Raw genomic sequence first — 454163 nt, 5'->3', positions numbered from 1 at the left:
GCAGGCTCCAGGCTCTGAGCTATTAGCAGAGAGCCGGATGCACGGCTCAAACTAACAAACAGCAAGATCATGACCTGAACTGAAGTCAGACGCTCAACCGACTGAGCCACCCTGGAGCCTCTTCTCTTCCTTAACATATGATTTTAAGTGTAAAAATGTTTGTTCTTTATTTTACAAGTTTTTACTTTCCTTGTCATTTAATTGTAATTATTTCATAATTCACATTGTAATTTCTTTTTTTGGACGATGAATTTCTTAGAAAAGGTGTTTTTTTGCTTGATTTAGATTCTAATAATATAGAAATTGCAGATTTTTTTCTTCCAATTTCTATATTCATTTCTTTGAGATTATAAAATAAGGAATGCATGATTATGATTTTGCAGATACTTACTTTGGGTTCTACTGTGAGTTTGCCCAGTTTTGGTAAATGTTCTATGTATGCTGGAAATGAGTATTTTCTATGGATGCAAGTTCGTTATATATTCATCATATTAGCTTATTGATTATGCTGTTCAATTTCTAATGTTCCCAATAATTGCTTTGTCTGCTTGATCATTCATCGTCAGAAAGAAATGTGTCAAAATCCACCATTAAGATTAGGAATCTATCCATTTATTTCCTACTTCTGTCCATTACATATTTTTTTTCAATTAATGTAATTCTATGTTTATAATCATTGTGCTTCTTTTGTAAAAGGAATATTTATTTTATTAGATTTTCTAATTTAGTTAGTTCTATAATTTTAGTTCTATAATTAAACTTTATTGATTTCTGTATATATATTAAATTTGTACTTAGCAATCTACTAAATTTTTACTTGTCATAGTTTTCCAAGTGATTCTTTTAGGTTTTCTAAGTAAACAGTCACTTTTCTGTGATAGCAACGATCCTTTCTACATTCTACTTTTGTACCTTTTGCTTTTGTTCTCTTGTCTAATTGCATTGGGTAATAGCTCTATAACAATGTTAAATAACAAAGATGACTGCAGATATCCTTATCTTGTTCCTGCTGCTAGTGCTAAAGCATGGTGCCAGCTTTTGGCTAACACATTACATCACAAGTATGAAAGTGTCATCTATTCCAATTTTAAAATATTATGGAAATGTGTGTCACTGGTTTATCATAGTGTGAAGATGTTTATTCACATATTATTACATCGTACAAGTATGCATTGATTCTTATTTTAGATACTAAATGTTACCTAATATTTTTCAGACTTTATGGAGATAATCACATTACTTTTCTCTTTGGATATATTAATTTTAAAGATTATTAGAATATCATTTTAACACTACATAGTCTTAAGAACTGGGGCTCTAAGGGGTGGGTAGATGTGCATTATTTGCTTTCTAAAAGTTCCTTGTTTTTACCATAGCAACTAGTCTGCTTGGGTTACAGAACTTTACTTGGATTAGTTTTGTAATTTTTATAAATAATCCATATGCATGTGAAAAAGTAGTGTTTTCAAGGTACAGATTTTTACATACACCTTATCATTATGTTTTTTAGCTTGTATGTGGACAGTAACATGTTAAATAAAGTGTCTCATTACTACTGAGTTTCTATTTCACTGTGTATTTCTAGCAGGTTTTTTAACTGTTGTATTTTCCTTCCTAAAATGTTTTTTGAAATTATTTTCCCAGAGACGATTTCATTCATAACATGGAATTAATGTGACTACTGCAACTGTAGTATTCATGGAAATAAGACAAATTTCCTTTCAAAACTTCTGAATTCTTGACAAATGCAAAATCAAGATGCAGATTATAGAGAAATCATTATTTTACAATTGTCCAATAATTGATTTTTTAAAGGGCCTATAACTAATGTCTTGGATTCCAAAAGGAAAGAATAATTCTAAAGTCCAAGAACTAAAGAAGTTATTATTTTCCTACCCATACATCTTAGAAATATAGATAATTCTTTTAATAAGTTGTTTATTCTTCATATTCACCCTAGTTCTCTTCAGTGACCATTCCTGAAACAGGATTAGATTTAGTCAACAATAGTGTTTGACTGTGTAAAAGGACCTTAGTTGATTAGCACTTAACTAGAATATATGGCCAAATAATTATGTGTCAATCTGAACCAATAGAATTAGACGGGAAGGCAAAGAAATATTTGGTAATAATATTTGGTAATAATCTGTATTCAATAAATCTAATTTCCTAGATGAATACACACACACACACACACACACACACACACACACACACACACACATAAATAGCTTGGCCCAGAAATTATGTCAGTTGGCATCATCACTAGGCTTCTTATAATCACATCATTCATGTTCTGTGTTCTTATTTCTTTACAGTGAGGCTTATGTTTGATGTTAAATCCTACCTGACTTTTGAGAATGAGAAGTAACCACCTTTTGTCAGCTCCCTGCTGCCTCCTACAATTGCCATGTTATAAGGGACATCCTCATCCTAGACAGATAGCAGTTACCCTTCTTTTCTTCAATGCCATTGTCTTCCCATAAATCAGCAAGCAGAAGGAACATATGTGACAAAAATTACGTCTTCCCTAAAGCCCAACTGTACCAAACTGCTGTTGCATTTAATTGTCACTGTATGAAAAAACTGAAACCCAGAATCTCTTGTCTGTCTCCCTCAGCTATGCCATCGAGCTGCCTGTCAACCTATTTTCAGTCAGGAACTTACAGTGTATCTTGTGAAGATTTCTTTACATAAATATTTTCTAATTTTGTGCCGTATTTTTCTCCTTATTTCTTTTTTTAAATGCTGTTTCTCAAACTGAAAAGCCCGTTCTAGCTTGGCACATTAAAAACAATTCAACAGATGTTGCACCCATCACTGTGTGTTTTCTGTTTCTACACAAGAATAGAAAGTTGGCTGAGAAAGTGAGTCTCTGTTGATCTTTACTTGCTCCCAGTACTATCAATGCCTTGCTCAGAGTGCACCTTCCCTCCTATCAACCTCACTGTAAGCCACCTGTCGTGAAGATATAAATTACTTCATTCCATGTCACTTTCAGACCCATCTCCTATCTGGTCAAACAGTACAATGGTTGTTCTGTTTTTTTTTTTTCAGTGTGGCTGTCTACAAATATTGTCACTGGCTTTTTTTAAACATTTTTTTGTATTCTGTATTTTGTAGTGTTTTCCTCTAGTATCTTTCCTGGGCATCTGACTTTTCTGAAAGAGAAAACACAGTATCTGAAGAGAAATAATTTCTGATTAAGATTTCCCTACACTAAACTTTTGCAAAAATTTGATAATAGTCTTTATAAGTCACTATGCTTAGGGGCACCTGGGTAGCTCAGTCGGTTAAGCATCCGACTTCAGCTCAGGTCATGATCTCGCGGTTTGTGAGTTTGAGCCCTGCGTCAGGTTCTGTGCTGACAGCTCGGAGCCTGAGAGCCTGCTTCAGATTCTGTGTCTCCTTCTCTCTCTGCTCCTCCCCAACTTGTGCTCTCTCTATGTCTCTCAAAATAAGTAAATAAATAAATAAATAAATGTAAAAAAAATTTCAAGTCGCTATGCTTAGAATTTATATGATTATAATAAAAGCTTGTTTCACTTTAAGAGTCAGTAACAAAGAGTAACTAAACATCTCCATAAACATAAATTCAACTTTGCAGATGTTTCATCAGTTCAAGTCACTAAACATCCACATGATTACATGAATTATTTTACATCACTCAACACATAATTATTCATTTTCCACTCCTTGCCTTACATTTCTATTAGGCAGTTGAGGAACACAGAACTTCAAGATTCCTGTTCTTCAAGTATCTGGCTTCTAGTCAGTGAGATGTAAATGAATATACTGTAAACAACTGGAGAATAGCCTTTATCTTTGAACATACTCTAAATACGAAATATTTTTATTATAAAGAAGCAAACACTGTAATTTAGTTGCCCAAAGGGTCTATCATCTACCAGTTTCAAGGCTGATGTGTCCTTCAATATAAAAATGTGAAACGTGGGACACCTGGGTGGCTCTGTCAGGTAAGCGTCCGACTCTTGATTTTGGTTCTGGTCATGATCGCACTGTTCGTGGGTTTGAGCCCAGTGCTGAAAAGGTAGAGCCTGCTTGGGATTATTTCTCTCCCTCTTTCTCTGCCCTGCTTGTGCTTAGTCTCTCTGTCTCTCTCTCTCTCTCTCTCTCTCTCTCTCTCTCAAAATAGATAAATTTTAAAAAGAAAAAAAAAGTGAAATGTAGTGTAAATGCCATTCTTTTGCTACTTTAGTACAATATTTCCACATAATCAATGTTCTATAAAAATTGAATGAAAACTGGTTGAATGAATATTGTTATGATTTAGATATCATTATTCTACTAATCCTCCATAAGAATGTATACAACTGCTACTTACAAAAACTGCTTTAAATATTCATTTTTCTTTTGAGCTATTCAATTAAGAACAGCAAAATAGCTCCCTAATTTAAATATTTCATATAATCAGATGCATCATAATCAAAAGGTAGCCTTCTCTTCTAGCCAATTCAGTGACTTCAATTTAATAAAACTAGTCTTACACTAGTCCTGAAAGTTCAACAATTATTCCCAGATAAAAATATAAGGAAATAGATGCCTTGATTTTCTTATGTGTAAACATGGAAACTACAACCCAGGAGAATTCGTCTATCCTGACCAAAGCTAAGAATGTTGGAAGGAAAAAGAAACCACATTCTTTAAACTTTCCAACCATTAAATATAATTTGTTTGTGTCATTGATAGAGGTCCCCTCATTTGTCTGCCTTGAATCATTTAAGAGCTTATGATGCTGGTGATGGCTACAAGAATGTAAAACAGAGCACTTTCCAGCAAAATATAAACAAACCTTGAATATGGGACAGGATTCTGGGTGTGCTCTGGCTACAGGCAAAGCTGGAAGAGGCTTTGTGAGGAGTTTTAGAACTTTTTAGAAACAACTTTTAGAAATGAACCTTAAACACACAAGGAAGTCTTGATTCTAATGAAACAAATTATAGTATCTTATCATCATAGTGGCTGGTTGGAACTACTGGGCAGAAAGACTCACATGTATTTGTCACTCAAAAAAATGATTTATAATTGAATCCTAATAAAATGTAAAACAAAACCTGACATATTTCCAGGCCATGACTGGATGGCCACCTGCAGGGATGATGACCCCTACCTGGTCAAGCAATGGACTTCTTGGATGATTTCCCAGAGCCTGTGGTACTTTGGTTGCTCTCCCTTTCATTAGACATGTATTTGCATAGTTTGAAAGCATGTGAATTTGAACAATATCACTTAGTTTTTCAGATGAATGGTCTGAGGAGCTTTCATACTTAGAAATTGTGTTCCCTGTTACAAATTGTACTCCAAATTCGGAAAATGTCCTTCGAATGTCTTCAGCTAAGATGCCTCCACAAACATCTGTCTGCATTATTGAAAAGCCCACCTACTGTGTCCCAGGACCACAAGTGGACCAGTGTCTCCGGAACAAAGGGATCAAAATGGTGAGTTGATACTGGAGAGTAACCAATTCAGAGATGCAACAGGAAACCAGGCTTGTGAGCTATTGAAAGGACCATTGTTTTTATTCTCAGAGTACAGTAAAGCCAGTGTAAGGTTTTGAGAAAAGGAATGACTTGCTATGACTTTTTAAAGGGTCTCTCCAGGTGTTGCACGCAGAAGCAGCTCATTAAAATATCTGTTAATGGACATCAGTACAAATTAAATCCAAAGTTCTCCACCACGCTGTCATTCTCCTTTATCTCTTCACATCACTCATCACATTTGAATATTGTCCAGGATTGGAAGGACACATATAACAAACTCAACCAGCATAGGTAATTGATGGCCATGCATTAAAGGGACTATTCACAGAGTTGTGGGCAAGAGTAAGTGAAACAAACAGTTGGTGGTGAAATCACCCAGAGTTAGAAATAGCAGGGAATTGTTACCACCCTTAGCTCAGAAGGGGAAAGGTGAATGGCGGTTACCTGAACCCAGAAGTGATTTCTGTAGCTGTATGAGAGGATACCTACAAAAGCCACATCTCTAAGCAGAAATGCAGACAATCTGCAGCAAACTGCAGCAAAACTCTTGTTTTGAGAACACGTGTCTGTTCCAATGCGATTAATATATTAGGGAACAATTTGAGCATAACTGAATTTGATGTTTGCTTATGCACAATTTCATCCATGAGAAATACCAGGTAAACACAGAAGACCGCATAGCTGAACTGTGCTGAGTAGGAAAACCCAAAACGTACACATGCACACACCTCAAATATCTACCAGCTACTTCAGTTCGCTGTGTGTTATGAGCCTCGTCCATCCACATCTGGTAGTACAGCTTTCCTTCCAATTTCAGATAATCGTCCTTCCACCACTTGATGATAACTCACGTTCTGCAACTTTTCTAATGCCCCATTCTGCAAGCAAACGTCAGGGCTTTTTCAAGGTAAAAGTAATTTCAAGGTAAAAATAAATGCCATATTTATTGGAAGATGTGTATTTTTTTAGCCATTTATGTGCAAAATTGTACTATAGTTTTTTATTAGGTTCCTATCTCTCTCTCTCTCAATCTTTCTCTCTCTCTCTCTCTCTCTCTCTCTCTCTGTGTGTGTGTGTGTGTGTGTGTGTGTGTATGTGTGTGACTGACCGAGATTTTGAATGTCCTGTCCCTGATCCCATTTACCCCAAAGCCTTGTGGTTTTAATCACATGATTTTGTACATTGTGGTGATTTTTTTAAGACATCAAATGTTCTGTTTTAGCAAAATAACTGTAAATACCCAGATTTCACTCACTTCTCTCTTTCCAGTTTCAGTCAATTTCTCTTACTGTCCAAAACCAACAGGAAACCCCAGCAAAAAGAAACCTCACTGATGTGCTCCATAAAGGTCAGCCTCTTCAGCCACAGCTCCAGGTGAAGAAGGGTGGAAGATGGATCTGAAAAGGCAAACTGTAAGTGTGGAGCACAGAGACCTTCTTTAGTTTTAAAATCCTCTCTTTTGATTTCTAGTGCCTTGCTGCTCAAAAGGTGGTCCAGGGGTCAGTGACTTCAACATCTTCTGGGGCGTGTTAGAAATGCAGAGTATCGAGCTTCTCCACAGACCTACTGAATCAAAGTCTGCATTTTAACAAAATCCCTCAGGTGATTTGTATGTACATTAAAGCTTCAGAAACATGGTTCTCAAATCTTATATTGGCTCTTCTATCACATACGTTATTGGCCACTGCCACTTTCAAGGCTGTAATGAACCACAGCTGGCCCATAACCTGAAGAAATTTCAGTGGTGGACCGAACTTGAGCTTCAATGAGAGTATTTCCATCCTTATAGCTAGCTCCAAGAATACTGGAGAAAGTGAAATAACACCTGTTCTCCACCCCTCCCCCCAAAAAAACAGATCAAGATCACTACAGTCCAGCTTAACTAATTCATGCTGACTCGAAAATACCAGATATTATCTATCAGCTTGCAAGAAAAATAACATGACACCCCTAGGCTGATCAAAATTATGAATCTACAGTTGCTAATAGATATGGATTTTTAAAACGATTTAAAATAGCAAAGCCTAAGAAATTTAGTTGGCTACGAATGCTTCATTGATTAAATTCAGTAAATAACTTTATCTTTACACTTTATTTTCAACACCTGCCAACTGAAAGCAATGTAATCTTCACCTTCCCTCTCCTCTGTCAGTTCCTCCAGAAGTTTCTCCTGGTCACCTACCCTCAAGTGCTTAGAATTAAGTTTGATTTATTTCTTTTTCTTGATCTTACTCTTGGAAGCCAAATAATCCCTGAAACTTAATACTGCTTGTTTCTCAGTACCTCTTATATATTTATCATCCTTGTCATTTCTGTTTCTAATTTTCTGGTTTACATCCTATCACCATTTACTTTGGAACACATGAATGACTTCAGTGGTCTTCCTAAATTTATTATTTTCTTACAGTAGTTAGTTCTATGCAAATCTCCAGATCATCATTGCTTCCAGGATAAAATTCATGCCTGCCCTAAAATTTATAATTTCTGATAATTTAGTCTCAACCTAGCATTCCAACTTTGTGCTGGAACCTGCATGGTGTTCTTCACATCTCCATCACCAAACATAGGTGAGACCACAAGTCTCTGTGAGTGCATCCCTCCATGTCAGAGCATTTTGGAGAGCTCCTCAACATTGGTCTATTGTGTGCCCATTGAAACTTGTTCCTTTCACCCTCCTTTCCATAAGGCATTCACTATAATTCATGGTTTTCTGAACTGACCACCTTGATTTTCATTTGTTTTTATCCTTGGTGTTATTTTTTCAGGAACCTATTGATTCTAGGCTTCAAAGTCATAGATCATACCTGCACCTCCTTCAGATCTCAACCCTGAGAAACCCTAGTTCAAGTCAGTGTACCTGGACACTTTTTTTTTTTTTGGCTGAGAAAAAGAGATCGAGAAGCCCTATTTCTAGTCCTTTCTACTTCTCTATTCCTCTACCAAATTAGTTTCTTGAACAGATCTTGCCCCATTTTACCCTCCATGAATGGCACACACTCTCCTTTCTTCTGTGAATCCACACATTATATCCACGTTCCAAGAACCTGCTGAATTCCACTTTCTCCATCAGGGACTGAATTCCACATCCCTTCAGCTGCACCAGTTATCCCTTCTTCCTTTACTTTCAGGTACTTTTTTATTTTTTATATCAGTCTTTATTTTCAGTTAGGACTCCTATGGTTTTATGACATTGGGTGAAATTTTCCTGAATTGCTTAACTTCTGTTTATGCCTTACCTCCCTAAGAAGGACAGGGACAAAGCATAATTTTCTTTTTATGCCTTACACCTTTTGCTTGTGTTCACTTATATTTGTTGATTGAAGCCATAGAATTTTCTCTTGTTTGTTTAATGGAAGAAGAGGGTTTTTTGGGGGTTTTTTTGTTTTTTTTTTTTTTTTACTTAATGGAAAAGATGGAGCTGGGACACTGTGAAGGTGCATTCAAATACTAGAGATACAACCCACATGCTGACAGATTAACAATGCTTTTAAAAGTTGCATTAAAGATCCAATTTAAATCTACCTTTCATTAAATTTTAATCCCATAGCAATTTCCTCTTCCGGTGTCCATTCTCAGTTACATTGTCTTCATAATGCTATTTAACTTTAACCATTAGGAAACAGGGTAAAACAAACCCATAAATTGACACGGCAAAGTTATCAATGCTGCTTTTCAGTGCAAAGCTTTCTATCTTAAATATATTCCATGTGTCTACTGCTTATCTGCTTTACCTAGTTGTTCATAACTTTATTCCACTGAAGCTGTATGTATTTTTTTTTATTTTTTTTTAACTTTTATTTATTTTTGAGACAGAGAGAGACAGAGCATGAACGGGGGAGGGTCAGAGAGAGAGAGACACAGAATCCAAAACAGGCTCCAGGCTCTGAGCCATCAGCACAGAGCCCGACGTGGGGCTCGAACTCACAGACCGCGAGATCATGACCTGAGCCGAAGTTGGCCGCTTAACCGACTGAGCCACTCAGGCGCCCCTGAAGCTATCATTTAAATGTACATGCAGATATATGTGTGATTTACATACATGTGTATTTAATTTTATATGGTTGGGTAAAATAGATAACTAGGTACTTTTCGTAAGTCACAGTAAATTTTAATATAAGAACTATTTTAAAAGAGTTTCTAATATTTGGAATATTTAGCTTTAAACTTAAACTTGTAATGGGCCTATAACATTGATAAAGTTTGTAGCAAACAAAATATGATTTTTTTAATTTAATTAGGAAAATCTTATGTAGTGCTTATTATGGGGCAGACACTATTCTAACTATACAGGTATTAATTCATGTAGTCCTTATTACAATGCCATGAACGAGGTATTACTGTCATATCCACTTTACAGATGGGAAATCAGGCATAGCTAGTTTGTGGCAAAGAAAGTATTCACACCCAGGATTTTGGCTCCTCTGGGCTCTTAACCATTATGCACTGCTGCTTCTCTTGTGAAAAAACAAAGTAATGTTATGGTATATTTTGTGTGCGCATATAAGTTTGAAATGTTCCTATGTCTATATCCAAAGCTATTTTTCCAAATACAGAGAAAGATCTATTAGACTATGTAAACTTGACACTCTTTAGAGCCACATAAACTTGCCTTCATCAACCTAGTGAATCGTGTTTCTCCTGTTACAATTCTCATCATTCCTTTCAAGGAACTTTTGTTTAGATTTTAAAAGTTGTTTTATCAGTAGTGTCTACTCCTGTGTGAATCTGGGCATGTTTTAATTTTTTTAATGTTTACTTATTTTTTTTTGAGAGAGAGAGAGAGAGAGAGAGAGAGAGAGCACAAGTGGGGGAGGGGCAGAGAGACCCACAATCCAAAGCAGGCTCCAGGCTCTGAACTGTCAGCAGAGAGTCCAACATGGGGCTCAAACTCAGGGACCATGAGATCATGACCTGGGCCTACGTCAGATGCTTAACCATACTGAGCCACCCAGGAACCCCTGGGCATGTTTTAATAATGGTTCATTCTTTAAATTTAACTTTTATGTGTATTAAGGTGATATACATGCATAATTATAAAAGTCAAATATTTCTATAACATTTTAAAGCCCTTCTACCCCAACCCTTTTCATTCTTTACTTCCATCTCCCAGAAGCAACTATTTTCAATTCATTTTAACTATTTCTTCAGGTGTTTACCTCATTTTTAAGAAACCTGATTAAACTGTAATTTCTTTTTGCTCATTTGTTTTAGGTACTATCTACTGACTACTGTGATAGATGAGAACTCTCTGTGGTGCAGGTTTGGGGAATGGCATGCTTCACTCTAAGGTAATAACTCAGACATCTAATGTAAACTCAGACATCTAATGGGGTTATCACTATAATTAGCATCTATAGTATTATCACTTTTCTATATTTTTTTTTTATCCAAGGAAAATCTCCCAATCTCTTATGGGTGGACAAACTAGGAAATAGAATGAGCATATACACATGAATGGCCACTGGGGGGATGGCAGTTGGAAAGTTGCATTTTCTTTTACTAAATAGAATTTTATTGAATTCTTTCATTTTCAGTACAGTACCAAAATACTCATCTGGCCTAATGTCAAAAATCCCAGACTCTCTCTCTTCCAACCCATCTGGAACATAAATCTCTAGTGTACTGCCAATGTTGAAAGAAGTATGGTCACCTAGTTATGTTGAGAAGCTAAGTGTCTTTGGGAAAGGAAGAAAGTTCCATCACATTTGGAATGAAATCTAAATGTCTCCTTATCGAGGTGGTTTTCTAACCACCCAACCTATAGTAGTCCAACTGAATCTATCATAGAGCTAATCCCTTCCTCCCTTCCTGCTTTCCTTTCTTCCTTCTCTCCTTTACTATTAGGATAGAAATTTGCTAATGTCTCATAAAGCACTCCAGTATCTAGAATAATATTTGATACATAGTTGTCACTCAATAAAAAATTTTGAATGCGTGTCAGTAGAAAGAAAACTCACAAATTGAACTTCAACTTCCTTTACCAATGCTTTGCAGGTAACCTTCATCCTTAGCTCAGGGAGCCAGCACATTTAATGGGTGATAGTAGGGTCTTTAAAACCAAGGTTTCTAGCTATAACCCAGATTCATGACTTAAGGCCATATGAATCTCTTATCTGTAACGTAGGATGATGGCAATAATACTGGCCTCACATTGCAGTAGGAGGATTAAATAGCTGCTATTCAGAATGCATTTCTCAAATGTCAGCATTCTGCCTTATCCCCCTTAGCTAGGAAAAACTTCATTTCGACTTCCTGTTCCTGTGTATGTTGAAGAGGGCGTGTTCTCAGTCTTCTGTCTCTCTGTTTGCTGGAGGGTCCTGGCTTCACCTGCTCAGTTCCGGATCTTCTCCAGCCATCTAAGGGAAGTTTCTTTTGTTGCCATGTTAGTTTTTTTTTTTTTTTTATTTCAGCATTGCAGAATTGGCAAAAAAGTTCAAAACGTGTAAAAGCTACAACTATGCTGGTAGATTGTAGAGAGAAATAAAGTGAAAGTAAAAGAGCAACCATGCTCTGCAGCGGGCTGTGATGCTGAAGGAAGAAGATGACAAGCTGGCTCAAGAGGAATTAGGTTGGGAGCGGAAGTGTGTATTTAGGAGCAGAGAAGGAAAGACATGGAAGGGATAAGAAAGGCATGAAGAACAAAATAGTCTTCTAAGTTAACACTGAAAATTGCCAATGCTTATTGGGTGCTTACCATGAACAAGTTCAACACACATTATTCCTCTTAATAGGAATAGTAGGAGGTAAGTAACTTAGAGGTATAGGGTTTTAGAGAATAGGAGACAATCTGGAATTTTCATAAGCTTTTCTGTGAAACACAACTCCTTCTTTATATTCTCCTAGAGAAATGAAAAAGCAATGAAATTCTTGTTTAGACTATACATCTCTAAAAGAGAGATTACTCTTAGATTGACTCATATAGGTCACAGCTTCAAAGGATGACACATGCAGTCAATTTATACCGATTTCTCATTCCTTGGTATTAACTATGGATACAACAGACCTTCCCTTTGCTATCCAAGTTTGGAAATTCCTTTACTCAATAAGAGCGAAGGGCCTAATTTTAAAAAGCTCTAAAGACAAAAACATCCAGAGGATTATCTCAAGCAAATTCAAAGAATTAAGCCATGTTCATTCTCTGTGGTAGGTATAAAGATTAAAGTAAACAAAAAGAAAAGTTGATGTTTTTCTTCCTAGTAAGTTGGGAACGTAATCATTAAACATAAATGAAAGACCTCATATTTTAAAGAAAAGCCACACAATTAAAATTAAAATTTTATTTCAAATTATAAATTTTTAAGATCTATAAAATTGGTGTTCAATTAATTTCTCTTTTATTGTGTTTTCCTTGATCCTGAGGAAGGCAAAACTTCACTGATAATAATTATATTTCTTTTAGGAATACTGTGCCTAGATAATGGCATTGGTAAGTGGGTTTGCAATTCCATAAACAAATAAATTTGTATTCACTTCAGAGAGTCAGAGCATATATTCCAATGTACTCTGTATACTCTTCTAGTGTGGAATTCCTTTGTGCTTTGGCTACCCACAGGTAGTCTTGTTTACAAGCTTCGTTTTCTTTCTTGACTTTAATTGAAGGAATAAAAAGCCTTAAGAATTTTAAGGGCACAGCTCTACTTCAGGCTCATATGTTATCTTATTAGGTTTGGCTTTTAAGTGTGTTTAATTTTCATTTTCATTGCAAAGACAAACTTCTATCTCCTTGGATCTTTAACATCATGGTCTGCATTATTTTAATTCATATAAGCATAAAATAACCTTTTTTACTGCACCATTTTCAGATTATTGAGTATTTTTTTTACCAGTTGTCTTTTCAAAATAGTAACAAAAACAAAAACGTAGATCTGCATAACATTCATGGTTTCAAATCAATTTCATATCCCTTGTCTCATTTTTTTCTTCCAAAGCTTTAAGAGGTATGGAGACTGGTATTATTTTCCACACTTTATAGATAATGAAACTGAGGTGCAGAGAGTTTAATGCACCTGCCCTAGGACATATAGCTAATAAATGATAAAATATAACTACCACCCAGGTCTTCTCTTTTCTGACCCACAAAATAATAAATCGCATGTGTTTTTTCAAGCCTTAATTTCTCTTCTAACCAGGCTTTTACTATTGGATTGGAGCAAATGTTTATCTGTTATTATTATAACACACTATATTCTAATGGTAAGCCAAACTTGGGAGACAGATTTGCCTCAATTTTCTTGTTTGTAAGAGGGAGATGGTGACAGACTCTAACTCACTGTGTGTTGGCAGAATGACATGACTTAACACAACGAAAGGGGTTAAGCAACCTCCACATGGACTAACAAGGGTTAAAAGCACAGTACTAGCTGTGCAAAGCTGGGCCAGTTTCCTCGCCTTTCTGAATCTATAAAGTGCGAATAACAGCCTAGCTTACAGATCCTTGAGAGAATTAACTGATATAATATATGCAAAGTGCCAGTACAGCTCAACTATCAGATGAGTGGTAGATGCCACTGCTGTTGTTTTCCTAAGTATTAGTCCTTGTCAATGTCACCCCTTGTTTGTTCCACTCTGCTTGTTATTAGTGCTGTGATTCAGGATTTCACTCCATCATTCACTCCATTGATCAACATTATTAGTTACTTTTGGGATAGTTTTTAGTTAAAAGGGCATTTCACTTTTATTCACCTACCTTTATCCCCCATCTTGCCCACTGGAGGTAGTGGGATATTTTTCAGAGGCCTTAATAAAAATAAGCCTAGTCGTCTGCTCCATCCACTGGGTTCCCACAGAACCTAGTTTGTACCTCCATAATAGCACTTGCTTTTTTACAATAAATTTCTGTTTTTACTTCTATCACCTTGAAATCAGATGCCAACAAGCTGAGTGGAACTATGGATCCAGCCAGCTGTGTCCCAGGGAACAGGGTTCTGCCCAGAATTTCAGGACTTTGTGCCCATGCTGGCAGCTAGAAAACCAAGAAGCAGTTACTAGAAGCAACACTTTATGTGGGTACACAGTCGACATTCCAAAACAGGGTGACCTAATCCAAACAGAATAAAGTCAAATGGTGGAAATCAAGATTTTAGCCTGAGTATGTGAGGAACAACTGAATCAAGAATTGACGCAACACAGTCTGATGAATGAGAAAATTTAAAGTTTATGAAAGGAGGGTAAAACTGGAGAAATTCTCTGAGCTAGAATTCAGGTGGTATCTGATTCTGATCAGACTTTTTATGTGCCTGCTGGGGGCAGTTACAAGAACTGATGCAAAGAGGGAGTATCTCTGTCCCACTTAATTCTGGTTTTTCCAGTGCTGGACATGAAATGAAAATCCTCCTTCACAGCCATGTCAAGGCCACCCACAGCTCCTTAACCCATCACAGGAGGGTGGTCATGTTAAGTCTTTTCCTCCTGGGTTATGAACAAGATTCTTCCCGGTTGGTGGAGCCTATGATTCTCCTGTGTATCAGTGAGAACAGCACACGGTTTCTTCAAGCAGTCCCCACACACTGCATAAGAAAATCCTCTTAACTGGGATAAAATTCCCATGGTGGCCAGATTTTCCGTTTGTGCATTTTATTGCTGTTACTGTTTTCTTTTCCATTTTTTATTCTGAGTTACAAACTTCCATTCACAAACTTTTCATTGATTTCCTCTGTTCTATGTCCATCTGACTTACTTCTTGCAACCTGTCTGCAACAATTCACCCTCTTAATAAAAGAACATTTGCCAGAGATTTCCTTTCACCTTTTCCTCCGGCATGGACATGAACTTGCGTTTGCAGCCCACAGAGCCAACAATCATCCAAAGCAAAAATACATGCATCGCACAGAAGCTATAGATCACTGGAACAGATGCCATCATGCTCAAATGTAATGGGTCTCAGGAGTAATTCTTTAGCTCCCCTGATGTATTTCTCCCTATAAATTGTGTGCGAATTGCCTCTTTGAGGCGCCTGTTCCCAGAGAGAAGAGCTACTTCTTACTTACTTAAGACTCATCCTCTCCTACTTGGTAACTTGCAAACCTGCTGTAGATTAGCTGTAAGCAAGATTTTAACCCCGTCTCTAGTACCCTCACCCACAGAGAATATCCAACAGAACCTTGCAACAGATTTCACTCTCTCTCACAGGCTTTTGGTCTGCATAGTAACGCATGCTTCCTTGCTTTCTTACCTCGGTAGCATTTTCTGCTTCTTCGGTGATGTATGGAACTTGAGACTGGAAAAGACTGTCAGCATGAGACAAATAGGTTATGGTTTTCTTGAGTAATTACAAAGAAGAAATGAGTATGATGCAAGTGTCTTCTATGTATTGGAATGTGAGGTTGAGAGAATGGTACTGAAAGTAACTCCAAGGTTTTAACTCAGAAAGACCAAGAGGATATAGCCCCCATAATATTAAAATGTTAGACTATTCTGAATTTTTCTAGTCATCTCAAAGCTCTGGAGCCCCTAATACTAGCTGAGAGGTATAGTGTTTTGTGCAGGAAGTCCAGGAGTCTCACTCAGTGGACATAAAAAATGAGCAGTTTAACCCAGTGTAGTTTTTTGAGGATTTGGAACATTTTTTTTGTTTTTTGTTTAGCTAATATTATGTCATACTACAGAAAAACCACAACTGACTTATCAATTAGTATGTTGGCTTATTGAATATAATATATATATATATATATATATATATATATATATATTTGTGTGTGTGTGCATGTGTGTGTGTTATATAATCTACAATCTCTGGTTCTGGTTCTACAATCTCTCTCTCTCTCTCTGTATGTATGTATACATACATATATATATATATACACATACATGTATATATATATGTGTGTGTGTGTGTGTGTGTGTGTGTGTATGTACCTGGATGGATATATATTCCTATCTCTAATACTAAAAATTATTTATGTAGTTCGATGTTTGATGACTTTAATTATTTTAAAAACTTGAACATTTCTCCTATAGTCCGACATTTTTAAGTGACAGGCATTAGCATTCCTTCCTTTAGTTCTTTAGATCCTTCTTTTATTCTTTTTTCTTCCTCTTTTCTTCTTTTTCCCATCCAAACCACCCCTCTTCTCCTACTACCAACAACCCCAGTTCAACAAGACAATGATGTCTTCTCAGCCACAGGCATCCAATTTGAGAATCGCAGCATTTCTGAGCTTCACCATCTCCAAATCAGAGACGCTCATTTTCCTTTCAGGAACTTACATTAGAAAGAAAGAAAAGATTCACTTCTAACTAAAGCTACGATTAACTGAGTGCCAGGGGGGAAAATGCTTCATAAACATTACCAATAATCTATTTCCATAAACTAAAAGGAACAACCATTTTCATATCTAAATAGTCTTATAATCCAAAACTGATGCCAGCTGATGCTATTAAGTTGTTAGCATCTTATTGGGTGCTTGTTCTGTGTCAAGCATTGTGTTAAGCAAAATACATTATTTTGTTTAATCCTCGGTTTGATGCTATGAGATCAGTGTTAGCAGTAGCACTGTCATTTCTAAAATGAGAAAATTGAGATTTAGGATGGATAAACAACTTACCATCAATCAAAAATCTAGTAAAAATGTAGGATTAAAACCCAAGTCAAACTCATTTTAAAACACATGGTTTTAACCCTGGCATTCTAATGCTTACAGGATTTTTTAAAGACTCCAAAATATATCTGAGATAAAGATGAAAATAAAATTCTTGATCAAATAAAAGAATAAACTATTTTTTTTGCCAAATTCTAATTTACAAATGGAGCATATACCTACTTCCTTTCCTTTCAAACAGAAGGAATATTTCAAACAAGAAATATTATAATGATTTGTTTGGTCATATTTTAAAGGAAACTTCTGACATTTTACCATTTCAACTGTTAAATAAATCTGTAAGCGTGTCTGCAAAATATAGACATTTAATTGCATGCTATTGTCATACCTAAGAAAATTAATAACTTTCAACATAGAATAGTTGGTCCATTGCCTTATTATTATTATTATTATTATTATTTTTGGTAGTAGGGGCAGTTCTACCCCTCCCTCTAGTCCTAACAGGAACAGAGGACAAATGGGCTCATTTGCCATATTTAAATATTTAAAATTTTATACTAAATATTTAACCACTAATATTTTTTTGAGAGAGAGAGAGAAAGCACAAGTTGGGGAGGGGAAGAGAGAAAAGGAGAAAGAGAGAATCCGTAGCAGGCTCCACACCATCAGGGCAGATGCCGGACCATGAAAGGCAAGATCATGATGTGAGCCAAAACCAAGAGTCAGACCTTTAACTAACTGAGCTACCCAGATGCCCCAATCACTGATTGTTTGATTTACATCAAACTAATAAATTACTAGATATATTACATTTACCCTTCTACCCTGACAAATACACCTTTATATAATAACAAAACCTGAAAAATATGTGCACAATTATAGTTTTTATATGGATGAAACTTTAAAAAAATATCAAAAGATGACTAAATTTAATTATTGCTGCATATGCCTGGGCATTCCTTGGTTAGCTAATAATGTTTAGATATGTAATAAAAAAAACAGTTATACATAATCCATAAGTAAGATATTTATTACATAAATTTTATTTGTCTCTATTTCACTTTAGCAGAAACACTGGCTTTTATCATTCTGATCATATTTTTTAACATAATTTTTTCTCCTGATGGGAATAATTTAAATAAACAAAAGTAATGTTATTTTCAAAAGTATACAAAATTTATATATACTTCATCAAATGCTGTCAAATTTTTAAATCAAAATTATTTTCATGTCTTCTAAAAAGGTTTTTCTTATAAAATAATCTGTTGAGTATTACAATTATAAAAATATAGTAAAATTAATGAATATTTAAAAAACAATGAATATTAAAATGTAAATCCATTGCTTAAGTCTGATGTTTAATTTTTTGAAAATTTAATTAAGTCATTACTTTTTCATAAAACCACAACTATTCTCAATCCTTGCATTCACTGTCTTCTTTTTGCCAACGTAAAAATCTGGTGTCACGATTCACCTCAATTACCTCTACATCTATGTATATGAAAGTTTCAGAGTAAATACCAATGATTTCTTATTGTAAAATTTCCTCAGTCATGTGCAACTGTTACAAATTTCACACTGTTTCATTAGCACTTCCAAAACCATGAATTAAAATAGGAAAATAAGTAAAATAAGGAAATCTCATCACTACTGAGAAACAATACTTCATTATACTTCAAAATCTATTGCAGTCAAGCTGTCTAGAAGAAAACATTTGACAAGTTAATTAATGTGTCTTTTCTGCCGATAAAGCACTTCTGCCTCTCAAATCCTTCCTGTACTATTAAGCAGTGTCATTTTCTGATGTTCAAAGGCGTAATCCTTAAATCTTTACCACATTTGGAGGCTGTCTCTTATGATATCTAGGACATGAGGCTAAAGACATGGAGAAGCTTTCCCCTGGAGCCTGAATACAATTGGCCACAAGAACTTTAATCCATGTTGTACAGTGGTGAGTGCCAGATCTCAGGTAACAGAGGTTGTTTTTGGTTTGTTTTTCTGTCCTGTTTTGTATTTTTATGTATGTTTGTGCTATGCAGAAATATGTAAACTTACCAGCCCAGGGAAGGGGACCATTTTGGGCAGGTCAACTGTTTAAGGGTCATAGGTCATTTTCAACATCAGAGGAGCATCTGTTGAAGAAGCAGCCAATTCCAAAAGCTTGAAAAAGTGCCTCCATATTGTCTCAAGCTTAATTAAATCAGGACTTCTATATATGATTTATTTTTGTCCAATTTATTTGGCAATGGTATGTAATATTTCAAACCTCATCTGTTCTTAGCTAACCCAGAAGAATAAGTCAGATCTGTAGAGTGTCCATTGGGTCCCATCTAACACTGCACAATGAGACAAAAATACACTTAAAGTATAAAAAAGAGAAAAGAAAGCTGTTCATCACTGTTTCTATGCAATTTTGTTTTCCATTATACCAAGAAAACTTAAAAATACAAAACCAATAAAAGAGATTTTAGGAATAGGAATTGCTCTGAAGATTTTGCAAACAAGTGCTAGAAAAATGAATTTAAAAAAGACACCCATTCTCCATTCCAAGAATGGAAGATTTACGTTCACCAAAGGAAAACAGATGTGTGTCAAATTGCTACTTAATCCTTGTCCAGACAGAATTCAATCAGGGCAAGGTGCCTGATCAAATTACTGTGATGATCTATTGAAGTTATAAATATGACAATTCCCACAACAGAAAGAAAAATGGGCTATCAATATATATAAGAATATATATGTACATTGAATGGAAGAAACAAGTTGCAGAATTTCAGAATCTAGATGATATTAATATAACATGAAACACTTCATGTTGATACAGAAATTCTGTTAAAATGTGTATGTGTGTATTAGTATATATGTATATATTATGTGTAGATATATATAATACATGCACATTATGCACACACACACACACACACACACACACCATAAATATATTTGGGTATGTTTAGATAGGTCCACCAGAAGTTTTTATATAAACAATATGAATTGTATTAAATAAACAGTGGAAGTCATTAAACAGTTAAGGACACTGATTTATAGGGAAAGACTAAAATAAGTAAATATATGAAGTTCAGAAATAAAAAGATTACTGGCATAATTACATTATGCACTATCTGGAAAAAAAATTGTGGCCATGACTATGAAAGATGTCTTAATTTAGAAAGTAAAATAAGAGCAGCATATGAAATTACAGGTCTTCCTTAATTATCAAAAAATATTTCTTGGAAGATTGAGAACTAGGAAATAGAATGCAGGGGAAGATCTTTTGTGAAATGAGTCAGTGACAATTAAGGACCTATATACACCATCACCAGTTCAGAGCACCAAAATATTTCTGCTAAATGTTTCCAAATTTGAATATCAAGAAACCAGAAGGAAAGTATGAGTCATTGAGATGCCCTGATCCAGGATTTCCTCATGTTTTAACTACTACAAAATCCAGTTTGCTAAACTCAAAGAATAAAAACATCTAATTTTCTATAAGCAATGTTTTTAGTAGGAACAGAGACTTATAATTGTTTGACTGTCTGTATTATGTGTCATTTTCACCTACACCAGAGATTCCTATGCATACCAAGGGCATTTCAAATTAAAAATAATTATATAATAAATGGAGTTTCTTTTCCAATCAGATAAGAAAGCTATGAGACTGTTACTCTCACCCAATCAATAATAACAAAAGCCAGATAAACTACAAAAATCATAGCTCTTAAAACTCATTGAAGACTTGGATACACACTGAAACTCAAACAAACTAATATACAGAAAGTGTTGAGTCCTGCATAGAAGAGAAGAGACCATGGCTGCTGAGAAAGAAAATACACCATGAAAGTGAGATACAGTGGGGGTGGGGGTGAATAAGTTGAAATTGGATACAGATTTAAAGAATTGTTAGCAATAACATGTAGGCTGACATGGCAGATTAGAATTTGGAGGAACCCCACCCACAGGCCAAGTCTGCACCTACCTACCAATTCTTGCTCATAAATATTCACCAAGTGTAAGGAGTAATACCCTAAAAGCAAGGGATAGTGGTGGCAAAGAATGAGAGCTAAGAGATTGCTCCATTGGGCTGTTCAGGGCCTCTTTCAAGTGCACATTTCCCTCAGAGGAGGGTAACTAGGGATGACAGCAGAGACAAATTCATCATCTGAAAAAGGTTGGAGAGATCAGAGAGCTGAGAGGAACACACACACACACACACACACACACACACACACAATGCAATTACAGTTTAATTTTAAATTACCAAAGCTGAAAAAAAATCTCTTTAAGGCATTCTACATCTTCATGGAGTATAGGGCCACAGCGCTCCAAAGGCCAGGAGAGAGGTAACAGCGGTAAAAGATCTCTAAAGAGATCACCCACAGATTCAGAAACCATTGGGCAAGACTGGAAAAGATAAATCTCCAGACATCTAATAACCTGGAAACCAGGCTGTAAACTACGAAGATATTCCATAGTTTCAAAAGCTGGTGGCTCCCACTTTGAAGCATAGGTAGATCTCTGGAGCCTTGGCAGTACTTTAGCCCCAAGTTCAGCAGAAAGGAAAGCCCTGATTTAATCCTCAAACCTTTTGAAGACAATGAGAAACAAAATAAAACTAACATTGAAAGAAAGAACAACCCAGGTCAACTAGAGCATATTGACTCAGTCCCTTCTCTGGTAGCCTGATTAAAAAATGTGCCCTTTCTAGAAACAAATATAACTTACATCAGTTTCTTCTACCCTTATACAAAATGTCTGGCACACAATGAAAGATTACAAGACAAACAAAAGGCAAAATATATGAACAATGGATAAGAGAGGAAATAGTCAATAGAAGTAGATCAGAGATAGCTCAAACATTGGAATTATTAAACAGAATTTAAAATAACCATGATTTTTAAAAAGTTAAAGAATATAGTAAAAATTGTGGATAACAGGTATGAATAATTGGCAAGTGTGAGCAAAGATATGAATTACAAAATTATAATTATAAAAAAGATCTAAACAGAAATGTTACATGTGAAAAGTTTGATATGAGGTACACTTACAGGCTTCCAGTTATGTAATGAATAAGTCACAGGGATTAAGTGTGCACATAGGAAATATAATCAATGGTATTACAGTAGTGTTGTATGGTGACTGATGGTAGCTACGTTTGTGGTGAGCATAGCATAATCTGTAGAGTTGTTGAATCACTGTTTTGTACACTTGAAATTAATGTAACATTGTGTGTCAACTTTATGTCAATTTAAAAAAGATGGATTTAACAGAGGGGTGGACAAAGCAGAGAGCAGTATCAGTGAACTAAAGGCAGATCAAAAAAAAAAGTTTCTTAACAGACACAAAGAGGGAAAAAAAAGTACAAATAGGAATTAAAAAGAACAGAGTATCTGACATATGAGGAATAATATCAAACAGTAGAACATACATATAATTGGACTTCCCCAAAAAAAAGATGAAAGGAAGAGACAAACTACCAGAAGAGATAATGACTGTTGTTAATATGAGTATGTAAAATGATACCATTACTATGGGGAACTTTTTTGGACTTATTATAATTTGTATACACCATGATCCAGATATTTTACTCCTAAATATTAGCTAGGAGAAATAAAAATATCTGACCACGAAAATGTTTCTCTAAGAATTATTATAACCACTTTGCTTACAATAAGCAAAAATTGGAAACAAATCAACAGAATAAACAAATACTGTTATATTTATAGAATGGGATACTACTTAGTAATAATAATAATAAATATTGATACATGTAAAAAGATGGATGAAACCTAAAATCATTATATTGAGCAAAAGAATCCAGACACGAAAGAGTACCCATTGACTATCTGCATTTATAGAGAAAGCCAAAGGCAAAACTAACCACAGGTAATGATCAGAAAGTGACTTGTTAAAGAAAGGAGAATGGGAAATAGACTTGATGGAGAAAAGACATGTGGAAAATTTCTATGAGTGATGAAAATGTTCCATACCTTGTTTTAAAAGGTGGTTACAGGAGGTTGGAGGGAAGATGGCGGCGTAGGAGGGCACTGGGCTCACCGCGCATCCAGCTGATCACTTAGATTCCACCTACACCTGCCTAAATAACCCAGAAAAACGCCAGAGGATTAGCAGAACGGAGTCGCCGGAGCCAAGCACAGACGAGAGGCCCACAGAAGAGGGTAGGAAGGGCGGCGAGGCGGTGCGCGCTCCACGGACTGGCGGGGGGGAAGCCGGGGCAGAGGGGCGGCTCGCCGGCCAAGCAGAGCCCCCGAGTCTGGCTTGCAAAAGCGGAGGGGCCTGACGGACTGTGTTCCGACAGCAAGCACGACTTAGCGTCTGGGAGGTCATAAGTTAACAGCTCTGCTCCGAAAGCGGGAAGGCTGGAGGACAAAGGGAGGGAGGGCTGCTGAGACCCTGGACGACAGAGCTCAGATTGGTGGGGAACAAAGGCACTCGCCAGCGCCATCTCCCCTGCCCATCCCCCAACCAAATCCCAAAGAGAACCAGTTCCTGCCAGGGAACTTACTCGCCCCGCGCAAACACCCAACTCTGCGCTTCTGCGGAGCCAAACCTCCGGCAGCGGATCTGACTCCCTCCTGCTGCCACAGGGCCCCTCCTGAAGTGGATCACCTAAGGAGAAGCGAGCTAAGCCTGCCCCTCCTGCCCCGGTGCACCTTGCCTATCCACCCCAGCTAATACGCCAGATCCCCAGCATCACAAGCCTGGCAGTGTGCAAGTAGCCCAGACAGGCCACGCCACCCCACAGTGAATCCCGCCCCTAGGAGAGGGGAAGAGAAGGCACACACCAGTCTGACTGTGGCCCCAGCGGTGGGCTGGGGGCAGACATCAGGTCTGACTGCGGCCCCGCCCACCAACTCCAGTTATACACCACAGCACAGGGGAAGTGCCCTGCAGGTCCTCACCATGCCAGGGACTATCCAAAATGACCAAGCGGAAGAATTCCCCTCAGAAGAATCTCCAGGAAATAACAACAGCTAATGAGCTGATCAAAAAGTATTTAAATAATATAACAGAAAGTGAATTTAGAATAATAGTCATAAAATTAATCGCTGGGCTTGAAAACAGTATAGAGGACAGCAGAGAATCTCTTGCTACAGAGATCAAGGGACTAAGGAACAGTCACGAGGAGCTGAAAAACGCTTTAAACGAAATGCATAACAAAATGGAAACCACCACGGCTCGGATTGAAGAGGCAGAAGAGAGAATAGGTGAACTAGAAGATACAGTAATGGAAAAAGAGGAAGCTGAGAAAAAGAGAGATAAAAAAAATCCAGGAGTATGAGGGGAAAATTAGAGAACTAAGTGATACACTAAAAAGAAATAATATACGCATAATTGGTATTCCAGAGGAGGAAGAGAGAGGGAAAGGTGCTGAAGGGGTACTTGAAGAAATCATAGCTGAGAACTTCCCTGAACTGGGGAAGGAAAAAGGCATTGAAATCCAAGAGGCACAGAGAACTCCCTTCAGACGTAACTTGAATCGATCTTCTGCACGACATATCATAGTGAAACTGGCAAAATACAAGGATAAAGAGAAAGTTCTGAAAGCAGCGAGGGGTAAACGTGCCCTCACATATAAAGGGAGACCTATAAGACTCGTGACTGATCTCTCTTTTGAAACTTGGCAGGCCAGAAAGAATTGGCACGAGATTTTCAGTGTGCTAGACAGAAAAAATATGCAGCCGAGAATCCTTTATCCAGCAAGTCTGTCATTTAGAATAGAAGGAGAGATAAAGGTCTTCCCAAACAAACAAAAACTGAAGGAATTTGTCACCACTAAACCAGCCCTACAAGAGATCCTAAGGGGGACCCTGTGAGACAAAGTATCAGAGACATCACTACAAGCATAAAACATACAGACATCACAATGACTCTAAACCCATATCTTTCTATAATAACACTGAATGTAAATGGATTAAATGCGCCAACCAAAAGACATAGGGTATCAGAATGGATAAAAAAACCAGAGCCATCTATTTGCTGTCTACAAGAGACTCATTTTAGACCTGAGGACACCTTTAGATTGAGAGTGAGGGGATGGAGAACTATTTATCATGCGACTGGAAGCCAAAAGAAAGCTGGAGTAGCCATACTTATATCAGACAAACTAGACTTTAAATTAAAGGCTGTAACAAGAGATGAAGAAGGACATTATATAATAGTTACAGGGTCTATCCATCAGGAAGAGCTAACAATTATAAATGTCTATGCGCCGAATACCGGAGCCCCCAAATATATAAAACAATTACTCATAAACATAAGCAACTTTATTGAGAAGAATGTGGTAATTGCAGGGGACTTTAACACCCCACTTACAGAAATGGATAGATCATCTAGACACACGGTCAATAAAGAAACAAGGGCCTTGAATGAGACATTGGATCAGATGGACTTGACAGATATATTTAGAACTCTGCATCCCAAAGCAACAGAATATACTTTCTTCTCGAGTGCACATGGAACATTCTCCAAGATAGATCATATACTGGGTCACAAAACAGCCCTTCATAAGTTTACAAGAATTGAAATTATACCATGCATACTTTCAGACCACAATGCTATGAAGCTTGAAATCAACCACAGGAAAAAGTCTGGAAAACCTCCAAAAGCATGGAAGTTAAAGAACACCCTATTAACGAATGAGTGGGTCAACCAGGCAATTAGAGAAGAAATTAAAAAATATATGGAAACAAACGAAAATGAAAGTACAACAATCCAAACGCTTTGGGACGCAGCAAAGGCAGTCCTGAGAGGAAAATACATTGCAATCCAGGCCTATCTCAAGAAACAAGAAAAATCCCAAATACAAAATCTAACAGCACACCTAGAGGAAATAGAAGCAGAACAGCAAAGGCAGCCTAAACCCAGCAGAAGAAGAGAAATAATAAAGATCAGAGCAGAAATAAACAATATAGAATCTAAAAAAACTGTAGAGCAGATCAATGAAACCAAGAGTTGGTTTTTTGAAAAAATAAACAAAATTGACAAACCTCTAGCCAGGCTTCTCAAAAAGAAAAGGGAGATGACCCAAATAGATAAAATCATGATTGAAAATGGAATTATTACAACCAATCCCTCAGAGATACAAACAATTATCAGGGAATACTATGAAAAATTATATGCCAACAAATTGGACAACCTGGAAGAAATGGACAAATTCCTGAACACCCACACTCTTCCAAAACTCAATCAGGAGGAAATAGAAAGCTTGAACAGACCCATAACCAGCGAAGAAATTGAATCGGTTACCAAAAATCTCCCAACAAATAAGAGTCCAGGACCAGATGGCTTCCCAGGGGAGTTCTACCAGATGTTTAAAGCAGAGATAATACCTATCCTTCTCAAGCTATTCCAAGAAATATAAAGGGAAGGAAAACTTCCAGACTCATTCTATGAAGCCAGTATTACTTTGATTCCTAAACCAGAGACCCAGTAAAAAAAGAGAACTACAGGCCAATATCCCTGATGAATATGGATGCAAAAATTCTCAATAAGATACTAGCAAATCGAATTCAACGGCATATAAAAAGAATTATTCACCATGATCAAGTGGGATTCATTCCTGGGATGCAGGGCTGGTTCAACATTCACAAATCAATCAACCTGATACATCACATTAACAAAAAAAAAGAGAAGAACCATATGATCCTGTCAATCGATGCAGAAAAGGCCTTTGACAAAATCCAGCACCCTTTCTTAATAAAAACCCTTGAGAAAGTCGGGATAGAAGGAACATACTTAAAGATCATAAAAGCCATTTATGAAAAGCCCACAGCTAACATCATCCTCAACGGGGAAAACCTGAGAGCTTTTTCCCTGAGATCAGGAACACGACAGGGATGCCCACTCTCACCACTGTTGTTTAACATAGTGCTGGAAGTTCTAGCATCAGCAATCAGACAACAAAAGGAAATCAAAGGCATCAAAATTGGCAAAGATGAAGTCAAGCTTTCGCTTTTTGCAGATGACATGATATTATACATGGAAAATCCGATAGACTCCACCAAAAGTCTGCTAGAACTGATACATGAATTCAGCAAAGTTGCAGGATACAAAATCAATGTACAGAAATCAGTTGCATTCTTATACACTAACAATGAAGCAACAGAAAGACAAATAAAGAAACTGATCCCATTCACAATTGCACCAAGAAGCATAAAATACCTAGGAATAAATCTAACCAAAGATGTAAAGGATCTGTATGCTGAAAACTATAGAAAGCTTATGAAGGTAATTGAAGAAGATTTAAAGAAATGGAAAGACATTCCCTGCTCATGGGTTGGAAGAATAAATATTGTCAAAATGTCAATACTACCCAAAGCTATCTACACATTCAATGCAATCCCAATCAAAATTGCACCAGCATTCTTCTCGAAACTAGAACAAGCAATCCTAAAATTCATATGGAACCACAAAAGGCCCCGAATAGCCAAAGGAATTTTGAAGAAGAAGACCAAAGCAGGAGGCATCACAATCCCAGACTTTAGCCTCTACTACAAAGCTGTAATCATCAAGACAGCATGGTATTGGCACCAAAACAGACACATAGACCAATGGAATAGAATAGAAACCCCAGAACTAGACCCACAAACGTATGGCCAACTCATCTTTGACAAAGCAGGAAAGAACATCCAATGGAAAAAAGACAGTCTCTTTAACAAATGTTGCTGGGAGAACTGGACAGCAACATGCAGAAGGTTGAAACTAGACCACTTTCTCACACCATCCACAAAAATAAACTCAAAATGGATAAAGGACCTGAATGTGAGACAGGAAACCATCAAAACCTTAGAGGAGAAAGCAGGAAAAGACCTCTCTGACCTCAGCCATAGCAATCTCTTACTCGACACATCCCCAAAGGCAAGGGAATTAAAAGCAAAAGTGAATTACTGGGACCTTATGAAGATAAAAAGCTTCTGCACAGCAAAGGAAACAACCAACAAAACTAAAAGGCAACCAACGGAATGGGAAAAGATATTCGCAAATGACATATCGGACAAAGGGCTAGTATCCAAAATCTATAAAGAGCTCACCAAACTCCACACCCGAAAAACAAATAACCCAGTGAAGAAATGGGCAGAAAACATGAATAGACACTTCTCTAAAGAAGACATCCGGATGGCCAACAGGCACATGAAAAGATGTTCAGCGTCGCTCCTTATCAGGGAAATACAAATCAAAACCACACTCAGGTATCACCTCACGCCAGTCAGAGTGGCCAAAATGAACAAATCAGGAGACTATAGATGCTGGAGAGGATGTGGAGAAACGGGAACCCTCTTGCACTGTTGGTGGGAATGCAAATTGGTGCAGCCGCTCTGGAAAGCAATGTGGAGGTTCCTCAGAAAATTAAAAATAGACCTACCCTATGACCCAGCAATAGCACTGCTAGGAATTTATCCAAGGGATACAGGAGTTCTGATGCATAGGGCCACTTGTACCCCAATGTTCATAGCAGCACTCTCAACAATAGCCAAATTATGGAAAGAGCCTAAATGTCCATCAGCTGATGAATGGATAAAGAAATGGTGGTTTATATACACAATGGAGTACTACGTGGCAATGGGAAAAAATGAAATATGGCCTTTTGTAGCAACGTGGATGGAACTGGAGAGTGTGATGCTAAGTGAAATAAGCCATACAGAGAAAGACAGATACCATATGGTTTCACTCTTATGTGGATCCTGAGAAACTTGACAGGAACCCATGGGGGAGGAGAAGGAAAAAAAAAAAAAAGAGGTTAAAGTGGGAGAGAGCCAAAGCATAAGAGACTGTTAAAAACTGAGAACAAACTGAGGGTTGATGGGGGGTGGGAGGGAGGAGAGGGTGGGTGATGGGTATTGAGAAGGGCACCTTTTGGGATGAGCACTGGGTGTTGTATGGAAACCAATTTGACAATAAATTTCATATATAAAAAAAATAAATAAAATATTAAAAAAAATCAAATCAAATCAAATCAAATTAAAAAAAAAATAAAAGGTGGTTATAATGATGAACCCAACTGTCAAAGTAATTAAGTTGAACAATTAAGACATGTGCATTTGATTGTATAATAATTATACCACAATAGAAAAAAGATAAATAAATAAAAAGAAATTTTTTCAGGAACATTATTGTAATCAGTAGGAAACTGGAATTCTTGCAGAAGAAAGAGAAAGTAATTCGACCAGTGAATAAAAGGCTTTCAATTAGAATAGTCTAAAATTGTGTTTGATTGCTATTTGCTTAATCCCCAACTGCCTTCATATTCATATCTCCAGGACTACAGTAAAATTTAAAATGTGCTCAGCAGACAGCAAAAATTTTTTAATGTTCTATCATTCCTAGTGGCTGACACATATTATTTATTCAATAAAAGCTTATTAAGGGCACTTACACTAAAATAAGAAAGGATAAGCCCTACACTAAAACACCTGGGGTTAAAAATAATTCCAGCCCTCAGAAGGTTCTAAAACCATATTTTGCAACCAATAAATTTTAACTTCCATATTTCCCATTATGTCCATTTCCTTTTTCATTGTATATTTTTAATGACTCTGCAAAACATACAAACAAAATTCTTATTTGAGTATCAGTTTCTGTTAATTTCTCTGTCTCATAATTCAAGAAACAAAATGAAAGAGCACGCAAAATAGCAATCCAATACGTTTTTTATTGGCCTTATCAACAGGTATTCAGACACTTGCACAGTAGTGATTGAAGAATACTCCCTCGAAGCTGGAAAATTATCCTTTCTCACCTATAGTTAATCTTTAGAAGAGTCATTTGTGGAGCAGTAAGAAAAGAAGGAAAAGCCATTATACACAGCTGGAAAAATAGAAAGAACTCTGTTGTCTTCACGTTCAATAAGTACTTCTTGACTAATTTGAAAACTATCTATATAGTATTACCCACAGAAAATTTGCTCCAACTTACTCTTATTTTCCATGTAGAACAGAAACTCAGATATCTCAAGTATTAAAACAGGAATTGCAAATCTCTTCCCTTCCTATGCTTAAGGAAGAGATCAATATTAATCACCATATTCTATCCTGCTGATCCAGATATGGCTTTAGAATCCTTCTCACCACAGCACCTGAAACAGTCACTACCATCATGGTGAGATGAAACTGTTTGCCATCCTTACTCTGAATCTCCATTCAGTGTGACCTTGCTAGATCCGGATTCTATAGCTATAAACTGAAGAGCATAATATTTATGATTTAAATCAAAGAGTCAGGAGTGTTGTACTAAAACCATCATAGCCTCTTCTAGCTTCAAATGACACAGAGACCATGTGAGTTAAAATGACTTACTATTTGCTAGGCGTTTTGAGTGCATTTGGTGAAATAGGCTGAACATGAACAGTGATGCATTATTATTTTCAAAGCATATTTATTTGTCCACCTTTAGCAAACCGGGGGAAAAATGCCAGTTTTCTAAAAGGATACATAATTCTGAGATTCTCAAATATCTGGAATCAAATTAAAACAAATCTACTTGTTTATGATATCAAAGAATTCTATTTTTCAATAACTACTTCTTAAGCACTATTTCTTCCTTGGAGATAGACCTTAATTATGTTCACCCTAAATTTACAATGTGAATATGTACTGCTAATATAGAAAATTCAACTTTTTGAACAAATTTTGTTATATGTGTGGCTGATTAATCTCTAGTCTAATCACTTGCCATTTTACTTTATATTTTATTTTTATTTTATTTTATTTTATTTTATTTTATTTTATTTTATTTTATTTTATTGAGAGAGAGAAAGAGAGCAAGGGAGAGGGGCAGAGGGAGAGAAGAGAATCCCAAGCAGGCTTTACTCTCAGAGCTTGACACAGGGTTGATCCCATGACTGTGAGATCATGAACTGAGCTAAAATCAAGAGTAGGAAGTTCAACAGACTGAGCCACCCAGGCACCCCTCCTTGCCATTTTAAATTCTATTATCTCTAATTCTATTACCTCTAAGGTGACAAATTTACTAGATTATAATAGCCTTTCAGTCTTCTCAGCTAGAAACAATTCCTTGTTGCAGATCAGTTTACTGATGCCAATAATTGTTAAATAAAAATACAGTGGTAATCTGGGTAAAGTGGAAAAACTAAATGCGAATGATATAGAGAAAGCAATAGTCAGAGGAAGGAAGAGGATAATCTGCCATTTTTATACTTTAAAAAATTGTTGCAATGACATCCAGGCAAGAGACTGAGAGAATTTTCCTTCTTTAGCTTCTCTAACAAATATTAACAGAATCCCTTTTGTTAGCTGAAAGTAAACAAGCAGTGATATTTTAGCTATAGAATTTAAAATTTAAGACGCAGATGTACTAAGATTAGAGAAATTAATATTTCTAGACTTCTCTTGCCCCACTCTCTACAAAGCGAATCGTAACACAATTCAACTCAAACGGAAACCTTTTGTATTTTTGATAGCCCAGTATTTTCTGCAAAATTGTTCAGCTTATTAAAAATATACAAAAAAGCTGCCAAGTTTATTTAAAATGCAAGAGACATTAAACTCGGTGGATTTGGGCAGACTACATCATATATTTAGAAACTATCAATGGTGGACTTGTTCCCTTTTAGAAAGGATTTGCCAACTGACTGTAGAAGTCCTCAACTTCTCCCTTTCATTTGGGTATTCCTGACTCATCAACATCAACATTCTCCACTGGACACACAGTCTATATTCTCTAGCCTTCTTGTAGTTAGGTGTGTCAAGGCGTCCATTTGTGACCTGTTTGCTCGGAGATAATTCCCCTTCCCTGATCAGTTCTGCATTGCAGGGTGTTGACCCTTGCAGCCAGCCTTTCTATCTCAGGCTTGCATGAGTGGCTTCTAGCTGGATTTCACAAGTGAGAAATACTGGAGGAATATTAGGGGGTGGGAGGAAGGCAAAGACCAGGAAGGCATTTATACCAGTGGTTACATCCCCTGCAGAGCTCTAGACTCTGTAGACAGCCCCACCAGAGAGCCCCACCATGGTTTTTGCTTCCAATATGTAACATGATCTAGAATCTGGTAACCGACCTGCTCCGACTAGACAAAGTAACAGCTTCCTGCTCCTGGGGTGTCTATTGTCCCTTATTTAAAAGAGTTCTCAGCTCTTTTATTAGTTGTGTAATTTCCTGTACTAAATTTCTTGAAACCAATTCCTCATTCAGATCCTTAAAGTAGTTTCTATCTGGTAGGACTCTGACTAATAACACAATTATTTCTGAGTTCTGATCAAGGTAATATGAGCTGAAGAGATGAATGTCATTGCGAGTAGAACTTCCCATAGGATCCTCACTCCTTTTCCTCTTCTCCTGCTGAATAGAAAGGGCTGCGAAGACTTGCAAGGGAAGAGTCCTTACCCACCAGCACACAGTCTATTTTGACATTAGCAAGAAATTAAGCATTTGTTAAGTTTCTGGTCTTTCGGGGTTTATCGATTACAGTAGCTAGCATTGACCTTAATGAATGCAGGTGCCTTCCTGCTTTGTATACACTGTATAATTTTGGGTTTCTATACTTGCATGTGGGGTAATTATTATTGTACAATTTTTTTCCTGATATCCAAAATTAGATTTCAGTAACATTTACCAGGTAATGAGATTTTTAAATTAATCCTCAATAACTATCTCAAAGAGAAATCATTTAAAAGGTGGAGTTAGAGTTTAGAATATTTCATCTGTTTTTTAAGGTTAATCCTTCAGACTATTGTGACCCTATCTTATGCTAACATAGCAGTTCTATTTTCTCTTAAAATACATTGACTTCAACAAAACAAAAATTAATTTTTCTTATATATCAGTAAGCACAGATGATCCAATGCTAGTAGGATGAATCAGTGGTGTTAGAACGTTTCTCAAGCAATCCCTGGTTTTTGGTCCTTGGGTTCACCGTCAAAGGTGGCTTCCACCATATTTACCCTCCAACCTCAGCAAAGAGGGAAAGCAAAAGAAGATAAGGGGACAAAGGTGGAGGAAAAGTTCTTTTTATTCTACATACACAAGACAGAAATTGCATATATCACTTCCGTTTGCATCACACGAGCAGAACATAGTCACACTGTCAGAGCTCAAGGGAAATGGAAAATGTGTCCAACCCAAATTCCTGTTACTCTAGAAAGGGATAATATATCCAGGGACCAAAGGAATGGAACATCTGTTGCTTCTGTCATAGAGGCTTGCAAAGCACATTCGATCAGGATTTTAGAAGGTTTTGCACAAAAAAGAATGTGATTCACTCTAAAATAAGGAGGCTAAAAGATTTTACTGAGAAGTAAAGTCATATTATAATACACACATTTTAAAATTATATTTCCTTGACTTTAAAGAGCTATCAGTTCAATAATTATTAGTGCACTACTATCATAACCCCTAAGAAGAAAAGTTCTTATTGAACCATAGCACAGTGCTTTTTATTATTTAGAATTTTTACTTTATACTCATTGCACTAACTCCTCTAGATTTATTTATATATACATTTCAGCAATTATTCACTGCTCTGTTTCCTGTATTTTTATGCATTTAACTGTTTGTATTATTACTGAATTATAGGGTATTCTTCCTGATGATATTTTAAATACCAATTAAATTCAAAGCATGTAGTACCAACAGTGTGAATCATTTAGTTAAAATGATGATATTATAAGTAGTTGTGGTCAAGGTTTCACATGAGCACCACCACTGCCTGGCCAGCAATAGCTATAAGATGCATCCCAAACTTAGAGGTGTTCGGATGTTAAGAGCAAAAAGTTCATCTTCAAATAAAGAAAGTACAGTAATTATATTGTAGTAAGTGTACCCTCTCATCCTTCTCCTCAGCTCCACTCATTCCTGTTAGCTATGTGTCTTTCTGAGCAGCACAGGCTTATGAAGTAAGAGCACACCATTTTCTTTTAAAAGATTCAAATTCACTTTTGTGGTAAACATTTACATAGTTCTGAATTTATACACGTTGACCATTGTTTCTATTTTTATATGCTGCCTATAAGCATAAAAAGGAGGACTGATATGTAGTAACAGAACAGAAGGTAAACAGTGATGGCCACGATATAAAGGTGTGGCAATAGGTAATTAAGAATTGGAAGGGCTAAGAAAGGATGGAAGAATATTTAAGGGCACAAAATTCCTCAGTTTACCTTGTGAATATGCAAACGACGCTGTCCAACATTAACAGATAATAAAGGATTAGTATATTAAGTGACTCTTGAAATTAAACCAAGAGACTTAAAAGGAAAAGCATGACTAGGAGAAATATAAGGATGGAACAAAGGGACAAGAGAAAGTATAGACCAAGTGAACCGAATTCTTCTTCTTTAATAGTGGGGAATCCATAGACACAGTATAAAGCTGTTCTTTCTCGGAATTAGGGCAGGAAAGGCAGAAAAATCTATTTACTTTTCATTATACAACTTCTGTCGTTTTGAGAAAACATTTTTAATTTTTAATTTCAATGATTATAATTTTAAAGTTTTTTTCACTCTTTTAGGAATAACTGATTGTTTTTAATGATCCCTAATTGTTTGCTTATTTACATTCCATTTTCATTTCTTTATAAATTCTGTAAACATTTTACTTGTACACTTTATCAATAATTCCAGTCATTAAAGTCCTTGGAAATCTGTATCTCAACATTAATCCATCTGTCCTTGCTTGTTTCCCTTTTGTTTGTTATTGGTTTTCTTTTAACTGTGATTAATTTTTAATATAATTTGGGGAGATTACCCTAAAGGCCTGAATAGTGTATACTTCTCCAGGACACTACTGACCCGGAACCATGTTAGCCCCACTGAAGGATCCTTTCTGATCTCCTATCTCGCAGTGAAACCCAATTTCAGTCTCCTATTCCCAGAAATAAGTCAATATTTATCCTAGGATAAGGTTTCCACTCTCAGGTTTTAGTTTATTTCATCCTTGGAAGTATCTCTTATTTTCTGTGATTCTAGTGATTCAAGTAACACATTAAAAAGTGTATTTTAGCTTGAGTTGTTGTATTATAGTGGGAGGGTCCTTCATATTATTCACTTACCTGTACTGGAATATCTAGAAGAATATGAAATTCTATAAGATTTACTATTGCCCTAAAACAACAAACATTTATTAGCTCATAGTTTCTAAGCCATGCATAGTTTCTAAGCATGGCTTAGCTGGGTACCTCTGGCTCAAGGCCTCTCACAAAGCTACACTCAAGGTGTTGGTTGGAGCTTCAGTTATTTAAAGGGCTGGACTGAAGGAGGATACGCTTCCAAACTCACTCGCTAAGGTCTCCATTGGCTGTTGGCCAGGGTTATCAGCTCCTTGCCACATGGACTTTTCTGCAATGTGACAGCTGGTTTGTTTGGAGGGAACAAACAGAAAGAGATCAAGTGAGGACAAGATGAAGCCACAATCTCTTTGTAACCTAATCTTGAAAGTGGCATCCCGTTACTTTGGACTACTCATTAGAAGAATCATTAAGTTTAGCTCACACTCAAGGGGAGGGAAGTACTCAAGGATTAAGAGGCAGAAGTCACTGGGGGCCATTTTATAAGCTGTCTATCACAATGACAAAAATACATAAATTTTAAGAGAGTAAATTTGGTATTTATATAAATCACGTGTCATTCTTATAGGTGTCTCTTTCCTTGAGTCCTTATTGCTATGTTACTCAACTGAATTGCCCACCATGAATCTCTTTTATTTTATTCTGTATGCCTTTAACATGATCTTTCCTCTACAAACAATATTTTCATCATGTAATTCCTCTTCAATAAATCTTTCTTTGGCTCTTTATTTGCAACCTCTCCTCTGCTTCTTTGATCTATCATACTACTAATCAACCTTACTTCTTCTTCTCCCTAAGAAGTAGTTTTTTTTTCCTTTAACTGGTCTTTTCCTTGCCACTTCCCTGCATTTATTCAGGTTATTTTGCGTGTCTTCATGGCTATCCCTTTATCCAGCTTCCTGACAAATATTCTCATAACCTTTCAAAATCCAGTTTGTCTCATCTCTTCCTTCTAGGCATTCTCTGCCTCCCAGCTCATAGAGTTATGTTTTATTACCTATATCACTCATTTGACAGTTAATCACATACTATTTTGTGACAACTCTTATGTGAATATTATCTTCAACTCCCACTGATATTTAATGTAAATGTAATATTTCTTCAGTTAGATTATTAGTACATCAAAAGCAGGAATTGATTTTCCAGGATACTTACATCATTCAAAATGTGCCTAGCATATAGATGTCACCCAAAAAACCCTCTGAGGGGCACCTGGGTGGCTCAGTCGGTTAAGCATCCAACTCTTGGTTTTGGCTCAGGTTCTGGGATTAATCCCTGAGTCAGAATCTGCTTTGGATACTCTCCCTCATTCTGTCCCTTCCCTGCTCATGCCTGCATACTCTCTCTCTCGAAATAAATAACTAAACTTAAAAATAAATAAAATAAAATAAAATAAAATAAAATAAAATAAAATAAAATAAATAAAATAAAATAAAAAAAATAAAATAAAATAAAATAAAATAAAATAAAATAAAAAAATAAACCATGTGAAACATTGACTTATGCAAAAATAAGCCAAAACTTATACCTTTAAATCTACTTTTCACCTACAACCATCTGAGATCCAACATGCTGTATATATTGATGACTCTTTTGCATTCCAACAAATGAAATTTTTTATTGGATACTCAAATGTATGAAAAATGTGTGTCAAAGCCAAAACACCAATTATAATCAATAATGAGTAAAAATCAATGATGATGATGTTTCAGAGTTCACATGGAATTTTAAAAAACCTTTAGGAAAATCAAATTCAGTGGTCAACCTTTGTGACCTTTGTTTTCACAACCGTGAGTGCCTAATTATCCAAGTGCAGACATTCTTAAAGATACGAGGGGAAAAGCTAGGGGCAGTGATAAAGGACATGGAACATGAGTAGGAAAATAGCCATAGAGAGCTTAAATTATTTTTTAAAAACCCTTAAAAATGAAAACCAAAATTTAATCCCATTCCCACTCATGAAGCAAAAATCAGGTTAAAACGTTGGTAGTCAAGTTCCCAATGTGCATAGCAAGCCGTTGTTATAGCCTCAGGGATGTTCGCGGTGGATGGTTCTGCAGGCTGCCCTGTTATAGGATGACCTAACGCAAGGCCATAGAAAAGAAATAATAGGTTAGCCATACTTCAACGTTAAAGATGCCTTTTGAAGAGATCCTCACATGAAGTCTACAAACCTTTCAATCTTATTTCTGTTACAAATTACGCTTGAACAAATCACAGCAGGACGCCCAGGATCTCAAGTACTTTAAGAAAACAGAGCGACAACACAACGAAAGAAACTAAAGTTTTCTCATTCCAAACACAAGCTACTTTTGAAAAAAGGAAATTTTTACTAGGTTACAACGTGTTAAGTGAGGTGTCCAAGGGCAGAGAATGACTCATGGCAAGGCTAAGAATAAAACATGAGTTTTACACCCTAGAAAACTTTTATTTAAAATAAAAATTTAAAACCTATGTGTAATTGAAAAATGTTCTCACAAATTTCTAAATGTTTCACCAAAAAGTTCCTCTTCTCTGCCTCTCTCTTTCTCTTTAGATTTAAGGTAAGCACTTGCAAAAATATTGTGCTAATAGGATGGCATTAATCTCAGGGTATAGAAACTTTAAATACAGAGAGCTGAAAGGGGAAAATTAAAGTGAGGAGGGAGAATTAAATGAAGTTAACTTTTATATTTTTTGTAATAGCTGGACTACTCTAATAGGCATTTACGTTAGAGGACATTCTCATACAGTGCAAAGAGCATGCATTCTAAGATCAGAAAATCTGAGTTCAGGGGCACCTGGGTGGCTCAGTTGGTTAAGTGCCTGACTTCGGCTCAAGTCATGATCTCACAGGTTGTGAGTTTGAGCCTCACATCTGGTTCTGTGCTGACAGTTCAGAGCCTGACATGTTCTTCGGATTCTGTATCTCCCTCCCTCTCTACCCCTCCCCCACTCACAGTCTGTCTCTCACTTTCTCAAAAATAAATAAACATTAAAAAAATTTTAAAAAGAAAAGAAAAGAAAATCTGAGTTCAAATGCCTGTTCTGCCCTATGAAACCTGGGTAAATCACTTAGTCCAAGCCTCAAGGTCTTTATCTGTAATTTGGGTTACAATTCCACCCAAAAGAGATATTTTGTAGAAAGAATCCTTTGTAAACTCTAAAGCTTATATAAATATTAAGCCACATTTGGTCCCTAAGATTTTGTCATTTTTTCCTCTAATGCACGAAAGGATAGCAGCTAGCTCTAGGCAAAACTGCAAAACAGACTAAATCATATTTCACCACTCTTCTCTTTTCCATGTTTCACCCTCTTCATTATTTCTTACCCATGTCTGCTGCTACTGTGGAAATACAAATGCCCTCCTTCTATCACCTTCTCTCTTTTCCACATCCACCAAGCTGAGAAAAAGTTATCTATCCATATCTGTATGCACATACCCTTGCATAGGCATGTAAGGATGAGGGCTTTTGGAGGAAGAAAATAAGATCTGCTTCTCCACCTGCTAGCAGTTTATCAGACACCAAAAGACAGTGTCTCCTTCCCATATCCCAGAAAATTTGCTACTGTGATGCAGATCGTGGACCATGTGAACAGAAGACGTTGCAGTAGAATAGGAATTTGAGGGGCGAGTAAATATTTGTGCAGCACTACACACAAAATAAGACACCAACCATTGGCCTAAGCCCTACATCTACTTTCTATTTCATTTTTCTAAACCACTTAAAGGTAATTTCTGGGTACATGGCTTTATTTGTAGGGAAATAATTGACCTTAATAGTGTTCAACACTAGAACCAGTAGGTATTTATAAAACAAAGTTGCCCAATATGAATGGTATCTGTTTTTAAACATGGAGCTCCAAGTAGTGTTGGATAACAGTTCGGTTTTTATTATTTTTATTTTTATGTTTTTTAATGTTTATTCATTTGAAAGAGAGAGACAGAGAGCACAAGCAGAGGAGAGGCAGAGAGAAAAGGAGAGAGAATCTCAAGCAGGCTCCACACTGTCAGTGGAGAGCCCAAGCGGGACTCAATCTCACAAACTATGAGATCATGACCTGAGCTGAAATCAAGAGGCGGTCACTTAACCAACTAAGCCACTGAGGCTCTAAATAACAATTTGAAATTAAAATATAGTTTAATCAGATTTACATTCATAAGTTGAATGATTGCCAAAGTATGTTTTCCTTTGATTGTTCTGGAGACATTCCAAATATATGAAAAAGAAGTTTTTCTGCAATATGCAAAAAATTAAGTGAAACATTGAAAAGTAGCCCACTATAATCTGTGTGACTTGATGCTACGAGATTTAAGCAATTGTAGAGTCACTAGTGTTTTTCTGATTGCCATTTAAAATGCATGTTAGAGCAGCCTGGTTGGCTCAGTCGGTCGAGCATTGACTTCAGCTCAAGTTGTGATCTCACAGTTTTATGAGTTTGAGCCCTATATCAGGCTCACTGTTGTCAGCATGGAGCCCGCCTTTGGATCCTCTGTCCCCTTCTCTCTCTGCTCGTCCCGCATTCATGCTCCATCTCTCAAAAATGAATAAACATTTAATAAATAAATACATAAATAGAATGCATTTTAGTAAGAATAATTACACATTCCAACTAAGATTTCCATACTATTCTTATACCAAAAAATGTAATAGTAGTAGTTACATAGATTCTAGAGGATCCAGTGATTTCTCCCTATTTGATATGTATTATTTCCAAAACCACTTGCTTCTAATATGGAATATGCATAATCTTGATATTAGCGAAACTGTTGCAGAAGTGGACTGTTATTAATATTATATATTTTAATTATTATAAATGTGTTTATTTTTATGTGCCATGTGCAATCATACATTTGTCCAACTCCATAGATTTTAGTAAATAGTTATGCTCATAATTGAAGTTTATATATGATAAAGGACTTTACAAATTACATGTAAACAATTATTATTTGTTTTCTAGCTTTCAATAGTTATCTTGTAAAATCCATTTCCTATTGTCTGTAATACATGCTCCTTCCTTGGGAAAGTGCTACATCTATATTCTCCTCAAATATATTTATGCACTATAAATTCCCACTGACATTATGGTAATTTTCATTTTCATTTTCATGTAATAATCCACAATTTTTCTATAGTCATGTTGTATTTCCACCCTAGCTATTAATTTATTTCTAATGTTACAAATTTCATTAAGAAAGTCTTGGCAAGCACCTATCTTTGCAAACCAAAGTTCTTATGTGGGCGTTTTATTTGAAGATGTTATTTTGCTCTCCATGTCTCTCCATCCTCAACCTTCAATTCTCCATGTCCTTCAATAATCAATTCTTCCTCTGCAGATGTCAGTTTCCTCATCTCCATGGTCCTCAATTCTTCCTCTCTGGTCAGGAGACTTTTGCCATTCATCACACTGCCTGGAACTTCCTAGCCTTAAATCAATTTCATTGCCTCCTTTCTTAGCCTTCACATCACCACTTCTGAGCGCTAATGGAGGAAATCACACAACTGCTCAGATTGACTCCATATTGTTTATGGCTTCCACATCCACTGGGTACTCACACCTGTCTGGTAAACCTTCTGGGTTTCCCTAGGCACCCTCTCTCCCAGTCTCAGATTGGCAATTTCAAATGTTCTCCCTCTCCTCACACCTCTGATCCCATCTCCTGCTCTGTCACTCTCAACACGATGAATCTCCTATTCAGAGAGAGAGAGAGCATTGGGAGCCTCCTTGGTGCTGAGCTCTCCCTTCCCCCATGCCTGGCTGGCCTCTGCTGTGTCCTCGACCCCAGATGTCTGCCCTCCTCAGAGAACTTGCTCTCACACTCAGGCCCTCCCCTTCCTACGTCTTCAAAACCCTTCTTCTGCTAACACCTTCCTCCCCCAAGCACCACTCTCCCAAGTCTCACCCACCTTAAAATAAACTCTCCTGACCTTTCCTATGCTAGTTACTTCCATTTACTCTCCTCCCACACATTTCTCAATTTTCTGCATCTTACCCCACCCACAAACTATTAAAACTTCCCTTGCTGATGATCTCTTTTTACCGATCCAATAAATGCTTCCTAATCCTACGCTTACTTGATATTTTGGCTCCGTGTAACACGTTTTATTGGTCTTTTTTTCCCCCAAATTCTTCCTTTTTTGCATCTTCCATGACACTACACTCTCCTGACTTTCCTTGCCCAGTCTCTTTTTTGGGGCTTCAGTCTCTTTTTCAGTCTCCAGTCCCTTTTGGGGGGCTCATCCCTTTAAGGAGGGTATTGAGGTTCCACCCTCAGCCTCCTTCTCTTCTTATGTTAAAATATTACCCCTGGGTGATTTAATCTACTGCCATGGATTCATTTACCATCCATATGCTGAAAACTTCCAGAATTACACCCCAGTTTTCTCTGCTGAGACTCAGACCCATGTAAACAACTGCTCATTAGGTATTTCCACTGGGACATGCAGTGGAGTCCTACAACTCCCATGGTCAGAGCATAACTCATTAGGTACTCACATGTAGCCTGTTGCAAATCCTCTCCTGGCACTCTGGAAATTTCTCTGGCTTTAGTACATGGCTTCCCAAACTTTTCTGTTTTATTGAGCCAGAGATGTACGCACATATGTACAAATTAAGAGTGATACATATAGAATTTTTTCTGACGTCATTTCACATTAAACACAAAATCCACACAGTTTTTCTTTCTCTATATACCTGAATCTATCAGTTTCTTTCCATGTCCACTGCTGCTTGCCTAATTCACACCACCATCATGCCAGGGTCAATGCTGGTGAGAGAGAAGCTGTAAGCAGAAGGGGGTGTTGAAGTGGGGAGGGCCTGAGTGTGAGAGCAAGTTCTCTGAGGAGGGCAGACATCTGGGGTCCAGAACACAGCGGAGACCAGCCAGCATGTGTGGAGGGAGAGCTCAGCACCAAGGAGACTCTTGAGTCTCTCTCTTTCTGAATAGGAGAGGTCTTGTGTTGAGAGTGACAGATCAGGAGATGGGATCAGAGGTGTGAGGAGAGGGAGAACGTTTGAAATTGCCAATCTGAGAATGGGAGAGAGGGCACCTAGGAAACCCTCTGCTAGATACTGTTACAGCTTCTAGCTCATCTCTCTTCCTTCTGTGTGGTCCTTCCAACATACTACACCCTGTAGCCAGTGATTTTATTAAAGAGATCTCCCTTTTAAATACTTCTGAACGCAACCCACAGTCCCTAGGAATTTCTAAGCTGCTGAGCATGACATCAAGACAATTGCAGTCTGGACCCTGCTCAACCCTGAATCTCACCCCTTGTCACTGCAAGCTCCTTCACTCACTCTGCCAGTCAAACTGAATCCCTTGAAATGCTCCAAAAGTGTCATGCTCTCTTTCCTCTTGAACCTTAGCACATGCAATACCTGTGTCTAGAGTGCCTGTATCTACCTACTCAGCCTGCCCTCCTCCTCTGTATAATCCCTCCTCCTATTTCTTCAGTCTTAATCTGGAGGTTATCACCCACCGAACACCTTTCAGATGCGCTTTCTGCAAGAAGTTACTTTTGCCCACAGTGGTGCCTCCGTATCTCGTGCTTTAGCCCTTTATTAGCATGTATGCTGCATCATGATTCTCTGTTCACTTATTTTGGCAAGCATTACGGCAAGGCCAGAGGAAGTGCTAAGTTAATAATTTTGAGTGAATGAAAAATGAAGTCCACCCACAGCAAGGCGTTTGTTGTACAAGTGTTTATACCTTATACACGATTAATTTCCAAAGAAATACGGAAGAGGAGGCAAAAATCTGTGTCCTCCTTAGATGAATACGTATATCCACTTTAAAACAGAAAATCAAACCATGTGAGAATCTCTCAGCATGAGAGGCAGAGTACATATGGAACCTGGATGTGGTTAAACTGTTGTGCTCAGGCAGGTCAGGAGCTGGGGCATCTATTGCTTGCCATCAGTAATAAGGCCTGTCAACTGGTGGGTAGACAATAGAATGTCAGCAGTCACAATACTGTTGTGGCTCCCGTTATCTAGTTAATAAGCTCTACCTACTAAATATGCATTAGACTAATGGAAGAGAGCGATGCAATAATCTTCTGCACAAATGCATAACCGTCGTTTTTTGCAAGCGGCTGAAGATTAAGAAAATACTGGTGCAGCACCCTGATTAAATGTTACACTTATTTAACACTTACTAAAACTTTTCCACTCTTTATTATTAGTTTTCTTTCTCCGTTTTAAATACAAACTACAAAGTCATTCAATTCCATTCCTGAACCAGACGTAATGCTAATATTTTCTGCTTTAGGTAAAAAGTCTAATCGTTTTTCTTTCATCTTTCCCTTCTTATGGTAACTGATCTTTCCTATCTACAACTCCATGTAGAGTTCTTAGGTCTATTTGGGGATTAGCCTGGTGACTTCTTATGTCAGTACTAAAATGTCACACAGGTTTTTTTTTTGGGTTTTTTTTTTTTTGGTTTTTTTTTAAGTCACAGAAGTGGTATTACAACCTGGGCAAAAAAAGAAAAAGCAACACCTTCCCCACCCCATGCTGCACAGGTACCAAGTGATTACCCACCTCTGTCTTTACAAACTGATGTTCTGTTCTTTGCTAAAATGCCCTACTTGTCCAGCCCAACTTGTCGAGGCAGATTATGCTGTTATCTGCCATTAGATAGAGTTGCCAGACAAAATACAGAAAAACAGGTTAAATTCGAATTTCAGATAAACAACAAATAATTTTAGTGTAAGCATGTTCTATGTCTTATTTGTAATGGATGGGTACTAAAAATTATTCGTTGATTATCTAAAATTCAAATGTAACTGAGCATCTTCTAATTTTGATACATCTAGTAACCTTAGCTGTGAGGGCTGCAGTCAGAAAGAGGCCATCTAAAAAATCACCTATTTCCTCACTAGCCACATCCCACAACCTTCCAACCCCACCTCATCTTTTTGTTACTGTGAAAGTTAGCAACGCAGGGATGCAGCAGGAAAGGACCTAGCAATCCAGGTCCAAGTTTAAGCCCCAACCTCCTCATTTTCCATTGAGGAAACAAAGGCTCAGAGTTCAGGACATACAGTAACGCGATAGTAGAGTTGCAAGGAGTTCTGGTTTTGTTGTTGGTGTTGTTGTTGTTCTTGTTGTTGTTGTTTACAAGCCTTCTACTCTAAAGGTCTTAGACAGTGTTTGTTTTTGTTTTTGTTTTTTAAGAAAAGAGGCATTTTCAGGATACCACTAATAAAATACAGCTGAGCTTGGTTGGAATGGACATGCTTATTGATCCTCTTTCAGAAAGTCTAAAAGTCATATAAATATCCATTTAACTAAAATGCATGCAATATAATGCTAAGCAAAACAGTGGCTAAGCCAGAAATAAGGATATGGGTATGGTGGTACGGCAAGAAGACAGAGGTGCAGAAACTGGAGGTGTCTACATGTCCATGGAAGCAGAGAAGTCCCTGGACACCCTGAGAGTTTCTCCTCAGGACTGTATAGGAGCCTTTATATCCCCATGATGGGCTATATGTGGCACAGCTAATACTTATCAATGTAAAGGTACATTGGAAAACGATCAACATAAAATGATACATGTACATCTGAACACATTCAACTTACTTATGCACCAAGACATAAGTAAGTTCCCTCTGTGGGGGTCCAAGTCTGGGTCTGCTCTTCCCATGAACTCTCACTGTACTCCCCCACAGATATAACTTCCTCTGTATGACATCTATTATGTTTTCCTAAGGTGCAATATAATTTTAATATTGCAAAATCTCAGGCATATGATTCTCAATATCACACTCCTTTGCCCCCAGCTTCCTGAAGGATAGAGTCATCAAAGAAATCAATGGAAATAATACTCTGAGTAGAGAAAGGCTTCATCATGTATGAAACTCAGAACCTGTCTGCTGTCTGTCCTGAAAGAGACCTAAAAATAATAGAAAGCTTTCCTTAAGCAGGAAGAGGGAATTTAGCAAGCAGCCATGTGCTTTGGAACAAGAAGGAATAACAGGTACATTGTGCTGGTGGCTGGAGTGATGTGATGTAGAACAGCATGAGAGAAAGGCAGTGGGCATATTAGAGGGACCCAGTGACAATATAGGCGATGCAGAAAACCTGGCTTGGAACTAACTAGCCAAGCTAGGGAAAAAAATAAAAATAAAAAAGGATTTTGTCTCCTAATAAGTGTAATTCATAAAAAATTAAAGAAGATAGATGGATCATGGGCAAAAAGCCTAGAGATATCTAGGACCGAAACTCAGAATGTGTCTGTAAAGAAAAACAGACATGGTGTGCTGGAGCCAGCTCTTTACTGGCTTCTGGGAGCCAATTGTACACCTCTCTTCCCAGTGCCATGTGCAGTGACCTTGTGGTAGTGGTTTAAAAGAGGCCACTGTAAGGAATATTTATATATGGAAATTGGCACACTGCCAATCAGTGTTTGTGTGTGTGTTTTTGTTTTCCTGAGAGCTGGTTTATAAGCACAGCACTGCCCACTACCTAAAACCCAGCAGAGGAAACATGAGAGGGATGGTATAAGACCAACAGGCTCGGGATGCCTTCAAAGAAGATGGCCTGGGGCCAGAGGATATATTCACTAGGGCAGAGGGAGCAGAACCAGAAGTAGAATTGGAAAGAAGAGTGTGGCATAATTTCCCCAGACCTAGAAGCTCTACCTATCCAAATCTAATTCAGAACAGAAATCTAAGAAGTTTATCACAAATTATGTTGAGGCAGAGAAAAGAGCATGGGAACTTTCAGTAATATGTAGAAACCAATGCTCTGTAAACATGAACATTTTTATTTTTGTTTGCTTCCAGATTTTTCTTTTAAAAAATTCAAATCCTGTGTTTGCTATTCTAAGGACTATTGTTTCTAAACTTTAGCCTTGAGAGCCCCAAATGAAGTATCTGCAGCTGGCGCCGAGAGCAAGAGATGCCGAAACAGGCAAGAAGGATGTAAAGTTAAACTTCACCCATTTCCAAACAGAAACTAATAGCTATTTGACCAAGCAGGGCTATACCTGGAATTTGCAAAATTGGCTCCAGAGGTTCCACGGGGCTCCCACACCCTGTGAAGGCCCCAAATGTAATAATGAGACTTCAGCATGCATCCTCAGGGGTAGCCCCTGAATTTGCTCAACAATATCAAGCCTGCTCATTAATTTGCTTTTCCCGTAACTTCAAGACAAGGACAAAACTTAAACAATCTGTGTTTGCAAGGGAAAGCACATAATTGCTTTTGCACTTTAGCAGAAGGTAATTGCTAAGCCTATTCCAAAGAACAGGAAACACATTTCTTGTATTTTCCTCACCAAAATTTTTGCCAATCATAATAAAGAATTTTGAAGACAATTCAGATGATGAAATTACACTATATGCAAAAGAGAGCATTAATCTCTTTGGCTTTTGTAAGAAATTATGATATTTACTATTACAAATAGAATAGGTATTTTATAAAGGATATGTAAAAGAATGACCAGGGATAATATCAGAAACAAATATATAACATCCATTCATGATAAAAACCCTCAACTAAGTATGTTCAGAAGGAAGATAAAGTCCATATATAAAAAACGCACAACTATTATCATCCTCAATGAGGGAAACTGATATCTTTTCATCTCCAGTCAGGAACAAGACAGGGATGTCCGCTCTCATCACTGTTATTTAACATAGGACTGGAAGTCTTAGCCTTAGCAATCAGACAACAACAACAAAATAAAAGGCATCTAAATCAGCAAGGAAGAAGTAAAATATTCACTATTTTCAGATGACATGATACTATATATAGAAAATCTTAAAGCAAATTCAAGAGTCGCAGGATACAAAATCAATGTACAGATATCTGTTGCATTTCTATACACCAATAATGAAGAAGAGGAAAGAGAAATTAAGGAACCAGTCCCATTTATAATTGCACTAAAAACAATAAACTTCTCTGACATCAGCCATAGCAACTTCTTTCTAGAAACATCTCCTAAGGCAAAGGAAACAAAAGGAAAAATAAATTATTGCTACTACATCAAGATGAAAAGCTGCACCATGAAAGAAATAATCAACAAAACTAAAAGGCAACCTACTGAATGGGAGAAGACACATCTGATAAAGGGTTAGTATCCAAAATATATAAAGAACTTATAAAACTCAACACCCAAAAAACAATCCAATTTAAGAAAATGGGCAGAAGACATGAACAGACATTTTTCCAAAGATGACATACAAATGACCAACAGACACATGAAAGGGTCCTCGTCATCACTTACCATCATGGAAATGCAAATCAAAATTACCATAAGATAATACCTCACATCTGTCAGAATAGCTAAAATCAACAACACAAGAAACAACAGGTGTTGGTGAGGATGTGGATAAAGGGGAACACTCTTGAACTGTTGATGGGAATGCAAACTGGTGCAACCACTCAAAAACAGAATGGAGTTTCCTCAAAAAGTTAAAAAGAGAACTGCCCTACAATCATCAATCATCACACACTTGGGCTGTTTCCATAATTTGGCTATTGTAGATAATGCTGCTATAAACATTGGAGTGCATGTACCCTTTTGAATTAGTATTTTTGTATTCTTTGGATAAATACCTAGCAGTGCAATATATGTATGTGTGTGTGTGTGTGTGTGTGTGTGTGTGTGTATATATATACACACACACACACTCAGCCACAGAAATGAATGAAATTTTGCTATTTGCAACGACATGGATGGAGCTAGAGAGTATTATGCTAAGCAAAATAAGTCAAAGAAAGACAAATACCATGTGATTTCACTAATGTGTGGAATTTAAAAAATAAAACAAATGAACAAAGGGAAAACAGAGAGAGAGAGAGAGAGAGAGAGAGAGAGAGAGAGAGAGAGAGAGCAAACCAAGAAACAGACTCTTAACTACAGAGAACAAACTGATGGTTACCAGAGAGGAGATGGGTAGGGAAATAGGTTAGATAGGTGATGGGGATTAAGGAGTGCACTTGTCGTGATGAGCACTGGGTGATGTATAAAATCACTATACTGTACACCTGAAATTAGTATTATACTGTATGTTATTAACTAACTGGGATTTAAATAAAAACTTAAAAAAAAGAAATAAATATGTGTTATAGTTTTGTGTGTGTTGATTTTTCTACTTTGAGCTCATGTGAAAGTTTTTTTGATGTTCTTTTTCTAAAATACATACTTAAATCATACACACACACACACATACACACACACACACAGAGTTTTAGAGGAGAAAAAAATCTTAGTAATCAATTACTTCAAAGCCTAAATGCTACAGATAAGGAACTGCAGCCAGTTTGCTAATGGAAGAGCTTAAGTCCTGTCTTTTAGTTCTGAATCAGTATTCTTTCTAGGACTATGATACAATGCTTCACTGAAAAAAAATAACCTAATACTTATTGACTGAGGTGTATGAAATATTAAAGTATGTGATATTCAGGTGGAGTGAGGGGAAGCAGGTTAACTGAAAGAAAACACTAAAATGCCCAAGTTATCCTGACTCCTCTATCTTCAGCAACTCAGAGAGCCTTAGGTGATAGTTTCACTTAGGGCCATCTGCAATCTCTAGTAATCATTCCTCCTAACTTCATGCTGAGTGACTGAACAAGTAACCACAATTCGTAACTGCAAGACAAGATGGTCTCTAAAATGGCTTCTACTATAAAACGTTCATTGCTAACTGCATGGTCTCTTTCTTATCCCTATGAGTACTTTCCTATTCACTGGCTCACCAGGTAACTGGTCTTAGAGAATCTGTATTGCATTTGCCTGGTATTTGTAAGAAAATGTCCTACTTTCTTTTGGCACATGAAAGGTCTTTATACACACCAACAGAAAGTGTTTTAACCATATTTCTATGGGGACACTGTTGCCTTAAATTTTTTTGTCCTTAATATTATTTGATGTTTTCTGGAACAACGATCCTTGGCTTATCAAATTTTTGTATCAATTGTTTTGACAACTAAAAGCCAAGTTCAGGAAGAGGTTTCTAATCCAAAATCACTTATTCTATTTTTAGTTTACACTGACCTGTGCTTGGAAATTACTTGTGATTATAAAAAATAAATATTGAGAAAGTGCTGTATACGATTATGTAGGTGTGGCACTGCACAAGTCCAGAAGACGTCATTCATATTATTCATAATGGATGTGGATGATGCCTTCTCTGGAGTTGTGCCATGTACAACTTTCATGGCCATGCATGGTGGCATCATTTGGGGGATTATTTTCCTTATTTAAGGAGTATAAGAGTCCGTCTCATGTAGTTTGCATTCTGCAGCAATTACTTACTCTTTTGCCGAAAGGTTTTACAAACTCTTTCCACGTCTGAAATACATAGGCTTCCATACCTAACAAAATCTGAACTATTTGACCTGTGATGACAGAGGGAAAACTTTTAGCTCAAGATTATTAAAAGTAGAGATCTAAATGGGAAGATACAGGTTCAAATTCCCATTCAGCAAACTGCATAAGTCATTTGTGGAAAAGTAATTTTCTTCAGTTGTATATGAGGGTAGAAGGACCTGACTTACCTCACTCAGTCACTGCAGTGCTGTAAAGAAATTGAAACCAAGCAGCGCTATCCTGCCACCTATGGGAGGGGTGTGGGATTCAACAGATATTTTAAAACTTTGAAGGAATTCATATCACAGCTTTGAGATTTAGCCCAATCATTGACTTAAGGGACTCAAGCAGAGTAGCTGCCTACTCATGGAGAAATCAATGTCAAAACTTGGAAAGACTGGGGGGAAAAAAAACCGTATAAATAAGACATAATAAGAGAAATATATATACATAATAGACATGTATAATCAACTTCACTGGTAACCAGGCAATGCAAATATGAAAATCAAAGGGAAATATTCCTCACCTACCAAATTAACAAAGATGACAAAAACTGCTGTTGGGGAAGTTGAAATGAGACACCATCACAGAGTACTACTAGCAGGATTATAAATTGGCATCATTTTTTAGTAAATCAACATCACAGCAGGACACTGGGCTATTAAAAAGTTAATGCTCTTTGACTTAGAAATTCCACTTATAAGAGTAATCCTAAAGAAATAACCCCAAAAAGCACACCAAAAGATGTGCATGAGGATATGTATTTGCTTGGGAAAATTTGGCAAAAAACAAAAACAATAACAAAAACACTGATACTCCCAATAAAATAAAATCATGGTATATCCACCCACTAGAGTATGTAGAAAATAAATAATATTTTAGTGGAATGTTAAATGGCATGTAAAATGAATGCTATCCAATGTTATGTGAGGAAGACAAAGTAGACTTCCAATTTAAAAGTCATTATATTGAGTGTACTTTGTAAAAGATAGCTATAGTCATTGGCAATATAGAGCAGTAAAATCATGACTGGACTATTTTTGTAAGTTTCAAAAAGAGGCAAAACTAAATCATTGTGTTAAAAAGCCAGGGCAATGATTACCTTTGGGGAAAAAAAACACAGGTAGTGATTAGAAGGGGCTTCTGATGTGGTAGAAATGTTTTACTTCTTTTATTTGGATCGTGCTTACCCTGCTGAGTTCACTTAATGACAATTCATTGAACATACTTGCAGTTTAATTCATTTTTCTGTACGTGTACCATATTTCAATAAAAAGTGATACCTATATGATTTGTTAAGCTATAAGGAAAAGCAAGGGGATGTCATACAATTAGTAACAGTTTTTAGCAGAATGATGCAGTCCTTAGAAGTACATAGGTTTTTTTCAAATGTGTTAATAATATTCTTCCTAAATGTAGAGAAGATAGATACATGGCTGTTCTCCTTAATACATACAATCAGGGTTTGAACTCCTACATATGTATATTTTAGAGTAAAAATACTGTTCTCTAAAAAAGATGTCTGGGCCACCTGGGTGGCTGTCAGTTAAGCAACCAACTTTGGCTCAGGTCATAATCTCACAGCTCACGAGTTTGAGTCCCGCTCTGGGCTCTGTGCTGACAGCTCAGAGCCTGGAGCCTGCTTCAAATTGTGTTTCCCTCTCTCTCTCTGCCCCCCCCCCCCTCTCTCTCTCTCTCTCTCTCTCTCTCTCAAATATAAATAAACATTAAAAAAAATTTTAATGTACAAAACTTTATAAAGTTTATGTATGTATATGATACCTGCATATTTATGTGTTAGAGGCCGAGAAGAGGCACGATCTATTTGTTTCTATCTATTCTTAGCAAAAAGACCACAAAGATACACAATAAGTGTTCTTAGTGTTTCTCTTTAGAATACAGGTAATTTTTACATTATGTACACATTTTGGGATTTTACAAATTATTCTTAAGTATCCAGAAGCAAAAATACAAACTTTTTTTTTTTTTCAAGGTAAAAAAAATCGCGCCTTGTACAGAAATGTCACGGAGAAGCCTGCCAGGTCTCGCGGGTGGAGCACCTTGGGGAGGGGCGGGGCGGAGTCGCGCGGAACGTGACGTTTCAAACCTGCGCGCCCCCCCGCGAGCGCACAGACCGGCGTGGTCTCAGATAGGGACGTTTGGACTCGGGCCTGTGCAGATGCAGCAGCTGGGAGTCCAGAGCTTCGCCCCGCCCCCGCTGTGTTGACCCACAGCTCAATAGGTAGGAAGAAGTTCAAGTGCGCTCAATTAAAACTTTTCACTTTTACTGGCTGGGTAGGAAGGAAGGGTGGTGACCTTCAGGGGAAAGCACAAGTAAATTGTGGAAACCCAGGGCTTCTGGTCTTCCTTCGCACCGAAGAACAAGGAACGTTGCTTGTAGATAACCCTAATAAATAGCCGAGGAATCATTTTTATGCAGGCAGTTGAAAGGTAGGGAGTTCCAGGGGCGCCTGGGTGGCTCAGTCGGTTAAGCGTCCGACTTCAGCTCGGGTCACGATCTCGCGGTCCGTGAGTTCGAGCCCCATGTCGGGCTCTGGGCTGATGGCTCAGAGCCTGGAGCCTGCTTCTGATTCTGTGTCTCCCTCTCTCTCTGCCCCTCCCCCGTTCATGCTCTGTCTCTCTCTGTCTCAAAAATAAATAAACGTTAAAAAAAATTAAAAAAAAAAAAAAAGAAAGGTAGAAAGTTCCAAAGTGTTTCCCTATCCAGTTCACTGACCTGCCGTATCTCATTCCCGCTTGGATGAGAAAGGGAAAGCTAGGATCATATTTGGTTTCTGAGTAATAGATTTTTTTGTTGTTTTGTTTTATCCTACCTTGTATTTCTCAATGAAGTGTATATTTTGAGGACATCTACCTGTAATCACGTGAAAGATGATGACTATTTCACAGTACAGAGTGGTTTTTTTTTGTTTGTTTGTTTTTTAATCATTTGCGGTAAGAGATGTTTGTTGTCTCCTTAACTCATGATGTGACCGTGGACTGAAGATATTGAATGCTACTGAGTAGTAGGCTAGGAGATAATCTGAGCTCTTTTTCTCAGACACAGACCATTGTCTTCCATCCATGTATTCTAACATGCCTGGCATAAAATGTGTTGTTCCATGTATGAGTGAGTGAATCATTGAATCTGTGAATGAACGTCTTTCACAAGGAGCCTACCGTGCAAAGGTGGTTCAGCATGAGCAATGAAAAATAGCTGTCAACCTTGCTTAAACTTTCACATTCCTTGGGGTGCCTGGGTGGCTTTGTTGGTTGAGCGTCTGAATCTTGATTTTGGCCAGGGTCATGATTCCAGGGTAGTGGGATCAAGCCCCATGCGGAGCCTGGCATCACACCTCCCCTCCCTGACCTGGGTGTGGAGCCCACTTGAGATTCTTTCTCTCCTTCTGCCCCTTCTCCCCTGCTGTGCTCTCTCTAAAATAAAAAATAAATAAAGTAAAATTTCACATTCCTTGTTTATGAAGTATTTATAGGTATCAGGAAGGATCTCTGTTTTTAAAACACCAGCTAAGTGTTTGCCATTTTCAGTAAGCCACTAGTTTGAAGTAAATGCATGAAAATTTATTTCTATTGATAATTTAACATTTTATGATTAAATTTAGTGTGCTAATAATGTTATTATGCACACCAAAGGGCTTTGGATCTTTCGCATTTCACCAGTTAGACCTTGGATGCCATTCAGGTGCTCTTTTAAATATTATTGCAGGCTGGATGTACTGCTTTCCTCCAAATGGAAAAATTAATTTGATTAGGACCCAATAATAATATTTTACAGGGTTATGTTTTCGTTTTTGTTTTTTCATGTGTGGCAAGAGCTCAAATATCTTTATAAAGTGAAAGGTAAGAGAGAAGAGAAAAAGATTGTACTGGAAGGAAGAAATGGGCCAGAATCCTTCAAACTGCCTAACTCTATACACATTCTGTAGTTTTCTTCATTGGCCTGATTTGAATAAAGAATGGAATATTGATTCTGATGGGGGATAAAGGGACTCAGCTGAAGGCAAGATTATGTTGTGTAGTGTTTCACAGAAGTTTAAAAGAGTTTTAAACCTCTTTTTCAAGTGCATAGAACCAACCTAAGTTGGTGAGTTGCCATGGTGTGCAACACAAGTACATAATCAAGACAGAACAGATTTTTTTTGTTCCCAAAGTGGACTTTTCATTTAAGTACCTGTTCAACCCTGCTCAGTCTGTTACTCATCAGTGTTATTATAACCAAATGGCTAAAACTTCCAGTCTGGTCATTTTTAAAGATATTTCCAAAGAGAAATAATTTTAAAAGACACTCAGGAAAAACACCTTTTTTTTTTTTTTTTTTTTTTTTTTTTGCCACTGTTCAGAATGAACTGCTTGTAAAAGAAACTGCCCTAAATGCATAAAGTTATTCATCTTCTGAACAGTGAAACTGACACATTGGACATTGATTACAACTTAAAAGAAAACAACAAATGAACATGAATCCTAATCAGGAGATATAGAACCTTCAACTGATCTCTAGTCATAAACCCACAGTTTATTCCTTACTGCAGGAGAATATTTTCAAATTAAGACACAATGACTAAAACCACATCTCTCTACTAAAACCACATCTCTCTACTAAAACAACATTCTCTCTAGAATTTGACTGCAATTTCTGTCTTTTATGTGACACATCAGTTGAAAATAGATAAATAGGTGCCCCAATAAAGGTAGGCTATGGTAACAAAAGCCATACAAACACCATATGCTCAAGGGTTTTTAAACCCTTTTATATCCGGGAGCCCAGAATATTGTCTCTTTACTCGGGTAAAATATACTGAGTCATCTTCCTGGAAAGTAACATTCAAGTTATTACATTTTGCACCTATGAAGAGCCTTTTTGAATTTTTTCAGGGATGTTAATAAAATAAAATACTACAGCAGTCTAGCTTAAAGATCACTGAAGGAGAGACTATAACTTATCACAGCTCTGGCTAAATTTAAAAATATACATGATAAATGAGCATGATCCAGGTGTCCAATATAAAGAACATTTTCCTAATTATCCAATTTTTTAAAATATCTGAGCAATAACAGCAATAATAAAAATGGCAATAACAATATTATAATAGTTAACATTTATTGAGCACCTACTATTATCAGGTAACCTTCTTCTATTAATCTTCTCAACAACCACATGAGGCAGATATTATCATTAACACCATTTTGTAAATGAGGAAACTGAGGACCCAATGGCCATGATTGTTATCAACATCATCCTAAATTATATGATGGGAAAAACTGCTGTAAAATAAACATGATAGCAAAGATTCAGCTTTACCTCTACTACTTTTTAGAAAGGCTTGGGCATAAATTTATTTACCACTGCATGATGTGATATACACTTAGTATGAAATATCTTAGAGTCGTGTATTTGAACCACCAGTATTTCACAATTTTAGGCAATTTTGAAAGGTAATTGAACTGATTTGACACAGGATATGTATTAGAATGTGTCCCTTTAACCTTGATGAGTAGAAGCTGAAATCACATTGCAACCTAGAATTGCATGACAAGTAGAAAATTGATTTAAATAGAATAGTTCTAAGTAAATAGTTTTAAATAGTTTTTAAGTAGATCATTTTAAATAAAATGTTTCAGGAAGACTAATATAATTACTAACAGAAATAAAAATCACTAATAGAAATCAGAGCTTTTGATTTCAATTTCTTTTCACAGGTGAATTAGTTCTTCTATCTGGCTATTTACTTAAGTTAAATAAAAGTTAAATCTTAATAAATAATAAAACATTGATTATTAAATAATCTCATTGACACATTGCTGTTTATTAAGGTAAATAAGATTTGTTTATTTAAGATTTACTTAAATAAGTTGTGCATGTGCCTTTCAAGAGAAACATTGATATATGGAACCAAAATTTAGAAACTAAGATTAAATTTCTTCAACAGAGGAAGGGCACTTGTATTCCCTTCAACAGAGGAAGGGAATTGTACCAACTCTGTTTGAGTTGGTGTTTTTTAAATGTGTTTGAAAATATGGACTTGAAAATGCTGGTCTTACTTTACTTTAGGCACCTTTAGTTGTTACTTATTAGGATGATAGCTCCACATGTTAGTTGAAAAGTTACTGGCACTCAACCTGGGCCTGTATTTCTTCGCTACAATAACTTTCCTTAGGAAATTCCACATTGTGGGTGTTCATCTGATTTCACATGCATGAATGCTTCAATGCTTTCCCACTAGTTAGCACTTAAATTCCTATTAGCCAGCATAACTCAAGCAGAAGAATTCAATGATGTCTTTAAAGATCACCTAAGTTATAGCTTGAGAAGACATTGTATTGTCACCCCCTTCCAAAAAAAAGTGCATTTAAATTGTTAAAAATCAGCTCAATTTTGCTAACATGAAGGTGTAAGGAATAAAAACCATGACATAATAACTACTTCACATCCCTGTAGAGCAGACATTTGGAAACCTAAATTTTAATTGTAGGGGAAAAAAAGGGGATTGCAATAGCCCATGGCCTCCACAGTCAGCTCTCAGTATATTCCTAGGCTGAACATACCTAGACTTTACTCTTGGAAGGTAAGGGTGTGTGTGTGTGTGTGTGTGTGTGTGTGTGTGTGTGTGTGTGTTTTGAGAGTCCACAGAATACTGCTCAGAGAAGGAGAATGCTAGAGGAAGGAACACATAGAAAGCATCTAAATCTCCTTAGGTACTAGGGGCAAGGCTTAATTAAAGATTCTCAAAAGTTCAGATCTCAGTTAATGTCCCCATATTTTATATTAACTAATGTAATTAACAGTGAAGGGAACATTATGTTAAACATGAGGGTCATTACCAGCCTAAGGGACAAGATTTTATATACATTAAAAATGATACTATTTATGAAATTAAACATTTCAACCTATATACAGAATCCCTTCAGATGTTGCCCATACATTCATTGACAAATTCCATAAATGTAGAAAAGTAGAGATAATCTGAAGTTCATAGAAGCTTTATCTTTTCATGCAGTTGCCATTTTCCCCCTTTTCTCCCAGAAATTCTATCTTCCATGGACCTTGTTACTTTGTTGTTACAGAATCTGTTCAACTACTACCCATGCTAACCTGGTCATCTGTCTTTGTTCTCATCTTCCAATGGCAGATGATTACCTCCGTTTTCCACTCATTTTTCCATCTCCCTAATTCTCAATTTTTTTTTATTCTCTCAGATCTTTATTATCTATAATATGCTGTCAGGAATAGTGGGATAGAATTGGGGGTGGGGAGGAGAGAGCTATAATTTGAAAAAATCTCCCTTCTGTCCTCAGTATTGAGACATCCTTCACACCTTTTCCTTAGGATTGAGTATTGACTGAAGTAAGGTTGGTCCTGAGGTCATTGATCTGGTCGTAAGGTCATCATACTTACCAATTAATATATCAAACAGTTGTAAGGAGATTGGTCATAAGTGAGGAAGCACAGAGGGATTTTTTTTCTTTCATCGTAACTAAACTTTAAAAAATTATGATGATGACAGCAAACAACTTCTGCATATCCCATGCAGTTTGTGAAACTTCAAGCTGTCCTGGTCTGTCATTTTCTTAATGCAAACCTTTTATTGATGTATAAAATATTTAGTAAAGTATACAAATTGTAAATGTACAGTGTGATATAGATCAATAGATTGATGAATGGATGGATAGATAGATAATAAATGGTGATATCAGTAAGCCCAGGAACACCCTCCTGGCCCATTTCACTTACTACCCACCCTCTCAATAGTAACCATTTTTCTGACTTCTAACACCACAAATTAATTTTGACCCTTTTAAAAATAAATTATACAGCGTATATTCTTTTGTATCCCTCAACATTTTACTTGTGAGATTCTTTCATGTGATTGCTTGTATTTGTAGTTCATTTATTCTAGTGCCATATAATATTTTTTCATTATATAAATATTCTACGATTTATATCTCTTTTCTAGTGTTGATCGACGTTAGAATATTTTTAATGTTTTATTGCTATGGATAGTGCTACTGAGAACATTCTTGTCCATGTGTATTTTTTATCATAAGTATGCATTTGTGCCAGGCTTATGGGAGAAAAAAAATTTACCCAGACATAGGGTATAGGAGAAACTCGGTGCTGCCAGTTTTCCAAAGTGGTTATACAAATTTGCATTCATATAAACTGTATGTAATAGTTCCAGTTACACAATATAATTTCCAACACTTGGTATTGTCTATCTTTTTTATTTTAATCATTCTGGTGGATTTGTGGTTGCATCTAATCTGGGATTTCAATTTACATTCCTTGGATATTTAATGAAGTTGGCAACTTTTTGATAAGTTTATTAGTCATTTGGAAATCCTTGTTTGTGACACATCTACTAAAATTTTTGGTCCATTTCTCTACTGGATTTTCAGCCTTTTTCATGCTACATTTCATAAGTAATGTTATTACTTATAACCTACTCGAATTCATTAATTTTTGTGTCCTGCCTAAGATATTTTTGCTTACTCCAAAGTCATGAAAATATTTTATGTTTTTTTTCTAAGAACTTGGCTTTTATGTTTAGTTTTTCAATGTATTTGGAATTAATTTTTGTGTATTATGTAATGTAGGAGTCAAATTTATTTTTTCCATTGGACTTAGCCAAGTACCATTAATTTAAAAGACCATAATTTTCCTCCTTTCATGGCAGGGTCACTCACCTCATAAATTAACTGGTCATTTATGTGTGGGTCTATTTCTGAGCTTTTTATTCTTTTCAAATGGCCTAATTATTTACGTTTGCATCAAAACCATCATGCTTTAATTATTGTAGCTTTGTAATAATTCTCAATTATTTGCTTAAATTCTACAGCTTTGTTTTTCAGGTTTATCTTGGCTATTCTTATTTCCATATAAAATGTGAAGTTTGTTGTGGCTTGACTTACAATTAAGCTATGTTCAATTTTGGTAAAGGTTTCAGGTACATTTGTAAAAGAATGCACATTCTGATGTTCTTTGATGCAGGATTCTACATGTATCAATTAGGTCCAGTTCATTACTTGTGTTACTCAGAACTTCTGTGTCCTTAAAAGTTTTTTTTTTCCTTTCCTTTTCTTTTTTCTTTTTCTTTTTTTTAGGATGAGGGGTTCTGAAAATCAATCAGCTATTGGGAAAGTTCTGTTAAATTTTTTACTATGATTGGAGATGTGTTAATTTGTCCTCTTATTTTCTGTGAATTTTTTGCTTTATGTATTTTAAAGCCATGTTATTGACTGAATACAGATTTAGAATTATACTATACTAGTTATTATACTATACTAATTATACCAGTATAATTATTGTTTAAAATGTCCTTCTATATCAGTTAAGCTACAGTCAGAAAACAGAAACTACATTAAAAAGATTTACTACAAAGAATTGTTAACTGAATTAAAAAGTGACTAGCTACTAAAAAGAGCAGAAAGAGAACTCCAAGGATTATAGAGTTAGGGCCTGAAGCAAGCAGACTACTCCTCTTAGAGCTGAAAGTAAACAAAAAAGGAATGTGGAATCTTAGAGGAGGTTCTGCAAGGCTAAGATTCAAACCTCTGAGAGAGGATGTACCTGCCCTTGGAACTCACTGCCCACAAATAGTAACTGAAATGAGACTCCCTTACCTGGCAACTGGAAGAAAAGTGAGGATGTGATGAGGAAACTTGCCAAAAAAGACCCCTTTTGTGAGGGCCACAACAGCAGAGATAAATGCTGCCTGGACTCTTACAAAATGCTGGCTTAGATCCACAAGCTACTGGTTGAAACAGAACACTAGAAGGAAAAGTCCTTTCTTTTCCTTGCAACTTTGCAGTGTTTCTCTAGTACCCTCTATTGGTGGCCAGCTGGAAAAAGAGAAATGTGGTATGCAGAATTCAGTTCTAGTAAAAATGGGTGAAGGATACTTTTGGAGTTGAAAGACAGTAAATAAATAACTACCACACCTTGTTTATGTCTAGTAATGCTCCTTACTATAAAGTCTACTTAGTCTGATAAGAGTTAGACTCATCACATTATCCTGGTTGATATTTGCATGCTGTGTCCTTGTGCATAGTTCTATTCTTAACCTTCCTATGTTCTTGTATTTAGGGTATATCTATCATAAGCAGAATATAGCTGGGGTTCATATTTTTTCCAGTGTGATAACCTTAGACTCTTAATTAGAATGTTTAATATTTTTAAATCTGATGTAATTGCTGGTACATGTTGGTTTCTATCTACCATATTGTTACCTGGTTTTTATTTGACCCTTTTTCTTTCATTTCTTGCCTTTATTTTTGGATGAATCAAAAATGTTTAGTTTTTTCTTAATTAATTTGTTAGTTATACATTCTTTTACTATTCTTCGACATTGGCCCCCCAAATTAGAATATGAACCCTTTACTTATTATAATCTAATGGAAATGATTTTTTACCAAATTCCTACTAATTTTAGAACACTAGAATTCTTTAATTCCATTTACTTTTTCTCATCTTTTGTATCATCATTGCCATTCTTTTAATTCTACATATATTTTAAACTTGGTTGAAACATTTCTGTTATTGTTTTATACAGCCAGTTGACAATCAATATTCATTTTTATGTGTATATGGCCATATATTTAATTCTGCAGTTATTCCTCATTCCTTACTGCAATTCTTCCTTGCTTCCTCTTCATTCTCACTCTGATCCTTCTGGGGTTCCGACTACACTTCTGTTAGATTTTTTCACTGTATTCCACATTTCTCTGAAGTTCCTTTATATTTTTCATCACTCCACTTTTCTGCTTAAATTCAGATATTTTCTACTGTTCCCTGAATTTACTAATCCCCTCTCTTCTGCATCTAAAAATCAGTTTGTGTAATCTATCTAATGACTTAATCTCAGAAAGTGTATTTCTCAGTTCTAGAATTTTTATTTGATCATTTTTTACAGATTTGAATACTCTAATAAAATTCCTTATTTTTCACCCCCTATTGTTTTGATATTCAAAAAATTAGAGTTATTTTAAATTCTTTAACTGACTCAATATCATGTTTATCTATGGGTGCATTTCTGTTGTCAACTTTTGGCTTCTTGGTTATGTTATCTTGGGGAGTCTGGAGAGCATACTTAATAATTTTTATTAAAGACTGTATATTATGTATAGAATATTATAGAGGATTCAGATGTATCTTCCTCTGTAATGAACTCATCCCTCTCTTCACTAGACAGATAACATGGAATTTCATCATAATTTAATCATAAACAGTTCCAGGTTGAGGCCGGGTTGCAACCCTGGAAAGAGTCTACCTCTGTCTCTGGTTCAAGGCCCTTCCTCCTGCAGGTCCCTGTCACAAGACTGCCAGAGTTTGCATTGGCTTGCAGTCTTTCCATGTAGGTCTTTAGCATTCTGCCTCATTAAGCCCTAGAAAATGGCATTTTTTGAGGTGGTAAACAACTCTGTGTGGTTTTTTTTTTTATCACCCAAGGGTGCTTCTTCCTCAGCTGTGATGCTGAGATTCTTAGTTCCCTCCCTATGCCCAAGTAGCAAATGCCCCTAGGATGAAAATGGCTGTATACTCTCTCCATTTCTCATTGCCTCCCCAGCGCCCTAGTACACTCAACAGATGATTTGGTATTTTATCCTGCTTTTCTGTTTTTTCTCAACAACTGTTCTGATCTGCTGCAAACTACTTTTCTTCACCCCTAGCAGCTGACATGTAACCACATAGTTTGAATGATATATTTTGGCAGATTCAGATTGAAAAAATTACTAATTTATAAAGTATGGCTTTGTGTTAAGTTTGATACACATCAAAACTTCTTTCTAAGCAGTTCTTTGACTTCATGGTTCTCGTTTTCTAAGATTAATTAGGAAAATACTAGTGGATAATTAATATACAATCAGTTTTCAAATATTTCTCAATTCCATAAACCTGTAAATCTTCATTAAGTGTAATTGAAACCTGATTGAACAAGTAAAAAATGCATTTATAAACTATTTTGATATCTCCTCTGTCTTAATTCTAAAATTAATTTCTCCCTCAGACAAATGCATTTCTGCAAAAATAAGTATCATCACTTATACTAGAAAAAGATTAAGAAGAAATCTTCAAATAATAACACTAAAAAAATATAGAAGGAAGAAATTAAATTATTATTTTTCTTTACACACACACATATATATGTATATATATGTATATATATATATACACATATATATATATATACGTATATATATGTATATATACATATATATATATATATATATATATATATACATATATATAATTTTTTATGAGAGGGTTAAGGGACAGTGTAGTGTGTATGGTAGAGGAGGCCCAGAGAGACCTCTTCATTCTCTTTAACCCCTTTTTATATTCCAGAGGAAATTAGAGGGAAACTGGCTATACTTCAAAATGAGGCTATGTGTTTCAAACCTGGGAATGGGTGAGAGGGGATCTATGCTTTGAGCGACCTGAGCCAGAGGCAGAGGGGTATTGGAGAGGGTGAAGGGAAGATGCGTGGTACTTAACAACTTGTATCTTTCACTGGGAAGGAAGGCAGCAGCCAACAGTAGTTCACAGGCTTATAAACTGGGTCTGCTGCCTTCAAGAAGGAGGCAAGGAAGTCAAATTAAATATAAAAAAGTTATTTGTGCAACAATAACTTAAACAAATATATACAAGATCCAAAGATTTCTATTTGAAAGTACCTCATAATTACATCATCTTTAGTAAAATATCAAACTGAAAATCTTGAAAGAAATCAGATAAACCCTACTTTTGACTGGAACATTTATGTGAAATGTCTTGGCATGCATAGGTAGGTAGATAAATAGATATCTCTCTCTTCCTCTTCCTCTTTCTCTTCCCTATCAGGTTCTATGGTAAGTGAGATACAACATTATGCCATTGATTCTCAGGCAAATCACGTGAACAGTCTTATCCAACATTTTCTGAAGGGTTAGTTTCTTCAGTAAGAAAACAGAGTTAGGATTTGAACCCATATCTCTCTACGTCCAAAAAATGTGACCTGTCCTCTATGCTACTTTGATTCTTAAGCTTGGAACACCCTCCCAGGAAAGACATATAGCAGCTCTTATCTCTGGCTTTCAAGCTTCTATGAAGCACAAGCCATTGTTCATCTTTGTAATCCCCAAGGAATTAGCCCTGTATTTTCACTTAGTAGGAATCCAACAAGTGTCTGTTTACTAAATGGATGAATGATACCAATAATCCATCCTTATAAACTTCATTTGGGGAAGGTAAGGCCTTAAATGTTTCTTTAGCATTAACAGCTAATGCAGTCTCTGTCTTCCTGGCAGTCAGCTTCATCAGCGCCAACTCAGGGACCAATTGTACCTCAGCAAAATAAAACATATGAATGCGCTGGCCCAGGGCCAGCATGCTCACCAGACCACTGTGTCAGAATCCCCTGAAATAAGCTGACCATGAGCATGTTTAGGACACCTGTAAATAGCATTACCCACAAATACTTTTCTGGAAAAATTTGGTCTAGCATTTAACACTGCAAAAAAGTAGTTATCATAATAATATCTGAACCTTGTTGAACACTTTAAAATTTTATTTTATGGTTTGGCATGGTTTTTACCTATTTTTCTATTTATTTATTTTACTAATATATTTAATTTCAAGTGGTAGGAGGGTAGAGTAGGAGACTCAGAATATAGTGCATATATAGTAACCATATTAAAGCTTTGGATCTCTTGTATTTCTACTATAGCCCTCCTCTGCTTATTAAATATGCAGATACCTATACATCACCCCAGACCTAGTGAGTCAAAATCTGTGGGGCCTGGAAACTAAGAGGCCTCAGGGGATTCTGATGCATACTAACATAGGATCTCCCACTGAATCATAAACTCTTTGAGAGTAGAGGTGATCTCTGGTTCAACATTGCATCCTGGTGCTGACACAGATCATGATAGAGAGTAGTTGCTTAGTCAATCATGAATGAATAATTGAATGAATTAATGAATTCTTAACAGGTGGATATTTTTAAATCACCACCATGTCTATCTACTCTTATCTTGATGCAATGAGTTTTTGCTTCCAACTAATGAAGATACTATGTTTTTAACAAATAAGTTTTGATTACATTTAATGTGGATGTGATGGAAACCTAGAACCAGACTCTGTTACCACCAAGTGGGGATGTGCCCTCTCTGCCCTTATCTCCAAAATGAAGGAATTAGGGTAGGTATGCCCTATGATTCCCTTCTGTTGCTAAAGATTTAGTTTTCTTATTTTTAAATGTCTTGAAATAAAGTAGTGCCTATTACTTAAATGTTTTTGTACACTTTTACTTAATCTGTATTTCTCAAAAACACAGATTTTACTTTTTTTAAAAAAATTACAAAATGAAGATATATGAAGTCAAGAAACAATAGAGTATTTCACAAAAATGCATGTTTTTATCAAATACTTTAGTGATGGTCAACCCTCCATCTAAGCAGTCTAGTAATACTATAAATTGAGAAGAGAAAATCACCATTTTGCAATCATCATAGTTAAGACTGGTCAGGCAAGAATCATCAGTGGATGCTAAACAGAGAGCGAAGTTTGATGAGGAGCAGAATAATTGCATGGTCTCAAAGTATCTCCCCAGAGACCTCTTTTAAGTTGCAACTGTTCCAGAAATCTAACATCTTGACCAAGTGATTAAAATTGACATTACCAAAGAAACACAAGTGGACATTCGGTGCCTCCAAAGTGATACCTAGAAAAAGACACAATATCATTATATAGCATTCTGACTGGGTATGCCTAACCTAAATCTAATCATGTAGAAATATCAGACAAACCCAAATTGAGGTAGATTCTAAAATAGCTGACTCAGATTCTTCAAAAATGCCAATGCCATAGAAGACAAAGAAAGGCTGAGAAAGTGTTCCAGAGCAAAAGAAACTGAAGAGACATGACAGCTACATGCAATACATTATCTTAGGCTGAATCTTATACTGGGGGGAAAACACTAAAAGGACATTATCAAGACAACTGACAAAATTGGAATCAGGACTATAGTTTACACAATAGTATTGTATCAGTGTTAAAGTCAATACATTTGATAAATATATTGTGTTACATAAGATAATTACTGATTTTAAGAAATGTGCACTGAATTAATAAGGGCTAATGAGGCATGATGTATACAACTTACAAATGATTCCAGAAGAATAACTAATAAATGTATATGTCTGTGTGTCTGATATTATTCTTATAATTCTTGATATATTCTCTTCTTCTTGATATTATTCTTATAACTTTTCCATAAATTTAAATTATTGCCAACAGAAAGTTGGTTTTTTTATTATTATTTTTCTTTTTTAATATACAGTTCCCACTTCTGGACAGATTTAACTTTAAAATATATTTGAGAACAATTAAGAAATTAAAAAAGGATAGATCAAAAAATAATAGGGGTGCCTGGCTGGCTCGGTCAGTTGAACGTCCGACTCTTGGTTTTAGCTCAGGTTATGATATCATGGTTCGTGGGCTCAAGTCCTGCGTCTGGCTCTGTGCTGACAGCGTACAGCCTGCTTGGAATTCTCTCTCTCTCCCTCTCTCTGCACCTCCCCTGCTTACTCACTTTCTCTCTCTCTCAAAATAAATAAATAAACATTAAAAAATATGAAATCTTCATGGTTACTGTTCATTAATTTTGTGACTCTACAAACAAACACTGAGCTATCCAATATATGTTTTTTTTCATTTGTAAATGGCAATTGTGATAACAATTCACTTTGTGTATTATGGTGGGAGGCAGTGGAGTGAGGTAGAAAGTACTGTGAGAACAGCAAGATGTGGTTTATAAGTACTAATTTGCTGTATGATCATGAGCAGGTCATTTCACCTGCCCAAGAATCCATTTCTGCATCAACAAAATAAGATTAGATATGAGTATGTTGAAAGTCTCTCCTCCTATAATTCTGAGTTATAGTTTAAGAAACAAAATGTGAAAATCTAAGAATTAAGAACTGTATCAACAGAATTAAAGAGGTGACCAAAGTTAAAGGGAGAAAATTTCTTTATACATCTGTACAGTCTTGATCTCTTAAATAAATGGAAACTTGGAGCACTTCAATAAAAGAACAGAGCAATGTTTGCCAAGAAACAAAACAAAATTTGAACTTTCTCTAAGGATATCCATGAATTTGACAGGCTGATTATATTTAGGTTTCAAAGAGAAATGTAGCCAGGGGTGCCTGGCAGGCTCAGTCTAAAGAGCATATGACTCTTGATCTGGGGTTGTGAGTTTTTGAGTCCCACATTAGGGGTAGAGATTACTAAAAAATAAGTAAACTTGAAAAAAATGTAGCCAAATATCTGTGAGGTACACTGAAACATTACTTCCCCTACCTCCAACAGCAAATGAATTATTGTTTTTTACCATCAAATTAGATTAAAAACCTTAGAGAAGTACAGTCATGCCCCTGTGGACTACACTTGTAAAGATAGTAAGTTGTGCCATTATCACTTTCCCAAAAAGGTCTTAATTTTCTAGTGCTTTTGGTTCTATATGAGCCATACTTTATGAAACAAAAAATTGGGGAAACAAATTATTTGTTCCCTAATAATGATTAAAGTAGAAGAGGCCATGGTAGGTGTGTCATAAATATTGTTGACTTAGGGTAGCAAACAGTAAAAATAGAGAAAGAAAACGGGAAGGAAGGAAGGAAGGAAAGAAAAAGAAAAGAAAAGAAAGAAGAAGGAAGGAAGGAAGGAAGGAAGGAAGGAAGGAAAGGAGGAAGGAAGGAAAAAGGAAGGAGGAAGGAAAGGGAAAGAAAGGAAAGGGAAGGGAAGGGAGGGAAAGGAGGAAGGAAGAGAAGAAAAGAAACAGGATGCCACAGTGCCTGGAAAAGCTTTCAGTGGTGAAGCCAGCTGGCTTCTATTTAGGTGACTTTCAACTAAACTGTCAAAGGCTTTGTAATGTGGTGCAACAAGGGGGGACAAAGATAATTTTGAATTCTTTGTTAAATGTGCAGTAAGATACAATCTTCCATTTGTCCAATCAACAAATATTTATTGTGTACCTACTCTATGTCAAGCACATTCTGAAAATATAGCAGTGAACTAGGCATTCATGATGCATTCTCTCACAGAGCTTATATTCTGGTGGAGGAAGATAGATACTAATGAAATATAAGTAAACATCACTGTCATATGTGATATGGAGAGATTTAATTCATCAGAGAAGGTTTCTTTGGGAACATTTAAGCTATGATCTAAATAACATGAAACACAGTAAAGAAAACACTTCAGCCCAACTAGTACAAAGGTTCCAAGATAAGAATGTACTTGTTAAATTAGAATAGAATGAAAGCTAAATGACTGGAACATAATAGAAAAGGGAGGAAAGATGTGATAAACTTTCAGAGGGAGAAGAGGCATAGGGATTTGTATTCTATTCCAGGGGTTATGGGCAGCCCTTGAAATGTTTTAAGCAGGAAAGTGGTGGGATCCGATTTTCATTTAAAAGGATGATTTGTATTGCTGTGTGTGAGGAAGCAATTGTCATAATCTAGGCAGGAGATCTTGGGGCCTAGAGGAAAGCATTGTTATGGATATGCAAAGAGGTGAAACTTTGAAAGAAAGAGTCCATGCATAGGACCTGCTGATGGGTTGGAGGATGGTGGGTAAGTGAAAAAAAGGAATGGAATCAAAGATAACTTGTAAAGTTCTGTCCTGGTCAACTGGATAGATATGGGGAGCATACACTGGAATGGGGAGGACTGGAAGAGGGGCAGTTTGAGGGAATGGAAATTAAGAGATTTGTTTTGGGCTTAATTTTAAGATTCATATTAGACAATTCAAGCAGAGATGTCACATAGACAGTAGGGTATACAATTTTGAAATTCTGAGAGTATACAAGGGCTAGAGTTGTAACAATAGGAGTTAAGAGCATTTGATGAAATTTGAAGCTATAGGACTAGACCAGTCACCTTAGGAGAAAATGTGGTTGGAGAAAACAAATGGCTCCACCTCTCAAATGGAACATAAGAGGAAGAGCCAACCCAGAAGCCTGAGAATATGCAGCCAGTGAACTAACAAGAAAAAAGGAAGAGCATGGTGTCATAAAAGATGAGAAGAAGTGTTCTGGGACACCTGGGTGGCTCAATCAGTTACGTGTCCGACTTCTGCTCAAGTCTTGATCTCATGGTTCATGAGTTTGAACCCTGTATAGGCCTTTCTGTTGTCAGCACCAAGCCCGCTTTGGATCCTCTGTCCCTCTTTCTCTCTGCCCTCCCTGCCACTTGTGCTCTCTCTCTCTCTCTCTCTCTCTCTATCTCTATCTCTATCTCTATCTCTTTGTCTCTCTCTCACAAAAATAAATAAACAGTAAAAAAAAGTTTTTCAAAAAGTATGCTGCTAAAGAATGTCACTTGTGAAGAGTGTGGCTTTGTGCTATGGCAGACAAGAGCCTAGGACCAGAAACAGAAAAATCTTGAGGACCCTTTCTTAAAATTCTCTTTTCTTTTAATTTTTTTTATTTGAAAATAGTTGACATGCAATGTTACATTAGTTTCAGGTGTATAACATAGTGATTCAACTTCTCTATATATTATGCTCACCACATAATAGCTACCATCTGTCACCATATGAGGCTGTTATAATATTGCTGACCACATTCCCTGTTATTTCTTTGTACAAGAGCAGTCTTAATGGAATGGTAGGGACTGATGTCTGAAGAGAGTGGCTTGGGAAGAGAATATGTGATGAAAAAACAGATGCAGAGAATATAAAAAATTATCTTCAGCCATTTTGCAGTGGATGGAAGCAGCAACAGGGGATAGCAGCAGGAAGATGTGGAGGCAGGGGAGTTTGCACGCTTGTTTTTCTTCAAAGTGTTGCTGTGGGGTGCCTGGGTGGCTCACTTGGTTTAGCGGCCAGCTCTTGATTTCCGCTCAGATCATGATCCAGGGTCGTGGGATCAAACCCCACATTAGGCTCCGTGTTGGGTATGGAGCCTGCTTAAGATTCTCTCTCCTTCCCTCTTCCCCACTCACACACACACACTCTCTCTATATATAAAATAAAATTTAAAAAAGATATTGCTAAATTAGTGTGCACATCAACAGGATTAAGCAAGAGAGGAAGAAATGATATGGAAAGAGTACAGTCATTGATACAGAGAAACCATGTTTCTCTGGTTACATTGTAAGAGTACAGTCATTGATAATATAGAGACATGGGATCCAGACAAAAGGGTTTAGCCTTTGAAAAAGCCAAGGGATGCTCCAGGAGGCTGCTTGTGTAATGACCTCACCTCTTCTCTTAATTTATGTGCCATTACATAAATTATTTCATTTGATTCTCACATAATTCTCATGTATCCAATCATTCCCATTTCCAGAGGAGGAAAATAATGCTTAGAGAAGTTGGATAATTTCTCCCAGAATGTTCAGTTAATAAATAATAAATCCAGAATTCAAACCTATCTTGCAACTCCAACCTGAATTCTCTTTCCACTACAGAATACCTTGATGAAGCCACCTTTCTAGAGCTCTCTCCGAAGCGACATGACAAATGTTCACAATGTACCAGATACAGGAAGTACAGTTGCTTTGATGCCATTATTCCCATTTGGTGACTTAGTGATCAGCAAATGTTTGGTCATTTCAAGTTTGAAGTTCCTGGAATCCACTCATGTGGCAGTTTAATGTGCACATCATTGTTTTCTGAATTGAATGACTGCTGGAAAATAACAGGCCACACTTACACTTGCAACTAACTAGTTAATGAAGTAGATCTAAAATCTAATGTCTTTCTCAACAAATTTGGTTCGTATACTTGCTAACCAGAAATTGCCAGTTCATTTTCTTACCATTTTAAATGGAGTTCTATGCAATAAAAAAGCATTAAAGTTAGTATCTGATTATTAAGTTAAAAAAAAAAGTTAAGGTAGGCAAAGTATAAATCCCAATCAAATTGTGGTGCAGTGCACAGGAATTGATTATCCTATCATCCAAAAGGTATGGAATTTGACAGCAGATGTCCTGGGTTCGAATCTTAGATATAGTAAACTCTCTTGATGATCTCTTTCAAGTTGATCTTTTGGTTTCCTCATTAGTAAAATGAAGGTAGTAATACTTAGGCAAAAGATTTATGAAAAACAAATAGGATAATCCAATGAGATAAATTTTAATGTGTTTTTTAAATTTATTTTGAGACACATAGAGCGGGAGTGTGGGAGGGGCAGGGAGAGAGGGAGACATAGAATCTGAAGCAGCTTCCAGGCTCCAAGCTGTCAGCACAGAGCCCGAAGTGGGGCCCAAACCCAGGACCCATGAGATCATGACCTGAGCTGAAGTCGGATGCTTAACCAAATGAGCCACCCAGGCGCCCCTCCAGTGAGATAATTTTATAAACTGGGAGTACTTGTTGGTTGCTATTATTATTTATATGATACTACATGGTGTGCTTTCTCTTATATTTCTTAACAAGCATTGTGAGCCAAATTCATTCTCCCTTCTGATAATGATGACTATCCTTATGAGTACTTGGATAAAAGAAAAGAAAATTGCCTGCATAGGGACACCTCTCATTCTGCCTATTCTAAAAAGCAAATCTCTTGAAACTGCATCAGTCACATTTTCCCACAGAAGCGCGTCCATTATTGCTACCATAGTACTCACCTCAGCCACGCACCCATTTGAATAACAAATGTGCATTGAGGGCCTATTATATTTCAGGCTCTGAAGGAACTAGACATCAGGATAGTAAAAGGATTGTGACACATTTCCACTTCTCCAGTAGTTTACAGTGTAATAAGATAGTGTCTCCTCTGTATAAAGTTGTTTATCTATACATCCCTCCTCCCCATGTTCCACCTCTACCTCCAGCTATGAGCTTCAGAATGCTGAGACCCTGTCTGGGTCATCTTTAGCTTCCTTTATTTTACTGATTACAATTTGTTGCTCTTAGTAGGTGTTCAATGCATAATTACTGAAGAAATATTTTTAGTGTGTTTTTAAAAATATCAAGGTGTACTAGTGGACTAACAAGCAAGATGTTTTTTCTCATAATGTTTCTCTGGTTACATTTAACTGCAAGTTAAAATTAGATCCTTTTCTTTTTTTTAAGAAAGAAAACCATAGCAACTGTGATGTTGAATGTTTCAGAGTGCACATTTTTAAGGGTTTTCTTTTTCTGAATTGCCTCTGTTCAAGCTGCCTATTTCAATCAAAATTCTAATAAATAATTTGTGGTACTAATAGCCATATAAACCACTGATGGTATTGATGAAGCAGTGGAAACTCCCACATAGAAAAGAATGCTTGATAAAATGCTTGAAGAAAAAAATAAACGTGTTGAAAATCCACTGGATATATTATTGAAATGGTTGAACATTAACCTCTCTTTGTTTCTTGTACCTATATTTGTTATAAAACCTTGGAGTTGTTCTAATGTTTCATGTAAGTATTGCTGGAGATCTTTTTTTAAGGTATGTCTCTATGAGAAAATCGATTTTACAGTGCTGTCTTCTAAATTAAAGAATGGGCATTTTTACAGAATGTTATCAGTGAAGACTTCTTTGACATACATAATGATTGTCTAATAGTTTTCTCTAAAAGTATTTTTATTGAAGTAATGATTAAAGTGTAACTCAGTGCCTCAGGAACACTGACTAATGTCATGTTAATCAACTTGACTACTAAAAAAAAAATGAAGAGGTTGATAGTTTAAATCTAGTTGGTACATGATTCACTTGAACTATCAAAGAAGAAAATGTACTTTATCCAGGACTGAATTTAAAATAAAAAAAATTTAAAAATCTAGCAAAACATCTCAGAAACAACTTTTGCAGAGTTACAGGCCATATCCTTCTAAAAATCCAATTTTGTTTCTCTTAAAATGTGTAAATTAGCCCTTGATTCACAGCATCCATATTGATCAACATCTATTGAATGCCTACTCTATGCAAAGTGCTGAACTAATGTGAAGATAAATAAAGCATATATCTGCTTTTAGGGAGCTCATTGGAAGAAATAAGTCATTCATGCATAACTGCAATGTAGGAAATAAGTGGTATAAATGTTGTAGGTATTCTGAGGAGGGAGAGATGGATAAGTTCTAGCTAGGTTTGGGCAGGTAGAATGAGGTGGGAACAGGAAGATGGAGAATTCTTAGCAGACAGACTAAAAATGGGTATCTTTTGGAAGTAACAAGTTCAGCTTGACTTGAGAGCAGTTTATAGAAGGAGTGCTAAATAAGTCTGGAAACACACATTGGGCTAGGTGGTGAAAGGCCTTGAATTCCAGATTACTTAAATGGAGTTTTATAATATTTTTAAAAAGCTATAAGTGAGCAGTTGCATAACCCTTCTGGAGACATGCAATAATTTTTGTAAAGAACAGGCTCTAAATCTGAAGCTGAAGTCACCTGATTTGTAACCGACATTGAAAAGTATTGATTGGGCTTGGCCATACTTTTTCAGCCTAGCCTGCACATTTAGGCCATTTTCAGACATTCACATATTTATTCTGGGGTTTTGAGGGGGCCTGGATTATTGTTTCTTGTACAAATTTATAATAGTTGACCTTCCAGATGTTTAAAAACAAAACATCTGCCCTCATATTTATTCCTTCTGAGTGTTCTGTGGATCATGTACACTTTTTCTTCCTTTATTATTGTTTCTTGTACAAAACTGCACTGAAGACAAAAATTATGATTTCTATAAGTAGTTTAAGGACTGATGCAGAAATACTCAGATGCCTGTTTCTTAAGAGCAATCAAACCTTCCATCTTGCAATGAAAAAGGGCTTGGGAGGGAATATTGGAGTGGGCAATCTGAAGGAAAAATAGAGGAAGGGAGGGAGGGAGGAAGGTGGGGGAGAGAGAGGGAGAACAATTACCTTCTAGAAGAAATGGTCATAAAGATAAGGTTATACGGGTGTAACGTATACGGGTGTCAAGAAATGTGCAATAAATGCAGAAGAGATAGGTAATGCTGCTGTAGATGCTAAAAATGTTACTAACTACAACCAAATATAGATATTATGATACATTTTAATCATTGGTTCTTGAAAATAGAGAGCTTAGAAAAGATACCTGAAAGATACCATGAAAATTTTGGAGTAGGTCACCTACCAGCAATTCCTGGGTATATTTTGCAGTCTATTGTAAGAATGAATATAAATTCTTAAAATTCAATATTTTGAGCTTTAAACAAGTTTCAACAGCTACATCTCTTTTGCTTCACAAATAGCATTAGACCAAGAAGGGAACATAAGTATAATTTCTATAGTATTCATAAGAATCCACCTGTGTTCAGAACTTAGCCACATTGTAGTTTATAAATTTTACTCAAAATTTCATACAACATTTAAAAAACTATATAATGCGGGGCACCTGCCTGGCTCAGTCAGTTAAGCACCAACTTCAGCTCAGGTCATGATCTCGCAGTTTGTGAGACATGTCAGCTGTGCTGACAGCTCAGAGCCTGGAGCCTGCTTCAGAACTGTGTCTCCCTCTCCCTCTGACCCTCCCCCACTCACACTCTGTTTCTTTGTCTCTCAAAAATGAATAAACAAACAAGCAAGCAAACTATATAATGTATATGGGGGGGGGTGTTGGAATTGTGCTACTTCCATTTCTGCTGCACCTTGCTACTGAATGAAACTTTTTAGCATAGATGTATATTTCTAGTGTTCATCTCACAAAGATCCTAATTCAAGGACTGAAGCTAACTTTTGCTCAACCCAAATCATACGTGACACAAGAGCAAACATAAGATAGAGTGATGGCCAACACAGTTTTCCCCTCACCACTCTGACTAGCCACATCAGTGGTCCAAAAAATGTATTGGATGCCATCCATGATTCTAAGAGAAGAAAAGAAAACACAGCATTGCACAAAGTAATGCTGTGTTAATGGGGCCTGTGATTCCCAGTCATGGGGATCTTCTTAAATATTGAGCATAATACAGACTGGCAAAATTTTATTTTATTTTTTAGGTGTTTTTCCCCATAGACACACAACTCTAATATGTCAGTATAAATCTTTGGGGAAGTATTCTAATATTAAACTTTTACAAATCGACATCCAAGATTGCTATTACTAGAATTATTGGAACTTGATCTATCCTTTGAGATAGTCTGGGCCATTACAGTAGGGTTTTTGATATGTCCATGTTTCATGTAAGCCCTTTCTGATGACATAAATGTATAATGGTAGGGGGAGAAAGGTTAACAGCTATATATACTGTTTTGCTTTGTCCTTTACTTTCCTTAAGATTTACTGGATCAGGGGCACCTGGGTGGCTCAGTTGGTTAAGCACATCTGACTTTGGCTCAGGTCAGACTCAGGTTATGATCTCATGATTTGTGTGTTCTAGCCCTGCATCAGGCTCTGCGCTGACAGCTCTGAGCCTCTTCGGATTCTCTCTCTTTCTCACTCTCTCTGCTCCTCCCCTACTGGCACTCTCTGTCTCAATAAAATCATTTAAAAAAAGAATTGCCAGGTCAAATTTCAGGGTGTTTTGAAAGTTTTCTATAGGTAAACTGCTGTCTTTCAAACAAAAGAAAATAATCAACAACTGTAATAAAATTATTAAGTTTTGAGAAGCAACTCAAGACTTTATCTTCAGCCAGGTACTGTCCTTGTGGTAGATGAGAAGAAGCAAGAATGTTAGCTTTTATGTCATTGCTATCTTATTGTCATCCTCAGCCCTTCTTTCTTGTGTTTTTCTCTTCTCTTTGTGTTCTGATGGAAGTCTGCCATTAGCTATCCTCAAGAACAGCATGCTAAGAGAGGAAGAGAGTGAAGAAGGTTAAGAGTAGTGAGTGGAAGTCTTAGGGAGGAAACAGCAATCCTGGTTGTACTATACCAAGATTAAAAAAAACAATGACCAGGGCACCTGGGTGGCTCAGTTGTTCGAGTATCCAACTTTGGATCAGGTGATGATCTCATGGTCCGTGAGTTCCAGCTCCACATCGGGTTCTTTGCTGTCAGCACAGAGCCCACCTCAGATCCTCTGTCCACCCCCCCGCCCCCCGTACCTCCCCCACTCGTGCTCTTTCTCTCAAAATAAATAAACATTTAAAAAAACACTAATGATCAACAGCATGACATAGATAAGCAGCGTAACCTCTCTATCCTTTAGTTTCTTTGGAAAATGTTGGTTCTTATTTCTATATACCCTACAGAGTTGTTTCTAGGACAGAAGCTGATAGGTAAAAGAGTCTCAAGAAATAGGATCCAATTATACTACATAATTATTAAGTCTGAGGACATTTTATGTTTTTAAACTAATCTAGCATCAGAGATAGTATGCCTTTGAATCTAAAGACCATTAGTTATTATATTTTTTGAACATTAATGATTTAGGAAAATGTCTCATCTTAGAAGTACAGCATTGATAATATTGCTACAAAAGTATTAATACAGTAGACTCAAGATGAATATATGGCTCCACATTAATGTGAGGTTGAAGGTCATGTTCTGCTATCAAATCAGTTCTGAATAATAGTTATCTTTAAAGCTGTTTAAACCTGATATTTTCATTACTAATAGAAGAAATAAATTGAGGAAACATTGTGCTTACAACATTTTCTGAAGCTTTTCAGAGGAAGCAGCTGTGGTTTCTTTAGACTTCCAAGTCTATTATGCAGGTTAGCAGTATATTTTATAATGAATTCTAGACCACCTGCCTTTCTGAGGAAATTAATATTGAGATGGATTTTTTTAGTCTTTTTTTTGTCCTCAGTGCCTATGTATAAGGTTTTCCCATTCAGTGAGTTTAGGCACCCCATAAAAATGTTCATTCAGTGTTGTTCAGCTATAGATGATTATTTTTAAAGACATTGTCTAAATGTGTTTTCAACAAGTTCTTGGTGAGTTTTGAGATTGAAACATATTCTTCTCTAGTAAAACTCTCAGCAGATAATGTACATACAGTTTTACTTTAAGGTAGTAAATACCCATAATGAATAAAAAAGTATTTCAAATGAATTTGACTATAGTTTTAAACCATTGGAACTTCAAAACATTGTTTTAATTATTTTCCTTCTTCTCACCCTTCCAGGAGTTGCAGAGGGGAATCAATGGATTCAGGAAGCAGTAGGAATTTGGAGAATACAGTGAATAGGGACTGTCCTGACCAGCTTGTCCCAAAGATAAACACAAACAAGAAAATGTCTACCTTAGCAAGCCAGCCACGCATCCTGGAAACATCACAAGAAGTTAAGAAAAGTTGTGGAGATAAACAGGTAGAAATCACAGTCGAAAGAATAAAAATGACAAAGAGCATCAAAGAAAAACATAGCAATGATTTAGAGAAAGTGGCTTTTAAAAGAAAGGCAGAAAATGAAGAAAAGCCAGCTGGAAAGAAAGAGGCAAAGATAACAGAACTTGACAGCACATTGATCACCATGCCTCTGCCTCACATCCCCTTAAAAAATATCATGGATGTGGAGGCAAAGTTGGTCTACGTCGATGAAGAGGATGTGAGCTATGAGTTTGTAGAGTCCTTCGTGTCTACTGGGATTCGACCATCATGCCAAGCTGCTGAAATTGTAGACCCTCTGCATGTACCTAATTTCAGCTTTCTGCCTCAGATTGACAAATGGCTTCAGTTAGCCTTAAAGGATGCCAGCTCTTGCTACAGACAAAAGAAATACGCCGTGGCAGCAGGACAGTTCAGAACAGCATTGGAGGTATGGGATTAAAGAATATATAGATTGATTACAGGAAGTTGTGAAATGGAAAGTGTGATTACATTGAGCAGCTCTGATCACTGTAATGAACACTGTAATGAACAGTGATCATGGAGTGAAAATATTGAATGATATCAGGATTATATGATTCCAAGTTTACATAAAGCAAATAAGATATGCCTGCAAATTATATGCCTGTGTGCACTTGACATATAGAAAGCACCCCAAAAGCAAACCTCATGATTTTTCTCTGTTAACAAACCCTGCAGTGAATGCAGAAAAAATGCAGTTGGTTTTGTAATTTAGAAGTATACCTATAAAAGCCATAAAGTTTTAATACAGTGGTGGTGGGTAGAATATAGATTTTCTCTCTAGAAATAGGCAGTTAATGACTTTATGAATTTTCCCTTTTGATATGTAGTCTTCATGATTAAATGTAACCATCTTTACTGTTTAGCATGGGCTGATAATTTATGCCTGATACCTATTAAAAATAAAATAGCACCATTTTACTTTATTACCAAATTTCACTTTCCTTCCCTTTCTAGTGAGCTTTATAAATAATTATTTTTCTCTCTGCAAGCAGGTAAATTGGTCAGTATTGTTTATGGCATAACGAAATAGCTCATGGACTCAAATAAAATTGGGAGTCACCACTAAAACACAAAATAGGTGGTGGGAAAAATTGTTCCATCTTATGACTCACTGAACCTATAAAAGGACCAAAGTTTGTCACTAAAAGTCTTATTGGCCTGACAATATTGGCATATTTCATTAATTACAAAAAAAAATGTTAATGCATTCTATATGTGCTTGGTGGCCACTGGAGATATAAAAAATGAGCTAGCACATGTTTTTTACCCTCTAACAATCTGGTGAGGGAGACAAACCAGTAAACCAGTTAAAAAGAGATAGGATAAAGGGGCAATGGATCTACCATAAGACAGGAGGCATGAGCAAAAGTTAGTATGACATGTTTGTGATAGAGATTTAAAGAGTCAAGTATTATTTACACTGTTATTTGCAGGTTAAAAGGACTACATTTACAATGAATTATTAATGGATAATACCAGACAATGGTTCCCCTAAATATTTAAAAAGAAACTTTAAGCACAGAAAAGGAGGCCCAAAGAGATATGAAATGATGAGGTAGTGTAAAAATAGATGCATCTGTAAATATTTCTGTCTTCACAAAGGGTCATCTACACAAAGAAAGGAAGAATAATGCATTACGTAAACTTGTGCACTATGGAAAAAGTGCCCCCAAATTAAGTTATCCACAAATCACTGAGAGTCCTATGCTGTACTTTTGAGCTGAACACCAGAGCTTCTGGCTGAGGAAAGGATTCTGAAGAAAGGCTCAAGAAGAACCCTGAGATCTTCCACTTAGGGCCATTTTTAGCAAAAATTGTTTTTTGAGGGTGGGGGAAGCAGAGTTAAAGGTAAAATTTTGAAGATGAAGAAAAATAATCATGTTGGAAATGAAAAAAAGCATAAAATAAGAAAGGATATAAACTTCAAATTAAGTCTAGATAGAAGCAAAAAGGTATTTGCACTAACTGGAAGAAAATATCTGATTTTTCCATAACCCAATCAATGTTCAAAATTATAAAATTTGAATCAGGTTTTAATGACCCCAAGATATAATTGTTCTAGAAAATGCTTTTGTTCTGACTCTCTCTTATGCACAATCTCTCTCTGTCTCTCTCTCTCTCTGTCTCTTTCCCGGTCTGCCTCCCTCTCTCCCCCCACCTCTCTCCACCCCCCCTCCCCACAAAGGTTTTTAGGAAAGTGTTGGATGCTGACACTAATTACTGGTAATTAACAAAGGTAATTATTTTGAGACCAAAACTTAGCTTAGACATCTGGCCTAGCTTTTGTCTAATTATCTTGGGAGTTAACTTTGAAATTTTACCTAGAATGTCTCTTAATAAACCAAAACTTCTGGGAATAGAAAAGATTTTTAACCTCGTTAATCCTTTTTTTCTCCTAAATTTAACTTCTTCAAAACTGACTGTTCTTAGGTATTATTTAATGCATCTCTTCCTTTTCATTATGTCCTAACATGGCTTCGAGTAGGGCAAGATGGATGACAGAGACCAAGACTTAAAGATAAGGATCACACCTGAAAGATATATGTACCAACAAATATTTGAGTGTACATAAGCTAGGATTAGGTTTGTCTCTAAGTGATAGAAAACCCGAAACAACAGTGTCTAAAGCAAGAGGGTTTATTTTTATTTTTTCACATAAATGTGCATAGCCAAATGCTGGTATGGTATGATCATTAGAGTACCACATTCTGTTTTGTTCCTCCAGATGTGCTTTGACCTCACGGTCTAAAATGGCGGCTCCTGTTGGTGATATCATATGCATCTAGCCAGCCAGAAGGGAGATAAAGGAGGAGAGAGATACACCGTGTCCCTATACACCAGGTCCCCATGAGTACAATTCACAGAAGTTGCACACACCATTTCCATTTTTTCCCACATTGATTCAAATTTAGTCATGTGGCCACACAAACCTACAAGGGAGGCTGAAAAATCTGGTCTTTATTCTGTATGGCACTAACATTCAGGGCTTCTGTTATGGAGGAAGAAGAGAATGGGAAGGCAACTTTCCCGTCTAGTGTTAAATCTTGGGAGGCATTTTGAGGCATACAGAATGCTTGCCAAGTGGGTGATACAAAGTCAACTGTAGGAGTATACAGAAGGCTGGTTGTGGTTAAAGACAGAACCACAGAAAAGAAACAAAAATAAAAAACGGGGAAAGGTTCTGGAGATTTGTGAATATTTATTGACATGATAATTCTCAAGGCCTCTAATAACCCCATTAGGAATATTCTATTTATGTTAGTTTCCTTATACTCTTGCAAAGTATTAGCTCCTTTTGTTTTCATAACATGGTCACCCACTAGATAGATAAATTTCTGGTAATGTTTTAGAATGATTAAGATAAAATGGTAAACAATGATTCAGAAGACAACAATTCAGCTTCCAAAAAGCAGTCAACTTTAATCTTTTAGGATTACAGAACACAGGAAGCATTTATTTAAATGTGATTGATGAAATAATTTATTTTTATGCTTTATTTTTACTATATAAAGTTGAAACAGTTATGTAGGTGAGATTAGTGCTTAGCTCTGTGACCAACTCATTCATATTTGTTAAGTTTTATTAAGATCAGTCATTATTTGCTCTTGTGTTTGTATTCACATCAGAAGACATACTAATAGGGCAAAAGGTAGAAGCTGAAGATAAAAACACATTCATATTAAATCACATTTGTATGCCTAGATCCTATTCCCTGTAATTTTTAAAGGACAACTGTTAGTTTTTTGGGTTTTTTTCTAAGTAATCAAAGACTTGATGATAAAGAGCACAGGAAATCATTTTGATAAAACACAAATCTTTGCTTTGTAGGCAGATTACTTAGAGGGTAAAGGAGGAAGACTTTCACAATCTTTTATGAGGGCAGACCAATAGTCCAAGAAAACTTTGTCCTTCTGGCAGATGAAAGAGTATTCAGTTCTAGTTTTTCTTAAGGATAAGTACATTAATCATATCAAAGCTTATTTGAAAAAAACCTTACAATAACTTTATTTAATTTTATCCAGCTTGATCACACATAAAATTATTTTCCCAAGTTTCCTTCTTTGTACTTCTTCTACAACTTTTTTAGATTTAGATTTTTCCCATTTTTTTTCTCTTTTCTACCTCTCTTTAGGATAAAATTCCCCTTTTTCCTCAACAAAATCCATCTCCATTCTTTGTACCTCCTTTTACTTTACACATCTTACTTTACTTGCATACAGGATATTTCCCATATTATTTCTAGTAGTTTTAATTATATATTAGAATTTTTCATTCTTTTTATAACTTTAATTTTTAGTAAAAACCAAGTAAACAATTGTGAGAAATAAGCCCACCAACCCAATCAAAAGAGGGATGCAGAGACTTGGAGCATGTGAAGCAAGGCTTTAATCAACATTCTTGCAAGAGTGGGTGTCTGATGGACAGGCACACACCGGGCAGTTTCAGCAGGCAATTTATCTCCTAGCATGCAAGTCCCTACCCTGATTCCTCATTGGCTGAGTACTGCAGAGGTTCCGGCCTTACCTGGAAGTTGCCTATGCCCATGTAAGGCAAAAAGTGCATTTCTTGAGGTGTCACAGAGACTTCTGTTCTTTGGTGCATGCTCATTGCAAAGCTCCCGGAATGGAGAGGGGAAGAAGAACCAGGAAGTGAAGTGTCTAAGGGTTTGGGACTCCATTGTTGGGGGGGGCGGGGTTGTTGTTCATAAATATTTCCAATAGGTTGTAAACGTATAAACTGTTAATCTAGTTAACCTGTTAACTAGACAGCACAGCTTTTATTTGGTATTTCTGAAAATGAATCATCTCACTTCTCACATAATTGTGAACTATTACATTGACATTCTTCAGATTGGCAAATTTACATTTTATGATTCTTAGAGACATATGCTTCCTAAGAGTACAGTTTTTTCAGTGTGACATAAAATATGTTTACTGAGAGATCCAAATATCTTCAGTTCCTTTGTAAAAAAGGAAACCAAGAGAGGATAAACCTATGTTCAGTAATTAATGTTTCTGTTTTATCTTCTTTGGAAATGATCTGGATATTTAATGAATTTAACTTACCTCATCATTGAACTTAGCAAAACTTTCAGGTTTCAGATTACTACAAAGATTTGGGGAAACTATTTGAAAAGTTTACCTAAAAACTTTTTATCCTACTTACGTGTATTCTAATTTACTCGTTCTTAACAATTATGTTTAGATTACCCACAAAAACTTTCTGAGACATTAGACAAAGTAAGTCATCCTGAGTTATTCTTTTGACCAACAAATTTCTTTTTTTTTTTTTTTCAACGTTTATTTATTTTTGGGACAGAGAGAGACAGAGCATGAACGGGGGAGGGGCAAAGAGAGAGGGAGACACAGAATCGGAAACAGGCTCCAGGCTCTGAGCCATCAGCCCAGAGCCTGACGCGGGGCTCGAACTCACGGACCGCGAGATCGTGACCTGGCTGAAGTCGGCGCTCAACCGACTGCGCCACCCAGGCGCCCCTTGACCAACAAATTTCAATAGAGGTAACAAGAACTTATTTGATGAGTAAACCCAGGTGGAATAAAAGTTTTATATTTAATGCTGATAACTCTAAAGGCACGCCTTAAACTAGTTTTTATTTACTAAAGATTAATCCTAGATCATGTGAAATTAAAAACCATTTGGATTAATTTTTGTATTTCTGAGAGTTTTAGAACACACAGTCTTTATAAGCACTTGCCTTCAAACCAACTAAATAGAGCTTTTACAAATTGATTTTGGCAATACCATCCAGGAGTAGAAAAATATCACATATCTATACACATATGTAGACACATACAAACATACAGACACAAACAGAGATGTTGCAGTTTCATTTAAAAATTTTAGCCATAAAACAGGCACAATAATGTAAAATTCATTAGTTATAAAAGAACATTTGGAATAAATTAAGTTTATCTGCTCAGAAGACTAAAACTTCTACTGGTATTTGTGGAGAAGACACTTAGGATTCGTATTTGCCCTTGACGAGTAAACTCACGGAAGCTGTGGAGAAGCTTTTTTCTTTTGAAAAAAAGAAAGAAACTCTTCCCTTCCCCCTTATATTTTTTCCTTCATTAAAAGTTACCTCCCTCAAGTTTTTACTTTAAGGAGATGGCCTAGATAAGAGTTTATATCTCAAAGGCACAAAGAAAAATGTAAGTTCCTCCAAGAAGGACTTTGGTTTCCTAAGGCCAATATTTACAAGTCTATTGAGATAAATAGGGAAGATTTTAGGATTGGTTAAAAAGGGATAGATGAACCCTGAGCTGCCTCTAGAGCTGCATTTTTATTTTTGCAAAGATATGTAAGATAAGGACAGTTGTTCTCAATTCCTCAAAGAATTGGCTCACAGCCTAAATGACACCAAGAGTTGATCCACCAATGTAAGTATATTATCTTTTTTAGTAAATTCTTTTTCAAAGCCCTCTTTTTTTCTATCTCACTGGGTATATAGCTTGAGGGAGGAGGCCTTAAAAAAATTTCTTATCAGGCTCTGCAACTGGGCCAATTTTTTTTACCACAAAGCTACTTTGTAGCTGTTAGCCAAGACAAATAGTAAATATTTCTAACAGGACTGAACAACCCCTTGGCCTTAAGAGGTGTCCTCAGAGAAGGTGCAAAAGATATTTTTATTTCCTCTCTCTACCCAGTACTACAGATAGAAAGCTGGGAAAGCTGAATCTAGTAAGAATTCTCACCCTTTGCTGGCTTCTGCCTGCCAGTTTTTCCAGGATCCCATCTGCAGATTCTGACTGAGGTTTAAAATGGAGAGTGTAGCTCTGATATTTACTAGGATTTGGCAAGGCTTTCATTAAATTTATTTTTAGTTTCCTTTAGCTGTTTAAAGGAATAACGTAGCAGTTTACCAGAAGATCAGTGAGTCCCATTAATTTGGGGAGGAGCCCAACTTTGAAGGTAGATAAGGGAGCTTTTGAGTTGCTATTAAAGAATTTGGATAGGGCCTTTGAGGACAACCTCTTTTCCAGCGTCTGGGTAATTACAACCAAGATATCAATTTCTGGGTCTGTGTTTTGATGATAGATCCTTAGGAGGGTATAATGGGGGAGGCCTAAGTGTTATTTTAGATATCTTTTGTATCTTTAATTTTTCATTAGCCTTTTGCAACAAAACTTTCAATGACTTACTTTGGAGCCTTGAAGCCTATACATAACAGTTAAGATAGGTATCCTATTCTGTTCATTTGATTTGGGAGGCCTGACTTTTAAGAGTACTTCTTAAACAATCTTCTCGAAATAAGATCATAATGGCCATTGTAATTCTAGGTTGTTTTTAGTAAGACTGCAATTTTTCTAGATATTTATAGCTGATGGGACCATAGTTCTTAGACATAAGAACTGGCATAACAGAAGATGGTGCATTTAACTTTTTGGAATATAAGGATACAATTTTTATCATTCATTCATTCATTCATTCATTTATTTTACTTAGCCTTTGGGTCTGTCAGAGCCAAATTAATACCTGAAAAGGATGTGCCACAAGGTTAAGAACCGTGTGATGTTTTATAGCGTACCTCATTGCACACAAATGTTCTTGAGCTTGACAGATGACCCTAGTGTCAATCTAACCCATTCTGGATAGCCAACATGGGAGTCTTTGAGTTACATAATGAGTGCTCTAACAGCCTTAAGTGCTTACTCTTGCCCACCAATTTGTGGCTTTTTTGTTTTCTGAGATTCCCATTAGCAGTTAGCCTTTACCTCATGTGCACGTTAACATACTGGCAATAACTAACAGACTGGGGACTGGGGAAATGATCGAACCTGCAGACTTCAACAAATGGGGACTATGGACTAGGGGTTCCACATGAATGGGGAACTGCAAACTGCCACTAACAGTTCCCACGTGGATCTTGAGATAGGATCAAGGGCTGAGGGTTTAGATGTTACTGCAGAGTGACCAAGAGAAGACTCTGCATGCACTAACAGCAATTCCCACCATGGAACCTGAGACTAGGGAGAGGATTGGGCCAACAGACCCAAAGAACAGGGGCTGTGGACTGATTCCAAATAAATGGAGTACTGCAGCTGCCACCAGCAGTTCCTAACGTGAAATCTGAAGAAGGATTCCAAACAAATGGGAAACTACAGACTAAACCATCAGCAGTTTCCAACATGGAATCTGGAGACAGAAACAAGGGCTGGGGTTTTTCACTCAAAGCAGACTGAAAAGCCAATTAGATCTGGAGAGCTCAGAACCAAGAAGAACTTACCCATTGGCCCTCAGAAATAGTGAGAAAGACATTGGACTCAAAAAATGCTTGCAGGGTATCAATCCAGTGTTTCTCATTGTCCCAGAAGCTGTTGGAAGTCTTCTTTAATCTTGCTGCTGCCACCAAATCCGTTAAAACAAAAATTCAAGTGAGTAAATTTAAAGATCTAATTGTCTTTATTCAACCGTTCATGAATCTGGCACCATGCTGTCTAGCAATAGAAAGGAACTCTGAAGGGTTGTATAAAATGGAAGATTAAAAAAAAATTAATATTTTATTTTATTTTAAGAGAGAGAGAGCAAACAGGAGAGAGGGAGAGAGAGAGAGAGACGGAGATACAGAATCTGAAGCAGGCTCCAGGCTCTGAGCTGTTAGCACAGAGCCCCATGCAGGGCTAGAACTCACAAACTGCAAGATCATGACTTGAGTTTCAGTCAGACACTTAACCAACTGAGCCACACAGGTGCCCCTAAAATGGAAGATTTTAAAAGGCATAAAAGGGACAGGAAACAGAAATTATTAATAAAGAATGCATTGTTTCAGGCAAGGTTGCCTTTAGGCAATAGAAAGGTTCATCGAGTGGATTGTCCAAATAGTGCTGACCAGCTAATTCCATGTTGACTGGTTAAAGGTTATATTCCTGGAAAACTGAACCTGCAATTTATTAGGTTAGGTATTAAGTCCATTTGCTGACATGGAGCTTAGCACAACTGATTCCATTTGGAGCCTGTTACCTCTTTTTTTTTTTAACAGATGTTAAACTGTTAAAACTTGCTCAAGGGACAATAGCCAGAAGTGGTAGAATGGGAAGCTGAACCAGGGTGCTCTGGTTCCCCAGTTAACCACTGTACCTTTGCTACTGTAAGTGTGAGTTTGTTGGAAATACAGAATTTTGGATTGCATCAGACCCACAGAATCAGGATCCCAAGTGATCTTTGCACACACTGGAGTTTGAGGAACATTGCACTCTGGTATGTCAACATTAACAGATTTGCCCTTCAATTAAAACTTTATAGTTTGGTTCTTAACTTAAAATGCTCTATGCTCTCACTAATTTCGTAAGAAAGAATTTCCTTTTAAGCAGTTTTTTCTATAATAGTGAGCTAGAAAATTTGGATTCCAGGTTGAGTTGGATTTCAGGGACCTGTAAAATTTTTTCAAAAACCGAAAAAGTTAGTGGTGGAAAAGAGAACATTACAAAAATTGCAATCTATTATCATCATTATTTTATAAAAATATGGAACAGTTTAACGCCAAAGAGATAGAAAATAGAAAGGGCACACTCTCAGAATGAAGGATATTTTAAAAATAAGTTAAATGTTAATTTTATGAAAAGTTGACCAAATTGTATTTTTTATTTCCCCTTGGGTCAATAAAGCATTGGTCTGAGAACCAGCTTTTGGGAATCAGTGTTCTAGAACACATTCCCTTTATGGTAAATGGTAGGTATCCTGGATGATTGAACCTGCACCAGGGCCTTCTTATGCGATTACTTCCAGTGTAATGGAATTTGGTATGAGGCAGGTCCATTTTGGAGCCCATCCAAGGGGGTTTATTTAATGAAGTAGCAAAGATATCTCATTATAGGGCAGCCTCACCTATAATTGCTCTGCTGAGAATAATTCTGCTGCAAATCTCTAGGGCATGAAAATGTGGACATCCCAGAAAGCTTAATTTAAATCGATTCCAACACACATAGTTCTTAGTGCAATATAATCAAGAAATGGAGAGTTCACCAAATTCTGAGTGCTTGTGCTATCTTTTTAAAGATATGTGGATTTGCATATGGATCCAGTTTGCATTTCTTAACTCCTACTGGGATCCAGACCCTTTTATTTAGATAAGCATCACAATAACCCTTAAAGACATATTATCAACTTCATTTTACATATAAAGAAACTGACACTCTAAAAAGTTAGGAGAAAAAAAAAAAAACTTAAAATGCCACAGCTAGTTTCTGGCAAGGCTGGGATTGAATTTAGGTGCCCTGATTTCATGTCTGGAATTCTTTACACTATTGCTTTTCACTTTAGAGTATATAAAAATTGTATAGGAATATTATAAAAAATGCAGATTCTTACACATTCCCACATATGGTGGGACACAAGATGCCTTATTTCAAATAAGCTCCCAAACTGCTGGTCTAGGGACCCCTCTAAGTAGCAAGGATTTATGTCCCACAACATTCACAAGTGTCCCTCTAGCAAGTTAGTGGCATGCACTTCTGTATATCTAGCTGGCATAGCCATTGGTGGCCATGTGGGTCCAGAGCTGTGATGGACAGAACACTGAATTTGGAGTCAGATTATCTGTGATGCTGTTTCTGGTTTGTAATTACTGTGTGACTTTGAGTAACATCCTTAACTCCTTAGAACACTGTTTAGTAGGAATGATAACAACTAATGCCCAGCTACAAAGTGCTGTCATGTAGGATTGCTTGTTGAAAATGTGATGAACTCGAAATTCATGTACAAGTTGTCTTTGTACTTCTCAAGTACCTCATTTCCCTGAACAGTATGTGTATGTAACTTAAAACTTTAGTACCCCAAAGGATTTTTTCTATTTTAGTTTTTATCATCATTGTTTTAATGCATATACTCTTTTCCCTTTAACATTAAAAATTTACAGTCTTCTTTTAAAAATATTTGAAATTCAATCAAAGCTAGGTGCCAAATAGTGTATGTTTTCTACTCTGTTCCACATTTTAGAACTAGTGATCTAAATCAAACATGATTTTGAACTATTTAACTGCATTCTGCAAAAATATAAGCTTTCACTTAAATGCACAAATTGTTATGCTGGAAATTTTTCATTTTTCTTAGGAATAAATTGACTTGAAATTTTATATTCAGGATTAAACATTTCAGGTTTTTTAACTTGATTGTTGCCATCTTTGTTCTATTCAGGAACACCATAACTAATAAGATATTTTTTATATGCTAACAATTTACATAGCAGGAAAACACAAAATAAATGCTCTTAACCTCAAAAATAAAAGAATAAAATTAGATATATACCTATAGTGAAACACTAGTTAAATAAGACATATCTCTAGAAAAGCAGGATTTGCCATTATAAGAAAATAATATCACTAACATTTAATAGCTGTTTCAGTCTATCATAGTCCTAGGTGCAGGGGATACAAATGCAAGTTAAAGTTCCTGCCCTCAAGAAGACAGAATAGGGACTTCCTGCCTACCTTACAAGACTTCATTTGCATTTTCAGATTATGTATTTTTTTATTTTTAATTTAGTGTGTTATTGTTTATATCTTAAGATTTTTTTTTTTTGAAATGTGTCTTTGAAGTGGACATTTAGAAGTACTTCCTACATATTTCAGTGTAATTAACTTCAGTGGTCATCAGTCCCACCCTAGGGGAATCAGAAAGATTAAAAGATTTAAGCTACAAAGGGAGGTTGATGATTGGTTAAAGGAGCACAATGTATTTCAGACTGAGTATTATTAAAATATATGAAAGTGGGGAAAATGTCTAAGGTCATTCCTCAATTCAGTGAACCCCTGCTACTATCAAGCCTTTTGATGTGGATGGCCCTGCATACCTGAGTCATGTGACTCCTGCTGAGCCCGCCTTTCCTTTACCACATAACAGCAGCCATGGACACAGCAAGGAGAGGAGCAACCATTCTCACCTGCACACCGCACTCATAACTTGTGGGGAGAATCAAAAGGAGAGGAAGAGTGAGAAAAGGGACCAGTGAGGTTCACAGGGCAGGCATTTGCTATCTCAGAGAGAACTGAGTTTTTCCATAGTGGTAGAACATGGGGGGAGGGATGAGAAGGAGCATGTTCAATAAAGAAGACTATACTATCATTTATATCACTTTACAAATGAAAGAAGAATCACATTCCATATAAAAATATTATGAACCTTGTAGATTCTTGACATAAGTACAACTTTATTAGGGAAGCTATTAAACACACACACACACACACACACACACACACATATATAGATAGATAGATAGATAGATAGATAGATGCTTAACCCCACCCAGAGAGTCTAATAGAATTGTGGGGTTCAGATAATGACCATGCCTGGGACATTGGTATTTTTAAGTTCACAAGTGATTTTATTGAGCAAATAATAGCTGAGAACTACTGAGAACTTTCTTCCCCTTTAAAATCACCTACAATAAGAGTTAACCCGTGTGTGTGTGTGTGTGTGTGTGTGTGTGTGTGTGTGTGTGTTTTAAGGAAATTAAGAGAGGTACTATCTAAACATTTGAAAGCTGTTAAAAAGCATCAAGAAACTTTTAAATATCATTGTCATGAAAATTTATTCCTTAGAAATCTACACTTAAATAACCTTCTCCTATTTACTTAAAAAGCAAATTCACTTAATGAACATTTTCCTGTTAATACTAAGAAATACAATGATACTAAATTCCAGTCAGTGGTTAGTTAGTTTGCGTCTCTGAAATACTAAATTTATCCCCTCAGTGATGACCTCATGAAAAGCAATTTATTAATCCATGAGAAGCTGAGGGAGATCTTTCCAGGAACAGGATCATTTCCATAGTTTACAAGTGTTTGTTATGGATTTGAATCAAATGATAGTAAATGTCAATGTAGTTTTTAAATATAGTTAACATTGTTTACATTGTGTGACTCAAAACCCAACCAACTCAATCACAGAAATTTTATACAACACTAAATTGTGTTTCAATTGGATGATTCCATGTTGAGGTTTATACACACACACAAAGATGATTCTTATCCAAATATTAGATAATGTTGCCCAACATTTTTCCCACTACCCAACTTTCCAAATTTATTGTAAGGCTTCCAAATATTTCCAAAGCCAAATAAAGTTAAAAACGGCAATCCTCTATCTTTTTTCTCCATGCCTTTCCAGCCATCATACACAATACAGTGTGATGTTCACACGGATCCTGCAGGTGCCCAGTAGATGAGATCCACTTGAATTTGTTCACAGAAATGTATTGTAGAGTAAGTTTGTAGCTACTCTTTTGATTCAGATTATGTAAAAGAAGGGCAGGGGAAAATTTTTATTTCAACATCTACTTATTTGCTTAACTCCTCTGTTGCCTTATTTGACATTCAAGAAAATAGGGAAGACTTTGTTTCCACCTGGGAGATGATCCTGTTCCTAACAGAGAATAGGATATATAGTTAGGCAGGAGGTAATAAAAAAAGGAAAATAGTTTTTTTGTACTGTCTCAGTGTGGTTTCCTTATTTTGTACCTAGAACATTGGATTCATACATACCTGAATGCCACTGCCAAAGTATATTTTATTTCCAGAAATAAACAATTTCTGGAGTACTTGTTTTGGTCAATGATGATGATGATGATGATACCAATCTATGAATAAGAAATTATTGATTTTGTGGGGTAATTTATACCAAGAAATCAAACACAAATTATTAGGTGATCACTTTCTCAGTACCTCTTGTTGTAGACTTTCAGTTGTCACAAACCAAGTAGTGCTTTTAGAGGAAAGCAGCTAGGCAGATGAGGATATGAAGGAACCAGAAAGAGAAAACTCCAGGGTAGGTAGATTTTTTTAATTGAGTTGGAAGCAGTTGAGGGTTCTGAAACTTGAAACCAAAAATTGCATAGATAACAGAGACAAATTAGACAAGGGCTATATAGGATTAAGGCAGAGGATTCAGGGCCTCTTCAGGGAAGAGGGACCATGACTTTATAATGACAACAAACAGCAAAGTTGTATGATTTTCTACAGTGTGTCTCTGTGAGAATCCAGAAGTTTTGACGCAGACATGAGGTTTCAATGAGATGGCTTTGAGGGCAGAACCCTTGTGATTAATGATGGGAGAATGGTTGTAGTGGTGGGCTGGGGGTCTGGGCTGAGTAGGAAAGGACAGAAGAGAGCTATCAGATTGAGAGAGTGCACAGTGGTGCAGGGACTGATGGTTCAGGGAAAGGCATGTGAGCACATGAGAGTAAAAGAGCTGAAAGCCTAGGAGGTTTGGTCGAGGAGTAGTACTGGAGTATAAGATTTGAGAAGTTAAGTTCCATGGGATTGTGCTGCTAAATTAGAAGAATTAAGGAGTTGAGGAGTTAAAAATAAATAAATAAGTGAAAAGACCAGCATATTAGATGTCGTCTACAGCTGGATGTCACTCAGGATGATGTAGGGATAGAGAACAAAGAGGAATCATAATCCAGGGGTCACCTCTTAGTAAATGTGGGGAAATAATCAGGAGTCTGTAGATGACAGAGTTGAAGAGGGTAGAATAGCTAAATGACAAGGTGTTCTGAGCTACTGAGCTAAGGGGATAGGAAGGACAAAAAAACTTCTATATGACAGAGCCTGCGGGGGGCCTGAGCTCCTTGGAGGGCCTGGCTTAAATTAAAGAATGTGGAAGAATATTCAACCTCTTGATTAAGGGTATGGGATGATTTATTTCCAGTGGGAGGGGCCAGGTATATAAGAGTAGGCAGCAGTAGGAGGACAGATTTCAGAGGGGAAACCACAGAGCACAGAGTCTCATTCAAAGAGGGTTGAAACATGCTTAAGGAAACACGTTATCCCCCCCTCAATTCTACTGGTCAATAGTCTAGCCTAGGTGAAGGTCAGTACATAATCTACTTGTTCTCAGTCTTCTTGGAAAACTCAGCAAGGCTTAGTCTGAAAGAGAAGAAAAACAGTGTAAGAAAAATTTTCTTCTTTTTGTTACTTGTACCTCTCCTGTGTCCTTTTTTCCTATGTATGCACAGCACTAATCAAAAAGTAGTAAAGGTTACTAGAATTATGTAAACTACAATGATAAATCGCTCTTATAATAAACCTCTAAAGTTAGTCAGCAGGGTTATTTGTATATTTTGGCATGCTCATTTATATTTATTGGATTTTTTGCTTGTTTTTGATATTTGAAATATTACTGAATAATTGTTTATGACTACTCAGAAGGCAACATATTAATACATGTAGTGGTGAGCACATCTGTTTAATGAAAGAGTCACCCTAATTTACCTTGAGTGTTTAAAAAAATAATTTAAAATATTGACAAATAAGAATTCTCAGTGACTTTATTAACATGTCGTGTGTAGTGTGTGTGTGTGTGTGTGTGTGTGTGTGTGTGTGTGTGCGTGCTCTGTGCTTTTAGTAGCCTCTATTTGGGATGTGTCCCAGAACACTGGCTTGGAGATAGGGTGATCGTTATTTGTTGGCATGTTAAGTTTTAAGAACAAGAAGCAAATGTTTTTAAATACCAAGCAGAATGATGAAAAATAAAAATTAATGCAACAATCAATATTCACACTTGCGATGCCTTCATGAGGTGTGAATGCTGAAAGCTGGTAACTTCAACACCAGTTGGTTCTTTTGTTTTTATTTTAATCATTTTATAACTTTGAAACTTCACTCAACAAGAGACTGAAAAAAGATACCCAACGTAGTTTAAAGTAGCTCAGCCCTGATACTAATCTCAAATTAGGAATGAACAGAACTCCCTATCATTTGTATGGGTTATGGGAGCAGCAATCAAGTATCCACTTAAGCAAAAGTAGTAAGTAAAATATTATGCTCTCTAACACCAGGGACATATGTCATCTTCGAGCATAGAAAGCCATCGCTGGCACTAAGGGCTCTGCTCAGCATTTCTGGCTCCAACAGAGAGTTGTCCTTACAGATACTTTAGAATTGAGTTATGGTATACTTCTCTGCACTTTAGTGGCAGGAACACTAAGGATGCATTCTAAAGCAGGCCCCGACTGCTAAGTGATGGATTTAGGCAGAGTGCTCAGAGGGGGCATCCAGAGAACATGATCTTACATGTGGGAATGTCCATTTAAGGCATCACACAGTTGCTGCTACTGCCTCTTGTTAATTTAGGCTGTCAGAGGAAGAATATGAAAAAATGAAAATGAATGCCAAAAGGTTTAGCTGATGGTAGAGAGAGGTGTAGGTGGTTGTGACAGGTTCTTGACCTCCACTTAAGTACATCCTGATGACAGTGACATGCACAGTAGAATCCTCAGGTCAGTCATCAGCTCACCCACACAGAGCATGACTGTCACAAGTGGGAGGTGTGCTGGGCCACTGAGTGCATTTGTTTTATATATTTTATATTTCTCACTGGTTTTTTTTTGGACAGGTAATACATTTATGCAGATAAAAATTAAAGAGGTAGAAAATAGTATGCAGCAAAATGTCTCCTCTCCACTCTTATCATCCAGCCACCCAATTTCCATCTCTATGGGCAACAATTGTTTATCATTTAAGTTAATGAATATAAGAAATGTGGTAATACATAATATTCTTTCTGAATTTGATATCTTTATGTAAAAGTAAAAATAGAGAACTGTTCTATATCAGTGTATGCATATTTCCTCCTCTTTGTCATGGCATAATATTCCATTATATTGAAGACATGTATTCCCTATTGATGAACATATGGGTTGTTTCCAGTATGTTCCTCTTGGAAATAGTGCTACAATTAAGAGTGTTTTGCTCTTAGAAATAGTGCTGTAGTTAACAACTTTATATACATGTCATTTTGCATTAATGCAGGCATGTCTGCAGGATATATTCCTTGAATTAGAATCCAAGAGTTTGCACATTTGAAACTTTAATAAACATTGCCAAATAAGACATCTATTGGCTGTGTATAAGACCTATTTTCCTTTATTCTAACTAAACTAGTGTGTTATCAAATTTTTAAATCTTTTCCAAAATAATAGATTTAAAAAATCAGTGTAAGGCAAATTTGCACTTCTTATGTGATGTATGAGTTGAGAATATTTTCCTGTTTAAGAGCGATTTGCATTTGCTTTTCTGTGTATTTCCACTTCTGGGTTTATATACTTGGGATTTTGGTGTTTTTCTCAAGGGTGCAATGGTTTTGGGGTGCCTGAGTGGCTCAGTCAGCTGACTCTTGATTTCAGCTGAGGTCATGATCCCAGGGTCTCGGGATCAAGCTCTGCATGTGCTCTGTGCTGAGCATGGAGCCTGCTTGGGATTCTCTCTCTCTCTCTCTCTCTCTCTCTCTCTCTCTGTCTCCATGCCCCTCTCCCCAGCTTGCACTCTCTCACCCACTCTCTCAAAAAAAGAAAAAAAAAGTGCAATGGTTTTAAATTCAAAAGAAATTTGAAAAGTTCCTTTTGGGCAAATAAGTTTTCCCTTATATAATTCTGGTAATTCTTTGCAGAGTAGGAGAAAATGATTTTCTTTTAATTTGTGTTGGGTTATAAACTTGCATTAGGACCCAATTACCATCCTTTAGTAGTGCCAACACTGACCTGAGTGGCCATTTCTTACAGTATGAGGCAAATGTCTCTAAAACGAAGTGCATGCTCATATTTTCAAGAAATGGGATAGTAGTTAAGCAATAACATTTAGAAAAAAATATTCCTAGTCTATAAAAATCAGAAAGCTCTTTATTAGTAGTAAGGTTCTTGTATAAAAGCATTATTTCTCTTGTATTTGGAGATTATAAAATCTTTGGCAATTTAGGAATTGTTTATTATTTGAGATTGTAACATTTTAGATTTTGATATTGTTTCTAATGAACCAAGTCTAGTGGTGTTATTTCTTGTAGAAAATCCTTAGAGGAAAAATAAATACAGAATAAGTAATAGCTAGCTAAAGGTAGAACTCACCTGGAATATTTATCTAATAATGTGTTTTACAGGTAACATATGGTAGCATAGTTATATTAATTCTGGGTGACGTTTCTCTTGTTAAATTTTGTTGAAAGTGTTACATTTTAATTAGTGTCTGGTATAAACCATTTATTTCAAATAGGAAAATAATCTGATTCCTCCTATCACATATTTACTCTAGAATAAAAAATATAAAGACTGTCAATAATGGCTGAGCCAACCATGATACCCAACTTGGAATTCTCTCTGGTGACAGTGACTTAATAGAATGACTGTTTTCCTCCATTACATCAGAAGACTGATGCTGTACTTTGAGTACCAATTGCCTCCTGTAATAATGTTTTTTTAAAATATAAAATTTATAGATTATAGATACATTTTTAAAATTCTTTTTTTCATTCTTCATCTCTAAGATGTAAAGAAAAGAAATATTTCTTCACTTCCATACCCAACAACAACAAAAAGGAATATTGTTTTTCTTTTATTGTTGTGAAATTGCTTCCATTTAAATACTTAGAGGTATGGTCTTAACTCTGATTAGCTTTTTGTTTGCGTGTCAGCATTTCTTTTTTTTTTTTTAATTTTTTTAACGTTTATTTATTTTTGAGAGAGAGAGACAGAGTGTGAGCAGTGGAGGGACAGAGAGAGAGGGAGACACAGAATCTGAAGCTGGCTCCAGGCTCCAAGCTGTCAGCACAGAGCCCAGGGACGCGGGGCTTGAACTCACAAACTGCAAGATCATGACCTGAGCTAACATCAGACACCCAACCAACCGAGCCACCCAGGCACCCCTGTGTGTCAGCATTTCTTAAGCAGTTAGTGTGTGCCAGCAGTTTATTTACTACACCTCCTTCAGTTCTCACAACCACCCAAAGAAGTAGGACAATCATTAGCCCCATTTTTCAAGTAAAGAAACTAAGGCTGTGGGAAGTCAAGTAACTTCCTTAAGATTAACCTTCTAGTAAATAGCAGAGTTATAGCCTGAACTTCGGTCTCTCTGATTCCAAACATATAGTAAACTGTAACCACTATGCAATACCGCCTGCTTCACAATGGAGTCCTTTTTCAAATTAAAATCTTATATAGAGGCATGATTGACATTGAAAATATTTTATAATCAACATAACCAAATCACTGCACAATCATAAAAAGGGCACATGCTAATTTGAACAGATACCTACAACCCGTGGCTTACCGTGAGCTCAGTTAATTTAGAAAGATAAAATGGGACTGTTCTGAGGCTACTGTGGGGAGACCTGTGACTCACTCCTGTAGCCCGTCCATCACACACTTTTGGAAGACGCACATTCCATCCTTATTTCTCCTTCAAACCCCCATCTCACAGAGGAGAGAAAAAACTCATAAAGCCCCATACTGTTTGTATAAACCTGTGCTCTAATAGAAGGCTCACATTCCTCTTATTTGTACTCTGTGAATAACTGGAGATTAAGATACAGATTCATTCAAATTCCTTTAAAATGTCTTTTAATTAGACTCAATTCTAATATTTCTAGTATCATTTCATAGGGAAGTCTGTCCTTATACATTTTAGCATGCACTTGTTGGGAAATATATGTCTGTCCTTTATGGTCATTTACTGAATGTTCAAATCTGTATAATTACAGTTCCCCTTTATCTCAAAATTACTTCCTTTTTAAAACATTACATAGGGATTATATGTCCAAGAGGGAATTTGGCTTTAAACATTTATGATTCATTTATTTAAATAGTTGCCAGGTAAACTGCACAGTGGGAAGATGACCTTGGACGTTACTCTTACTGTGAGAAAATAAGACAAAGCCTAGAGGAAAGAATGTAGAAGAAGCCTTGCAATTGTGAAAACTCCTACATTGGGACTTGAATGCCTCAGTGATTGAGCCAGTTAGTACTTTAATTTTCTTTTTTTCAGAAGTACTTGTGTTGGCTTACTATACAAAGAAGCACAGTTAAAATAAGAGCAAAGGAACAGAAGTCAAAAAGAGAATCAGACAGGGACCTGGCCAAGAGAATTGGATAGGAAAGAAGAAATAGAGTAAATCACGAAAGCCTGTTCTGTGCCCCCTGGTCTCCAAACACACAAGTGGTAGTCTGTGCATTATAGAAGCCAAGGTGAAAGAGAAGTGGCATTCATTCGGCTACCTCACATTTACTGATTTCAAATAATGCTGATCATGAGAAGAGGTAGTCTTTTTAATTCTGAGCTTTAAAAGAAATTTGTTTTGTAAGAATCTATATGAAGAGTATCAATATCTTTGAGGTCATTGATTTGGAAATATAAATATAATTTTAGGAGCATGCCATATGCAAAAGCAATAGCTGTTTTTGTCTCAAATGTATAACTTTTTCATATTTTTATCTTGAGGTATTTGCATGGGGAATATGATTTTAATACTTATAATCTCATCATATACATGTTAATCTCTTAGAAATTTTTATTTCCTGATCCAATGTCATTCAACAAACTTTTATTGTGTGCCTGTTCTATGTCAGGCACTGTGTTAAGCTCTGGGGATATAACCCAAAACAGTCATGTCCTTTCCCTTCATAAGGATTCTAGTTCATAAATGAAAAAGCAATGAAACAAAATTCAGTGTGCATTCCATTGAAGGAAGAATGAAATACTAGGACAATACATGGCATCTGACAGTACCTGGAGTTGTGGTGCCCAGATTTTTAAATTTCATGTATCAGTACAGTTTTTTTAATAGGGGTCAACATAGGTTGCCCACATTTTATTACCCAAGAAAACGTATTTTAAAAAGAAAAGAAAAAAACAACTAGTGCTTTCTAACAACAGTATTTTATTTCAAGAACATTTTAAATTAAAAATATAGGAAGAATATGGTCTTACAATAAAGGACAAACTTTCACCAAAAAAGACAACAAAGACATTTGTCAATTTTAATTTAGGATACATATAATGTTTTAGCTGCAGAAAAATTATAACAAAACCTGATTTTAATTGTGTTTATAGAAAGTGCTCCAAAAACATAGCGCCATGATAGAATATAACAGGAAGGGGCTACTTCACAAAGAGAGAACAGAGAACTCTTCTTAGAAAAGACAGAACATCGGGGTGCCTGGGTGGCGCAGTCGGTTAAGTGTCCGACTTCAGCCAGGTCACGATCTCACGGTCCGTGAGTTCGAGCCCCACGTCGGGCTCTGGGCTGATGGCTGAGAGCCTGGAGCCTGTTTCCGATTCTGTGTCTCCCTCTCTCTCTGCCCCTCCCCCGTTCATGCTCTGTCTCTCTCTGTCCCAAAAATAAATAAAAAACGTTGAAAAAAAAAAAAAAAAAGACAGAACATCTAAACTGAGGCCTAAAGGATGAGCATAAGCCAACAGGCAAGGAGGGAAAAAAACCCAAAACTTTCCATGTCAGAATGTTTAACACTTGCTCCTCTGTATTAGCATTTCTGTGGTTGCTGTAAAAAATTACTTTAATTTTGGAAACTTAAACAACATTGTTTTTTATCTTAGACTCACTGTACTGAAATCAAGGTGTCCACTGGCCTGCATTCCTTTTGGAGGCTCTAGGGGAGAGTCTGTTTCCTTGTACTTTTCAGTTTATAGAGGCTGTCTTCATTCCTAAATTCATGGCCCCTTCATCTGTCTTCTTTTTTTTTTTTTAATTTTTTTTTTGGTAACATTTATTTATTTTCGAGACAGAGAGAGACAGAGCATGAACGGGGGAGGGTCAGAGCGAGAGGGAGACAGAATCCGAAGCAGGCTCCAGGCTTTGAGCTGTCAGCACAGAGCCAGATGCAGGGCTCGAACTCACGGATCGCGAGATCACGACCTGAGCCAAAGTGAACACTCAACCGACTGAGCCACCCAGGCACCCCATCTTCATCCGTCTTCGAATCCACATGTACCATCTTCACATCTCTCCTGCTCTGACATTGACTTGTCTGCCTCCCTCTTGTACATTCAAAAAACTCTTGTGATTACTTTGAGCCCACCCAAATAATCCAGGATAATCTCCTTAATTTTAAAAGCAGTTTAATTATTGAGGACCTGAATTCCATCTGCAACCTTGGTTTCTCCTTGCTGTGTTACAGAACATGTTTGAAGTTTCCAGGGTGTAGATGTAAATATCTTGGGAAGCCTTTACTCTGCCTACCATACTCTCTGAGTAAAGGAGAATGTCTTAATCACTTCCTTCTTAACTATGATTTATCAAGAACTGTGAAAGGTATTAGATATTATTTAACTTGCAAGGTAACTGGACAATCTGCCAGAGTTCATGGGTGGTAGGAAAAGACATGAGACTCCTAGGTCACAAATGAAGGACTTCTTTCCACGGCACCATGAGCATGCTCATATTTGCATCAGCTCCCCTTATCTCCAGGTCCCATGGGGGTGATACAAATGAAGCCCAGTGGATGCCTATACACACCATGGATTGCAGTAGAGGAACTTCAAGCTTTGGGAGACTGAATAATTTATAATGAACAATAAGGATGCCATCCCTTTTTTCCCGGAAGGAAACATGACCTCTCTCTCCCAAGGCTATTTGATATGCAAACATCCTTAAAAATATAATCTAGAGCAAAGACTGATTACTACTTTGTTTGCAAGATGTATAAACGACAACAACAACAACAACAACTAGAGACCCTTGGAAAATTGTTCTCCAGTGTCTTTATGCTGCATCTACATTTAATAACCTGGTCTACAGTTTCTCAAACATAGGGACTAGTTCTTTGAAAATCATTTTAAAATCAGTTAGTTTTAAATTAAAAGATTTGGTATTTTTCTTTTCACATACTATTTTTTCAACTTCTTCATTTGTTCAGCTCAATTTCCATTTACTTATACATTGTACTTAAACATCTTTGTAACACCTACTCTGTTCCTTCTTACAGACTTACCATCAAATAATTCTTTATGAAAACATGTTGACTTTTTGGCTAATTTAATAAACAAATGACTAATGGATAATACAAAAAGTTTGACCTCAATTCATAATGAAGTAACAAAAATTAGCAAATTTACTAATTAGGGTCCTGATACAAATAGGTAATTATTAAGAAAACCAGGTGCCAGGAGCCCCTGGTTGGCTCAGTGGCTTAAGTGTCAGACTCTTGATTTTGGATCAGGTCATGATCTCAAGGTTTCCTGAGTTCAAGCCCCATGTCAGGCTCTGTGTATTGACCAGACGGAGCCTGCTTGGGATTCTCTCTCTCTCCCTGTCTTCCTAGCTCATGCTCTCTCTATATCTCTCAAAATAAATAAACAAAAAAGAACAAGAAAGAAAGAAAACCAGGTACTAATATGACTATAATGTGAAATATCATTCTAGGAAAATAGTGTCAGAGAGCTTCACTAAGAAATAGAGAAGATGAACAAATTCATTTCTACATATTTAATCCACACCTATTCTGAGGGCAAGAATTCTCAAACCTGATAATTACTATGTTTCTAGTTTTAAGGGCAAAGAAGGCTACAAGTATATAAAACTATATTAAACTACCTGATGATAAAAATGAAGTAGGTCGAAAGAAAAAAGAAATAGATCCTATTCTCTATTTGCAGAAGCGTTGGTAGTAGATATATGTCAATAAGACATATTCTTTGAGCAACTTTGAGCTTACATAAAGTGAGCTATCAGTGTCTTCCCACCCATCTAATAATCCTGAGACCAACATTATGATGTCAGACCAAGGAAAAGGTGGCAGTTTATTCATAAAAGAGAGTCGCTCAGAAGCCAACTAGATTGTATTTGTACTCTACATATGTAGTAATTACAGCTTTGCCACTCAGAAATTTTTACCTCATTAACTTTCCTGAAAAACTGAGGCAAAGCACCCTCCCTACTTCTACCATATCCTTGTGCCATAATAGATCACTGCTCCTCTGTTAAATTTGTCAATTTGAATATGCTGACAAAAGAAGCACTTACAAATTGCCAAGGAGCATGATGAATGGCAGCAGCTTTCCTTGACAGGTAAAATGCTGCAGCCATCGGTGGAAGGCATTTAGAAATTGCAGTATAAAAACCTGCACTTTATTTATTTATTTTTATTCCGTTTTAAAATTTTTTAAATTTAATTTATTTTTGAAATTTACATCCAAGTTAGTTAGCATATAGTGCAACAATGATTTCAGGAGTAGATTCCTTAATGCCCCTTACCCATTTAGCCCATCCCCCTTCCCACAATCCCTCCAGTAGCTCTCTGTTCTCCATATTTAAGAGTCTCCTATGTTTTGTCCCCCTCCCTGTTTTTGTATTATTTTTGCTTCCCTTCCCTTATGTTCCTCTGTTTTGTATCTTAAAGTCCTCATATGAGTGAAGTCATATGTCTTTCTCTAATTTTGCTTAGCATAATACCCTCCAGTTCTATCCATGTAGTTGCAAATGGCAAGATTTCATTCTTTTTGATTGCTGGGTAATACTCCATTGTATATATATATACCACATCTTCTTTATCCATTCACCCATCGATGGACATTTAGGCTCTTTCCATACTTAGGCTATTGTTGATAGTGCTGCTGTAAACATTGGGGTGCATGTGTCCCTTCAAAACAGCATACCTTGTGTAAATACCCAGTAGTACAATTGCAGGGTCGTAGGGTAGTTCTATTTTTAATAAAAAACCTGCACTTTAAATCTGGCTTCTCTCCACCTAATCTCTGGGAACCCTAGGCCTCAGTTTCCTCATGTGCAAAAAAAAAAAGATGAAAATGTGTAGTCCTGTCTCAAGATGACATGATGAAGTGTTTGTTGGAGACTCTTAACTCATAAGTAGCTTTTTTAAAATCTGAATTTCATTCTCTTTGTCTTATTTTTGTTTTGGAATGTGTTTGAGGGAATTCTTCAGTACTTGTTAACAGCAGGTGTTTTAGGAAATAATATAGTTGAAAAAAAAGGATTGTGATTATGATCTGCAATTTATCTCTGGTCAGAAATCTCCAAGCAGACCTCACAAAGCCAGCCACACCTTAGGTCCTGCTGTGCTTCAAGAAGGGCTGCACTGCTGCATCCGGGAGCCACACTTCGACATTTTATTGGCACCTTCCCATTCCTCCTGCCTGGTGTCCCAGTCCCTTCCCTCTTGCTCATCATTTTCACACTTGTACCTTTCTCACTCCCCATTTCAGCAACACTCACCATAATATACCCGACTATGACAGCTTCTCACCTTTGCCTTTCACATCCTGACACAAACTGCCACCACCATTTCTTCAGGTCCCCTCAAATCACAGACACTCCCCTCTTCAGAGCCTCTGCTGGCTCACTTCCTGCAGAAACCAATGGCCCCTGACTCTTCACTGATGGCTCTCACTGATATAGGCAATCATGCCCTCCATCTCAGTGGTCAACTCCATGGCCTCTTCTGCTTTCCCAGTTCTTTCCTGAAGCTTCCTATTAGGTACTAGTCTTCTCAACCATCCATAGATAAGAATATTTCAATAACTAAGCTGAGAAAAACTTGCAGTGGCCATCTGATATGACCTCCTGCCTCTAAAGGAGAGAATGCACCATACAAGATGTGTATTTTCACACCCTCTTTCAGTGTTTCCTCTAACTTCTCGTCACAACCTGAAGTAAACCATTTCTCTGAAGGCAAGTTCTTCCCTATGTCCAAACCTATTCTCCACTGAGATAGTTTCAGTCTTATTTTGTCTCTTCAATCTCCTCAGGAGAACTTGTCTCTCATTTGGGCGTGAGATAAAGGGAACCGCAAAGTTGAAAAGTCATCTAGTCCAATTACACATCTACTTTTTAAAAATATCATTGCCAGTGGGACATACAACCTGAAAAGGAATTTGCTTCATCGTGGGTGGTCTGTCCATCTTTGAGCAGCTCTGATTAGGAAAAATGTTTAACCTGAATTCACTCTAATCTGCCTTCCTGAATGTTCCATTCTCTGATGATACTCTCTCCCAACAGGACATCACAATATCTTTTGTGGTCACTCCCCTGTCTAGTACCATTTGTCGCTCACTGCTTCTCCAGCACCTAGCACTGGATCCTAAAACATAATAGGTCCTAAGAAGCTTTTGTTGAATGGATGAGTGAATGAATGATGAATGTTTGTGGTCTACAGGACCTGTATCTACTATCCTGTATATCTTCTACAGGATAGTACTTTGCATCTAATGCATTTATGAAGTACAGTTTGGGTCTTCTCCAGGCTAGAAGTCCTTATAAGGAAAAGTTTCAAGTTCAATACAGTTTCCTTCCTCTGATCTTTCTCCAGTGTGTCTAAATTCATCTAGGTAAATATGAAAAAATATATTAAATTTTCATTTTATGTATACAATTGTATATAATCACATATGTATGTAGAAAATTCAGTTAATCTACTTTTCTAAATAAAGCTACATCAAAGTATAGAGCATGGGTAAACAGAAACTAATTAAAAGCAGGCCAATTAACTTATAAAATATATACTACGGCCCTCAAAATCTACTCACAGCTAAGTGGTTTAATTTCATATTATTAAATTTTTTTTTTATTTTTGGACAGAGGCGTTGTTATAACTTTATTAAACTATTTTTAAAGGAAAAATTTGAGCCACAGTTCTACCACTCTGCTGTAACTGTTACCATGTTTCTGTTTTTTCCCCATCTTGCTTACTTTAAGTTATTGTAAATATATGATATACATTTTGCATTGCACTTTTTTCACTTAAATTATATTGTACTTTTTTCACACTATCATTAATCTTTATTATTATAATTTCATTTGCTTAATAGTACTCCATCGATTTGATATACCCATAACCATTTTCCAATTAGTAGTGATTTAAAGTGTTTCCAGTTTTCTTTCTTATAGAAAATGCTATTAGGAATATTATATACATATAGATTTTCATTCTAAATATCTTGCCATATTTAAAAATATTCCCTTCTCTCCATTATCATTTGAAAGGATTTTTCAGTTTCTATGTGTATGTTTTATTTATACGTATGCTATTTATTTCCAGTTTTATATCAATATAGTAAAAGACTCAAGCCTACAAAATTTTGACTTCTAATTAAAAATAAGCCCTAAAACATTACAATTTTTATGTGTTTTAAGTATACTTTAAAAAACATAGTCCCATTAGAAAATTACTACCATTTTTTTTTATTCCAAAAGTATTTATAAACACTGCATTGTTGCCATGCCCGATGCTAGGAATTGGTGATCCAAGAACCAATATGGGATTTAAAGTCTAACAAGGAGTAAAGAACTGAAAATAAACTGTGATAGGTGTTATGATTGCATGGTCCAAGGCATTACTATCGTTAGACCCAAGCAAAAAGGACCTGTCCTTAGCCCCAGGTTTCAGAGAAGCCCATTCTGACCCTCCGGTAAAGAGACCATGAGCATCTGTGGAGCTTCCTGGACATTCCCATTTGGAACCCACAACCCTCACTAGACACACCTCTGGTTAGCCTGAACACCAGAATTCCCTGTTCCAACAGTTCAAAACGACTTCTAAGACCAGAGCAGACTTCTCTCATCCCATTCTGCTGAAGATAGTATTTGTGCTTATATGTCCACCAATGCTTAGGGGATGTTGTGAACAAAGTTTGAAATGTGTGGTCGTGCAGAAGCCACTTGCACCTCTGGATGGAGGCAAGAGTGGGAAGGCAAGGAGAAGTAGCCACAACCACTGAGAAGGGGCTGGGGCCACTTCTCCCAAAGGCATGTTCTAGCAGCACAGAACTCTGAAGATTATGAAAATTCTAATTTGAACCTAGTTTTCCAGGTGGTTTAGAGGATGGATATATTTGTCAAGGTAGGAGGATGGAATGTATTTTATTTAATGGTTTGTTTAGCTTGATTTGTAGCTTTAGAATATTTAGCCATATGGGATGTGTGGGCCTTCATTGTATTCTTGCCTCAGGCCTTACTGATGTTGGGGTAGGCCTGGTACAAGGTGCAATGGGGACACCTAACAGGGAGATCTAAACTTACATGAGGATGTTGTTGAAGGCTTGTCAGGGCAAATCACGGTTCAGCGGAGTAGGCTGAGCCATAGAATATTCTACTTATGCAATCCAGTACATTTATAGGCTAAAGGTGAAAGTCATATGCTTATCTTCATAAATGACAAAAATGCATTTGATGAAATTCAAGAAACAGTTGTGTTCAACACTTAATATTCTATGATTACAACATACCTAGCTAGCATAAATGCTATCTATATGAACTAAATACTGACATCATACTTAAATGGTAAATACTAGCAGTGTTCCCTTTAAATTTAACCGCAGACAAGAATACAGCTATCACTCAATTATTTAACGTAGATCTTAAATTTATAGCCAGCTCATTTTGGCAGATGTTCATTTCTTTTGCTTTTTCTGGTGTTTTAATGAACAGTTTTAAGTAAGAAAAACCATTACCATTTATTCCACCACTTTTAAAAATTCCTTTACCTTGTTCTAGTTTGTTGTCATTGTTGTTGCTGGTCTGTACCGAATCATGAAGGCATGAGTTCCATAAAATTACTACCTGCTTGTTAAAATACACTTTTATTTATCTCCTATATTCTTCTTTCAAGATTCAGTGGGAGCCCCCATTTTCCTCTTTATGATTTTGTATTTGTTTGGTCAACCATTGCCTGGAGCTAATGTTTAGACCAGGAAGTGACTCATTATTCTCCCAAATGGTTCCTGTGTCTCAGTTATTAATCTGCACCAGCTGGAGGCAAGTAGCATTCCCTACACCCTCCAGTCTTAACACATAATCAGGAACTTGGCATAGGAAGAGAGTAGTGGTGGAAGTTCTGGCCTGGCTGTCTATGAGGAGCAAACAGCTAATCGAATACAAACAAGTCACATGGCATTTTTAATTCGAGTAAGAATACAAGTCTATTTTAAAGTTGTTTGCCTGGACACTGCCAGGCATCTGTTAGCTACTGTGTTTTCAGATTCATTCTCTTGCTCCCTGTTGCTCTGTGTTTTCCTCTCTCTCATATTTCTAAACTAGAAATTCGCAGATCAGGTTTTAATATTTTGATAGTCACTATTTGATAAAGGATTGTTATTAAACAATGAGTAATGGAAAGACAAGATGACATCTTATCACAGAAGTTTTGGTGTTGCTTTCTGGCTTCTTCTCAACTCAAGTTTTACAATAGAGCACTTGAGTATCTGGATGCCTTCTCACAGTACATGTTCAGAGAGTATCTCATTCCAAGCTTGTATGAGATATAATTCATTTCTCCCCAACCATGTAAGGCCCTGATAATTTTTTGGACACCAGGCATATTTATGCAGAACTCTCCTACATTAACTAGAAGTCAGGGCTTTCAGACATGTGCTTTTGATCCTCCCTACGGTACCATTTTACAAGTTCATAAATCAGGGAATTCATTCAGAATTTGCCTAGTGGTGTCCTCGTCACATAAATTCAAAGCTTTGAGAAGATCAGAAATTGCCTAAAATTGATTGTTCCTTTATTCATCAAGTATAATTTTGACAACAGAAGCCATTTGTAAGATACTGTTTTCATAAAAGAACAAAATTCTCCACAGTGGCTTCCTAGTATGTCTCTACTGGGCCTCATTTCACATCACCCTTGCTTTATCTTCCTTTCTCTCCATCTCCATTACATCCACAACTGTAGGTTTCAAAAAGAACAATCAGATGAGTGAAGGGCACTGAGATGGCATCACCTAGCATCTTAGAGTTTCAACATGAAAAGCTCATTCTTGGTTTCTCCTCCTTGAAGGAAAGCACTCCATTCATTTCTGCAATTTGTTTGCCTGCCTCTTTACTCTCTCCAGTTTTTGCCTAATGTCTAACTACTTGTCCTCTGAGGAATTTCTCCACCTTTTTTGACTCTTCTTTTCTGAAGGGTACTCGTAGGTTCTGGTAAAAAGAATCCTGGCCTGGCCCCAGGGAATCTCTTGCCTTAGGGTAGCGCCAAAAGGCGAGGCTTGTGTTCGTCCTCTCCCAAACTTATGTTCTAGAAAATGAAATTGAATATAGTGCCACACTTTGAGTGGGTAATCAAAAGGAAGAAAATTAAAGCCTCAGATAATCTCTTGACTCAAAAGTGACAAAGATTCTTGACACTTTAAGGTATGCTATGGCATGGTATATTGTGGTGTGGTATAGTATAAGTAATAAGTGGGAAATAATTATACTAAGCAATTATTCATTATATAAAATTCAGTTTTAACTAGGTGTCATGTATTTTTTTTTGCTAAACCTGACAACCCTATAATAGTTCTAATCCCAAACAGGCTTGTTTCCTTTTGCATACACCCTCACTACTAATCTCACATTTTCAGAAATTAAGAACCAGAAAAATAACATTTCAGTAATAATTTTGCTTAGGAAATTGACCACAGTTTGCTACTTATCCACTGGGTAGAAAAAATGTCTCCTTTATTGAGTAGTAGTATGTTAATGAAGAAAACAAGAGTGATTTTAGTTTACATTTTTGTGTTCTTGATTGGAAGTTACAACGTCAGTATGTACTAACTAGTTTATTGGTGTATACCAATTATTTGAGTTGACCCTGCGTGCTAAGTGATGAAAGAAGATTTCTATTTAAAAGTAAATAGGGGCACCTGGGTGGCTCAGTCGGTTAAATGCCAGACTTCAACTCAGGTCATGATCTCACGGTTGTGGGTTTGAGCCCCACACCGGGCTGTCTGCTGACAGCCCAGAGCCTGGAGTCTGCTTCAGATTCTGTGTGTCTCTCCCTCTCGCTCTCTCTACCCCTCCCCCACTTGCACTCTGTCTCTCTCAAAAATAAATAAACATTTATAAAAATTTAAGTAAATAAAAAACTTGTCAGACTAAAATCTTACAAAGAGGAGATAGAGTGAATTCATACGGAAAAGATATAATAATATCAATACTTTCTCCTCCCTAATGCTCAAAAAAATGAGAAATGCAACTTTTGCAACCCTCTATAAAGGAAAATATGTTATTTTATCAATGATCACAGGGTTTCATTTTTGAGAAGGGGATTGGAGATTGTTATATTTTTAATTTTTTGACTTACTTTAAATGACGAGCTCATCATGGACATGGTTTTCCTTATTTATGTTCACCATAATATCATCAATAATGCACTCCTGGAACCTAGAAGTCATTCCAAGTGATAATGAGGACTGCGTATAAGATATTTGTGACTTGTCAAGCTCACAAGAAATACAGAGAATCGCACTTGAACTTCTGCCCTGTCTAAATCAACTCACTGTCACTCGTTGACAGTATCATATTTCAGACAGTAACTTTATAAATTTGGGCACCTAGAGAAATTCCTTAACAAACTAAAACATTTTCAGAGTGACATTAATAATAGACATTTTTAGGCATCACATGCAGGCAAGAGTTGCAAAACGGGTTTGTGCCACAAACTTCTCCAAGTTCTTGTAACTAGTATAATCATAATAGATGGGAAATCATGCCATGAAGATTTCCTCCTCATCTGCAGACCTGTTTCCATCTATTCATCATCAGCAAAGACTAGTGCGGAATAAAAGGTTGGGCATTGGAGAGAGTATACAGCTGTTCATTGGGTGTTTTTGGACAGTGACATGGCATCAGAGCTCACAAGGAGCCTGAAGGAAGATCTGCAATACTAATTAAGGGAAAAGCAATTCTCATTCATCTGGCTTGTTCTGATATCACTTCTTGGCAGTAAAAAGTGACTAAGATAATGTGCAAATCTGACAACTGGGAAGTCTCTGAGTTAAAATGGATACTTGATATCATCGTTCCTTTCTGGTCATTGGGCATTGGTGCTATTTTCAATATTATTTTTAGTGTTGAAATGATTTTACATGATCAGAACCACTCAGGTATAGTCTACAATTAATATGATGTGGCAGCAGTGAAAATCAGAATCAGTACATGTTTCTAGTTGGTGGAGTCTTTAACTGTGTTTAACCAACTGGTATGTTTTTATTCAAGGAATTCCCCATCCTAAAAAATGCTTTTAACTCTTTCTTCTCAACACATCTATCCTTTTAACTTCATCGTCTTGAAGGAGGCCATCAAAAGGATGTTACCTCCAGCTGACCCAGAAGCTGGACCCAAGCAATCAGAGGCTCCTCACACCCACCCCTGTCCTTGGAATGTACATTCTGCTCACTGTTCTCATAACTGGAGCTGTTTCAAGGATGCAACCTTGAGGGTGTAATGTGTTGTTGAAACCATCTGGAATAAATATGTGACTGAACCCCATTAAGGTCTCTATATAAACTTTTAAGATTCTGGCAGGCAGGTACACAGATCCTGAGGCTGCCAAAGACAAGCTTTGTATGTAAGTTCCCTTACTTGTTAAAGCTGCCACCTCCCAATCTGGAGTGGTTTGCCTCTTTCTTCAGTCTTCCCTTGCCTTCCATGTGGGGGGGGGGGGGGGCAATTTGTAAACCAATGACTGTAACTGAAAAGGAGCAAATTCCTATAGAAAGATGTATACAATCCTGTCTCAGAACCAGTACTATAGTACAGCAGTAGTAGTTGTCGTCAGTACTTAAATATCAAAGTATTTCAGAATGCAGTGGTTAAGTGAACTGCCTCTGGGCTCTGAGTTATGTGAGTTTGAATCTAAGTTTAGTTGTTGACCACAGCTTTGTGACAATGAGGGAGTTATTTAAACTTAGGTACTGCCTGAGTTCTGTATCTATAAAGTGAAAGTAATATTAGTACCTATTTCATACGGTAATATAAGTAAAGCACAATTCATAGCATATGTAAATATTCAAGAAATACTTGCTATTGTGAAAGAAATGTTAACAAATTTAAGTCACATTATAACATAACTCATTTTGGAAATGTTAACAATGATCACATTTCTTCCTGAGTGTTTCCCCTCCCATGTGACTAACCAAAATATTGAGGTAGAAATAATTTTTTCATGGGGCACCTGGATGGCTCAGTCAGTTGAGTGGCCGACTTCGACTCAGGTCATGACCTCAGCATTTGTGAATTTGAGCCCCACATCAGCTCACTGCTGTCATTGCAGACCCCACTTCAGACCTTCTGTCCCCCTTTCTCTACCCCTCCCCTGCTTGTGCTTTCTCAAAAATAACCATTAAAAAAAAGAAATGACTTTTTCGTCCTTCATACATGTTCTCCTAGGGGCTGCCACTGTTAGCATAGGCATAGAGGCAAACAAGAGATGGGAATGGATGTCTTCTTGTTAAACCTGTTTTTTCTAAGTGAAGTCAGTACAGAAACTCACTTCCTATTTGTCTGGGTGAATCTTTCCCTTTCAGAAATGGAAAACATTTTCACAGAGCCTTTAGGAGACTCTGATATAAAGGTATTAGTTGATGAGAAAGAAAGTAATCTTTCCCTTCTTGTGCACTTGGACTGAGAGCCATCAAAATAAGTTATCACCTGTTCTCACATCCCTTGAAATCCTGATTAGTTCTGTAGGAAAAGTATTGCTTTCTGTTATGTTTCACCACCAACTCTGGGAAACAGCATGGCTGCTTTTACATTGAAACTTCAATGGTTGCACTTTAAATAAAGTTTTATCCTTGTATGGAGGAATGACTTCCATGTACTATAAAAACTTAGTTTTCTCTGCATAGATCCATAAATATTATTTCAAAGTCTCTTTCAGGAATTCAGATTTCCTTATTTCTTTTATACCTCTTTTCTCCTAAAATATTTAAATTTGAAAACAATACTTTTTTTTCTAAATTCCCACCCCTTCTAACCACTTCCAATGACTAAAGTCATAAGAGAGAGACAGATGAAGTCTAATTTATAATATGAACTATATATACTTGGAATCAGAAAAAAAATGATGTGAATAAAACATCTCGGAAAAAGTGTACAAAGATGGGGGAAAGCACTGAATTTGAAACAGAAGAATTATTTTTAGTTTCTTGTTCAACTATTTATGAACTGAGTGACCCTGGACAGGTCACTAGATCCCTCTGAATCTCAGTTTTATTACCCACAAAATGGGAGTCAGTACCTGCCTGATCTGCCTTTTAGAGCTTCAATGAAGAAAACTAAGATAATGTATAGAAGTATTGTAGAAATTCCAGATTCCCGTTCAAATATTTTTAGCAGTACAGGATTAACTGTTGAGCTGCTCTTCAAAAAATCTTTTTAAATATTGTGAAGAGTTTGTGGCCTTTTATAATCAGGGACCATGTATTGCCCTGCTATGTGGGCGGGCTTGAGATTTACTACTCCCAGAAGATCTTATACCACGTTTTTTTGTTTTGTTTTGTTTTTTGAACATTAGGATATATTGATAAGAGAGAGATTATGCAAAAACATACTGACATTTTACCTAAAAGATTAGTGAATAATTTTCTTTATTTTAAGAGAAAAATCTTAAAAAGTCACAATATTGACTAATATATTCCCCTCATCTACATAATATAATATATTCTTCAAACTTTTTATTATCCCTGAGTGGCTATAAAATCTCAGCTGTTTAAAATCATTTTTTTCAGATTTATAACATTCCATAAAAACTTACAGTGTAAAAAATATTTTCTACTGAGTTAAAACCGTCCCAGCCTCATGGGTGTTTTTTTTAAGTGTTACTCTTCATAGCATAATATCCAGGTGTTAATTTAAACATGCATTCTGAGATGAAAATATCCACTGGTATTGCTGACTTTTTAAAAATTTTATACTAATCAGAATTTAACACCTAACATAACAGTATGGATTAAATGACCTCAGAACTCCATTCTTCCTTGGCCTAGAAATAGAAATTTCTTGGCATCCACAAACACTAATTGCTAGCATACTTTAAATGTGTACATAAATATTTCTGAAATGTTTAAAAAGGAAATTCTAAAGAACAGTAAGACATACCTGGATTTGACTAACTTAAAAGTAACATAGGTAACCTGGGTAAATTGAAATAGAGTATACCAGACTTTATCAATAATACAATTATATTGCCTTGCGCTCACATATGCTAAACCTGCTCCCTGTCCTCAAATTCTTTTTTTCTTAATTTTATCGTTTTTTTTAAATTTTAATTCCAATATAGTTAACATACACTGTTATGTTAATTTTAGGTGTACAATATTGTGATTCAACAATTGTATACATTACTCAGTGCTCTTTATAAGTGTACTCCTCAAATTCTTTTTAAAACATTTTATATTGGAGTTCCTGGGTGCTTCAGTCAGTTAAGCATCTAACTCTTGGTTTTGGCTCAGGTCATGATCTCACAATTTGTAGGATCGAGCCCCACACTGGGCCCCACAATGACAGCATGGACTCTGCTTAGGATTCTCTCTCTCCTCTCTCTCTGCTCCTCCCCTGCTTTCTCTCTCTCTCTCTCTCTCAAAATAAGTAAATAAGCATTAAAAATAGAAAAATTTATCTTAAAAGTGGGGTATTAACCAGATGCCAGCCCCATCTGAAATAAGAAGTAAGAAACATGGAAGTTGCCTTAGGACAAACAGCATTTCCCAAAATGAATTCCACAAAAGTAGAGCCTTAAGATGTTCTTTTTAAATAAAATAAGTTTGTTGCAGGAAGGGGATTCTGTGGTTAAATAAATGTGTAAAATATTGTATGCCAAATCTTCCTTAGATATTTGCAATATGCATTAGTATGTTGGATAGTTTTAGTAGTCTGGTAGTCAAGCATATCACAAGCTTATTTGATCTGAGAATTATTTTAACTCTTTAGCATTCTGTAGAACATAAAATTTAGAGTTGTCAATTTCTGCCTTGAAGGAACGTGTGGTATTAAAAGAAAAGGAAGAGGGGCGCCTGGGTGGCTCAGTCGGTTGAGCATCTGACTTCGGCTCAGGTCATGATCTCATGGCTTGTGAATTTGAGCCCCGCGTTGGGCTCTGGGCTGACAGCTCCGACTCTGGAGCCTGGATCCTGTCAGATTCTGTGTCTCCCTCTCTCTGCCCCTCCCCTGTTCACACTCCGCCTCTGTGTCTCTCAAAAATAAACATTAAAAATTTTTTTAAATAAATAAATAAAAATAAAAGAAAAGGAAGAACAATAGTAGTAGAGCCCTAGATTTTTATCATGTGTCATAACCCACATTGCACACTTTCACAAGCAAATGTATGGTTGAGGAATTTGAAAAAGAAATTTTTAGAGACATCTATTTCTCTGCTTATAGTAAATTAAGTTATTGGTCCCAGTTGTTCACTCCCAAACCCATCCACTTCATAGCATTATACATCCTCACCCTAGCCATGGTATCAGCACTTCATGTTGGGCTTGGCCATGTGACCTGCTTTGGCCAATAGAATGTTAATGGACCTAAAATGAGCGAGGCTTTAAATGTGTTTGCCTAGTTCTCTTACCCCCTTCTATTGCTGTCTTTTCTATGATAGAACATGTTTCCAATGGTTGCTGTTACAACTCCTAGTTAGCCTGGAATTAACTATCATCTTAGAACAGAGACTACCTGAATACATCCTGGTTTGGCCAACCTTAGTCAACCTGCAGATGTGTTGACAAGAAATAATTGCATACTGTTGCATACCAGGGAATTTTGGGGTGGTTTGTTTTGCAGTGTTTTCATGGCAATTGCTGACTCATATACAGCTCCATCAGAGTTTGCTCCAAAATAATTAATACTGCTATAAATGTCCATGATAACTGAAAGAGAACAAGAGAGTGAAATCAAGTGATGTGTCTTAGGGCATTGAATTTGTGGATTATTGGGTTTTTTATTCCCTTAATTCTTAAATTCTTGAAAACTATGTCCTCAAAAGCATACAATTTTTTGATATATCACTTGTCTTATATAGTTATCCCAACATTTCCAAGGAAAACATACCCTCTCAGACTGCCCAGCTTTCCCCACTTAAACAAAATGAGGTTATGAAAAACATTTAATTAACATGAATATAAATTGGAAAATAAATAAATCTGCAGTGTATATATTAAGATCAAGGGTCCCACAAAATCACAGTTATTATCAAATGTTCTCAAAATATTAATTTTTATTTTACTATTATTCAGCAAAGGATATGAAAGAGTAGACCAGAAACTCCCATGCCTAGGAAATTGGTAGTTCTGGCTTAACAATTGGCCCATCCCTCTCCCTGCTACCTGCCTAGGCCTTTATCACTGGACCCCAGACAAGGACCCCTGTGATCTTAACAAGAACTGTGTTCCTTTTCTCCCTATAGCACCTTCACCATCTGTTCCTTTTCTTATTTGCATGCACTATCTAGTCCTTCTTCTCTACATTTTTGCCTGTTCTAGCCTCCTTGAATTAGTCAACCTGCTTCTTGAATTAGTCGACTCTGTCTATAAAATGGGTGATGGTAGGAATTAAGTGATTCATGTATATAAAGTGTCTTACCAGGTTGCTCAATAAATGTTGACCTGTCTCTCTTTTTTCCTGCCTGTTTTCCCTATCCTACTCTTTACTTAATGGTAGTCCAGTGAGATATAGACATAAATATAGATATGTATCACTGAATATATGAATATGAATGAAGTAGTCATAAATAAAACAGCAGTGTTAATTAAGTTAAGCCGTTGGGATTCACACTGGTCCTTCTAGGATTTGATTGTGACTAACATTAATGGCCAGTTGAGGAGCATACTATCTAAAGAATACAGGGTCTAGGTGAGACAGTAGATCTGAATTTGAATCATAGCTCCAGAACTTACCGTCTGATAAGTTAGCATGCTCTCTTAAACCTAATTTTCTTATCAGAAAATTGGAAATCATAAGATACCATATATAAAGGATAATATTTAATGGGACACTCTGTATAAAGAGCTTAGGACAATACTGAACACATAGCCAGCACTAATAAATGCTAGCTATAATTATTGTGCAAGAGATGAGTTTGTGTATAATACCATATTCACTTTATAATATAAATAACTTAAAACAAGTGTGTTACTAACATTATCTTTATTTTAAAATCACTGCATTTATGAGCTAAAATGCAGGGGCAAGAGTGAAGGAAGATTTATTGTATTAATCCATTTCACTCCTACCATGCTTCTGCTCTGCTTTACACATCAGATAGCTGGAGTTTAGGGGTATTCCTGGAAAAAAATCTGAAGGTTAATGTGTATCATCTACATGTTCCAGAGCATAAGCATATTGCTGGCTGGTCAGATCAAGGTGAAACACAGTGGAATAAGCCTACTCTGGCCACACCTCTATTTGAAAGACTACCTGGGGGTGGGGGGTACTGAAGCATAGCTATTTTAACAAATAGGAGTAGGAGTGATTAATTACTTTTTACTGTCATTCAACAGCTTGTCACCTAGGGAGTAACCTCATTTCTCCAATTCCCATAAATTTAATAGAGGTCACATAGTGGCCTACTTGGCTGAAAAGCATTGCTCCTGAAACCCTGATGGTACTTTTAAGTCTGCTGATGTGTGAACATAATTCTCCGCATCTCTTAGCCCCACACACTCTGTCTCTCCCAGGGAGACACTTTAGTAGATCTATGTGGCACCATGTGGAAAGTTACAAGTGATGAGCTCTCTGATTCATTCCTCTTTCATGTAATAAGATGATAGAAAATTTAAAACCAATGGGTGTTGTTCTATAGTGTAGAGCTTCTTTCCACTCTGTTAAAGGAGTGTAAAAAGATATTTATTGATATGTAAAACTATTAGTAATGAGACCCTTGTAGTGAAAATCTAGTTTGGTATCTAAAAGGAATTTTAAAGATCTCATTTAAAGATTTGCAGGCTAAGATGGTGGTTAGTTGTTGTGCCTAAATTTTTGCCTTCCAGATGCATTAACCCAGATGAAGAGATTTCTAAAACACAAAATAATTGCAAAAATGTGCTAGACACCAGGTGGAATTTCAAAAAAACAAAAGGAAGAACAGATGATAAAAAGTGGATTGTTGTCTGTATCTATTGCATTCCCAACTCAGAGACACAGGGGCTTTTGTAACTAGAATGCTAGCAGTCCCCAGCTTTGGTCAAGGTCTCATTTGGGGGATTCTCAGTGCTATTTCATCCCGTAATTCCACTATTAATACCTCTCTTTTAATGTATATGCATAAGTGTTAATCACTTTAGCATTTGAGAAATGGAAATTGACAAGCAGTAATTTATTTCACCTTGAGATATGAAGTTGATGAGAAGAGGTGAAAAAGCAGTGAACTCTGGAGGTTAAATTTGGTTTTATTTCATTTTCCCTTCCAATTCTCCTGGGAAGGACAATTCTACTAGAAGTTCTAACAGCACCACAGTGAACTACAAAGGCAGCCAAGAAGAAGCCACCAACCAATCTCAAACATTTTACTTGGACCAGTCTCTTATACAAAGATAGGCCTTTGGAAATATTGTACATGGTATGAAAGAAAGGGAAGCATTAAACTCAGGTGGAATCCAGAAAACATATTTTCCAAAAAAAAAAAAAATTCATTGGAAGTTGCAATGAGAAAGTCTACACGATGTCTAACAGAGGTGCTAGGTACTAAAATTAAAAAAAAAATGTAGTGGACAGAATAATTTAGGACAATGAGCCAGATGTAGAGAAAAGAAAACATCCCATTAAAAAAAATCAGTACTGATGAATGGATAAAGAAGATGTGGTATATAAGTACAATGGAATATTACTCATCAATCAAAAAGAATAAAATGTAGCCATTTGCACATCGTGAATGGAACTGGAGTGTATTATGCTAAGTGAAATAAGTCAGTCAGAAAAGACAAATACCATATGATTTCACTCATTTAAGGAATATAAGAAACAAAACAGAGGAACATAGGGGAAGGGAAGGAAAATAAAATAAGGTAAAAACAGAGGGGCCATAAGAGACTCTTAAACATAGAGAACAAACTGAGGGTTGATGGAGGGAGGTAGATGGGGAGATGAGCTACATGAGTGATGAACATCGAAGAGGGCACTTGTCATGATGAGCACTGGTTGTTGTATATAAGTGATGAATCACTAAATTCTATTCTTGAAACTAATACTTCACTATATGTAACTGATTTGAATCTAAAAATAAATACATAAATTAATTAATTAAAATAAAAGAATTTTAAAAAACCAGTTCTAGCCTTTGCTACTAACTGGGCAAATCATTAGAGCTCTTTCAGCATAGGCTTTAACACCTGTCAAATGAGGCAAATTATTTTATCTACTTCATGGAGATACTAAGGAGTTAAATGTAACTATATACTTAACAAATGTTTTAGAAATTATCAAAATTCATTAGTAATGGAGTCTTTAATATCTTTCATATTTTTAGAAATTGTCCACATTTCTGACTTGATTTTGTAACTTATTCTTTACTTATTGCTTCTAGTTTAAAATTCATTTTGCAATTTAATTTTTTATTTTTTATAATTTTATTTCTTCCAGTCCCCTAGTCTCACTTTTTCAAAACTAATCAGAGAATACCACGTCTTAAAATTATCTTTCATATTTTGATTCAAGAGAATACCTTCAGGATTCACTGTTGGGCTTTTCACTTTCTCTATTTTTGGCTCCACTCTTTCTAGATTGACTTTATTCTCAGACACACAGTTGTTCTCTGTAGCAAAAAAAGATCTCTCAACACTGCACTTATGCAGTTGTAACATCTGTATCTTGAAAGGGCTACCACATGGGATAGAAGCAGTTCTCTGAAGTAGTTTAAATCTGTAGAATGGGAAAAGAAATGCAGAACATTTCAAAACACCAGGCTTCTATGACTGAGCTCATAGAAATTAACAAGAAAAATAGTGAGAACATTGAAGACCATACAAGTGTAAAGGATCTGAGTAGAGAATCCATCAATAATGAAATATAAATGACTAACAAAAATGTAAAAAAGTTTTAGTCTTATAAGTAACTAAGCGAAGTAAGTAGTAAAGTTTTAAAGGATACTGGGGTGCCTGGGTGGCTCAGTTGGTTAAGGTCAGACTCTTGATTTCGTCTTGGGTCATGATCTCACAGTCCGTGGGAGTAAGCCTTGCATTGGGTGTCATGCTGCTGACAGTGCGGAGCCTGCTTAGGTTTCTCTCTCTCCCTCTCTTTCTGCGCCTCCTGTGTTTGCACTCTGTCTCTCTCTCAAAATAAATAAATAAACTTTACAAAGAAAAAAAAAGAATACTAATAAGCCCACAGTGTCTTAAATAGCTGTTGGCAAAGAGATGGAAATAAAAGCTATGATTTTTTTTTTTCCAGAGTGAATCACAGAAGCATACAACAAACTTACATGTAGGAAAAACTAAAATAAATGAACTATGTATTTAGCTAAACAAAGTGAAAGTTAGTGAAAGAACTGCAGGAAAAACAAAGAAAAACAAAATCAAAGGAAAGCAAGAGAGAAAAAATAGCCAACATAAAAACCAAAATCAATGAATTAGAAAGCAGAATAGGAGAATTAATAAATTAATCTAAGAGTTTGTTGGTTTTAGGGAAAACAAAATAGTCAAACTTCTGGCAATTCTAGCTAAGAATAAACAAAACAAAGCTACATGGTACAGATAATGAAAGAAATGACACCACTAATAACACAGACATTTAAAATGTTCTAAGAATATAATGTTCTTCACTGTAATGACAGATTTTAAAATCTGAGTGAAACTAATAATTCTCTACGAAAATATAAATTAATATAATTGATGCAAAACATTGAAAATCTGAACAGAATAATAATCAAATAAGAAAAAAGAGATGAAAGGAACTGGGTTCAAATTTTTTTCAACTATTTATTTCAGAACATTCCACAACATTGGAAAAGATAGGAATCTTTCTAGTTTGTTTTACAAAGCTAGCATAAACCTGATACAAAAACGTGATAAGCATAACTCAGATTACATATTTGGAAAGGAATCAAATTATATATTTACTAAATAAAAATAGGTCAAGAAGAATTAGAACAGCCCAATTTAAAAATGAATAAAATTTAGGGGTGTCTGTGTGGCTCAGTCAGTTAAGTGTCTGACTTTGTCTCAGGTCATGATCTCATGGTTTGTGAGTTCGAGCCCCACATCCAGCTCACTGCTATCAGTGCAAGGCCCACTTCAGATCCTCTGACTCCCTCTCTCTCTGTCCTCCTCCACTCACTCTCTCTTTCAAAAATAAGTAAACATTTAAAAACTTTTCCAAAAGAGCACTTTTATAATCGAAATGTGGTTTTTTTGGATCGTGATGTATACTCCTGACTCAGCAGTTCCAGTATGTAAGAAAACATAATGACATATAGAATACAACAATTTGGAAATAATCAAATGTGTGGGCAAAGATGTATATACAAGGCTGTTCAATGTACATTATTTATGGCTCTGAGAACTTTCAATGCCATTAGAGAAATTTCTCACTGGAGAAAATATTGTATGGGGATCTAGTAAAATTGTGCCACCATCCAAAAAAATACAGTATACATCTGTATTTATTAATGTCTATTATATATTCAAAGAAAGAAACAAAAAATCAGGTTACATAATAATATGGATAATGAGAAATATAATTTTTGTAAATTGAAGGGTAAGGACAGATAGATCCATACAAATATCTAACAGTAACCATTTTTTATTCTTTTAATCATTTTTTAAATAATAGAACTTGAATGGTTTTTTTTCTCTTTATGACTTCTTAATTACCTAAATTTCTAATAGTTTAGTAGAGAGTTCTTTTCACTATCTGTGGTGAAGAACCAGTTCTGTTTCATTTTGTTTTTCTCCCAATCAGTTGTGGATTGATACTTTACTAAATACAGTAAAAATGAATTACTAGGAAAATGTGAAGTGAAAATAAGACAAAAATACAAAACCTACTTTTTTTATTATGAGATTCAACAGATATAATATTTCTCTGTTGAACTGGTATAAAAGTTTCTGAATATTTATTCTCTGTTTCTTTCCTGTTTCATCATAAATCAGTAGCTCATGGAATGACATTGTGTAGCACTAGTATGGTGATTAAAAGCACAGAGTCTAGGGCCAGACATCTAGGTAAAACTCCCAGTTACTAATTCTGTAGCCTGAGCAGATTACTTAAACTCTCTTAACTTCAGTTTCCTCATCTGTGAAATGAGCTTTATGGACCGAATGTTTATATCCACCCCTCCCCCACAATTCATATGTTGCAGCCTAATACCCAAGGTGATGGTATTAGGAGGTGAGCCTTTGGGGGTGATTTGGTTATGAGGGTACAGCCCTCACTAATGGGATTAGTGTCCTTATAGAAGAGACCCCAGTGAGTTCTCTGGATATCTGCCATTCTGCCATGTGAGGTTACAATGAAAAGTCAGCCAGTCTACGATCAGAAAGAGAGCCTCAGCAGAACTGGACCATACTAGCACCCTGATCTTGGACTTCTCAGTCTTTTTTTTTTTTTTTTAAGTTTATTTATTTTTGAGACAGAGAGAGACAGAGCATGAACGGGGGAGGCGCAGAGAGAGAGGGAGACACAGAATAGGAAGCAGGCTCCAGGCTCTGAGCCATCAGCCCAGAGCCCAACGCGGGGCTCGAACTCACGGACCGCGAGATGGTGCCCTGAGCCGAAGTCGGACGCTTAACCGACTAAGCCACCCAGGTGCCCCTTGGACTTCTCAGTCTTAAGAACTGTGAGAGCTGACTGTTGGATACTTAAGCCACCCAGTCTATGCTATTTTATCATAGCATCCTAAACTAAGATAATGGGCATGAAAATAGTGCTTCGTATTGTGATTATTAAATGGGGTAATAGAGGGAGAACACTTAGAACATTGCTTGTAATTATTTAAGTACTATTTAAATACTTTCATTTGTTATCACTAGTATTGCTTTTGTAAAAAGAAGTAGAATTTAATAATGAGGAAAATAAAGCCAATGACATAGCAGTCAATATTGAGATGCTCCTAGAATGAAGAGGTAAAAAAAAAAAAATCAGAAAACCTAAAGAGTAGAGACATAAGACACAAGAATTACTTTCTTAAGAAAGAAAACACAGCAGTTAGGATGAGACCAATAATCAAAGATGTAACTGAAGAAAAGTTTCATAAGTTAAACAAAACTGAGTATGGAAACACAAAGAACGTACCTCTTTCTAGGTAAAGTAGATGAGAACAGAATACATCTGAACTTATGATAGCAATATTTTGAATTATAAGAAGATAGAAAAAATACAACATGCTTGAGGAAAAGGAAGAAATTTCAATACAGGAAGTTTTTAAAAATTATATCTGGTTTCATTTTTTAAAAGTGCTATGTTTTTTCTTCTCTGCCTGCTAAATACAAGAATATAAATGGAGAACTATGTATTTACAGAGAAACATTCATTTCATGTGTCAAGAAATGTATATTCAGCCATGTTAATTTGCATGTGTAATGTTAACAAAAATACATTCTCAGCTGTGCACTAGCTCAGAAAAGTTACCATTCACATAACCCCTCTTGAAAAAATTACTTGGAAAAAACTACTTGGAAGTGGGTGCTAGCAAACTGAAAGATGATTAAGAAAAAAAATAAATAATGAGCTCATTATACAAAAGAACTTGCCAACTTCCCCCTGTGATTCCTGTCATTAAACACAGCCCTCATCTCATGGCAAATGTCCTCAGAGAAGAGTCCACAATGATGAAAATGTGGAAGGACTGATGCATCCTTTCACAATGGCTTCTGAATAAAACTTCAGAGCAAACCTCATTATGCGTTATTATTCCTCATTATAGGAATCAGTCTATAATTTGATGCAGAGAAAAAAGCCCTATAGAAAAGTCCCTCAGATATGATTTATCTTTCAAAACCCCAGTTAAACATAATTATAAGTGTGCTAAAAAGAAGGCAGGGGAGGGAAAAATTAGAGAGACATAAATACTAACATGATAATTCATTAAACTACTTTGAGATAATTGTACATTTGTATGCAGTTGTAAGAAATAATTCAGAGATCCCATGTATTCTTTATACAGTTTTTCTCAATGGTAAGATCTTGCAAAATATAGTACAATATCACCACCAGAGTATTAGAATTGATACAATCTACCATTATTAAGATTTCTCTAGTTTTACTTGTACTCATGTGTGTGTATTGTGTGTATTTAGTTCTATGCAGTTTTAAGATTTGTAAGATGCATGTATTCGCCCACCAAAGTCAAGATATAATGCTGTTTGTTCTATTGGCCTTTTATAACCACAACACCCATCCCATCACTAACCACTAATCCCTCACAATCATTAATCTGTTCTCTTTTCCTATAATTCTGCCATATAATAATGTAGTATGTAACCCTTTGGGGTTGGCTTTTTTTCATTCAGCATAATTTTCTAGTAATTAATTTAAGTTGTTGTATCACTCTTTTTTCTTCTTATTGCAAAATAATATCCATTCATCCATTGTATGTATGTACCACAGTTAAATCATTGACCCATTGAAGAACATCTAGGGTACTTGCAGTTTGGGGTAAACATTCATGTATGGATTTTTGTGAACATTAATTTCTCTAGGATAAGTGCCCAGGAGTGCAGTTGTTGAGCTGTATAGTAGTTGCATGTTTATTTAGAAACTGCCATATTGGGGACACCTGGGTGGCTCAGTTGGTTAAGCATCAGGCTCTTGGTTTCAGCTCAGGTCATGATCTCAGTTTGTGTGATTGGCTCTGCACTGACAGCACAAAGCCGGCTTGGGATTTCTTTCTCTCTCTCTCTCTCTCTGCCCCTCCCCTGCCTGTGCACACATGTGCACATTCTCTCGCTCTCTCTCAAACTAATTAAATAAACATGAAAAAAAAATTTTAAAGAAAAAAATAAACTGCCGTATTGTTTTTTCAGGTAGCTGTACCATTTTACATTTCTGTCATCAGAGTGTGAATGATCTTGTTTCTCAGCTTTCTCAGCTTTTGGTATCATTACTATTTTTTATTTTATCCATTCTGTACTTATAATTGGTAGTTTTAATTTGCAGCTCTCTAATTATTAATGATGGTGAACAGTAAACTGTCAAATATCTTGTATGTGTTTATTTGTCATCTGTATGTCCTTCTTGGTGAAATGTCTATTCATGTTTTTTGCCCACTTTCAAAGTGGATTTTTTTTTTCTATTGATGAGTTTTGATTCCATTACGGTCCAAAAATAAATATTCTGAATGATTTTAGTGTTTTCAATTATGTTGAGGTTTGTTTTATGCCCCACAATATAGTCTGTATAGGTGACTTTTACATGGGTGCTTAAGAAAAATATGTATTCTGCTGTGATTAGGTGGTGTTGTTCAGATCTTCTGTGTCCTTGGTGATTTTCTTTAGAGTATTTTTAGTATTTGCTTATAGGGGGATATTGAAATACCCAACTATAATTTTTACATGAGTATATTTTAAATATGTTTTGGTTTTTTCATTGACAACATATAAAAAGAAGCAAAGCATATGAAAAAAGGGTACAAAAATTATATACAATATATAATTTATCATGATAAAAAACATGAAAATTATGGAAACAAAAATGCCAAAACAAATTTTTTCAATGTTTTTTTTAATTATTGAAGTATAATTGACATATAATATTATATTAGTTTTAGGTGATTTGATGATTTCAGGTGGTACAATGATTTGATATTTTTATATATTGTAAAATGACCACCACAGTAAGTCTAGTTAATATCCATCACCAGACATAGTTACAAATTTTTTTCTTGTGATGAGAACTTTTAAGATTTAACTTCTTCACAACTTTCATATATGCAATAATATTACTAACTATTGTCCCCATGCTGTACATTACACCTCCATAAAGTTATTTATTTTGTAACTAGAAGTTTGTACCTTTTGATTCCTCTTAGCCACTTGCCCACATCCTGCCTCCCACATCTGGCAACCACCAATCTGTTCTCTGTATACATATTACCTTGGTTTTGGTTGTTTTTGTTCATTTTTTGTGATTTTGAGGTTCCACATTCAAGTGAGACAATACAGTTTTTGTCTTTGTCGGCCTTTCTTATTTCACTTAGTATAATACCCTGAAGATTTATCTATGTTGTTACAAATGGCAAGACTTTACTCTTTTCATGGCTTTCATTTTAAAGCTTTCAGCTTTTCATCATTGAGTATGTTAGCTGCGTGCTTGAGTATGTTGAAGTACATTTCCTCCATACTCATTTTGTTGAGTTTTTATCATATACGGATATTGAATTTTGTCAGATACCTTTTCTGCATCTATTAAAATGGTAATACGATTTTTAATTCTTCATTTTATTAATGTGATATATCACAATGATTGTATATGTTTGAACCATCATCCTTGCATCCCTGGAATAAATCCCACGTAATCGAAGGTATATGATCCTTTTCATGTATTATTGAATTTGGTTTGCTAATGTTTTGTTGAAGATATTTACACCTGTGATTATCAGGGATATTAGAAATATGCCAAACATTAAAAGAAAATGTAGGGGGGAGCATCTGGGTGGCTCAATCAATTGAGTGTCTGACTTTGGCTCAGGTCGTGATCTTACGGTTTGAGGGTTTGAGCCCTGCGTTGGGTTTTGTGCTGACGGCACAGGGTCTGCTTCGGATTCTTGGGTCTCCCTCTCTTTCTGACCCTCTCCTGCTCATTTTCTCTCTCTCTCTCTCAAAAATGAGTAAACATTAAAAAAGAAAGAAATATATCAAAAATTAATGGCAATTACACATTGTGATAGAGTTATGGATAAATTATTGTCTATCTTTAGATGTTTTTGTGACTCCAAAAACAATATAAAAACCTTGAAAATTATTTATTGGATGGATGACATATACTCTTATTTGTGGATATTTGTTAACTAAAATAATGCATATTTTTCAAATTTATTATTCTTCCCTAGATCTTCAGGAATCACTCAAAATTATGTTTCAGAAATATAGTGGGCAAGCACTCATCATATAATATCCTAAAAGGGGGAGAATCCTATTAACAATATTAGTCTTGATAATGCTGATCTTAAATTAAAAAAAAATACATGGTTGCATTTTTAAGAATAAGACCCACAATATAATATTTAATATTGGTTATTTCTGCTGTTATGGGGATTTGTGTTATTTTTATAGGTTGTGTGTGTGTGTGTGTGTGTGTTAACATTTATTTGATTTTGAGAGACAGAGAGAGACAGCAGGAGCAGGGGAGGGGTGGAGAGAAAGGGAGACACAGAAGCCAAAGCAGGCTCCAGACTCTGAGCTGTCAGCACAGAGCATGATGCGGAGCTTGAACCCACGAACTATGAGATCATGACCTGAGCCAAAGTCAGACGCTTAACCGACTGAACCACCTAAGCACCCCAATTTTTATCTGTATTTTTAAACAAACCTTGAAATTTCTTTATGACAAAATTTCTGAAAATAATTTTGATATTTATTTCTTAAGAGAACCTTGAGATATTTTAGAAAAAATGTTTTATAACTCCAAAGTATTATCTTGTTTTCAGAAAATTATCATATATATTTTATAAATATGTATATTCTTTTTTTTTTTAATTTTTTTTTCAACGTTTTTTATTTATTTTTGGGACAGAGAGAGACAGAGCATGAACGGGGGAGGGGCAGAGAGAGAGGGAGACACAGAATCGGAAACAGGCTCCAGGCTCTGAGCCATCAGCCCAGAGCCCGACGCGGGGCTCGAACTCACAGACCGCGAGATCGTGACCTGGCTGAAGTCGGACGCTTAACCGACTGCGCCACACAGGCGCCCCTGTATATTCTTATTAAAATTTGAACCCGTGATTCAAATTTACTACTGAAATTTTAACATTTAGCTCCTCATCAGAACAATAACTATACCCATAGGATTTTTCATTGTATTTTCCCTTAAATAATATTCTTTTAATTTGTCCATGCTTCATTGAAAAATATTTTAGTCTTCCTTTGTAAACAAAAAATTAATACCCAATAATAATATTTCCCAGTTCAAAGTCTCCTCACTGATGTATTATCCAATAGTCTAAAAGTTTTTATTCTGTTGTGTTCATGACTTATTTTACCAAAGACTTACGTATATAATTTCAGGCAAATATTAGTTGAACAAAGTCACCTTTCCTACATTCAACTCATACCACACTAAAGTCCTTTATCTTCTAGAGAAATAAAGTCTGTACAAATGTCTGCATATAAATTTAAAAATTCAGTAAAATATCTGGAATTTTTAAATACTGATGCCAAACTTTTGTCTACATTTACCTATAATCCTACCTTTAATTTCAGCATATTTGATAACAATTTGCCTAATTGCAAGGCTTATTTCAAATAAGTCTAAAGGTTGATCATTTTCATTCTTATTCTGACCTTCAATTTTATAGAAGTAGAGAATATCACTGTTGTTAGAAGACTAATCTTCTAACAACATTTATTCTTCACTTTCAGTGTTTGTAGAAAAAGCCCTTAATAGTCTGAAGGTCTATTTTTTGCCATGTAAGATCTGAATGTCCTCATTGAGGTCACCCTGTAACTACTCCCTGAACAGCCCACACCTTCATCCCACAAAAAGTTTGCCCGAGGGGGCATCTGGGTGGCTGTCAGATTTCAGCTCAGCTGGGTGACTCTTGATTTCAGCTCAGTTCATGATCTCACAGTCCCAAGATAGCAGTCTGCAGCAGGCTCCTTGCTGGGTGTGAAGCCTGCTTGAGATTCTCTCTCTCTCTCTCTCTCTCTCTCTCTCTCTCTCCCTCTGCCCCTCCCACCCCACACTCTCCACTCTATCAAAAAAAAAAAAAGTTTGCCTGAGAAAGGAGGCTTATCTGCTCCATCACATCAGAGAGGAACACAGACAGGAAGGGTCAAAGAATGCACTCAATGGGTGACTTGTTTGCTTATTGTTTTATTTGTGTAAGATTTTATATGAGGAATTCAGGAGGTTTGGGTATTTGAGACTTGAAAAAAGTGCTGATTTCATTTAGAAAATAAAGTTAATGAAGAAAGTCTAGAATTTTAATGCTTTGATATACTAACAAAACTACACAATTTTTACTCACTTCATTTTCTACTGATTTGGGCTTTATGAAGAGCTATTCCATTCAAAAATCTTTTTTTCCCCTAGATGATTGTCCGTGTAGGTATTTCTAGGTCCTAAAGGATCAGATTGGCAGAAGGGAGATGCTATCCCAAGCTGCTATGTTCAAACTACAGTGCTTAAAGTATATTTCAAGATGTGTTTATAACCACCTTGACATTTGTGAGGGTCAGACTCAGGAATAGTTACTAAATCAGTGTTAAATGTTTTGTCTCTTTTATTACCAATTAATCGGGTGATCTTTATAAAACATCGAAACTAAGGTCATCCACAAATCGTCTTTCCTTTTTTTCTTCTAAAATAATTGAGAAAAAGGTTTTATAGTATGTACTTTGAGAATCCTTTTAAGAACATGAGTTAAATTTGTCTATTTTTCTAAAAGATAATTTTTTTCTTAATTTTTAATGTTTATTTATTTTTGAGAGAGAGAGAGAGAGCGTGAATGGGGAAGGGGCAGAAAGAGAGAGGAAAACACAGAATCCGAAGCAGGCTCCAGGCTCTGAGCTGTCAGCACAGAACCTGACGCGGGGCTCGAACTCACAAACTGTGAGATCATGACCTGAGTCGAAGTCGGATGCTTAAACAACTGAGCCACCCAGGTGCCCCTCTAAAAGATAATTTGAAGGAAAGATGCTTATATTTGATCATGTATACATAGTTTTTACAGGAAAAGGGATAATAGCTTATATGTCTAAAGAGCTCTTATAATAAATAAGAGATTAACATGTCAATGGAAATAGGCAAGGGATTTAAAAAAATAGGAATTTACACAGAGCTAAAACCAGCCAAAATTCACTTTATCTTTTTTTAATTTTTATTTATTTGAGAGACAGAAAGGGGGGGGGGAGGGGAGCAGAGGGTAAGAGAGAGACACACAGAGGATCTTAAGCAGGCTATATGCTCAGTGTGGAGCCCAATGTGGGACTCCATCCCATGACTCTAGGATCATGACCTGAGCCGAAATCAAGAGCCCTACTCTCAACTGACTGAGCCACTGAGGGACCCCAAAACTCACTTTAAAAAGACCTATCTAATGCAAATTAAAATATAAAGGTGGTAATATTTGTCTGGCAATTAGTATTAGATTTAATAAATATTTATTGACCAAATAAATGAAGTAACGGTTTTCACCAGATAGGAAAAAACTTTTAAATAATATGAATTTTCACAATTGACAGGATATCCAGACAAAAGATAATCGTATCAGGTAACTATCAATTCAAACTAGTGATATTAAACATCTAGACTCTAGATTTTATTTAAGCTTATAGCTTTTGGATAAAATTAAGAGAAATACATTTTAGAACAGAATATAGCCATTCTCAAACAAATTTCACTTTATTTTTTTTTAACGTTTTTTATTTATTTTTGGGACAGAGAGAGACAGAGCATGAACGGGGGAGGGGCAGAGAGAGAGGGAGACCCAGAATCAGAAGCAGGCTCCAGGCTCTGAGCCATCAGCCCAGAGCCTGATGCGGGGCTCGAACTCACGGACTGCGAGATCGTGACCTGAGCTGAAGTCGGACGCTTAACCGACTGAGCCACCCAGGCGCCCCACAAATTTCACTTTAAAAAATAGTTGACCATAATGTTAATGTAAATGATAAGCCAGTGTTGACTTAATCTATAAAAGAAAAATTAGTTTAAACTATATCATTTAAACAAACAGTTTTTAGAATATAAGAAATTCTATATTAAGGTATTTATAAACAGATATTAATTCCAAATATTACTATCCCTCATGAGACAATTTTACCCAGTATATGGTCAGATGGAAATAGAAAAGAGCAAAAAAGCAGATATTCTGAATAAGGTCACTAAACAGAAAGTGGGGTTTCTTCTTCCCCATCAGCCTTAATTCCAAAGAACAGTAGAAAACTCTGAGGGGAAAACAAGTGCCAATCTATCGTTGTCATATTATTTACACTTCTTAATGTTTGGGGTTCTCCTAAAAAATTAATTATTTTCTTCATCTGCAGTTTATCTATGGTGCCCAGAAACCACTGACTTCCTGGAATTTTTATTAAGAATTCCACATTCTTGCCATGTTTTTCAGATACTGTGGTCTCTGCCAATAAATTCTAATAAATTTTCACTTCTTTTCTTTCAATAACATCTTAGAGAATATGATTCAGACTCAAATTAATCACCGATCATGTTAATGGTTCCTAGGAGTTTATTTCCGATACCCCTTATTATATTAAATCAGACTTGATAGTGTGCTAGATCATTGCTCTGCTGGGTTTTCATAAAAGTACTGGTATTTAATATGATTTATACCTGGTTTTCTGTTAATATCTTTGCTTATTATATGCTTTATTTTTAAAATAGACATTCTCAGCAAATGGCATCCTCTTAAAATATATCATTCTTTTAAAATGTTTTACAGGAAGCATTTTGCAGTAAAATGTGTTACTTATTTTATATTATAGTCACATAATAGTGAATAGGAATAGTTTATTTAATTTATAATCAAAAAATTAATATTTAACTGATATTTTGGAAAAAGTATGCATACATATATGTGTTTTGCTTATATAAAAGATCAATTATATACCAAGATTATCAGGAAATTTAAAGTCTTTTTTTTTTTATTTTAAGCTTTGTAGCAAAGGGGCAGCTCTGGGAAAACCATTTGAAGCATCTGCTGAAGATATAGCAAGTGTAGCAAGTTTCATTGAGACAAAGCTTGTTACATGCTATCTACGCATGAGGAAACCCGACCTTGCCCTAAATCATGCACACAGGTAAAATGAAGTATTAATGGCTACAAGTAAACGCTGTTCATGCAAGCAGAGGGCACTATGTGAGCTTGTATTATCAACTTCCATTTCATTTAAATTTAAAGACAAAACAAAAAACATTTCTTTAGTACTTGATTTATGTTAAACTAGATAATGATAAAGAGGACAAAGGGCATCTTAAACCCTAATGGAAGAAATAAACACACAACTACACATAATGCAGGGCAAAATAAAAAGGCAGGTATCTGGAGTAGCAAATTACTACAGGAAGAGAGGAAGGAGTGAATAAGGTAAGTGAGGGATCAGAAGGATGAGAAGGATTTCCAAAAATGCACAAGATATGGAAAATGGTGGAAGGAAATTCAGACTAAACCATAAGCAAAGAGTTGACAGTACATGGTTTATTTGATGATAGGATGTCTGATTCAAAGGATGCTTTGCAAGGGTAAGTGTGACAGCTGCCAAAAGGCATGAAACACTTTTTATCATTGTCCTTAAAGATTTCTTTTTATAGTTCTATCCTTCTTCAGAACTCTGGATCATTATGTTATCTTGTGGCTTCCCAGAATCCCCCAGGCCTCTTTTTCTTCTGTAAACATGTACCTCTCATATGTCCTGTTTCCTAAATGCCTTACTCTTACCATGGGTAATAGTTTAATATACAGCAAAGCTAAAGTGATTATGTTATGCTTTTCAAATAGCTGTTTGCTTAGAATTATGATGCCTCCTCCCTTCCTTGCCTAACTTTGAGCAATTTACCTAGAACTTCTTGTCTTATTCATTCTCTGGTCTCACACATTCTGCACTTCTTTTGGATACAATAACAAATCACTATCAACATGAGAAGATAATGCCTGTCTTGTTAATAATCACTAGGAAACCTAACTATCAGTTATATTAAGACCCATCTTGTAAGTGGGAGATCTGCCAGCAAGGGAAACATTATTTATGGCTCCACATCCATGAGGATTTAAAAGATCTCCCCAAGATTCCTCACAGTCATAAGGAAATCTCAAATCTGTAGGCTTACCCTTGCCATCAAAGACCTGCAGACAACAAAATCACTTTGAAATCCACAAGATAACCTGCTTGAAAGAAATCTCCCTGCTTAAGTCAACTACAGAACCTCAAGGCAGAGTCTCTTTGGCACCAAAAGAAAATTCAACCCAATACTTTCTGGAAGCATTTTATGTATCCATAGTTTCCAAACCCAATATTGGGACATGCAGTCTGTCAAATAATTTTATTCCATTTCCATTTGAAAGGATCAATATTGGAAATGTAACATATATTTCAGTATGTCAAAATATTGGAATTCCTGGGCTACTTGGGTGACTTATAATTACAAGAGGAAAAATATTTGAAATTGGAACTGACCCGGAAAATCTATAGGCATATGTAAACAATAATAAATGAAGATGCACAGAAAGTAACTATTTATCACCTTCTCCATGGTTTTCACCACACATAAAGAGGGCCACCAGCATGGCCAACATTTTAAGAAAAATATCTCCTGGATATCAGAATGGGTTTGATGGAATTTTAAATCATTTTTTAAAGTTTATTTATTTTTGAGGGAGAGTGACAGAGACAGAGACAGATACAGAGTGTGAGCAGGGGAGGGGCAGAGACATAGGGAGACACAGAATCTGAAGCAGGCTCCAGCCTTGAGCTGTCAGCACGGAGCACAATGCAGGACTTGAACCCATGAACTGCAAGATCATGACCTGAGCCAAAGTCAGAGAAGCTTAACTGACTGAGCCACCCAGGTGCCCCTAAATCATTTTTAATAATAAGAGTTTCAAATGGCATGATCACATAAAAAATCAACTCAGTGTTATAAAAATAAGTGTGAACATAAATGTAAAATTGCACTGTAATCCAAATATAAGAAACAATAAAATGCTACAGGTCCTAACAATGCAAAGATAAATTTCAATAATTTCACTGTTGAGATTTAGCAATTTTTGTTTTAAAACTAAGAGAACTCTTTGAAGATTTAAAAATTGCTGAGGATATTTAATGGTGAATAGTAAAATGATCTTACCAATTACACTCAGATTAACTTTTATCTTTTTTTTTCTATAGTATAAGAACTTTTGCTTCTGTTTCTAAGTTGAACATTAAATAAGAAATGCAAATCAATAAAGGTTAAACAGTCAATTCATACAATTAATAATGCACTGAGTGAAATAAATCATTTTACTGGGCTTGTCATACTGCAGAACTGCAGAAGCCAGTGCATATGATTCTAATATTAAAGTGTTTTTAAAGATCTCAGATTTTAAAACACAGACTGATATATAATCAATAAATATATTTCTCAAAATAATTAATCAGAATTCTCAATCTAGAAATAGCTTACAATCATTAATTATACAATGAATGCAGAACTTTGCTTTTGTATTATTACCATATTGTGATGGTTGATACTAATCATGAATCAAAATTAAAATATTCCTTTTTTGCATTTATTTGCATTTGCTAAAGCATTCTTTCTTTAATTTTATGTAAATGTGAGGTCTGCTGCATATCTTTAGGAGATTTGTTAGCACAAAAATTAGCTTAAAAACCATCATGTAGTTTTGTTTCTGATAAAACTAAATGCATATTGTTTTGTCATGTGGAAGACTACAGGAACCATAACTTTATGGTTTTAAGTTCAACAAAGATACATTTTGAAATTAATCAGATGTGTACTGATATTTAAAATATGAAACTAAGTGATATAAAGGCTCTAGAAACAATTATTAATAATTTTTTTCCTAATAACACGTCCAAAGTGGCAGATATGTATACCATGGTATTTTTACTTCAACCAAAAGTGATGCCTAGATTCACGAAACACATCAATTTCTGTGCTTACCTCATCAGATTAGTGCCATTGTTTATCAGGAAGTGTTTTGAATATTCCTAAGATTGATTTCTACTCTCAACAAGAGTAGAAATTGTGCTATAACTCTTTTTCTATCATATAATTACATTTTGATGTATATAATTGTAAACATTTTAATGATGCATGCCACTTTTTTGCGTGTTTCTCACCTGTAGATTCTTATTTGTTTGTTTTCGTTGCAGAATTTTGATGCCACAAGGTAGCAAGCAAGATGAAATCTAAAATACCAAATATGTACAAAAGATCAGATTTTCAATTTTTTTTAATAATGGTGGCATCTACATTCATTCATTCATTCATTCAACAAATATTTATTGAATGCCTACTAATACCCTGTGCTATGCAAGTGGGGAAGCAGTTGTAACAGGAAACGTATGGTATTTATACACATTAGAAGAAATGTCAAAGTGTGAAAAACAAATGAATATTAATAAATACATGAGAAAAAATAATGTGATAAATGCTATGAAGGAAATAAACATAATTTAATGTTACAGAGGCAGTATGGTATATTGAATCGGAGAAGAGTCTGGAATATGACTGCCTAGGTTCAAATTCTGACTCCCCCACTCATTAGTTAGCCTGAGTTTAATCCTCTATGAAGTTAGGTTATAATAATAGTACCTACTTCACAAATATTATTTCACAAAGTTTTGTGAAAATAAAGTTTTGTGAAAATTAAATATAAATCCATGAATTTTTTTTATTCCATCCATGACAGAGTTACTGGTAATGGACCTATTTTTCCACTGTAAACAACCATAAAACTGGACAAAATATATTAGGCAACTGTTTTCAGGTAATGGACAATGGTCACAGCAGGACTATGATCCTTGAGAGAAGGGAAATACACATGGTGAGCCCCACAATTTTCTCAGTTTTTTGTGAGGGTTATTTTCCTGCCCTAATTTGGAGAGATGGATAACAAGTTAAATTGTTGTCTCACTGAGCTGAGGAGGCAGAGATGAGAATACTAGACTGAAAAAGGGAAAAGCTATAATTTATAGGGTAAGTGGCCTAAGAAGAGGGAGCTGTGTGAGGAGATGGGGTAGAAGTCTGCATGAGGATTTATTATAGGTTCTTAGCCAATGTGAGGAGTGAGGCTCCATGTAGCAGAGATTCCCTGCTGCAAGACTAAGTGCTAAATGGAAATATGAGAGGACCTGCAGTGATGGGATATGGTGGAGTGTCCACATGAAAAGACATCAATGAGTACCTCAGTCATTCAGTTGAGACCCCAGAAAGGCCATGTTTAAGAGTAAGGATCGTGGCCTCTAGAAAGGACCACACATTAGGATTAAGCTTAAAACCAAAATAGACCTGCCCTAACAAAGACTAAAGCTAAGCATGACAAGAAAAAACGTATACACCATTTAATTACTTGATAAGGGAAAAAAGAAATCAACAAATTTGCAGGGATGATGCAGAATCTGATTCCTTACACAGTTTCATCCAGAATGTCCAGCATAAAATTAAAAATTAATACACATGCAAAGAAGTGGTTAAATAAGACTCATACTTAAGAAAAGAAAAAGTCATAGAAACAGACCCTGAGCTGCCCCAAATGTTGGAATTGGTAGAGAAAGACTTTAAAGAGCTGTGAAATATAGGCCCAAGGCCCTTGAGATGCAATGGTAATAATAACTGGAGAGATGAGAATCTCCACAGAAAAATAAAAACTAAGAAAATAACTAAATGGAGATTTTAACACAGATTAATAAAATATCTGAAATTTTGAAATGTACCGATTGAACTTTGGAGACTGCTAAAGATTGAAGACAAATTATAGAAATTACCCAATATGAAGAATGGAGAGAAAAGAGATTTTAAAAAATTAACCAATACTTCAGTGACCTGTCCTCAGGTACAGTAGCAGGAAATCTAGAATACATGTAACTGAAGTCTCAAAGGGAAAGGAAAGAGGGAATCAGACATTAAAGTAGTTACTGAAAATTTTCCAAATTTTGTGAAAAAGTAGGAATATTCAGTTAGCCCCAACCAGGATAAAAACAAAAAGAACCACATCTAAGAACATCATAATCAAATTCTTGAAAATCCAACATGGAGAGAAAATATTAAAGGCAGCCAAAAGAAAACAATACATTACATACTACAGAACAGTGATACAAGTAATAGATGACTTTTAATTAGAAATAATAGAGGCTAGAATACAATGGACTAACTTTAAAACTGATGAAAGAAAAACCACAAATAATAAGATTACATATTTTGATGTGAAATATTTGACTACAATACCACAAAGACCTGTGGGAGGGAGTACAAATGTCATTTTACTACTAAGACTTTTACATAACATAGTACAATATTAACTCTAAGTAGTCTGTGTTCAATTAAGGTTTCATGTTATAATCCCTACAGTAGCCATTAAAAGATAGAAAAAGTATAGCTAGCAAGTCAATAATGGACTTAAAATTATATACTAAAGATTCAATTAACTAAATATAAGTCAGAAAGGTGAAAGAGAGGAACAAATAATGGATGGAATACTGGAAGATAATAGCAAGATGGTAGAGTTGAACCAAACTACATTAATAATTACATTAAATGTACATTAACTAAACTTTCCAATTAAAAGGTAGAGATTGCCAGTCTGGATTAAATCACAATATTTATATACTGTCTACAAAAAATATGTAGGTTGGAAATAAAAGGGAGAAAAATGATCTACTTATACAGTAAACATAAAAACTTGTTTTTATGTCAGGTTTGTCTATATTAATATCAGACAAGGTAGAAATTAAGAAAAGGAGCATTACTAGAGATAAAAATAAGACTCTGTAAAATTTTAAAAATGTGAAATCTGACAGAGCTTGTTCCCTAACCACAATGGAATATGGTTAATGTAATTATTATATCAGAAATCATTAATAGTAAGATATCTAGAAAATCTCTCCAAATACTTAGAAATTAAACAATGTATATTTAAATCACCTTTGGGGCAAAATATAAGGAAACAAAACAACCAAAGGCATGGATTTGAATCTCTGCTTCATCAATTACTAGCTTTGACTTCTGCAAGAAACTTAACTTCCCTTTAAGTCAGTTTTCTCATTGTTAAATCTAAGTAAAATGATTTAAGTCTTCCCTGAATCTCAAAATATATCATATTTGTACTTTTTTCGATCCCACCACCACCATTTCCAATGGTATTTATTATTTTCAGTGGTATTTATTATTACCAATAAACTATATATGCATAGAGGAGATTATTATTTTTCAGATACCTTTTTGAACCCATCACATACTCCATAAAGTAGACAATTTGAAAACTTCTATGAAAATACAATTTTTAAGGTGTTATATACACAATTTTGAGGATAATTAAAGTGTTCAGAAGTGATATGAGCTTAAAACATTAAAATATTTGGAAAGAGAAGAAGATAGCAGTGGAGTGGGAAGACCTAGGCTTGTCTCCTCCCATGAACACAACTAGATAACTATCAAATCATCCAAATACCCCAGAAATTGACCTGAAAACTGACAGAACAAACTCAACAAACTCTGCAACCAAAGGGAGAGAAGAGACCACACTGAAAAAGGTAGGAAGTGTGGAGATGTAGTTTAAGGGAGAAATGAATCATGGGTGCTATGGAGAGGAGGGAACCATGGTTGCAGAGAAGGGCAAGAGAGAGAAAAGCACAGAGGGGAACACACTAGGAGAACATTTCCCCAAAGCCCCCCCCCCCCCATTGGCTTGGAAAATCAGATGGACTGAATTTTGTGAGTTCTTGCAACCAGTGGGGCTTAAAGCCTGGATTTTTAAAGGTCAGTGGGCTTGGCTGGGGTAGAGCCTGGGGGGTATTGCCCTGCTCCTGGAGAGAAGGCAGGCAAATAACCCAGGAGCAGACAGCAGGGATACAGCAATCTTTAGAATGCCTGAGGCATATGGGAGGTTGGAGGTGGGGAGATTATTCACTCTTCTTAGAGCAAGTCCCTGAGAAGCAGGAGTTCACAGAGTCACTTCTCCAGAACAAAGGAGTTAGCTGACACCACTTTCCTTCCCAGCCCCTAGCATAAACACAGAGCCACCTACAAGAAGCAGTACAACACTGACACTGGCTGCCTAACTTGCTTATACCAAGCCACACCCACCCCTGTGCTCTGGCAGGACTGCTATTCTCAGTTAAACTTCCTCAGTCCCAGTGCAGCAGTCCCCTCACCAAGAAAACCAACACAAATCCCTACTCACACCACATCAACCAGAGAGTTCTGCAGGACCTCAATTCTAGTGGAGTTGGTGTCAAGTCTTACTTCAGAAACAAACTAGAACACACCTAGTTTAAATTTGCCATATTCAGGCCAGGGACTGAACACTGCCTAAAAACAGCAAGAACAGCCTCTGCAGATGATCAGCCAAAACACAACAGCAGAACACATGCAGCACACACTGAAGACACTCCTTGAAGCAACAGTCCCTGGTCACTACATAACCTTTTATTCATTAAGCTATTACTTTCAGGACCAGGAGACATAACTGGATTTTCTAACACAGAGAAGAAAGCAGAAACGTAGACAAAATTCCAGGATGGAGGAATTTATCCCAAATGAAAGAACAAGATGAGGGCATGGCCAGAGATCTAAGTGAAAAAGATACAAGTAACATGCCTAATTGAGAATTTAAAGCAGCAATCATAAGGATACTCACTGGGCTTGAGAAAAGAAGACATCAGTGACACCCTTACCACGGAGATAAGTTTAAAAAGAATCAGAGATGAAAAATGCAATAAATGAGATTGGAAACAGGCTTGATGCAATGAACAGCAGACTGAAAGAAGCAGAGGAATGAATCAGTGACCTAGAAGACAAAATAATAGAAAATAATGAAGGTGAACAAAAGAGAGAATTATGCATCACAAAAATAGATTTAGGGAACTCAGTAACTCCATCAAATATAATAACATTTGTATCATAGGATTCCCAGAAGAAGAGAGAGAAAAGGGGGGGGGGGATTTATTTGAAGAAATAATATCAGAAAACTTCCCTAATTTAGGAAAGGAAACAGACATCCAGATCCAGGAGGCACAAAGAACTCCCACCAAAATCAACAAAAGGAGGCCAACACAAAGACATATTGCAACTAAACTTGCAAAATATAGTGACATAGGAAAAATCTTAAGAGTAGCAAAATGAAAGAAGCCCTCAACTTACCAGGGAAAACCCATAAGGCTAGCTAGAGATTCCTGAACAGAAAGTTGGCAAGTTGGAAGGGAGTAGCATGATATATTCAAAGTGCTGAATGGGAAAAATCTATAGCCAAGAATACTCTATCCAGCAAAGTTATCATTCAGAACTTAGAAGGAGAGATCAAGAGTTTCCCAGACTAAAAAAAATTGGATCAGATGGATGTAACAAATATACTCAGAACATTCCGTCACAAAATAGCAGAATATACATTCTTTTCAAGTGCACATGGGATATTCTCCAGAATAGATCACATATATGGTCACAAATCAGGCCTCAACAATTACAAAAAAATTGAAATCATACCATGCACCTTCTCTGACCACTAGAAAAAAAATTGGAAAGACCACAAATACATGGAGGTTAAAAAACATGCTACTAAACAGTGAATGGGTCAACCAGGAAATCAAAGAAGAAATTTTAAAAATAAATGAAACAAATGAAATGAAAATGCAGCAGTCTAAAATCTTTGGGATGCAGCAAAAATGGTCCAAAGAGGGAAGTATATAGCAATACAGACCTACAACAAGAAGCAAAACAATCTCAAGTAAACAACCTAATCTTACACCTAAAAGAACTAGGAAAAAAGAAAAAAACACAACAACAACAATAACAAAAGAAGCCTAAAGCCAGAAGAAGGAAGGAAATTATAAGTATTAGAGCAGAAATAAATTATATAAAATCTAAAAAGAAACAAACTATAGAAGAGATCAACTGGAGCTGGTTCTTTGAAAAAAATCAGTATCACCACAAATTACAATTATAAGAGAATATTATGAAAACCTATATGCCAGCAAATTGGAAAACCCAGAAGAAATGGATAAATTCCTAGAAACATAAACTACCAAAACTGAAACAGGAAGAAATAGAAAACCAGAACAGACTGATAACCAGCAAAGAAATTGAATCAGTAATCAAAAAACTCCCAAGAAACAAAAGTACAGGGCCAGATGGCTTCATAGGCAAATTCTACTAAACATTTAAAGAAAAGTTAGGGGCACCTGGGTGGCTCAGTCAGTTAAGCATCTGACTTCAGCTCAGGTCATGATCTCATGGTTCATGAGTTCGAGCCCCATGCTGGGCTCCATGCTGACAGTGCAGAGCCTGGAGTCTGCTGCAGATTCTGTGTCTCCTTCTCTCTGTTCCTCCCCTGCTTGCACTCTGTCTCTCTCTCTCTCTTTCTCTCTCTCTCAAAAATAAATAAACGTTAAAAAAATTCTAAGAAAAAAAAATTTTTTAAATAAAGAAAAGTTAATACTTTTCCTTCTCAAACTATTACAAAAAGTAGAAAAGGAAAGAAGACTTCCAAATTCATTGTATGAGATCAGCATTACTCAGATACCAAAACCAGATAAAGACTCCACTAGAAAAGACAACTACAGACCAATATCCCTGATGAACATAGCTACAAAAGTTCTCAATAAAATACCAGAAAATAAATTCAATAGTACATTAAAAAATCATTTACCACAATCAAGTAGGATTTATTCCTGGGTTGCAAGGGTGGTTCAGTATTCACAAGTCAAACAGTGTGATACACCAAATTAATAAAAGAAAGAATAAGAACCATATAATCATTTCAATAGATGCAAGAAAGGCATTTGACAAAGTACAACATTCATGATAAAAACCCTCAGCAGAATAGGTTTAGAGGGGAACATACCTCAACATACTAAAGGCCATATATGAAAAACCCACAGCTAATATCATCTTCAACGGGGGAAAGCTGAAAGCTTTTTTCCTGTATGGTCAGGAACAAGACAGGGATGTCCATTCTCACCACAGTTGTTCAACATAGTACTGGAAGACCTAGACACAGCAATCAGAAAACAAAAATAAATAAAAGGCATCCAAGTAAGCAAGGAAGAAGTAAAATTTCATTAGTTGCAGATGACATGATACTCTATATAGAAAACCCAAAAGACTCGACCAGAAATCTGCTAGAATTAATAAATGAATTCAGTAAATCCAAAGGATACAAAATCAACATATAGAAATCTGATGCATTTCTATATACCAATAATGAAACAGCAGAAAGATAAATTTAAAAAAATCCTATTTACAGTTACACCAAAAACAATAAGACACCTAGGAATAAACCTAACCAAAGAGGTGAAAGACCTGTACTCTGAAAACCATAAAACACTGATGAAAGAAATCGAAGATGGCACAAGGAAATAGAAAGACATTTCATGCTCATGAATTGGAAGAACAAAATATTGCTAAAATGTCTATACTACTCAAAGCAATCTACTCATTTAATGCAATCCTTATCAAACTGCCAACATCATTCTTGACAGAACAAGAACAAGCAATCCTAAAATTTGTATGGAACCACAAAATACCCCTAACAGCCAAAGAAACCTTGAAAAAGAAAAACAAAGCTGAAAGCATCACAATTCCAGACTTCCACTTATATTACAAAGCTGTAGTGATCAAAAGAGTATGGTACTTGCATAAAAAGAGACACATAGAACAATGGAACAGAACAGATAACCCAGAAATGAACCCATAACTATATGGTCAATTAATCTTCAACAAAGCAGGAAAGAATATCCAATGGGGAAAAGACTGTCTCTTCAACAAATGGTATTGAAAAAACTGTACAACAACATCCAAAAGAATGAAAGTGAACCACTTTCTTACACAATACACAAAAATGTATTCAAAATGGATGAACAACCTAAATGTGAGACAGGAAAACATAAAAATCCTACAGAAGAACATGGGCAGTAACCTCTTGGAAATCAGCTGTAGCAAGTTCTTTCTAGGCATGTCTCCTGAGGCAAGGGAAACAAAAGCAAAAATAAACTATTGGGATTTCATCAAGATAAAAATCTTCTGCACAGTGAAAGAGACAATCAACATAACTAAAAGGCAACCTATGGAATGGGAGATGGTATTTGCAAATGACATATCTTATATCCAAAATCTATAAAGAACTTCCCAAACTCAACACCCAAAAAACAAATAATCCAGTTAAAAAACAGGCAGAAGACATGAATAGACATTTTTCCAAAGAAGACAATCACTGTTTTAAGTGATCTTAAAACAGACATGATTCATGCCTACCTAAGTCCCTGGTAACAGACCCACCAACTGCAGATCCTACTGTGGATGTAGCAACAGCCACATGACCTGGCTCTAACTCATGTCAACTCCAGTTCCAGAGGTAGTCCCATCAGCCTGGGTAACCAATGGGAGCCAATATTGGAGCACACATATATTTAAAACAAATATTAACAGAACTAAAGGAGGAAATAAACAGAAATACAGTAATAGCAAGGGACTTCAATACTCCTTTCCCAATAATGGATAAGTCATCCAAACAGAAAATCAAAAAGGAAAAGCAGACTTGAATAACACTATAGACCAAATGGACCTAACAAATGTATACAGAGGCCCTGTGGCTGTTCCCCACTGATGTGGAGTGGTAGTAGCTAAATTTAAAAATATAAACACACACACACACACACACACACACACACACACACACACACAGAATATTCCATCCAACACTACCAGAATGCATATCCTTTCCAAGCCCACATGGAACATTCTCCAGGATAGATCATAAATAGAGCCACAAAGTAAGTCTTCACAAATTTAAAAATATTGTAAACATGTCAAATATCTTTTATGACCACAACAGTATGAAACTAGAAATAATTTAAAAAAAAAAAGAATATTGGCGAATTTACAAATGCATGCAAATCAAATGACATACTCCTGAAAATCCAATGAGTCAAAGAAATCAAAATGGAAATCAAAAAGTATCCTGAGTCAAAAAAAAAAAAAATGAAAACACAATATACCAAAACTTATGGGATCCAGCAAAACCAGTTCTAAAAGGGAAGATTATAGAGATAAATGCTTACATTAAGAAAAAAGGAAGGTATTAGGAGTGACTGGATGGTTCAGTCAGTTAAGCACCCTACTCTTGATAAGCAGCTCAGGTCATGATCTCACCATTTTGAAATTGAGCCGCATGTAGGGCTGTGGAACCTGTTTGGGTTTCTCTCTCTCCCTCTCTCTCTGCCCTTCCCTGCTTGCACACACTTTGTCTCTCCGTCTCTCAAAATGAAAAAGGAAATATTTTTAAAAAGAAAGAAAGATGTTAAATAAACAACTTAACTTCATACTTCAAGGAACTTGAAAAAGAAGAACAAACTAAACCTAAAGTTAGTAGAAAACAAGAAAGAATAAAAATTAGAGCAAAAATAAATGAAATGTAGAACAAAAAAAATCAACAAAACGAGTTGATGTTTTGAAAAGATAAAAAATATTGGCAAATCTTTAGTTAGACTAATCAAGAAAAGAGAAGATTCAAATAAAATTATAAATGAAAGAGAAGGCATTACAGCTTATGCCTCAGACATACAAAAGATTATAAGAGAATACCATAACCAACAAATTTGATAACCTAGAAGACATGGACAAATTCATAGAAACGTACAACCTGCAAAGACAGAATTATGAAGAAATAGAAAATCTGAACAGACTAATAAGTATGGATATCAAAGCAATAATCAAAAGTCTTCCCTCAAAGGACCAGAGGGCTTCACTGGTGAATTATACCAAACATTTAAAGAAGAATTAACTCCACTCCTCTCAAACTCTTCCAAAAACTAGAAGAGAATAAAATACTTTCAAACTTATTACCCTGATACAAAAGCCAAACCAGAACACTTTAAGATATGAAAATTACATTCCAATATCTTTGGTTAACATAGACACAAAAATCCTCAGAACAATACTAGTAAACTGAATTCAACAGCACATTAAAGGGATCATGCACTGGGGCGCCTGGGTGGCTCAGTTGGTTAAGCTTTTGACTTCAGCTCAGGTCATGATCTCATAGTCCATGAGTTCGAGCCCCACATCGGGCTCTGGGTTGACAGCTCAGAGCCTGGAGCCTGTTTCTTTTTTTTTTTTTTTTAATTTTTTTTTTCAACGTTTATTTATTTTGGGGACAGAGAGAGAGAGCATGAACGGGGGAGGGGCAGAGAGAGAGGGAGACACAGAATCGGAAACAGGCTCCAGGCTCTGAGCCATCAGCCCAGAGCCCGACGCGGGGCTCGAACTCACAGACCGCAAGATTGTGACCTGGCTGAAGTTGGACGCTTAACCGACTGCGCCACCCAGGCGCCCCTGGAGCCTGTTTCATATTCTGTGTCTCCCTCTCTGCCCCTCCCCTGCTCACGTTCTGTCTCTCTTCTCTCAAAAATAAACATTAAAAAAAAAAAGAAGGATCATGCACGATAATCAAGTGGGATGCATTCCTGAGATGCAAGGATGGTTAAACATTTGTAAACAAAAAACATAATACATCACTTTAACAAAGTAAAAGATAAAAATCATATGATTATCTGAATAGATGGAGAAAAAGCATTTGACAAAATTCAAAAGCCTGGTGATAATAAAAAAGTATATCTCTCAACAAATTAGGTAAAGAAGAAATACAACCTCAACATAATCAAGACCATATATGACAAGGCCACAGCTAACATCGTACTCAATGGTGAAAAACTCAAAGTTTTTCCTCTAAGATCAGGAACAAGACAAGTATGCTCATTGTCATCACTTATATTTAACATAGTGCTGGAAATCCTAGCCAGAGAAATTAGGCAAGAAAGATAGATAAAAGGCATTCAAATGGGAAAGAAAGAAGTTAAATTGTCTCTATTTGCAGATGGTGTGATTTTATAGACAGAAACCCTAAAGACTCCATCAAGAAACTGTTAAAACTAATAAAGAAATAGGGTAAAGTTGTAGGAAACAAAGTCAACATACAAAAATCATTTGCATTTTTATGCACTAACAATGAACTATCTGAAAAAAGACATCAAGAAAACAATCCTATTTATAATAGCATCAAATATAATAAAATAATACTAAGGAATAAATCTAACCAAGGAGATGAATGACCTATACACTAAAAACTGTAAAATATTGATGAAAGAAGACTCAAATAAATGAAAAGGTAACCTGTATTCATGGATTAGAAGAATTAATATTGTTAGAATATCCATACTTACCAAAGCAATTTATAGATTGAGTACAATCACTATGAAAATTCCAATGGTGTTTTTCACCAATCCTAAAATTTCAGCAATCCTAAAATTCATATGGAACCACAGAAAACCCTAAATAGCCAGAGCAATCTTGAGAAAGAACAAGGCTGGAGGCATTGCACTTCCTAATTTCAAACTATATTACAAAGCTAACAAAGAAATCAGACCCGAATGGTATTGGCATATAAACAGACACATAGATCAATAGAACAGAACAGAGAAACAGTCCAGAAATGAACCCACATATATATGAAAAATGGATCTATGACAAGGATGCCAAGCATATACAATGGAAAAAGGATAGTCTCTTCAATAAATGTTGCTGAAAGAAACTGGATATCCACATGCACACTAATGGAATTAGATCCTTATACCATGAACTCAAAATGGATCAAAGACTTAAAAATAAGCTCTGAAAGCATAAAAGTCCTAGAAGAAAATGTAGGGGGGGAAATCTCCTTGACATTGGTCTTGGCAGTGATTTTTCTGGATAGGACACCAATAGTACAAGCAACAAAAACAAAAATAAACAAGTGGAACTATGTCAAATTAAAAAGCTCCGCCCAGCAAAGGAAACAATGAACAAAAAGAAAAAGCAACCTATGGAATGGGAGAAAATATTTTCAAACCTTATATACGGTAAGGAGTTAACATGCAAAATATACAAGGGACTCTTACAACTCAAATGCCAAAAAAAAAAAAAAATAAATAAAATAAAAAACAGATTAAAATATTGGCAAAAGACCCAGATAGACGTTTTTCAAAGAAGACATACAAATGGCCAAGAGATATATGAATGGGCATCAACATTACTAATCATCAGGGAAATGTATATCAAAACAATGAAATACCACTTCATATCTATTAGAATAGCTATTATGGAAAAAACAAGAGAGATGCCTGGGTGGCTCAGTCAGTTAAGCTCTGGCTGTTATCTCACAGCTTGTGATTTTGAGTCCCACATCAGGTTCTCTGCTGCTAGCACAGAGCCCACTTAGGATCCTCTGTCCCCCTTTCTCTCTGCCTCTCCCCCGTTCATATTCTGTCTCTTTGTCTCTCTGTCTTTCTCTCTCTCTCTCACTCTCTCTCAAAAATAAACACTTAAAAAAAAAGACAAGAGAGGGGCGCCTGGGTGGCTCATTTGGTTGAGCGTCCAACTTTGGCTCAGGTCATGATCTTGCTGTTTGTGGGTTTGAGCCCCGTGTCGGGCTCTGTGCTGACAGCTCAGAGCCTGGAGCCTGCTTCAGATTCTGTCTCCTTCTCTCTCTGCCCCTCCCCACTTGTGCTCTCTCTGTCTCTCAAAAATAAATAAATGTAAAAATAAATTTAAAAAAAAGACAAGAGAGAACAAGTGTTGCCAAAGATATAGACAAAAGGGAACCCTTGCACACTGTTGATGGGAATGTAAATTGTTATAGCCATTTTAGAAAAAAATAGAGAGTCTTCAAAAATTAAAAATAGAACTACTGTATGATCCAGCAATCCTACTATTAGATAGATATCCAAAGAAATAAGGTCAGTATCTTGAAAGGATATCTGCATTTATGTGTTCATTGCAACATTTTTCACAATAGTTAAAATAAGGAAACAAACTGAATGTCTGTGAATGGATGAATGGATAAAGAAAATCTGATATGTATACAAACACACACACACACACACACACACACACACACACACACACACTGGAATGTAATCCAACCATAAAAAGTAGGAAATCCTGTTATTTGTGACAACATGAATGAACCTGGAGAATGTTATGCTAAGTGAAATAAGCCAGACACAGAAAGACAAATACTGTGTGATCTCACATGTGAACAGTCTAACTCATACAATCAGAGAGTAGAATGGTGATTGCTGGTGCCTGGGGGGGTTGGGAAAATGAGAAGATACTGGTCAAAGGTTACAAACTTTCAGTTATAAGATGAATAAGTTCTGGGAATCCAACATAGAGCATGATGACTGTATTGTATATTTGAATTTTGCTATTAAAATAAATCATAAGCGTTTTCACCACACCAAAAGAAAAAAAAAAGGAACCATGTGAGGCAATAATGTGTTAATTAACTTCATTGTGGTAATTTCACAATGTGTACATGTATCAAGCCATCATACTTTAAATACATACAATTTTTGTCAAATATACCTTAAAACTAGGGAAATTTAAATTAAAAATTGGTAAGCAAAAGTAAATAAAGTTTGGCCATTAAATTCAATAGTTCAATAGTATTAAGACAAAATAATTCTCACAGTTTGGATGAACTTAAACAAAATCACAATATTAATAAAAAAAAAATGGGAGCATTGCTGGTGCCAGTTTCTTCTTGATATGAACAAATGTGTAGGCTACTAAGTAGCAGTGTTGATACCACTTGGAGGATAATAATAGGAACACAAAAGAAAAATGTTTGATCTTAACCTGAATGTATACAACCCTGGGTACCTTACAGTGTCTTGCTTTGAGAAAACATATGGGTAACTATTTTAAAGACACTGCCATTCATTTCATTAAAGACATTACAGTGTCCGTACTCATTTTTCTCAACTTAGAAAGGTTTGAGCTAGGAAATGTTTCTTCCTAGCTCCATCCTTTGATAATCCCTTGATTACTGGCTATTCCTTCCAACTGAATGAAATTAACACAGTCTATATGTTTGTGTGACCATGTATACATGTATGTTTACATGAGCTGAAGAGCATGAAGATAACAAATGGGAATCACGGCATAAGGATATCTGGTTGGACTTTTTGCAAGTCAGGCATTTTGACTCTTCAAAAGCTTAGGCATGTTAAAAAACACTGTATGGATCATTATTAGTACTTTATGTATCTTTCTATTTTCTCCCCACAAAAATATATTTACCTATAAAAAAGATACTTCCACTGAAGATATATGAAGCATAACTCTGAAAGAATATAAAACATTCTAATTTCTGTGGAAGGGCAAAGTATTCACTGTGCCATACTGCAGGGAACAGCCACAATACCTTTCGGCAGTGCAAAACAGACCACATAAGAAACAGTTCTCAAGCAGGAATGAGAACAAGTATTTCTCAAACACCTTCCTTGTAGCAGGTGTGATTAGGTGCTTCATATGCTGTCTTAGTTAATCCTTCCAGTAACTTCCTGAGTTTTCCTTACTACCATTTTACAGATGAAGGAACCACACCTAGCAAACATTACAGTAATTTTTCTTTCTCCTAAAAACTCTGGTATCATCTCATTTCAGCTTAAAAATAATGAAAATCATACTATCTTTAAAATCTGGAGGGGTTCTCACCCCAGATTGAGGTAGCAGTGGGATATAGGGAGCATTGTCCCTAAAATCATAAAATTATAGGCTTACCTTCCACTTCTCTGATTGGTTTGAAAATCCTTGCTTTTCACATGTGTGATTTGTGGGTAATGATATGTAGCAAGTCTACTGCACAACATTGATGCAACACAGGTTTTAAGTCACGAGACTCTAACATACATCATCACCACTTTTTTTCTTCTTTTTACCTGAAGCCCCGCCTCTTTGTGATTATCACATGAATTAATAAAACTGTCTTGAAAGATAAACACATAGCCTTATTTGTGTTTAAAAAAATTAAGTGAGAAAAAAAGACAATGAAGTTTAAAGCAAATAAATTCCAAAAAATAATTAAATATGGTCATATATTTTATCCAGGTATATAAATGTCCAAGTGTCTTAAGAATCATTATTTGCTTATCTTAATAAGAACACAAGAAACACACCCTGATGGCTCAGACATCTTATTTGAAGTTTCTTTTCTAAAGGAGAAGAAGGAGAAGAAACAAGGGAAGCAGGAGAAGAAGAGGAAGAAAGGGAGAGGAAGGGAAAGAGAGAGGAGGAAAAGGAAAAGAAGAGGAGGAAGGAGAGAAGGAAAGGAAGAAGGAGAGGACGAGAAGAAAGAGAAGGACAAGTACATGAAGAAGGAAGGGGAGGGAGATAAAGAGGCAGAGGATAGGAGGAGAAAAAAGAAGAGGAAGACGAAGAGGGGAGAAGATGAGGCAGGGAGGTGAGGAGGTTAGGAGGAGAGGAGGGAAAAGGAGACAGCAGTGACTATTTCTGATATGAGAGGAAAATTTAAGACATACTAAAGGCAGAACAAAACAGATTGACCCTCTCTTGAGTTTTCATTAATAAGCAGGGTCTGAAGCTGGATCAGATTTCCTTCTTTCTTTCTATGTTTTTATATATTTTTGAGAGACAGAGACAGAGCACAAGTTGGAGAGGGGCAGAGAGAGAATGAGACAAAGAATCCAAAGCAGGCTCCAGGCTCTGAGCTGTCAGCAGAGAGCCCGATGCGGGGCTCAAACTCACAAACTGTGAGATCATGACCTGAGCTGAAGTCAGATGCTTAACCGACTGAGCCACCCAGGCACCCCTGGATCAGATTTCTTGAGTTGCCTGTCCAAGTTGCAAAAGATATAATAAAAGGATTATATTCTATTTATATTAAATAAATTCACAACTTTTTATGCTTATTTTTAAAAATTATGACAGCTTGCAATAGATTAGTTACAATAACCCTGGCTTCAGCATTCCCGTGTTACCTCCATTATACTTTACCATTGCTCCAATGGCTCTTCACCCAGATAGGTCATCATCTACCCTTGTATTCAAGTTGACTGCATTTTGGTTTATAATCATCTTGCTTGGTGTTTTATGTCTCATCCTAGTTGCATTCTTTCTCTTGTAATAATTTAGACTAGCCTTAACTCTGGAGTCAGTATCCATTTGGCTTTTATCTTTCCTTTCTTTTTACTCATAGATATAGAAATGGTCCATAAATGAAGAAGCAGTATATTAATGTAACGGAGCAGTATTCTTATGCAACAATGCATCTGCTGTCAGGACCCCTCTTTGGAATGTGAATCTACCATTTATTGCTGGTTTGTTCCCTTGCTTTTGATTTCCATGTGGTTCTTGGAAAACAGACCAGGGGTGCTAATGCACAATTCCCATGCTGAATACTGCCTTCAGGGAAATGTTGTTCATTTTGGTCCTTGAAACTGGCAAATAGGCTGCACAGGCACACCTCATGGTTGAGTTTATTCCTATGTTATTTTAAGATGATTCTTTTATATTGGTTTCCCATTTTCTAATACACCAGCTCTAAAATCCATTCTGAAGGAATGAACCAGTCATTTAGTCTTTCTGCAACTTCTTCCTCTGTAAATTCTCACTGGGGCATTAAAAGCAGTAATGTCCTTAAAATTTTGAAATGTTATAAAACATGTAATTGTTGTGGACTGGGGTAAGTATGAATAATAAAAACAGCAGAGATATGTTTGTTTCTACTTCCTGCAAGGTCAAGTGATTTTTTTAATTTGAATTCAAGTTAGTTAACATATAGTGTAGTGTTGGTTTCAGGAGTAGAATTTAGTGATTCATCACTTACATATAACACCCAGTGCTCATCACAAAAAGTTCCCTCCCTAACGTCCATACCCCCTACCCACTTCAACAGCCCTGTTTGTTCTCTGCATATAAGAGTCTTGTGCTTTATCTCCCTCTCTGTTTTTATCTTATTTTATTTTTCCTTCCCTTCTCTTATGTTCATATATTTTGTTTCTTAAATTCCACGTAGAGGGGAAATCACATATTTGTCTTTCTCTGACTCATTTCTCTTAGCATAATATGCTCTAGTTCCATCCCTGTTGCTGTAAATGGCAAGATTAAGATTTCATTCTTTTTGATCACCAAGTAATATTCCATTGTGTTTATATACCACATCTTCTTCCTCCATTCATCATTCAATGGACATTTGGTCTTTTTCCATAATGGGGCTATTATTGATAGCACTGCTATAAACATTGGGGTGCATGTGCCCCTTTGAATCAGTATTTTTGTATCCTTTGGATAAATACCTAGTAGTGCAGTTGCTGGGTCATGGGGTAGTTCTATTTTTAATTTTTTGAGGAACCTTCATACTGTTTCCCAGAGTGGTTGCACCACCAATAGTTGCATTCCCACCAATAGTGCAAAAGTAGTCTCCTTTATCCACATCTTCGCCAACATCTGTTGTTTCCTGAATTGTTAATTTTAGCCATTCTGACAGGGATGGTGGTATCTTATTGTGGTTTTGATTTGTATTTCCTTGATGATGAGTGATGTTGAGCATCTTTTCGTGTTTCTGTTAGCTATCTGGATGTCCTCTTTGGAAAAATGTCTATTCACATCTTCTGCTCATTTTCAAACTGGATTATTTGGTTTTTAGGTATTGAGTTTTATAAGATTGTTATGTATTTGGACACTAATCCTTTATCGGAAATATCATTTGCAAATACCTGATCCCATTCCATAGGTTGCCTTTTAGTTTTTGTTGATTGTTTCCTTTGCTGTGCAGAAACTTTTTATCTTGATGAGGTCCCAGTAGTTCATGTTTGCTTTTGTTTTGCCTGCCTCTGGAGACGTGTCTAGTAAGAAGTTGCTGCGGCTGAGGTCAAAAAGGTTGCTGTCTGTTTTCTCCTGTAGGATTTTGATGGTTTCCTGTCTCACATTTAGGACTTTTATCCGTTTTGAATTTATTTTTGTGTGTGGTTTAAGAAAGTGGTCCCATTTCATTCTTCTGCATGTTGCTGTCCAGTTTTTCCAACACCATTTGCTGAAAAGACTGTCTTTTTTGCACTGGACATTCTTTTCTGTTTTGTCAAAAATTAGTTAGCCATACATACATTAGTGGTTCCATTTCTGGGAAGTAAAAACCCTCAAGAAAGTAGGGATAGAAGGAACATACCTGAACATCATAAAGGCCATATATGAAAGACCCACAGCTAATATCATCCTCCATGTGGAAAAACTGAGAGCTTTCCCCCTAAGTCAGGAACATGATAGGGATGTCTACTCTCACCACTGTTGTTCAACATAGTACTGGAAGTTCTAGCCTCAGCAATCAGACAACATGAAGAAATAAAAGCCATACAAATTGGCAAGGGAGAAGTCAAACTTTCACTCTTCACAGATGACACGATACTCTATACAGAAAACTTGAGAGACTCCACCAAAAAACTGCTAGAATTGATACATAAAGTCAGCAAAATCATAGGATATAAATTCACTGTACAGAAATCTGTTGCACATCTATACACCAATAATGAAGCAGCAGAAAGAGAAATCAAGGAATCAATCCCATTTACAATTTCACCAAAAACCCTAAGTTACCTAGGAATAAATCTGACCAAAGAAGTAAAAGATCTGTATGTTAAAAACTATAAACTGCTTATGAAAGAAATTGAAGAAGAGACCAAGAAATGGAAAAACATTCCATGCTTATGGATTGGAAGAACAAATATTGTTAATATGTCGATACTACCCAAAGAAATCTACATATTCAATGCAATCCCTATTAAAATAACACCAGCATTCTTCACAGAGCTAGAACAAACAATTCTAAAAATTTTATGGAAGCAGAAAAGACTCTGAATAGCCAAGATAATGTTAAAAAAGAAAATCAGAACTGGAAGTATCACAGTTCCCCACTTCAAGCTGTATTAGAAAGCTGTAGTCATCAAGACAGTATGGCTGGCACAAAAACAGAAAACAGGCACATAAATCAATGGAACAGGTCAATGATTTTTTAAATAATTCTAGATTTTCAAAGATTCATTCTGTAATTATAAATAGAGTAGATCTATAAGTTTTCTTGTAATGTGGTGAATGAAGCTTTAGCAATCAAAGGCCTGAATTTGAATTCGTGTAACATCAATGACTAGCCTTGACTTTTACAAATTGCTTAATTTCTCTTTGTATTAGCTTCTCTGCATTTTTCAGCATCTCTGAACAAGGGGTAATGACTATATCTTCCTCAGCACTTGTGAAAGGGGTTAAATGATATTATAGGTGTGTGTTTTGCAAATGGAAAATTTTTGTGCAAATCTTAGCCTTAAGGTCACCATTGTGTTTTATTTCAAACATATCAGGTGATTAGCCTGAAATGTTACAAGTATAGGATTCACACATTTCTTTTCATGAGCACATTTGCTCTGTTTAGCACAGTGAGCGGTTTAGTCTATGTAATGCTCATGAACAAAGTGAAAACCATTCTGATGGTCCCCATTGGGACATATTTATTTTTAGTCTGCTGGTTTGTTGCCTTTACACCCAAAAAATCTCCAGACAAGTAGAAATTGAAGCAATCAAGACCAAAACTAAAATTGAGGAAGCCTAAGAAAATACAAGGAACTGCTGAATATTGGATGTCCAAAAAATGTTAAAAATAATTAATTTTTTCAGAAAAATGGGGGACTACCCGTGTTTCCAAATTTAACTAACACTGTTTTAAGAAATTAAAGCTTATTCCCATGAATCTGCCTCACCCAAGCTAACCTGTAAAATTGACATTTGTATCTTATTCTTGAACCAACTTTCGTTTGTGTTTCCCAATCCTTTCAGTCCTAAGGATCTTGTCTGAGATATTTGGTATGGAGAAGTCACTGTGTAGTCTATTACATACAGGGCCACAAGTAGCAAGAGACAAACTTGGGGAAGACCAGTTTTTATTGGAGCAAGTAAAAAACATGGCCTAGATGCCAACCCCTATTCATTTTATAGCTTTTGCTAGCCTGTGTTGGATATTTTAAATTTTCTCTTTGCTCCTTTACCAGATAGAAATCTCTTGTTGAGTGTGCCTGACTTGCTCTGACTGTATTAGTTTACCTTAGAAGATCTGACTACCTTACAAATATAGGTACCAGTCTACTATTCATTTTAATTTTCACAATTCATGAATGCGTATTTCATGAATATGGATATTTTATATCATTGACAACATAGTATTAGCCTCAACTAGCATTTTGCAAATCCTGGGGTCATACTATTACTGCTGTATTTGCCTAAACCCTCTGTCATTTCCTCTTCTGTTGCTATGGTAAATATTCCTTATGTTTATCCTCTCTCAGCCCTGTGACCTTTCCTCATTTTTCATAGAAGTCTGAAGAGCAGCCATATGCTAAGTTATAACACCTTTACTTTGAGAAGAAATGTCTCCTTGATGGCACTGCCTATAACTTTGCTCACAGGTTATTGCTCTTACATACTATTCTTAAGACTCTTCTTCACTGGAAGAAATGCAGACCATGTGCCTTTCTTAGGTTACCTGAGGCAAAGTAATTTTCTAATTGGATATAAATGTTCTTATGGTATTATCAATAATTAGGCTTTTTTTTAAAGCAAATATGACTTTTACGCAAAAGACAGTAATATTTACAGTAGTATTTGCTATTTTTGTGGTGTTTCACAAGAGATTAGCAGGTGAAAGAAATCTAATATATAACCTCACTACTAATTAATTTCAATCTTTTTGGTTTTTTTACACTTTAAGTTCCTATAAGATTTTCTTGTGGAAAGTGTTCAACAGATACAATTTCTGAGAAAGTAGTTTTTGTTTTATGTGGAAAGAAAATAATATGAGAATAACATTAAGAAGTCACATGTATGTACCCCCCGCCAAAAGAGGAAGAGATATTTTGATTTTAGAAGAGAGAGCAAAAGGATGGTGTTATATAGTACAAATTATTAAGCAAGTATGTCCCACGTGCCTTATCATCTTCCTTCTTACAGGTACAGCCATCATATAAATTTTGACTATTTATTTGCACGTTAGTCCTCAAACTAGCCTTATAAACCATTCTATTTTTAAACATTATCAAGTATCCCAAAGAGTTTTGATTTATATGGGTAATATCTATAAATATTTACCATATTAGAGATTAAAATGTAGAAATTTAAAAATATTTATTCATTTGAAAATAATAAACCCATTACATGTTAACGTAAATACATATTTTATTAGAAATAACTATATTTTCAGGGCATCTTGGTGGCTCAGGCGATCTCTTGATTTTAGCTCAGGTCATGATCTCGTGGTAAATGGGATCAAGCCCTGCCTCAGTCTCTGCACTGTCAGTGCTCTCTCCCTCTCTCTCTCTCTCTCTGCCCCTCCCCTGCTCGCACTCTTTGTCTCTCTCTAAAACTGAATAAATATTTAAAAATAAATAAATAAAAATAAAAATAGCTCTATTTTCCAAAAATGCATAGAGGAATAGCCTTGTTTCACATGTTGTAAATCTCTGTAATGTATAGCATCTTAAAAGGAAACTGAGTTCTCATACTTGATTCTGCATTCACTCTGTTGCTATATGTTTGCACTATATGAAGAAAATCCAATCTGACCCAGATGTATAATTAAAAAAAGAAAGAGAACGTTAATAGACTTTTCAGATAATCCTGAATATCCTTCTTGATACTATACCAAGACTTGACAAGTGAGAGTTTCTTTAAGATTAATTACAGTGTGGGTTCTGAAACCATTATCAATCAACTTGTACTCTGTTACTTTAAAAGCCATTGGTCTTTCTTATACTTTGAATGGATTGTTCTGAGTCAGTAACATCATACATTGATTATTTGTAAAATAATGCATTATTTGCAGATTTCTATTATGCAATATACTATTATGCAATAGTAAAATTTTTAAATTACACATGTTAATATTACCAATCTCGTCAGAAGGTCTTTAAGCATTGGGTGGCTGTCAAGCTCACAGTGACAGATACAAGTTTTCCAAAATTCTAATTTTTGCTTGAAAGCTCTAACTTCTATCACTAGTAATAAATACTGTCAGTTGTGTTCCTTTAAGTGACAGGCACACTTAATTCATTTTCAAAAAATGTCTGCCATATTCAAAGTCTGATAATCAGTTTGTTCCTTGTTGTTCCACATAAAACATGGTGTTCCATGGTAACAGCAGCTAAGTCAGCTCACAAATGCATACAATGGCACAAGTAGTTTTCCTCAAGACAGCATATTTTCTTATGCAAGAGAGAAGTGCTTAATGCATACGTCCCATCTCATGATGCCAAATATTAAAAAGATGTGTACTCAGGGGTTGAGAGTTATCATTTTTGGGGGGGAACGAGGGCATGCAATGGTGAAGAATATACTCAATGACTACTAGAACAGTTTGGTATCTCTGATTTGATTCCTGCAGTTTTACCCACTATGGCTTTTGCAACATTAGTACAAATGTCAACATAGTGATAAAGTAAAATAACATCTAAGTATTACTATGAAAATCATTATAATAGTATTGCGAAGGTCCTGAAAGTGTCTCAGGACCCTTGGGTATCTGCAGGCCACACTTTGAGAATCACTGTATTAGCTCAGAGCATCCTTCGTATCTTCCCAGCTCTTGTATCTCTTATCTTTCTTCACAATAGTTTCAGTGATTGTCTTCTTAAAACATGTTTCCATCATGTGTTTGCTTAGTAATCCCTGAAGCATTGTTAATTTCTACCATAAAATTAAAAATCCTTTAACTAATGAACAGGCTCCTGCCTTTCCCTATGGTCAATTTATTACTTTAGTCAAGCAAATTTACATGGCCGTTTTTAATACGGTTTATGATTCTCTATCACCAAGTCATTTGGGGGAGCCACTCTTCCAATTTGGATGTTCTACCTTTCTTCCCTAAAGAAGAATATTTCAGGGGCGCCTGGGTGGCGCAGTCGGTTAAGCGTCCGACTTCAGCCAGGTCACGATCTCGCGGTCTGTGAGTTCGAGCCCCGCGTCAGGCTCTGGGCTGATGGCTCGGAGCCTGGAGCCTGTTTCTGATTCTGTGTCTCCCTCTCTCTCTGCCCCTCCCCCGTTCATGCTCTGTCTCTCTCTGTCCCAAAAATAAATAAACGTTGAAAAAAAAAAAAAAAAAAAAGAATATTTCAGCTCAAAACTCCCTTTCTCCTGACTTCTTTCCAAGTTTTACATTTTCCTGTCATTGCAGACCCTTTGCCTAAGCCTTTTGCCTTTCCATCTTTTTTGTATGCATCCCCCAATTAACTGTTTCAAGTTTCAGTTCATTTATTGTGGGTTATATATGTATCTATGCGATTTTTCACAATTAGGTTAATACTTTCATCTGGGGGCTAGTCGCTTAGTATCTAACATAACTTTTAAACAAAAGAAGCATGATACATGCTGTTGTCATTATATTCACAGAAAAAGGCAGCACTTTTAAAGATATCTGGAAAATGTATTCTTTCCAAAGTAATGTGCTATGATACTTTATTTGGTACAAGTCACAACAGGTTGCCACTCAATACTTTGAGCCAAAGAGAATAGGATGTCAAAACAAGAAATTTGTCAATAAAGAAAGAACTAATCAGCATATTAGAAAATCCTGTTGTATTTCAAAGAAAAAATATTAACATTGTTATTTTATAGTATTAACAATGAATGGACTTCCTAATTGGAGTCACTTTCAGTAATGGTAATTTGGTCTCTAAACATTGAATCCAACATTGAGAGCCTTTCCCATAATCAAAGTCCATATTCAATTCAAATTTTGGCTTTCATCTAGGGGTTTAGTCGGGATAGACAGTATACATAGATACAGTGTCCATTGTGGTGCAATACCGCTAATTCTCTTAATTCAACAAAAGGAAATCACGGACAACTATCAGAAGTCCAATTGCTTCATAAAGTCTAAGTGTTACATTCATATTTCTCCTTTGGTGTGGAAGCTACAGTGGACTTTATAGTAGGTAAAATATTGTTATCTGGGTGTCATTGATTGGTCACAAAACCAAAAAATCATGATGTTAATATAAACAATATTAAAACTTGACAAAATACAAATGGCTTTGACTTTGCTATCAAAAAAATTCCTCTAATTCTCAGATTCTAAAAGAAATAGCATCCCATTTCATTAGGCAGTGAAACTATATAGTAGAAACCACTATTTATTTCAGTTCATTTTAAAGATTCTTACATAATTTCCAGTTAAAGGCAGCATAAAAAAATAATAGAATGCAGGCAGACATTTATTTCCATACAATAGGGCTACTCAAAATCTTAGTTTAAGTATGTATTTACCCTTCTGGCTCTTTTCTTTAGAACCTGTGCAGTGTCTGGAACGTGGTTTACACTCAATAATTGTTGCTGAATGAATCATAAGTAATTTCTGGTAGGTTAGAACAGAGGGGAATTTATTAATTGTACTTTTCAAAGTAATCATTCTAAATTGCATCCCACCCAACCAACGCAAAGAATAGAAAAATATATGTGATATTTGTCATACTGTTCTTGAACCACCACCACCCTTCTCCACCTTCCTCCCCCTCAGTATTACACAGACAGGTGAATAGAGCCTTACATCTACATCTTTGTCTTTGAATCTTGATAGCTTTTCTACAGGAGAGTTGATAGCCGGTATTTGGTTCACAGACCTTAAAGAAAAGATAATAGGGCCAACGCTGTATTATTTTTTAAGAGAAAATGTCAAGAACAAAAAATGAAAATGTCAAAAGATAGGTTGATATACTGTATTACTCAAAGATGGTTTTGTTGGGAGAGCTGACCAAGTGATTTACTAACAGCTTTTACTGGACAGTCTTTGGATTACAATGTAGATGAAAAATAAATGGGAATCCATTTCATGTTTACTCTATCCAGGCATTTGACAGATGGAGAAAAAAAATAGGAAGATGCAATTAGGGTCTACAAAAATGTGGAGGTTTTTTTTTGAGGTTTTAAAACTATGAACAATAATTTTGTACTGAAAATTTTTTACAAAGGGCCTACTTATCTATCTGTCTTTATATCCTTTAATTATATAGATGGCCTTTCATTACTGATCACATCTGCATACAGATAGAGGTTATGAAATTGTGTAAATCTGATGTTCAACTGAGATATAGGTGCAAAAGTCAGTAGAGGGGGCCCTTGGTATATTCAGTTCATAACAGATGTAGATCTCATTGGTGAGCCTTAGATAAGATTAGGTGCTGTGGTGGCTCCTGAGGAAAAGTTTGTTCTGTCACTTAGTAACATTGCCTTATTCCATAAACATCCATTGGGTGTCCATCATGTGTCAGGGATTTTCTAGGTATGGATATATAAAGATAATATTGGTGAGCATTATTTCCCATTATGGAGAGGTCTCCAATGGATACAGAGTAATTAACTGAGTAAAAACATAAAGGAAATACAGAGAAAAATAAATGTTCTCCATTGCTTAAATACATATTACTACACACTTCTAAAGATTTACTAGGATGTCATACTTAATTTTGATGATTATATGATACATGTTAACCAATGATATTCATGTTGATGAAGAATATGGAAGTCTAAAAGCCTTAGGAGGCCTCCTTTTAAAGGTTCATATTTCTTGGTATTAATGACCCATTAAATTTATTACTTGCATCCCTTAATTTTCATTCTATTTTTCTAAACAAGAAAATCTCACAATGAAGTTCTAAAGTAAAATGCACTTAAACATAAATCCTAATCATTCTTTAATGTATGTTTATTATTAACTCTGTGAAGAAGACAGACAATAAATCTTTCCCTTCTGACTATATATTTTTCAATACTGTGAAAAATAGCAAATTTTAAAGTATTTATCCCTTTGACTTTTGGTTATGTTGAGAAATAAAGTATTGCTCACTTGAATAATTTAATATTTTCCACATATAATTAATGGTAGTTTGAATGGCAAAACATCGTGGATGATGTTTGAGTTAGTCCCCTGTTTGCTTTCTCTAAATTTGTTTTATGCTGTGCATGCACACACTGGGATGTCAAGAAATATTTAAGAATGACTTCTCGTTGTTTTCCGAAAGAGGTTTTATTTTCATGCTTTTGTAAAAACATACTTTGCTACTGTTTGGGCAGAGCTATATGCTTTGTTTGACAATAATCTACTATAATTTTTTCATTTCAAAAACCAGCACCTGGGTGGCTCAGTTGGTTGAGTGTCCGACTTCGACTCAGGTCATGATCTCACAGTTTGTGGGTTCCGGCCCCGCATTGGGCTCTATGCTGACAGCACAGAGCCTGGAGCCTGCTTCAAGGCTTCAGGTTCTCTCTCTCTCTCTCTTCCTCCTCCTCCTCCTCCTCCTCCTCCCCCCATCTCAAAAATAAACATTAACTTTTTTTTTAATCCAATGCCTTTAATTCTTATTTTATGCCTTAATCTTTATAAAATAGTTCATTTCTTCTATGTAAGTTAAATTGAGTCATTTCATTTCCCTATTTTGCTTGTTTGTCAGTGTGAAATATTTAAAATGAGTACATGGACTTCTCAATTCTTCTCAACAAATTAAGGACTGTTATACCTTATTTTAGCTTTTAATTCTAATCAATCTTTTGTAGTGAACCAAGTGACCAAATAAGACATAATCACTAAGATTTCACTGAATCCTTATATAGTGACAGCACTATTGCATATGTTCTGCTTACATTTCCATTTTTCCCATCCACTCTGGAATTTAGGTTACTAGTTTGGGATTTGGTATTAAAACAACAGCCGTGTATTGAAAGAAGTTCTAAAAAGCAGTCATATAGGTCCTTTACTGATTTGTCTATAAATCTGTTCCTGAGGACACAGATTGTTACATTGTAGGGCATCTTTGAATGAAGTGATCTTTCTGATTAAACTAGAAGAAATGTTTGATTTGAGTAATTGGCTTGTTTAAAAGAAACTAGATGTTCCTCTTTCCATTATCTACCAGCAAACCTAGAAGAAAACATGTAGTCTATCACAACCAAACACATAGGATCTGATGACATATTTTGTGTACTAACCTCATCCAGACTTCATCCTAACATCCCTACTTCTAATATTGTTTTCCCCATTCAGTTATTCAGTTTTGTTTTTATTTTTAATTGTGATAAAACGCATGTAACATAAAATTTACCATCTTACCCATTCTTTAAGTGTACAGTTCAGTAGTGTTAAGTATACTCATGTTACTCTACGGTCTATCTCCACAACTGTTTTCATCTGGCAAAACTAAAATTCCATTCTCTTAAACAACTGCCTTTCCCTCTCACCTCAGACCCTGACAACCACCACTCTTCTTTCTCTTTCCATGAATTTATCTACTTTAGGTACCTCAAATAAGTATTTTCCTTTTTGTGATTGACTTATTTAACTTAGCATAATATCCTAAAGGTTCATCCATGTGGTAGCATGTGTAAGAATTCCTTTTCCTTTTAATGCTGAATAATATTTCATTTTATAAATATATATATGCATATATATGCATATGCATATGTATATATATGCATATATATGCATATGCATATGTATATATATATGCATATACACACACACACACACACACACACACACACTACATTGTATATATCCACTCATCTGTCACACATGGGTTGCCTCCACCTTTTGGCTATTGTAAATAATATTGCTATGAATGTGAGGGTACATCTTCAAAGCCCTGCTTTCAATTCTTTTGGGTATTTACACAGAAGTGGAATTGCTGTAATTTCTTGAGGAACTACTATACTGTTTTCCATGGCAGCTGTACCATTTTATATCCCACAAACCATAAAGGTTCTGATTTTTCCACATCCTTGCCAGCACTTACTATTTTTTGGTTTTCTGAGGTAGTCACTCTAATGAGTGTGAGGTGGTATCTCACTGCGGTTTTGATTTGTCTTTCCTTAATGGTTAGTGATGTTGAACATCTTTTCATATGCTTTTTGGCCATGTATATACCTTATTTGGGGAAATGTCTACTCAAGTATTTTGCCCGCTTTTAAATTGGGTTGTTTGTTTTTTCATTGTTGAATTGTAGAAGCTCCTTATATATTCTGGAAATTAACCTCTTAAAGATATATAATTTGCAAATATTTTCTCCCATCCCGTATGTTGCCTTTTCACTTTGTTGATAGTGTCCTTTGATGCACAGTTTTTAATTTTCATATAGTCCAATTTATCTATTTTTCCTTTTGTTTCGTGTGAGTTATTTTTACTTTGATTTAACCCCATAAGTATTCTATAAGCTGCCTTACCCTCTTCCTAGAAGAGAATATAAATAATAATGTAGTCACTCACTCTTCAGTATTAGCTATCCTGTCATTTTCCTATGACAATTTAACTATTTGTACCTTGTTATGAACCTTTTTAATTCGTTAATGGCATGAATATAAACAAATAGTGCCTGCATATTTCAACAGAAGTAATGTATGTATGAAAACAATTTTTCATGGGCCTCCTGTATTTTTAACTGAGTGGCCCTTGCTCCTGACCATCTTTTTCAAAGATGGTTGTGTGGTAAATGGCCTTGGAAGGAAAGGTAAGTCTGCTCACAGCCTTAGATAGTGGAGATAGTGTCTTCCTCTAGAATAAGGACAGGCATGTTTATAGCCCATTATAAAAAGATTTACATTTCTTAAACTCAGGATTCCTCTTTTGTAATGCAATCTACTGAATGTGAAGATGTCACCTGGCTCTCTTTTCATTGCCATCTGGGAATTGTGGCTCAAGGAATCAGTACAACAAAAGACATAAACACCAGCTACTGCTATTGGTGTAAGAAACTGTCTTTTGTCTCTGGCCTTGGAAGTTCATGTCTTCTCTGAGCATCCATGAAACTGTCAGACTAACTTGTTAGCTCGCAAGTAGAGAAAAACTCAAACCCTTCATGGTGCTTGGCAACATATTATAAGGATTTTTGTGAATATACTTGGAAGTGATTTAGCCTAATCTCCTACTCAGTCAAGACTTTCTTCTACACATCTTGACAGATGGCATTCTAAATATCACTTAAATGATTCCAGTAAAAGGAAAACTCTTCTCAAAACCTATTGCATCATTGGTCCCTCCTTATGTGAACTGAACTATTTATAACTTCATAATACTGGGTTTTGCCTAGCCTCATCTGGTATTGCATAGAAGAATTATTCTGTTTTCTACATGACAGTTCTTTGTATTTGAAAGTACTTGCGTATTCTCCACGAATCTTATTTAGCTCTCTAGACTTATCATTTTCGTTCCATATCATCACACACTATGTTCTCCAGACCCACTAGACACTCTAGACACCACTACAGTATGGTGATAATTCTCACAGATGCTCAGAACTATAGATGAATTCAATAGACTATATGGTTAAGGCACAATTTAGAGAAAATATCATTTATTATTTGGACAGAATGCATTTGATTGATTTAACATAAGTTTTATGTACAGTTTTTGTAGTTCTGTCGTAGTGCCACACTTAGCTTATGATTAAAATATTCAGACTTTTTCCGCGTGGTCACTCTCAAATCACGATTGTCTTTGGCAACTTATTTTTTAAATCTATAACATAAGGTTTTTATTTTTCACCAGTCCGGATCACTTTGAATTTTGCTTCTGTCATCAGTGACATTGGTTCCTTGTTAGATAAAATTTATGCCATCTGAAAATTTTATAGACATCCTTTCAATCACTTAATCTTAGTCACTAATGGAAATATTGTCCACAAAAAAAGGCTAAGGGACAAGCCATTAAATTCTTTCTTTCATAATAACACAGACCATACTTCAATATTATTGATCAGTTGTCTGGCCAGTTATAATCTACTGAATGATGCCATTATCTAGCATAAATGTCACCATTTTATCCACAAGAATATCATGGTTTGGTGAAATTAAAATAATCCACATTTTTGGAATTCTCTAGATCTACCAACTATTTCTAAAAAAAATATTTCAGTACCTTACTATTAAAGTAAGAGGAGTGTCATTCAGGAGGATGAATCAATGCTAATTTACCTTACTACTGACCAAGTAAGGTAAAGAGAGCTGGATTTAGGCATCTTTGCCTAAACAAGAAATTGATTTTCTGATCCCTAATCGCATATAAAGCCAAAGCCATAAGCCCCTGAAGGAGTAATAGCTAACCTTCTCATTCACATATCCTAGCAAAAATCCATGTCTTCTGGTGGAGAAATAGAAGCAAAACACATCTGTCTCTGGGGAAATATATAGGAAACTCTCACACCTCCACTGTGACTTTTTGGTGCAGTTGGAAATATGCTATATTTTTATAGTGGTGATGGTTATAAACTTGCCAAAATGCATCAAACTATACACTTTAAAAAGGTGAATACTAGGGGCGCCTGGGTGGCGCAGTCGGTTAAGCGTCCGACTTCAGCCAGGTCATGATCTCGCGGTCCGTGAGTTCGAGCCCCGCGCCGGGCTCTGGGCTGATGGCTCAGAGCCTGGAGCCTGTTTCCGATTCTGTGTCTCCCTCTCTCTCTGCCCCTCCCCTGTTCATGCTCTGTCTCTCTCTGTCCCAAAAATAAATAAACGTTGAAAAAAAAAATTTAAAAAAAAGAAAAAGGTGAATACTACAGTGTGTAAATTAAGCTTCATAACACTGATTTAAATAAAAGTATATTAAAGTAAGTTAATTTTCTAAAAATTAGAGAATAAAGATGAGAACAAAGAACATGAACTCAATATTGCTTTTAAAAACAAACTTAGGGGCGCCTGGGTGGCGCAGTCGGTTAAGCGTCCGACTTCAGCCAGGTCACGATCTCGCGGTCCGTGAGTTCCAGTCCTGCGTCAGGCTCTGGGCTGATGGCTCAGAGCCTGGAGCCTGTTTCCGATTCTGTGTCTCCCTCTCTCTCTGCCCCTCCCCCGTTCATGCTCTCTCTCTGTCCCAAAAATAAATAAACGTTGAAAAAAAAAATTTTTTAAAAAGAAAAAGGTGAATACTACAGTGTGTAAATTAAGCTTCATAACACTGATTTAAATAAAAGTATATTAAAGTAAGTTAATTTTCTAAAAATTAGAGAATAAAGATGAGAACAAAGAACATGAACTCAATATTGCTTTTAAAAACAAACTTAGGGGCGCCTGGGTGGCGCAGTCGGTTAAGCGTCCGACTTCAGCCAGGTCACGATCTCGCGGTCCGTGAGTTCCAGTCCCGCGTCAGGCTCTGGGCTGATGGCTCAGAGCCTGGAGCCTGTTTCCGATTCTGTGTCTCCCTCTCTCTCTGCCCCTCCCCCGTTCATGCTCTGTCTCTCTCTGTCCCAAAAATAAATAAACGTTGAAAAAAAAAAATAAATAAAAAATAAATAAAAAATAAAAACAAACTTAATTTTGAAATGGTAATCATTACCATTAAAATATAGGTCTAAAAAGATGTCCCAAGGAAAATGAATTAAACAGAGGTACCTATTTAGTAGTTTTATCTAGATCATTAAAAACCTTGTAAGTTCTCTTATAGCAGTTTCTAACAATATGTAACAAATGAAGAATGTATTATTTCTTCCACATGCCACTAAAATGTTTGCTAACTTCATCATGTATTACTCTTAATGTATATGAAAAGCAGAAATGTACAACATATTCCCTGTTTGCATTGTAATAAAATGAGAAATTAGCAATAAGAGCTATAAGAAAAACTACCCTTTGGAAATTGAACACTATCCTAAATAATTTTTCAATCAAAGAAGAATATGAATCTATAATTAGAGACTAAGGAAAAAAAATTATGAGAATAAAATACTCTATCATTCTTAAGTATATAGTCAAGGCTAAAATCAGTTTAAAAAATCATAGCTGTAGATTCTTCCTTTATTTAGAAAGAAAACGTAAATAGATTGAATATTAAGTGAAATTAAGAAGAGAAATAATAAAAAAAAATCTAGAAAGGACAAAAATGAATTAATAAGTATAAAAGTAGAAATGAATGAACTGAAAGACAGGAAGAACAGACTGAATGGCTAAATCTAAGGTTCTGGCAACTCAATACTAGCATAATATTTTATAAAAATCACAGAATAATAATAATAATAATATCACTTTATTTTTATGTTTGTTCACTTTTCTCCTGGATATAGTTCTGTTCTATTATTCACTTTCTTAATTCTTTAATATTCTGTTTATTAATTTCAATGTCCTTTTGAATCAGTAATTAATAGAAATCATCCCTGCAAAAAGTCAAAAGACAAAGTCCACAAGATCATGTTGATAAAATCAAAGGATATTTGAAAAATTTCTTGAGGGAGGAGCCAAGATGGTGGAACAACATGGAAGTTTTTTGCGTCTCATGTCTATGAAATACAGCCAGATCAACACAAAACCATCCAACACACCTAGACAACTGATTTGAGGATTAACACAACAATCTGCACAACCTGAACCACAGAACTCAGCAGGTATGCGGCGCGGATAAGTGAACTGGGGGAGAGAGAAGCCATGGAGAGCAGGGAGCTGTTTGTGCTTGTGGAGAGAGGATGGAGACAGGGGAGAATATGGGAAAAGCACCACCACCCCCAAAAGCAGCTGGAGAGAAAGTGGAAAAGTGGAAACAGCTGCAGGGACTGAACTAAAAGGGGAGAAAGGAGAAAGGAGAGGGTTTAAAATCCATTAAGACTATAAACGGGGAGCACAGAGTCTGAAACTCTGCAGCTCGCAGCTCAATAATAGGTGGTACTCTGGTGGGAAGGGCAAATCCCCAGGGACAGAGTGGAGTCCAGGAAGTCCTCAGGCCACACAGGGAGAGGTGGTTCCCTTCTGGGAGGACATATGGTAGAGGCTGTGTGACAGCCCCCCTCCCCCCCCCCCCCCCCCCCACCCCGGCCACCAGGCAAAGGTGCTAGCAGACCCTGGAGAACAGCCACAGTTGCTGGTGCTGGAACAAGGTTGTTAGGGTGAAGCCTGGTGCCAGATGCGTGTTGAGATTTTCCATAATCCCTGAAACACTGCTGCCACAGTGAACTTTTTCATGCACACGTGAACTTTTTCTGGGGCAGGCTGGCAAATAGGCCTTCCTAAAGAAGGAAGAAAGGTCTCTGATACAGAACCTAAACTTACACCTTAAAGAGCTGGAAAAAGAACAGCAAATAAATCCCAAAACCAGCAAAAGACAGGGAATAATAAAGATTAGAGCAGAAATCAATGCTAGTGAAACCAAACAAACAAACAAACAAACAAAAAAACAGTAGAACACATCAATGAAATCAGAAGCTGGTTCTTTGAAAGAATGACAAAATTGATAAACCACTAGCCAGTTTGATCAAAAAGAAAAACGAAAAGACCCAAATAAATAAAGTCAAGAATGAAAGAGAAGAGATTATACTCCAATAAAATGGGAAATCTGGAAGAAATGGACAAAATCCTAGAAACATATACACTAACAAAACTGAAACAGAAGAAATAGAAAATTTGAACAGACCTGTAACCAGTAAGGAAATTGAATTAGTAATCAAAAATCTCCCAAAAACAAGAGTCCAGGACCAGATGGCTTTCTAGGGGCATTCTACCAAACATTTAAGGAAGGGTTAACACCTATTCTCTTGAAGCTGTTCCAAAAAATAGAAATGGAAGGAAAACTTCCAAACTCTTTCTATGAAGCCAGCATTACCTTGATTCCAAAACCATACAAAGACCCCACTAAAAAGGAGAACTATAAACTAATTTCCCTGATGAACATGGACGCAAAAATCCTCAATAAGATATTAGCTGATCGGATCCAACAATACATTAAAAAAAATTATTCACCACGACCAAGTGGAAATTATACCTGAGATGCAGGACAGGTTCAATATCCAGAAAACATCAATGTGATTCATCACATCAATAAAAGAAAGGACAAGAACCACATGACCCTCTCAATAGATGCAGAGAAAGCATTTGACAAAATACACCATCCTTTCTTGATAAAAACCATCAGGAATGTAGGGATAGAAGGATCATACCTCGAGATCATAAAAGCCATACATGAAAGATCCAACGCTAATATCATCCTCAATGGGGAAAAACTGAGAGCTTTCCCCATGAGGTCAGGAACAAGACAGGGATGTCCACTCTCGCCACTGTTATTCAACATAGTATTGGAAGTCTTAGCCTCAGCAATCAGACAACACAAAGGAATAAAAGGCATCCAAACTGGCCAGGATGAGGTCAAACTTTCATTCTTCACAGATGACATGATACTCTATATGGAAAACCCCAAAAATCCCACCAAAAAACTACTAGAACTGATCCATGAATTGAGCAAAGTGGCAGGATATAAAATCAATGCACAAAAATCAGTTGCATTCCTATACACCAATAATGAAGCAACAGAAAGAGAAATCAAGGAATCGATCCCATTTACAATTGCACCAAAACCCATAAAATACCTAGGAATAAATCTAACCAAAGAGGTGAAAAATCCATACACTGAAAACTATAGAAAGCTTATGAAAGAAATTGGAGAAGACACAAAAAAACTGGAAAAATATTCCATGCTCCTGGATAGGAAGAACGAATATTGTTAAAATATCAATACTATCCAAGGCAATCTACATATTCAAGCAATACCTATTAAAATAACACAGCATTCTTCACAGAGCTAGAACAAACAATCCCAAAATTTGTATGGAACCAGAAAAGATCCTGAATAGCCAAAGCAATCTTGAAAAAGAAAACCAAAGCTGGAGGCATCACAATCCCGGACTTTAAGCTGTACTACAAAACTGTAATCATCAAGACAGTATGGTACTGGCACAAAAACAGACACTCAGATCAATGGAACAGAATAGAGAACCCAGAAATGGACCCACAAACGTATGGCCAACTAATATTTGACAAAGCAGGAAAGAATATTCAGTGGAATAAAGACAGTCTTTTCAGCAAGTGGCGCTGGGAAAACTGGACAGCGACATGCAGGAAAATGAACCTGGACCACTTTCTTACACCTTACACAAAAATAAACTCAAAATGGATGAAAGACCTAAATGTAAGACAGGAAACCATCAAAATCCTCGAGGAGAGCGCAGGCAAAAACATCTTTGACCTCAGCCGCAGCAACTTCTTAACACGTCTCCGGAGGCAAGGGAAACAAAAGCAAACATCAACTATTGGGACCTCATCAAAACAAAAACCTTCTGCACATCAAAGGAGACAATCAGCAAAACCAAAAGGCAACTGACAGAATGGGAGAAGATATTTGCAAATGACATATAAGATAAAGGCTTAGTATCCAAAATGTATAAAGAACTTACCAAACTCAACACCCAAAAAACAAATAATCCAGTGAAGAAATGGGCAAAAGACATGAATGGACACTTCTCCAAAGAAGACATCCAGATGGCCACTGACACATGAAAAACATCCCTCATCATCAGGGAAATACAAATTAAAACCACAATGAGATACCACCTCACACCTGTCAGAATGGCTAACATGAACAACTCAGGCAACAACAGATGTTGGCGAGGATGAGGAGAAAGAGGATCTCTTTTGCACTACTGGTGGGAATGCAAACTGGTGCAGCCAGTCTGGAACCAGTATGGAGGTTCCTCAAAAAATTAAAAATAGATCTACTCTATGACCCAGCAATTGCCCTACTAGGTATTTATCCAAGGGATACAGGTGTGCTGTTTCGAAGGGACACCTGCACCCCCATGTTTATAGCAGCACTATCAATGATAGCCAAAGTATGGAAAGAGCCCAAATGTCCAATGGTCGATGAATAGATAAAGATGTGGTATATATATACATATATATATATGTATATGTATATATGTATATGTATATATATATGTATGTATATGTATATATATGTATATGTGTATATATGTATATGTATATAGATATATGTATATGTATATATGTATATGTATATATGTATATGTATATATGTATATATATGTATATATATACATATATATATGTATATATATATACCAAATCTTCTTTATCTATTCTAGATATCTTCTGTATCTATATCTATCTATCTATCTATCTATACACACACACACACACACACACACACACACACACACACAATGGAGTATTACTCAGCAATCAAAAAGAATGAAATCTTGCCATTTGCAACTACATGGATGGAACTAGAGGGTATTAAGCCAAGCAAAATTAGTCAGAGAAAGACAAAAATCATATGACTTCACTCATATGAGGACTTTAAGATGTAAAACAGATGAACATAAGGGAAGGGAAGCAAAAATAATATAAAAACAGGGAGGGGGACAAAACAGAGAACAAACTGAGGGTTACTGGAAGGGTTGTGGGAGGGAGGATGGGCTAAATGGGTAAGGGGCATTAAGAAATCTACTTCTGAAATCATTGTTGCACTATATGCTAACTAATTTGGATGTAAATTAAAAAAATAAATTAAAAGTAAAAAAAACAAAAAACTATTCCCAAGAAATTACAACTTAAATCAAGATCCAACTTGGAGTTATATCTCACAAGCCTACATTTGACAATATTGAACTTCACCAGAGCTTTGTGCTCATAAAAAATAGCGTTAGTAAAGAAATCCCCACCCATTTGTTTTCCTGAGAAATGGCTAATCCACAGAGGATGCCCGGCTCCTCCACATTTCAAGATTAGACCTAGTCTAAAAAGTGGAGACTGTTTCTCAGTGACTCAGATAAGCCCCATCTTCATCCTTTCCTATCATTCTCATAAGACCCTGGATGACTCAGGCCCTCTTTATTTTCTTTGAGGTGATTCTCATTAGTAAACATTCTAACAATTACAATAGCCTGATTAAGAAAATCTCCTTAACTGCCAGGTGCATTTTATCTTTGAGAGTTTGGTACTGTGACTCAGATGAGATTGATCCTCTCCTTTGGATCCCTGCTTACTCCATCCTTGTAAATGGGTCTTCTTGGAGACCTTTGCATTCTGTTCCTGATGGGTGGTCTGGGCTCTCCTAGGGTCTCTGATATCATACTAAGGATTTGATTTTGATTTAGAGCACTCACTTGATTTCTGGTGCCACTCCTTTGATTTCATGGTCTGACCACTTGGTGATTTCTGTAAATGGATTGATGGTTCATAGAGATCTTATTTCTTTTGAGTGAAAGACAATAAAAAATCTATTTTGTGAAGAAAAAAATAAAAATAAATAAAAATTTTAAAAAAGGACATTAGGCAGTTCTTCTCTTCCAGAAATTAAGGTGTATTTTAAAGTGACAGTATTAATTTTTTTAAGTTTATTTATTTATTTATTTAGAGAGAGAGAGAGAGAGAGAGAGCAAGCACAAGCAAGGGAGGGGCAGAGAGAAGGAGAGACAGAATCCCAAGCAGACTCTGCACCATTGGCAGTGGGGCAGAGACTGATGTAGGGCTCAAACTCACAAACTATGAGATCATGAACTAAGCCAAGATGAAGAGGCCAGTGTTTAACTGCCTGGGCCACCCAGGCACCACTAAAGTGACGATAATTGAAACAATTTGTGCTGCATAGAACAAATTGTAAGATACAAAGAACACATAGAACAAGTGTAAGATACAAAGTGCAGCCATGGATCCAACTTAGTGCATGTAAACTTAGTATGTAATAGAGGTGGCATATCAATCACTGAGAGAAAGATAAATTATTTGACAAGTGAATTGAGACACTTCAAATAATCACCAGAAGAGACTTACATTCTGGATTTACAACAATATTATGACCTTAGGACTTAATAAAACAAGTGCAGATGCATGCATGCACACAAATCAAATTATGTGAACTTTAATATAAAAGATTAATTCCAAAGCACTCACAAATGCAAATCATAAAAAGCATAAGATATACCACAGCCAACAAATTGATAAAGAAAATATGCCTTTATCTATTATAATATTTATTATTTTACATGATCTCATTCTGTTAGAATAGTGCTAGTCAATTGAATGAGCAATCATGGCCTGTTACTAACACTCCCTCCATTCTTCTGACCAAAATTCAATGAGTTCTATAATTTAATATTTAACATGATCTTGTTTTTTTGTTTGTTTGTTTGTTTACCAAAAGCCCTATCAACATAGCTAAATCAGAGTCATTTCTTCGGTAATAAAATCAGACCATCAGCACAGAGTTCTTGCCTCTCTGATTAGAATTGCAGGGATGTTGGGCTTTTTGTTGGTTTATTTGTTTTTTCACTTTAATGCCAGTCAGATTGTCCATTTTGGTCCTAGACTGCCTCCTCAATAATTTCGAGAGCCAAAAATAATAAATTGCCAAAAATAATATCTCATCTCAAATTTCTAAACATTCTTTTATGATTATAACTCCACCACTCAGGGTAGACTGGGTCCAGATCTTCTTTGGGACTATCAGGTAAAGCTGTGATTCACATGGTACAGTGTGAGGTGATAAAAGAAACCATTCCAGTCTACCAATAGTGATTTCTAAGCTCATGTTCTCTACTTGTATTTTTTCAACATCAGAAAGAGGACTTGTAATTACAAACAATTTTTTTAATCTATCATTTTTTTTTTAATTTTTTTTTCAACATTTATTTATTTTTGGGACAGAGAGAGACAGAGCATGAACGGGGGAGGGGCAGAGAGAGAGGGAGACACAGAATCGGAAACAGGCTCCAGGCTCTGAGCCATCAGCCCAGAGCCCTACGCGGGGCTCGAACTCACGGACCGCGAGATCATGACCTGGCTGAAGTCGGACGCTTAACCGACTGCGCCACCCAGGCGCCCCTAATCTATCATTTTTCTAAAGTCACACTGAAACAATTCCTAGGTTGTTTACCTCATCAAACCTCACTATCCATGAAAATCTTCTTCTCCACCTACATCCCAAACTATTTTTGATGACTCTTCCTCTCCTTCCTCCTTCTTTTACTAAACCTTTCCCTCATTACTTCTCTTGCCCCCCACACTCCATCCTTCTCTCAGGTCTGCATTTTTGTCAAAAGAATTTGTCTGACAAAGCAAGATTCTTAGAGAATAGTTCAGCAATGCCAGAACACTACATCATGGGCAATGAGATGTCAAAAGCTAGAAACATCCATTCAGTAAGGATTTTGTCCCATCACATTTGTAGGAACTTAGTAAAAATGCACAAGTGAATGAATGATTACAAAGAGAGAGGGAAGAATTAGCTATAATGTGGAAGAAAAAATTCTATTTAGTCAGAAGACCTAGGCCCTTGACAGAACTCTGATCTTATTCCCTCTGATCTACTTTTACAAAATTACTTTTACAAGGATAAAATGCATAAACATACCTTGTAACTGTACTCTTTTTCTGAATTAGCATAAGTTATTAGTATTCAGTACTGATATGGAATGAATTCATGTAATAGTTTTTAAATTTCCAACACTTCAATCAGAAATCACCAAAGGAAATGATCTGTGTTCTTGGGGTTTAATGCATTCATTTGTACAAATTGTTAATCATAGGGTAAAGTAAAACTTCGCTAACTTAGGCCCCTCTAATTCAGAAATCATCATACGAAAAGCCATCTGTGTAATATGAAGTACTGTGGCTAGGGACAGGAAACACAATAAACCTGAAACTTTCTTCCACTAATTTATTGTGTATGATTTAGAAAGGTCCCATAACCTCCCTGGTTTCTGTTAACTTGTGTTTAAAGTGAGCTAAATTATTCAATCAAGCCATCTTATCATCATATAATTCTATGATTCTACATGGGCCAAATAGATGTTTCTTTTCTACTTTATTCTGTCTAGAAGCAATGGATCTGGGAAAGGAATTATTTTTGTTGGCATGTTTTTTTAATCTGGACATGACTAGGCTTCAGGGATCACATGAATTCGCTAAATTTGGGCACTTATGTTGTGTGCATTTTTCTGGGTAGAGGTACACAGCTTACATGTGATTCTCAAAAAGCTCTGTGAACTTCTCAAAAAAGATTAAAAACCACTTACTTCAATAATGAATTAATGCCAAGTGATTCACATTTAACTTGTAAAAAACAGGCTCACAAGAAGTTTGCTTAATAATACTGTGTTGGTTCTATTACACTCTGTATCCCACATCAGTAACACAACACACTCTGTTACTATAAGCTACATTTCAAACTTCCATTAATAGCTCTGTCCCCACTTGGTGATGGGCCATGGACTACATCTGTCTAGTTCATCTCATTATATAAAATACCTTGAACGGTGCTTAGCTCTCAGTGAATCAAAGAAGTGAAATGTCTGCCAGTTTATCTCTAGGGGAGAAGATAGCTGGGGAATGGTCATCTTTTCTTCTGGGCATGGATTGAGATTCCAGAACTCAGATGATGGAAAAATAAGCAAGTAAAGATAGATAATCTTATCCTCAAGCCAAGCCTTGTAATTTCAATAAAGAAGAAATGGAAACCCAAAATGAGTAAGGGCTAACCAAAAGTGGCAAGGTCAAGACTCAAGTCCTTAACCAATGGTACATGATTCCTTTTATGCCACTACATTGTCCAGCTGAAGGAAGACACAGAACCTAATTATTTTTTTAGTACAAATAAACATGTCACCCAAATTCCAGTTCCTTTCTTTTAACTGAAATTCAATAACTAACTCCTCCATTATAAATACACATTACCATAAATAACCTCTGATTTTTATCTGATTTATTAACATTAAAAAATAAAATAACATGTCTTATTGTAATATAAGTTGTATTCAAATTTTTTGTCACTGTCATATCTACAGAAGATACTAGGTGCTATAAATAAAATTGCTTTTATCATGCAAACTTAATTAGTTTTCAACTTGTTTATTTGTCTTAACTGACAGTTACAGGAGGAAAAGGATTTCATTCATTAGTATCTTTTAAAATATATAGTACATAAAATTGAATACATGTTATTTCGTTCCTATACACTTCTGGTAATTGACCTTTAAAACTTAATAACATTTACATTTCTTTTTATCTTTTTACAGGAGTATTGTTTTAAACCCAGCTTATTTCCGAAATCATCTTCGCCAGGCAACAGTGTTTAGATGTCTGGAGAGATATTCAGAAGCTGCTCGGTATGTTTGCTATAACTTTTGTGAAGATTTATTTCAAGTTAAATTAATTTTATTCTCAGCTTCTGGTAATAGCATAATAGAACTTTCCATTTCTCTCATGGAGCATGATTTTACCAGAATTATTGTCTTATAAACGTCAAACCAACAATTATTGACTATCTTTTTCTTTAATTAAAGCCATTCAATGTTCATAACTCTTTGTAAAATTCAAACTTTCCAGCCATGAGGTCACTGATGATGATGGGAAAACTTCCAGGGAAGACTAGAAATGAACTTGACCTCTGCTCTCAAGTAGGTTCCTGGTCCTTGTCATAATGACACAATTCTGTAACTCTCTCTTTCTTGAGTTCTGGAAATGAAATCCAACCACATGAAAAAGACCTCAGGAGTGCTCTTTCTAGAGGACATGGCATCAGTTATAACGCCAAGGGTTGTTAGAGCTGTCCCAACATTTTGCCTCCTAGACCCCAATATGTTTTATAAAGATCTAACAAAACAGATTTTAATATTCTCATCCCCAGAACGTAGACTTATGGCAAAAAAAAATTGCAAGAATTATGCAACAGCTTCGGTGTCACACTCGAAATTCCTTCTCACCTATGACAACCAAGGCATTTTCCCTTCTCAGATCAAGCTCATCATATTAGACTCCTCTTCCCTTTGATGAATTTTCGTCATCTCCTAAGGTATAGCTACCTGTTATTTCTTACTTGTCGACTATAGTATTCCAAGAATTTAGCAAGAAAATCTGAGTGGTTTCTACATTTAACTCCAAGCACAACTCCTAGGGAGATATCTGCAGTAATAGGATGAGAAACCTAGGTTGCTGGTAGTTATTGTCTTTAGAACCTTTAAAAATAACACTTTCTTGGAAAGTGAAGTTTAAGGAATTTAAATGGATAATAAAATGGTTCCAAAAAATTAATACCATAAAGTTGACATGAATTCCATATTGTATAAGAAGGTCCTAGGAGTTACCAAAACTGAATTAAGTGATGGATATGGAAGGCAGAATTAATCCCAACTATACTGACTTTGCAGCCAAACAACTAATATGCCACAACATCTATTTACCTGTGTGTTAATGTGTGTTTTAAAAAATGAAAATAGATCTTTATCTATCAATCTCTTTTTTTACATTCTATTTTTCCTTATACTTTTCTCTATTGTATTCCATCGAATGCGCTCACTTATGACTTCTTCCTAAATTTATTTTCTCCACTGACTTGCCTCTGTGACTTTCTTTCCACCCACATACTTTTCCTAACTATGTGAATGAGAGGGAATTTTAGGAGGTGATGGTAAGCTTCCTTCTGTCCCATACTTTAAAAAAAAAAAAAAGTCCCTAGCTACAAATGAAACTAATAGTTTCAGCATAAACAGATACCACTATCTGTAAAATGATTTTTTGTTTGTTTGGTTTTTTTTCTGAGACACCTGTGTGGCTCAGTCAGTTAAGTGTCTGGCTCTTGATTTTGACTCAGGTCATGATCTCAGGGTTCATGAGTTTAGCCCCGCATAGGGTTCTTCACTGATGGCAGGGAACTTGCTTGAGATTGTCTCTCTATCTCTATCTCTGCCACTCCCTGTTCATGTGCTTGCTCTCTCTCTTTCTCTCTCTCTCTCCCTCTCAAAATAAGTAAAATAAACATTATAAAAATTTAATAGATTTTGCTAAGAGGTGGTTTATTAATGTGTGTTCTGAATCTAATCAAAAGATCAATAGAAGGGGCGCCTGGGTGGCTCAGTCAGTTGAGCGTCCCACTTCGGCTCAGGTCATGACCTCGCAGTTTGTGAGTTCAAGCCCCGCGTCGGGCTCTATGCTGACAGCTCAGAGCCTGGAGCCTGCTTCGGATTCTGTGTCTCCCTCTCTCTGCCCCTTCCCCGCTCATGCTCTGTCTCTCTCTATCTCTCAAAAATGAATAAACGTTTTAAAAAAATCTTTTTTAAACAAAACAAACAAACAAAAAAGATCAATAGAAGAAGGCTAGATGCAACTTCAGAACTAGATCTCAACTAGTAAAAAACGGCTAATGGTGTTCTCCGAGCCAGCTGGTACAGACTCTAGAAAGTCAATTGTTAAATATTCTGGAATTTGGGGAGAGCCAGTTATAAAAGTAGAGGAGAAATTAGCAATGCTGGGAGAATTTACACTGTGGAAATTGGCAAATGCTACAAATCCTGGATTTTTTGGCTTGGGTGAGAGCCAGATTACCAGCATATCATAGACTATAGCTTAATTGTACCAAGCGTGATTGAGTTAAAGTTATGACAAAAAATCCTTATGGGTCCTAAAATAAACAAACAATGAGAACTTGAAAATTAGGAATTTGTCGGTATTTGCCATGTAAAATTGGAACTGAATATCCATTGTCCTTGATATGTATATCCCTGCAGTGGAATAAGCATATCTGTTTAATATCATGGGATTACTGACCTGACAATATTCCTTGAGGAAATTCCGGATAATTGTTGGAACTATGCTGGCATAGACTTTCCTACAGAGAAGCAGATACAATTAATTTCAGATACATGTGTCTGTCATCTTGGTTTTCTTTGGAATTATAGTTCTCAATATACAGTATTACTCATTATGTTTTTCCCAAGGGAAAGAATGCTACACACCATGAACATAAATATCATATAGTCCCTTAGCAATTAGATTTTTACTATAAAACAATAAGTACAAATCAATATATAGAAAATTCACGTTTATCAATTAAATTCTTGGAGATAGTTTAGTTCAGTCCTCTTACAAGAATATTATATTAAAATTCACTGGAAAAGCCAACACATCAAAGTTATTTCCTCTAAAATGCCAAGTAGTCATGTTTCTGAAATTGAAAGACACTTACCAAATAAAAAAAAAAAGGCCATTACTATGTGACTTTGGAAATCTTAAAACCATAATTCACAGTGCAGTGGATTATCTCTTTCTGATTCAAGTTAGAATATGTATAACCAGTCCCTAGAAATTGGGCCAGCTAAGGTTTTCTGAGCCTAACCAGCTCCCTGAGAAAGGAATACCTAGTGAATAGGCCAGAAAAGATCTCCAGGGCAGCCTCATAAAAGCCCAGATTCTCAACCAGAGAGACTAGAAAAAATGCTATAACCTGTTGAATGGAAGGTATTAGTCAACTTTACAACAATGAACAAGAATATATAGATGATAGAAAATGAATAAAAATAGGGATATTTTATTTTGGTTTAGGTTCTACAGGGATGCTGGTCATCCTTGAGCAGACAACTGGCACTGATTAACTGATGAAAGCACATTTTCAAACCATAAATCTAAATTGAGATTGCTGTAACTCCTCAAGAAACAGCCAACCTGTGAGGCTTTACCTGAAGTAACAAGTACTCTAGCTCTTTAATACCTCTGTTTCAATGCAATGAAAGTACATGTGTTGAAGTAGAATGTCCTTGCTCAAATCTGTCTTTTCTCCCCCAACACACACACACACACACACACACACACACATCATTTGGCACTACCTTCATAAGAAAGATGGTAAGACAAGAAAAATATGCTGATATGTGAAACAAAAGTAAAGACTATTTTGTGAAGAGAACTAATGACTTTTAAAAAAATTTTTTTTATGTTTATTTACTTTTGAGAGAGACAGAGACAGAATGCGAGTAGGTTAGGGGCAGAGAGAGGAGACACAGAATCCAAAGCAGGCTCCAGGCTCTGAGCTGTCAGCACAGAGCCTGATGTGGAGCTCGAACTCACAAGCTGTGAGATCGTGACCTGAGCTCAAGTCAGATGCTAAACCAACTGAGCCTCCCAGGCACCCTGGCAACTAATGACTTTTGATAATATGAATGGCATGTCTTTTATTTCTATTTGCTCAATGACTTTCACAGAGTTTGGCATATACCAAGCATTGGTTCAGGGTTTACAAATTAAATTAGCCAGTTTTGAGTTTATGATTAAGAACCATTTAGCTGCAGCAGTAAAGAGATGTTACATGAAATTCTTAGTACAACCCTGGTGTAAAGATAAATATGAGAGTGTGCACATAATAGTTAAGTTATGGTAACAGTATCATGCCTTCTATAGTTAAGATCTATAAGGCAAAAAAAAAAAAAAAAGATACTACACAGAATATTTAGTTGAGACCATGCTGTGTAGGAGGAAGCAAACAGAAGGTAATACCAAAGGGGAAAGTACAACCAAAGCTTCTATCCATCATTAAGGAGGAGTTAGTTGTGTATTTATACATATATGAACTAGATGAGGGATACTAGAGCAGTAATAATACATTTAAATGCTCACAAATGGCAGGCTTATGGTGTGTGAAGGAAGCCAATAATAAGATAAAAGGGTTGTTGTATTACAGACAACTAGAGACCACAATCTACAATGGCCATATAACTTATCTTTTAAACTTGTTAGTGAAAATGGGCACTATTAAGAAATACCAGGAAAACAGGCATAAAATAGGACTGCTATGAGCACACTGGCCATCTGGTCACCTACCACAGCCCTTCTGGAGGGAGTGGCCATATTCAAGTCCAGCTAATGTTGCTATAATCAAATGTAGGTTCAGTGTTGCAAATTTTTGAGTCTTCAAGAAATAATATTTTTCAGAAATTGGCAAGAAGAAATTTCTTAAATTTTAAATGCCAATTATTTCAAGTTTTTCAAATACTGTGTCATCTTTAAAAAACTGAAGTAGTTCCATAAAAATGTAACTCACTGATTTGTTGCAACAAATCTTGTCTGTTCTACCTTTTATTTATAATATTATTATTTAATAATACATTATATATAATACTATGAGAAATTGATTAGATAATAAAATATGTTCCTTTGCCCTTCTTAAAGTAATACACAAGCAATATGTTCCTGTTAATCCAAATCAAAACACAGTACTTTAAGATAAATTAATTCATGGCTACCATGATAAGCCAGATAGTAGAGTTAGTAGAAGTGGGAGTAGGTGAGTTTCTGGAGACCTAGCAAATGATTTGGGAGTTTGGTTTTATTGTTATTTTGTTATGAAAGCTAATCTTACTGGAAATTGGAAATGATGCATATATAAATCACAAACTTCCAAAGAAAAGAGTGATCCAAAAGTAAATTTAAGTGTTTGTTCAGAAATCTAGTAACATGAAACAGTGGTATTGCTGTTGATAAGCAATCACTCTGGAGTAGTACTACAATAGCAAGCAGGAAGATACTGTGTCAGCTGTTTTAGTGTCATAGAACTCTGTGATTTTAAATGAGATTATTATGTATCTTGAAAGGGAGGAGAATATACTGACAGGTAGTTTCAAGACAAGTGATTCTGAAGAGATGATAGTAGTGTTGGGAGTTTATTTCATCTTAGTTCTTATTCAATTGGAAGTGTAAAATCCATTCAAACATCATGCACGATGCTAAAAATACATCACAGATTTTTTTGGTTAAAATAAGTTCTCATTTATGCCTTCAAATAGTATAAATGAAGTGTGTAGGCTAATTTTTATCCTTAAGCTGGCCATATGCCTGAAGAGCTTTCTCTTTCTTTATTGGAGACAGTTTGCCTTTGCCAGAACAGCTTTAGTGTAGGCTAGCATTAGTCAGTCCTATGTGACATATACTTGTATGTTCGAAGATGGACGTGATCATTCTACCATTAAGTGATTTTCCCTTATCCTAGGTATGAGAAAACTGTGTGACCCCTAAGCATGGTAAAATGCTGCTTCTTCATGTATGATTTCCAAAACAGACACTAATAAAGACAAATTTAGTCATTTCACATAGCTTAGGTTAAATATCTGATTATAATTCACGCAATTTGTAGTGTTTGTGATTTTAAGGAAAAAAGAAGGTTGAAATATACTAAAACTTCAAGTTTATAGCCACCTTTTAAGTCTTAGGGATTTAAAATTACAGACTCATAAATGTCTAAACTTACAACAAATGTACTAATCCTAAGGTTCAATGATATGCAGTGGCTTAAAAATAATTGTCCTTCTGAAAACTATAGAAAGCTTATGAAAGAAATTGGAGAAGACACAAAAAAACTGGAAAAATATTCTATGCTCCTGGATAGGAAGAACAAATATTGTTAAAATATCAATACTATCCAAGGCAATCTACATATTCAAGCAATACCTATTAAAATAACACAGCATTCTTCACAGAGCTAGAACAAACAATCCTAAAATTTGTATGGAACCAGAAAAGATCCTGAATAGCCAAAGCAATCTTGAAAAAGAAAACCAAAGCTGGAGGCATCACAATCCCGGACTTTAAGCTGTACTACAAAGCTGTAATCATCAAGACAGTATGGTACTGGCACAAAAACAGACACTCAGATCAATGGAACAGAATAGAGAACCCAGAAATGGACCCACAAACGTATGGCCAACTAATATTTGACAAAGCAGGAAAGAATATTCAGTGGAATAAAGACAGTCTTTTCAGCAAGTGGCGCTGGGAAAACTGGACAGCGACATGCAGGAAAATGAACCTGGACCACTTTCTTACACCTTACACAAAAATAAACTCAAAATGGATGAAAGACCTAAATGTAAGACAGGAAACCATCAAAATCCTCGAGGAGAGCGCAGGCAAAAACATCTTTGACCTCAGCCGCAGCAACTTCTTACTCAACACGTCTCCGGAGGCAAGGGAAACAAAAGCAAACATCAACTATTGGGACCTCATCAAAACAAAAACCTTCTGCACATCAAAGGAGACAATCAGCAAAACCAAAAGGCAACTGACAGAATGGGAGAAGATATTTGCAAATGATATATAAGATAAAGGCTTAGTATCCAAAATGTATAAAGAACTTACCAAACTCAACACCCAAAAAACAAATAATCCAGTGAAGAAATGGGCAAAAGACATGAATAGACACTTCTCCAAAGAAGACATCCAGATGGCCACTGACACATGAAAAACATCCCTCATCATCAGGGAAATACAAATTAAAACCACAATGAGATACCACCTCACACCTGTCAGAATGGTTAACATGAACAACTCAGGCAACAACAGATGTTGGCGAGGATGCGGAGAAAGAGGATGTCTTTTGCACTGTTGGTGGGAATGCAGACTCGTGCAGCCAGTCTGGAAAACAGTATGGAAGTTCCTTACGGAATTAAAAATAGAACTGCCCTATGACTCAGTAATTGCACTACTAGGTATTTATCCAAGGGATACAGGTGTGCTGTTTCGAAGGGACATATGCACCCCAATGTTTATAGCGCACTATCAACGATAGCCAAAGTATGGAAAGAGCCCAAATGTCCATCAATGGATGAATGCATAAATAAGATGTGGTATTATGCATACACACACACACACACACACACACACACACACACACACACATACAATGGATTATTACTCGGCAATCAAAAAGAACAAAATCTTGCCATTTGCAACTACATGGATGGAACTATAGGGTATTATGCTAAGCGAAATTAGACAGTCAGAGAAAGACAAGTATCATATGACTTCACTCATATGAGGACTTTAAGATACAAAACAAATGAACGTATGGGAAGGGAAGCAAAAATAATATAAAAACAGGGAGGGGGACAAAACATAAGAGACTCTTAAATATAGAGAACAGAGGGTTACTGGAGGGGTTGTGGGAGGGGGGGATGGTCTAAATGGGTAAGGGACATTAAGGAATCTGCTCCTGAAATCATTGTTGCACTACATGCCAACTAACTTGGATGTAAATTAAAAAAATATATAAATTAAAAAAAAAGTAATTGTTGCCTTAAGAAAAGTTGAACCTTTTGGATATGACCCAAATTATAAGTAAATTATTGCAAGAATAAATTATTTTACATACATATGGGAAAAGAAATTTAACATGGGCTATTGAAAAGGACATCCAAAAATTCATTAGAATAAAACGAACACTGGGGCGCCTGGGTGGCTCAGTTGGTTACGCATCTGACTTCGGCTCAGGTCATGATCTCACAGCTTGTGAGTTCGAACCCTGTGTTGGGCTCTGTGCTGACAGCTCAGAGCCTGGGACCTGCTTCGGATTCTGTGTCTCCCTCTCTCTTTGCCTTTCTCCTGTTCATGCTCTGTCTCTCTCTGTCTCAAAAAATAAAGATAAACATTAAAAAAATTTTTTTTGTAAAAAAAAAAACATTGACTCTGTGAATTCTCCCATCTTGCTGATGTATGTCATGATAATTACTTTTGTTCCTCTTCTGTTTTGAATGATATGCTATGCATTTGCATTACCTATAGACATTTCTAAAATAATTTAGAAAGCTACCATTCTTAGACTGTGTGCACTCTCTGCAAATAATGGCCTGGAAAACTTGTGGAAGAATATAGAGAAAGATTTTTTTCTGTCCTATAAATTCAACCTTGCATCTTAAAAAAAAAAAAAAGTGGTAGTGTAATGAAGACTACATAAGAGAGAGTGCAGAAAGGCCCTAGGATGTCATGTTTTAAGTGTGAAGAAATAAAGGTGTCCTCTTCTTTTCCTTTCCCTTCAAGCGGATGTTCACATGATTCCACATTTTCTACAAGAGTGGAATGTAGAAAAACAAACATAAAAAAGTTTAATGCAAAGGAGCTGAAGTTTAACTCCTGAGTATTCTGTGCTATTTTATAATGTCTAAGTGTTGCCAGGTGAATTAGAGTTTAGTCTGCAGATGCTAAGATTATGATAAATGGATCAAAACCCTCATGTAATCTGTAAATTGGAGATAATAATAGCATTTAAGTCACAGAGGTTATGAGAATGAACGAGACAATTTATGTAGTACGTGTTACACAATACTTGGCACATCATAAATTCTCAATAAAAAAATATGCTATTATCATTGCTTTTGTTGTTAACAATTGGAGCTCTTTGAAGATAGATGAAGCTACCTAAAGAGACAATGAGTTTCTCAACATTGAATCCAGAACATGTTGAGCAATCATTTAGCTGAGATAATGCACTACAAGAGACAAGTTTGCACACAATAGTATTAGATCTTGTCTCACTCTGAATCAACACATCTGTGTTTTTGGAAATCCCAGTGTTAACATAGGAGTTGAAAGGCATGATTTTGGTTGGTTTAAGGAGTTGAAAGGGGCAAGATGAACTTTTTAAAAAGTTTTGCATGTGAATATGTCATGAATTTTAGCATCCTCTTTCATTCTGAGAGATATTCCCATTATTCTTGAAGTGAGTTAGAGTGGAGAGCTCCCCCAGAGTGGGCAGGTGGAAGTTCAAATTACATAAAGAGAACTGTTCAGGTCACCTGGTTTTGACTCCAGTTCTCCCTTTTTTTCCTTTCCTCATTTCTGTCAAAAATAGCAATACCCTGACAAAAGAGTAAGGTGGAAATCCTAACAGCACATAGCCAGAAACTCTCAAATTCTGCACTGCTCCACCCCCCTTTTTTTTTTTTAATACTGGCATTGGTTCATCACACTATTATGCACATAAATTGATCTTGATGCCACTAATTGTGAAAATTGTTTATAAGTCAAAAATTCTGTTTCTGTATCTATCTTCTGAATGGGGAATTGTCTACATTAGAGAATTAGAGTCAAGCCTGTGTTCCACTTCCAGGACTGCAATGACTAGCTGTGTGTGACATTGGGCAAGTTAAATTAAGTAACCTCTTTCAGTTTCAATTTCCTCAACCATAAAATGGAGATAATAATACTACTTTACAAAATAAGCACAAGGACTGCATGAAATAATGAGTATAAAACACTAAACTCAGTGCCTGGCATATAGTAAGCCCTCAATTAATTATTGCTGCTGCTGCCCATTATCTTTGTTTTGTTGCTGTTGCTGCTGTTGCTCTAAGCTTTGAAGAATGATGTTTAAAACCCTAAAACATTCACTAAATTAATTCCTTCAAGTGTAACTTTGGTATAAATATTATATTCCTGAACTACCACCCCAGTTTATCTCAATTTTGGCAGCAATCATCTATGATCCCTTGCTCTTTGCCAAATTTTATGTCAGATGCTTGTAGTACATTATCTTTGCTCCTCACAACTCTGCGAAGAAATTATATTCTACATTTTTTAGGTGAGAAAACTTAAGCCAGAGTTTGAATGACTTGCCAAAGATCATATCATTGATAAGTAGTAAATCTGGAATTCGACCTTAATTTTATCACCAAGACCCTGACTCCTACACAAAGGATGCACTTGTTATTGTCAGACTTCATATTTACCACTTCGGTGAGTTTGAAATAGTATTGCCTCATTGTGGTATATTTCATATTTTCATTTTTTTATCACTAGTGAGCTTGTGCATATTTAATATATTTATTGGATAATCATGTTTCCTCTTCTGTGAAATGCCCATTTGTGTATCTATTGTTCATTTCTTATTGAATTGTCTTTTTATCCTTGAATCAGGGGGTTCTTTATATATTCTGGGTACTAATAAATTTTAGTAATGTATGTTCCAAGAAATTCCTTCCAATTGATGGTTTATATAATCATACTTTTTGGTATCTTTTGATAAAAAATAAATCTCTATTTTTAATGTAGCTAAGTGTAGTCATATCCTTTATGATCTGCACTGCTTGAGTTTTTAAAAAATTCTCTCCTATCCCAAGCTCATCAAGATAGACTTCTATATTGTCTTCAAGAGTTTTAAAGTTTTTCTTATGCCTTTAATGTTTTGACCCAATGATAATTGTTTTTTTTATATATGATGTGAAGTAGGAGTCTATTATTATGTTTTTCCCTCAATGGATAGTTATGTTGGTATCATCTTATTAAATCCCTTTGCTACTGAACTTCAATGTTAGCTCTGTTTATATCAGTTTTCTATATATGAATATATCCATTTCTGGTCTCCATTCTTTTCATCCATCTATTTGTCTGTTGCATTGCCAAAACCACATTATCCTACATAGAATAGTTTATAATATGTCTTCATATCTAGCAAAGGAAACGTTCCCAACTGATTCTTTTTCAGAAATATCTTGTCTATTTTAAGCCATTTGCTCTTCCACATAAACTATAGAAAGTCTGAATTTGAATTCCAAACCAGGATAATGTAGGTTCTAGTTAGGAACTCCCAAGGAAGACTTTCTTACTTTCTTTTTTGCCCTCTGCTAGGATCCAAGGCCAAGACTGACATGCTATTCCACTATTTTCCTCTATAAGAGTTTCTCCTAATTCTTTCACTGAAAGTGTTATTTTTAAGAAAAAGTTTAATCAGGTTGCCTATTCAATCTTTGCCCTGCTAAAACTTCAAGACTTGTCTACTTTTCCCCATACACATGTCCTGTTAAAAGAAAGTTACTAGGCCAATAAATATTAACTTATATCCTCAGGAAAAAAAAAACAGCTTTTTGTTTGCTTATTAAACCTTCTTTATTTATATAACACTATCTACATATTTTTTAAATGCCTATTTGACACAAAAGCCAAGCAGATGGCACCCCCAATGGCCAAAGCTAAAACAATTGGAAAAACAAAGCAAATTTTGCTAGTATCAAATTATAACCCATTATATTAAATGAATGTTGAAATCTGAGCTTATGCAAATAAAAGACATAATTGAATAAGTATATGGGGGATAAAGAAAAACTCTTTATTACAGAAGAATTCCAATTAATATATGTAGAATAAATTGGAAAAAATGAATGTTAGCAAACACCACAGTAATAATCATTGCAAGCAAGATCCGCTAATGGACTTTCAGTTTACAATCCAGCATGTAAGGAACTTAGAAGTCAACTACTCCATCTTAACAAGTAAATAGCTGAACTAACCAAAAAATCAATAGTTCTTCTTAGATCTGTAAGAGTAGTGAGGTCACAGGGCAAGCCAGCTGTCCCAAAGTTGGAGAGACAGACAAATACAAAAATCACAACTTACATAAGGAGAAACTTCTAAGTGGAAACATCTGTGGGAACTAAGGTAGGAAAATCTGAATTATAATTGACAAATAGCTGAGGGCTCAACTCTGAGAACTAAAAAATTCCACAGGAATCTGGTCACTGGGAGGCCCCTACACTTTGGGGAGTTTTCCCTCCAGGAACTCTACCAGGTTCTCACAGTGAATATGAGAGAACAATTCCTTCATACTTCCAGCAAGAGTAGAGGAAAAGAAACCATTTTGAAATATGCCAAGGCATTCGATTCTTCTTGCCCTGCCTTCAAGAGAAACTATTTTACCAGAGCCTAACATATCTAGATGAAGGTAAATACACAACTCCATCTTATTCTAGCCTTCTACATTGGGGGAGGGAATTACCCACTACCAGTCTCCTCTAGCTATTCCATCATACCTAAGGCAAGGGAAGAGAAGAAACTGAAAATCACTGATGAAGCTTATAGTTCCTGGCACAGGCTCACCTGACATAAATCATAGACTGAGACCTAACTATGGACTTTAGAATACTTCCCCCTCCTCACACTTACCACTACATTCCTGAAGGTCTATTTACTGCACTTCCTTTTACCTACCACATTATGTCCACCTTTCAGTAAAAAACAACGCATACTAAAACAACCCAAAACAGAAGAATATACATTCTTTTCAAGTACACATGGACCATTCCCCATGATAGTTCACATGTTAGTCCACAAAAGAAGTCTCAATAAATTTAAGAAGATTGACGTCACATCAAGCATCTTTTCCAACCACAGCAGTATGAAACTAGAAATCAATTACAAAAAAAAAAAAAAAAAACACTGAAGAAAACACAGACACATAGAGGTTAAACAAAGTGCTACTAAACAACCAATGAGTCAATGAAGAAATAAAAGAAGAAATACCAAAAATATCATTAGACAAATGAAAATGGAAACAATATTCCAAAATATTTGGGACATGGAAAAAGCAATTCTAAGAAGGTCATTCATGGTGATACAGGACTACCTATAGAGAAACAAACAAGAAAATCTCAAATAAACAATCTACATTTACATTTAAAGGAACTAGAAAAAGAATAACAAAACAAAGCCCAAAGTTAGAAGGAAGGAAATAAAGATCAGAGTAGAAATAAATGAAGAGTCTTTAAAAAAAAAGCAACTGATAAAGATCAATAAAACGAAGAGTTGGTTCTTTGAAAAGGTAAACAGAATTGACAGACTTGATTAGACAACCTAGAAGAAATGGATAAATTTCTAGAAACATACAATTTTCTAAGACTGAATTATGAAGAAATGGAAATTTTGAATCAACCAATTACTAGTAATGAAATAGAATCAGTAATCAAAAAAATTCCAGCAAACAAAAGTACAGGTCCAGAGGACTTCACATGTGAATTCTACCAAGAATTTGAAGAGGAGTTAATGCCTTTTTCAAATTATTTTTAAAAATTGGAGAGGAAGGAATACTTTCAAATTCATTTTATGAGGCCAGAATTACCTTGATACCAAAATAAGACAAAGGGACAAAATAATAATAATAATAATAATAATAATAAATAACAGGCCAATATCCCTGATGAGCATAGATCAAAAATCTTCAACAAAATATTAGCAAACCAAATTCAACAATATATTAAAAGGGTTATAAACCTGACCAAGTGAAATTCATTCCAAGGATGCAAGCATGGCTTAACATTTGCAAATCAGATGGTCTGTGAGTTAGAGCCTCACATCATCGGGCTATGTGCTGACAGCTCAGAGCCTGGAGCCTGCTACAAATTCTGTGTCTCCCTCTCTCTCTGTCCCTCCCCCAGCTCACACTCTGTCTCTCTCTCTCTCTCTCTCTGTCTCAAAAATAAATAAACATTTTTTTTAAACATTTGCATATCAATCAACATGATATACCACATTAACAAAACAAAAGATAAAATCATATAACCATATCAATAGGTGTAGAAAAAGTGTTTGACAAAATTAAATATCCATTTATGATAAAAACTCAACAAACTGGGTTTTAAGAGAACATACCACAACATTATAAAGGCGGAGTGTGACAAGCCTACTCAATGGTGAAATGCTAAAAGCTATTCCTCTAAGATCAGAAGCAAGACAAGGATGCCCCCTCTCACTACATTTATTCCACATGGTATTAGAAGTCCTAGTCCCAGCAATCACATGAGAAAAAAATAATAAAAGACATCCAAGTCAGAAAGGAAGAAGTAAAACTGTCATTATTTGCACATGACCTGATACTATATATAGAAAACCCTAAAGACTCAAAAACAAAATCTGTTAGAACTACTAAATGACTTCAGTAAAATTGCAAGATAGAAATTAATATACAGAAATCTGTTGCATGTCTATATGCTAATAATAAACTATCAGAAATGGAATTTAAGAAAACAATCCTATTTATAGTTGCATCAAAAAGAATAAAATACCTAGAAGTAAATTTAACTAAGAAAGTGGAAGACTTATACTCTGAAAACTATAAAACATTGATGAAAGAAATTGAAGACAACACAAATAAATGGAAAAATATACCATGCTCATGGATTGGAAGAATTAATATTGTTAAAAATGCCCATATTACCCAAAGCAACCTACCGATTCAGTGCAATCCTTATCAAAATGCCTATGGCATTTTTCACAGAACTGGAATAAATAATCTTAAGATATTTATGGAACCACAAAAGACCTCAAGTAGCCAAACCAATCTTGAGAAAGAATAACAAAACAAAAAGTCATGCTCCCAGATTTCAAGATATGCTATACAGATAAGTCATTAAAACACTATGATTCTGGGAAAAAAACAGACAAATGAATCAATAGAACAGAATAGAAAGCCCTGAAATAAACCCATGATTATAGATTCAATTAATCAGTCACAAAGGAAGGAAGAACGAACAATTGGAAAAACACAATCTCTTTGAAAAATGGTGTTGGGAAACTAGACCACATTCTTACACCATATACAAAAACAAACCCAAAATGGATTCAAGACTTTAATATCTAAATCCATAAAACTCCTAGAAGAAAATATAGACAGTAAGTCTTTGACATTGGTTATAGCAATTTTTTTTGGATATGTCTTCTCAGGCAAGGGCAACAAAAGCAAAAATAAGCAATAGGACTACATCAAACTAAAAGGTTTTTGCATACTAAAGGAAACCATCAACGAAACAAAAAGCCAGTTTACTAAATGGGAGAAGATACTTGCAAATGATGGAGCCAATAAGGGGTTACTTTCAGAATATATTTTAAAAATTCATTAACTCAATAACAGCAGCAACAACAACAGGAACCCAAATTTAAAAATGGGCAGAGCAGGGACCTGGTTGGCTCACGCAGTTGAATGTCCAACCCTTGATTTCAGCTCAGGTCATGATTTTGGGGTCATGGGATCAAGCTCTGCGTTAGGCTCTGCACTCATTGTGGAGCCTGCTCAGGATTTTCCCTCTCTCTCTCTCTCTCTCCCTCTCTCTCTCTGCCCCTCCCCCACTCGTGCATGCTTGCTCTCAAAATAAACATTAAAAATTTTTTTAAATAAATTTAAAAAATCAAAATGGGCAGAGGATCTGAATAGACACCTTTCCAAAGAAGACATACAGATGGCCAACAGGCACATAAATAGATGTTCAACATCATTAATCATCAGGGAACTGCAAATCAAAACCATAATGAGATACCACCTCATACCTGTCAGAATGGCTATTATCAAAGAGACAAGAAATAATACGTGTTCTTAAGGATGTGGATAAAAGAGAACCCTCTTTTGGTGGTGCACTGTTGGTGGTAAAGTAAATTGGTGCAACCACTATGGAAAATGGTATAGAGTTCCTCAAAACATTAAAAATAGCAATACCATACAATCTAGCCATTCCACTTCTGGTATTTATCTGAAGACAACAAAACACTAATTTGAATTGATACATGTACCCACCCCTATGTTCATGGCATTATTTACAATAGCCAATATAGGGAAGCAACCTAAGTGTCCATCAACAGATGATGGATAAAGAAAATATGGATGGATTACATATAATGAAATATTACTCAGCCATTTAAAAGAGTGAAATCAAGCCATTTGAGATAACACAGATGGACCAAGAGGGTATTCTGCTAAGTAAAGTAAGTCCAAAGAGAAAGACAAATACCATATAATTTCACTTATATGTGGAATCTAAAAAACAAAACAAATGAACAAACCATAGATATAGAGAAAAAACTGGTGTGGGCAGAGAGGCAGAGAATGGAGGAATGAGGAAAATAAGTAGAGCAAATTTAGAGGTACAACTTCCAGTTATAAAATAAATAAGTCATGGGAATGTGATATACAGCATAGGGAACACAGTCAATAATATTGTAATAACTTTGTATGGTGATAGATGGTAACTAGACCTATCATGGTGATTCTTTTATAATGTATAAAAGTATCAAATCACTATGTTGTACACCTAAAACTAATATAAAATTGTATGTCCATTATAATTCAATAAGAAAAAAATTATCTCCTTCAAATATTTATCAGTTGAAAAGGGAAGCCTAGTCACTTTATGGTGGAAATAAATGAGCAAATACCACTGTAATCAAGTGATTAAGGTTAATATCACCAGTAATAAAACACCTACATTATGTACCCCCCGTTAGTATGCAATGAGGACACCACATCACTTCTATAGTATTCTTGCTAAAATGCATAATTTCAATCTAATCATGAAAAAACATGGGGCGCCTGGGTGGCGCAGTCAGTTAAGCGTCCGACTTCAGCCAGGTCACAATCTCACGGTCCAGGAGTTCGAAACCCGCATCAGGCTCTGGGCTGATGGCTCGGAGCCTGGAGCCTGTTTCCGGTTCTGTGTCTCCCTCTCTCTCTGCCCCTCCCCCGTTCATGCTCTGTCTCTCTCTGTCCCAAAAATAAATAAAAAACGTTGAAAAAAAAATTAAAAAAAAAAAAAGGAAAAACATCATAAAAACTTAATTTGGGAAACATTCTACATAATAACCAATTAGTTCTCATTAAAAACATCAAGGCCATGAAAGACAAACAAAGAATGAGGAAATGTCAAAGATTGGAAGACACTAATGATACACAACTAAATGTATTGTGGGATCCTTGATTGAGTCCTGGAACAGAAAAGTGGCATTAAGGAAAAAACTGGTAAAACTTAGAAAAATCTATAGTTTAGTTAGTAGCAGTGTACCAATAATCATTTGCTAGTTTATTCACTATTCTTTGGCTTTGTCAGTTGTAGAGATTAGAGGCTAGGGGGAATCTAGGTAGAATGATACATTATTTTTGCAATTTGCTGTAAATTTCAAATTATCTCAAAACAAAAACTTTTGAGAAACTTGTTTTTTTATGTTTGTTTTCAGTCCATCTTGTTTGAAAGTATCAACTTTACTAGGTAGTGTTTCTCTGATCATCTCATCCACCATATTCTTAAATTTGAGACTTAACATTTTAAAGACATTTTTATCATATTTCACTCCCAGCCTATTTTGGGATATCCTTTGCCTGCTATAATTTAAGAACATGTTCTTTTTCTACATATTATATCTCCTACAGATTCCATCTTAATTTTAGCTTCTGGAGCTTACTTTGATATTCTTTTATACTCTTCTTTAATTACCTGAGTCATAAAATCTGGTACTGACACTATTAGAATTGGGGCTAGACCATCAGGATCCGCAGTTCAGTTCTATCATTTACAATCTCATTGGCTTTAGCAAGACCTTTGGCCTCTGTGGAATGAGAATTATGATAGGACCCAGTCGCATCTCTCTAAAAGTTGTTATGAGAATCAACTGTCTTCTTTCCCCTGGATTCCCTGACATCATACTCTCTGGATTTTTTCCTACCTCTTAACTTTTTCTTCCCAATCTCTTATTCATCAACCCACTACTTAAAAACTACTGTTTCCAAAGGGTCAATCCACTCTTAAATCCCCTCTGCTGGTTTTAACTAATCAATCTACTAATGATTCCAAAATTTATGCCTACATTCTCAGATCTTGTTGCCAACCTCCACATTTATATATTCAAGCACCTTCTGGATATTCCCACTTTACTGTATTATAAACATCTCAACCAAAACATATGTTCTAAACTGAACTCTGTTGCTCTCAAAAACTTAACTCTCCAGTATCTTAATTATCTAACATAATGGATTGATTAATTAAATAGTGGAATTGCCCACAGAATACAATGCAACCATTTTAATTACTGTTACAGATGCAAATTTACTAATGTGGAAGCTATCCTTACCATATTGGTTATTTTAAAAAGCAGGTTAAAAAGCAATATGTGAAGAAAAAAAAAAGCAATATGTGTAGTATGCTCTATTTACAGAGCAAATTTGAACACATCTCTCTCCAGACTAATTACTTTAAATGACTCTCCATAATCTACAAAATAAATCCTGGCAAAAAAAATTAAAAGGTCTCTTGTAATTAAGACCCTGTTTGTCTCTCTGTCACTCTGGCCTCCTTTACACACACACACACACACACACACACACACACACACACACTTCAATACTGAAATATTACCCAAGCACAGCATGCTATTTCACGCTTATACACATTTGCATATCTTCTGCTCAGAATAGCTTTTCCCCCTGATTATCTCTGAAGCCCGTTGGGGGCCCACCTCCTCTGGGAAGGTTTCCCTAACTCTGTTTTCTCCCAAATAAGATTAATTACTTTTTTTCCATATTATTTCTATGCCTTGTCTTTATACCTACTAGTGCATATTCCATGTCACAATTATGTCCTTAAATGTAAGTTTATCTTAAAATACCAAGGGTTTCTTGAAGATGGGGAACTGATTAATTCACCTTTTCACCTTCACTTTCTATCTTCAGGACTCAATCACATTAGTCACAGTATAAATATTTGTGGAAGTGAAATTAGAATGCATATGAAAGCACATAATATACCACAGATGGAGTGCTCTGAAATGAAAGATAGTATTTTTCTATTTAAATTCACTGAACAGATTCTTTAAAAGGGGACTCCTCACCTAAATTAATGTAATCTTGGTGTCAAAATCTTGAATCTGATGATGAAGTAGGTAAAATCCCCTTAAGTCAGGTATCTATTAAAAGAAATACAGAATTAAAGGGGAGCTCCTTTTTCCAGAACTTCATAAAAGTCAACAAAAGGATTTATTGGGAATAATTGGATCCAGGCTCTGTAATGAGAACTTCATGATTTTTGCTCTACATATTACATGACTTGAATTTTTCCAAGCCTTATCAACCTGTGAACACAAATCATCTTATAATAATGGAAACAACTCCATATACCTGTAAAATACAAGATTTTACCTCTCCCCCATGTGACTTGGGATTTCTGGGATCTGACTCAGATACACTCCAGAAAAGGGTAGAGTGGAATAGCATGATATGAAGAGGTTGATTTTTAACGTTAGCATGCAAGGCACGTACATGGTTTTGTATATACAACCTATGTACAAATATGCTCACAAAATACATTTAATGTTTATTGTAATGTTCAGCATATAATTCCATAGGGATATTACATTCAGAAACTCTCACTCAAGAATTTCTCTGCTTGGAATATTTTGGCAAATTAATGAAGATTCTCTTGTGGTGGCCCTTCCTGTTGGCTGTCATTGTTCTCTCTTCCATAGATGACTTTACCAGTTCATCTAACTCATCCTTGGCCCGGAGTTAATTATCAAAGTTCTTCCTATAAGGCGCGGACGACCCACTTTCCTGGCAGATGTTTGGTTTCTTTGCTATTGATCAGGGAAATCCTTAACATCTTTCTCACATTTAAAAAATACGTTTAAAACTAGCAATGAGTATTGCTGATTTGACTGACTCCATTCATTGCCTATGGGCTTAAGTTTATTGAATAAAATGGCAAGCTGGCATGGGGTATTACTTAAAATTTCATCTTTGCTATTGTTTTTACATCAATATTCTTGAATCCTACTCGATTAAAGGCATGTCTGATATGACCTTGCTGTTACTGGGGGGTTTTTGTTTGTTTTCTTTTTAATTTTTTTTAATGTTTTTGTTTATTTCTGAAGGGGGGGGTGCAGAGAGAGAGAGGGAGACAAAGAATCCGAAGCAGGCTCCAGGCTCCAAGCTGTCAGCTCTTGGCTCTGTGTGTCAGCACAGAGCCCAACAAAGGGCTCAAACCCATGAGCCACCCAGGTGCCCCATTGTTACTGGGTTTTACATCAGTCTTCAGTCTTGGGGTTCCTCACCAAGGAACTGGAAACAAGCCCCAACCCCAAAGGCAAAGGGAATCCCCTCTCTGATAGTGTAGTCTGCAGACTCTTAGGGATCTCATAAGATTCTTTTCCTAGGTTTGTTGTGTTATAAATGTTAATTGCTCAAAAGACTATCTTTGAGTCATGAGTCTATACCAACTGATTTCTGTGAAAGATTTTGCTTTCCTCAAATAAATTCTGTAAAATCATGGCTATGGCTGTAGATTTTTAAAACCCTGACTCTTCCTGAGACATAAATGACTGCATTGTCTCTTGAGGGATGCAAGCCCCAGCACTTTCCTGATTCAGGAAAATCTGGAATGGATCCCATTAGGGCAAAGCCTTGGGACTTCCTGTGCCTCACCTTTGATTAGACCCAGGGCAGTAGTAGCAGCTCAGAAGTGCATTAACAGAGTTACTATTAACTCTTTTATACCCAGAATCAGGCGGAGTATATGAGTATAATAAGAACAGGGTTTTCCCTACACTCACCATGAATGTTTATCCTTATAATGTATCTAGCCCCCTGGATCTCACTCTACCACCAACACTAGACACAACCTGGAGCCCCCACACCATCCTTCAAAGGAGACACTCATTGTCTTAAGATTTTCAAAAACTTGAGAGTTTTGTTAAGAAGCTCTTGCTGCACAATCTACTCTTCTGTGACCTGGTATGGTTTGTTTCATCATGCTCACAGAACTGTTTCTTTCCTTACAAACAACTCTCTTGAAAAAAATATTTGCCAGCTGTTATTGCTTTCCAAAATTATTTATTTATATTTTAATTTATAAATATGCTACCATTACTTAACGCCTCTGGGCACATTTGCAAAATTAAAAACACAATTAAAAAAAATAAGACAAACACCATGCAAACTGTGGTTCATGGGCAGAGGGGGTGGAGAGCATTGTCTCTGTCTACATTAAACTCCCTTCAAGCAAACATCTAAATAAACAGATGGATATTGCACTGTGTCCCAAAAGAAATGTAAAAGTTTCCTAAAATCAATACCATGAACCAGTTCAAGAATACAAAAGCTTCTCCTAAGAGTGAAAGTGTTATTACCTTGCAAACTCAACAATTGCAGTGCTAGAATCTAGCATCTGGCCTCTAACATCTTCCATGTATTCTGTCCCCAAAGCTCAATAATGTAAATATTACTTGTAACTGGTACATAGTAAGTGCTCAATAAATAAATAAATAGTTGTTTGCTTTAATATACATGCCATTTTAATTTTCAAACTTATCACTTTCCTGACACTGTTCACATAGAGAATCCTTCATTTTTTCCCCACAACCCAGCTTGTATTCTCTTTTCATATAAAGAATAATGTATAGAAATTTTACTTTGTGTTAGTATGATTGTGTGTGTTGGAGAATCTGTGAAGGAGTGAAAATGCATCTTGATTGTCTATTAGCCAAGCTTTCTGATTCCAATCTGTAAATTTAAAACTACAAAGTAAACATTTGGAAATGAGTTTTAGCATAAAAATCAGGGTTCCTATGGATTACATCTCCTGATAAATCCTATAAGAAAGTCACCTAGTAAACTAAGGATAAATATATATCTCTAAGAAAATACACATCTTATTGGAGAAAAAAAAGTACTTGTATATGCATTTTTCCATGCAATCTTAAGTCAGAGAAAAAGTTAAAAATAATTTAATAGGAATGTATTGCAGCCTACTATATAATCAGCTCTCGCCAGAAAGAAGGAATAGAGGAAGGAAAAAATGAGATTCCTGCTCTTCAAGAGTTTATAATCCCACTAGAGACAAGATAAACAATTTTCTTTCCAGGGTATTAAGCATGTATATTTAACCCAGGAGGATGACTGTGCAATGTGCATGCATGCTCTAAAACATCTTCGGTGAGAAAACAATAGGAGACCACATCATTTATCTTCTAAACCATGAAAATATTGATAATGAAAGGGGGCCTATTAATTACCCTAGGACAACAAGAATAGACTAGGACTGTCTCCAGAAAACCTAGGTGTATGGTCATCATAAGCTTGGAGCCAAGAGTGTGGGCATCTCAGTGCTGACTACTCTCCCCTGAGGTTTTCTCCTAAGCAGATCTATCAAGGCAGCCTAAAGTTGCTACTCAGTATTTCTTTTTTGGATGTCCTGCTTTTGTTATATATCTGTGATTGCTAGTCATGCATGTTTTGGCCAAGATGTTTGCTCTGGGTGATATCATCAGACTATAAAATTTGACTGTACATCCTGGTCCAGACAGAAAAGAGGATCAGGATCACCTGAACCTACTTCTTCATCAGGAATCATAGACAAAGCAAATTCACTTAGAAGTGAATTAAACGAGACCATCACACTTTATTCACAATGGCCAAGAGCACTACACTTTATTTCAGCTACTCAAACAAATTCCGTACCGTTGCGTATCCTTCCTGCCTAATTGCTACCCATCATCAGCCACAGTGTCCTTCATGAACCAAATGGTCAATAGCTTTTGGTTGAATGAATGAGTGAATGAATGAAGTAGTAGCTATAGCTACTATATATATATTCTATAGAATATATAGCTAATGGATAACAATCATTACTACCCTCCCCTACCTGCAGAGAAAAATCTCCAAAGGAAGAAGCAAATGTCCTACTCTGTGTACCATAGTTTGCTTCCCCAATGTACTTTTTTTTCCTGGAGGAATAGATCTCAAAATATTTAATGTAACTCAGGTTTCATATGCAGAATCCCATTTAACTTCAGCAGCACATCTGTGCCTTCCTTCTTTTAATGAAATCATCAGCAAATATTTATTGATGACCTACTATGTGCCAATCACTGTTTTAGATACTTGGGGATACAGCAATGAGCACACCTTCAAAAATCTCTGGCCTTATGGATCTTTCAGTTATCCATTCATCTGATAATCATGTAGCAAGTGTCTATACTGTGCAAGGCTCCAGTGGATTCATAATGATGAATGAGACGTGATTCCTGCCCTCCACAAAATTATACTATATCAGAAACGCTTTTAAAGAATACCAATAGCTAATCTACAAGGGAAAGTTAAAGGGCTCTAAGGGAAGACTTACAAGCAAAATGTATGACAGGGTGGAATGCAAGAATGTTTAAGTATAATAAGGGTTCAAGAAGGCTGCATCAAGAGAGTAGCATTCATTCTGTAGGCTCACAAAACTACACTACCTATGTTAGTTACAAGCTTCTATAAGTCTTTTAAGTTCAAGAAAAAAAATTTAATAACCTAGAAAATCAATACACTTTTGAAGCAGTCTAAACAAGCCTGTTTGGGTACAAGCTTCTCAGTGAAGCAATGTGTATTTCATTTTCCTAAATATCAGTGCTAATGTCTGGGCAGAATAATAATTTGCAAGCTAACACTTACTGAGTGCTTCCCAAGTACTCTATGTTCTCCACTTCTCTATGTGCATTACATATAGCAGAATATTTAATCCTTCTGACAATCCTGTGAGGTTGGCAACTATTATTTTTGCATGGTAATATGAGGAAACTGAGGCACAGAACGGTTAGGCAATTTGACTGAAATCACAGATAGCAAATAACATCATTAGGGTTTAAATAAAGGCAGTCTAGCTCTCATGTCTACATTCTCAATTCCTGTGCTATATTGCCTATTAATCTGATGAAAATAACTTATTACAAGTTATTAAGAAATGATAATGCCAGCGCGCCTGAGCAGCTCAGTCAGTTGAGCATTCGACTTCGGCTCAGGTCATGATCTCATGGTTCCTGGGTTCAAGCCCCACATCGGGCTCTGTGCTGAGAGCCCAGAGCCTGGAACCTGCTTCATATTCTGTGTCTCCCTCTCTCTCTGCCCCTCCCCTACTTGTGCTCTGTTTGTCTCTGTCTCTCAAAAGTAAATAAATAAATGTTAAAAAAAATTAATAAAAAGAAATGATAATGCCTTCGCCTTCAGAGAAAACACAAATGTGCAATGCCATTTAATATTTCGACCTAAAGAAGAGACTAATGTGTCATTTTATGGCACTTCAAGTCATTGAGAGAAACATTTTTGGGGCAGAGGATTTTTTGATGCCTTAAAAATTGCCTATTTATCTCTAGATGTAATATTGCCTTGAAAAAAATGAGAAGCAGAATGGATATGCTTAAATTAAGGAAAATATTGAGAGAGGGAGAAGCTGAATCCTGTAATAGTGCATTAAGGCCAGGTGAAGGTGGGTTTTTCTGTGGAGGCTCTTTGCTGGCCAGAATATTAATAGAGTACATCAGAAAATAAGAAAAGAGATGCCACAGCAGAGGCACAGACTATTTAAAGAGGTCTAGAAAAGTGTGAAAAGCAAATCTGAACACATCATAATTTTGCCAAATGTCCACCCTGAATATATATCACTTATAAAATCAACAAATGCTTATATGTTATTTTTATGACCCTCTGCTGTCTTGGAAGCATGAGCCAGTCTTCCACCAGTGAGCTGTTCACATGTGGACAACAGACTCTTCATTGTATCTTCCCGAGATTTTCACAAAAATTTTGTTGTTAATAGTGGTGGTGGTGGTGGTGTTTGTGGAGGTTTTTCTATCTAGATTACACTGAGAATGCTACATATAAAATCGCTTTAAAGATCCACTTAAGTGTCAAGTATCCCATGTAACAATTTTGACCATATTAATATGAGGACATTCCCTAGGTATAATGTGCCTTTCCCCCAGCTTACATCCAACTTATTCTGACCTGCTTTCACACCGTTCCTATCCTTTCAGTATAGGAACCAAACTTGCCTGAGTTGGGAACATCTGACTCAACTTCTGACCCTCGCCATCTACCACATTCACCCTCAGGTTGGCAACAATCATGTTAAAAATAATGGTTTCAACCTGAAATTTGTAGATTGTTTCATAGATTTCAGATTGTTTTACACATATAATTATGGACACACACACACACACACACACACACACCCCTCCAGAATATAGGTATTATTAAAATCATCTCCATTCTAGAGATGGACCATAGATTGCTAGGATTAAGGGACTTGTCCAAGGTCAAGCAAGTTATAAAAGAGTAAGTAAGATGCATGGCTCCATAGCCTGGGTTCAGCCTTCATGTAGGATCATGCAAACAATATTTATTTCTCTTTCTCCTTTTTTTTTCTCTGTGCTTGGTGCTTACTTTATTATACCTCAGGGAACTTTTCTAAGATATATATACTCTTCCAACATTGGAATCCATTTCCCATTAAAAACAAAGTATACATACACTGTGGTAAGGTTTTTAAAGCAGCCTATAGACACCCACTTAAACCACAGTTTACTAAAATGACATACATTTAACAATTATACAATATTTTATTAATAAAATAACAGCAAATGAAAGAGAAAAGTGACTTAATACGTATGAATTTTTAACTGAATAGAAACTTCCAACAGTTTTCTTCTGGCTTGCCTTTTTTGTTCCATTTGAGAGGAAAAAAAATTATCCTGCTCAAGACGGATAAGGAAAATGGTCTCAGCTAAGAAATATTATAAAGTAAAACTCAACCTAAAAAAAACAACAACAAACTTTAAAATCTGTCCCATCAACTTTTGAAGTGCCTGTGGTTCCCTTTCAGAATACCAATAAACATCTCCAAGTGGCTCTCAGACCCTCTCTATATCATTCATGGGAAGTGGGTGAGGGTCTTTTGGTTTTCAAAGTAACTGGCAAGTACTATTGGCATATAGAATGGGGTGCCCAGAGGTGCTGCCCCCTGCAGTGCACAGGACGGTCCCACACAACACAAACTGTAACTGCTTAAAATTGCCAAGAGTGACCACTACTGAGAAACACTGAAAATGAAACCTGCTTCTATTCAGTTAAAAATTCAGATGTGTTATGTTACTTTACTCTTTTATTTGGTCTTATTTTATTAGTAAAACATTGCATAACTGTTAAATGTATATTATTTCAGTAAACTGTGGTTTAAATGCGTGTCTGTAGGCTACCTTGAAAACCTCACCAGAGTGTATGTATCCTTTGGTTCAGACGGAAAACTGATTACAAAAAAAGTTCCAAAAAAAACACCTTACTGTATTAAAATCTGCCTGTGTCCACTAATCACATTTCGTCCTCACTTTCTCTGTCTTTACCTGGGGGTCACTAGATCTTGAGAAATAGGCAGCTGAGTTTATGATTGCAGTCCACTTACGCAATATGCAAAATACTCAGGATGGTTCATCATAATCTCTATATATTCTGAGATGCTTCCCTACCCAAGCAGAGACCAAGAGATAGAATGGCAAGCAGTAAGACTGTACTTTTCTTATTTCTAGGGAGTAACAAGATTTAGTTCTGGCCTCTTTCGCTGAAAGCTGTTCCTTTGCTGTGAATGGGTTTATTTTCTGCTCTGTACAGTCTTCTTTCCAACTGCTTTACATTTTATATTGGCTTCAGAAACTGCTGGTTTGAACTACTGAAAGCAAAATTAGATTCAGGGTTGCCTGGTTTTGTATAGCCAGACTCTCCTCTAGCTTTTGTCCCTTTTCAGGATGACCTAAGATGACATGCCCTGTTTTTTCCTAATTTTGTCCCTACCCCTTTGATCCCGCAAGAAGTTGGATGAAACTTTATAATCCTGTTCAAGATTAGAGAAACACGTTTTCTGAATTTTCACAAATACCAAAAGGTGAGGGCGCCCTCTGCTGATGAATAAATGTTCCAAAGATGGGGGTTCAATTCTTGGTCATGGGAGAGTGATCCGTGATAAGGTGAGACAGGAGACAGATCACGGGCAGGAACATTCCCTAGAAGAATGCTCCAGGGGGAAATCTTCAAGAATGAGCACCAAAAAAACAACTTAGCTTTATCAGGCTTCATCAGTGCTTTTCAGGGAGTCAAGGCAGCACGTTACATAAGTTGATGTCGGTTTATACCAGTCAATCTCTACCCAAGAGTTATAATGTTGGTTTCAGGCTAAGCCCATTATTTTCTTATCATTATCTATTATTTTCTTGAGAATCAGATACTAGTCCATTCATCTGGAAAAGAAACAAGTTCATCTTTAGGTTTTTCTTTATCACAAGATTAACAGGATATTCCTTTATGGAAACTGCCTCTAGTGTCTGACACCAGTCACCACAGGGCCTGGCATATTACCATATTTAAGGATTCAAATTCCTTCTCACATGCCTTTGTCATTTAACTTTGTCCTAAAGAATGGTGCCAATATCTCAATTTCCCATTTGTCTGTAGTCACTGCCTCGTTAAGGCTCATGCATTGTCTCTCAGAACTCCTACGATGAGCTCCCACTTCCAGTCTTGTCACCTTCAAATGCATCCTCTAAAGAGTTGCCAAGATTCTCTCTCTAAACCACAGAACATTCCATGTCACTCTGTACTTAAAATCTACATGATGAAACCCATGCTCCTTTGTGCCTTCCCCATGCTTTCTTTGCCTGATCTGAACTCAGTAAGATGATCCTGTTGGAGGTTCCTACTCTTCCTCCTAACTTATGAGCCTGTGATCAAGTTGTACCTTATGCCTAGGATGACTTTCTTAGGGCATTCTCCCTTTGCTTGGCTAACTCCTGCTCAGCATTTAGGCTGATCCAGGCTTTCATCTCTTCCAGTTCCCCCTCCCCAAACACACCAGTCCTCACAACTGCATTAATTTATATATCAATTATTCCAGTTTACTCACTGTGATATAATTAACTCTATATGTTTGCATCTCCATTAGATCCTAATGATAGAAAATGGCATATTCATCTTAGAATCTCCATCTTTGTAGAATGAAAGAATTCATGAAGTATCCAAATATGAATCTAATAAAAATGTGTACTCAGTCCCCTTTCTGTATCCATATTGCCCTATCAGGACCCTGGTGCCCCAGACCATCTTCTTTGTCCTGGAAAGCAAATGGGTCCAGATGTCAAGGGACACTGCTTATAAAACCACGTAAAAGTAGACATCTCAGCAATGCCACCAATATAGCCACAGGCTGTCATTGTCCCTATTAAACACAAGTCTGAAAGATCCTGGCTGGATAAGTTGTCCTCCCCATCATAGAATCCAGACCACCAGTGGCTGAGATCTTAAAACTAGAAGTTTTCATGTTATTCTCCCTGCCAAAAATCCTTCAATTATTCCCCAATGTCTATAAGACAAAGTTCAAATTCGCTTGCCTGGACTCCAAGGCCTACCATAACCTGTCCAGAACATAATTTTCGTGTCTTTCTTCCCTTTATTCTTTTACACAAAACCATCTGACTCTCCCTAGAACCTGTATTATACTTTCTGCTTTCAATGCTCTTGCATGTAATAATGTCTCTGGAAAACAAACAAACAAAAATCACGAAACCTCCCTTTTCTTCATCATCACTTAAAAATAATGCTAGCCATTCTTCAGGTCTCAGGACTGAATCAGTCCATTGCAGCCAAGAGTCATCATTTCCCCCTTTACTGCTCTGTACTTCTTAGTTAACATTATGTACTTAACATTTGCATAGTTCTTAATGGCTATAAAACCGCCTTATATTTTGGTTACTCTTTTCAAATATGGCTGTTATATCAATAGTTATTTTGGCAGTTCATGAAGGTCAACATCATGTATTTATACATTTCCATGTTACCATGACGCCCAACCTTGCCTATTGTAATAAACATAATAAATATTTCCTAATAATATTGATAGGCATATTTGGTTTCTCCACACAGAACAAAAATAATCACAATCAAAATCAAACCTTCATATGTAATCTAAAATGAATTCTACTCATCTAGACCACTTCAACCAGACATATATTTTCTACGGAAGTAATGACACATCTCTTGACATGGCCAGGAAAGGAAAAGTTAACTGTGTCAGATTAATAAGCCAGAACTAACAAGAAGACATGACTGCTAGTGAGATAAGCATGGGATGGGAGTAAAGGAGGAGGACCAGGCCTCAGGCAGAGGCCACCCCCCCCTTAATCAATCACGGGAATATGGTTTTTGGAGAGTTTATCAGTGGTCAGCAGGTTGGCAAGAAATGAGCATCAGGGAAGCCCAACACAAGATAATAGAGTCTGGTAGAAGATGCACAGAAAAATAATGGCAACATGGAAGCAGTACAGAACCCTGGTTAAGAGGCCAAAATTTTATGACAAATATATCTGGTTGAATCCTGACCTGCTATCAATGTTTTTAGAAATCAGCCTCCTCGATTTAAGGAACCTCAGTTTCCTCATTTCATAGCTTGGTTTCAAGAATTAAATGAGATGTCTGGGTGGTTCTCTCTCTCTCTCTCTCTCTCTCAAAAATAAACATTTTTAATAAAAAGAATCAAATGCAACATAAAAACACTTACTATATATGTGGTAAGCACTTTATAAATATTGGTTGCTGTTACAAATAGTAACAACAGTAATACTATTATTATTGCTTTTTCTTGTTATCAATTGAGAATCTAAAGACAGGCAATATTTGAAATTTCAGACTAGAAGCAGGCAGTGAACTTCAAGAAAAGCTAGTATTCATTCCTGGTCAATCTTGTAGGAGCAAGCATATCTAGAACCCCAGTTTAATCAAAATCTGGACTTACAGTCAAGACAGGAACACATTAACTAGATTTGGTCTGCAAAAGGTAGAGACTTGGTCTCAGGGACAACTCTCAGCTATTAGAATTGAGCAGTTAGGCACAGAGGCAGACTTGTCACAAAGCCTACAAATAACTTCTTCAGTGCTCATCAACCACTGAAATACTTGACCTCAGAACACTGTAGGGGCTGAGCCTCCTGATGAGTATCAAATGACTAGGGGTAGTGGAGTGAAGGGAAAAGATACCCAGAGCACAGTGTGAACAAAAGCAGATATAAATTATTGAGCCCTCTCCAGAGAAACAGAACCAATAGGATGTATAAACATATGGAATTGGTTCATGCAGTTGTGGAGGCGGAGAAGTCCTAAGATCTGTAGTTTGGCAAACTGGAGGCTCAGGAGAGCCACAGGTTTAGTTCCAGTCTGAGGCCAAAGGCGTGAGACCCTAGAGAGCTGATGGTATAAGTTCCAATCCAAGTTTGAGTCCAAAGGCTGGAGAAGACTGATGTCCCAACTCAATAACATTCAGAAAGGGAATTCTCCTTTACTCAGCCTTTTCATTCTATCAGGCCTTCAAGGGATTAGATGAGCCATACCCATATCAGGAAGGACAATCTGCTTTACTCAGTGTACAGATTCAAATGTTAACCTCACCCAGAAACACTCTCACAGACATCATGTTTAATCAAACATCTTGGTGCCCTGTGGCCCAGTCAAGTTGACACATAAAATCAACCACTCCAGATGTTTGATTAAACACGATGTGTGTGAGAGTGTTGCTACTAAAACTTACAGTGTTGATGGGGATGCTCCATGTCAGTCAGCGTAGTAGCCACTAGCCACATGTGGCTATTGAGCACCTGAAATATGCCTTATGTATGTGAGAAACTGGGTTTTGAGTTTTAATTTTAATTAAAATTAATTATTAATTATTTTAAATATAAATATCCACATATGGCTAGTGGCTACCATATTGAACAGTAATAGGTCTAGGAAAAGAAGGTAATAGTTAAACTAACCAGGAATTACAAAATGTGAGACTTATTCAGGAAAAGGGTAAATTTTTAGTTGAGGGATCATAAGGCAGAACTTTTTTACACAGAGTGGCCAGAGAAGGCCTCACTGAGGAGATTGCCAATATTTAAGCTAAAGTCGAAAGGGCCAAATCCTGAGAAGAGGACGCCAGGTAAAAAATGAAAGGAATAGATTCCAGGTAGGAGGGCCTTAATACGCAAATGCCCCAAGGCAGGAAAAATCCTATTTACTTTGAGCAACTGAATAAGCCACAGGTGACTGGAGGATGATGGAAGGTGTTTTGAAGAGAAAAACAAGGCCAACCTATTACAAGAAGAGTAGACCACAGAAGGGGCTCGGATTCTATTTGAGGTATTTTATATTTACGTTGTTTTTAGAGATCACTGTGTGGAAAATATGTGAGCCTACAAAAAGAAGCTTTGCACGCACGTATGTGTGTGTGTTTGCTTGAGTGGGTTTGATAGTTTGATTCTCTTCCTGATCAGAATATAATCTTTTCCATATTAGTGTGTATTTATATTCAAAAGGACTATAAACTTTGATCAATATTAATTTATCTAAGTTAACAACATATATATATATATATATATATATATATATATGCATACATATGTTCTTTAGCTTTTTTAAGTACAGGAGAAAGGAAACAGCCTCCTAGGTATGTTGACAATAGGGAAGGATTCTGTAGTTAGAACTATCCAATAGATGCACTTCTATGAAGTATCTATACCAGTTACATAAGTGAAATAGCTGCATACAAACACCGTAAGATTATCCTTAGACTCTTGAGAGAGGTCAATTTCCGAGTATAGAAGGAAGAAAAGGCGGAACCTAAACCAACTGAAAAAACAATCATGAAACTGACTAATGTCAAGCAAAGGGGGCCCATGGAGAAAGATTAAAGCAACTGGGGTTAATTAATTAACCTAGGGAAGAGAGATTAATAAATTTTTGTAAGAATATGTAGAACTGCTATTCACAGGATAAGGTCTAGTTAGGTTGCACTAACCCAGGAGAAAGAACTGAAACCAGGAGACTAAAACAGCAGAAGATGCTATTTATGGCTATGAAACTCTGGACTCAGTGAGGAAAGCAGAGCAGTGTCCTTCTGTGGAGGTCTTTAAAACAGAATAGATTCTCATCAGTCTCATTTGAAAGGTTTAAGTGTGATCCTGCCTAAAGGCAAGGTGATGAACGAATGACTTTTCAAGGTCCCAGCCAGTCAGCCCTATGAGAACACACAGCTGATTGTGTGCTGTGATTTTCTTTTGTTTACCCATATCTTATTGTTTTACACCACCAAGTGGCCACACTGAGTAGAAATGTTACAAATTCTGCATATGATCAGAGGCCTTGAGAAATGTCAAAGTATATGCTTTGAATATACTTAGAATTACACAGTCTGTTTGTAAATATTCAATCTGTAAAGTCAGCTGGCATGAAAATGCTTATACACTGTGATCCTTGTATGCTATTAGTTTGGAAAACAAAGCTGGTACCTATCTTAATAATAGCATGTCACATTCTTATATTGTGTATTTACTGTTCTGTAGGAATGGGATTTGATTCACAATAAGCTGAGTTATCACACAAAAATCTTTTATTTTAGAAGCATATATATTTAAAAGCCAGATTTTGACCCTTTTACATTTAACAGATGTATTAAGTAAATTAAATGTGACTTCATAAACAATTTTCTAAAATAAGCTCAAATGTAGTATCAAAAGAATAGTAGAATAGGCTTGCAGGGAAACCATAGCTGTTGACACATGACTGAAGCCATCATGTTAAAAATAATTTTAGATACAACATAATAGGCTAATGTGCTTCCTGGTACCTTTCCTTTTTAATTTATGTAAAAAATAAATCAGCATCCATTAGCATTTATTAAACTCTCATATGAGCTAAATGTTGGATTCTACATTGGACAAATTAAATTGACAAAGCCCACCTTGTCACTGCATTCCCTGCCACCTTCAGAACAAAAGCATTCTGTCAAATAGGAGCGGAGAAGTAATCCAGGGCCAGACTGCTTGTGTTAGAATCCTAGTAAGCTATGTAACTCTATAGTCCTCAGTTTTGATTTTTTTTTTTTTGTAACACGAATTTAATTATTTTGACTTAAAAAAATTAGATAGTGTGTGGTCATTAACTCAATAAACGTTTATTGTGTGACTACCACACTGACACTGTTCTAGGCACTGGGGATAGAGCAGTAAATAAAACAGACAGAAATCCCTGCCTTCAGGAAGGTTGCATTCCAGTAAAGACCCAGATAGTAAATATTTTAGGCTTTGGTATGGATAGTAGTGGAATGTGGTCAGGGTAGTCCTCACTGAGAAAAAGACCTGAAGTTGAGCCAGGAGATCAGGGGGCATTTAGAGAAAGAATATCCCAGGACAGACTGTCAAATGCAGAATCCCAGAGGCAGTTGTGTACCTGCAGCAGCAGGGTAGACAGTTTGTCTGGAGCAGAGTAAAAAGGAAATAAGATCAGAGACAAGATGGCAGGGGGCTCAATTGCCATTTTCAAAACTGATTTTTACTCTGAGTGAGACAAGAAGCCTTTGCAGTTTTAAGCACAGTAGTGACCTGCTCCGGAGCACTAATTTTAATTTTTTGGCCTGAGAAATTGGATAGATGGAGGGGACCAGTAGAGACTGTAAGAAGGGAAGTAAGGAGGGTCAGAGTCTCGGGTATAGAAAGATTATATTTGAAATACCTATTGGGTATCCAAGTAGAGATGTGAGGAAGATAATTTCTGCAAGAGTCTCGAGATCCAAAAAGAGGTTTTAAATTCAGGATATAAATGTAAGTGTTGTCAACCCATCGACTGTATTTAAAATCATGAAACTGGTGAAATCACCAAGAAATTACATTTGGAAGGAAAGAGAAGAGGTCCAAGCATTGTGCCCTTGGGTACTCCAAAAGTAGGGACCCAGGGAGATGAGAAGATAGCGGAAAAGGAGATGGAAAAGGGCAACCAATAAGATAGGAGGGAAACCCGAAAGAGCAGAGTTGCGGAAGCCAACTGGGAAAGTATATACTGGAAGAGGGAACAAGCAGTCGCATCACTTGCACCCAAGGGTCCATGCAAAATGAAGACTGAGAACTGAACCACTGTTGTAGCAGCATGGAGACCTTTAATAGCATTGAAGAGAGCAGTTTCAGGGAAGTAGTAGGAATGAGAGCCTTGTTGGAGCAAGGTCAGAGGAGAGCAGGAAGAGAGATATTCGAGATACAGGGTACACACAGCTTTTTCAAGGAGTTTTTGTGGGTTTGTTGTTTGTTTTTTTATACAGAAGGAAAGCATTAAGATGATAATTGGAAGGGAAGTGGATCAAGAGAGGCTTTTGGGGTGTTTTACTTTAAGATGGCAGAAACAACAGCATTTCTGTATGCTGGTAGAAAAGCTCCAGGGGAAAAAAGAAAAAGAAAATGAAAAAGAGAAAAGAAAAGAAACAAGGAAGAAAGAATGAATTACTGGACAGTCCCATGGGTGGAATGAGATCTGATGCAGAAGTGTGCATGAGTGGGTGGGTGGGTGGTCGGGTTCACACTCTGCCATGTAAAATGCTTAACCTGGTGCTTAGCACTAAAAAAAGTCCAAAAGGGACAGATATGAAACCACTCACTGTCAATTAAAAGGGTTTTGCTAACATGATCCTACAGTTCCAGTGCAGCCACAATATTTGGTAGATTAATGAAAATAAGTTGAGTAGAATAATGAAAACAAAACAAAGACATTTAGAAGCAACGTTGAATCACATTGACTAGCCTCCAGGATATTGGTCTAAAGGTAAACAGAGATACCTGAGTGAAAGTAGGAAGAATCACAGATACCGTTTACATTCGATTCATGAGGTGAGTCTGACAGGACCAGGATCCCACAAGGTACTTGACTCCTTGTAGATGCTCTGAGTTGATTAATTAATTATCTTTGCCCTTTATAAATTCAGCATGATGAAAAACCCCTGTCTCTTGCCTCACAAGTCCTGCATGGTATAATGTTATTTCCATGCTCTTTTCATGTTCCTCCACTGAATTTTATACTGACTTATAAAGGCTAAGCTGTAGGGCAGAGCTGTGATAGAAGACCAAACAAAGGAAGGTGGGTGGTAAAAGCATAACTGCCACTTCCACTGGGAAGAAAATGGGGTCAAAGCAACTACGATGTAAATTGTGTTCCCAATATTAAAATAAATCTAACACTTATGAAAAATGTATCAGCCAACATGTGACTTTATGAAACCATACTTTGTTATTTAATACAAGTATCTTTTTTACTATTATAAGAATTGTGCTTTGCTGAGGTCAGATAATAAATTTCAATAAATCTCAATTCCTCGCTTGTTTCAATATAAATTTGGAGATGTGTTCCTTTGGAAAAAGACTTGAGCCCCCAGGTATAATAAAATCATATTTAAGAATGTAGCAGTGTGGGGCACCTGGGTGGCTCCATCGCTGAGTGGCCGACTTCAGCTCAGGTCATGATCTCGTGGCTTGTGAGTTCAAGCCCCGCACCAGGCTCTGTCCAGACAGCTCAGAGCCTGGCTCCTGCTTCGGATTCTGTGTCTCCCTCTCTCTCTGCCCACCCCCAACTCGTGCTCTGTCTGTCTGTCTCTCTCTCTCTCTAGGATAATTAAACATTGAAAAAATTAAAGAATGTAGCAATTTGGCAGCATGTAATTACAGAAAAAGCAACTTTTGGAAGACATTAATAAAAGTACTAAAACTCCTTTTTTTTTTTTTTTTCCAACATTTATTTATTTTTGGGACAGAGAGAGACAGAGCATGAACGGGGGAGGGGCAGAGAAAGAGGGAGACACAGAATCGGAAACAGGCTCCAGGCTCTGAGCCATCAGCCCAGAGCCTGACGCGGGGCTCGAACTCACGGGCCGCGAGATCGTGACCTGGCTGAAGTCGGACACTTAACCGACTGCGCCACCCAGGCGCCCCTAAAACTCCTTATTTTTACAATGGTCAACTCAAAACCAAACCATCAAAAGCATTAAAAATTCAGGAGAGCTCTAGAAATCCACTGTCGTGACCTTTTTCTCTTCACAATTGTTCTCATCTAAGAATAACAATCACTAATATGATAGAAACTATCAGTTTAGCTTTTATTTAACTCAAGCCTCTGTGCCTATGATCCAGGATTATCTTTTACACTTTTTGCATGTTTCAAATTTGTAAAGTTTCTTTCTTGAACTCTGCACAACAGTTTTAGTACAATGTATACATTGTCCCTAAAGAGAAAACAGTAGACTGAAATGTTTTAGGGGGCCTGTGGCCAGGACATATAGAAGCTGGTGCCTGTTAACCGACAGGCATATCGATGCTGGCCACCTGTTGCTCAACCTCATCATTTATCTTAGAGTTAGGCAAACTATACCAAGTCCAGCCTCCCATATATTTTTGGAAATAATGTCTTATGGAACACAACCCCATTCATTTGTTTACTATTGCTTATCGCTCCTTCCACAAGGCAAAGTTGAGTAGTTGTAAGACCACATGGCCTGCAGAGCCTAAAATATTTACTATCTGACCCTTTATAGAAAAACGTTTTCCCCAAACGAAAATGAAAATACAACAATCCAAACGCTTTGGGATGCAGCAAAGGCAGTCCTGAGAGGAAAATACATTGCAATCCAGGCCTATCTCAAGAAACAAGAAAAATCCCAAATACAAAATCTAACAGCACACCTAAAGGAACTAGAAGCAGAACAGCAAAGGCAGCCTAAGCCCAGCAGAAGAAGAGAAATAATAAAGATCAGAGCAGAAATAAACAATATAGAAACTAAAAAAACTGTAGAGCAGATCAACGAAACCAAGAGTTGGTTTTTTGAAAAAATAAACAAAATTGACAAACCTCTAGCCAGGCTTCTCAAAAAGAAAAGGGAGATGACCCAAATAGATAAAATCATGAATGAAAATGGAATGATTACAACCAATCCCTCAGAGATACAAACAATTATCAGGGAATACTATGAAAACTTATATGCCAACAAATTGGACAACCTGGAAGAAATGGACAAATTCCTGAACACCCACACTCTTCCAAAACTCAATCAGGAGGAAATAGAAAGCTTGAACAGACCCATAACCAGCGAAGAAATTGAATCGGTTATCAAAAATCTCCCAACAAATAAGAGTCCAGGACCAGATGGCTTCCCAGGGGAGTTCTACCAGACGTTTAAAGCAGAGATAATACCTATCCTTCTCAAGCTATTCCAAGAAATAGAAAGGGAAGGAAAACTTCCAGACTCATTCTATGAAGCCAGTATTACTTTGATTCCTAAACCAGACAGAGACCCAGTAAAAAAAGAGAACTACAGGCCAATATCCCTGATGAATATGGATGCAAAAATTCTCAATAAGATACTAGCAAATCGAATTCAACAGCATATAAAAAGAATTATTCACCATGATCAAGTGGGATTCATTCCTGGGATGCAGGGCTGGTTCAACATTCGCAAATCAATCAACGTGATACATCACATTAACAAAAAAAGAGAGAAGAACCATATGATCCTGTCAATCGATGCAGAAAAGGCCTTCGACAAAATCCAGCACCCTTTCTTAATAAAAACCCTTGAGAAAGTCGGGATAGAAGGAACATACTTAAAGATCATAAAAGCCATTTATGAAAAGCCCACAGCTAACATCATCCTCAACGGGGAAAAACTGAAAGCTTTTTCCCTGAGATCAGGAACACGACAAGGATGCCCACTCTCACCGCTGCTGTTTAACATAGTGCTGGAAGTTCTAGCATCAGCAATCAGACAACAAAAGGAAATCAAAGGCATCAAAATTGGCAAAGATGAAGTCAAGCTTTCGCTTTTTGCAGATGACATGATATTATACATGGAAAATCCGATAGACTCCACCAAAAGTCTGCTAGAACTGATACAGGAATTCAGCAAAGTTGCAGGATACAAAATCAATGTACAGAAATCAGTTTCATTCTTATACACTAACAATGAAGCAACAGAAAGACAAATAAAGAAACTGATCCCATTCACAATTGCACCAAGAAGCATAAAATACCTAGGAATAAATCTAACCAAAGATGTAAAGGATCTGTATGCTGAAAACTATAGAAAGCTTATGAAGGTAATTGAAGAAGATTTAAAGAAATGGAAAGACATTCCCTGCTCATGGATTGGAAAAATAAATATTGTCAAAATGTCAATACTACCCAAAGCTATCTACACATTCAATGCAATCCCAATCAAAATTGCACCAGCATTCTTCTCGAAACTAGAACAAGCAATCCTAAAATTCATATGGAACCACAAAAGGCCCCGAATAGCCAAAGGAATTTTGAAGAAGACCAAAGCAGGAGGCATCACAATCCCAGACTTTAGCCTCTACTACAAAGCTGTCATCATCAAGACAGCATGGTATTGGCACAAAAACAGACACATAGACCAATGGAATAGAATAGAAACCCCAGAACTAGACCCACAAACGTATGGCCAGGCCAACTCATCTTTGACAAAGCAGGAAAGAACATCCAATGGAAAAAAGACAGCCTCTTTAACAAATGGTGCTGGGAGAACTGGACAGCAACATGCAGAAGGTTGAAACTAGACCACTTTCTCACACCATTCACAAAAATAAACTCAAAATGGATAAAGGACCTAAATGTGAGACAGGAAACCATCAAAACCTTAGAGGAGAAAGCAGGAAAAGACCTCTCTGACCTCAGCCGTAGCAATCTCCTACTTGACACATCCCCAAAGGCAAGGGAATTAAAAGCAAAAGTGAATTACTGGGACCTTATGAAGATAAAAAGCTTCTGCACAGCAAAGGAAACAACCAACAAAACTAAAAGGCAACCAACGGAAGGGGAAAAGATATTCGCAAATGACATATCGGACAAAGGGCTAGTATCCAAAATCTATAAAGAGCTCACCAAACTCCACACCCGAAAAACAAATAACCCAGTGAAGAAATGGGCAGAAAACATGAATAGACACTTCTCTAAAGAAGACATCCGGATGGCCAACAGGCACATGAAAAGATGTTCAGCGTCGCTCCTTATCAGGGAAATACAAATCAAAACCACACTCAGGTATCACCTCACGCCAGTCAGAGTGGCCAAAATGAACAAATCAGGAGACTATAGATGCTGGAGAGGATGTGGAGAAACAGGAACCCTCTTGCACTGTTGGTGGGAATGCAAATTGGTGCAGCCGCTCTGGAAAGCAGTGTGGAGGTTCCTCAGAAAATTAAAAATAGACCTACCCTATGACCCAGCAATAGCACTGCTAGGAATTTATCCAAGGGATACAGGAGCACTGATGCATAGGGCCACTTGTACCCCAATGTTCATAGCAGCACTCTCAACAATAGCCAAATTATGGAAAGAGCCTAAATGTCCATCAACTGATGAATGGATAAAGAAATTGTGGTTTATATACACAATGGAATATTACATGGCAATGAGAAAAAATGAAATATGGCCTTTTGTAGCAACGTGGATGGAACTGGAGAGTGTGATGCTAAGTGAAATAAGCCATACAGAGAAAGACAGATACCATATGGTTTCACTCTTATGTGGATCCTGAGAAACTTAACAGGAACCCATGGGGGAGGGGAAGGAAAAAAAAAAAAAAGAGGTTAGAATGGGAGAGAGCCAAAGCATAAGAGACTGTTAAAAACTGAGAACAAACTGAGGGTTGATGGGGGGGGGGAGGGAGGAGAGGGTGGGTGATGGGTATTGAGGAGGGCACCTTTTGGGATGAGCACTGGGTGTTGTATGGAAACCAATTTGTCAATAAATTTCAGAAAAAAAAAAAAAGAAAAAAAAAAGAAAAAAAAAAAAAAGAAAAACGTTTTCCCATCCCTGGTTTAACTAATGGTTGGTATCCTCATTAATCAATGTTTGTTGAGAAATAAATACATATCCATATGGTAATGGGAGGAGGAATCAGACAGATTTTATGAATATGTGTGTGCTGTCTTTGAGAGGGAGATTTTTTACATTTTTCATTGATTTCACAAATTCAGAATTTATTAAATGGGTTTCTGTTAGGTGACAGGTACCTACCCGTCAAATAGACTTCCTTTTTAGGTAGTCATGAGAGGAAAATTTTTCCAAGTGTTTCTATCAAAATGCATATTTTGAAATTCACTTTTGTCCCCTCTTGTCTGTAATTTTTATAACTTTTTCTACTTCTTATATATTCACACAACATCAAAACCTCCTACCTCACTTTATCTTATCATTAAACTAGGGCTTTGAAAAATGTAAGAGGGTTCTTAAAAGATTAGTTATTCCTAAACTATTGACATTTATTTTTAAATGTCGGTGGACAGCTCCTTTCCAATACCATTTGTGTAAAAAGAAATATATTGAGCTGAATAACCCTCCAAATGGCGATATTTTTTTTCCATTGTTAATTTTGAAAGTCCTAATTTTTGTCTGTCCTGAGCAAGAATCTAAACATTTTAATTCTTTCAACAGAGTACCATAGTAAGTTTATAGCTGCTGTGCCTTAGACAACCTATACTTAGGGAAAGGAAATTTCCAATTCAATTTACAATGATGTCAAGAAACAACACATATCTGCAGGCATAGATAAGAAAAACATTCAGGGGTACACAGCGATAGGTCTACTTAAATAAATAAAACTTTTGGTACTAGTGATTAGGTACACAGGATTATTATATGTTTAATTGGCTAACGTTACAATTTGGAATTACTTCTAGTCACATTTAATTGGATTTGGAATCTCTGGAGAAAAGAAATAGAGAGGCCCAGCAGAAACAGTCATAAAAGTAAACTGTTTTTCCAAAGGGTGCTAAGCAATGAATTAATATCAATTGCACAATAGTTTTTAATATCTTCTCAGCTTAATAAGACTAATTCAATGGTTGTACACACTAGATACTAAAACCAATTCAATTAAACACAAAAGTTGGGGGAGGGGAGTGTTTGTTGAATTGGAAATTTTTATTTTTACTTTTAAGGAGGCCAATTTAATCAGAGGTAAATAATCTTTAATTCAGGTAAAGTCTAAGATATGCTTACATGGCAGTACAATACTTAGCTACATATGCTATGTTAGGTTTGAAGGCATTTTAGAGTCCATAACATATGTGTTGCTCTATAAAGGTTTTGAAGCTTAATAAGGGGCAACCAAAACAATGCATTCCTTCATAGTCTTTAAATATTCTTATACTGTGCAAACAGAAAAAAATATCTAGAATACAAATGCTGTTTGCTTCTTATTCTTTTAGCTTAGATTACAAAAAAGAAACCAAAAACCAAAAAAACAAAAAACAAAAAACAAAACCCAGAAAGCAAAAACAACCCTATTTTCTACATCCTAAAATTTGCTTGGGCTTTGCTCAATATTAGTCTAGTCAAATTTTATATATTACAAAATCTTCTTCTTCAGTATTTATATATACTACCTGTTATGGTTTTGTTCTGTCCTATAAATTTTTTTGTTTTTTGTTTTTTGTTTTTAATTTGTCCTTGTTCTTAGGAGTGCCATGATTGCTGACTACATGTTCTGGCTCTGTGGAGGAAGTGAACAGTGTATAAGCAAGCTCATCAAACTGTATTGGCAGGTAAAAATTTATATCCCAGTTAGGGAGGAGGAACCCATCTCATTTTTAGAACCAAAATGAAGAATTGGTGCTTAAATGACTGCTGAAGAAAGTAGCTTTGGCCATATCAATCAGAAGGACACCACTCAGTAGTAATGTATTTATAATGAAGTAGACTTTCTGTGACTTATTTTAAGGGCAAAATTCAAGGTTGTTAACCCTTGGCCCATACTTCAGTTTTACAACCCAATATAAATTTTAGACATCCCAGGAACTATTTTCCCAAGTATGCTGCTATAATGACATGATCCTTTAAAATATGAACATTGTATTCTCATAGATTCTTCTTGATCTATGACCTGTAAAAGCAGATGCTAGAAGTAATATCAATTACATAATAAAGGAAAATGCAAAGATCAGTTGTATTTGTTGAGTAATATTTAGTGTTGGAACACTTAACTAGTAACAAACTGCAGATCTTCTTTCTCATTTATTATTCAAAATGGCAGCAAGAATTCATATCCAAGGTCAATGAGATCCCAAGAAGAGAGTCATAATTTCTTAAATTATAAAGAGAATTTAGAATTTACTAGTTCAATCTCCTTTACAACATACAAATCTATTCATTTCCTGTCCTCTCTGAGCAAATTGTTGATGACTTTCTGCTGAAATAGATCCAAAATGAAGAGCTCATTTAAGCCCAAGAAACAACATCCAATTTGCTAATTATTAAACTGTTTTCCTCATATGAAGTAGATTTCTACTCCCTTAAAACTTCAATCCAGTGGTTCCCAGTAGGGCAACATGGACAAAATGGAAACACATTTCCAAATGAAATTTTTTCAACTATTTGAAAATGAACTACAAAAGCCAGCTCCCTCCTCCATATCTTCTCTCCAGACTGTATGGGGCATTTTATTCCTCATACTTCAAGATATTGAATTGAATTGAATTGAATTGAATTGAATTGAATATGAACCTTTTGAACTAACTAGAATAAGATATGCTCAAACACAAATATGAAAGGGAGAAATAATCATCAATAATCTTTTATACTTCCTGATTTTTCCCATATTTTCACTACTGTGTCTTGGCCCATTTTCTGTTTTCATATCATGTATTTATTAGAAAATAAAGTATTAGATTTATCATGTAAAAGGCTCACTAGTTTATATGGTTCCATCTAAATATTTGGAGTTTTAGCCTACTATAAAAAATAAAGGTTTACATTAGTCCTACTATACTTGAGACCTGTGACTATTTGAAAAAAATTGACCTTCTAGTAAACAAAATTTTAATCTCAAAAATATTTTTAATTTGCTCAGAGGTTAAAAATCTTCCTAATGGAATCTGTAACATGCAAAACAGCAGCACTTATAGTCATGTAATTAAATAGTTGTAAAGAATTGCTAGATGTAAAAGATAAGCAAATAATATGGGCTTTGATATAATAAAGGAAGAAGACTTTTTATTAAAGGATTTCAGAAGCTTCTGGAGAGAAGTGGGAAAGGAGTTGAATCTTAAGGGTTAGATAACATTCAGCAAGCTTAGCATATAGTAGGTCCCAAATAAATGTTTGATTTAATTTGTTCATTCACTAAACAAGCAAATATCAACTACTTCCTGTGTTTTCTACATTGAACTAGGAAAAAATAGGTCTAGTGTTGGTACAACCTAAGACTGGTTAAGACTAACTGTAAATAATTTTTTTCTGTTCCCTTTAGCTTTCAAAGAACACTAATACCCCCATTTTATTTACATCAAACTAAGAAAATAATCTCCACTTACCAATACATGCATATTTGCTACACAAAAAGGAAGAAAACAAATACTATTATTTAATTATCCTGTATTAATAAAAGATAAGAAAAACATATTTTTCTTTGTATTCTCTTTTTCTCTTTTATTTTTATTATTATTTTTTTAATCCCCATCACCTGTTTAACCCATCACCCCCACCTACCTCCCTTTTAGCAACCATCAGTTTGTTCTCTATAGTTAAGAGTCTGTTCTTGTGTTTGCCTCTCTTTTTCTCTCCTTTTTTTCCCCTTTGCTTGTTTGTTTTGTTTCTTGAATTCCACACATGAGTGAAATCATATAGTATTTGTCTTTCTCTGACTGACTTATTTCATTTAGCATTATACTCTCCAGATCCATCCATGTCGTTGCAAATGGCAAGATTTCATTGTTTTTTTTTTATGGCTGAATAATATTCCATTGTTTATACATACCACTTCTTCTTCTTTATCCATTCATCAGTTGTTGGACACTTGGGCTGTTTCCATAATTTGGCTATTACAGATAATGCTGCAGTAAACATCTTGGTGCATGTATCTCTTTGAATTAGTACTTTTGTATTCCTTGTGTTAATACCTAGCAGTGTAATTGCTGGATCGTGGGGTAGTTCTAGTTTTAACTTTTTGAGGAACCTCCAGACTGTTCTCCAGAGTGGCTGCACCAGTTTGCATTCCCACCAATAGTGCAAGAAGTTTCCCCTTTCTCCACATCCTCACCAATACCTGTTGTTTTTTGGTGTTATTGATTTCAGACATTCTGACAGGTGTGAGGCAATAATCTCATGATAGTTTTGATTTGCATTTCCCTGATGAAGAGTGATGTTGAGCATCTTTTCATGTGTCTTTTAGCCATCTGTATGTCTTCTTTATAAAAATGTCTATTCATGTTTTCTGCCCATTTTTAATTGGACTATTCATCTTTGAGGTATTGAGTTGCTCTTTTTCTCTTTTAATTTGAAGCAACTTGGCATACTGGAAAAGAGCCTTTGTTTGGAAATCAGGTCTGACTCCATCTAAGTTCTAACACCAAATAGCTATCTAACCTAAGGCAAGTTAGTTTTTAGAAGAACTTCAACTAGAAAATAAGAGAGACCAGCAGAAAGTGTTTGGGAAGGTGTATTCTCAAAGGTCATTTTAGCACTAAAATCTAATATTTTAAGCACATCCAAAAATGATGTCACATATATTAAGATAGAAAGAAATGACATAATTAGAAATTTCATCCTGCAGATAAAGTCCATAAATTAAACCCTACTGACTAGCCTCAATAGTAGCACACCACACCATTCTCACCAATTACATACTTCCTTATGTGAGCCTGCCTCTCCCTGATCTTAAATTAAATGTATACATCTTCCCCTCCCAAACCTTCTGTCCTAAATCAAAAGGGGCTTTTGGACATTGCCAGTGAATGCCCAATCCATGCCATCTTTAAACACAGGGAGACAGGGATGCACCACCACCCAATCCACCGTGACAGTTATACTGCTAAATTTAAGAATGCCCTCCAAACATCACAGACAAGAAACTGTATCTTCATAGACATCCATAGACATCAATGAAGGCTTAGAGGCTATTTTCACTACTTTTGTAGAGGATGAAGTTACTGTATATCTTCCTTTCAACCACATAAAATGCCTACCATTCTGATCAGTTATTCTTCTCAGAGGTCTTAAACAGGAAATGGAAAATTTCAGTATGTAAAAATGTGAGAACCAGTCTATACCTACTCTCACAGATGGTTGGCTCATAAGGCCTTGGATATAAAAGAACAGACCTTCGCTTTGGTGAGCTCAAGAATGCTTTTGAATTGTATTAGGAATGGTTTTCATATCATCAACCCAGCAAGAAAAAAAGGCATACAACTCTACACTACATGAAAGCTCACATCAGAATATATCACTCTGAATAAAAGTGTTTGCACATGTTATTCTATAATAGCATCACTTCTTCAGAGCTAGAGAGGGTTGGAAATAACTTGTCACAACTGTACTTACATGCATGCCTCTGCAACTCGATACCCAGTCTCCTATTATCAGCCACTCTCATTTTCTGAAACACCTTGAGACCTCATCACAATTCTGAACTAATTAACAAAACGGAAATCCCCTAATCAGGCTGAGAATTAGCTCTTTTGAAGCAGTGACCACTATGTATTTATACACTACTCCTAAAGTAACAATTTTATTTCAAGATTTTTTACAGTAAACTGGAGTCCACCTCCTAAGCCACTTGCCCCTTAGATCCAGGGCTAGATTTAATAGCATTCGGAAACGAAACTCCCTCTTCTTCCATTCCTATTTCCCTTTCCTGGTTTCTCACCTTCACTTTCTGCCATGCTGTCAGCCACATGGATTTTCTGGTGTGTGGCTTTATCTCTTGCAGTGTGAGTAACAGAACCAATTCTGGTTTGCACTGCTTAGCAAAATGGAGTGAGAAAAGATAACAGCTAATTCTGTTGCAGAAGTCCCACAAAACAAGCACAGAGGAGCCCCCACTAAACAGGGGCAAACTGCTTGATCAACCCATTCTTCACCTTAATAGTTTCTTTTCAAATTTCTTTCTTTCTTTTTTGAATGACAAACCTCTCTGAGAAAATAAGATCTCAGAGAGATCTTAAATAAGATCTAAAATAAGATCTCATTATATTGGAAATTGATCTACACATAGAATACTGAGAATTATAGTTTTTTCACTCTTATGAAAAGGTTATGCAATTTTTCTGGGATAAGAAATTAAAATATATTCAACATCTCATCAATGTCAATATTTCACTTTAATGGCAATAACAGGTACAACCCTGATTCACGAAATCTCTAATAGCGAATGGAATCAGAGCTCCTGTAGCTCACAAGATCTCATATGGATAGGCAGGCATCAAGAATAACCAAAATTCATATTACATCATTCCCTTTGTGTTCAAGTCAATGAGATTATCTTTGCTAAGTCTATATCATCAAAGTTATCTATGTCAGCAGTTTGTTTCAATTTAAAGCCATCTGAACAAAAATGACCTTCAAAGGAGAAAAAGCCATTTGCCAAGTGTCTGTTGATTTTTGTCCCTAGAAACTCTCAAGGCTGTGTCAATCTCACCTCCAGTATTAGAAAATTCATATTGTGTTTTTGACTCCAGCCACCTCATTTACAGTAGCAGCTTGACAAAAAAAAAACAAAACAAAACAAAACAAAACAAAAAAAAACTCATAGTTTTTCAGCAGCATCTCTAATAGTAAATTCAGCATTTAACCAAAAGATTTGCTTCATATATGTGACTAAGATATCAGCCATTATAAAGCTAGTCCTGGAATGAACTTCTCACTATCAATCTGTTCTAAGGAGTTTTCCTTTCTCTTAAAAAATTTTCAAGAATTAATCAAACCAAATCACTTCTAAATTTTGTCTCTGAATTGCCAACAAACTCCTCTATTAAGAAAGAGCCTCATGGTGTGTTCTTGTGTCTTGACAAAGATCTACTGCAAAGGCACTGTTGTGAGCTCTTGGCTCTGAGGAAGTTGAAGACTTTCACAGCAATTGAAAGACCTCTTTTGGGATTGTGGGAAGGGCTGTTGACACCAATACAGGCCCCTGTAGAAAGCCTGACATGTGGAGCATCTTTCCTCAGTGAAGCAGCTAAGGCTGAGGCAGTGCCAACTTCACAGATCCTTCATCTGTGCAGAGAATGCCAAGACTTCCCATCCAATTCAACTTGTACTTGGCATGGAACGTTCACCATCTTAAAGATATCAATGGCCTAAATGATTTCCAAAGAGCTCACCAACACGAAATTTTTCTTTGGTGAAGTTAGTCTACTCTCAAGGGACAAAACTCAGGAGGTGGCTATGTTGAGAGAGAAAAGATTTTCCCCAGCCATATGCTTGAGGAAGATGGTGCACAGTCTGTGGGCCCTTCCATGGCTTTCACAGACCACAGGTTAAGTCCCTTCTGTACTCCTCTTTGCAACAGCTCTTTTTCTTTTTGGTATTGGGCCTAGCAGGAGACATTTACTGCTTCCAAAACTCAAAGCAAAAAATAGCACCCAGAATGTTCGTGTCATATAGTTCCTCCTGAAACTGCACTACAGTCATTTAAGCTCGAAACCTTTCCAATCCAGTGTGTGCAGACTACTCTTAGATTAGTGGGTGCTTTTCTGGGTGCCTGGATGGTTCAGTTGGTTAAGCATTGGACTCCTGATTTCAGCTCAGGTCATAATCTCATGGTTCATGGGATCAAGCCCCATGCTGGGCTCTGTGCTGACAGCAGGGGCCGGCTTGGGATTCTCTCTTTCCCTTTCTCTCTGCCAGCTCATGTTTGCATGTTCTCTCTCTTTTTCTCAAAATAAATAAATAAACATTAAAAACATTAGTGGGTACTTTCTTCTTTACTTTCAAACTGTATTTGTCATTCATACTCACTCAGCAAATATTTATTGAGCACTTATTAGTGACTGTGTCTTAAGCACTGTGCTACGTGCACTGTACTAAAAGCACTGTGCTATTAACAAATACAGCAGTGAACAAAATGCTCACTGCTTGTCCTGTACTCAAGAAGCATGTGTTCTAGCACAAAAATGTAACAAGAAAAACATCTGGTACTTAAATTAGACACCACTTCTTCCTAATCTGTTTTTCTTCCGTAGTGCATTGCAAATAGCAATTCAATACATATTTGTTAAAGTCAGTCAACCAAGTTAAATATTATTTGACATGAAACTCAAACCAATAATGTCAAGAATATTTTGGAATAGTTTCTTTATTTGTTATTAAAAAAATCAGTGCTTATTGATTTCAACAACTATTTGTGTGTGTGTGTGTGTGTGTGTGTGTGTGTATTTTAAGTTCACAAATGTGGACAACTTTTGTGCTTTGAGTTTGAGATTTATCAGAGTATCTGGAGAAGGTTGCAGATTTCCAACAGTCTGTTACTTCATTGATTTCTGTGCTCATGGTTTTCTCCATGAAAACCCTAAGGTTTTATCTATTAGCTTCTTCTTTCAAACATAGCAATCAAGACAGCAGCAAACTAATGAATTTCTCTGCACTAACCAGACAATGATACACAATAACTGATGTAACTTAATCCCTTATACCAATAATGAAGACTAACTTTTTTACTCCAATTCATTGTGTTTCTTCTTGATATTGCAAAATTACCCCAATATTAGTCATTTACATGATACAGACTTATGGTATCTCAATTTCAGAGTAAAAATAAAATCTTCAACATAAAATTACAGGCAAATTAAGGTCAACCAGAATTTTTTTTATTATCTTTTTTTTTAATGTTTACTTATTTTTGAGAGAGACAGAGACAGAATGCAAGTGGGTTAGGGGCAGAGAGAGAGGGAGACACAGAAGCAGAAGTAGGCTCCAGGCTCCAGGCTCCGAGCTGTCAGCACACAGCCCGACGCGGGGCTTGAACTCACAAGCTGTGAGATCATGACCTGAGCCGAAGTCGGACGCTCAACTGATTGAGCCACCCACGTGCCCCTTTTTTTATTATCTTTAACAAAACACCTACATATTCAGTAGAATAAAAATGTGTTTTAAAGATTTGCTTCCATGTGAAAAATGTTTCCACAGAAAGGAACAAAATAAAAATGCCATATGAGCATTTCTCCTAATGGCCTTTGTTTATAGTCTATTTATTTATTTGGCCCCATCAAGCATACAGTTTATAAAATATTTGGACAGGAGTGTCTGAAAGCAATACAAGCCTTGTGATATTTATATTATATATAATTTAATAAGCACCAAACTCACTTACCTAAAAATATTTTTCCTGTCAACTGCCATGTGTCATGCTTAAATTCTCACCATTTGCCATTGAGTCTCTAGTCAACCCCAGGTAATATGCAGAAGAAATTTTATCTGTAAGTGTTTAACTCATTAATGGATGACTCTTGAACACAATTGTGAGGATTATTTTGAAACTTCTTAGTCCCTTTGGAAATATGAAAGCAGAATCCTGAGGAACAAGATGGAAGGAAAGGTAAGCTCTGACGAGGAAAGATGACAGGATGTTCTGAAATACAAGGAATATAGGTTGAGCAGAAGGACCCTATAAAGGCAATGGATATATGTGCTTAACCCTGTGAATGAAAGAAAGTAAAACAGACACTATAGGGAAGTAGAAAGAAGTCAGGCCTACGATTCACAAGCTGTAACTTCTAGTTCCAATGCTAGGATTTAATTTTGGGTAAGTCACTTCATTTCCATATTAGTCAGCTACTGCTACAATACTGCTGTGTAACAAATCACTCTTAAATTCAGTGGTTTCTCATAATAATAAGCAGGTTGGGGGGCGCCTGGGTGGCGCAGTCGGTTAAGCGTCCGACTTCAGCCAGGTCACGATCTCGCTGTCCGTGAGTTCGAGCCCCGCGTCGGGCTCTGGGCTGATGGCTCAGAGCCTGGAGCCTGTTTCCGATTCTGTGTCTCCCTCTCTCTCTGCCCCTCCCCCGTTCATGCTCTGTCTCTCTCTGTCCCAAAAATAAATAAACGTTGAAAAAAAAAATTAAAAAAAAAAAATAATAATAATAAGCAGGTTGGCTTATCAGTCATGATTTGACTGATCTAGGCTAGTCTTGGCTGTACTTAGCTACCCTTAGCTCCAAGCTGTGGAGAGGCCCAAGTATGGTCCACATGCAATGGCTATCTGATGTCTGTTTATCTTACGGCAAATTGCAGAATTCTAAGAGAGAAAGCAGAACTATATAAGCACATATCAAGCCTCTGCTTATACCATGCTTGTTAACATCCTGTTAGCCAGAGCAAGCCATATATGGTTATTCTGTTCACTGCCAAACCATGATAAAAGTAATATTGTTACAGAGATGGGGGAAATTGAGACCAGCAACTCAATCTGGTTTATCATAACTGCTCTGGACTTTAGTTTCTGCTGCTGTATGATGACGAAGTTGGCTTAGGCCTGTGATTCTCAAACACTGGTCTAGTGAACTGCATCAGAATCACAGTGTTGGGTGAGGTTCTAAAAACTGTGTTTGTCTACTTCCCCCCAACTAAGTGATTCTGATGCACAACCCTCAGCTAGACGGTCTGTAAGGCCATTTACAAATTTTTAAGTTTACAAACAACTTTGCCTACCATAGCATTTATCTACAGCTTTGCTAGGTGCAGAGGCAGAGTGTCAGGGTACCTGCACAGGTGATACTGCCTACCTGACAATGCAACTGATATAATCCATTAGCCCATATTCTCCCCTCAGTCTTCCCACTATGTAGATGCCTCTAGTAAGTGAGGCAGCCTGTTCTTCCTGTTTTTAAATGTTAACTGCTCTCCCCTTCTCACCAGAATATAAGTCAGGTTTCCCTGCCCTCCTCCCAACCCCAAAGCAAACTCTTTGCTGCTTCAGGTTCTTTCCTACATTCAGTTTTACATCTAGACAACAATGAGCATTGCAGTCATTTTTAGTCACTTGCCTACAAAGAGATTTGTCCATTAAGCTAGGCAGTATTAAAATCCTCATTTTGTGAATTCTCCTATTTCTTGGTTAGAAGACAGGCTAACGAGGAAGTGTCCAAACTGAGATGAGAGGTAAAAGAGAGCTTCCCCTCCTGGGTCTTGGAAAAAGATAAATGTAGAAATGAATTTCTCATCTAATTATTCATTCCTGTTTATATATTCTTTAATGATATGTTTCCATGGTTACCAGCGTTGTTAAATGCTGCCTGTGTTTCACTTTGCTTTGATGCTATTTGAGGTAGTATGCCAGTAGGAGAGGTTCACTTTAAAATGAAAGATGTAATTGAGGCATGTATTTGATGTAAGGTTGAGTGTTTCTGTGAAGAAGATAGTGACCATGACATTATTTGCTGTTTGTATACTTTAGTGTAGTTCTTCCCTTGATGTTCTGTGAGTGTCCCAGGCATTAGGAAGGAAGAAAGGAAGGAAAAGAGGGAGGGAGGAAGGAAGAGAGGAAAGGATGGAGGAAAAAATGTGAATCATATTCACATACTGAATCCATGTGTACATTTAGTACCATTATATATATTTAGTGACACATATTTGCCCAGATTGTCAAGTAGGTGAGGTTGCTTTTTATGTGCCCCATTCCTCTCTTCTCCCCATGCTGTCCCCACTCCTCGCTCCACCTATACATGCCAAGAGTCAAAGCCGCCTTTCAAAAATGTGTCATATAATCAATTACCTCACCTCAGTGTGAATTTTAGTCAGAGTGCCACCTTTTCAGAGGTTGTCTGCTTTTGAAACCCTAATTGCCACTGAGAAATAAACAGCTTTGTCCCCGGCTAAAACAATGAGGCATCCAGATCATATAAGAATTTGGGAGCAGTGCCTCAGAATGGGCCCTGCAGGAGGACCGCATATCTCACTTGTGTATCAGCCCTCTATCCACAAGTTGATAATTCAAGCTCATTAGAAAATAGTGGCATCATATCAAGCAAGAAAATTCAATTTTCAGCCACTCCTAAGAAATATTTACTTAGTATTTGTCTTCAGAAATATGTATATATTATATTAATATATAAGATATTAAATATATATTTAATAAATTTATTAATTTATAAATAACATATAAATTAATAAATATATTAAATATATTTATATGGTATCAGTTTGGTTTTGTAAAAATATCAGTAGGTTATTAAGGAAACTCACACCATTTAAATAAAGTCAGCATTTCCTTTTCTTTTTTTCCCTTCTAAAAAGCTTTTTAGGTTTCTGACAGTTCTTAACAGAACAAAAAGTAACCTCTAAGTTTCTTTTCATTTTCTTTCATTTGAGAATGATATGGGTTTCATAGATTTAAGGCAGTTTGGGCCTTCTTTTACTTGAACAAATTTAAGGGTAGCTATTTGATTCCCAGGAGTCAGTGCTATTCTACTAGATTGCCATGAGGTTATTTTGTTTCCATAAAGATTTTGCCTCCCAGTTTAAATTTGCAAACATGTTGATTCCTTCTTTGCTTTGTTTGCATCTAAAAATCAAAAATTGTTATGATCCAAACCAAATTTAGAGGTTTTTATAGTTATCTTTTATATTTCCCATAGATTTTTATGGGTTATTGATTTACAAGCTTGCAGAGAAATTGAGGTCACTTTTTTTTAGCAGTTGGAGATGCAGAATAAATATTCCATGAAATCATGAAATTTTTTAAGCTGTGTGCACCCAAGTATAAGATAATCTGTAAAGCTCAAAGCTTTTAATGTTTTTATTTATATTCAGCCATCTTTTTATGGCATTGCATGCCAATTAAATATGAATTCTCCTCTTTTCTTGAATTCATACGATTGATTTCTCGTCACTAATTTTTGAAGACTGTGTACTCTGCCTATCCTGTAGTTCCTGGTTGAATCATTTCCTTTTTCATCCCTTTCTCATCTTTTCTAATCTTCCTTCTTCCAGGTAATGAGGCCTCAGCATTTTAAATGTCAATCTTCAACATGTGGCATGATTTGCTTTTTTGAGGATCATAAAATAACTGTTAAACTGACCTATTTTTTTATCCAAGAGAGCATAGATGATATTTTATACAGTGCAGTCTAAACCAGGAGTCAACAGTCTATGAGGGACAATAGCCCCCAGAAAACCTTGGAAGGGCTATTTCAAGCCCAAACCTAAAGAGACAGAAAACACCAAAATTACCATGACAAATCTTCATTTTATTTATTCTTCATCACGTGGGGGTTGGCCTGCTTTAACATTCATGTATAAGGCCAAGATCGGAAATAAAACTGGAGATTGGACACATAACTTGGAAATATACTGGCAGGTCTCTTAAAGATAGCATTTCATTTCATTTCATCTAATATGACTTCAAGTTGTAGTTTGCTATTGTCATAGAGTATGTGTATGGGTGCATAATAAATATTTATAGATATATAGATATATATTTGTGTGTGTATGTATAGTAAATATACAGTGTGTAATATACAGTATTACACACACACACACACACACACACACACACACACATACACACAACAAGTCTGTCACATTTCTCACAGATACAATTATGCCCCTTCTGAGACCTCTTGTTGATGGGAAGTTACATATAGGAGTATACGTGCTCCATAATAGCATCTTCCTGCAATCTCTTACCTCCTAAAAATTAAAGTCCTCCAGGAGGAGTCACAGCCTGGAAAATATTTATTGCAGATAAATAAGAGAAATAATAACAAAGAAGAAGAGGTATCTGGTTGCTGGGACAAAGCTGAAACTTGCGAGAGAAAAGAAATTATGGGGATATGGAAGTAAACCAAAGACAAATTTTGAGTGGTAGACTATAGCACTATAAATACATTTTTCTACACAAACAGTACCTTTCACTAGATCCTAGATAGACCATCATCTCTCCTTGGTCTGTGTACCACCAGGGCCATGGAGCTACTAGCTTCCAAGATGAATAGCTTCCTCATTGGAACGCTCTATCAGAACGTTTTTCCCCCTGCTAAGGATTCCTCTTATGCCCTGTGAAGCTTTATGGAAGCTATAAACTTCATTTGTGAGTCTGCACACCATAAATGGCTCAGAGCAAGAGGCTCAGACTGAGCTAGAACTGCTGAGTCCCAGCTCAGTCCCAAGGTAGCCATGTGAAGTACTGCAGATTGTATAATATAAAGACTGGGTTTTCCTAATCTTTAAAATGGGATAATAATATCTGTTTTCCAGTGTTGCCTTAGCAAGTAAAGAGAATAATTTATCTATAGCACTTAGCCATTGCCCAAGAGCATTCATTTAATTGGTAAAGGAGTTTTACAGATTTGTCAATGAATTAAATGAAGTCTACCTACGCAGAGTACATACAATAGCAGGTTGCTCTCTGATGACAGAAAGTTAGTCCCTGAAACTTAACGTCTTCTCTCCAAATTAAGCATACTTGGATTCTTTCAATTCCTCCAGTATACAGCATTTCAAGGGCATCCTACACTTTTCCACTCAAAGTCATCTTGTGTACTAGCGGACAAAACAAAAGAAGTACAAGTCTGGGAACCAGGTCACCAGGTTCTCGTCCCAACTCTGCCATCAGTCAGCTCTGTGCACCAGCAAGTCATACCCCAATCTAAAACCACCAGTCAAGAAATGCAATCAGAAAACAATATACAGTTAAGAATAGGAATATCTATCTTCATATAATTAAACTAAGTATAGAGAAGAAATGCACAATGACAAAAAAAGGGTCCCAAACTGTGTTGACATTTACCACCAAACACAGAGGCTAAAGCCCATTAGTAATACCCGTTTGTGCTTATGAAATAATTACAGGTAATGTAGCTATTTATTCCTGTGATACCTTTTGGTGATTCATTTTAAATCATCAGGAATAAAAGCTCTGTGGCATCCTAAAGAGTCTGGAGGCTGCTGAAACCCACACTTATAACTCTTGAGTTTCTATCAGCTGATTTTTCTTTAGTGTGCAAGCAGAAAATGATTCAGGGTCTTTATAATGAATGTACTTTAAATTCTATTTATAAATTATATGTACTTTACCATTAAATAAGCTAGACGAACTCAAGCACATTATTATTTAAGTTCCCCTATCAAGAAGGCTTTCATTTAATTTTTGTAAATATTTCTCTTTGAGACAGGCATTCTAGTTGATCGCATTCCTTAAATCTAATGAGGGGCTGATGGGCAAAACAGTCTTATTGTGGCCAGGAGATATGAAGGATGACTATTCTGTTTTCTGTTAGGGTTATTGTTTTGAAGAGGATCTTGACCTGGTTTAGGTTTGATGTGGTCTGTTTGTTTCTCTGTTAGAGTTAGAGTCAAGTTCTTGATGTCTTTGAAGACAGGAATAAGATAGTCATGGGAAAAGAAAGTAAAACTTGATCTTGTAATTCTACAAATTTGCTGTCTAACTAGAAGGATGAAAAATCACTTAGCATAAGAGAAAGCATTGGTTTAGGAGACTTGCTTTCTTGTCCTGCTTTCTTCTCTAATTTTGTTACCTGAGTTAAGTCACCAGAACTCAGCAAGATTCAGTTACCTTGGTTATGAAGTTGAGTGATTTTAAAATAATATCTTAGTTTCTTTTCATCTCTTTAGTTCTATGCTAAAGGGACATGGAAATAAAATTTTGCTATCAAATATGATTAAAAGTTAATACAGAGTGAATTTTAGTCATTCAATGCTGAAGTTATTCAGCTAACGGAAGCATCATATATAATCAAAACCTTAACTCTAACCCTAACCAGACTGGATGGTGGACAACAGTGTACACATACACACACACACACACACACACACACACACACACACACACTAAATGGATATATATATATGTATATACATATATATATATAAGTATATACATATATATATACTTACATATGTTCTAAAATTCTATAGAACTCACACTGCAAAACTAAAGTAAATTAAATGTTTAGAATTTAAAATGATATTTATTATGGCTATTTTTAATTTTTTTTTCTCAAATATTATGGCTATTTTTAAATAGGATGTATTGCAAAGTAAAAAATTCACAACAGCTATATAAAAATTTGTTCAGGGGCACCTGGGTGGCTCAGTCGGTTAAGCATCCGACTTTGGCTTAGGTCAAGATCTCTCAGTTCGTGAGTTTTTTCCCTGCGTTGGGCTCTGTATTGACAGCTCAGAGCCTGGAACCTGTTCAGATTCTGTGTCTCCCTCTCTCTCTGCCCTACCCCTGCTCACACTCTGTCTCTCTCTGTCTCTCTCAAAAATAAATAACATTAAAAAAATTCATTATATGCTCACCTCAGTACAATAACCTGTTCATACAATCTTGGTCAGATACTGCAAATAAAAATTTAAATTTATTGATTTAAATTGCATGAAGACATGACTTTCACATCACTGGATTGATAAATGTAATGGCAAAGCTGCCAAATATTCCCTTATATAGAATATACAGAACTTTCAGTGAAGGTTGTTCAATAAAAGAACTCTCATAAATGCAAGGTAATATTTCAGCCTTAAAATGTTGATCATCAAGGCAGGGGCAAACAATCAATTATTACGTATTTTATTCTGACATACCATTATATTAATAAAATCATCATTAAAATGTCAATCTTGGCTATTACATAAGTGATACAGTGAATAGGTTTATAGGGAAATCTCAAGGAAAGATGTTTTGCTCTTTAGGAAAATTTGTTCTTTAAGTTAATCTTAAATTTCAAGAAAATTGGACTCTTTCAAATTGAACCCATATATATTCAAAAGGATTAAATTTGAAAATTATTGCTCACAAAATTTTATTTTTCCATTTTCTAGAAAATTCCAGTCATCATTCAAAATTACATCATTATTAATGTAATAGCAAAGAATCATATTAGCCACTAAAATCTAAAGATTCCTGTTTCAATCATTTATAGCTTGAAAGTAGAGCACTGCTTCCTTTGAGTCTAATGTGAACTCTGAGAATAATACAATCATAATATTCATTCACTAGTAATACTAAGACTTTATGAGAATTAAAAGAAATAGGATATAAAAAAGCATCTATCACACTGCTAAATGAAAAGTTATTTTATCTCTTTAAACACCATGTTTTTTGTTTACTTTTAAAACAATACGTAAAGCTTAGAAGGAAAAAATGGATTATGAAAGAGATTCAAATTTTTGTTTATTATTGTTTGTGAATTAGGGTAGACTAACTGCTAAAACAAACAACTCCAATATTTCAGTAACCTAAAACAATAAAAGTCAATTTCTCACTCACTGTTGCAGTTCCTGGGTGTTTCTGATTGTTTCTCCCAAAATCAGCAATAATGAGAACCCATAGTTCTTCCACTGTATACCTCCATCTTCCTCCATGTCCTGGCAGTCTTCCCTCTTCAGGAAGCTGATAGAGAAAGAAAATGGAGGATCACACTAGGCAGAGTTTTATGGGCAATGCCAAGAAAAAGTATCCTTCCCACTTACATTCCATTTATCCACACATGGCTATGCTTAACTGCAAGGGGGCCTGAAAAATGCCTAACCACGTGCCCAGGACACTTATACATGTATATGTCCTAAAATTCTGTAGCACTCACATATACCACAAAATGAAAGTAAATGATTTAGAATTTAAACCAGTGTTTAATATGACTGGTTTTTTTTTTTAATTTTTTTTCAACATTTATTTATTTTTGGGACAGAGAGAGACAGAGCATGAACAGGGGAGGGGCAGAGAGAGAGGGAGACACAGAATCGGAAACAGGCTCCAGACTCTGAGCCATCAGCCCAGAGCCCGACATGGGGCTCGAACTCACGGACCGCGAGATCGTGACCTGGCTGAAGTCGGACGCTTAACCGACTGCGCCACCCAGGCGCCCCGAATATGACTGTTTTAAAACAAGAGAGTCCCAGGAGGTAAAACCATAATTTTTGAAGAGAAAGTGAAATATAATATTTGAGACCCTAATTCTAAATTCTATAAAATTAAAAAGCTGTTCATCCTGAGAAAAGTCACTTAAGCCTCTTCAAGTCACTTAATTCATCTCCAATTCAGTGAATTGGGCTGGAAAATTCCCAAGGTTCCTTCCAGATCTAATCTTGTAAGTAAAGCAATTTACTGCAATTATGGCCAACTCTGATATTGGAAGCATTAAAGGAATAATTTGATAATAATCTATAATAATGTGATCACATTTTCTAATTAGAACTGACAAGATTTCTACTACTGAATCACTATCACTGGACACATAGTTGAAAGGTTGCAATTTGTTGAAATCCTCCAGCAAAAATATGGGAAAAATTTCATAATCTCATCATCCTGAAAATGTTTATAGTTTCTGCCAGATTTATCCTAGACACCCTGAGTGCTCTTAAAAATTTACCAGGAAGAAGCAACTCTCTTGGATTTAGAAGAGGAAGTGAATAGTGTTTCTTTTTTTTTGCTAGTCTTCTTTTCCCTCTACTTTGATGGCTTTTCCTTTACTGTTGACAGAATATCTCTCTTTCCCTGTCTCCCCCATCGTCTCCCTTGTTGTAAAATTATCCTGGGAAAATTGATTTCTGAGGTAGCAAATGGATTTTTTTGCTTAGCTAAAGAACAAGGAGAAATTATTATAAGTTACTGTTTGTAGAGGAAATGAGCTGCCCACATACATTCTTGGTTTATATAACTATAAGCTTTAAAACTTGACAAATGTGAGGATAACAATAGAGAGTTATTAGAAGCCCCAAATGTAAACACCTAATTTCAAAGCCTTTTTGTGTGTGTAGCAACAGAGAAAGCATAATTAACAGCAATGCACACTTAACAACAGAACATGTGTACTGACTGTTTTCCCCATTCTTTGTACACGTGCAACATTTATTGACACCAGAGAAACTCACACATTGGGAAAGAATAACTCAACTGCAGAAAATTTTTGTCAAATTAAAAAGTATCATTTAAAATATATCTTTTATGGCACAAAAACAGACACATAGACCAATGGAATAGAATAGAAACCCCAGAACTAGACCCACAAACGTATGGCCAACTCATCTTTGACAAAGCAGGAAAGAACATCCAATGGAAAAAAGACAGCCTCTTTAACAAATGGTGCTGGGAGAACTGGCAACATGCAGAAGGTTGAAACTAGACCACTTTCTCACACCATTCACAAAAATAAACTCAAAATGGATAAAGGACCTAAATGTGAGACAGGAAACCATCAAAACCTTAGAGGAGAAAGCAGGAAAAGACCTCTCTGACCTCAACCGTAGCAATCTCTTACTCGACACATCCCCAAAGGCAAGGGAATTAAAAGCAAAAGTGAATTACTGGGACCTTATGAAGATAAAAAGCTTCTGCACAGCAAAGGAAACAACCAACAAAACTAAAAGGCAACCAACGGAAGGGGAAAAGATATTCGCAAATGACATATCGGACAAAGGGCTAGTATCCAAAATCTATAAAGAGCTCACCAAACTCCACACCCGAAAAACAAATAACCCAGTGAAGAAATGGGCAGAAAACATGAATAGACACTTCTCTAAAGAAGACATCCGGATGGCCAACAGGCACATGAAAAGATGTTCAGCGTCGCTCCTTATCAGGGAAATACAAATCAAAACCACACTCAGGTATCACCTCACGCCAGTCAGAGTGGCCAAAATGAACAAATCAGGAGACTATAGATGCTGGAGAGGATGTGGAGAAACGGGAACCCTCTTGCACTGTTGGTGGGAATGCAAATTGGTGCAGCCGCTCTGGAAAGCAGTGTGGAGGTTCCTCAGAAAATTAAAAATAGACCTACCCTATGACCCAGCAATAGCACTGCTAGGAATTTATCCAAGGGATACAGGAGTACTGATGCATAGGGCCACTTGTACCCCAATGTTCATAGCAGCACTCTCAACAATAACCAAATTATGGAAAGAGCCTAAATGTCCATCAACTGATGAATGGATAAAGAAATTGTGGTTTATATACACAATGGAATATTACGTGGCAATGAGAAAAAATGAAATATGGCCTTTTGTAGCAACGTGGATGGAACTGGAGAGTGTGATGCTAAGTGAAATAAGCCATACAGAGAAAGACAGATACCATATGGTTTCACTCTTATGTGGATCCTGAGAAACTTAACAGGAACCCATGGGGGAGGGGAAGGAAAAAAAAAAAAGAGGTTAGAATGGGAGACAGCCAAAGCATAAGAGACTGTTAAAAACTGAGAACAAACTGAGGGTTGATGGGGGGTGGGAGGGAAGAGAGGGTGGGTGATGGGTATTGAGGAGGGCACCTTTTGGGATGAGCACTGGGTGTTGTATGGAAACCAATTTGTCAATAAATTTCATAAAAAAAAAATTAAAAAAAAATAAAATATATCTTTTAGTATAGGTTACTTTTTAAGGTTTTTATTTAAATTCCAGTTAATATTGCAGTGTAATAGTTTCAAGCATAAAATATAGTGATCAACGATTCCATGCATCACCAGGTGCTCACCACAACAAGTGCACTCCTTAATCCCCATCACCTGTTTAACCCACCCCCCCTGTCCACCTCCCTTCTGGTAACCGTCAATTTGTTCTCTATAGTTAAGTCTGATTCTTGGTTTGCCTGTTTCTTTCTCTTTTTTTTTCCCCTTTGCTCCTTTGTTTCTTAAAATCCATATATGAGTGAAATGTCTTTCTCTGACTTATTTCACTTAGCATTATACTCTCTAGGTCCACCTACGTTGCTGCAAATGGCAAGATTTCATTCTTTTTTATGGTTGAATAATATTCCATATATATACATGAATAATATTGGAGTAATATTAATACATATATATGCATATATATATCCATATATATATATATGCTACCTCTTTTCTATCCATTCATCAATAGATGAACATTGGGTTGTTTCCATAATTTGGCTGTTATAGATAATGCTACTATAAACATAAGGGTGCACTTATCCCTTTGATTCAGTATTTTTGTATTCTTTGTGTAAATACCTAGTAGTGCGATTACTGGATCACAGGGTAGTTCTACTGTTTTCTACAGTGGCTGTACAAGTTTGCATTCCCACCAACAGTGCAAGAGGGTTCCCCTTTCCCCACATCCTCACCACTACCTGTTGCTTCTTGTTGATTTTAGCCATTCTGACAAGTGTGAGGTGATATCTCATGGTAGTTTTGATTTGCATTTCCCTGATGATGAGTGATGTTGAGCATCTTTTCATGTGTCTCTTGGCCATTTGTATGTCTTCTTGGGAAAATTATCAGATGTGTCATTTGCAAATAACTTCTCTCATTCCATACATTGCCTTTTAGTTATGTTGATTGTTTCCCTCACTGTGCTGAGGCTTTATATTTTGATGTAGTCCCAATAGTTTATTTTTGCTTTTGTTTCCCTTGCCTCAAAAAAGTTGCTACAGCCAATGTCAGAGAGATTCCTGCCTGTGCTCTCTTGAAGGATTTTTATGATTTCAGGTGTCACATTTAGATCTTGAATCTCTGTTGAGCTTATTTTTTGTGTATGGTGAAAGAGAATGGTTCAGTTTCACTCTTTTGCATGTTACTGTTCAGTTTTCCCAGCACCATTTGTTGAAGAGATAGTCTTTCCCATTGGATATTCTTTCCTGCTTTGTTGAAGATTAATTGACCCTATAATTGTGAGTTTATTTCTGGGTTTTCTATTCCATTGGTGTATGTGTTTATTTTTGTGTTTATTTTTGTACCATACTGTTTCAACTACTACAACTTTGTGATATAAATTGAAATCTGGAATTGAGATGCCTCCAGCTTTGCTTTGCTTTGCTTTTCAAGACTGCTTTGACTATTCAGGGTGTTTTGTGGTTCCATACAAATTTTAGTATTGTTTGATCTAGTTCTGTGAAGAATGCTGTTGATATTTTGATAGGGATTGCTTTGGGTAGTATAGACATTTCAACAATATTTGTTTTCCCAATCCATGAGCATGGAATGTTTTCCTTTTTCTGTGTGTCATCTCTAATTTCTCTCATCAGTGTTTATAATTTTCAGAGTACAGGTCTTTTACCTCTTTGGTTAGGTTTATTCCTCCATATCTTCTTATTTTTGGTGCAATTGTAATGGGCTTGATTTCTTAAATTCTCTTTCTGCTGTTTCATTATTGGTGTATAGAAATGCAACAGATTTCTTGGTGCATCTTACTTTTTACAGGCTGCAATTCCTCACCTTGTCTCTTCCTCTATTTATTTTCAAAATCAAGGAAAATCTTTGATGATTAGAAATAGTTTACAATCTATATTTTAGTACCTATGATTATTACAAAATATTCCAGTGTTTAAAAATCCTTAAGCATAATCTTTCATTTGCTGATATTAGACTCTTCATGAAAGGCAAGCCCAACCCTAAATTACTAAATCATTATCATCACAAAATGAAAACCTGATATTTTGGTGTCTAACTCAAACAGTCAAAAATTCCCTCTATTTTAGTAATGCTAAATTTTTTTCTAGATTATTTCACTGAGTCATTCAATAATGCACCAGAAATATTATATATAAATGTTGTATATAAACACATATACACACATATAATAGTGTGTGTGTGTGTATGTGTGTATATATATATATATATATATATATATATATTAGACTCTATGTAATATACCAATACAATAATATAATACTCTATATAATATATACTGTATTCCTTTACAAGAACAATGTGAGACAGATTCAAAGCCCCAAGATTCTCTGTCTCTGGAAGAACAAAAAATATTAATACATAAAGACACAAAAAGGATGTGTCAGGATCTGGTGAAAGGGTAATTTGTGTTCTCATTTCTACTCTATCTTATAGTATTTTTTCTTGGGGTTATAATAATGTGTTTTGAGAAAATATCTCTATGGAAACTTCAATTATTATTCTCACATACACACTTTGCTCACTCACCCACCTCCTTACGCATCTTCAAGATGGAGGGCAGAAACCACAAAAAGACCCCATATCTACTGACTGTGATTAGTGAGAGAGGGAGGCTGTGCCCAGCACATACCCTCCTGAGTGGAGAGCCCTGTGAAACCCTAAATGCAATTCGCTGAGCAGCAAGCCAAGAGTACAGTGCCTTAAATGAACAGATCAAGCTGCCACACAAAACCCACACTTCTGCCACTTGCAAAAAAGCTGGTATAGGCTCTTGGGCACGAGTCTTACTGTCCCTGCTGTGAGATGGCTTAGCAAAGTTACCTTGCCAGCAGTCACTTAAGCTGCCAGTAGTTGGAAAAGAAATGGGATGAAGAGAGTGTTTTCTTCTATCTTGGCCTTACTGAGATACTGTTAATGTCTCTCTGGAAGCAAACTAGAGAATTAAATACCTTTGTTAATTTTTTTGAGCCAGAATTTAAAGCAAAATACCCTTCACCAAGATATTTAGAGAAAAGCTATTTGGGAGTTAGGAACTATTATGGGATCAATTGTGTCCCCCCAAAATTCATATTCTGGAGTCCTAACCCAGTGCTGCAGATTGTCATTGTATTGGAAATAGGTATTTAAAGTGTTAATTAAGTTCAAATGAGGTCTTTAGGTGGGTCTTAATCCAATGTGACTGATGTCCTTATAAGAAAATGAGATTAGGATACAGACATACACAGAGGAAAACAAAACAAAACAAAACAAAACAAAACAAAACAAAACCCATATAGAGACACAAGAAGCTACATAGCCATCTACAAGTCAAGGAGAGAGGCCTGAGAAGAAAGCAATCTTGCGGACACCTTGATCTCAGACTTCTAGCCTCTGGAACCATGAATTTCCATCATTTAAGGCACCCAGTCTGTGATACTTCATTATGGCAACTCTGGCAAGCTAATATGGGAATAGTTTACAAAAGGTAAAAAAGTCAGATCATGACCTTAAACTCAGGTCTAAAACAGCTCCCCTCTTCAGCATATCCTCCCACACTCATCTAGGTATGATTACTTACATTTTTGGTCTGGACAGGCCATCCCCTGATTGGTTCCAGCTGTGAACTGAACCTGGTACCTAAACACCATATTTGAGTTCTCAATCCACATCTCTGAATTCCAGACCTGCTGGCTGCATTACCGTTGTTAGCCTTCCAAAGTTGGGATCCAGGACTCAGCACCCAGATCCTGCTGTACAATCATAATCCATTGCTACCTCCGCTGAGGGCTAGCTCTGGGTTTGGAATCACAGTTGTATTCTTTGTTCCCCTGACAGTTCCTCAAACCTGGGAAGGGCAATATGGTGGGCAATGTAAGCTCTTTCATTCAGCCATTCTGAAATTCGCCCCACAACAAATTTAAAATGTAAATTTTAAAGTTTACATCATTTTCTGAGCCCCTCAGAGAAAGGAGGACCCTTTACATCCAGAAAATTTTTACAAAGCTGCTCTGTTGCACACAGTCTAGATGATCATAGAGGCTACTGGAAGTCACTTGAGAAATGGAATAGGCGGTGAACAATTAGGTTTCTCAGTTTAAAATCAATTCCTTATTGCTCTTAATACCAATCAGAAACTTGTTTACAAAGTGCTATGACGGTAATAATATAAATTGCTGTTTGTTAAATCTTTTTTTCTTTGTTGGATGGTTCAAATCTATTCTTTTTCCTTAAGATTGTTGGCACTCTTAGTTGTCACTGAAAAAAACTTATTCCTATAAATAAATATGGGTTTTTGTAATATGCTTTTATGCTATTTTCAGAAAAATGAGATAACTATAGACATTTCCACTTTTTATTCAATGTTCAACCCTCATTAGAAGGAAAAGTTGTAGGAAAGGAATAAATTCCTTTTAAAACTTCACATAACTTTCCTTTTGGTCTGTTTCAAATAGTAATGGACCTAGTTAAAACAGGAAGCTCAGGGTGATGGCTGGCTTTATCAAGAATGGTACATGAGCAAAGAAAATTTAAAGAACTTCTTAAATAGCCAAATCCATGTCAAGTGGCTCTTGTGATCTGGAGGGAAGGGAAGCTTTGGTGGGAAAAAGTTGAGAAAGGTTTCTCTTACTCCAAAAGGCTTTCCTAGGCATTGGAAGAAGGGGGAGAAAATGTACTTTGTTGTGTTATTTATAGAAAATACTTATATCTAGATATTTCAATTAGTTTTTTAAAGTACAAATTGCTCATCAATGTCTGTTCAAGAGTAGAATAATTATATTAGACTTAAGAATTTTATTTTTAAAATCAAGTAAAAAAATGACACCTTGGAAAATAGAATTTTTATTTTTATCTTAAAGCAAGTTCAGTGTAGAGGTGCCTGTTTACAAACTTTCTTCATTTAATTGGTTTTCTTAATATGAAATAGTATTTCCAGAACTAATTAAAATTTTATTCTAATGAATATTCAAGACCAAAATATGTTATCTTTGCAGTACAGTATATAGATTTTTAAATCATCCATAAAGGTAATTATATTTTTTTACATTCTTAAAAAGTCATATATTGTTATTGATGCCAAATGGGTTGTTTGCTTTCTCTCAGGCCATGATTGAAGAAGCCATCACCAGAGCAGAATCTTTCTCAGTTATGTATACACCATTTGCAACAAAAATCAGAGCTGATAAAATAGAAAAAGTAAGAGAGGTTTTCACAAAAACTCATCCTGCATATGTGGAATACATCTACACAGGTAATATTCAAGTTGTCAGCTGCTAGTTTATTTCCATTAATAAAATGGGTCATTTCTGCTTTGTTCGTTTATTGTTCCAGTTTTAGGAGTACATTGCTATTGGTGGTGGGTTTGGGGTTTTTTTTCATTTTATTGTATTATTTTTTTTTCATCATGATAAGTGTACTTTTTAATCCCCATCACCACCCCATTCTCCCACTCACCTCCCCTCCAGTAGCCAGCAGTTTGTTCTCTATAGTTAAGAGTCTGTTCTCGGTTTGCCTCTCTCTTTTTTTCCCCTTTGCTCATTTGTCTTGTTTCTTCTATTTCACATATGAGTGAAATCATATGGTATTTATCTTTCTCTGACTGACTTATTTCCCTTAGCATAATACTGTTTAGCTCCATCCATGTTGTTGCAAATGACAATGTGAGTGTTGCAATGTAAGTGTCATTGCAAGTGACAAGTAAGATTTCACTCTTTTATGGCTAAGTAATATTCCATTGTATTCTGTATCCATTCATCAATCAGCGAACCCTTGGGCTGTTTCCATAATTTGCTATTGTAGAAAATGCTGCTATAAACATCAGGGTGCATGTATCCCTTTGTATTTTGGGGATAAATACCCAGTAGTGCTATTGTTGGGTTGTAGAGTAGTTATATTTTTAATTTTTTGAAGAAACCCCATACTGTTTTCCAGAGTGGCTGCAGCAGTTTGCATTCCCACCAACAGTGCAAGAGGCTCTCCTTTCTCCACATCCTTGCCAATGCTTGTTGTTTCTTCTATTTTTTTATTTTAACCATTCTGAGAGGTTTGAGGTGATACTTTGTTGTAGTTCTGATTTGCATTTCCCCCTGGTGATAAGTGATGTTGAGCATCTTTTCATGTGTCTCTTGGGCATTTTTTGTCTTCTTTGGAGAAATATCTGTCCATGTCTTCTGTTCATTTTTTATCGGAATATTTGTTTTCTGGGTATTGAGTTGTATCAGTTCTTTATATATTTTGGACACTAACCTTTTACCATATATGTCGTTTGCAAACATCTTCTCCCATTCAGTAGGTTGCCATTCAGTTTTGTAATTGTTTCCTTTACTGTACAGAAAATTTTATTTTTACATAGTTCCAGTAGTTTATTTTTACTTTTATTTCCCTTGCTTCAGGAGACCTATCTAGAAAAAAGCTGCTATAGCTGATGTCAGAGAGATTCCAGCCTATGCTCTCTTGAAGGATTTTTGTGGTTTCAGGTCTCACATTTAGGTCTTTAATCCCTTTTGAGTTTAATTTTGTGTATGGTAAAATAAAGTGATCCAGTGTCATTCCTTTTGCATATGGCTGTCCAGTTTTCCCAACACCATTTGTTGAAGAGACTGTCTTTTTCTCATTGTATACTGATTTCTCCTTTGTCAAAAATTAATCGACCATATAATTTTGGGTTTATTTCTGGATTTTCTATTCCATTCCATTGATCTATGTGTCTATTTCTATGCCAGTATCCTGCTGTATTAATTACTACCGCTTTGTAATACAACTTGAAATCTGGAATTGTGATACTTCCAGTTTTGTGTTTCTTTTTCAAGATTGCTTCAGCTGTTTGGCATCTTTTATGGTTCCATAAAACTTTTAGGATTGTTTAGGAGGACATTGTTTTAATCTGATGAGTTGAAATGGGAAGTTATTTTAAGGTTTTAAGTAGAACTAATCCTGTGGGTCTAGCACAATATTCCTTGTACCATGATGATTCTATGCGTGAAAAGGAGAAACCCTAAGATTTTTTTAAATGAAAAAATAACGTGATAAAATGCCACCTTTCCCCATACTCTTTATTAGTAAACTAGATGACTATAGTATTTTCCTAAAGATGGATTTTTTTTCCAGTGCTATTTCTACTCTCCTTCCATCTCTGTCACACTTCAAACCTCCTTCTTTCCTTATGTTCTTGGATCACTGATATCCCAATGAGATCTGGATGGTCAAGTGTACGTAGAGGACACAACATTAGTGTTATCCTTTTTTCCTCATTTTGTCTTTGGAAGCCACTTGCTTTTATTAATTCATTCAAAATACTTTTTAGTATCTATTATGTGCTAGCTATTATTCTGAATTAAGACAAAGATTTTCTTGTACAAAATTAAGAGTCACTCAACAACTACCATGTTGAGCAAAATCTCTAAATGCACATACCTAGTATCTCATCTTCCTATTAAGGGCCTTTCAGTTCCTTTTTTCATGGCTTTGGGGCCAAGTCACTGATTTATATGATTAGTAATGCACTCTGTTAGTGATCACTTTTAAAGTGCCAGGCATTCTACGTTTATTATCTCTTGTTATTCCCAAATCTTATGGAGTAAGATGATTCTTACTTAGAAATAAGAGAACAACAACCAGAGAAAACAAATAGCTTTTCCAAAGATGCACAGCAAATCACTGGTGGCAGGCCTTTGATTTGAACCCATGTCCTTGCCATTGAGCTATACCATTGCCATCTGATAGGAGCAGAGGTGTGATAGAAGCATTACATTTAGGTTCTATATAGTCCTTGTTTTCTCCACAGTGCCTCAAACTCTGTGGAGGAAAGATATTAAGTAAATCTAACTAGTGATGATTGAATAATGAATCTCTAAAGAACAATGAGAATTTGAGGGCAAGGAAAAGGAAAATACAGTGCATGCTATAATGACCATTGATGCTGATTTACTTAGTGTGAGCATTTTGTAAGGAAGTAAATAAAAATGTTTCAGAACTCACATTTTCTGCTAATTGTTATAAATCATTTATTATTTTGTTATGGATATGTTAAGAGTTTTGGGAGGAGTGGCTTTAATAGCACACAAGAGTCATGTCAATCTAGTGTCATGGAAAATGAATCGGATTCAGCTATTTCCATTTCTATTCTTGGATCCATTGGTAATGAAGAGAAATTCATTGAAGATCACCTGTATGACAACTGCTCTACTGGTAGAATGAATTTAGTTATATTTAACCTACTTCACAGAGAAGTCATGAAGATTAATAAACACTTAGGAAGCACTGTTGTCACTGAGAGCTTAAAAACAATAATACCATTAATAATCCAGATTCATGTCTCATATAACTCCATCAACCTGTTATCAAGATGAATTGTGATCTATTGGCAAGAGATTCATACTAAAGGATCTTATACTTTGGAAAAGATGGTAATTATAAGTTACTAATGATTATTTCTATTATTTTATAACTACTAATTGCTGGAGTATGACAGTGCTATATAAGAAACTAGAGAGGAAAGACAGCTTCTGGAGGTAGAGAAGGCAGTCTAGAATTTTAAATTTCATTGGAATTGGGTAGGTTCTTTGCTCTGTGGAACCTGTACCTTGGGCGAACAAGGAAGGGTATTGCACTGATGACATTACTTGTCTCTGTTACAAATCAGTAAAGGATCTTCCCCCAAAGTCATTGCTGGAATGACAGTGAAACCATCGTTATTAACTGTATATGCACAGCCTTAGTGGTCTGGCTTCTAAGGTGAGTGAGGACACAAAGCATAGGAATAGGAAAGGTCAAATGTTATCTTTAGCATCTTACAGGTGGTACTAAGTGATTAGGGCAGGCATCCGTAGCCAAAGGTAGTAGCTAGAAAGAGAGTCACACTAAGAGAGTAGCTATTTTGTTTTATTGGCACTTCTCCAAAACCAGGATTTTCCTTTTATCTGCCTTGTAGATGGAATTTAAGAAACTTTTATTCTGCCAAAAATGTATTCAGTTATTTATTTCAACAAATAGCCATACAGCAGTATGACTGGACAATCACAAAGCAGATGTGTGCAGACATGAGGCTTTTTTTTCCCCCTACACATATTCATTGTTTGTCTGTCCAGACCCAATAATATATTCTATCCCACTGCAAAGGAGTCAGTCTCATTCAATCATTTCTAAAATTTAGTCTTTCTTCAGTAACTATTAAATCAAATTCACCAGCTTCCTTCCCCTTCCCATGGGATTTTCTTCTCCCCCTGGTCTGGTTTCAACTTTCACATAGCTCAGACATATCCAATATCCAAAGAGGTCAGTAGGCATGTGAGGAAAGTTTCTTTTTTCAAAGTTTGGTGCAGGTTGGTACAGTTGCTGATTACATGGCTAATTCAACTTCAGATAATCTCTGTTGGTTTGAGCAGGACCAGATGGGTTCATTTATGTAACACATTAGGTTATCAAAGGATATGTATATGAGTTCCCCATGCTGCCTTTTGGTGTAGATGCTTCTTTATATGTACACCAACCACCCTCACCACATATCTTGGCCCAACCTACAGCCATTCTCTGAGATTCCCTTTCCCTGCCAGAATGCTGGCTTGTAAACCAAGTCACCTTCTGGGTCTTACTCAAGAAATCCCCTTTACTCCACTAAAGACTGAAAGTAATTTTAACCCTCTCTCCAACTTGCTATGCTATTTTTCTATTTCTCTTCTCCCTTTATGCTCCAGAATGCCAAGATCCTCAGGATCAACAATAGAGATGGGTGGTTTGTCATCTATTCATTTAGTCATCAGACATTTATTGGACACATATATTCCAGACACTATTCTAGGGAGTGCTAGAATATACCTGTTTCTAAGAAGGGATCTGATTTTAGTAATTTGTAATTCAGAGCGAATATTGGACTGTATTTTTCCACTCTTTTATAGAATGTTTTCAACTAAAACCTAAGCTCTAATGGTAGAATGGAAGGCTGACTCTAATTAAAATCATGATGGAGGATAAAACAGACAAGGGAGCAGTTTGGAAAGTGCACTGAAAGTGGCAAGACTAGCTAGTTGTTTACCAAACTATTTTCTCCCCATATATGCAACTAGAATACATTTCCAACCTCCCTTACAATTAGGTGAGGCTTGTGACTGAATAATGACCAATAGAATGTGGGCAGAAAAGATGTGGGCCACTTCCAGGCCTGGCCTGTAAAACCCTACATGCAGAACTCTCTTTCCCTGGCTACTGACTGAGTGGATAGGACCATGGAACTGAAGAAGCCACAGACAAAAGAAGCTTGGATTCCCTGAATTACCTTGTGGAAGGTCATCCACTGAATACCCACATGAGCAAAAACCAAAATTCTATTGCTTTAGATCACTGAGATTTGGAGGCTTTTGTGTTGGGTGGTTTTTTTTTTTTAATTTTTTTTTAACGTTTATTTATTTTTGAGACAGAGAGAGACAGAGCATAAATGGGGGAGGGTCAGAGAGAGGGAGACACAGAATCTGAAACAGGCTCCAGGCTCTCGAACTCACGGACCGCGAGATCATGACCTGAGCCGAAGTCAGCCGCTTAACCGACTGAGCCACCCAGGCGCCCCTGTGTTGGGTGTTTTTGTTGTTGTTACATTAGGAAGCTTTACTCTAATACACTGCCTTACATCATAACAGGTAGCAGCTTCTTAGTCCATCTGTAATGCACACAATAAATTCATGTGAACTCAGTGACTGAATAAACACTCCTTCATTTGCAATCAACTCTACACTCAGAAACGCTCAGAGATTGTACACATTCTTTCCTATCTCACACTCACTCATCCTTCCCTGGACAACTACAGGTGAATGCTGTCATACACACATGTTTGTACCCACCCACAGAAAGATCACATTTCAGGAGACTCACTGGGCCCTATGGAAGATAGAACACAATTATATAGTTTTCATTGCAGCAAGAGAAATTTAGGTTACAAGTAAGAATTTCTAAATTACAGAGGTCAACTAAATAAACAATCAACAGATGAAGGTCATAAAATCTATACCTTGAAGATCTTGGATGAGGAGTTTACCTATCAAAGTTTTGCTGGATAAATAGTTATTGTCATTAAAACTTGGAGACTAACACATTTAACTCTCCCAGCAGGGGCTGGCAGACAAACCCCCAGTTCAGAAACTCTGCCCAACTCCAGGTCACCTTCATCAAACCTGATAGTATTGAGTTCATTACTCCTTGGTCACGTGACAGTGCAATGAGCCCAGCAATATCTGGCAGAGGTGGCGGTAATGAGCGGGAAGGGTTTTCACAATAAAGATTCCCCAGGCAGTGCATTTTTCTCTAGCTAGCCCCCAGTTCATAGTAACCCATGTCAGGGATTCTCACATGAGAAACAGATGGAAAGAGAAAAGCTATAAAAATAAATCCATTTTGAAATGCAAACAGGTATAAATATTTTGAATCTTTTTATTGTATAGACTGACTAAATTAGTGATTTATTGTGAGAAAAAAACCCTTCACCCTCAGTGGCAGGTACTAAACTATATTGCCCTTTATAACTTCTACAAGACTGATGAAGGAAGGTTAAAATTAAAATCTGCCTTTTGGGACAACCAGGTTTACATATCCTCGGGAACTTACCGTACATCTTTTGCTATTTGGGGAATATGGTAAGACCCGCGAAAATCTTAAATCCTTATTGTAATAGAGCTGTATTGTATTATGTTTTACGGAGAAAAAATTACTGAATTTTTAACAGTGTAGCTATCCATTTTTCTTATTTAAGGAAAAATCCAGTTTGATTCATGCAGAGTAGTCAGGGTATATAAAACAAATAATAATTCATCAGCCCCAGAATTATTATGTTTTCATTTATAAAGATTTTGCTTGAGATTTTTACTCATATATTCCAGTGAAATAATGCAATTTTGTATAGTTCTTATTCTTGCATGGTTGTATTTTAATAATAATAAAGTAATACAATAAGCATATCCTGTCTCCTCTTGATGAAAATATCAAGATTTATTTGCTAAATAAATAAATATTCAGTAATGGATCTGTGCTTAGTAATGTTTAATAGAAAAGTTTTCTGGATCAGATATCAATTACTTTAACACTGAGGTGGATAGAGTCATATTTTGTCTTTCCATTGCAATTTAACTCCCAAGAGTAAATATGTATGTTCAGACGAATAATATATTGTTTTAAAATAGACCTTTAAGAATTGCTTTTTACTAAAATTTATAACCCTGTTCTTGTTCAGTCATCATTTACCAGTAAGGATAATACATTCTTATGCTTTCTAAAATAGGAAATAAAAAATTCCTCATTTTATTCTTTCTTCTTTAAAATATTATAATTTTATCATGATCATGAGTTTTCAAAATAAGACTATTTTCCTCTCTGTAATTCACTTTCTCAAATGGAAAAGGTTATAGAATTAAAGAGCTTATATCCCCAGTATTATTATGAAAGTGTTACGACCGGGTTGGTTATAAAGATGATAAATCATCTTGTATTTGTACCACAGAATTCTTGTTAGAAACAGAGAATCATTCCCAAAGTATGTAACTCCCCCATATACAGAGCTAAAGTCTCTGTTCTTAAAATATGAAAATGTTGGTCTTTCCAATGGGAAATGTGGTTTTCTGGCACTACTCTGTCTTCTCAACAAACAGGTCACTTGTCCTTTGCAGTAGCAGGTTACGGCACTGTTTGCTTCTGGTCTCCATCATCTACTGTTACCTTTCACGATTGCATTTTTCCTGGACTTCTCTGGAACTATATAATATATCCTCCATAGTATATTTTCTTATAGGATCTGACTGAAGACAGAATGGCATTTAAAGAAATGCCGTTTAATAATCCAAAAATAAGTGCAAGTAATGTAAATTTTTACTGCAGCTTCTCAAGAAAAACCAATGAGTTAGGGCAAGATGGAACTCTTGGAATGGGATACATGGCAGGAAGCAGGTATTACAGGTACTGTATCCATAATGCTCTGCAAAACGCATACACACATACACATACGTGCGCGTGTGTACACACACACACACACACACACACACACACACACACTTATATGGCAGCTTCTCTCCAAGTCTCTTTCCTACTCTAAGCTCTCCAAATACTCTCCTCAAATTTATTCCCTAATAAACAGATAAGTAGTTCCTTTCCAGTGTTAATCTCTAGGAATATTGTGAATGAGATAGCTGATCCTGTTTAATTCTAACAAATATATAAAAATTTATAAAACACACTTTGTGTATTAATCTCATGGCTTTATCATCCATCTCTTACTTTTCCTTTTGATGTGTTTTCCTCAAGCATTCTTTTACACTTTTTCTTATGTCGTATGTATTTATGTAAGGCAAGTCATTACACTTCTACCTTGGGATATAAACAAACAAATACATAGATTACCAATCCAGACAATAAGGGAAATTGAGGTTTTCAGATTATGTAAGACTTTATTATGCATTCTTAGTTAACTACCCAAAAGTCACTTTCTATAAGATGTAGAATCTAACCAAAAATGAAAAAGTAATAATTATGATATAGATCAAGACAGATTATGCTAATATACATTTAAGTTCAATTATTGGTAATAATGTCATAATAATATTATCATAATAATGGCATCACCAAGATGCATTCAATTTTGCTATCTTTGTAGTAGCTGTAAAAATTAATTCCTAATCCTCAAACTGTTGTGTCTTAAATAAGGAAAATATTCTTCCCAGATAGCTAACTTGAAGAATTTATGACTGTCTTGCATCTCAGCTATAATATTTTAAGGAATCCATAGTATTTAGAAATGTACAAACTACTAGTTAAATCCCTATATCAGAAATCTTTGGTTTCAAGTGGTAGGAATCACAGCTCAAACTGACTTCATTATATTTAAATTTTAAAGGAGGAGAGGGAGGCAGGGAACAATTGATTTGTATTATTGAAAGACCCACAGGTGGCACTGCCTTTAAATACAGCTTAATCCAACAGCTCATTCACTGCTCTGTTTTCTGCAGTCAGCTTTATTCTCAAATTCTGCCTGCTATCCCACTTCCTGTACCATACTTTCAAATGCTAAGATCTTGAGTAATAGCAAAATGCTCACATGTCATTAGAGATCTCAAATCACACTGTTCTGAAGAACAGTGAGTGCCTCTTCCACACAATTCCTGAGACTTGCTCTTCTCATCAGCCCAAATTGCACTTATGCTTATAATTGAACCAAAACTGAGCTCAGAGTAATGCCGTGGATTGACTGGTCTGCATCAGTTAGGTCACACTTTTAGAGCAAGTAGAGATTGAGGGAATTCTCCAAGGGGGAAAAAAAAGGAGGAGGGAATGCATAGTAGGTAACCAACCAATCAATGGCCATTCCAATTCTCATATAGAGCAAAAATACAGCTGTTTATGGGAATTATAACAACATTGTATTATTTCACTGATCATGAGTCTAGTAAATATTGATAGGATAGCAGTATCCTTAATATTTATATCGTTTCAAATCTACTTTGGTGGGGATGGAATTAAGGCACTTCCCCAGAATACAATGCAGCAGATTGAACATAAAACTTTGGAATCAACATGAATTTCAAGTGAAATAGAAATGAACTATACATAAAAATCCTGTGGAATTATTTATTTCACTAAGTGTATATATGGGTTATGAGAAGAAACTTAAAAATACAAAGATTGGTTTTGGAGAAGTAGACCAGAAGTCTGAAGTGAGAATTAAGAATCTTAGGAATGGAAACCAATTTTTTCCACTTACATCTAGAACTCTGAAATTATAATGAAGGTCAACGGGAAAATGTAATTTATTATACAAAGATTCATTATATATATATAGCTTTCTCACACATGGAATGCAAAAATCACAATATGCTATGTTTTTAAAAGTAGAAACTGTTTTATTATTTATGGGGGGCAATAATGATAACTTAGCTGTAAAGTTGCTGCCTTTTGCTATTTTCTTGCTGATGTGAATTTGTGGATAACTTCCAAGATAGAAGTATTGGCATTAAAAGGAGTACAAGATAAAACTCAGAAAATGGTTGGGAAAGAACTAATGACAAAGTGTTGGCATTACGAAGGCACTGTAGAAGTTAAACTCTGAAACTGATCAGTAAAAAGAAGTCATATAAAACTGACATGGTCCCATCTCATACTGAGCAATTGGGACCTTTAGAAATGAGATTTCACTCTAACCCAAAATGTCAGAACATTTTGTTATGGACAAAGGGCAGAGAAATGACATAGACACCAGAAAATAGAGAAGGAAATGAAACTTAGAGAAAGGTGGTGATAGAACACTAACAGATTTCCGTATTTCTCAAAGAGTTTTTAAACTTCTTAAGCTTTTTCTTTAAAAAAAAGTGTTTTTTTTGCTTTGAAAAGTTCATTCACAATCCGTTGGCTATGATTCTGATGAGGTGTCCAACAGAAAATACTGATGATGATGGCGGCATCTATGTTTTGTACTTTACTTCCAGAGAGTTTAAATTTTATTTTATGCATATTTAGCTTCATAACAGATAAAGCTATCCCTCATATATATATATGAGTCTGCTGATCTACAATCAGTATTTCATGTTTGCACAGATGCTTTTCTGGTGGTTCTGACAGTTTCACTAAGTCAGACTCTCTCTATTAATCCAGTCCTCTTCTGTAGCTATGACTTCATATTTCCCTGAGAACAAGCTGCAGCCAGGGTACAACCTGAATATGAAACTAATTTTTCCATCCAGGAAAAGCTGGTTTGTTCATTTGAGCATCTATTTCATTGGATTATTTGATGCTGGTTATCTTACTTCACTCATCCTTCGTACGTTGAACAGAAATCACTTAAGGTTTAGGTAAAATAAAGAACAAAGGCTGTGACAAAGAAATAAGTCATATCTCAGAAGCTCTGAACATTTTATTTGTTCTTTTTGAAGTTATTTTTTTTGAAAAAGATTTTTTCTGAAGTTTTCTTTTTTACATTAAAAACTCAGGATTTGGAAAAGTTTGTTTTTAGATTCAAATATTGATGGACACCCACTAGATGCTTGGGGCATGAACATAACTTGAAGATGTCATTCTCAAGAGGATTAAAACCTGTTAAAGAGATAAGACATACCCCCCCCCCATGAAACCTTAAGAGACTCTAGAGTGAATAGTATAGATTTCTTTAAGAGTTTGAAGGGGGATACTGAAATATTCAGGAGACTCTTCATGGACAGGGTGGGACTTAAATTAGGTACATCTGGAAGGATACTCATTTACAATATGAGAGAGAATATGTAAGTGTTTCTTGGTGGAAAGAACTTTTCTGAACAAAGAGAAGTTCAGAAGCAGGAAAAGCACAGGCTGGTACAAGTTAGTGAAATCAGCAGAGCTGATGATTAAGGTTTATACTGGAAAAAATGTAGGAATTAGGTACAGATTGTGAAACAGATGCACACAGTTGAGAGGCTTGAATACCAGGAAAGAAGTCACTGAAGTTCCTGAGGAAGGATGTGACAACCACAAAGGCGATGTTCCAGAAATATTCATTGGGTGCTGGTGTGGAGATATGCTGGCATGAAATGATACCAGTGACGTTGGTTGGGAAACGTTTTCTGTAATCCAGATGTTATGATCATAAATCTGACCAGGGTGGTAGAAATGGTTATGCTAAGAAAGGAGTTAATATGAGATGTATTATAATGGCCAAATTCAATTAGTTTTGAAACTCACTAAATGTCAGGGAATAAGAGGAAAGAAAAGTCAACGATAGCTTCCAGATTTTAAACCCAAATAATTGGGTGAATAATAGTTATCCTTATAACACGTTGATGAAAAGCAGGGAAGAAGGAAGTCGTGGTGATTATAAAAATCACTTTTGAAGAATGTATTCGCTGCATTGTTGGTGGTAATTTCTATAAGGATGAGCAAATAGCAATGTCCCAGGAGGCATTTGGAAACGCTTGTTTGAATTGGGTAGATTTTCAGGTAAGACTATACTTTCCATCCCTAATGTTTTGTTTAGCAGTAATCGCTAAAGCCACCAGAATAGAGACCAGCCCCCCTGCCGCCAAGACTGTACGTATGAAGAACTTATCAGTGATCCAAGGACAGCTTGGAAGACCACTGAATGAGAAGGCAGGAAGAGCAAGGGAGAAAGAGCAATCAGGAGGTGTGTGTGTGTGTGTGTGTGTGTGTGTGTGTGTGTGTAGGAGAGAGGAGGAAACAGAGACAGACAGACAGACAGAGACAGGTAGAAAGAGAAGAGACTGTCACTGAACTCCAGGAAAGTGACTTGGAGAAGAAGGAGGAGGGAAACAGTACAGAAGGTCAAACTGCATGAATAAGTTGAAGACCTGAAAACATGAATAACACTGAAGACCAGCCTTCTGTGGTACAATAAAATGTTCTTGATAAAGGGCAAACTTTATCCTCTTTTGCTGAGGTTAGACATCTTTCAAAAAGAATTGAAATTACAGAAATGGATAGATCATCTAGACACACGGTCAATAAAGAAACAAGGGCCCTGAATGAGACATTGGATCAGATGGACTTGACAGATATATTTAGAACTCTTCATCCCAAAGCAACAGAATATACTTTCTTCTCGAGTGCACATGGAACATTCTCCAAGATAGATCATATACTAGGTCACAAAACAGCCCTTCATAAGTTTACAAGAATTGAAATTATACCATGCTTACTTTCAGACCACAATGCTATGAAGCTTGAAATCAACCACAGAAAAAAGTCTGGAAAACCTCCAAAAGCATGGAGGTTAAAGAACACCCTACTAACGAATGAGTGGGTCAACCAGGCAATTAGAGAAGAAATTAAAAAATATATGGAAACAAACGAAAATGAAAATACAACAATCCAAACGCTTTGGGACGCAGCAAAGGCAGTCCTGAGAGGAAAATACATTGCAATCCAGGCCTATCTCAAGAAACAAGAAAAATCCCAAATACAAAATCTAACAGCACACCTAAAGGAAATAGAAGCAGAACAGCAAAGGCAGCCTAAACCCAGCAGAAGAAGAGAAATAATAAAGATCAGATCAGAAATAAACAATATAGAATCTAAAAAAACTGTAGAGCAGATCAACGAAACCAAGAGTTGGTTTTTTGAAAAAATAAACAAAATTGACAAACCTCTAGCCAGGCTTCTCAAAAAGAAAAGGGAGATGACCCAAATAGATAAAATCATGATTGAAAATGGAATGATTACAACCAATCCCTCAGAGATACAAACAATTATCAGGGAATACTATGAAAACTTATATGCCAACAAATTGGACAACCTGGAAGAAATGGACAAATTCCTGAACACCCACACTCTTCCAAAACTCAATCAGGAGGAAATAGAAAGCTTGAACAGACCCATAACCAGCGAAGAAATTGAATCGGTTATCAAAAATCTCCCAACAAATAAGAGTCCAGGACCAGATGGCTTCCCAGGGGAGTTCTACCAGACGTTTAAAGCAGAGATAATACCTATCCTTCTCAAGCTATTCCAAGAAATAGAAAGGGAAGGAAAACTGCCAGACTCATTCTATGAAGCCAGTATTACTTTGATTCCTAAACCAGACAGAGACCCAGTAAAAAAAGAGAACTACAGGCCAATATCCCTGATGAATATGGATGCAAAAATTCTCAATAAGATACTAGCAAATCGAATTCAACGGCATATAAAAAGAATTATTCACCACGATCAAGTGGGATTCATTCCTGGGATGCAGGGCTGGTTCAACATTCGCAAATCTATCAACGTGATACATCACATTAACAAAAAAAAAGAGAAGAACCATATGATCCTGTCAATCGATGCAGAAAAGGCCTTCGACAAAATCCAGCACCCTTTCTTAATAAAAACCCTTGAGAAAGTCGGGATAGAAGGAACATACTTAAAGATCATAAAAGCCATTTATGAAAAGCCCACAGCTAACATCATCCTCAATGGGGGAAAACTGAGAGCTTTTTCCCTGAGATCAGGAACACGACAAGGATGCCCACTCTCACCGCTGCTGTTTAACATAGTGCTGGAAGTTCTAGCATCAGCAATCAGACAACAAAAGGAAATCAAAGGCATCAAAATTGGCAAAGATGAAGTCAAGCTTTCGCTTTTTGCAGATGACATGATATTATACATGGAAAATCCGATAGACTCCACCAAAAGTCTGCTAGAACTGATACAGGAATTCAGCAAAGTTGCAGGATACAAAATCAATGTACAGAAATCAGTTTCATTCTTATACACTAACAATGAAGCAACAGAAAGACAAATAAAGAAACTGATCCCATTCACAATTGCACCAAGAAGCATAAAATACCTAGGAATAAATCTAACCAAAGATGTAAAGGATCTGTATGCTGAAAACTATAGAAAGCTTATGAAGGTAATTGAAGAAGATTTAAAGAAATGGAAAGACATTCCCTGCTCATGGATTGGAAAAATAAATATTGTCAAAATGTCAATACTACCCAAAGCTATCTACACATTCAATGCAATCCCAATCAAAATTGCACCAGCATTCTTCTCGAAACTAGAACAAGCAATCCTAAAATTCATATGGAACCACAAAAGGCCCCGAATAGCCAAAGGAATTTTGAAGAAGAAGACCAAAGCAGGAGGCATCACAATCCCAGACTTTAGCCTCTACTACAAAGCTGTCATCATCAAGACAGCATGGTATTGGCACCAAAACAGACACATAGACCAATGGAATAGAATAGAAACCCCAGAACTAGACCCACAAACGTATGGCCAACTCATCTTTGACAAAGCAGGAAAAAACATCCAATGGAAAAAAGACAGCCTCTTTAACAAATGGTGCTGGGAGAACTGGACAGCAACATGCAGAAGGTTGAAACTAGACCACTTTCTCACACCATTCACAAAAATAAACTCAAAATGGATAAAGGACCTAAATGTGAGACAGGAAACCATCAAAACCTTAGAGGAGAAAGCAGGAAAAGACCTCTCTGACCTCAGCCGTAGCAATCTCTTACTCGACACATCCCCAAAGGCAAGGGAATTAAAAGCAAAAGTGAATTACTGGGACCTTATGAAGATAAAAAGCTTCTGCACAGCAAAGGAAACAACCAACAAAACTAAAAGGCAACCAACGGAAGGGGAAAAGATATTCGCAAATGACATATCGGACAAAGGGCTAGTATCCAAAATCTATAAAGAGCTCACCAAACTCCACACCCGAAAAACAAATAACCCAGTGAAGAAATGGGCAGAAAACATGAATAGACACTTCTCTAAAGAAGACATCCGGATGGCCAACAGGCACATGAAAAGATGTTCAGCGTCGCTCCTTATCAGGGAAATACAAATCAAAACCACACTCAGGTATCACCTCACGCCAGTCAGAGTGGCCAAAATGAACAAATCAGGAGACTATAGATGCTGGAGAGGATGTGGAGAAACGGGAACCCTCTTGCACTGTTGGTGGGAATGCAAATTGGTGCAGCCGCTCTGGAAAGCAGTGTGGAGGTTCCTCAGAAAATTAAAAATAGACCTACCCTATGACCCAGCAATAGCACTGCTAGGAATTTATCCAAGGGATACAGGAGCACTGATGCATAGGGCCACTTGTACCCCAATGTTCATAGCAGCACTCTCAACAATAGCCAAATTATGGAAAGAGCCTAAATGTCCATCAACTGATGAATGGATAAAGAAATTGTGGTTTATATACACAATGGAATATTACGTGGCAATGAGAAAAAATGAAATATGGCCTTTTGTAGCAACGTGGATGGAACTGGAGAGTGTGATGCTAAGTGAAATAAGCCATACAGAGAAAGACAGATACCATATGGTTTCACTCTTATGTGGATCCTGAGAAACTTAACAGGAACCCATGGGGGAGGGGAAGGAAAAAAAAAAAAGAGGTTAGAATGGGAGAGAGCCAAAGCATAAGAGACTGTTAAAAACTGAGAACAAACTGAGGGTTGATGGGGGGGTGGGAGGGAGGAGAGGGTGGGTGATGGGTATTGAGGAGGGCACCTTTTGGGATGAGCACTGGGTGTTGTATGGAAACCAATCTGTCAATAAATTTCATAAAAAAAAAAAAAAAGAATTGAAAGATTTTGTTTTTGCAAGAAACTTAATCTGCATAAACTATGTTTGATATTCTTTTTTAAAGCATTCACTTTCCTAATGGTAAAAATTTGGAACTGCATCATACCTGAAAAACTGATTTTTTTAATAATAAATTTGGTCATAGTCATCTAAATTTCACCTCTAATTGTGATAAATTGTAAAAGAATGCATTAACGGATTTATTTCTCATGTTTTCTTCTGGAATGACAGAAGCAAAGCGAACATTTTTAATCAGTTCAACTTTCCTACCAAAGAACAATACAATCTGGTTAACTTTCATATCCATCAGGGGCACAGGGCTTTTCGGACGTAGGTAGAGGTTTATGAGCATAAAATTGAGAACAATTAGCACTCAAATTAATGTTACATGAGATTCAACATCTGGTAAGTATGTCGTCATTTTGGGTCATAGACCACCTGCTAGGCTAAATGTTCATACAACTGCAATTTACTCTGCATACAAATGGAATAAGAATGATACTTTAAAAAAATTTTTTTTTCTAAATTTAACAGTTTGAATGTAGGGGCCTTCTCATGTCTTAAAACTTCAACTAGAAGTTCATAATAGACGGAATACATGAGATAAAACGGGATTGAAAGGAACAGAAGATGCTTTATTTTTGTAAGCATATTTTATGATAAATTAGCTATATTGCTAACATTAGTTTCACTAGTCAATCTAATCACTGCCACTATCAGTGCCATTCTCCTCTTTATCCACCAAATTTTTAAGAGCGAGTAGAGGTCAACCTTTCAAACTCCTCATTTATTTATGTAATTGAGCCCTCAAACATCTGCCTGCTTCTGGCAATAGAGCTGCACCAGAAAATGACAAATCTCAAGATGCCTCTTGCAAGCCTACTGCCAACACCAGCCCATGCCCAGCATACTCTAATCACTTCTGAACTTTGGCACTCTGGAGCCTCCTATCATTTCTGTCAATGTAGGCCTTAAAGCTTTAAAGGTGTCCTGCCAGGAACCCCCTCTGAGCTGGAAGCAGGTGCTGACAGGAAGTTTCAGCCCTGGGATCCAGAAGCTTCTATGTCTAGATATACTCTGGGTTTGTGTGGAGGTCAGAGCAGACATAAAGCCTATCCACACCTATTCAGGGGGCCTCTTGCCCTCCAAAGGTACCCAAGATGCCAAGGACGTCTCCATGGAACAGCCCCCAACATCATCCCCAGCATGGCCTGAAAGCCTCAGGCCTTGTAAGTCAGGGAGCAAAACCAAGTTAAAGAGCAAACTGTAGCCAAAGATCACATACCTTCTGGCCTTGATCTCCAGAGTACGCTAATTCCTGAAAATGCTGACAGTTTATAAATTTAGGCATCTTATAGAATGCTAAATGATGACCACAATCGAAATAAATGTGAGGGACACCGAGGTGGCTCAGCCGGTTAAGCATCCAACTTCAGCTCAGGTCATGATCTCATGGTTAGTGAGTTCAAGCCCCGCATCAGACTCTGTGCTGACAGCTGGGAGCCTGAAGCCTGCTTCAGATTCTGTGTCTCCCTCTCTGTTCCTCTCCCACTTTTGCTCTGTCTCTCTCTGTCTCCCAAAAGTAAATAAGTGTTAAAAAAAATTTTTTTTAAATATGATGATCATATATCAGAAGGGTGAGTTAGTGTCCTTTTTGTTTTTACTTAGTTGCCTTTCTACATGATCAGGTTCTTGGCCACTTCAGCCAAACTGGTGAACTCTTCCCTTACTATACACAACTAGACAGTATTAGGCTGGAAGCAGAAGGTGTGCCTGTGGTTATCTACAGAAGATTTCAAAAGCACAGAAACTTCCTGCACCTTTGAAGTTTAAATGCAAAAATCACAATTTTTACCTTGCTTAGAGAAATGAGACAGTGTTTAAAAAAGAAGCAGTTTGTGATTCAAACACCAACTAAAGAGCCGTGTTAAATCTGCATGTTAAAGCACCTAAAAGTTACTCTAATAGTTCTGAGAACTCTGTGCTTGCTGTGTACTTTTCTAGATAGAGTAGGAAATCTCCTATCTAGAATCATGTCTATTAAAACCATCTATTTATTGGCATTGCTGTGCTTCTGTAACACGCTTCCCATTGATTCTTAGAATAATGATTATTGTCATGGCTCCATTGTCATGGGGATAGTTTTAAGAGTTAAGTTTTGATGTCCAGCTGCCTGACTTTCAATTCTGGTGGCTCCATTTGCTCCCTGTGTGATCCTAGGCAAGTTTGCAAACTCTTCTTGAAGCTTTGGTTTTGCCATCTGCAAGGTAAGCATCATAATAGGCCCACCTACATAGTTGTTGAGTGAAAAGGGTAATCCTGGAAAAGTGTATAGCACAGAAGTGCCAGATAAATGTTGGCTGTCAATAACATCAAGGGATTACCTGATCTTGAGTCACCAAAGAAAGACTAAAGCATGTCTAATATATTTTATTCTGTGTTTGTGTTTAAAAGATATTTTGTGGTATTTTGCTTTTTTCAGTAAGCATACATGTTAACTCTCTGTTTGACACCCATGCTTTATTTGATTAACCAAAATGTGTCAAAGAGCTTTGAAAAATTGTTGGTCTGTGGAAGGGTTTAAGGTGACTATTGCATGTAGGGTGTAGAACGGGTTACGGTCATGTGGGTGGGTAGTTGGTGTTCCAGGCTCCAAACAGAACAGCTCTACTTTTATCAACTTTAAATATTGGGGTCCTCAAGGGATACAGGAGTTCTGATTCATAGGGGCACATATACCCCAATGTTTATACAAATGTTTCAACAAAGCCAAATTATGGAAAGAGCCTAAATGTCCATCAACCGATGAATGGATAAAGATGTGGTTAATATACACAATGGAATACTACTTGGCAATGAGAAAGAATGAAATCCTGCCATTTGCAGCAACGTGGATGGAACTGGAGAGTATTATGCAAAGTGAAGTCAGTCAGAGAAAGACAGATATCATATGTTTTCACTCATGTGTGAAACTTGAGAAACTTAACAGAAGACCATGGGGGAAGGGAAGAGGAAAAAAAAATAGTTACAGAGAGGGAGGGAGGCAAACCATAAGGGAATCTTAAATACAGAGAACAAACTGAGGGTTGATGGGGGGGGAGAGTAGAGAAGAAGAGGGGTGATGGGCATTGAGGAGGGCACTTGTTGGGATGAGCGCTGGGTGTTGTAGGTAAGTGATGAATCATGGGAATCTACTCCCCAAACCAAGAGCACACTTTACACACTGTATGTTAGCCAACTTGACAATAAATTCTATTTAAAACATATATGTATACTGGGCTTCTCAGTAAATTTTAGTTTGAACAAAGGGTTCTGCAGCTAAAAATAGGAATGGAGTATGCCAGAGAGGGTGGATAAAAACATTCATGGTTTCTGTATCTATTATTTTTTAAAGGCATATTACAGATAAATAATGAAGGCTGTATTTGAATCATTACCATTTCAGTTCTGATTCTACATTAAAAACTGACCTTTAACCAAATCATAACTGAAGGATATTTGGAATTGCATCATTTTCCCTTTCTGGCAGTGTTAAGTCAGGAGAGCTCATTAAACCCTCTGTTCATCATCCTTCATTTGTGAAGTCTATTACAATTAACCAAAGCGTTGTCACTCAGAATGGAAATGATTTAAGTGAATCTGGCCACCAAGACCCCATAGCTGACATTTGTCCGTATCTCAAAAGTAATCCAGAGCCAAGCAAACCTAAAGCAGAGTGCAGGGGTTAGGTCCACGGTCTCTGCAGTCAGACTGCCATGGATGAATCCCGCTTTGTCCACTTACAGGCTGTGTTCTTGTGTAAGTCACATCCTATCTGTGTCCCTCAACTTTCTGTTCACAAAATGGGGACAATAGCACCAATTTTGTAAAGCTATCATGAGGATTTAAAAAGACAATGTGCACAAAGTACTTAGAACAAGGGAAGGTAGAAAATAAGTACTCAGTAAATATTAGTTCTCATGGTCATTAAGTATATGAGTTTGTTTTGCAACCATTTTCATGACACTTGAATTATTTCCAAGTCTAATTACAAAAATCAGTATATTTGTCATTTCAAATTTTCTTCAATTACAGGAGGGATGGTAACTAAATTAATTAGTCTTATATTTTAATTCTCACTTGGCAATTTTTCTCTTTCCTTTCATATAATGTTATTTCTTTAAATCTTAAACTATGAACAGAAAAATCAAATTCTCTTGAAAAGAGTACACAGAAAAATATTAAGCCTGCAAGCTTGTCCTGAACTTTCTATTATTTTGAATGGAAGGAGATCCATGTAATCTAACCATATTTTACTACTATGCTCTGTGTATGTTTATATTTTTTAGAAAGCATAAATAATGAAATACATACCATAATAAAATTTTGATATATCATGCATTTGACATTTTGATGCATATACTTCTACTGTGCCTTTAATATTTGTATTTATAATGCCTTCCAAGTACAATTCCTGAAATTTAGGGGGAAAATACCCTTTGATATCAAAGCCTTTAGTTCATTTCCTATTGTATTTCAGATCTTCAAGGAGTCCACATGTTGCCTCAGACAGTTGACTGGTCATCTTTTCCTCCTCAACAATACCTCTTGACTCTTGGGTTCAAAAACAAAGAAGATGGAAAATTTTTGGAAAAACTATCAAGTAGGAAGCTGCCTACATTTACAGGTAAATCACATGGACTTATTATTATCCTTCAATGCTGTTCTAAGGCAGGAACTGTGCATTCTTCAGCAAATCTTATTCATCACAAGGCCTAGCATATAGTAGTGCTAGACCCCAAAAAATGTTTGTTGGGTAATTATTAACTCCTTCCAGTCTTCTTTGTGGATTAGTTAACAATACCTGGGATTCAGACTCACCCAAGACCAATGCAATTCTAGAGTGCCTGCCTCCCTCACTCCAACCATCTCACCCCTATAGCACTAAACATAAAGTGCCTAAACATAAAGCACTTAAAGAATACACGTTTTTGTTCTTATCAGTTAGCAAATGTAGAAGGAAATTATCCGACAAAAGTATTATGCAAAATAAAAAATATAGCCAATGACAACTTTAAATCACTTGGATTATCTGCTTTTGTACTGATATTTGTTCCATTCTTATGTAATTAACCGAGAGCTTAGATCTCCTGAAGAGTATTACAGTTAAATGGTATTCAGTAATTCTAGTTGAAACTTTCAAAAATGAAGAAAATATTCACATGGAGTCGAAGTCTCAGAAATGTGGGCAGAATTCATGACCAGGTTAAATTTATTCCTTCAGCTCTACCCACATAATTAAGGATTTGTGTTTTATCTGGCACTCTATCCTCCGAGGTTTATCTCAACTTCAAGCCACATTCAAAGTCAATGGGATCTGCACACTTGAATAATACCTGGGAGGAACAAGACAAGAATCAGACACATTTATGACAACATTTTTTCACAAGTCAGGAAAAACACTCTGCAGAGAGAGATGAATTGTTATAGGCTGTCTCTTAGATCTCTCAATCAGGAAACACAACAAAATGAATAAATGATAGTCTCGAAAGGGCAATGTCTCCTCTGCCTTTCTCCTCATAGATCTTTCATTGTTAGCATGTGGTCTAGGGATGGTACTAGTTTCTACACTAAAGATTTCATATCTATTAACGTTGAGATATCTGTATATAGCTTGCTAAAGAAAGCATTTTTGAAATGAAAGTCTGGAAAAATAGTATAAAAGTTTACTGTTACAATTTTTAGAACATAAAACTCCCTTCGGTCTGCTGACCAAAGAAGACACAGTGAGGCACATGGAGACAATGGGGAAGCGGATCTTGCCAATACTGGATTTTATTAGAAGCACCCAATTGAATGTAGGTATATGAGTGTCTTATATTTGTCCAAAGCACAAATTTTAGACAATTCCAAAAGTATGGAAAGTTTATGGTGCAAATATTGCAAATATTGGAAGATTTCAGAAGCATTCATGATAAATCTCATCTGCAAAACTAAGCAAAGTTTAGCTGATGATTTGGGTTGTTTTAATATATTTTAAAACAAAAACCACACTGAGATACCACCTCACGCCAGTCAGAGTGGCTAAAATGAACAAATCAGGAGACTATAGATGCTGGAGAGGATGTAGAGAAAAAGGAACTCCCTTGCACTTTGGTGGGAATGCAAACTGGTGCATCCGCTCTGGAAAACAGTGTGGAGGTTCCTCAAAAAATTAAAAATAGACCTACCCTATACCCAGCAGTAGCATCGCTAGGAATTTACCCAAGGGATACAGGAGTGCTGATGCATAGGGGCACTTGTACCCCAATGTTTACAGCAGCACTTTCAACAATAGCCAAATTATGGAAAGAGCCTAAATGTCCATCAACTGATGAATAAAGAAATTGTGGTTTATATACACAATGGAATACTACATGGCAATGAGAAAGAATGAAATATGGCCTTTTGTAGCAACATGGATGGAACTGGAGAGTGTTATGCTAAGTGAAATAAGTCATACGGAGAAAGACAGATACCATATGTTTTCACTCTTATGTGGATCCTGAGAAACTTAACAGAAGACCATGGGGGAGGGGAAGAAAACAAAGAACAGTTAGAGAGGGAGGGAGCCAAACCATAAGAGACTCTTAAAAACTGAGAATAAACTGAGGGTTGATGGGGGGTGGGAGGGAGGGGAGGGTGGGTGATGGGTACTGAGGAGGGCACCTTTTGGGATGAGCACTGGGTGTTGTATGGAAACCAATTTGACAATAAATTTCATATTTTAAAAAAAACATATGTATATGTATGTATATATATATACATACACACACATATATACATATATATACATATGTATATATGTTTTAAAATATATATATACACACACACATATATACACACATATATATATACATATCTATATATATACATAACAAATTCTGGAAATTGCATAGTGTAGCATTGCAATATGTTTTAAAATATATATATATACACACACACACATATATACACATATATATACATATATGTATATACATGTACATATATATGTATATACATATATATGTATATATGTGTGTGTATGTGTGTGTGTATATATACACATATATACACATATACATATATATGTATATGTATATATATATGTGTGTGTGTGTGTGTGTGTATATATTTTTTTTTAAAACATATTGCAATGCTACACTATGCAATTTCCAGAATTTGTTAGGCTAGTGTCTCTTTAAAGAGATTTTTCTTTGTGCCTTCCTGATATCTAATTCAAGTTTGCAGTACATTTGTCACTTCAAATCAGCAACACATTTTTAGTGAACACAGTGTTTCCCTACTTCATATATTGGGCTATTATACGTAACTATTTTGTTACGTACACAAGAATTCGGAATTTTCAAGCTAGTGCCTCTGCACCACACTTCTAAATTGGATACTACCCTAACAGTTGGCAATTGATCTTTGTATACCCCTAAGGTAAGTTTTCTGATCCAGGGAAAATTTGCCCTTTCTACTTTCAGTGTTAAAAAGCCCAAAATAAGACCTGAATTATGCTGTACTGTTTTACAAAATGTAAGCCATTATGCTGAAAGTTCATAAAGGGAACTTCCCATTAACAGGCTATAAAGACTACAGATTTTCCCCTTTTAAAATATTTTTCAAAAGGCCTAGAAGCTGGAAATTTTGAAGAATTTTCTTTTTGTGGCTCTTGTATTACATCATTGATTTGATGTTCTTACCTTACAAGGGGAACCAAGGGGGTCATCACAAACAGCTACTTAACATCTGTTCAGCAGTTTATCTGCTCAATAACATTATTCAGCATTTTTAAAAAGCTATAAAACCCCTAATCTATTTGCACGATTTGTAATTCTATGCATTACAAATACAAAAGCACATTTTTACTGATTTTCCTACCACATAGCTCCGCCCCTCCCCCCCCCCCCCCCCCCATAACTGTGTTCCACTCAATTATCTCTCCTATATTTCTACTAAGAAGAGATCCAGGAGTGCCTGGGTGGTTCAGTCGGTTAAGCGTCTGACTTTGGCTCAAGTCATGATATCACGGCTCATGAGTTTGAGCCCCACATTGGGGTCTGTGCTGACAGCTCAGAGCCTGGAGCCTGCTTCAGATTCTGTGTCTCCCTCTCTCTCTGCCCCTCCCCCACCCACACTCTGTTTCTCTCTCTCGAAAATAAACAAACATTAAAAAATTAAAAGAAGAAGAAGAAGAAGAAATCCATTTCCATTTTCTCACAGTTCTAGAGGCTAGAAATCCAAGATCAGGGTGCCACATGCTCAAGTTCTGATGAAGTCCCTCTTCCTGGCTTGCAATTGGCCACCTTCTATCTGTGTGCTCACATGGCAGACAGTAAGCTCTCTGGTGTCTCTTCATATAAGAGCATCAATCCTATCACGAGGTTTCCGCCCTAATGACTTTGTCTAATCCCAAAGGCCCCATCACTATACCATCACACCCAGGATTAGGACTTCAGTATATGAATTTGGATGGGTGGATACAAACTTTCAGTTTATAGCAATCTCATTGGCTCTACCACAAATTTTAGGTCCTGTTCTCCAATTTACCCTCTATCATAACCTCCTCCAGCCATACACACACCATCACCAACCTCGGTTAGAGACCCACGTACATCATCCTTGTCATCACCAGACCCTTGCAAGCAGTGGAATCTTTGCTAACAAAAACCATCACCATACAGCATTATTTCACCTCTTCAGTTCATGGTTAGCCTAGCAGAGCCATGGTTAGCTTAGCAGAGCTGAAAGTTGGGAAGTGATCTCTTGGTGCCCTGGCTCTTTGGGGCATCAGTGGCCATACCTTATTACCTGTCAGGGCACTGGCCACATCACCTCTTGCCAGTTCATATCTCACAGTGTGTTGTGTATGCACTTTGGGCCTATCTAGACATCACACACTTTTTAAATATTCTTCACTCATTTTCTTCTCACGTTTCAAAGGGCATTCTATCCACTTATAAATTTGTATGTGCATGTATCTTCATGTGTCCATAAAGGATATTTGAAAACCACAACTAAAATTCTTAGGATCGAAATAATCCCTCAGTCTTCTTTAAAATAAGTCAGCACCACTTTGCTACATGCAAGGCATTTTATCAACATTTCTAGGTTAACTCTATGGGAAATGGAATCTTCCAAAATAGTTTTTAGAAGATTATCTCAAATATGGATGCAATGGAATTGAAGCAAGTGAGCCAGAAGGTACCCAGGAACCACAAGTATATCCAAATATTGGCCTCTAGGCTTTTTCTTGTATGTCCAACTACAGCTTCATAAAGCAGGACTGAATAAAATTGGCTGCAAAGGTAACCTAGCTTAATGAAGCAAGTAATGAGTTGGTAAGTAGAAATTATTGCTACATTGTGCCATTAACTGTGACCCAAGAAACACTCAACAGTGTTTTTAAGATTCCCTGAAGTATGTGTTTTTTTTCTTGTCACATATCAAACGCTGTCCACTTGAATGTTTAGGTATTGCATTGTTCATATTAGTTGTTACCCTCACTTGTGACACCTACAGATGAAGACTTTGGTCCAAGGCTATGCTTTGTGTAACCCTAGGGCAAGTCACTTAACCTCTGAGCTTTTTTTCTCATTTATTAAATAAGCTGATACCTGCCAGGCCCACCTCACAGAGTTGTTGGAGACCAAAAGTACATAACCCATGTTGAAACACTTTGTAAAGCAGTACAAATTTCAGGATTTTAAATTATTTGTATTGGTTTTAGTTTGTTTTGACAAAAGACAGTTTGATAGACCTTTGTTTTTCTTTATGCAAGCTGTATACTTGGAAATTATATGTTCCTCTAAAATGATTGTGTGAGTGTCCTACAGATTTCTAACTTTTTTCCTTAGATCACTAATGTGCTCAGATCTATTCACAAAGGCAGGATTAGAAGTGTCATCTCCAGCCATGGAGTGAATCTACTCACCACAGTAGGGCTTCCCAGGGAACATGAATTTTCATCTCTTGCCACGAGATGGTAGAAGGAGACAAGGACATTCCTGGTTTTCTGTGTGTCAGGCAATGATTCTCCTTACACTCTGACCCCAGTTTCCTTATCTTTATAGATTCCTTTACTAGGCATACAACAATAACACATGGCCAAACAAGAATGATTCTGGTACCGTAAGAGTTATAATCTAAAATATTCTACCACCTTCCTACCCGGTGGCTCTTAATCCCATTTAACATCAACCCCACTCAACCAGTAGCTCTGCTCTAATGGTATTTTTCCTTCTCTGGATCCTTGTCCTAATTATTTCACATGCTACCATATGCCATTGTGCTTTTCCATTCATTAACTTTATTGGCTGCTGTCAGTTTCAACCTTATGTACTGTGCTTCCTGGGCTAAATGTTAAAGAGTTAAAATAATAAAATCTCTCGCCATGCATGAAGCCTTCTTCACAGCCTGACTTGCCAAAAAATGACCTAACCATGTTTTAATACCTCATTAATTTTACTTTTAATTTCCTCCAAGTGAAGCATAAAAAACGTTTACATATACACATTTGAAATGAACAATGATATGTGTTTTCTACCCCTTTTTTGCAAGTAATGATTCTATACGTATGTCAAATGGAAATATATTTACTTGGGTTCTGCTTTCTAATGGTATTATATAGTACCACTTACTTGCCAAACATTTAACCATACCTGCTGTTAAATCTAGGCAATTCTCAGACTGAAGCTTTCATTTGCACTTGATATTTACCTAACCTTCATTGTACCTGTATGAGGTTTTAGCTTCAGTCTTGGCCACTTTATTACACTCTTTCCAGCAGCTAAGGACACTTTTGATCACTCCTGAAGTCTCATTGGGAGGGCTACTTTCCCTTTAGATTTAGCTTTTGGTAACATTAGATGTTTAACCTAATTCCTTCATGTTTCATTATTTCCTTTATTTTCTTAAAGAAACAGCATTAAAACATTCCTCCTGGCGTTAGATATCAATTTGTATCTCTTTTTCACTATGTCTCTCAAAAACCCGCATCTTGTATAGGTAAAATATTAACTTATAGTCCCCTGATAACTAAATTGCATTGGCTTAAGGTAGTGGGGGAGGATAGGTAACGATTAGCAGTCAACTATGCTCTCTCCCTAGAATCTGATTTGTATGGAGTGCTTCCTGTTTTGTTATGCATCCAACAATCAAGCTAACAAAGCACCATTGCCTTCCACTATTTTTATTTTCCTGATGTTTTGGAAAATTACACTGATAGATTATGTTCCCGAGCAGACTGCTGTTGTTTCTGCTCTTTGGAGTTGAGTCACTACACCACTTTCCTACAATGAGCCCCATTGTTTATTTTAAAGAAGAACAAAGAAAGCAATTTTTCTTCAGAAAGAAACAGTTTCTCCTGCAACTTGCTTTCCTCTATTTGACAGTGTCCCATTGTTTAGCTACATGTTTAAACTAAATGGGTAAGCTAGCTATTTTGTCAAGTCAGAGAAGGGATCCCAAATCCACAATTGCAATCATCACTCCTATAGGCTCACAGGTTTTCAGATAAATGATTAATCAGGAAAAACAAATTAGCAGAGATAGAAGGGCATTAGTCAAATGGCACAGATAAGTGTTAGGGAGGCATATACAGCATATACAATGTAATGCTCCTCAACCTTCCTATACTACCAAGATGCTAGAAGAGTGCCAACTTCTAGAGGTCAGTGTCCATCAAAACACGAATGTGACATTTCAGAAAGAACTGCTTTCCACATGCAAGTTGAAATTCAGATGCTCTTTAGTAATGCTAGTTTCTAATAATTTTTCTTTTTAGAAGAGATTCTATTTTAAGAAGAAAAAATCATGTCTGCCTTCTCTAATGTCTGGAGAGAAATATCTGTTCTATAAACATATACAAACTAAAATAGTCTTTGTTCAAATATTAGGCTTTAAAATGGTGGTTTGTTCAACTTCAACTTGAGATATTTGAATATGGGGAGGGAACCTAGCTAAAAATCATATTTCTAGGGCAACATATCAAGAGATAGTGATTCACCTTGCAAGGCCCAGTACTCTGCACAGTTAAAAAAACCTCATGATTCCTGTACAGGTGGTCAAGGAGGAACCCTGTTATAAAGGAACACCAGTCATCCAGACTTCCTCTTCTGAGCACCAGGACGTGGAATGCAGTTGCCAAACTATATATTCCTGTGACTTCCCACTTCTTATCACCCTCCAAACACAGCAGAAACTCAAGCTTTTCTATTAACCCTTAGATACCCCTCTGTCCCCTTTTTCCTAAATATAAATGAGAATTTTGTGATGTTTTATTTTTCCCATCAAGCATTACAATTTGTATTAGAAGTTTTAGAGAAGGTCATGTCTCCTGTTCTATGGCTGACTGGCACACCTTATTAAAAGTGTGCCCCATTTTTAAGAAAGCCCAAAATACCAATAGATTCATGGGGGAGGGGTTGGCCCTTACAAATGTGTACGTAGCCTATTTCAGGATGGATTGTGTCAGTTGTTGGGATGGTCCAAGGAACCAGAATCAAGTGCTCTAATACCACAAGGAGGGGAACCAGAGTCCAAGGCCATCCAGTGAGAACTAAAGGTAAAAGCAGATTTAATTTTAGCCATTAGGGTAGACAGAATTCAATATGCATAACATTTTTCAGGATTCAACTTGCATAAAAAGTATTCTTTTATATACACAAGACAGTAGGCAACTCTTAGCTCCTATGATGCCTTGGTGACATAGATGAAGTCACCCTCTCTAAATGAACACAACTTTGTGGGATCCCCACTGGGAGAGTGGAACACATTCAATTTCAGTCCCCTCTTTTCCCCTCAGCCCAGGTTCCTTCTACAGGGCCACCTGCACATCCTTCTCAACAGTCTTGCAAAGCGTTTCCTTTTTGTACATTCATCTGTTTGAAGGAAGGGTGCAGACAATTCTCTAAAATAATGGAAAGAAACACTTATTTGTGTTAGGTAGCCATCGCTTCCAAGGATGTAAATATAATAATCCCTGACTTCCATCTCTAGGGAGAGGTCTATTTCCATGATTTTGGTCTAAAACATTTCCTTTTACTGGGAGACTAGGGGAGTTTCCACGGGTGCTCGGGTGTGATGGAGAAGCTGCAGTATGCCAGCCTCCTGAGCCGGCTGCAGAGAGTGAAGGAGCAATCCCAGGTGATCAATCAAGCAATGGCGGAGCTGGCAACCATTCCCTATCTACAGGACATCAGTCAAGAGGAGACAGAATTGGTAAGTGTTTTTCTTTGTTTAAGGCTTTCACAGGCCCCCAGCCAACAGAAGAATGATATGTCCTGAAAAACAAAATTGTGAGAATCAATGTAGTCTGAGGGCAACCTGCCCAACCCTCCTGAGGCATTTTAATAAAGAAATTGGAAAATGTAGAAAGATGTGTTTCTGTCTTTTATTTGCTCATGTCGACTAGCCTCCATTTTTATAGTAAGAACTTTGTGATGTGTAAAAACATGGAAAAGGGCTGATTACTCATATTGTGGGTCATGCTTTTTGCTTTAAATAAAATATAATTTTGATAAATTATTTCTTAAACTCCCAGATGGGTTAGTATATAATTTTCTTGTAAGAGAAAGTAGAGAGGACAAGAGTAATTACTATATAAAAAACAACCCTACGAAATAGTCTTTATAGTTTTCTTATTCACTTCTAGCATCACATATATGTTGGTAGTGCCAACACACACACACACACTGGTACATTTAGATAAAACAGTTGTTTCATTGCAAGGGAAAATGTAGTTAGACAAATGACTTTTTTTTTTAACTGAATTGACCAATTAACTCAGAAAACACAGAGCCAGTCAAAAATCAGTTGATGGACTACCTCACAGAAACAATCTTCAAACAGATGTGTCTATTATAACCATAATTAATATGAGAAATGATGGCTCCTCATTTGTAAAACTATTACTAACCAATGTGAGGGCCATTCGAGGAAAGGTAAAATTCACTGTATATGGAAATCCTAATGTGTTGTAAGGGAGGGCTCTTTACTTTGAGGCTTTAATTGAAGGTAGCTAAAACTAATTATAGACCTGAATTGAATTCACATAGCAAGGATGAGAACAGCCCAAACCGATCACCTGTAATTTTCAGATAACTAAAGCAACCCTCCCTCTTTGAGCTTTTAAAGTTGTAACAAATTAATCCATCAAGAAGTGAACTGCCAACATTTATAATGTTCATCTGACCCTATAAAAAGGTATTATAAATACTGATATTCAAAGTATATAAAATGGTCTGACTAGCTGAATGATAAAACTATGCGTACCAAAGTATTAAACTGTGGGGGGAGGGAGTCTAGTAATCAAGGAATTACTAAATCAAAACCGGCAATAATACTTTGTAAACCTTTATGGTTGTGCGCAGTGGAGCACCTTCTAAAAGGCTAAGTGTTTATCCTTCCATTCATAACGCATTCAGGAGTGCAGTAAGTATGGAGTTTTCAAAGTGCATATTATAGCCAATTTTAGATGATTAATGCTCCTCTGAGATAAGAGGAAGCAAAGAAAATGTTAATTTAAGAAGCTGGCACAGTGTTGATCCTGTCTTCCTAAAAAGCACACTCAAGATTTAAATGAAAAATACAAGGGAGTTTTCTGCACTTAGGTCTTCTTAACCACCTATCTGGAGCTTTTTTTTTTTTTTCCTCTGGAAATACTTACATTTCCAAATATATACACAGAGCATCAAACTAGCATTATTGACATCCCTTACTCACATGTTGTGCAATATCCCATTATCTGAAACCTTGGAAAATAGGATTTCAGGGGTATTTTCATAATTTATATGCCTACTAGAAAAAAATGTAATGTATATGGACATACATGTACAGGCCAAATATTTAAAAATCATGTATCTTACAAGATTTCATCACCTTAAGTAATAGATTTTACTTTCCAACTTCCAAGCATAGGTTAACCTAGAAAATAAATCCTGGTAATATCTTTTATGATGCTATATAAACAGTGACTGCTCAGTAGAAGAGTTTTGAGTGACTCAACTCTGCCCTCCTGCTTAAGCTCTGCAATATCTCAAGTACAGAGAGATTATCTAAGGGTTCATACTCTTTGATGGCACAGTGAACTGAACTGACATTTGTTCTTTTTTAGAGAACTTTCTTCTCTAGCTTTGAATATCGCATGGCTCGATGCAGCTTCATTACCTTACAACCGCATACGTAGCATGTAGATCAGATTCTTTTCAATTGGGACAAGGCAGTTTGGGGCAAAGGGTGGAATTTTTTAAACTTGCCTTTCAAAAAGGCAACTTGGTTATTTTGAAATTTTAGGAAATAAAAGGATAGTAAAAGAACTTAAATGAGCTAGATCCTTTAAAATGCAATAAAACAGCACAATTTTAGTATTGTCCTCGGGTGAGCTTTTGCATGAGGCCTAGAATTATGATACATTAGCCTCAGGAGAAAATACTAAAATGCGCTCATGTACTACATGCCATTTCCTGAGAGAATTAACTACCGCCTTCATTCTTTACAACCCAAATCTGTTTTTACAAAACAGCAACACTTACTACATTAAAACCTATATGTTTTCTACAAATCCTCAAGAAGAATCTTTCCATTGTTACAATATTTTATATCTGCAATAATACTTGGTAATGACTGAAGCAAAGATGAGGTGGCGGTGTTCATTGTCGGAAAGATGAGTAATAAAATCATCAGCGTACAAATGATTTTTTAATTAGGTTTTAATCTGTGTATTTAGAGAAGTTATTTCTGTGTGAATTCCATGCTGATAATTTTTATCTTGGTGCCACAGCTGCAGTCACTAATGGCAGATGCTATGGACACCCTTGAAGGAAGAAGAAACGATAAAGAACGTGTGTGGAATACAATCCAAAAGGTAAAACTTTGAGCTGAAGGAAAAAAGATATATTATTCTCAGAGAAAATGTCCATCTTGGGTCAAATCTGTTTAGAAGATACAAAGAAAAGAAAGCTCTTCAGGTTGTTTTATTGTCTGTTTGGGTTTTTTTAAATAAATGCAGCTATCTCCCTGGAAGTGTAACCAGAATCAAAATGGATTTATTTAATCTGTTTCCTCAGGTCTGCTCCTCCAGCAGATTGTGGTCATATGCTTTCATGGGTCTTCTTGTGCTCATTTTCATATTCTATTTTCATTATCTGCCTTCTCCATTATTGCTTATTATAGATTTTTTTAAGGCCCATTCATCAATGTTTTAGTCCACCTCCCAACACTTTCCCCTATATTTTGTCACTTGAGGAAGAATGGCTACATTTCAGAGAACTACAGAAAAACTAGCACATTGATGCTTTGAGTGGAGGGGTAACATACTGGTTATTAGAAGTAGAGGAACAGTCAGGGTGCCGGGGTGGTTCAGCTGGTGAAGCAGCCAACTCTTGATTTTGGCTAAGGTCGTGATCTCATGGTTCGTCCTCTCTCTCTCTCCCCCCCCAAAATAAAGAAATAATAAAACACTTAAAAAAGAAGTAGAGGAATAGTCTACAACCATACCACCCTGAATGCACCCAATCTCTTCTAACCTCGGAAGCTAAGCAGGGTCAGGCCTGGTTAGTACTTGGATGGGAGAAGTAGAGGAGCATCCCTTCATTGGTTACCTGAGTTAAATAAAACAAGGACAAAGATGCACCTAGCATAAGGTACTCGGAAGACTTGTGTGACACTACAGAGCTCTCTGACAATGTAGGAGGGAGTAATGTTGGGTCTCCAGTCCAATTAAAGGTAATAAATTCTAGTCAGTCTACTCTCCATTCAGTCTCCTCCAATTACTGTGAGAACCCATAAAGGGAGACCTGGTGTCAGGAGATGTGAGAATAAACCAAAGAAGCCTCCGGTTTAAGAGGTAATAGTCAGCCATGAAGGAATCTAGTGCATGTGAGGAAATGGGTGTCTTCTGTAATCATTTCAGAGGTCCTATGGTAAAATACCTAGAACAGAAATTAACTGAATGCAGCAAATATTTGTCAACGATCTACTGTGTTAGAAAGAACACTTACGGATATTGTGCTGGACAATACAAACACAGCCCCTGCCTATATGAGCCTGACCATCTTGGAAAGAAGACAAGTATACAGCTACAAATTTACTGAATATTGTAGTTAAAAAGGGGATGTTCAATAATCTATAGAAACAAATAGGGAAATATGATCTGGTCTGGGAGGTCAGAAAAGCCATCTCTGAGAAAGTGATATTTATACAACATTTCAAGGATATGTAGTAGTTATCTAGGAGAAAAGGGAGATTTCTGCAGAGAAGGAAGAGTTTATGCCAAGAGCACAAAGAAAGCAGGGCACATTTAACAACTGAGAAAAAATGTTAAAGGAGCAAGGAACATATTTCAAAATGAAGTGCAGAAACGGAAGTCAAATCACAGAAAGACTTATAAATTATGTTAAGGATTTGGAATGTTTCAGAAAGCGTTTATCTGGAAAATGTTTCTGAGACATCTCTAGAGCTACAGTGGGAGAACAGATTGAGGAGCTATAGAAATGTGGGGCAGTCAGTTATAAGGCAATGGCCTGATCTATGGTGGTGGGTGTGGAGACGAAAAGAAGCAGACAGATAGAAGGAATGTGCAGGAAGCCAAATCTATAGGCCTTGTTCACTGAGTGGATAAGGGAGTTTAGAGAACAGGAAAAGTAAGAATGATGCCCAGACATTGGGCTTCAGTCACTGGGCAGGGAATGGTGAGAGGTTCGATGGTACCATTTACTAAGGAAGAAAGCCCTTCTAAAGTGTAGCTTTGGGCTGAGACTGTAAACTCTTTCAGAATCCAGTCAGGAGACTTGAAAGGGAATTTAATATAAAGAATGGCTAACTAGGTATGTATGTCATTGTTAACTAGGGAACTGAAAAAGCAAAGGAGAACCATAAATTTAGCACAGAAGAAGCAATTAAAATGAGCAGTTACCACCCATTAGGGCTGGGAAATCAAAGAGAAGAGACTGGAATTACTAAAACTTCGAAATTTGGAGCAAGGACCCTGCTGGACCAAAACTTAGACCTCCCACTAGAAGGCATTGCTCAACTGGTGCTGTTATCTCCACTCTTGGAGCGGAATCCTGAAGGGTTGAGATCCAGACTTAGGAGGGGGCGCTAACTCACTGGTGCTGATGGGAGGGAGGGTGGCAGGAGCAGGGAGGGAGTGGTAATGGAGGTAACTGTGCAACTTTCGGAAACACTAGATTCACCTGCTACTACAGAAAAGAACACAACTTTCTGGAGCAAAGAAGCCTCGTTTCAGAGACGCTCACAGGAACCCCAAAGGGCAGGAAGTCAGCAGCAAGTCCCTCTTTTCTCCTTTGGCATTGCAATGCCCCTATATCACCTCCTAGTGATGGAGACTAACAACTGGCAAAACAGAAATGAGGTTTGCAGAGTTCCAGCCCCCAGCATCACAGAGTTAATCATAGAAGGGTGGGTTTGGAGTTAAGAGATTATGGGCTAATAACTGGCACAAAAATGCATTGAGCTTAGGGTGCTGGCAAGATATCCAAGGGAAAGTACAGGAGTCTGGAGTTCTGGATAAAAGACCAAATAGAGATTTTTTTAGTTGTTGGCAAATTGATATCAACTGAAATCATAAGAGAGGGTGAGATGGCTGAGAAAGAGCATAGAATAAGAAGAGAGCCTTGCAGAGCACATTCCAAACTTAAGAAGAGAACCATACAAAGGAGACTCAGAAGAAATGGCAAGAGGAATTGCAGCTGGAGGTAAACCAAATGCAATGCTGATGAGAGTCAAGCAAAAGAATCAAATCTCTGTTCGCTATAGAAATCATTTTTTGGCATGAGGTTAGAAAACTAGAGTGCACAGGTCAGAACCAACTAGTCACCTATTTTTGTAAATAAAATTTATCACACACAGCCATGTCATTCATTTACATATGGTCTATGTCACCTTGGCCAAGTTGAGTAGTTGCTAGAGAGGCTGTATAGCTCACAAAGCCTAAAATATTTACTAGCTGACCCTACACAGAAAACGTATGCTGTACCCTGGTTTATAGCATTATCCATCCCAAAAGTATATACCTTTGTACACTACATCTTTGCACATACAAATCCAAGTGATAATAAAGTGGCAGTCCACAATGAAATTCCAAGGACTAGCTAAAAAGGTGGAAGAGAAATTGACATTTGTCTATACCTACCTACATCTTACAGATAACCACCAATTCCACCTCACAATAAGGTAGTTTTTGATGCTTACATTCAAAGAAATGTTTAGCCTATGACTTCCACTTTGCTGCTATTGCAGTTATTTATTACTGTGTCATCAATCACCCAAATATAGTGGTTTAGAATAATCAATATTATCTCTCACAATTCTATGAGCTGACGAGACTCAGCTAGGGGCGGATCTTGCTCACTGTCTCTCATGTAGTTCAATCAACTGGCTTCTGTGCCTGGGGCTAGAGTCATCTGAAGGCTAAGATGTACTAGACTACAACATGGCTCCCTCATATGGTTGACACAGCTGACTGGACTGCCTACCCATGTGGCCTGTCCATGTGAATGAGGCTTTAAACAGCATTACAGCTGGGTTCCAAGAGGAAATATTTCAAGAGAAAGGAAGTGGAAACCACCAGTCTTCTTTAAGGCCACTTCCAGAACTTCCACCATATTCTACTAGTTAAAGTAGTTACAGGCCAGCCCAGATTCACAGGGTTGGAGGAATAGATTCCATTTCTCCGAGGACGAGTGCATTCATGAGGAGAATGAAATGATAGCATCTATCTTGGAGACAAGCTTCAGCAGCAGAGCTATGGGCCTGTGTCCTGTGCTGGAAAACACCTGCAAGCAAGAATCAGGAGGATAGTAATGTCAAGGCCTCTGAGGTTGGAACACTGAAGAGCTGCTCTACTCAACCACTAGGTGTCTAGAAGGACTCACTGGTGAGCAGCTCATCTTTCCAAATTAAAAGCCCTGGTAATGATCCTAACTTTTTCTAAATGGAAGCTCCTGAGAGGTCTTTACGAAGATGTGAATGGGAAGGAACAGGGTGCCAAATTTTTCCCAAGGGCTTTTAATTTGGTTAATGTGACTCTACAGAGGATGATCATATCACTTTCAGACAATTCCGGTAGCAAGTAAGTAATTTCCTTTTACTGCTACAGAGTTAATTTGCGTGTGCAGAAAAAAATAATTAAAAAAACCTAATTGTACAAGCTACACTGTGTTCTGAGCCCACTAGAAGTTGATATCAGCATCACCACCTCTGAGATCTGTTATCTGTAATAGAAACAGCTGTTGTACCTAATGAAAACACTTGAAATTTTCATCTGAAGCAGCAGAATTATAGCAGCACCTCCTAGTTCCACGTACTTAAAGGGTCTGTCAGAATCCCCATTACCTAACACAATTTCCAGGGCTTCACTTTGTTATAGGTCTATAAAAAGCCCATCAAGAGGAAATCTGATTCATGAGTGCTGACCTCCTGTCTACATTTTTTCTCTTTGAGATTTCTTGAAGAACTCAGAAGAAGAAAGAAAGAGACAATTGTGTTTTTTCCTAATTTACCAGGATGAAAATATATTCTTTATAGAGTTTTAGGAAAGTGGCTTTTGTTTTGGTTTGGCTTTACAGCATATTTCCTTTCCAGTAATCAACTCAAAAAAGATATATGTATGTTGGTTTAGCTGTGCAAAAAAAGCAGACTACGTCTAAAAAATGTAAATTTTCTTACGCTGGAAAGTTCCGTGCCACAGCAGGACCCTTTAACAAGGTTCAGTCCATAACAACAACAACAACAACAACAACAACAACAACAACAAAAGACAAAACAAAAAAGCCTGAGAAAACATAATCTTTTGAATATCCCAGAGGTCTTGTTATCACACTGCTCATTCATGCATTCGTCCAACATTTACCGGGCATCTCCTGAGGGTCAGACATTGTTCTAGACATCAGAGATACAGCCATGAAAAAACAGGACCATCACAATGTCTGCATTCTGAAGTAGACACTAAACTACCTAAAGAAATATGCAATATATTATAAGTAATGAATGCCATGGCTGCGGGAAGCAGGAAAGGAAAATGGAAAGTGCCAATGATTGCAACTGCACTAGAATAGTCAGGCCAGGATTCATTGAAGTGACGTTTGAACAAAAATCTGAAAGAAATGCAAGCCATGCAATATGTTGGAAAAGCATTCTAAGTAAAGGAAACAGCAAATGTAAAACCCTGAGATTAGAGAGGACCTAGCATGTACAAGGAAATACAAGGAGGGCTGGGGGACTGCAATAGAATGAACAAGAGTGACAAAAGATGAAGTGAGGAAACAGATGACATGATGCTTTGTCAGAGAAAAAGCCAAAATCACTCTAGGCTGCTGAGATGAGAGTAGATTGGAGTGGGGGGTGGGAGGGCAAGGGTAGAATCAAGGAGACTAGTTTACTGCGACGTCACAAGAGGTGACTTGTACCCAACGGCAGAGGACTTGAACCTTGAAGCCAGGTGGTCACAGCGGATGTGAGGCCAAATGGGGAATTGTGGTGACTTCCATCTAATGTGGAATTTGACCATGAACCAGCACAATTTGTTTGTTTTCAATTCTCAAAATAAATTTCTTTCATTCTGGGCCTAAGAAGTCACAAGGAATTTCTAGTTTAGTCTACCTTTATAATCCACCTATACAAGATCCACATCCTCTGTTCCTTAGTTTTTCATCTATAACCAGAAAGAATACAGAACCTAACTGCAAATCCTTGACCATTCAGCCCCCACTCATGGGACTTTGGGCAAGTCACAACCTTCTGAGAAACATAACGTGTTCAAATCCTTACCACCCTCAGAGTCTATGATTTCATGTTACTAAGCATTGAATCCTAAAGCCCATTAAAGCTTTATGAACTAGGCCTGAAGATAAATAGAAAAAGAAGTCTTTAGAAAAAGGAGGCTTTAAAAAAAATGTGCCAACTGTTAAGTTGGAACGTTCCTATTTCTTTTCACCACAGAATCAGTTAAGAGAAACAGTTAAGCAGCACTCTGTCTTTAACTCGGAAGAAAAGTTATTTGCTTTTCCTTTACAAAGCCTAAACTTCACATTGAGAAGATCAGGATTTAATCTGGTACAACATATAAAGTACTGTCTTATTCTGATATACCTCTGGATCGCTGATTTGACCCTAAATGAGGAAAAATGAAATTTTGTTATTTTAAAGGTAACGAGAGAAAGACTCTGCCATATAATCATGGTCCTGTGAATTTTCATGAAAAGAAATAATACTTTACGTTCCATCAAATATTATAATATAGTACATCACAATCTTCAATGAATTCACCTAATGGAGTATATAGGTGGATGTTTAAAGACATCCATATGAACTTGTCCAAAATTATTTAGCTTTTTATGTTCCGTTTTACCTCAAAATCTTAACTTATAAATTGTACTCATCATCACACGGACGTGACGTTCATTGATATACTAATTTGGTCCTTTAAGATGAAAATGGGATAGAATTGTATGTCACTTAGCAACTCTGTGCTGTTCAAGGCTGTTGATGTAGGCAGAGCAAGCAGGGGAGAATACAAATCTGGGAGATGGGCCAGGGGCAGTTGGTTGAGGAGGAAGAGAGAAGAGCAAATTGGAACATTTTATTTACTTTCCACATCAGCATTCAAACCTGAATCCTTCCAGAAACTCTTCTGAGAGAGATTGCACATGCGGCACTATCATTCATCGGCCAGTCATTTGGGCTGACTAATATGTGGTTAGGGCCTTCGGTTGTGTCTCTCTGAAAGTACTGCTGTCTTTTCAAAGATTCAGCAGCCGTACTACTCATTTGCAAAGCAGTTTTTCCAGCAATCAGGCTTTTGCTGTGTGTCTTGTTCTTTAAGGAGTCTCTGCAGATTTATTGCAATTTGATTGTGAATCTTCTCTGCTTCTGGTTATGGGCTTCCTCATTAGCATATCCCCAAATTCCTTTACAGTGTGTACTCTAAGCACTGCTAAGCAGTTCTGTCCATGGCATAATGCAGATCGTGTGGAGAAACCTAAGTGCTCTTGTTGCTGACCACACTGGGGAGAAGGACAGGGACAGACTATGAGGACAAGGAGAGAGAGGCAAGGGCTGAGAGGCAGAAGAGGCCAGGTGCCTGGGATAAATGGTCAAAGTTCCTGGGATAAGTGAGCCTATGCCAGCAGGTGTCCAGATAGCAGTTGTAGTGGAGGAACCTCCACCAAAGCCCGAGCAGACCTCCGATTGTGGTCAGAGGCTGAGCCCTGGGGCCATCGGACCTGCGGGGAGCATCTCCTCCTCAAATGTTGCACTCAGCAAAGCCAAGTCTAACCTGGAAAGTGGAGGAGACCAAAAGCCTTGGTGCTGGCCATCTTCCCAAGCTCCAGTGTGATCCTCCAAATCTAAATGACAAACTTTAGTTACCATTTAAACCAAACAACATCTTTCTCCTCTGACTTAATGGAAAAAAAGTGTGTGGTTAATTTGTTAAGCATTTTCAGCCAACTGTATTTGCTGGTCACTTATTTCCCACCTGTGTGTGGTCTTCCCTACAAAACTGGGAATACCTGTTTTATGTACTTTGTTGGTTGAAAATATTCTAAAACTTTAATGATCTGACAAGAAATTTCTGCAGCAGAAGCATTTCTGGGCAGGAGTCAAATCCTAGCATGGCCTCATCCAGAGAGCATGTACCCAGGAGCTTTGCCAGTTCTCACCAGGAGTTTATCAAGGGGCAAACAAAGCTAACTGCCATTGTGCTCACATGCATAATAAAATACTGTGTCAGTCAACAGATGATCAAACTACGTTAGTCTCTTTGAAGTTTGCCTTTGAATAACTATCACAATTTAAACAAGCTATAGAGAAATTTATTTCATATAAATAACTAAGTTAATTAATACTGTGATGATGGCAAATATTATCAGTGATTACCATTGATCTTTTAATATTGTGCCAAGCACTTCATCAAGTTATCATATTTAATCATTGCAACAACCCTGTGAGGGAGGTGTCATTACTTCTCCTTTGAAAGGTGAGGAAAGGAGCTTTGTAGAATTAACAAGGTAACAAACCTAAGTTTGTAGTGACAGGGTTTAGTTTTGAGTCAGATTTGTTTGGGTGGATCAAAGGCTCCATTCCTAATCATTAGGTAGAGCACTTAATGTTAAACGAAATGCAGCTACTAAAAGTCAATGGCACAAAGAATATTTTCTGACCCAGGTGCAGATTCTGTAAGACAACCAGTGAGACAACCCTCCAGTCTCCCTTTCAGCAGCAAGTTGAACAGGAGCATCAGAGGCTATGGTAGGCATCCTCCACCCTTCTCTGGATCACAGCTGACGGGCCCAGCTGAGGATGTACCCAGACATCTCTGCAGCCGCTGCCTGACCAAATCCAAACCCTGGAACCCACTGTCCCCTGGATCATCTGCTCTGTCTTTTCTCATCATCCCTCCTTCTATAAACATCATGTTTAGGTTGGCTCTGATAGCTCACTGCTTTCCCTCTTCCTGCAATATCAGAACTTCAAGGGAACAGCTTGGAAGTCGGGTCATTCCTATAGTGTACTTACTGTCAATCTGAGGGTCACCCTCTGGTAAGTTATCTGAATTATTCTGAAATGCAACCTGTCAATGATACCGCAATTTCAGAAGCACATATTGCCATAACTCCTCCAGGCTTTATCCTCACAGCCCAGAAGCCTTGAGACTGGAACTGGATAGCACATTTCTCACTCCTTCACTTCCTGGGATTCCCTCCCTGCCTGTCCCACTAGTGAGCTGATAGAGGAAGGTAACTAAAACAGAAATTGGAAATGCTTATATTTAGTTTTTTAATGTCTATAAAAACTTTTCAAAATGCATCTTTCAGAAGTTCAGTGAAATATCTGGGGCAAGGGAGGGGAGCGTATATCTCAATTCTATTTTGAACCGAAGAGCGAGTTTGCAGTTCATTCTAAAAGTTACTCTCCTTAAATTACCAAAGGTGTCTTCTTTGCTTGGCAGCCCAGCATTTTATTGCATGTATTTTATACATTAAGTTTTGCAATACTTTATAATTCTGGAGAATAACACAATAACAGCTTATACCACTTGGTAGTTAAATGAACCATAGGACATCTTCCATTCTGTATTGAAAGTGGGATTAATACAGAGTTCAGAGCAATTGACTTGTAGCTCATTCAATCATTCACAGTGTACTCATTATACCTTTCATCTTTTGGAGAAGGGCAGAAATGAAAGTGCCTTTACATGCAGCCCTAAAGGAAGGTATGGGCCATTTCTCATTCTGATTATGACTTTCTTAAAACAGTGTATGTGGAGGAGGGGGAAAGGCTATAATCTAAAACACATACAAATGCCATAAGCATAAACACACCCTTATCTCTTAGCATCATCAAAACTGTGTGTAAACCTTATGTGTACTCTGCTGAAAATGGTTTTCTGCTTGAAAGAAGATTCTGGAGACGAGAATGAATGGCTGACCAAAGGATAACTATAGACCTGTATTAGAGATCCTAACCTAAAAATAAGACAAAATTAAGCCCTCTCATTGAATTCGAAGAAACCCAAAAGATTTTTAACTTCCCAAGACCTCTTATGCAGAAAAGACCCCTTCAGCTCCACAGTGATTCGCTTAATCACATTAACATAGATATTTAGAAGCAGCTGGAAAAACTGATTCAAGAAATGGTAGTATGTCTGCTATGTACTATCCTGAAGTACAGGGGTCAAAAATTATTTTTTTTAAAACCATGATAGAGGAATTCCACTTCAGGAAATGGAGTAGATATGCTTTTCCCTACTTCTCCCATTAAGTACAACTAAAAGCCCTGGACATTACATGTAAAACAAACACAAGACTCTGGAAGGTGGAATGAAAAGGACTGACAACTGAGGGACATGGAGACTTGAGGAATGACATTATGGTAAGTTCACTGTTTTTTGTTTTTTTTTTCCTCATACATACTACACTTGTTGCTGAAGAAGCTACTAATCCAGAAACACTAACATGTGTAGACAAAACAAGCCCCAACAAAAGCCTACCCTCTCTAGCCAGAGGACAAGGAAAGAGGAAGCCTTGTAAAATGGAAAACTCTTAGACGATAATCACTCTACTCCAGCCAAACATCACAGAAAAAAAAAAAAAAAAAAAGTGCTCCAACACCCACCCATGTCGGTAAAGCACAAGTAAAGAGTCAGACTTCTACTCTCACTAGGCTATAACAAGATATCCCCGCCTTCCCACCCTAACAGGGTGGTGTCAGAGAACACCAGATATGGAGCCTGGACTTCCATCTCTACTGGGTGATAAGGCACCACTTCCTCCCTTCCCTCTGCTGGTGTGGTGTCAGAGGAGGCCTAGTAGACAATCAAGAATTTTGCCACATGCCAACAATTATGAACCTGCCTCCTCCATGTGATGTCAGTGGAGGCTGCATGGCAAGCCCTGATGTGAGATTGCTACCTCTCCCAGCTAGGGAGGTATCAGTGAAACCCTAGTGAGGAGCTTGAATGCTCATCCTCACCCAGAAGTAATGAGGAACCCTTTCCTCAGGAGTCAATGAAGGCTGAATGGGGAACCTGAACTTCCATACCCACCTAGCAGTGACAAGGCAGTACACCTCCCATCCTCTGCCATACCAGTGTCAGAAAAATCCAACTAAATGAGAAGGTGTGAATGAGATCCAGAACCTCGTATCATAATGCCCAAAATGTCCAGATTTCAACTGAAAATCACTGATCATACCATGAACCAGGGAGATCTCAAATTGAATGAAGACCATCAATAGATTCTAACACAGAGATGATAGAGATATTAGAATTATCTGATGAAGATTTTAAAGCAGCCATCATTTGAAAAAAAAAATGTTTTAATGAGCAATTACAAACACCTTAAAGTGAATGAAAAAATTGAGTGTCCACAAAGAACTAGAAAGATTTAACAAATAACAGAAGATATAAAAAGAACCAAATAAAATTTTAGAACTGCAAATACTGAAAGAAAAACTGATATTAAAAAACAAAGAACTCAGTGGATGTAAAATATGATACCAAATATCTGAAACATGGAGTGGAGAGAAATAAAGAATGACTTTAAAATTAAGTGACAATAAGCTTAATATAGACTGCTATATGCAGATGTTATGTACAAATTGATTGGTGACCAAAAATCAATAAACAGTAAATATATATGCAAAAAAATAAAATAAAGAGTAAGGAATCCAATCATATCACTAAAGAAAACCAGCAAACAAGGAAAGAGCAAAAGAGAAGAAAGGATCAGAGAAAAACTACAAAATAACCACAAAACAAGTAACAAAATGGCAATAAATACGTATCTATCAATAATTGGTTTGAATGTAAATGAAATAATCACTCCAATCAGAAGACATAGCGTGACAGAGTGAATTAAAAAAAAAAAAAAAGACCCATCTTTATACTGCCTACAGGAGGCTCATTTCAGACCTAAAGACACCTGCAGATTGAAAGTGAGGGGATGGAGAAAGATTTATCATACAAATGAATATCAAAAGAAAGGCAAGTAGCAACACTTATATTGGACAAAATAGACTTTAAAACAAAGACTGTAAAAGAGACAAAGGATAGTGTATAAAGGGGACAGGGGAGCCTGGATGGCTCAGTCAGTTAAGTGGCCAACTTCAGCTCAGGTCGTGATCTCTCAGTTCATGGTTCAAGCCCCGCATTGGCCTCTGTGCTGACAGCCCAGAGCCTGGAGCCTGCTTCGGATTCTGTGTCTCCCTCTCTCTCTCTCTGCCCCTCCCTTGCTCATGTGCTGTCTCTCTCTCTCTCAAAATAAATAAGTAAGTAAGTAAATAAATAAATAAATAAATAAATAACATTAAAAAATTATAACAAAGGGGACAATCAAAAAAAGATATATTAATTGTAAATATTTATGCACCCAACATGAAGCACCCACATACATCAAACAGTTAAGAACAAACATAAAGAAACTAATCAATAGTAATACAATAATAGTAGGGGACTTTAACACCCCACTTACATCAGTGGACAGATCATCCAAATGGAGAATGAATAAGAAAACAGTGGCTTTGAATGACACACTAGACCAGATGGATTTAACAAGTATATTCAGAACATTCCATCCTAAAACAGCAGGATACACATTCTTTTCAAGTGCACATGGAATATTCTCCAGAATAGATCACATTTTAGGCCACAAAACAAGCCTCAACAAATTCAAAAATATCAAAGTTACACTACACATCTGTTCTGACCATAATGCTATGAAACTAGAAGTCAACCATAATAAAAAATATGGAAATATGACAAATACATGCAGGGTAAATAACATGCTACTAAAAAATGAGTGGGTCAACCAAGAAATCAAAGAAGTATCAAAAAGTACATGAAAACAAACGAAAATGAAAGTACAACAGCCCAAAACCTTTGGGATGTAGCAAAAGTGGTTCTAAAAGAAAAGTTTATAGCAATACAGGCCTATTTCAAGAAGCAAGAAAAATCTCAAATAAACAACCTAACCTTACACCTAAAAGACATAGGAAAAAAAAACCACAAACAAAACCAAAACCAGAGGAAGGAAGGAAGGAAGGAAGGAAATAATAAATATTAGAGCAGAAATAAATCATATAGAAACTAAAAAACAACAGAACACACCAATGAAACCAGGAACTGATTCCTTGAAAAAATCAACAAAATTGATAAACCTGTAGTCAGAGTCACCAAGAAAAAAATAAAAGGGCTCAAATAAAGGGCTCAAAATCATAATGAAAAAAGGGAAATAACAACCAACACCACAGAAATACAAACAATCGTAAGAGAATATTATGAAAACTATATGCCAACAAATTAGACAACCTAGAAGAAATGGATAAATTCCTAGAAACATAACCTACCAAAACTGCAGCAGGAAGAAATAGAAAACTTGAACAGACCAATTAGCAACAAGTAAATTAGGGGCACCTGGGTGGCTCAGTCAGTTGAGCGACCGACCAACTTCAGCGCAGGTCATGATCTCATGGTTTGTGAGTTCGAGCCCCGCGTCGAGCTCTGTGCTCACAGCTCAGAGCCTGGAGCCTGCTTCGGATTCTGTGTCTCCCTGTCTGTCTGCCCCTCCCCCACTCATGCTCTGTCTTTCTCTGTCAGAAATAAATAAACATTAAAAAAAATTAAAAAAAAAAAAAAGTAAATTGAATCAGTAGTCCAAATACTCCCAACAAACAGAAGTCCAGGACAAGACAGCTTCAAGGGGAGTTCTACCAAAACCTTAAGGAAGAGTTAATACCTACTCTTCTCAAACTATTCCAAAAAAATAGAAGAAAAACTTCCAAATTCATTCTATGAAGCCAGTATTACCCTGATACCAAAAACATATAAAGACACTACAAAAAAAGAGAATTACAGGCCATCTCTGATGAACATAGATGCAAAACTCCTCAATAAAAATATAAGCAAACTGAATCCAACAATACATTAAAAACAAAAAAATTATTCACCAAAATCAAGTGGGATTTATTCCCAGGATGCAAGTTTGGTTTAATATTCACAAATCAATCAATTTGATAGATAACATCAATAAGAGAAAGGATAAAAAAATGATCATTTCAACAGATGCAGAAGAAGCATTTGACAGAGTACAACATCCATTTATGATAAAAGCTCTCAACAAAGTAGGTTTAGAAGGAACACACCTCAACATAATAATGTCCATATATGAAAGATCCACAGCTACCATTATCCTCAGTGGGGAAAAACTGAGAGCCTTTCCCCTAAGATCAGGAACAAGACATGAATGTCCACTCTCACCACTTTTATTCAACATAGTCCTGGAACTCATAGCCACACCAATTAAAAAACAAAAAGAAACAAAAGGCATCCAAATTGGTAAAGAAGAAGTGAAAGTGTCACTATTTACAGATGTCATGATATTTACAGAAAATCCTAAAGACTACAACAAAAAACTACTAGAAATGACAAATGAATTCAGTAAAGTCACAGGATACAAAATTAATGTGCAGAAATCTGTTACGTTTCTATACACTAACAATGAAACAGCAGAAAGAGAAACTAAGGAAAGAATTCAATTGAAAATTGCACCAAAAAGAATAAGATACCTAGGAGACACCTAACCAAAGAGGTGAAAGACCTATATTCTGAGAACTATAAAGCAATGATGAAAGAAATTAAAGATGAGACAAAGAAACAGAAACACATTTCATCCTCGTGGATTGGAAAGAACAAATATTGTTAAAATGTCTATACTACCCAAAGCAATCTACACATTTAATGTAATCCCTATCAAAATGCTAACAGCATTTTTCACATGACTAGAACAAACAATCCTAAAATTTATATGTAGCCACAAAAGATCCCAAATAGCCAAAGCAATTTTGAAAAAGAAAACCAAAGCTGGAGGTATCACAATTCCAGACTTCAAGTTATATTACAAAGCTGTAGTAATCAAAACAGTATGGTACTGGCCCCAAAATAGACTTAATGATCAACAGAACAGAATAGAAAACCCAAGATAATCACATACTTACATGGCCAATTAATCCATGAGGAAAATCCAGTGAGAAGAAGTAGGAAAGCAGGAAAGAATATCCAATGAGAAAAAGTCTCTTCAAGAACTGGATACATGCAAAAGAATGAAAATAAATCACTTTCTTACACCATACACCAAGATAAGCTCAAAATGGATTAAAGAGCTAAATGTGATACCTGAAACCATAAAAATCCTAAAAGAGAGCACAGACAGTAATCTCTCTGCCATTTGCCATCACATCTTTCTAGAATATGTCTCCTGAAGAAAGGGAAATAAAAGGAAAACTATTGGGACTACACACATAAAAAACTTCTGCACAGCGAAGGAAACAATCAATAAAACTAAGAGGCAACCTACTGAATGGGGGAAGTTATTTGCCAATGACTTATTCGATAAAGGGTTAGTATCCAAAATATGTAAGCTACTGATACAACTCAACACCCAAAAAACAAATAGTACAATTAAAAATGGGCAGAAGACACAAGGAGACATTTCTTCAAAGAAGGCATACAGATAGCCAACAGACATATGAAAAGATGCTCAACATCACTGATCATCAGGGAAATGCAAATCAAAACTACAAGATAATCACTTCACACCTGTCAGAGCAGCTAGAATCAAAAACACAAGGAACAACAAGTGTTGGTGAGGATGTCGACAAAGGGGAACCCTCTTGCACTATTTGTGGGAATGTAAACTGGTACAGCCTCTATGGAAAACAGTATGGAGGTCCAAAAAAATTAAAAATAGAACTACTCTACAATCCAGGAATAGCACCACTGGGCATTTACCCAAAAAATGCAAAACACTCATTCAAAAGGATACATGCACCCTGGTGTTTATTGCAGCATTATTTGTAATAGCCAAACTATGGAAGCAGCCCAAGTGTCCATCAACTGATGAATGCATAAAGAAGAAGAGGTATATCTATATACAATGGAATATGATTCAGCCATAAAAAAGAATGAAATCTTACCATTTGCAATGACATGGATGAAGCTAGAAAATATAAGGCTAAGTAAGATAAGTCAGTCATAAAAAGCCAATATCATATGATTTCACACATATATGGAATTTAAGAAACAAAACAAACAAGCAAGGAGAGAGAGAGAGAGAGAGAGAGAATGAGAGAGAGAGAGAGACAGAGAGAGACAGAGAGAGAGAGACAGAGAGACAGAGAGAAACCAAGAAACAGACTCTTAACTATAGAGAAAAAACTGATGGTTACCTAAGGGGAGGTGGATGGGGAGATGGGTGAAATAAGTGATGGGAATTAAGGAGTGCACTTATCATGTTGTGCACTGGGTGATATATAGAATTGTTGAATCACTATATTGTACACCTGAAATTAATACAACACTGCACATTAGCCATACTGGAATTAAAAAAAAACCTTAAAACTCAGTGGAGAGGCTCAATAATAGAATAAAGGAGACAGAGGAAAGAATCAGTAAAATGAGGATAGGAAAATAGAAATTACCCAATCTAGGGGCACCTCGGTGGCTCAGTTGGTTAAGCAGCTGACATCAGCTCAGGTCATGATCTCATGGTTCATGAGTTAGAACCCCATGTAGGGCTCTGTGCAGACAGCTCAGACTCTGGAGTCTGCTTTGGATTCTGTTTCTGTCTGTCTGTCTGTCTGTCTCTCTCTCTCTCTCTCTTGCTCTCTCTCTCCCCCTCTCTCCCCCCCCTCTCAAAAATAAACATAAAAAAAAAAAAAAGAAATTACCCAATCTAAACAATACCAATGGGCTCTAATAAAGGTATGTGCCCTGGGTCCTGTCTCTCTCTCTCTCTCTCTGCCTGGATTCTGCCTCAACTTCCCCATATGGCATTTCGAAGCATGCTGTGTACTTCTTCCAGGACTTATGAATAATATACTCTCTATTTCAGTTTCTCTTGTGGTCTTTTGTTAAACTGTGAGCAGTTCATCATCCAGTACCCTTGCTCTACTTAGCAAATGTTGACAAAGTCATAACAGTCTTCCAGTCTTTCTCTGCCTTTTGGGGTTTTAATTGGGCATTTTATATGATTCTATTTTCTCTCCCTTCTTAGCATATCAGTTATGCTTCTTTTTTTCCTTTTTTACTGGTTGTCTTAGAGTTTTCAATGTACATTTACAACTAATCCAAACCCACTTTCTTTTTTTTTAATTTTGCTTAATGTTTATTTATATTTGAGAGAGAGAGAGAGAGAGAGAGAGAGAGAGAGAGAGAGAGAGAATATGTGAGCTGGGGAGGGGCAGGAGCAGAGAGAGACAGAGACAGAATCTGAAGCAGGCCCCAGGTTCTGAGCTGTCAGCGTAGAGCCCCATGCAGGGCTCAAACTCACCAGCCATGAGATCATGACCTAAGCCAAAGTTGGATGTTTAAAAACCTGAGCCACCCAGGTGCCCTGGCAAGTCCACTTTCAAATGGATACCACTATACCAGTACACAAGTAGTGTGAGTACCTTATAATAACAATCTTATTTTTTTCATCTCTGTATCATTGCTGTCCATCACTTTATTTATATATACAAGCAAATATAAGCATATATATATACATACACACATACTACATAAGCATACCTAACCAAATACATTGTTGCTGTTATTATTGACCATTCACAAAGATAGACCACATTCTAGGCCATAAAACCACCTGAGAATTTAGATCAATAGAAATCATACAGAATTAGATTAGATTAGAAATCAATAACAGAAAGATAACTTAAAATCTCAAAATCACAGAAGTTAAACAACATACAGATGCATATTACATGGGTCAAATAAGAAATCTCAAGGGAAATTTTAAAATATTTTAAACTAAATGAAAATAAAAGCATAACTTACCAAATTTGTTGGATACAGTAAAAGTAGTGCTTAGAGAGAGATTTGTAGCATTTAAATGTATACGTTAGAAAAGAAGATCTAAAATCAAGCATCTTAGTTTCCCCTGAAGAAACTAAAACAAACAAACAAAGGCAAATTAAATCCAAAGTAAGCAGAAAAAAATAAATATTAAGAATTAGAGCAGAAATCAGTGAAAACAAAAACAGGAAATCAATAGGGAAAAACAACCAAAGATCAATAAAATCAATAAGCCTCTAGCCAAGCTAACGAAGAAAATTAAAAAAAAAAAAATCAGAAGACACAAATTACTAATCATCAGAAATTAAAGAGGGGCTATCACTATAGATCCCATCAAAATTAAAAGGATAAAAAAGAATACTGTGAACAAATGCTATGCCCACAAATTTGATAACCTAGATGAAATGGTCCAATTCCTTGAAAGACACAATCTGTCAAAACTCACTCAAGAAGAAATAGATAATCAGAACAGGCCTATTAAGGGTATTAAATCAATAATCAATAACATTTTTGTTGTTTTTTTGTTTTTATTTTAGAGAGAGAGAGAGGATGAGTGGGGGAGAGGGGCAGAAGGAGAAAGAGAGAGAGAGAGAGAGAGAGAGAGAGAGAGAGAATGTTAAGCAGGCTCCATGTTCATCAGCAGAGAGCCTGATTTAGAACTCAATGCCACAACCCTGGGATCATGACCTGAGCCAAAATCAAGAGGTGGACACTCAACAACTGAGCCACCCAGGAGCCCAATAATTAATAACCTTCTAAACATATGAACAGCAAATATTTATTTTTTTTTATATATGAAATTTATTGACAAATTGGTTTCCATACAACACCCAGTGCTCATCCCAAAAGGTGCCCTCCTCAATACCCATCACCCACCCTCCCCCCCTCCCACCCCCCATCAACCCTCAGTTTGTTCTCAGTTTTTAACAGTCTCTTATGAACAGCAAATATTTAAATGGGGGAATATATGTAGAGCAAATTATAAATGGGGGGAGGCAAAGACATGTTAAAGAAAATAAAGTGTCTACACTCCAGTTGAACATAAAATGAAGAAAAGAGTAAGCTGAAAATTTTCAGACTACTAGTGTCTACATTTTTTTATTGAAGTGTATTTATATATAAATATTATTTATATATATTATATATTGAAATATATATATTAATACCTAGAGCAACTACTAAAAATGCTATACAAAATGATACACTAAAAACACTAGATTACTTAAAATGGAATTCTAAAAAATGTCCCAGTGCCCCTAGGAAGGTTAAAAAAAAGAGAGAGAGAACAAAAAGAAAACAAAAAATAAAATGACACAGCCCTTACATACCAATAATTATATTAAATCTAAATGGTCTAAATAATGCCAAGGGAAAGAATTTGGCAAAAAGAATTTAGAATCGTGATTCAACAATATTCTGTCTACATACTCTTCAAATATAATGACAGGCTAAAGGTCAAAGGATGGAAACAGATATCACACAGACTTTAGTATGAGGAAAGCAGTAGTGGCTATATTAATACCGGACAAAGTAGACTTCAGAGCAAAGTAACTTACTGGAGGCAGAGAGAGATATTATATAATTATAAGGATCAGTCCACCAAGAAGACATAGCAATGTATATGCACCAAACAACAGGGCTGCAAAAGATATGAAACAAAAATTGATACGACTGAAAGGAAAAATGGACAAATCAACAATTATAGTTGGAGATTTTAACTCCTCTGTCTCAACAATTGATTGAGCAACTAATCAAAAAATTCAGCAGGCTGGGGCGCCTGGGTGGCGCAGTCGGTTAAGCGTCCGACTTCAGCCAGGTCACGATCTCGCGGTCTGTGAGTTCGAGCCCCGCGTCGGGCTCTGGGCTGATGGCTCGGAGCCTGGAGCCTGTTTCCAATTCTGTGTCTCCCTCTCTCTCTGCCCCTCCCCTGTTCATGCTCTGTCTCTCTCTGTCCCAAAAATAAATAAACGTTGAAAAAAAAATTAAAAAAAAAAATTCAGCAGGAATGTATAGAACTCAATGACACCATCAACCAAGAGTACATAGCACACATTTATAGAACATCTATCCAACAAGAGCAGAATACATGTTCTTTTCAAGTGCCCATGGAATATATACCAAGACAAACTATATCCTGGGCTATAAACAAACTTAACAATTTTTTTAAAACTGAAATCATAAGCAACATTTCCTTCCACTGCAATGGACAAATATTAGAAATATAACAGGAAAATCTCTAAATACTAGGATAATCCATGGATCAAAAAGAGGTCTCAAGAAAAATTAAAAACTACATTGAAAGATAAATGTATAACATTAAATGCATATAGTATAAAAGAAAAAATCTCAAATCAATTATTGAAGCCCCACCTCAACATAAAAAAGAAAAACAAAATAAACCTAAATCAAGCACAAAAAGGAAATAATAAAAAGAAAACTAAAACTCCACGAAAATGAAAGAAAAAAAATAGAGAAAATCAATGAAAGCACTGGTTCTTTGAACAGATCAATAAAACCTGCAGACCTCTAGTAAGACTAAAGAAATAAAAAAGAGATGACACAAATCACCAATATCAGGAATGAAATCAGGTATCACTATACACCCTGCAGACATCAAAAGGGAATACTATAACTCTAGAAATATAAATTTCAAATATAAACATCAAAAGGGAATACTATAGCTCTAGAAATATAAATTTGACACTTAGATGAAATGTACTAATTCCTCAAGAAACACAAATCAGCACAACTCACCCAATATGGAATAATTTCAATCACTCTGTAACTATTAAGGAAATTATTAATTCATAATTTAAAACTCCAAAAAGAAATCTCCAATCCCAGCTGGTTTGATGTAAATTCTGTATGATCTCTTTCAAAGAATGCAAGGGGAAGAAACCCTCCCCAATTCACACGATAAAACTAGTATTATCCTGATAACAAATAAGACAAAAATGGGAAAAAAATGCAAATCAGTATCTTTTATGAATATAGATGCAAAAAATCCTTAAAACATTAGCAAATAGAATTCAGCAACATGCAAGAATTATAGTCCATAACCAAGTGGAGTTTATTCCAGAGATGCAAGTCTGAATGTTTGAAATTCAATTTAATCTTCCATACTAACAGTATACAAAAGAAAAAAATTACACGATCACATCAATTGATAAAAAGCAGTCAACAAAATTTAACACCTATTCATGATATAAAAAAAAAACACTCAGAAGAGTAGAAATAGAGGCAAAACTCCTCACACTGTTAAAGAGTGTCTACAAAAATCCTACAGCTAACATTATACTTAATAGTCAAAGACTAAAGGCATTCCCCCTTAAGATCAGAAACAAGGCAAGGAAGTCACCTCTCACCAGTCTTATTCAACATTGTGCTGGAAATTCTGTCCACCACTGAAAGACAAGAAAAGGAAATAAAAGGTGTAGAGTTCATAAAAGAAGAAATAGAACTTCCCTTTTTGCAGATGGCATGATTGTCTACATAGAAAATCCCAACGAATCTACAAAATGAGGAGGAGGAGGAAGAGGAAGAGGAGAAGGAGGAGGAGGAGGAGGAGGATCAGTGAGTTCAGCAAGGTTGCAAGACGTAAGATAAATGTGCAAAACTCAATTATATAACTATATACTAGTTGTGATCAAGGTCACTGAAACTTATAATACCATTTATAATTGCTCAAAAAAAAAGTGAAATGCTTTGGTATGAATCTAACAAAACATGTATAGCACATGTATGCCCAAAACTACAAAGCATTAAGGAAAGAAATCAAAGATCTAAATAAATGGTGAGACATACTGTGTCCATAAATTATAAGATTCAGCATAGTATAGACATCACTTACTCAAAATTGATATAGAGGCTTAAGGCAACTCCTATTAAAATTCCAGCAAGATTTTCCATAGATGAAGACAAGACTATACTAACATTTATATGGAAAGACAAAGAAAACAGAATAGCTAAAACACTTTAGAAAAAGAGTGAAGTGGGAGGAATCAGTCTACTTAAGTTCAAGACTTTGTTAGCTATTAGTAATCAAGACTGTGGTATTGATGAAGAAATAGACACGTAGCTCAATGAAACAAAACAGAAAATTCAGAAATAAATCCACCTAAATATAAAGAAGCAAAAGAAATTTAATGAAGGAAAGATAGCCTCTTGACCAAATGAGACTGGAGCATTTGTACATACATAGGCAAAAAAAAAAAAAAAAAAAAAATTCTGACTTAAGTATCACACTTTATTCAAAAGTTGACTAAAACTGTAAAATATAAAACTATAAAACTTTTAGAAAAAAATAGAAGAAAATCTCTGGGATCTTAGTATTTGCAAAGAGCTTTTAGATTTGATACGAAAAGCATGATCCATAAAAGTCTAATTGGCAAATTAGACTACAAAATTAAAAACTTTTGCTTTATGAAAGATTCTTTTGCAAAGGATGAAAAGACCAGTTACAGGGCAAGAGAAAAATATTTGTGGACTACATGTTCAACAAAGGACCAGTATTTAGATTATATAAAGAACTCTCAGGGCACCTGGGTGGCTCAGTTGAGTGCCTGACTCTTGATTTCAGCTCAGGCCATGATCCCAGAGTCATGGGATCAAGTCCTGCATCAGGTGCCACATTGAATGTGGAGCCTGCTTAAGATTCTCTCTCCTTCCCTCTGACCCTTTCCCCCTCTCACACTCTCTCTCTCTAAAAAACAAAACAACAACAACAAAACAAACACACACACACACACACACACACACACACACACACACACATACACACACATCTCAAAATTCAGCAGTAAACAATCCAAGCAGTTAAACCAATTTGACAATGGACAAAAGATATGAACAGACATTTCACTAGAAAGAATGGCAAGTAAACACACTTTAAAAGACATTGAACATCATTAGCCACTAGGGAAATGCAAAGTAAAACCACAATGAGATAAACCACTGCACATCTATCAAAGTAGCTAAAATAAAAAATAGTGACAACACTAAATACTGGTGAGGACCACTGACACATTGCATACATTCACATGTTGCTAGTAGGAATATAAGATGGCACAGCCATTGTGGAAAACAATATGACAGTTTCATTAGAGAACTAAAAATTGGTGCAGCCACTCTGGAAAACAGTGTGGAGGTTCCTCAAAAAATTAAAAATAGACCTACCCTATGACCCAGCAATAGCACTGCTAGGAATTTACCCAAGGGATACAGGAGTACTGATGCATAGGGGCACTTGTACCCCAATGTTTATAGCAGCACTCTCAACAATAGCCAAATTGTGGAAAGAGCCTAAATGTCCATCAACTGATGAATGGATAAAGAAATTGTGGTTTATATACACAATGGAGTACTATGTGGCAATGAGAAAGAATGAAATATGGCCCTTTGTAGCAACATGGATGGAACTGGAGAGTGTGATGCTAAGTGAAATAAGCCATACAGAGAAAGACAGATACCATATGGTTTCACTCTTATGTGGATCCTGAGAAACTTAACAGAAACCCATGGGGGGAGGGGAAGGAAAAAAAAAAAAAGAGATTAGAGTGGAAGAGAGCCAAAGCATAAGAGACTCTTAAAAACTGAGAACAAACTGAGGGTTGATGGGGGGTGGGAGGGAGGAGAGGGTGGGGGATGGATATTGAGGAGGGCACCTTTTGGGATGAGCACTGGGTGTTGTATGGAAACCAATGTGACAATAAACTTCACATATTGAAAAAAAAAAGAAAAGAAAACTAAATATGCATCTACCATATGACCAAACAATTGTACTCCTGGCCATTTGTTCCCGAGAAATCTAGATACCTTTCAAAAAGTGAATCATTAAACTGTGGTACATGGAATAATGCAACAATGAAAAGGGACAAACTATGGATCCAACAACCTGAATAAATCTCCAGAGACGTGTAGAATTATGTTCTATATGTTTGTACTGTATGTATATAACCTTAAAATAACAAATTGTAGAAATGGACAACAGATTAGTGGTTGCCAAGGCATAAGAGATGTGGAAACTGGAGAAAATAGGTGTAGCTATGAAAGGGCAACATGTGAGATCTCTGTGGTAATGGAGCTGTTCTGTATCTTGACTGTATCAATGTCAATATTCTGGCTGTGGTATTCTACAGTTTTGCAGGATATGACCATTGAGGCGAGTTAAATAGAGTACACAGATTCTTCTTGTATTGCTTCCCACTGACGCACGTGAATCCACACTTGTCTCAAAAAGTTTAAAAATATGTATTTAAACCCTCAGATAAATTATCCATTAAATGTTGAAAAATAATTTTTAAAAAATTTAACGTTTATTTGTTTTTGAGAGAAAGACAGAGCACGAGTTGGGGAGGGGCAGAGAGAGAGAAGGAGACACAGAATCTGAAGCAGGCTCCAGGCTCTGAGCAGAGCCCAATGCCAGGCTCTGACCCATGAACTGTGAGATCACGACAGGAGCCGAAGTCGGACCTTAACTGAGGCACCCAGGTGCCCCCAAAAATTTTTTTTTAAAAACCATGATACGTGGTTTCCTGGACAAAGGGATAGCAAGGTTTTGTAATTGTTCTTTATACTAAGCATAACAAAAAGTATTATCGTTAAGAGAATTTTCAATCAAGAGTGGTAATACAGTTTAGCAGGAAGTATTTTTGTACTTTTTGTAACCTCTCAGGGGTAGATGCCTCATATCTTCACGTTGTACTTTTATGACTAAAATACTAAATAATATAACAACTTAACTAAGTGAAAAAGGAAGAATATGGGGATTGTTTGTCCGCTTGAATGCAGGCCAAAAGCTAAAGGAAACGGATATATTATGAATAACAGAAAAAACTCCGTTTCAGAAACTAAGTTTATTTTAGAAATTAATTTCAAGCCTGTTTGAAAACAATTGTCATTCTAATAAGAATTAAAATTCAAACTATTTTGGATGATAAATATTTAAAAGCATTTGGTCTGGAAACTAAATGGAACAGAGCAAAGAAATTAATGTTATCAAATCCACTGTGGTGGAGTGAAATGTCGGTTTTGCTGAGAGGATTTTGGTCCATACTGCTAATCTCCAGAAACACATTCTCATTCTGTAACTACCATCATAGTCATATAAACATGATATTTATTCCTGAAGAATGTGATTCTTATTTCATCTACATTTTTCCTTCTTAATAATTATCTTTAAAAGCTTTACTAAAAAATCCTTTGAGCACCCAATTCCTAAGGCATGAACATATGCAAACAAACCCCTATAAACATACCTAATCCCCTCTCCGTGATCCAGACTACATGAAATCCCATAGAAAGTCCCAATTCAAGTCTTCTCAGTGTAATTTACCCACGCTTTCATGTTTGAGGTTAACTTCTTCCCTCTGCCATTATTGGAAAGAAGCCACCTTTGTTCCCAAGGTACACCCTAAACATGGGTAGGCTTAGTAGGGAGCTTCAACCAGCAGGAAAAGTGAATTTTAGAAAGCATCTGTCATGTTTGAGGGGAAAATTAGAACTTAAGTGAGTTTCCTTTCACTTTAATGGCTTAGTTGTTGTATTCGTTTGCTAGGGCTACTGTAACAAAGTACCACAAACCAAGTGGTTTAAACAACAGAAATTGATGATCTCGCAGTTCTAGAGGCTGGAAATTCTAAGATCAAAGTGTCATGGGGTTGGTTCCTTCTGAGAGCTGTGAGGAAGAATCAGTTCCATGCTTCTCTAGCTTCTGGTGGTTTGCTGGTAATTTTTAGTGTACCTTGCCTTATAGAATTATCACCCCAGTCTCTTTGCCTTTGTCTTCACCTGGCACTCTCCCTGTGCACCCATCCAAATTTCCCTTTTTTATAAGAACACCAATCATTTTGGATTAGGGCGCACCCTAATGACTTTATTTTAACTTGACTACCTCTGTAAATAAGGTCACATTCTGAAGTACTGAGGATTAAGACCAACATATGAATTTGGGGACACCTGGGTGACTCAGTCGGTTAAGCGTGGGACTCTTGATTTCAGCTCAAGTCATGATCTCACAGTTCATTTCATGCGTTCGAGCTCTGCATTGGGCTCCATGCTGGCAGTGCAGAACCTGCTTGGGATTCTCTCTCTCTCTCTCTCCCTCTCTCTCTGTCCCTCCCTCACTTGTGCTAACTCTCAAAGTAAATAAATAAACTTAAAAAAAAAAGACCAAAATATGAATTTTGAAAGAATACAAATCAACTCAGTCCAGTAGTGTTTGATTTTAAATGACTTTAGAAGGAAAAAGGCCACCCAAATCTTCAAAGTGACCCTCCCTCCCCTCTACCATATCTGAATGATTCCCCTTTCAAAGCCTTATTAGGCCACTGCCATATAGTCCCCTACTGTTACCATCTCTCACCAACTTGGTTCATGTTGAGCTTCTTGTCATTTCTTTCCTTAGTTTGCCCCATTTCTATCTATTGCCCTAAAATTCAGTTTCTTCCTCAGCAGTGCCTTTGGCCTCATGGCCAGAACTCACACAATAAATGGAAGGCAGTAATGTGGCTTACATGCCTTCAATTACCACATGAAAGTAAGTTGGATCTATGTGCAAATGAAGGCACAGTCAGCATCACACAATGGTGGAGGGTTAATAGCCATCCTCTTTCACATGAAAGCTTTTAAATGAACAGTGTCACCTGACCCAAGAGCATCCTCATACTTTCCACCTACGTATAAACTGCAAACCAATTTATTTTCCCATTTTTAATTTAAATTTTAGTTAGTTAACATACAGTGAAATATTGGTTTCAGGACTAGAGTTTAGTAATCATCACGTATTTACCACACCCAGTGCTCATCACAAGTGCCCTCCTTAGTACCCATCACCCATCTAGTCCATCTCCCACCCACCTCCCTCCAACAACCACAGTTTGTTCTCTATCATTAAGAGTCTCTTGTGGTTTGATACAAACCAATTTAAACTAAAAGATTATTGGAGTAAATATGCAAGTACCTTTCAGCATGCCTATATTTAAAGTGATTATGAATGGTTATATGTGGGAAACCGTATTATTTTTATCTGTAAAAATGTTGCATTTTATCCTGAAATCCAGCAGAAAGTTGTAAGTTTTGATATGCTGAAAAAATATAAAATCATTAACTGAAAAGAAATATTTTAGTGCCAGTGCATAATCTTGTGCAGTTATGAGATGAAAAGGAAATGAGTGTGCTGTGAACTACCTTCTGCTATTAAGCTAATCCATAATAGGGGCCCTTTGTATACAACATACAATTTTGATACATCTAGAGAAGAAAATACTGGCCTTTTAGATATGATAATTTTATAAATGGGACATAGGGGAGGCTCGAGAATCCCAGTATCTATGGGTGTTTATATTAACCACTTCAGTACTTTTCAGTATATATAAAACCACAACAATAGAGGTTGTTGGTTCCCTCTCATTTCCGTAGGGCTTCTCCATGTGGTACAGGCAAGTTGCACTGTGTTCTCCTTCCATGGAGCACATTTCTGTAGAATGAATCCAGGCCAAACTAAACATCATAGAATCAGTCCTTTAATGTTGGAATGGATTTCAAAAATTTATTGAATTCAACCCCTAGTTCACACATGACTCACAAATACTTCATGCTCTCCAAAAGAGTCATCTAATGTGTGATTTCCAGTCTCTGTGATGGGGGTTGCCATACCTCACCCTCAAGTCCCTTTCATTTTTAGACAGTTGTGAAAAAAACAGTAATATCTACTATTTACATGCTATAATTTTTCACCCATTTGAAGACTCGTTTAGTTATTCATTGATTCAGCAAATATTTACTGAGAATCTACTATGTCACCAGTCACTATACAATGTACTGCTATTATAATCTTCATGGGTAGCTTAGCCATTTATGAAGAGCTTTTCACAAACATCAAACCATTTAATCTTCACAAAAACCCTGTCAAGTGGACTATTATTATCATTATAAATTCGTTATTTTTAAATTTTTTAGTGTTTATTTTTGAGAGAGACAGAGTGCAAGCAGAGGAGGGGCAGAGAGAGAGGGAGAGACAGAATCCAAAGCAGGCTCCAGGCTCTGAACTGTCAGCACAGAGCTTGAAGTGAACAGTCACACAACTCATGAACTGTGAGATAATGACCTGAGCCAGTCAGACACTTAACCAACTGAGCCACCCAGGCACCCCATAAATTTATTATTTATACTAGAGGTGAGAAAATGTAAGTTCTCGCAGTTCTAGAGGCTGGAAATTGTCAGATCAAAGTGTCATGGGGTTGGTTCCTTCTGAGAGCCGTGAGGAAGAATCAGTTCCATGCTTCTCTAGCTTCTGGTGGTTTGCTGGTAATTTTTAGTGTACCTTGCCTTATAGAATTATCACCCCAGTCTCTCTTAACTTAGTCTCTGACTTAACTTAGTCACATGACCAGTGGAAGACTCGAGAATCAAACTTACCGTCTAATTCCAGATAGCACTCTTTCCACTGTATGAGCTAACACAAACAAATCTGTTACTCTTTGCACATAACAACCTTGATATACTTGGACACCACAGACTCCTGTTATGATTCCCTTCTTCATATTAGAGACCTCTAGATCCTTCAACTTTTCTTCATACAGTTTGGAGTAAGCCCCTTGACATACCCACAACCACACATGATAGCCCAGATATGATATGACCTGAGAAGAGAAGGGATAAAAGCATTTGTCTCCTTTGAAACAGACACATTTTACTTGAAAGGGAATTTTTTCATATTTTTATTGAGATATAATTAACATATAGCATTATATTAGTTTCAGATGTACAACATAATGATATTCATATATATTGTGAAATGATCACCACAGTAAGTATAGTTAACATCCATTACCAAGCATAGTTACAAGTTTTGTTCTTGTTATGAGAAGTTCTAAGATCCAATCTCTTATCAACTTTCAAATATACAGTACAATACTGTTAGCTATAGTCACCATGCTGTACATTACATCCCCATGACTTATTTTTTTATAACCAGAAGTTTGTACCTTTTGACAACCTTCATCTATTTTGCTGACCTCCCACCCCCAAACTTCTTTATTATTTTTTTAAGTTTATTTATTTGAGAGAGACAGAGACCACATGAGAGAGACAGAGACAGCAGGGGAGGGGCAGAGATACAGGGAAAAAGAGAGAATCCCAAGCAAGCTCTGCACTGTCAAAGCAGAGCCCAACATGGGGCTCGAACTCATGAAACAGCGAGATCATGACCTGAGCCCAAACCGAGAGTCCGACGCTTAACCGACTGAGCCACCCAGGTGCCCCCCATCGACCCCCAACTTCTGACAACCACCAGTCTGTTCTCTGTATCTATGAGCTCAGTTGTCTTTCTCTGACTTATTTCATTTAACATAATGACTTCAAGTTCCATTCATCTTTTTGCAAATGACAAGATTTCTTTTTTATGGATGAATAATATTCTTCTGTGTGTGTGAATGTGTGTGTGTTTGTGTGTGTGTGTGTGTGCGTGTGTGTAAGACATTTTCTTTTTTCATTCATCCCATCAGTGAACACTTAGGTTGCTTCCATGAGACAGACACATTGTTGTCTATAATCAGATTAGTATTTAGGGAGGCCACCAGAAAATACTGTTTATTTACAATGAGCTAATATGAGCTATCAGAAACTTATCTTTCCTTTCCCTTTTCTGCCCCTTCCTAATTCTGACTTTTATATCACTGAATTTTGAGACCTAATCACAAGACTTTAATGTATGGCAACTACAATTAGCACAGTTACTGACGCAGCATCCCTCACAGAGTAGAGGCCAAAAACATAGTGTTTATTAAAGTTGTTTATATTTTTATTTTATTTCACTTTTGTATTTTTTTCATTTAGTTACATTTTTTCTATGTACCAAGCATACACTTCCAGATTCAAGTATTAATACTACTGTTAAATAATAGTAATTCAGACCTATGCAAATAATTCACATAAATTATTTAATTTAACCCTACTAAGATCCTATGAAACAACTGATAGAAAAGGAAACTTAGGTTTTAAGAATTTAGATAAAATTGCACAAATTCACACATGAAAATGCTGGAGCTGGAATTCCAAACAAGATATATCTGACTTCAATCTAATACCATATCTCTGCAATAATCACCTTTTTACTCTGAATAACTGAAAGTATCATTCTTGTTTTCTTAGCACTTTATAACTACTAGAATGCTTTTCACATGGTGGACTGAGGAATAGAGGTTGTTGGTTTTTCTTTTAATTTGGAGTTGTGTTTCATTCTGGCTTTTAGCCTAGTACTAGATTATTATTATAGATCTATTTTTTTGTTAATTTCTGATTATGTGAACTGTTTTTCCTATTTCTTATATTTGTCACTAGTCAAACTCATTTCTTTTCCCTAAAACTGTTCATCTAATTATATTTCATATCTCATTAAAATATCATTATCTCAAGTTAGAAACTGTGCAGTCATTCCTAATTTTGCCTGCCTCTTGTCCCAACACAGAATTTTTCATCAAGTCTATAGAGTTTACTTCCTAAATGTTCCTTAAGTTCTTTCTTCAGGCCCTCATAGTATTCTCCATATCCTATTACACTGGTCCCTTAATTAATTCACCTTCCTTTAGTTTCCCTGGCTGCATTCACTCCCTGCAGTGTTACCAGATTTACTTTCTAACCACATGGCTAAATATTTTTCAACTTTTTACAAGCTGACTCCAATCAGTATTTCCTGCTATCTGTATCTCTACTCCCAGTTCCCGGGTGCCCACATCTATGCTGTAAGAAACTTATCATTGTCAAATAGCCCATGTACTTTCACAACCTTGTTCTTATGGATGCCCTTTCCTCAGTTTGAAACATACTTCTTGTCCTGGCAAAGAGCCAGCTCCTATATCCACCAATGCACATCCATATCCCTTCAAATAGAATTCATTGCTCTAAAAAAAAAAAAAAAAAAAAAAAAAAGAATTCACTGTTCTGACATTTTTGCTAATAGAACTTTTTGTACATAATTCTTACATAAACAGTTATGCTCTATTGCAATCATTTCTTCATTAATCCTCTCCTCCATGAATATGAGTTCCTCATAAGCAACTATCTTGATATTTTTGCTTATCACCCTGTTATAGTGCCAAGTGTATAGTAAATGTTCAATAAATATTTGCATGAAAGAACAAATGTGCTCCCTTTGAAATCTGAGCTGACTAAAAATTTTCTTGTAATTTAAATTGGTCTGTTTGGCTACCTCCACATTTCTCTCTCATTGGTATTATTTGCTTTTATACTGTTAGAATTTTAATTTTAAGATCTCCTATACTTCTCAAGCTGTCTTCTCGCTTAGAGTTGCACTGGCATCTTCATTCTGAACTTCTTGAATCTACACTAAATCATGGCTGACAGATTTTTGCGTATAAGATTTAAAGGTCCTCAGAAACTAGTTGATAATAATTTCCTTTGATGTGAATTATGACTGATAGCCATGTGCTAGGTGAGAATCTGCCCTCTCACTGACACCTTGAGTCCCTGTGATCATCGGACATCCCAAAATTCTTTGCATGCTCATTTGGTCTGATGTCCATATCCCTGTAAAGCCAAGTCAGCATTGGCATATAGATATATAAGAAAATGTTATCCGCCCATTTTGCAAATGGGAAAATTAGACCCAGAATGACCAAGTAGACTATCTGGTATAGTTAAGCAAGGAGATTCTGTACCTAAAAGGAAGTCTAATAAGGCCTTTGCTCCAAAAACTGGCTCATTTCCTTCCTTACATGCTTACATATTTCTTTGTGTTTTATTTCCCTAAGGGCTTTATATAAATTTCTATCATTTGCAATCTGTTCTTCTTAGTTATATGAATCTATTTTCTCTTCAACCAGCATTTTTCTTTCCTTGACGTAAAAAAGAAAATAAAGAACCAGCTTCACTAAAAACATGTTGCAGCTCTCCTACACTTCAGAAAGTATAGAAGCTAAAATTGACTTACTTTACTGCATAGTGTGTCATTCATCTAATGGTATAATCTAAGAGAATAACCTGTGATTTGAAAAATGTGAGGACTCACATAAGACTGAACTAACCTAGATCTGATGTGAGTACAAGTCATGGAATTTTTTGGCTTGGAGTGTCCTTGGAAATTATCCAGGCCAACCTTTTCTTCACCAAAGGTTAGTTAAACTGAAGCTCAGAAAGACCAAGTGACTTTTCGAGAGTCACATATTAGGGTTATAAAGCCACAAGGATTACAAGCCATGAGCAGAATTCAACACTAACTCTCTTTATTCAGTGCCCTTTCTACCTCATTCTGTTTCAAGTATGGAGACCACACCTTGTAATCATCTTGCCTGGAGACTCTCAAGGTAATTTGTAAGAGATAATAAAGCCTTCTGATATGCTCCATACCAGGCAACACTTTGAATATGGAAAAACAAATCAGTTTCTGAATGTCTTCTCTATTATCAGAAAAGAAGATTATTGAGGGTCCACCATATTCTAAATGATAGGAATAGTGGACAATGTGGGCTTAGTCTGCCTTATAATCCTTAAAACCCAGATAGGAAGACAGATACTAAATAAATCATTATAATCAAGTAAGATATATATGCATGTGTGTGTGTGTGTGTGTGTGTGTGTGTGTGTGTGTACACATATAATTTGCAAAGAGATTAATGCGCTGCAATGGGAATATGTTACTGAGAAACCCAACCTGGTCTGGATTATCCAGGAAAATGTTCCTGACACACTGATGTTGAACCTGAAATCCAGAGGAAACTTAAGGATTTTCCAATGGGAGTAATCCATCACATGGTATAACATTAGGAAGTTTAAGGGAACAGAGTACACTGCACTGCTGTGTTCAAATAACTGAAAGATGTACTACACAACTGGGGCAAATGGAGTGATAGAAGACATAATTAGAGATGCAAGTGAAACCAGATCACTCAGAAGTGTGTAGGCCACATTAAGGGCTTGGGAATCCATTTAGGTTTTTCCAGCAAGGGAAAAACATAACCAGATTTACATTTTTAAAAGATCATTTTGGTATCATTAGGAGAATGAGTTGAAAGGATAACATGTAGACAGACCAGGTAGGAGGTAAACACATAGGCATGTTAGACATGCACATGGTATATACTCTAGACCTCCAGTTTAATTTAACAGTACTCTGTTTCAATCAGACATTTTATGTTTCTTCTTTGTCCTTTCTAATGAAAGGCAACCCAGTTAGTCAACCCTGCTTTTAATAAATACACTTTAAAAAGCAAAAAAGACAATAGCCACCTAATGGATATTTTAAAACAATTATGTTTCTGTATCAATGAAGAAAGTTTGTGCGTTAGGATTGTAATTTTAAATTGCATTTGGGTTAACTGCAAACATTCTAATTGTAGAGAGCTTTGATTTAAATGACACATTTTCAGTGCAAAAACATGAGTGAGTCATCAACTCAACTATCGAAGTAATGGTAAAGTGCCATCCATTACATTTGTTTTGATTGTGCTCTGTGTTAATTTTGTATTTATGATTTTGGTGTAAGTTGCATAATATAAATGTATGAAATACATAGAATAATTCACTGACTTCATGACAGTCCAAAAATATTCTGTCAAATGATTTAGACGATTGATGCAACGATCAGATGTCATAAACAACAACGTGCTTTTGGAGAAATTTGCCTGAAGTAATTTTAAGTTTTCAAAAAGAATTGTTTTCATAAAAGTAAATTATATTATTTTTCTAAGGAAACCAATGGACAATTTACATCACCTAGTGTAACATAAGTCCTAAGCATAACATATAAATGAATGCTACCATTTATTATTCTTTTTGACAATTTGAATTATCTTTTTGATATCACCCTAAATGATAAATCAAGTGACTTAAAAGTAAAACTCAAAATTGGAAAACTAGAGTTTAAGTCCTTTTATCTTAAGGAGATGATATGCGCATGTATCTTGAGTAGTAAGTGTTCTAGCTTTGAGCTAACTTTATGACAATGGGCTCTTCAGTGAGTGATTTTAGGCTAATACGCTATGCAGGTGCTGGGAGTCAAGGTTAAGTATGAATTATTACATCTACAGACTTTCATGAGAGCCCAATGCAGCATATATGTAAACTGTTTTATTCTATAGGTCTTTAGCAGAATAAAATAGTGACAAATAGTGTAACATATTCAACCGTCACTGAATAATTACAAGTTTTCTTTGGAGAAAGACTTATAGTTTAGAATTATTGTTTTGTATATCATTACTTTATCTTATTCCCTGGGGTGTGGCATTTTTTAAGAAAATGTATTTTCTCAAAATTTTGTTTTGATTTAAAAGAAATAGTTCTTGCTAAGACAATGTGTAATATTCATTTTTCTCCCAAGTTGGCCAGAGGCACATAAATGCTAGAATCTCTGGCTTTGAGGGGTGTGGATTTGTTTTTCCATTCTTCCTTTTGCTAATGGTAGAGTTTTTCACCATTTATTTCTTTTTGAAATCCCTGATTTTTCTGACCATTAAAGATAATGGGTGATGATATTCCCCATTTCTATACCCAGTACATAGGACTGAGTGGTACAGCAAACTCCTGCATGTCTGCTTCATGTTCCTAAAACAGGGGAATCTGAAATGGAAACAGAAGGAGGCTTTTACGTTCAATCATGTCCATCTCCGCCGATTCTGTTCCAACATGGATGTGTATGTGCCATTTAATTTTAAATACCTCACCATTTTCCTAACTGCACAAAACCTGGGAAAAAACAACAAATCTCATTCTCTGTGCTTATTTCTTCTAGGTTGGACGAATTGAAGACTTCCTATACCAATTAGAGGATAGCTTCTTAAAAACTAAAAAACTGAGAACCGCTAGAAGGCAAAAAACAAAACTGAAGCGGCTTCAAACTGTGCAGCAAAGCTAGTCACTGGGGAGCAGGTGCTACTAACCATCAAGATGTCCCAGAGAAAGGGGCAATGGCCTCCAACCAACCTCACTGTGACAATCCAGTAACAAAGGCCTATCACCAAAGAAGTGAGGTTGGACTCCCCTTGGCTCTTCTTTACAAAGGTGTTCTATACTTCATTAATCTTGACTGGCAGCAGTAAATGTTCTCAACAAGTTTGACTTGACTCTTGTTCAAATTCGACTTATGTAAACAGCTTATAAAATAACCATTGCTGCCTCTTTCACCTGCTTTGTTCTTTCAAAATCTACTAAGGTTTACTAGTTCTACCCAAGTATGTTTGTAGTATTCGTTCATAGTCATGTGTATGATCAAGAATTATTCACATACCTTATATAGATACGGACAAACAATATGCATGCAAATTTACAAATTATAAAACTGATAATATACTTTCTCAATCCTTATGGAGATAAGTCAGATGTGGTATGGCTGATATTATCAGTTGAATTATCTCATTAAAATCTCTGTTCTCTCCTCTGGATTCTTTACATTCTCTCCCCTTAAATGTGTGACTCATGACTCAAATGTGTGACAAACACATATATGTGACAAGGTACTGAGTCAATAGCCATCACTTAAGACCTCTGCTGACACCAAAAAGGGGGTTTAAAGACAGGATAGTAAGAAAGAACTCAGATACAGAGTAAAATAAAAAGGAAAACTTTTTTTTTAAATAATGGGAAAAACTGACTAGGATCGTAGAGTACATTGATAATAAACAACATGAAAAGGGAAAAAGAATAACAACATACCTAGAGCTGAATTTTTCATTATACAATGAGATTGTAAAAGCATCAATTAATAACTTAATCTCAAGTGCATGTTAGATTTGTGCAGTCGTAGTTATGCAAGGTATAAATATTTTTAAATTTTGAAGGAAAATGGGACTTTGGTTTTCCTGTGGACTATCTTACCTTCTTTTCTACCCCACCCCAAAGAAGTCCATCACTGCTACCACCTTCCCTCAAGATTGTAGGCAGTTAAAGACAGTTTAAGAAACTCCTTTTTGTTTTTAAACTCACACTGGCATGGCATCTCAGTTCTATTCTCATAAATAAATGCTGGAAAATAATTACTTTCTCTGGGAAGTTGAGTCTAGCCAAATGTGGGAGTCTAAGGTAAATAGCTTAGCCTCCCATCCTACCACCTCTACTGTTCTGTTATCACTTCTCTCCATCGTGAGAATTTCCCGTTATTTAAAGAAAGAAAGAAAGAAAGAAAGAAAGAAAGAAAGAAAGAAAGAAAGATCCTCACAATATCTCTGGGAAACGAAGCTTCTTAGCTTTGAATTTTAACTTTAGTGTTAAAATTTTATTTTCCAAAAGGATTTCTACATCCTGAAACAGTTTGTTTGTTTGCTTGTTTTTCATTGAGATAGAGTCTTAGTACTGCCTGTTTGTTTACTCAACTGTCTTCTGAAAAGCGTATTGGCATTCAATAGCTAATCAATTGCTTTTTCTGTTTTCTGAAAATTAGAGTTCTCTCATTCCACAGTGCCTGAAGATTATATTTGAATATAATATAATTTCAATTACAAGATTATGGCTTCACTGTTTGACCATTTTCCCCAATCCAATACTAAATGTCCATTGGCTATTTTGGCTGGTGCTTGGTTAAGGGAAAGAAGAGACATCTACTCAGTCTTAGGAAGGATGATATATAATAGAAATCCAAAACTTCCAAAAGAAACTTCTTTTCAGAAAAAAAATTATTAATCTATATTAACAGCTTTTCAGTAAGGTATCAAGGTATCAATTCTTTAGAATTCTTAATAGGTTCAACAACATTGCCCATAGGAATGAATTTTGTTCATGGTTTCCACATTAGTGTCAAGAGCCTTGAATAGCAACAATGCAGCATAATTTACCTCACCTGGCTTCCCATCCCTTCTTTGTTTTTAAGTTTTCTGCAGAAGAAGGATTTATAAAGCAATATGGTATTAGTAAAAAAAAAAAATTATTAGAGAAAGCACATTTTACAAAGTACTTTCAAAATGCTTATTTTATTTCAACTTCACAAGAATTTCATGTATGCATCTTCTCTATCTTACACTTGAGGAAACCAAGACCCAAAGAGATTAATGGTTTTTTTTTTATTTTTTTTTACAGTTATTTATTTTTGAGAAACAGAGTGAGACAAAGTGTGAGCGGGGGAGGGGCAGAGAGAGAAAGGGACACAGAATCTGAAGCAGGCTCCGGGCTCTGAGCAAGTGGTCAGCACAGAGCCTGATGCGGGGCTCGAACCCACGAACTGTGAGATCATGACCTGAGCTGAAGTTGCATGCTCAACTGACTGAACCACCCAGGTGCCCCGCCTTTTTTGACTCCAAAGACTTGTTCTGTCCTCTACTTGCTATTTGAAATGTGGTCCGTGCTCAGCAGTATCAGCATCACCTGGGAGTTCATGAGAAATGCAGAATTTTTTAAAGTGTATTTATTTATTTGGAGAAAGAGCATCAGCGGGGGTATGGCAGAGAGAGAAGAGAGAGAATCCCAAGCAGGCTCCTCACTGTCAGTGCACAGCCCAACACGGAGCTACATCTAAAAAACTGTGAGATGAGCTAATGACCTGAGCTATAATCAAGAGTCAGACTCTTTTAACTGACTGAGCCACCCAGGTACCCCAGAGAAATGCACAATTTTAAGTTCCTCTCCAGGTCAACTGAATCAGAATCTGTGTTTTTAAGAAGATCCCTGGGTGATTTATGCACATTAAAGTCCAAGAATTACTCCTTTACCATGTTGGAAAATATTTTCTTGTCAGCTCAAAGTTAACGTGACACAGGGACTGATGATGTAGCCACTCTTAAGTTTTGGTTCAAATTAATATCTCCTAATATCATTTTTGCAGAGGTTCATGAACCAAAAGTCCCAGAAATTAAAAGTTCAGTGATAATAGGATATATGCTATTTCCCTGTCATTTTCTTGAAGAGATCTTGGATTTCATTCTGTAACATTCCAAAGACATTAAGTGAAACAATAAAAACAAAAAAGACATATTAGCCAAACAGGAGAAGAGATATACACTTGATGATCAGACCAACTTAAATATTATTCATTATATAGCTAGTCCACACCCTACATGCTTCAATAATCTCAGCTTCCTTTGTCTTCCACTACTTCCCATGCCCCTGCATCATATGCTGAAGCATCTTGATGGGGAACAGAGCTCTGCTGATCTCTGATGCTAGGGGCAACTTGTCTTCCAAAATATCTGAACAGATTCCTCCCAACTTGTCTACATTAGGGTGACAAATTCTGCCATAAAATGTATTTTGGGGTTTGTCACTGGGTAGTCTTCAGTAAGAAATAGTTCAAGTATAGAAGTTCCCCACTCAGAGGAAGAATTCCAAAGGAGACCACCCATGATCACGTGAAAATTATGTATGTTCCGATCCACATCTGCCTTGATGCCAGACCCTTGATCATTCTCACTCATTCCTGGATCATTCTTCAGGGAATTGTCGTATTGTTCAAGGGTTATGTGAAGGTGTTCAGAATATCACCCTAAAATATGCTACATTGGCATATTGATTATTTTGAATAAAGATACTTAAGAAACAGCCAGTGCAAGAAGGACATTCTGACTTTCCTCTGTCCCCCTGAAAGCAGGAAATAAATCTCCCATGTGAAAGTTACTCTCCTTGTATCAGGAGGATAGAAGACATCTTTATCACCAAAGATAGGGAATCTAGGACCAAGAAGTCTGTATACATAAGCCTAGTTAATTTTTTACCATTTGCTACCCCAAGCATAAACCCCTCTGCCTTGCCAATCCTACACAAACATTGTTTGTCTAAATGATATAAAAGCTGCCCACTCTGGTCACTTCTTTGTGTCCCATATCTTTGAGGGGCTCCTCAAAGATATTCATACATACATACATAATTAAATTTGTTTTTCTCCCGCTAATCTTTCCTGTTACACAGGGGTGTCTCAGCCAAGAACACAGAAAGGTAAATGAAAATTAATTTTTCCTCCCCTTCAGATGTTAGTTTTCCTCATCTTTTCAGTTTAAAACTTTTCAAACCTATGGAAAAGTAGCAACAATTGAAAACATAACTCATATACTTTTCACATGGATTTCCCCAATTATTAATATTTTGTCTCATTTGCTTTCTCTCCATCTCTTGTAACTCTCTCTCTCTCTCTATTTCACTCTCTCTCATCAAGTAAAATACATTAAAACACATTCCTTGGAAAAATCAAATTGTTTCCGTTAATAAAATCACCTTTCTGTGAATATACTATGCTAATCTCCCACTTTCAGGTCTCAATTTTTTCTCTGCATCAAATGGAGCCAAGTGACCACCGTTACTTAGACACTGCGGGGGAAGAGCTATGGACTGTACATGCCACATTGTCCCTCTCCTCCTCCTCTCTTCTAGCTTTTCTATGGCATTGCTTTGATGGTCACAGCAGCATTCAGCAGGAGCAGGGTCCTTGAACAAGGCAAAGCAACGTAGCAAAGGTTATTTGCTCGTAATTCAAACTTCTGTATATCTTCGAGGGTAGCAAGTCCTTATTCTCTGAGAACAGATCACGCAATTTTTGAAAACAACCAAAAATTACTCAGACCCCAAATGGGTATCTAAATCATGGGCATCTCTGAAGTAACGGCACGTACCAAGTCAACTGCATTTAAATAAGTATAGCTTCCCAAGGTGACTCCTCTGAAGAGAACCACCTGTATCTTGGTATCTACATGCTAGTATGTTTGTTTAAAAATAACTGGCACCGAGCACTACTATATGCTTCCGATGGAACAGAACATTGGATAAATTAAAAGCCTGTCTAGAAAGCAATTTGTCAACATGTACCATGAGCTCTAAAGATATTTATAACCTTTGTCCCAATAATTCCACTTTTAGGAAACTATACTGAAGGAATAATAAAATGCATGTTTAAAGAGAAATTTTTTTTTAAAAAAAGATAAAAATTTAAAGGGATTCATCACAGGGATATTTTAAGTAGAAAAATAAAATGAACTCAATGAAAAATTTCCAATACAGGTAATAGACTAAGTGATTTATGATGGTCTAGCCAATGCCTAACCTAATAACATAAAAATTTTATAATGTTAAAAGAAAAAAGTAAGATATAAAACTATATACAGCATAATTATAACTAGGTTATAAAATATATGCATATAAAAGACTGGAAGGAAATACAATAAGATATTAAGAATGGTTATCTTTAGTGGAAGTAGTTATGGGTGACTTTATTATCTTTTCCTTAACATTATACAATAAGTATATGTTTCTTGAAAATAAGAAAAAATCCTGGCACAAAAACAGACACATAGACCAATGGAATAGAATAGAAACCCCAGAACTAGACCCACAAACGTATGGCCAACTCATCTTTGACAAAGCAGGAAAGAACATCCATTGGAAAAAAGACAGCCTCTTTAACAAATGGTGCTGGGAGAACTGGACAGCAACATGCAGAAGGTTGAAACTAGACCACTTTCTCACACCATTCACAAAAATAAACTCAAAATGGATAAAGGACCTAAATGTGAGACAGGAAACCATCAAAACCTTAGAGGAGAAAGCAGGAAAAGACCTCTCTGACCTCAGCCGTAGCAATCTCTTACTCAACACATCCCCAAAGGCAAGGGAATTAAAAGCAAAAGTGAATTACTGGGACTTTATGAAGATAAAAAGCTTCTGCACAGCAAAGGAAACAACCAACAAAACTAAAAGGCAACCAACGGAATGGGAAAAGATATTCGCAAATGACATATCGGACAAAGGGCTAGTATCCAAAATCTATAAAGAGCTCACCAAACTCCACACCCGAAAAACAAATAACCCAGTGAAGAAATGGGCAGAAAACATGAATAGACACTTCTCTAAAGAAGACATCCGGATGGCCAACAGGCACATGAAAAGATGTTCAGCGTCGCTCCTTATCAGGGAAATACAAATCAAAACCACACTCAGGTATCACCTCACGCCAGTCAGAGTGGCCAAAATGAACAAATCAGGAGACTATAGATGCTGGAGAGGATGTGGAGAAACGGGAACCCTCTTGCACTGTTGGTGGGAATGCAAAGTGGTGCAGCCGCTCTGGAAAGCAGTGTGGAGGTTCCTCAGAAAATTAAAAATAGACCTACCCTATGACCCAGCAATAGCACTGCTAGGAATTTATCCAAGGGATACAGGAGTACTGATGCATAGGGCCACTTGTACCCCAATGTTCATAGCAGCACTCTCAACAATAGCCAAATTATGGAAAGAGCCTAAATGTCCATCAACTGATGAATGGATAAAGAAATTGTGGTTTATATACACAATGGAATATTACGTGGCAATGAGAAAAAATGAAATATGGCCTTTTGTAGCAACGTGGATGGAACTGGAGAGTGTGATGCTAAGTGAAATAAGCCATACAGAGAAAGACAGATACCATATGGTTTCACTCTTATGTGGATCCTGAGAAACTTAACGGGAACCCATGGGGGAGGGGAAGGAAAAAAAAAAAAAAAAGAGGTTAGAATGGGAGAGAGCCAAAGCATAAGAGACTGTTAAAAACTGAGAACAAACTGAGGGTTGATGGGGAGTGGGAGGGAGGAGAGGGTGGGTGATGGGTATTGAGGAGGGCACCTTTTGGGATGAGCACTGGGTGTTGTATGGAAACCAATTTTTCAATAAATTTCATTAAAAAAAAAATAAATAAATAAAATAAAAAAAAAAGAAAGTTTAAAAAAAAAAAGAAAATAAGAAAAAATCCTTCAACAACTCATTATTTAATATTTCTCTACAGAGAAAGACCAATTCCTATCAGCTTTTCTTTGCCTCTTTGCAAGGAAAAAATTATATATTCTGATACTTACATCATAGATACTTGTTGTTGCATAGACAGAGGCTTGTAGAAGCATTTTATTTGCAGAATTCTTTGTGACATAAAATTTTTTATGACTACCTCTACCACACAGCCCTGAAGCACACAGTCCAGAAGATCACTCAAGTAACTATTACACAGCACCAATTATGATGTTTTATCTGCCTTTGTAAATAACAACATGATATCATATGTGGGCTGTCCCTATTTCCTTTGTTTGTGTTCCTCATAACTGTCTTCTCTTATTGTTCTGTCTCATTCTTTCCCTGCACTTACATCTCCTAAAGTATGAGATGATCAGAGACCAAAGTCCCTTAAATCAAAATGTACTGAAAGTTGAAGAGACCACCGGCAGAGCAAAGCTTTTAATTTACAGTGGCTGGATACACTGAGATGGTGTGTTGGAGTCCAAGTTCAATCAGATATTTCACAAGTTGCCTGATCTACTCAGCAGTGCCCTGGGCTCCAGGACATGGATACAAAGGACTACTGTGCAGCCTTGACAAGCAACATATTGTCAAGATGGGATGGAATGGAATGGAATGGAATGATACCTGGGGGCAGACTCCTATTTTTGACAAGTCATCAAAAGAAGGGAAAATCAGAAAACAGACCCAAAAAGCATCCCAAAATTTACAAATGTAAACATATTCTGCCTGTGCCTTGAGGAAAAGAAACCAGAAACGCTCAGACCACATGAGATAATTAGTGCTCAAAATCACTCTTCACATGTATTCTTTAATGGGAACTTGAACATTAACTATTGCTTACGTTCTTTTGCTGTGATCTTCTATCGATCCGAGGCAATGTGCAGAACAAACATTCATTAATAATCAAGACTTTAACTTTCTTTTTAAGTAAGTGTTTAGGGAAGTAGAAAGGCAAATATTTAGTAAGAAGTGGGAAGGGATCCCTGATACGAATAACAAATCCACCTTGTCTCTAAGCCTTGTATAGTAAGTTTATAGATATGAATACCTGTGTTATAAAACCAGACAGGGAAATTTGTTGTTAGTGTGGCTATTAAAAGTATGGCCCTAAGAACAGTATCTCTCATAGGGCCACTCTAATCAAGCTAGCTGATGGTGATGATAATCATAATATGGAAAACAAAATGGGCTTAGATTTTGAAGACCTGTGTTCAAGTTCTAGATCTTTTATAAAGGGAGATAATAATTCTTTCCTTTCATAATGAGATTTCAGTACAGGGCACATGAAATAATGAAATATGAAAGGATTTTTAAACTCTGAAACAATATGACCTTGTGTCTCTTGATAACTCACTATAAGCTAGGCATTGTCCTATTTAGCCCTCACTACAAAGCTGAGGCTGGAAATATTATTTTCTCCTTCCACAGACAAGTAATTTGAGGCCCAGAAGGTGAAGTAACTTCCTTATAGATAGAAAGTTGCAAAACTGGAGTTCAAACCTAGACTTGGGACTTGATATATAGCTTTTTTGTGTTTTATTATTATATTACTTTGTTTAAGACTTGCTGGGTTCCAGGTAACATTAACATTATACATACCTGGGATTGCCCAAAAATGACCCCAGGAGCTTGCTCTGTGTCCAATACAGTAGCCACTAGTTATGTAGGACTATCATAGTTATGTAGGACTAGTTATGTAGCCCCTAAAATGTACCTAGTAGAGCCAAAAACTAATTTTAATATAAACTTTAATTTTTAAAAGGTTTTAAATTTAAGTTAAAAATTGGTACTTAATTCGGTATTAGAAAACTTCAAAGTATATATGCAGAAAAATTTGGGTGTGAAAATCTCCTTTTAACTGTATATTTTATGAAATCTAAATACAGATCAAGTATTTCCAAAGGAAATTTAGTGTCCAAATGGAGAGATTCTATAAGTCTAAAAGACACACTTGACTTCAAAGACTTATTATTTTAAAAAAATGTAAAATATCTCAACAACAACTTTTATATTGATTGCATGTAATGACATTTTGGATATAGCGATTTAAAGAAAATGTATTATTAAAATGCATTTCACATTTTTTCCCTATTTTTTTTTTTACTGTAGCTAGTAAAACACCCAAACTTGCATATATGGTTTACATTGTATTTCTATTGACAAACACTGACCTGGACAATGAGTCAGCTGGAACTAAGAGCTCTCCCCTCTTCCCAGCAAGAGGGCTGAACAGGAATTTGGCCTGCCTACCCTGGCTATAAAGTTAACCATGGACCCCAGATCCCCTTTGTTTTGTCAGTTCTTCACAAATTTATTGTTTCTTTGTCTAAAAGATATAAAAGCTGTCTGTTTTGGTAACTTCTTTTTGTAGGGTTTTTGTAGGTATAAGATTAAATTTGTTTTGCTCCTGTTAATCTTATGTTAATTTAATGATTAGACTAGCCAAAGAACCTGGAAGGGAAGAAGAGGAATGTTTTCCTCCCCTACACGTGCCCTATACAATGAAAGAGTGAGAAAGAAGCAGGTCTTGCTCCTAGACTGTTCACCCTCAGTGTGCCCAACACAGTGCTCTGCACACAGTTCGTCTTTCTGTGGATGTCATGAACACCACATCTTGCTCAACCTTGCTTAAAATTTCCCTAATGAAGCCTTCCTAACCCATAGAATTTTCCATGGCTCATGACAAATGGTGACCAGAAAGGGACCCATCTTGCACAACAGGGGATGCTGGGAATACTTGGAGAAAAAGATATAGGAAAAGACTGAACTTCCTCCTCACAGGAAGGTAGATACTCAAAGAACACTGAGATTTGTGATCTTACTGCAAATATGACACATGTGTAATTAACACAGAAGAAGTCAAGGACATACTGGTTACATTTGTAACCAGTGTTGGTCCCCTGAGTCACATTATCCCATAAAAACGTAAGTGGCATTAAAGCAAAATTTCTGTACTAATACATAATGCTGCATTTAACCCAGAATAAAGCTGAAACACAATACGATTTATGTACTCCAGGGACAGGGGAATCCCTATCCACTAGCAAGTATGACAGAGGGCTACCTATTGATGAGAAAATCCACCTTTGTTTAAATGCTAATTAAACATCTACTGAGAGTATCCAACTCTATGCCAGAACATAGAATAGACATTAGGACAGTAATGTGAAATAATATAAAAAGCATTGGCTTTCTCATTATGTGATCCAGGTCTCAGTCTCCTAATCTGTGAAACAATGATAATAGTCTTCAAATGGGTATTGAAAGCCTTAAGGCCATCATGTATTTTAATTGCCTAGACAGTGTGTGACATAGTAAAGACTTTAAATCTTAGTGCCCTCCCTCTGAGAGCTAGGAGAGTGGAAAACAGTCCCTGCCCTAAAGGAGTTAATGCTCTAGTCCGAGGAGCTGACCAGTCTTGTCCTCAGACCCCTATGGCAGTGCTGTAGCTGAGGGTGACTGTGCACCTCCACGTTGGCAGGAAGGAAGGAGGGCCACTGCAGCACGTGTGTGTGTGAACTTGGGATGAGAAGGGGGAGGAACACGGCACAGAAGATGTAAGAAATTGAACTGATATGAAATGATCCCACCACAAAAAGAATTCCCTGCTTGAAAATAAAATTGTTTTCCATTTGATTTCTTGTCATTTGCTTTTCCTGTAAATGTTTAGCACAGGAAAACCAACTATTTGAGGAATTTAATGAGCTATGGTCCAAATAACCACAATTTTAAGCTACCTATGTTTGTGTTTTACCAGAATTCTAGATTTTTGTGAAGTAGAAACATGCCTCCCGCTTTATACTTTACAACTAGGTGTTTGGGATTTTTTTTTTTTTTTCATTTTATTTCAAAATCTCAAACATGTCCATCCCACTCCCCTGGCTCCCATGGTCACTATCTTAGTTCAGCCTTTTTATCCTCTTTTGGTTATTATTCCCAATAGGCCCCACTCTCCAGTTTGTCCTCATGCCAATCCCTCTTGCATGTTGTGACCAGAGCAACCTCTCAGGATCCCACAGTGTCTGCACTGCTTTCCACACCGTCAGCAGCTCCCCATTCCTACAGGAGAGGCCAGGCCACGTGGAAGGCACTGCCACCGCACGACTTGTCCTACCCAATCACCTGCCCTTTGTCTCAAGCATCCCTGCCCAGGAACACCCCACATGTGGACATGGGGGGGCGCCACACGCTGGCCATCTCTGCCTTCCTTAACTTGCTCCCCCTCTTCCCTGTACTCCTCCCTTCTCTGTACTCCGCCTTCAAACCTCAGCCCCAAATGTCGCTTACTCATCCATTCACTTCCTCCTTCAACCCCAGGCAGACGCCAATCATGCTTTCCTCAGCATTTACAGAGCGTTTTCGTCAGACTCCCCGCACAACTCTGGTCATGTCACATCATATTAGAATGAATTGTGTACACATTCTTTTTCTCCATTATGTAACTCTTAGAGAAAGAACATCCCTTTTTATTCCTAATTTAAGGGTGGGTGTGGGCAAGATACCATCTTATAAAATGAGGGCAGCCAGTTGGTAGTCCTTTAAAGTGTCCAGGATGGAGTGAATTCCTCCAAAAATATTTCTAGAAAAGAGGAAAACCAGGGACCAGAAAAGAGAAGGAAAGAGAAAGGGGGGGGGGGGTGCTTAGAAATTGAGTTTAGAATTTAACACAATTGGTTTTTAGCCTGGTTCCTAGAGACGAGGTTGCCGTTCTGTGATCAAGGACAACACACATTGTTTCTGTGAATGTCACTCACCCCATCTGCAGAGTAGAAATAATAATAATAGATCTTACCTCCCTGCCACTGTTATGGGAGTAAATGAATTGAAAGAGTGGCTGTAAAATTCCACTTTTGAATTGAGTCCAAGGTCATTCTGTTTTTTGAAAATGTATTTTTCAGAAAATTGGAAATTTGCTCTAAAATTTTTATTGAAAAAATATTCTCTTTTGTTGAATAATGATAGGAGATAAAACATGCCACAGCTCCAACTCATCCCCCTTTATTAATGAATTAAGCCACATCAAAATGCAATAAAAAGGGTATAAGAGGCTCCTAAGAAGCATTCAAATTTTTATCAGTCATTTTCCCTCCATAAAATGAGCATTTCTATTAAAATGGTATTACATAAAAATAGAATTTTAATGGGTGAAGATTCTTTAAAATCACAAGACCACCTGGTAAAAGGCAGGCTTAAAACTACTTTTCCCTCCATAGAAATTAGAAATGAAAGAAACCAAAAATGACTGAAATTAGAAAATGCAAAAAACCAAAATAGCCACAAAATAAATGTGCTCCCCAAATGTGGAAGTGTCAGGACCTCCAACTCAAAGATGCCATTGTTAAGAATATTAAGCTCTTGCTCAGCAGTGACCATGGGAAGTAAGAAATTCTGCCCGGGTAGTGAAACCACATGGGTTATGCAGAAAGGCACACTGCAGGGAAAGAAGCCACACATGACTGGAAGACAGGGATTGTGATACTACAGAGCAGTGGAAAACATGAATTACTTGCCAACAAGGGATCTACCATCAGAAAGACTCACAGTAGGCAAAAATGCAATAAAGTTGAAAGGATGGTCACTCCAGAGAAAAATGGGCACCACGAGGAACAGGAAAAGGGCACATTTGGTAAGTTTGTATCAATAGTCAAGCTGTGATGTCATTTTCAAAATACGACTATTGGTGTTGAATAGAAAGCATTTCAAATTGAGACGTGTTGAGACAATAAGCATAAACACTCGTACGTTGTACTTGCAAATATTTGGGGATGTGAATATTTATCTTGCTCATCTCTGAAGAATTTTAATTTTTCTCATTTATAATTTTAATCGAAGCATTGCTATTCATTTTTTCTTAACTCTTTCTTATAGGCATCAAATTGTAATATCCAAGTCCAATTTGGGGAAAGAAACACCACCAAGAACTACCCTCCAGAACAAAATAATGATGTTCATTCCTCCAAATAACCAAATTTGAAGTCTACCAAAACAAAAACAAGGAGTCCGCACAAAAAGAAGTAACAAAAATCACATTCTAGGGGTTCAATGCAAGAAGCAGTCTCACTATGCCGTCTAATCAAACTTCAGCTGACTTTCACAAAAAAATTATACCCTAGCTCATCAAAATATACATTTGCCTGACACATGTCGATGTCATGTACTGTCTCTGAAGATCGGGAAAGCTATTTGCAGTGCATGTGATTAGCGGACACTAGTCTTCAAGGTTCAGTTTTCTTCCAAACGGTGTAAAATACCCACAGTTCCAAGTGTGAAGGAACACAGACGATCTCCTTTGAGAAGTCCACAGGAGAATACAGGCACCCAAGCTGTTCTTCATAGAGTTCAGGCCTTCCGTCAAACTGACACAATCGCTCTATGTAAACTATTTCCCTCCTGTTACAGTACTTCTTTTGAGAGGCCAAGAATCAGTTTGAAAAGCTCCCATGTGCAATCTTCTTCTGGAGTTGTGGAGATTGGAATGGCTGTCAAATCATTAATCACATAATCAGTCTCTCTCCCTTCTTTCGGGAATGTACTTCAGTACTTCAGTACTGGAATACAGTCTTCTATTAGAACCTGAGAGCAGTCTCCTTTCTGATTATTTAAGGCATGACCACATGTTTTTCTTTTTTTTTCCTTTTTTCACCACATGTTTTTCACATGTATTTCTTTTTTTTTTTTTAATTTTTTTTAATGTACATTCATTTTGAGAGAGAGAGACAAAGTGAAGGCTGGGGAGGGGCAGAGAGAGAGGGAGAGCCAGAATCTGAAGCAGGCTCCAGGCTCTGAGCTGCCAGCACAGAGCCTGACATGGGGCTCGAACCCACGAACTAGGAGATCATGACCTGAGCCAAAGTCAGATGCTTAACCAACTGAGCCACCCAGGCGCCCCCACATGTATTTCTTACATCCATCAATCACCATTTGGTCAATCTCTACCATAGTGACCATATTTGGTTTCAGTTTAAATATTTCACATAATATGCCCCTATCTCTGCCCCCTTGAATCAGTATGTCTTTGCCACTGTTGTCTCCTTTTCCACTGTCCATGATGGCCTGGGTATGCCCAAATCACTCTCCACCGGATTAAAATCTCCAAACTGCTTCAAGCGTAGAATTTCAATGTTTGTTTAAGGTGAATCTTCACCATACACCACTTCATTTATTCATCCCCAACCAGGCAACCATCAGCTATAGGCCAGTATCTGTCAATGGTCCCTCCTCGAACTATGGGAGGTAATCGCTTCACCCGCTCAGTACAGCCTTCAGTTCTTTTATTCTTTCTTCTACTTTGTCCAAAAGACTGTGAACTTCTTGGTCTTGTGAACCCCCATCATAACTCTGAAGGTCCAACAACACCGATCGTGCGAGTAAATTCTCAGATTGGCAAGGCTACCATTTTTGTTTATGTAGGTTGCCGAATAACTGTGGTCTTGCCAGGTGTGCCCCGACCCCATCATCCCTTGCTCCCGGAAGATGGACTGCAGGCCTTTTAGAATGTTCTCACCATCAGCTTTGGTGCCAAGCATGAAGTCTCGTGTGCTGTGCTGTGCTGCTACCATAGTGAGGCGCTGCCCTGTGCCATGCCTGGGGGAGGTGGAAGCGGGCTCAGGAAACTGGGGAGGCTGCAGGCATGCCAGGCCTCTCTGAAGAATTTTAATTTGAAAAAAATAAAAGATAAAAAGTGTAGGTGAGGACAAAAGACCCAACAAACGAGAGTCTTCCAGGGTATCAGCTGAGTAGAGTGCATCACCTCCATTGTCCCTTAGATACAGTGCAGGAAACAAGTTTTCTTACACCAGTGTCTCCCCAGTATGCTAGAACAACTGGATCTCTCACGGGATTTCACTCACTGTTAACAGTCTTTTATAAACAGGAAAGATCTAGCTCAAAACATTCAATGTACTTAAGAAATCTATAAGGCCACAAATCACTAGGACTATTATCTCCTGTTTAGCTTTTTTATCCCACTGCTAGATATCATATACAATATTTTACATTTGCAATATTGCAGTTTATAAGAAATATACATTTGGTCAAACATATATTTTCCTTATCTATTTAGCCTTCTTCCACAGTTCATAGCTCACAGCTCCCCAAACCCTTGGAACTTCCTAAGTGTGAAGAGACATGAAGGTGTCACTTGTTATGGTAATGAGGTGACTTTTGCAAAGCTTCTAAGGATGAGGTTCATGGTGAATGGAGCCAACCAAGTGATCTGAGGGTTGGAACTTACAGTCCCACCCCCTGACCTATGGGGAGGAGAAAAGGGCTAGAAATGTAATTGCCAATGGCCATTGATTTAATCAACCATGCCTATGTAATGAAGCCTCCTAAAAATCCAAAAGGAGGGGACTCAGAGAGCTTCCAGGTTGATAAACATGTGGAGATTTGGGGAAAACAGTGTGCCTATAGAAGGCATGGAAGCTTCATACCCTTTTACCATACTTTGCCCTATGTATCTCTTCCACCTGACTGGTCTTTTTAAAATGAACCAGTATTTTAGTAAGTAAAATATTTCTCTGAGTTCTGTGTTCTAGACTCTCTAGCAAATCAATCAAAGCTGAGAGGAAATCTTGGGAACCAATGATTTATAGTCAGTTGGTTAGAAATGCCGGTAACAAGCCTGAGCTTTGTGGCTGGCCTCTGAGAGGTACAGGGAGGGCAGTCTTGTAGGACTGAACCCTAATCCATAGAATCTGACGTTATCTCTGGGTAGTGTCAGAACTGAGTTAAATTACAGGACATTCAGCCAGTGCCTGGAGCATCGTTTGTTGTGGGGAATCCCACAAATACACACACCGCACACACCAGAATTGGTCTCAGAACACCATTTTAACATGTGAAAAGCTGGCCCTAGTTCCAAAGCAACTTCACACATTAGTTGCTTTGATGTTGTGGAGGCGAAAGCAAAGGCTCAGAGAAAGAAGGTCATATTCCTAGAAAGAGGCATGTGGAAGGCAAAGCTCCAGGTCTTCTGGGTCCAAATCTACTGTATATGTCACTTCCCTTTTAAATTGTATAATGATCATAAGAAGTTTCAGTTCTCAAAAAAAAAAAAAAAAAAGAGCAAAATCTTTGGCAAGGGCACCTACATTTTCCCAGAGCTTCTTGGAAGAGGACGTGCTGTGTTTCAACCTCCTGGGGGCAAAGAGACCACGGTGAGCTAGATTTCTCCTGTGCAAGGCGCTGGCCTCAGGCTCAGTCTGCAGATGGGCAGAGGGAGGGGAGACCAGGGTGGGACGCTCCAAGTGGGGATTAAACACCCAAATCGGAAGGAGAACAGCTGTAGCCCCTTTGCATTACAGTTTTAAAATTCTGAGCGTGTAAAGAACTATAAAAATCACAAGTAGGCCCTGGATCATAACAGATGAATAAGGGATTTATAATCTTTAAACTGCAAGGAGAATGGCTTACATTTGTACCATTTCCTATTTTGATTACAATCATTGTCCTGAGAGCAGATTCATGTTGTGCCTTTTCTGATTCTTTTTGCAATCCATCACAAGAAGACAACAGAATGGTAATGCTGCTGTACTTTCTTTGAAAGACAATAAAAACCCATGTAACTTCAGACCTTCCCATTTGTTTTTTTTTTTTTCCCTTTTTTTTTTTTTTTTTTTTGATTGGGCAGCCATTTTCTATTGTGGACTGTTAGCTACCTCATTAACCTGGAAAGGTGAGACGGTCTGGACAATTACCTTCCAGAATATTAAAAAGGTTAAAGCAAAAAGCCTGCTGCTTAGTGCTTTTCATAAAGTAGCTCGAGTATTAAATCCTGATATCTTGTTCCAGGTTCCCAGCCTGTAATCACAAGAAATGGCACAAAGCAAGGCTCTTCCCCCTGAATTGTTTTAAAATGGCATTCTTCTCCTAATGTTTCCTGGCCGTATGCAGTTTATGTGTCAATAAACCTTGGGGAAATTTCTATGTCTCCCTTCCCTACAACACCCTGCTGCAGGAGAATGTGCTTTATTTCTTAGTAGGCACTTTTTTCAGCTCAATCTGTTTTTCTTTGTATTAAAGGAACTTCTATAAAATTGATAAGAACCTCTATAACAACGCAAATTTTCTGTTATTCTAGGAATTCACCATTCACAAAAGCAGTGCGAAGATATCAAAATTCATATGCAAAGAAAGGAATGCAAAAGCCTTAGAACTGGTTGGTGCCTCTGGGCTCTAGCCTGGCTATTAACTATTATGGCCCGTAGAAGAGCTATAGTAGTGTGCACTTACCTGTATTATTGGGCTATATATGTAGCCATCTGGAAAACTATAGCTGCACCAACGCCAGAAAAATGAAAAAGGAAGACACGGACTATGTTACATTTTTCAGGTGTTATTCAAACCCTACAGTTGGGTAAATACAAGGAGGACAAAAAAATCCAGTAATTTCTAAATTAAAAAGGAAATATTAACTTTTTCTTCTCTGTGTTGTTTTCACCCTCAGCCCAGCTAGATGGCCCAGGCTTTTATAGCATAAAAAATATATGGAGCATAAGAAATTAGTAGCATGTCCACAGCTGACCTGACTTTACAGAACTACACTCCTATCCTCATCACTTATCTTATATTCTAACTGCCCCTGGGTGGCTTTATACACAGGTGGCATTTGGGACCTATGGGGAATTTCCCATTGGAGGCTGCAAAGCTTAGGGGAAATTATATCATGTGTGGCATATCTAGGAGCTCATTAAAACATTTCTACTCAGGGCTTTATGATAGATTTGGCAGCCTCAGGAATTCCAGTTGGATATATAAAGAGCCTCTTGTTGTTTGTTATTCTAATTGTGGTCATTACACAAATGTAAATGAAACTACACTCTGCTCTTCATTTGCATGTAGATTTGGCAAGTGGTATTTGAAGGGAAAAAAAAACAGTCTTGTCACCCACTTCTTTTACCAATCAGTATCCTTCTCAGACAATAGATTAACTCCTGCCTACATCTCATGCACTGGGCTGTGTGAGAGGGTAACAGGCACGAGGCACACAAAAATGGTAAGAAGCGTCTGCCCTAGTGGAGAGAGAAGTACTATTTGTTTGTTACGTGGCATAATTCATGTACAGTTAAAATTCTGTGTCACGAAACCCAAGCGGGCGGGTTTCGCGGAGATGCTATTTGAGTTAGATTTGAGGAATGAGAAGGACCTTTCCAAAGGGAGACACCTCAGAGGACATCCCTGACAGGGGGAAGAGCAAAGGCCAGGAGAAGAAGTGTGTCAAGAGAATTCACTTTGAGTCCTGGCCTAAGCAAAATCGAACTCACTAAAGGAAATCCACTTTCCCCTGCTTTCCCTCCCCCTTCCCGAAAACACACCACACGGTCAAACTCCAGGACAGATCATTTAGAACTTTGCTCCTGTTCCTCTCCACTCTTATACACAAAGACAAGATTTTGTTACAACAGCCACAAAGGGGCCCTGCTCTTTCACATCGCTATCTCCCTTGATCTCCCAGGTTGTAGGAAACTATCAAATGCAGTTGCAGGACAGAACCAAGTCTCAAGGAGCTAGTTACTGCCTCAGCAATGAAGTGGTAAGGGGACTGGATTTGCTAAAGACAATGAAAACACGTGGTCTGGTAACAGGACCTGGGATCTGAAGGCAAGATTCTCTTAAAGAACTGCCAGGATGGAAAGGTGCAGCAGCCACTTCCTGGAGCAGGACCTCCTCTCCATACCAGTGCTGCCCGGTACGAACATGATGTGAATTACAAATGTGAACCACATATGTAATTTAAAAAAATTTATAGCCACATTAAAAATGTAAAAAAAAAAAAAAATTTAATATATTTTACTGATTCTAATCTATCCAAAATATAAACAATATTTTTCGGGGCACCTGGGTGGCGCAGTCGGTTAAGCGTCCGACTTCAGCCAGGTCACGATCTCGCAGTCCGTGAGTTCGAGCCCCGCGTCAGGCTCTGGGCTGATGGCTCAGAGCCTGGAGCCTGTTTCCGATTCTGTGTCTCCCTCTCTCTCTCTGCCCCTCCCCCGTTCATGCTCTGTCTCTCTCTGTCCCAAAAATAAATAAACGTTGAAAAAAAAAATTTAAAAAAAAAAATATATATATAAACAATATTTTTAAAGCCGTAGCAAGATATTTTACTTTTTTTTTTTGTACTAAGTCTTTGGCGTCCAGTATGTATTTTCCACTGACAGCACATCTCAATTGGCAAGTGCCCAGTGGCCACGGGTGTCTGGTGGCTGTGGTCTTGGACGACCCAAGTCTAAACCCAAGAAACTATCTGTGGTCCTCCCTTCCCTGCACCACTCTGCATTGGTAGGAATCCCCAAATAATCAAAGGACTAGCCAGGGTTAGTCAAGACTCTAGCTAGGGACACATGGTAAATATCCTTGGTTCTTTCATTCATTCAATCATTCATTCATTTCTTCACTTACCAAACACTGGGTCCGCAACTATTATTATATGTCTTATGTGCTTTGTGTGGAAACACAAGATGAAATGAGACTCCATCTCTGCTTTCAGAGTCTCGTTGAGGAGAAACAAGTAAAACAATAATGATGCAATGCCTTAAATCTCTGATAGTGTGTGCACAGGAAGTCTTGGGAGCTCAGAGGAGAGTCAGGAATGAACAAGTTAAAGAGGGGAGCTGGAAGATCATTCAGAGCACTGCAGGGCTACTGAAAGTTTAGTTGGACAGTTGTCAAGTGGAAGGGAAAACATATCCTGAAAGAAAAAGGGATCTGTGCAAAGACCTAAAGTACTATTCTATGAAAGTCAAAAGTAAAAGTAAAGCACTATTTACAATAACCGACATGTGGAAACAACCTAAATGTCCATCAATAGATGAAGGGATAAAGAAGATGTGGTGTATATATACAATGGAATTTTCCTCAGCCAGAAAGAAGAATGAGATCTTGCCATTCACAACAACTTAGATGGACCTAGAGGGTATTATGCCAAGAGAGATAAGTCAGACAGAGAAAGAAAATATCATATGATTTCACTTATATGTGGAATCTAAAAAAAAAAAAAAAGGAGCAAACAAATTAAAAAAGCAGAAACAGATCCATAAATACAGAGAACAAACTGATGGTTACCATAGGGGAGGAAGTTGAAGAGGGGGGTGAGCAAAATGGGTGACAGGGAGTGGGAGGTAGAGGTTTCCATTTATGAAATGAGTAGGTCACAGGGATAAAAGCTACAGCATAGGGAACATAGTCAGTGGTATTGCAATAGCATTGTATAGTAACAAATGGTAACTCCTGTGGTGAGCAGAGCATAAAGTATAGAGGAGTTGAATTACTATGTTGTACACCTGAAGCTAATGTACCATTGTGTGTCAATTATACTTCAATAAATAAAATAAACCAAAATAAAATAAAATAAAATGCTTTAGCAGTGGGGGATGGGGAGTAAAATTTGTAGTAAGGATGTTCCGGGACTATCAGAGAATATGTTAGGAAAATTTGTGTGTCTGTGCTGCATACACCCAGCCACCGTTGGCATGGCATGGAACCAGAGAACCTGCAAGCTTGCAATATGTAGTTTAGAGTCTTTTGATAATTTCCAGCAAAATCCCTGCAACTTGTTTTTAGATAAGGACAGTAGATGTCTGTTCCTAACAGTCCAGAACCAAACTAAAAACCCAACAAATTATGCTGCAAATGTATATTCTGGGTATGAACATAAGGTGTTGTCATAGTTACTTAAACTTACAGTATTTTCTCTTTTTTTTAATGTTTATTTATTTTTGAGAGAGAGAGAGAGAGAGCGCATGCACAGGGGAGGGGCAGAGAGAGAGGGAGACACAGAATCTGAAGCAGACTCCAGGCTCTGAGCTGTCAGCACAGAGCCCGATGTGGGGCTCGAACTCCCAAGCCACAAGATCATGACCTGAGCTGAAGCTGGACGCTTCACCAACTGAGCCACCCAGGTGCCCCAAACTTACAGTATTTTCAAACCAAAGGCCCAGGACTTTTTAAGGCCAGGATGCCTTGCGTATAAAGTAGAGCATTCTGTACCAATTCAGATAACTTTCATTAAAAGATTTTCGGCAATAGTAGCAGAATTACACTTACCCTGGTTGACTTCCCTTGACTTTCAGCTGGCAGGCAAGGTCCGTCCCTTGACTACACCTCCATCGCCACCCGGACACTCACAAGTGCAAGTACACTGCACTCTAGTCACGGAAAATTACCTTCAGTTCCTGAAATACAGACCAGCAGTCTGTCTCAGTTGCACACCTTTGCACATAAAATTTCCAGAAGGCACTGCTCATTTCTACCTGCCTTAAAACTCAGCTCCAGTGGAACCTCCTTGGGGAATCCACCCCATCCTCCCACTATCCACCCTGCTGGGTAGGTGCTACTCTTATGTGCTCTCACACACCCCAGTGAATATCTCCACCACAGCCTTTTCTTCCAAGTGCTTCCATGTTATCTTCTCCCACAAGACTGTTAACTCTTAGTGGGCAAAGATTTTTTTTTTTTTTTAATTTCTATATCCCCAGTACCTACTCAAGTGCTGAGTGATGATGAATGAATAAATGAATAAAGCAATCAGTTAATCATATTGTTTTTAGAAGAAAATGATTTGGGTTGAAGAATTTATCTGTTATGAATAATTTACATACAAAAGGCAGAGTTGGGACCAATCAAAAAATTTTTTAAGGAAAATAATACATGGTTAAGGATATAAAAGTTTACACCTAATTTAAGGAGAGGCAGATTTGGGCTCAAAGTAGAAAATTCTAACAACCAGGGCCATCCCACAAAAGAAAGGTCTATCTCTACATAGGCCAATTATGCCAGTAAGCTGAATCCAGGCCACGCACTATCTTTGTAAATAAAGTTTTATTTTAACTCAACCACACCGATTTATTTACATATTATCCTTAGCTGCTTTCACACACAATGGCAGAATTGAGTAGTTACAACAAAAACCCTAGGGCTTGCAAAGCCTGAAATGTTTACCATCTGGCCCTGTACAGAAAAAATTTGCTGACCTCTGGTCTACTAATGAGGTTGTGAGATTCCCATTATAGAAAGTATTCCAGTAGAGACTGGCTCTGTCCAGGATGTGGAAGAAATATGTTCTTTAAAATGGGAGAATGGTAACCTTTAAATTTCCTCCCCTTTGGGCAGGTCTATGATTACAAGCCTACTTTTCTATGACAAAAACAAGTTATACTCTCTAATTTGTCTTTGACTGACAGCACTATAATGGGCAGCATTGCTAGTTGTAGAAAGGAAATCATGGCCTAGCCATGGTTTAGATAATGCACCTGACTCCCTAAATACAGTTTACTGGTGCTCTGAATAATGAAAGAAATAAATTTTTGCCTTCAAGCATCACCAGGGCCCTATCATAGGAAGCTGTCATGAAAGATTCAAAGCAAGCCAAAGGGACAGTAACCTGACCTGCTGCTAACTCTGTATTTCCCAGCAGACCTAAAACCAGACTCTCCCCCTGGACCACAGGTATTAATCAGCAGGCAGCCCTTCAGCCTTCACTGTTCTTTATGAGGCTGGGTGGTCATGGTGGAAGAGGAGCCACCTATGAGATTCCCTCTCCTGCTTGGTTTATTCTTATCGACTCCCCTCCACAGTGCCCAGAGGTCAGGCCTCCAAGGCTGCTTTTTCATCTTTTGGCAGGTTTATTTACTAGGAATGACAAATTCTGAAACTCGAGCACTCTGGATGAAAAAGAATTCCCTTTCAGAAATCATTCCATCTTCACATATGAAAATGACACTCTGGGACATGTTAATGTTGAACTAAAACCATGTGTGTGCAACTGTTTGTTGTTTATTAGCAGGGTTGAAAAGTCTGCATGCTTCCATACTTTCTTTTCCAGAGCCTGTCCCTTTGGGTAGATTAAGGAGGGAGGCACGCATCAGGAAGACAGAAGGCATTGCCCATAGCCTGCTACAGAAAGTCTTGTGCAGGAAACTGGCCAACGACGGCAGGCTGGGGGCAAGGAGGGTCCTTGCTTTCACCACCACATCCGTAATGCTTGGCGATCACCTCAACACGTTTTTTGGCATCACTAGATATATTGCTCTACAAATAACTGAGGAACGGAAGCTAGCCCCAATGACTGTATTTTCAACTTACATGAGCTTTCCCCAAAGACACTAACATTCATTCAACCCCCTTCAAATTGCTCACCAAATATATCAAGTCCCAGGAGATGCTCAAGGATGAAGGCAGCTGAAAAGACCCCAAAACATTTATGGTAGAAATTATTTATAGCTGCTGTTTACTTCTTCTGGGGCCACATTTGAAAATGGTCCCAGGTTTCTAGCAAATCCTGCTTCTTTCCCTCCCATCCCTTTACACAGTAGTTGTCTCCTTGTTGATACAGCAGCTGCACCAATGAGCTGCGCTCTGGCTTTCAGATGCCTGCCGACTCTTGTTATCAGTCTGAAGGAATTGGCTGCTTTAGAAGGAAAGGATAAAATCTCTCCAGTATCACATCATATCAAGGAAGTATTGTGTAAATTATAGCTGCCTGGGGTCAAGTTGCACAGATACCTGGCATTTGTTCCCCTCCCCCACCTCCTCCCCCATTCCCCTGTGCCTGAGGATACCTGCTGTAATAAAAAATAATGGAGAAAACTTTGCTCCCATGAAACCTTATTGAAATGCTCCACTGGAAGGAGTGACCAAAGGTCGGTAGGGGAAATGTTCAGTCAATGGGATTCAGAGCGCTGCTTCCACTTCTGAACTCTTGTGGCACCAATTGGCTGAACCAGTCTGTGGCATTTATCAAATCCTGCTCTGTTCTATTGTCTGTGCATGTCTAGCTCATCTACTTAAAGAGTGTGTAAAAGTTCCTTAAAGGCAGTATAATCCCACATGTTCTCCCCTGTACTTCCAATAGCTCCTAGCATAGGACCTTGCACCCTGAAGTCATCTGAAAATTTTTTTGGGGCATGCTACTTTCGAACTTGTGTGCTAGTTTGAATACATTTTAAGAATTTTTAAAAGTTTGTTGAGTTACCTGAACACAGAAGAGATGGGATCGGATTTTTTAATCCTTCCTTACGGCAATAGATGGAATGACCATCTAGTCCCCAAAGATGTCTAAGTCCTAATCCCCAGAACCTGTGAATATGTTACATGACATGGCAAGGAGGGACTAAAGATGCAGATGGAATTAAGGTTGCTAATCAGCTGACCATAAAATAGGAAGGATTTCCTGGATTATCCGGGTGGACCCAATATAATCACAAAGGTCCTTGAGAGTGAAAACAAGAAGTAGAAGAGCTAGTGTCAGAGCAACCCCATGTGAGGAAAACTCTACTAGCCATTGTCAACTTTGAAGATGGAAGGGGACACAAGCCATGCAACGTGGGCAGCCTCTGGAACCTGGAAAAGGCAAGAAAAAGGATATTCCCCAGAGCTTCCAGAAAGGAAGGCAGCCCTTCTGATTCCTTGCTTTTAGCTCAGTTCTGACTTTCAGAATAAGATAATAAGTTTGTATTGTTTTAAGCCACCAAATTGAGACAAGTTTGTTACAGAAGCAGTAAGAAACTAATAGACTCAACTATCCAAGATTTATGGAAAAGGAAAGAAAGTTTCATAAGGAAATATTAAGGAAGTTTAATAAGGAAGGTGGTGTAATTTCATGGAAAAGGATGAGGTCCTCCAATTTACTTCCCCCAAAAATGTCCCTCTCACTTCCCACTGGGCCTTGAGAACTGGAAAAGTAATAGCTCATCCAGTTAAATAGGGTGCCATCCCTGATCTATAAGGAAATCTTATAACTGTGACTCTCAAGTGTCCAGTTTTCACAATGGAAAACCACTTGCTATGGTGCCTGGACAACAAAATGTCATTTGAAAGTGGTGTCCCCAAACTTGATAAGCAGAGGATGCTGCCAATTGAGATAGGCTTGGAACCAACAATACTGGCTGGAAACATGAGGTGATGCATGGAGACACAGGTAGTTTGCCAAGCCAGGGAGGAAAATAGAGATAATTAGGTTCCAAAGGCCATCTTCACTAATAGCACAATTTTGCTTACTGTCAAACACTTAAAGGGTCAGGCTCCCCAATTCAGTCTTTATCAAGGTGATTAGCCTGGGAAGGCTGCAGAGGCTGCCTCTATTACATCCACTGAGTGAAATAGGAGCCTCCAGGGTTCTTGTAATTGTTCAGTACCGAGGTATAAGTCAAACACATTTATGGGAGTTGGCCTCTAGCCTACTTCTTATGAATACACATAAACACACCTTTTATTGCTCAATAATGTTTTCCCTTTTGCAACTTTTTATGAACCACTAAAAAAAATGGGGCTAGTATCTTAATTTTTTCTGAAAAAGAAACCACAGAAATACCAAATCTTCCAAATGGGAACTCGTCTTGCCTGCTGCCTCAACCAAAAATTATTCGCCAAGGGAGTGGTCGAAGCTTCAGCATCAACAACATGATATTAATTTGGTCGAAATCCAACTGACTATCTCCCCAGACTGAGTTTCTGCATTCCTCTTTATGAGCCCAACCTTAGCCTCTGGGGTGCCTAAGGTGCAAGGCAGCAGAATTCATCAGCTCTTTATGCCTATGGGATGTGCTCCCCACTGGCCCTGTTACAAATCAGCATTCTCTAGCCTTGGCTTCCATCCAGAAAAGCAAGAAGCTCTTTCCTCCATGGACACCTTTCATTGCCACCTCTACACCATGAGGTCCAAGCCTTCGTGACCCCCTACCTGGACCATTGCAATAGCTTCCTAGCTGGGAACTCTATCTCTGGTATCCACATTCTCCAATTTGTATAACCAACCACACCGCTGCCAGATTAATGTCCAAAGGACAGATACACTCATATCATCCTGGCGTAGATGCTTCAAAAATTCTCCACTTCTCATCCAGTGAAATTCAATCTCCTTAACCTGGCACTTCACTTCAGATAACCTGGCTCTGAGTTACATTTCTAGATGTATCTCTCACTATTCACGTCCATGCATTCCACACCGCAGACAGTCTGGATGGTTTAGTGCCAGCAGCATACCCCACACATGCTTCTGCTCTTGCCATTTTTTAGTTCTTTGTTGCAAGCCACAAAAATCAATGTGGCCAATCTTGGGAACAAACGGATGTGCTGAAAAGATGTATGGAAGTTCACAGAATCTGAAGAACAAGGCACAGAAAGGACAGGAACCAGTTACTCAGGGGAGAGGGCTGCCCACTTATGGGCACTGTTGGACCATCTCTTCAGGGCCCAGCCAAAGTAAATCCATGCACCCCAACCTTTTGAGTTGTTTTGTTTGCCACTCTGCTTTTGCTTAGATTCCAGCTCCAGAGAGTATTCAATAGACCTAGCTTTGGCTAGAGAACATCAGACCACCATGATAGACAATTTTGCAAGCTTTATCCAATGGAGAAAAGAATCCCCCCAAAGTGAGTCAGAGTGTTAGTACCAAAATAACAAATAATGGAGGCTGGGCGGTCAAAAGCAACAAATATCTGCACCACGTTATCTTCATCTAGGATGCTCATTTTCTACCTACCATTCCCTGCTCATCCCCAAGACCCAAGTCAGACATCATTTTAAAGCCTGAGCTCATCTCTTATGTCATGAACTTCTGTCTCAGAGTGTGCTCACTCCTCTCTTGGGGCTCCCCTTACTTTCTTCCTTGTTTTTTAGTTGTTATGTCTCATCCCCTTCCTCACTAGCTTTGTAATGAATGCAATGAATCTAGTTTCTGGATCCATAAAAAGCAGACAATAATAACTATGTCACAGAATCATAGCCTGTAATGGAATTAGTTCAGTGCCTGACACATAATAAGTCCTCACCAAATGTTGTTGTTGTTTCTATTAGCCTGTCATCACCATCATTATCAGTATATAACTCTTTCAGCCTGAGAACCATGACTTATTTGTCTGTATAGACCCTAGTGAAATATTTTACACACAAAACTATTTGTTACTCCTGGTGGATAAATGACTCAATCAATAGGACAATCGATCAATGAAGTAAGAAAAAATTTGGAAGCTGAAACTAAAAGTGGGATTTCAGTAGGCCCACTTTTTCTACTTTTACCCCCCGATAACAGACCCCAACTGTAAGAACAAGGGTCATCATAGAAGTTCCAAGAAATAAACAGGAAGAGAGCTTTCCATGGAATATTCTGTGGTTGTGAGGCAGTTGGAAACACAGCCCCATTTCTGTTCTTTTGCAACAATAGCCTGTGTCTGTAGGACTTTAAAATCGATAATGAAAAGAAGAAAGAAAGGAGGGAAGGAGAGAGGGAAGAAGACCATTCATTAAAACTTTAGGGTGGTCCATAGTAATAGGAAACAAACACCCTAGCCCCTGACCTAGTTTCCCAACTCTGTCAGCAGTCCCCTGGAGAGCCATCATCGGTGTTGCTACTATGTGCAATAGTTAGGGATGCTCCTCAGGCATTCTTATCTCCCTTGGTTACCACTATGGGTCTGTCATCTATGAATTATCTAAACTCTCTTCAAATCTATTTATATGTTCAGCCTTTGCCACTTTCCACTTGTATCTTAAAGCAAATCTTGAAGTCTCATCTGGATGACTAGGGGGAAAAAAACAAGAAAAAATAAGCCTTTCCAACAAAAAACTAAAGAACTTTCCATTTAAATCTTACCTGTGTCACTCACTCAATAGCCTTGGGCCAGGCATTTGCCCTCTCTGCTTCATTTTGATTCATTTAAAATTGATATAATAACCTTCAGATTAGTACATTAAAGTTTAATTTTAACTTTTTCATGCCATTCAGAATATAAAGGAGATTATTACAGATTCTGGATAAGAATTATTTTTTTTTTAAGTTTATTTTTATTTAAGAGATATAGAGACCAAGCAGGGGAGGGACAGAGAGAGAGGGAGACAAAATCCCAAACAGTCTCTGTGCTATCAATGCAGAGCCCAACACGGGGTTCAAACTCACTCTATGAGATCATGACCTCAGCAGAAATCAAGAGTCGGATGCTTAATGGACTGAGCCACCCAGGTGTCCCAAGAATCCTTTTTTTAATTTGACTAAATGTGCATTCCTCCCTGATCACTTCTTTGTCATCATATCTTTTAGACACTTTGGAAAATTCTTGGGGAACCAAAACACGTGGTTGTGTAGATTGTGCATTGCACTACTCTAGGGGGCAATACTCATATCTTATCATAGATACGTCCATTCATTATAAAAATTTCCAGACAAATGTCAGTAGGGTGTCTCGAGGAAGGGGTACCTTTTTCTACTTCACACAAAGATATCAAGAAGACATTATTGCTAGATTTGAGACAATATGTCTTCTTCCACTTTATCCTTAGGTCTTTGAAAATCTTCCATTTATTAGATAGATTAAAGGGAGCCCACTGGTATTTCAAATGCAGTGCACATTAAGTAGTCACTTCCAGCATTAGAACTTACTACTCATGTTATATTGACAGTCCTTTGATGGAAACTTCCTCATGGAACTGGTTTCTGAGGTCCCACACTTCCTCCTTTTTTAAGATACCAACGAGCAGGTGCAGAGATATGCTCCACTTACAGCAGCCCAAGGCAAGTTTCATATACAACTAAGTACCCTTGCTTATTAAACCTGCCACCTACCAATCTGAGGTGGTCTGCCTCTTTCTTTGGTGTCTGCCTGCCCTTTGTGTACAGTGAGCGGGGTTCAGAAGGCAGTTTCTGATTTTACCTGTGCAACTCTTGAGATTGCAAACTCCAGCACCTGGCCTAGGGCCTAGCACAAAATAGTCATTCAGGCAATGGTGGCTGAAGGAACAGAGGGAGGGAAGGAGAAAAGGGAGGGAGGGTAGGGGACAGCAAGATGACAAGGCACAGGTATTTTGCAGAGACCTACTAGGCTCCATTATGTAGGCATGAGTTTGTTTCTTCTTTTAGATTTTGAGTTTAAGAACAAAGATCATAATCTAGAATCATCTTCATATTCCTTCAAGCTAATACAGAATCACACATGTACTGAACATTCAATCAATGTTGGCTAAATTGAATTTCCTCAATGAAAGGCATTGGTTTTCTTTCACTTTTAGGGAGGGTGATGTGTAGATTAGCCATATTTTTTAAAATCCACAGATTTTTGTGTCTGAGTAACTTCTAAGTCCAAAATTATAATGGGTTTAGTACTAGCACCAATAGTAGTATGACTGCTCTTCCTGTGTCTTATACCCAGGAATACTCAACGATTCCCATGGATAAAGGAGACTGGAGTCTTAAAAACTCAAAAGGAAAGGAGCCTCGGGGCACCTGGATGGCTTAGTCGGTCGGATGCCAACTTTGGGTCAGGTCATGATCTCGTGGTTCATGAGTTTGAGCCCCGCGTGGGGCTCTATGGTGACGGCTCAGAGCCTGAAGCCTGCTTGGGATCCTGTGTCTCTCTCTCTGCTCCTCCCCTCTCATGCCTGTCTCTATCTCGAAAATAAACATTAAAAAAAACAAAAACAAAAAAAACTAAAGGAGCCTGTCTTCACCTTCTCTCCAGTGCACCAGCAAGAAGTAATTCCCTACTCTGGGGGGAATGAGCAGAAGCAGCATTATCCCATCTAGAATGGGAAAACCAGACCCTTGGGACTCAGAGGTCTTCCAAGATAAGCCTGCTAAACTGCATCAATCCAAGGAGGATTTAAATGCTTTCGCCTGTTTTCTCTGTGTCAGAAGTGAATCACATTGAGATGAGAAGGAGGTCTAGCAACAAGAGCAAGCATCTCGCATGAGGTCAGCTGGCATAGCCTACTCTAGATACTTGAAGTCTAAAGATAGCAACTGTCTCTGGAGTTAGCACAACTTTGAATTATAAAGAACAGAGATTTGAGATTAGAAAGAAGCCTTGCATTTAAAAACAGATGGGTTTCTCATGGGGCGCCTGGGTGGCGCAGTCGGTTGAGCGTCCGACTTCAGCCAGGTCACGATCTCGAGGTCCGGGAGTTCGAGCCCCGCGTCAGGCTCTGGGCTGATGGCTCGGAGCCTGGAGCCTGTTTCCGATTCTGTGTCTCCCTCTCTCTCTGCCCCTCCCCCGTTCATGCTCTGTCTCTCTCTGTCCCAAAAATAAATAAACGTTGAAAAAAAAAAAAAAATAAAAAAAATAAAAAAAAAAAAAAAAAAAAAAATAAAAACAGATGGGTTTCTCTTCATTTCTAGGGAAATTAGGAATGCCTTGATGCTGCTACTGATAGAATTGACTTCTCCTATTAGCATACTACAAGGTTGATGCTGGGTCATTTGTGCTTTATTGCTCTGTAAAAATCCAAAATCTTTAAGTGCTCTGAACTGTAAAAACCCAAGCAAACTGAAGAAGCTCCTTTGTCCACATCCCTCATCATCTTCCCCTTCCCCTCTTCTACTTTGCAACAAGCACTTTCTGATTAAAAGGCGGTCACCCATAAAAAGCGTGCAGAAGCCCAGCAAATGTAGGTAATGTATTTTTTCCTCTTGGAAAATGAGTGGACTCTCAACCTATTACCCCATCTAGCGGCACACCAGTTTTTCAGATCTCCAGCCAGCTTTCTAGGTGGTAAGCAGTGCATAAGAACTCACTCGTAATTTGAACAAACCTGTCTTGGGCATCTATGTTATGAGCTGTCAGATGTACTGGTCAGAATCCATCACCAAGAGTTTAGGGCCAAAGGCCATGGTCTAGACCTCACATGCGCAAAGGCCAATGTACATAGTTCAGTTAAGTGTAGGCTGTGATATCTTCCCAACAATACACTGGCAAGACTGAAAGAAGTTCTTCACAGTGCCTATAGTGGACTTTGACATACATTTTTATAAATCTTATGACTGTCTTGTGAAAAACCTACTTACAGTGCACTGTATTTTTGTGTTAAAAGAATTGATTGTTCATAGATATACCTATGGACACACATACTTTTTTTTTAATATTCCACAACTTTTAACCCTATTTTAGCATCTCTCCATTTGTGAATGTACCAGGTGTCTCAAAATATGGAAGTGACCCAGACATCCCTGAGAGTATAAAATAATAAAGATAGCATTAAACCATGGAAGTGACATCATTGTTTTCTAGCACTTAACTCATCTCAAAGTAACAGTTATTACCCTTTTCCCCCCCCCTTTTTTTTAAATCTCTACCAAAGGTTTCTTATTGATTCTCTTTATAATGGCATGATGGCATTTCACTGTAGTTTGGAACTGTATTCTGCTGCACTTTAAATTCCCCCAGCATCAATATCCCTCCATTCTCTCTTGACCTATTGGTGTAAGTAAAAACAGAGTCATTGACCATCTTTTTATACTGGCTATTCCTTACCTTTCTGCAGTATGTGCGGACAGAGTACATCACTTATAGATGTTGAACAAATGTTGCTCAAATTGAACCAGTCAAGCAGATTCATATGCCAAATATAAATATACATATACATTAATATACACATACATATATACACATGCACACAGAGCCTATTGAGCAAACTATTTCTTCCAAGACACTTCATGTATATTATTTTGCAAAATTCCTGTAAAGTTGTTTTTATTATCCTTGATTATACAGCTGAGGAAACTAAGTTTCAGAGAGGCTAAGTGACTTGCCCTAGGTCTCACTGCTAATAAATTACAGAGTTGGGACTTATGCCCAAGCACACCTGACCTCAAAGCCAAGTTTTTGGCTCCAGACTCCCACGTAGTGTCTCACCTTTGGACCTGGGGCTAGATTTGGCTGCTCTTAATTGCCGATGGGCTCCATATGTACTTTCTGATGAAAACAATTCTTAGCTATGAACAATTCTACAGAGAATTTGAAAAAATGAAGAGTAAATCTGGAGAGGTCAGGGCTTTGAAATTTTTTCTCATCATATTTCTTGAAAGTAATTGCCCAGGAAGATAAGGTGGTACTTACTTCCAGTAAAACTGTGACAGTCCCAGAAATGCTGACTCACTTGTAATGGAGCGTCATTCCTGGAACTGTGTCCTACACACAGTGTCCTGTCCGAGCTGGAGCAGGCATGAAAGGGCCTCTCTGACCATGGCACCTCTTCCTGCTCACTTCAGCAAAGTTGTTCACGGGACACCTGTCTGCTTGCCGCTCACATGACATGTCTGCTCTTAGCCACCACTTCCCTGGCTGCATTCTAAAACATGTAGCTACCAGGACATGTGTTTTATTTAAAAAGAACAAAGTTTGAAATGAATAACTGACTTTGTCTCCTTTACTACTTTAGCATTTCATTGTTTGGATGATTTTACCCCTACTTCATTTCTGTGTCAGTGACTTTTATGAGTTCTGCCCCTACATCATATAGAGCAGGAAGCAGACCTCTAGCCAACTCTACCTCTCCAAAACTCCCTGCCCAATAATTTCTAGTATCCCCCCATGGACAAGCTTTATAAAGATTCATGTCCATTCTATCGCTTCTCATTCTCTCTTCCATATTCAGCCTTCAACCCACAGTTTCACCGACTATGGGAAAATGGAATCACTCATGCACCTCCAAGAAGTGATGTTGAATGGATGTTCCATTCCTTATTTATTTGGCCTCTGCAGTGCTTGGGACCATTCACTATTCCCTCCTTGAAACTTTCCTATCCTTTGAGTTCCTCGGTATCATTCTTTTCTTGTTTTCCTCCTATTTGACTGATCCTCCTTCCCATTTTCATTCACTTGATATCATTCATTATTCTTTTTCCTCCTGCATATTGAATGTTAATCATTCACAAGATCCTGCTCTTGCACTTTTAACTGCGTTCTCCGTAGGTGACCTTATTCTTAAGACATTCTTATAATGTGCCCATTGTTCTGTGTCTGCCAAATACTAGAATCATATTAAGGGCAAAGATCACCCCAATCTTGGCCTGGAGCATAAAAATTGTTACTGGTAACAATTAGCTATTGAATGCAGCATATATCTATCTCCAGCCCAGGCCTCCCTCCTGAGCCCCAGACAATCAGTATGTACATGTGTACATGTGTCTATACATATTATATGTCTGCCTATTGGACTACAGGCATCTCACATTTATCTTACCCAAAAGTGGGTATTTTCAACTGGCCCCTACCTCTTCCTTATCTTTGGTTCTCTTCTTCAGTAAATGGCACCATGCAAATCAGATACCCTGGTGGTTGTCTTTAAGACACATTCTTCATCCACATACCCTCTCCCCATATCCAATTATGAAATCCACATATTTTTCTCTTCTAAACCTTTCAAATCTACCCTTTCTCCTCCATCCACTCATGCTACCACTACCTGAGTTCAGGCCTTCATCGTTATGTAACCACCATGGCCCTTCTAACTGGTCTAACTCTTCACTCTGAATACCTCCATGCATTCTCTACATTGCTGTCAGAATGTTTTCTCTGAAAGTGAACCCAATCATGTGCAGTTATATACCCAGTATTAAAGGTACCTGAATTTGCCCTTTCTCTGTCCTTATAAGCACTGCAACAGGCACATTTCGTGAATGGGGCACTGAGGGTAAATGGGTGGCTCAGTTGGTTCAGTGTCCAACTCTTCATTTTGGCTCAGGTCATGATCTCAGGGTTTGTGAGACTGAGCTCTGCATCAGCAGAGAGCTCTGTCAGCACAGAGCCTGCTTAGGATTCTCTCTCCCTCTGTCTCTGACCCTCTCCTGCTCGCTCACTCTGTCTCTCAAAAAATAAAAATAAAAACTAAACTAAATTGAAAAAAATATAATGCTGTATTTTGTGGAATCTTACACGCATGCATAATTTACCTGGTGGGTAATTAAGTGGGGCCAATATATATACCCAACCCTTAGCGTCCTTGCCTCAATGAGCAATACAAAAATGGATATACAACAAATGTTTTGTTAATGAATAAATGGGTGACTTTCCTAATTCATGAGTTCTGAGGGCAAAGATTCTGGATACGGTCTCAGAAGTCATTTTATCTATCTAGGCTTCAACCTTCTATTGCTCTGATAGTAGCTAATACTAAGTTAAACCATATGCAAATGTCATCTTTAAAAGTGAAAAACACATAAATATTGGCAATTTTCTATGGTTCGGTCTTCTATGAGGATTCCACACCACCTTCAAATAAATGAAGAGGAACTTGTAAGAATCAAGTTCTGTTCAAATGCCTAATGCCTAAGTCCCAGGAGGAGAAGCAGATCCCTACCTCTGGCTAGTGCTTCCAACCTCCTTAATATTCTTAATCATTCAATGGGGGCTGGGGCTGCCTTGAAGTTGTCACAGATCAATTAAATCCTGGGCGCTTCCGAGGTGACATTCAGATTAGTGGGAGGGTGAAAAGAAATCAATTCTTATTTTTCAGCCTTCAGGTGCCCACAGATTCCTGGTGTGAATAGTGAACTCTCATTTCAAACACAAAGGCAAAGGTGGCCTCTCTTTTCAGGGCCACTAGCTGATTGCTGAGGTGATGCATGGAAGAATAGGAACCCCGGGGGTCTTGCCTTGCCATTAAGGACTCTGACACAAAAAGACCTCTTTATACCAGCAGTGAGAGAGAGGGGAGGACGGAATTCCTATTTCACCAATCCTTGAAGTAAAATCACCTTGAGAATTTGGGCTTCAAACAGGGATAAGAGCACCAGCTTTCATTATCCAGCCAACACGTGAAGGGAAGAAATGCTTTCTGTGGAAGAGTGTCGCTTCAGAGGGGTGAGGGGAAGGAGGGATGAGTCAGGGTGAGGCAGGTGAATTCCACCATTTAATAAGCAATCACCCCTGACCTGCCAGACACAGATAGTGTAATTCCTGAATGGTTAAGTCAAAGCGAAAGAGCAGGTAATTAGACAGCAAGCACTAGAGCATTGAGGAGCGTTACATTTCCAGGGTTTGCACTGAGAGCAAATTGGATATATGTGCTATGCTTCTAATATATTCTGTTTTCTAATTAGCAATCAGGGCTGATTTGTCAGTCATTCCACCTGTAATGCATAAAGCACCGGAACATAAGGAGGGGGGGGAGCAAGTTCAGAAAATCAATTATGCTTATATTTACATTCCCTCAAGGCTGAGGCGTTACAAAAAAATGCCGAAATATTATCTTTCTCTTTACAAAGGAGCAGAAAGGAAAGGTGAGATTGCAATTCAATATAGTGAATAAATCTCTGGCTGTTTGGGGAGAGGTACAATAGCTGAATATTTATGAGATTGATGATGGGAAAAGCACTTCACATGGTCAGCAATTGTGGAAATAGTCTGCCATTTTTAAAGAGCATAGGAACAAGTGCATGTTTAAGAAATATAGACTCATCCTTTATATATGGGGAGTTAACAGGAAATGTTTTAAAACTCAGCCTTTTGTTGGCTGGTGGGTGGCAGAATGGGAATTTCTCATCACCCTCAAATAGCCACGTGGGTGTAACTATGCCCTTACAAGGGGTGGCATATAAATTCCTTCCAGGCTTCTCAAGAGGGGACTCTAAACTTACTCAGCTTCTCCACTTCCTCGGCTCATATTCGTTCTGCAACGAAAGCATCGGCGTTACTTTACCACCAGTCCATCCAAACTAGCGCTGCCTAGGCCCCGGGGGCCTCTTAATTTCCAACTCCGTGAATACTTCCCAGTACTCGTCCTATAACAGACTTCCCAGCGGTTGTCACCACTGATAACTCCTCCCTTCTTGCAAGGCTCTCGCCTTTGGTTTCTGGGATACCGCATTTTTTTTTTCCATTTTATCTCCTTTATGGGTGTTTTAGCTATACCTCTGTATAATTTTTTCTTAGTTGTTCCAGTGACAATAAGCATCCTTACATTGTCACAATTTACCTTGAACTGTTAATCATTTCAGATGTGTAACAATATTATGTTATATTTCCATTTCTTCTCGGTTGTCCTTTATGTTATTGCTGGCATAAATTTCTACTTGTATTATAAATCTTACCATCCATTTTTATTATTTTTGCTAAAATAAGTTTGTATCGGCCACTCCGCTTGTGCTCTCTTCTGTGAGCTTCTCTTCATCTGCACGTGTCTTAAATATTGGTGCTCCCTGCCTCAGCTGCACGTTTCCTTTGAATGCTATTTGTTTCTAACCGTATTGTTTTAAGTGCCACTGGCAGGCCAAAGATGCCTACATCTCCACCTCTTGTTCTCATCAGCTATCTGCGCCTCAGGCTGCATGCCGAACGTCCAGATGGACATCCCTGCTGAAAAATTCCCCAGCGCTTTACACTGTCATGTTGCAAGTAGAACTGGTTATCCTTCCAGCACCCAGCCCGGCTCTCCCTCTGGCCCTCTCTGACTGCTGTTTGCTGTTTGTGTCAGGAACCCCCTGCGATAAGTCCCCAAAGACTCCCACTTCCTGTTCATGCCTGTTCATGCCCTCCCATTGACCGTGACCGTGTGTTAGACCTAGTGATCTGCTTCTAACAAATGGAATGTGGCAACAAGTACCTCCAAGATTTGGTTGCTGAAAAAGACGGTGGCTTTCTTCTTGCTTGCTCTCTTCCTCTCTCTCGCTGGCTCTGAGGAAAGCCGGCTACCATGGTGTGCACTGCCCTATAGAAAGCCTCACATGACAAAGAACTGACATCACCAGACAGCAGCCTGGGCGTACCCGAGCCATGTGAGTGAGGTTACTGGCAAATTCTCCCTGAGCTGAGCCTTGAGATAGCTCAAGCTCCAAACACCCGGAGAGTCGCTTTGCAGAGCTTTACAGAGTTTGATCTAGTTTATATACTATAGGAATTCACTATTTAATGCTATTTTTCACTTCAAAATAGCAAAAAAGTATATCATAATATCCTTTCTGAGACTAGATTTAAATGCTAATAACTTGTTTAAATTTTTATTTTAAAATAATTTTAGACTTATAAAAAAATCTGAAAAAAAAAACAGTTCAAAGTTCATGTATGCCCTTTACTCTTCTTCTAATGTTAGTAACTTATGTAATTTATTTACATAGTTTAATGAACAAAACTGGGACATTAACATTGTAACAATACTATTAACTAAACTAGAAAACATATTCAAATTCCATCAGTTTTCCCCCCTAAAGTCCTTTATCTGCTCCCAGATTGCCTCCTTAGTTTTATAATCTGTGGCAATTCCTCATTTTTTCTGTGTGTGTGTGTGTGTGTGTGTGTGTGTGTGTGTGTGTTCTTGACAGAATACTGGCCAGTAATTTTGTAGAATGGAGCTTAATTTGTTTTTTCTCATGTTTTCTTATGATTGTACTGACCTAAATCTTTGGGGCAAGAACACAGCATTAAGTGCCATTTGGCCTTCTCAGTGTGTATTAGAAGGTCATGCCTTATTAGTTGTGATGTTAGCCTTGATCGTTGGCTTAAGTAGTGTCTGCAAAGTTTTTCCATTCTAAAGCTACTGTGATTCCCTTTGTAATTAATTAACAGATAGTTTGAGATTGTGCTAATATCCTGATTTTCCTCAAACTTTTGCCCCATCATTTTAGCGTCTATCTTAGTGGATCTTACTTCTGGATTTGCTCAGGAATGATTTTGTATTTCCTTCTATACTTTTTACTTGGATTTTTTTCTGCAGGAAGGTGCTATTCCTTCTCTTCGTGTATTTATTTGATTATTTATTTAATCAAATATCAAGTATTGACTCAAGGATGCTTATTTTATTGATTATAATGCAATGTTACCGTTATGTATTTTATTGTTCAAATTGCTCCATCTTTGGCCATTGAGAGCTCCTTCGGGTTAGCTCTTGTGTCCTGACAACATGCCATTCACCTTCATTCGAGCACTTCCTTTTTTCCTGACATCACAAGATACTTCACGCTCATCTTCTATTTTCTCTTCCCTAACCCTGAAATCAATCACTTTTCAAGGAGTTCCGATTTCTTTCATTTAAAAATCGTATTTATAAGCCAAGATTTTGCCCCCGGGAGTGTTTATGGCTTCTGGAGTATCATTACTTCTGTGCCCTCTCGGTGGACAAAGATGGGAAATATATATACGAATACTAACGCACACATGTACACATCTATATTTATTTCTACATCTATCTACATTTTTAAAAAAAAAACATGAGTTCATATTGATACTTATGATTTGAATCCAACACGATGAGGTTCATTCGAGCCCTTTCTCTTTATATTTCTGTAACTTCTGTCCCCAGAAAGACCCAGATCTCATTATCTATAATACATCACTTATTTGTTCACTGCTAGTTTACCCCTAACGTAGTTACACTATTGCTCATCAATATCCTGAGGACAAACACTTACTAACTAGATAACAGCAATTTTATATCATTCATTTCATGTTTAGCCTCACAGTATCCAGTCAAAACATTGTTTCAAAGCTAGTTGAGCTCTTTTTTTATCCATTCATTTCAATGCAGTTATGTCTTTAATTTTTAATACAGTTTGGTTCATTTGCTACTGGTTACATTCGATTTTGGATTTCCTTCATTTCCTCTCTAACTTTATTTATTGAGGAGAAGGCATGTATGTGTCATTCTGCTATGGTTCTGGAGGTCACACCTATAATATTAAAACATATGTAGTATAATGTTTCTGTGTGTATATTTGTGTGTGTGCATATATGTATATACACACACACTCAGAGGAGTGTCTCCCCCTCTTCATCCCTACTAACCTGTTCCCACCATGTCTTCTTTCTGCATCTTTCCCTCCAACCTTTGCAGGGAACCAGTCTCTTTAGTTTCTCATTTGTCTTTCCTGTGTTTCTTTTGCACAGATATGCAGAGCCATATGTATTTTCTTATTTCCCCTCTTTCACACATGAAACATCGCATCCCATATACACTTGTTTGTAATTTTCCTTTCCACTTTTTTGTGAATATGTTCCAGAAATCCCTCCATAACAGTTCATAGAGATCTTCCTCATGTCTTTTTCTCTTAGCAGAGTATCCACTGTGTAGGCGTGCTATCATTTATTCAGCCACTCCCCTGGGTCCCAGGATTTAGGTTGTTTCGGTGTTTTGCAACTACAAACAATGCCATCGTAAGTAACACTGGCATATATGTTTTCGTATTTATTGGAAGCACATCTTCAAGGTAGATTCCTAGAAGTGGGATTTCTGGGTCAAAAAGCAAGTGCATAGGTAGATTTGTTACCCTCCAGAAGTTGTAGTGGCACACATTCTCACCAACAGTCTATGAGGGAGTGTCTGTGTCCTCACAGCCTCACTAGCAACATGTGTTGGCATACTTTATGATTTTTGCCACTCTGATAGTGAGAAATTATGCTTCAGTATTTTTTAATGTGCATTTCTCTATTTATAAGTGAATCTGAACATTTTTTCATATATTTGAGGGCTATTTACATATTTTTGTGTCTGCTCATGGTTTTTTCCCATTTTTCTAACAGGTCTTGGTCCTTTGTCTCTCCATTTCTGCAAGTTCTGTGTATATATATCTATCTGTATTTCTTTGTCTAGGGTATACAAAGTATAGAGGTATTTTGCCCTAGTGTGTCAGTCCTCCTTTGAGTTGTTTATTGTATGTGGGTTTTCTTGTAAGTAATCTTTTAATGTAGTCAGATGTTTCAGTTTTTTGCTTTTATTCCTCTTCGATTTTGAGCCATGGCTAGAGAGCTCTTCCCTACACGTTTAATAAGGTTAAAGGGGAATTCGCTCATGTTTTCATCACATATTGTGTGCTTTTATTGTTTACATACATATCCCTAAAACTTTTGGAGTTTATTTTTGTGTATAGTTGAGATACGGCTCTCATTTTATCTTCTGCCAAATGGCTACCCACTTGTCCAGCACCATTTATTAAAAAGTCCAGCTCTCCCCCAATGATCAGAGATGCTACCTAACAAACTAACTTCTAAATCCACGCCAGTGAAGAAACTATGAGAACCCTCAACAGGCAAGAAATTTCAAAAAAAAAAAAATTATTACAAAAAGCAGATAGAAGAGCACTGCAAAGGAAGCTGAGCTACAGATGCCATGCCTACAATACATACAGAGGAGAGATATTTTCTAATGATAAAAAAAAAATCATCAATACATAACAACTTTAAATGTGTGTTATTGTAGTGTGTCTCTTGACTGATTTTCTAATCTAACAAAATGTTATGGGTCTCATTTAACACAAAAGTTGGGTTGGAAAACCATTTCTCTGCTGTTCAAGAAATTGTTTTCATTTCAACCCAGAGAGCCAGAGGCATAATGGGGAGCTTCCAGCCACATCTACAGTAACATCTTAATATTCTTGATATACTTTAGGTCCTTGGGAAACAGCTGGATATAGTATTCATTTAATTTTTCCAGCTGTGAGTTTTTAGCTTTTGCTCTTGGCTTTTTAAAATTTTACCAATTCATTTCTATTCTTCAGATAATGAAAATATCATTTTTTTAAGGGAGTGGATGTGGGATAAAACATTTTATTCTGAAAGACCATGGAAAGCCAAGCTATATTACATAGGCAATTCAATTCCATGTTAGTCTTGATCACTGCTCTGCTTCCCACCCTGCAGAAGCATTGAATTTCAATAACACTTGGTGTTAATTACAAACCGGGTGATGAATTTTGTTATAAATAAGATCAGTTTGATATTTAGGAAACTCTCCAGAATCCAGTTTTAAGGTGTGCGTAGGATGGACAGACTAAGTAGCTAGAGTTCATACCAAAAGATTTATCCATGTCTCTGAGCTGTTGGAATCAGTGAGTCAGCTAAAGTCTTCTCTTCGTGTTTGTGAAATGTGTTTCCTCCAGGGAGTTCTCCTCACATTCATTATCTCATTAATCATCTACCTATTCCCTTGGAGAAAAGAAAATGGGTAAAAGTGGGTTATACTAGCTCTTTTATTCCCGTGAGGCTCAGAAAGAACAAATAATGTAGTAATTCAAATCTGTGGGAGAAAAAAATGCTGTCCTAAGAAGTATGTGGAGTAATCATATAGATTTCATTTTTAATCCCTACAAGTGATATTGAGAATAAAATGTGAACTCTGTCCAATGAGTATCATTCGTGTTAATTTGTAATTTAATGTAAAAAGAACTTTAGAGTACCAATGTTGATCAAAATTTCGACATAAAACCCAAACTTACGAGATTCTCTTCTAGCCAAGCCACTGAAGGCCATATCCTCCTGTGCATGCTATGGAGACTTACGATCTGCCTTAGATACAGATAAATCACTGAATTTCCTCATCTATAAAATGAGTCCTCTGGCCTTGCCCGTGCCTTTTTGCTCTAGGTACTTGGTACAAACGAAAGATTTTTTTTTAACGTTTGTTTCTTTGTTTATGGAGAGAGGGGGGGAGAGAGAGAGAGAGAGAGAGAGTGCACACACCTGGGGTGAGGGGCAGAGAGAGAAGGAGAGAGAGAATCCCAAGGAGGCTCTGCACTGTCAACGCAGAGCCCAATGGAGGGCTCAAACCCATGAACCGTGAGATCATGACCTGAGCCAAAGTCAAGAGTCAGACACTTAACCAACTGTTCCACCCAGGCACCCCCATTCCTTACTCTTTAAAAACAAAATAATTACATATTGGTGGTCTGCACATTATTGCAGGTTGAAGTCCCCAGAGGACTTTATGCCACAATGACCTCAGTGAGAATTTTAATAAAAATGAAAATATATCATGAAATACCTACCACTGTTTTGTGGCTTCTAATATTGATTTCTGATGATCCCAACCAATGAGGTTTTTATAGGTTGGCCACCATTTGAAGGTATTGAAAAGTTTATCACACTTATGAGAGAATGGAATTAATTAACATTTGGGGGATACTATCTTTGCATGCATAATTGTAATTATTCCTAACTCAACCAAAATAATGAAACATTATTACCCTCATTTTACAAATAAAATGAAGATACCGATAAAATTACAAAAGAAACTTAAACCCAGGATATCATAGCCAGTATGTGGTAGAGCTGAGATTTGAATTCAGGTCTTTTGATCCTTAAATACACCTTCTTTCAATACAAGGAACATTTTTCAGCGGTGACATATTTCATCTCCATTTGAATTATTGCAAATATCTTAAATTGTGTATTTCGCAAAATGGACATGCATCTATGTCTGTTGCTTGGGAAATACTGGGGTTCTGGGTAAGATGGGAGCAAATTCAACCTTCACAAGTAGAAGAGGGATAAATGGTATCACGTTCTGAGACAGGCATCCCTGGGGACTTTGCAGCTCATAGAGCTTCTCTGAAGAATGTTCCATGATTGTTCCATAACCTGCTATGTCTGTGAAAGGAGGTGTTGTGGGTATTTTTTATATATCCGGCAAAATAACAATGTTCAAGGCTAAAATTATTACTGCCATACAATATGACATTAGTTTTCAACTTTTATTTTGTCCCAACATCCCTGTGGTACGCAAGACGCTGATATCAGTGATGGTGGTGTGGTTCTCTGTTACACCCATTCACAGCCAAGTGGGAAATCTATCTGAATTCGGGGGGGGGGGGTCCCTAAAGTCCCTAGAGAAATTTGGAAGAGGTCCCGTCTTCAGATAATTTAGTTGTAGGAGTTGGGGGAGGTGGGAAGAGCCATACTCTCACCACTAAATAAATCCAGTCCTCATTAGAGCAGCCATGCTCTCACACAAATTATTAGAAATAAGAACCTGAAAAAATTAGATTCCTGTAATTGTAATGGCCTGATGCAGCCCCATCCCAGGGTACATAACTTGATAAGCACAGACAATACTTCAGTCCCAACTCTCCTCTCTGGGCCAACTGGAGCACACTCTCCACAACCACAGGCACCGATCCTGCTCAGGGACTATGAAAATACACGTCTCCACATTGCATTAGAAGTACAGAATGGCTCCAAACAAGTCCTGTTAAGATTAAAACCTCAATCTCTTTGCTACTCCATAATTATTAACAACTCAGTTGATTTACTTACACAACATTTAACCTAACTAGAAATTTTTAAAAGATACAAATTAAAATGATTTTTCACTTCTCTAGGGCACCTGGAGTGACTGAACCTGGGTGGTTCAGTCAGTTGAGCATCTGACCCTTGATTTCGGCTCAGGTCACGATCTCGAAGTTCAGGAGTTCAAGCTCCGCGTGGGGCTCAGTACTGACAGTGTGGAGCCAGCTTGGGATTCTCTCTCTCCCTCTCTCTGCTCCTCCTCCACTCATGCTTTCTCTCTTTCTGTCTCTCTCTCTCTCAAAATAAATAAATAAACATTTCAAAAAAGAATTTGTTAAAATAAAAATAAAAAAATAAAATGACTTTTCACTTCTCAGAATTGTGATTTTGTAAAGTTAAACCAATGCTAATGAAGGTAAGACAGGGTAACTCATACGTTGCTGCTGGTGGCTTGTGTATTGGTACAAACTTTCTGGAAAGCACTGTGGCAACATGATTCAAAAAAGTAAAAGTGAAAACTACATACTGTATAATTCTAACTATATGACATTCAGGAAAGGCAGAACTATGGAGACACTGAAAAATGTCAGTGGTTGCTAGGGGTTGGGGAGAAGGAAGGCATGAATAGGTGAAATAGAGAATTTTTAGGGCAGTGAGCCGGAGGACCCAAGATGGCAGAACAGCATGGAAGTTTTTTGTGTGTCTCGCGTCCATGAAATACAGCCAGACCAACACTAAACCATCCTACACACCTAGAAAACTGACTGTAGGATTAACACAACAATCTGCACAACCTGAACCACAGAATTCAGCAGGTACACAGCACGGAGAGGTGAACTTGGGGAGCGAGAAGCTGCAGGAAGGGAGGTGCTTTTGCAGGCAGAGAGAGGACGGAGACCATGGCGGGGGGGGGGGGGGGGGGGGAGAATACAGGGAAAGAACCCCTCCCCAAAAGCAGCCAGAGAGAAAGTGAAAAATAGCAAACAGCCGCAGGGACTAAACTAAAAAGGGAGAAAGGAGAAAGGAGAGGGTTTAAATTCCATTAAGACCGTAAACAAGGGGAGCGCAGAGGCTGCAACTCTGCAGCTCCATACCTGGCGGTGCTCTGGTGGGAAGGACGAATCCCCAGGAACAGAGTGGGGTCCGGGAGGTTCTCGGGGCCACACGGGGAAAAGCGGTTCCACTGCTGGAAGGACGTTTGGTAGAGACTGTTGAGGCCACCAGGTCCCAGCAGACCCCAGAGAACGGCCACGTTCGCTGGAGCTGGAACAAGGTCATTAAGGGTGAAGGCTGGTGCCAGATGTGTGTTGTGATTTTCCATTATCCCCAAAATGATGCTGCTACACTATCTTGCGAACTTTTTCTGGGGCAGAGTGGCACCTGGCCACAGTCTTGGGGCACCCGCAGCAGCAGGGTCCAGTGAGCGTTCCTGGGTGCAGCCGACATTAGGCCATTGCTCATTCGGCCATTTCTCGGTGAGACCCTCCCACAGAGGGGCGGAACGGGTCAAAGCTCCACAGTCCTTCAGAAGTAAGGGGCCAGGGAAAACAGCCGCATCTGGACAAAACTTGGGAGAGAGGTACTGCCTGGGGCCTGGTCACGGACAGTGAAAAAGCCGGGAGTGGACGAGAGCTGAAGACAGAGGAAGGGTGCTCGATTGCTGATCTGGGAGAACAGATTGGGTAGCTGAGCGACGTCATTTTCACCACTCCCGAGCATGCGCATACTCACCTATGAAGCCAAACACTCCATCCCAGTAGGGTAGCAGCGCCATCTAGTGGAGAGCAGAGCCATTACATGGAGCCCCGCCCAACTGGGCCAACCTCGCTCTTCAAGAACACAAGTCTCACCACTGGCTTAGAGCGCTGTAAAGCGCTTCATAGTCTGACTTCTATGAAATGAAGTAATTCTAGTCCTATTTCAATCTGTTAGCAGGTCCATCTATTCAATTTTCTTTTTTTTCTTTCTTTTTTACTTTTATTTTTCTTGAATACAGAAGGAGAAAAATTCATTTTCAGTTTTAATTTTATTAAAAAGATTTTTCTTCAATTGTTATTGCTATATTTTTTACTTTTGTGTAAATTTTTTCAAATTCTATTTTACTTCCATCATTTAATTTTAGTCGACTTCAGTGTATTCACTTTTTCAAATTTTCAGATGATTTCCTTTTCCTTTTTCTTTTTTGTTTCTTTTCTTTTTCTTGAATGCAGAAAGAGAAAAACTTCATTTTTACTTTCAATTTCTATTAAAAATATTTTTAATTTTTTTCTGCTATATTCTTTACTTTTGTGTAAATTTTTTCAAATTCTATTTTACTCCCATCATTTTATTTTAGTCTACTTCAGTGTATTCATTTTTTCAAATTCTCAAAAGATTTTCTTCCCCCCCCTTTTTTTTTCTAATCTGTCAAACCACTTTTAACACCCATACCAAAACACACCTAGGATCTAGCATCATTTATTCGATTTGTGTGTGTGTGTTTAATATTTTAATTTTAATATTTTTTAAATTTTAATTTTTTTTAATTTTAATTTTTCTACCTCATTAATTCCTTTTCTCCCTTCAAAATGACAAAATGAAGGAATTCACCCCAAAAGAAGGAGCACAAAGAAATGACAACAAGGAATTTAACCAACACAGATACAAGCAAAATGTCTGAACCAGAATTTAGAATCACGATAATAAGAATACTAGCTGGAGTCAAAAATAGATTAGAATCCCTTTCTGCAGAGATAAGAGAAGTAAAAACTAGTCAGAATGAAATTAAAAATGTTATAACTGAACTGCAATCACAGATGGATGCCATGGCAGCAAGAATGGATGAGGCAGAACAGAGAATCAGTGATATAGAGGACAAACTTATAGAGAATAATGAAGCAGGAAAAAAGAGGGAGATGAAGGCAAAAGAGCACGATTTCAGAATTAGAGAAATCAATGACTCATTAAAAAAGAACAACAGCAAAATCATAGCGGTTCCAGAAGAGGAAGAGAGAGAAATAGGGGTAAAAGGGTTATGTGAGCAAATCATAGCGGAAAACTTTCCTAATGTGAGGAAAGACACAGACATCAAAATCCAGGAAGCACAGGGGACTCCCATTAGATTCAACAAAAACCGACCATCAACAAACATATCATAGTCAAGTTCACAAAATACTCAGGCAAGGAGAGAATCATGAAAGCAGCAAGGGAAAAAAAGTCCTTAACCTACAAGGGAAGACAGATCAGGTTTGCAACAGACTGATCCATGGAAACTTGGCAGGCCAGAAAGGAGTGGCAGGATATATACAATGTGCTGAATCAGAAAAATATGCAGCCAAGAATTCTTTATCCTGCAAGACTGTCATTCAAAATAGGAGAGATAAAAAGTTTTCCAGACAAACAAAAATTAAAATAGTTCGTGACCACTAAACAAGCCCTGCAAGAAATTTTAAGGGGGACTCTCTGAGGGAAGAAAATAGCAACAAAGATTAGAAAGGACCAGAGAACACCACCAGAAACTCCAACTCTACAAGCATCATAATGGCAATAAAGTCATATCTTTCAGTACTCACTCTAAACGTCAATGGACTCAATGCTCCAATCAAAAGACATAGGGTAACAGAATGGATAAGAAAACAAGATCCATCTATATGCTGCTTACAAGAGACCCACTTTAGACCTAAAGACACCTACAGATTGAAAACAAGGGGATGGAGAACCATCTATCATGCTAATGGTCAACAAAAGAAAGCTGGAGTAGCTATACTTATATCAGACAATCTAGACTTGAAAATAAAGACTGTATCAAGAGATGCAGAGGGCATTATATCATAATCAAGGGGTCTATCCACCAAGAAGACCTAACAATTGTAAACATTTATGCGCCAAATGTAGAAGCACCCATATATATAAATCAATTAATCACAAACATAAAGAAACTCATCGATACTAATACCATAATAGTAGGAGACTTCAACACCCCACTCACAGCAATGGACAGATCATCTAACGAAAAAATCAACAAGGAACAATGGCTTTGAATGACACACTGGACCAGATGGACTTAACAGATATATTCAGAGCATTTCATCCTAAAGCAGCAGAGTATACATTCTTCTCCAGTGCACATGGAACGTTCTCCAGAATAGGCCATATAACTGGGACACAAATCAGCCCTAAGTAAGTACAAAAAGATCGAGATCATACCATGCATATTTTCAGAGAATTTTTAGGGCGGTGAAACTATTCTGTATGATACTATAAATGGTGGATACATGACATTACAAAGTTGTCAAATCCCATAGAATGTAAAACACAAACAGTGAACCTTAATGTAAACTATAGACTTTGGGTGATGAAATACCAATGCAGGTTCATTGTAATGAGTGTACCAGTCTGGTGCAGGATGCTGATAATAGGGGAGGTGGTGCATGTCGAGGGGCAGGTGGTGTATATAGCAGAACTATAATTTTAGCTCAATTTTGAGGTGAACCTAAAACTACTCTAAAAAACATGAAGTCTATAAAGAAAATTCTTAAAAGGCAAAAATGTCCTGACCTTTTGGTTCAACAATCTTACTACTAAGAATAGACCTTGAAGAAATACTCAAGATACAATCAAAAAGTTACATTAAGGATGTTTAAAAGAGTAGTTGTGAAAAGTTAGAGACCAACTAAATATCTACCAGTGCAATAACAGGAAGATAATTAATGGGACAGCCATAATGAAATACTGTGCAGACATTTAAAATCAAGCTTTTGATGAATACATAAAAATATGAGAAATTTCTCATTGAGGATAAAAATCAGGATATAGAAGTATAATCCCTAAGGTATACAGTCCTTTCCATCTCCTGCATATAATAAAATTTGTATTTAGGAGAAAATGTGAAAGGTTTTTCTTTTAACTTTGAGATGGGGAAGTCTTTCTAAAGCATGACAATGGGGGCGCCTGGGTGGCGCAGTCGGTTAAGCGTCCGACTTCAGCCAGGTCACGATCTCGCCCTCCGTGAGTTCGAGCCCCGCGTCGGGCTCTGGGCTGATGGCTCAGAGCCTGGAGCCTGTTTCCGATTCTGTGTCTCCCTCTCTCTCTGCCCCTCCCCCGTTCATGCTCTGTCTCTCTCTGTCCCAAAAATAAATAAACGTTGAAAAAAAAAAAAAATAATTAAAAAAAAAAAAAAAGCATGACAATGAAAACAATCCATAAGAAAAAAATATATTGATATATAAGATATTTTATATGTTATATATAAAATATAGCATATATAAAATATTTTATATATGTTATATATAAACTATAGCATCTATAAAAATATACTAATATACAATATTTTAACTTCTAGCATCAATCGTAACAGCACTATAAATAAAATTAGATGGAAACTGGGGGGAAAATACAGCATCTGCGACCCCAGCAAACAAACAGTTAACCAACTTCACAATCTGGATTAGGTAATCCAGATCATTATGTATTCATGTTTGATCACATTAAACTTCTCTTGACTCAGTTTCCATTCTCTAATAATAGCTACCACTTAGGTTGTTGTAGGATTAAATAAAACTTTTATTTATTTATTTATTTATTTATTTATTTATTTATTTATTTATTTATTCATTTAAGTTTTTAGCATTTATTCATTTTTGAAAGGCAGAGAGAGACAGAGCACGAATGGGGGAGGGGCAGAGAGAGAGGGAGACACAGAATCCGAAGCAGGCTCCAGGCTCCGAGCTGTCAGCACAGAGCCTGTCGCAGGGCTCGAACTCACAGACCGCGAGATTGTGACCTGAGCCAAAGTCGGCCGCCCAACCGACTGAGCCATCCAGGTGCCCCAAAACTTTTAAAGTTCTTAGCACAAAAAAAAAAAAAAAAAAAAAAAAAAAAAAAAAAAATAAAGTTCTTAGCACAATGTATGACACATAGCTCTAAATTAATAATAGCTATTATTGTTAATAAGCTAAAGAAAAGTCTAGCAAATCAACATTTTTCACCCAAAATATTAGTAAAAATTAAAATGAAAAATAATACCAAATATTATGTGGGAAGGGATGAGGACTCTCATAGTTTGCTGATGGGGAGTATAAATCTGTAAAATCTTCTTATTTATTTATTTTTGGGAGGTGAAGTTAAATTGTTTTACTACCAAGGGCGCCTGGGTGGCTCAGTTGGTTAAGCCTCACACTTCAACTCGGTCATGATCTCACGGTTCATGGGTTTGAGCCCCACATAGGGCTCTGTGCTGACAGCTCAGTGACTTGAGCCTGCTTCAGATTCTGTGTCTCCCTCTTTCTCTGCCCCTCCCCTGCTTGTGCTCTGTCTCTCTCTGTCTCTGAAAAATAAATGTTAAAAATTTTTTTAATAAAATAAAATTCTTTATTACACAGATACACATATATACAATAAAATGCACCCATTTGAAGTGTATAGTTCAGTGAATTTTGGCAAATGTATACATCAGTGTAACCACCACCACAGTCAAGATAGAGGACATTTCCATCCCTCTAGAAAGTTCCCTCATGTTCCCTTGACTCAATTCCCTCTGTTCCCCAGCTGATTTCCTGTTTTTAGCATTTCATCCATATGTATGGAATCATACAGTATGTTTTATTTAGTGTCTGTCTTCTCTCACTCAGCATGTTTTTGAGATTTACCCATAGTGTGTCAATAGTTTGTTGGTGTGTAAAATCTTTTTAGATGGCACTTTGACAATACATATCAAATCCCTTAGAATGAGGGTGCCTGGGTGGTGCAGTCAGTTAAGTGTCTGACTCTTGGTTTCACCTCAGGTCATGATCTCACGGATTGTGGGTTTGAGCCCCACATCAGGCTCCTCGCTGACAGTGCAGAGCCTGCTTGGGATTCTCTGTCTCCCTCTCTCTCTGCCCATCCCCGACTCATGCTGTCTCTGTCCCTCTCAAAATAAATGAATAAACTTAAAAAAAAAAATCCTTAGAATGCCCATATATACTTTAAGAAATTTTGCTTCTGAGAATTTATCCTAAGGAATATCAAGTACATTATAATGAATGTATAAGGGTTTTCATGACAAAATTGTGTATAAAGTTGGAAATAATGTTCAACAATGAGGAATTGATTAAATAAATTATGGTACATTAATACTACTAGGATTTTTTGCTTATAAAAGAGACACATGTTCAATTTGTCTCAAGTAAGTGAATATTTATTGAAACCGTAAATGGCACAAAATGAAGTTGAGAATCTTATCCACATTTTCATGCTTCAGGGGAAGTCAAAAATATTCTCAGAGGAAGCATTAGCGCAACCGTCTATTAAGACCTTCCAAAGGGGCGCCTGGGTGGCGCAGTCGGTTGAGCGTCCGACTTCAGCCAGGTCACGATCTCACGGTCCGTGAGTTCGAGCCCCGCGTCAGGCTCTGGGCTGATGGCTCGGAGCCTGGAGCCTGCTTCCGATTCTGTGTCTCCCTCTCTGTCTGCCCCTCCCCCGTTCATGCTCTGTCTCTCTCTGTCCCCAAAATAAATAAAACGTTGAAAAAAAAATTTAAAAAAAAAAAAAAAAAAAAAAAAAAGACCTTCCAAAGATGAGGGGCACCTGGGTGGCTCAGGAGGTTAAACATCTGACACTTGATTTCAGCTCAGGTCATGATCTCATGGTTCATGAGTTCAAGCACCATGTCGGGCTCCATGCCGATGGCACTGAGCCTACTTGGGATTCTCTCTCCCCTTCTCTCTGCCCCTCCCCGGCTCTCTCCCTCTCTCAATAAATAAAATTAAATCTTAAAAAAAATGATCCACCAAATATGAGAGTGTAATTAAAAGAACTAAGGAGTCATTCTTCAGGCAGCAACCTAAGAAATCCAGAGTATTTGTCCACTAGTCATTGTGAGTGTTAGTCCTGACTGTATCATGACTCAGCTACTAACTGCTTCTGCTAACCAAATACCTCACCCTCTGTATTATTAACTTCTAATAATAATAATTTTCTCTTACTCTTGGCATCTGCTCTTGGCATTTATTTTTCTCCTGCAAACCTCTCCCATGAGGATATCTACCTTCTGCTCTGTTGCTGACCCAATCCTTGTATATATTGTACAAATTCTCTAAAGGATATGATTGATTGTATCATTTGCCATCATCCCTGATTAAGCAAGTTTGGTGACAGGCCATTTCTTCGATCCTAGGCCTTTGGAATATGCACACATTGATTGCTCTTAGAAGGGCTAGAGGGTGCAAACAACCCACATGTGGACTAAATCTCATCTATAGATATGATCTGTTTGGCTTGAACTGTGTTGGCCACACTGTGGAGAGATCAGGGAATTTCATTTCAAAAGTGGAAACTTTGGGCTCTTCTTGAAAATCCAAAAATTTGGGCAATACTTAGTCTTTATTTCCTAGATAAGAATAGTTGGCAAAAACTGAGTATTATCCTCCCCCTTAAAACAGGACATGCTCTGCTCAGTTCTCTGCAGTCTCCAGTGAACTCCCTATTGTCTCATGCATCTGTCTGCTTACCTGCCTGTCCCTCTAGTGGCTTTTGAGTTTGCAAACCCTGGTTAATTGCCCTCCTATGCTCCAATCATTTCTGACCAGAGTGGTGGAGTCAGGTGATAAGAAACAGTTCCCCATTTGTAAGAAACAATATGTTCCTGCTCCTTCAACAGAGGGCCATGGACAAGAGATCATCAGCAGGAAGCTGTGGGTATGCCAGACATTCTGAGGCATGGCTTATCCATTACACATACGCATATCCATTACAAACAGGGCAAATGCATACATTTTATAATCGATATCTATTATTTACATAGAGATATGGTCACAATACGTTGCAAAAAGAGCAGATTCAGGGGTGCCTCAGTGTCTCAGTTGGTTAAGCCGCCAACTTTGGCTCAAGTCCTGATCTCACAGTGTATGAATTCAAGCCCCATGTCGGGCTCTGTGCTGACAGTTAAGAGCCTGGAGCCTGCTTCGGATTCTGTGCCTCCGTCTCTCTCTGTCCCTCCCACACTCACACTCTGTTTCTCTCTCTCTCTCTCTCTCTCTCTCTCAAATAAGTAAACAAACAAACAAACAAACAAACAAAATAGATGTAAGGGGCGCCTGGCTAGCTCAGTCAGTAGAGCTTGCAACTCTTGATCTTGGGGTTATAAATTCAAGCTCCATGTTGGGTGTAGAGATTACTTAAAGGAAAAAGAAAAAAGAAAAGTAGGTTCAAATCAATACGATTAGTAACTCAATTTTTGTAAAATATAGATACATTTGTATATAGGCATTGCTTATTCTTTGAATCTAATCCTTCTCTGGTTTGATATGTTGGATATCAAATGTGGAAGTAGTGGGAGAGTGAGCTATATGTACTCCACTATCGGGAATGGGAAAAATGATAATCTGTTCTAAGCCCATCCAAAAACCCCAACAAATTTTCCAAAATGTAACTAAATATTCTTGAACACCTACATATAATCATATTGCCAAGGACTTCTGCGTAAATATATAAAATGTCAACTACATAATTATTTACTTCTTAATGGGCTTTTTAATGTATATATCTTCATGTAATATGCAACAATGCAGTAGAAATTAGTTTTCCTTCTGTACTACAACAAGCACACACCATAATGTAAGTTTAAAGCTACTATATATTTTAAAGTTACATTGTGAATACAAATAACAGTTAAGCAAGCATGGAAATTGTCTTTAAATGATTACTTATGAAATCAGGAGTAGTTTAGGGAGAGGAAGGCAGAGGCTGCAGTTAGGTAGACGCAGATGCTGCTCAGATTGGATGATGACGGTGAGCAGGAGTGAGTTGGGACCGCAAGGGAAGGAGCAAACACCTGCGGTCCACCTGTGCTCAAGCCCAAGATTCTCACGGCCAGTTGTCTCTTTTTGGCACTTGAATCTCTAGAAGTGGATGACTGTGAACCATTATCTAAAATGGTAGATGGCCGTGGAGCAACAGAACAAAACTTGCAAGAGCAATCATTTCTCTGCATAATTCCAAGTTCTCTAAAGAGCAGCAACAAGTATTTCCGGCTCTGCTTTTTTCTCTTCCTTTGACCTAGAATGAACATCAAGTTAAACAAGTGGCTTGGTCGTAAGTTCTTTGTACCAGCCACTTCACTAAATCTAGCCTTCTTCACAAGATTTAGGATTTTTGTTTTGCGTTAATCACTTGCTCCAAACCTTGAAAGTCAGCAACAATTGCGGGACTACTTTCTCCCATACTGTATTCATTGTTTGTTATGATACATGCCAAACCCAGTTGACAAATTTGAAGACCTTCTGAATGTCAAACCCTTCCATAAATCCTTAATCGAAGCAGTGTTGCCTGCATCATCAGACCATTTATCAGCATCTAAGCGCCACAGACTGCATCACCATCTGTAAACAATATGCCTTGAAGGCTGCAGCCACCCTTAGGCCCGGAGGCTACCATAATGACATAATGCTGGGAGGAAAAAGACCGCTGTGATATTATCTCCATAATTGTCAACATTGAAGGACATCTGGGAGCATTGTCTATTATCAAAAGAGCCTTGTTTGCAAGTTTTCCATCCCAGTGTACCCTCTGATGAATAGAGGCAGTTAGCCCCTCAAGTAATCACCGAATACAGACTTGGTCACCTAATCTTTAGGAGTGGAGTATCACATAACAGACAAGTTACTCTTCAATAGTCCCTAAAAGGCAGTGGGGTTTTTGAAGGGATTCAGCAGCCGAGGTTTTAGCTTAACATCATATTCACTTTAAAGCAACATTAGCCTATTTTGGATGGTTTATTCTGGCATTTTTGGCTCCTTTCCTGAAATGAACATACAAGATAGCATTCGCTTCAAGAACAGGCTGGTTTCGGGGCGCCTGGGTGGCGCAGTCGGTTAAGCGTCCGACTTCAGCCAGGTCACGATCTCGCGGTCCGGGAGTTCGAGCCCCGCGTGGGGCTCTGGGCTGTTGGCTCAGAGCCTGGAGCCTGTTTCCGATTCTGTGTCTCCCTCTCCCTCTGCCCCTCCCCCGTTCAAGCTCTGTCTCTGTCCCAAAAATAAACAAACGTTGAAAAAAAAAATTAAAAAAAAAAAAAAAAAAAAAAAAAAAAGAACAGGCTGGTTTTGTCAACATTAAAAACTGGCTTTGTGGTTCAATCACCTCTGTCAATAGTTTTCTGCAATTCATGGGCCCATCTACTTCCTTCACAGACAGGCTTTTTAGCATTCTTAGAGACATTTTCATGTAATAATGTGGGGAATCTGATGAGAGAACACACAACATGGTTTAACCATGCGAGCACAGGATTCAGGATGATCAAAGCAAGAGCAGAGAACCACTGCCATGTGCTCTGTTTTCTCCTCTGATTTTATGCACAAATCAAGCAGTTTTTCTGCTGTGACAATGTGGATTTGCTGTAACAAGTTCTCTTTTCAGATAGTGGATTTTGGGGGGAAAAAGGTTATATCATTTAAACAAAGATTTGGATAGCGAGATTCAGAAGGCAAGACATATCCACTATAGTGTGAGAAGAATATGAAAGCATATAAGCCAAGGTTAATAGTAACTATCTCTGAAAGATGGGACAGTCGTTTTAAAATTTTTTTTTGTTCATTAATGCTTCTAATCTCTCCAAAATGAGTATGTATCCATTTTTGTAGTTTAAATGGGAAAACGAGATAAATCAATAGAATAAAATGCCATCTACCCCGGCCAGCAGAGTACCTTACACATGAACCACATTGTTTTGGTCTTCAAAGTAAAAAGGAACTTTAACTATATTTCTCATCCACTTATACTGCAGAACGTTATTTAAAATATAACAAAGTATTAAAATGGGACTCTTTTTTGAATCTGGTTCAACAGAGGCCACCAAAAAGCTGATTTTTCTACCTTGAGATGAATACCACATCAAAGGTATAAAAGAGTTTCGTAGGGGCGCCTGGGTGGCTCAGTCAGTCCATCGACTTTGGCTCAGGTCATGATATCATGATCTCACCGTTCATGAGTTCAAGCCCTGCTCTGTGCTGACCACTCAAAGCCTAGATCCTGCTTTGGATTCTGTGTCTCCCTTTTTCTCTGTCCCTCCCCTGATCACACTCTGTCTCTCTCTCAAAAATATGTAAACATTTTTTAAAAAGGAAAAAAAAAAGATTTTGTAAAAGAGGTGAATAAAGAAAACCTACCAGTGCTGTGACATTTTCTCTTCCCCTCCTTTGGCGTGAAGAAGGATGTTTGTCCTTTACCTCAAGCTTGGAGAAAAGAGATTTGAGGATAACGTTTAGAGAGCTTGACATGTGTTTCCTGGAATGTGGAGGGCACAGAGGACGGGTGCCCAACACACCCTGAAGGATCAGCCACCGGAGGTAGAAGAGCCCATGGAAAGCCCACACAGCAGGGGACAATACCCACACTTGCACCAACAGCATGGTCACAGCCCTGCCAGGTAAGTAAGATGCTTCCTGACCCAGCTTCTTCTCCCTTCCCCAGATCAGAACAATCCCAAACTTAGTCACAGGGGTAGGGGGGCAGAGTGTAGTAAAGGAGAGAAAGAAAATTTCAGGACCTGGAAACAAGCAAGATACAAGACGTTGTTCCTCCTTTACCACTACCGATGTCCAGCCCAACTTGGAAGGAGGAAGGGGAAGTTCAATTTCAAAGGAAGTTGTCTCTTGGGTGTGGGCCTTAAAAGTTAAGGTGTCTAATGTGGGGTTCAAACTCTTTCCTCCTCAGGGAGAATTCCAAGTTTGTGAGTTCCCTCCCCATTATTTAGTGGACAGATCATACCAGACAAAAAGGGGACTATTCTAGTGACCAAAAGTGAATGGAAACATTTCATGTTCTGAGGATGATGAGAAAACCCAATGAACCATGTCCTAAACTTCAAAAAAAGGCGTGGGGAAAATCAACAGGTATTAAATGGATAGTGATTGCGGTACGGGGAGCAGGAGAATGAAGTTGCTTCTAATTGAGCCCTATCAAGTTCTGTTTGTTCCTGTTTCTACAACTCCCATATGCATCACATTGCTATCATTACTTAAATAAGTTAGGGAGTACATCATACTCCAACATGAAACATGCCTTCCTTACCAGAGCCCACAGGAAGTTGTAACTTGCCCCAGTATTTGTTCCATAAATAGGTCTTCTCCACAGCGAATTGTTCGTTTTCATATTGCATTCACTGAAGGAAATGGTCCTTCAGTGGGGAATTGGCTATTGCTCAGCTATTAAGATGTTCAGAACAAAATGTGTGGTGCCCTTCTAACAAATGTTCCAGACGCTTTGCAGGCACTTTGAGTCACCACCTCAATCCTAGATTCATCTTACCATTTCTACTTTTTGCCATTGTTATCTTTTATCTTTTTGTGTGCTGTGTATGTAATGTGGTAGGGCAATAAATATATTTATCACAAAGGTCTATAGTCCTAGCTTAAAATAATTTGTATTAAACTTAATCTTGAACATAATTTGACTTTGTTCTCATAGTTATAAAGGTGTTTTGGGGTCTTGTATTGCCTTAAATTATTATATATTATGGTAAGGAAGATGGGAAGATCGGGTGCTGAAGACTGATTAGTTAAAATTCTTCTACTGAACAACACTCTGGGAGATGGGGGTGAGGAGGTTGTGGGTGTGGGGACAGGTGAGAGGAACACATGGGGAAAGAGCCTTACAAGAAAGGCATGTCCCCCAAAGCATGTAAACTAAAATATGGCATGATTTTCAGCAGTTGGAAGAGGCCTTGCTGAAGAAATGGAAACCCATTTGAACTGGATACGAGGATCATTCTTTGATTGGTTAAAACACAGATTTATAATCCTAACATTATTTGCCTCTACAATGGAGAGTATTCACTCCATCCTAACAACGTAAACGCTGTGCATTAACGTTCAAACTTTGAATTCACCTATAAAGCACATCTGCAAAACTTAAAAATGTTAACAGAATGTGACAGAATGTAACTGCTACCATCTTGACACCATCTAGTTAATTTCGGCGCGGCCTGTTTAATGCTCTCCACCTGCATCACCAGCCCCCAGCGTCCTCCATGAAGGCCTCTGTCCCAGGGCACCGGCCACGACGGAGCCCCAGACGCAGAAGCGCGCCCACCATCTGCACTACCTTCTCACCTCCAATGCCCAGGACTTGGGGGAGCTGCATTTTCACGTCCAGAACTCAGGCGCACGAGGGTACGAGGGCTTCCTCTGAGGGGAGAAGAGCCACCGAGTAAAAAGAATTTAATGTTTCGCTATAGGTGAACAGGATGTGTGGGGAATGAAAAGGAAAAAGAGCGGTAAGGCCTGGGGCGGGGGGCAGTAGATATGACCGGGTGGAAGGCAGGCAGGCATTCTAAGAGCTTCCTCTGGGGGAAGAGCTTAATAATTAATAGCACAGATATTAAGGCCATCCCAGCACTACCACTTATTAACTTGTAACCTTGTGCAAGTTACATAACTGCTCTGTGCCTCAGTTTCCATGTGTGAAAATGGGGGAAATCATCTTGATTTCTTAGGTCCAGTGTGAGGATAAATGAGTTAATGAAGTATTTAGAATGGGTCCCAGCATACAGTAAGCACCCCATAAGTTTAATATTATCTACAATCATTGGGAATTAGGAGATGCTGTTCCACCTGGTAGAATAAAGAAATAAAACAAAAATAACAACTGTTTTAAAGTGGAGGTGGAAGCTGGGGGCTACGTAGATGAAGTATTTTTCAGCCTGTCAGAAGTTCAGCTGATAAATAATGCCTAAAGCTGACAGTTGAAGAAACAGCAGTGTTTTCTATTATTTAAAGTTAGGGAAGTAACCATTAGAAACACTAAAACCAGAAATAGTATAAGCATTTATTATTTTTTAATCAAGTAGAAAATTATACAGTTCTTTGCTTTAAAAAAATAAAGTTATAATGAATTTGGCATGAATTAATTCTAGGGAAGTTGAAACCACAAAAGCCAAACAAATCAAGCTTAATCTATTCTTTTGCAAATGAATTCAGCCTGGCAGATTTATTTGGAAGTGAAAAATAATCTCGCAGCCTACAATATTTTCCCAGGTCTCTGCCACACTTTCCCAGGGTTATTTCCAGCAACACCACTCCTCTTGGCAGCGAGGCTCAAATCCTGGGGAGGTACGATATTAGTGCCTTATGTCACATTTTCAAACTCTACAAAAATGATCCTGGCCCGCAGCCCGATTTCATCCAGGCTCCTGTGGCTGCTCTTCTAGCTTCAGCATGTGGAGGCAGTGTATGTGGATGGCTGAAACACTCCCTCCGATGGATTGCTACAGAGGTTATCAGCTTTCGCACTTCTTCCAGGCAGGCGATCAGCCAAGCAGTTTCCATCAGGAACAACAAGACTGCTCTCTGGACCACTGCAGCATGTCAGAGCTGCTCCCTTTCTCTTCGCTTTACCTAACACTCTTCCATACGATGTTTACAATCTGCATCTTCCTATGGCACATCTAACAGGAACATGTTCAATTTATACCTGCTGAGAGGAACTAAAACCCCAAAGGTATTTAGACATACACTGAATGTGGTTATTCTTCACATCAGTGATATAGCTGGTGCACTTTCCCCGATATACTGGAACAATTTCAAGTTAGTGAGCATCTGTTACCTATCAGGTTCTGTGCTAGGAATTGACAATCTAGTTTAACAGATAAATTCGACCCCCGAAAAGTAACAAAATATAAGTACTGTGATGAAGGCAAACGAACACAGAATGCTGCTAGAACATGCAGAAGGGGAACTAACCTAGTGACAAGGAAGGCTTCTTAAAGGAGAGGATATTTCAGCAAAAAAGGAGAGGATGGGCATTCGAGGAAGAGGGTACAGTATAGATAAGGAGCCAGAATAAGAGTGAGGAATGTTCTGGGAAGGTTTCCTAGAGGAAGTGGTGAGTGAGGACCCTAAGGAGGTAGAATGGGAGCAGATCATAAAGGGAGGACCATTGTAATATGCTAAGAAGCCTACATTTTTCTGGAAGTCTCTAGCAGAGACATCACAACGTTTTAAACAGGCTTGGGAAGATTACTCTGGCTCTAAAGGATGGACCACAGAAGAAGAAAAATATCAGTGAGAAGGGAAATCAGACACTTCCTAATCTACCTCAAAACCCCTCTGTCTTACTGAAGCCATTCCTGGAGTATGTGCTACCTACCTCACTTCTGCCCCAGGCCATTTCTGAGGCTTTGTGGTGTCAGAATTGCTTGACATTCATGCACATGCTGCCTGGAACTGCTGGAATCCTAACCTAAAAAAACTGGGGATGGAAGCAGAGAAATCAATGCTTCCCCCTTTCACACAACAAATAAAATTTTTTCACTTTATCAAGTGGCCAACTTGATAAAGCAAACTGTGTTGGCTTTCCCTGTTTCTTCATTGCTACTCCTCAAGACAAATCACCTCAAAAACAACAAACCTCCCCCCCCCTCCGCCCCCACCACCACCACCTTGAATACAAGTCTTGTTCCACATTGTGCTTTTGTGGATCTGAAGCTAAGAGTGGATTAGATTACCACATAAATCCAGGAGAAAGTCATGTATGCCTGAAATAAAGCATAACAGTTGGAATAGAGATGAGGGCATGGATTCATTTATAAGACCCTAAGGATGTGGGATCAGCTGGCTGACTATGAAGAATAAGAGAGACAAGCCAAAACATAGGATGATTCTCAGGTGTCTGGCTCAGGTGATAGTGTGGATGGTAATGCCATTCACAGAAAGCTGTAGAGAAAAAAAACAGTATTACAGGGGTGAAGGAAGGAGAAGAGACCTCAGATTTAAAACTACAAAGTGTGAGATGGTTTTAAATCAGGGGATGTATTATAAATAGATACAGTTTTATAGATACATGGACATAGATGTAGGGATAGAGATACATACGTACATACATACATACACAAAATAGCATAGTGTATGTAAGAAACAAAGAAATAAGAACCAAAGATGGATTATTTGGGGAGCATCTACATATAAAGGATGGGAAAAGATTATTTTATGCACTTAAAGAGATCTGTTGAGATGTAGCTCAACAGGTAGCAGGGAAAAAAGTAGTGACACAAAAGCCAAAGGAGGAAAGGCTTTTTATAAAAGGAGGGAAGGATGCATTAAAAAGAATAAAGTATCTAGGAATAAATTTAACCAAGGAGGTAAAAGATCTGTACACTGAAACTACAAGACATTAATAAAAGCAGCTAAAGAAGATTCAAATAAATGGAAAGATATTCCATGCTCATGGACTGAAAGAATTAATACTGTTAAAATGTCCACTCTATCCAAAGCAATCATAACATAACGCAGTCTGTATCAAAATTACAATGGCATTTTTTTACAAGAAAAGAAGAAACAATCCTAAAATTTACATGGAACCACAGAAGACCCAAATAGCCAAAGGAATCTTGAAAAAGAATGGAGCTGGAGCCATCACCCCCGGCCTCCAATTTCAAACTATAGTACAAAGCTACAGTAACACAAACAGTATGGCATTGGCATAAAAACATACATTGCTCAATGGAAGAAATGAAGAGCCCACAAATAAACTCATGCATATGTGGTCAATTAACTTACAACAAAGGAGCTAAGACTATACAGTGAGGAAAGGACAGGTTCTTCAATAAACAGTGTTGGGAAAACTGGAGAGCCACATGTAAAAGAATCAAACTAGACCTCTATCTTCAACATACACAAAAAATTAACTCAAAATGGATTAAAGACTTGAAAGGAAGACCTGAAACCATAAAACTCCTAGAAGAAAACATAGGTGGTAAGCTCCCTGACACTGGTCTTGGTAAGGCTTGGATTTGATACTGAAAGCAAAGACAACCAGTAAAAGCAAAAATACACAAGCTTTGACTACATCAAATGAAAAAGCTTCTGCACAGCAGAGGAAACTATCAACAAAATGAAAAGGCAATCTAATGAATACAAGAAAATATCTGCAAATCATGTAGCTGATAAGGAGGTAATATCCAAAATATATAATCATACAACTCAATAGCAAAGAAAGAAAACAATCCAATTAAAACTGAGTAGAGGACCTGAATAGACATTTTCCAAATACATACAGGTGGTGGCTAACAGGTATAAAAATGTGCTCAACATCACTAATTATCAAGAAAATGCAAATTTAAATGCAATGAGATACCCTCTCATACCAGTTAGAATTGGCTATTATCAGAAAGGTAAAAGATAACAAGAGATGGTAAAAATGTGGGGAAAAGCCAACTCTTGTGAATTATTGATGGAAATGTAAATTGGTGCAGCCACGATGGAAAGCAGTATGGAAGTACCTCAAAAATTAAAAATAGAACTACCATACGATCCAGCAATATTAACCACTTCATTTTTTCAATTATGAAATGCTTGTTTTTCTACAGGGATGTCTAATATTTTTGGCTTTTTAGTTCTTTATAATCCACTTTTAGATGAGTCCTTTATCAGCTATGTGTATTGTGAACATCTCCTCTGTGACTTTTGCTCTTAATGATGTCTTTTCAGGACAAGAAGTTCCTAATTTTAATGCAGATTTATCAGTCTTTCTTACTATAATTATCTTAAACATAGTGACACATTTGAGCAACATTTTCCAGCCCCAGACAGATTAAGATACTCTCCTATATTATCTAGTAAAATTTTTATAGTTTCACTTTTCATATTTACATCTCTAATTCCCTTGGAATTCATTTTGTATAGAGTGTGAAGATACTAGATTTTTCTCTTTAAAGACAAAAGATACCTATTTTCCTCCGCACCATTTATTGAATAATGTGTTCACTGTGTTCAGTTTTAAAGTGCCACTTTTGTTAGTTTATTGGTTTTCAATTATGATCCATTAATTTATTTGTGTTCAGTGCACTGAGCCTTCCAATATCTCACTGTCTTGACTACTAGCTATTTTAGTGAAATGTTTATTATTTTGAAGGGGGGTTGCAGAGAGAGAGAGACAGAGACACAAAATCCCAAGCAGTTTCCATCAGCACAGAGCCCAATGCAGGGGCTTGATCTCACAAACTGTGAAATCATGACCTGAGCCAAAACCAAGAGTTAGACGTTTAATTGACTCAACTATCCAGGAGCCCCTGATTATTAGTTTTATGATAAACCTTGTTTCTGATAGAGTAAGTTCTCTCACTCCTTCAACTGATTGGTCATTCTTAACCCTTTGTATATGCACATACATTCTAGACACAACTTGTCATTTACACACCACAAACACAAACCTGTATTTTGATTGATTGGCTTAGATTTCTATCAATTTCCCACACCTAGAGATTTCCATATTTTTCTTTTAACCTCAGTTATATACTAAAATTATTTTTAAATTATATTTCAGCCTGGCTGGCTCAGTTGTTTAAGCAACCGACTTCGGCTCAGATCACGATCTTGTGCGTTCAAGCCCTGCTAAGGCTCAGTGCTAATAGCGCAGGGACTGCTTCAGGATCCTGTCTCCCTCTCTCTCTCTTTCTCTGCCCCTCCCCTGCTTGCACGTGCTTTCTAAGTAAATAAATATTTCATAAACGTTTAATTTTTCTATTAGAAGGACACCCACTCTGAATGTATTCAGTCATACTGCCCAAAAGTCCTTAGTTGGAATTTTATGAAGAACAGTGGCTGAATTTTACTAAATGACCTTATAGAAAATATTGATGTCATTTTTTTTTTCTCCTATAAACTGTCAATAAGTCATACTGGTAAACTTCCAAATGTTGAACCACATTTGTATTCTTGAAAGAACACTATTTGATGCAGTAAAATCCCTAAAACAATTCAAAAGGCTCTTTAGCATTAATATTGCAGCCATCTAGGAAACTGATTCCCATTTTGGCTCCCTAATGGTACTGAGTTGAGATATAAACTTGAATCAAACTGTTTTAGTCTAAGAAGGCTAAAGCAATAGATGAGGATATATTCAGATTTCAAGTCAATGTAATGCACCATTATCCTGTAATCATGTTGTGTGTCACATGACTGATCCTTCTTCCTTCAGTCAAGAGAAGTATGTTCCATTTACCATGATCATTATGTCGATCTAGACTTACCATGTTTATTAATCAGTCCAATGGTCATATATTTGGCTGGACTCTTATTTTAATTATACTTCTAGACTTAATTGTTAATAATTTATTTAATTTATGCTTCTATATTCATAATTGAAATTAATCAGTACTTCTCTTTCTTACATTATCCTTTTAAAACATTAATATAAAGTTTATGTTAATGTCACAAAATGAACTGGATAGCTGACAATCTTTTTTAATTCTGCAAAGTATGACTATTACTATACATTAAAATAGTCTTTAAATGCTGGCACTCAGCTTTAAAATCATTTGGAATTTGCATCTTTTTTTTAGCAGTGCATATTTAACTTGTGCTATTTATTGGGCCATTAGAATTCTCTACTTCCTCTTGAGTCAACTTTGGCTATACTTTGTCTAGGTCCTCCAGATTTTCAAATTTGTTATAGAGTTAACATTTTCTTACATCTCTTTCATAAATGTGATTCTTTATTGCTATGGTTCTACGTTTAATACCTCATGTGGAAAATTATATGGTGTAGCCTGCAAATACAAGAATAGATTAACATTACAAAATGTATTACTGTAATGCAACTGATTAAAGATCAATAAATAAAACATGTTCTCAATAGAGAAGGAAAGCTTAATTATATTTAATATCCATACATGATAAAGCATCTTAACAGATTAAGTATACAGTCTTTCTTTTTTTTTTCATGTTTATTTATTTTTGAGAGAGAGAAGAATTTCGAGCAGAAAGAGAAGCAGATGTGAAGTGGGTTCTGTGCTGACAGCCCGATGTGGGGCTTGAACTCACGAATCATAAGATAATGACCTGAGTTGAAAGTGGATACCTAACTGACTGCGCCACCCATGCACCCCCATACAAACAGTCTTTAATTGATAACGGGGATATAACAAAAATACTAGTTGTAGAGCAGGTATCATGAGAAAAACTAGAGGCATTCCTTTTAAAGTTAAATTAACTACCTGCTAATATTTTGCCAGTGTTCATCCAATATGTTTCCAACTTCATGCCTTATCTCAGGTTATTTTCTCTCACTGGAAACACCATACTTTTGGAGGGAATCACAGCTCCATTTCTAATAAAATGATAAAAGCTGTGTAATTTCCGCCAGAAAAATGCATACATGCACATAAACACAAAATTTTATATAAACTATCATAGGATTCACTACACCCATTCTGCAAAATAGATTCTAGATTAAAAACTGTCATCCTACATAAAGCTCAGTAGATGTAATGGTCAAAAATATTAATGGAGAAAGGAATAGGCAAATAAATACGCAAGCAAATATATGAGAGCAGAGGTAGATGCAAGCATTCATACTGAGCTATGAAAATCTGTGTAAAGGAATTGTTTAAAACATGAAACAAGATATACTTGAGTTTTAAGTATTTATTTACAAAGTTCTTACTAATACACTGCTTCTAAAATATATCAATAGTCATTTACTATTTAAAAATGGCAAATATGTGGCACAGAAAAAAATCTATATAGTCAGTTATACTAATAAAGGAGATGATTGAAATTGTTAAATGACAATTAAATGTTTGCAGTACTCCCTACAGATAGGAACTAAAAGTGCATTTATTCATAGGAACTTGATTATTTTGTTATCACTGACTATAAAACAAAAACAAAAACTATTGTGAAAATTAACATCAGGGTTTGAAAAATATTTTACAACAGCAAATAAATGTATTTTGATTTTACATTTAATTATAGGACCAAAATAAAAGGTAGACCATACACATACCTATGTATTTTACAGCAAATTAGTAAAACTGGTGCCAACTTTAGAATTATTTCATAAAAAGTATAAACACTCTATCACACAACTTCTCCCATGGTCTTATCCTTCACAATAAAATTTCACACACTATCAAACTAAGTGAAGATTTGCTAGTGGCTAAAATCACCGAAAATATATGGTCTCTGAAAAAGTTATAAGTATACCCTAATATCATGTTTGACAAAATATACATTATTCTTTAATCTTTCTGTCCTTATCTCAATTTGCAAAAGTATTTTGAAACAATCTCCTTTAACCATTATTCTTATTAATAAGGGCAAATCTTTAAAAATCCACTCTAGATCTCGAAAACACTTGATAATAAAATAAACTGCAACAGAAGCAGTTAAACAACTATTTCAAATAGCACATGTGAAACAAGTCCCCACTATTAATCAGGAATCTGTGGTTTTTTATCTAGTAAGTACTGTGATATCACTTAATTTCTTCACAAATTGAGATACACAAATAGGTATTTCCAAAAATTCATTGACACTATATACAAAGAGATTCACAGCGGTATTTCGCATCCACCAATAAAATTTATTTACTGTTATCAAGTTGCAAAGCTACTAATATCGTGAATAACTTAAATTATTGGTCTTTGAATGAAGGACTCGAGGGAAGAGAAAAATTACATCAAAATCAATATAATTTTTTACATGAATTACCTAAAAAAATGTAAGAGGTTAACCTTACACTTTAAAGAAGAAAATCAAATGGCATAGTTTAGTGTTACCTACATTCTTTCCAGCTTTCCCCAAGTGCTAATGACAAGTACCATTTAAGTCAGTTTTTAAAGTATGAAGTGTTTATAAGTTGCTCTAAATTAAGATTTTTAAGCTTCATATCAAATGAGTTGTAGATCGACTTAAAGTATGACTTCTCCTTTCAAAGAAGGAAGGCAGGCTGACAAGGGAGGGTGATGGGATACCCTGTAAAAACAAGACAAATATTTTATACTTAAAAGTTTTCTTTTAAAAAAGTATAACACAATTTAGGATCATGCATATCATTTTAAAATTAATACAATTAATTAAAAAACATCTGAAAATTCTAAACTCTTCAAATAAATAAAAGAATTTAAATTAGGGGAGGGGGATAGGGAAAAAACATAAAACTATTTTAGCATTCTGAAAAAAAAATGGACTAGTTAACTACATATTAACTCAAATGGAATAGATACTGGCTTACTGCTAGGAAGGTACTAAAATAACTTCAGGCTATTTTAAAAGTTTATAAATTAGTAAGTTTTTGAGGTAAAAAAAACAAACCCTAGTAGTTTCTTCTTAATCATAAAGCAAAATTCAGAGGAGTGAAATTACTTCATGAGAAATAATTCTCTATGATTAAAGGTCATATACTCCTAGAGAGTCTGTATCATGTGCGCAACCCATACATAGGTGTGTGTGTGTGTGTGTGTGTGTGTGTGTGTGTGTGTAAGTTTGCTCCATATAAAAAGCAAAATAGCAGCACTTCTTATAATAGAGATTAAGTTACTAAGCTATCTAAACTTATGGTTTCAGAGGTCAAAGTTAAATATCCTCAGAATTTTCAACAATAACAAAAAAACATGCACAAGAACAGCCAAAATCTAAGAGTGGGTATAAATCAAAATGAGTTCTAAAGAAAGCTACTACTTTATTTTAACATACATGAATGGCTAACCATACTAAGAGTCCACAGGTAGCTGGCTGTAAGTTCTCATCAACAAGGTAGTAAAATGTAGTGCTTAAAGAGCTGGGTTGGTAAAGTACTGCCATTCAAGTGATAACAAAGATGATTTAAGTAGATAGTATAAAAGCTTACTTTATTTTTAGGTGAAACATTTATGATCTGCCATATTAAAAAGCAAAATTTTATGTAAGTGCCATAAATCTAAGATTAAGAATCAGATTTGGAATAAAAATCCATTTTAGATCACAATTATTACTATTCTTTAAAACGATCATTTTCATAAACAGGAAAATTTCTAATGGGATTGACTTTTTTCTGGACTTAAGAGTAAATTACCTAGCAAAAAATATCTTTATGTGTCAATACACATAACACATAGCACAAACTCTATTAAGCCTAAACTGTTGTGAATTCAAAGAAGGTATAAAGTTGTGAATTCAAAAGTCCCCACCCACCTAATAAAGATTCAATGAAGAAAGAATACTTTCTTTTTTCACAAATACACATTTCAAATAGCTAATAAGCTCACATTAAACTTCACGAGGCTTGTTTCCATTACTGGCTGGCAGATCTCCTAATTCTTCACAAATGTCAAAGATGACTTGGATAGGACTTTTTTGCAAATTTGAAAAATCAACAGTTCCGTCTAGTATCTCTGAAAAGCTAGCTTGTGAGGTAGAATGGCGTATAGATCAAAACCAGGAGTTTTGAGAGCGCCCACCAGTAGAGTTTGAGCACTGTACATAAGCATACTTAGTAAATCCAACTGTATTGCTTGTGGAAACAAAATGGGCAATCTGTTAGAACAGAAATAAGCAATTGAGAAAAGGACATGAATGTCTTAAAGATATTTTAGGTACTTCTTATATTATCTACATAGGAGTGACAAAATTATAAATAATTTTCTAAAAATTTTCCGTAAAGTCCAATTATATTCATTTGAAGAGAAATGTTTATAATAGTTACTATAGATGCAGGAAGTAAACAAGGGATAGTACTTTGGCCTAACTGTATTTTGTCCATTTTAATTCATTTTCATTTATCAAATTTCTTTGCACAAATTTATATTATCAGGCACAACTTCGCTCCCATTGGAAGGCTAACCTTCATCCAAAATTTTTATAAACATACTCATAGATTCAACTGTAAGTCTTTGATGTATTAACCAAGGCTTAATTGGCTTTAAAAAAAATAAGAATTATTGAATATTATGTACCTTATCTATAAATTTTATATAAGAGGTGACCACTCATAAAACTCTAGACCATTCATGATGTGCCAGGTACTGTTCAAAGCACTTCTCATATATTAACTTATATAATCCTTGCAGCTACTACTTTAAATTCATCTTACTAATAGTGAAATTGAAACAGAGAGACCTTAAATAACTTGCCAAAAGTCCTACAGCTAGCAAATAGCTGAGCCAGGATTTGAACATGTGAGTTCCAGAGTTCATGCTCTTAACCACTATTCAAATTGCCTCTCATATAAATTCACATCATACATATATGTGTGTGTATGTGTGTGTATTTAATCCTTATAATAGCACTATATGGTTAAGTACTATTAACCTCTTTTTTTCTCAGCTGCAAAAAGGAAGATAAGAGAACAAGAAACTTGCTGAAGGACACACAACTAAGAAGTGACAGTCACTTGGGGCACCTGGGTGGTTCAGTTGGTTGAGCGCCAACCTCAGCTCAGGTCATGATCTCACAGGTTTGTGAGTTTGAGCCCCAGGTCAGGCTCTGTGCTGACAGCTCAGAGCCTGGAGCCTGCTTCAGATTCTATGTCTCCCTCTCTGTCTGTTCCCCTCCCCTGCTTACGCTCGGGTACTCACTCTCTCTCTCTCAAAAATAAAATAAACATAAAAAAAAAAAAACACCTTAAAAAAAAAAAGTGTTACTTGCTTTTGTTAACCTTAGTAGGTTAGATCAATAATAATTTTACAAAGAACAAATACATCACTCACATACTTAGAATGTTAGAAATGTCCCCAATATTAAATATCAAATACATCTAACACCACTAGAAATTTGAATTATTCAGGAAACATTTAAAAATATACACATGAATTTAGAATCCATATCATCCTTCAGCTTCAGAGTTTATATTCTACTCGTCACAGAACTACGTTTTTAAAAAAAACCTCTAGGTTTAAAAAAACCCCTCAATCTCCGCTATCTTATTGGAGCCAATCTACATAAACAGAACCATCATTATTTACATGAGTTAAAGTGATGCGACTCGGGGCGCCTGGGTGGCGCAGTCGGTTAAGCGTCCGACTTCAGCCAGGTCACGATCTCGCAGTCCGTGAGTTCGAGCCCCGCGTCGGGCTCTGGGCTGATGGCTCAGAGCCTGGAGCCTGTTTCCGATTCTGTGTCTCCCTCTCTCTCTGCCCCTCCCCCGTTCATGCTCTGTCTCTCTCTGTCCCAAAAATAAATAAACGTTGAAAAAATAAATAAATAAATAAAGTGATGGGACTCATTAAAATAGGTTTCTTTTCTGAGAGATTTTTTAATGTATCTCAATCCCAATAAAATTTCATATCAAACTACACTCTATATCTCTAGTTCATTAAGTGAAGTTTTTCTCAGTTACCTTTACCCAATAAACAAGTTAGAAGTTTAGAGATTAAAAAAAAATGGAGGTATTAACATTTCCATCTTCAAAAAGTTAACAAACTCCATACCAACTCCATAAATGTGAGTAAGTCATTTAGCCCATTAGATCAAAGTCACTTACTGCTAATGATGATGTGCTAGACAGACGACTCATTACATGCTTGTCATTGCTGGAAGGACTTCTTCCCTCCACTGAGCTTTGGGATGTCATGAGGGCTCTTCGCAGAGCTCTTTTTGGAGTTTTGGAGAAAGAGAACGCTCTTGTAACCTACAGTTAAAACAAGTTACAATTAATTAAGCCTAATAAATGTAATATAACTGGTAAGAACATAAACAAAGCCAAATACACATGAAGATTTTCTACAAAGATTATACGGCAGAATTAGAATCTCTTTGGACAAAACAGTGAAAAGTTGTGGTAGTACACTGTAGACTATTCCATTCTGCATTCATAAAGGACCATAGTCGATGGGAGAAAAAAGGTAGGAGGGAAAACAGGGTCTGCAAAGAGGAGAAATCTGGGTTTTTATCTGATTTTGCTAAAATTTACTCATGAAATCTCTAACCCAAGGCCACATGAACCTCAATTTATTTATTAAAAAGTGAAGGAGCTCACTGAATCATTATTCAGCATGTTTATCTACTATGTATCATACACATTAAATGCTTGGAGATACAAAGATAGTTAAATAAAGGAGAAAGCCTCCCTTCAAAAGCAAACAACAGAAAAATGTAACTTTAGCAGATGATGGCAGCAAATTTTGCTTAAAATATTAAAATGCTAGTTCTACTTTTTAAAAGCCCATTACCAACATTCTTACATAGTCCTCAACTCTGATAAGAAGGGAAGTGATCTTCATCATTAGAAGACTGAAACATACGTAAGGTCAGGAATAGATCCGAGGTCTCCTGACTCTGTCATGTGCCCTTTGCTGAAAAATATCTGAGACAATATTTAAGATGAGTGCACACATATCTGCATCTAAGCCACCATCAGTACATTTCTACTGAAGCACAGGTCACAGAAGTATCACTATCAATGGAAGGGATAACAAGCGCTATAGAACGTGCTGAAATAAAACTTATTACCTCTATGGGCCATTTCCTAGAACCAAGAAAACAGCTCTGCTATACAGACTATCCTTACACTGATGTCTGTGTCAATATAATTTTAATATACTCTGAAAAATACATCTTGGAGACATATTAAATAATAAGCTCACTATGACTCACCTTTTTTGAAGTCTTTTTTATTGCTCTAGATGCCCTACTCAATGTACTGTCCATATCTTTAGTATTTACTTCAAAGGATTCTGGATCAGCACTGTAAATAAGATTCTCCTGTTGAAAATATAACACTTTTTATTATTTTAAAATAAGTAAGTAAAATAGAAAATAAAAATACACGACTGTTTCTAAAATCAAACCTTCCATATATATACACATGGAAGTACATATAAATGAAGTTACTCAAGATTTTTTATATGCTTCACATAATTTCTACTCTGAAATGTACTAATTTAAGGATAGTAAAAAATTAGCATTCACTAAATGAAAAATTCATTGCAAGGACCATGGACACCAAAGCAACTGGAAAAAGAACTCAGTATAAAATCTTTTTAACAACACTAAAACCAACAAGCTAGAAACTTAGTGGACAAATGTCTAAGCATAAAGCCTGCTGTAAAACCAATATCAAAAACAATTTTCTTGAGATAATCTATCTAAAATTAAAACATAGACTTTCTCCTACGTTTTCCTTTCTTCCTCAATTAACATCTAGGTAGATTCTAAATTGGAGGTTCTAAACCTGTGATCAAGAGCTCCTAGAAGTGGCAATGGATAGAAATCAGGAGGTATGCAACCTCCCTGAAATCATGTGCAAATCTCTGTGTATGCATAAATGCAAAGGACATTTTTCTGAGGAGTGGGCTCATAGATCATGTTACATTCTAAAAGGAGTCAAAGATTTCATGTAAGAACCATTGGTCAAAATTAACCTTAAATGAGACAACTAATCTGCAAGTAACCCAAAATATCACTTGCTCAAATTACATTTGGGTTTTTCAAAAAAAGCAGGTTAGACAAAAAGGTTTTGCATATTTCTATACCAATTTGCCCTTTACATTTATAAATCTAGGCCATCGGCAAGTTCCCCCGCTAATCTAGCACTATTAAGACTATCCTCCAGCACTGTCATTCTGTGGCTAGAGAGACTTTTATACAACCCTGTGAATATTGGTTTTTCAGGAAATGTTCTCATCTACAAAATGTAGAAAATATCTAGTATAATTAACCCACAGGAATCATAAAACAAGATAATGCATAGTAGTCCTTTGAAATAAAATGTTAAGCTCCTTTACAAACAGCCTTAAATATTATATTCTACAATTATAAATGCTTGCTTTTTGGCTCTTCACCACGGACACCCACATAGACAGGCTTGGTTTTGCCAAACTTTCTTAAAACAAGCAAATCCACCCTGCCAGCTCTAGACCCTCTCATTCCACTTCATCCATTTGCTAATGAGTCCACAGCTTATCTAACCCCATTCAGGTACCTGTGCCTTTTTTTAAACGCACAATTTTTTTTCTAAGTTAAAAAAAGAAAAATCACATCTATTATAAAAAATTTGGAAGAAAATTTTAAAAATAAAAATTTCCACAAATGTAGTGACTGTTTGCTATTAACATTTAAACATACTCCTTACATATATTTTTCTATATGCACGAAATGTTTTATTTTAACAAAACTGGAGTCATTCTATTCAGTTTTATATCTTGTATTTTCCAATTCGCTGTATGTTATTGGTTTTTTCCATATCATTGGATACTCAAAGAAATTACTATTAATGAACAAATGATAAAAGTCTCTTCTGATTAGATGAGAATTAATTTTATTTCATTATTTTTGAACAAAAATTGCCTTTACTTTCTTCTTGTTAAGAAATAAATATTATAACAACATCAAAAAAATACAATACTTAGGAATAAACTTAGTCAAAGAGATGAAAGACATATACTGTAAACTGTAAAATGCTGCTGAAAAAAATTAAAGACATGAATAAGTGGAAAAACACCCTGTGTTCATGAACTGGAAGATTTAATATTAAGATGTCAATACTACCTAAAGCAATCTACAGCTTCAATAAAATTCCTACAAAAATCCCAATATTTTTGCAAAAAAAAAAGTTCATTCCAAAATTCATACAGAATCACAAGGGACCCCAAATAGCCAAAACAATATTGGGGGGAAAAAGTACAAAGTTTGAAGTCTTAAATTTCTTGGTTTAAAAACCTACTACTGTAATCAAAATAATATGGTACTGTCCTAAGAAACAGAATAGAATGGAATGAAACAGACTAGAGAGCCCAGAAATGAACCCTCATATAATATGGTCAAATGATTTGACAAGGGCATCAAGACTATTCAACAGGAGAAGGACAGTCTTTTCAATAAATGGTACTGGGAAAACTAAATATCCACAAGCCAAAGAATGAAGCTGGATCCTTATCTTACTCCATATACAAAAATTAACTTGTAATGGATCAAAGATCTAAATATAAGAACTAAAACTACAAAACCTTTGAAGACAAGGAACACAGAGGTCAAAATTTTCAAGGCACTGGATTTAGCAGCAATATCTTGAACACAACACCACAGGCAGAGGTAACAACAACAACAAAAGCCAGAAAATTGGATTTCATAAAAACTGGTAAATATGCAGAAGACACCATTCAATATAGGAGACAGCAACCCACAAAATGGGAGAAAATGTAAATCATATATCTGATATATCTGAGAAGGGATTAGTATCCAAAATATATAGCAAATGCCCAAAACTCAACATCAAAAAAACAAATAACCAGATTCTACATTCACCACCTACATCTCCATTTTCTTACAGGTTTTTGAGATGGTTTCACTTTCAACTCTTGAATCTACCTATAAACTTATGTAGATATAAGGTTAGGATATACATCTAATTTTCCCTAAGTATTTAACCAACTATCTTAGCAACATAGGTTAACAATCTTATTAAATTGTTAAAGTACTACATTTATCATACAATAAACTCTTATTTCAGGGACATGTATCCTTTCCATTGATCCATCTTTAATAGTGCAGTTGTGTTCGCATCATTGTAACTTAAAAAATATAATGTAATATCTCATCAGAGAAGCACTGTGTTTTTTTTTTTTTTTGAGAGAGAGAGAGAGCGAGAGAGAGAGCGAGCGGGGCGCAAGTGAGCAAGGGCCTGGGTGGGGGGAGGGGGGAGAGAGAGAGAGAGAGAGAGAGAGAGAGAGAGAGAGAGGGAGGGGGAGGGGGAAGGAGGGAGGGAGAGGGAGGGAGAGGGAGGGAGGGAGGGAGGGGCCGGTCTCACCCAAAGCAGGGCTTGAGCTCACCAATTCAGGACTCAAACTCACAAACAGTGAGATCTTGACCTGAGCAGAAGTTAGATGCTTAACCAACTGAGCCACCCAGGCACCCCTGTTCTCTACTTTTCTTGTTGTTGCTTTTTCTTTAAAAATTATCTTTGGAATCATTCTGTCAAAATCCAGAAATTTCCTGTAGGATTTTATAAAAACTATAATGAATTGACATCTTTATGCCAGCCAGCATTCTCTTTCAAGAACATAATGGATTTCTCTGTAAAGTATATCGTTTTCTTAACATAGGTTTCATTCATTTCTTTTAAGGCTATTCCTAGATTTATACTAAAATTTCCTAAATCTACACACCAAGCTTTACTGGGAAGTGGGGTCTCCATTTCCCACACTTTCTAGTAGGTTACTGCCAGCATAGAGAAAACTATTGATATGTGTGTATTTATTTTTTATTTGGTTACTTAAACTAAACTGTTACAAGTTCTAATACTTTTCAATTGGTTCCTGTTAATTATCTAGATAATCGTTTGCAAAATAACTCTGAATAGTAAAATATCTTGACAGCCCATGGGAAACAAAGCAGTTGGGACTGTGATTCAAGCTCTGCCTATCCCCGAGTCTCCCCCATCCTCATTCACATACACCGGCAAGGCTCTGCATTATTAAGATTTCCTACATCTTATAGTAGAGGGATCACATTTCCTACACTGCTGTACATATTACACCATAAACTAAGCACAGCTGTCACTTTAGTTTTATAAACTTGATTTTGTTCTCATTTCATTTTCAATTTTAGTTTCATTTCAAATTGGTTTTCATTCAATCAACAAATGTATATTAAAAGCTATTTGATAGAAGCCTTTTATGTCCTAGATACAGAGACAAATTCAGAAAAAGGATGTTTTGACACACATATATTTTCCTTCATGATGTTTTGATTTCAAAACACAAAGTAATTCATCAATGCTCATGCTAAATTGGTCAGCCTATGACATTTTTTTAAAAATTAAATGCTGAAAAATACAATGGAATTAGGTGGGACACAATTAGAAACAGTAAGAGAATTAATTTAATAAAAGTGGTTACAAAACTAACATACATATCAAAGATTAACCTGCATACAAAACTAGAAAACAACTTAGCTAAAATATCTCATTTATGAATAGAATTACAAAGAGAAAATTACCTAGGAATACATTTAACAAGAAATGCATGTGTCTACACTTGTCTTTCTGGAAAGAGGGATGAAAGTATCAAAAGTGGCACTGCTGAAAATAGCGGGACAGGTGCATAAGTTTTACTGCAGCACACTTTCCTGTTTAATGTTTCGTTATGTGCAAATATTACTGTTCAATTTAAGTTAGTAAAACTCATAATATGAATATAAAACTAAATACTGGTAAACTTTACTCATTGAATAAAATTTTTAGATGCATAATGTATAATGTATATATAAAGAAACTCAACTCCAAGTGTGTTTAATTTTGATGAAATGCTTTTTTAATAATAAAAGCCCCTGAAATTTAAATCCCTAAGCAGTTGCTAACAAAGAAAAGAGACTCTCGGTCTTTCCTGTTGCTATCTGAACTGTTATTAAGTATATAATAACCCCATATGAACTGAAGAGAGCAGATGGCTTCATATTTCATATTCAATTACTTCTGATTTGATGAGGGTAGATATGAGGTCTTTCACATTTCTAGAAGGCTCTGGGTTCAGAATGGCTGAAAGGGTAAACATCTATGTAGTTCTGGTGGCTGAGAAGACAATATAGCTGTTTACTAAGATGTAAAGATGAAGTACTTCTTTTAGTTCTCTCTCCATAGAGGAAGGTAAATAGGGCAAATCACAGACAAAAACTCTAAATAGGGGAAACTTGTTTTCAATATTCCCAAGTTTTTTTTCCTATTACTCTCCTTTTCTTATTAATAGTTCCCATTCTCTCTTCCAAATATTAAAAATTTTTACTCTAGGGGTGCTGTTGCAACCTGGCCTTTCCCTCAGTTTTTCCTTTCTTGCCCCCCTGAGCCTTGCAGACCAGCGCTTGCACAGGGGACTGGGTACTGAGAGTGGTTAAAGGCACAGGGAAAATGGTGGAAAATTCACCATCGCTATTGCCAGAAAAAGCGATCTGTGGCTTTGTTCTTTTTTAAGCTCCCAATTTGGCTTCATACTATGTATTATATGGGATTTTATTCCCGAATCTTGGCTAAACTCCTTAGACTTACTAACCTACTGGCCTCAAAAATATTGTGCAGTTGCACTGCCCATCTACCTCTTTATTCCTATAGTAATTGGTTATGTACACTTACTTGGAATAAACATGAGAAGTACCTTTCCGCTCAACTCCATTCATACAATCACAGATAACTATGCTAAAAACCAAGGGCAGAAGAAATACCAAGAAAAGGCTATCCCAGCATTAAGATATATTCCATGGCGCACCTAGGTGGCTCAGTCAGTTAAGCTTCCAACTCTTGGTTTTGGCTCAGGTCATCATCTCATGGTTTGTGAGTTCAAGCCCTGTAATTGGCTCTATGCTGACAGAGTGTGGAGCCTACTTACGATTCTCTGTCTCCCTCTCTCTGCTCATCCCCTGCTTACTCTCTCTCTCACTCTCAAAATAAACATTAAAAAAAAAAAAAAAAGATATTCCTATTAGTAAAGTAAACCAAATGTTCTTTCTTGCAGCCAAAGAACTTTATGCCAAAAAAGTTAATTGTATGTAGACCAACACCAAGCAGGTATTATGTTTTTGATGTATTAATTTTGACCATAATTATTTTGATTCTATTAATACCCAATGTTGAAATGTAAGAAACAAGTTGAACTTCTCTTAGATTAATTTCCATTAATATTATAAATGTTCTCAAGTATTAGTTATTAACAGAATAAATGAAATATTGCATCACCATATACCAGATTTTTAAAAAAAATAATCAGTAAAAGTAAGAAACCCCTCCCCCAAAAAACCTTATTCTTCTAAATCTCCAAAATAAAATTATACCATAACAAAAACTAATTTTTAATAACATACTAACATAATTCTAAAAACATTTCATGATTTACTCAACATAATAATGAGCCCCAAATCCACATGTACCTAAAACTAGTTCTGAAAACAAATCTGCGAAGTTCAAGATTAGAAAGTAGTAATGGAGGCTTTCGATTAAGATGGCAAGAATTAGGGAGACACTAGTCTTGTCTCGTCCCTCAAAAACAGCTAAATAAACATCAGATCATTGCGAACACCCAAGAAATCAATCTGAGGGCAAAGAGTAAAAATGTACAACTGGAGGAGAATAAAAATGCCACATTAAGAAAGGTAAGGGCTGTAGAGAGTTGAACTGGGTGGAGAGAGAAGAGTTGTGGGAACTGCAATGGAGGAGGCCTGATCACAGAGAGAAGAGCAAGAGAAAAAGAAAGAGAAAGAAGAGTGAAAGTGCACATAGGGAATTTCACAAGAAACACTCTTCCCCAAAACCAATGACTGGGAAAAGGAGAGGGGTTGAATATCCCTAGTTTTCATAAACAGTAGAACATAGAGCCTGAAGTTTTGGATGTCTGCACCATCGCCAGTGTTGCACCTGGCAAATTTGCCATGTTCCAGTAGGAAATGAGGTCAGAGACCTGGGAGTGGGCAACGTGCTCTGAGGATTCCGAGTAGCACAGGGAGAAGCAGTTCCCCTGCCTGGAGTGCATTTGGGAAAGGTGGCATGGCTTCTCTGGGAACAAAAGACCCAGGAGGTGCCACTGAGCTGACCTGTTCACTAACACTGGAACAAGAATGCTAACTGAGGGCAGCAAGCCTTGGTACCAGCTTTCAGCTGTACTTTATCATAAACTCCAAACTGCTGCGCAGTGGTGCAACCGATTTCTGGAACAAGCTGGACCTAGCCACAGCGCAGTGAAACCCTCCCCCAAAGGATCAGCATGGGTCTCCAAAATTTGGAGCTCTGAAACCTACCTATGTACCTGAGATAAAATACAGACATGCTGTGCTGCCTGGCAGGTGGACAGCTCAAAGGCAGGCAGGGTGAAGGCAGGGATCTGGTGGAAACCGGGACACGAGACAGGAGATTGTTCTGTGAGGGCTTCATGAAGAGTGGCAGGCTTGAGCTCCCTGCTCTGGGGATGAGAGAGCAGGGCAACTCCATTTTCACCCCGCCTATCAGGACTGACAGACTTCAGTGAGCAAATCAGTGCCACCAAGTGGAGGCCAGGGCCGCTTACACCACTAGGGCAAGCCACCTGAGAGTCAGCACAGCAGGCCCCACCCCCAGAAGACTGGCACAAACCCCTCCCACACACCAAGTCCGCAGATCATAGAGTGCTACAAAGCTTCAGCTCTAGGGGAAAAAGGATATAGCCTCCTTTGTTTTTTTTCTTGTTTATTTTCTGCGCCTTCCCCCCCCACCCTGGGCCTTGGGATATGGAAAAGGCAATTTTTTTTTAATTTATTTTTTTTTTAGTTTATACATGGAAAAAACATCCTTAACCTACAAGGGAAGACAGATCAGGTTTGCAGCATATCTGTCACAGAAATTGGGCAGGCCAGAGGGAGTGGCAAGATATATTCAATGTCCTAAATGGGAAAAATATGCAGCCAAGAATACTTCAGACAGCAAGGCTATTATTCAGAATAAAGAGATAAAGAGCCCCCCCCCCCAAAAAAAATAAAGGAGTTTGTGACCACTAAACCAGCCCTGCAGGAAATATCAAAAGGGATTCTTTGGGGAAAAAAGAACTAAAAGCAACAAAGACTAGAAAGGAACAGAGAACATCACAAAAAACACCAATTTTATGGTAACACAAAGGCACTAAATTCATATCTGTCAATAATCACTCCTAATGTTAATGGACTAAATGCTCCAATTAAAAGACATATGGTATCAGAATGGATTAAAAAAAAAAAATCTATATGCTGCCTACAAGAGACTCATTTTAGACCCAAAGACACATGCAGATTCAAAGTGAAGGGATGGAGAACCATGTATCATAGTAATGGAGGTCAAAAGAAAGCCAGAGCAGCCATACTTATATCAAACTAAAATTTAAACCAAAGACTGTAACAAGAGATGAGGAAAGGCATTACATCATAATTAAGGGGTCTATCCATCAAGAAGACCTAACGATGTAAATATTTATGCCCCCACTTGGAAGCACCTAAATATATAAATCAATTAATAACAAAGAAATTCTTTGGAAATAATACAATAATAGTATGGGACTTTAAAACCTCAGTTACAACAATGGACAGAACATCTAAGCAGAAAATCAACAAGGAAACACTGGCTTGGAATGACTTAACAGATACATTTAGGCTATCTCCTCCTAAAGCAATGGAATACATATTCTTTTTGAGTACACATGGGACATTCTCTAGAATAGATCACATACAGGGTCACAAATCAGCCCTCAACAAGTACAAAAAGACTGAGATCATACTGTGCATATTTTCAGATCACAGTGCTATGAAACTTGAAGTCAACCACAAGAAAAATTTGGAAAGCCCTCAAATACAGGGGTTAAAGAACATCCTACTAAAGAATGAATGGGTTAACCAGGAAATTAAAGAAGAAATAAAAAAGTACATGGAAGCAAATAAAAATGAAAACACAACAGTCCAAAACCTTTGGGATGCAGCAAAGGCAGTCCTATGAGGGAAGTATATACAATACAGGCCTACCTCAAGAAACAAGAAAAGTCTCAAATACACAACCTAACCTTACACCTAACGGAGCTAGAAAAGCAACAGCAAAGAAGGCCTAAAGCCAGCAGAGAAAGGAAATAATAAAGATTAGAGCAGAAATAAATGATATAGAAACAACCTAGTAGAGATCAATGAAACTAAGGGCTGATTCTTTGAAAGAATTAATAAAACTGATAAACTCCTAGCCAGACTTAACAAAAAGAAAAGAGAAAGGACCAAACTAAGTAAAATCATGAATGAAAGAGGAGTGATCACAACTAACACCACAGGAATACAATTAAAAGAGAATACTGTGGAAAATTATATGCCAACAAACTGGGCAATCTGGAAGAAATGGACAAATTCCTAGAAACCCACAAACTACTAAAACTGAAAGAGGAAGAGATAGAAAATTTGAACAGACCCATAACCATCAAAGAAATTGAGTCAGTAATCAAAAATCTCCCAACAAACCAAAGTCCAGGGCCAGATGGCTTCCCAGGGCAATTCTACCCAGACATTTAAAGAAGAGTTAATACCTAGGCTTCTCAAACTATTCCAAAAAATAGAAGTGGAAGGAAAACTTCCGAACTCTTTATACAAGGCCAGCATTACCTTGATTCCAAAACCAAAAAGGAGAATTACAGGCCAATATCCCTGTGAACATGGATACAAAAATTCTCAACAAGATACTAGCAAATCAAATTCAACAGTATGTTAAAAGAGTTATTCACCACAATTAAGTGGGATTTACTCTTGAGCTTCAGGACTGGTTCAGTATTCTCAAATCAATCAACGTGATATATCACATCAATAAAAGAAAGGATAAGAACCATATTATCCTTTCAATAGATGCAGAAAAACATTTGACAAAATACAGCATCCATTCTTGATAAAAACCCTTAACAAAGCAGGGATAGATGCAACATACCTCCATATTATAAAGGCCATATATGAAAGACCCACAGCTAATACCATCCTCAACAGAGAAAATTGGAGAGCTTTTCCTCTACGTTCAGGAACAAGACAGGTATGCCCACTCTCACCATTACTGTTTAATCAGGACATTGCTAAACGTTTGCTGCCATCTTGTGGCTAGCTTATATGAAATTTTTTTCATTAGCTGTTTTATACATCAGTTCTAGAATTATTAGCCATCTTGTGGCTAGTAATTCAATAGATTGTATTTTACGGAAATTTTTCCGTTAACTATTTAAAGTATTATGGTTATACATTTGGAAAGGACTTCATAAGCAATCTAGTCTGACATTGTGATAAATGTAGGATTAATTTCTACAATAAGCAGTCACTATACTGCAAGGATCCATTTTTTATATGGATACCTAGAACTATGAAAAAAAAAAATCCCTCTTAACAATGAGCACTTTTGTAAGCTTTATAACAAAAGCCGTCTCCATTATTTTTCCAGTCAGCACTAGCTGTATTTCCTTCCGTGAAACTTTTTGTGGAACAATCCTTTATAACAACATATTGTTAGCACATAGAAATTAAAAAAAAAAAAATCATGCTGGATTGAAGCATTCTATAATAATTAGGATAAATTTGTCAATTTCAGGGTTTTATTCCTTGGTTTTCCCTGTCATGTCACTTGTTGAAAAAGAGAAACTGAAATCTTCTGCTTAAAAAAATAATAATTCAAAATGTCTGTTAATTGTTCAACACCTAGGCAAGAGGCTTTAATCAAACACTACCTATTCTATAAATCACTAAAGTATACCTCAACAGCCTTCAACGTCAGACTTAGCTATGATAAAATAAACATTTATTTCCAACAGGAAATGTCCAAGGCAATCTGTTATAGTACTAGGGTAATGTAAAGGATTGCTTATCATTACATTCTTCTCTATCTATGTTATTTGTCCAAAGATGAAAAGGTCTATACCTGTCTATCACATGTCTCTCCCACATATAATGAAGAAATCAAGTTATTTGTAAAGGGACCTAGATTTCATCCAAGATATACTATAGACTACCTGATTTCTGTGAGTCATTTAACTTCAATAATTTGATTTTCTCATGTAGCTGCATTTAATCTGTATAAGATAATTATATATTCATAAGAGTATTTGATTTTCAGAGGATGGACTGAGAAAACTGGATTGGCAACTTGCCTAACAGAAAAACAACTTGTTACAACTTACCTACTGCTTTCAACAAAGGTAAAAGAACAATGGAACAAAATACCCTCTATTTTACAAATAGCCAGGTCAAAGAACACTAATGAAAATCACAGGGTACATCAGAACAAGTCCCCAAAGCCCCACTAAATCAGAGGCACAGGAGCTATTAGCCTTTCAGTAAACTAGGCATTCAAAATGGTCTCATGTGTCTATACTTAAAAAAAATTTTTTTAATATTTACTTATTTTTGAGAGAGACAGAGAGAGAGGGAGAGAGAGAGAGCATGAGTGGGGGGGGGGGGGGGTGGGCAGAGGGGGACACAGAATCTGAAGCAGGCTCCAGGCTCTGAGCTGTCAGCACAGAGCCTGATGCAGGGCTCGAGCTCACGAACCACAAGATTGTGACCTGAGCCAAAATCAAATGCTTAACCAAATGAGTCACCCAGGTGCCCCTCATGTGCCTATACTTTTAAAAATCTTTCCAAAACAATTTATTAAGCCGGTTTTCCTCAACACACATAAAGTTAGAACTTTCCTACATTCATAATTTCATAATTACCAAGTCATTAGAAATGTAGGGTTAGTCTGAATGCATTGTAATGAAGTTAAAACTTTCATTATAATAGTGGTTTAAGAACTTACAGCATCTGCTTTACAAATGGTATTGGCTACATGTCGACATAGCATCTTTAGCCAGTTCTCTTTTGGAAGTTCCTCTGATGTCATCTGGAAACTGAGCAGCACATTTGCCCGCTCTGTTGGTGGCCTCACAAGCAAGGCAAAAGCATTATGGCAATCTAGGGTTCCAGAACAATCATAGACATTAAGTGTTACTCCTTGCAAAATGAAAGATTTATGCAAGTTTAGTTCCCTCAGAGCAACAAAACTCCAGTGAAATGATCTCTTCCCCACCCTTTCCATCCTCTATATTTTTAAGTACACAAGGAACATGATATTACACTGAAACTGGCAAGAATTATAACAGTAAGTACCATGTGAGAGACCAACAATGATGATTTATTGACATTAAGCAGTATTTTCTATGAAATTTAATATTTTCTGAGAAAGTTTTTTTGAATTAGATCATTTCTTAGAATTCCAGAATTTAAGTTTTAAATTAAAATGGCATTATAAGACTAATTTGATAACTTAAATCAAGTTCAAAGAAATCAAATGTCCAAATATTAAAACTTTTACAAAATGGTTTTGGACCAAAATACTAAAACAGAACCTATTTTAAATAATAATCCATAATTCAAATCCAAAAACATGGAGAGGATTTAAATAAATGCACTATTGTAACACTTAATACATCCAGAATCTGACAACCAAATAAAGACACAAAATAAGTTGTTATTCATGTTTTCTGTGATTGTTTCTCATAAACTCAAATCCTTCCATCATTAGAGGATGAGATCAGTAATGGAAACAGCTTACTTGTAAAAAAAAAAAAATAGGTCCTAACATCTAAAATATGGCCATGCACACACATTACTAAATGCCAATTAAACAAACAGTTGATACTGTTTTTGATAATTTCAGGCCTTCAGAGAACCCTCCCTAACACTACCACAGTTGAGTAAAAGCTCTCCTTAACACACGTTTGACCCATGTTGAGTCTACCATAGTTACTTTGGGTACATTTATTCACGCACATCTCTTCTGGTCATATTCTAAACATATTTCTAGCAATGCAGCCATTGCCAACAAGAAAGCAATAGGATGCAGAGCACAGGTAATAGACTGGTGATTTCCTTTGGATTCTAAAGGAACGAAATAAGTTTTGATGTGGGAAAAAGCTAGGTTAGGACACTATCTTGACATGAAACCATTTAAAAGCTCTTTGTCCCTTAAGGGATGAAGACACCCCACAGGATGAGATAGCATTTTCATTTGAGAAAAATAAAACATCAAGTAGGTTCTAGAGAAGACTTTGGATAGAAGTATAAGAAAAATTACTTTACCAATACTAACCAACTGTATTTAAAGATAATTTACCAGTTTTAAGAAAGAAAAAAAAAAAAAAACCTAAGGGAGTGAATCAAACCTACAATGATTATGAACTATTTTCAGTTAACCAACATTTATCCAATGAGCATACCTTCTGTTTCTCTTATGTCCAGCACTTTCTTAATTTGAGAAAGAGGCATGAGATGAATATGCTTAAGAGAAGCTGGGGGTCGGGTATGGCCATGAGGACTCCTAAAAGTGCCAATAACCTTATGCCGTTTTCTTGCTATCTGATTACAGAAAAAAAAATAATAATGATATGAATGAAAACTATTAAAGACTAAATACTTAAAAATGACACTAATGACATAAATCTACATGCAATTCACTTGACTATTAATCATCCCAGAATTACTATGCAATAAGAAGCAGTTACCATGTAACAAATTCATACATATAATTGTATAGCAGAAATGTTCATGCATATATAAGAAGAGCTTAAAAAGTCAGGAAAACAGACCAAGGGACAGGATCTAAGCAAAAGGTCCGCGAGGTGTGAAAGAACTTAGAAGCATTTTGAGAAGGAATAACATTATAGGATACAGGAACCTTCAATAGAAGGCCCTGAGTTCAGGAAAGGGAATAGCTGCTCTGGGATCTCAGTCGTGGGTTCAAAAGGTAATTGATTTTAGTTGAAAAGGAGAATTCACAATTATCTCAAATCCTGTACAAGGCACTGAGGACAAAAGAGTAAATAATATAGAGATGGCTCTGGCGCTCATGATAGTTAGGTATCATTGAGAAAGAGGCAGGGTAAAGAAGTAACTAACTAACTAATACACTAAACAAATGATACAAATTATAAACTCAAGGTACAGTGTTAAGATATAACTTTACCTAAGCTGGGAACTCCTACAAAAGGAGGAGATAGGTAAAGTAACTAGAGAAGACAGGAGCAAAATCAGAAAGGGCCTTGTAATTCATGATGTACTGAATTCTGTGAATTTTATAAGGTCTTTAAATTTATTATTTTCATTTCCATGAAAGCCTAATGTATTATTTTGCCTTTTTAAAAGAAAGTCTCTTTTGAGGTTATAATCATCAACTGAAAGACATTAACACAAAATGATTTAGGTTGTTACTTGATGAATTGAGATTGGTCACCATCATGAATTCAATATGGCTAAAAATGCACTACCCTGGGTTGGCTATTGGAAAAGATCAAAAGGCAGTCAATATCATATTCACATTGAAGCAGAAATACAACTCAAATATATGTTACATATCAAATACTAAATTTTAATTTACATTAATATAGTAAAAATAGGCAATAAAGATAAAATAGTTTCTACTATAAATTTGAATATAGTTTTAAATCAATTTGGCTAAGCTAAGCAAATAATTTTTAATTTTATTTTTTATTTTTTAAAATTTACAACTAAATTAGTTAGCATATAATGAAACAATGATTTCAGGAGTAGATTCCTTAATAATGCCCCTTACCCATTTAGCCCATCGCCCCTCCCACAACCCCTCCAGTGACCCTCAGTTTGTTCTCCATATTTATGAATCTCTTCTGTTTTGTCCCCTCCCTGTTTTTATATTATTTTTGTTTCCCTTCCCTTATGAGACTTCCCTTCCCTTAAGAGACTTTTGTCTCTTAAAGTCCTCATGAGTGAAGTCATATGATTTTTGTCTTTCTCTAACTTCACTTAGCATAATACCCTCCAGTTCTATCCACATAGTTGCAAATGGCAAGATTTCATTCTTTTTGATTGCCGAATAATACTCCATTGTATATATATACCACATCTTCTTTATCCATTCATCCATCGATGGACATTTGGGCTCTTTCCATACTTTGGCTATTGTTGATAGTGCTGCTATAAACATAGGGGTGCATGTGTCCCTTCGAAACAGCACACCTGTATCCCGTGGATAAATGCCTAGTAGTGCAATTGCTGGGTCGTAGGGTGGTTCTATTTTTAGTTTTTTGAGGAACCTCCATACTGTTTTCCAGTGTGGCTGCACCAGCTTGCATTCCCAACTAAGCAAATAATTTTAAAGTTCATTTTTAAAAAGGAGAAACAATGACAAGTGCCAATATCGATGACACAAATGTTAGCACATCAAGGTAAAAACTCAAAGATAAAATATAAAAAGGAAAATATGGGGCGCCTGGGTGACGCAGTCAGTTAGGCGTCCGACTTCAGCCAGGTCACGATCTCGCGCTCCGTGAGTTCGAGCCCCGCGTCGGGCTCTGGGCTGATGGCTCAGAGCCTGGAGCCTGTTTCCGATTCTGTGTCTCCCTCTCTCTCTGCCCCTCCCCCGTTCATGCTCTGTCTCTCTCTGTCCCAAAAATAAATAAACGTTGAAAAAAAAAAAATTTAAAAAGGAAAATATATAAATCCTCAATTTAGATTCAGTAAAATATCCTCTGTCCTATTTAAGAGAAGTCAGTATAGATTTTATCCATTTTAAATGTTTCTAAGTTTTATCATTTTCTTCACTCCAGATTTGCTAAGATTTTTTTTTTAATAAGCTAAAGAATAAAAGTTTAGGATTATAAGTCTTGAAGTCCAAATTTAATAATAGACATAAAGCTGTTTCAGTTAATATGATTCTGAGTTAGGGAGGCTTAAGAGAAACTAGAACAAAAGTCAGTGGATTTAAGAAGGTAAAGGAAATGAGGAACCAGGGTATCACATAATGTACTCAAAAGCTATGGGAAGTAAGCAATGACAGGAATTAAAGTGGCAGGTAAGTCAATGAGCCAGTTATAAAAAACTTCATGGAATCTGAAGAAGATGTATGATCAAAAATTTAAAGCCACAACTCTCAGGATTCAGGGGATAAAACCCAGAATGGATTAGCAACCTAACCTATTAGATGAAAGGTGCCAGCTGACCTGGGCACTTTAATAGGAAGAGAAGCAAAAGCAAACAAATAGAAGTACTGAGCAACTATGTAAAGTAAAACCCCATTGGAAACTGATTTCCCCTACCCTTGTTCTCCAAAACAAAGCAGGCTGAAGTTCTCCTTATGGAGAAAACAAGTAGTTCAGAATTATCTGCCTCATGACTTTTTCAGTTAGGGTGTGGTCAATTATGTATAGTATTTTCACTGTCTTTTGTATTTTGTGACATTACTGATCAAATAAAAATAGTTTTTCATTAACCTCACTACAACAAAACACTGCATTTAACACAAGTCAATTTTTGATGAGATTTTATTAGGCCTATAACTGTACATGGTTGGCTCTCTAAGATTCCCTGTATTTTATACTAAATAATAATGTATATAAGAGGGCAGCACTTCAAGAGAAGTATAGTAGAAAAGGATAAAAGGAAGAGGTACAGACTTTAAATAAAAGCTTTAATAGATGAGAATTTTAGAATTATAATCAGTGCAGCCCATCTGATATGCCAACCACTCATTTACCCTAAAATCTGTTGTCTTAAGGGATCATCAGGGGATCATGATTCTTAATATTCAATAATCAAGTTATTCTACTCTTCAACAAAATATTGGCTCCTTCTTTGATTGAAAAAGCTACTTCAATTTCAAATTATTTTGTAGATCTTGAATAAACATACTTAATAGAGCCAGTAAGTTCCTAAATCCTTGATCTAAACATTTATTAGCATGGAAATAAATTAAATTTTCATTTTGACTTGGATTTTAAGTCATGAAAATTCATCATACTTCTTAGTATTAGGCCTTCTCCTAAAAGTATTCTATTAATACTACTGAACCAACAATTGGGCTCAATTTAAAAAAATGTGTTTTGTTAACTTTAACTTCTACATTATACTTCAATCAAAGCTTGGCTTTAAACATTCAGGCAAGTCACACAGATCAGCAGTGTTATACTATATTAAGTACAAATTTACCTCCAGGCAGTCATTGAAGAGAAAGAGAGTTACTTGCTCTCCTCTGTCACAGGGGTGTTCACCTAGAGAAATTGTTTCAACTCGTTGGACTAAGCTTCGGTGAGAAGACAAAAGATTCGCCTGTATAGATTGAAAATATTAGTAAAAGAGATCACTTGGTAGTAATCTTTTTAAAGTTATAATTTAAAAGAAAATGATACCGATATTCTGTTTATATTAAAACTATAAACTCTCAGTAACAAAAAAGAAAATAAACTAACAATCATCAAAAATGAATACTTACTGGGCATCCATCTACTTCATAAACAACATCAAATATTTGCTTTTGAGCTTCTGTTTTTCTCTTATCCTCATTAATATGGCTGAAAAATTAATAAATTTAGTTTAGAACTTCAACTTAAAAAAAAATTAAAATATGAAAACTGCATTCAAAGATATCTCTTGTCACAAAAAAAGATCTTCCATGCAAATCTATCTTAATTTTGACAACTGAATCAGTTAAAACACCTCCCAAAAGTATCCTACCATATTAAAAAAATTCTAAAGAATCCTTCAGAAAATTATGTTTTACTAACTTCTTTCAATATTCCTTTTTTACTATACTATGTATTTCCTAAAATACATTAAACCTGTACAACTTCAAGTTAACAGAAGTTCTATTAGTTAAGGTTTTATGTAGCTCATTCCCAAGTCATATGTTAATCATTTCAGTAAAACAAAAACTAAGACTACTACTTCCATGTAAGATGAAATTAAGAAGGAAAGGATACACCTTCTTCCTGAAACAACTAAAAACCATCAAAATATAAAGAATCAAGTGTTGTTAAGATACTAGGAAGTCAATTCCTATGAGACAAGAGACAAATAAGGCAAGCCCAACTAACTATATGCTGTCTATAAGAGACATTCTTTAGATTCAAAGACATAAATAGGCCAAAAGTAAAATGGCAGAAATAAATACTCTACCCAACAACAGCAAAATACATTCTTCTCAAGTGTGTATGAACCATTTTCCAGGGTAGGCCATAAAATAGGCCTCAAAAATTCTGAGAGGATTGAAACAATACAAAGAATCTTCTCCCACAACAAGGAGTAAAACTAGAAATAACAAAAGAAAACTTTGGAAATGCACAAATATGTGGGAATTAATAAACAGCATACCCCTAAATAACCAATGGGTCAAGAAGAAATCATAGGGAAATTACAAATTCTTTGGGAAAAAAAAAAAACCAAAAAACTGATGAGATACAACTAATGCAGTACCTACAAATTTATAGCTATAAGTGCATGTAATAAAAAAAGATCTCAAATCAATAACATGTTTAGGTTACTGATTTAAGACTCTAGGGAAAATAAGTAAATCTAAAGCAAGAGAAAGAAAGAAATCATACAGTAGAAATTACTGAAATAGAGAATAAAAAAAATAACAAAATCAACAGAATGAGCTGGTTCTTTGAAAAGACTGACAATATTGACAATCCTTTAGCTAGGCTGGCCAAGAAAACAAAGAAGACTCAAATTACTAAAATTAGGACTATAAAATGGAACATCATTACAAACCTTATAGAAATAAAAAGGATTATGAGAATACAATGGACAATTGCATGTCAACAAAGTAGATAGCTTAGATGTAATGGACAAATTCCTACAAAGAAAACTATAGAAACGGACTCAAGAAGAAATAAAAAGTCTGATTAGGTCTATAACCATAAATTCAAGCAGTGATTCTAAAGCCCAAGTAACTTCATTGATGAATTCTACCAAACACCTAAAGACTTAATACAAGTTCTTCCCAAGTTCTTCCAAAAAACCCAGAAGAATACATTTTCCAATGTATTTTTTAAAACCAATATTAGCCTGATACCAAAGCAGGGACATCACTAGAAAATTGTAGACCAATATCCCTTACGAATACAGACACCAAAATCCTTAACAAAATACTAACAAACCAACTCCAGCAACATTTAAAAAAGATTATGCACCATAATAAAGTAAGATTTTTACCACAGGAATACAAGTTTAAGTGCAAATTCAAGGGACCCAGAATGGTCAAAACAATCTTGAAAAGGAAGAATAAAGTTGACAGACTCACATTTCCCCATTTTAAAACTTAATACACAAAGCACAGTAATCAGGACTGTGTAGTACTAGAATAATCATAGTCATTTAGGATCAATGAAATAGAATTAAGAGTAGGACAGAAATAAGCCCTCACATTTATGGTCAGCTGATTTTCAGTAAAGATGCAAAAGAAATTCAGTGGAGAAAGGATGGTCTTTTCAACAAATAGTACTAGAAGAGAGTTCCATATACAGAAATAAACATTGATCCTTATACAAAATTTAACCCTCATACAAAAATTAACCCAAAATGGATCATAGACCTAGATAATTTTTACCTAATAACCAAAAACAAAAAATTTCTTGAGGAAAACAGAAAAAAATCTTTGTGACCCTGGGTTAGATCAAATTTTTTTAGATAAAAGTACCACCCATAAAAAATAATTGATAAGTTGGACTTCATAAAAATCTAGAACTCCTGTTTTTTGAAAGAAATTGTTAAGAGAAAAAACAAGCCACAGACTCCAAGAAAATATTTGCATATCACATATCTGACAAAAAACTTTTAACCAGAACAAAGAACTCTCACAGCTCAATAAGACAACAATCCAAATTAAAAACAAAAACAAAAACAAAACAAAACAGACAAAGGATTTGGACATGCATATCACCAAAGAAGATGATATGGATGGCAAATAAGCACGTAAGAAAATGCTCATCATTTATCATTAGGGAAAACACAAGTCAAAACTACAATTAGATTTTACTACACAACTATTAAAGTTTCACAAATTAAAATAACTAATCATCCGAGAGTTGGTAGGGACATGGAAACACTGAAACTCACCATTTACTGTTGGTAGGAATGTGAAACATTACAACTACTTTGGAAACAGTTTGACAATTTTTTTAAAAGTTACACATATTACCTACTATACAACCTAGCCATTCCTACTACTAGGTATTTATCCAAGAGAAAGGAAAACATATATTCATACAAAGACTAGTTCACAAATGTTCATAGCAGCTTTAATGGTAAGAACCAGAGCTGGGAAAACAATTAAAATGTCCAACACATGAATGGATCAATCAGTTGTGGTACAACCATACAATAGCAAACAAGAATAGGGGATGCACTACTGATAAAAGCAACAGTAAAGATGAATCTCAAAATAATCAGCTGAGTGAAAAAAGACTCACAAAACACAACATACTGTCTGATTCTATTTAGATAAAATCCTAGGAAATGAAAATTATACAAATAAAAAGAATAGTTGTTGCCCTGGGATAGGAAGTACTGGGAGAGGCAGGAAAAGGGATTATTACCAAAAGGCATGAGTACACTTTTGGAGGTGATAGTGTTCCTTATCCTGATGGTAGTGATGGTTCTGTGGGAGTGTATATATACCAAAATTAACAAACTACATCTGAAACATACATAGTTTCTAAAAACAAAACATACACATACTGAAGCTACTAGAGCATATATCTATAACAAATTAATCTATATAAGCTAAGTATATGTAACTAATATTGTAAGAATCTAATTTTAGAGTTTTTTGGTTTGCCTAAATGGCAAAGGCTAGTTAAATGGCACTATCTTTTTATTTCCTTTACCTGAAAAATTATGGTTGTTTCAGTCAACCACAATACACATTTACTCCCTAGGCTAAATATTCAAAAATCTCAAGAAATGAGATGGAGATGTGGTCAAACTCTATTAGGTTTGTAAGTCAGCATCACAATTCATCCTTAAAATAACAGCTCCTATAATTCAACATTTATTGAAAACCTATTAAGAGCATGGCATTTAGGATAAGGATATATTAGGGGTGCCTGGGTGGCTCAGTCGGTTGAGCGTCCGACTTCAGCTCAGGTCATGATCTCACAGCTGGTGAGTTGGAGCCCCAGGCTCTGTGCTGACAGCTCAGAGTCTGGAGCCTGCTTCGGATTCTGTGTCTCCCTCTCTCTCTGCTCCTAACCCACTCGCTTTCTGTCTCTGTCTCTCTCAAAAATAAACAAACATTAAAAAAAAAAATTAGGATAAGGATATATTAGACATGATTCTTAAAGTTTCAGAAACTTAAGTAATATTGAAAAAGAAGTAAATCTTTAATCACCTGTCTTATCAGTATGCTCATTATCCCTATAGCAGCCAACTGATACTATTCTAAGGGACACAACAGGTCAAAAGACTATTCCCTATTTAGGTTACTTTACAATCTTTGTTTACAAAACATATTATACATAAATAACAAATACTATTAAGATACCAACCCCTTCAGCTTTCTCTTTTGTGAAAACAGAAGGTGTTGACTGCCCACTTCATAGAATTTGTTGAAAGGATCAAGGTAAATTATGTGCAGAGTATGTTAAACCATGAAGTGTGGGGAAAAAACTATTATCCTGACATCAAAATAACAAAAGCATGAAGCATGAAGACTGGCTGATCAACATGTAAAATATAAACATAATTTTAAAAATTGCGCAACCCTTTTGGCAGCAACAGACCTGGTATTCGCCAATTTGAGCATTATTCTACTGCTGGGCCCTCTCTCTAGAACTAGCAAAGTCTGTAAGAGCTCCTTAGCAAGTATTTTAAGAAACTGTTACATATAGAAGCACCTCAGGGACTCTCAGAAGTCATTTAACTAAATCTATTAAACATGTTGATAACGTGAAGTCCAAAGAGTTGAAGTGCCCTTGCCCTCCATGACACAGAACAATTAATAGCAACAGTATTCATTTCTGATAATAATCAAGAAAGATCATTTCTGATTAGAGCTAGGTCTCCAAGTTAGACCTAGAATAATTACCCTAAGTTTAACAATCAAGTACCCAAGTCAATTAATTCCATGGAGTTTTACACTTTTAATACATCTCCAAGAAACACCATCAATTTATATTCTATTAAATTCAAAATAAGAAATAAAAAGTCAAAAGTAAAAGTGAAAGAATATTATAAATGTTTACTTTTTATTTCACCATAGTCATCTTCCTGAGTTACATTTGGATAGTTTAAATGAAGACAAGAACAAGCTATGACTGGAGGTATATGAAGAAAATGTCTAAAAGTGCATTTATAACATTACCAAATTTCTAAATTGTTGTTACTTTCTAAAACATTGTTAAATGTTTTTGATTAATGACTGTATTCTTAAAATACTTCTCTCTCATCGTTTTAATGTGTAACTACACTACTAGAAAAATAATTTAGATATCACTACATAAAAATTTGCTTTGACATTCTTCTCTCCATTTATGACTCTAATTGCTCTATAATTCCATTTTAATCTAGGGGCGCCTGGGTGGCGCAGTCGGTTAAGCGTCCGACTTCAGCCAGGTCATGATCTCGCGGTCCGTGAGTTCGAGCCCCGCATCAGGCTCTGGGTTGATGGCTCAGAGCCTGGAGCCTGTTTCGGATTCTGTGTCTCCCCCTCTCTCTGCCCCTCCCCCGTTCATGCTCTGTCTCTCTCTGTCCCAAAAATAAACGTTGAAAAAAAAAATTTTTTTTTTTAAAAATTCTATTTTAATCTAGGCAACAATAAGAAATTGAAATAATGCACTCACGTCATTACTTCTTTTAGTGATCCAATAGCTTTTTCTAGAGTGCTTTTGTCAGGATTTTCTTCGGCTGTATGCTTCTTAAGATCTGTTACGATAAAATGGTTTTTTTTTCTGTGATTAGAAAAATACAGTGGTTTTTTATCAAAGACTTTAGAATACTGTCCATTTTGATATAGGCAGGTTCATTTTTAAAGCTAATATCTAAACTTTACTTTTAAAAAAGTCTTACACAATGTTCCCTTAAGAGCTCTCTTATACATTTGTTAAGGTTTCCACTAACTGTTTAGAATGGTATTGTATTGACTAAATGTTTAGAATATTACAGATTTTCTTACACTGCTCACACCTAGGTTCCTCAAGCTCTCTCCATAGTGCTTGAATGAAAACGCATGATCCTCAATTAGCTGAGAAGTTATCATATATGGTATATTTCATGTTGGGGCCCATGGCTCTATCACAGAGAATATTCAGTAACCTTGAGAGCACAGGTTTTATCTTAGAGGTTCATGAGATGCTTATACTTGGACTCTTCTTACCCAGGTTAAGTTCCCTATGCCATATTCCATCTGATGGTTCCATAATACCATACCCACCCGATCTTTTTTTTTTTTTTCCTACCCAATCTTTGAAGTTGGAATGATACAAGTAAGGCTTAGAAACTATTTGATGGATTTCTACAAGTACCTAATGAAAAAATAATGAAGGTAAGTAAATAATCCAAAAAAAAAAATCACACTACTTTGTAAAGTTAAGTCACACTATTTGTTCATGTATTCTCCTTATAATCTAAAAAACAGGATTGCTTTTAAAGACTAGGGAAATCATCTTATAAACTAACAATTCTAAACTACATTAGATAGCCTTAGGAAGAAAACAAAAATGATTTACTTTTTAAATTACAACTATAATTCATACAGTTCCCAAAATATTTTAAAGAGAAAACTAGATTAAACAGTCACAAAATTAGCCTCCTTATCTGTTACCCGTACTACTATACTTAAGATTTAGGGCTCAAAATACTTTATTACAGACTTACTCCTGTTAGTAATTTAGTTTTCATACGTAATTTAAAAAATATTTCCTAAAAATATTCACTACCTTAACTAAATGTAAAGTCATATACATATGCTTTTCTTTTGCTACAGGCAAAATTTATTCATGAAAATTAACTCTTGTAAAACTCCCTTCCATTGATATGTATAGTTTAAGCTCTAGAATAAATGGATGCATGCTTCAAGAGTGTTCTGCACAATCTAAGAAAAAAAGTAAGCATTAGAGCAAGTATACAGAACTTTATGAAGATTCAGAAAAGGATTATGTAACTGGAGACATATGAATCATCTCTCGTTTTGTGATTCTGTGGCTGAATTTTGTTCAACTGGATGTAAATTAACTGAATTAGTGACACACCGTGAAATTTAATACTTTCAGTAGAGAAACAAAAGACAAAATAATAGTCAATTAATACTATAACAAATAAAGCATTTTAGGAGACTGAATTATTGTAGCACCAGTGATTATTAAAACCATCCATAAAGGTATTTTCTATATAAGATATAAACTTTAGTGCTGAAATCTAAGAAAACTACGAAAATGAGAAGACTTTCAAAATTTTTAGAATAAAACAATTCCATAAAAAACATCCAAAATAGTCTGAAAATAGATCAGACAAGTACCATTTAAAAGTAATGCCACACTGGGTAACCTCTGTACTGGTCGAATGAGAAGTTCAACAAGGCTTTGCCGTCCACATTCTGGTTTAGCTTGGTTTATCTGAAAGGAATCAATTAAACAATTTAAAAAAAAAAGTTTTTTTGCAAAGATTAAATGCCCTACATTTACTAGATTACACCTTATCACTAATGCCCTGAAAAGAATTAATAGAAGAGATGGGATGGCAGCTATTAAAGATTACTATGACTGAATAATCTTCCAAGGACTTTAATGACCTCCTGGCCACTCAAGGATTGACATCTTAAACACAAAATGAGTTTCTCTGCACACTCCTATCTATTGTATCTTAAGTTTCTCTTGAGTCTACACAATTCACAAGAAAAAAATAGTTGTGAAGTATTAATTATGCTGATATCATTGAATAAACAAAATAAAGCCCTGGTAAAGAAAAAAAAAAATTCTTAAAGGCAAAATCAAATCACACTGAAAAATTTTTAGGTGTTTTAGAACTAAAACATGCATAACTTTAAAAAACATGAATAACTACAGACAACATTCTCATTCACTCAGTTCCCTCGTGGCCCCTGCTATCTAAATCTTCTGAAGCTTTGTGGATCCTGGGTGGCTCAGTCGGTTAAGTATCCCACTTCCCCACTTCGGCTCAGGTCATGATCTCATGGTCTGTGAGTTTGAGCCCCACATCCAGCTCTGTGCTGACAGCTCAAAGCCTGGTGCCTGATTCAGATTCTGTGGGTCTCTCTCTCTCTCTCTGCCCCTCCCCTGCTTGCATGCATGCTCTCTCACTCTCAAAAATAAATAAACATTAAATAAATAAACAGATAAAATTTTTCTGAAGCTTTACTATCACTGCCACTATCAGATATGGCTAAAGTTAATAGGTTACACACTAAGAGGTTCTTACATGGATATATTTTTACTAAATGTATAATTTAAATGAACTCCTTTAGAAATTATTCTCAGATTTTTATTGGAAAGAAATGCACATTACCTTGAGAAAAGCATGAAATCTTGGTTTCTGTTTTTCACATTTAATAATTGTTTCCTTGCTCATTTCAAAGAAGTTTACAAAGGGAGGATAGGTTTTTACCAAATCTTTTGACTAGGGGGAAGAAGAAGAAAAAAATATTAATTTGTTATGGATATTATCCTTAGATAATGAAATTTAAAACCAAATAATCAATAGTCACAATCTGACATACTGCATACAAAAGAAAAATTTATAATAAGCTTGTCAAGTTAAATACAGAAATTTTACACATTTCTCATTAGCAAGTTAATTGCTAAACAAAATGCATCAACTGGTACACAAAGCCTAAAACTGCAAACAAAGACTCAGAAAGAAACAAAGTATACTCATACATATTGTATTGACATAAACATGACAAAGTTTTAAAACTTCTATAAGTTCAGAATATAGTACTAAGCACCCCAGGACATGACATGCTATTATTTATTGACAAACCCAAACCATCATTTAAAGTTTATTTATTTAGGGATGCCTGAGTGGCTCAGTTGGTTAAGCATCCAACTTTGGCTCAGGTCATGATCTCACAGTCTGGGAGTTTGAGCCCCAGGTCATCAGGCTCTGTGGTGACAGCTCAGAGCCTGGAACCTGACTCAGATTCTGTGTTTCCCTCTCTCTCTGACTCTCCCCTGCTTGCACTCTGTCTCTCTCTCAAAAATAAATCAATGTTTTTTAAAAATTAAAAGAATAAATAAAGTTTATTTATTTATTTTTGAGAGAGAAAGAGAGAGTAAGAGTACATGAGTTGGGGAGGGGCAGGGAGAGAGGGAGAGAGAGAATCCCAAGCAGGTTCCACCAGCATGGAGCCCAATGTGGGGCTCAAACTCATGAACTGTGAGATCATGAGCTAAGCCAAAACCAAGAGTCAGATGCTTAACCAACTGGGCCACCTGGGTGCCCCCAAACCACTACTTAAAAGATTAATTATAGGGCCACCTGGGTGGCTCGGTTGATTAAACGTCCAACTCTTGATTTCAGCTCAGGTCATGCTCTGATGGTTGGGAGATGGAACCCCTCAACAGGCTCTGTGCTGAGTGCTGAGCATGGAGCCTGCTTGGAATTCTCTCTCTCTCCCTCTCTCTCTCTCTGCCCCTCTCCCACTGGCACACATGCTCCCTCTCTCAAAATAAACATTAAAAATATCAATTATAGTACCCAAAATTGCAACAAAAAAGGAAAAATGTCTCAGCTAATTGAGGAGACTAACAGGTATCAAAAAGATATGTGACCGAAAAAAAAGATATGTGACAATAATTTGCATATTTGGAATTCTCAACCAACCAGAAAAAAAAAGGTAAGACTATATGGTAAGAATGGAAGTTAGGAGGAGGCCTCAGAAAAGAAAAGTATGTGTGCCAGAACCCAAGGCACTGAAACCTATAAAATGTATTCAAACAGACTGAAAGACACTTAGAAATCCCATTCACAGCACCTCATTCAAAATGAGTTTACTTTATTTGATAAACTTAAGCCATGTGGTTTTGCCCTAGCAAAGAAAAGCAGTTCCTTATAAGCTTTTATGCAGAGCAGACACAAAGACAGTAAAAAATGATATCAACTAAAAAGAAAAAATTAAAAACTCAATTACAGAAAATTTCACAAAATCATTAATCTGTGACTATGAAAGAAAAATAACTTGATATATAGTAAAATTTTATGGCACAGTAGGACAATTAGTGTTCCTAACGATGACCTTGGGGTATCAAGAAGTGTTAAATTATATATAGCAAATATGTTTCAGAAGACAAGAACACTTCCGATATATTTTCTAAACACAACTATGTCAAAGTTTTGAAAGCTCACACATTTAAACAAGTACCTGTCATTCCCTGAGAGTACTTAATGAGATGATGCTTTAACCTGAAAACCTAAAAAAGAAATTAAATACTCACATATTTAAGAAAGATGTCACCAATGCTTTTGCTCTCATCCCAATTAACAATAAGGTCTTCCAGATCATCCTGAAAGAGCACAAAATGCAACATTTAAGCTTGAATTTGACAGTCCCTTAAACATTTTCCAATATTTTTGAAATATTCATTTGAAAGAAGTACCTTACAAAGTATATTAATTTGATGTGCAAAACAATAACACACTCTTTCTCCTCAATAAGGAATTAACTTTTGACTATGAGGAAAATACCCTTTGAAAAATAATTAAGAAAACACAGTGTCAAGTCAATAAGACAGCCTAACTTTCCAAAATGATAGGCCAGTTCAACATCTTTTCTTATTAACTATAAAATTGATTGCCATTATTAATTGTAGAAAACTACTTTTGATCTTGCTGCTAAAGCACCCATCTGAAACTGTAATCTCTAACAGGTCAGCAAATTTTACTTAAAGGGCCAGAAGGTAAATATTTCAAGCCTTGAAGGCCATATGGTTTCTGTTACAAGTACTCAACTCTGTCCATGTAGTGTGGAAGCAGCCACAGACAATTCATAAACAATTGAATGTGGCTGTGTTTCAATAACTTTCTTTAGCAAAACAAGCAAAACTTTACCAAAATCCTAATCTGACTAGATTTGGTCCATCAACCATAGTTTGCTAATTCCTGACCTATAAAATCCTAAAATATTAAATATTTGTAAAAATTTTGAAGACATTTAAAAGTATTCTAAGATAATAAAATACAAATCAGATGGTAAAATGAGATGCCAAGAAATGACATTCCCTAATTTAAATTCTAAAAGTGACTTTAAAGTAGAAATTAATCAATAAGCCCTTATAACCAAAAGTTCTCCAAGTGTCATCCACAGGCTCCCCAGGAAATCTCTGTAGTGGAATTCATGAGATTAAAACTATTTTCATTACAACACTAAAGCTCCATATGACTTTTCCACTCTAATTCTGTCACAAGCATACTAGAGACTTTTCTAGAGGTTACATGATGTGTGATATGACAACAGACTGAATTCAGAGCCGATATAAGAAAACAGTCTTCTCTTAAGCAAGACAGAAAAAATGTAAAACAGCATCACTCCCCTTACTATTTCAGCTTTGGAAATAAGCTATTTTCCATAAAGGTTATTATTTACAACAAAAGAAAAGAAAAAATTCATAAATAAAACTAACCTTTGGGCAATATAATATAGTAGATTCTGATACTGACTTGCTAGTTTTAAATACTGGCCCTAACTTTGAGACATGGAACAAACTGAGGGTTGGCGTAGGGAAGTGGTGGGATGGGCTAGATGGAAGATGGGTACTAAGGAGGGCACTTGTGATGAGCACTGAGTGTGGTATGTAAGTGATGAATCACTGAATTCTATTCCTGAAACCAATATTGCATTACGTATTAACTAACTAGAATTTAAAAAAAAAAAAATACTGGCTCTGGAGTTTGTTCTGTGCCCTTGGACATGTTACTTAACCTCGAAGTGCCTTAATTTCCTATTCTGCAAAATGAGGATAGTAATAATTCTTACTTCAAAGGATTAAATTAGCTAATACTTGTATAGCACTTAGAAGAATCCTTATGAGAGCCTGGCTGGCTCAGAGTCAGGGGAGCATGCGACTCTTGATCCCAGGTTGTAAGTTTGAGTCCCATGTTGGGTATAGAAATTACTTAAAAATAAAATCTTTAGGGGCGCCTGGGTGGCTCAGTTGGTGGAATGTCCCACCTCTTGATTTCAACTCAGGTCACGATCCCCGGGTTGTGGGATCAAGCCCCATGTTGGGCTCCACGCTAAGCATGGAACCTGCTTGGGATTCTCTATCACCCCCCCATGTCCCTCTATCCCTCTCCCAAACATGCACTCTCTCTAAAAGGAATTAAAAATAAATAAGATCTCAAAAAAAAAAAAGAATCCTTAACAGACTGTAATACTGAGTAAGCAACTATTAACTTTATTTACCAATGTATTTAATATAAAGTACACAGGATATTTGGAAAACTGTGATACAAAAGAGAAAAAACTTAAAGCTCTGCCAATATAATCTAGTAGTCCTCTTTTAAGTATAAAAAACTGGGGGTGCCTGGCTGGCTCAGTCTATAGAGTATGAGACTCTTGATCTCAGGGTTATGAGTTTAAACCCCACACTGGGTATAATGCCTACTTAAAAAAAAAGTGTAAAAAAACTGCAAGATGGCTGTATATTTATATAAGAACATTGCTATCAGAAAGCAATGTAATCGGGGTGGTTGGGTGGCTCAATCGATTAAGTGTCCGACTCTTGATTTCGGCTCAGCTATGGTCTCACAGTTTGTGAGACATCCCTCACAGTCCTGGGGAATGTAATATTAAGCATGGTGACTATAGTTAACAATACTGTATTGCATATTTGAAAGCTGCTAACAGAGCAGATCTTAAAAGTTCTCATCACAAAGGAAAAAGAATTTGTGGGGTGTCTGGGTAAGCTCAGTCAGTTAAGCATCTGGCTATTGGTTTTGGCTCAGGTCATGATCTCACAACTTTATGGGTTCAAGCCCCGCATGGGACTCTATGCTGATGGTGCAGAGCCTGCTTGGGATTCTCTCTCTCCCTCTCTCTCTGTCCCTTCCCTGCTCACACTGTCTCTCTCTCAAAAAATAAATAAACTTTAAAAGAAAAAAAAATTTGTAATTATGTGTGGTGATAGATGTTAACTAAATTTATCATGGTGATCTCTTCATAATATATATGCATATCAAACTATTATTTGTATAATAAAACTAATACAATGATATGTCAATTAGATCTCAATTTCCAAAAACAAAAACAAAAACAAAAAAGCAAGATAGCATTAGGATTTAAGAGAACAGACTCTGAAGTCAGACAAACAAGTATTTAAATCCTAGATCCAACATTTATTAGATGACTGGCTTGGGAAAAATTATTTAATTTCTGTGTGTAGCAGTTTCACATCTGTAAAATGTAGACAATAATACCAACTTCTTGATACTGCTCGCTACATGTGCCAGTACTTGATGGCCGGCTACATTTAAAAGAAGGAAAAAACTGCGATGTATAAAAAAAGACAAGAAAATACAATAGAATTTAAAATTTTGGGTGATAGGATTGTGGGTATTTTATACTCCTCTTTCCTTTACTCCTGATCTTACAAATGTTTGACAACATGTATTATTGGTTTTGTGGTAGAAAAGAACACAGGCTTTGAAAGTTTTAAATGTGTGACAAACTTGAAATCAGCTAAAAAAACAATAGTTTAAATATCAGCAATCCAACTTTATAGAAGAAGCTTGAAGAATGTTACACATGAGAAAACTAAAGAGTAACAATCATTTTCAAAGCTCCAGTGAATCAGAGAACATGACTTTCTCTATTGAGATTATGATCCTATACACATAACAAGTGTAACATTTTATATTAGAAGAGTACTTTAACACCCAGACGAACTAAATGAATGACACAAATTCAAATTGATCCACAAATTAGTGTTAGGACACCAAGATGAAAACCTACTTGCCTTCCCATTCTACCTTTATGCCTTTCAGTATTTCTTATAAAAGAAAAAATATAACAAAAACACTTTTTGAATATCCAGAAACCAAACTAGAATAAGATTAACCTAGGCTGAAACTCAATAGCTTTTTATGAAAGTAAAGACTCCTTCAGAGTCCCTTTAGATCTAGAAATAAGTGAAATATGATCATGGATTTTGATAAAGTACAAATGCAAGCATTTAAAATTGCATTTTTATTAACTTATAGATCGTTTATACTTTTGTTTATAATGTACAGTAAAATCAAAAGTAATATCATGTACTTGTTTGAAAACATTCTATAATATAGATTGATCTTTTTATTGGAATATGAAATAACCATTCATATGGGTTGTTCTGAAGAGAAAACTGATCAATTTTGCTCAAGTACCAAGTAGAAAATAAAGTTTAACTACTTTTAAAAGTTCAGCTAAATCTGCCCCCAAATTACTATGACAGACTGGTACTTATAAATCATGGACCCTTCATCAAAGTAAAAATCATTAAGAGGACAGCATTGTCTTATGTGTTGGTTTTTTGTTTTTTTTTTTTTATTTACCTGACTATAAACAGAGAAATGAACAAAATGGTCTCTAAGTCTCTTGCAGCTTCAGTTTTTCAAACAATTCAAAGCAAAACATACAACCTGAGAGGAACAGTAGGAAAATAAGAAAAATACCACCAGCAACCACATATTTCTATAGAAAAAACTTCAAAAGGTTTAATTCCTTATTTCAGGATTAATCAAAATTAAAAAACAGACCAACAACAAATATTAATAAGGCACTGGAGCAAAGGGACATAAATGATTCAAAGGAATAAATGAGAGAATAAGAAGTTTTAGGTATAAAACTCATTTAGACAATCAATAGTACCTTAAAAAAACATTAGATAAACACAATCCAAAAAGAATTACTACCAACCTAACATACACAAATTTACCTTTATCTTAGTGTGCACATCAAAGATATCAGGGATACTACCAAAAATAGTCTTAATCTCTTCTGGTGCAAGGATAGGTCCACCACGTTGTCCTTCCTCTTCCAATGGTACTTGAAATAACTAAAAGGTTAAAAAAAAACACACTAGTTTAGATAGGTTATAGGGGAAAAAAGCAAACATGTTGACAGTGAGGGGCACCTAGATGGCTCAATTGGTTAAGTGTCTGACTTTGGCTCAGGTCATTATCTTGAGGTCCATGAATTAGAGCCCCACACCTCAGAGCCTGGAGCCTACTTCCGATTCTGTGTCTCCCTCTCTCTCTGCCCCTCCCCCTCTCTCGCATACACTCCCTTCCTCTCTCTCTCTCTCTCTCAAATATAAACATTAAAAAAACACTTAGAAAAAAACATATTGACAGTGGTAAGAGAGAGGTTGATGGAAAAGAAAAAATTAAAAAAAGAAATCTCTCCCTAAATTTGAGACCTTTTTTCTCATAACATTTTCTATTTTATCCTATTTATTTATACATCTGTGTGTATATATATTATCATAAAATGTTATATTAGAATCTAATAACATGAAATTGCTAGTATAATACAAGAGTAATTTGCACTTTTCTTTCAAATTACTAAGGAAGAAAGCAATGAGCAATCAGTGATTTCCAGACATACGCTTAACAGAAATACTAAATGTTTTGACATTTAGAATTTCTGGGTCACCGGCTATACACATTTTTAACTTTACTGGAAGTTTGACAGTAGGTTGGAAACTAGTTTTTGTGTTGGTTTTCTGTGTCCACTGAGGCCTTGTGGTCTTTGGGGTAAAAGCTGGTTTTAGTACACAACTCCCTACTTAGATTTTGGCCTCTGAATATACCTCACTTCATTTAAAAAACATTTTTTTTTCATATTTATTTTTGAGAGACAGAGAGAAACAGAGCACAAGTGGGGGAAGGGCAGAGGGAGAGAGGAGACACAGAATCCAAAGCAGGCTCCAGGCTCTGAGCCGTCAGCACAGAGCCCTACACAGGGCTCAAAATCACAACCGCGAGATCAAGACCTGAGCTGAAGTCCACTGCCCAACCAACTGAGCCACCCAGGCGCCCCATGAATATACCTCACTTTATTATCAGCTTACTGATGTATTTAGAATAATAAAGGCTTTTCTTTTTTGATTTCTTTTTTTTTTTTTTTTCTGATTTCAGTATTTTTATTGTTTCTAGTGGGTAGGGTTCATAATTGCAGAAATGGAAGGCCTGGAAAAATATATTTATTTAATATGTTTTTATGTATATAAGTATTTTGGGTGACTAAACTTATAGAAATGTAATACTTAAAACCAGTAACAATTCATAATCTTCGTTTGAAGTGTTTTGGTTTTTTTTTTTAAAGATTTTATTTTTTAGTAACCTCTACATCCAACATGGGGGTCAAACTCACAACCCTGAGACCAGAAGTCACATGCTCTACTGACTGAGTCAGCCAGATGCCCCCATAATTTTCATGTAGTTCTTTACTACTATCTTTTATTTTATTTATTATTATTATTATTATTATTTTACTTCTGCTCCTCCTGGCCTTTGTGTTATTGTCATTCATTTTATTTCCACGTATGTTAAGAACCCAACAATACATTACTACTTTTACTTTAAATAGCTATTTGACTTTTTAAAATTTTACTTTTTACTTTAAAACCTCCCAGTAGTCTTAAGACATGTTAAACTATACAAAACTGTTCTCTGTACTTGCTTTAAGCCTCCATAAAAAATTAGATAGCCAAACACTTCTGATTCTACCTTTCCAACATTTCTCAAATTTGTCCTATTTTCATTTTCACTGAAAGAAGTTCAAGTCCTCAAAATCTCTAAGACTGCTGAAATAACCTCCAAATTAGTCCTGTCTCCATAATTTCCCCTCTTCAGTACCTCCTTCTAAGTGAAACAAGTTATCTTCCAAAAATGCAAGTCAGATACCATCTTCCCCTTCCCATCAAAAATTCTTCTCTAGGGGCGCTTGGGTGGCTCAGTCGGTTAGGTGGCCGACTTCGGCTCAGGTCATGATCTCGCGGTCCGTGAGTTCTAGCCCCGCGTCAGGCTCTGTGCTGACAGCTCAGAGCTTAGAGCCTGCTTCATATTCTGTGTCTCCCTCTCTCTGACCCTCCCCCGTTCATGCTGTGTCTCTCCCAGTCTCAAAAATAAATAAACGTTAAAAAAAAAAAATTAAAAAAAAAATTCTTCTCTATATTACATATAACACTATACAAAGGCCTTCTCTAGTCTGGCATAGACAGCCTGACCTCAACTCTCACTGTATCCACACCCTACCCCTTGCACCTTAGTTCCCTTAAATCACCCTAAACGCTAATCCCCTAGACTAGTAATTATACCTTGAATGTTGTATACATCTTCAATTGTCTATATTATTTGCACAATCTCAAATACACTCCCTACCCATATTTTTTACATGTACTAATCATACTCCTACTTCAAAATTCACTTCAATTTTTATCTTCTTTATGATACTTTTTCCAATGTTCAACCCACCAAACTTCCAACCCAACACCTTCCCTAAGCTCATAAAAGTAAAACTCCCACCTCACAAATCTCCAAATACCTTAACTAAACCTCCCTCATGATGTTCATACCCTTTTACTCAGTATTATAATTAGGTATGTATGTTTTATCTCCTCTTCCAATCTAAGCTCCTTTAAAACAGCAATCTTCTTTGACACTTGGGAAACTAATTTATATTAATAGGCACCCAAGTATTATATGAAATACATAAAGAAGCTTCTGGGGCTAAATTAAATTATTCCAAATCCAATTTCAAAAAAAAGGAAGGAAAACATCAGTCCTAAAATAAAGACTGAAAAGAACATTATTATGAATTTAGATCACAATCTTTTAAATAAAATCTTAGGTGAGTTTATAGTAAGCATAGTGGTATGAAATGATGTAAGTCTAATAATTCTAAGGGCCTTTTTAAGGCATTTTAACAAAGTTAATTGATATGCAAATTAGAATTCTGAAACTCCAGTGCATTTACCATGGTCTGAAAGGATTTACATTTCTGGGTAATAAATGCTACCAAAGTACATGAACAGTATATGCCAACGGGATTTTCTGCTACTCGACTACATTTTGGCTGACTATAAAAACTTCAACAAGAAACTCATCCAGAATGATTTCCCTTGAGGAAGAAGAGCAAAGCTGACTTAAAACAAGTAAAGTTTAATACAGCAAAGGGCCTCATAAACCCTTGACTGCTGCTAAACAAATTAACTGTGAAGAATAACCTCTCCATGAATAGCAAGAAAGAAGTCTTTCCATTTCTTATCCATGCATTTTATCAGTAGTACAAGCAACTAAAGGCTATTATATTGAACCCTAATGAGTTATATTAAGAATTCAAATACAGGTCAGTTAAAAATTAACCCCAATCAGAAGCTCCCTATTATTTTTCTATTCAGAGACAAGCATGATGGTATCAACTTTATTTTTCTGACAATCTCCTTCATTACCTAAAACAAATCTATTACCTCTTTCTGCAGATGCCAAAATAATATCCTATTATTGTATTTCAGAACCTTGAATTTCAGTTTTTTCTTTAATATCATCTTCAGTCTCATCCTAGAAGGATCCATTAGAATTGTTCTTCAGCAATAACTTCATAGTACGTTTTAATGATAAGCAAGGAATTAATATTTATGACTAACCACTACATACTTTAAGAAACTTGACACATGAGGGGGGCCTGGGTGGCTCAGCCCATTAAGTGTTTGACTTCAGCTCAGGGCATGATCTCACGGCTCAGTAGTTCGAGCCCTGCGTCAGGCTCTGTGCTGACAGCCCAGAGCCTGGAGCCTGCTTCGGTTTCTGTGTCTCCCTCACTCTCTGCCTTCCAACCCCCTGCTTGTGCTCTGTCTCTCAAAAATAACTAAACATTAAAAAAATTAAAAAAAAAAAAAAAGAAAAAAAGAAAAAAATAAACTTGACACATGAAAGGATTACTGAAAACAAAAATTACATTCATATTGTTATGCTTCATTGCTATTGCTTTTCACATATATACAGTATGACTCCTAGAATGCACACTTTCAGAAAAAGTTATCTACCACATCCGCATATGAATATAAATGCAGTATCCTGACAGCGAACATGCAAAGTTCTGCATTGAATAAAAGTTAGTTCTCTCCAAGATTATCTACTGAGGATCCTTCTCTTTTTAAAGTCACTATAAAAAATGGTGCTATTTCTATATGAATAAAAGCTACTATTACAGTTATGGTATTTCCCTAATAGCAGATTTTCATCATACATTTTCATTTTTAGTATCTATGTTCAAATTCTATGCTTATATAATTTGCTTGTAAGAAATAACACTTCTCAGATTTTTTAGTTATGAACACTGGAACAGGGATCATTTTGCACCAAACTCTTACCTGAATAATTGTGGCCAATATATTTACATAATTACTTTCAGTCTGATAAAGCTCTTTTGCAACTTGCCACCTGGCTGACTGCTTTGAAGGAACCGGAGTGGAATTTTTAGAAGACTTAGTACAAGATTTTGGTGTTTCTAAAAGGTAAAAAGGGGGAAAGATTTAATGAAAACCAGATACAAGTACCAGATACTGTGCAGATTTAACAACAAAAAAAAGGGGGAAAGATATCCACTCTTAGAAATATACCCATTTAGTTTTTCATTAAAGTAAAATTTCTTTACAGGATAAAGCCAGGAAAAAATAATGGTCCAAAGTATCAATGACTCCAAATTGACAGATTTGGCCTGTCATTATACTAAATAATGGCCTGTACTCTTCAAAAACGTTGAAGTCATTAAAAACAGAGAAAGTTAGGAACTATTCCAGATTAGAAGAGACTAGAGAGAGATAACAACTTTCTCTATGATCCTGGATTGAGTCTTAGACCAGGAAAAAAAAAAAAAAAAAGGAACTTTTTTTCTTTTCCTAAAAAGGATATGAGTGGAACAACTAATAAAAATTAAGAGTAGGTCATACATAGTATTAACGTCAATTTCCTAATTACAATATGTGTATTATAGTGGTACAAGAAATGTCTATTTTAGGAAATACACATTTAAGTATTTAGAAATAAAGGGTCATCGTATCTGCAACTTAATCTCAAACGGTGCAGACATAAAAAATATGTGTGTATATAGAAAGAGACAGAGAATGAATGAATGAATGCTAACACAATCATGGCAGAATATTTCCATTTGGGAAAGAAATCTGAGTAGAGTACTAGAATCTTTGTACTATTTTTGTAGCTTTTTGCAATCTAAAATATTTCAAAATAAAAAGCTCAAAAAAAATAAAATTTAAAACTCCATAAAAATATTTAAGTTAAAAGATAAAGAGGTTGTTATGATTACACAGTAACAGAAAACTTATCACATATATATGCAGGAAGCCTTCCTCAAAAAAACCAACATCACTGCAAATTCTTCATTAGTTCTTAACATAATATGAAAACACCTAGTCCAACACAAAACGGGAGGACACATTAGTATTTTTTATACGTATTTCAAAAAACATGATATTTCATAAAAGCTTTATATACACTTTCTTACTATCAGTTATGATTAAAATACTTTAACATTATGTACAGAATCTCCTAATAGCAAGTTTTTCAATAAGAAAACTAATGTATAACATACAATAGAATGACATGGAAAAAAACAATATAGTCCCAGTATATTAACTTTACTCAATGATAATTTTAAATATTATTAATACAATGGTGTGTACTATGGAACTTTGAATGTTTTCTAAAGCTAGTAGACTTCAAAGATTCTCCCACTTGCCATATGTTATTTCAGGCTGCTCTCGACAGATCCAAGAGCTTCTGCCGTTACATATTTCAGGAGGAGGAAACTGACATACATTGATCTAATTTAATTGTGTGTAGGCAGTGATCTACAAACTGGGCATTCTCCTATACAGAGTACCTAATATATTAGTACAACTGTCATGTCTGGGTTTTTTTAGTGGTTCATTTTCTTCTCCTGTTCCTTCAACTGCATATTCAAGCTTCAGTCCTTTATGATCAGCTCTTACCATCCCATGCCCAGTATGTCCATCATGATTATGGAACCAGTAAATTCTCAGACATATGTATCTAATCATAATCCTCTACCCAAGCACCAAGTTCAATTTTTCCAAATACCCACTGGACATTTGTACCTCAATTTTACCTGGATATTCTCTAAAACTGCACTATCTTCCTCCAAAATATAGACTTCCTGTTTTTGCTAAGGTAACATTTCTCCTATTTTAATACTTTGCCATCATCCTTATTCCCTTCCTGTCACTCCATTCCATCAATATCTCCACTTTTCTTTCAGTAAGTTCAGTCAGTTCAGTCAGTAACCCTGACTCAGGACCTTATCACCTTATGGCCCAAGCCACTATAGATTACTTCATGGTCTGGTGATCTCTAAACTGTCTTCCTTTGAATCATTTTTCAGAATAATTCACTACAAATTACCTACTCAACCAATTACTCTACTGCTCAATAGCTTAAGTTCCTCATTAATGACAATATGCAGTTCAGACATGCCAGTCTGATTTTAAAGTCCTCTAATATTAGGCCCCAACTAACCTTTCTAATTTAACTATTACTCCTCCATACTACAAGTCAACTAATCTCTTCACTATTCCTAAAAAACGAATTTGTATACTGTTATCTGTATTCTTACTCATCTTACTTCTCAACTCCACCTTGGTTTTCTGGGCCTACCCTAAATTGACACTCAATTCCTTCCATGAATATTTAGTGAGGCACTGTTCTTGTTTTCTTAAAGCTTACATTCTGGTGAGGCAAATAAAATAAACAAAAAATATAGTTTCTAACAGTAAAAACTACTACTAAAGACAACAACCACATAATGGGTTGGTGAGAAGTACTCAAACAAGGATGTAACTTTGTAGAAAACCCAACAAGATTTCTTTAAAGCAAAGAGGGCAAGTATAAAGTTCCTGAGGTATGAATGTAGTGGGAATATCTGAAGAATAACAAAGATAGTGTGACGGAAACTTAAAATATTACAGGAGAGCATGGTATCCTATGAGGTTGGAGGTAAGTGAAGAAGGATCACATAGGAACTTGGAAGCTACGGTAATAAAAAGCCACTGTATGACTTCTAGCAGAGAAGTGGCATATGTATTTTAGAAACCTAGGTGCTGCATGCAGAAAGGCAAAATTGGGGGTGCCTGGCTGGTTCAGTCGGAAAAGCATACAACTCTTGACCTCAGGGTTGTGTGTTTAGAGGCCAGGATAGGTGTAGAGATTACTTAGATAAATAACTTTAAAAAAAAGAAGGGGCACCCAGGTGGCTCAGTTGGTCAAGTGTCCAACTTTTGATTGTGGCTCAGGTCATGATCTCATAGTTTTGTGGATTCGAGCCCCATGTCGGGCTCCATACTGATGGTGTGGAGCCTGCTTGGGATTCTCTGTCTCCCTCTCTGTCCCTCCCCTACCTGTGCTGACTCTCTCTCAAAATAAATAAATAAATAAACTTAAAATTAGAAAGGAAGGAAGGAAGGAAGAAAGAAAAGGAAAGGGGGCACCTGGGTGGCCCAGTTGGTTAAATGTCCGACTTTGGCTCAGGTCACAATCTCGTGGTTCATGAGTTCGAGCCCCATGTCAGGCTCTGTGCTGACAGCTCAGAGACTGGAGCCTGCTTCAGATCTGTATTGCCCTCTCTCTCTCTGCCCCTCCCCCACTCATGCTTTGTCCCTCCCTTCCTCCCCCCCTCAAAAATAAACATTAACAAAATAATAATAATAATGAATAATAAATAAAAAGGCAAAAATGAATAGAGAGAGACCATTTAGGAGACAAAAATAATTGTCTAAGAGAGATCCATTTTATAGAAAAGGCCGATAAAGGAAGGGTGGCAAAGGAATAGAGTTGAGAGTGGTAGAGAAAATCAAAACCAAGAGTTCTAATTTGATTAAGTTTAAGAAGTGTATTAGGCATGGACAAATAGGAATAGGTATTAAGAAGGCAGTTGGGGGGCGCCTGGGTGGCTCAGTCGGTTGGGCGCCCGACTTCAGCTCAGGTCACAATCTCGCGGTCCGTGAGTTCAAGCCCCGCATCGGGCTCTGGGCTGATGGCTCAGAGCCTGGAGCCTGCTTCCAATTCTGTGTCTCCCTCTCTCTCTGCCCCTCCCCTGTTCATGTTCTGTCTCTCTCTGTCTGAAAAATAAATAAACGTTAAAAAAAAAAAAAAAGAAAAAAAAAAAAGGCAGTTGGACAGAGATGACAAATTAGGGAGTCAAGAGCATATGAATGTTTCTAAAGCCATGGAATTAAAAATGAGACCAATTTAGGAAGAATACAATAGAGAAGAAATGACTCAGAAATAACATTCAATAATAGTTAGAGGTGGAGAAGTTAGGCAAAAGAGAACAAGAAATGACGTACAAAATCGAAGAGAAAACTATCTCCGGGAAGAAATAGCTGTTCACGTGTTCAATGTTGCTGACTGCATAAAAAAGGTCAGTCTCCTCAGTAAGAGCAATTTCATGCAGTAGGGACTTAAGTTCAATTGGAATGGGTTAAAAAGACAATGAAAGGCAAGGAAGTGACACAATAGATCAAGGTAATTCTTTGAAGAGTACTCCTATAAAAGGAAAGAGAGAAATGAGATAGTAAATAGAGTCATGGGGTTAAGGGAAGGCTTTGATTGCTTCTTAAGTGTAAAAAACACAACATATTTATGTGCAGATTGAAAACCAAAAATAGAAAAACTGATGACCAAGAGAGAAGAGTTAATTATAAGGCTGGCTTTCTTCTATCATTTAAGACAAACCGAACTTACCCTACAGTGATTTAATTGTACCTATTTTCTCCATAATTCATGTGACACCTTCTGTGATCTTTTTTTTGCTAGTTAAGAATTTGCTCTTTGAACAGCTCTATCATTTTCTACAGTAATATACAAATAAAATATAGAAAGCACTTAGCATATAGTAAGCAATCATTACATGGAAGCATTTTTATGTGCCTTTTCTCCTCAGCAAGAACAACAGTAATAAAAGGTAGAACCTTTCATGTTCACTGTAGTAGTGATTTACCTATACTCTAATAATTATCCCATTCTGCTAAACTGTAATCATCAATTTTTTAAAATGTGAATTACCTCCATAGTTAATGCTAGACTCTGGTGTGTTGGAGATATCTAGGAGTGACCCTATAGAAAGCGAATGTTCAGCTGACGGGCGCTTACGGGGAGGAAAAGGTGACATGTCTGTCTCTCTCGAAAGCTGAGCAAGTGTCTCTTTTAAACGACGTCTTTTGCGATTGCTGTTTGGGGTATTTAGAGAAAGCAGTGACACTGATTTCTTGAGCTCAGGAGTATTAGCCTGCAATCAAAAGCACAAAAGCTCTATTTTACTTTCTTGGTTCTACACTGAGACAGGAACAGAAGAAAAATGTATTTACAAGTTTGACAAAACCTGGATTTTGCACAATGATTCTACAACTATACACTCTGCCAGGTAATTCAGAAGATTCATAAAACATAATAGTCAAGGGACCACTGTAATTGCCTAACCCCAAGCACCTCATTCTGTTTCTTCATAGCTCTATCACCATTACGTATTCATCTGTAAGCTTGTTTACTGTCTAGTCCCGTTAGGCCATAAACTCTGGAGGGCAGGGACCATTCATATTTTGTTCACTGTATCCTTAGCATTTAGCACAGCGCCTGGACATATTGCTCTCCAATATTTGCCAAATAACACTTGACTTTAAAAGCTCTCTCTTGATATTTTAAGCACAGATTTTAAACTTTACGTTAAAAACCTTGAGAACAAAAGAGTCAGAAGACAATATAGTACCTATTTAGATTTTATAGAAACATAATAAATCTGTACCTTGTCTTCAATATTCCATTCAAATTAAATCTCCAAATAAAGAAAATCTTCCCTTCATGTTTTGGTGAATGATACCACTTTTCACCAATCTAGGACGAAGGCTGCATTTTCCTGGCTTACAATCTGCTATTAGAGTCATTTTTTTAATGACATCTCTCCCCTTAATATTCTTCAATGGCTCCCAATACTCCTTACCTAGTATATTCTTCACCAGTTCCCAATCCTTAATATTATTCAATGGCTCCCAATACTTCCCAAATTCTTTAACATATTATAAACTCCTTGATTCTGCCTACATCATAAGCTATATTTGTTGGCCTTTCCCACAGTTTTCTAAAGCCATAGTAAACTAAACTACTTGCTTTTTCAAGCTTAACACCATCTCCCACCTGCTATCTAACCTGAATGTCTGTACAAGGTTAACTTAGTAAATTGACTAAACACTTACTTGCTCTTTTCAGTCCCTCCTGAGTCTCTCAGAGTGAGATTAGTTAAAATAATTACTCAACTATAGCACATATTCTACACTGTAACTGTTTGTATATCCATCTTTTCCTTAAGATTCTAAGTTTCTAAAGATAGGATTGTTATTGTTCATAATGGTATCCTAAGAAGTAGCACAGAATGACATAGATTAGATTAAAATATCTACTGCATTGAAGTTTTACTTAAAGCTACACAGCCTATTACTCAATATCCAATTATCCAATTATTCTGAAACTCCTAAACGTGACGTAAAAGATGACTGGTATGCCAATTATATGCTCTTTTCAGACAGAAGTGTTATCTTTATATCACCAAATTCACAGAGCAAATGACTAAGGGACAAAAAAAGCATACCTTTTCATATAAATACATAGTTTCTCCAGCTCGGGCATCCATTTGAATGCTTCCCCAGAACCACTAGGTGAGAGACAAAAAAAAAATTTTTTTTAATTAAGATTTTACCTTCTCAGAAAAGCTATTAGGTGAGGCACCTGAGTGGCTGAGTGGGTTAAGCATCCAGCTCTTGATTTCGGCTCAGGTCATAATCTCACAGTTTGTGAAATTGAGCCCCACGCCAGATTCCACACCAACAGTGCAGAGACTGCTTGCAATTCTCTCTCTCTCTCTCTCTCTCTCTCTCTCTCTTTCCCCGTGCTTGAGCTCTCTCACTCTCTCAAAACAAATGAATATATAAACATTAAACAAAAAAAAAAAAAAAAAAAAAAGAGGGGAGCCTGGATGGCTCAGTCAGTTAAGCATCTGACTTCAACTCAGGTCACAATCTTGCAGTGCATGAATTTGAGCCCCGCATCGTGCTCTGTGCTGACAAGCTTGGAGCCTGGAGCCTGGTTTGGATTCTGTATCTCCCTCTCTCTGCCCCTCCCCTGCTAGTACTCAGTCTGTCTGTCTCTCTCTCAAAAATAAATAAAATGGAGGAGAAGGGGGGAGGGGGAGGAGAAGGGGGGGAGGGGGAGGAGGAGGGGGACGAGGAGGAGGAGGAGGAGGAGGAGGAGGAAGAGACGAAGAAGGTGAAGAAGGCAAAGACGACAACGAAGACGACGGAGGAGGAGACGGAGGAGGAGGAGACAGAGACAGAGACAGAGAAGACGACAAAGAAGAAGAAGGGGCTCCTGGGTGGCTCAGTGGATTAAGCGACTGACTTCTGCTCAGGTCATGATCTCACAGGTCATGGGTCTCAGACCTGCATCAGGCTCTATGCTGGCAGCTCCAAGCATGGAGGCTCCTTCAGATTGTGTGCTTCCCTCTGTCAACCTCTCCCCCTCTTGCACTCTGCCTATCTCTCAAAACTAAATAAACGTTAAAAAACAAAAAAGGAAAAGAAAAGAGAAACTATTAGTAGTATCTTTCAAAAACCCATCTTAGGGCACCTAGCTGGCTCAGTTGTTGAGCATGCAACTCTTAATCTCAGGGTCCTGAGTTCAAACCCCACACTGATGTGAAGCCTACTTAAAATAACAAAATTAAAATAAAAGTCTATTAAAAAATTATTCTACAATTACTTGCCTCCTGCTTGACAACATAAAGTTTCTTCGAAGGTTCAAATGGAAGTTCTTTTACTATATTCTCTTCAACTATAAGGTGAGTGCATCTTTCATCTCCAACAGGTAAACAGTTACCTCCTAAAAAGAAATGCATACAAGCATAAATAAGCTTAACTATTTATCTCCAAACCTGAATTTGTAGAGAGGCATATTCACCAGGAGGGAATTAAGCAAGAGTGGGGAAGAAAATACAAAAATATAACTTTTAAATTATACTAAATTCTACCTTGCATCTCAGTCATTTCTTCCATATTGGTTTTTTCTTCATCTGAAAATCCCAGGAAACTTAAAATGCAATCTTGAAATGGAGGAACTTTAAATTCATTTCTGAAGTCATCAACTGATGCACAGAAATCCCTAAAAACAAAATATACTGTTCTAAAACCAGCTTAACTTAAATGTGAATTTATAAATCTATACTAATTCTTAAAGTTTTAGTGTAATCCATATGTCAAAAATATTTTACATGTGGTCCTGAAATGTTCATAAAAACATCAGTTAAAAAAAAAAAATTGATGTGTTCTCAGTCATCTCAGAGTAACTTCTGACAAAATTTGATCACGAGTAGTCTTTACAAGATTCAACTCACTGCTTTGGACATGAAGTTTTCTGTGTTCCAGGGGTTTACTATGGTTTCATGAAATGTTAAATAATGATGAAGTAGAATAGCAAGGAATTACGAGGTCAGAGAGCTTAACATGGTTATGAAGTGCAATCACCACTTAGAATGTTACCAGATAAACATAAAAAACATAATATGATCTAAATACCCAGATGCATGAAACTATTATCAAGAGAAACAAAAGCAAAAATGAATTATTAGGACTTTATCAACATAGAAAGCTGCACAGCAAAGGGAACAATCAACAAAACTAAAAGGCCATCTATAGAATGGGAGAAGATATTTACAAATGACAGATCTGATAAAGGGCTAGAATCCAAACTCTAAAAAGAATTTATCAGGGTGCCTGGGTGGCTTAGTCGGTTAAGCGTCCAACTTCAGCTCAAGTCATGATCTCACAGTTCATGGGTTCGAGCCCCATGTCCAGCTCTATGCTGACAGTTTCAGAGCCTGGAGCCTGCTTCATATTCTCTCTCTCTCTCTCTCTCTCTCTCTCTCTCTCTCTCTCCCCTTCCCCCACTCGCACTCTCTCTCTTCAAAATAAACACTAAAAAATTTTAAAAAATTGATCAAACTCAACACACAAAAAATAAATACTCCAGTTAAGAAATGGGCAAAAGACATGAATAGACACTTCTCCAAAGACATGGCTAACAGACACACTCATCACCAAGGAAATACAAATCAAAACCACAATGAGATACCACCGCACACCTGTCAGAATGGCTAAAATTAACAACTCAGGAAACAACAGATGTTGGCAAAAATGCAGAGAAAGACGAATTTTCTTAGTAAGCTGTTTACGGGAATCCAAACTGGTGTAGCCACTGTGGAAAATGGGTGTGGAGTTTCCTCAGAAAGTTGAAGATAGAACTACACTACAACCCAGGAATTGCACTACTAGGTATTTATCCAAAGGATACAAAAAAACTGATTTGAAGGGGCACATTCACCCCAATGTAAACATATAGCAACACTATCAACAATAGACAAATTATGGAAAGAGCCCATATGTCCATCAACTGATGAATGGATAAAGATGTAGTGTCAAATGGAATATTACCCATCAAAAAGAATGAAATCTTGCCATTTGCAACAACGTGGATGGAACTAGAGTGTATTATGCTAAGTGAAATAAGTCAGTCACAGAAAGACAAATACCATATGATTTCACTCATATGTGGAATTTAAGAAACATAACAGATGAACATAGGGGAAGGGAAGGAAAAATAAAATAAGATAAAAACAGAGGCAAACCATAAGAGACTCTTAACTACAGAAAGGGTTACTGGAGGGGCGATGGGTACAGGGATGGACTAAATCGATATTGGGCATTAAGTAGGGCACTTGTCGTGATGAGCACTGGGTTTTATATACTCCTAAGTGATTAATAACTAAATTCTACTCCTAAAACCAATAATACACTATATGTTAACTAACTTGAATTTAAATAACATCTTGGGGGGAAAAAAGAATGCTAATGATAATCAGAGTGCCTGGGTGGCTCAGTCAGTTAATCATTCGACTCCACTTCAGGTCATGATCTCACAGTCCGTGAGTTCGAGCCCCGCGTCAGGCTCTGTGCTGACAGCTCAGAGCCTGGAGCCTGCTTCAGATTCTGTGTCTCCCTCTCTCTCTGCCCCCCCCCCCCCCCCCCCCCCCCCCCGCTCATGCTCTATCTCTCTGTCTCAAAAATAAATAAAAATAAATAAAAAAACATTAAAAAAAAATTGAAAAAAAAAAGAATGCTAATGATAATCACAATTATTTCACAAGGTAAAGTCAAACGGTACCACAGATGTCTTTCAATTTTTTATAATTTTTTTTTAACTATGTTCCTCCTAGACTTTATTCCTTAGGCCACCCAAAGACTGAATTCATTTTGTCTATACTAGCTATGAATTTAGGGTTTGGGGCACATAGGTTTACCTTAATAATATATTTAATTCTAACAATAAACTACTGAATTTCTAAATACTTACTGTTCATTCCGCCTTTCCCAAGCTTTATAAATCCATTCTGGCTTCATAATTGGAGTGCCCAGACTCACAGCAATCTAAAAATATAGAGCATTAATTATGATAAGTTTTCACCCTAAATAACTGCATTGATGGAAGTTCTAAGCAATTTTATACATACTTTTTTTTAGAGTTTTAGATTATTCATCTACTTTATGACAAAATGTAAATAAAAATCAACAAAAAATTGTCTTTCAATTGTACAACTTAGGTTAAAATAATTTAGAACAAGTTCCATGATGTCTAAACCATTTCCTTATTTTAAATAAATACAACTCTGAAGTTTATTTTACTACATTTCTATTTCTCCTTTCTCTGTGTTTCCTTTCTCTGGGTTTCCTCCTTTTGGAAGTACTGACCCCCAAGACAACACAACAGAGGAAAATATCTAATTAAGTCACTAAAAACTAAGATATGAATTGAAAAGTATACCTCCCAAGAATTCGTTATTACCCCAAAATTACCATTTGTTACATAAATACACTGATGGAGGGTGGGAACGTGATAAACTCTCCCTAAGATATTCAAGTGTAAACTTAAAGATTTTAATTCTAATAGAAGTAACTTCTCCCATTCTTTATAGTTTTCACTAGTTAAATCTTAGAACTATTTTATAAGAATATAGCTCTGTTCTTATTAAGACCAGTTAGACAAGAGTGAAATATCTGCTCAACACTTCCCAACTCTCAATTCACCAATGCTCATTCACCAACCAACCTTTGCCTGAAATGTTACCCATCTACCAACCTCCACAATCCTACTCATTCACAAATCCTACTTATTTCAAGACCTAACTGAGGTTCCATTGCTTCCTTAAAATCGAAAGGACCACACTCCTACAATTTAAAATTTTTACTAAATGCATATGTAGCAAAAATTGAATTTCTGATCCTCAATAAATAATGGGAGAAACAGATAGGCTTAAATCCATCCCCCCAAAATGCTGTATTGAAATACACCCAAGTTTACATACCCTGAATTTTTCTCCTTGTGTACAATTTGCCACCAAATGTGTAACTTTTGAATTAAAGTCTTTTCGAATAACTCCACCCATGTGATGAACCAATGTCACCAATCTGACCTCAAAAGAAAAATTAAGCAACATTAACTTTATGATTAACTTGAAAAAATTTTAAATTATGTTTAACATGAAATTGCAATGTGTAGGGGCGCCTGAGTGGCTCAGTCAATTAAGCATCCGACTTCAGCTCAGGTCATGATTTCACAGCTCCTGGGTTTGAGCCCTGTGTCGGCCCTTTGCTGACAGCTCAGAGCCTGGAGCCTGCTTCAAATTCTGTGTCTCCCTCTCTCTCTTCCCCTCCCCTGCTCATGCTCTGTCTCTCTCTCTCTCTCAAAAATAAACATTTTTTTAAAAAATGTAAATGTTATTAAAAAAATAAATTACAATTTGTAAACAAAAACTTCAAATAATGTAGCTGATATAATACTTAACAAAATGACAATTTGAACAGATGATAGTTATGAAGTATTTCTGTTCATTCATATGCCTGCCATCCTAAACAAAATGTTTCTTGGGGCGCCTGGGTGGCTCAGTCGGTTGGGCATCCGACTTCGGCCCAGGTCATGATCTTACGGTCCGTGGGTTCAAGCCCCACGTCGGGCTCTGTGCTGACAGCTCAGAGCCTAGAGCATGCAGCCTCCTTCAGATTCTGTGTCTCCCTCTCCCTCTGTTACTCCCCCACTCAAGCTCTGTCTGTCTCTCTCAAAAATAAATCAACGTTAAAAAAAAAAAAAAAAAATTCAAAAGGTTTCTTTACAAGGGTCTTCAGAATGTTTCTTCACAAAATTTAAAACTTGTCCTTCAATATGTTTTAAATAAAACCATGATATAACCACCCACAAAAAATGTCAGTTTAAACTTATTAGGCTAGAAGAAATATTCCTTGAATAGAATGTTTTAAAATACTTACTAGTTCTTCTTTCTTCCTAAATCCAGTAAAGCACAGGACTAGGTTCATCATGCTTGTACAGTAGAGTGGACGACATGAGAATGGCAAAGGCTGAAGGATACAAGTTTTAAATCTGTCAGCTTTCTTTATAGTAGAGAACAAAACATATGTTTCCCCAGCTAAATATATTTCCCCCTCCACTTTGTCAATCCAAATCAACTTTGTCAATCCAAAGATTTCTTACATTTTTTTGATACAAAACAAAAAAAAAATTACAAGTTTTACAATAAAAACATTTCCCAGGATTCCAAAATCATATTTGACACACATAATCTAAATACTTTACTAATGGCAAATTAAAATATATTTACGTGCAAACCTCCAGTTTTAAAATATACCTTGACATATTCAAAGTCTTATCTACTTATCTGTTATCTACTTATCTACTTATCTGTTTCGGGCACCTGGGTGGCTCAGTAGTTTGAGCGTCTGACCTCAGCTCAGGTCATGATCTCATGGTTCGTGGGTTCAAGCCCCACGTCGGGCTGTGTGCTGACAGTTCGAAGCCTGGGAGCCTGCTTCAGACTCTGTGTGTGTGTGTGTGTGTGTGTGTGTGTGTGTGTGTGTCTCCCCCCCCCCCCAACTCGTGCTCTCTCTCTCTCAAAATTAAATAAATGTTAAAAAAATTATTTTAAAAAAATGTATAAATATATAATTCCCACCATTATACAAGATTATTTCATAATTTTGGTCTTGATTTTTGAAAGCACCACTTTTTTTTTTTAAGCTTATTTATTTTGAAAGAGAGAGAGACAGAGAGTGCACAAGAGAGCTAGAGTGAGCAGGCGAGGGGCAAAGAAAGAGGGAGAGAGAGAATCCCAAGTACTTCCCACTGTCAGCACAGAGCCCAACATGGGACTCAATCTCACGAACCATGAGATCAAGACCTGAGCCTAAATCAAGAGTCAGTAACCAACTGAGCCCCCCGGTGCCATTAGAATAGGGACTAACTTTATTACAACTCTAGCCTGAAATGTTATTTATAAACAAAAAGTCGGTGGTGAAGGCTGGAGGAGGGTGGGGCACCTGCGTGGCTCAGTCCACTAAGCCACCTGACTCTTGATTTTGCAGGTCATGATCTGATGGTTGTGGCACAATCGAGCCCCATGTAGGGCTCTGCTCTGACAGCGCAGACCCTGCTTGGGATTCTCTCTCCCTCTCTCTGTCCCTCCCCCACCAAAAGTAAACTTTAAAACAAAAACAAAAACAAAAAGCTGGGTGCCTGACTGGCTCAGTTGGAAGAGCATGTGATACTTGATCTTGGGGCAGGAAGTTCAAGCCCCATGCTGGGTATAGAGATTACTTGAAATAAATAAAGTTACAACCCAATATAAAACAAACAAACAAAAAGCTAAAATAATTTTAAACCATGCGGTAACTAACAAAAATGGAAATGTGTATCTGTTCTATGAAAGAAAATAAGTTTATGAACGTGTATACGTTTCTGGAAGCCAAGTTTAAGAAATTATTTCTTCCCAAGACATTGCTGGTATATATACACACAAATATCTAGTTGTTATTATTAATTTTCAAAAGTCTTAGATTTTCACTCCTGCAAGTTATAATAGAAAGATTTAAAGGACTATAATAAAGTAGCCACTACTATCCCTATTCTAAATATTACATACTCCCAACAATTAACAGGCTTTTTCTGCTTATGAATTTCAGAAAATTCATTAATAAAAATTTAACCTTGAAAAGTCATGATAAATGTGTATTTTCTTACCTCTCCTTTTTGGGCACAGTTTAAGATAACTGGTGGCCCAATAATTCTATGATCAGTCTTGTATAACTCATTAAAAACAGAATCCTGGAAATCCATGACTATGAATACATTTTCAAATTCTGGAGAATCCAAACTTTCAAGTTCTTCCACTGATTCCATCTTTACAAAGGGTACTTTAATTTCCTTGATTTTTTTTCCAGGTGGTTATTAGAAAAAAAAATTATTTATAGATTATAAAATTAATTCAAATAACTAATCTAAAAACCAGTTCAACATTTTTATTTTTATATTTGTAGTAAACTGTAAAATCACACAGTGAGCGTTATACTTAATAATAAACAGCCTTATTTCATTACTTATTTGTATTTTTACATATACATATCTCCATCCATATTGACATTAAATTTTGAATATTAATATCATAAAGGCATAACTTTTAATGTGACTTAGTAGTCATTATAAATCACCTACAATGCACATAAAATTAAAACGATTTTTAAGTATATACATTTTGACACAAGATGCATTAGAAATACATCCACTATTACTTTTTATTCTCACCAAGAAAATGATGCCACACTTATAGTTCTTCCTACATAAATTATCTTCACAAAAATAGGATACTATGGCACTTAATATCTACAAAAAGGGGGGGCACCTGGGTGGCTCAGTCAGTTAAGCATCCAACTTCGGCTCAGGTCATGATCTCATGGCTTGTGAGTTCGAGCCCCACATCAGGCTCTGTGCTGAGAGCTCAGAGCCTGGAGCCTCTTCTGATTCTGTGCCTTTCTCTCTCTCTCTCTCTCTCTGCCCCTCCCCTGCTCACACTGTCTCTCAAAAATAAACATTAAAAAAATTTTTTTTTAATCTACAAAAAGGGTGCAGATTAACTTAATCATTTCAGTATATATGAGCGAAATAGAAAGATATGAAATATGTTGGCAGTTGCCACACAGCAAATGTAGGATATAAAAAGGCAAGTTACCATTTAGCATAAAATTTTATAATGTGCATTTACAAAAAAGAATGAAGGTATTTAAGTACCTGCATGGCTCCTGTGCAAAAAGAACAGAACCATTTATTTTTTTATAAATTCTTTTTAATGTTTTTATTTATTTTTGAAGGAGAGAGAGAGACAGACAGAGCACGAGTGGGGGAGGAGCAGAAAGAGAGGGGACACAGAATCCGAAGCAGGCTCCAGGCTCCAAGCTGTTAGCACAGAGCCCGACACAGGGCTCGAACTCACGAACTGTGAGATCATGACGCTTAACTGACTGAGCCACCCAGGCGCCCCAAAAGAACAGAACCATTTAAAAGAAAATTCTGAAAGGTCAGTAAATTGTTTGGGTTTTATTGCTAGGCTGATGTGATGAACTGAATTGTGTATCCTCAAGATGCCCTAAACCACTGACACCCTAAACTCCATACCTCAAAATGAGACTATATTTGGATAGGGCCTTTTAAGAGGTAATTAAGATTAAATGAGATCACGTAGGTGGGCTCTAATCCAGTCTAATTGGTGTACTTTAAGAAGAGGAAACTTGGACATACAGGAGGTATCAGGGATGTGCATGCACAGAAAGGACATGTAAAGAAAGACACAGTAAAAAAGCAGCAGCCATCTGCAAGCCAAGGAAAGAGATCTCAAGAGAGATCAAGATGCCAACATCTTGATCTTAGACTTCTAGCCTCCAGAACTTTGAGAAAATACATTTCATTTCTGTGGCTTAAACCACCCAGTCTCAGTATTTTGTTACCACAGCCCTCACAAACTAATATAACTGCTAATACAGAATTAGATATATTTCATATGCTGGGACAAATTCCCTGATGACTGTCATTTATTATGATTTATAATTTGGAAATAAAGCAAGAATTTTGAGTAAACATAAAATTAATGAAAAAAAAAAAAAAAGAAGCCAAAGGGTTTAAAGAAAGAAAAACATCAGATCTTTCTAGATACATATGATGTGACTTTTAAATTTAACAAGAACAAAGTAGTAAGGATTTTGCTACTTATGAAACATACTATAGTTTGGGGTTTCAGAAATATCCAAATTTTAAAAATAAATATAAAAGTTTCTATTCCTCTAGCTTCGAAGTGCACAAAATATACCTTGTGCCTAATTTAGGTCCAATCACCATTAAGTGGAATATAAGAACACAATCAAGAGTAGTGCAGCATGCCACATGCAATGAAATGCTTGACCTACCATATTAACAACACTTTTTATTAATTTTTCATCCGATTTTCCAGGACAACTTTCTCTTATCTTTATAACAGGGACTTCCATTATTTTAATAGTCTGTGGAAAAGAGACTTAAGTATAAGATTAAGAAAACTATAAAATTATTTAAACGCTGATGGAAGAAAAATTACCTTTTTTAAAAAAAGCTAAAACTCCATACCTTTAAAGCTTGTATAAGTTCTTCTTGTTTTCCAGCTTCTTGAACCAATATCATTCTCGTTTCAATTTGAGGCATTTCTTCTATTAAAATCAAAAATGTTTAAATATGTTTATCAGGTAACAACATCAAAATTAGCAGTTCCTTAATCTCTTTTTGGCTATATCTGGCATGTTTTCCATCTTTGAGGAGATCATAATATTCTCTCAGATCAAAATGACTTAACTCCTAGTTTATTTTTACAAATTTGGCCATCTATCACTTTAGAGAAAGAGAAAACACACTGTAGTAGATACAAACATCAGCACCCCTCCTAATCAAAAAAAAGCATTCACTATCTTGCACAGCCATCCTCTTCAACAGTGGATGCTGCTTCAGGACAGACCCATTTATAAAACGGTTAAGTGAAGAAGTGGCTCTTCGCCTGACCGGTCATAACTGAATAAATTCTAACCAACAGTGTTGCAGCTACATTGCCCTCCCATACAGAAAAAAGCAATATTGAACAATAAGATGCTTTCTCCTTCAAAGCTGGGAAGCATTAATCCAAACAATAACCAAAAATCTACACAGTATATATAAATGGCTAAAGTCGACAAAACAAGAAACAACAGTGTTGGTGAGGATGTGGAGAAAAAGAAACCCTGTGCACTGCTGGTGGGAATGCAAACTGGCGCAGCCACTCTGAAAAACAGTATGGAGGTCCCTCAAAAGTTAAAAATAGACCTACCTCGTGATACAGCAATCACACTACTAGGTATTTACCCAAAGAATACAGGAACACTAATTCAAAGTGATACATGCACCCCTATATGTATAGCAGGATTATCTACAATAGCCAAATTATGGAAGCCAAGTATCCACCAATTGATGAATGAATAAAGATATGGTATATATAAATACAATAGAATATTATTCAGCCATAAAAAAAAGAATGAAATCTTCCCATTTGCAATAATATGGATGGAGCTAGAGTATTATGCTTAGAGAAATAAGTCAGAGAAAGACAAATACCATATGATTTCACTCACATGTGGAATTTAAGAAACAAAACAAACAAGCAGAGGGAAAAAATAAGAGAGAGACAATAGACAAAGCAAGACACTCTTAATTATAGAGAATAAACTGATGGTTACCGAAGGGGAGGGGGTGGGAGGGATGGGTTAAATAGGTTATGAGCAGAGGGTAATGTATGGAAGTGCTGAATTACTATATTGTATACCTTAAAATAATATTAACACTGTATGTTAACTAACATGGAATTAAAATAAAAACAAAAAAATCTACACAGTATAAAGAGATTCTGTCAACAAATATTTACTGAATACCTGTACTTTACCTTAACAGTTAGTATTACACTTAAATCCTAAGTCCCTAGTTAGTAAGCTTAGGATTAAAATAGTGATTTGGTGTTTTAAAGCTGATTAACAGTTTACCTTCAACATATGAAGCAGATCCAATAAGTACATTTTCCTTGGAAATTTCAGTAACTTTAGAATCAAAAATAGAGGAGTCTGCCAAGCTTGTCCTTTCAATAGTGGATGTTAATACACTACTGTCAGCCATTGTTTGTACTCTTCTACGATGACTGAAAAAATAGAGTTTGAATAAAAATACATGATCATTGGGCAAAAACAAGCATTAGAGGCTCTACTTTTATATCTAGAATCTATAAAAAGTAGCATTACTCATTTTTCTTAATACTGAACCAAAGAAAAGTCATTCAAGTTCTCTGAGCCTCAGTTTCCTCTTCTGTAAAATAAAGATACTAATGCATGACTCATAGGAATATAGTAAAAATAACAATGTATGAAAAGTACTCAAAACATTATCTGACATATAATGAAAATTCAGAAGGTAGTCATAAATATTCTGTCTCCCTCCCCCACACCTTTGCCCTCAACCAACCTATTCCTCTTCCTATGTTCATTATATTATTACCATCTCTCAAATAATCCCGGTCAAAAACTAGATCTATCCTTACTCTTTCCTCTACGTTCTTTGTCCTCCCCCAAATCCCTATCAATCCCAACTCAAGTACTCTGGAACCTCATAGGAAGTATCTCTGATTATGATTTTATTGCCAGAGCAGCATCAAATTGTAGGAAAAAGAGAGCTGAGACCCAGTCCGTCTTCTCTGTGCTCAATGCCACAATGGTCAAATACAACAGCCCCAAACAACTTTATCATCGGTTTCTTCAGGTCACTCTCCACATGGTTTCCTGGGGTACAGTCCTAAAAACAAAAGTGACCATATCACCTCCCTGCTTAAGAACTTCCATGGGCACTCCTCCTGATAAGGCCAAGTCCAAATTCACCATCAGGTTTAAAATTGGTCCTAGCCTACCTATTCAACCTCATCTCCTGTTCAATTCCCACATTCCACATATACTGTATGCTCCAGCCACAGTGTATTTCTCAACACTTTTTAAACACAGGTCACAATTTACTCCATACCCACTTACATTTAATAGTGCTCAGTTCTCTACCTAGCACATCTTTCAACCCCCAACCCACTGCTCTTGACTCATTCTCTGTGGATTTCTCTGTATATCTCATGTATAAGTGGATTGCCCGCTTATCTGTATTTTCTTATTACTTTACAGTTATCTCTCCTTTAAAAGATTTAACAAGATAATTATGCAGGGATTAGTGTCACTAGGACTGTGGACAATGAAAGAAAATCTTTTTTTTTTTTAGACTTCCAGGACTTAAGAGTTGAAAAGTTAGGCAAGCAGGGAATAAAGAAAAGTTAAGTGAATTTTCATCAATTCAAATCAAAGGTTGTTATGTAAGTTTATTATTATCTTTAAGTTAATTTCCAGAATATTGGACAAATATAAAGAGAAGGTCCTATCTTTATCTGGAGGTACATGTCTGATCTATTTTATACTTCCCTACTTTTTTTAGATTAATAAAATATACAAATATCATCCACCTGGTTTTTATCAAAGTAATAGTTTAAGTAAACTACATGCTGTAGAGAAACAGTACGGTATCATTAGCATCATTTCTGGATGGTGATACATCCGGAAGTGAAGATATGCACACTAACGATAACCACAGACCTCAGCATCATTGTTAGGTGAGCACTTCAAAGCCAGGCGACTCAGGTTCCCATCTAACTCTGCACTCAGTTTTCAAATCGGTGAAAGAAAATCAAATTTAGTTGTCATGAAAACGTAATAGATGACATCTTAAAATGAGCAACAATTGCTAACCTTCCTAATATTCACAATGTAGACATTTTTTATTGTCTTCCCATACATCTATATCAATCATTATTCTAAGGATCTCCAAAGGAATGTTCCAATAGTTGCTAATAAGAGTCTTTATTTAGAATCAACATATTCTATCCAGCCCTTATTTTTTTTGTTGGTTAAGTCTCTTAATTGTTACCAGTGAAAAAGAAAAGGCTTTCATTCAAAGTTCTCTTAAAAGAAACTTAAAAGTCGAGAGATGAACTAACATACTTTAACGAATGGAGGAGGGAGATTCTTAACAGTCAAGCAGGCTCCACACTCACCATGGAGCTGGACACAGGGCTCGATCCCATGACCCTGGGATCATGATCTGAGCCAACATCAAGAATGGGAGGCTTGGGACACCTAAGTGTCTGACTTTGGTTCAGGTCATGATCTCAGGGTTGGTGAGCTCAAGCCCCTCGGTGAGGCTCTGCGCTGACAACTCGGAGCCTGCTTTGGATTCTGTGTCTCCCTCTCAATCTCTGCCCCTCCCCAGCTTGTGCTCTCTCTCCCTCTCTCTCACCCATAAGTAAATAAACTTAAAAAAAAAGAGTGGGAGGCTCAACCAACTAAGCCACCCAGGCACTCCTCTCCTTTGCCTGTTTAAATATCATCAAAATAGGTAATTAAAAATTAAAATTGTCTCTGATAATACTATATGTGATCAATTTATTGCTGAAATAGCTTCAAATTTTAGGGAAAAAAAGAGCTGCATGGAAAGTTGATGACAATATCCAACACTCTGATTACAAATGGAAATGCACTAATTACATTTTCATATTCACGCATTCTGCAAGCTTTTAAAAAAAATTTTTTTTAATGTTTATTTATTTTTGAGAGAGAGAGATTAGAGTACGAACGGGAGAGGGAGAGAAGAGGGAGACACGGAATCCTAAGCAGGCTCCAGGCTCTTAACTGTCAGCACAGAGCCCAACACAGGGCTGGGGACTCAAACTCACAAACTACAAGATCATAACCTGAACTGAGGTCAGACACTTAATGGATTGAGCCACCAAGGGCACCCTGTAAACTTTTTAAATAAAGACAAGAGGATCAGTGTTCATAAACTACACTAAGCTCATTATTTCTCATTCCAAGAACATACTCAAGCAGTTTTTGACTAAATAACAGCAAAACATGCCTCTTTTCATCCCAAACAGAAAACCTGTCACTTAAATACTCACTTTAGGTTTCCTTTTACTTTTTTTTTTTTAAAGCAATCGTCTTTCAGAGGAGCTAAATACAATAGTGGGTATGATGGTTGTTATTACTGACAATAATAACATTAGTGTTAACATAAAAATTTTGGTTAATATCGATTTAATGTTTAATATGTGGCAGATATTGTTCTAAGTCTTTTACTTGTATTTATCTAATCTTTGAAACAATCCTAAGAGGCAGGTACTATTATTGTCTCCATCTCATAAATAAGCCTAGAAAAGAGAGGTTAAGTAACCACTCAAGTCATTAAAACAGGGATTCAAACCCCGGCTGATTCCAGAGGCTGCACTTTTAACCACCAAGCCAAACAAATCTGTACCGGGGAGGAAGGCGCACGCGGAGGGGTTGGGGAGAGGCCGGAATAAGCTGGCGTTTTAAAAACTAAAAACTAAGCTTCCTACAGAGAAGACACCAAGAAGAATCTTAAGAGTGAAACCACTAAACACTCTGAGATAAGCCCACAAAGACTGCAGCTGCCGGCCGCCAGAGCCGCAGAGGACAATGCGGCTAGTCGAGAGCACTCTTCCCAACTCCCTCCCTTCACCCAGACATTCTTCCGGAAGAAATATCTAACCAGGTGAGCGGGTGAAGATGCCCAGCAACCTGGGGGACTTCGGGATCCCACTGCGCGTCACGGCCCAGCTGTCGGGAGTGCGGTGGGGGGGTTTCCAGAGCCAGGAAGCCTGGGCAGGGATGCTCCGGAATTCGCGGTCATCGGGGCGGGGCAGTCGGACTAGAGAAGGGGTCCACTGCTCCGGGAAGGTTGGCCCACTCCCACTTCCCCTACCCACACCCACAAAGTCCTCACCACTCTCAAAAATCGCCTTGAAAGTCCACCTTTTCAAGCACCGATTCCCCACACTGTTACCGCCATTCCTCGCCGGTGTCAGCAACAAACAATTCAAAAAGTGAGCCGCTTTCTCTAAAAGCCATGCCGATTGGCGCGTGATGTCAACCTCCATCCCATAGGCTGGGGTCTCCAGAGGGGCGGTGATTGGCCGCTGCTCCCCGCCCACCTCGCCTCAGACGCCGATTGATTGGTTCTGCGTGTGTTTCAAATAAACCCAACGGCTCAGACGTCCGAACGTCGGGGGGGGGGGGGGGGGGGAGGACGGGTTGTAAGAGAAGTGCCCGGATGTGGCCGGAAGGTGGAAGTGGTAGCTCTTGGGCTTCTCTGGGAGTGGCAGGTGTGTCTGTGGCTAACCCTTGTTTACTCAGTAATCATCCCATTTCCTGAGTCAAGTTTGAGTGGATTCTTCTCCCCTGCCAACTTTATTACTAACTGTCACTAAATCCTTTAAATCTGTGCCCCTACGGGCACAGCCCCTGGAGCTGATTTTCCTGCCTGTATGCTTTCTGCTTTAGGAATGTTATTTAAAGTTGGCTAAAAGTGTTTTCACTTTGGTAGTTCTGTTGGAGTGACAGAGCCAGGACTTAGGAATTCGGGGACTCTCCAGGTAGACTTCAAATCAGCAGCCAGTTATTTAAATTCTGATGTATGGGCGCCTGGGTGGCTCAGTCAGTTAAGCATCAGAGTTTGGCTCTGGTCATGGTCTGGTGCTCCGTGAATTCAAGCCCCACAACTGGCTTGAGCCCGTTTTGGATTTCGTGTCTCCCTCCCTCTCTCTGCCCCTACCCTGCTCACAGTCTGTGTCTCTCAAAATAATAAATAAACATTAAAGGTTTTTTTTAAGCATAAATAAATAAATAAATTCTGATGTATGTAGGCACTTCTCTGGTCTGGCAAATTTAACGGGTGACTGGAATAAATTCTTAGTGTTTCTCGGACTTTTTTTTTTTTTTTTAAACATAAGCTTGTATTTGAACAAATGTAAAAATACTTAGGGAGATTCTAGAATCTCCTGGAGCCAGCGTGAGCAGCTTCCTGCTGCCTCCTCCCGTCACCGTGAGATCTTTTCTTTCCTGTGAAGTCTAGCCAAGATTTTATCATTTGTCCTGCTATTGTAAAAACAATCTTTTATTTTCTTCAACTTCTAAATATAATACCCTATAATATTATCTCTTTAAAAAAATTATCCCCCACCCAGGGTTCCCACCTAATCTCTGATTTAAGGAAAGGAGGGGAATCCTTTGCCCAAATCTTAAATTCCAGTAAGAGAAGGAAAACTTGTATTTTGGAATGGAATACTTCCGAACCTCACACACAGGTGAGAATTTACAAGTTTTCCTGATTTTGTCAGGCCAACTTAGAACACCTGAAAATTTCATAATGTAATCTAAAAAGTGACACAATCTGGTAATCATTGATTTCCTTCTTTATAAATGAAGAATATTTGCAGTCTGCCCTTCATTACAATGCTGTGATAACTGTCAAGGCAAACGGAAAAAAAAAAAAAATAGTAATTGAAATTTCACTTTGGAATGTGCTTTTGCATACTGAAACCGGGGTGTGCCCAGCATTCCAAAAATTCTCATCACTGAAATATATTAAGCCAGCGAAGGAAGCAGCCTATTTCCTCTGTGCACTGGTCTATGTTAAACTAGTTTGCACCCAAATCTAATGACTAACTATGTGGTATCAGCACACGAAATGTATGCTAGCCTAGCAAAAGCTATGCTTGATTGCTTTTAGGATATATGGCAGTTTGACTAACGAACAGGCAATAGTCTTCTTCCATTTCATAACCATGTGACCTCCTTTTACATTTCCTATCCGTATAGCCTCAAGCAAGTTATTTAACTTCTCTTTGCCTCAGTTTTACCTTCTATAAAAGGGTTTAATAGTACTTCATAGTACTGTTGTGAAAGAGTTAACATATATTGAAACATATTCTGTATGTTTAATATATATTAATATAGGTAATTAAAACATATTCTGGGGGTGCCTGGGTGGCTTAGTCGGTTGGGCGTCCAACTTCGGCTCAGGTCATGATCTCGCAGTTCGTGAGTTGGAGCCCCTCGTCAGCTGACAGCTCAGAGCCTGGAGCCTGCTTCAGATTCTATGTCTCCCTTTCTCTGCCCCTCTCCTGCTCATGCTGTCTCTGTCTCTCAAAAATAAATAAACAGTAAAAAAAAAAAAAAAAAATTAATAAAAAATTTTTTTAAAAAATGCTGGTATATGGTAAACATCTAATACATGTTAGCTGTTAATATTACTATGACTTTTACTACTGCTCTTGTGTCAGCTAAGCCCTGTAATTGCCTGATGGGACTGATGTTCATTACACTGCCTTCTCACCCCTGACCACCGCAGCAATGGCACCTATGCTTCCCTTTGCCCCACGATACCCTAGCCACAAACTAACCCCTCCCCAACGAAGCTCCAAGCTTGAAGCAGCCAAGACCTCCAGTGCTTTCTTTTCTAGCAGAAGGAGGACAATCTTTCTTCTACACCAAATCTAGTCTTCCTTTTCTCCTTTAAAGAAACCCTGCTGTCCTGCTGTGCTCGAGCTGTCTCCTCTTGTCTGGAAGACATGGCTCTCTTGCTATTACCCTTGGCCAGGCCTTTGTCCCCTTCCAAGACAGGTCCTAGGTAAGATTCTTTGTGTTAAATGTTAGCCTCTCTCTCTAGGCCCCTTCACTGGAAATACAGTTATAATAATTATATATCAACCTCTGTTTGTATGGGGTAGATAGATAAATGAAAATGAGGAGTAGCTTGAAAGAATAAACCTTTAATTCTTATGTGTCATCCACAACTCCCAAGATACTGAATGAACAGGTTTTAAGATACAAAATACTGAAGGAATTTAACTGAATTTAAGTACTTAATATATTGAAGTGTGTTGACATTTTCCCTCAAGCAATAAAATAGTTTCTAGAGGGGGGGGGGGTAAAAATTATGGAGATGGAGAAAATGAAATGTGAAAGATAGAACTACTGAGATTCCTCCTTTGGAGGATCAGCTTTCCCACCTCCATCTCCAAGCTGGGTGACACTCTGGACTCTCTTGACTCCCATCTCACACTTGTTCCTCCTTCTAGTTAATTCCCTCTTCTTCATAGTTCCTCTTTCCTCCATCCCCTTCCCCTCCGCCTCCATCTTTCAGCTTCTTCAGAGCAGCAGAGAATGGGGAGTTAGGAAAGTTACTTTTGAGCTATGGGATATCTTTCTCCACCCCATACCCTCCCTAATAAGAGCTAGTATATCTGGAAAATTATTAAATCTGTTGCAACAAATGGGCAATGTTTGTTGTACTGGACTTTGATTTTATTACCTAAAGTTGTAATGAAATATATTACAACTTCTAGATTTTATTTTAAAGTGTGAAATGTTGGGCTGCCTGGGTGGCTCAGTTAGTTGAGCGCCAACTCTTGATTTCAGCTCAGGTCATAAACCCAAGGTCATGGGATCGAGCCCTGCATTGGGCTCTGTGCTGAGCATAGAGCCTGCTTAAGTTTCTCTCCCACTGCCCCTCTCCCCTGCTCTCTCTCTCAAATAAAAAATAAATAAAATGTGAGATGTTACATCATCAATCAGTAATACTATTTTATAGTAAATTTAAACATTTCATCATAGGATTAAATATTTTACTGTAACTAAATATTAACATTAGGATGCCACATAGATTTCATGAAATTGTTTTTCTCCTTCTATCACCATCCTTACTTCCCCAAAGCATTTTTAGGAGAGAGAACACAAGTGCAAGTGTGTACACACAAGCAGGAGAGAGGCAGAGGGAGAGAGACAGAGAGAGAGAGAGAGAGAGAGAGAGAGAGAGAGAGAATCCCAAGCAGGCTCTGTGCTGTTATACAAAGCCCTACGTGGGACTCCATCTCACAAATCATGAGATCATGACCTGGGCCAAAATCAAGAGTTGGACACTTAACCAACTGACCCACCCAGGTGCCCTTCCTCAAAGCGTTTTTGAAGTACATAGGTATATTTAATGCCACAGGAGATACAAAGATGCAGTCTCTCTAAGTACTTATCTCTTAAGATTTGATTTCAAAAATTTTAATGAGTAGCCTTGGAATTCTGTCCTTCCTTGGAATTAATAATATTTTCCAATGGAAATGTCATATTTCCAAGTTTGTTATAATGCGGCATCTCTTAACCCATCATCTCTGCCAATAAAAGAAGCTTTAGAAATTATAATCACTGGGAGCCAGAAGAAGCTATTTTACATACCTCAATAGCCAGCAATTAGGATTTGAATTGTAGCTTTATTCATATGAATCATTAGGTTATAAATCACTTAACATAGATTTGCAAGACTATACAAATTTAGCACATAAAGTTTCACTTGGACAAAGAGACTTAGCTTTGCTTGATGGAGCAAGAGGTTTCCAAATATGATGAGGCCATTATTTCAAATTATGTAATTTGATTAGTGAAATTCTAGATGTGGAAAAAAATTTCAGCTTGTTAGTCTCATTCTTCATTTTACAGATGACTTTTACCAATGCCAGCATCTTGGAGGTTTTATTCCTTTACCAAGGTCAGATAACTAGTTAGTGGCAAAATCAAGATCAAAAGTTTTATTTTCATTAATCTACTCTGTCTTTTTATTAAAATATTAATATCTATATTTTATATCATACTTATAAAAGTACCACTATCCCTAAGATACTTCCAGTTCCATAAGAGCCTTGTTGGTCTTCTTCACCTATGTATCTTCAGCACCTAGCAACAGTTCCTGGCATATAGTACCTTCTCTAAAGTTGTTGCAGGAAAAAGGTGTAATTGATCTCTAAGAATACATATTGCCTTCTTTTAATCCATTCTCCTGCCTGCATTCAGGGTGACATTATCTGAATCCAGACTCATCAGAGCACCTCCTTAAAACACTTCCATCCTACTGGGCCTGCAAGCACTGACCTCTACTTACATTTCCAGCTTCATCTTACACCATGTGCACTTTCTTTGAGTTCTATACCTGCCTTCCTTCTCAAGAGTTTTTGCACCTGCTCTTCTCTCTACCAGTCCCTCTGATCTGTATTCCTTTCACCTAGAGAAGGCAACTTTGACTGATCCTTTAGCATTTGCTCACTTTACCACTCCTTGGAAGGTCTCTCCTAACTAGCCACACTATCAGAACCATATTAACCACAGTGCCTAACACCTAGAAGGCATTCGATTAAATATTTATTGAAATAACAAGTAAATGAATTAATGGATGAGCTCATTTGTATTATAATATCAGTTATGTTTTTTCCAAAGACACTAAAGAAAGTTTGTATTACTTTTACTTTCATCTAACCTATTTTTAATGGCAGTTTTTCAGGAAAAACTAAGTGGCATGTTTCCAAAATTAATACATTTACATCAAGGATAAAATAATTTACATCTTTGACATTCGAGTAAATTACCCAAGAATTGAATGATTTTTGCATCACAGCTGGTCCCAGCTATGAGTGGGAGAGAGTTAATGGTACTGAATTGATTTAGTTAAGATTTGACAGTTTATGAACATAGGCAATTATCCATATCAAAAATTCAGTTTTCCTACAACCTGCACTTTCATTTATTATGCACTGACACTCATAAATTACCTCTTCCACACTATCAACTAACTTGAAAATATCTGAGGTATCCTAAAGTAATACTGTCTGCCAGTTAAGTTTTGACAGCAGCTTTATCTTGTAGACTAGTATTTCCTATGACAACAATATGAATACCTTGATCGTACTTAGCAATATTTTTGTTGCTGCTGTTCAAATGAATGGAAAAAAATGGGATTGTTAAGGTGAAATGAAAATAGAACACAGGTCATCAAAAAAATAGTGAAGACTTGACCTCAATTATATGCCCATTTGCAATAAGCAGATTAACTGTGGGTTTAATAATGAGAGAAAAATTACGTGTAAGAAATAATAATAGTACATTGGGAACATTTTTTAAAACCTGAAATAGGGTTGCAAGTGATATTTAAGTGCATAATGCAACTATATATAAATCCTATATGTAGAAAAGAATTAATTATGAAGAAATGCAATAAATGTTTTTAGTGTCTGTATCTGGCCAGTAGCATTTGAGATTATTTCTCCCTCTCCTTTCCATTTTTTTTTTTTTTTTATGTTTTATTTACTTTTTGAGAGAGAGACAGTGCAAATGGTGGAGGTGCAGAGAGAAAGGGAAACACAGAATCTGAAGCAGGCTCCAGGCTCTGAGCTGTCAGCACAGAGCCCGATGCGGGGCTCGAAATCATAAACCACGAGATCATGATCTGAGTCGAAGTCGGACGCTTAACTTACTGAGCCACCCAAGCACCCCTCCATTTTTTTTTTTTTTTTGGTACTTCTCAAATATTTTATCTTGAGTGTGTTTTAGTGGACAATTGTTGTTTTCCTGGCTGTTGAGCATTTAACCCTTCATTCCTAATACTCCAATATCCCTTTTGAGGAATCCCTCATGGAATATGGTTTAATGAGAGGTAATGCTTCTCTGTTACCACAGATAAGAATGGGGTTGCAGTCTTCCCTTGAGTAAAGCTCTGCCAATCAGATGCTATCTTTATAGGACTTTGTTTTTTAGCATGTGCTAAAGATATGGAAAGAAGTGAAGATCATACGCATTCCAGTAGCCAACATCAATGTGCAAACCAGAGTCTGTGGATGCAATAATCTTTGCTAGTATTTCTACCACCTACTACTCCTCACTAGCTCCTGCCCATTTCCCAAGGTTGATCCTCACATTAATTGTGCAAAAAAATAAATCTTTTTATCCTTTAAGATAGTTAGTTTCTATTGCTTGTGACCAAGAATGACAAGATGTGTTACTTTTACAAATCCAAATCTTGTCAGCTCTACCTTCAAAATATATCGAGAACAGACCTGTTCTCCCCTCCCCCATTACCCTTTTCTAGACTAACATCTTCCCTTACCTGAACTATTGCAGTAGCCCCCCCAACTCATCTCCCCATTTTCACCCTTAAACATTGGCTGTCTATTCTCAGTAAAGCAACTAGAGCATTCCTGTGAAAACAGAAGTCAGCTCTTGTCACTGTGCTCAAAAAACTTTAATAGCTTCCCATTCATCACCTACTCCTCTCCCCTTCACAGCCACCCCAGGTCCCCCTTTGCCTCACTTTTTTTTTTTGTTTTTTTCATTTCATACCTGATCTGGGAAACAAAGGCAAAAGCAAAAATTGAATTTCCTTACAACTGGCAAGTCCTTGAGACAGGCAGAATGACACTCCTCTAGGAACTCAACTGCCTCAACGATGACACTTTGCTAAGGGCAAAAAGCAATCTTAGCTTAACATTATCCTGACCTCCGGGATCCTGTAAGTCTACCTTAACACATAAGAATTCCTTTGGAAACTTCCTTTATCTCTACCCCTCAAGATATACATTAGCAATCATCCTCCAAGCATTTGGCCCACTGATATACATCTGAAAGATCTCATGACTGAGTTTTTTACTAAACAGTAATAAATGACTTTTCCTAATCATAGCTAGCCCCCTCGGATCCTGGGAACCTTGCCTCCAAAATATTTTGGAGACTTGCTCTGTCCCTAACCTCCTCCTAACTTGAAAGTATATAATCGGGCGCCTGGGTGGCGCAGTCGGTTAAGCGTCCGACTTCAGCCAGGTCACGATCTCGCGGTCCGGGAGTTCGAGCCCCACGTCAGGCTCTGGGCTGATGGCTCAGAGCCTGGAGCCTGTTTCCGATTCTGTGTGTCTCCCTCTCTCTCTGCCCCTCCCCCGTTCATGCTCTGTCTCTCTCTGTCACAAAAAAATAAACATTGAAAAAAAATTTAAAAAAAAAAAAAAAAAAAAGAAAGTATATAATCAGTCACCTGTCAGAACCCCAGTGTAGCTCTTTCTGCCTAGGGGTCCCATCCCTGTGCTTTAATAGAACCACCTTTTTGCACTGAAGTCATCTCAAGAATTCTTTCTTGGCTGTTGGCTCTAAACCCAAACATTTCCACATCAATACCATTATTACCTGCAGTTCAGTCATTGTTTATCCTCTGTCTCTCCATACTAGAATGTGAGTTCCATGAAGGCAGAGCATTTTGTTTGTTTTGTTCCCTGACATATTTCCAGTGACCAAGTCACTACCTGCCACATTATAGGTACTCACATTTTTTTCAAAGAAAGAATAAGCAAAAGAAGAAATGGGGAATGAAAAATGAAAAGGAGGAAGAAGGGAAAGATCTAAGAAATTTTAAATACTACATGTTATAATGAAAATTTAGTCATTTATCAATTGTTTTAAAGTTTCTTTTAAAAAAGTTTTTATTTAAATTCCAGTTACTTAACATACAGTGTAATAATAGTTTCAGTTGTACAATGAGTGGTTCAACACTTCCATATAACCCCCAGTGCTCATCAAAACAAGTTCCCTCCTTAATCCCCATCACCCATTTTCCCACCCTCCCCCCCCCCCACCTCCTCTCTGGTAATCATCAGTTTGTTCTCTATAGTTAAGTTTTCAAGTTTTTAAAAAAATCTTTATTTATTTGAGAATGAATGTGAGTGGGGGAGGAGCAGAGAGAGAGAGAGAGAGAGAGAGGCAGAAAGAGAATCCCAAACAAGCTCCATGATCAGTGCGGAGCCCAATGCAGGGCTTAATCCCACGACCATGAGATTATGACCTGAGCCAAAAGCAAGAATCAGAAAGCTTAACCAATTGAGCCCCCCAGGTTTTCAAACTTTTTGAATATTTCTTCAAATGAAACATCACAATGAACTCCCATATATAAAACAGATAAGAGCCAAGCTGAATTGAAAAGGGGAAGAGAGATCCTGACTTGACTTCATGAAGATTCTGCAGAAATTTAAGTTTTTTCTAGAACACAAAATCTGAAAACCACTGACCACTGAATTTGAGGGATCAGACCCTTAATTTATAGAACAAGAAGTTGAGATTTACTCCTAATAGAAATTCACACCCATTTTTGAAGTTATCTTGTAAAAAAGGTAATTGTTTTTGAATTTGAATCTAATTAATCTCCAAATCTGATTTTTTAAGTAAATACAGGAACCAGAGAAATGATCAATTACACCATAAGGATACAATCAGCAAGATCTAGACTTGCAGACACTCTGCAACAAAATCTGGTTTCTCCAACAAATAAACAGCAAGAAGAAAATGAGCAACAAAGGGGTAATCAATAGATCTGACTTAAGAGACATATAACCAAGCACAATATACGGATTTAATTTGGATCATGATTCCAACTTTAAAAAAAACATGAGAATAGTATTTCTGCTTCTCCTATATCTGAATAAACTGTTAAATAACCAATTCTTTTGCAAATAACAACTATACATATTGAGGAAAGTGCAAAAAAATGTTCTGAACAGTGGAAAAAAGCAGTGATCAAAAGATTCTGCAGAGGAGTAAAAGCTTGGGCTGACATGGGATAAGTTTCACAATTTTATGGCTATTAGAATATGAAAACTCTTGGGGCGCCTGGGTGGCTCAGTCAGTTAAGCATCTGCCTCTTGATTTTGGCTCAGGTCAAGATCTCATGGTGGTGAGATTGAGCCCCACATAGGTCTCTGTGCTAAGTGTGGAGCCTGCTTGAGATTCTCTCCCCCACCGCTGCCCGCCCCTCTACCCTTCTCTCACTTGTGTGTGTGCACACTCTCTCTCTCTCTCTCTTTCCCTCTCAAAAAATAAAAATAAAATAAACAAAATTTTTAAAAAGTGTTTAAACAGAGATAGTATCAAGTCTGGTGAGGATGTAGAAAATAGGACCTCTCATACATTGCTAGTGTGGGTGTTTCTTGCAATTAAACACACAATTGCTTAAGATTCAGCAATCCCATTCCCATATATAAGAATGCTTGAGGAAATTTTATTCACAATTGCTAAAAAGTGGAAAAAACTCAAACGTATATCATTAGTGAATGCATCAACAGAGAGTGAAACATCACATCCCACGTTTGGGATGTACTCAGCAATTTCCATGCAACCAAAAGGATGATTCCTAGAAGAATTACGTTAAGTGAAATAAACCAGAAACAAAAAGCTAAATGTTGTTATGATTCCATTTGTATGGATTCTGAAAAAGATAAGGCCAAAAACAGATTAGGCTGAGGGTAAGGAGACAGGTTTACTACAGAGCCACAAAAAACCTTTTGGGGATGGTAAAGTATTCACGTCTTGAGTGTGGTAATAGCTACACAAATGTATACCTTTGTCAAAACTCATGAATTTTACTGCATACAATACCTCGATAAACATACTTTTAAAAAGAACAAAATGGAATCTGTTTTCAAAATTTTTCCAGAATGGGAAATACAATAGTTAAAATCCAAAATTAACTGGATGGACTTAACAGTAGAACATAGGTGATAGAGGAAAGAGTCCATTAACTTGAAAATAGATTAATAGAAATTATGCAATAGTAACACCAAGAGAGAAAAAGTTTGGCTTAAAAAAAAAAAATGAGAGCTTCAAGAACCTGTGGGAAAATATCACATGTAATTGGAGTCCCATTGTTAAGAAACAATGGCCCCAAATTTCTCAAATTTGTCAAAAGACATGGATAGCTTTTGCCACAAGAAAAGTTTCTACTTCCAGAAGATCCGCAAACCCAACTTAGGATAAATACAAAGTAAGTCTTACATATCATAGTCAAATTGCTGAAAACCAAAGATAAGTTTTAAATCTGTGATGACTAGGCTACTGAAATTGCAGCAAGCATATGAGACCAAGTAAACTGTGTGAGATGCTAAGGACCAGAGAGCACAGACAGGCAAAGAAATTCTCTATTTTGGACAACAAAGGTAAATCAGAGGAAACTTAAAATTCAGGGAATTGTATGATTCCTAAAGTTCTTAACCTTTGCCCTATAGTGAGTGAACTAGAAACTTCTCTTAGATTCTAGTGCCTTTGAGCTCATGTCCCATAAGTTGTCAATTCCTGCACTTAATAGATGTCATTTGCGAGCATTTGTGAGGATTGCATAAAATAGTATTAGTGTGGAGAACAGTGCATTGAAAGCATTCACTAAATGCTAGCTATTACTATTATTATTTATCTGACAAATATTTATGAGTACTTATTATACACCAGGCACTGTGCTGGACCCTGGGGATAAAACTATGAACAAGCTGATGCAGTCTTTGCCCTCGTAGAGCTCAGAGTTCACTGAGGTCTATCTCAACAATCCCCATTCCAGCCCACTACTTTCCTCTTCATACAACTGGAGTTCACAAGGCCATACGACATCCTAACCATCCATGGTAGATAGGTAATTTCATGGTAATGTGTATAAAGTAGAAAAATGTTTCCCTAATGTACACTAACATGAAAGTTGTGATGCTTGATATTGTCACAGATGTGATAAAAAAGCCCAATGCTTTATCTCTCATTATTTTTACCTACTCTTTCACACACAGTTGAATTTATTTTATAGAGGCTATTAAAATATTAGGCTATTTTCTCCTTCATTAAGCATAATTTGCTTTAATTTTTCATTAACATTTTGCCTGCTTCTCTTTTTGAAAATTAAATGGAGCTGGTATGTAGAGTATAATAACAAGTTGAGATGTTTATCAATATTTTAAAATTACCTTGGTTTATTTTCCTAATTAAAATATTGTTCATTTGTTTTCTTTTCTTTTCGCATTAATGTGACTGACCAAGGAATGTATATGCATTAAATCACTGCTCTTGGGAACACCAATATGAAATTAAAAGTCGTTATGTTAACATACAGCAGATATCTCTAGACAGCACTTCTATATTGCTTGGTTTTTAAAATTGTGAACATGGTTTACTTTTATAATTTAAAAGTTGGGGAAACAAAATAGCCCTAATTATGCCATTCTCCTTATCAAACCTTTGACTCTCTATTAGTTATCAATAGCATACATCCAAGCACTTTCCCATGAACACTCAAGGTCTTTTACCAACTCTCCCCCATACCAGATAGAACAAATATGTTTCCATGCTATGAAAATAAGAAACATAAATTAAAAGACCCATTTCCTGGAATCTCTTAGAGTACCTTAAGGTAGGAAACACAATTCATATATTTATCTGAAATTTTTAAATGAGAAATTAAATAAATCAGCTATCCATAAATTTTACAATAGTGCAAATCTCAAAAACAAAAATAAAAAGAAAAGCTTGAGTTTCTAGTCTACTAGTCTATTTCATTATCTGTTAGAATTGTAATGAATATATTTACTATCTTACGATCTTAGGTCCCTAAAGAAAAATCAATTGTGTTTGATTATCACAAGATTATCAAAAGGAAGGGATTCTTTAGTAAAACCAACTTTGTAAAACCTGGGTCATGAGATACTAAAACAAAGCAAATTAAATTAAACATTGATTATTTACTTAATGAAACACTGAAACATATAATAGAAATTTCATAATTAAAAATCACAAGTCTAATACATCAGATTTTCTTAAATATTACATACACATTTATCAAACTAAATACAAATTATATTGATTACAAAACTTCTTACTACTTTTATACTTCAAGTAGTTAGAAAAGTATTAATACTCTGAATTTAAATTTATGCTTTTCATTATTTCTATACTATTCTTATTATCATTCCTCATTCCTCTTAGGGGTTGCTTTCCTAAGGTTACAGAAATATTAATTACCTTGAGGGGTATAGTACCAAATAAAACAACCAAAACCATCCGTGCAAGCTTGCCTAGGTTAAAGATTCTGGATTGTCAGCACATTGAGCCTAGCTCTACCCTTCAAATCTTAGTTACTGATCTCCAGGCTATACTTCCTTTTCATATTTACTTTCTGTGGAAAGACTCTAATGTGAAATCTAGGATAAGGTATTTTGGGCAAAGAAGAGTGGGGTAAATCATGGAATATTAGAGCTAACAGACACCTGAAAATCAATCTCTGCTCACTTCATTTTTCTAAATGAGAAAAAGAAAAGAAATCAGATAACGGTGGCAAGGGGACTATGATTCCTTTCTAATAATCTAGGAATCATGAGTTTACAGTCATGATGAAGGATGCTGGCAATAAAAAAGAAGACTAATGTGACAGGCAAGGTAAACAAAACTTGAAGGCTTGCTGGTGACTGATTAGATGTAGGAAGATAATATAAAGTTCGAAGTGCAAATTTTTATAACAGGTAACATGCTACAGGGAGTTGATTTTCTACAAGGTTTAGTACATTTACAGTAGAGCTTGCCTTATTTCTCAAGGCAGTAAAATTGGTAGAGCCCCTGAATGGAGTGACTGGCGTTGAACAGTGCTATCTTATATCCCCAACAGGATTGGCTATCCAATTGGTTTTTCTTCATGCGGTGCAATCATTTGAGGTGTTTTAAAACAGTGCTACTCAAAGTGTGATCTGTAGATTAGAACCAGTTTATAAACGTATAGAAAGTTTAACAGCAATTGAACAGTGCTGTGACATCAAGTGCATGCTCAGAATAATTTAGCAAAAATGGTCATTGGGAAGGATTGAAAAAACTCCTGGTCTTTCACAGACAGTTTGAGAAGCTGTTTTCAAAGAGAAGAGAAGGTATTTACCCTATATGAACTTATAAAAGTGGTGATAAAACTTTATATTGTATGAGACTGCTATAATAAATATATACATTTACCCTTGGTAAAAGTGGAAATATATTAACCGAAAAAAGATTAAATGAAATAATATATTTTAAATACTTAGAACACTGCCTGCTACATAGAAACACTCAATAGGTGTTCCCAGTGATGATGATGATGATGGCCATGATGTCAGTGACAATGCTACAGTTGCCAGTTCTGTTTTTGCTCTTCTATAACCATCAAGGATTTCCATTCTGTTCCCAAGCTGCTGCAGTTTGCAACCACTGTGCTTACTGGTCCCTCGCTGCTGGGGTAGGCCCCACCCCAGGGGCTCTGCCCTGTCATTGTGCCATTCCAAACACACGTTTATCAATAATCATGGATTTCCTCCCACAGCAGCCAAACCTCATGGCTCTTTCTCTTTCTGCATCAGCTTGAATGGGAGTTAGCACAATATTAAGTCTACCAAGAAACCTAGCACTGCCTTAGGCTGCTTAATAATTAAAATGTGTAGTGTTGTTTGTGAAAGTCAGCTCCCACCTTCCTTGCAGGGTTATGTAGATTTACAAGAGAATACAAGTTGATTTAGAGAGTTATAGCTGAAAGAAACACAAGAAATCACCTAATGAAGGTTAAGACGTAAAGCTTCAGTAACAGTATGTCTGCGTCAGTCCAGCTCTGTCATTGCCTAACTGTGTGACTTTTGGTAAGTTATTTAACCTCTCAATCTTCTCTCTTAGCCTGATGTAGTAATTTATCTCTCTTGAATCAGTGACTATCAAAGCATGTGCTCAATAAATAATAGCTATTATTACTGGCACAATCCTACCATTCACAGAGGAGAAAACTAGGCCAAAAAGGCCAAAGATCACATGGTCGGTCTACAACTGAACTAGGACCAGATGTAAATGCTCTTTCTCATACCCCTAGCTGCCTTTTACCACTCCATTCTGCAATTCCATAAGTTCTTTTTTTTTTTTAATTTTTTTTTAATATTTATTTATTTTTGAGAGACAGAGTGAGACAAAGTGAGACTGGGGGAGGGGCAGAGAGAGAGGGAGACACAGGATTGGAAACAGGCTCCAGGCTCTGAGCTGTCAGCACAGAGCTTAATGCGGGGCTCGAACCCACAGACTGTGAGATCATGACCTGAGCCGAAGTCGGACGCTCAACCGACTGAGCCACCCAGGTGCCTGGACAAGTTCTTAAAGATGCCTCAATATTGTATTTATTTTGTCTCCCTGGAAAACATGGGCAAATAATATATATTGGGTTCAGTATATATTTTTATTTTGTGCATTCATTAAATCTGGAAATGCAGTGGTATGGACCTGTGGATAGACAGAACAGGGTAAGGGGTGAAGAGGGGGAGAATAAATCTGAGTTATAATTCCGGTGTATCCAATGGATGTGCCACCACTGGCTAGCCTCTGCCTTCGCTGGCTACAGGAATTCATATATATTGAGGTGGGTTTACAAAGTATTAAAAATCACCATAATTGTGAATTGACTCTATAAACGATTATATTAGGACTTTCAGTTACAAACAACAGAACCAGCTCACTCCAGCTAGTTTTAACAAAAAAAGGCCAATCATTCTCAGAGGCTAAAGCTGCTTGCAGCAATACCCAGAACGTCCACCAGGCTGTCTCCAGTGCTCTGGGAACAAGTACGGATATACCAGCAACCTTCACCCCTGATGCCACTGCGAGCTCCGCGCCTCACAGCCAGACTCTACACCACACTTCCTTCCTCACGATGCTCTTTTGAGTCCAAGGCATTCCACGAGGGCTGCTAATGGCAGAATCTATGGCATATCCTGGGTGTCTGAGATACGAGAGGGACTAGGATAGTGACATACATAGCCTCCGGCTTGCAGATGTAGAACTCACAATGTGGGAAATTACCAGCATTTATCAAGAGTGTTTTTTTTTTTTTTAATTTTTCAACGTTTTTATTTTATTTTTGGGACAGAGAGAGACAGAGCATGAACGGGGGAGGGGCAGAGAGAGAGGGAGACACAGAGTCGGAAACAGGCTCCAGGCTCTGAGCCATCAGCCCAGAGCCCGACGCGGGGCTCGAACTCCCGGACCGCGAGATCGTGACCTGGCTGAAGTCGGACGCTTAACCGACTGCGCCACCCAGGCGCCCCAAGAGTGTTTAAAAGGTTCTGGGAGTTCATAATATACCAAGTGTTCACGGTAATACTCATGCAGGTTTTCTTTGGAATGATGCTCTGTTCATACACCCCAAACATATTCACTATAAGGCATATGCAAAGTCAGATAATTCTCCTTTTATTTTTATTTATTTTTTAAAGTAAGCCCGATGTGGGGCTTGAACTCACCACCCTGAGATCAAGAGGGGCATGCTCTACCGAATGAGCCAGCCAAGTGCTCCAAATCCTTTTTGCTTCTTAAGGTTCAAAGCAAACAAATATTACTGCTCCTGTGAGCCTTCTTCCACCTAACCTCTGACGAAGTGCTCCCACCTCTGTGTTCCTGCAGTACTTCACTCAAATCACGCTGTGCAGTGGTGCGTGTACAGTATTACTTTTGTGTTTTGCTGCTCATAGTGTATTATTTTGAGAGGCCCTCTCTAAAAGGCAGGAAAGTCACATCTTTGTAATCTTACCATCCCTACCTGCCATCCCCCTCCACTGCCCTCTAGCATAATACATGCAATATGGTATCCATTCAGTATATTTTTGTTGGACTTGACCAAATTGCAGGTTAGTGTTTTTAATACATTACACCTTGAAGTTTATGAGGTTTTTATTTGTTATTGCTGAATACATGAAGGTGGCTTGTGAAATCAATATTACTGCTTTACAGTCACACACTATATGTAAGTAGGACTTTTGAACATAGAGAACAAGCTAAATTTAGTATTTTTCCAAAGTTAAGTATTTCCAATCCTTAAAACATTTTTAAAAAGCATTGTGCTAATGAAAACTGGTTAATAGCAATGGGATATTTTAAGTGTTTACAAAATCCCTTTAGTCACCAGTTTGTAAATGAATGTATGTATAATATGTATCCATATTTGGCATACTTTTGATTTAATGAGTAAATATTCTTTGAATGTAGTGGCTGATAAGGTATCAACAAAGACCCCAAAATCCTTTATCTAAAAACTGAAACAAAGACATGGGAGAACTAAGCTTATGTATTATGAATTTTAATATCAAGGGAGGAATGATGTTTTTTTAATCACTAGACCATACCTCCCAAACCACACTGTAAGTTCTTTGTATTTTTGCCTTTATATTCCAGAACCTAGCATAGTAATACAAAGTTAGTAAATACTGCTTAAATAAATAAGTGAAAGAATAAATATATGAAACCAAACAAAAATCATACCTGAGAATGACAATAATATAATAGCCAACCACACTAGAAAATTATGTTTCATATTTTATACAGAGAAACTGAGCTCTAAAAAAATAGAATACATTATATCATTATTTCCTGGGGTGCCTGGGTGGCTCAGTCCGTTAAGCATCCGACTTTGGCTCAGGTCATGATCTCACAGTTCGTGGGTTTGAGCCCCGTGTCGGGCTCTGTGCTGACAGCTCAGAGCCTGGAACCTGCTTTGGATTCTGCGTCTCCCTCTCTCTCTGCTCCTTCCCTGCTTGGGCTCGCTCTCTCTCTCTCTCTCTCTCTCTCTCTCTCTCTCTCTCAAAAATAAATAAACATTAGAATAAAATTATCATTATTTCCTAAGGTTGTTATAATCTGCAACCTTAGCATTTCTAAGATAGATATGTCCAATAAAGAGTCTGACTTTAATTTTAGTTGGGGTAGATATAATTCTTGAGATAACCAGAATATTTCCCTATCCTCATCCCTTTCTTGCACACAATGCACAATGTCTAAATATCCATCTACTAAACATCATAACTGTGTTTCTGGTTTGAAGGGTTGAAAACCTAAGAAAGTTTTAAATACTTTGAAACATTATTTTTGATTGGTGAAAGAATAGAGGAATTACTCACTCTATCCTAAGGAGAGAATACTTACAGAAAAAAAAAAAAAAGAAAGCATATGCTTATTGATTGGAAAAATAAAAATGAAACAATTACTTTATCATTCAGATTAATAATTTCCTCCCTTCTTCCTCAACATCACTTCAAGAAGTGATATAGGGGATGATGATGTTTTTAGAAAATAGGATTCATTACTAGAACATTGGACTTAAGTCCTGATGCTGCTTACTCTGTGATGTTAAGCAAATCACTTACCTTATTTGAGCCTTAGTTTTCACATCTATAAGGTTGCATAAAAAATAATGTTCATTCCACCACTTTCATAGAGTTGTATGAATTAAGTGAAAAATCCACACAGATGAAAGAGCTTCTATCAATGAAAATTCCACAATTTCCAGAATGTAGACAGTAGTACAACAGTAGTCCTAGTGACTGAACAAGGTGAAATAAGGGACATTGCTGTCTTCATTTTATCACTGAGTGACCTGGACAGAAAAGTACTAAACCCCAAGCAGTAATTAATTCTGTAGTATGGCAGGGAGTTTGGCCTTCAGATAGCTTTAGTGTTGAGTTTCTTTACTTTGCTACAAGTTTCTTCACTTTGCCACAAATTCTAGCAGTTATGACAATCTATAACCTGACTAAAATGAAAGCTTAGCCTACAAAATCAGGAGGTGTTGTACTCAGCAAATAATGTGTAGGAAATGGGTCTTCTTTCAGAATGCCAAGAGCCCTCACAACAGAATTTAATTGGAGAAATGGCTCAGCTCCTATCAACCTATTTCAGGCCTTGAGAAGAACAAGACACATGGACTTGGAAAGGCTGAAAAGGATAAAATATTATAACAACAAAACTAGAAAAGCATAAAAGATATTTTTTAAGTTTATTTATTTTGAAAGAGAGAGATAGCACGCGCACATGTGTGCACACATGGGTGGCATAAGCAGGGGAGGGGCAGAGAGAGAGGCAGAGAGATCGCAAGCAGACTCCCCACTCTCAGTGCAGAGCCTGATGTGAGGCTTGATTTCCATGAACTGTGAGATCATGACCTAAGCTGAAATCAAGGTTAGGCATTTATCGGACTGAGTCACCCAGGCACCCCAAATAATAATTTTAAAAAACTAGTGATATGAAGCTATTATGAAGTAGATGATATCAAATAATTTCTAAAATCAATGGATTTTCATTTAATAGAAATAGGCCATCATATACAATAAACGGTATATATGTATACATATCAATATGTGTGTGTATATATATACATATATATATATACACATTTATAAATTTGTAATGAGTTAGTCATGAATATTGCAAAAACTGAATGATTTATTTTACCAAAGGAAAAATAACTTTAGGCCAATGAATCTAGAAGAGTTTAATTATGCTCTATGGGTTTTTTTTCCCATGAATAGAATTTCTTGCCAAATACACATTCTGTGATTTGATCATGATCACTTAATGAGCTAACAATATATTTTAAGCATTCCTTGCTTTTTTTTTCACACACAAATTACTTTCTCATGGGAGCTTTTGCATTTTTCTCATAAGAGTACATTTTTAGAGCCTTATTTAAAGTGCCTTTTGTAATATGTTTAGCTTGTATTTATTTGCATTCTCATATAACTGGCAGCTCTTGGAACTAGAAGGAATCTTAGAGATCCTGGATCCAAATCATTATTCTACAGATGAAGAAACTAAGAGTCAAGAATGATGGGGAACTTTCCCAAGGTCATATGAGCAGCCTATGATACAGCTGAGTCAGCTGAGTCAAGAATCTACACTCAAATGTCTTTGTTAGGACAGGCAGTTTGAGATAAACATAGAGGATGTTTTATAAACACAATTTTTAAATTAGGTAAATAAATGTTAATAGATGTAATTTTCAATAAAAGTTCAGGTTTATCTGGTATAAGATGGGTCCAGTACCAATTTTCTTAGGCATTTGTGACCTCCTGTTTCTAAGTTATTTTTAAAACATTATTATACAGTAATGAATGAAGAAAATTGAAAAACTCAAAGTAATAAAAAGAAAATAGAATTATTCATAGTTCTACATAAACAAAAATACATCTGAGGTTTGGGTGTATTTACCTCCAGTTGTTGTATTTAAGCTTTTTGCATTTTTTAAAACATAATTATTGTCAGAATACATATTTATTTATTATAAGCTAAGCAGTTGTTTGTGGCAGTATCCTGCTTTTTAAAATTATTTTAAAATTTTTTAATGTTTATCTATTCTTTGAGAAAGAGAGAGAGAGCATGAGAGAGAGAAGGAGACACAGAATCCGAAGCAGGCTTCAGGCTCCGAGCTGTCAGCACAGAGCCCTAAGTGGGGCTTGAACTCACTAACCGTGAGATCATTACCTGAGCCGAAGTCCGACGTTTAACTGACTGAGCCACCTAGGTGCCCCTAAATTATTGTAAAAGCTAAGTGTTCTATTTACATTTAGATACAGTATTTACTTGTTTTGATATGTAGGAAAAACTTATTTTTAAATATTTATTTTTATGCATATAATTTTTTAAGTAATCTTTATTAAGGAATTTTTTTATATATAAGGATTCATATCATGGCATCATTTATAAAAGGATGCTGGATACTGCGTATTTACCTACCTTTTATAACATCTCTTCCATCTATGATCTACTCTCTCTTCATAATTTTTTGGAGGAAAAACAGGACACTGAAAATTATTTTACATCGCTTGACTCTTTGTAAGGTTAAACATTTTCCCATGTATCTCTTTAGTAGCTGTATTTTCTGCTTCATGAACATGAACATTGTTAAAAGGTACTTATTTTTATCAATGGATTTTTATATTGATATATGTTAAAATAATACATATTTAAACTATTTAAACAAATGCACCAAAAGTCTGCCATATCATTTTTTACTATGTATATCAAATTTTCATAACTGAGTAACAAACTTCAGGGGAAAAAAACCCTAAAACAGTGCTAAGGTAATATTAATACCTAATGATAAAGGGATCAATTCATTTAGAAGGTGTAATAATCCTAAATATATATGGACCCAACATCAGAGCACTCAAATATATTAAGCAAATACCAACAGATTTGAAGGGAGAAAGAGACAATACAGTAATAGCAGGGGACTTCAATACCCCACTTTCAACAATGGATAGATCATCGAGACAGAAAATCAATAAGAAAACATTGGATTTGAACCATGCTTTAGACCAATGTCACTAACAGACATGTTAGTGTACAGAACATTCCATCCAACAACAGCAGAATACACATTCTTCTCAAGTGTACCTAGAACATTCTCCAGACCTATGATTACACAGAATGCTAGCATATGCCTTTCTCCCCACGTCTGTCTGCTTTGAAGCCTTTGAAGTCTACTCTTTCTACACCTCTACTATAGCACCTAGCAAGTTTTCTTTAACTTTCCTGTTTACTATGTATTTTCTGTCCTATTACGTGCCATCCCCAACATGATACAACGTTCAATACTGAGTAAGTCATTGGTAAATATCTGCAGACTTTAGAAAATAAATGACATCTATGTCCAAAGATGATAAGGTAATTATAACATATTGTCATATTATATAAGTTTTCATATTATCAATTCCTTGATACGTAGTTTCATACATACAAGACATCTGGTTCTTGGATGCACACATGAAATGGAAGGAGCCATTTTATACCAAGAATTATGAAATCACTTTCTCAGGGATTATAGGAATATAAACCTTAAATATGGTACCCATACTTGTTTGATTCCATCTGAAAATCTGAAAAAAATGGAAAATGGAGAAAAGAGACTTAACCAGAACTCTCCCAAAAGATTGGCTTTTAAGCAGGTAAATATTCAATAGTCTTTCTGAAACAAGATTCTGAAATAAGAAAATCATTTTAAGGGCACCTGGGTGGCTCAGTTGGTTAAGCATCCAACCTCGGCTCAGGTCATGATCTCACGGTTTGTGAGTTCGAGTCCCGTGTCGGGCTCTGTGCTGACAGCTCAGGGCCTGGAGCCTGCCTCAGATTCTGGGTCTCCCTCTCTCTCTGCCCCTCCTCTGTTCACACTCTGTCTCTCTCTCTCTCAAAATAAATAAAGATTAAAAAAAAAGAAAAAAAAAGAAAATCATTTTAGTATTTTCAGATATATTGAAAATTACTTTAAAACAGGTTCCTTCAGGATGCAAATACTCAACAACATAACTCATTTCCATCTTTACTCAGAGGAAGGTCATTTAAATTAGCTTTGTGAGAAAGATAAGACTCTAATTAGCAGTTACAGAAGGTACTTACAAGCTTCTGGGCCCAATTACATGCTAAATTTTATAAAATACTGTCACTCTGAGGAAGTGTCATTAAGTACATATCCCAATAATAAGAGTGAGGCAACTAGGAGAAAGTAGGAGGCAGAATGCCAGGCAGAGGAAACAGCATGTAATGACATGCATAAAGACCCCAACGCAGAAAGCCTCATATATCTGATAGGAAAGAAGCCCCAGCGGCTGCAGCATAGAAGACAGGTAGGGAGGCCTAGAGGTGAGTTACAGAGGTAGGCGGAGGCAGACCAGCCCAGGTTGATAGGTCTGGAAATGAGTTTGGAATTTATTTGAAGATGATATTCAAATTCACAGCCTGGAACCCTGATTACCACCAGTTCACAACTTTCCATCAAATTCACCCCAGGACCAACAACTATGCCCAGTCACCTGCATAGGCCACACCTTTTCTGGTAGGTAGATCCACCAAGGACACCAAAATAACATTCAGTTACCTGGGGAGCACAAGAGTTTTTAGAAAACAGAATGTGCCTGATTTTAAGCAATAACTACCTCTGGTCCAAGACCCCAACTTGTATCTTATTGCAGAGCATATCTCTGTACCTAACCTACATTCCCCAGACCACCACTGTCACCACTGAGTGCGTAAAATCAAAAAGAGCAGAGAACTTACTGCCCTGCCCCACTCCTTTACTTCCCAGGGTAGGCCAGGTATATTTGTTGAATGTACGAAGTAATGGATACAAGTAATGAAGATGTTTAAGTTTATCCCAAAGTGGTCTCATTTTTTAAAACCCTGAGATTTACAGACGAAGCACTGAGACTTATAGTGGTTTCTTTGTTCCTTCTTGGTTTCTATGTCTTAGTGTATTGCTTCAGGAAAGCTGTACTGCACTAGGAGGCAGGAGAAAGAAACGTCGGTTCCATCACTTACAAACCAGAGGACTATGAGCAAGCTGCTCTAGGCCTGGAGAGTTTCATCTATAAAACTGAGCTTGTTACTACTGCTGAAAATGGAAGGATGAATCAGATGTGGGGGGAGGGAGGGTTGTTGTGGTTTGTCATCAGCTCTAAGAACTATGATTTTATGAACACAATCAAAATCCAGGAAGAAAACATTAAAGTCTGAGAGGTAAAACTTTGAATTATTTTGCAGATTACCTGAAAGTAAATTATAGTAATTCAGTAGTCAGTTCGGTCCATATCTCTGGGATTATTTCTAATCACCCATAAAGATTTGGCTTCTAACCTTATACACATACATTCACCCACAAACATATATATCTCTTTCTGTTTAGAGCTATTTGCTTAACCAGTAACTACAGAAAAAAAAAAAAAAAGATACAAAACCTTTATCTCAAACTCGAATGCTTGAAACACTATTGAAGTGTTCCCCTTATATAAATGTTTTTTTCCAACTGTGAACAAGAAACCAATTTTCTCCTAATAATCTCATTATCAGTCCCAAATTTATGACTATTTCACTTCTTTGGATCAGATTAAATTTAAAAGACTATATTAAGATGTAAAATTGTATGTACCAGATGTTTTAAGGATGTTTAAGTTTCAATAAGATTGGATAAAGCTGTGCTCTTACCAGCTCCTTAAACAGTTCTTCCCAAAGGTTTCCTTCTGGATTTCCAGTTGAATTCTGCTGGTGAAGTTCTTTGCCTCATTCTATATCCACCCTCTCCCACACTGGAAATCGGGATTCAAATGCTTTTTCTGTTACTATTGACCCACTGGAAGAATTTTTTCAGGTGGCATTTCCCCACTTATTCATTTATATTAGTATAGACTCCTGGATTTTATTCATTTATTTACAATCCATTAATTATTTATTTTGATGCTAAAATTACCCAGCTATTGGGAGATCCTTCAGGCTGTCCCTTGTGTCCTTTTGACCAATTCCATAATTTTTGAGCACTTCCTTACCTTCCAGCACAACAGATTCATCTTCTATTTTACCTGCCCCAGCCTTGGAATCACCCTTTTCTCCAAAGAGACAGCAGAGTCGTGGTTCTTTTCACTGGAGAATGAGATTTGGAAATCAAGACTTGGATGCTAGATATACTACTGGCTTGTCATTGAGCTACGGGAATTTATTATCCTTTTTCACCACGTATCCATTGCAAGTCTGGCTCGGGAAGACAGTGGATTTTTATTCCCTTTCTCAGTCTCTCCATTTTGAGTCAGAATGGCCCACGTACTTTGCACCCA

At 36.7% G+C, this 454163-nt stretch overlaps 2 protein-coding genes, 2 long non-coding RNA genes and 2 pseudogenes across 16 annotated transcripts; 3 read left to right on the top strand and 3 right to left on the bottom strand.

The window, feature by feature from the left end:
- The first annotated feature begins 4347 nt into the window (after positions 1–4347).
- Positions 4348–46764, top strand: LOC125175621 (uncharacterized). Of its 3 annotated transcripts, XR_007155905.1 has the most exons (6): positions 4348–5459; positions 6319–6408; positions 6807–6913; positions 10713–10789; positions 18905–18989; positions 23039–23157. It is a non-coding gene; the product is annotated as an uncharacterized LOC125175621 (long non-coding RNA). The 3 variants fall into 3 exon arrangements; XR_007155903.1 differs by lacking the exons at positions 18905–18989; positions 23039–23157 and adding an exon at positions 44844–46764; XR_007155904.1 differs by lacking the exon at positions 23039–23157 and having other exon boundaries at positions 18905–22455.
- A 4737-nt stretch (positions 46765–51501) lies between these two features.
- SPATA16 (spermatogenesis associated 16) lies at positions 51502–303245 on the top strand. Of its 2 annotated transcripts, XM_047875541.1 has the most exons (12): positions 51502–51623; positions 75406–76036; positions 127899–128044; positions 171653–171742; positions 212873–212957; positions 236589–236736; positions 257038–257184; positions 258243–258355; positions 265581–265745; positions 268306–268389; positions 302458–302537; positions 302636–303245. In XM_047875541.1, the coding sequence occupies exons 2-12, from the start codon at positions 75425–75427 to the stop codon at positions 302667–302669; spliced, it is 1704 nt and encodes a 567-aa protein (XP_047731497.1). In that variant the 5' UTR covers positions 51502–51623; positions 75406–75424; the 3' UTR covers positions 302670–303245. The 2 variants fall into 2 exon arrangements, with proteins under 2 accessions (XP_047731497.1, XP_047731496.1); XM_047875540.1 differs by lacking the exon at positions 302458–302537 and having other exon boundaries at positions 302636–303244.
- On the bottom strand, positions 90270–346431 carry LOC125175193 (uncharacterized). Of its 4 annotated transcripts, XR_007155687.1 has the most exons (5): positions 346370–346431; positions 323626–323753; positions 228413–228535; positions 174180–174240; positions 154975–155446 (listed from the first exon to the last, which is right to left on the bottom strand). It is a non-coding gene; the product is annotated as an uncharacterized LOC125175193 (long non-coding RNA). The 4 variants fall into 4 exon arrangements; XR_007155688.1 differs by lacking the exons at positions 154975–155446; positions 174180–174240 and adding an exon at positions 90270–90515; XR_007155689.1 differs by lacking the exon at positions 174180–174240.
- LOC125175192 (spermine synthase-like) lies at positions 315623–317141 on the bottom strand (annotated as a pseudogene).
- Positions 346432–366951: 20520 nt separating the features above from the next.
- Positions 366952–430232, bottom strand: ECT2 (epithelial cell transforming 2). Of its 7 annotated transcripts, XR_007155778.1 has the most exons (27): positions 430088–430221; positions 426937–427048; positions 426250–426401; positions 424817–424896; positions 424621–424713; positions 422408–422590; positions 420643–420732; positions 419685–419792; positions 418676–418749; positions 416298–416428; positions 416034–416149; positions 414864–414926; positions 413288–413510; positions 408562–408698; positions 404122–404241; positions 399646–399714; positions 397718–397828; positions 396711–396807; positions 395038–395119; positions 389691–389769; positions 389408–389527; positions 385666–385804; positions 384207–384361; positions 372578–372685; positions 371466–371612; positions 369253–369520; positions 366952–367981 (listed from the first exon to the last, which is right to left on the bottom strand). XR_007155778.1 is itself a non-coding variant. In XM_047875935.1 (25 exons), exons 2-25 carry the CDS (start codon positions 426377–426379, stop codon positions 367892–367894), a joined length of 2745 nt encoding a protein of 914 aa, XP_047731891.1. In that variant the 5' UTR covers positions 426380–426401; positions 430088–430232; the 3' UTR covers positions 366952–367891. The 7 variants fall into 7 exon arrangements, 3 of the variants coding, with proteins under 3 accessions (XP_047731891.1, XP_047731892.1, XP_047731893.1); XR_007155777.1 differs by lacking the exon at positions 426937–427048 and having other exon boundaries at positions 430088–430232; XR_007155779.1 differs by lacking the exon at positions 426937–427048 and having other exon boundaries at positions 413375–413510; positions 430088–430232.
- LOC125175057 (phosphatidylinositol N-acetylglucosaminyltransferase subunit P-like) lies at positions 377823–379926 on the top strand (annotated as a pseudogene).
- Positions 430233–454163: the final 23931 nt, after the last annotated feature.

The sequence above is a fragment of the Prionailurus viverrinus genome, chromosome C2, assembly GCF_022837055.1.
Source record: "Prionailurus viverrinus isolate Anna chromosome C2, UM_Priviv_1.0, whole genome shotgun sequence".
Taxonomy (NCBI): Eukaryota; Metazoa; Chordata; class Mammalia; order Carnivora; family Felidae; genus Prionailurus; species Prionailurus viverrinus.
This window is presented reverse-complemented; position numbering and strand designations above follow the sequence as displayed.

Bases quoted from the DNA above. Each gene is read 5' to 3' on its own strand.
- SPATA16 (XM_047875540.1), top strand. From the start codon at position 75,425: ATGGATTCAGGAAGCAGTAGGAATTTGGAGAATACAGTGAATAGGGAC. The intron at 76,037-127,898 runs GTATGGGATTAA...TTTTATTTTAAG, and splicing joins AGTTCAGAACAGCATTGGAG to CTTTGTAGCAAAGGGGCAGC. The intron at 258,356-265,580 runs GTAGGTATATGA...CTGGGAGACTAG, and splicing joins TTAGAAGCACCCAATTGAAT to GGGAGTTTCCACGGGTGCTC.
- ECT2 (XM_047875935.1), bottom strand. From the start codon at position 426,379: ATGGCTGACAGTAGTGTATTAACATCCACTATTGAAAGGACAAGCTTG. The intron at 419,793-420,642 runs GTAAGTATTTTA...TTTTCTTTTGAG, and splicing joins TTAGGAAGAAAGAAGAACTA to GTCAGATTGGTGACATTGGT. The intron at 404,242-408,561 runs GTAAGAGTTTGG...TTAACCTTTTAG, and splicing joins TATTGGCCACAATTATTCAG to TTATTTCAAGTACCATTGGA.